General features: G+C 34.8%; 1 protein-coding gene and 1 long non-coding RNA gene across 7 annotated transcripts; one reads left to right on the top strand and one right to left on the bottom strand.

Moving 5' to 3' along the window:
• Window positions 1-189,465: 189,465 nt before the first annotated feature.
• Lrfn5 (leucine rich repeat and fibronectin type III domain containing 5) lies at window positions 189,466-452,675 on the bottom strand. Of its 6 annotated transcripts, XM_070027161.1 has the most exons (6): window positions 450,998-452,675; window positions 448,643-448,804; window positions 319,935-320,107; window positions 203,908-205,312; window positions 200,690-201,402; window positions 189,466-189,840 (listed from the first exon to the last, which is right to left on the bottom strand). In XM_070027161.1, the coding sequence occupies exons 4-6, from the start codon at window positions 205,290-205,292 to the stop codon at window positions 189,782-189,784; spliced, it is 2,157 nt and encodes a 718-aa protein (XP_069883262.1). In that variant the 5' UTR covers window positions 205,293-205,312; window positions 319,935-320,107; window positions 448,643-448,804; window positions 450,998-452,675; the 3' UTR covers window positions 189,466-189,781. The 6 variants fall into 6 exon arrangements, with proteins under 6 accessions (XP_069883262.1, XP_069883251.1, XP_069883271.1 ...); XM_070027150.1 differs by lacking the exon at window positions 448,643-448,804; XM_070027170.1 differs by lacking the exons at window positions 448,643-448,804; window positions 450,998-452,675 and adding an exon at window positions 387,157-387,252.
• A 320-nt stretch (window positions 452,676-452,995) lies between these two features.
• LOC138804116 (uncharacterized) lies at window positions 452,996-455,681 on the top strand. The gene is made up of 3 exons (XR_011365182.1): window positions 452,996-453,365; window positions 453,644-454,385; window positions 454,927-455,681. It is a non-coding gene; the product is annotated as an uncharacterized lncRNA (long non-coding RNA).
• Window positions 455,682-576,716: the final 121,035 nt, after the last annotated feature.

The raw sequence follows: 576,716 nt of genomic DNA, 5'->3' as shown, positions 1-576,716 counted from the left end.
AGTTGCAAGTGAGTAGGAGAATTAATATTGGTTTATCTGTCAATGATTTTATCCACTGAACATTTCCTTAGAGATAGATAAGTGCATAGCTTTTCTAAACTTTCCACATCAAAGTAAGTCTAGTACAATTACCATTGTGTGTGTGTGTTTGTGTATGTGTGTGTGTGTGTGTGTGTGTGTGTGTATGTGTGCGAGCGTGTGTGTGTGTTTGAGATGTGGTCTGGCTAAGAATGGAGTGAGGACCCTGTGAAAGTTAAGTTCCTGTCTAGGATACTCCATACAGGTCACTGATAAGGGGTGTATATGGTTTATCCCTATGTGTGGGAAAATGGGGATACATCGTAAGTTTAATCCTATCTGTCAGTTAAACTCATTCTTTGCCCCATCGTGTAATTAAAAGATTATGAAGTGACACTGTGTAGGCATACACTTCATCTATCAGCTTTGTGACTGCCGGACAGAACAGTACCCAATGTGAAAATACACAACAATGGTGGTGTGTGGAGAGCTGCGGGAGCCGTGACCAAAGACAGCGTGGCCATAAGGCGCGGCCGCAAAAATGGCGCGGCCACATGGTTCGGCTGCGACCAAAGATGGCGCTGACTCCCGCCTTCCGTCTTCCCGGTGACGAGTGCTCTCTGTAAAAACAACTCCTTATATGGCTATGACTTGGCTCCTAGTTTGCTTCCGTGTTTGCGACCCTATCAGTATATGCCACGTGGCGCTTCAGGATTGGCCATCCAGGAGGCTTATAACCGGAGCGCGGGGGCGGGGAAGGGGGGGTGGGGGGGCAGAGAAGCGGGAAGAAGCAGGCAGAAGCAAGCGGGAGAGAAGCTTGTAGCAAGGTCCTGAATAAACCGCATTGAGAAGAATCCCGGTTCGCGTCTTCCTTGCTGGTCGAGGTGGTCGCGACAGTGGTGGATGGCACTGTCATGTTGCATAGAGTCTAGACAAAAGTGAATAATTTTTTTTCTAGGTATGGGAGATCAGTGTCTATTGGGGTAGCTGCTGATGTTTTAGTTTCAAAAAGAAACTTCTCCTTTTTTCTCTTTTTTTTTCTTCAAAAGTAGGATGAAGGCATTCCTATGAACAAAAGAAGTATTTGCCCCCTATGAAGCCTCCTTTAGTTAGGGCCATGTAGTTCCAGTATTTATGCAGCATGGGAATCCCAGATCTTAACTGTACTTTTTCAGTGTTTTTAATAACTAAAATATGTTTGTAAAACTGATTTATACACCACTAAGCAGTGTATAAAATTTAAAATGCCAAAGAATATAGGTCAAAGGAGAAACTAGATAAATAACCTGAATAATTAAGTATCAATAGTTGTAAATTTTCTGCTAGCACAGGTGCCTAAGGTGAGACACATATTCAAGGCCAAGCAATCATGGTCTGTTTACACAGCCCTGCCTGGTAACTCCAAAAGATTGAGCTGCATCACCTGCAGGCCATTGAGATTGGATTTTTTACACAAATACAGAAAAGGCAGATAAAGCTTTTATTGACTAAATAGACATCTTCAGCAAGCCAGCTAACTGCCAACAAGCTAGGAGTACAGCTCTCAGTGTATTCGGGGAGCTGCTTAAGGCAAGTCTGCCTTGTTTCTCAAATCTTGATTCCTCCTTAAGGGTCCAAACATACAAATTTCCAATTTGTGTGTGGTTTTGTAGTTTTTGTTTTTATGTAGTGTTTTTTTTAATAGTTGTTATCAACCATCCGAGTTGTGGATTGGCAATCAAAGACAGGGTATAGCCAGCATAATAATGGTTGTTGTGATTTTTCTCAGCAGCCAGTTCTACAAGCAGTCACCATTGCTGCCATGGTCTTAGGATAGTAGCAGGTTGTTTGTGCCATTTTGTCAACCTAACCACTGAGAAAATGATAATACATCTAAAGCTAAAGAGTCTATAATTAAGAGTAATTAATATCCTTTGTTATGAGTGTTGTTTTGTGCATTTGTCTATAAAGCATTGGGCGAAACTATTCCATCTGCCACTGAAATTCCAAAACAAAATTTATAGCCAATATTTTAGCTCAATATTTACGCACACATAATATCAAAACTTATTTTATATATGTGTGAACATTTTTTAAATGATCTACTTTAAAATCACAAAAGGCTCATAACTTTAAAAGAACAATTTATCTTTATCAGGTTAAAACCCAAACACAGCTCTAAGGTGTTCTGGATCAAATCAAAGGTAAAGAAGTGGTATAAAATTGAAATAGCAGCTGGGCACTGGTGGTTCACACCTGAATCTTAGCTACTCAAGAGATTGAGATCTAAGGATGACAGTTCAAAGTCAGCCTGGGCAGGAAAGTCTGTGAAACTCTTATCTCCATTAACTATTCAGAGAAAGCAAGAAATGGTGCTGTAGCCCAAGTGGTAAAGCACTAGCCTTGAAAAAAAGGACAGGCACAAAAAAATGAAATGGCAAATTAGGTATTAGTAGACATTGTTATTTACAATATTTGGATTCTTAACAATGTGGTTAATGATTATTTTATATAAAGCAGCTTTAAGGTTACTTTTCTTTACAAATGAGGGAAACCATGGAGCCAATGTTTCTTTGGGTCTGACATACTTCATCTTTTATGATGTTTTCTAAATCTTTCCATTTCCTTACCAATGGGGCCATGCCATTCTTTCTGATAAAAGCTCAGAATTCCATTTTCTTGATCCATTCATCTACTGAGAGGCATCTGGGTTGGTTCAATATCTTACCTAGGGTAAATAATAGTGTAATGAACATAGTTGTGCTGGTAACTTTAGTGTAATCTTGTTTGTGATCAGTTGGGTAAATGCCCAGGAGTAAGATAGCTGGGTGATAGGGGATCTCTATGTTTATCTTTTGAGGAACCTCCATACTGCTTTCCAGTGTGGTTGAGCCAGTTTACATTCCCACCAACAGTGTAATAACATTCCTTTTCGGCCACATCACACAATCATCTGTTATTATTTGTTTTCTTGATAATGTCTATTCTAACAAGGGAAAGTGGAATCTCAATGTTGTTTTGATTTGCATAGTGAAAATTTCTTCATGTGTCTATTAGCCATTCTTATTTCCTCTCGAAAGAAGTCTTTTTTAAAGTCTTTATCCCACTTATTTGTGGGGTAGTTGTTTCTTTGAGGATATGTTTATTGGGAGGTTTAAGTTTTTGAATTCTAAGTATATTTTTGGTTACTGATTTCAGTACCTTTGTCTTGTATGTATGTTTTTCTGATTTGGTGAAGGGAAGGGGAATCACAGAAATGCTGTGACAAAGTGTAAACCAAATGCAACAGTTATACTCACTAGATACTGTGTTGGAAAATGAACTTTATAACTTGGGGGAAACAGGAGAAAACAAGGGAGGTATAACACTGTTTGAAAAGAAATGTACTTGTACTCATTATCTTACATATGTAATTGTAACCCCTCTGTACATCACCTTTACCATAACACAATTTTTTTTCATTTTATTTTTTTTATTGTGAAAATACTGTACAGAGGGGTTACAATTACATGGGCAAGATAATGAGTAAATTTCTTATCAAGCATTGTCGCTCCTCCTTTGTTTCCCCTTCCCATCCTTTCCCATCCTCCCCCCCCATCCTAACCCAATCCTCTGTGCCCCCCCCCACCAAAGTTGTAAAGTTTGTTTTTGACATAACGACTTGTACATCTCATTGTTGCAGAGATTGCTTCTATTTCATTATTCAAAAAGCATTTTGTTGTGTTTATAAATAATGCTATCTATATTAAAAATATTGATTTTATTATCAAGACTTGTCCAGGAATGTAATATTTGCTTCAAAGCTCTTTGATTTTTTTTTGTTGCTTTGTATGTTCCTTCCCCATGGTATAACCCCTGTTTTCACTGTATTTGATGTCGGTATAATTTGGGGAGGAGAAGGGCAAAAAACAAAATGTTTAAATAGGGTTACAGGTTGACCCAGTATAAAAATGAGAAGTACAAGACACTCTTGAACAATGAAATTTACAATTTAAGCAGGGGGGTCGGGGATTGTTGAAGTGGGAGGGAAGGGATGGTAGGGGAAAACAAAGGAGGAGGCAAAAATGCTTAATAAGAAATGTACTCAATACTGTGCTCATGTAACTGTAACCCCTTTGTACAGTATTTTCACAATAAAAAATTAAATAAAAAAGTAAATATTTATCAAAATTTAAAAAAAAGAGCATTCATTTTTTTAAATCTGACCTATTGAGTTCCTAGCCTTAGAGATAAATTAAGAGGATTAAAATGTTTACATAAAATCAGTGTTAAAATACAATCGAATTATTAGTCATTGGCTTTGTATTCAGCCAACAAAATGAATTCACAAGTTAAATTTAAGATTTGTTACAGAATTTCTACCAAAAAAGAATTAAAATTCCCCACTTAATTTTACTTACTATTTAATGAGACAGTATAAGTTGTTTTCCTAAATTTTAGAGATTTCCTGCTAACTGTCTAGCTTAACCTTAAATAAACATCTAAAAAAATAAAAAAAGGTTAGTATAATAAAAACCTGTGGGTTACTGACACTTAAGGAGGTTGCACAGAGGGGGAAAAATCCATATTAATACTCCAAGTCAAAAGCCAAAAGTAGTCATCTATGCTCTATAATAATAATGCTGTATTAAGAAAAATATTATCAAAATTATGGCTATGTACTCTTGTTCTTATCAAGCTTTTCATGCTGTAAAAATTTAAATCCTAACCAAGTCAAAATACATTTAAATAACTGCTTATATCAAGGTCTTTGAAATTGTGTGATAGAACTTTCATCTATATTACTATACATGTTAATCTAAAAACTTTATTAAAAGTTTTTAGTTAACTTTAAACCATGACTAAGGAAATAAAAAAATAAAATAAAGAAATCTATTAGCTTAAATTTTTATTTACTAAAATAAAAAAATGCAACCATAGTTTTACAGTGGCTAAATTAAGGCACTTTTAAGCAACCTCTTTCTTCATAGCCCATACCCCCAAAGTCCTGGCATAAATAAGATTTTCAATGGAACAGGTTCTGGAAAGGCCTTATACTCTTATTATATAAAGAGAGGATATTTCTATTCAGTTCTATTTCCTATATGACTACAGTGGCTGCCCACTTGCTTTATCAAACTACAGAACAGCTCTTCAACTCTCTGGAATAGATGACCTCACAAGACTTTAATGAGTACTGCTTTCTGGATTCCTGAAAATAGGGTTTTGTCTTATCTAGTAATTAAGTTCAGGTACCTTTACTATGCCTTGTTACTATTCTTTGTTGTCCCAAAGGAATGTCAAAGAGCTCTATCTTATATAAATATTTCAAGTTTTAAAAAGCCTTCCAGAGGAAAATTCCCTTCAGGCTATTTTATAAAAAGCAGACGTCACTTGCAATTGACTTATAGAAAAGAAAAATCATTTTCATGGTGCTTTCTTTGATTCACTCCAAAATAAAGTGGAAAAGTTACATTCCCGATTGTTACCACAACAAAATGAATACAAAGTCATGCTCATCAATCCAATCTCCAGAAAATGCAGTTCAGTTTTATACTGTGGATTAACCCTAAAATGTGATTCTCTGGGCTTAACCTTTAAACATGTGGATTCTGTGCTGCAGGAAAAATTCTTATTATGTCAGTCTTCTAAGTAATACTATCCCTTGAAACAAGCAAACTAGATTGAAGATTGTGCTGCTTTCTTTGCAACAAATGACTACTTAAAAACTGAAAACAGGGAAGATATGAGAACCCCAGAGGCCTGTTGGGTTTTTGACTGGGTGCAGGAAGTATGAATGAATGCATACACAATGAACGATGTTAGCAGAAAACCATTGGCTGTGTGATTGCTTAGACTTGTGTGCCTAAAGTTCTGCAGTAATTCCATCAAGGGAGAAGAATAAGTGCCTAAGTACACTTACCTTACTGCTTCCTGGAATTCTGGATCTGTTAGGAAAACTACTAATATTAGGGAATCTACTGATACTTTTCCTGATATCCTGTTATCTACCTTATTGATTGTGCCCTTTTTGATCTATCCCCTTAAGCTAGCATGGGGAAGATGACCCTATGTAAGTGGATGATGGGAGAGAGATCTTTGGTCTAATCATGTTGGTTAGTTAAAATATTCATCACCCACTGATGTTATGATACTGCATGGGTATATTCGCTGAATGGTATCTATGGGTATTTATATCTGTTGAATGGAACTGAGATGGGTTAAGAGTGTTGTTCAGGTGCTAAACATTGGCAGGACTCCTTTTGAAAATTTGATTGTGGACTTTCTTGGAATGTTATGAGGTGAGGATACAAGTATCTCTTGGTATTTGTCAGCATCTTTTCAGGATGGGTGGAAGCCTTCCTTCTGCTATGGTCTGGATGGTGGCTAGGTGTAAGGGTTGGTGCTAGGTAAGGGTTTAGGAACTCTCTGGAAGTTGCCTATAGCTTATTACCTTCAAAGTTTGAGGAAAGGGAAACATAAATAAGACCCTAAAGTAGAATAAAAAAGAGATCTCAGGAAATCCATCTATATTGGGACCAGTTACTGCCCATAGCAGTACAGAGGAGTAGGTATAGTCCTCCCCAAAAGAGATGTGTTATCCGATAGCTGCAATGAAGGCTATATGAAGGGACACTCCAGTAAGACACTCCAGGATTTCTGCCTACCTCCAGGCGGTGAGGTATGCATGGTAGAAGCTTGACTTGGGTGATTTTCTTAAAGATGAAAAAATATATATTTCATGTTTTTTTTGTTTTTCTTTATTTTTGTTTTTTAATTTAAGCTGGTCCTCTAGTGATTGTCAAATAACATTTTTTTTCAGTTCCTGGGGTTTGAACTCATGTGGGCACTGTCCTTGAGCTTATTTTTGCTCAAGTCTCATGCTCAACTGAGACAAAGTGCCACTTCTGGGTTTTCCATGTAGTTTTTTGGAGATAAGAGTCACAGTGACATTCCTGACTGGGCTGTCTTTGACTCACAATCCTCAGATCTCAGCCTTCTGAGTAGATAGTATTAAAGGCATGAGCCACAGGCACCCAGCTCAAGTATCTGTCAAATTTTAGAAATTTTAAAATAATAAGCTACATTAAGTCCGTGACAAGTATGATTTAAGCACAGAGGAGACTCTAGTAGTTAACATCACAATGGGTTTTTGCTGACACAATTGAAAACAAAAACACAAGAAGATTCATACAACCAAAAATATTGGCTGGTGCTTGATAAACTGGATATCCCCATGCAGAAAACTGAAACTGGATCCTTATCTAAAATCACCTAGCACCAGCATTAATTCAAAATGGATCAATGACTTCAATCTAAGACCTGAAACCATGAAACGATTACAGAAAGGAGTGGGAGAAAGATTGGGTCTTGTTGGCATAAAAATAACTTCCTGACTAAAGATTCAGATGCACAGCAAATCAACATGGACTTGATAAATGGAACTCAATTGAACTAAAAAGTTTCTTTATGGCAAAGAACATAGCAAACAAACTAAAAAGACTGTCTTCTGAATAGGAAAAGATTTTTGTCAGCTACACAACATATCCAGAATATACAGCTGTTGTAAAAAGGTAAACATTCAAAAAAGCCAAATATTTAATTAATAAAAGGGCTAATCAGCTAAAAAGAATTTCTCCGAAGATGTAAAATGGCCAATAGATGCATAAAGAAATGCTCACCATCTCTGGACATAAAAGAAAAAGGAAACCAAAACAACATTGAGATTCTACCTCACCACAGTTAGCATGGCCATTATCAAGAAAACAAATGACAACAGATTCTGGTGAGGATGCAGCAAAAAGTGAACCCTAAACCCACTGTTGGTGGTAATGTAAACTTGTTCAACCACTCTGGAAAACAGGTATTTTGTGTTGCTTATGAGAACCCCATACTAAATAGAAAATCAGTAAATATGTTTAGGTAGCCAAATAAATTTTGTCTATATGTTGATGAATAAGTATATAGAAAAATCTCTACAGTATATACTTCTGTGTAGAACTGTCACCCAAATAAGTAACTTACTAGCACTTATTTGATATTTGGTCATATTCTGTTCTGAGAGCTGACAAGGCTCAACCAGAGCTTATGGTCATGGCTCACAGAATTATTGTTTGAAGATGCATGAAGTTAGGACCAAGTTGGAAAGTTTATTACTAATATTTCTGGCATCTTGTCAGTACTGATAAAATAATTGAGGCCAAATATCACTGGGATTTTCTACTATCTCTGTCTCCATCTCTGTGGACTCTCCATGCTATCTCTCCATGAAGGTTCTATACAGCTGGGTTTTTATATGATAGTCAATGGCTTGCAAATCACTGTTTTCCACAAATAACTAACCAAACTACTTACATAGTGTTTTCTAGTCTATTCTTGGAATATCAGAGAACATCATTTCTTTTGTAATCTATTAGCTTGGACTGGCAAAATTTTACCTACATTCAAGACAAGGGACATTGTTCTCATTGTTTGATGGAAGGAAGGGCACATAATTTGAAGACTTTTTAAAAACTGAGTTATAAATTAGTGTTATAGGAATAGACATCAAATACTGTGAACAAATGCACTTGTAAAGATCTATGATCTAATGTCTTTGAGGGATTCTGCCTCATCTGAAATGAACCACTAAAAAGCATTCTTCAGTCCACTGAAGCAGGACTTCTAGATTTCCTGATGGTTGAATTCCTCAACACGAAGTGATTTTACTGCCCAAGCAACCTTCTATCACCTGATGCCTGCACAGCTTCCTCAACAGCTGAGACATCAATTGTCTTGAATTTCACTTCCATTCAAAGCCATAATGTGGTATTGATGGTGAGACATGCATGCCTAGCATTTAGAAATCCCACAGGCAGCTGTTTTGTTTCTTCCAACCATTAAACTGATTAGAAAAGAAGATTAAATATAATATTTGTTTTCAGATCAAATAACACAGGACTTGGCAGGCTTTACAATTAGAGTTTTGAAAAAAATAAAGGTAGTTTTCAAAATGATGTTATCCTCTATCTAATGACAAAGTGATACACAAAGTACATTTTTATAATTCGACATCTGAGCAAAGCAACTATTGATTTTTAAGTCAGCTGCCATTTAAATGGGGCAATTAGTTAAAGACTGAGAATAAGCAAAATCTTGCAACATTCCTGAGGCTGGTGCCCTGTGACAAATTTAAATCTCTTAAAAGCCACAGACTTTAACTCTCTAGAGAAACAACTCAGAGGAAATTTGTCAGGTCTGCTATGCCTATAGTTGCAGGAGAAAACCTCAGCTCTCTTCAGATATGTCTGTTAAGGCTAATAACAGTCTAATTATAGAGAGTATGGCTGCTACTACCAGCTGAAAGCATTTTGTGGATTTAAAAAGCAAATTGAATTGAAGAAAGACAGTTAATGTAACTGTACCATCTGCAGCTCTGCTAGCTTTATTCAGCCAAAACCAATCTCTCCCTCAAGGTGACCTGCCTAGACATGATGTGCATTAGCTCAGGCATGATCTGTACATCATCACAGATTATTACATAAATTATTTGTTCTTTATATCCTACAAAATATCCTCAAATTCAAGTTTTCTTAAAGATGACGAGAAATTCCATTTTGTTTGTGAAGTGCAACCAAGAAATTTAAGTTTGTACTATTACCTTCTTTTTCTACACTTTTTGTTACATTTGACAAATTGAAACAATTACTTAACTGACAGGTTCACAATTACCACTCATGCTGCAAAATTCTTTTGAAAATAACATTTTCATGATTAGAAACCTGAATTTTGAGGCTACATGTGTTGTGTTGGATGACTTTGTGGTGTTGAGAAATTGATTACCCCTATAATCTGTATATGAAATTTGCTTACAAAATGTCATTTAGTATTTAGCTTGCATATCTAGCAATTTCTGGTATTAAAATACTGGTATAGTTATTTTATTTTATAAATAAAATGTTTATGCTTATGTTTATTTTATTATATAAATAGTATATGTAAATTATTATTATACTATTGTATAATATATAATATAGTATATATAATTTATAACAATTATTATACTATTAAATAAATAGTATATTTAAATAATACATATATGTTTATATTCCTTTAATAATGACATGATATTTCCTTTTGATTTGCTCTATTTTATTCACCAGGGATGTTGAAAATTTCTTCATTTATTGATTGATTATGTTTGTTTCTTTGAGATGTCTTAGTTCAATCCATTTGAACATTTAGTAAATATTAATTTAATAACTGAGTTATTGGCTTTTCTTGAGAATTTAGTTTTTTTTATTAACTTAGATATTGTAGTTATCAACCCCAGTCAGATAGCTGACAAAGGTTTTTCTCTCATTCTCTAGGCTGTCTTTGAATTCTAGCAATTATTTCTCTTCTGTGCAGATGCTCTTTCGTTTGATGAAATACCATTTATCAATCATTGGTCTCATTTATTAAGCCACTAGTATTCTATTCAGGTAGCTATTGCCTATACCTACATGTTCCAATTGTTTCCAAATCTTCCTGTTGTAATTTCAAAAGGTGTTTCATCAAGGTCTTTGATCCAACCCGAATTGATTTTAGTATACATGAATCTAGTGTCAGTCTTGTACATATAGGTGTTTGATTTTCCTAATACCATTCCTTCAAAAGGCTCTCTTTTCTGCAATACATGTTATCATCATATTGGCCAAAAATCAGCTTTCTCTAGAAGTGTTGGCTTATTTCTTCATTTTTAAATTTGATTCCATTGAGCTATAAATCTGTTTGGGTACCATATTGTGTTTATTACTATGGCCCTGTAATAGATTAAAGTCAGTCATGTAATAACTCCAATATTTTTATTGTGTTCAGGATTGATTTAGCCATTTGAGGTTTTTTTGTGCTTACATATGAGCTTGTGGATCAATGTTTTGACCTCAGATAAGTATGTGGTTAGGATATGGAGACTCCATATTCCAGTGAAAGAGATTGCATTAAATATTTAGATTGTTTTCAGTAGTGTGCTCCTTTGTGCAATTAATATACAATAATAAAATTATACTGCAAGTTGTAGATCTAGATAATATAAAAATTTAAAAATCTCTTTTAAAAAATTCTTGAGGATTAAATTTTAATATAATTTACATAATCTATGCTTTAAAGAGTAGTTTCCACATTTTTACATTATAAAATTTAATTTTACATTATAAAATTTATTTGGCTACCACCAGTTTCACTGGTGGAAGTCATAATTTCATCATCATGAGTATTCTTTAAGTCACTAGGGAATATAGACAGATTTTAGGAAGAAGATATTTTATAAAAATGTTCTCAGAACCCAGAGAACTTTTCCAAGGAGGAAAAAGTCAACATAAAACAAAACAAAAAAGCATTATTCTTGAGTAATCATTAATATACAAATGTAATGCACATCATGTGTATCTCGTAAGAGAAAACAAAAAGAAATTTCACCCTTTTATAAGGTCAGGCAGGTACCACCCATTACATGCATTTTCTCAAGATAAACCATAATCTTCAGTAGTTGAAATGACTCAGCAGCCTCCATTATCATTCATTTGTTTCCTGAAATGTAGTAGCATCTGTGTCTCTTAATTGGCTTCAGATAGAAGAGAGAAAGCTCTCATGTCTTTATGAGGAGTAGTTTTTCTACTTGTAACAGGGCAAACTTTCAAATTTACATTCACATTAATACTCATAGAAATGTAGAGGTAGATACTCTGTCTTCCTTGAGGATTGTGACTCTACAAGATGATTGCAGCCACCAGAAAGACATTCCTCATCCCAAAGCTGATAAAATTATTAGTTAGCTTTTCAGAAAGATTTGCACACATCTAAGAAAAGGAACTTAGAAATTTTCTAAAGTAAATGTTCTGTGTAAAAGGAGAGTTGCTTCTTCATTTCTAACATGAGGATGTAAGGCTCTGCTTTTAATTTGTCTTTACAAGGAAAAGTAAATTTCTGTTACTAAAAGAAAAAAAATTATGGTACAAACTCATCATTAGTGGATGAAGGAATTAAGAACCACAGTAGAGAAACAATTCTTTTTCAAAGAATTGTTCCTGATTCTCACTCCCATTTCATTCACTATAATTGCCTCAGGAAATATGCCCTATCAATCCTCCACAGGCAGAGGTGGAGCACCTGGAAGGATCCTTTCTCCATGTTTCAAAACTTCCTGCCTCAGCCGGGCGCCGGTGGCTCACGCCTGTAATCCTAGCTACTCAGGAGGCTGAGATCTGAGAATCGCGGTTCAAAGCCAGCCCGGGCAGGAAAGACCGTGAGACTCCTATCTCCAATAAACCACTAGAAAACCGGAAGTGGCGCTGTAGCTCAAGTGGTAGAGCGCTTGCCTTGAGCTGAAGAGCTGAGGGACAGCGCCCAAGCCCAGAGTTCAAGCCCCATGACCGACAAAAAAAAAAAAAAAAAAAAAAAACTTCCTGCCTCAAGCTCCCTTTCACCAATAAGCTCTTCAATCAACAGTATTAATATACATAATAACCAATGGATAGATACAATTAGAACAGTCTGTTCTGTCTTGATGGAGTAGAAGTCCACTTGGAGGTAAACTTTATAGGTAAGTTTTATCATGTGGCAGCATGATAGGAATGTGATATCAAATGAAGTATATGTATATATATATAACACAATATATAAATGATTTTCTGGTTCATGTGAACAATTCATATTCCCAGATTTATTTATATCACACATATCAGTAATTCCAATTTTACCAAGTAAAATCTCTCAATGTTATGATGTGGATACAACAGCTCAGATTTATTGTCCTCAATAACTGTGATCTTGATAGGTTATAGAATTATGTTGAAAGAAAAACAACAAAAAATTTTAAATGCCCTGGATGTTGGTGGTTAATAGCTTTAACCATAGTTACTTGGAAGCTAAGACATAGAGAATCTGTTGGACACCAACGCAATCAATTAACAAGCAGAGTGTTGTCTGATGTCTTTCATAGGTGTTAAAGTTCCAGCTTAGCAAATAAGTTGTGCAATCAGGAAGCCCTGAGTTCAAACTGCAAGCTAGCAAATAGAGAGAAAGAATTTTTTGTACATTTTTATTGTAAAATTACTGTACTGAGGGATTACAGGTACATAAGGAGGAGGCAACCATGCTCGACAGGAGAGAAAGAATTTTTTTTAAATCTTACATGTTCTTATCAATTGGCAAATAAAAGGGGGAAATAATAGATGGAGAAAATTATGTCAAATGTTGAAAATCCTACTTTACACATAGCTCAATGCTGTCTACAATTCATCTATTTGCATTTTAGGGGGTTATAGGGAATTTTAGTATCATCTACATACTCTGGAGTTATATAATGCATACTGCTAAAACAGCCACTATTCTGCAAATCATTTATTTTCACTTTCACATTTATATCACGCAATATAAGCCATCTGCCAAATGAATGATACCAGAAGCAGGGGCTGCACAAACTTAGTGACACTTTATAAATCAGAGCATTAATTGATTCTATTGTCAAGAAGCCATAATAATGAGAGCTGAAAGTATTGTGCAACATGGTACTGGTCCTCATAATAGTAGGATTATTCCATTTTTCTTCCCAATTATGTTGCATTTTATTTAGCTATGCTCCTATGGAACAAATATTTGTACATTTGGCGATTAAATGGTACTAAGATTGAGGTGAACTGTAAAAGGCCATAAGCTAAGAAATAATGACAGTTTGAGAAACCAAAAGCAGAAGGAAGTGAATTTGCAGTAGAGCCACCAATTTTACGTGTTATTTTCCAATCTAAACTATTATCCAACCTTATAACCAAGCTCAGGATATAAAGATTCACAGGAACTGAAATACACTAGTTAAAGTTGTATCTGCAGCCCAGGTTCATTACAAGATTATTCCCAAAAGCTACAATGTCGAAGATACCTAAAAGTCTTACTAAATCGTTTAGTATACTTACCTAATGGGATAATACTCACCTTTACAAATGAAGGAAATTATTTTATATTTAAAGAGAGGTAAACCTGGAAGAAATCATGCTAAATTAAATAAGCCACATGTAGAAAAATCTCACTTACATGTGAAACCTAAAAAAAAAAATCAAATTTACACATAGTACAGAATTTAGCAGAGGTCAAGAGAACAGACAGATGTGGAAAAATTATGTTGAATGAAGGATTTATAGTTTCATGGAAACAGAATATGTAGGGTTCTATTGAAAAAATGGTGGAAAAATTACTAATAATGAATTTTACTAACCATTAGATACAAAACTCATTTTATATCATAAAATAACTAAGCTGAAAATTATTAATATACTCATCATGAAGAAATTATGAAATCTTAAGATGATGTACTTGCTAATTACTCCGAGTTGAACATTACTCAAATAAATGTGAGCAAAATATAAAATTGTACAAATATGATGTGTCAATTAAAAATAAGGTAATAATTTTAATGAAAGTGCAACCCTTGCTAGTGTTAAACACACGGAAATATAATGTGTGAGGTAAGGTGATATATTTTAATTAGTTTTATTCCACTTTTAATGTACTTATTTTATTTTCATTTTCCATATTCATCTATATTGTAACAAATTGCAGAATCTGCACCATTTTACAACTAACATTCTACTTTGATACATGTGCACCTATTTATCCCATTATCCATGGATGAACAGTACATTGCTTCTGTGCCTTGAGCGTTCTGTGATAAGCAAATACAGGTATCTCTTTGACACACCGAATTAATGTCTTTAATTTTCTTTCCGGAAGTGGGGTAACCTGGACGTTTCCACCTGAGCTGGTTTTGTTAAGAGGTCCTCTGGATTTCAGCATACTAGGTGGCTAGAATTCCAGGCCTGAACAAATATTAGGCTTAAAGTTCCATCTTGAAAGTAAATATTCATATTCAAAGCTTCAGTTAATGGATCTGGTAGAATGATAATTCATCTCTTTGAGCCCATTATTGTGGAAATGTCAGGTGTGGCTACATTTACTATGATAATGCTTAAAAATGGTAAGTAAGCAGACTAGATACAAGATATCATTTGAGCAGCATTTGAGAATATTTATATCCTAGAAAATGCAACTAGGACCTGTTAGCATTCCAAGTATTTATTCTTGATAAGATTTTATCTCTTTATCTTTTACTTTGTTGTTTTCATACATGAATATGTTAAAGTAATACAATAGTTTTTATTGTAAATAAAATTAAAATTTATAATATTCAATATATATTAAACACATTTTATAGTCAATGCATTTATTCAATGTATTCAATATATTTATTATATTAACATATTGAATAATCATATTTATTAAAATTAAAATAGTCTATTTCAAAGTGTTTTTATAATTCTTGTTCTCACTGCCAGAATACCTTCATATTTTCTTACTTCAGATAATGAAATTTGGCTATCTCAGTGGAAAATCTCAGATATCTTTAATCTTCCTTCCTACTCAATCCCGACATTTAGTCAGTTACCAAGATACATTGAACCTGCCTCAGAAATAGCTTTTATTTTTGTGTTCCGTGCTTGCTATTCCCACAGCTATTGCTTTTGTTCAGTACATGCTCAGTTTTCTATGGCAATGTTAAAATAGCTTCCAACTGTTTTCCTTGGTTCCAGTCCAGCTCCATCTCCTGCTTTGCCTAAATTCCACTCACAAATGGCTGTCACAGTGATTCCAAAACCCAGTATCAGATACACCATTGCCCTGCTGCTAGAGAACTTTTGAGGTTTCCTCATGATTCCATTAAATATTACACGTGTTATTACACTGCTCAAAACTTTCAAAGTGTAGCTTTGATTTTTCTCTACATATGTATGTTTTTCCTATAAACTCAGCATGTTCAAATATGCACCCTCAACACACACACATGGACAGGTGCAAACACAAACCAGAGAGATTCCAGGTACTGCTACCTATTAGTTTTCAAAGAAAACATGAATTTTCCACTTTTGTATGTTAACATGATTCTGGATGAAGAACATTTTCTTTCTTTCATGCATGCATGGCAATGTTTTACCTATTAACCAAAGCATAGTCTTGTATTGTCTTTTCTATGGTACATATAAATATTAAGCCAGACTAGTCAACATTCTCTGAGCATTCTCTTTACACAGCTCACATATCTTGTCATCATAGAATAATATTTACTCTTCCTCAGGTGAAGAAGTAGTTCCTAGAAAGCAGAAACTCTAGTTGATTCATCTTGTCTCTTCATTGTCCTGGACTGTGTACAGAGTATTATGGATGTCTGTTCAGCAATTCAAGAGTTAATATGAATATGAAAGCAATAGGCAATAACTCATTTATTTATAAAAATGTATACTAATGCCAGCCACTGGTGGCTCATGTCTGTCTTGCTAGCTACTCAGGAGTATGAGATCTGACAATCGGAAACCCAGACCAGGCAAGAAAGTTCCTGAGACTCTTACCTCTAATTAGGTACTAAAACAGCCATAAGTAGAACTGTGGACCTAATGGTAGAGCACTAGCCTTGAGCAAAATGGTCAGGGACAGCACCCAGGGTCTGAGTTCAAGCCCTAGGACCACCACACAGAGACAGCCAGACAGCCAGACCCAGACACAGACACACACATACAGACACACACACACACACACACACACACACACACCTCCCTTTATACTGTTTTGTTATTTATCCATTCTACACAACTGCATGTGATTCTGTCTGTTAAATAAATTGCTATTTATTTTCATTTAGCTTTTATTAATTAACACATGGAACTTCACATTTCAATGCCACAACTTGATTAAATAAATAATGTGTAGGTTCTCCATTGGTAAGACATAGTTCTCAATTATCTGGTAATGATTACCTCTTTTCAAATAATTCTTATTTAATTTTATGTTGTTTTTCTGATTTATAAACATTTTAACAGTAGAAACAAGCATATTCTCTTTTTAAAAATATGCCCTGTCTAGTGATTCTATAACTCTAATATATTAGAATTATTTTAAAATTCTAGCCATTGCATCGTAGTCTGCTTTGCAGATTCCTAAAACATTGGATCATCCTTAAAGTTCTGTTCTTTATACTTACTTTGTAATTTTTTTTGTGTCCAATATACTCCCTTTAAAGCAGTCCTCAGTACTGGACTTCAAATACTTCATGCAAATATCAACCTGATTGTATCAATTATTTATTCACTTTTGAATATTTTTATTATCTTTAAGTAGTTGTAGAAATTGTCATTCATCAAAGCAATTTATGAATAAAATATATCTTGATCAATGTCACTCTTTTCAACCTTCCCAGCCCACCCCATTTCTTTTTATTTTTTATTTCTTTTTATTTATTTATTTTTTATTGTGAGAATACCGTACAGAGGAATTACAATTACATGGACACGATAACGAGTACATTTCTTATCAAGCATTGTTGCCTCCTCGTTGTTTCCCCTTCCCATCCCTTCCCAAACTCCTCCCCTTCCCCTACCCGATCCTCCCCCCACCCCCCACCAAAGTTGTAAAGTTCGTTTTTGACATAACGACTTGTACATCTCATTGTTACAATGGGTCCACCTGTATCCCTAGTTAAGCGATTTGTTTTTTTCCCTTCCCCTCCACAAAATATACCAACATCAAATACAGTGAAAATATGGGTTATACTGTGGGGGGAGGCCATACAAAGCAACATAGAAATCATCTTATAAATATGATAGAAACAATTGCATGAAAGGAAAAAAATAAACAAAAAAAACCATTTGAATACATATCTTGGGGTTCATTCCACTAACATCAACTTATCTCATCTTTTCTGCTTGACTCAGACATATACTAGTTATAGATGACTGGATCAAAAAAATGTGGTATATACACAATGGAATTCTATGCCTCCATCAGAAAGAATGACATTACCCCATTTGTTGGGAAATGGAAAGGCTTGGAAAAAATTATATTAAGTGGTTTCCCATTTCTTTTTAAATACTAATCACTATAAATATTTTCTTTATGACATATCAAGAGAAGCAGTAATTAACCCAATTCTTTATAACCACTTCACAAGTTAAGAAATTAAGCCTTAAAATAATATTTGTTATTTCTATAGTTATGGTCTTGAAGAAACTTGCTTGCCTGAGTCCATCCATAATCACTATTCTTCATAGATATTATTATCATTACTATTTAGTATTACTTTTCCCCTTTCCTTTACACATTTAAGAAGTGTGTTAAATACAAAGTATTATTGGAAACTATAAAAACTTGACATAAACTCCACACCTAATAACAATAGCCTGAATTGGCAAAGTGTGTTGTCATAATTATATAGTATTATATAGTATTCATATAGTATTATTAACTAAAATATACATATAATTAAGATTTTCCCCAGTGTTGTTTTTCCAATGTCATTTTTTGTTGTTTTGTTTTGTTTTTACTTAAATGATTCTTTCAGGATTTCAACAAAGCTTTTTGTTTAGTTTTAGTTACTGTGGCTATTGATAGAGCTAGATTCTCAAATGTTCCTAATTTCTGATGGCTTTGATACTTAGCAGGCTGCCTGGGTTGTCTACACTCTGTAGAATATCTGTCAATTAGAATTTCTCTTTTCATCCTTATGGCCTTGGATTTTAAGAGAAATTGTTGAAGGAAATAGCTATTCTCTTTGGTATCATAGCAAGTGCATGCACTATCAAAATGGCTTGTGAATGTTGGAGTCAAGCTTTATAATCTTGCTGACATGATTATAGCAACTTTTTAAATTTTTAGCTCCTTTCCCCTTTGCCTTTTAAATAAAACTATTATAGGGGACCATATGCAGTATTATATAAACACACTACTTCACACATTTTGTTGACCAAAATATACAAAGTGAGCTTTCAGTCCCACAGACCTATCATAATTGTTGTGTTTATTTTTAGAGTACTTTCTTGGTCTCTGAAACTGCTGGATGCTCAAAAACTATAGGCATGGCTTGTATACTTCTGGTTTCAAGTCAGTTTTCAATTTTGAGAGGCTTGCTATTAAGTACAGTTACCTTGCTCCTGTCTTCATTAATACAGGGTGGTTGCTGCTTCTAGTACTTCATAAGTGACCAAACAAGGATTGATGTGCATACAGACTAACCTATAACTAATCACGTACATACATGCACATTAGAAATGTTACTGTCATAAGTAAAATTGCATATCAATGATTAAAAAGATGAATATGATAAAAACACAAATGCTGTTTTCAAATTGTCTATTATCATATGAATTACTCCATTGACTTCCTACTATTTATCTGCAAGTTTACAATTTTAATATAAATTTGTATTAATTTGAAGTTAATCTGAAGATCTACTTATATTCTATGGTTAATTAACATGTAATATGGATACAAACATGTATATACAGTAGCGTATTATTTACCTATGAAGAAAAAATGAAATTATGTCACTTATATGATAATGGATGGAACTGGAGATTATCATAAATCAAGATAAACCAACCTCAAAAAGACAAATGTTACATATTTTTCACATGAAGAATTTGACCTAAAATTATACAAAAACAAATGAGGGGGTAACCATGTTCAACAAGAAATGTACTCATTACGTTACTTATATATAACCATAACCCCTCTGGATAGCATCTTTACAATAAAACAAAATTAAAAAGTAATACAATACACATGAGTATAAAAGAGGTGTTTTTGATGGATAGAACTAGTGAATGGTCAAAGGTAGGAAAGAGGGAGTCATAGAGACTGAATATTATCAAAATTGTGTGTGTGTGTGTGTATTCAAATAGTGTAATGAAACACACCAAAGGGATAAAATAAAGGGGAGAAAGGAAGTGGTACAAGGAATTTATATGAGTATGGCAAGTTTGATTAAAGTATACTGTGTGCATTTTGTAAATTTCACAAAAAAGTCTTTGTCTGGGCATATGATTAGTGTAGTTAATAATAATTATTGTATCATTTTATTTGTAAATACAATATATCTAAACCAGTCACTTTAATTAAAAAAAACTTTAAATATTTCCTCTAAGTACAAGATCATGTGATCTGCAAAGAAGGAGAGTTTCACTTCAGCTTACCGTATTTGGATCCCCTTTATGTTTGCATCTTGTCTTATTTCTCTTGCTAGACATTCTAATAATAAATTGAAGAGAAGTGGAGAGAGTGGACATCCTTGTCTCATTCCTGAATTTAGAGGAAATGGCTTTAGCTTTTCACCATTAAGTATAATGCTGGCAGTAGGTTTGTCATACACAGCTTTTATTATATTGAGGAATGTTCCATGGATTCGAAGTTTTTCCAGAGCTTTCATCATAAAGGGATCTTGTTCACTGCTTTTTCTGCATCTATTGAGATAATCCTGTGGTTCTTATCCTTGCTCTCGTTGATGTGATAAATTATATTGATTTGCATATATTTAACCAGTTTGCATTTGTGAAATGAATCCTGTTTGATCATGGTGTATGATTTTTTTTGGATGAGTTGTTGAAGTCAATTGGACAAAATTTGATGAGAAGTTTTGCATCTATGTTCATCAAATAAATGGGTCTATACTTCTCTTTCTTTGATGAGTCCCTGCCTGGTTTGGGGATGAGGATTATGATGGCTTCATAGAAAAAGTTTGGTAGTGAACTTTCAACTTTAATTTCATTGAAGAGTCAGAGAGTATTGGTGTGATTTTTGCTTTGAAGACCTTGTAGTTTTCAGCTGTAAATCCATCCAGTCCTGGGCTTTTCTTGGGTTGGAGGTTTCTTATTGCTGTTTCTATTTTTATGCTTGATATCGGTCTGTTAGGTTGGTTTAACTTATCTTGGTTTAGTTTGGGCATGTCAATAGTTGCTAGAAATTCATCTATTTCTCCAGATTCTCAAACTTATTCATATAAATGTTCGAGAAATATTCCCTTATAAAATTCAGTTACTTGAGCTGATTTCAAACTTTGGCAAAGTAGCATGATACAAAATTAATCCTCAAAACTCAATGGTTTTTCTGTATGCCAATAACAAGAAGAGTTTGGCTAAAATCAGGAAAGCAACTCTTTTGTAACACCCCAACAAAAAATAAAATATCTAGGAGATAACTAAAGAAGTGAAGGACCTCTATGATGAAAATTTTAAAACCTGAAAAAGAAAATTAAAGCAGAACTAAGAAAGTGAAAAAACCTCCCATGCTCCTGGATTGGGAGAGTTAACATTGTGAAAATGGCAATACTGCCAAAGGCTATACAAATTTAATGTGATACCTATCTATATCCCAACCTCATTCTTCAATGAAATGGAAGAAGCAACCAAAAAAAATTATAGGGAACAAAAAAGACCTAAAATAGCAAAAACTATCCTTAGCAGGAAGAACACTGCTGAGGAGTATCAATACCAAATTTCACACTCCACTACAAAGCCAGACTAATCAAAACAGCTTGGTACTGCACACGAATAGACATGAGGACCAATGGAATAGAATTGAAGATCCAGAAAATAACCCACAGACCTAGAGCCACCTAATCTTCAATAAGGGAGATAAAAAAAAAAAAAAACAGAACAAAGACAGCCCATACAATAAACGGTGCTGGCAAAATTGGTTAAACACATGTAGAAAACTAAAGCTAGTTCCTTATATATTACCCTGCATCAGAATCAACTCCAAATGGATCAAAGACCTCGAAGTCAAATCAGACACCCTGAAAACATTACAGGTAGGATTGGAGAAACTCTAGGGCTCCTTGGGATAGGCTGAAATTTTCTTAATAAATATTCAGAAACACAACAAATCAAAGAAAGTTTGGACAAATGGGATTGCATGAAGCTGCAGAGCTTTGGCATGGCAAAGGACATGGCTAGCAAGATCAATAGAAAGCCCACCGATTAGGAGAAGATCTTCACTAGCCATACAACAGTCATGGGTCTCATATTTAAAATATACTTGGAACTCAAAAAATTAAGTCTCTCAGCAAAAAATTCTCAAAGAAAAAACCGCCCCAGAAGAGGTCAAAAGCTATGTACAAATGACCATATAACCTCATGCTAAGTGAAATGAACCCCGAGATAGGAGGTACACATTTTTCTTATTTGTGGAGGGAAAGTGAAATAACAAAATGCTGAAATAAGGATACAGGATGACCCATCGCAACAATGAGATGTACAAGACATTATGTTGAAAACGAACTTTACAACTTTGGGGGAGGGGTGCTGGGAGAGGGAGGGAGGAGTTGGGGAGGAAAGGGATGGTTGGGGAAAAACAAAGGAGAGGGGAACAATGATAGGTAGGAAATGGACTCATTACCTTGCTCCTGTAACCATAACCTCTCTGTACTGGATCAACGACCTTGAAGTCAAAACAGACACCCTAAAAACATTACAGAACGGAATAGGAGAAACTCTAGGTCTCTCTGGCACAGGCCGAAATTTTCTTAATAGAGACCCAGAAACATAACAAATACTTTCTTTAAACAATTGTTTTTCCAGTTTGTTAAGACATTGTCTATAGAATTTACATATCTGTATGTTCGAGATTTAAAACCTGATATTATAATATATTTCACCTCATAGTTAATCTTTCGTGCTTGTGTTCATGTGTATAGTGGAAGACACATACAGATACTCTTGTTGAACTTTAAGTATATGCCTCATTATTATCTATAATTCTTTATGAGAGTAAAGATCTATTACTGAAACTGGCATCTTTCAAAATAGATTAAATTGAAATTTTCTGTTTTGATTTTTTTTAACTTTCAAGCATACAAGAGTTAACCTATATTAGGCATTATGCGTATATTTTTTCCTTCCATGTTCATTTCACTTTAGTTACTGAGACAAAGGATACTTAAGAAAACTCTTACCAATAAAAAAAGTTTGCTAAGCAGTAAATTTTGGTAAATCTTCACAGTTTGTTTTTCCTGTTTGCAGTTTTTATATTTGTTTCACAAGTAGAACTACTTCAAGCATCACCTGACCCTGTGAAAGACAGACAAAACAGAACATTCTTTTTCTTTGCTGTTATTTATCCAATCAATTCTAACCAGTTTTTATATTGTTACTTTCAATGAAGAAATTTTAATTTATACATGTGTATTTAAAATAAATAAATAAAAGATTATACATAATAAAAATAACTGGTTATTTTTTAGGAAGCTTTAGGCAGATTCACAGCATGTCATATATAGTGGGACATGTTAATTTTTCCAAGTAATGAAAACCACCACTGGAACTGCAATTTTAATCATGTCCAGCTAAAAATTTATGGTATTTCACTCTAGTATCCATTTTCTGCATGAATAAGACTGAAGATTTTGAGGTCTCACCACCAACGTATTTTCAAGTCCTTGACACAAGTAGTAATTTATTTACCTGTTTCCAGTAATAATCTACCATGAATGGTAGAGGCATCTATTACAGTTTAACAGAGGATAGCAAGAAGGCACTATATTCCTTGTGCCTCTGTTATATTTTGTAAACAAATATCACAGCAACTTTGTATTTTGTATTTAAAAGATGCATCGATGATCTTATGGCCAATAGATCCACATTAACCATTTTGTAGTAAGTGTACTTTAACACTGAATCACAGACTTTCTAGTGTCTTTTCTGCTTCCTGAGGTTCTCTTTCTTACCTTAAAAAAATAAAACCTAAAACTCTTCAGTTACTCCTTTCCCTCCCTTATCTCTTCTTAAATGTTCCTCCAGAGTGTCTCTTTATAATATTGCCTGTCCCTCTGGAATACTCTTTGAACAGCTGTTCCTGCCAAGAACAGCACGTACAGAAATTTTAATTGGGTATTGCTCTTAAAATATTTTTACAAGCATTAGTAGTGCTTTTAGCAATGGATTTTGTGTACTCTGGAAAGTTAAAGTCATTTTCTTGCCATTATATGTATACATTTGTTTTATGCATCATATAACATCACAAGAGAGAACTTAAGCCAGAATTTCTATCAAACTGCTGTTGCTCACCAATTTGCTCTGTGTTCTTCTCAATTCTCCTAACTATTCTGAGTAACAATGCTCAGATTAAACAGAAGATAATAGCTATTAACTTGCTCCATAACAATCAAAACCATTATGGCTACAAATAAATAGGTCACTTATCTAAGGAAAGAAAGAATCCACTTAAATCCTGATGCCCCCTTTCATTTGTCATGCTTTACAATATCTTCAAATGGCAAGTGTTCCCTCTGATATAAAAAAATTTTATCTAAAATACTTTGATTTGATAAATATACATTCTTCTAGATATTCACAAGCAGTGAAATCAAAAGAGGATACTCTTAGAGAGAAACACAAAGAAGCAATGGCTAACTACCACTTCATATTTATATGAAATAATATACAGACTGAAACAAACTCCAAGATATGGAAACAAGACCTCTTTCTTCATTATTTATTTATTTATTTATTTCTGTTTTTAAGTTTTGATGATTCTATCTTCTTCATCTTACGTATGGTGTATTCACATGTATATCTTTGGAAGGGTTAGGGGGAAGTTACAGAATTCAAGGAAAAAATGGTGGAAAAAGTACAGCAGGGGAGCACACTGGACACCGATGAAAGTGAAGTACACAATTCATGGATGGAGATGGTAGGGAGGGACTGGGAAAGAATGAGGGAGCAGAAGACACTGTATGAAAAGAAATATACTCATTACCTGATTCATGTAATCATAATCCCTCCTCAGGTCACCTCTTTAATAAAAAATAAATTAAATTAATAGTAAAATAATGTTGAGCTGTATAATTTTTCTGTATCTAAAATGATTGATATCTAACCTATGGTTTTTCTTCCTACTTTTCTTCTGCAGTTTTAGTATATATAGGAAATTAAAATAAAAATGTTGCCTAGAACCTGTTATGTCCACACAATCATAAGCCTTCCTATAAGCTACAATTGATAGGCTTAAATTTCAACAAGAAACATGCTAATTTGACATAGTTGTTGCCCTGAATGGGAAAGTACTCTGCAGGTATAATGAACTGTCTTCTTTGTTAGAATTATAAATGAAGTTAGATGTATATGGAAATTCTTATATGGACAAATGAACTGGATTCTATTTAATATTTTCCCCTTTGTAACCCTGTGTTTGTTAATGTCATCAATATACTCTTATTGGTGCATTATGGTTGTTGGAAAATTCCAGTCTAGGGTTATAGGGCTGATGCCTACTATTTTTACACAGCCTGTTGATAAAATATTATTCTGCCTATGAGAAACTATACCTTAATCCTCATCTTACACCTCAATTTAATTCTGCTTGAAGCCTGAAAGTTTGCCTGGAATCATATTTTTCAATTGGTGGGATTTAAATTAAAATGTTCATATAATGGTACACAGAAGTCTTAATTCAGAAACACAGAAATATACAAAAAGACATTCCAATTCCTATCTCCCCACCAACCACTCCACAATATATAATTGTAATGATAGCAAAGTGTATGAAATTCTGGACAAAGAATTAAACAGAATTGTCCTGAGAGTGCTTAATTAATTTGAAGAAAATACAATTAAGTGATTTTTAAAAGACAATATACACAAACATTTGAGGGTAATAATAGGGTTGTGAAAGATATAAAAGTTGAAATTAATAAAGGCATATAAATATTTTTAAAATTTGAAACTTTTGAAATAAATGTAATAATAACTGAAATATACAATTCAGTGGACGTCCTCACCAATAAATTGAATCAAATGGAAGCCAAAATATCAGGGATAGAAGACTAGGTAGAGAAATTAGAACACTTAGGAATTAATGAAGATAAAAATAATTAAGCAAGTAGGATTATAACAAACAAGGCTTCTGAAATACCATTTAAAGCAGAACACACAAATTATCACACAGGAGAAGGAAACAACAAACTTAAGGCACAGAAAACAATAAAATAGTGTGGGAAAATTGTCAAATCATAGGAAAATTGTCAAATCATAGGAAAATTGTCAAATCTATAAACTTATTTCTCAAGAGATACAGAAAATCCACAGGACAAGAGTTTAATGCCAGCCCAAACAGAGAAGACTATGCAACTCCATTTGTATTTAAGTAGAAAACTATCAGACTGAATTCCTGTTTCAAGTGGTGGAATGCTTAATGAACAAAACTTCCACGCAAGTATGAGTCTCTGAGTTAGAGCTATGGGCACTGGAAGAAAAAAAAAGAGAAAAATGAAAATGATTGATGTAATTTGTAATTAATTGTTTTTTGCATGGATAAAAAATTATTAATATGTTGGTGAAATTCAAGTGAGAGAATAGAAAGAAATTAGGAAAATAGAGACTAAATATCATCTATCAATAAAATCTAGAGGATCATTAGTGATAATTTGAAAATTAATATTGAGATAAATTACATCTAGAAAAAGTGGACAAATCTGTACAGATATCAGCTCTTGATACTAAAAGAATATAATAAAAATTTAAATAAGCCACTAATGTCAATAACAATGAGGAAATGATAGAATTTTGCCTAAAGACTAAGATTAGATCGACGCTGTAGAATGCTAGCAGATTATTTTTTTAAAGTTTAGTCAGTACTATCTAGTTACCAAAACTGGGTAATTAAACAACTATGAACACATTTTCTTATTGAAAGTATATGCAGAGTTTTTCAATTAGGTATTTGCAAGCAGATTTCAATAATCCATTGAAATAACAATGCATCATGATCCAGTTAGACTCATTACACTAATGTAAGGAATGTTAATATATGCATTTCAACAAACAATACAACAAAAATTACAGAGATTCACATAAGTCATCTAAATAGATGCAGAAACCACCTCAAAATTCAACCTCTCTTCTTAAAAATATTTTCAAATAATGTGACTGTGTAAGTGTGAAGACATTCATAATCAGTGTATTTAAAATATTATTGTTTTAGTTATCTTGGTAACTGCTTCAAACATTGCTTATTTTAGATAGTACTTTTAAAAATAGAAATGAGCTCATTCGTGTTTCATCTTTCCCACCATTTATAAACATGGGCTAGCCACATTTCTTATGGTGCTGTCAAAACTTATTTTCACAATGTTCCCAGTTTGCCTGGGAGGCTTAATGTATGTCAGTGAATTTGGAATCGTTAAGTTCAAATGGAGGATGACTTTACTTAGTGGGCTTTCTTTTGTACTTCATAATTCTTATAAATTCAGGAGAAACTCATGACAAGCAATCTGTGCTCATCTCTTTTCAATATTACTGATAAGATTTAATGTCTTGTTTAACCTTAGATAATTTTCTCTGTGTTTATACAGTAATTTCCCTCCAAGAATGCAAATTTATCTCTGTTAGATGTTACTTTTGTTTCCTCATATTTGTGAAGAACATTGAAATGAAAGTTCAATGGAATGAAACTCTCCTGAATATTATGAACTTATGAGCATTTGAAAGTGAGACTTTTGGAGTAAACCAGGCAATAGAGAAAAAATATTCATATAATCTCATAATAAACTAAATTTATAAATAGCAATAAGCACAATTTTTGGTTACTCTTCCTCCATCAAATTTGATGGTGTTCAGTGTTGATAAATGGAATGGAAATGGGAAAATTATACTACTTATATTACTTTCTCTCAGTAAAATGAAACATGGCTGTAACTACAGTTATTTTTGTAATCCTGGTTCTAGCTCATATACATATTTATGGTCAGTAAAACATTTGGATTTTGTTTTCACTTAGAAAAGTTCTTCCGCCATACTTATCTCTTCAAGTCACTGTTAATCACATAGTACTAATAGGAATTTACTCACAAGGGAATTACAGATATGTCTTAGTGTGAACACTGAATTTACGTATAATTTCCCTTGAGATTTTGTGATCTGATTCAGTAAACATTATGAGAATCTCTGTAAGGAATTTTTGAAACCACAATTGTATGTAACTTTCATTTTTCTTTTGTCAGAATTTTTTTCACACAGTATTAGCTTGTTTTGATGCGATAAGTTGCCATTAATTTAGTTGTTTAGAAAAATGCATATTTGGGGCTGGGAAGTTGGCTCAGTGGTAGAGTGCTCGCCTTGCATGTGTGAGGCCCTGGGTTCGATTCCTCAGCACTACATAAGCAATTAATAAATAAATAAATAGGCCGGAAATGGCACTGTGGCTCAAGTGGTAGAGTGCTAGCCTTGAGCTGAAGAGATGAGGGACAGCGACCAGGCCCAGAGTTCAGGCCCCACTACTGGACCCCAATAAAAAAAAAAGAAAAATTCATATTTGTATCCATAGAGTTCTAGAGCCAGAAATAGGAGTTGAACCTAATGGACAGAAAACACAAGCTCCTTTTCAAGAGTTTGGGTAAATTATTTTCCTTGTTTTTTCTAGCTCATTCTGGAAGTGCTTTTTAAAATTTCCTTAAACTTTAAATTATTCTGCTTCAGTGTCATGCAATTTAAAAATCAGAGTTTTATTATGAACATACCAATTATTAGTAATAGAAGACACATACATAATCTAAAAATGTGCTTATATTTTATAAATATACATCCTGTAAGAAACAACTGTTTGTTTATGGGCTTCAAACCGCAGAGAAGAATTTGAAAAACCAGAAATTTTTAGGGTTAGGGAGAGATGTGGGTAAAAAATAGGAATAGATTGGTGTGGGGAGGCACAGGGAGAGTTAACTATGTCTTAATCTCAATGCAGGAAATAGGTTGAGTAGGATGTAAGTAGAGAGAGAGAGAAAAAGAACAAAGGGAAAGGGAAATGAAAAGAGACCAGAAAAAAATAGAAACGTAAAAAATTAATATAGTTATGGATATTGAAAGACCATCTATTTAGAGAGGAATGTGAATATATTTATTGCAGCATTATTTACCATAGCTAAGATATGGAACCAACCCAGATGCCCCTCAGTAGATGAATGGATCAAGAAAATGTGGTATATATACACAATGGAATTCTATGCCTCCATCAAAAAGAATGACATTGCCCCATTTGTTAGGAAATGGAAAGGTTTGGAAAAAATTATATTAAGTGAAGTAAGCCAGGCCCAAAGAAACATAGGTCCCATGTTTTCCCTTATTTGTAATATCTAGTATATGTATGAGTCAAGCGGAAAAGGTCAGATAATGTGATGTCAGTAAAATGAACCCTTAGATGTGTATTTTAAGGTTTTTTTTTCTTTCATGCATGTGTTTCTAACGCATTTATAAGATTATCTCTTTGTTGCTTTGTATGTCCCTCCCCCACAGTATAACCCTGCTTTCACTATATTTGATGTCAGTATAACTTGTGGAGGAGATGGGAAGAACCAGTTGTTTAAGGATACAGGTGGACCTGTTGCAACAATGAGAAGTACAAGTTGTCATGTCCAAAACGAGCTTTACAACGTCGGTGCGGGGGGGGGGGGGGTGGGGGGGATGGGGGAAGGGGGGGGAAGGAGAAGGATTGGTATTGGGGGGGAGGGGGGAGTCTGGGAAGGGATGTGAAGGGTAAACACAGGAGGAGGCTGCAATGCTTGGTAAGAAATGTACGCATTATCCTGCCCATGTAATTGTAACTCCTCTGTACAGTATGTTCACAAATAAAATAAAATTAAATTTAAAAAAAAAGGAAAAGAAAAAAAAAAGAAACAACTGTTACATGACATTGAGAATATGAGTTATTTCACCTCATTAAATCCTAGTACTCTATTTTTGAAATTAGACTATTACACTAGTTAAAAATAACAGAGAAAACAATACACTTCCATACCCATTCTTTGCTCATACATAAAGCTATTACTCCCTTACGTCTAAAGTATGCAGAATCCATAACAATAAAAAATGTTCATACATTAGTTTGGATTTATTATATATTATGCCTTTACAGTGCATTTTCTTATAATTACTCTGTACTTGATTACAGAGAGTAAAAACATCAGTGATGGTCAGTAACTGAAATTAGAGGCGAATGATTTTAGGATATACAAAGCACTATTTTTTCAGTATTGCTAATATACATGCTTTATTTTTCTGAATACTTTTGCTTAGCATGCCTTTCCAGCACCATTGGATGTTTTGTTTGGCCTAAATATAAACGGAAACATTTTATAGTTTTGGCAAATTTGTAGGAGCATCTCACTGTGTGGGGATCTTAAGAGTGGCTAAATAAACCCCATATTTATAATCCTTGTGCAATGTAACATGTAACTTTAAAAATAATTCAATATAAAAAAGGTTTGTTTTCATTTTTTAAGATTTCTCTTGACTGTTCAGATAAGCTACAACAAATCACTGAAGGCATGAACCTAAAGTTCTGTGTGACCTATCCAATAAATTTCCCCTTTCACAGAATCTTTTAGCTGCTACATGCAACCGCTTTTGAATCTGAGTTTCACTTTTCTGGCTGCCAGAAGCAGTCTAAGAATTTCTTGGTCTGTTTAATAGCATTGGGACCAATGTAAGTAACTTTACTGTTATGGTGTTTAAACTTTTATAGTCATTCTGGAGGAAACTGCTAGAGCCAAACAAAGTAGAACTGACTCAGCCTATTGCACCAGATCACAGCAAGTTTGGTGCTCTGTGAGACCTTATTAATTTACTCAATCAGTCCTCTGAGGTACTGCTCTGATTTCTCTCCCACAATAACAAAAATGCAACAAATAATATAATATATGCAAATTAATTTTGCTTGAATTTCCCTCCAGATATTAAGTGTGCAATACAGTTTTCTGCACCGGAAGGTACATAATCTATGAACTTCCATTGTCTTTTACCTTCTAATACCACTTCTGATCTGAACCACACATTATAGGTTCAGATTTCCATCATAATAAATTGGAAGCACTTCCTTTTAGTATATTCTATGCATTATTAATAGTGTATCTGAGCAAGTATGCATACATAGCAAAGATAGCATATATATATATATATATATAAACACATATATATGTAGGTGAATTACACCATAAAAGATTGTTTTGCATTTTTACTAAAGTGATATATTTAAAACAACTTCTACTTTAGTGTGTCTTGATATGTTTTCCAGGCTGCATAGCAAGTAAGTATCTCACTTTAGAAATTATGGATGCACAACCTTTTCCAATGTCGTCAAGTGCAGATATATAGATTCATTGCTTTCAATCTGAAGTATTTTGCATATAAATAAATAACATGTTATTTATTTAACATAATATTATTAAAACTTCATGTAGTTTTCAATATTCTCTGTCTGTCTTTTGTCTCTCTCCCTTTATCTCTTTGTGGCAGTACTGCAATTTGAACTCAGGGATTCATGCTAATATACTCAGGAACTCTACCAGTTGAAGTATGCCTCCAGCATAGTTTAAAATATTTTCTATATCAAAGGATACCTAGTAATTCTGGAGCATCACAATTGTTCTGGTTTTATACAAGGTAAGAATAAGCTTTGCAGTTTCTTGCAGCTAGCAGCTTAATACTTAACAGAATGATTAAATTGAGAGATATATTTAGGAAATTAGACAAATGAGGAGGGGTAATCAGTTCTTTGGTGTTTGATTAATGTTTTAAATCAAACCAGGTGTTAAGTACTTGGAAAATCTGTTTTTGCCAGGGATTCCAAAGTAACAAATTAACCGCAAACATCAAATAGGGACACAGCATCTCTCTGTGGGAGCTAAGTGTATCAGAACACAGAAGGAATATGTCTCACTTCAAAGTGATGGATTTCATAGTCAAAAGTGACAGTGTCTCTAGTAAGATTTTAAAATTGATGTGGGATGTTCAGCAATGTGCATAGCTGAGCCTCACTCTTCAGTTTTAGGTAATTGGGGCGAGGGGAACAATGGTACTGGAGAATTTCAACAGGACAAATCATCTACTTGGTAAGTGGATTCAGTTGGCTGTCTCTAATGCCAACACAGTCATGACTCAGTAAAATCATCAGATGAGAAACATATGGTCCATTTTGAGGTTGAAGGACACGATAAAGATTTAAAATAATCTATTACAAAACTTGCACACAAAAATGAATTGTAGTCTTATCTAGATGCCTAAAAATCAAGCTTGCCATTCCATTAGTTTGTTTTATGTAATTTACGATAAGATAAATATGTAATGAAGCTCTCATGCAAAATAAATAAGGATTGCAAATATGTTATATGGTAGTAAGTTGTTTGGAGTTTTCAGTAAGCACTTTTTTGGCATTTTCATATTAATGTAAATCACTTATGAAAATAAATATTAGTAGGTATAATTGCCATTAAAATAATACTGGAAGTATTGCTAACAACTCCTTATTTCTAGGCTCTGCCAGATCTTAACTATCAATGTATCCACTTAAGAAAGTTATCCATGTTCTTTAATTAATTTAATAAATTAATTTCTCAATTTAGCCACTTGTAAATTAAAGTTATATATGTATATGTACATGTATATGCATGTTCATAAATATGCTGTTTTCATGTGTGCATATGTGTTTCAGAGTCCATTCTATCTCTAAAATAAATTTTACCCATAATTAGTATATAGAAAACCCTCATTTCTAAAGCAAAAAAATTAACAAAAATGTATATTTTTGCTCATGTTTTTAAACTTTGTTTTAATTATCTTTTCATATTTTATTTTTGACACATTAAAACATTAAAAAGTAATATTATGATTATTACAATATTTAAAAAATATGTAGTTAATGATTACATCTAGTTAACAGCTAGATTATATCTAGTTACATCTCTGTAAATGATTACCAAATGTTTATGGACTGAAAAGTCTAAAAAAACATTAAAATAAAGATGGAAACAATTTACAATTTGGAAAAACTGCCAAGTATTTCAGAAAAACATAAATATGAATGATAAATAGGATTTGCAATTTCGGTAACATCTATTAACATCATTAACACAATTTTTTTACTCTAACTCCAAACTCTTGAATATTGTGGGAAAAAATTCCTTGATTTTCCTTCTTTTTATGTATATATCTTTATTGTAAAGGTGATGAACAGGGGGGTTACAGTTACAAAAAAAAGAAAGGTAATGAATACATTTCTTTTTAAACACTGTTACCCCCACACACACTTTCTCCCACTTACCCCTCTATACTCTCCTCCCTCCCCAAGTTATAAAGTTCATTTCCATCATAGTGTTTCCTGAGTCTTATTGCTGCCTTAGTTCATCCTTTGTCTGGCCGTTTCATGATTCCTTTTCCCTTCTATGGTTCAGATAAACTTATATACAAAGTGTAAATAAAACTAAAACAGAAAAAAATAGAAACAACTGCATACAGGACATAATAAGAATCTTCTTAAAACACTGTTCTTCAAAATACAGACATTTAAAGTAAGTACATAATATTAGGGAGACCCTTGGTGCCTGTTTATCAATATGATTACTTATCAGATTTCTGACAAATAAATTATCTATGGACTGATGGAGTAATACAGATCAAGATGCACTGTATTCAAATACTATTTTGTTTAATGGTAACTCCTTCCTACAACTACTTAAAATAATTAAAATATATTTAAAAAACTCAAACAAAAGTTGAATCAGCTTTCCAGAAAGATTCAAGTTACTTACTAGAAATTTATTGGTTACAACTAACACCTTAGGTGGAAAATTGATGAAAATATCTTGAAGTTGCACCTAAAATGATGCAAGACATCTCGATAGAACTGTTGTCATTTTGGACTGTTGATATTTTTGTGTCTTTTAAAACTAATAAAGTGGTTGTTAAGACCCTATCAGGAATATTTATGCTACTTACCAGCCTAAGATACAATGACACTGCGCAGTGGTCTTGTAGTTCCCAGCTAACAATCAGAGAAGGATATAATAAAACAGAAACAGATGTTATTTCTTTAAAAATGAAGGCATCAGTCACTATATCGACATGCCCCTAGTGGTGATAAAACTCCTGTGTGTTGATGGTACAACCACCTTGAAGAAAAACAAAATTCTAGTTCAAGGAAAAAAAAACTTCACAAAATTTTATCACTAGGCATATATCTGAGTATAATAATTCTTGTAGCTTACTATAATATTGGATCCTTGAGAATTGTATAGAAAATCACATACACACAAGATATGATTCTAAGAGATAAATCTGAGCTCTAGCTCTCTGTTGGGTTACGGTTTGAAGCTTCTCAGATGATTCTAGTAAATATCAAATGTTGAAAAATGACTTTTCTATAAATTTTTTTCTGTATGCTCAAGGATAAAGTTCACTGAATAATATTTGTATTGGTCCCCAATGAAAACATCTCACATCCATCTATAGATCATAGTTTAAGGGCACTGTTCTTTCTAACTTTTTTTTTGTCAGTCATGGGGCCTGAACTCTGGGACTGGGCACTGTCCCTCAGCTCTTCAGCTCAAGGCTAGTGTTCTATCACTTGAACTACAGTACCACTTCTGGAATTTCTGCTTATGTGGTGCTCATGAATGCAAGGCAAGCACTTTACCACTGAGCAACTTTCGCAGCCCTCTAACAATGTTTGATTTACCATAAAACATGGTAAAGCAAAATTAAGTGCTCTATCACATTAACATAGTTGAAACTCAAAATGATATTGAGGAGTGAAGGAAAAGTTAATGAAAAATATCTCAAATTACTCATGTATAAAAAAACAAAAATGTATCTCCTATGACTAAATACAGAAAGTAAAAGAATAAAATAGTAGAAAAATGCAGGTATTAGAAATCTCTAATGGTGGCTGAACCAAAGATGACAGAAAACAAAGTTTGAAAATATGAAGTCAGGAAATTTGCATATTGCTTTAATTTTAAAAGTAAATATGAGGTAAATGTAAGATACATATTGATGTATCTTACATTTAATACATCAATATGTATCTTACATTTACTTCATACTTACATTTACTTTTCATTATTTGTAATATTTTAGACTAAATTTTTATTTTTCTGTAACAATTTAAAATTACTTTTGTAGTTTTGTATATAAACTTTAAAATAATGCATCATGGAGCAATAGTATATAAAGAGATAACATTTTATTTTAGGGAGAAACATGGAAAACATTGTATGACACAAATAATGATGTAAAATAGCACCAGTATTTATGTGGTTATCATGTATCAAAACTCAAAGCTCATAATTAATCCAATAATGAGACAACTTCCCAGAATCCCAGAATACAGGGAGGAGCAGAGAATATTTACCCAACACTCTTCATAGTCAAGGACATTTAGTCAGGAAGAATAAAGGTTTGTATAATCTTGGAACAAAAAGAAGATAAAAAAGAGAAAATGCCAAGCAAGATTCCCAGTTAATGTTATTGTACCTAGACTTACTTTTGACAGAGGTATCATGGAAATGTAGTTTGTTAAAAGGAGCAAGATAGGTAAGAAATATGTGCCGACTTCCATTAATATCTTTGTAAATGTTCTCAATAATAAAATGTATGTCATGTACAAAATAAATCTTAAAAACTTCATAAGCAGAAATTGCAGAGCTTCTGCCTGGCAAAGGACATAGCTAGAAAGATCAATAGAAAGCCCACGAATTGGGAGAAGATCTTCACTAGCCATAAAATGGACAAGGGTCTCATATCTAAAATATAAAACTCAAAAAATTAAATCCCCCAACAACAAATCTTCAAAGAAACAACTGCCCAATAAATAAGTGGACTAAAGACTTAAAGTGAAACTTCTCTGAAGAAGAAAGAAGGATGGCCAATAGACACATGAAAAAATGCTCAACCTCCCTAGCCATAAAAGAAATGCAAATCAAAACACCATTGAGATACCACTTCACTCCAGTTAGAATGGCTAAAATCAAGAACTTTAATAACAACAGATGCTGGAGGGGATGTGGACAGAAGGGAACATTACTGCATTGTTGGTGGGAGTGTAAACCTGTTCAGCCACTTTGGAAAGTAGTATGGAGGTTCCTCAAAAGACTTCACATAGAGCTCCCCTATGGCCCAGCAATCCCACTTTTGGGCATTTACCCAAATGTTCACAAACAAGACCACACTAAAGCTACCAGCATGACTATGTTTATTGCAGCATTATTTACCATAGCTAAGATATGGAACCAACCCAGATACCCCTCAGTAGATGAATGGATCAAGAAAATGTGGTATATATACACAATGGAATGCTATGCCTCCATAAGAAAGAATGACATTGCCCCATTTGTTAGGAAATGGAAATGCTTGGAAAACATTATATTAAATGAAGTAAGCCAGGCCCAAAAAAACATAGGTTCTTTGTTTTCCCTTATTTGCAATATCTAGTATATGTCTGAGTCAAGCAGAAAAGGTCAGATAAATTGATGTTAGGGAAATGAACCCTAAGATATATATTCAAATGTTTTTTTTTTCTTTCGTAGGATAGTTTCTAACACATTCATAAGATACTTTGTTGTTTTGTATGTCCCTCCCCCACAGTATAACCCCTGCTTTCACTGTATTTGATGTCGGTATAAGTTGTGGAGGGGAAGGGGAAAAACAAATCCTTTAAATAGGGATACAGGTGGACCCATTGCAACAATGAGATGTACACACACGTCGTTATGTAGAAACGAACTTTACATCTTTGGTGCAGGGCAGGGGGAGGAGGGGGGAGGGAGGATTGGGTGGGGAGCCAGGGAGAGGATGGGAAGGGATGGGAGGGGGAAACAAAGGAGAAGGCTACAATGCTTGATAAGCAACGTACTCATCTTGCCCATGTAATTTTAAGCCCTCTGTACAGTATTTTCACAATAAAAAAATTCATATGCAGGCGTGATTCTGAACACTAAAAAAATAAAGTTTTTCCTACCAATGAACAATTTCAGTTCAGCTTCCTAAAACAACATGAATGTGAAAAATTGCATATTTTGTTGTCAAATAGTATAATATAATTATTAATGTAATGGTAATCTTGGTGATATTTAAATAATTAAAATTAATATATAAATGACATTTTATTCTTTCATTAACCCAAAGATCCTCATGAATGTCCTGTAAGAATTCTAAAAATGAAACTGGATACCAGTAGCTTATGCCTATAATGCCTATAATAAAGTAGAAGGCTGTGATTTTGGGTTGCAGCCAGCCCAGGCAGGGAAGTCCACGGGATTCTTATCGCCATTTAGCCACCAACAATGCAGAAGCGAATTGTGTCTCAAACCATAGAATGCTATCTTTCAAAAAAGAAAAGCTCATTGTTTACAATGGGTCAACCTGAGATGTACAAGACACTGTGTTGAAAATGAACTTTATAACTTCGGGGGGGGGGGGAGGAAAAGGGGGTGGGGTGGGAAGGGATCATAGAGGAAAAGCAACGAGGAGGTAACAATGCTCCATAGGAAATGTACTCATTATTTACTCATAACTGTAACCCTTCTCTCTCTCTCTCCTAGAAAACAAATAAGCAATTTTTTATTTCCAGTGAAATGGAGTAAACTATTTCAGGCTAAATATTGCCATTTCAAAGATAATATGCTATTTCTATTGAAATTTCTTCCAAATTTCACTAAATTTTCATGTTCAAGTGACTACATAAATATTAACTTAGTAACAAAAAATAAACAGTCAAACTCTTTTATTATTAACTTCAGTTTCTAGAACAAATCAGTTATTTTTATAGAACCAGCTTTCATTCGCTCCAGTTGATAAATTTAATATTATAAATTAACTTTTTATTACCACATAATTTTTAAACTTTTTCCACTGACAAGAAGGCATATCTTGTAAATCCTTCAGAAAGGATATAATCTTATAAAAGTTAATATGTTGGGGCCTAAGCAACACAGAAAAAAATGTTCAAAACTGTATGACAAATGTATTACTAGTACATAAATTACTATTCATTCTGATTTCTCTTCAGAGATGCTTCTACTTTTATGTCAACTTATTTGATCCTTGGATATGGCTATGTTCCAAGACTTTATATAATCTTATCATTTTGTTAGATATGAAGTCTTTCAGTTTTATATTAGAAGTTACTTAGAATTTGAACATTTCCCAGAACCAGTGAGAAGTCTTTCAAATTATTTGCATGTATAACTTTAAATTCTGTTTTTGGTATAAACCTTGGGAGTGTACTTTCAGGCAGGTAAGCAGGTGGGCACTGCTCTGAGCCTTTTAAGCAGCTTTTCCCATTTTCCAGGTAGGCACTGCTCTGCAAGCATTTTGTTTTGTTCTTCCTAGTCATTATTTCTGTGACGCTTCACTCTCATGGTTTCTTACAAATTTTTTATTTCTAAATTCTATCTCTGTGGAAAATATCATTGAAGTTTTAATAGGGATGACATTTCCTTTTGTATATCATGAAGGCTGTGTGAATATTTTTAAGAATATAAATTGTTCCAACACACAAACATCACATAACTTTTTATTCATTTGTATCTACTTTTGTTGCTTTTATAATTGTCTCTCTATAATAAAATCTTATCTCTTGTATTAAACATATCACCAAAAGTTTTATTTATTTTTGTTAGCTATGGTGAACTAGATTATTTTCCTATTTTTGTTCTTTTCTTAGATAGGTCAGTGCTAATACATATAAGGCCAATCATTTTGCTGACTTTGCATCTTGAAACTATTAAAGTTTTTATTATTTCTGACTGCTTTTGGTGGAAATTTAGAATTTTTTGTACAATGAGGTAAGACATTATACAAACAGTTTTATTATTTTCCAGGTCAATATTTTCTTTATGTTATCATGTTTTATTATAAGTTTTTTTATTGTGAAAATATTATACAGAGGGGTTATAGTTACATGAGCAAAGTAATGAGTACATTACTTATCAAACATTGTTGCCTCCTCTGTTGTTTTTCCCCTACCATCCCTTCCCTCCCACCTCCTCAATTACAACCACTCCCAAAATTGTAAAGCTTGTTTATCGACATACCATCTTGTACACCTCATTGTTGCAATGGGTCAACCTGTATCCCTATTTAAACCATTTTTTCCCTTCCTATCCCCAAATTATACCAACATCAAATACAGTGAAAACAGGGGTTGTACCTTGGGGGAGGGACATACAAAGCAATAAAAAAAATCACATGGTACCTTATAAATATGTTAGAAACAATAACAAGGGAGAAAAAACCACTTGTGGTTCATTTTTTTTTTAACATCATCTTATCTGCCCTTTTCTGCTTGTCCCAGACATACACTAGTTATTGCAAATAAGGGAGACCATGGGACCTATGTTTCTTTGGGCCTGGCTTACTTCACTTGCTGGCTGGGCTAGGGCTTCCCAGTATTGTGTTGAATGGAAGTGAGGACACTGATGATCTTCTTGTTTTTGATCTTGGAGAAGTTCAGATTTTCCAGACTGAGATATTGTCAGGATCCTACTTATATATACCCCATTTTGTGTTTTGTTTTGTTTTATAAATATTGGCTGAGCTTTTTTAAGTAAGTAAGCAAGCAGGCAAGCAGACAAGCAGACAAAAAGCAGACAAGCAGACAAGCAGTCAAGCAGAAGGGCAAGAATACAGTACGCTAACAGAGTGTAGGGCCTGGCAAAGGAAGAATGACACCAATTTTGTGTTTTTCAGTTACATCTCTTCCATAGCTATATTTTAGTCCATTTTTATTCCATAATCACCTTGAGGTTTTACAATTTTTTTGCAATATAACTTTTCTATAGGTGAGGTGTCTCATTCAGCTATTTTATACAGCCTGGGTACCTGGAGAGTGGTAGATTTGGATGCTGTGGGTGCTGTATGGATGAGGGCACTGTGGCAGGGGATAGCAGTGTGATATTGCCATGTTAGTGTCAGTCCAGAAGGATTGTTGGAACAAACAGAATCAGGAATTCTATTAGAAGCTATTTCACAAGGTGTGTATATGTAATTTGAACAAAACTGAGTCAAGAACATTCTTTTAATCTTTAAATATAAACAAATTACATTTTAAATGTCTAGGAATGATAAAAATTACAAACCCTCTTGTTCTACATTTCTAGAAGTTGCTAATAATTTTTAGCTTGTAGTTTTTTTCTTTTTAACTTTTTCATTAAAAATTAAGGCTTGTTATTGTATGATTTATACTTGGTTTGTAGCAAATTGTTTCTAACGTATTTACAAGGTGATATTTTGTTGCTTTGTATGTCCCTCACCCACGGTATAACCGTATTTTCACTGTATTTGATGTTGGTATAATTTGGGGAGGGGAAGGGAAAAAACAAATTGTTTAAATAAGGATACAGGCAGACCCATTGCAACAATGAGATGTACAAGATGCTACGGGGTGGGGAGTGTAGTCCTGGAGATGGGAAAGCAGGGATGGTAGGTGAAAAATAGAGGAGGAGGCAACAATGCTTGTTAAGAAATGTACTCATTACCTTGCTCATGTAATTGTAATCCCTCTGTATGGTATTTTCACAATAAAAAAAACTTATTAAAAAACGAAATTGGCCTTTCCAAACTTTTGATCCAAATACCAAACTGTAATATATATATATATATATATATATATATATATAACCACATTCTTCCTGTCTTGAAAATGATAACAACAAAAAAGACATCACTTGGCAATTTGGATCATGTGATCTTTGACCCCACAGTTTTCAGAGTTCCAGTAGCTATATCTGCCAAAATGGATATAGAAAACCAATTCTGCCTCCTGCTGCTGCATCTCAGGCTTGTATCACTGAACCTTTGAAAAGACACCTTCTCAGACACAGCATGGAATAAACTGTTCCTAACAGGAGGAAAACAACCTTGACTCAGTATATCTTGGAGGTGCAGCTCCTTTCTGAAGTCTTTGCTTTTTTTCTTTTTCAGTGAGTTTTCCAGACAAAGCCATATTTATGATCTCTCTTTCTGTTACATACAAGCACATTAACAATATCATTTACTATACTACCATCTATAACTTTGCTTTATGAATCTTGATACCTTTTTAAATGAGTGTAAATTATCTTTATCTGCTTTTGCTCTTGTATTTAATTTTATATACAGAAATAATTGGATTTGAGGATCATTTATTCACTATTGCAATAACTCAACGTACTTTTAACATAATCAAGAGCTCAGTACCTTGCAAGTTCCCACATTGACTCTCATTATCTTATTTTTATAAAATTATTTATTATCATTTAGGTGTTAAACTAATAGCTTTACCTACAAAATTTAAATGACAGTGATGCCATAGTAGCTTTTGCTTATTTTTAATGGAGAATATATTCATCATACTTTATAAAAACAATTGGTAAATACAGTAAGAATGCTTTGTAAAGTAAAATAGAAACATTCACTTAGATTTTTTATTTATGTGTGCCAGTGCTAGGGATTGAACTTAGGTCCTGGGCACTGTCCCTGAGATTTTTTGTCAAAGCAAGTACTCTACCATTTGAGCCACAGTTCCACTTATGGCATTTTGATGTTTAAATAGAGATAAGTGTTTCAGGGATTTTCCAGCCTAGATGAATTTGAACCTTGCTCCTCAGATCTCAATTTCCTGAGTAGCTAGTATTACAGGCATTCCCCATCAATGCCTGGCACAGTCACTTAATTTTTAAAAGCAAATATCTTAACTGTAGAAATCATAAGTCTAATAACTGTATAATAAGTTATATGATTCCATATATTGGCATTTTTTAAATCAAAATTTTAATTTTTACTCTAATGGGAAAAATTTATATGGCATGTACTACATTGAAAACAATAACCAAAAGGCAAAATAAACAGGTATTAACTTGACACAATATTAATTTGGCATAGTGGTCCATGCTCATAATACTAGCTCCTTGGGAGATGAAAGGTAAAGGATCACTGTTCAAGGCTAACCTATGAAAAAGCAAGGAAAACCACATCACCAAATGCAGGTGTGATGGCATGTGTTTAAACTATCACTGTTCAAGGGGAGAGAGGATGGTTAGAGTCTGAGGATGATCCCAGGGAAAGAATATACTAAATTATTATCTTTTCTTCAAAAATTTTAATGGTATTATTTCTCATGTAATCAGAAAAAAAGAAAATATTTGGTTGTAGAAAAATATTCTCATATGATAAAGTTAATAAGAAATATAGACATACAACTAAATGTTTAAAATAGCTTTTTAAAAAATGTTATGATTTCAGGGGCTGGGAAGATGGCTCAGTGGTAGAGTGCTTGCCTTGTATGCCTAAGGCTCTGGGTTCGATTCCTCAGCACCACTTAAGCAAAAAGCAAAAAGCTGGAAGTGGAGCTGTGGCTCAAGTGGTAGAGTGCTAGCTTTGAGCTGAAGAGCTAAGGGACAGCGCCCGGGCCCAGAGTTCAGGCCCCATGACCAGACCCCCCCCCCAAAATGTTATGATTTCAGTAAAGTAGAAATACAACTCTCTTTCTTGAATTTAAAGATAAAGCAACTACATGTACACACACATACACACACATACCTACTCATAGGCACACACTCCATTATATTAGATTGATTCTCTAAATTATTTAAAATTTTATGCTGACTAAATTTAAGAAAAAAATAGAGTCAGGTGCTGGTGGTTCACATCCCTAATCCTACCTACTTGGGAAACTGAGATCTGAGGATTGTGACTTTAAGCCAGTAGGGCAGGAAAATTCATGAGGCTCTTTTCTCCTTTTAACCACCAAGAAGCCCGAAGTAGTGTTGGGGCTCAAGTTATAGATAGCTTGCCTTGAACACAAAAATTCAGAGATAGTGACAAGATGCTGAGTTCAAGCCCTAGGACTGGAACAAAAAGAGGAAAAAGACAAAAAAAAAGAAATAGAAACAGATGATAACAAACACTGGTATAGTGTAACAGTACTATTATCAATATTATAGAGGCACACGGACACTTTGAAGGAAATATTGAGAGGGAAATTAATATAGTTAGATACCTTCTTAACTGCAGATCTATGAACTTCAACTCAAGGAATGAATATTAAGGACCATTTAGTGTTAATTTTTAACAAATGAAAATGTGTTAGATTTGTACAGAATGGTAAGCATTCATAACAATGTTGAGGATATTTGTAATAAATTATGCTCATTTAAGATATACTCCTCATAAATCCAGAAGAATTTTATTTATTTATTTGTTTGTTTGTTTATTTATTTATTTTTGTCAGTTGTGGGGCTTGAACTCAGGGCCTGGGCACTGTTCTTTTTCTTTTCTTTTCTTCTTTTTCTTTTTCTATAAGAACTATGCTTTAATGAACATAAAGTCACTTGGAATGATGGTTGCATACATTAAGAACTCCACAAAGCACTAAGGACCATGATTATAGTCAAAATCCTTTTGCCTTGGTCTCTGCTCCAGCGTGTTAAGATGTTTATAAACTCTTCATTCTGCCTTACATTATACTTATGTTTCCACAAAGCCCAAAGTCAGCCAGGACAAAGGAGTTTTTCTAACTCACATGTGGTTCTGTCCAGTTTATAGGAATCTTACTCTGGAGAAGAGCAGCAGGAAAGGCTTAGAGCCTTCAATAATGTAAATATCCCTTTCACTTATTTGGAAAAGACATATTGCCTATGAAATATTGTTCTTCTGCCAGATGTGTTGGTTGAAGACTTAAAGATCTGGGATTCTAAACAGATACATATTTCCATGCTGAGTACATCATTTTTCTGGAAAACAGAAGGGGCATGTTGTTAGATAGTTGCATGAACAATGCTAGACCTCAGATCCTGTCCCCAAGAGTGTCCAAGGCAGGATCTCTCTCTTTTTTAATGTTTTTCTATTGTAAAAATAGTGTACAGAAGGGTTACAGTTCCATAAGTAAGTTAATGAATACATTCCTTTCTTCCCTACCATCCCTTTCTTCTCCACCTTCCCACCCTCTCCCCCGCCAAGTTGTAAAGTTCAATTTCAACATAGTGTCTTGTACATCTCTTTGTTACAAGGGGTAAACCTATATCCTTATTCTTTTTCTTATTCTTTTTCTTATTTTAGCATTTTGTTATTTTCCTTTTCCTCCCCAAATTACAAAAATGTGTATACAAGATGTGTGTCACCTACATCAAACACAGTGAAAACAAGGGTTATACCATAGGGGAAGAACATACAAGAGAAACAAAAAAATTCACATAGTACATATTTTTTACATTTTTATTGTAAAAATACTGTACCGAGGGGTTACAGTTACATGAGCAAGATAAGGAGTACATTTCCTATCAAGCATTGTTACCTCCTCCTTTGTTTTTCCCCTACCATCCCTTCCCTCCTACCTCTAAATTATACTCCCCCACACACACCTAAATATTTAAGTTCATTTTTCAGCATAGTATCTTGTACTATGTCAACCTGAATCCCTATTTAAGCATTTTGTTTTTTTCCATTCCCCTCCCCAAATTAGAGAATTGTATATACAAGATGCACTGCACTGATATCAAATACAGTGAAAACAGGGGTCATACCATGGGGGAGGAACATACAAAGAAACAAAAAAAAAATCACATGGTACATTGTAAATACATTAGAAACAATAGCAAGAAAGAAAATAAAACAGTTGTATCCCTATCTTGGGGTTCATTTCACTTAACATCTTATCTGGTCATGTGTACATAGCTTTTGGCCTTTTCTGATTGCCCCAGAGATATAATAATTATTGCAAATAAGAGAAGCCATGGGACCTATGTTTTTGGACATGGCTTACTTCACTTAATATAATTTTTTCCACTGCTTTCCATTTCCTAACAAAGGGGCGATGACATTCTTTCTGATGGAGGCATAGAATTCCATTATACATACACACACACACACACACACACACACACACACACACACACACACACACACACACACACACACACACACGTTTTCTTGATCCATTCATCTAGTGAGGGGCATCTGGGTTGGTTCCATATCTTAGCTATGGTAAATAATGCTACAATAAACATAGTTGTGCTGGTAGCTTTAGTGTGGTCTTGTTTGTGATCATTCGGTTCAATGCCCAATAGTGGGATTGCTGGGTCATAGGGGAGATTTATGTGTAGTCTTTTGAGGAACCTCCATACTGCTTTCCAGAGTGGCTGAACAAGTTTACACTCCCACCAACAATGCAGTAGGGTTCCCTTCTGTCCACATCCCCTCCAGCATCTGTTGTTAGAGTTCTTGATTATAGCCATTCTAACTGGGGTGAAGTGGAATCTCAATGTTGTTTTGATTTGCATTTCTTTTTCTTTTCTTTTCTTTTCTTTTTTTCTTTGTCGGTCCTGGGGCTTGAAACTCTGGGCTTGGGCATTGTCCTTGCCCTCTTCAACTCAAGGAGAGTGCTCTACCTCTTGAGTCACAGCGTCACTTTCTGTTTTCTAGTGGTTTATTGGAAACAAGAGTCTCATACTTTCCTGCCCAGTCTGGCTTTGAACCACGATCCTCAGATCCAAGCTTCCTGAGTAGCTAGGATTACATGCATGAACCACCGACGCATGGTTTGCATTTCTTTTATGGCTAGGGAGGTTGAGCATTTCTTCATGTATCTATTAGAGATTTTTATTTGTCTTTAGAGAAATTCCTCTTTCAGTCTTTAGCCCACTTATTTATTGGACAATTGTTCCTTTGAGGAGTTGTTGAGGGATTTAATTTTTTGAGTTCCAAGTATATTTTGGATATGAGACCCTTGTCTGTTGTATGGCTAGTAAAGATCTCCGAATCTGTGGGATTTCTATTGATCTTGCTAGCTATGACCTTTGCCATGCAGAAGCTCTGCAGCTTCATGCAATCCCATTTGTCCAACTTATCTTTGATTTGCTGTGTTTCTAGGTCTCTATTAAGAAATTTTCAGCCTGTGCCAAATAAACCTAGGGTTTCTCCTATTCCTTTCTGTAATGTTTTCAGGGTGTCTGCTTTGACTCCAAGGTCACTTATCCATTTGGAGTTGATTCTGGTACAGGGAGATATATAGGGATCTAGCTTTAGTTTTCCACATGTGTTAAACCAATTTTACCAGCACCATTTACTGAAGACACTGTCTTTTTTCCATTCTATTTTCTTAGGTACCTTATCAAAGATAAGGTGGCTATAGGTATGTGGGTTTATTTCTGGGTTTTTAATTCTATTCCATTGGTCCTCAGGTCTGTTCTTGTGCCAGTACCAAACTGTTTTGATTACTATGGCTTTGTAGTAGAGTTTGAAATTTGATATTGATATTCCTCCAGTGCTATTCTTTCTGTTACGGTTTGTTTTTGCTATTCAGAGTCTTTTATGGTTCCATACAAATTTTTGAATTTCTTCTATTTCATTGAAGAATGAGGTTGGAATATTAATAGGTATCACATTGAATTTGTATATAGTCTTAGGAAGTATTGCCATTTTCACGGTGTTGATCCTTCCATCCAGAAGCATTGGACATAGAACACTTTAAATACATCAAAAACAATAGCAAGAAAAATAAAAACAATAGCAAGAAAGATAAAAACCTATCTTGGGTTCATTTCAATTAACATCATCTTATATGGCCATATGTACTGAGCTTTTGACCTTTTCTGCTTATCCTAGACTTAAACTAGTTATTGCAAATAAGGGAATCCATGGACCTATGTTTCTTTGGGCCTGGCTTACTTCACTTAATGTCATTGTTTCCAGGTCTTTCCATTTCCTAACAAATGGGGCGATGTCATTTTTTCTGATGGAGGCATAGAATTCCATTGTATAAATATACTACATTTTCTTGATCCATTCATTGGCTGAGAGGCATCTTAATTGGTTCCATATCTTAGCTATGTTGAATAATACTGCGATAAGTATAGTTGTGCTGGTACCTTTAGTATAGCCTTGATTGTGATTGTTTGGGTAAATGCCCAAATGTGGGATTGCTCGGTCATAGGGGAGCTCTATGTGGAGTCTTTTGACTTCCATACTGCTTTCCAAAGTGATTGAACAAGTTTACATTCCTGCCAACAATGCAGCATGGTTCCTTTTGGGGCACATCCCCTCCAGCATCAGTTTTTGTTAGATTTCTTCATTATAGTCATTCTAATTGAGGTAAAATGGAATTGCAATGTTGTTTTGATTTATATTTCTTTTCTTGCTAGAGAAGTTAAGTATTTCTTCATGTGTCTATTGGCCATTCTTATTTCTTCTTCAGAAAAGTTTCTCTTTAAGTCTTTAGCCCACTTATTTATTGGGTAGTTGTTTCTTTGAGGATCTGTTGTTGGGGGATTATTGAGAACCTTGTCCGATTTGTGGCTAGTGAAGATCTCCCAAACTGTGGGCTTTCTCTTGATCTTGCTAGCTATGTGCTTTGAAATGCAGAAACTCTGACATTTCATGCAATCACATTTCTCCAAACTTCCTTTGATTTGTTGTGTTTCTGGGTTTCTATTAAAAAATTTTTGGTCTGTGCCAAGCTGCCCTAGAGGTTCTCCTATTCCTTCCTGTAATGTGTTCAGGCTGTCTGTTTTGACTTCGAGGTCTTTGATCCATTTGGAGCTCATTTTGATGCAGAGTGATATATAAGGATCTAGCTTTAGTGTTCTACATGTGTTTAACCAATTTAGCAATCACCCACCATTTACTGAAGAGGCTGTCTTTCCTCCATTTTATTCCAGCCATTTACTTTCACAATATGTTTGTTTTTGTGGGCAAGGTGTGTCTCTTGAAGGCAGCATAGAAAAGGATCTTGCTTTTTGATCTAGCTAGATTGGACTGAGTGTTGTTTGGTAGCTCCTGCCATATTATCCACCTTATTGGGGACTCTGACAACTGGGTTTTTCCTATGATTCTTGTATTCTCTGAATGGAGCTGTTTTATGTCCTCTATGGTGCTCTTGTAGGTTTTCTATGAGTAGGACATCTTTAAGTATCTTTTGTATGGATGGTTTGGTGGAAATATATTGTTTCAGTTTTTCTTTGTTATGGAAGGCTTTTATTTGACCTTCCATTATGAAAGAGAGTTTAGCTGGTAGAGTGTTCTTGATTAATAGTTGTTAGCCTTTAGGGCATGCCATACATCATTCCAGGCTCTTCTTGCTTTAATTGTTTCTGCTGAGAAACCTTAAGTCATTCTGATTGGTTTCCCTTTATAGGTGATTAATCTTTTCTCCTTGATAGCTTTAAGGATCCGCCTGGGTCTGCATTGATCCTGTGTGGATTATAATGGGATGGTAGAATGTCCTCTTCTGGTCTGGTCTATTCTGGTGTTCTAAAGGTTTCTTGTATCTAAATAGGCCTATCTTTTGCACATTTGGGAAGTTCTCTGCTAGAATCCTGTTAACTGAATTTCCTAGACCATTAACTTCTGTGTCTAGGTGCTCCTCTACAACTATTATGCTCAGATTAGGCCTTCTGATTGTTGGGCACTGTTATTGAGCTCTTTCACTCAAAGTGTTCCACCACTTCGAGCCACAGCATCACTTCTAGTTTTTGAGTGGTTAATTGGAGAGAAGATTTTCATGGGGACTTTTCTGCCAGGACCAGTTTTTCAACTGAGATCCTCAGATGTCAACCATGATTAGCTAGGATTATTGGCTTCAGCCTGTATCTGATTAGTTTCAGGTTTTAATCCAAAAATCCTGTTAGAAATTTGCATATATTTAAATTTATATTTTATTTTACATAGCTTTATCGTACAGCTCACATTCATAAAACTAAATATTTGTGGATACAGGAAAATGTCTATAATCTGAAACAGAAAACACAATGAGAGGTTTAGTTGGGTCATGCTCTGGCCTAGGATTCTGTTTTCTGATATGAAGAAACCTCTTTGTTCATCCTCAGACCTCTTAAGATATCAGTCTCAAAAGGGTGCAAAAAATAGAAAAAGCAAATGGATAGGCTATAAAAATATAAGAAATATGTAGCAAACAAAAATCCATTGCCTTTATAATGATACATGACTTTCTCCTTTAGCTCGATAACACCAACATTTTATGTTGTTTTTTAAATACAAAATATTGCTTAGTAACCCCCAATAGCTTTAATATTGGAGAGCAGACAAATAAATTTTTATGAGAAGATGTTTTTATGAGCATTTTTTTAAAATTTCATTTTATGTTCTATCACCTTTAGTAGATAAAATGTTCACAAGAAAAGCTCATTGTATCAATTGGATACAAAATAAAAGGTTAAACTGATTTATTTGCAAGAACATCCATGTATTATCTTGATAGGGTTTTAGATATTGGTCAAAATTTAGAGTCAAAATTTCTTACATACATCTTGTTTTTTAAACATTTTGTTTTTCCCCTAGCCACATGTTAATTTGAAACAAAACCAAGTTTAAGCTTAGCTTAATGTGTCCTTATTTTGACTTGAGATGTGTAGTATGTGGAATCTGTGTATCTGCTTCTGTCATACAGGGAAGGAACAGTATAATTACTACAGACATAGTATATTTCAAAGCTACTAATTAGGATATGAAAATCCCACATACCTTGGTATTATAAAGCTGATGCTCTAGCATCCCCAAAATTCCTGTGTTCAAAGTTGGTTCCCTGTATTAGCAGGCAGTGATGAATCTTAGAGAGTTGGGGTTCAGTGCGATATTGTTTGCCCTTGGGAGAGATCAAGGTTATTCTCCCATAGTCCTGGTTAGTTGTCTCAAAAAAGTGAAAATTCTGGTATTTAAGACATGTCCTAAGTCTCACATATTAAGAACATATGCAGGAGTAAATTTTGGCTACATTGAGTTGTTGCTCTCTCTTGAAGGTTGTCAACAGAAAAGGCATCACCAAGAAAGGTTGTAAAGAGCTTACATGGGTATAGAGTTCAGTTCTTTCCTTCTATCAACTAACAAATCTAATCATTTTGAAAGAGCTATATTCTGACATTTATTACAGAAAAGGGCTCACTTCCAAGCAACTGTAATGGGCTTTTGTCTCCTGTCAAGTTTGTAGACATCAAAAGTTATATTTGTTTGTTTTTTACCCACATTTTCAGAGAACACATTTCCAGAAGAAAAAGACCAAGAGGAACCCATTATCTACAGTGAAAGCATATGCCATTTTCACATGCAGTAATGGAAATACAAAATATTTAGAATAGGGTGTGTATTCAGATATGAATGATTCCACTTTTGGTTGGCATTATAGTTCAGAGGCTCCGGATATTGTGGGGAGCTGACACTATTACCACTTGAGGTAGTTGTCTGTGCTTATATTTGAACAGCATAGGCAAGTCATGAGAGAAGAATCTGTTCCTGCCTGAAATATTTCTTTATGGAAAAAAGAGTAGACAATGGCGAAAGCATTAAGATCCTATGATAAAACCACAGAAGGATACAGCATCAGGTATATTTATATTTATTTCTCTAAGTTCTACTTAATGATGGTTATCTCAGAATATCAGTAATTGTAGTGAAGTCTAACACCTGCTAAAATTGCCTATATGCGATAAATGCTGACACTCATGAAACCACCACCACAAACAAGGTAATAGATAAATCTAGTTATCAGAAAGGTTTCTTATGCATCTCTGTACTTATTAACCTTTTTTTGGTATATAAGAACACTGATAAGTTATACCTTATACAATTACAATCAATATTCTATACAGAACCTTATGCATTACTAGATAGTATGATGTTGTTGACTGTAGACTCTATAAGCTATAGCAGATGTTAGAACTCAGTCAGCTGTACAACACTAGTTACATACCAATTGGATTCATGTCTATTTTTCCAAACCTCACCTCATGGTAACCACCATTTCATTCCCAACTTCTGAGAATTTGACTATTATAGATATTTCTTAATCTATTTGGTTATGCTATGAGAAAATAGTTGAAACTGAAATTTTAAACCAAAGAGAAGTGATTTTTTTTTTAGCAATTTAGAGGGTAGGAAATCCAAGATCAGAATCCCATAGATGGCAAGACCTTTTTTACGGGGCTATCTTAGCATGCAAATGAGAGACTGCAAAAAGATTGGCAAATTCATCCACTGAGGGGCATCTGGGTTGATTCCATATTCTGGCTATAGTAAACAAGGCTACTGTAAGTATGGTTGTGCTGGTAGCTTTAGTGTGGCCTTGTTTGTGGTCTGTTGGATAAATGCCCAGGAGTGGAATTGTTGGATCATAGGGAAGCTCTATGTTTAGTCTTTTGAGGAACCTCTATACTGCTTTCCAGAGTGATTCAAGTTTACACTACCACCAACAATGTAGTAGCATTCCTTTTACCCACATCCCCTCCAGCATCTGTTATTGTTAGTTTTCTTGATAATAGCCATTCTAATGGGTAAGATGGAATCTCAATGATGTCTTGATTTGCATTTATCATTTTGGCCAAAATGTCAAATAGTCCTCATGTGTTTATTGGCCATTCTTATTTCTTTTTCAGAGAAGTTTCTCATTATGTATTTAGACGACTTATTAATTGAGTTGTTGTTTCTTTGAGGATTTGTTTCTGGGAGGTTTAATTTTTTTGAGCAACGAAACTCTATGCTTCCATCAGAAAGAATGCCATTGGCCCATTCATAAGAAAATAGAAAGACTTGGAAAAAATTATACTAAGCAACGTAAGCCATACCCAAAGAAGCATGGACTGCATGTTTTCCCTCATTTTTAATCATTAGAATTTTCCTATAAATATATAAGTAAATCCAAAAGATGATAAAAGACAAATAATTATACCTGGGGTGTCTAAACACTCACACAATGAGAACAAGATATTCTTACGTGAGGATCACAAGCGTTCAATAGCAGTGTGCAAATGATCATATGAAATGATGCTTATGGAAATTGACTCCAAGAATGGAAGCATGAGGTTTTTATGGCACTGTTTGCATTTCTCTTTTTTTCTTTGCTTTTTTTCCCTTTTGTTTGTCTTGTATATAAATTTATCTTATTTGGGGAGGGGAAGGAAAAGCACAGAAACCATGGGACAAAGGGTGAACCAATTTTGCAGAGAAACCCACTAGACATGTTGGAAATGAATTATGCAACTTGGGTGGAAACATACTTGGGAGGGGAAATACTGAGAGAGAACAAGAGAGGTGGTGACACTGTTCAAAAGCAATGTACTCATTACTGGACTTACAATATTTTTTTTAATCAGCCTAATGACTCTGGCATTTTATATACATTTATTTGAACTAGAAAAGGGAGGGGAACAACAGAATAGTGATACAGAAGTCAAGGGGGAAACAAATGCTACAGCGATATATACAAGATAATATGTTGGAAATGGTCTGTACAATTTGGGGGGGCTGAGAGAGGGAAGTAGGAGAAAAATGAGGGAAGGGATAATAAGTGTGACAAGAAATGTACTTATTACCTTACTTATATAACTGTAACCACTCTGTACATCACCCTGACAATAAAAAATAAAATAAATTTTAAAAAGTCATCCGAATGCATGAATGCATGATTTTGATCTGGAACCTACACTAACATCTTCCATCATGGAGCTAACCCATTAAATTCTCTCAAAGTTGTACTACTCATTTGTGTTCTAGTGACTCACAATTATTTTCCTATTACTAGAGAATCATTTCTGAAACCAAGGCAATTATGAATCTCAATCTGAAAAAAATCCCATATGGTGGTACATCACAAAATAAAACTAGTTACAAAGTAGTATAATAAATAGGATTACGTATTTTTACATATTCTGCTCTTTGGCATTAATGCATGAAAAGCTAGGAAAAGTAAATTTGAGAATAATGCTGTAATAAACATCATTGTGCTGGTAGCTTTAGAATGGCCTAAGAGACACAAGAGGTTTTTACCTTTGTCACTGATGTTTTTAATGTACTTATAATGTACTATGTGATTTCTTTTGTTTCTTTCGTATGTTCTTCCCCTGTGGTATAACCCCTGTTTTCATTGTATTTGATTCCTGTACCCCACATCTTGTGTATTCTAATTTGAGGAGGAGAAGAGGATTAACAAAATGCTGAAACAAGGATACAGGCTGACCCATTGTAACAATGAGATGTACAAGACACTACAACTTTGGAGGACGTAAGAGAAGTTGAGGTGGTGGGAAGGGTAGAGTTGGCTGGGGAAAGACAAAGGAGAGGGTAATAATGCTCAAAAGGAAATGTTCTCATTATCTTACTCATGCAACTGTAACCCCTCTTACAATATCTTTACAAGAAAAGTAAATGTGAAATATGCAAATTCTAAAATTTTATCCTACAAAGGATTGTACTGACTTTTGCTATAGTCTCTCTGAGTTTCACAAAATACTATTTATGATTGCAACAAAGTTCGACAATTTTCCACTTAGAACAAAGGTTGAAATAGAAATGAAATGCCTATGTAATAAACAAGGAAAACTATAATCATGAAAGATAATAATTCTATCCTATAGTAATAATACAACCTACATAATAGTGTGTCTTTTGATTGGCAAATTGAGATAATTAAATTTAGATTTAGTATTGAATTGTATATTTGGTTTTATTAATTCCCATTTCCTTTAAAATGATCTAGTGACCTGTGCTTCCTGAGTTTATCTTCCTTTTTCTTTTTAAAATATGTATTTTATTGTAAAGATACTATAAAGAGGGGTTACAGTTATATGAATAAGGTAAAGAGTTATCCTTATCTTTCTACGTAAAGAAATACTCAACTTCTAGATCGTATAAATGTACTCTAATACTTTTACATACAGCTCAAACATCCCTGTTGTTTTATTTTTCTTATTTGAGTCTTATAAAAATGGAAATTATGGATAATTTTACTCCTTGTGCACATTAAGATGTCAGAAACTATATCTATGGTCACAAAACCAACTTTTAACCAATTTTATATAGTCAGATGCTATATACTAATTATTTATTTTAGGAGAGATCCCATATACAATGACAGTGGTCCTCTAAGATCCCACTTTCAATTTACACCATAACTTGCATAGTGATAGACACTCTGTAATGGGGACATTCTATTCTAGTTGCACAGAGATGAAATTTCTTGACCATGCATTTCTTTGAATGTATTACCATTGTTAAGTGACACATGATTGCAAATATTAGAATGCTTCATATAAACTAAGACTGGCTGTTTATCATTTACCCTTGATGGTAACTATACCTATGCAGAGTTATTTTCAGTGGCTTTTGCTGGTTAACCCTTTTTTTCTGGTAAATTTATTTATTTGTATTTTATCATCAAGGTGGTATACAGAGGGGTTACAGTTACATAAGCAAAGTAATAAGTACATTTTTTGTCAAATTTGTTAGCCCTTCTCTGATTTTTCTCCCACTTTCTCCCCCTGACATATTATTTCCAACATATTGTCCTGTGAATATCGCTAAAGCACTGGTTCCTCACTTGTCCATTGTCTCACCATTGTGTTGTTCCCTTTCCCTTCCCAAATTCAAATAAACATATATACAATACCAGGGTACCAAAATCAAATACAGTGACAACAGAGGATATGCCATAGGGGGAAGAACATACAAAAGAAACAATAAATCTTATAGTACATTAAAAACAACAACAAGGAAAAACCTCTTGTGTTCATGTCTTGGAGTTTATTTCCCTTAGCGTCATCAACATCCACATTCAGTTAATTTCTTCTTGATGACTATGGGCGCTTCAAAGCATTTACCAGTATTAATATCATGTGTATTTGTTTATCTATTTGCTGAAGATATCACTCAAATATCAGTGAGGACTAGGTCTTTTTCTTGATGATAACCCAATCCTATGACTAAATCAGAAGCATGTTCCCCAACTAAAACTTGGTAAAAACTTGGGCGTTGTCCCTCAGCTCTTCAGCTCAAGGCTAGCGCTCTACCACTTGAGCCATAGTGCCACTTCTGAGTTTTTCTGCTTATGTGGTGCTGAGGAAGCGAGCCCAGGGCCTCATGCATGCACTACCACTGAGCCACCTTCCCAGCACAAAATTACATTCTTTATAGCAGTAAAAAAATATAAAAAGTCTATTAATAATTAATTGAGTTAAATGACATAATCATAGCTTTGATTTGATTCACTATTTCCTATCATTTACTAGAAGTTCTGTAACAAACCAACCAACAAATAATTCTTTGCCCTTTCAAAAGATAAATTTCATTTTGAACTGTAATCAGTTGCACTTTTAATTTCTGGTTCAATTCCATTTCCCTGAGGATGTTTGAAAAGTTATATGCATGGAGCAAAATAAATAAATAAATATATATAGGATCTGGTCTGACACATTCTCAAAGCCTTGTGCTTGAAAGGCCACTGCCAGTGAGAAAATTGGAAAACTGGAATAAAAAAAGCACCTACATAGGCATTCTTAAAGGCTAAGTTCTGATGAAAAATGAAATTAATTAAATATCCAGATTCAGCAGAGATATAAATGATTTATATGGCTCACTCCTGAAGCAGAAGATTCCCATTGTAATGAAATTAGTTGAATTTCAAATTAATCAACCAAGTCACTTACAGGACCACAGGAAGAGCTGATCAGATTCATCCTTGAGAACGAAGTCGAATGAAATTAATTTATAAAGGCTAAGACAATTTATGAAATATGTCAGTTTTGACATGCAGACTTTTGGAGTTCCATGATTCTTTTGACCAATATGTCTTTACTTAATATGATATTATGCAATTACTGTCCTACTAAGTCAGTGTTAGTAAGTATTTAATATTTAAGATTTAATATAGGATTTTATGTTTACATTTGGGATAGACCTTCAAAATAAAACACTCTAAAGAAGAAGCCCATGTTTGTCCCAGAGCAAGCAGGCAGTGCTTTGATAATTGGAAGCAAAGGAGCATCACTTTAAAAATGCCATAATCACTTTCCCAGTGGAGTACTCATTATCAATTTCTTTGAAAGTTGTATTGCTTATCTGCTGATTCTACAACTACTGATTCTATGGTATTTTGGGTTTATGCTTTATATTATTCCTCTTTCTAACTCAGAATAGGAACTATGTAAGTACTAATACTCAGATTTCTAAAAAAAATAGAAGAGTACAAAATAAATCAGACTAAAATCAGATAGCACTCATGATGATTATATTAATCATTGTCATTAGCACTATCACTACAAATTTAAAACTCAACTTGCAAAAATGTAACTCAATTAAGAGCACTTGTCATGTTAAAAATCTTGTTCTTTGATCCAGGGTCATTTTACAGAATTCTAATATATGTAAACTCTCTAGGAAAATGAATCAAACTCATGTATCTCATCTCCTAATGGCTTGTAACAGGAATACTAGAAAACTAGTGAGAACACTCTAATTCTAATATATTTCCAAAGGTTTTTGCTTAATAAATCATATTACAAAGCACATGCACATCAAAAACATCATATTACACATTTTAAAATACACAGTCTCCATTTATCTCCATGAATATCCTGATAAAACAAAAAAACAGTGCAAATAAAAGTAATGCTCTTAATCCAAGTAATATAGATATGAAAAAATTCTTTACTGGTCTACTTCTACAAAATTATCTACCAGAATATTATATTTATAAAATGTTTATTTTTAAAACCATAATTATTTTAAAGTACATTTTATTTACATTTTATTTGCCTTGTCATTTTATGTTATATAATTCATTCCCATAATGAAAATCTCAATTGGCATCATGGTCCATAAAATAAATAGATTTGTTTGAGAAGAAAATTTATGGACTGCTTATTCTGAAAAACAAAAACAGAAACAAAAACGAACTAGCATAAATTTACATTAGTAATGAAATTTACTGGCTCATTTGCCCAATAAAACATGTTACTTTGAATTGGTAACATATTTACTAAAGTGTTACATGCAGAATTTTGTACGTATTAAAGAAGCAATTTCAAGAGCCTTATTAATGAAGATAAAATTATATATTCATAATATTCTATTATACTCAAGTTTTTAATGTAGAAACAGTTCAAAACTACATGCAAACCTCTCAAATATGTAACTAATATAACAAGTAAAAGCCCAAATCTTAAGTCATTACTGATAGATAGCAGTATATTTTTAGAGATCAAAATTAAACATAAACATGAATAAAATGCATTAATTTAAATAAATAGGATATTTAAAGCTTCACAATAAGATATTAATCGGAATCAACTTGGATGTTACTATTACCATAATGCTGATAAATGCTCAGTTCATTTTCATATCTTTCTTTAGGGAAATTCTGAATGTTTATATGTACATGTTCATATGCATGATATACCTACAATAAGAAGTTGAATACATAAGAGAGATATTCTTGCTTGATATCAAGAACACCAAAACAGAATTTTGCAATCTTGGGACCATTAAGATTTTGATTAGTTGATGTATTTTTGTACTAGTACCACTGGCTTATCTCAGACACTTGAGCTCGCAATTGGCTTTTGTTTTCGCTAATGGTACTTTCCAGTTGAGTCATGCCTCAGGCTCCTAACAATGTTTTTTATGAGGAAAAGTGAGCAAAGATTTAATTTTTTTTCCTGGTTAGTTGGCGATGGAGTTTATCCCAGGATGATTTCAAACTTCTGTTCTCCAGTTCTCATCCCACTGAGAAGCTAGGATTACAGATAGGAGTCAGGGCTGGGAATGTGGCTTAGTGGTAAGAGTGCTTGACTTAGCATGCATGAAGCCCTGGGTTTGATTCTTCAGTAGCCCATACACAGGAAAACCCAAAAGTGACACTTTGGCTCAAGTGGTAGAGTGCTAACCTTGAGGAAAAGAAGCTCAGGGACAGTAGCCAGGCCCTGAAATCAAGCGAGAGAGAGAGAGAGAGGGAGAGAGAGAGAGAGAGAGAGAGGAGAGAGAGAGAGAGAGAGAGAGAGAGAGAGAGAGAGAGAGAGAGAGAGAGAGATTCCAATCTTTTATTGTCAGAGCAATCATTATATTTTCTTCTTAATTAGAAAGTATTTTTTTCAAATGTTTCTATGCAAATATCTTAACTGTCATCTAATATGCATTTCTCATGCATCCATTTATGTGTTTAACAAATATGTGATTTCTTCTTGGTGCTCCAACTCAATGACCAATTTTTTTTACAGGATACAGGTAGACCCATTGCAACAATGAGAGTACAAGTTGTTATGTTGAAAACGAACTTTACAACTTTGGTAGGGCGGGGGAGGAGGGTTGGGGGGGTGAGGGGAGGATGGGATGGGAAGGGGAATCAAAGGAGGAGGCTACAATGCCTGATAAGAAATGTACTCATTATCTTGCCCATGTAATTGTAACCCCTTTGTACAGTATTTTCACAATTTAAAAAAAAAGGATTTGGCTAATGAACTCAATCAGCCTTCCGAGCAATTTAGTAACAACACAAAGGACTGATTTTGTTCTTTCCCCAAACTATTTACTGCCAATTTGGATGCACTGAATATTACATACTGCCAGGCCTTGTTAGAGTATTTAAATGTAACATCTGTCACAAATATATTCATTTCCATTTTTTAGATCAGTAAGTTTAAAAGTATTATAGAAACATATTTTATACAAATATATGTGTTTGTAAACATACTCAAGAGTTAAAATTCTCAGGATACATCCAAACAGTAACAGTAGGCAAATTAGGAAGAAGGTTTTGAAGAGAAGCATGTTGAGATGTTGATACATCTACCTCAGTAACAACATGGAAAATGGACATTTATTCATACATAAGGATACACATAAGGATACATATGGACACACACAGACTCACATGCCAGTAGAATATATAGACAATTCTGTCCACCCAAATACTATTCCTCATAGGCAGATTAGATGCTTTGCTTTATAGCTTGTTGAAGAATGATTCAACATTTCTCGGTCAATTGAGTGCAGTACTTAATAAGAAAGCCTTTAAAATGGCAGCTCAACTCAGAATAAAAACTTCATTTTTTTCACAACATGATTAACTTGAAGATCATTTTAAAACATAAAAATACAAAGTTACTTTGAGCAGAGAAAAACACAAAGCAGTGAGTAAGGACAATTGATATAACAGAACCAGCAAGTGTATGGTGACATCTAAAATATTTGCGGTCCCAAACCAAAATGTTTTGGTTGCTTTTAATAAACATTTATTTCACACCTGCTTATATTAAGAGCCCATGCCTGGGGATATACTGCTGATCAAAGTTCGCAGGTTTCTCATCTTCATTAATCCTATTGTCTAGCGGTAAACAATTGCCAAAAATGATTTCTAAATCTCTCTGTAGGGAGAACAGATGGTGGAAGTAAAAGGGACAAATTTTAACACACATGTTTGTAATAATTGAAGAAATACATCTAAGAATTTCTGTGCCAAATACCTACAAAGAGATTATTCTTTTCTTAAAAATATGTGTTACTGGGTGCTAGTGCCTCAAGCCTGTAAATTTTAGATACTCAGGAGGCTGAGATCTGTCAGTCCACACAGTCTGTGAGACCTTTATCCAGAAGTAAAGCTGTGACTCAAATGTTAGAACACTAGCCTTGAGCAAAAAACTCAGGCACAGTTCCCACGTCCTGAGTTCAAGCCCCAGAACCAGCACACACACACACACACACACACACACACACACACACGTCTATAGCAATGAGTCATTCAAATGAATTTTACAGTAATTTAAATCAGAATTGCCATAACAACCAGTTTTCAGCATTATTAGAAACAAAAGAGCTGCTGTTATTTCAGCTAGAATTTGTGGAATGGATTTTCTTCATTTACTCTGATATTGTCCCGTATTTTTTGATAAACAGTTTTTATTTTATTATATTATATTGAGGTAAGTCTTTTCTGCTACTAGTTTATTCAGAGCTTTCATGATGAAAAGATTTTGAATTTTGTCACAGAGTTGTCTGCATTGAGAAAATTGTATCATAGTTTTCACAACCATTGGCTTCATTAAAACAGAGTTGTAGAGGCAAAACTGAATGCATTGGCAACCAAATAGATGTGAAGATTTGTAGAACAGAAATGACCCAGATATAAGCTTGAATGCGAATAGCCATCTAATTTTTTTAATATGCTGAAGGCAGAAACTAGATGCCTATCTCTTATTCTGAAAAGCAAATATCTCAAATGGATCTAAGATCTTTAAAAAAAAAAAAAATGGGGCTTGAACTCTGGGCTTGGGCGCTGTCCCTGTGCTCTTCAGCTCAAGGCGAGCTCTTTACTGCTTGAGCCACAGCACCACTTCCGGTTTTCTAGTGGTTTCTTGGAGATAAGAGTCTCAAGGACTTTCCTGCTACGACTGTCTTTGAACCGTGATCCTCATATCTCAGCCTCCTGTGTAGCTAAGATTACAGGCATGAGCTTCCGGCCCCCCGGCATGGATCGAATATCTTAATGAAAGAAAGAAACCACTAGAAGATTATAAGGATAAAAATTTATTTTCTAAATAAAGTATCAATTGCCTAAGATACATGAGCAGCAACTGAAAATTTGACTGTGTCAAATGAACTTCTGCACATCGAAAGAAATTACTTTCAGAATAAAGACACAATCCACAGAAGGTGAAAAAATGTTTTCACTAGGTATTCAACAAGTAAAAAAATGTCTATAATATAAAAGTGCTAAAAAATTAAAGAACAAAATAATTCAAATTAACAAATGGTTATGTAGCTATAAAACAATTCTCATGAGTACAAAAGAAATATATAAAGAAGTGCTTATGATATTTACCCATGAAGGAAATACAAATCAAAACATGTTATGATTTCATGCCACCTTAGTCAGAATAGCTACAAACAAGGAAACAAACAGCAATAGAATGTTGGTGAGGATGTAGAGAAAAGGAAACCTCATGTATTGTTGGTTGGAAGGTAAATTAGCAAAAACACTATGAAAATCATTATGGTGGTTCCTAAAAAAAACCAAAAAATAAAAATTAAAATAATTCATTTTTGGAAAGTAGCTCAAACTGGAAATCAGGTTGAGCAAGGTAAGCCAAACTCAAAAAGCCAAGAATGACATCTTGTCACTCATATATGGAATCTACACGTAATATGATATTGACGATGATAATCATGATCATAACAATGATGACAACTAAGATGATGACAATGAGGACAATGACGATGATAATGATGATGATGATTATGATGATAATGATGACAAGGAGACATGAATATAAAGTGACATTTATTAGTCTTGACATTTTTAAGGTCTGGGGAGGAGGACAAGGAAAAGTTTCTGAAGAGGGGAAGGTAAAAGTATACTAAACATATGAGTGAATAAAGACACGTATATAAACACACACATGCGTGTCAATATAGATAGATAGATAAATAGATAGATAGATAGAGAGAGAGAGACAGAGACAGACAGACAGAAAGACAGACAGACAGACAGGCAGGCAAGCAGAGACAGAGATAGAGACTGAATCAGAGAGAGAGAGAGAATATAGTAAAAACCACCAAACTCTGCAAATGAGGGAGGAAAGGGAAAGTACATTGTAATATAATGGAGTAGGTGACTTACTCAGAGTACACTGCATGCCTTTGTGGAACCAACATAATGAAACATCTTCATATTATTAATATGTGCTAATTTAAAAATTATAAAAGGATGTAAGACAAAATTTCCCCCAAGAACAATTAGAAGAGATACCTACAACTTTTCAAGACACAAGCTACTCAATATATGCAAGCTTTTTAGAGTTTGTCAACACTTGTCAAAAATCCTGAGGAAAAAAAGGAATGAAAAGGTGAAACGACAAGTTACTACTTATAAGATTTTATATAGTTTTCATCAGAGATATTATCAATCTAGGAAGGCTCCTAGAAACCAAGAATCTAAGCACTGAGCTCAGGAACAGTGTGTCCTAATAATGAGGAATCATCAGAACTTTGAAAATGTCAGAAGTTCAAGGAGATAGATATGAGAAATTTGAAGTGTCAGGAACATAAGAGAAAAAGAGAAGATGAAACTAATCCCTGTGATCATCATATTTCCTCCTCAAGATTTCTACTTGAGGTCTGAAGATGGAGAAAGCACAAATCTAAGATTATTTTATAGTAGTCACTAAATCATGTATGTAAATTTGTTTTTAATAGTCCCTCATTTAACTTTCTCATGCTTGCCAATTATAATTTGTCTCTTCAATTTTTATTCAATCTTGCTAGAGGTTTATCAATTTTATTGATATTTTTATGAGAACCAGATATTTTTCACTCATATTTCCCCAATTTCATTTCACTGTTTTCTGTTCTTATTACATTGCTCTTCTTCTGGTCTCTTAAGACAAGAGGTTAGATTATAATTTTCAGATATTTCTTCTTTTGTTATATATGGATTTAGAGCTATAGATTTTCCTTTATAACCAACAGAGTAACAAAAACATTATTTTGGTTCATAGAACGATTTTCAACAAACCACTTTCAACAAGTAAACCTCAACATTGTAAATTTAAAATTACTGTATTTTAGAAATAATACAGAATTTTGTAAAAGTTTGCTTCACCTGACATTTACACATTCAATGCACAAAATATGAAAGTAAATTGATTATGTTAAGGTCACTGCTGGATATATAACAGTGAATAGGAGTTGGTTTCACTTTAAAATTTTTGTATTGTGTTTATTTCCATATTACATTCATCCATTTCCCCATCTCTTCATTTCTCCATTAAAGTCATTCATATAAATGTTTGTAATACTGTTTATCTCTTCCACCGTTGTCTCTCTGTTGCTGTTGAAAAGCATTTTTACATGCTCTTACACATATCTGTAATTCAAGTCTTAATAAATAAAAATAGAAATTAACATCATTAACTACAAAATATTTACAAAATAAATGTGTGCCGGAATATCTTCTAGTTAGACAAGTCAGAGTCATGCTGTTTGTAGAAAAACTGATAAAATTAGAGACCATCATAATATGTGATATAAGCCATATGGAGAGAGATAGGTTTTTCACATGTTGTTGCTTATAGTGAAATTTATAACAGATAAAAAAATAGGAAAATTGAAGGAGAATGACTAGGAAAGAGGAAGAGCCTGGAGAGGCAAATATGGGATAAGAAAATGTTGGGTGATGCATATAATCAAAATACAGAATTTATATCTGTGGAATGTGACAAAGAAACCTATTATATGAATCATATGTTAATAAACAATGTACGTAACTTTTATTAATGCTTAATAGAGTATTATAGTCCCTAAGAAATAGCATTAGAAAATTAAAATATATGAATTTATAAATATTAGGCAATGAAATAAAATTCTATTTCCAAATGAGATAAGAATATTTATACACATCTACATTCAATAAGATATCACTGATAAAATATTTCAGAAAAGTTATTGGAAATAGAATTAATAAAATTTTGTAATACCTCTTTGTGACATCAATAATCTCATTAAAAATAGCATTTAGAATATTGACAACAGAGACTGTAAGAAATTTTAAAACCCTAAAAGACATGAAACACCATTAAAATATATACAAAGAAGCCAATTATTCTCCAAGTTATGCTAAAACTTTAGTCCAATCATATTTAACATTGCATTTTGGTATTATAAATTTTAATTAAAATTACCTAGTTGTTCTCCAAAAGATAATGTATAATATAAAAGTTAACTTAAAAAGGAGGAGGAAGAGAAATAGTAACAGGATAAATTGATCTTTGAAATATTAAAAAATTCATAAGCCACAATAATAAAAGTAAAAGCATAGCTAACCTATAATTAACAACCTATTAATGTACTCAATATAGATAATGAGGTATATATTTAAAATTCAACAAGAGTATCTGTATGTGTCTTCCACAATACACATGAACACAAGCACACAAAGATTAACTATGAGGTGAGGTGTATTATAATTCATTTGAACATAATTTAATAACGTGTACAAATCAAAATATCAGGTTTTAAAACTTGAACATATAGATATGTAAATTCTGCAAACAATTTCTTAACAAACTGGAAAAACAATTGTTAAAAGAAGGTATTTGTTGTATTTCTGGGTCTTTATTGAGAAAATTTTGGCTTGTGCCAGGGAGACCTAGGGTTTCTCCAATTCCGTCCTGTAATGTTTTCAGGGTGTCTGCTTTGACTCAAGTCTTTGGTTACAAATCACAGAAAGGTGCGACAAATGGGATTGCATGAAACTGCAGAGCTTCTACATGGCAAAGGACATAGCTAGCAAGATCAATAGACAGCTCACGGATTAGGAGAATATCTTTATTAACCATACAATGGACAAGGGTCTTATATACAAAATATACTTGGAATTCAAAAAATCAAATCTCCCAACAACAAATCCTCAAAGAAACAATTGCCCGATAAATAAGTGGGCTAAAGAGAAACTTCTCAGAAGAGGAAATAAGAATGGCCAATAGACACATGAAGAAATGTTCAACCTCTCTAGCCATAAAAGAAATGCAAATCAAGACAACATTAGAATGGTTATAATCAAAAGCCAGTTAGAATGGTTATAATCAAGAACTCTAATAACAACAGATGCTGGAGTAGATGTCCAGAAGGAAACCCTAGTGCATTGTTGGTGGGACTGTAAACTTGTTCAACCTCTTTGGAAAGCAGTATGGAGGTTCCTCAAAAGATTGCACATAGAGCTCCCCTATGACCCAGCAATAACACTTTTGGGCATTTACCTGAATGATCACAAACAAGACCATACTAAGGCTACCAGAATAACTATGTTTATTGAAGCATTATTTACCATAGCTAAGATATGGAACCAACCCAGATGCCCCTCAGTAGATGAATGGACCAAGAAAATGTGGTATATATGCACAATGGAATTCTATGCCTCCATTAGAAAGAATGACATCACCCCATTTGATAGGAAATGCAAAGAGTTGGAAAAAAAAATATTAAGTTTAGTATGCCAGGCCCAACGAAACATAGGTCCCATGGTTTCCCTTATTTGGAATAACTAGTATATGTCTGGGACAAACAGAAAAGGTCAGATAAGATGATGTTAAGCAAAATGAACTCCAAGATAGGGACACAGGTGTTTTTATTTTTTTTCTTGCTTGCTATTGTTTCTAACGTATTTATAAGGTACCACGTGATTTTTTTTTGCTGCTTTGTATGTCCCTCCCCCACGGTATAACCCCTGTTTTCACTGTATTTGATGTTGGTATAATTTGAGGAGGGGAAGAGAATAAAAACTAAAATATTTAAATAGGGATACAGGTTAACCCATTGCAACAATGAAATGTACAGGATGCTATGTGAAAAATGAACTTTACAATTTAGAAGGGGATGAGGGGGAGTGTAGTTGAGGAGGTGGCATGGAAAGGATGGTAGGGGGAAAACAAAGAGGAGGCAACAATGCTCAATAGCAAATGTACTCACTACCTTGCTCATGTAACTGTAACCCCCCTGTACAGTTTATTTACAATAAAAAACATAGTGAAAATACTCAGAAAAAAATTTGGACTGTGCCAAAGAGCCCTAGAGTTTCTCCTCTTCCTTCCTGTAATGTTTTCAGGGTGTCTGCTTTTATTTCAAGGGCTTTGATCCATTTGGTGTTGATTCTGGGTAATATAAAAGGACCTAACTTCAGTCTTCTACAGGTATTGAACCAATTTTGCCAGCACCATTTACTGAAGAATCTATTTGTCTTCCATCCTATTTGTTTGGCTCCTTTATTGAAGATTAGGTGGCTATAGGTCTGCTGGTTCATTTCTGGGTCTTAAATTCTATTTCATTGGTCAATAACAACCTTCATTTCCCAGTTGGTTAAAGAAACAAAGCATCAAAATGAAAATGACAGAATATATTCTACATCTACATATCTATCTATCTATCTATCTATCTATCTATCTATCTATCTATCTATCTATCTATCTATGAAGTTCCAAATCATGATTCAGAATAATGTATGTTAAATAATCATCTTTTAGGGACTGAGTTGTTTCAAGTAAATTTTGAGTATTGCCTGGAAAATACCTATTATCTACTCTTTTTGGATACTAGGCAGTTATGCAGAACAGCAACCTACTCCTACTTCAACAAACTTAATACAGATATATCCTATAGCCCTGCATTTTCACACAAATACATGCTTTCTCAAAAAGACTTCAAAAGACAATCATCAAAGCACATATATTAAGATGATAAATCAGATGACCTCAGTCCAGTGATCTGATCCAGGTAATCTGTAGTCATATAATAGATAGTGGGAAGCTGGAGTAAGTCAGTTTTAAAAACTAGCTAGAAAGCATGATTTGTTCAGATCACAGCATTTACATTAAAATAGTCTTGATACTTTGCCATTTGACTAGATCTTGATGCAAAGCAAATTCATTGCCACATTTGATAGTTTACTACATTCATTTTGTTTGATTTAGGATTTGGTACATCAGAAGCAACTTGGCTTGTTTGTCCACACCTGATCAAGCCAGGCACTTTATGCTCAAGGACTCACTTCTAAACTGTTCACCTTACTTGCTTTATCTGAAAGCCGTCTGATCTCTGCTTTTCATGGAATCCCTACTTTGGGGTCTCTTCATGATGAGTACCTCTTCTTCCCACACCTCTTACATAACAATTGGCTTCAAGAGTCAAAATGTGTAAATACCCAAATGCTTTGCCAGAAAATATTCCAGCATTAAGTTCACTATATACAATGAATTGAAGTTTTCAGTCATATCTGCCTTAAATGGTTACAGAAAGTGATCCATGTTGGTTGGAAGACAGTTATGATCAAATAACAAAATAACATATTTATAAAGAGGACTTCTCAGGGAAGTATCTTTGGAAACAGAGAAGGCAGATAATTAGAAAGATTTCAAAATATATAAATGGATATACTTACAAATATCTATATTTAATAATGAATATCATTTTGTATATTTTAAGACTAACTTTTGTGTTTATATGTGATGGATTAAAGGCCAAAGACAGACATGGAAGGGAAGAATGTGGAAGGACAAAAAGGAGAAAAAGCAGAAAGGAAGGAGGGAGAAAAGAGAGGAAACGAAAGACAGAAGGACATAGGAAGAAGATTACACTGCATTTTAGATGTAATGTGACAAAAGATTAGAGTCAACGAATTTATAGAGTCAAATATGACAGGAATTTTCAAATTTCAAATAAAAAGATTTTTGACAAACTGAATGTGAAAAGTGATCAAAATTGTAAACAAATCATGTTTTATGATAAGGATGATTAAAGGGATGAGAGGGCAGTTGGATACAAGTGTGGCGTATCTAAAATAATATAGGAACAAAATGTGTTGCCATCAAGTGGTACAATTGGAAACAGGCCCAGAACCTCTGCCTAGGGATTCTAAGATACAAGTCATCGGTAAGAGGTGACAGTTAAAGTCATGAGACTCGATAAAATCACACATGAGTAAAATAATGAGAAGAAGGACAAGACCTGCGGATAGAGCAAGGACGAGCCTAACTTTTTTTTTTTTCAGTTCCACTTTCAAAGGATGCTTTGAAGTTCTTCTGGTTGCAGAAAACGTTGATTGACTTGGACATAAATCAGTTTTGGGAACCATAAATGCCTTAGTTCTTAATAAGCCTGCCAGAGGTATTTTCTTGTGAAGTTGTTTCTATATTTTTTCAAATGATATTGCAAGCATATTTCAGATGATTATATATGGGTGAATTGTCTTATCCTTTACAAGGTTGATAATGCAACATGATTATTTTGAATTTATCACTAATTATACTATTGTATTTGAATTTATACAAAATTAAGTGAAAGCAATTCATTATGAATGAAAACTGACTGGTAAAAAACCCAAAACCTTTACATTCTAGATTTTGCTTGTAATCACTTAAGAAAACCCAGAAAAAAAATTCAAAATTCTCATGAGGGTTGTTAATGACGAATTAAAGAATATTATTACAAAATTAAAAATATTACTTAAAATGTTTTTGAAAGTAAAGCATAGAGAATTCTAGGCTCTCCCATCTTCCCAAAGCCAGTCTCCATCATTTCAGCATTGCTCACCAGAGTAAAACATTCGATGAACCTATGTTATCATATGAGTGGACAGTTCAGATTAAGGTGCGCCCTCAGAGTTGCATATTCCATGGATTTGCATGCGAATATAATTACTGTATCACAGAGGACATTTTCACAGCTCCTGAAATCCACTTTTCTCTACTTATGCATCCTCCCAGAACCCACAACAACCACTGAAATTTTTATCATAATCACTGTTTTACCCACACAGTTGAGGTTATACACACCTCAGATTTTCATTTTTATTTTCTTTCATTTAGTGATAATAGTTTCGCTTTCTTTTTTATTTTTATGAGTTTTTTTTATTGTGAAAGTACTGTACAGGGGAGTTACAATCACATGAGCAAGGAAATGAGTACATTTCTTATCACGCATTGTTGCCTCCTTTGTTTTCCCTTACCATCCCTTCCCTCCCATCTCCACAACTACATTCCCCCCCTACCCGCCTCCTCCCTGCCTAAATTGTAAAGTTCGTTTTTCTACATAATGTCTTGTACATCTCATTGTTGCAATGGGTCAACCTGTTTCCCTATTTAAAATTTTTTTCCCTTCCGCTCCCCAAATTATACCAACATCAAATACAGTGAAAACAGGGGTTCTGCCCTGTGTTTCTATAGCTGCATAGTTCCTTCTTTTCTATGCTGAATAACTTATCCTTTAGCACAATTAAAAAACAACAACCACAAAACCAAACCAAAACAAAACAAAATGGGCGCGTTAGGCTTATGTCTGTAATCCTAGCTACTTAGGAGGCTGAGATCTGAAGATGGCAGTTCAAAGCTGGCTCGGGCAGGAAAGTCCATGAGACTCTTATCTCCAATAAACCACCAGAAAACCGGACGTGTTGCTGTAGCTGAGTGCTAGACTTGAGCTGAAGAGCTGAGGGACAGCTCCCAGGCCCAGAGTTCAAGCCCCAGCAAGAAAAAAACAACAACAACATGAAAGGTGGGTGCTTAGTCATTCATGCCTGTAACCCTAGCTACTTAGAGAATGAGATCTGGAGGATATTTGATAAGAAAAGTTCACTGGACTCCTCAGTTAGAAGCTGATTACAGTAGCACACACTCATAATCATAGATTCTAAAAGCCTAACATAGGTAAGTTTCCTTGTAATATGCTTGGGAAAAATGCAAGAATACAAGGGCTGGAGGGATGGCTTAGTGGTTAGATTAAACATGCAAAAGTGAACAGAAGTTTAAATTCCAGTATTACCACACAAAAAAGTCTTGGCTATTCCCAAAATTTGTTAATTAATAAAGCAGTTGTAAACATCTATTTTGCAGTTTATGAATACAATGCATCTTGATCAATGTCATTCCGTTCAACATTATCACCCATCCCTCCTTTACCCACCCCTTCCCTCACCCTTCTTAATTTTCTAGGATATAAATTGGATTTTTACTGCATTTCTCCTTCTTTTCCTCTTCATTTATCTACCCCTCTTCCCCTTGACCCCACTTCAGTTCTTTGAAGTACCCATTTCTTGGTGTTTAGTTTGTTGAACTTTGACTTCTCCTTTTGAAGTAATTACACCGAGTTCTCCCTTGAATCTACCATACTTCAGTCACTACATCTGTGTACTACTCTACGTATTTACTTATAAGTTTATAAACTAAATTTAACTTCCACTTAATAAGGGAAAACGTACTCTTTATCTCTCTGGGCCTGACTTACTTCCTTTCAAATATTTATTCCAGGCCTTTCTATTTCTTTACACATTTTACAATATCATTCTTTCTGATCAATAATTAAATTCCATTGTCTATATATGCATATATATATATATACATACACACATTTATATGCATACATATCCATCAAGAAAATGTGAGATATATTTTATAACTGATTTGACATTCGGGCCTCATCTATTTTCAATTTTCCTGTGAACAGTTTAAAGTCTGTGTCGACATTCCTCTTATTGCATGTGATATTCAGCTGTTCCAGAACCATTTGTCAAAAACAGTGTCATACTGTCACAGAATCTACTTCTACTTTTGTATATTAGCAGCTGAGGATTTTTATGTATAAGCTAGTACATCAAGGAAAAGAGAAAATGAGCACATATACACATATGTGTATATACATTTTCATATAGACATATATGAAAATAGATCATTAAAATACCATAGCTAAGATATGGAACCAAACCGGATGCCCCTCTGTAGATGAATGAATCAAGAAAATTATATGTATATATAAATTCTATGCTACCATCAGAAAGAATGACATACCAGCCCATTTGTTAGCAAATGGAAAAATTTGGAAAAAATTATATTAAGTGAAGTAAGCCAGGCCCAAAGAAACATAGGTCCCATGGCTTTCCTTACTTGCAATAACTAGTATAAGTCGAAGACAGCAGAAAAGATAAAAAGTTATGTACATATGACCATATAAAATGATGTTAAGTGAAATGAACCTCTCTGTACACTATTTTTACAATAGAAAACATTAAAAAATACATTAGAAGAGCTTCAAAGGGGAGAAGAGAGGGAACAAAAATAATAAAGGAAGTAAATTTGATCAAAATACATTGAATGCATATATGGAAACATCCAAAATAAACCTCCTTTGTATAATTTTTTAATATGTACTAAGAAAAGAGGGTTTAAAATTTCTTTGATCAATCAAGAAAATTTCATTTACTAATCAGTTCCATTTTAGCTTTGTTCATGTTCATTCTAAAATTGACTTTTAAAGAATTTTTACTGTGAGTGTGTTTTTCTAAGCAAGCTTTATTCTGACATTCTGGGAAATCTGTTGTTTATCACTATTAGTTCAGAGAAAAACAGTAGTGGTGAATATTCGCCAGCATTATGTTACATGAAACTTCTAAGCAGATGCATAAAAGGATTGGATTCAAATTATGTCTCTTATTGTCATTTTTATAGTAATTTTGATTAGAGTTCAAGATATCTTTTCAAAGATATTATTTCCTGTATTTTTCCCCAATCAAAAGGGAATTGTGTATTGTAGCTAACCTGTAACTAATTTGTCTAAATTTCGGGTGCCTAAATGAGGAAAAAGTGGAATAAATACCTATGCATGTCTTTAAAACTTTTCTCAGAATTCCTTTGATTTGTAGAATTTAATTTTTTTATGTTGACATTGTATAATTTTCACTCCACTTACAGGATGTGGCTATAGAATAGAGGAAATTACATTATTTAAGTTACTATGGCATATACAATGATAACTGCTGGGACGTATGATAATTTGAATGACACAAAATAAAATACATTCAGGTGAAAATATTGACCTTATTTTATTATTACAAGGAACATTACCAAGTAGTATTTCTGGCTCAAGATAATTGGATAAAATATTTCTTTCACATTTTTTAAACCAAGTGTGTTAGTGTATTGTAGTAATCCTAGCTCTCAAAAGGCTGAGGCAAGAAATCTACAGTTTGAGACTAACCTCAACTAGACAAGTAGACCCTGATTCAAAAACCCAAAACTGGGAATGGAGATCCATGGGACACTGTTTACTAAGGATGCCCAAGTCTGAGTTTTGTCTTCAGTTCCACTAAACCAAATTAATTAATTATAGTTTTAACATAATAAGGACATTTTAAAGTGAACCAATTTACCTAGTATAAGCATATAATTAACATAAGCAGTATAATTAACAAAGCAATTAATGGTATGTTTTTTAAATACTTTCATTTTCAAAGAGTTCTTATTTTTGATTTATGTGATTTATGTAAGACATTCTTTTATTTCTAAGGATATTGTATTCTATTTGTTCTTTATTCCTGATTAATCTAATTCAAAATTTATACATCTCACTAATTTTTACAAAAACTCTTAATTTTTCTTTCTTTATTTTGTGCTAGTCTTTGGGCTTGATCTCAAGACCTAGTCACTGTTCATGAGGGATTTTTTTTTTTTTTTGCTCAAAGCTAGAACTCTACCACTTGAGGCACATCTTCACCTCTGGCTTTTTGGTGGTTACTTGGAGACCAAATTCTCATAGACTTTCCTGCCAAGACTGGATTTGAACTGTGATTCTCAGCCTCTTGAGTAGCTGAGATTACAGATGTGAATCTCAGCACTGGGTTTCTCTTTCATTTTATTTGCTCCATTATTTTAGATTTTTCTTTGTTCTAAAACTCTATAACAAATTTATTTTTCTCATTTGACATATGCTAAAACTATTTATTTTCTTAAGTATTAATTTAGTATTACCTTATGAAATTTGAAAATTTGTGTCATTAAAATTTTGAGTAGGAATTTTTTAGGTAGAAAAGAAAACAGCTAAAAGCACTTTAGAACAAATGGGAAAGACACTGATGAATAAAAGCAGAGGTAAGAAGGGTGTGGAGCTCAGAGCTGGAGCCACAGCTGCCTAGAGGTATCTCCTTAAGGAAAGTAAGGAAGCTACACACTGAAGTTCCAGATAGGGTAGGAAGGGTGCAACTCTAATTCAGGGCTGAGGTTGTCAGGGTTGAAAAGTGACCAACAATGGAAAATTCTGTGAAGAAAACCAGAAGTGTGTTCTTGGGGGTTTGTTGTTGTTGTTGTTGTTGTTTTTCTACATACCTGTAAGGTTTATTTACATTCAATTCCAAGGCTGCTAGGAAGTTCATCCACTCTATGGCTCTTTCTCGTATCCCTCTTTCCCTTTCACAGCCCTAGTAGTCCACTTTTCTTTTTTTTTTTTTTTCCTGTTTATATAACATTTTTTATTGTGAAAATACTGTACAGAAGGGTTACAATTACATGGGCAAGATAATGAGTACATTTCTTATCAAGCATTGTAGCCTCCTCCTTTGTTACCCCTTCCCATCCCATCCTTCCCCACCCCCCTACTTCCTCCCCCCTCCCCCACCAAAGTTGTAAAGTACTTGTTTCAACATAACTACTTCTACATCTCATTGCTGCAATGGGTCCACCTGTATCCCTATTTAAACGATTTGTTTTTTCCCTTCCCCTCCACAAATTATAACATCAAAAATAGTGAAAGCAGGGGTTATACCGTGGGGGAGGGACACACAAAGCAACAAAGAAATAATCTTATAAATGTGTTAGAAACAATCGCATGAAAGAAAAAAACATTTGAATACATATCTTAGGGTTCATTTCCCTAACAACAACTTATCTGACCTTTTCTGCTTGACTTAGACATATTTTTATTTTCATATCAAATTGTTCCCTGTTTTCTAGATTTTATATCCCAGAGAAAACATGATACCTGTCTTTATATTACTGGCTTATCCATTTTTCCTGCAGATAGCATTCTTTTTTGTGGGGCAGTAATACTTCACTCAGCACATAGATAGATGGATGGATATATGCAGTTTTGCAGGGTTCATCCACTGATGTACCTAGGCTGATTCCATATCTTGGCTATTGTTCATAGTGCCATGGTAAATATAGATGTGTAGGTATTTTTATAGGAAGCTGACTTATTGTTTTTCCTAGGTACCTAGAAGTGATAGGGCTAGATTTAATTTGTACCTCAATTTAGCTTTTGCCTTGTGGTTTTTTATTGGAATAATAGTATTCATTTGAGACAAGAAAAGACTAATGTACACATATATAGACTTAATCTATTTTTATTATTACTAGCAATCCCAAATTTGTGTTCTTAGTTAAGATGTAGTCAGGTAAATTTCTTAGAACTCTTGATTTCTCTTTTGTAATTAATAATTATTTTCACTAAGTTTCTCTAACTATGCAAAATAATCATGTTTCTCATCATTATTTCTCTAACTGGTTTAATCATATGGTTGTAGATTTTTGTCAGTAATGGTTATTAGTATGATATTTGCTTAATAATCATTTTTCAAATTTTAACTATATATCATTTACATTTATCAATGGTAATTTCATTGTTAGAAGAGCTATTATTACCCTATAATTTATTGATTGGTTAATTCAATTTCATAATGAAAATATGGGCTTGTGGATATTTATTTTGTTATTTTTCAAATCAATGCTATCATTTTGTTGCAAAATATTGTCCCGATTTTATTTCTACTTTATTCACATTGGTTTCTTTATTTTGATGATGATGTTTTTTATTGTGAAAATAATGTATAGAAGGGTTACAATTACATGGGCAAGATAATGAGTACATTTCTTATCAAACATTGTTGCCTCCTCCTTTGTTTCCCTTTCCCATCTCTTCCCATCTCTCCCACCCCCCTCCAAAGTTGTCTGACAGATATAAATATATCAATTTTTGACATATCCTTATGTCCTAGCACTAGGCATTCTTTCAATTTTATCTATTTATTTTCTATGATTCATCCCTGAAGTCAGATATTTCTTCTAGTTTAGTTCATTTTAGAATAACTTTTGAGAATAACATTAGATGCTGACTATTTTCATTTCCACATGGCTACACATTCCATCTGGTTTCCAAAAGACAGAGCTAGAAAGTATATGAAGTATATCACTATATATGTATAAACATATATGTATAAACATATATATGTATAAACATTCATTTGTTTATAAATAATATAAAACTATGATTTCAATACATGCACCCAATACAATACCACACCGCTGCTGTCTCCCCCCTGTCTCATTTTCCCTAGCTGCCATTTTTCTGGGACTGTGGCACACATTATATATAAAATTTGTCTATTCAACTTTAATACGCATATATTGTTGATTGTAATCACTAATCCATATCCATGAGTACACCATAATACCTTTAAATTTTTCAGTTGAAAATATTTTAATTGAGTCATGGAACATTTTAAGTGTGTAGGTTAGTGTAGTACCATATGATGTTTTAATATATACATACACTGTGTAATATTATACCATGGTAAACATACCTATACCCTTTAGTATTTGTCATTTCCTTACAATAGAAACTTCAAGTTTTCTTCCAGCTCTTCCAGTTATCAATAATGGAGATCATAATAGTACATTATTTTAGGATATAGTATGGTTATTGAATATAGGCATACAAAGAATAATAATCAAATAAGAAAAGTAAGTATTTCCAACATTTCAACTGTTAATATCATTTATGTGTTAGGAATACAATATTTTATTTTCTAGTCATTTACAAACACATCAGAAGATGTTTAGATCACTAAGTTACTTGGGCCATACATAAAAATTCTTTCATTTATGTTTTTTTTCCCCCAGAACTAAGGACCAAACTCAGAGTCTTGCACTTGCCAGGCAAGTGCTCTTCCACTAAGATAAATCTCCAACCCTCCTTCATGTTCTCTTCTACTACTTAAATGGAAACTTTGTTCTAACATTATGATCTTTAATAAACTGGGAATTTATTTTTGTTCATGGTATGAGGCAAAAGTTAATTTAAATTCCTCTCCCATATGACTATAAAATTACTTCAGCGCTTGCCTTGCATGCCTGAGGCCCTGGGTTCGATTCCTCAGCACCACATAAGCAAAAGGAAAAAAGCCAGAAGTGGTGCTGTGCTCAAGTGGTAGAGCGCTAGCCTTGAGCTGAAGAGCTGAGGGACAGCGTTCAGGCCCCACGACCGGACCCCAAAAACAAACAAACAAAAAAAAAACCCAGAAATTAAAAAAAAAATTACTTCAGTACCATTTAATGCAAAGAATAATTTTTTCTCAGTGTTTTAGGTGTTTGACTTGTTCACTTTAATATGCATTAATCTCCAATATATATTTGGTACTATATTTTTTATTTCTTTTATATTCCAGTGTTGTCTTCATCCCTTCATACCATTGGCATTATATGGTACTTTTATTTATGTAATTGAACACACATATGCACTGTGATACATATTTCACTAAATGAAATTGACATTTGAAAGCATAAACAATAATTCAACAAAAGGCAAAGAGCAACTACATTTCTAAACTTACACATGAATATATTAAAAATATTTATAAATGAGGAGTTGATTTTGCATTATAATTTTTTCTAATAATTTGTTTTCTAATTTGAAAAAGTTTTGTATTACATTTGGAGTCACTAATTTTTCTTATTTATGTGATATCATTATTTAGAGCAACAGCTGCTGGTCGTACTGTGCTCACCTGTGCTAAAAATTCTAAACATATGGCAATTTGAACTGCAAGATTTATTTTTTGGACCAGAGCTTCAAACACATAAAAGGATCTTTTGGAGGATAATAGAGCATAGCCTTATTACCTCTTTTGTATCAGAGGGAACACATTTTTACAAACCAACATTAGGCATTAAGGACATATCTACATGTGAGAAATAAAGTGAAGGAATCAGGAAAATATTTAGATAAAGTAAATAAAAAATTCTTGTTTTAAAAATTAGCATTCTGAGAATGCTTTTTGACAAAATCTAGAAGCAAATACCTTAAATTTCTTTTCAATTTAGTACTTGTAGTCACAAATCAGTAGATTTTGTTTGTTCATCAATCTTTATGTCTTCATGTACATGTTTTTGGTTCAATATTATTGAAAGAGTTTCTGTTGGTTAGATTCATTGATGTAAACTTTTTGTTTCACTGAAGAATATTTAGGGGAACAAATTAATCAAAATTATTGAAGAATTTACCTATACAATAACATATATTATGGCTGGGAAGGTGGCTCAGTGGTAGAGTGCTTGCCTTGCATGCATGAGGCCCTGGGTTCGATTCCTCAGCACCCTATAAGCAGATAAAAAAAAGCCAGAAGTGGCGCTGTGGCTCAAGTGGTAGAGCACTGGCCTTGAGCTGAAGAGCTGAGGGACAGCGACCAGGCCCAGAGTTCAGGCCCACGACTGGACCAAAATAAATAAATAAGTATATATATATATATATATATATATATATATATATATATAAATACATGGACTTTCTAAGCTCAGAGTAGCAAGTTAAATTTGAAAATCTTACCAACTTTTTAAAGTCATTTGTACTGACATCAAAGTGATTACAAAAAAGGACCCTTGACAACATTTTTTTTTGGGGGGGGGTCTGGTCATGGGGCCTGAACTCTGTGCCTGAGCCCTGTCCCTCAGCTCTTCAGCACAAGGCTAGTGCTCTACCACTTGAGCCACATCGCCACTTCTGGCTTTTTTTTTATCTGCTTATATTGTGCTGAGGAATCGAACCCAGGGCCTCATGCATGCAAGGCAAGCACTCTACCACTGAACCACCTTCCCAGCTGTTGATAACATATTTTTATATAACTTAATCAGTAAACTGTGTTGATGAAATTCTAAATTACATATGAGCTTATATTTTAGCATAAAGATATGTTACATTAATTCAGACATTAGCGTAGACTTCAGATCATCAAGCTTCTGAAGGTCAGAATTGGTATAGAAATTTAAGAGAATGAAAATTGTATTGTCCGTCTAAGTTGAATCTTTAGATCTATTTGTGTTTGGGGCTGGGGTGGGATCTTAAGAGCCTCATGTTTGCTAGGCAGATGCTCTACAATCTTCTTGCTTCAGTTAATTATTATTAATTTTATTATTATTTTGGAGGTCATATCTCCTGGGTATGTCCTGGGTATCCTGGATCATGGCTTTCCTTTGTTTCTCCTGTAGCTAGGATGAGAGATACATGCCACTGTACCTGTGTTTTTGGTTGTTGTTGTTAAAATAAAGATCTCCGTTAGCCTTTGTTATTGTTATTTTTGTTTGTTTGTTTTCTGGTCTTGGGGCTTGAACTCTGGGCCTTGGACATGTTCCTGGGTTCATTTTGCTTAAGCCTGGCACTCTTAAAACTTGAACCACAACACTGTTTTCAGTTTTTTCGGTGATTAACTGGAGATGAGTCTTGCAGACTTTCCTTCCCAGAGTAGCTTTGAACTGTGATCCTCAGATCTCAGCCTCCTGAGTAACGGTGCTGGAGCCACAGGCACCCAACCTACCTTAGTTTTCGTGATGCATAGGCTCTTCTTTTTCTCTTTTTAAAATGTTTTCATCTGGGATTCTAACTTGGCACTTGATGCATTTGCTTACTGGCTGTCACTGTACCAACTGGGCCACATCTCCAATCCCATCTTGCATCCTGTCTAGGAGAATTGAGATTACTGCTCTGAGTCACATTTCCTGAGCATATTCTTATATTTCAAGTATAGAAACCATTCTTTCACAAATAATGTTGATCTCTGAAAATAAAACATGCTTATATATCTTTCCCAAATATATTCTACTTTGTTAAAATTAAATTTGTTTGTAGCTAAACTGTTCTCCTTATTTTTTATTATGACTAGATATATTTTTCTGTCAGTTTCATTTTATAGTAATCATGGATGCCTATTATCTTACCATGTGTTATATTTAATCAAAGAATGTAACAGGGAAAATATATCCCTCTGTCTGAGAAGCTTAGCTACATAACAAATGAGTTTTGCTAGTAAAGAACTAATGTTAGCTTAACTGGAACTCCTTTGAACGTAACATGGAAGAAAGTCACAGCTGAAATTTGTACTTTTGTTGTCTGTTAAAAGAAGTGAAGTAGTTATAAAGAAGATTCTATTGGGACCTGTTGAACCCAAAACCAAAGCCAAATACTTCGGCATCTGGTCAAAGGCAACAGATTTGAATGTCTACAGAAGCAAAATGACAATCTGACAAAAACAAACAGTGTTCCATGTGAAGTAAGAATCTATGTCTGCCTCGGTTTTTAGATGTAAAGTAAATGTTTCAAAGATCATAAATGAATTACCTATTCCTATAATAAACAAAAAATTAGAAAACGCTAACAAAAATTAGAACAATAGCCCATATATCACAGTTTCTAGACAGGATTTCTAGTAAAGCTTAGCTGGGTGCTTCCAATACAGGTTATCTCATGAGGTTTTAGTGCAGCTGTCATTCAGGAACAGTCATGAGAGGGCTGAGGTAGATCTTGCAGATTCACCTCCAAGGTCACTAGTGTGACTGTAGAGCTGATGCTGGTTGTTGTCAAGAGACATTAGCTAATGTCCTGTGCACCTGTCTTCCTCTGTGTGTGTGTGTGTGCGTGTGTGTTCACTATATGCAACCATTTCTACGGGAATGAATGATCAAGGCAGATGCAAAATTGTTTATTATTTGCTGCCACAGAAGTCAAGCTACCAAGCCGGACACTGCTGGCTCACTCCTGTAATCCTAGCTACTGAGGAGGCTGAGATCTAAGGATCGCGGTTCAAAGCCAGCCCAGGCAAGGAAAGTCCTTGTGACTCTTATCTCTAATAAACCACTTGAAAACTGGAAGTGGCGCTGTGACTCAAGTGGTATAGCACTCACCTTGAGCTGAAGAGCTGAGGGACAGCGCTCAGGCCCAGAGTTCAAGCCCTACGATCCACCAAAAAAAAAAAAAAAAAAAAAAAAAAAAGAAGTCAAGCTACCATTTTTAAAGATTCTATCATTTGTAACAGTTTCCACTCTTTAAAATGGGGCTGGGGGAATTACATATATCATAAAGGTAAAAATTTAAAAAATGCAGAATTTTCATATTTTCCTACTCCAAGTAAGATTATCTAGTCAGTGTTATTGCAGAATTTCTTTATTACTTACGTGAGTAGGTGAAAAAGCATCAAACATGTATTAAAACTTTATTATTCTTTTAATTAGACATAGATGAGCAACAAGTACATACAACTGAATGCTTAATGCTATGATATCTATTACTTATTACTTCTTCTTTTTTTTTTTTTTTTTTTTTTTTTGGTCAGTTGGGCTTGAACTTTGGGTCTGGGAGCTGTCCCTCAGCTCTTCAGCTCAAGGCTAGCACTCTACCACTTAAGCCATAGCTTCCTATATTCTGTTGGTTTATTGGAGATGAGATTCTCATGGACTTTCCTGCCCGGGCTGTCTTTCAACCCCAATCCTCAGATCTCAGCCTCCTGAGTAGCTAGGATTATAGGCGTGAACCACTGGCACCTGGCAGTATCTATTACTTCTAAAACAGTAAGATGGTGAAACACCAAAATTAATTTAAAAGGTTATTATTTCAATTAGTTATACACCTTTGATTCTACTGATTTTTCACTGCACATAATAATTTGCTCATTAATACAGCACAGTACCCTACATCATAACTATCTCACTTGATTGCAACATTTATGAAGATAAGTTTTCGTGTAGGTACTGGTGGTGCCTACATACTGCTATACAAAATAACACACAGAAAAAGATGTTATATTATCAAAATGTGGTACATGTCTTCTAAGGATAAATATCTTAATAGTTATCTTAACAGATATTGTAAGAAAATGCCTGGATTTGTTTTCTAACTCCAGTTTGAGCAGGTAAAGCACAGCCATAGGAAATTATGGAGCTGACAAAATTATTTTCCAATGAACACTTCTCCAAATCTTTCGTTAGTTTTTTTTTTTTTGCTTTAATGTTAATATCTCTCTCTTTAGCTGGATTTGGAATTCATCTAAGGTGAAGAATTGTTTCAGAGTAGAGTCTAATATCAAGCAGTTCTTTCATCAGAGACTGAAAGGATCTGACAGATCTATTTAGTGAGTCTTTTGCATTCTCAGGGGGCTCTTTTTTGTTCCCCAAGGGTGATCTTTCCTTTCCAGAAATCCAGTATTCTTTTTTCTTTAACTACCTCTTTGGAGCACAGAGATACATTGTCACTTTATCTGTCAAGTTCACTTATTAATTGATGGATTTTCCTTTGAAATAAAAGAGTTGCTGCCAATGTATTACCCGAACCAGACAGAGTGTTTCAAATGTTTCATCTCTGATTGGTAAGTCAGATGGAATCCTTTTAAGTATTTCTGACAGCTAACGCAAAGTATTGAAAAAGGTTATTCTCAACCCAAAAGGTAAATAACTGAAAGAAACTAAGCATGATCTCCACAAAAACCATCATGGGAAGTATAGTAGATAAGGGGCCTGGTTTCCTAACTCTCCACATGCTAGTGTACCACATACGGATAAGTGCTGTACACAACATATGGGTAACTATGGATAATACCCTGTATGTGATCCTATACCCTCCACTTTGCTTGGTGAGATGGGCAACTTCCTTCCTTCTCTTTATATATATATATATATATATATATATATATATATATATATATATATATATATATATAAATTATAACAGGATATAACATTTTTTTACCTCTTTTCAAATGTTGATACAGTTTTTTGCTTTTCCCCCATTACTTCTGGTTTTGAGAACAGGGTTTTTCACAACAATGTATGCTAGGTTTATATGAAATAGCTTCTTTACTGAAAAATGAAATTGGATCATAAATATTACGAAAATACACACTGAATATACTGTCTCTGTTAACTGTTTTAACTCTATTAATCAGACATAGTTATTTTTGCTCTTTAAAAGACAGATGTAAAATTAGAAATTATGTGAAGTATTAAATTAACGACACCAAAGAGATTGAAATGATAAAAATACTGTGGGTGAATTTGGAATTTATCTAGAATGGGGAAATTAGGCCCAAATACTTGAAGTCATTTGCTTAAGGGTTTATACCTTAATGTTGGTATGACTTGGCTTCATATATGAAAAATCACTGCCCAACTGAAATATCCAGATTTTATACAAGAAAAGAGTGAATAAAAGATCCAGATGTGTTTCTTTTATGGCTAGAGAAATCGAGTATTTCTTCATGTGTCTATTGGCCATTCTTATTTCCTCTTCAGAGAAGTTTCTCTTTAAGTCTTTAGCCTACTTACTTATAGGGCAGTTGTTTCTTCGAGGATTTGTTGTAAGAGGATTTAGGGTTTTGAGTTCTAAGTATATTTCAGATATGAGACCCTTGTCCATTGTATGTCTAGTGAAGACCTTCTCTCAGTCCATAGGCTTTCTATTGATCTTGCTAGCTATGTCCTTTGCCATGCAGAAACTCTGCAGTTTCATGCAATTCCATTTATCCAAACTTTCTTTGATTTGTTGTGTTTCTGGGTCTTTATCAAGAAAATTTCGGTTGTACTAAGGAGCCATATAGTTTCTATTATTCTTTCCTGTTATGTTTTCAGGGTGGAAAAATTATATTAAGTGAAGTAAGCCAGGCCCAAAGAAACATAGGTCCCATGGCTTCCCTTAATTGCAATAACTAGTAGAAAAGATCAGCAGAAAAGATCAAAAGCTATGTACATATGACTATGTAAGATGATGTTAAATGAAATGAACCCCAAGATAGGGACACAAACATTTTTTTCTTTCTTACTATTGTTTTTAATGTATTTAAAATGTACTATGTAATTTTTTTGTTTCTTTTGTATGTTCTTCTCCCATTGTATAACCTCTGTTTTCACCTTATTTGATGTCAGTGCCCTGCATCTTATATATACATTTTCTAATTTGGAGAGGGGAAAGGAAATAACAAAATGCTGAAATAAGGATACAAGTTGACCCATTGTAACAATGGGATATACAAGACACTATGTTGAAAAGAAACTTTACAACTTGGGGGGAGAGGAAGGCTTTGTAGAGGTGGGGAAGGAAGGGATGGTAGGGGAAAAACAAAGGAGGAGATAACAATGCTTGATAGGAAATGTACTCATTACCTTACTCATGTAATTGTAACCCCTCTATACAGTATTTCTCCAGTTTAAAAAAATTTTTAAAAAAGGATCTAGATGTGTATATTTGTCTGGTACAGAGGAAGACCAGAAAGAGAAAACTAAAATAAATGCTAAGATAAAAGCCAGGTTAAGGGATGCTAGACACTCATTTCTGGTGATCCAAGTACTAAGTAGAAGTGAATAATCTCCATGATTCAGTGCCATCTATTTTCTCCCTACTCCATTTATTCTCTTTCTAAATAGGAACTTTTCTTACATTTCTATCACTATTTTCCTTTAGTAAAACAGGCAGGAAGGAAAATATAAATTGAAAATATTATTTAGAAGTGTCATATCCAGATGAAAGTAATGTATGTATGCATGTACGTACATACATATGCATTTTTACCGAACCAGGGCTTACATTCTAGACCTTGCACTCACTGGACTTTTCTTCCTAGTCTGACTTCTAATTTCAATCCCTCAGATCTCAGCCTCCTAGATCTCTAAATTTACAGGAATAAGTCATCATGCACAATTTGGATTTTGTACTCTTAATCCCGATGACATTATTGCACGTGATATTTTTTTATGTGAAGTAAGCTAAATGTTTGTGACTAAATGGAAAGAACACCATTTAGTACTGTGATCAAAAATCTTTTTTTTGCACATTTTTACTACTGAAATTGTGTGGCAAGTTGAATTCATCCCAAATCATTAGCCAGTAAAATGTGAATAAAGTGATATCATCTAAAAGTAGAAGTTTTGAGAGCCAATTCATGCTTTCTTATGCTTTATGGCGTAATTATACCATAATAACTATTTGTTTCAGTTCTTGAACAATTGCAATGAGCAGAATCTCCTTTTTGAGCAACAATGAAGATGAAGAACAAAGGAAATAACAACTTTGTGGTCCAATTGCTCTGAGAGTTTAGGGATCCTAATTATAGCGGTATAACTTAACTTATTCTAATTATTAGGGATCAAATTCTACCCTCAAAATAGAATAGAAACTTGTCAAATAAGACTAATCAAAGTTCTGTTTTCATAAATCCAAAGGTACTAATAGCTAATGCCTATAATACTAACTACTCAAGGAAAGACAACGCAGAGTTCAAGCCTCACTACTCAGTACCAGCCAAACACACACACACACAAACACACACACACACACACACACACACACACACACACACACACACACACACACACACACACATGCAATACTTCCACTGAATGCTCAATAGAACCTTGTGAAGCTTTCTCCACCAAAGTAACTCTTCAGCCTACAGTCCTGGAGAATTTTTGGTGCTGACCTATTTTTAGAAAATCTCATTGGATTATTTGTAGAGGATAGAAGGAGATTACACTTGAGCAATTTTCTATGACTTCTTTACCTCAGGAAGGTTTGGGGCCCATTATGTATTTTGTCTCTGAAAGTCTTACCTTCACAAGCTAATATTTCTTTCCACAGTGCTAGTGTCTTAGTGTAATAGTTTCCTCTTAACTATTCACTTTCAGTCAGTGCCATAAGGCAACATTCCCAATCACAATTATTTTGGAGACATGTTCTCTCTCAAATTAGTTGTATGCATAAATTTAACACCTCTCTAACCCTTAATCAGCTGAAATTATTTACTGGCTGGGAAATGAATCTATTCAGAGTATTAAATGGATATGATAGCCATACTGGCTGCTGTTAAGTTTAATTTTAATTAGTATTTTTAAAGCTTTTCGCAGTTTCCTCAAATTTTTTTTTCACTAGAAAGGAATGAAATCAGTTGAGTGTGAAAATCATCAATTCTGATATTTCAGAGTTGTATGTTTGAATCTTTCATTTATTCATGCAATTCGACCTCTGTGTGTGTGTAGTTAACTGAAGATAAGAATGTTCATGTACTATCCTACTCAGACAGGCTTTGAATTATGATCCTTAACATTTTAGTTTTCTAATTTTGGATTAGAGGCTTAAGCTTTTGTACCTGACTGCCACATTAATTTTGAGATGCATACTAGTTCCTCCCATGTGTTTGAGAAGCCACTTCTCCCATGTCTGTCTGTTGTATCTTACTTTGAATCTAAAACTTAAAGCATTCATGATACTCTAATGAACTTACACATCTTAGAGTTTTAATGGTGTGGTAAAAATTTTATTCTGTTTTTCCAGTGCACTCTTATCTATGCATATTTAGATATCACCACGTTTATTATTCATTCTCATCTTCAATGACCCATGATATATGACTACAAGCCAAATGCATGAAGTTCCTGTTTATACCCTCTTTGGAAAAGATGATCTCAGAGGAAGTAGTTCCACAGAACTTCTCACAATTCCTACGTTATTTGTATTCTGTTAGATATTATTCTGTCTTAGAAATAGTATGTCATACTTACAGAGACAGAATAAATACTGTTTTCCAATCTGTACAACTTTGGGGGGGTGGGAGAAAGAGGGAGAAATATGAGGGAGGGAATAACAAGTTAGACAAGAAATATAATGACTACTTTACTTATGTAAATGTAACATCAACTTGACAATAATGTTTAAAAGGAAAAAATAAATACATAGGAACTGAGAATTTATCAACATTAAACATACCATAAATGTGTCAGAAAACTTGTTATTTATATTTTTCATAGTTTCTTGTATTCTTGTGTGTATTTGGAAAATATTATTGCCCTTGCATAGACAACATTAGAACGCAACACAAGAAACAAAATTTAACTCATTCCAAATACAGCATGTATTTATCAGCCTTTAAAATTCTGATACTATTGCAAAAAATGTCATTATCACTCATCCTCCTGCATCCCTCCTGCAAGTTTCTTTACCAGCCAGACACTCCCCAGATTATTTGAATTAATTTATCAATATAGACCACTATAACTTTATAATGCTTTGTACAACACCACAGATCAAGTGATGCCCCATTGCATGAAAGTGCTAATAAGTTGCTGTTTGTTGTTGTGTACCAAATTCAGTACTAATTTCCTACAGTTCCTGCTCATGTTTGGTTGAGCTTAAACTCAGTCTAAACCCAGTGCCAACCTCATCCCTGGGGCTCTACTGGTATCAATCTGAATCTCGGTCCAGTTCTCTAGCCATTAATCTGCAGAAGTTCATATTTTTAAAATAAAGAAAGGCTGATTTGGTTGGAAAGGGGTTCAGAAAATTGGTCACCATTTCCATACTAATAGAAAATGAACAAAATTGGTAATACTCCTGGATTCCTATGGTTTCACATAACTCTACTCCAATTTGAGTCTGACAATGTTCTGTTTCCCACTTCCTTTACCAGACAATTATGTCATCTCTCAATGGCTAACTTCTTGGTGTGTAAAGATATAAATGTGATCATAAAACTTACTCTTGTTACTCAATTTGTTATTTTGTGTTATTTCCTTTAGTTTGGATTTTCCTGATCTTGCTTCCCTTAAATTTGAATAAGGTCAAGTCCTTTGGAGGGCTGAAGTTGGCTATGATTATACTGATACTAAGGTACAGGTGAAAGCTTAAGTTTGTTCTTTGCATGAGTAGCCGTCACTTTCTCCTGTACAAGCCATGGACCTGGTTTGAAAATATATATAAATCTACAAATCAGCAAGTTCTTTTTTCCTTCCCGTGTCTCGTAGCAAAATTCATACTTCCACAGAATGTTCTCCCTGCAGAAAACTTGTTCTAAATTAAGCATCCAGTGAAGCACAGGTGCAAAAACTTCCCAAGCTTTCACCCCATGCTCCAACTTGAATGATCTATCTTTGCTTTATCCAGCTGTGCATCAGTCTCTAAGGCATTTTATTCTTTCATCTTTCCTTGAGGATGTTCAGTGTGAGACCCCCCCCCACGCGTTTCCTTCTCAAGAATATACAACTCCTGAAAATTATCTGTTATTCACAATGTAACCACTATAGAATTTATAGAATCAATAGACTTTATAAAATAAAAAAAATAATGACTTGCTTCATTTCATGTTAATGGGACTGTATGATATGTATTGATATATTTATATGTATACTTCCTTCAATATTCCCCCATGAAACTCTCTTCTCTCCTGATGAAACCTAAACTCTCATGAGTCAATTCTTTCTAACATTATGAACTCCAAAAAATCTGATCAGAATGACCACTTTCTCCTCAATGACCATGTTATGGCTCACACCTTCTCCTGAACAAGTTCTCTTAACTAAAATCAAAAGTATGATTTTAATATAGCAATGCAGATCATATGAAAATTTCAACAACAAAAATAACCATTCCTTTCCTAGAGACTTAAAGCTTTAAGAGGTTAGAGTGTAAAATATGAGTTTTAAACAAGCATACTAATACTTGAAATCCAGATAATATTTTAATAATAAAATTAATAAATACAGTGATCCTATGTATGAAAACATAAAATGATAAATATTTTACATTTATTAACTCATTTTATTTTCATGATATCTTTAGTTTTCAATAATAACATTTATTTATGTTTTAAAGTAGGTGACAGGCAATGTAGATTTGGACAAAGTTACAGAGTAAGGAAGCACTAAAAATGATTCATTTTTTCTGTGGAGTCAATGTACCATCAAGTTGAAGTCCAACTGAAGGGAAGCAAAGACTCTGTAATCATGTTTATCCCTTATATTCATTTTGCAACTTAAGCTACCTTAAAATCCTTATAGTCCACTGTTCTTGCTTCTATTACTTTGTTTGATATATATTTATTATTCTGATGGAGCAATAGTATTTTTCAATAAAAGTTGAATATCTGGCAGGGCACTGATGGCTCATGCCTGTAATACTAGATACTCAGTGGGCTGAAATCTGAGGATCACTGTTTGAAACCAACCTGAACAGAGAATTCTATGAGTTCTCCAGTTAACTAATTTAAGAAAAAAATGCCAAAAGTGGAGCTGTGGCTCAAGTGGTACAGCTTTAGCCTTAAGCAGAAAGACCAAGGTCTTGCCTTAAGCCCCTGTACCAGCATACATTCATGTGTGCATACACACACACAAACACAAACACACACACACACAATTCATTAACTACACATATGTATATGTTTATGTGCAAAAGCAATTGGTCCAAAATCACATAGAAAGTAAGTGGTTAAAATAAAGTTTAGATCTCAGATGCCATGATTTCATGTCTGAGGAATTATATCACTAGGTAGTATCTCACACTATAATAATATAAAATAAGGGAAGGGAAAAAACAAATTGTTTAAATAGGGATACAGGTGGGCCCATTTCAACAATGAGACATACAAGACATTATGTCAAAAAACGAACTGGAGTTCCGGGAAGATGGCGGAGGAGAAGCTGGAATCTGAACAAGCTCTCGCATAGAAAGCAGTTTTAGAGTTCCAGTGAACAGTCCTAAGCCAGAGAATCACACCAAGTGTGCCATCACAGGACAGAGAGTTAGACAAGAGAGGGGAAGCCAAGGCAAAAAGACACATCTGAGCGCCTGCCAGCAGCCGCCGCGGTGGCGGCGGCAGGGTCACGGCGGAGTCCGCAGCCCGGGCCATAACTGAGCGCTCACACAGACAGTCTGGGACAAAGGAGCCAGACGCAGCGGGCGAGAGGATTCTACTCAACACCAGCAAGAACCGACAAGGAGCGGACATCTACATCCTGCAGTTTGCAGACCAGAGATGACCCAGGATCCAAGACTCGGCGTGAGTACAAGCCCAACGTCCTCACTACTTCTCAGGGAGCAGAGGAGGGAAGGCCACCCCTCCCCCCCCAGCACCAGTGATCTCCATCTTGTATACGGACAAAGCTCGGAGGAGCTGCTAGCTCCAACTCAGGCCTTGGAATAAAACGAGTCATTTAGCAGGTCACAAGAACTTAACGGTGGCGAAGTGACCTGCCAGACTCAGCTCCATCCAGGGAAAAGTCACCCAGCTCAGGCACCAGCCATTGGAGTGGCTTTCCTCACTGGGTAACCAGAGCCAGAGGCTGCCCCTCCCTCTAACAGCCTCCACAATCAATTGAAAGACAGAAACCCTGAGAAAGGCTCCAGGCTGGGCTCTGTGAGTTTTTCACAAAATAGCCCCAGGGAAAAGCTACTGTTTGTTGAAAGGCCTCAACTCTACCAGAACCTAGCCTCATCTACCAGAACCTAGGCTCATCACCCCTCTTTTGTGATTCTCAAAGCAGATCACCCTCCCATTAAACTAACCTGGGAGGGGGATCTCAAAATCTTGGGTAAAGCAGAGAATTTTTCTGCCTGTTCGAACAAACTGACTTAAGAAACCAATCAAGCCACAGGACCTCAAACTGACCAGAGACTCCAACAAGAGGCTGGTTAAAGACAAAAGGGAGATACAGGATTCTTCCCACCCCTCCCAAAAAAATCAAAAAAAAAAAAATCAAAGAACTTTTTTTTTTCTTCTTCTTCTTCTTTTCTTTTTTCTTTTTTTTTTTTTTGGTACCTTATATATATATATATATATATATATATATATATATATATATATATTTTCCTTTTCTGAAACTTTTATTAATCTTTAATTTTTGCCTTTTTTGAAAAAATAATTGTTTTCCAGTAACTTTTTTTCCCTCTTATAATTTTTATTTTAGGAATACATGAATGTGCGTTTTCCTTTCTTTTCTTGCCTTCTTTTTCTTTTTCTTTCTTTCTTAATTATCTTTTTGTTTTTTGTCTAGCTCTACTGAACTTCTGATCTTTTTTCCCCCTTTCTTATCTTTTTCACCTTTTCCTCTCTTTTGTTCTCCTGTATGTGACTTAACTCTTGACTCTTGTCCTGCACATCCTCAGATAAACCCATAGTTGACTGGTAGACCCTACCCCCATTGTGTACACACTTAACACAAATTTATTACTCAATCCAAAACCTCTGAGACTTAAATTCCTTAATAGCAGTACTACCTCTTTATACCTATATAATATTTTAAGCATTTTTTTGAGTTTTCACATCTCCTCCATCACCCTTCTGTTTTCTCAATATATTCACATTCCTCTCTAAATAGATGGTCTTTCAATCTCCATAACTATATTAATTTTTACGTTTCTATTTTTTTTCTGGTCTCTTTTCATTTCCCTTTCCCTTTCTTCTTTTTCTCTCTCTCTCTACTTGCATCCTACCCAACCTATTTCCTGCATTGAGATTAGGACATAGTTAACTCTCCCTGTGCCTCCCCACACCAATCTATTCCTATTTTTTACCCACATCTCTCCCTAACCCTAAAAATTTCTGGTTTTCCAAATTCTTCTCTGCTGTTCGAAGCCCATTAACATATAGTTGTTTGATGTTGAATACATGTATCTGTTGAACGAGATTGTATCTGTAGACTATTGACTGTATAAATGCAAACACTGGTTGATGGTTGCCTTAAGATAGTGTTCTAGCACAAAACTGGTGCTATTTTCATCTCAAATGGGCAGAGTAAGCCGGAAAAACACAAGAAAAATGGCAAATCTGGGTATCTCAATTCCCAATCTTGATAATCAGGGGTCAGATGAGATAATGAACAATCCAGAGGAGAGTTCCCAAATAGCTCTACAAACACTGGTGGCAAACATGATAAATAAGAAGTTTGACAACTTACAAAGGACTCTGTATGAGTGTGATAGGGAGAGAGAAGAGGCATCCCAAAAGTTTATACAGGAATATCATAAGCGTGAGGAAGCTACTCAAAAACTGATACAGGATTTATGTGAACAACTTGAGAACACTCAAAGAGAAAGGGAGGAATGGCATGAGCAGGCTGAGAACACTCAAAGAGAACTGCAGGAATCCAGGAATCCCACAAACGGGAGGAAGCTAATCAAAGAGTAATTCAGGAATTGAGAGACCAGGTAGAGAATACACAAAGATCACTAAAGGCATTCATGGAATCCATTAACAAAGAGCTGAAGGAAGTCAGGGAGACCACAAAGGGAATGCTGAATGGAACCCAACAGAAGGAATGGGAGTCCAAAGAAACCATAACCAATCAACTAAGTGATTTGAGAACAAACACTCAACACCAAATTAAGGAAGTAAAGAAATTCATACAAGATCTAAAACAGAGCTTCAACAAAGAACTTGAAGCCATCAAAGCAGACCAATTAGAAGGAAAAGAGATAAAAAACAAAGTAGAGAGTCTTGACAGCAGGTTAGACCATGCAGAAGATCGAATCTCAGGGATTGAAGACAGCCTAGATATTATAGAGAAAGAACATACAACCATCCAAGACAAGTCCAAGAAATATGATAGATCTATCCAACACCTGGAAGACACCATCAGAAGGCCTAATCTAAGGATAATGGGTGTAGAGGAGGACCTAGAAACAGAAGTTAATGGTCTAGGAAATTTTTTTAACAGGATCCTAGCAGAGAACTTCCCAAACATACAAAAAGATAGGCCTATTCAGATACAATAAGCTTTTAGTACTCCAAATAGACCAGATCAGAATAGGACATCCCACCATCACATTATAATCCACACAGGATCAACCCAGACCAAGGAAAAGATCCTTAAATCTGTGAAGGAGAAAAGATTAATCACCTATAAAGGGAAACCAATTAGAGTCACCTCAGATTTCTCAGCAGAGACAATCAAAGCAAGAAGAGCCTGGAATGATGTATGCCAAGCCCTAAAACAAACAACTATCAACCAAGAATACTGTACCCAGCTAAACTCTCCTTCATAACTGAAGGCCAAATAAAAACCTTCCATAGCAAAGAAAAATTAAAATAATACATCTCCACGAAACCAGCCCTACAAAAGATTCTTAAAGATGTCCTACATATAGAAAACCAACAAGACCGCAACAAAGGCCAAGAAACTGCACCCAAACTGAGAATCCAAGAACCATAGTAAGAACCCCGTTTTTACAGCCCCCAAGAAGGTGGATAACATGGCAGGAGCTCCCAAATACCTCTCAGTCCTATCTCTTAACATTAATGGACTGAACTCTCCAATTAAGCGACATAGACTGTCTAGTTGGATTAAAAAACAAGACCCTTCTATCTGCTGCCTGCAGGAGTCACATCTTGCCCATAAAAACAAACACATTTTCAATGTTAAAGGCTGGAACAAAATCTACCAAGCAAACGGCCCCCATAAACAGGCGGGAGTTGCAATCCTAATATCAGATAAAATAGACTTCAAATTAAAATTCGTGAAGAAGAGATAAAGAAGGTCACTACATACTAATTAAAGGATCTCTCCTTCAGGAGGATATTACAATTCTAAATATCTATTCGCCAAACAATGGAGCACCCAAATTTATCAAAGAAACACTACGTTCCCTCAAATCTCATATAGATCCAAAGACATTAATTGTTGGGGATTTTAACACACCACTCTCCCCACTAGATAGATCAACTCGGCAAAAACTCAACAGAGAAACCGCAGATCTAAACAGCTGCATAGATCAACTAGGCTTAACAGACATCTACCGAACATTTCACCCAGCAGCATCAGAATACACGTTTTTCTCAGCAGCACATGGAACGTTTTCTAAAACAGACCACATTTTAGGCCACAAAGCAAACTTGTCTAAATTCAGAAACATTGAAGTTATACCTTGCATTCTCTCTGACCACAAGGGAATAAAATTAGAACTCCAGACCAAAAGCCACCAAAGAAAGTCCGGTATCACATGGAGGCTGAACAACACACTGCTGAATCAAGAGTGGGTCATGGAAGAGATTAGAAAGGAAATTCAAATGTTCATGCTATTCAACAAAAATGAGCACACAAATTACCAGCTCCTCTGGGACACAGCAAAGGCAGTACTCAGAGGCAAGTTTCTAGCTCTGAGCTCCTACATCAACAAATTGGAGAGAACTGAAACTAGCAATTTAATGACACATCTAAACCTCCTTGAAAAGGAGCAGCAAGATAAACCCCAATCCAGTAGATGGAAAGAAATAATCAAAATTAAATCAGAATTAAATGAATTAGAGTCCAAAAAAACTATAGAAAGAATCAACAAAACAAAGAGTTGGTTCTTCGAAAAACTTAACAAAATTGACAGACCCTTAGCAAATCTTATCAGAAAAAGAAGAGAACACACCCAAATTAATAAACTCAGAGATGAGAATGGAAACATCACCACAGAAACAAACAAGATTCAGAACATTATAAGGGAATACCTCTCAAAACTTTATGCTAATTAGTTTCTGAACTTGACAGAAATGGACCTTTTCCTAAACTATCTTAACAGGCCCATATCAAGCACTGAAATAGAAAGAGCAATAAGAGACCTCCCAGCTAAGAAAAGTCCAGGACCTGATGGATTTACAGCGGAATTTTACAAGGCCTTCAAAGCAGAGCTCACACCAGTACTCCTCCAACTCTTCAATGAAATTGAAAGAGAAAGCTCACTCCCGAACACATTCTATGAAGCCATAATAACCCTCATCCCAAAACCAGGCAGGGACTCATCAAAGAAATAGAACTGTAGACCCATTTCTTTGATGAACATTGATGCAAAACTTCTCAACAAAATTTTGGCCAACCGACTTCAACAATTCATCCAAAAAATCATACACAACGATCAAACAGGATTCATTTCAGGGATGCAAAGCTGGTTCAATATACGCAAATCAATTAATATTATTCATCACATCAACAGGAGCAAGAACAAGAACCACATGGTTATCTCAATAGACGCAGAAAAAGCATTCGACAAGATCCAACACCCCTTTATGATGAAGGTTTTGGAAAAATTAGGAATCCATGGAACATTCCTCAATACAATAAAGGCTGTATATGACAAACCTACAGCCAGCATTATACTCAATGGTGAAAAACTAAAGCCATTTCCTCTTAACTCAGGAACAAGACAAGGATGCCCATTCTCTCCACTTCTCTTCAATCTAGTATTAGACTGCCTAGCTACAGCAATAAGACAAGATGCAGACATAAAGGGGATCCAAATAGGGAAAGAAGAAATAAAACTCTCCCTCTTTGCAGATGACATGATCTTGTATTTAAAGAATCCCATAGACTCCACTCCCAAATTATTCAAGCTGATTCAAAACTTTAGCAAAGTAGCAGGTTGTAAAATTAACCCCCAAAAATCAATGGCTTTTTTGTATGCCAACAATGAGAAAAGTGTGGCTGAAATTAGGAAAGCAACTCCATTTGTAATAGCCCCACAAGAAATAAAATACCTAGGATTTAACTTAACTAAAGAAGAGAAGGACCTCTATGATGAAAACTTAAAAATCTTAAAAAAGGAAATCAACACAGAACTTAAAAAATGGCAAAACCTCCCATGCTCCTGGATTGGAAAGATTAACATAGTGAAAATGGCAATACTTCCCAAGGGTATCTACAAATTCAACGCAATACCTATCAAAATTCCAACCTCATTCTTCAAGGAAATAGAAGAGGCAATCCAAAAATTCATATGGAACAATAAAAGACCCTGAATAGCAAAAACGCTCCTCAATGGAAAGAACACTGCTGGAGGAATATCAATACCAAACTTCAAACTCTACTATAAAGCCATAGTAATGAAAACAGCTTGGTATTGGCATAAGAACAGACCTCAGGACCAATGGAATAGAATTGAAAACCCAGAAATGAACCTACAGACCTATAGCCAACTAATCTTCGATAAGGGAGCTAAAACAATAGAATGGAAGAAAGACAACCTCTTCAGTAAATGGTGCTGGCAAAATTGGTTAACTACTTGTAGAAAACTTAAGCTAGATCCTTATATATCACCCTGCACCAGAATCAACTCCAAATGGATCAATGACCTAGAACTCAAAGCAGACACTCTGAAAACATTACAGGATGGAATAGGAGAAACCCTAGGTCTCCTTGGCTCAGGCCGAAATTTTCTGAATAGAGACCCGGAAACACAACAAATCAAAGAAAGGTTGGACAAATGGGATTGCATAAAGTTGCAGACCTTCTGCAGGGCAAATGACATAGCTAGCAAGATCAATAGAAAGCCCACGGATTGGGAGAAGATCTTTACTAGCCATACAACGGACAAGGGTCTCATATCTAAAATATACTTGGAACTCAAAAAATTAAACCCCCCAACAACAAATCTTCAAAGAAACAACTGCCCAATAAATAAGTGGGCGAAAGACTTCAAGAGAAACTTCTCTGAAGAAGAAAGAAGGATGGCCAATAGACACATGAAGAAATGTTCAGCATCCCTAGCCATAAAAGAAATGCAAATCAAAACAATATTGAGATATCACCTCACTCCAGTTAGAATGGCAAAAATCAAGAACTCTAACAACAACAGATGCTGGAGGGGATGTGGACAGAAAGGAACCTTACTTCATTGTTGGTGGGAATGTAAACTTGTTCAACCACTTTGGAAAGCAGTATGGAGGTTCCTCAAAAGACTTCACATAGAACTCCCCTATGACCCAGCAATCCCACTTTTGGGCATTTACCCAAATGTTTACAAACAAGACCACACTAAAGCTACCAGCACAACTATGTTTATTGCAACATTATTTACCATAGCTACGATATGGAACCAACCCAGATGCCCCTCAGTAGATGAATGGATCAAGAAAATGTGGTATATATACACAATGGAATTCTATGCCTCCATCAGAAAGAATGACATTGCCCCATTTGTGAGGAAATGGAAAAACTTGGAAAAAATTATATTAAGTGAAGTAAGCCAGGCCCAAAGAAACATAGGTCCCATGGTTTCCCTTATTTGTAATATCTAGTATATGTATGAGTCAAGCGGAAAAGGTCAGATAATGTGATGTCAGGAAAATGAACCCTTAGATGTGTATTTTAAGGTTTTTTTCTTTCATGCATGTGTTTCTAATGCATTTATAAGATTATCTCTTTGTTGCTTTGTATATCCCTCCCCCACAGTATAACCCTGCTTTCACTATATTTGATGTCAGTATAACTTGTGGAGGAGATGGGAAAAACCAGTTGTTTAAGGATACAGGTGGACCTGTTGCAACAATAAGAAATACAAGTTGTCATGTCCAAAACTTGCTTTACAATGTCGGTGCGGGGGGTGGGGGGTTGGGTGGGAGGGGGGAGGAAGGGGGGGAAGGAGAAGATTGGGATTGGGGGGGAGTGGGGAGGCTGGGAAGGGATGTGAAGGGTAAACAAAGAGGAGGCTGCAATGCTTGGTAAGAAATATACTCATTATCCTGCCCATGTAATTGTAACTCCTCTGTACAGTATGTTCACAAATAAAATTAAATTAAATTAAAAAAAAAACAAAACAATAAAAACGAACTTTACAACTTTGGCGGCGCAGGGGTGGGGGCAGGAAAATAGGAGGCAACAATGCTTGGTAAGAATTGTACTCATGGGGCTGGGAAGGTGTCTCAGTGTTAGAGCACTTGCCTTGCATGCTCGAGGCCCTGGGTTCGATTCCTCAGCACCACATAAGAAAAAAGCTGGAAGTGGTTCTGTGGCTCAAGTGGTAGAGTGCTAGCCTTGAGCTGAACACCTGAGGGACAGCGCCCAGGCACAGAGTTCAGGACCCAAGACCGGACCCCTCCCAAAAAAGAAATGTACTCATTACCTTGCTCATATAATTGTAACTCCTCTGTATGGTATCTTCACCATAAAAAAACTTATTAATAATAATTAAAAGTCAAAAAATAGCAAAAATCCCAGTAATACAATAATTGACTTTATCTGAGATGGTGTATGCAATGTTCATGCTTCTCAAGAGAATGTCTGTTATTATATATTAATTGATCAAAATTTCATCTATTATAATTATTAGGAATGAATAGTTTTTGTTTGCCATTTCATACTTATTTTCCCATTTTCTTGCATAATTATCCATTGTTATTAATCCTTTTTTATACTGACATTGAAATCTGTTTTCTGCAAAATTATATCATTATCTGAGTTATTTAATTAACTTCAAATAATTGCTCTGTGACACAATGATAAGGCTCAAGCTCATTAACACTAATTTCCCCTTCTCCAGTCTTCTTCATTAGTGCAGAAATATAAAAGTAATTAGCACACACAAAAGGTGAGAGGTAGAAGAGGAAAGAAGGAGGAGGAAGGAAGAAGTAAGGGAAAATTACTCAGAAATGAATAAAGGAAGAAGGGATAATAAATGAAGGAAGAGAAGAAAGATGGAAGAAAATTGTGGAAAGGAAGGAAGAATGAAAGAGAAATACTAAAAAGGAAAGACACAAGGGGGAGGGAAAAGGAAAAGGAAAAGAATGATGGAAAGAATAAGGTTGATGAAGGGAGAAGGTATAAGGGTGGTTCAGTAGTTAAAATATAAGCTTTATATTAGAATGAAGTGCTGTATTAGCCTGTAAGAAATATTACACCTACGAATAATCATTTAGGAAAAAACTGATTCTGCTGCAGAAACTAGTCAATAGCATTATTTTTTTTTAATAGAGGCTTTTGAGGCTGAGTGAAATTCAACACTTGAATGTCTCCTCTTCTAAAAGACAGAGCAAGTGATTCATTGAACCAACAAATACTTTTAAGTACTTTCAATGTGCCACACAGGAAATAGTGAGCCAGGATATAATTTCTCCTTTAATTGTATTTATAGTTCAGACAGCGAGTGAGAGATATGAATTATTTATAGTGTTCCTGGCATCGGGCTATGTTTCTTTACATGATTTTTTTTATTTGGTTCTTAAAATAACCCTACAGTGATTGTCTTATTATTTAGAGCTGGTGGCACTTTAAATATGAAGGAACAAAGTCTCAAGGTAAGTAGTTTTTATCCTGTGCTGCATGTTATGATGTTTGCTTGGTGAAGTCAGAATCCCCAATACAGAGGTTTCAGATGAAGTTAATATGGACTAAGGGCTAAAGTTAGTACATGTAAAATTCCTAGATAATCACAGTGTATGAACACTTCATAAACTTTTTCTACCTTAGCATTATTGGCATGCTGTTGATACAGGCTCAGAAGATTCACATTCTGCACGACTACTCTGCTCTTGCTATTTTAAGAATATAAATGAGTATGAACAGACTCCTAAATTTTTTAGTTTGAATCATATCTCAGAAACCATGTGTTGCCTGATGCTAGTGGCCTATAGCTATAATCTTGAGTATTCAGGAGGATGAGATCTGAGGACACAATTCAAAGACAGCTCAGGCAGAAAAGTCCATGAAAAATTTATCTATAACTTACCAACATAAAGTAAAAATGAGAGTATACTTCAAGTGGAAGAGTACCAGTTTTGAGCAAGAAGGCTAAAGATCTGAACCTCAACCCTGAGTTCAAGCCCCAGTTGTGGCATCAATAAATGGATAGATAGATAGATAGATAGATAGTTTGATGACTCTACATTTTTCTGTTGAAAAATGTTAATAAAAAGACCCCCCTCAGTATTTACTAGATTGACTATTAACTTAATAGCTCCAATCAGACAATCCACATGTCACTCAAATATGTACAAGCATCTTCAATCAGCATTAATTTAAGGGATCTTAGTTCATAGAAGAATGTGCATTTAGCAAGTGGAACATAAAATATAACCCAAAAAGTCAAAATAAGATATCTTCATCCAAATAAATTATAATAATAACCCAAAGCTATTATGATGTGGTATAAATAATACATAATCATCTCAAATATAGAGCAGAAACAAAGTTCTGAACTTAAATATTATTACAAGCATAGAAAATAAATGAGGAAATCAGTAAGACATTAAAATAAAATGAGAACAATTGAACTGAAGGTAAATTTTTTTTAAGTATTCTATAGGGATTGTTGCAACAAATTTGACAGCTCAGACACAGGATATCTAACAAGGAAAGAACAGAGATAAGAGAAGATAAATTTAAAAAGATATCAAAACTACAATTCACATGTCTGTAAACACAAAGGATATTGAGCCTAGGAAATAATATAATGTTAAGTATAAAGAGAAAATTGTAAAATATCATATTAAAACTGTAAATTTATAAAGTAAATGAGCTAAACTGCCTTCTTAGGCTTCAAAGCTAGCTATACACCAGTGATTCATGTCTATACTTTCAGCTACTCAGTAGGCTTAAATCTAAAACACTCTGGTTTAAAACCAACACAGAGAAGACTTTGGGTCTCCATCAGGTATTGACCAGTAAAAATCTTATGCAGGCTAGGGTTGTGCCTGAAATGGTAGAGTACTAGCCATAAGTAAAAACAATGTATGATTGTAAGACCCTCTATACACACCACATTTCAAATCAACTTAACAGATACCTTTCCTACAAATAGTAGAGCTTTTCAGAAATAACATTATAATTAAGATTCCATGATAAATCATGAGAAACATAAAATTATATCTAAAATACATTGCGATGATGAATGAGAGAGGATTCTAGATTCTCATACACAGTGAGACCAAAAGAGGATATTCTAAACATAAAGACGCAATGCCTATTCCTATAGACACAGAAAAAATAGATAGATGATAAATAGGTAGATAGGTGATAGATAGATGATAAATATATAGATGATACATAAATAGATATCAAAAAGAACAGAAAGAGGGCTGGGAAGGTGGCTCAGTGGTAGAGCGCTTGCCTTGCATGCTCAAGGCCCTGGGTTCGATTCCTCAGCACCACATATGCAAAAAGAAAAAAAAGCCGGAAGTGGTGCTGTGGCTCAAGTGGTAGAGTGCTAGCCTTGAGCTGAAGAGCTGAGGGACAGTGCCCAGGCCCAGAGTTCAGGCCCCACGACTGGACCCCCCCCAAAAAAAAGAACAGAAAGACATAGATAGATGATAAATAGGTAGATAGATGATAGATGATAAAAAATATAGATGATAGATAGATAGATAGATAGATAGATATAGATAGATAGATAGATAGATAGATAGATAGATAGATAGATAGATAGATAGATAGATATCAAAAAGAACTCCAAGAAATGGAAACAAGTGATATCTCCTTTTTATTTTAAATTTTTGATGATTTTTTCTTCTTATTTTTAATGTGTGGTGTTTTCAGGTGACGGTAGAGTATGTGAGGAAAAAAGTGCAGCAGTGGAGCTCATTGGACACTGATGACAGTGAATTGTACAACTCGTGGGTGGAGATGGGAGGGAGACACCGGGACAGAGTAAGGGAAAAGGAGTAACTGCAAGAAAGGAAATGTGGAACCAACCCAGATGCCCCTCAGTAGATGAATGGATCAAGAAAATGTGGTATATATACACAATGGAATTCTATGCCTCCATCAGAAAGAATGACATTGCCCCATTTGTTAGGAAATGGAAAGACTTGGACAAAATTATGTTAAGTGAAGTAAGCCAGGCCCAAAGAAACAAAGGTCCCATGGTTTCCCTTATTTGCAATAATTAGTATATGTCTGAGAAAAGCAGAAAAGGTCAGATAAGTTGATGTTAAGTGAAGTATTCAAATGTTTTTTGCTTTCAGGCAATTGTTTCTAACATATTTACAAGATGATTACTTTATTGCTTTGTATGTCCCTCCCCCACGGTATAACCCCTGCTTTCACTGTATTTGATGTTGGTATAATTTGCAGAGGGAAAAACAAATCGTTTAAATAGGGATACAGGTGGACCCATTGCAACAATGAGATGTACAAGTCATTATGTCGAAAAATGTACTGTACAACTTTGGTGCGGGGGCCGGGGCTTGGGAGGGGACAAGCGGGAGGGAGATGGGAAGGGATGGGAAGGGGAAACAAAGGAGGAGGCAACAATGTTTGATAAGAAATGTACTCATGATCTTGCCCATGTAATTGTAAATTGTAACCCCCTCTGTACGGTATTTTCACAATAAAAAAAGGAAATGTGCTCATCACCTGACTCATGTAATTTTAATCTTCTATGCATAGCCTCTTTAATAACAAAAAAGTAAATTTATTTTTAAAAAAAGAACAGAAAGGGAAACTAAATCAGAGTAGTAATGAACTTGAACAGTGCATGCTGTTCATGACTAGGTGTATTTAACAACTGTGCATTGAATTTACAGAATCCACATAGGGGTAGACTAGCAGTTACTCTAAGAATAGCAACTAAAATTATATTCTTCTTAATTTTTGCACTTTTTTAATTTAAAAACTTCAGTAAAAATGTAAATAGGAAGTGGGCTTCATAGAGTGTCGAGCATCCTTTTTCTGCTACAATTACCTGGGAGTTTCAGGGTAAATTAATCAAAATTTCCCTACAAGTCCATCTTCGTGCATCTAGTGCAAATAAAAATAAAAGTAGAAGTAATTTAGAAGAAATGAAATCCTTGCAACATTTTCCAAAATAATTGTTTCCCCCTTAATGTAAATCTCTAATTGTTAGTCTCCCCATATTTACTAGTCTTTGACACAATCGCCAGCCAATTGGTAAGCCACATTTTATGCTCTCCTTCTGAAGCCTGGTGAAAACTTATTCATTCTTACTCAGTAGCAGCATCTGGGAAAAATCATTGCCTTTGATTTCTTGTCATTTTCTATAGGCTTCATTTGCATACATTAAACTGAATGAGACATCTATTTCTCAAACTCTAAGTAACCAGAGTGGAAATATATCCTTCTTCCCTTTTTAACTGCATGTTTAAGTGAAAAATGAAATGCCTATCTCTCATTTTGATGTGTTCATTTGAGGACATCAAGCTGTCCCAAACATATAAATGAAATTCTCCACAGGTCTGTGTATACCAGGGCTGGGTTCAAGAAATGACAACAGAGATGCAATGTGAAGCCTTCCCATTGCCATGTCAAAACTGGAAGAAACAACTTGACTCAAAAGTACGAACATTATTTAACTTATTTTGTTCTAAACTCTACCCCTACTTATTGTCCTCTGAGTTTCTGAAAGTCATCTTGTTAGTTACCAACCAAGAAAATCAACCACACATTTAAAGAGAAATTCAATGCTTTGGTAACAAAGCTCACTTTCCATTTTCATCTAAACTCACTTTGATTTTTTTTTCATAAGCTTTGATTGAAGTGCAAGACAAGAATATTGAGAAATCAGAACGTGTCTGGGAGGTGTGAGTCCAGTGGAGTAGTACCAGCCCTGGTTGGAAAAAGCTGAGTCAGCACATGTCCCAGGAGTTCAAGCCCCAGTAATGGGGGATGGAGTCAAAGTTAACTTTCAAACAATTTATAGATATTTATCCCTTAAAAAGTATAGTCTTCTAGTAAAATTATCCTAGATGTATACTAATTATTGCAAAAGAGGGAAAACATGGAATCTATATTTCTTTGGGTCTGGCTTACTTCACTTAATATGATATTTTTCCCAAGATTTTCCATTTCCTAACAAATGGGCAATGTCATTCTTTCTGATGGAGGCATAGAATTCCATTGTGTATATATACCACATTTTCTTGGTCCATTCATCTACTGAGGGGCATCTGGGTTGTCTCCATATCTTAGTTATGGTAAAAAAAAAAAATGCTGCAATAAACATAGTTGTAGCTGGTAGCTTTAGTATGGTCTTGTTTGTGATCATTTGGGTAGATGTCCAGAAGTGGGATTGCTGAGTCATAGGGGAGCTCTATGTGGAGTCTTTTCAGGAATCTCCATACTGCTTTCCAGAGTTGTTGAACAATTTTACACTTCCAGCAACAGTGTAGTAAAATTCTCTTTTTTGCCACATTTCCTGCAGAATCTGTTGACATTAGATTTCTTGATAATAGCCATTCTAACTGGGGTGAGGTGGAATCTCAATGTTGTCTACTGGCCAATCTTATTTCCTATTCAGAGAAGTCTCTCTTTAAATCTTTAGCTCACTTATTTAATGGTGAAGTTGTTTCTTGAGAATTTGTTTTTGGGACTAGGAAGGTGGCTCAGTGGTAGAGCACTTGCCTTACATGCTCGAGGCCCTGGGTTCAATTCCTCAGCACCACATAAGCAGAAAAAAAAAGTCGGAAGTGGCGCTGTGGCTCAAGTGGTAGAGTGCTAGCCTTGAGCTGAAGAGCTGAGGGACAGTGCCCAGACCCAGAGTTCAGGCCCCACGATCGGATTCCCCCCCCAAAAAAAAAGAGAAATTGTTTTTGGAGGATTAAATATTTTGAGTTCTACGTACATTTTGCATAATATTTTTTTGTAAAAATGTTATACAGAGGGGTTAGAGTTACATTTCCTATTGAGCATTGGCACCTCCTTTGCTTCCCCCTACCATCTCTTCCATCCCACCTCCTCAACTACCTCAGCTATGCCCTAGCACCCAAGAGTTGTAAAGTTCATTGTTAACATAGTGTCTTGTACATTTCATTGTTACAATGGGTCAACCTTATCCTTATTTAAGCATTTTGTTTTTTTTTTCCTTCCCCTCCCTAAATTAGAAAAGTATATAAAAGATGCAGGGCACCAACATCAAATACAGTGAAAATAGAGGTGATACAATGGGGGAGGAACATAAAAAGCAACAAAAAAATCACATGGTACATTATAAATATGTTAGAAACAATAGCAAGAAAGAAAAAAGGTATTTGTGTCCCTATCTTAGGGTTCATTTCCCTTAACATCATTTTATATGGTCATATGTGCATAGCTTTTGGCCTATTCTGGTTTCCTACACATATACTAGTTATTGCAAATAAGGGAAACCATGGGACCTATCTTTCTTGAGATCTGGCTTACTTCACTTAATATACCTTTTTTCCAAGTCTTTCCATTTCCTAACAAATGGGGCAATCAATGTCATTCTTTCTGATGCAGGCCTAGAATACCATTGTGTGTATATATACCACATTTTCTTGATCCATTCATCTACTGAGGGGCATCTGGGTTGGTTCCATATCTTAGCTATGGTAAATAATGCTTCATTAAACATAGTTGTGCTGGTAGCCTTAGTATGGCCTTGTTTGTGATCTTTTGGGTAAATGCCCAAAAGTGGGACTGCTTGATCATAGGGGAGCTCTATGTTGAGTCTTTTGAGGAGCCTCCATACTGCTTTCCAAAGTGATTGAACAAGTTTACACTCTCATCAGCAATGCAGTAGGGTTCCCTTCTGGCCACATCCTCTTTAGCAACTATTATTAGTAGAGTTCTTGATTCTAGCCATTCTAACAGGGGTGAGGTGGAATCTCAGATTTGTTTTGATTTGTATTTCTTTTATTGCTAGAGAGGTTGAGCATTTCTTCATGTGTCTATTGGCCATTCTTATTTCCTCTTCAGAGAAATTTCTCTTTAAGTCTTTAGCCCACTTACTTATTGGAAAGTTGTTTCTTTGAGGATGAGTTATTGGGGATTTAATTTTTTGAGTTCCAATTATATTTTAGATATGATACCTTTGTCGGTCATATGGCTAGTGAAGGTCTTCTCCCAATTCATGGCTTTCTATTGATCTTGATAGCTATGTCCTTTGCCATGCAGAAGCTCTGCAATTTCATGCAATCTCATTTGTCCAACCTTTCCTTGATTTGTTGTGTTTCTTGGTCTCTATTAAGAAAATTTCGGCCTCTGCCAAACAGACCGAGGGTTTTTGCCATGCAGAAGCTCTTCAGTTTAGTGCAATCCCACTTATGCAGCTTTTCTTTGATTTTTATGTTTCTGGATTTTTATTTAGGAAGTTTTGACCTGTGCCATGGAGCCCTAGTGTTTCCCTTATTCATTCTTGTAATATTTTCAGGGTATCTGCTCTTCTGTTGAGCTTTTTTATCCATTTGCAATTGATTCTGTTGAAAGGTGATATAAGAATCTAAGTTCAGTTTTCTACATATGTATAGTCAATTCTCCCAGCACCATTTGTAGAAGAGACTGTCTTTCTTGCATCTGATGGTTTTTTTTTTTTGCTCCCTTATCAAAGATTAGGTGGCCATAGGTCTGTGGAATCATTTATTGGTCTTCAATTCTATTCCATTGGTCCCCAGGCCTGTTCATGTACCAGTACCAAGCTTTTTTTTTTTTTATTACTACAGCTTTATAATAGAATTTGAAATTTGGTATTGATATTCCTCCAGCACTGTTCTTCCTGCTAAGGATTGTTTTTGCTATTCGAAGTCTTCTATTATTCATATGAAGTTTTAGATTGTTTCCTCTACTTCATTAAAGAATGCTATTGGGACATAGATGGGTATTGTAATGAATTTGTAGATAGTTTTTGACAGTATTACCATTTTCACATTGTTAATCCTTCCAATCCAGGAGTATGGGAGATTTTTCTATTAAACTCTGCTTTAATTTCCTTTTTCAGGTTTTTAGATTTTTCATCTTAGAGATTCGTCACAACTTTGGTTAAGTGAATTCTTTGGTAATTTTTTGAGGTTATTACAAAGGAGTTTCTTTTCTGATTTTAGCTTCACTCTTCTCATTATCTTCATACAGAAAACCTAATGATTTTGTGTTTTAATTTTATAATCAGCTACTTTGTGAAAGTTTTGGGTGATCTCAAGGAACTTGGGAGAGGAAGAGTCTTTGGGGTTCTTTAAATATAGGATCATGTCATCTTCAATGACCATCTGAGATCTACATCCATCTGTGCCCAGCAGGATATGGATTTCCATCCCTAGTCATCCAGTTCATGCTGGAGGTGGGTGAAAATCTGCACCCACTCAGACTGATACCTTTGTTCCATGAAGAAATTATTATTAATTGTCACAGGAAGATGGAATTATCTCTCTGTCATAATGTATCTTCCAGATCTTGGCTACATGTCTAAACCTTAGTTTGTGACTTTTTCATGATTGAAATTGAACCAAGTTTTAAGTGTTAAATGAATCTTTCCATCTTACTTCTAATGCTACCTATTAATGAATTTTAAATTTCTTACATGCAATACTAAATAATATAGCATAATGTTTTCACAGTGTTCTCTTAAATTTAGGAGTCTAAATAAACTAATATCATTATTCCTGAATGAAATTAATGATAGGATTTCCACAGTACCTTCCTTTGACTTATCTACAGAGTTCTCAGTGTGTCTGGATAAACATGAAGTTCAGTGGTATTTCTTCCTGCGTCTGCACACCAAGAATATTTTGGTTTGTTTCACTTTGTTCTGGAAATTTCCTGCTTTGACTAAATGCCTTGACCCTTCTTGATTACATTTTAGTTTCATCCTTCTTCTGCTGCATTCTAATAACACATCCTGTTAAAAGCCCCTTAAATTTCAGTTACTTCCTCTTAATTAAACCACATCCATATGCAAATTGTGAATTTGAGCTCAGCCAATCTAAGCAGATAAGCAAGGCCTGGTAGGATTAGGTATAAAAAGGGAGCAGCTTGCCTGCACTGTGTGCTTGCTTATCAGATTTTTGGCTGATAGAATGCTAAATTTTGCCTTGCCAAGTTAGTTTAGAATTGATGTCCCTTCTCCTACACAATACCCTAGTACCTTGAGCCATATCTAATGGAGCCTACTTTTGTGGATATCTAATACAGAGATCATCTTAAAATATCTTATTTCTACAATCAACTTTTAGCAACCTGACTTAATTATGGCATGAATAGGTACAATTATGTCAACATGACTCATAAGTATTCATATAAAATATAATCTATTTTTTCTAGAAAAAATATTTAAATTAGGTATCTAAAATGGATTGTTGTATGTTTGTTAATAAAAGATAAAAATCTCTAATGTTATTAGGAAGTATTGTTCTATTCATATACCTCAAAATTTTGCAAAAAATATAGAAAATAATGTGCTACAACTCCTACCAACACCTATCACACACAAAATAAATAAATACATAAAGCTAGTAATTTATGTTTAAATCCAAATAATTATGGCAAAGGGATATATAAATTAATAATATATTGAAAATATATTATATAGCATTTATGTATATATAAATATATGAAATAGAGAGTAAGCAAGTTTTTTTCTAAAATAAATTAAGATTCTTTGTTTAAATTTAATGGATCAGATAATGCTAATATTGATTCTTCCAATCAGAAGGAGAATTGTTTTTGATAAGGCTTAAATAAGACAATATCCTTTGAAAAATAAGTGCCTTGATTTAGGAGAGCAATAAACAGAAAATCTTTTTTTATACTGTATATCCATGTATCCTAGTATGAAGTTATTCATATATCCTAGTATGAAGCTATTCTATTGTAGTACTACACCTCTATAGCTAAGGGAATTTATTCTATTAGCTATTAAGCTTGTGATTTCCAGTAAATAATTTAACCTCTGTTAATCTCTCTTAAAGAGGTATACTATTAGTTATACGGGTTTTCAGTGAAGACAGAATTTAAGATAGGTGATGAAAGTTTTTGCATAAATCAGTGATAAAAAATTATTAAGTTTAAGTTTCATGCACCTTGCTGTGAAATTCAAAAGAGAAATGACAAGATAACATTTACAGGTGCAACAATGGGTGATAATTAAGCATCGATCAACAAATCATCACTTCAATGTTTGACAATATTTTTGAAGGTGCCATCACTCCTTTCAATGAATGAGGAACCAAAATTGTTCTTGTTTGGAAGATGAACAACAAATACATAATATCTGAAAGTGAAACTGAAACAGAAATTCAGTGGAGAAAATAAAGCTTTTTATTAGACTTTGAACAATGAAAGTAGCCTTTGCAAGTATGTAGTAACTGTCCACTTCAGAGTATCTTATGTGACCTAAGTGCAAGATATATCCATTATCATAAATACTGAGAATAACCTCTTGATCTTTAGAGGGTCTCTTCTATGCAGATAAGTAATGCTTAAAGTTTGATAAAATTCAAATCTATTAAATACTTTCTAAATGACTGTGCATGTGACATTTCTCAAAATATTTACCAAATTATTTTTTTAGGTTGCCTTATAGTAAGTTGTAGGTAAAAAATAAATAAATATGAGTAGATGATATGATACAGAGAGTTAAGCAATAAGGATTTTTTTGTCCAGAGATGTTAAAAGTGTTTCCTTTCCAATTACAAGTTCAAGTTTTGAGAATACTGAATTTAAAATGTGATCCTTTCTAAGATTATAGTTCATTTTGCCACTCAACTAACATCAAGTATATTAACTGCTGTTTCCCATGGGATATATGTTAAGAATACCATCATGCAAAAAAATATGATTGAGTGGTTTTAGAAAATTCTTATCAGAATTTATATTTCTGTTGATATTCTCCAAGCTTTAATAGGTGGCAATTTTTTCTTTTGAAGAAAAGAAACTATATAGTTTGAATTCCCAAGAATACTGTAAAATACATAAAGTAAAAATATTACCATTAATAGTTTTCCAGAGATATAATAAGAACTATTTATTCCTAGTTAATAAATCCATAAATATAAAGAAAATGCTAATCTGTATCTAGAAATCATTTGTGATATGTTCATGGACTGGAATGTTTCTTTAGACTCAGAAGAAACAAAGGATAACTAAGTAAAATCCCTACTTCTGTGTAAATATATCATATTTTCTTGATCCATCTGTCTGCTATGGGGCATTTTGATTCCATATCTTTGCTATGGTAAACAATGCTGTAATGAATATGACTCTACTGATAACTTTAGTGTGGCCTTGTTTGTGATTGCACAAATGCCCAGGTGTGGAATTACAGTATCATAGGGGAGCTCTATGTTTACTTTCTTGAGGAACCTCCCTATTGCTTTCCTGAATGGATGAACAAGTTTATATTCTATGCTTACATCAGAAAGAATGCTATGTACCAATTCTAAGGAAATGGAAAGATTTGGAAAAGTTATATTAAGCAAAGTAAGTCAGACACCAAGAAACATAGGTTGCATGGTTCCCCACATTTGTTGTAACTAGAAAGTGTCTATAAATCTACAAGACATTTTCACAGTGAGGCCAAAGGAGAATATTCTTAGGAGAGGATCATAAAGGTACAATAGCTATGGGTCATATAAAATGATGTTCATTAAATGAGCTCTTAGAAATGGAAACAAGAGGGTATTTTTGTTATTTTGCTTCTTGTTTGTTTTTTTCTTCTGTGTTTCTGTTTTTTATTTCTGTATCATGTCATATATGTAAGTGTATCTATTTGGGGGAGGGTAAAGAGGAGTATGGAAATCATGGGACAAAGGGTGAACAAATGAGTAGTGATACTCACTAGACACTACGTTGAAAATGAGCTTTTAAGGAAGAGATGTAGGGAGGGAAAAAAACTAGGAGAAAATGAAGGAAGAGATGACATTTTGTTCAAAAGGTAAAGTACTAATTAACTGCTGTATGTAACTGTAACCCCTCTGTACATCACCTTTATAATAACAATAAAAACATTTTTTAAAGTGTTTAAATTTTAAAAATATGTTTTTAAAGTAGAAACAATTAAAAAAAACACTCCACCTCTCCCCATGATTCTGTGGTGTTAGAAAATGTGCCCATATTTTTTAGGAGACTTGCCTGATATAATAAATGAGATATCCATGGCTACAGATTTCTCTAATACAGATTATGGGAAAAGCCAACCTATTTAAAGTCCTGCTTTTATGTAAAAGTCTCTACTTTTCCTCACTGCCCTGTAACTTACACTGCTGAAAAAGCTTGTCCTGGATACATACATAAAAGGAAAAAATGTATTACCACCTAGTTGATTAATCTCCAGAGTTACATGTTTTTATTTTCTTTTGTTTTTTTGGGGTCCGGTAGTAGGGCCTGAACTCTGGGCCTGGGCGCTGTCCCTCAGCTCTTCAGCTCAAGGCTAGCACTCTACCACTTGAGCCACAGCGCCACTTCCGGCTTTTTTCTTTTTGCTTATGTGGTGCTGAGGAATCGAACCCAGGGCCTCGAGCATGCAAGGCAAGCTCTCTACCACTGAACCACCTTCCCAGCCCCCAGAGTTACATGTTTTATACTACCAAAAAGAAACTATTTTCAAAGAATCACCATAGGAGAATTGCCAAATATGATAAGAATATGATTTCAACCCCAGTAGGAAAATTCAACAAAGCTAATAAATTTAATATCCCTCAACTCTTCTCTCTGGAAATGCAGAATGTGAGAAAGTCACCTTTCTCTAGATCTAGTGTTGTGAGATGATGACAATTCCGAGGTATTCTTGACCCAAGTATCCTATAAGAATCATGTAAATAGTGTAATTTACTCAGATTAACATCGTTTTGGCTGTTTCTTTCCAGATCCCTGGAAAAAGAAGAAAGGAAGAGGCAAAGGAGGAGGGACAGAAAAAAGAGAAGGGAAAAACTTGAAGAAATGAAGAAGAGATGGAAAAAAAGAGGGGAGAAGGCTAAGTTGGAGTAGGAAGTGAAGGAAGAAGAAGGAAATAGACAAGAAATAACCGTTAGGAAAGGAATAAGAGGAGGAGTTACTACGAGAAATTCCAGAAGTGTAGATTTGGCAGAAATTTTTAAAAAGAAAAGTAAAAGATATTTTGTCATTTTCATTATAAAGCCCATTACATACATAAGAATATTAACAAATTTATTTAAGGGGTATACAGTGCATGTGACAGACTAACTGCAGTGCACTTGAGGTCATCATTTCTACTGAGTTAACATTTTCCCCAATTTCCTCACTAGTTCTTAGCCTCGGTGAGAATTATCAGTTTATATCTAACCTTGTTTCATATGGCTTGTCACTACCCTCTCCAGAAAGATCTATTTTCAAATAGAATCCAAACAGTTGATAATGTTTGGGTGAGAATAAAAAGAAACTAACCATGTAAGAGGATTATATGCACCATGATATGAAAGAAAACAGAATCGTTTAGTCTTGCTTAAAATTTAGGTTTATTGTTTACATAGAAATAATTTTATATCATGATAATTTAGCTATTGAAGCAACGTTCTTTAAATTGTAAGCACTACCAAATATTTTAAAGGTGTGCTTTGAGGACAAATAATTTTTATGATAAATAATATGAAGTTAAGATACATCAAATATATACAGATAATAGCACTCAATTTTATGTTACTATGTCATGAAAATCTAAGGGAAGATTCATTTTATACACCATTGTTTTGTGTTATAATTATGTATTCAATACTTTTATTTAATATGTGCAACTTATTGTAAATTAATAAAGTATGTTTATTTGTACCAAAAATTAAAGAAGCACTGGCAAAAAAATAATTTACTGCAAAACATATTAGAAACTAAATATTGACACACTTTTTATTTATTAATGTTGTGTTAAAAGCATGTCATTCTGCCAACCCACTCTTATTTTGCTGCATGAGGAGTGAAGAAATCTTGACATAAAAGTACTTAACCTGATAGATGGTAGCAGCAAGAAAGCATTGCTCTTTGAAGTGGTCTATTGTTAACATCTGGACCATTAAAGGCTTTTTATCACAATATTGAACATTTATAAAAGAAGTACAAGGCAAAACTGAGAGGTTAAGTAAGAATGCCATAATTATTATAGCAGTAAAAGGAATTATATCAATATACATTTTAGGAAGTTTATATTTGGTGCAAAGAACAAACTAATGAGAAAAAATAAGTATCTCACATAACTTACTTGAGGGTTTTGCTTTTATCCATCAGGATGCATTGTACTTATAAAAAGATTTGGATTTGTTAATGGTATCTCCTTTGTACAACTATTTACAAATGATTAAAATATAATGAAAAAGAAATTTTCTTTTAACTTTTCAGAGACTATTTATTCTTTTATATGGGAACGAACATGAATAGAGAAAAACATATTCATTTCCTGTCCCTGCTCTTTCTCAAACACATTTTTCCTTTTCTACATGCATTTTTTTTTACAAAAAGGAGGAATTTTTTAAAGCAACTTAAATATAACAACTCTAACTAATTTTTCTCAGGACCACACTTAGACATTAATCACCTAGCATGCATAAAGTGGCAAATCAATCAAATAATACATTTTACTGAAAGTATTGAACTTCTAGAATTTTGGTGTTGAGTGACAACTAAGAGGGGGGAAAGGTCATCACTGAATTTTTTTAATTGACATTTTCACTGTTAATAGCATAACCTGGAAAGAATTCCATTACTGTGATTTTTACCATTAGCATTACAGAATGATAACAGGGATAGGTTTTAGAAAGTATTTTAATTGGTGTAGGTCATAGTGTTTAAATTTTAAAAAATAATCACTAAATAAGCAAATCTTCAATTTTGTTGAAGAAAATAGAACAAGAAGAAAATATTTGTTTGTTGTGATATATTATTTTGCTCATAGGGCTTGAACTCAAGGCATAGATCTTGTCCTTGAGCTTCTTTGCTCAGTGCTACACTCTACGACCACTTTCAGCCACAACTCCACTTCTGTTTTTCTGGTGATTCATTGGAAATAAGAGTTTCAAGGACTTTCCTGCCTGGAATGACTTTGAACCTTGATCCTCAGATATCAGCCTCCTGAGTAGGTAGGATTACAGGCATGAACCACAAACTCTCAGCTTGTGATATATTTTTTTCCCTCCCTGGAAAATATTGAAATAATCTCCAAGTAGCTCACCTTGTTATTAGTCAGTAGCGAGCTGGTCACAAATACATATTCACTTTATTCACTGAAAGAGTGACCTTGAGTTCTCAGTGTCTGTCAGATCAAAAGTAGTGATATATGAAGTTAGGTGAGCGAAATAGCCCAGCTGCTTTGTATAAACCTGCTATCAGCTCTCAGCTGGTAGGAGATGACTATTCTCCTAATACGGTAAGTTAACTATTTAAACAGCACCAATAATATACACAGGAAAGTATAAATATGATGCATGCATTGAGTGAGAGGTATCTGGAGAGTTTAAAAGAAGAAAATTTTTGAAAAAGCTTCCCTAAGTATATAAAAATTCCAGTATATGGTTTCTTGGTGAAAGAGAGTTTGACATTTTTCTCTTAAGAGAAATGAAATGTTCAAAGACATGATACCAATGATATCCTATTATACCAAAAAAGTTGATAGTTATGAAGACTACAGAAACACTGTTCTGCAGTTGACAGGACAAGAAGTAGAGCATAACTAGATGAGACAGAAAAAGGTTGACAGCAATTAATTCAGAACATGGTAGGCCACCTTCCAGACTTAGTTGTAAAAAGCAGTGTGAATCAATGCAAGTAATTTGTGAAAGAACATACACTTTTTGGTTTAAAAAGATAGTCAGAAAGGAACCAAGATAGATAAAGGAAGTCCAGTTAGAACAAAGAAGTTACGTGATTGGATCAAGAAGAAAGATAGAATTGAGATAAGATGTTATAGATGACATAGTGATGCTTTGGATATGCAGGAAGTGTGATTAAAATGTAAGAATTGATTTGCTGGCCAATATTCAAAGGACAGATTTAGGTTATATGAGATTGGTATGTTACAATTACAAAAGGGTTATTCACTAAATTGGCAGTACAAATCTTAAATCTTTTCTCCCAGCATCCAATTACTTAACTTCAGAATTTTACTTGAATGTATTGTGATAACCCCCTTTTATGCCAAATTTTATTTATTTGGATGATCTCTCTTCTCTTTTTGGTTAGGTTAGCTAAGGGCTCAATTATTTTTTCAAAGAACCATTTAAAAAATTGTTGATTCTTTATGAAGTTCTTTTAATATCCAGTTCATTTAGTTCGGATACAATACTTATTTCTTTCTATTTATTGATTTCATATTTGGCTATTTCTTTCCCATAGTAAATAGTTTTCTTTTTAAGTGCTGGTCTTATATATATTATCCTGTGATCTGTTGCTGTAGGAAGTACACATATGAGCACTTCACTATACTTTACAGTTGAATATGAGTAATAAATCCTGAACATTAAATAATTCAACAAGAGAAATTAACTGTCCAAACATCTTACTAGCCAGGCATTCCTAATGTCACTCTGGTAACTGAATATATCTCCCATAAGATGACAATTGATAGATATTTAAGGACCAATGTAAATGAATAGCAACAACACACAAGAAACTCTGGAGAATGCAAATAGACAAATAACCAAAAATGGCATACTGCAAAGAGAGGAGGCTGGAAGAAGGAATTTCATCATGGAAAGGAGTGAAAAAGAGAGAGAAGCAAATAGGAATTTTACATATTTTTCTGCTGTCTTCTTTCTGGAGCTAAGTAACTCTTAGACTGAATTCATTCTAAACTCATTATCTACCTATCATTCTATAATTTAGATTGTTGGTTATTCATTCTCCATTTTCACAATTTTGGCCTCAGGATAGAACATCCATTGTCCTGGGCCTGATTTGCTCTTTATTGGTGGCTATGATTTACTACTTTGTGTTAAACCATTACTATTTTTTCCTTTCTACTATTCTAATTTAGGCTAGATACAGACAAAGAGGAAATAGTTAACCATTATACTTAACATTTTATAGATTCTCCAATCTTACTTTCATGAAATCCAAATACATTTTTACTGGTGTATCTTGACTAAGGCAAATACTTCTCTTTCTCTAATTCTTCTTGTGTCTGTCTAGTAATCTGTGTGTGTGTGTGTGTGTGTGTGTGTGTGTGTGCCTCTGTGTCTGTGTCTCTCTTTGTCTCTGTCTCTCTCTTTCTCCACTAAAAAACAGAAACATAGGATTATAGTAGGAAAGCCTGGAGCCTTCAAGAGATTCAGAAAATTCAGCTCTTCTGAATTTTAAAATTAACAAAAATATAGAACAAGAACCTCAAAATGAGATGCATAGTCTCCTTTAATGTACAAATATAGGGCTCTTCACTACCCCTACCTGAGCAGACCAGGTTGAAATATTAAACTAACAAAGCTGGTAACATATCCACATAATCTCATTGTGTGTCTTTATTTTCCACATATGCAGATGAATATAGCATCTAACACAAACTATGTTTCCATTTTCCCAAATCTCAGTATTCCTTAAGCACAGAAAAAATGTATCAAGTTTACCTATTTACTACTTAATTGGTATTGTGGTGATTAGGGAAAATGATGAGTACTTGACTGACCATTCTAAAATGTTGATGTGGAATTTATGCCTGTTTAGAGGTGGACAGAAATTCACAGAACTTCCTTTTATTTCATGTGAAATACTGATAATAAATAATCAGAGAAAGCTCAGAAAATGTGAGAGTTCTATGAATTTTGGAGGCACTGTGACATAAGCATTTTCCAAGTTCTTGACAGGCTCAACTGATGGGCCAAATTTAACAAGACAGATTTAATCAAAATAATTATAAAGTTACTCAAGGGATATCTTCCATCCAAAAACTAATTGCAGAAAATGGTTAGAAAGAAATGTGGTTTAGCAGCAAAAAGTATGGTAGAAAATTATGAATCAGTTCAAAATTTTCAGTCAACTTTCCCACAATGTTAGCTTCAGTTTTATGAATTGGACTTAAAAACATATTTCTTAACTCCATCATTGTCTTCATTGACCAAGCAGAAACATCAATAACTTGACAATTCTCTTATTTTTCTGTTAAGCTTGAACCATGTAAGATTCATCTTATTTATTCACAAAAAAGAATATTTGAGGGAAAAGAAAATCAATTTACTCAAGTGTGATTAATGATTGTAAGGCTTATGTAAGGCTTAGCATTTTACTAAAGTAATTTAAAATGCCAGAAATTTATTTCAAATACAAAAAATTTATGTAAATATGTACTAGCATTGTAGAAACTTGAAGGAACTATTGAGGAAAATTGCAAAGAAATTGACTTTTTTAATAAAAAAGTGATGAATAAATGTTTGTATCCTACAGTGTGCTTAAATGATATAGATCGCTTGTCTTGAATTAGTTTTCAAATTTAGATTCAACCATCTCTACAGGCTGATAATTCTAACTAATCTTTTTTCTTATTTCAGATATTCTTGTTCAGATTTTCTGCATGTGCAGAAACAGGTCAAAAGGCAACATGTTACCAGAAACTACTTTCAATCATCATGAACAGGAACATTTACCATTGAATGAATTTTACTGAAGATATCTTATTATCTTTACTATGCATTGGTCCCTTTACTAAGAGTGCTCAAAGAAACTCCATGAAGCCAGGGTTCTTTGAATATTTCATTAATCTGTCAGACTAGAGCAAAGTTCCACATGCACTGGAAGTACATAACCAGAATTCTTTCATTCATGTATTTTCAGTACCATTTGAGGTTAGAGTAAGCAAATGATCGTAAAGTCAGTCAACATATTTCTGAGTCTCGGCCAGAAAATTTCTTCTTTTCATATAAAATTACAGCACATAACCCACACATGTATTTACTTTTTTTTCCTTTATGATGATATTTGGGTTTTAAGTCAAGGCTGGTACGTGCTACACTTGAGCTATACCACTTTAGTCACAGTCACAGCCATGTTTGCTCTAGTTATTTTTCAAATAGAGTCTTATGTTTATGTCCACTGACCTGAAACACAGTCTTCTTACTCTTTTCATATAGCTAGTATGAAAAGCACACACTGCCGAGCCAAATTATTATTGATTGAGATTAGGAGGAGGAGTCATTTTTTGCCATGCTTAAGCTATGGTTGGTAATATTTTTATCTCTGAAGTAGTTAGGATTATAGGCATGAGTCCACACACTTGATGGTTCATGATTTTGAATTACAGTAATCACAATGAAGCCCGTCATGACAGCAATCGCCTGCAATTCCTGCACACCTGTGTTTAGTCAGGAGGATTACAAGTTCACAACCAGGCTGGGAAACCTGTTTATAGTTAGTCTAGTATATTCTATGTATGAAAATTTGTACTGATGTGTTTAATCCTGGAAACAATTCCATATAGTAGGTTTTACAGAGAAATTTTAAGAGCGTGCAGACACTGGACCCCTGAGCAAGACATACAGATAGAATGACTACAAATAGAATTTTAATCAAGAAGCCTTACTTATAAATTTGTGTTTTTATCCTCAAAGGAGAGAGCCTCTCACAATTATTTGTCACAAAAATCCAAATATAGTAAATGTCTAATTTTGTTAAACAATTTTTGCAAGAACCACATATAAAAGATACAAGTAGTTAGGGCACACTGGCTCATACCTGTATTCCAAGCTAACTGAGAAATGGTGATAAGAAGACTGAGGCCAGCTCAGAAAAATAAGTTCGTGACACCCTATCATAAAGAACTGCCAAGTATGGCAATGTACACCTGTAAACCGAGTTACTTATAAGGCAAAAGAATATTGCAATCCAAGGACCTTCTTGACAAAAGTGGGAAATCTTATTAAAATACAAAACCTAATCTTGATGCTTTGAATAAAACCATCAATGCCACAAACATAAAATGAAATGTGTTAATGCATATACAGTAATATGGTTTACCTGGCATAAGTACTGAATGTACTATTTCTTACTTTCAGCCTTGTACACATTTTCTAAAGTCTTTACTTAGATAATCATGTAACATGGGAAAAACACTGAGCAATTGAACCTCACTTGTATAAGAGTATAAGTTCTATTAATATAATATATATAAATCAAATGGGATTAACAATATCTAACAAAATATGCAGATGATTGCAATGTGTTTATGAACAGCACTGCATTCTAGAGAACTGTTAACAAAAAGAATACAAAATCTTTATTTGGTGATCATACATGGGAGATGAAGTTTATAATATAGTGCAAATTGATATTATATATTCAAAAATTATACAAAAGTACTAAAACAGAACCAAGAAGGAGAATGTCAGGTCCTGCCCTGGGAAATGAAATTTCAGCAATGTGTCAGCTGAATAAGACTTTGAAAAATGGATAAAGGTTTAGCAACCAACAGGGACTTGGTGCAAGACACAAAGCAAGAAACCTGCTTACCGAATCTGAAAGGAATGAAATGGCTGAGTGAGCAAGCAACAGCAAGGGTGTAGTTCAGTCTGGAGGAAAGAACGAGGGTTAGTGGTGTGGGCAACTTGAAGAATAAGCAGAATTTTAAGAGTCACTTGCAATCTGCTTTTTGACAGTGAGGTTTAGACAATGTGTCCAATAAGAAAATAATATGTGCATGTCTGGTATATGGCTGGGGGGGGGGGTCAGGGTTTAAGATCTAGAGGCAGGAAGGGGAGAACTCTTATCAGGCTATATTGTGAAGGATGTTGAACACATGACTTTAAACAGTCACATGAAAGATCAAGATAATGAGAGTTGACATTTAAGGTTTTCATAATCTGGCTGAAGCGACTATCACTACAAAATGTATTATGGGGCTCAAGTGATTGGAGAGATAGCAATGCACCTTAGCAGAATTCTGAAAGTGGGCAGATAAGTGTTTGATGGAGGGAAAAAGAAAAAAAATCACTCTAAGTGTGCAATACACCATGTCATCTATTAGAGATCAGAATATATATGTTTAGAGTCTCTCATTTGGGAAAGATGAAATCAGTGATTTGAGCTTGTGTTTGATAGGTTAAAACCACATCATTTATTGCAGCCATCCAGAGGAATGAAGTGAGTGAGAAGCCCACCCAAATCATAAACTTACATAGCAATGCAAAGTTGATGATGTGAATAAGAGACAGCTGCCCAGTGGGACTGGTAACAGAAAAGGTGAATAATGCTTGAAATCTTTGCCAGAAATAAAGCCATTATTCTAATGGTAATAAAGTGAATATTATGATTTCAGCCCTCGATTGAGACACTGTGACAAGACAGGTAATTTCTGGCTAACATTTAGCTTTACCCTTGAGTTAGCATTGAAGGAATTGACACAAAATTACTATCAGATTTAGGTCAAATAATGTCTGAGCTTTGTTCGAGGGCAGCAGTCCTCTGAAACCTTGTGGACAGTTTGCAGTATCTTTTGTTTTTATCTTATAAATTAGGTGTGAAAAATAACATGTCTTTCTATTAGAATTAATATGTCACAAAGTTTTCCCTACAATTTAATATTTCACAATAATTAAGATCTGTAGACACTAATAAGAATGAGTCTAATTGCTGGAAAAATTTTCTTAGACTATATAACCAGACAACACACAAGGAACCAAGGTAAAGATGCTTATTGTATTTAATAAAAATTAACTTAAGAAGTAAACATACATATATGTATATATTTATATATGTATGTATATGTGTAAATGTGTGTGTTTTTGTGTGTGCAGAATGTGGATAGAGTGTACCAAACAGTTCTTTATAATTCTGTTCAGAACTAAACTAAGGGTCATATTTTAATTTTCCTTTATATGTTATAAAGACCTGGAATAATTTAAACGTATTTTTGTAGCAAGTAGTAATTAGTACAATGAGTATTTTCAAGCAAAATAATGGCTATAAAATATTGATTATTAGATCCTTTTCAGATGTACATGGATAAATGCTTTCTCCCATACTGTAAGCAGTCCTGTTGACTACATATACATCCTTTGCTATGCAGAAGCTTTTTTAGCTTGATGAAATCCCCTTTGTCAATCTCTGCTCCTATTTGCTGAACTGCTATAGCTCTATTCAGAAAGTTACTGCCTATACTAATAAGTCCAAACTTTTCCTTAGTCTATCCTGTAGACATTACAACAATTCTTCTTTAACATTAAAGACTTTGCATAGGTTCTTTCTTTTATGTGAACATTACACCTAATATGTGAGCATAATATGTGCAGGATCTGGTTAGTATATGTATATTGTATAAGTGATATACACCTGACTAACACATGATATTTACACATGTGATATTTCATGATGAAACCTCTTTGAACATTGAACATGAATGTGAAAAAGAACATTAGGAATTTGAAACATATGTGTTCTGGAGTGTGAATATTAGTAGAAGGTTGACAGGTGAATGAATAAGGTAAAGGAAGGCAAATAAAGCTCTACTAATGCTCTCTTTGTTGTATGTGTGAGAGAGATAGAGTGAGAGAAAGAGGACAGGAGAAAGAGAGAGAGTGAGAGAGAGAAAGAGAGAGAGGCAACAAAGGCTGACACCAGTAACTCACACCTGTAACTCTAGCTACTTAGGCAGCTGAGATGTGAGGATCAAGACTCAAAGCCAATGAGAGAAACTTTCAAAGGACTCATATCTCTAATCAACTAGCAAAACCTTGAAAGTAGAAGCATGGCTGAAGTGGTATAAAGCAACAGACAGCATTAAGCTCTAAGTTTAAGTCTCATTATTTACACAAAAATAGAAACAAAACTAAATAAAACAAGAAGGTCAATGGGACTAGATTGGGAAAGGGGAGAGGAGAGGGAGAGTGATGAAGGGAACGTCTGTGACATGTAAATGAAACTCCATCTTATACTAATTGTTGATAATTTATAAAAAAGAAACGTTCTCAATATATGTGTGCATATGTACACACAATCATAGATTTTCAGAAAAGACTTTTTTTCTGACAGTTGTGGGGCTGGAACTTTGGGCTTGGGCACTATCCCTAGCTCTGCAGCTCAAGGTGAGTGCTCTACCACGAGCCACAACACCAATTCTGGTTTTCTGGTGGCTAAATGGAGATTAGAGTCTCAAAGCCTTTCATGCCCAAGCTATCTTTGAACTCGATTCTCAAATCTCAGTCTCCTCAGTAGCTGGGATTACAGAGGTGAGCCACCAGTGGCCTGACTTCAGAAAAGATTTATAAATCACGAGTCACTCATTCCACAACAGATTAAAAACAATTATAGGTGAATGTGTCCAGTTGTAGTAATCATAAAGATAACTGACAAATAATATTTTATGTAGTTTGAAAGAAACTATAGTTCATTCTGGATTTGAATTTCTGCTGTCTCTTCTCTGTAATACCCTTTTTGTCTTTCCTCTGGTTAGGAACTAGATCAACAAAGTTTTGTGCATTTGAAGCCGTGTTGTGAGAATCCTGACAAGGGGAAAAAAACTTGCTCACTGAACTGGAAAAAAAACACTTACATTAGATTTTTATGATAGCAACAAATAAATTCATTTTGCAGTAATTTATTTTCAAATTCTGGGGTTCATTAGTAACAGGTGTTTATGTTGTCTTACCTGATACTCTTGAGTGACATACAGCCAAATACAAAATAGTCATCATTTGGTCTTGGAAAATCATAAAGAAATTCTATTTCCTTACTTTTTATTACTGGAAACAAGGTGCAACACACTTGCAAAAATCAGTCAGGGAAATTAATTTATGTCAGCTTCTAACAATGATAAAAATTTAGAGTAATTCAAAAGTGTTTAAAAGACAAAAAAATATATGAAAAGGTGAAAGGTACAAGGGATTATTTTTCTCTATATACCATTCGAAGAAAGTTACAAATTGATCAAACTATTGCTTCAAACAAATTTATTTTAGGAGAGAAATTTCATCCAACTGCTAGCTGGTTTCCAGACATTTAGATTACAACATGGTTCATTGTTAAATGCCGTAAGAAATTAATGTTTAGATGGTCACATAGTTCAAGTCTAGTTCACAAATTAACACAACTGGCATGATTTCTATTTACCAAAGGTAGAAAAAAAGCTAAACTTCATTGATCAAATCCCTATCAAAGAATTACTATCATCCTGACAATGACACTGAATCTTGACTGAAGACTTGGGTAAGTCTGGGAAGATGTAACATCAATAACAGTAGCAGTCTGGGGAATACTTACCAATTATCTTTTCCTAACACCTGGATGTGTATACCTAGAGTCAAGGAAGGACAAGAAGCATTGACCAAAAACCAGCAGAAGTGACAGAGACTGAGAAGGTACCAGTGATGATTTCAGGATCTGTGTTCATAGGAATACCAGTCATGTAAAGTGAAAATCCAGACACATGTGAAATGATCATAGGCAGGGCTACAAGGATATCATTAACAAAACTCTTAGTTCTTTTTAAGAACCATGAAGGCAAAACCAGCAAATTAATTTTCGTTCCACTATACCAGCTGTAAAAACAAGATGTACTGAAGAAAAATTAAAACTCTGAATCAAAATCATGTCCCAAGTAAGGTCAGGAGTGGACTACCTAGACAGTAGGTAGTGATCTGATGTGATAGAAATCCTCCCTCTGGAGTACAGATGATGAGATGTCAAGGAAACTGTTAAACTCTTTGCCAGATCACTTAATATTTCTACACCATACGGCTAATGAGAATGAAGCACATAAGTATATGTAATATACTTATAATATATAATATACTTATATGTAATATAAGTATATCATATATATTATACTTATATGTAATATAATATACTTATATGTAATATACTTATAAAACAGATAAGACTCTGGGAAACAATAACTTGTCATGGAGTACTCTTTCAAATATATGTCACCATCCACTATTTCCATAATGTTAGTTCACACAACTGTGATACATAAGAAATTAGAGCACAGTATAGACTTTTTGGTAAAATTCTATGGAAAAACTTTTTAAAAGATTACCTTATTCGCGTTAACTTTCCAGAGAAGAAGATAGCACACAGAAGTTTTTATTTAAAAACAACGACAGCAACAAAAAAATCCCTTGTATGTTACTGAATGCCAATGGCTCATGCCTATAATCCTAGCTACACAGAAAGTTGATATTTGAGGTTTCCTGGTTCCAGCTCATCAGATAAATCTACAAAACTACTATCTCCAATTAAATACCAAAAAGCTAGAAAGGGAGGCACTGCTCAAGTAGTATTGGCATGACCCTAAGTTTCAGCCTAAGTACTTTATTTTTCACAATTAATAGCCAAATTGAGTTTTTGAAAGTTAAAAACAGATTAAGCACATTCTTTTTTTGTTTGTTTTTTTTTTGCCGGTCATGGGGCTGGAACTCAGGGCCTGGGCACTTTCCCTGCGCTCTTCAGTTCAAGGCGAGTGCTCTACCACTTGAGCCACAGCACCACTTCTGGTTTTCTAGTGGTTTCTTGGAGATCAGAGTCTCACGGAGTTTCCTGCCAGGGCTGGCATTGAACCATGATCCTCAGCTCTCAGCCTCCTGAGTAGCTAGGATCACAGTTGTGAGCCATCGGCACCTGGCTAAGCACATTCTTAATACATAATATTCTTTCCATGCAATAGCTTCTTAAAATTATATATTTATACAATATCCTACCCATGTATCCTATTATAAAATAATTCATAATACACTATTTATTGATATTCGACTTGTCCTAACTCTTGTGTAATATCTGGTATTATTATATTAAAAAGTGGAGTTAATAGCTAGGGGTGAAAGTTAACAGCAATAATCTAAAGTAAGAAGATACAGGTTTCTCTTTTACATATAACATATCTACCTTTGCTAATTTGAGGCATATCTGTAGTTTGATCAGCATGCTTATTTTTAGAATTCCTTTTCAGTATTATTAGGATTAAATCATAAAACATTTACAGCCACAATCAATTCTGCAGTTATCATATCACAGATGATCAAATTTCATCTACATTCCCACTTATTTATGCTATCGCTTAGCCAAGGACATATGCTCCAGAGAATTTAGAATTAGATAATAAGCAGTCATTTCAAAGAGCTTGCAACTAACTATTAAAGTTCTACTTTAAATTAACTCAGGAGAAAGTGGAGTAAATGAATTAAAGATCAAAAGAAAATGCTATTACAAACCAGTGAGTGATGTGGAGAAGCTCATTTCATGAAAATTGTCTCATAAGACATCTACCCTGAACATTCTGTAGATGATTCGTGACATAGAAGCTAACCTCCTCCAAGCAGGATGCTTTGAACTAAGCATGACATTGGTTGTTGGAGATTGCATTACTTTTTTTCTAAATCTGAGTTACCAATTGCAAACCAATTCACTTTTCCTTAATGGATATGCCCTACTATTTTCTTTCATTTTGTATATTCAAAAGTTGAAAATAAAATGTTCAGATCATGAAGTACAGCATATATCCAACTTTTGTAACACCTATAGGAGGGCTTTAATTCTTTTTTTTTTTTTTATTGTGAGAATGCCGTACAGAGGAGTTACAATTATATGGGCAAGATAACGAGTACATTTCTTATCAAGCATTGTTGCCTCCTCTTTGTTTCCCCTTCCCATCCCTTCCCATACTCCCCCTTCCCCCCACCCAATCCTCCCCCCACCTCCCATGAAAGTTGTAAAGTTCGTTTTTCAACATAACGACTTTTTATGTCGAAATGACTCATTGTTGCAATGGGTCCACCTGTATCCCTATTTAAACGATTAGTTTTTTACCTTCCCCTCCACAAATTATACCAACATCAAATACAGTGAAAGCAAGGGTCATACGGTGGGGGAGGGACATACAAAACAACAAAGAAATCATCTTATAAATATGTTAGAAACAATTGCATGAAAGGAAAATAAACATTTGAATACATATCTTGGGGTTCATTCCCCTAACATCAGCTTATCTGACCTTTTCTGCTTGACTCAGACATATACTAGTTATTGCAAATAAGGGAAACCATGAGACCTATGTTTCTTTGGGCCTGCTTACTTAAAGACCTATAGCCATCTAAACTTCGATAAGAGAGCTAAAAACGTAGAATGGAAGAAAGACAGCCTCTTCCGTAAATGGTGCTGGCAAAATTGGTTAACTACTTGTAGAAAACTAAAGCTAGATCCTCACACATCACCCTGCACCAGAATCAACTCCAAATGTATCAAAGACATCGAAGTCAAAACAGACACTCTGAAAACATTACAGGATGGAATAGGAGAAACCCTAGGTCTCCTTGGCACCGGCTGAAATTTTCTTAATAAAGACCCAGAAACACAACAAATCAAAGAAAGGTTGGACAAATGGGATTGCATGAAATTGCAGAGCTTCTGCATGGCAAGGGCCATAGCTAGCAAGATCAATAGAAAGCCCACACATTGGGAGAAGATCTTCAGTAGCCATACAATGGACAAGGGTCTCATATCTAAAATATACCTGGAACTCAAAAAACTAAATCCCCTAAAAAGAAATATTCAAAGAAACAACTGCCCAATAAATAAGTGGGCTAAAGACTTAAAGAGAAACTTATCTGAAGAGGAAAGAAGGATGGCCAATAGACACGTGAAGAAATGCTCAACCTCTCTAGCCATAAAAGAAATGCAAATCAAAACAACATTGAGATACCACCTCACCCTAGTTAGAATGGCTATAATCAAGAACTTTAATAACAACAGATGCTGGAGTACATGTGGACAGAAAAAAAAAACCTTACTGCATTGTTGGTGGGAGTGTAAACTTGTTCAACTACTTCGGAAAGCAGTACGGAGGTTCCTCAAAAGACTCCACATAGAGCTCCCCTATCTCCCAGCAATCCCACTTTTGGGCATTTACTCAAATGATCACAAACAAGACCTTACTAAAGCTACCAGCACAACTATGTTTATTGCAGCAATATTAACCATAACTAGGATATGGAATCAACCCAGATGCCCCTCAGTAGATGGATGGATCAAGAAAATGTGGTATATATACACAATGGAATTCTATACCTCCATCAGAAAGAATGACATTGCCCCATTTATTAGGAAATAAAAGACGGAAAAAATAAGTGAAGGGCTTTAATTCTTGAGAGCTCTTCTAACCTTTGCCTCTGAAACTAAGTCTGAAGTAGGCTCCAGAGACATATGTGTTCCTTTAAGGGGCTAATGCAAAGTCAGTGGGAGAAGCAGAGGAAACAAAGAGAATGTCCCTATACAATTGCTCTATGTTTACTCTTGTGTCTTAAGGACACAAAATTTTGGATATTAACTTAGTTTCTAAGAATTATTTTGAAGCATATCAGGAAAGATTTTATTAACTATTGGATAATATCTGAGCTCAAAAAGTCATGAATTCCCATCTGTCTGAATTATACTTTAATGTGAATATTACCTTGAAATCATAATTTAGGACTACATGGCTAACTAAATGTATTAAACATTCACAGCCAATTAAACATATGCTTACTAGATATATTTTTATTTTCAAGATGATGTACAGAAGTGTTACACTTACATAAGTAAGGTAATAAGAGCACTTCTTGTCAAACTTGTTATTACTTCCTTCATTTTTCTCCTACTTTCTTCTCTTCCCAAGTTGTACAGATCATTTCCAGCTTATTGTCTAGTGAATATCACTGTTCCATTGGTTCTTTGTTCTCCTTCCCTTCCTGAATTCAGATAAATGTATATGCAATACCAAGATACCAAAATCAAATACAGTGATAACAGGAGATAAGCCATAAGGGAAAAAAAAACATACAAAATAACCAAGAAATCGGGGCTGAGAAGGTGGCTCAGTGGTTAAAGTGCTTGCCTTGCATGCCTGAGGCCCTGGGTTCGATTCCTCAGCACCACATAAGCAAAAAGAAAAAAGCCGGAAGTGGCGCTGTGGCTTAAGTGGTAGAGCACTAGCTTTGAGCTGAAGAGCTGAGGGACAGTGCCCAGGCCCAGAGTTCAGGCCCCATGACCGGACCCAAAAAAAAAAAAAAAAAAAAAAACCAAGAAATCACACAATACATTAAAAACAACCAGAATAACCTCTTGTGTCCATGACTTGGAGTTCATTTTGCTTAGCATCATCTTATATGATCATATGTATGAAGGTATTGAGAGATTCTACTCATGTGCTGAGATTTTCCTAGATGTGCACTAATTATTGCAAATAAAGGAAACCATGGTACCAATGTTTCTGTGGCTCTGGCTTCCCTTAATATGATTTTTTCAAAGTCCCTTAATATGATTTTTTCAAAGTCTTTCCATTTCCTTACAAATGGGGCAGTGTCATTCTTTCTGATAGAAGCATAAAATTCCATTGTGTGTGTGTGTGTGTGTGTGTGTGTGTGTGTGTGTGTGTGTGTGTGTGTGTGTATAGCACTTTTTCTTGATCCATTCATCTACTGAGGGGCATCTGGGTTGGTTAAATATCTTATCTATGGTGAATAATGCTGTAATAAACATAGCTTATCCCAGCATTATTCACCATAGCTAAGATATAGAGATATTTTTTCTTAATTTTTCTTAGTGCAGGATAATGCACATTACCTCTTAACAAGTAAAACCATTTCTATTCTATTGACTAAAAGTTCTTTAGAAAAGAAGACTCTTATATAAGCCAGGCAACCTGCCCAAGTTTTCTTAAATTTGGAGATCTTGTAATCTACATTTATGTGTCTGTTCCTAAATAGAGACTTGAATTAGGGATGTAGGATGGCCAACTAAAATGAAGCTTACAGATACATATAATTGTGTTTTCTACCTGTTGACAAGAAAACCTCTCCTAATATTTATACATCATAAGCAGATGTTATATATGAGTGTAACAGTAAGTATTGTAAAATACAATTCAAAAATTCATTTTTGCAAAATTATAGACTTCCTTATTTATAAGAAATTTTTATTTGGTTTTCATAGAGCTTATAATTGCCTCAAAGGTATGTTTGTTTCTATGTGTATAAATATGTATACATGCTTGCATATGTACTTAATGTGTGTTGATGTATGTTAATCTGCATGTCTATGTTAATGTGTATGTGGAAATGTGTGTGAACATGTTAAAGGTATGTGTTGTATGCATGTGTATGCACAAGTGTTTTGTGAATATGTTTATGTTATGTGTATGTGTGTGCATGTTTATACCTGTATATTTGTGTATATACATGATTATATACATTTGTCAATATTCATGTTTATATATGTGTTGTGCATGTATGTCACATATGCTTCTATGCATATTTATATAGGTGGGTTAATGTGTGTGTATGTTTGTGTTTTCAGTACACACACATCTTTTCTGATGTTTTTTGGACTACAAATATCTCCAAAGATCTGTAGAAATTACAATTACAAGAAATTTAACAATAATTCAAAAAGATGAGAAAATTCTTGTTAGTAATTTTTATCTTATACACCAAGAAAATTAGAATTAGCCAATTTTTCTCTTGGCTTCTTTTAAGATTTCATTTGATACCTCAGAGAAAATGTAATAATTAGTAAAATAAATGATGATTGGTGTAAATTAGCTCTGAGACACACTTTCTAAATTCAATGTCAAATATGTATTTTCAGCCAAGTGTCACTGGCTCATGCCTGTAATGCTAAGTACCCAGGAGGCTGAAATCTGAGGATAATGGTTCGAAGGCAGCAGAGGCAGAAAACTCTGAGAGTCTTGTGTCCAATAAACTACTCAGAAAAAACTGTTCAAGTGCTCTAACAATAGGCTTGAACAAAAGAAGCTCAAGGACAACACCCAGGTCCTCAGATCAAACACCAGGGCCAGCAAAACAGTAACAACAACAAAAAACATTATTTATTCACTAAAAAATTATTAAAATAAAATATGGATTCCCCAAGGATTTTGGAAGTAGATTTGATGTGTTTAAATTTTAAAAGATACCCATAAATATACCTACAAGTGATGAAGATTTTTGAAATATCAAATTAAAAGATAGTATTAATAGTAGTAAATAAAAGAGAAAGAAATGAAGATTAACTACAGTAGTAGTAGCAGTATCATTTCAGAAATCAGAATCTAAATAAATACATGGAAGATGCCTTCCTACTAGTACTAAAAGCTATAACCTATGTATCAGCTCCATAGCATACGATATTTGATGTCAGTATCATCTATTAAATGCTATCCAACAGAGATAGATACCAATATCCAGGGAGTCTCATATACACAGTATTTATGATCGATGGTTTAATATTAACACACAATACAAGAATGTGCATTCTCTTCATGCTCTACATAGGGATGGATTGTTCTAGTTTATAAACAGGATTGTAAAACAACTCCTCTTTACTAACACAAAGGGAAAGCTGTGTGTATTCAATTTCATATCTGGCATTGCACTATAATTTAAAAATCCTTGCTGATGTAAATTCAACTTGAATGTTATATTTTTATGTTCAAGCTCATGAGCCTGACACTATTTTGACTATCACCAAGGGCACATTATTCTCTGCATGATATGGAATTTTGGGAGTTAATTAGAGATGCTACATGATTTCAGCTACTCATGAAATGCTTTTGTAACCAAGAAAAAGAATAGATATTTCACTGGCTTGCATTTTAAGGTTTGATGCACGGAAGATTGATAAAGAAAAAGAATTAAGAAAAGTACTGCCATTTTCTCAGACTCAAGTGCTTTGTGTGAATTCTCCAGTGCACTCTGATAGATCAGGAAGTTTTAGAAGCAAGGCATTTGATACCATTGGGAATTAAGACTAAAGGGAACTAATAATTCCATTTGATAAAAGACAGAATTTTTTCCTATATAAACTACAAAGGAGGGGGCAGCAAGGCTCCACGAGAAATGTACTCATTACTCATGCAACTGTAACCCTTCTGTACAGCATCTATACAAGGAAATGAAATTTTTGAAAATGCATTTACAAAATAATCACCAATACAATACAATTCTGCACTTAATTTGTTCTTCCTTCTGCACCACTCATCCACAGTCTGAAAAAACTGAGGTGAACAGGCTGCCATGAAACAATACAAGGACAACTAGACTAAGTGTAAAATTGTTTTATTCTTCAGTGCACTGTAGAAGGTACCCTAAAGTATAGATCATCCATTTCTATGAGTAAGATCAGCACACTATGAAAGCGAAGCTGCTGGAAGGATTAATAAACAGTTCAGGATGAGTGTGTGTGTGTGTGTGTGTGTGTGTGTGTGTGTGTGTGTGTGTGTATGTGTGTGTGCTTGTGCCCAAATTGGGTCTTGAACACGGAGCTTTTTCATCAAGGTTAGCTCTCTACAATGTGAGCTAAGTCTTCCTTTTTTTTTTTCTGGTCATGAAGATTGAACTCAAGGGTTGGGTGCTGTTCCTGAGCTTTTTTGCACTCAAGGCTACCACTCCACCACTTGAGTCATAGTGCCAGTTAGGGTTTTTTGTATATATTTTTATTGTAAAAGTACTGTACAGAGGAGTTACAGTTACATGAGTAAGGTAATGAGTACATTTTCTACCGAGAATTGTTACCTGCTTTGTGTTTCCCTTACTATCCCTTATTTCAACACCTCCCCAAATCCTCATTCTCCCTTCCTGCAAAGTTGTAAAGTTTGTGTTCAAAATAGTGTTTTGTACATCTCATTGTTCAATAGTTAAACCAATATCCTTATTTCAGCATTTTGTTATTTCCCCTGCCCTCCCAAAATTAGAAAAATGTATATAAAAGATTCAGGGCACTGGAATCAAATACAGTGAAAGAACATAAAAAAAATCACATGGTACATTAAAAGTACGTTAAAAACAGCAGCAAGAAATATAAAACCACATTTGTTTATGTCTTGGGGTTCATTTCGTTTAGCTACATCTTATATGGTCATATGTACAGAGCTTTTGAGCTTTTCTGCTTGTCCTACACTTATACTTGTTATTGCAAATAAGGGAAACCCTGGGACCTATGTTTCTTTGGGCCTGACTTACTTCACTTAATATATTTTTTTCCAAGTCTTTCCACTACCTAACAAATGGAGTGGTATCATTCTTTCTGATGGAGGCATGGAATTCCATTGTATATATACCACATTTTCTTGATCCAGTCATCTACTAAGGGGCATCTGGGTTGATTCCATATCTTAGCTATGGTAAATAATGCTGCCATAAACATAGTTGTTCTGGTAGCCTTAGTATGGCCTTCTTTGTGATCATTAGGGTAAATACCCAAAAGTGGGACTACTGGGTCATAGGGGAGCTCTATGTGGAGTCTTTTGAGGAACCTCTATACTGCTGTTCAAAGTGGTTGAACAAGTTTACACTTCTACCAACAGTGTAGTAGGGTTCCCTTTTGGCCACATCCCTCCAGCATCTGTTGTTATTAGACTTCTTGATTATAGCCATTCTAACTGGGGTGAGGTGGAATCTCAATATTGTTTTAGTTTGCATTTCTTTTATTGCTAGAGAAGTGGAGCATTTCTTCATGTATCTATTGGTCATTCTTATTTCCTCTTCAGAGAAGATTCTCTTTAAGTCTTTAGCCCACTTATTAATCACGCAGTTGTTTCTCTGAGGATTTGTTGTTGGGGAATTTAATTTTTTCAGTGCAGTTGTGGAGATGGGAGGGCAGGGATGGTAGGGGAAAAAGAAAGGAGGAGGCAACAATGCTTGATAAGAAATGTACTCATTACCTTGCTCATGTAATTGTAAAGCCTCTGTACGATATTTTCACAATAAAAAAAAGAAAATTGCATTTGCAATAAAATTGCTTACAGTGAAAATTAAATGCAAAACCTATACACTAGCAAATAAATGTATATTTTAACTCTGCTTATCCTAAAAACATTATTACACGTGTATTTACTCTGCACATTGTATGTTAAATTTAAAATTAAAAATATATACTAGATAGAGGGAGAGAATATAAGGAAAAACAATAGAAGTGGATTGAAAGTATATTAAATACATTATAAAAATATCATGAAGAATCCCTGTTTACAATTAAAAGTTTAATTTTTAGTTTATTTTAAAAATTTTTTAAAAGATTAATGCCAATAAAATTGAACATTAAATATAATTCAGAACTACTTGGTTTTCACTTTAAAATCCTGCCTTGTTTAAGGAAATATTCTAGTTTACCATAAACTGGCATTCAATTGGATAAGAATTTTCCTTGCCCTTTGTATCAGAATATATTCTTTTTTTTTTTTTTTGGCTGATTGTGGGGCTTGAACTCTGGGCCTGGACGCTGTCCCCCAGCTCTTCAGCTCAGGGCAGCGCTCTACCACTTGAGCTACAGTGCCACTTCCGGTTTTCTGGTGGTTTTATTGGAGATAGGAGTCTCATGGTCTCTCCTGTCTGGGCTGGCTTTGAACTGCGATCCTCAGATCTCAGCCTCCTGAGTGGCTAGGATTACAGGCGTGAGCCGCCAGCACCCGGCTGTATTTTTTTTAATCATAAAAATATTTCTACAAATTTAATGATTACCTTAAGACAGTGTAATGCCCAGGGTGTGTTTTCTTGTCGATGATGATACAGATGACAATGATAAATCTTATAGAGATTAACCAAACTTGACTTTCTTTTTAAAATTTTTTTATTGTAAAGATACTGTATAGAGGGGTTACATTTACATGAGTAAGGTAATGTGTACATTTCCTATAGAACATTATTACCCCTTCCTTTGTTTTTCCCATACTATACCTTCCCTCCCCAACTCCCCAACTTCTACCTTTCCCTCCACCCTCCCTCCCAAGTTGTAAAGTTCATTTTCAGCATATTGTCTTTTACATCTCATTGTTACAGTGTGTCAACCTGTGTCCTTGTTTCAGCATTTTGTTATTTCCCTTCCCCTCCAAATTAGAAAAATGTATATACAAGATACAGAGCACCAGAATCAATATTCTTTCCATTCATGTCAATCCACTTCATTCCAAATATTGTTTTAATACAGGGTACATATTATAACCCCAGTCTTTATTAGAAATATACAGGAATGCCCATTTCTTTGGAACTTTAAGAGGATTTCAAATCTCTTTACCAAATCTGCTACAATATACATGAATTCTTCCAATACCATCTGTTCATTTGTTATTGTTTCTATACTCTGTAAATACATCTTCAATGTCCCAGGTAAGTGAGGTACTCCATCTTTGATTACCAACTCCTGATGCCTTCATTTCTTTCACAAAGTCCGAAACTGCATTCTACAACAATACCTCTACATGTTTATCTTTATCTGTTTTCAGCTTCACAAGCTAAACATTTTCTTTGCCTCTATCTCAATAAAACTCTACCTAGCAATGTTCCCAGAGCTATAGAATATTATCAGATTAATTGTGATAACAGTGCTTTTTCAACTAGGTTCCTCTAATGTCTACCTTGGTTTTAATTTTTTTATTGTGAAAATACTGAACAGAGGGGTTACAATTACATGGGCAAGATAATGAGTACATTTCTTATCAAGCATTGTAGCCTCCTCCTTTGTTTCCCCTTCCCATCCCTTCCCATCCTCCCTCTGTCCCCCCCCACCGAATCCTCCCCCCCCACCTTGGTTTTAGTCATGAGGCATTGTCATGCTAACTTAGGTAATTCACACTTTGATAGGGCTCAGAAACATTGGAAAAACAATGTGTACAGCAAGTGTTATAAAAAATGTATATACTATCTAATTTTATTTTCTGCACTGGAGATTGAACCCAAGGCCATGTACCCATCTAAACTGTAACCTAAAACCTGAGTCATTAACAGTAGTGTGTAATTACATTCTATTAATCTTCAAGCCAACTTTCCTGTGAGGATGACATTACTTAAGAAATAGAATATATGTGCTTTCTCTTAATTTAATCATCATTATGGTCACCATCTCTACTTCCACTCAGTGGGTACATCTGTGCCCTATGTGGTTCACTTTCTGTGCCAGCTATTCTATTCTCAGTAATGATGACTTTTTACCATTAAAAATAGAAGAGTGATGCCTGTTTGTTGTTAGGTTTATTTTCTCTGTCAGTGGATGACATGGAATAAATCACTTCAGTAGTGTCATACACAAGATTTAAGATACAGAACTAAACTGCAAGTTGCCTGTTACTCATGATCACTTTAACTGACATGTATATATGTATATTATAATCAATACATATACATATGCATATTATATATAAATACATAATGTCATAATGTATAATGTGCAATGCAGGAGCTTTAAAATTATGTTTGTGAAACTTTGGTTTATTTTCAAAAATATTCATAAAACCGCTTTATTTTCAAAAATGTTCATTAAATTGATTTAAAAATCATTTTAATCATTAGTAAGATTTCTGGATTTTTTCATTAGGATTTTGGAGAGGCCAAAGCCCCTTGAAAGATAAAATAAATAAGTTCCTGGCATAATTTGTTCTTCACATATACAAGGAACAGAGCTTTTAATGAGCTGAAAAGGTAACATTATTTGTTTCAAATATTGTCTTCTCATTGGCTCATAGCAGAAGGAAAGCCTCATTTGTAGATAAGTACACATTTGGTAGCAAAGCTAAAAGGTTACAATTTCTACCATTTAATTCATTTGAAGGACAAGGCTCCAATTAAAGTAAGATGGTTCAAATTTTTGGTCAAGAAATTGTCTGTAGCCCATCCAGGGGATTAATAGTGGAGAGCATAAGTCACCAATTAGACATTCATTTCCAAATAACATTCAGCTGAAACCCAAAGGCAAGGAATGCCTATTCAAAGAAATTATCATCTCTGTTAAACACTAGAAAAAGACATAATAGCCCTGAGTTTACACTAAAAAGAGAAGAAATGCTTCTTTGTATCATTATTAACACATGTTAATGTACAAATTAATTTGTACTCATTGACACATTCTAATACATTCATATACTTTGCATTCATCATGTACAAGGACATATTTTGTTTAACATAAATTAATTATTAAAGAAGATATGGTTCTCTCAATGCTATATATGCATAAGATGCTTTCATCAAATTATCACATCAATTATTCTCTCTTCTTTAGTGTCCATGTATGACACAAAACAAGCAATGCTTGTCATTTTATCACCTGTAATTTTGTAAGCTCCATTATATTGTTAATTTTACCTCAAAGTAAATCTGAGACACTCTTTTTTTTATGTAGGATCTATTCAAGAAATATATATTTGTTAGATTACCTAAATCTAGGTTATTTTCATTATCATCACAAGTGCACAATGATGTGTGACTCACATATTCATCAAAAGTGTCAGCTTTAAAGACTCAAGGTGACCAGGAATATATAGTCAAAATTATTTTCTAGTAATCACTAATGGATATTGCTCTTCAACTGGCCAAATCTAGTAAATTTATGAGAGCTATTTAACACCTAGGTTAATATTAACTGAAGCAAGAAATATCTTAATAAAAGACAACTTTGATGAGCATGTCAAGCGTTCCATCACTGTATTTTATGTCTAACTTCTGGTGTTGCAAAATAACAAATAGTTTCAAAACATTTATTGATTGCCAAATACTTTGAACATGCATATTTATAATGTTTAAAAGGAACAAAATATTGCAGAAACAGATGTCTAAATAGAAAAAAATTAGCAAAAAATAGGAAGTCTATATTATGGTAGGCAATTAACTAATGAACACTCTAATTAAGCCTTGCTTAAATTACCCGTACTGATCTTGTGGTCTTCATTCTTACTGTTCTTCTATGTATAGTAATACTTAAGATACACAGTAGTTATTTTTTTTAATTTAGAAAAAATCAAACAATACTGCTGGTTTACTTAGAAAAAAATGATTTTTATGAAAAGGTTAACACATATTTAAAGACAGATTATGAAAGGATTTGTTTAACCCCAGATTATTTTTCTGAGGATTCAAGGAAGTTACTATAAAATCACACAAACCAGACTTTCAATTTAGAAGACACAAAAGCATTTCATTTAAAATACCCATATTTATAATTGTAGTTTCACCTCATATTCTTAGAATATTAGTCGCCTAAAAATGGATTGCTTTGTAAATGTCTGTTTCAATGAAATGCTGGCTCTTTCATTATAGAAATTCAACACACATTAATTGACAATACCATCTCTACTCAATTTCTTGTAGTTCTTACAGTGAGTTTTGATGACCATGACTCTTCTGGATATAACTGGACTACAATTCAGTTTTGCAGTGAACAGATGACTCTGGAAAGGTTTATGTTCCATCTCCAAGATCCCTGGAGGAGCAAAGACCTAATAGCAGAACGAGAGAGCCAAAGGACAGCTACCTGGGGAGCAATGCAGTTTGATAGGTCTCTGTAGTTACAGCCTGAGTAATTACAGGGTGTTTGCAATGGGAGCAATTTAGTTCTCTAGGTCTCTGGAGCCCTGCAAGAAAGCAATAGATCAGACTAGCCACCAAGGAAAGATTTCATGTTACAAAGTCCTCCATAGAGCAAAGAAGGCAAAATTGACTCAGGATGGAAATCTATCTCTTTTATGTGTCCACTGGAAAAACCAAAGTATCATCATATGGTTCAAGACTAAGTGACCCACCTTGGGAGAAATGCAATTGTACCAACTCTTTGAAGCATGAAAACAGCTCAGTGGACCTTTCTCTGATTGATATGGGGCTTCTAACTAGACTATTGGGAGAAAGGTGTATCTTCTAAGTGTGAAATATTTTACATCATTATTTTCCAGATTAGGTTGTTGAAAGATGAAGCCATTCTACTTTATTTGTTCAGTGGTGCATTTACAAAGGTTTTATGCTGGATTGGAGTTTTTCATTCTAAGTTTGGAATGTTTCAGTATTCCTTCCAAAAGGACAATTGCTCCCTTTAAGATTTCTGTTTTATTATAGGGTATGATTTTTTCCAGTACTTAGCATTTCATCAGGTTTAAATGAACACACACACACACACACACACACACACACACACACACACACACACACACACACACGCACGCACAAATTCATTTAGAGAATCTCTGTGTTGCAAATACCAGTTTTAAGCACTCGGGTACAGAAAAAGTAAATGAGTAAAAATGGATAAGTTGAAAATGGATTTTTAGGGGAAATCATCCTAAATATTACATTTGTGATTTCTTGCCATGTACTTTAAATTTTTATCTTCTAATAAAACAGCATTATGATGATTGCAACAAGAAAATGTAGATGGGAAATGGAAACAGCAAGGAAATCATCACAAAGGTGATTTTATATCTATATTTTACTCAAATCCATGACTGAGGCCAAGTACAAAGATAAATCACTGTGCTGTCTGTGGAGGTGAATTTTAATTAGAGAGAACAAAGGGGTGGGATCTCCTGGACAAGTAAGGAACTTCTGATGACATTTAAAAACAAACAACAATATAAAACAAGAGAACAAGAAGCAAAGAAACCTTTGACTCTTACCTCTTACCAGGTATAAAATTCAACTACAAATAAATTAAAGAACTCAAAGCAAGACCTAAAACTTCAAATATAATAGAAGAAAATCTAATTTAAATATAACTTTAAATATATATAATTTAAATATAACACTATGTGCATATATCACAATGTATATAAATTAAAATATAACACAAGAAAACCTTAGAAGTTACAGGTACAGAAAAATATTTTCTTTGTAACGCTCTAGTTGCCCAGAATATGGGAGCAAGACTTGACATATGGGACCACATAAAGTTAAAGAGTTTCTGCACAATTAACAGAACCAAGAAAGACCATGGAATAGGAGAAAAACTTCACCAGCAATTCAACAAGAAATTATTAATAGCCAGAATATACAAAGAACTCAAAAAATTAAAAGCAAAAACACACATAATCCAATTAATAAATAGGCAAATGAACTAAACATATGCTTCTCAGAAGAAACACAAATGACTAAAAGATTTATGAAGAAATGTTCAATATACTTAGCCATTTAAAAAAAGGCAAGTCAAAATAAACTAAGATTCCATCCACCCCTTCCCCATTCAGAATAGCAGCCAGCAAGGAAACAACCAATAACACATCTTGATGAGGATGTGGGGGAAAAGGAAACCTCATCTATTATGGTTGATAATATAAACTACTGCAAACATTACAGAAGTAGTTAGTATGGCTGTTTCTCAAAAATCTCAAAGCAAACCTTTCCTATGATCCCACCATACCACATATGGGCATATATCTGAAGGAGAGTGAATCAATTTGCCCATAGGGTACCTATCTACATATATATCTACTGGTCATATAAACAATAAAATCATCTGAAGTGGCCCAAAACAGATTAATGGATAAAGAAGATATATACACTATGAAATATTATATGGTCCCAAAGAAAAAGAAAATCTTGTAATCTGCAAGAAAATGGGTGGAATTGGAGGACATTATATTGATCAAGGGAAATTAAAAAACAAGATATTAAATACATTCACACATATATAGAATCTAGATCTAAAATAAATTACTATTTGTGCATAGGTACATACATTTATGCATACCTATATGCATGATTATAGATATATAGATACATATTTACATATTTCCTGGAATTGGTATGACACCATTAATTAAAAATATTTTTCATTTTAATTTTAATTAAAAATATAATGAAATACAAATCTATTTGTGTTATTTGATGCAATTTTTAGGTGATATTCTAAAGTAGCAGCAATACAGTGGCTTACCTTTGTATGTGAATCTGATATTAATCTTTGAAGCCACACTGGGGAGAAAAATCCTAGAAATGCCATCTCCAAAATAACAAGCAAAACACTGTCCTGAAGATGTGGATCAAGTAAGAGAACATCAACTCTGAGGGTGAAATTAGAATGAGAGCACTAGGTCATGAGTTTAATTCCTGATGCCAGCCTGAAAGAATAAAATCAATTTTCTTTCAAGTGATTGGAAAAATGCCTTGTAAATCACCATGCCATATTTGATCATCGTGTTCTCTGTAGACCTAGTGACTAATGTGGCCTCTTTCCTATTTATTCAGTCATTACTGCATGAAGTTGGAAAGGAAGACATAAACAGCAAGCTGTGCTTCTCAGTTATTAGTCTGCTTTCAAATGACAAACAAGGGTTCCTTTCAAATATGAGAACTGCAACCTTTAACCCAGGAACTGTGAATAAAAACAACTGCATCAGGACTCATGGTAAAAAGTTGTTACTGAATTTTGTCTTATTGAACAAAATCTTGTTTAATCACAGTTGGAGGCAATGAGCATGAACTATGGATTTCCAAGGCCATAAAGTAAACATTGTCCTGCTGCAAATGCATACAATACTGAATAACAAGAATCTGCTCACATTTTCTCATCTAATAAACATTACTTAAATACTGTTTTCTTACTTTGGTATTGATCAGATGATTAGATGTGTGTGCATTTTTTGTCTTATTATATGAAATTATTTGTAATATAATAGCACAGAATCAAAAATCTGTTTAGCTATGTTCAGTTCCTAAATGGAGATATAACTAATTCTCCTATGTGATGTTAAAAAAATAGTTTAGTGCACAGATGTGAGTGTGCCCTCTTTCACACGTGCACTCACTCACACACACACACACACACACACACACACACACACACACATGATTATCCACAATTATATTTTACAGAATCACCCATGTCAACAAAACAGCATTCTAATAATTTAGGGAAAGTTGTTAGAAAAAAAACATGAAGGACTTTATTTTTGTAAGTTACATTTATGTCGTATGACAAGACTATTTTCTGTAAAAGAATTTGTATATTTACAACAATTAAATAAGCAAAAGAGTAGGCTGACTTATTAAGAAAATCCAACAATTACTTACTTCAACAACAAAAGTGAACTAGATGCAAAATACTAAGCTAAAGCACCAACTTACACATAGCAATATTTTGTGTAACATTCAGTAATGGATCTTTTTTGATAAATGTCCATTGTATTTATTTCCAAAAGCCATTAGTGTCTTAACTTACCTAAAGAAGAGTTCAATAGCTACATACATATGACCATGTAAGATGAGGTTAACCAAAATGAATTACTAGACATGAACACAAGAGGTTTTACTTTGTTGTTGTTGTTTTCACTATTCTATATGATTATTTTGTTTCTTTTGTATAATCTTTCCCCTATAGTATATCCCCTGTTATCCTTGTATTTGATTTTGATACCCTGGTGTTGTATATATATTTATTTGAATTAGGGAAGGGAGGGGAACAACAGAATGGTGAGACAAAGACAAGGGGAGAACCAATGGAACAGCAATGTACACAAGACAATATGTTGGAAATGATCTGTATAATTTGGGCGAGGATTGAAGGGGAGGGAAAGTGAGAGAAAAATGAGGGTGAGGTAACAAGTTAGACAAAAAATGTACTTATTACCTTACTTATGTGATTGTAACACCTTTGTACATCACCTCGACAATAATATATATGTATATAAATATATATATATATGAATATTAGTTGTTCCCTAAAACAGGTAGATCCAATTATTTCTTCAACGTTAGGCTTGTTTAATGCTGTTAACAATGAATATGAATGGATCAAGAAAATGTCTAATATATATATATATATACACCATAGAATATAGAATTCATATATATATATATATATATATATATATATATATGTGACATCGCCCCATTCGATAGGAAATGGAAAGACTTGGAAAAAAATTATATTAAGTAAGTAAGCCAGGTCCCAAGAAACATAGGTCCCATGGTTTCCCTTATTTGTAATAACTAGTATATGTCTGGGACAAGTAGAAAAGGCCAAAAACTATGTACATATGACTAAATAAGATGAAGTTAAGCGAAATGAACACCAATATAGGGACACAAGTGGTTTTTTTTCTTGCTTGCTATTGTTTCTAACATATTTATAAGGTACCATGTGATTTTTTTCTTGCTTTGTGTGTTCCTCCCCCATGATATAACCCCTATTTTCACTGTATTTGATGTCAGTCTAATTTTGGGAGGGAAGAGAAAAAAACAAAATGTGTAAATAGGGATACAGATTGACCCATTGCAACAATGACATGGGCAAGACACTATGTTGAAAAACAAACTTTACAGTTTAGGCGGGCAGTTGGGGGGGGTGGAGTGTAGTTGTAGAGATGGGAGGGAAGGGATGGTGGGGGTAAAACAAAGGAGGAGGCAACAATGCTTGTTAAGAAATGTACTCATTACCTTGCTCATGTAACTGTAATCCCTCGGCACAGTATTTTCACAATAAAAAAAACTTATTAATAACAAGTATGTAGAAGGTGGACACTAGTGGTTCGCACCTGTAATTACAGGTATTCAGTTGGTTGAGACCTGGGGTATTGTACTGTGAAGCCAGTCCACGCAGGTATTCTATTTTATGACATTGAAAGCAATTCAGAAAACCCTGCATTATAGGATATTAGGGCCTACAAATGGCATCGCTGTATTTAGGTATATAAATTTTTTACAGTCCTTTATAATTTTGTGTTTATGGATATAGGAGTAGCTAAACAATGTGAGATTTTTAAAAATCTGTGTTCCTTATTTTACTGTCATTGTTATTTCAGTTATTATTACTAGTATTATTATTATTGCCATTATTTTTGTCAGTTGTGGGTGTTGAACTCAGGGCCTGGCACTTTCCTTGAGCATTTTTGCTCAAGACTAGCACTCTACCAACTTGAGCCACAATTCCACTTCAAGTTATCTGATGATTAATTGCAGATAAGAGTCTCATTGATTTCTTCCCTGGCTGAATTCAAATATGGCTCAGTCTCCTAAGTAGTTAGGATTACATGTATGAGTCACCAGCTCCCTTATTATTATTATTATTATTATTATTATTATTATTATTATTACTACTATTATTTTGTGCCAGTTTGGAAGTTGAATTCAGGACCTGACTTTTGCCCTTGAATTTTTTTAATGTTTTTTTGTTTTGTTTTAACCTTAAAACTAGTACGCTACCATTTGAACCACAGATCCACTTTTGGCATTTTGGTGGTTACCTGGAGATGACAGTTTCACAGATTTTCCTATCTGCACTGGTTCTGAATCACGATCCTCAGACCTAAGCCTCCTAAAAACTGAGATTACAGGTGTAAACCACTAGCATCTGGCTTATTTTTTAATTAAATATTGTCATAATAACAATGCCGCCGGGCGCTGGTGGCTCACGCCTGTAATCCTAGCTACTCAGGAGGCTGAGATCTGAGGATCGCGGTTCAAAGCCAGCCCGGGCAGGAGAGACCGTGAGACACCTATCTCCAATAAACCACCAGAAAACAGGAAGTGGCGCTGTAGCTCAAGTGGTAGAGCGCTTGCCTTGAGCTGAAGAGCTGAGGGACAGCTCTCAGGCCCAGAGTTCAAGCCCCACGACCGACAAAAAAAAAAAAAAAAAAAAAAAACAATGCCATGTTTCTTTTTTCTGGTTGAAAGTAACAGTATTGTGAAAATTTGTAGTAGTTGCTCCCCTACTTGAACAATACCCTGAGACTTTTTGTTTTCATTATTTTTCAGGTAGGGTCTTGTGTTTAGCCTGGGTCTAAACCTTTATATTTAGGTTTTTTGTATAGCGAGAATAACAGGATTCTTGTGACACTACCATGCTCAGTGTTTTTGTTGCTGTGAGATATGTCTCTCTGTTTCTGTCTCTCAGTCTGTCTCTCTCTCCTAGTTTGTGTCTCATATCATAATCCTCTGGATTGCAATTTCTCTTGTAGCCGCAATTATGGGTATAAGCCACTGCTCTTGTCATATTATAAATTCTAAAATACTTGATTTTATTATTAAATCCAGTATAAAAGATGAATTAGCAAAATAGATATTTTAATTTTGCTATTTTTATACCCATAATCATTATAAACAGAAATACCTTGGATATATGTGTGTGTTCACATACATATATTTACATACTTGATTGGGAAAAAACTTACAGTTTATTAGCATAGACTTATCATAAATCATCACCACTAAAGCCACATGTACCTTAAGATTATCATACAATGCCACATTTGCAATTTCTTTACTGCAAATCTTTCCAATTTGACTTTGCCAAATGGTGAAAACTCTCTCCTCTCTTGTCTTGTATAGTAAACCAAGCTTTGTTGTTTTCATCTCTGGTCTAAAATGTTTTCCAATGATGGTTCTTCCAAATAGGAATAACCAATTGTCCCTACAAATGCTGTAATTACTATAAAAGTCTAGTTAGTTTCCTGTAGTTACTTCAGTCAAACTTTTTCCTTAAAAATACATTTCACTTTTATTAGCATACATTAGTTGTACAAAGGAATTTGATTGTAATTTTTCTTAAATGCATACAATGTGCCTCATCAAACCTACCATCTCAACCACTCCCCCCTCCTTTCTTGGAACAAATTTGGCAGGCTTGTTTTATTTTCATTCATGGATATGAAGTAATTCGACCATATTATCCACTCATATTCTCTCCTTTTCCTGGCGCACACCCCATCTCACTGGTATCTACCCCTAAATAGAAGGATTTTTTTTTATTTTTTCTCTTCTTCTTCATAATGAAGTTTGAATTCAAAGCCTCTCCTCGTTGAAGTAGAGTTTAAACTCAGAGCTTTATAGTAGGCAATTGAGGCATCTTTCCACCTTATTCACTATTTTTGAGATTCCTTTCCTCCTCTAAAGTGTTTGCCTCAGACACGGTCTACATACTTTAGGCAGCTCATCCTTGATAGGATCACAGGCTGGTGCCATCAGATTGTTTTTCCACCATGGATAGTGAGTCTACAGAAATCTCTGTCTTTCTGACATGTAAACATATGCTCCTAATTTCAGCCACTCATTGTTGTTTGCGATGACAGACAAAAGCTAATTCACTCCACAGTTGAGGAAGGATCTTCTGACCTTTTCTTCCTATATATAACTGAATTGTGGTTTTCCAACCTCAGACTTCTACATCGATAGGATTACAGATATGAGCTACCGGTGTCCAACTGCCATCTTTCAATTGTAAGTCCTACATTCATTATGAGATAACATGTGATAGGTGATTGTACCAGTTTGGCTTATTTCACTTAAAATAATGATTTCCAGTTCCATTCTTTTTCCTGCAAGTGACCTCATCGCATTCTTCATTACAGCTGAATAACACTCCACTGTGCACATGTGTCACATTTTCTTTATCTGTTTATTGGCGAATGGATAGCAAAGCTAGTTACATGTTTTGACTACCGTGAATAATACTGTTATATAAATCCGTGTACAGGTATATCAACTGAAAGTTGACAAGAGGAGAATAGAGTCAAGAATCCAGTGTATATCCTACAAAATTAAGAAGAGTGAAGGTAGGGGTAGTAAGGAGAAGGATGGGTGAGAATGTTGAAAGGGGTGATATTGATCCAGGGATATTGTATTCATAATTTGCTTTTTTAAATGTCAACTCTTTTGTACAACTACTTAAAGATAATAAAGTCAAATTTAAAAAATACTTTGGATATAGGCCTAGTAACTATAAAATTATAAGACAGTATTTTTGTGTGTGCAGTACTGAGGCTTGAACTAAGGTCCTCACATTCTTGTTTAGCTTTTTTTTCCCACTCAGGCTTGGTGCTCTACAATTTGAGCCACTTCACCATTTCTAATACTATCATTCTCTCTTTAGGTTTAAAAATAAGCAAAACAAAAAACAAAAAAAAAAACCTCTCCTTTGTGATTTCCAGCAATAGTGAATAAGATTTTATTTTTCCCTCTGTATTCTCTTCAGCATTTAAACACTAAAACATAAGTTATCTAATTAATAAATGGATTGATCATTTAGGTAGTTCTTCAAAGAAATACAACTGGGTTAGAAGAACATGAAGAGATGTTCAGTATCCTTTGCCATAAATGAAATGAAAATCAAAGCACCTTTGAGATTTCATCTCACACCAATTAGAATAGCTATCTAGAAAATAATTGACAATAAAAATCAAACTGCACACTAATAACATAGTACATTTTATTTTTTATATTTTATTTCTTGTAACAGTAATGGGGATTAAACTCAGTGTTTCGAGTTCTCACTAAGGCTTTTTATTCATGGCTGGCTGTTGCTTTACCACTTGAGCCACACCTCCAGTTCTTACTTTATGCTAGCTAATTGGATATTAGACACTCATGGACCTTTTTGATATTCACACTTCACCTTCTGCGTTGCTAGAATTATAGACATGAGAGCCACAAGGGTCCAGCTCAGTTAACTTACTTTTAAAAAGAGACATACTAGAGATACAAAATGTACTCAAGTCCTTGCTCATGTAACTGTAACCCCTCTATAGAGTATTTTCACAATAAAAATCTTATTAAAAACAAATTGAATCAAAATCCTATAGATCACATGTGAGTAATAAATAAAAAGCTTCTAAATAGAATTATGAACCTTAAAAAAGGAACCTGAATGCTTCAGACATTTTTCTGTGGTTTCCATTAAATCAATTTAATAGTTTTTCTCAATTTAATAGTTTTTTTCAATTTCCTGTTTTCTCCTATGTTTTGTGTATTTTTTCCAGTAAAACATCAGTATCCTTGATGTACACAACATACATAAAAGGCTAATCATTAGTCATTCCAAGATTCTAGCCATACTATAAGCCCTTTTTAAAAATAAGATTTTATTGTGAAAATACAGTACAGAGGGGTTATAATTACATGAGCATGGTAAGGAGTACATTTCTTATCAAGCATTGTTGCCTCCTCCTGTGTTTCCCCTTACCATCTCTGCCCTCCCAACTTTCCCCCCATTGTAAAGTTCATTTTTCGACATAGCATCTTGTACATTTCATTGTTGCAATGGGTCCTCCTGTATCCCTATTTAAATAATTTGTTTTTTTCCCTTTGCCTCCCCAAATTATACCAACATCAAATACAGTGAAAACAGGGGTTATACCGTGGGGGAGGGACATACAAAGCAACAAAAAATCACCTTATAAGTATGTAAGAAACAATAGCAAGAAAGAAAAACCACTTGAGTCCTTATCTTGGGGTTCATTTTGCCTAACATCAACTTATCCAACCTTTTCTGCATGTCTCAGACATATACTAGTTATTGTAAATAACGGAAACCATGGGACCTATGTTTCTTTGGGCCTGGCTTACGTCACTTAAAACTATAAGCCACTATCAGAAACATAGCTGTGTCACATACTGTAAAATATCTGTAGACCCTGACAATATCAATGCACTTTTTTGGCTCCCTTTTATTCTGTAACAATGATCCTGACACTATGCTGTGGACAAGAGAATTATGATTAAAAGAGACACAGACAAGTCATTTCATTGTTAATGGATTTAGATAACTTATTGACAGATTTGATATAGGAGGAATGTATTTAATTCAAGTATATTTTATCTTCTTTGAAGATAGAGTATTACCATATGAATACCAATTAAATCTCCTAAACTCAAGTTTATATCAATAAGAAATTTCAAATCATTATAGAACAAGGACTCAACATTACAGGTTACATTTTTTAGCATTGTAAGTAGTTAAGGAAAGTGGCTAGGCTTTGAGTTTAAGCTACGAGACTTGTACCCACACACAAAGAAAATGTATTCCCAAATATGTATTCTTTCATGTTTTCTGAATGTTTCATTAACTTGGGGATCAAAGAAGATGAGACAGATTTTATTCCTGTGCACATTTTGTAATAAATAAGGAGTGTTATCTTCCAACAGACCTTCCATTCAAAAAAATGAACTGGTATAGTAATAGTGTTGCAATGCATACATAGACCATACATATAGTGGAAGACTTTTGGGGAGCAGTGGAGAAATTGATGCTTTCAGGTCCTTGGATTAAAGCATGATAGCCTTTCCCAATCTATCACTACCAAACCACTCTGGATGATCTGAGTTCAATCTCAAAGGTCCAGAGTTCCTATTTCTGAGAAGTGATTATCAAATTTTCACGAACATCCATTCCTTAATATGAAAGACACAAGTTAACAATTTCACTATCTTAATTCTTTGTCAAGCCTGGAAGTAATTGATACCTATCCCTTTTTTCCAACCCTTGAATAATATGAAGGTGCATCATCCCTACTCTACACAATGAGAGGATGAGAAATGTTGGCTCACTAGCTTAACTCTGCCATGAAGGATTTCTCTATAATTGACAGAGGTTTCTGCCCAAGGTTTCCCTAGGTTGGGTTTCTTTTTGTGTGAGTACTCTAATGCTGGCTGAAGGTTCATTTCTGTTTGAAAGGTGTCCTCTAATGTTCACTTGACATTCTGTCTTGTCTCTAGGTCTCTGAACCTGTAGAGAAACCTCTGAAACTTCTGGCTAAATATTTGTCTACATTTATTATATTCACATTTTCTCTCCTTATTATGTTCTTGGATGTACTGAAGACTGACTTCACATTAAAAGTCATTGCATATGTGTTAGACCTTTTAGTTTTCTTTTCTCCTATGTGATTCAGTTCTCTGATGAACACTGTGGTATGCCTTTGAAGTGAGATTTTCTACATTGGAATTATTCATGTAACAGTATATGAATAGCAAGGCACTGGTGATTTATATCTGTAATCAAAGTTATTCAGGAGGCTGAGATCTGAGGATTGTGGTGCATAGTTTGAAGCCAACAGAAACAGGAAAAACTGTGACAGTCTTATCTCTAAGTTACCAACATAAAGCTTGGAGTGGAGCTATAGGTCAAGTTGTAAAGTACCAGTCCATTGCAAAAAAGTTTAGAAATAGTGCCTAAGCCCTGATTTCAAGCCTCAGGACTGGCACACACACACATAAACTCACACCCACACTTACAAAGTAAATATATATATAAATATATATATATAAATATATAAATTCTTGTGTTGGATGTTTATATCTATCAATTCAAAATTAATTTAAATTTAAATATTAATTTTCAACCCCTTCCAAAATAGTCACGTTGATTACTTTCAAGCTAAAGTTTTCTGGTTTGATCAAATTGTCCTACTACAATAGAGCACTGAAAGATATTCATATGTTATTCTCAATTCATTCTGAGAATCATTCTTTAGATTTCCTTCCAATTCTAGAGCATTATTATGATAGATCATTCACATATATCTTAAGCCAAAAATTGCATGCCTTCCTGAATTCCTTAGAAAAGATGGTTTAGAAGGATTCTGCTAAGTCACATAATATGGAAACAGCCCAGAAGACTTTCAATGGTCCAACAATTTAAAATATATGGACCATACACACAATACAATTGTATACTCATCCATTAGGAAGAATGGTATTGCATCATTTAAAATGAAATAGATGGACCTTGAAAAATAATGTAAAATGAAATGTCAGGCCTTCTCATATTTTGAAGGTATATCTAATTTGTAAATATACATACATATGGGGTTGTATTCCAGTGTATACAAATATATTAACTGAAATATGGTATTTGCAGGAGTGAATTCAAATGGTATAATTTCTTAGAAAAATGAATTTATAGTGTCACAAGATGGCCAATAGACACATGAAGAAATGCTCAACCTCCCTAGCCATAAAAGAAATGTAAATCAAAACAATCCAGTTAGGATGGCTATAATCAAGAACTCCAGTAACAACAGATACTGGAGGGGATGTGGACAGAAGGGAACCTTACTTCATTGTTGGTGGGAATTTAAACTCCTTCAACCACTTTGGAAAGCAGTATGGAGGTTCCTTAAAAGACTCCACATAGAGCTCCCCTATGACCCAGCAATCCCACTTTTGGGACTTTACCCAAATGATCACAAATAAGACCATACTAAAGCTACCAGTACAACTATGTTTATTGCAGCATTATTTACCATAGCTAAGATATGGAACCAACTCAGATGCCCCTCAGTAGATAAATGGATCAAGAAAATGTGGTGTATATATATATATATATATATATATATATATACAGTGGAATTCTATGCGTCCATCAGAAAAAATGACATTGCCCCATTTCTTAGGAAAGGGAAAGACTTGGAAAGTTATATTAAATGAAGTAAGCCAGGCCCAAAGAAACATAGACCATATGGCTTCCCTTATTTGCAATAACTTGAGACAAAGCAGAAAAGGTCAGATAAGTTGATGTTAGGTGAAATGAACCCCAAGATAAGTATGCAAATGTTGCCGGGCGCAGGTGGCTCACGCCTGTAATCCTAGCTACTCAGGAGGCTGAGATCTGAGGATCGCGGTTCAAAGCCAGCCCGGGCAGGAGAGACCGTGAGACTCCTATCTCCAATAAACCACCAGAAAACCGGAAGTGGCGCTGTAGCTCAAGTGGTAGAGCGCTTGCCTTGAGCTGAAGAGCTGAGGGACAGCGCCCAGGTCCAGAGTTCAAGCCCCAAGACCGACAAAAAAAAAAAAAAAGTATGCAAATGTTTTTTTTCTTTCATGCGAGTGTTTCTAACATATTTATAAGATGATTTCTTTGTTGCTTTGTATGTCCCTCCCCCACGATATAATCCCTGCTTTCACTGTATTTGATGCTGGTATAATTTGTGTATGGAAAGGGTAAAAACAATTGTCTAAATAGGGATACAGGTGGACCCATTGCAACAATGAGATGTACAAGTTGTCATGTTGAAAAACGAACTTTACAACTTTGGCAGGAGCGGGGGTGAGGGGGGAGGGGAAGAAATATGGGGAAAAGATGGGAAGAGATGGATGGAAAGGGGAAACAAAGGAGGAGGCAACAATGCTTGATAAGAAATGTACTCATTGTCTTGTCCATGTAATTGTAACTCATCTGTACGGTATTTTTTGGGGGGTCCAGTCATGGGGCCTGAACTCTGGGCCTGGGCGCTGTCCCTCAGCTCTTCAGCTCAAGGCTAGCGCTCTACCACTTGAGCCACAGCGCCACTTCTGGCTTTTTTCTTTTTGCTTATGTGGTGCTAGGGAATCGAACCCAGGGCCTCATGCATGCAAGGCAAGTGCTTTACCACTGAGCCACCTTCCCAGACCTCTGTATGGTATTTTCACAATTGAAAAAAAAAGAAAAAGCATATTTTGAGACATGCTTAAATTGTAAGTTTACATATGTTACTAAGGTCTTTAGAACTCCTTCAACAATCTCTTGAATAATTTGGTACTTATTGCTCAAATAAATTTCGACCTTTAAATTAAAAAAAAAAAAGATAAGCACCAGAAAAATGGCATTTGAAAGGTGTGGGGAAAAGTCAAGGTGATGGGGTAGACTAATAAAGGAGTAAGAGGCATAAAATGCAGCCTCAATATTCAATGATTATCCTATGATGCTAGGAAAATTCAGAGGAACATTTGGATTGAGAGGGATGAGGAAAATGATGAAAAGGGTGATATCAATAAAGTTGCATTGCAGTTTAAACTGATTTGTTGAATAGTTACTTTTTGTAAAACTATCTAAACTTAATAAATATAATCTGAAAATTGAAAATAAGACTTATTTTTTAGAGTACAAATTTGTCCTTATAGTAACCAGTGAATACCAAATGATTTGGCCAGAAATTTTTTAATACTGAGTGCTAGTTTATAGTTAGTAAAAAAATATTTTTTATGTATTTATTTTTGGTTGTCGGATTGAACTCAGGGCCTGGGTTCTGATACTGAGCTTTTTTGATCAAGGCTAGTGCTCTACCACTTTGAACCACACCATTACTTCTGATTATCAGGTGGTTAATTGGAGATAAGAATCTCAGGGATTTTCCTGCCTAGGCTGACTTCAAACCTCAGATGTCTGCCTCCTAAATAGCTATGATTATAGGCAAGAGTCACTAGTACCCAGCAAAAAAAATCTTTACATATTAACTTTAATATATTTATGAATAACTAATAATATTCAATTTATCCTATATGCTATATATTGCTCGTATTATATAGAAATATCAATTTAATTTAAACTTCTGGTCATGAATGCTGCTGAGTCTTTTGATATTTTGATGAGAGATTTTACATTATGTAATACCTGTAGCATACTTCATATCTATCAGATTAATTGAGAATAATGAAGCTAATATCTTCCAGTTCAACTCCTTTGAGGAAAGTTAAGGTGATTTTAATGTAGTTACAATTTTTTTCGGTCATGGGGGCTGAACTCAGGGCCTGGGCACTGTTCCTCAGCTTTTCTCAAGGCTAGTGCCCTACCATGTGAGCCACAGCGCTACTTCCAGCTTTTTACTGCATATGTGGTGCTGAGGAATTGAACCCAGGTCCTCATGCATGAGAGGCAAGCACTCTACCACTGTGCCAACTTCCTCAGCCCAAGTTACGATTTATTTTTTTAACACTGAAGAGCTAATGTAGGTTACATAGATTTTACAATATAAAATCCTTATGAATCTAGTTGCCAAGTTTTATGTAAAAGCTAAAATCAGCTGTTGCATTGCAGATTAGCAGTTGCTGCAGCAAAAATGTCATGTTAACTAGTGAAAATTCATTGCAGAACATATCTGAAGTAAATACCACAGTTAGGTACCTCCTTCACAATGACTAAGATGATAAATCTGATTTTCTAAAATTTTATCATAATAAAAATGCTCCCATTACTTCAATGTATTTAATTGTCCTTTTCAAGATTGGAATCATTTAACAATGTGAGAATGAGTTGGTTGAAGTTGATTCTTATAAAGAATTATAAAATGTTTGTTTACAGAAGAGAATTGTGATTTTTTCTTATGATGGGCTTACAAAGATACTTTATACTGAATCAGTTACAGGCTTCTTATTTTCGTGACTTGCCTAAAATTTACACACTGATTTGGTTTGATTTTTTACTTTCCATGGTATGATACATAAAATATTTTCTTAAAGGAAAGAGGATCACTTCATAAATAAGATTAACAATGTCAAAGTAGAAATGTCAAAACAAACATTTGATTAGATCAGCATCTAGTTCAAGACTTAATAACAAAATTCTAGTTGCTTTTATAACATAAGAACATGCTGGTAATTATCTTATAATGCAAACTTTGTCTTACCATTTGTCTTACCATTCTATAGTTCCCCTTCCCTTTCTTAATTCAAGTAAGTGTGTATATAATCCCAGGGTACCCAAATCAAATACAGTAACAACAGGGGATATACCATAGGAGGAAGAACATACAAAAGAACCAAGAAATCACAGAGTACATTAAAAACAACAGCAACAAAGAAAATCCTCTTGCATTCATGTCTTGGAATTCATTTCACTTAGTGTCATCCTATATGGTGTCATATGTACATAGATATTGAGCTATTCTGCTCATAATGTAAACATTTGACTGCTTTTGAATGTTGTTCTTATAAATATTGTTTATTTATTTTGGTTATGAGTTTGTGTAATGGCTGGATATCATGTATTTATATTGTCTATAAATGAAGAAAGAGAGTCTTCAAACTTTAATCAATTGGCAATGTTCTATTACAGTCAGCCTTTCTTCGCTGATATTGTTATTACTATTATTCCTTTATTTCTTTTGTCAAGGTACTTGAGCTTGACTGCCTCACACTTATGTGGTTTACTTGCTTGACTGGTTCTCTATCACGAGTCAATCTCCAGCTCTCTTATATTTTGAAGATGGGGTCCTGTGGATTTTTCTGACAAGGCTAACTTCAAACCATGATTCTTTAGATCTCAGCCTTGTGATTACCTGTGATTGCAGGCATGAACCATCTCTACCACTCAGCTATTAATAACTTTTTTATTTTTAATTGGGCTTATCATCTTTACTTGTACAATGCATCTTGATCAATATCAACACATCTTGGTCAGTATCATTTCCTCCACCTCTCTTCCCCATCTCTTCCAAATTCATGCATATCCTTAATTTTCCTAGTTCATGAATAAGCATTGAGTACTGTGGTTCCTCTCTTCTCTTCATTCACCTAACCATCTCCATTTGACCAACCACTTCCCCATACAACTCAAACACCAGTTTCCTGTTGTTCATTTCGTTAGACTGTAAGCTAGGGTTTTTTCACCCCTAAGGTGTTACACCGTTCAAATTCTCACCTGCATATATGGAAGTTAAATCTAATTTGTAAACATATTACAGTATATACATATATGTATATACAGATCACATGCCTATGTATGCACACATATTAATATAATTAATGTATAAAATGAGTGCAGAGATTCTCTCTTGTTCCATTATTGAAACAACTTTTGTAAATGTTTAGTTCTTGAAAATTTGGCAGAATTCTCCTAAAATTTATATATATGATTGATGTGAGAAAAGAGATAAATTTCATTTTTCTCTTCCTCATTGAGACAGAGGTTTTTTATTGAGTAGAATATCCTATTTTATTGCTTTACTAAATTTTCTATTTAAATTACTGTGTTACTCTCTTTCAAACCTTTTAAAATAAGTTTTTAGGGGTTACAGTTACATGAGCAAGGTAATGAGTACAATTCTTATCAAGCATTGTTGCCTCCTCCTTTGTTTTTCCCCTACCATCCCTTCCCTCCCACCTCCACAACTACACTCTCCTCTCCCCCAATCTAAATTGTAATGTTCTTTTTTCAACATAGCATCTTGTACATCTCATTGTTGCAATTGGTCAACCTATATCCCTATTTAAACATTTTGTTTTTTCCCTTCCCTGCCCCAAATTACACCAACATCAAATACAGTGAAAACAGGGGTTATATTGTGGAGGAGGGACATACAAAGCAACAAAAAAATCACATGGTACCTTCTAAATACTTTAGAAACAAGAGCAAGAGAGAGAAAAAAACATTTTCTAGCTCATCATGTGACATTTGAGTCATGCAACTTAAAATTTAATTGTTTTCCTTTTCTAATATATGAATCTGTATGGTTCTTCTTAAATTAACTCCTAAATGTTATTTAATGGCATCTTAGGAATATTGCAAAAATCTTCTATGTTTATGTGACATATTTCTCATATGAAGTTTTGTTTTCATTGATTACTTTGGAATATGTCTTAAAGAACTAACATCTTAAGTTTTAATCTTGTAATTCTTTGTTATTGAAATCTAATAATTAAATAGAAATAAAAGATTATATTTTGCTAATTTATTCATTTTGTTGTTAGTAACAGTTGTTTTCACTGCTAGGGTTGTTATTTTAAGGGGAGGAGCTGTTATTGGATAGCTAAGGCTTGCCTCTACCTCTCCATCTTACTGTCTCTACTTCCAGAGTGTTGGAAATATGGTTGTATACCACCAAGCCTGGCTCAAATGGAAATGCATCTGTAGTCTAATAAGGGTTTCTTATTCCTCAATGTAAATCGTGTATGATTTTATAAAGAAATGCTTTCCCAGCTGTTGGGCCAAGATTCTGAATCTGTAAATTAAACAAGATCTCATAGTAAGTATTATTGAAATATTTTATATGACTCCCGATATGTCTCCAGTCAATGGATTTATCCATTGACATACTAATTCTTCAAAATCCTCAAATACGATTTTACAGTTTTCAATTTCCAATTTGGAATGTTGAAATGTTTGTTTTACAATTTTAATGTTTTGCTTGTATGAATATACACAGTCAGAATGCATTTATTTTCTGTGAATTAACATAAGAAATTCAAGGAATTATTATCTTTGTTATCAATTTACATAAACCCATATGCTCACTGATTACTCTATAAATATATACTGTATGAATATATTGCTGTATGAGCTTATACATTTATACATAATTTTATACATAATTTATATATACATAATTTTATATGTTCTGTGTCTTAATTTACTCTCCTGTAAAAGTATATTGTGATGGGTAAGAATGTTGAAAGAGATGATATTGCTCAAGATGCATTTTATTCATAAACTCCTTTGTTAAATGGCAACTCCTTTGTACAGCTACTTAAATATAAGAAAAGAAACTACCTCATTATTTTCCTAAAAGGGAAAATATAAATATAGTGATTACTACTAATTGATATATATAATTACATATTTATAATTATTATGTACTAGTACATATATATACACATACATACAAATAATGGCTAGTAAATAGTATATCTTTCACTTATTTCCTTTTATTGCTTATTTCCATATATTTTATATATCATTTTTATTCTACTATTGCTTTGGTAATCAAATGTTAAACATTTATATATGAATAATTATGTTTACATTTTTACAAGTATCACTGTGTGTTCAAATCTCCTAATGACTTTAATCACATTCACTTCTTTCTTGATAATATAAAATTAGATTAGAATGTTATTTTAATCAGCACAATCCTACCTTGCTATGTTTTACTAGACCTCATTACCATTTTTTGTAGCTCATTATTTTTCAGATTCTCTTATACTTACCATGAAATGGTTCATCATTGTCATTCCACTCTTCTATCTGTATTCAATTTCTCTTTTCCACAAGTGAATTATAAAATATTTTCTTCCTATAATAAAATATATCTCACTTTTTTCTCACATATTAGTTCAGTTGGATGTAGAAACTTGATTGTCATCATTGTGTTCGGTATTTGACAAAACAATTGTATTTTGTTAAAATTGTAGTGTTATGAAAGGTACAAGACACTGTGTTGAAAAGTAACTTTACAACTTTGGGGAAGGTGAGGGAGGAGTTGTGGCAGTGGAGAGGGAAAGGATAGTAGGGGAAAAACAAAGGAGGGGTAACAATGCTCGATATAAAATTATATGTATTTATTAACTTACTCATGTAACTGTAACGCCTCTGTGCAGTAACTTTACATTAAAAAAATTAAAGAAGCTTTATGTTAACCTACATATACCCCCAAATAAAAAGCTTAATGAAAGTCAAATCTACAACTGAAAAAAGGTAGTGTTTGCTTCTTTTCAGGATGTTGATACTATTTGTTTGCCAAAAGTGTGCTGTAGTATAATTACATGTAGAAACACTCTATAGGCTTTATGACTAGAGGTTAGCCATCCTTGAAAAATGTCGATTTGTCTTTCCTTTTGCCAGTGCTAAACAATAATCCCATCCAGCCCTGGTGATGCCATCCTGGAATAATTTTGTCTTGAAGGTTCTTTGAATTCAACCATATAGAAACCCAACTAAGCCCTCATTCATGGTGGAGGCACAAATAAAAAGCTTCAACAGAAAGAAAAAAAATGAAGTAACATATCGCTACCAAACTAGCACTACAAAAAATCCTCAAAGATGTTCTACACATTGAAAACCAACCAGAATGTGGTACTGGCAGTGAAACGGCCCCCCAACAGAAAACTACATAATCACAGCAAGAATAGTCAAGTCACAGCCCTCCCCCAAGAAAAGATGGATAAAAAGGCAGGAACACATAACCACCTCTCAGTCCTAACACTCTACATTAATGGAATCAACTCCCTAATTGAACAACACAGACTGAACAATTGTGTCAAAAAGCAAGATCCATCTTTTTACTGTCTTCAAGAGACACATCTTGCCCCCCAAAACAAATATATATATATATACTGAAAATAAAAGGCTGGAATAAAATCTAGCAAGTAAACAGCCCTCATAAGCAGGTGGGAGTTGCACTCGTAATATCAGATAAAATAGACTTCAAATTAAAACTAGTCAGAAGAGACAAAGAAGGGCATTACATACTAATAAAAGGAATGTTTTTGCAGGAGGTTGTAAAAATCCTAAATATCTATACACCGAGTGTTGGAGCACCCACTTTCATCAAACATTATGTAAGCTAAAAACACACATAGACCTCAATACAGTGATTGTTGAAGACTTTAACACATCACTGTCACCCCTGAACAGATCTACACTGCAAAAACTCAACAGAGTAACTACAGAGCTAGACAATTGCATATACCAACTAGACTTAACAGACATCTCAAAATATACCATCCAACACCAGAATTTGCATTCTTCTTGGCAGTTCATGGATCATTCTCTAAAATAGACCATGTTTTAGGGCACAAAGCAAGTTTATGCAAATTCAGAAATATTAGAATTATTCGATGCATTCTTACAGACCACAATGGAATAAAATCAGAACTCAATGCCAAACACCACAAAAGAAAATCCTGCAACACATGGAATCTCAGCAACACTTTTTTTTGGGGGGGGGGGTTGGTTATGGGGCTTGATCTCTGGGCCTGGGCACTGTCCCTGCTCTCTTAAGCTCAAGGCATGAGCTCTACCGCTTGAGCCACAGTGCCACATCCGGTTTTCTAGTGGTTTATTGGAGATAAGAGTGCCATGAACTTTCCTGCCTGGGCTAGCTTTGAACTGTGATCCTCAGATCTCAGCCTCCTGAGTAGCTAGGATTACAGATATGAGCCACCGCTGCCCAGTTTAATAACACATTGTTGAATCACAATGGGTCATGGAAGAGATCAGATCAGAAATCCAAATGTTTATGATATTTAAGAAAAAGGAGCACAAAAAATACTGGCCCCTCTGGGGGTACTGAGAACAACAAAGGCAGTTCTCAGAGGAAAATTTATAGCTCTGAGTGCCTATGTCAACAAATTGGAGAAAACTCAAATTGAGAAAATTCAGTGAAATGATGCACTTTAAGCTCTTTGAAAAAGAGTAACAAGTCAAACCCCAAATCTAGCAGATGGAAGTTAATAATTAAAATTAAATCAGAGTTAAATGAATTAAAGACAAAATAAAAACATAGAAAGAATCAACAAGGCAAAGAGTTGATTCTTTGAAAAAAAACATTCGAAAAAAAATTGATAGTCCCTTAGCAAAACTCACCAAAAAAGAAGAGAACCAATCCAAATAAACAAAATCTAAAACAAGAAGGAAACATTACCATAGAAACAAGTGAGATGCAGAAAATCATAAGGACATACTTCACACACCTTTATCCTAATGAATTTAAGAATATGGAAGAAATGGATGAATTTCCAGCAAAAATTGATATTCCCAAACAAAAGCAAGTAGATTGAAACAAACTAATTAGACCCATATTAAGTAAAGAAATCAAAACAGCAATAAGAGACCTTCCTTCCAAGAAGTCTAGGATCAGATCACAGCTGAATTCTATAAGGCCTTCAGAGGAAAACTCACTCTTGTTCTCAAATTCTTCCATGAAATTAGATATGAAAGCTCACTACCAAACTCATTCTATGAAGCCACCATAACCCTCATCCCTAAACCAGAAAGAAAGAGAACTATAGACCCATTTATATGATGAACATTGATGCAAAACTTCTCAATAAAATTCTGGTCAATCGACTTCAATAACTGATTAAAAACAATTATACACTATGATCAAACAGGATTCATTCCAGGGATGCAAAGCTGGTTCAATATACACAAATCAATTACTGTAATTCAACACATCAATAGAACTAAAGACAAAAACCACATGGTTAACTCCATAGATACAGAAAAAGCATTTGACAAGACCCAACACCCCTTATGATGAAAGCTGTAGAAAAACTAGGAATCCATGGAATATTCCTCAATATAACCAAAGCTGTATATGACAAGCCTGCAACTAGTATAATACTCAATGGTGAAACATTAAAGCCATTTCCTCTAAAATCAGGAATAAGACAAAGCTATCCACTCTCTCCACTCCTCTTCAATATAATAATAGAATTCCTAGCTAGAGCAATAAGGCAAGAGGCAAACATAAAGGGGATCCAAATAGGAAAAGTAGTAAAACTCTCCTTCTTTGCAGATGACATGATTTTATATTTAGAGAATCCCATAGACTCCACTCCCCAGTTACTTGAGCTGACCCAAAAGTTTTGCAAGGTGGCAGGGTATAAAATCAATCCACAAAAATCAATAGCTTCCCTCTGTGCCAACAATTAGAAGATAGAGAATAAAATTAGGAAAGCAACTCCATTTGCAATATCCTCAAAACAAAATAAAACAAAACGAAAAAACAAAGACAAACAAAAAAAAAAAAGAATCAACCAAAGTAGTGAAGGACCTCTACAATGAAAACTTCAAAAATCTGAAAAAAGGATGTTAAAGTAGACTTCGGTAAATGAAATAACCTTTCATGTTCCTGGATTGGGGAGATTAACATTGTGAAAATAGCAATTTTGCCAAAGGCTATAAACAAATTCAAATGCAATATCCATCAACAGCTAACTTCTTTTTTCAATGAAATAGAAAAAGCAATCCAAAAAATCATTTGGAACAACAAAAGGCTCCACATAGAAAAAACAATCCTTAGCAGGAAGAAGAATTCTGGAGGAATTTCAGTTTCTCAAATTCTATTACAAAGCCATGGTACTCAAAACAGCTTAGTCCTGGCACAAGAATAGACCTGAGGACCAATGGCATATACTAGAAGACTCAAAAATGAACCCACAGAACAGTGGCCACCAAATCTTTGACAAGGAAGCCAAAAACATAATGATAATAACATGGAAGAAAGACAGCCTCTTCAATAAATGGTGCTGGCAGAATTGGCTAAACAGGTGTAGAAAACTAAAGTTAGAACCTTATATATCACCCTGCACCAGAGACAATTCCAAAAGGATCAAAGACCTTGAGATAAAAGCAGATACCTTGAAACGAGAAGAAATAGGAGAAAACACAAAACTCCTTGGCACAGATCAAATCTTTCTTAATAAAGATCCAGAAACACAACAAATTAAGAAAGGCTGGATAAATGGGATTGTATTAAATAAACTGCAGACCTTCTGCAAGGCAAAGGACATAGCTAGCAAAATGTATGAAAACCCCACAGACCTAGAAAAGATCTTCACTACCCACACAACAAACAAGGGTCTCATATCTGAAATATACCAACAGCTCAAGAAATTAATTTCCCCCAAAACAACTCCCTAAGAAACAACCATCCCAATTAAAAAGTAGGCTAAAGACCTTAAGGGAGATCTTTCTGAAGAGGAAATATGAATGGCTAAGAGACAAATGAAGAATTGCTCAACATCTCTGGCTATAAAAGAAATGTAAATCAAAACAACATTGTGATTCCTCCTTACATCAGTTAGAATGCCCATAATCAAGAAATCTAACAACAGATGCTGGCAGGGATGTGGCCAAAGGGAATGCTACAACACTGTTGGTGGGAGTGAAAACTTTTTCAACCATTCTGGAAAGCAGTAGAGAGATTCCCTAAAAAAAAAAAAAAAAAAAAAAAAAAAACCTACACCTAGAGCTTCTCTATGACTCAGCAATCCCACTTCTAGGAATCTACCCAAATGTTCACAAGGCCACACCAAACTCACCATTATGACAGTGTTCATAGCAGCATTATTTACCAAGCCAAGATATGGAACCAACCCAAACACACCTTGGTAGATGAATGGATCAAGAAAATGTGGTACCTATACACAATGGAATCTATGCTTCTATCAGAAAGAATAACATTGGTCCCTTCATAAGGAAATGGAAAGACTTGGAAAAAATTATATTGAGTGAAGTAAGCCAGACCCAAAGAAAAGCAGGTGGCATGATCGGTCTTATTTGTAAGAAACTAGAATATGTAGAAAATACTATTAACAAGGTATCTCAAGAACCCAAATACTTAGTGCAAAGGACTGTATATAATGAAGCATATTAACATGAACTCCCTCTTCTGGAAATAAGAGGCCTCTCATTAGACCATGTATATAGTACGTTCTTTTTTCTCTATTGTTTTTTTTCTTTCTTTCTTTTTTCATTTCTGTTAGCTTTATGTACCGCATGTTTTGCATAATAGACAATGCAATATGTGAAAGGGGAAGGGACTAACAGAAACAGAAGAAAAATGTATAAACCACAGCAATATTGATATTCACGGGGGGAGGAGGGGTAAGAGAAAGATAAAGAGGAATAGGGCAATGGTGTTTAAAAACAAATGTACTTATTGTTTTATCTATGTAACTGTAACCCACCCCCCAGCTCATCACCTTTTCAATTAAAAAATTAAAAAAAATGAAACCCTAAAATAAAATAATAAAATAGAGTGAGAAAAACATAAAAAATATAAAAAATATTTTACCACATCATACTTTAGAATGCTTGCTCTTATATTTATATAACATAGAGATGGATAATGAAAAACCATTATAACATCATTTTAACTATACTACAATAGTAATTGTCACTAGCAATTATATAATTTGATCTGACATAGCTCTTTCCCTGAATCCAGTGTCATCACAATTGGTGGTGATGACAGCTAAAATCCTGGAAATTTCTCTCCATCTGATATCTTAGATGGCTGAGTTAATTAATTTAACAAGTAGCACTTAAAGGATTATCGTTTCTGAGCATTTATAATTACTTGACATTGTTAGAAGAATTTGTGATTAATTTACTGATATTTCATAAGAAGTTGAAAGATTTATTTCAGTTAATAACTCTCTGGTAGATGAGAAAATTGAGATAAAGAGAGTTTAATTGTCTATTCAAGGCCACTCAGATACAGTGATAAGACATCTGCAAATTAAGACATGTTGGGTTATAGTTAAAGCACCCTAAAAACTGATAGTATCTCATTACTAGAGTCTATATCACAAAAATAAGCACTTTCTTGAACTTAAAAGTTAATCATCTATCATAAATTAAGGAGAACAACGAAAAAATTTAAAAAATGATACTCTATTCAAATCTTGCCCTTAAACTTAGACACAAATGTACAAAAGTATAAGAAAAAAGTTATGGATGTTAGAAAAGTAAGAGACTTAAATAACATCCTGTTTCTAGATAGGGAAACTGCAGAGGGAAAAGAAGGTTGTTGTTCCTTAATTCTTTCATTATGTCAATAAAAATATACGATAACTTCAGCAATTAAAGTAGAAAATAAGAAGCGCACATGAAGAGTAGATACTAGGCAGCAACATATAATAAAATAATAGAATAGAAAAATTGAGAGGAGTCAAATTGATATAAAATGTTGAATGTACAAAAGCATATTATATGATTTTGTGTGATTGTGGCTAGGCTTTAGGTTTTAAAGCATAATGAAATGCATTCAATTGAACCTGGACAAATTATTTGACAAAGTTTAGAAGTGAAAAATATAAAAATTGATAAGTATATTGCTATATCATATCCCATACAGATGATATACATTGTGGTCATATTTCAATACATATTTTGCTCATAGAAAATGATGTTCTTTTATAGCAGTAGTTACATATAAACCAGGTTTAGTAGACAGCTAAAAGAGTAAATCTATAATAAATAATAGTTTAAAAATTGCGAATATTTCTATCGTGAAGAAAATAAACAAAAAACAACCTTAACACAATACCTAGTAAAAATACATAATGTATTTAACTTTGTATGAACTAAAACATCAAATAATGTATAAGAGAAAGCAAAGGATGAACTTGGAAAAATACATTACTATACATCACAATACTAAGACATTGTGCTTAATTGTCCTTATAATGCACTGCAAAGCTTGGGGCCCTGGTGGTTCATGCCTGTAATCCTAGCTACTCAGTAGGCTGAGATCTAAGGATCTTGGTTCAAAGCCAGCCCGGGTAGAAAGCGTGTATGAGTAATTATGTACTTACTTATTACTTACATGGTTTTAGATCTTGTATGCACACATTATTAGCATTCTTACTAAGGCCTTCAGTACCTTTCCAGTACTTTTTTTTTTTTTCTGTCGCTCACTGGGCTTGAACTCTGGGCCTGGACACTAACCCTGAGCTCTTCAGCTCAAGGTGAGCTCTCTACCAATTGAGCCACAGCACCACTTCTGGTTTTCTTATCTCCAATTGGAGATACTTTTAATGCTGATAAATAATTGTGTCTACACATATGAAGAGAAAAAGAATTTTTCTAAAATAGATAAAGGGATGATTTGATTAATGATATTTTTAAATATTGAAAATGAATGTTTTGCAACTTTTAATACTAAATCTTCAGAGTGTTTAGTAATAGGAAAGTTATCTTGACCTATAAGGCAAATACACTTTTCCATTAAATGCAGTAAAGGAAAGGATATTTCATTCTACTTATATATGTAGACCCATGCATAAAACTTGTTGATCATAAAATGAATTCTCTGCAATCTCTTAACCAGGCCCTGTAGAGTTTCACCCCTCCATTCCTGATACTGTGGGAACCACACAATAAACTGTGGTAGAGAAGGCACCCGGCAGGGAAGGGGTGGTGTTAGGATGTCCTAGAAGTTTGGCTTGTAGTTGACAGTTTAGGAGTGGCCTTGGGTGTTTGGAGGTGGATATACTTCTTTCAATTAGTTCACATGGAAAAATGAGGAAGAAAGAAGACTTTGAATGTAGTCAGAAGGGAAAGACTTCACACAGCACACTAAACCAGTAGAGGGGCTTCTTCACCATGAACTCCTCATTCAGCTCACTGCAGATCTGGTATCATATCAGGCCTCCCTTCCTAGTTCATATTCATGAGAGTCGCAGTTTCAGTTAAAAACAAAACATAACAGGTTTTGTAACAATATTTTGAAAATCAAAATAAAATTCCCTTTTGTCCAGTAGAAAACAATTTGCTCACAGCTGTTTTAGCTGTATCAGCTGGTTTAGTCTGCTCTTTGGAGATATCTGATTGGTTGGGGAAGGGCCATTTCTTGCAATGTAGCACTTCATTACTTCCAGGTAAGTGTGGATGGTCAACAATCATGCAAACAGCTTCCAGGATTTAACTTATCACTAGCTCTAATTTCTCCCCCCCCCCGACACACACTCATGTATGCATATATATAAATATATATTTATGTATGTGTGTACAGATATAGATATACATTTATATAGATATTTATATATATATGTGAGAGATCTATGTAAGAGTCAGTAGTAAAAATAGAGGTCATTTAATTTAATTTATGGCTTTACTTCTTACAAATTGAGTTATCTGCACCATTTCTGATCTGGTCTGGGCTTGAGTTTAATCATTATAAAGTAGCAATAATCCTAACTTTAGTATTGGGAGATTAAATAAAATTATGTATAACTATTAACAAATGCCTAAAATGTATTCATAGCTTTATAAAATTCTACTAAAACTAATGATAATTAATCTTAACCTAAAATGACCAAGAGCCTATTATAATAAATTCTGTTAAAAATATTGCTACATTTACATAGTAGATTTACTTGTCAAATAGCACCAAATCATTCTAATCCTATTTTATATTTATAATTTAGTCACACATTATCTGAGGTAGGGGGCAGGGGTTAATGAAGTACTAAATTTGAAGTGCACTTCTGCAACTAACAGGATGGGTCAAACTAGATCAGTCATCATCTCTTACAACTTTCATTCATTTTCAAACTGGAAAATTCTGATTTCATATGTTTCTACAACAATAGACATTGATATGCACAATCTGGCAAGAATTATTTCTAAAACATGGCAAATATGCAATTGCAATACGTTTAGTATCCATGGCATTATTTATCCTATTGGTGTAGAAAACATACTACCCAGCAGCAGTAGATCTAACAACTTTAATAATATAGGGTTTATCCTAGAAGTCGTTTCCTCTTTGCTATCTTGCAGATTACTTTTATGCTTTGCAGCTATTCTAAAATGTTAACATAGTCATCCAACTGGAATAGTAAAGCTGTCTGCCACTGCTTCCAACTCCAGTATGATTGATGCTTGGTTCTCTTTGTACCTGAACAAAAGTATAATGAAGTTCAATCAGTACAAGCAGACATGTCTGTATCTATAATGAATATAATGAAAATATTATTGCTTAAATTACTTTCTTAATTAACAAATGGTCAATTTAAAATCAGATTGTCTAATCTTATATTATGAGTATTAATAACATAAGAACTGTTGGATTTGTTCCCATTGGTCTTTAGTTAATACCTACTTGATATAGATGAGACATTTAAGACGGGAAGTTATTATTTATGTATTCATGTAGTCAGTTGTGGGGTTTAAACTCAGGGCCTAAGCGCCTTCCCTGATTCTCTGTGAGCTAACAGCTAGCTTTCTACCACTTAAGCCACAGCACCACTTCCTGTTTCTGAGTGATTAATTGGAGATAAGAGTCTCACGGGGCCTTTTTTACACAGGCTGGCTCTGAACCTGGATCCATCAGATCTAGACTCCTGAGTAGCGAGGATTACAGGCATGAGCTACTGGCACCAGGCTTGGGCAATTATTTTTGATGATCAAAACAATATTAACTACAACCAATAGGAATTCTATACCTCATATTTGAAAGTTTAGAAAATATTTCCTGCACGATTAACTATATATTGGCATTCTGTGTTGTGCACATAGTTACAGGAGCTTTTAATTTTTATGTTGAATTTAGCAGTTTGTCTACCTTCTTTTTAAAATGTGCCAGTCACAAACCCTCAAAATAGGAAAACATGTTGTAAGATTCATTTTAAAAGTAAGTAGTTGTGTTCCTTTTTTTGTTTTCTCTCTACTTTGGATTGTACAACTGAAACTCTCAGACTATTTCAGATGCCTCTATTGAAATGGGAATTTGAGTGTGTACTATGAATTGAAGTACTCAATCTGAAAGACATTTTCTCTCTCTCTCTCTCTCTCTCTCTCTCTCTCTCTCTCTCTCTCTCTCTCTCTCTCTCTCTCTCTCTCTCTCTTTTGTCAGTTGTAGGACTTGACCTCTGGGCCTGGGTGCTGTTCCGCAGCTTATTAGCCCAAGGCTAGCATTCTAACACATGAGCCATTTTTTCTGTTTATGTGGTGCTGAGGAATAGAACCCAGGACCTCATGTATGTGAGGCAAGCGCTCTACTACTGAGCCACCTTCCCAGCCCTGAAAGACATTTTCTATGAGAGTCCAGAAAGAATCATCTATGTAGATGTCTCCTTTCCTATTCAATTTAGTCTTTGGCTAATTATAAGCAGTTTAGTACTTGTAAATTAACATAACAGCTGTTTGCTTGAGCAGATTGCTTAATATTTGGTGACTAATGAGTGGGTTAAGTTCAATTCAGCCTACCACTGGGATGTAATCAATATACAAGTGGTGTGAGATCTAATTAAAAGTAGTCTCTATAAGGCTAAGGAAGTTCAACTAAGCCTTTTCCTGACTTTACTAAAGTAGTTTCATACCCTAGAGACAAAAACTTCTTCCTTATTCATGTAGAAAGATTCTAAGGTATTTATCACCTGCCCCCTCACTGGGGTTAAACTTCTGAAGAGACAGCAATAAGACTAGAATATGGCTTAATAACCATTAGGTGTACCTCTGTTAAGACAAATGAAAATAGACATTCTCGCCCTTATATTAAAGCTCAGTGAAAAATTAGTTTCATGTCTGTGATTTGAACAGACAGTAGCCCTGTACACCAAGTGAGATGTTTTTAAGGTGTAATGGAACATTGGTTAGAATTTAAGGAAGTTTTCTGAAAATTTCCAGAGTTGATGAAAATTCATCTGAGGTAAATGTGTTTACCCAATGCCATGACTACTAATGCAGCTCAATGCACCATATTAATAACGAATAAATGCATTCTTAACAAGTGAAAAATATAATATTAAATATTACATGTGGTTATAGAAATTTAAATATCTAGCCTCTAAAATAAATAATCTTATGAGTAAAAACTTTCCATCCAAAGTGGAAGAATCTAGTGCTATGTCATTTTTCTTCATAATAAACCCCAAATCCCTACCTCTTATAAAATGATGCATTCTATTTTTGAATGGCTACAGCTGTAATTTTGTACTGAATGCGTTTAAAAGGATTTCTTAAATAATTTAAGCCAAGTGAATTAGACCACACAACTAAAATCAATTTATATTTGTTCGATGAAGTAGTCAATGCTCTAATATACTTGAGTCCTGGCTCCAAACTCCAAATACTAGACCATCACTTTTAAAAGTATATAAATTATTTCTGAGGTGCCATAAAGGGTCCTCAGAATTGGGTTTAGTGGTTACACTGCAGAGTAGAAGTCATGAATTATTCTCTCTACTATGTTAATTATTTTTTTTAACTCTGGGAAAGTCAATCAAATAACAAATATGTAGCCAAATATAATTAGTTTTGAATATGGCCCAATGCAACTGTGCTGAGTATTTAAACTAGGACAACTGCTGCAAATTACCTTTCATCTTCCTCCTTCTGTGGCAACCCAATTTGGAGAATGTGGGAAGGAAAATCTAGTGAGAGGGAAGAGATAGAAAATATATAATGAGATGCTGTGATTAGGCTAGGTTCCAGCAATCCCACTTTTGGGCATTTACCTGAATGATCACAAACAAGACCACACTAAAGCTACCAGCACAACTATGTTTATTGCAGCATTGTTTACCATTGCTAAGATATGGAACCAACCCAGATGCCCCTCAGTAGATGAATGGATCAAGAAATTGTGGTATATATACACAAGGGAATTCTATACCTCCATCAGAAAGAATGACATTGCCCCATTTGTTAGGAAATGAAAAGTTTTGGGAAAAATTATGTTAAGTGAAGTAAGCCAGGCCCAAAGAAGCATAGGTCCCATGGTTTCCCTTATTTGCAATAACTAATATATGTCTGAGACAAGTAGAAACGGTCAGATAATTTGATGTTAGCAAAGTGAACCCCAAGATAAAGACTCAAGTGGTTTTTCTTCCTTGTTATTGTTTGTAACATATTTATAAAATGATTTCTCTATTGCTTTGTATGTCCCTCCCCCACAGTATAACCCTTGTTTTCACTGTATTTGATGTTGGTGTAATTTGTGGAGGGGAAGGGAAAAAACAAATTCTTTAAATAGGTATACAGGTGGCCCCATTGCAACAATGAGATGTACAAAAAGTTATATCAAAACTCGAACTTTACAACTTTGGCAGCGATGGGGGGGGGGAAGGGGAGAGGGGGGAAGGATAAGGGGGAGGGGAGCAGGGGGAGACGGGAAGGGATGGGAAGGGGAAACAAAGGAAGAGGCAACAATGCTTGATATGAAATGTGCTCATTACCTTGCTCATGTAATTGTAACCCCTCTGAACAGTATTTTCACAATAAAAAAATCTTTAATAAAAAAAGAAAGAAAGAAATTCAGGAGGCTGAGATTCATAACCAGCCTGGGTAGAAAAGTCAAAAACAAAAACAAAAAAGAAAACATCTAATGACATCTGACTGGGTAGTAGAACCAGCTCTACAGACCCAGAATGCATGTGCAACCATCTTCTACCATATCTGTCACAGAAATCCATCAGTATAATGTATGATTGCCCCTTTGAGAAATAATTTCTGTTGTTTATTCCCTTTCATCCATGGCTCAGGTTTTAGACAACTAAAACTATGCCTTATCAATACTTAGAAGTCATATGTCTCATTTATTGTAATGGAAAACTATATTTTATAGCTATCTTCTCATGTTCCTTTACATGCCAATTCCACTTTGATGAATTTTTATTCTAAGTCTGCAATCCTATCCAATAATTATGTCTTTGAGTAATTTTCTGTAATATGAAACCATTTCTAACACACTTAGTGACATAGCCTCTAAATGTATGTACTTAACTACAGTGTCCCCGTTTCCCACTAGCTTTCACCTGCATCAGGCTACCTTAGAGATCTATTTTATTTTTTACTAAGTCAGCTACAATTCTTCATTGTTTCTAGATGAGACTTGCCTCTTGAAAAAATGCCATTAGTTTCCTTTCATTATAGTTTGTATTAATTGAAGTTCATCATGGTATTTCACACATGGATACAAATACTTTGATCACACAGCCCTTGGTGATCATATTTTGTTTCCTTCCCTTTCCTCACTCTTACTCTTAACAGTTTCTAATTTTATTAAGTCATCTTCAGCCATAGATATGTGAAATTTGACATCATTAACTCCCTTCATTTTGTTTCTTCTCCCTCCAAAAATGTCCTCTTAAAACAGTCATACATTACCGTATATATGTGTGTATGTCTGTGTTTGTACTTTTACATCTAGGTTCCACATAAAATAAAAATGCAAAATTTGTCTTTCTGAAAGTAACTTATTTCGCTTAACAAGATGTCCAGCACCATCTACTTTTCTCCCAACAGTACAATTTCATTCTTTTATATGACTGAATAATCTTCCCATGATATATGTGTGTGTGTGTGTGTGTGTGTGTTTGCAAATGCCATCTTAAATTTACTATAATGAAGTTATATAAATATTTTAGTTGTAAAATTAGGATAATTATTAATAATAGCATAAAAATACATTATGAGTATCACAACACTAAGTTATAAAGCAAACATTAGCTATAGAGAATTATGTGTCCAGGAAAGAAACAATGGCTATGTAGCATGAATTAAGTGAGTTCTAAATACCTTATAATAAAAATCTGATCATTTACTTGAAATTAAAAAGTATGCTGAAATTATAAATGGTAAAACATACTTTTGTAGATATTACTCATACACATATGAATAAAATTGTTGAATATCATGTTTAAAACTACACTAATAAGACAGCAATAGGATAAAAAGGTCCAAAAGATGAATGAGAATCAAAACATTATGACACAAGTTAGATAACATTTTTAAATAACTAGAGTACTGGGGAAAGGAAGGTATTTTTATTTACATACATTTCATAAGCACATATATAGCATATTAACAGCCCTCTATTTTATCTTGCAGCTAGGGACAAAGAACCTCTGGAAAGAAGCTGCCTGGTGTAGATGACCATTGTTAAATATATAAATTCTGTGTATTTGCTTCATTGAAGCCAAGCAATGTGGCTTATGGCTGTAATCTTAACTATTTAGGAGGCTGAAATGGTAAATGAGGGTTCAAACAGTCTGGGCAAAAAAGTCTACAGGACTCCATTTCCAATTAGCCAGTACAAAGCTGGGCTGCTTTCTGGATAGAGTGAGTCTCCATTTCTGACTACCTAGCAAAACGGAGTGGTGCAAGTGGTAGAGCAGCAGTTGTGAACAAGCTGAGCCAACATGAGACACTGTGTTGAAACTTCAAACCAGTACATAAAATAAATCATTGATTTATCATAAAATTATGTATCTATACTGGGTATTGAACTCAAAACCTTATGCTCTCCATTGGCTTTTTTGGTGTGGGGATTGTATTCCACCACTTGAAACATGTCTCCACTTTGAGGACTAGTTAAGGAGTTTTATGAACATTTTGTGTATGTTATATAATGGAATCATTATTGCTGTAGAGATGTTATCATTGATTTAAAGAAAAATAGTAGGAAATTTGAGCTATTTGAATAAAGTGAACTGCAGTGTTAGTACTCAAACTTTTAAAAATTACCAATGTGGACTGGATACTCTCTTTTGCTTTATAATCACAATTTGGCCTGCTTAGAGAGGTAAGGAAATCTGAAATTGAGGGAATATCATTAATTGTGACTATCAGATATTTTTATCTGAAAAATATTAATATTACTTTCTTATACCTTTCTGATACCTGCCTTAAGTCAGACTAGTGCTAGAAATAAATAAATTCTAAAATTTATATCTTTGCATCTAAAATACTTATTCCATTTCTTAGGAATGTTACAGGCATAATTATGTAATTAGAAAACAACTAGTTCCTTCAAACAATGTAGCAAATTAGAATAAAAGTGTGAGCATTCTTGATAAGAAATTAAAATTGCATGCAGAGTGAAATTGGAAATTTATTTTAGAAAGCTATACTTTTGGTGTAGCAGACTTCACAAAGATGTATATTAATTAATAGGAAGAGATAGTGTCATGAGTATAGATTTAATCAAAATAGTTACATTTTTATTTGACAACAAACATTTAATTTTCAATAATGGGAACATATTTTAAGGAAAATGTTTGCCTAATAATAAATCAAAGATGTTGGTATAATTTGTGGATGGGAAGGGAAAAAACAAATAGTTTAAATAGAGACACAGGTGGACCCATTGTAACAATGAGATGTACAAGATATTAGGTAGAAAAATGAACTTTACAACTTTGGGTGGGGCATGGGAAGGGATGGGTAGGGGAAACAAAGGAGGAGGCAACAATACTTGATAAGAACTGAAGAAATATACTTATTACCTTGCCCATGTAATTGTAACTCCTTGGTACAGCATTTTCACAATAATAATAATAATAATAATAATAATAATAATAATAATAATAATAATAATAAATCAAAGAAATTTTTATCTTACCTATCAGAAACAAATCATTAGTTTTTATAAAATGTTTGTGTTTTATGTTTCCTTCTAAATAAACTCAACCAAGATAACTAAAAGAAGCTTTTCAAATCATTCTTGAAGAGAGAATAATTTTATTTATTGTTCTGATGCTATTAAGAAAGAAATAAATCTAAGTAAATTATCACCTTTCCAGATACTGCATGCTTTCATAGGCTAATCCATCAAAGACATTTGTTTTCTGAATGCTTGCCCTTGAAATTCTAGAAAATGCTGAGGATGCAGCTGAAAAGGATTTTATCTACACACAAGAGACTTCCTGAAGCAGTGGAGAAGCCTGAAATAAATTTATTTCTGAGATAATTCAAATATCTTATAAGGCTTGAGAAATGTAGGGAATATTTGCTGTCATTAAAATAAAACTAAACATACACCACCTAACCAAGGATCAACAACAAAGAATATGCCACAACTTTACACTTGACAAAGAACAGTCATAGAAAACTATTAGAAATCAGTGGAAAACATAGTGATAATTTATAATGACTAAAATATATTGTTTCCAAGAGTCTGCCACAGGAATTTTAGTGTATAACATCTTATTTCATGGAAACAAGAGGAATTATTTTGAGTCCCAAAATCAGTGATATAAATGGTAGTTATTTGCTTCCACATAATGATTGTAAATTCCAGTTTCATATACTATATGGAAAATTATATGAGCAAATAATGTAATTGTCTGTGAATGAACAGAACAGCAGAACAGCAGGGATCCAAAGATGAAAGTAGATATGTAGATAGATAGATAGATAGATAGATAGATAGATAGATAGATAGATAGATAGATCTTATTTAAATTAATGAGATTAGAGTTATATAGCATTTAAAATCCCCTTAAATCTTAGAATAAGTAAAATTTGTATATTATATAAGCACATAAATATCAGAAATAAAGATATACAATTATATAACTTTATATGTTCAAATATGCTTATATATGTATGTATATATATATATATATATATATATATATATATAAAACAGATAATTTTAGCTATTTCTCATCACTAAGGATGGATCAGTTAATTCCCTTGATTAAAATCCAGCACTCAGTTAAAGTAGCCACCGAAGAGAAGATAGTGTTAAGCAGTTTTTGAATGGAGAATTTAGGAAGTAATTTGAGGAAATTAAAGTAATCACAGAGAGGATGCTAGAAATGAATTTTGTGTGAACACTCTTCAGTGAGTTCCAGGATAGAAAATAAAGGTGTTTAAAGCACCCAGGAATAGTGGCTTCAATTTTAATTTATTTTATACTTCAAGTTACATATATTTCTCACCTCTTAAAGCTCTAAATTTTTAGAGTTGTTACACTTAAAAACTTAAAAGTATATATGCTAAAATAGTAATCATATGTATCCATACTAGTCATCCTTCCCAATGTTCTCATATTTAACCCACAGATTCTTAGATACTGACTCAGAAAACTAACACATAGTCAAATATTTCTCTTTGATTATTACAGTGTATTTTGATTCTTATTAGCATATATATTAACATATATATTAGAATTTAACCTCTATATATTTAATGATGCCCACCAAAATTAGTTCTCTTAACCCATCAGTTCTCCATGATACAGGTACCTTCACTTAATATGAACATACATTTATTATATACTTGAACATCACTTAATCTTCACCTTAACTAGATCCACTAAATATTATAAGGTGCATGATTCTAAAAAATAAGTGTTAAATACAGAAGAATAATGATTATATGATGGTCATACATTTCTCTATTTGTAAGATAGTATAATAATCTAACCACAGACAGTTTTCTCATCTTCATAGTTGTCTCCAAGTTCTCTGGTTCACTTTGTGTCTAGATTTCACATAGCAAATACAGATTACTCGTATTCTGTACTCATATAACTAAAATAAGCACTGTGGGAGGCCCACAACTTAATAGGACATGTTATCAGAGCTCAAGGAAAGTGGATCACAAGGACAATGTTCATTTCTGTGCATAAAAAGAAAGGCTTAGGAAGGTGGATTTCAAGTAATGAGCTAAAGTACGGTGTGAGCTGGAAATGCACTGCACCATTTTGAATTTCTATAATTAGTATTACAATTTCATAGGTGTTACTCAATATTATTTACCTTCAGATGCACTATTGTGCAAGTTCTTCCATTTCTCTTGATCAATTGATCTGTGGGTTGGTTTGTTCTAACCTCCCTACAGCTGTGCTCTCTATTTTAGGGAATTAGTATTCATTTTAAGAAAATACTCATCTACTTCATTTCATTATATTTCTTCAATATGTATTTATATTTCTAGTGGAAGGTACCAGACCCAGGACTTTAAGTGTCCAACAAATGGTTGAATATGTAAACAAGTTTGATAAAAAATGAGGGCCAGAGTTATTAAATGATAATTTATTTTATATGTTTTTACATTATTGTAACTAATTATAAGATGTGACTGAAACCTTTTAGATGTGGCAGGTTCTCTGTGAACATTCCCCAACCCACTTTCAATCAGAAAGCTATTCAGATCAACAGTAGTTTCAGACACTTTCATCTATAGTCTTTATGTTCAAATTGCTAAATGCAGTAACTTGTTATTCTAAACTCACTCATTTATTTTCTTAATTTGAGTTGAAAAGTTTTGGTCACATATTATAGTTGGTCAGGCTTTCTATTTTTCCTGGACCTTGAAGGTCCAATATTCCCTAATGGTTATGGATTACCTTGAGTGTCCATCTTCATGAGTATCTGTGATGGCTTTTTTCCTTCAATAAACAAAACCGTAATAATAAAATTAAGTATAAATTTTTCAGAAAAAAATCTGCTGAATATTCTACTACAAGAATGTAAATACTTACTGTTGACTTGTAAATGTATTAAAGAGTAACATTAAAGGATGTATACATAGGGATAGAGTTTGTATCATTTTGGAACGATTGTTGTGTGAATTTTTTTTGTACTTTTGACCAAGACATATAGAGACAAGCAGAGAGGTGTGGCTTTTGTTCCTACTTTACTACCCTACAAAAAATTTTTTGTTTGTAATATGATTAGGTGGCTGGTTATGAATGTTGGTTGTGGTATCAGATTTGAAAAGTTTGCCATTTGTTGACATAAGAAACATTCAATAATAGACAAGAGACATTAGGCTTCAGAGCTACATTTCAAATAGAAGGATAAAAGTGAATGTTTAGAAATAGCAGACAAAGTAAGAATAAAGCAAAGAAAGTGATAAGCTAGAAGAAAGCTAAAAGTAAAATATACATGATTTTTTTTTGTCAGTCATGGGGGCTGAACTCTGGGCTGGGCGCTGTCCTTCAGCTCTTCAGCTCTAGGTTAGCATCCTACCACTTGAACCACAGCACGACTTCCAGCTTTTTTCTGCTTATGGTGCTGAGGAAATGAACCTAGGGCCTCATGCATGTGAGGCAAGCACACTACCACTGAGCCAACTTCCCCACCCTACATGAATTACTTTAACAAATGAATGTAGTGAACTAAAAATAAGTTCAATCATTTAACAATTTTTATATTCTTAATCTTTCTAAACAATTTTGTTGGGTCATGGCCTGCATGGTACTTGTGTGCTTGTCTCTTTGTTAAATTGATAGAGTATTTGTCAAGAAAAAAAAAAAATAGTGGGCCAGGTACCAGTGGTTCACATCTGTAATCCTAGATACTCAAGAGGCTAAGATCTGAGGACTGTGGTTCAAAGCCAGCCAGGGCAGGAAAGTCTGTGAAGCCCTTTTTTCCAATTAGCCACCAGAAAACTGGAAGAGGTGCTGTGGCCCAAGTGGTAGGGCTCTTGCCTTCAGGTGAAGTGCTGAGGGACAGCAACCAGGCCCAGAGTTCAAGCCGCATGACTGACAAAAATAGAAAAAAAAATAGTGGTATAGAAGAGGTAAGAATGAAGTTTGAATGAAGTGGGAAGCTCTTAGTTCTTGTTCTCCCAGAAAAATACTAAAAAAATAAGCAGAAATTGTCAAAACCAACATTTTTAGAACTGTGGAAAAGTGTCAAAAGGTATTCAGCAATCAAGCAGATGCAATTTTAGAAAACCGATGGTAGAAAAAGTCTTATAGCCTGTCTCCCGTCCCCCTTCCCCACTGTCTGCAAGCACAGCAGCAATTTGAAAAGCAGCAGCATCTTGTATTTCTATGCTCAAATCCTGTTATCGCTTTTCATGGAGCTGAGTGGGCTAATTTACATATGTGTGTGTGTGTGTGTGTGTGTGTGTGTGTGTGTGTGTGTGTGTGTATTCTAGTTTGCCTGAGAAATAATTGAAGTGCTAATTCAATATACATCTCTGTTTCACTTCACTTGAAACTCAGACCATAAAAATTGAAAGCATTGAGAAAATGTGATATCAGCCAAACTAACCACCCAAAAGATGCTTTACAATTACAGGTGAGATACAAATTAGATTGACATAATCCTCCCAAAAATTCTTTGGACAATTACAATATTCAAAAACATCTGTGCAAACAAGAATAAGTTAGAAACCCAAGCATCTACTTTTCACTAAGCAACAAAATATAATACATTCAGGAAACAAAATAATAACATTGAGTAAGACTTTTCTAACTAAGTATTTATTTCAAATGTAAATTGAATTTCAAATAGAAAGGCAACAGAGAATGCCAAAATGGACAAAAAGGATCATCCAGCTGTGTGTTAATCAAAATGCAGGGATTCAAGAAATAGATGCATGGAGAATAAAGGGATGTAAAATTAATTCAATGCAAAGAAATAAGGTAAATGTGCTGGAAAAACTAGAATAATAATAGACAAATCCAGTAAGATATATGATATAAGTATATGTCTAAGATAATACTGATGCTTATCAAAATTAACCTCAAGAAATGGAAACAAGGGATTTTTTTCTGTTTGTTGCATACTGTTTGTAGTTATTTCTTTTTATTCTTTCTTTTCTTTTTTTTCTTCTTTGTTCCTTTGGTTTGTCTCCTGTTGTTACTGTTTTTGAGATTTCTGTAGCCCACATCTTGTATATAAGTTTATGTGATTTGGAGAAAGGAAAGGGAATCACAGAAATGGTAGGACAAAGAATAAACCAACATAACAGTGATACAAGACACTGTTGAAAATGAACTTTACAAATTAGGGTGAAAATTGAGAGAAGGGATGGGTTAGGAGCGATGGGTGACAATGTTGTCAGACACCTTGTATTCATATACTGTTTTGTAGAATGGGAACTTCTTTGTACAAATACTTAAAGATAATAATAACAATAATAATAATAATAATAATAAATGTTAAAAATAATAATATATAAATATAAAAATAATAATAAATAAATTTAAAAAAAAAACGATTGGGGTGAGGGCACATGACAGGGGGATGGTGAAAATGAAGGAGGAAGTAACACTGTTCAGAAAGAAATGTACTCAAGACCTTTGCTATGTAACTGTAACTACTCTATGAATCACCTTTACAATAAATTAAACAAAAGAATCTCCATACCTAGAATTCAAGGACCAGATACCTTCACTGGTGAATTCTGCCAAGCATTTTAAGAAGATAGGTTAATTTTTCTCAAGCTCTTCCACAACAAGAATCAAAGCAACAATAATGACAAGCTAACAAAATGTTTTGTGGTTCTTCACTCATACTATGAGGCCAGCATTATCATGATACTAAAGACAGATAAAGTTATCACACCGAAAGAAACCATGTAATATAAATATGTAACTGTATAGTTACATAGGGAGATTTTCTAATATATGATATATTAAGACATGCTTTTCTGTATAATATATAGATACAATATTAATATATATAAATATAATTCAAGTAGGCATTAAACATATTACATACAATGATCATCTGTGCTTATCCTAAGAATGTAATGCTGATACAAATGAGAAAAATCAGTCAATGTAATATATGACAATAAATAAAAGAGCAAATATGCATGAACATCTTTTTGATTATAAAAAAGTATAGGATAAAATAGAAAACATTTTTTACTATAATGATTGTAGAAATACAAGAACACAAAACAACTTCTTTGACCCAATGAAGGCCATTTATGAATAAACCAGAGTATATATTATATTCATTAAGCAAAGTTAAAATGTTTCATTTCCAATTTTAAAAATAAAGGCCAAGAATATTGTAGAATGAAGATAGAAAGGAAAGAAGTCACTGCATGTTTTTGAATAATAGGGGAGAAGAGACTGAAAAATTGAGAAGAAGCCAGGGAATCAAATCTGAATAAAGACTACCTATTCACATGTGAAAATATTGCAATGAGATGCTTTTGAACAATTAATATACACTAAAGAAAATGAATGACAGCGTAAAACAGGTTCTTTCTGGAATGAGTACTAGTGGAATAGGAGATTGTAAACAGAGAGTATGAAGTACTGTGCATATGGTCAAAATATTCTATGCACCTGTGTGAAATGAAACATTGAAGCTTCCTGAATCTGGCTTTAAACCGGGGTGGGAGGAAGAAGGTTAGTGACCTAGTGGGTGAGTCTAATCAAGGTCCATTGCAAGCATCTATGGACATGTCAAAGCCAAACCCCCTTGAATGGATGCTAATAAAATGGGGAGGGGGAAGAGTTAAATTTAAAAAGGCCTAATACTCTTAACCCATCAGTATGAGTCAAAGCAATCAATAGGTTCAGTACAGTATGTTCTAAATTCCAACACAAATATCTGTTTTCCAGGAATGGAAGAGCCAAACTTCAAATTCATATAGAATTTATTTTTTTTTTCATATAGAATTTAAAAGCCCTTGTACAACAACAATTAAGATTAAATTAAGAACAAAATGGCACATTTATAATACCAGTGTCACCCTGATAAAGCCACAATAATCAAAATACTCTGGGAATTCTATGAGAAAGATATATGGACTCATGTAATACAATAAAGACCTAGAAATAAACCTGCAGTTCTATGACTTCCTAATCTTTGACAATAAAAAGGATAAAATAATGTAGATGATTCTGGAACTACTGCTTTCCTCACCCAAAAAGTGAAATAGAGCCTGTGTATAAGAGTATATGCAAACATTTACACAAAATTGATAGCCACATGGTATAATTTCAAAACATAAAAAATAGTAGAAAAACCTCAAATTCTTTAGTAGGAGAGTAGGTTCTTAGGTATGATAGAAAGAACAAGCTACAATTTTGTTCATCAAATCCATTGGGAAAAGACAATGTAAAAATCAGAGAAATGTTTATATATCATCTATGTGATAAGATGAATGTTATCCACAATAAATAAATAACTTCTCTGACTCAATAACAAATAAAAACAACTCAATTTTAAAAGTAGGTAAAATATTCTGCACCATTTCTTTACAGAAAATACATGACTGGAGAGTTGGGAAGATGGCGGAGGAGAAGCTGGAGGCTAAACAAGCTCTCCCATAGAAAGCAGTTTTAGAGTTCCAGTGAACAGTCCTAAGCCAGAGAATCACACCAAGTGTGCCATCACAGGACAGAGAGTTAGGCCAGAGAGGGAAAATCCAGGAAAGGAGACACATCTGAGCTCTTGCCAGCAGCTGCCACTGTGGCGGCAGTGGCCGTACTGCCATACCTGAAACAGAGAGTCGGGGACAAAAAAGCCACACGAGGCGGGCGAGCAGATTCTACTCAACACCAGCAAGAACCGACAAGGAGCAGACATCTTCATCCTGCAGTTGACAGACCAGAGATGACCCAGGAACCAAGACTCGGCATGAGTAGAAGCCTGAGGTCCTCACTCCTTCTCAGGAAGCAGAGGAGGGAAGGCCACCCCTCCTCACCCCAGTACTGGAGATCTCCATCTTTGATTCCGACAAAGCTCAGCGGAGCTGCTAGCTCCAACTCAAGCCTTGGAATAAAAGGAGTCATTTAGCAGGTCACAAGAACTTAATGGAGTGACCTGCCAGGCTCAGCTCCACCCAGGGAAAAGTCACCCAGTTCAGGCGCCAGCCCTAGGAGTGGCTTTCTTCACTGGGTAATCAGAGCCAGAGGCTGCCCCTCCCTTTAGCAGCCTCGACAATCAATTGAAAATCAGTAAACAGAAACCCTGAGAGGGGCTCCAGGCTGGGCTCTGTGAGTTTCTCACAAACCAGTCCCCGGGAAAAGCTACTGTTTGCTGAAAGACCTCAACTCTACCCAGAACCTCGCCTCATCACAGCATCTCCAAACTTGAGGAAAAAGCCATCTCCCTCTTTTGTGATACTCAAAGCAGACCCCCCTCCCATTGAACTAACTTGGGAGGAAGATCGCAAAATCCTGGGTAAAGTAGAGCATTTTTCTGCCTGTCCAAACAAACAAACTTAAGAAACCAACCAAGCCACAGGACCACAAGCAGACCAGAGATTCCAACCAGAGGCTGATACAGGATTTTTCCAACCCTCCACAAAAAAATCAAAGAACTTTTTTTTTCTTCTTCTTAATTATTTTATGCCTTTTATAAATTTTTTTCAGTTCTGAAACTTTTTTAAATGTTTAATTTTTACATTTTTTTAAAAAAAATTGTTTTCTAGTAACTTTTTTGCCCCTCATAGTCTTTATTTTAGGGATACATGCATGTGTGCATTTTTCTTTCTTTTTTTTTTAATTTTCTTTTTGTTTTTTGCTTAGCTCGACTGAACTTCTGATCTTTTTTTCTTTCTTCCTTATCCTTCTCACCTTTTCCTCTCTTTTGTTCTTCTTTATGGGACTTAATTGTTGTTCTGCACAACCTCAGATAAACCCGTAGTTGAGTATTGGACCCTATCCTCCATTGTGTACAAACTTAATCCACAAATTTATTACTCAATTAAAAACCTCTGAGACTTAAATTCATTAATAGCAGTACTACCTCTTTATACCTATATAATATTTTAAGTATTTTTTATTTTTAAATTTTTCACATCTCCTTTATATCCCTCCCCTTCTCTCATTATATTCACGTTCTTTGAATAGTTTGTTCTCGAAATTGCATATTATTAATTTTTTTTCTATTTGTTCTGGTCTTTTTTTTTCCTTTCTCTTTCTTCTTGTTTTTTCTCTCTCTACTTTCATCCTATCCAACCTATTTCCTGCTTTGAGATTAGGACTTAGTTAATTCTCGCTGTACCTTCCCACATCACTCTATTCCTATTTTTTACCCACATCTCTCCCTAATCCTAATAATTTCTGGTTTACCAAATTCTTCTTTGTGGTTTGTAGTCCATTAATATATAGTTGTTTGATGTTGAATAGAGGTATCTGTTGAACTAGATTGTATCTATAGACTATTGACTGTGCAAATTCAGACTTTGGTTGATGCTTGCCTTAAGTTAGTGTTCTAGCACAAAACTGGTGTTATTTTCATCCCAAAGGGCAGAGTAAGCTGGAAAACCACAAGAAAAATGGCAAGTCCGGGTATCTCCACTTCCACTCATGATAATCAGGGGACAGAACAGATAATGAATAATCCAGAGGAGAGTTCCCAAATAGCTCTACAAACACTGCTGGCAAACATGATAAATGAAAAGATTGAAAACATACAAAGAACTCTGTATGAGCGAGATAGGGAGAGAGAGGAGGCAAACAAAAGGTCAATGCAGGAAAAGATTGAAAACCTACAAAGGACTCTGTATGAGCATGTTAGGGAGAGAGAGGAGGCAAACAATAGGTCAATGTAGGAAAAGGTTGAAAACCTACAAAGGACTCTGTATGAGCATGAGAGGGAAAGAGAGGAGGCAATCCAAAGGTTTATACCAGAATAACATAAGCGTGAGAAACCTACTCAAAAACTGATACAGGATTTGCGTGAGCAGCTTGAGAATACTCAAAGAAAAAGACAGGAATGGTATGAATAGGCTGAGAACACTCAGAACTACAGGAATGGCATGAACAGGAGGAAGCTAAGCAAAGACTAATACAGGAATTGAGAAAGCAGGATGAGAATACACAAAGATCACTAAAGGCATTCATGGGATCCATTAACAAAGACCTGAAGGAAGTCAGGGAGACCACAAAGGGAATGCTGAATGGAACCCAACAGAAAGAATGGGAGTCCAAGGAAAGCATAACCAATCAACTAAGTGATTTCAGAATAAACATTGAACACCAAATTAAGGAAGTAAGGAAGTTCATACAAGATCTAAAACAAAGCTTCATCAAAGAATTTGAAGCCATCAAAGCTGACCAATTACAAGGAAAAGAAATAAAAAACAAAGTAGAAAGTCTTGACAGCAGGTTAGACCATGCAGAAGATCAAATCTCAAGGATTGAAGACAGCCTAGATATTATAGAGAAAGAACATACAACCATCCAAGACAAGTCCAAGAAATATGATAGATCTATCCAACACTTAGAAGAGACCATCAGAAGGCCTAATCTAAGGATAATGGATGCAGAGGAGCACTTAGAAACAGAAGTTAATGGTCTAGGAAATTTTTTTAACAGGATCCTAGCAGAGAACTTCCCAAACATGCAAAAAGATAGGCCTATTCAGATACAAGAAGCTTTTAGAACTCCAAATAGACCAGATCAGAATAGGACATCCCACAGTCACATTATAATCCACAAAGGATCAACTCAGACCAAGGAAAAGATCCTTAAATCTGTGAAGGAGAAAAGATTAATCACCTATAAAGGGAAACCAATTAGAGTCACCTCAGATTTCTCAGCAGAGACAATCAAAGCAAGAAGAGCCTGGAATGATGTATGCCAAGCCCTAAAACAAACAACTATCAACCAAGAATACTGTACCCAGCTAAACTCTCCTTCATAACTGAAGGCCAAATAAAAACCTTCCATAGCAAAGAAAAATTGAAACAATACATCTCCACCAAACCAGACCTACCAAAGATTCTTAAAGATGTCCTACACATAGAAAACCAACAAGACCACAATAAAGGCCAAGAAACTGCACCCAAACTGAGAATCCAAGAACCATAGGAAGAACCCACTTTTCCCAAAACCCAAGAAGGTGGATAACATGGCAGGAACTCCCAAATACCTCTCAGTCCTATCTCTTAACATTAACTGAATTAACTCTCCAATTAAGCGACATAGACTGTATAGTTGGATTAAAAAACAAGATCCTTCTATCTGCTGCCTTCAGGAGTCAAATCTTGCCCGTAAAAACAAACACATTTTCAATGTTAAAGGCTGGAGCAAAATCTACCAAGCAAATAGCCCCATAAACAGGCAGGAGTTGCAATCCTAATATCAGATAAAATAGACTTCAAATTAAAATTCGTGAGAAGAGATAAAGAAGGTCACTACATACTAATTAAGGGATCTCTCCTTCAGGAGGATATTACAAATCTAAATATCTATTCGCCAAACAATGGAACACCCAAATTTATCCAAGAAACACTACTTTCCCTAGAATCCCACATAGATCCAAAGACATTAATTGTTGGGGATTTTAACACAACATTCTCCCCACTAGATAGATCAACTCGGCAAAATCTCAACAGAGAAACCACAGATCTAAACAGCTGCATAGATCAACTAGGTTTAACAGACATCTACCGAACATTTCACCCAGCAGCATCAGAATACACGTTTTTCTCAGCAACACATGGAACATTTTCTAAAATAGACCACATTTTAGGCCACAAAGCAAACTTGTCCAAATTCAGAAACATTGAAGTTATACCTTGCATTCTCTTTGACCACAAGGAAATAAAATTAGAACTCAACACCAAAAGCCACTAAAGAAAGTCCAGTAACACATGGAGGCTGAACAACACACAGAATCACAAGTGGGTCATGGAAGAGATTAGAAAGGAAATCCAAATGTTCATGCTATTCAACAAAAATGAGCACACAAATTACCAGCTCCTCTGGGACACAACAAAAGCAGTACTCAGAGGCAAGTTTATAACTTTGAGCTCCTACATCAACAAATTGGGGAGATCTGAAACCAACAATTTAATGACACATCTAAACCTCCTTTAAAAAGAGCAGCAAGATAAACCCCAATCCAGTAGAAGGAAAGAAATAATCAAAATTAAATCAGAATTCAATGAATTAGAATCCAAAAAAAACTATAGAAAGAATCAACAAAACAAAAAGTTGGTTCTTCGAAAAAATTAACAAAATTGACAGACCCTTAGCAAATCTTATCAGAAAAAGAAGAGAACACACCCAAATAAATAAACTTAGAGATGAGAATGGAAACCACCATGGAAACAACCAAGATTCAGAACATTATAAGGGAATACGTCTCAAAACTTTATGCTAATATGTTTGAGAACTTGACAGAAATGGACCTTTTCCTAGCAAATATTAACATGCCAAAACTAAACCAAGATGAGTTAAACCATCTTAACAGGCCCATATCAAGCATTGAAATAGAAAAAGCAATAAGAGACCTCCCAGCTAAGAAAAGTCCAGGACCAGATGGTTTTACAGCGGAATTCTACAAGGCCTTCAAAGCAGAGCTCACACCAATACTCCTCCAACTCTTCAAGGAAATTAAAAGAGAAAGTTCACTACCGAACACATGCTATGAATCCATCATAATCCTCAACCCAAAACCAGGCAGGGACTCATCAAAGAAAGAGAACTATAGACCCATTTTTTGATGAACATTGATGCAAAACTTCTCAAAAAAAATTTTGGCCAATCGACTTCAACAATTCATCCAAAAAATTATACACAATAATCAAACAGGATTCATTTCAGGGATGCAAAGCTGGTTCAATATATGCATATCAATTAATATTATTCATCACATCAACAGGAACAAGGATAAGAACCAAATGGTTATCTCAATAGATGCAGAAAAAGCATTCAACAAAATCCAACACCCCTTTATGATGAAGGTTTTGGAAAAATTAGGAATCCATGGAACATTCCTCAATACAATAAAGGCTGTATATGACAAACCTACAGCCAGCATTATACTTAATGGTGAAAAACTAAAGCCATTTACTCTTAACTCAGGAACAAGACAAGGATGTCCATGCTTTCCACTTCTGTTCAATCTATTATTAGAATGCCTAGCTACAGCAATAAGACAAGATGCAGACAGAAAGGGGATCCAAATAGGGAAAGAAGAAATCAAACTCTACTTTTTTGCAGATGACATGATCTTGTATTTAAAGAATCCCATAGACTCCACTCCCAAATTACTCAAGCTGATTCAAAATTTTGGAAAAGTAGCATGGTAGAAAATTAACCCCCCAAAATCAATGGCCTTTCTGTATGCCAACAATGAGAAAAGTGTGACTGAAATTAGAAAAATAACTCCATTTGTAATAGCCCCTCAAAAAATAAAATACCTAGGAATTAACTTAACCAAAGAAGTGAAGGACCTCTATGATGAAAACTTTAAAATCTTGAAAAAGGAAATCCAAACAGAACTTAGAAAATGGCAAAACCTCCCATGCTCCTGGATTTGGAAAGATTAACATCTTGAAAATGGCAATACTTCCCAAGGCTATCTACAAATTTAATGTGATACCTATCAAAATTCCAACCTCATTCTTCAAGGAAATAGAAGAGGCAATCCAAAAATTCATATTGAACAATAAAAGACCCCGAATAGCAGAAACGCTCCTCAATGGAAAGAACACTGCTGGTGGAATATCAATACCAAATTTCAAACTCTACTATAAAGCCATGTAATCAAAACAGCTTGGTACTGGCATAAGAACAGACCTCATGACCAATGGAATAGAATTGAAAATCCAGAAATGAACCTACAGACCTATAGCCAACTAATCTTCAATAAGGGAGCTAAAATAATAGAATGGAAGAAAGACAACCTCTTCAGTAAATGGTGCTGGCAAAATTGGTTAACTACTTGTAGAAAACTAAAGCTAGATCCTTATATATCACCCTGCACCAGAATCAACTCCAAATGGATCAAAGACCTTAAAGTCAAAGCAGACACTCTGAAAACATTACAGGATGGAATAGGAGAAACCCTAGGTCTCCTTGGCTCAGGCCGAAATTTTCTGAATAGGGACCCGGAAACACAACAAATCAAAGAAAGGTTGGACAAATGGGATTGCATGAAGTTGCAGAGCCTCTGCATGGCAAAGGACATAGCTAGCAAGATCAATAGAAAACCCACAGATTGGGAGAAGATCTTCACTAGCTATACAATGGACAAAGGTTTCATATCTAAAATATACTTGGAACTCAAAAAATTAAATCCCCCAACAACAAATCCTCAAAGAAACCACTGCCCAATAAATAAGTGGGCTAAAGTCTTGAAAAGAAACTTCTCTGAAGAAGAATGAAGGATGACTAATAGACACTTGAAGAAATGCTCAACCTCCTTAGTTATAAAAGAAATGCAAATCAAAACAACATTGAGATACCACCTCACCCCAGTTAGAATGGCTATAATCAAGAACTCTAACAAGAACAGATGCTGGAGGGGATGTGGACAGAAGGGAACTTTACTTCATTGTTGGTGGGCTTGTAAACCTGTTCAACCACTTTGGAAAGCAGTATGGAGGTTCCTCAAAAGACTTCACATAGAGCTCCCCTATGACCCAGCAATCCCACTTTTGGGCATTTACCCAAATGTTTACAAACAAGACCACACTAAAGCTACTAGCACAACTATGTTTATTGCAGCATTATTTACCATAGCAAAGATCTGGAACCAACCCAGATGCCCCTCAGTAGATGAATGGATCAAGAAAATGTGGTATATATACACAATGGAATTCTATGCCTCCATCAGAAAGAATGACATTTCCCCATTTGTTAGGAAATGGAAGGCTTGGAAAAAATTATATTAAGTGAAGTAAGCCAAGCCCAAAGAAACATAGGTCCCATGGTTTCCCTTATCTGCAATATCTAGTATATGTATGAGTCAAGGAGAAAAGGTCAGATAAGGTGATGTTAGGAAAATGAACCCTTAGATATGTATTTAAATGTTTTTTTTCTTACATGAACCTGTTTCTAATTCATTTATAAGATTATTTCTTTGTTGCTTTGTATGTCTCTCCCCCACCGTATAACCCCTGCTTTCACTATATTTGATGTCGGTATAATTTGTGGAGATGGGGAAAAATAAGTCATTTAAGGATACAGGTGGACCCGTTGCAACTATGGGAAGTACAAGTTGTCATGTCGAAAACGAACTTTACAACTTTGGACGGGGTGGGGGGGGAGGGGGGGGAGGAGGGAAAGGGATCAGAAGGGGAAACAATGGACGAGGCTACAATGCTTGATGAGAAATGTATTCATTATCTTGACCATGTAATTGTGACCCCTCTCTACCCTATGTTCTCAAAAAATTAAGATTAAAATTAAAAAAAAAATAAAAGAAAATACATGGCTCTGCATGAAGCCCATGAAATAGTATTTGGGATTTTTAGTCATTGGAGTAATTCAAATCAAACCATAATGAAGTATTCTTAGATGATGAGTAATGATGGCTGTCAGAGAAAGATTGCATATGTGACACTCTACCTTGAAGTTTATATTGCATAGTGATATCATAGTTATCTTCATTTGTGGAGTAAATCATTGTGATAGCAGCACAACGATTAATTCACCTAATAAGGAATTTCTTAAAGTTTATTGTTAACTGTCAAATCACAGTGCTTCATACCTGAGAATGGTAAAATAATAATAATAATAAGTATTTCAATTGTGCTCATATATCACCTAAGGAAAATGTATAACCCCTGCTTTCACTATATTTGATGTCGGTATAATTTGTGGAGATGGGGAAAAATAAGTCATTTAAGGATACAGGTGGACCCGTTGCAACTATGGGAAGTACAAGTTGTCATGTCGAAAACGAACTTTACAACTTTGGACGGGGTGGGGGGGGAGGGGGGGAGGAGGGAAAGGGATCAGAAGGGGAAACAATGGACGAGGCTACAATGCTTGATGAGAAATGTATTCATTATCTTGACCATGTAATTGTGACCCCTCTCTACCCTATGTTCTCAAAAAATTAAGATTAAAATTTAAAAAAAAATAAAAGAAAATACATGGCTCTGCATGAAGCCCATGAAATAGTATTTGGGATTTTTAGTCATTGGAGTAACTCAAATCAAACCATAATGAAGTATTCTTAGATGATGAGTAATGATGGCTGTCAGAGAAAGATTGCATATGTGACACTCTACCTTGAAGTTTATATTGCATAGTGATATCAGAGTTATCTTCATTTGTGGAGTAAATCATTGTGATAGCAGCACAACGATTAATTCACCTAATAAGGAATTTCTTAAAGTTTATTGTTAACTGTCAAATCACAGTGCTTCATACCTGAGAATGGTAAAATAATAATAATAATAAGTATTTCAATTGTGCTCATATATCACCTAAGGAAAATGTATAACCCCTGCTTTCACTATATTTGATGTCGGTATAATTTGTGGAGATGGGGAAAAATAAGTCATTTAAGGATACAGGTGGACCCGTTGCAACTATGGGAAGTACAAGTTGTCATGTCGAAAACGAACTTTACAACTTTGGACGGGGTGGGGGGGGGAGGGGGGGGAGGAGGGAAAGGGATCAGAAGGGGAAACAATGGACGAGGCTACAATGCTTGATGAGAAATGTATTCATTATCTTGACCATGTAATTGTGACCCCTCTCTACCCTATGTTCTCAAAAAATTAAGATTAAAATTTAAAAAAAATAAAAGAAAATACATGGCTCTGCATGAAGCCCATGAAATAGTATTTGGGATTTTTAGTCATTGGAGTAACTCAAATCAAACCATAATGAAGTATTCTTAGATGATGAGTAATGATGGCTGTCAGAGAAAGATTGCATATGTGACACTCTACCTTGAAGTTTATATTGCATAGTGATATCAGAGTTATCTTCATTTGTGGAGTAAATCATTGTGATAGCAGCACAACGATTAATTCACCTAATAAGGAATTTCTTAAAGTTTATTGTTAACTGTCAAATCACAGTGCTTCATACCTGAGAATGGTAAAATAATAATAATAATAAGTATTTCAATTGTGCTAATATATCACCTAAGGAAAATGTCATAGCTTATGGTGACAATCTTGATAGTTTCTCAGAAAACTAAACAAAAAAATTCTCCAAAATAAATTATCATATGACCCAGAAATTTCATATCAAAATTTAGACACAGGAATTAAAATCTAGGATATACTGGTTGTTTATCGCCATCCACTGAAGAGGTTGGGATCAGAAGATTATGGTTGCAAGCCAGCCCAAGCAGAAGAATCAGAGAGACTCCATCATAAATTGATCACCAAAATACTGGGCCTCCTGTGCACTCCATCTGGGTGGCTAAGGGGTAGAGCACCAGTGGTAAGCAAGAAGGCTGAGAAAAAATGCCTAGCACTGAGTTCAAGTTCTGGTACCACCATTAAAAATAATAATAATCAGATATCTACATGTGATGATTTACTGTAGTACTATTTAGAGTAACCATTCAAAATGAATGAGTAATACAGACATGGTATTCAGGCAAACTTACCTTATATGCAAAGGAATACTATTCAGCTATAATAGTACAATGAAATAATAAATACTACAACATCATAAGTTATGATAAATATTTATAATCCCCATCTGCATGAAATATCTGAATTGGGTGATTACAAAGAGTAAAAGTTGATTAGAGTTGATCAGGGGCTGGAAGACCAGAAAGTTATATTATGGCTACTAAAAAGAAAGTTTCTGCTGAGGAGATACTTTATGTTTTTTATATTTTATGATGAATATATCAAAACAATGTAAAGGTAATAAGCATCTTTCATCTGTCTACTTTTAGACCTTCCACAATAAAAAAAAAATACTTTTTGAGGAACTTAAGCAGATTACTTTCCTTCACTTTCAAATTTAATAAAACACCCCTGTGATAAAGCAGTTGGTTTGTGACATTTGCTTTCATGTTGGTTTGTAACACTTACATTTTAAGTTATTGTGTATCTTTGATACATGCACATAACACACAAAGAAATATTAATTATTGAATTTGTAAATGTCAATATTAACTTATTTTGGATATAAAAAGGAAAATAAAGAATGTTGAATAAATTCTAAAATGAGTTAAATAGAATGAAAGAATGACCTAAATTCATAAAATAGTTTGAAAATCACAAATCTAAAATAGCCCATAAGGCATTTAATATGTGTGTGTACTATTTTATGACATAACATAATAAAAATATTCACACAACTTAATCTGAAGTTTAACTTAAATATAAATAGAAAGTAAGTTCATTTTATCTTTCTTTCCACATTTAAGTTACTGCTTTCAACTCTCAACATCATCAGCCACCTGGAATCGTAGAAAATATTATGGATATTTAAAATAATTGTAAATTTATAAAGTAAGCATTAAAATTTCCAACCCAACCCACACTCACAGTTATAAAAATACTCAAAGCAGTCAATTGGATTTGGTGTGTGTTTCATTTGCTTTATAATGCACTCTGGGTAAGATATTGCAAAAGTTAAAGTGTAAGATACTTGAAATTAGCAATTTTGGTAGGTAAACTAATCCCAGCTACCCAGGAATTTAGAACAGATACACAGGAATGACTTATCTTATGACAATTCATTTTAGGATTTCTAGGCACACTGAGTGAAGATTCCATTATTCAGCTAGAATTACCTACTTGCTCCCATATTTTTCCTTTTTTATATATAGTTTGTCTTTTAATTTTTTTTATTTGCTTTCTGTTTATGTAGTACTGAGGAATCAAATCTAGTACATGGTAGGCAAGCACTCTATCACAAAGCCACATTCCTAGTCCCCATACTTTTATTAATCTCATTTAGTTTGAGGCATACATCTGAATTCTCTTAAATATCCTTTAATAAAAATATATAGTATGAAAAAAAGAAATGTACTTATTATCTTGCCCATGTAATTGTAACCCCTCTGTATGGTATTTTCACAATAAAAACAAAATAAAAAATAAAGCAAAAACAAATATATATATATATATATATATATTATATGACATTTGGGAATTTATTATTTCTTACCTCGAAGATCATATACTATTCTTTTCTTTTTTACTCTTAAACAATATAAAAAATAAGTTGTGTCCATGATGAGCACCAATCAATGTTTGATTCGGTGCGTAAGAAAATACAGGTTTTAGATTTCATTATAAGTGTGATAAGGTGAGAATTTTAAACGATTATATTTAATTTTAGTTTTAAACACAACAAAAGTTCTATTTTATGAAAACAGCAAAGAGCCTAACAGAACGAAGCCTGATCAGGATACTAATACCGAGGAGGTACCAGCACCAGGACAGCATGAAATTTTTCTCAGGCCATTATAGACTTGTCAAGAAATTGAAAAACGGGTAAATTGCCAGTGTAACAAACCAGCTGTAAAATCATAACTCCGTCTGTTACTTCTATTTCACCAGAGAGTTGTGTGTGCCAGAGGGACAGGTATAGGTAGGTGTTAACTACTGTGGCAGCTCCTGGCACAACCTCTAGCTCCCCTCTTGTGGTTACATTTTGTAGACTCTTATTCCATACCTAGGAACCTGGGTATTCTTGACAGTCCAAAAAATGTGGAATGGTTAGAGAATATTGTTAAAACTTTTTGTTTCTTTTTTTGTAGGTCATGGGGCTTGAGCACTGTCCCTGAGCTTTTTTGTACAAGGACAGAGTTCTACCACTTTGAGCCACAGTGCCACTTCTGATTTCCTGGTGATTAATTAGAGATAAGTGTCACAGACTTTCCTGCTTGGGCTGGCATCTCTGACCCGTGATCCTCAGATCTCAGCTTCCTGACTAGCTAAAATTACAGGGGAAGCCACCAGCTCCCAGCTTGTTAAAAAATTTTTAAAGAAAAAATATCCTACTTTTTTCAGTTTGAACTTAAAATACAATAACTGCTAGGTGCCAGTGGCTCAAGCCTGTAATCCTAGATACTCAGGAAGTTGAGATCTGAGGATCGTTTTCAAAGCCAGCCCAGACAGCAAAGTCCCTGAGACTCTATCCCCAAATAGACACCAAAAATAAGCCATACGTGGAGCTATGGCTCATGAGTTGGAGAACTAGCCTTGAGTACAAAAGCTTAGGGACAGCACACAGGCCCTGAGTTCAAACACCAGTTCTAGCACATGCACACACAAACACACACGCACAAACTTATTGGTTTTAATAATAGCTAGCAGTGCTGTCACAGAATAGAAATCTTCAAGGCTTTAGACAAATTGAATTCAATTAGTAAAAAACAATGATGTTTTTAAAACTTATTTTATACCAAATCCCATGTTGCATTTTCAAATTTAATTCTATAACTTATGAAAATTTGGAAGATAAGTGTGGGTAAACTAGACACATAAATATAGATCATCATATATATTTCAAAGATTGTAACCTCTGGATTCTGTGTAAAAATAAATACACTAATAATTATTATCTACTAAAGATATCTCAAGTCTATGTTTACATTAGAGGAATTGCAGTTCTTTGTTCTTATTTATCTTGATAACGTACAAAATTGTTAAATGAAAACTTACAATGACTATAGGCCCAGGAATTATTAAAGTCTTTTTGACTGACCTTTCTAGAAAAGCAGTGAGTCTATTTGGGTTAACTACAATTTAATTGTTTTGCTTATTTCATAAAGTTCTGTAGAAGAAAGCCCTCCTCATTTTCTGACATGTTTCTTTTTTGTTTTGGTTTTTAATGGCTCTAATCTTTATTCCCATGAAAATGAGTACATCCAACCACAAAAGAAACTAATCTATTATTATAAAGCAATTTCCAAATCCTTAAGAGTTTTGCACTACTCAATATGCTATGTTCTTCAATAATTACTGCATCTTTCATTCTTGATACGACAAGTACATCCACAAATAAGGCACTGTGCAATTTCTCTCATAGTAAAACATTTATTTGTTAAAGTGATATAGTATTCAAGATTCTACAGTCTGTTAAATCATGGATGGTAATGTAAGATGGATTGATACAGAACTTGATGCCAATGTAGGTTATTTTTTTTCTCTTTCTTTCTTAAAAAAAATACTTGTAGGCCAGAAGAAAAAAAAATCTGTGTTGATAAGGAATGAAGCATGGTGTGATGGGAGCCAGTGTCACCAGCATCAGAGACTGCCGACCCAGCTCCTGTGGACAGTTTCTTCTTCGACACCAGTTCAACAACTCGCCTTGTGAACTGAAACATTTTTAAATTTTATCCAGTAAAAATATCAGTGGCAACTGTTTTCAGGAGAGAGAGAAGTGGTGCTCTTCAGATTAACTCCAGCCTCTGGAATGAAAGGGGGTGCGGGGAAGGAAAGAAAACACATAGCAAATAAGATAATGTGTTGGTAATTGTAAAGCTACTGAACTAAGCAGACGATTTGTTGTCATAAAAGATAGAACCGACATCTGTATTGTAAATATTTACATTTAATTGACATGTAAAATATTACTTGAAAATTGAGCATGGAAAGGGTTTTCCTTTAAGAAGGAATTTTTGTGTAGGGAGATTAAATGATCAATGTTGAGTCAGTCAAATTGTGGGATGTCCTCAAATCTGATGATAAAAATGATCATTTCACTTATTAATGCCGGCAATTAAGTTTTAACATACAATCATACTGGTGTTTTAAAATATGAAAGCATTAAATCAACTGTGTTTCATGCAGCACTCAAGAAATAAATGATCTCAACATATTAATATCTACTGAGAATTCGGTATCATTTGAAACATTTCATAAAATTTAATTATACATTTAATGATAGTGGAAACATGATCATCTTCCATAACTAGTTCTTCATCCAAAGACCAAATTAAGTGTGAACGCCAACAATTCACAAGCAAAGACAAATCACAGCTAATTTAATTATGAGTCTGAATATTTTATAAGATACTTAAATATCAAACTGTGAAAGTATTTTCTCTTTAATATGGACTAACTGTATTCATGGATTTAAGATATACCTATAAATTATATCCTTGAAAAGAAGAAAAATAACATTAGACAACTATGTTTTCAGATAACTACAATAGAAACAAATTTTCTCCTTTCCATACAAAATACACCACAAGGTCCTATATATTGCTTCAAAAATATATGGAGCAAGTAGATCATGAAAAACAGATTTTATTTATTTATTATTTATTTATTTATTTAACTCAGAGCCCAGGCACTATCCCTTAGGTTTGTTGCTCAAGGCTGGCACTCTACCACTTTAGCCACAACTCTACTTCTATATCTTTGGTGCTTAATTGGAGACAAGAATCTCATGCATTTTTCTACCTGGGTTGACTTTGAACCATGATTTCCAGACTTCACCACTTGAGTAGCTAGAATTACGGGCATGAGCCATCTGACATCTGGCTGAAAAGTAGATTTTTTAATTTATTGCATAATTTTTATCAAAATATATAGCAAATATTGGGATTGTACATAACAAAGTTATAATGATATGTTAAATATTTGACATTTTGCACAATAATGAAAATAAAAACCTATATCAATAAGAAAATATTTGATAATTCTAAAGAACCTTATTTTTCTCAAAAAAGGCTTATTGCATTAGTGTTAAGATGTATGAATAAAGACTACTACATCCTATGGAAAAGAGGGAGAAGAAAGAGGAAAAGAAGAAGGAGGAGGAGGAGGAGGAGAGGAAGGAGGAGAGGAAAGCAAAGAGGAAGGTGAAGAGGAAGGAAAAGGAGAAGGAAAAAGGGAAGGACAAGGGGAAGAAGAAGAGGAGGAGGAATTAGCAACATGAAATTAGAAATTTTACTAAATTTGCTTTTATTGGTTTCATAGCATACCTCATGTTAGAGAATACTTATGTTTTTATATTTTCAGTAATATGCTTTTTATATAAAAGAAGTGATTCAAGCTATTGAAAATTGTAATGTAATTAAGTTTTCAATAGGTCTAGAAGTAAAAACAAAGAAAATGGAGAAGCTTGGTATCAGTGGCTCATGCCTGTAGTTCTAGATACTTAGCTACTAGCTACTCATGTTTTGATATCTAAAGACCCTGACAGTAGAAGATTCTTATCTCCAATCACCCAGAAAAATGCTGCAAGTGGAAGTGTGGCTTTAGTGGTAGAACACTGGCCTAGAGAAAAATACCAAAGAAAAAGGGTTAAGCCCTGAGTTCAAGTCTCAATACCAACACAAAAAGAAGGAAAATCATTAGACAATATGTTGAAAATGAACTGTACAACTTGGAGGGGAGGAATGAGGGAATCAGGTGAAAACCTGGGAGAAAACAAAGGAAGAGGTGAAATTGTTCAAAAAGAAATTTACCTGACTTACATAACTGGAACCCCTCTGCATATCACCTTTACAATAACAAATAAAATGAAAAGAAAAAAGACAATGCACAATACAACTAGCTTGACTTTGCAAGTTATAGATTTTTCAAGATAACAAACTTCAAAGTCAAATTGATAGTTTTGTAAGCTTACGTGTTCTTCAGTTTCATCCAATTTCACATTATATTAAAACATTATTAACAAAATATAGATAATTATAAATGAGGGATTAATCAGGAGGAGAAGGGGAAGGGGACAAGGGAAAAAAGATAAAGGTTTAATAATCTTTAAATATATTTCAATTGTATGTGAAAACTTTATAAGGATAAACATTGGAGTTGGAGTGAAGAAGAAAGAGACGGAGGTTCAGTGGTGTATTCACAAGGAATATTGTTGAAATAGCTTGTCCCAAAATGAAAAAAGAGCATTGCAACTTCTTGAAATCGCATAAAGTTGTCAGAAGATAAAGATAAATTTATTAGAGGTAAGAGACTGACTGGAATAAAATATCTATATGCCTGGAAATATCAAAATGAATCCCTCCTATTATAGCTAATGTATACTTATAAGTCAATAAAATTTAAAGGTGTGAATTTATAGTTTATGTCAGAGCTGTTGATGCTAAGGTTTAGCAAACAGAAAAAATACTGGGAGATTAATTAATTAAAGTTTTTCTACTTGAAGCCTCTACCATTAAAAAATAATAATATATTATTGAAAAAAACCAAAAGCTGGTACTAAGTAGGGCACAGAAACAAAGATTTCTAAATCGCTAATCAATAAGTAAACTCTTGGAATCATTTAATGAACATCTGAACATTAAACACATATTTATGAGTATTCAAAAAATAAAGACATCAATTGTGGCAAAATTTTCAAGAACCAAAGATAAACAAATCAGAATAAAGGTAGGTGGGTTTTATAATGGTTCTTATTTAACACTGTAAGAATAACTTTCAAAACATTTATTGGCAGACAAAACTTATTGAAAATAATAAAGTACAGAGAAAATGCAAACTACCTCAGAAGGAAAACTATGCACCCTTCTTGGGCATGCATGTATGTTCATGTACACAGATAAACACAGATAATGCACATACATTTCATTGATTTAAATACAGTAATCACTTGTACAGAATATTTATCAAAGACTTTTTCAGTAAAAATGTAAACCAGTCTTTTGTTCACTGCATTCATTTTAAGGATAAAAGTGTCAGCCAAATCTAAGGTTAATTTTATGTAATAATCAATTCACATATAATTCCCAGGAAATATTATCAATGATTCTTCTCAACTTTGTTCTTAAGCTATCGTAGTGCATTAGACTAATTTTACTTACTTATAATAATTTTATTATTTTATATGACAGCATAATATAGTCATCCTTTGCTCTATCACAGTTTACTTATTTCTACTTTGGGGATTTTCACCTGTCTTGGAATATAACTCCTGTGATATGTGAGCAATCACTATTTACAGATTCTTTTAAAAACCCACAGTACAGTGAAGTCCCAGTGAAGCCAACCCTCTACTGTTCCTCACCTACAGTGTTGTGGATGGTGCAGAGGGCTGTGAGGATCAACTACATAGGCCAAGGTCTCTTCATAAGGGTCAGCCCTGCCTGGACCTGTGGACTACTATGGAAATGCTAAGTCAGGTAGAGCAGAAATCACGTATGAAATACCAAGAATACTGACATTGGTATCATAGAGATCCCAGAGCTGATAATAGAAATGTAGCATGAACTGGGTGAAAAACAAGTGATATATTCATACTAAATGTTGTCAAATTTATATTTATCTGATGATTTGTTTATCTTAGTAATGCTTATAGAAAGAAAAATAGACAAACTCTGAAAGGATGATTAAGGTTTGTTTCAAAAGAAGAACCAACAAGAAAATTAGATGACATCTGATACTTAATATTTGTTGGGTATACTTAATGCAAGAATACACATGTAGGCAAATATTCACTACATAACACTGAAAATTTATGCACCATTATCATAATTTGTATATGGTTGATAGAATTTGGTTGAAAATTACCTTTTGTTTTTAACTATGTTTTCAAATTTTCTGTAACTATTACTAATTTCTCTCACATAAACACATTACAAAAAATTTGCCATTCAGCAAATCCTGTGTCCCCTAGTAGCACAAAGACCTTCAAAAATAAGTCCAAGTATTTCCATTTCTCTAAATCCTACTTTTAACAATGGAGAAAAATGAATAAATAATTTCAAGAATGCTTAATATGTGAACTTGGAGAAACAATGAAATCAATCATTTTAACATGATGTTGATATATTTTCTTCTTCTTATAAATCATAATGCAGCATTTAGCATTGTTCCGAATCACACTGCTAAATCAAATGAGCTTCATCTACCTTCAAACACTTTCTCATGGGACCTCACTTTCCACTCATCTGCGATAAATATCCAAAAGAGCATGAAAAATAAAGTCAAATAACAAAACAAATTAATACCTCTCATAAATAATGGAGACAAAGAGATAGAAAAAATAAGTGCTGTGAGGAGAGGAAGCTTACAGGAGAGACAGAGGGAAGGAGAGAGAATTTAAACTGAGGTAGGAAAAAGAAGGGATAAAACAAGACATCTCCATGCAGGTCAACCCCAACCCAAAGGAGAACACAGAGGTTTTGCCAGACATTGAGTCTCACAATTGCTTCCAATGAGCCATCTGTTCTTTCCCTGCAACTGAAGAACAGGATCTTAAATTCAGAAAAGAAATGATGCATGAAAACACTTTGGTTTAGGAGTGGAATCCACTAGGGAAATCTCTAAAACACTGACCAAGTTATTGTATTACTTTTTAGTATAAAATGTTAAAAAGTAGGACTCTATTTTTATTACCAACAAATAAAACAATGGCCTTTTATAGAACTTTAAAAGCAGAACACACACACACACACACACACACACACACACACACACACACACACACACACACACACACACACACACACATAAATTTTTTTCTGTGCCAAACCTCAGGAAAATATCTGATGCTTCCAGCTGTTTGAACAGATTGCTTAAGTGCTATTCTGCTCTGGAAACAGACTATCTGAGCCAATTAAAATGCAGGAATCAAATACTCATATCAAACTTCCAGAAAAAAAAATAAGACACTCAACAAGAGTAATTGGTTGCTGACAAAAAGAATACCATGAATATTTCATGTGTAGTCTTTGCTCAATTTTAGAGTGGCTTTATTCATTTTAGATAACAATGAAGCACTTATATTCATCTTTTTCAATGAGGCATAAAGCTTCATCTAATCCTCTATTAAAGATGTGGAGACCATGGATAGGAGCAAATTCATTCTTATCAAAGTCAATGTCTACATGTTTGGAAATATTTGTGAAAGTGCATGTGGAACCCTGCATGACTGAAATTATGATGTGACTGCTTCTAACAGCAGCATTCGAGTGACCTTCCTTTTCTAAGGTGACTACCATGTACGTGCTGCTAACCAGGAACAGGTTAACGTTCATGAATTGAAATTTTGCTTCACCCATTAAACTGTTCAGTGTTTCAAGTATTAATGGAAAATTTCAACATGGTGTACAAACCAGGAAAGAAAACACAAAATAATTGATCATCTTATGTGTTGAAGCATGTGGCAGGAAGTGAGATCCTCACCTGTGTTTCCTGGAAAATCTGCTCAACATTAGCCAGCAAAACATCTGCGAATAAAACTTTTAATGTCACGCACAATTCTGTTAATTGTTCGAGGCCCAGATCCTAAAAACCTTTTCTTGAAATCTTGAAAAGACTCTTCCATTTTGCTTTTAACTGGAAATTTAGAGGGTTAATTGTAACTGACTTTAGTAGTTTAAACTTTTTTACAGCTACTTCTTACTACATAATACTACAATGGTAGAATTTTTGTTATCATTCTAGTAACTAAATGAATTTCAATGATTTAGTAACAAAATAAATGATCTAGCAACTGAAATGAATTTCAAGGGCTGGGAAGGTAGCTCAGTGGTAGAGTGCTTGCCTCTCATGCATGAGGTCCTGGGTTCGATTCCTTAGCACCACATAAACAGAAAAGGCTGGAAGTTGTTCTGTGGCTCAAGTGGTAGAGTGCTAGCCTTGAGCTGAAGAGCTCAGGGAAAGTGCCCACGCCCAGAGTTCAAGCCCCACACAGACAAAAAAATAAAAAATAAAATGAATTTCAAAGTGATTTTTTCTGTTAGAATTCAATAAAAAAAGTTGTGTTTCTAGTTATTTTTCCCTGTTAATAATTTATGTTTCAACGATATCATTACATATGATTAAATAATACATCAAGGAAAAGAAGAACCACAGTAGGAAATATTATTCACTACAGAGTATAAAATACTCATTCAATATTCAGTCTCCCAACAATAGCCAAGAATCCATTCATTTTTATGTAAAACAGTGATTTCTAAATGTAAAGACTCTGCCTTAAAACAATCCAGATGTATATTTAAATTGTGTGGAAATGTTCCATGTAATTACATAATTCTTCATGGCAAAAATTTACTTTGTATAACTCCTGTAAAGCAAGTGCTACTGATTATTTAGAAGTGGCACAGATGAAATTAAGGATTTAGACACAGTTCACAGATGAGCATAAGTACAACCAGTACAAGTTGTTTTTAACAAAATCTTCAGCCGAAATAGTCATATAAAATTACAATGGCATCTGGAGATTAATGATTTTATGAAAACAATAAAAGATATGGAGGATATAGAGAAAAGTTAATATTTTAAGGATTCAGATTATGGTGGAGTGAATAAAATGTATTTCATGAATTCCTTAATTTTACCTAAATGATTGCCTATCTGATATTTTCTGAAGCAGAATCATGGCATCTAAGCCTATTAAAGGAAAAAGACTGCACAGCTTCTTTTACAAACATATTTGAAATCAAGATTTGTTTATTTTTTACCATACATGAATAGTCATTACTTCGAAAAAAATGGATGAAATTATTAAAGTTGTAGAAGCACACACCATCCTAAAATTTAGAATAATTAATTTATGTGCTCTAGTACAAAATACATGTGATAAATGTCAAGTGCCATTTGTACTAAATTTTTTTGCTGGGAGAATTTGTCAGTAATCAGCATTATTTAAATCTCATTACCTCTCATCAAAAATCTATTTATTTGTTTGTATTGTAGCACAAAATTATTTTGAATGACTTAAATATATGTGTACATACAATATATTATAAAACATGAAAATATAATGCACATAGGTAATGTGCATACATATTCAATATTAACTTTAGATCCTGAATTTAATATTGAAGTAGCTAACCATAAAAAGAAGATAATAGTACAATGGTTATTTTTAGAATTGTTATTTGTAGAAAAAAATTTTGAGGTGATAATTCCATATTTATCCATAGTCTTAATTATTACTGTTACTTTATCACTTCAGATCATCAGATATTTTTAGGATGACTCAATCACAGCAATGTCTCAATCACATTTTATCTGGGATAGTTTCTAGGATCACTTTGTTTCCTTTAAGATAAGAATAAAAAAAAAGGAGAAGCATAACCTAAATAATTGTATTTATTCGTTTAGAATAAAGATAGTATATATAATATAATCATATAGAATATATTAGAATAGTTATATAAAATTTATTTATAATAAATATATACAATTATTACACCATATGTTTATTAGAGTGGGAAGAAATAGACTAATTTTAAAGACAGTGTTTTGAAGCTAATATAAAAAAATCCCGTGTTGATTTCACTGATTTTTTTTCTATTTTCTTTATTCAATGATACACCTATTAAAATATTAAAAATAGTGTCCCTATCATATAAAATAACGTGTTGTGGTTATTAAGAATATAAGAAGGAATGAAAAATATTCCTTTCCATCCAACCCATTGATCTCCTCAATTCCTTCAAAGCAGGCAGGGGAAAATGAGTTTCCTGCTCTCAGACACTGGAAAAGCTAAGCAAGCAACAGAAAGATGGGGTATCATTCCATTTGTCCACTGTAAATGGATGCTGTTTGCTTAGTATTAAAAGCATCAACTACAAGTCTCTCATCCAAAAGTCACTGAGTTCAGACTTGCTATATTCTTCGAAAAAGTATTTCAATTACCTTTATGGTTCTATCTTTAATGTTTATAGAAATATTTTTAGTGTTGAAATTTTAAATATTACATGTTAGAGTTCATTAGTCTACATGTGCTGAGAGGACATACTAAAATTAGAAGCTGGAAGGTAATTAATTGATAAGAACTCTGTAATAATTACTTATAAATGCTTTATATTTGGAAATAAAATATTTCTTTTCAAAAACAGAACTGAATAAAATAATTAAAATTAGCTTGAAAGCAAGTATTTTATGAATGCTTAAAACTGGAGAAATATTTCAGAAAGTAGGAAGAAAATAATTCCTGTCTGTAGACAAGTGGAAGATAATTCATTTAAAATAGTTCTTCAGATAATTTCAGAAAAAATATGTATCTTTCAGAGACTAGATTTTTCTTTTGTTGGTCATGGGGCTTGAACTCTGGGCCTGGGTGCTGACCCTCAGCTCTTCAGCTCAAGGCTAGTGCTCTACCACTTGAGCCACAGTGCCACTTAGGGCTTTATCTTTTATCTGTTTATGTTGTGCTGAGGAATCGAACCCAGGTCCTCATGCATGCAAGGTAAGCACTCTACCACTGAGCCACCTTCACAGCCCCACTAGAGAATAGATGCTTTTCAAAACTTATGTTTTAAAACACATTTAATAAAATATATCACTCATACAGGTAAAATCAACTTTTGTATCATTATATGGCACAGTGAGACCTCAGATGAGTTTGTTAGTAGTTGAATGGCAGTTTTGTTGTTTTAAATTAGAAGGTAATTACTCAAAAAGAATGAGAACAATTTAGGGATACCTATTCTTTTTTAAAAAAAATATTTGGAGCAAATTACCTGCTAAAATGAACTTTGTGTGTTTTCTAAGTTTGTTTTCATGTTGATCAAAGTGGTAAGGTAAAATGGAAAAAGAAAAAGAAAAAATAATTAAGAATGAGGAATTAAAATAACTACATTATTTATGCATGCAGTGAGGGATAACAAGCAGCAAACTAGGTTGTGAGTGACATACACATGCACACACACAAGTTATGTAAAGGAAGGTAATAAAAAACCAATTGAACAACAAGAATGACTGTGTTTCTCGGGGTCATAAAATATTTGGAGCAAAAATCTGTATTGTTCTAACTAATCAAAATTCTTATTGTTTTCCTCCTTCCACATAGTCAATTATTCATTTCTCCTTTAACTCATTCAGGAATCTAGGCAATTGTTCTGGTTCAGATATGATAATATGTAAGTAACATTAGTTATCTCTCTAAGCAAAACTATAATCATTCACTTACAACTAAATACAATAATCTTATGACCTTCCTGGAAAAATCTTTTGATTTCTTTTTTTTCTCAATACATAAAATCTTTGTAAGACAGAAAAACAGAACAGAAATTCACTTCTAGGAACAAATGTTACAGCATTTGATTAATACACTGAAAATTGTCTAGAAAACCTAATCAAAATTTGAATGATTTTCAATGATTTTAGTCAAGCAAAATGAAATCCACATGATTAGATATAAGATTTTAAACGTCTGAGAAATAAAATATTTTTAATAAACATCTCACTATTTTAAAAAATATAGACATCTGAAAAACATAAAGGAAACTTATCAGTAACTTGGAGGAGGTACATCGACTTCCTGCCTATGTGATTTTAGGCCTATTTGTCAGATCACTAAAAATCATTTCTTTGAGCATTCATTTCTTTAAGATTTGAAACTTGTTTCCATTCAAATGTTGTGTTTGTGTTGTTGTTTTGCCAGTATTGGGGCTTGAATTCAGAACTAAGTGGTTCTCCCTTAGCTCTCCTACTTTAACTACAATTCCACTTCTGGCTTTTTGCTGGTTAATTGGAAATGACAATCTTGCAAAACTTTCTTCTAGGCTGGATTGAAACCACAATCATCAGATGTCGGCCTTCAGCCTCTGGAGTAGGTAGAATTACAGGTGTCAATTACCGATGCCTAGTCATTAAACAGTTTTTAATAATAATTTGAAAAATCTAGGAAGGGGAGAACAGTATGCTACTGTTAACTAGTACTTCATACACACACACGCACAAGCACACACACACAACATATAGTTTCATTAAAAATATCAATTGTCCATAAGAGGCCTTTTTATAAAATTGAGAGAAATACCATGTTTTCTATGAAAGACATTTTGTTCTCTGTGATAACCACTGTTTTGCAATTTGCTGTTTTCAGAAGCTAAAAGCTGGTCTTAGAATAGAGAAGGCACTGGTACCAACTCACATTTTTTTTCCCTTTATACCATTGTATTTTGTCACCTTCATATATATCTATCTCTATATTTATATAAAGATAGATACAACATGGATATATGTGGAAGTTAACTGTAACTGTACTAAAAGGCATGTATACAACCTGAGCTCTACTACCAAAGTTTCACAGAGACAAGACTGGAAACCCAAATTCCAATTTCCTATGTGGATTTTCAAAATAGAATTTTAATGTAAAAGCAATAATAGATTACACGGAGCTTTCCAGTATGCACTCAGAATTTGCAAGGGTTGCTTTTCCACTATGACAATCAGAAACATAAGATGGAAGTGACATCCCATTCATAGACATGCTTCTTTTAGGACACAGTTCCCATGTGCTGTGTGAGTTACCACAACGAGAGTATTCCTTTAATTCTCCATTCAGGGAGTACCTGTGCCTTGGTCTGGATCTCTCAGCAGGCAATGTGAGAAACTTACTTGGCTTGGTGTGTGCTCTTTTAGATGCAGGCCCCTCTGTGACTGAATCAGGAGGACGGCTAGCTAACTGCAAGGCAGTTGAGTTGTTCCTGTTAGTGTTTTGGGACTCGACATTTGTGACAGCTTCATTCTGTGGTTCAGTACTTGGCTTGGTGCCAGTCTTTCTTTTCTGCTTTTGGGACACAGACGTGCTTGAAGTCCAGGTAGGAGGCAAAGCAGAGGTAGTGGTAGAAGAGTCTTGACTCGAACAAGTTTCTGAAGATTGAATCACATTGTCATTGGCAATTTTACAACACTGGGCATTGTCTTCATGCCCCACAGCTTGTTTGGACATGGACTGGGGCAGCGTGACACTGCAACCTTGTATTTGAGCCCCATTAGTTTGAGAATAAACATTGCTCACCTTGGTGACTTTGTGTTGCCCATTATGGTTACAAACCTTATACCGGATCATGAGAATAATGATGAAAACCAGCACAGATGCTACAATTATTCCACCAATAATTATAATCATGGTGCCTCCCAGAAACTGGGACTGCATGAAATGGCAACGCACATAATCCTGCTCCGTGGTGAACTGGATGCATCCCACAACTCTTGTAGCAGTGAGGGAGGTGATGCCATCGTCATATATGGCCAAGACACATAAGTCATACATAGTTCCAGCAGCCAGGTTATTGACCAGGAAAGTTTTGCTCGTGGGAGGTATCATTCTGAAGGACAATGGAATTTGGGTTAATATTTAAAGCGACATAAAATGTGCTCAATGTCATTATGACTTTAGTTCTCACTCGCTCAGTACTCATTAAGATAAGCACATTAATAACTGATATGAAATATGGGGAAATGATCTAATCTTAGAGCTACCCAGTTACAATGGCTAGGAGTCATTGTTAGAGTCTGCATTATATTAATGGTGTCTGTGCCATGCCTTGACAAGCTTACTAATTACATTGCTTGGAAAAGCAGAACTCCTAATAAAAGCCATTGCTAAAAAAATCGTTTATGACAAATTGCTTTTGAAAGGTGTGACTGTGACATTATCTGACTACTAAACAAATCCAGTTAGCACTCACAACACCTCTGTGATGAAAAGCCAATTTGAGGAAAGAGAAGACACTGACAATCACATTAGAAAGCAGAATGAAAACACAATTCTGAGTGCTTACTTTGCAAATCAGTGATAAGTTGCTATGAAATCATACCTTTAAAAAACCCATGTTTTGAAACTAAGGTGATTTACAAAGATTACACTATTTTAGTTTATTAACCTCAAAATGTTTTCATCTTTAAGTGAGGACCATGTTCAGAGCACAAAGGCTGTTGACCAATGAATAAATCCCTTGTACACAGTATTGATACTGTTGGAAGTTTTCCATCAAAACACATTCTCTAACTTTTGAGAATTTCCAGATTGTCCTAAATCTATGACCTTTAGAAAATTTGGGTAAATACTTCTTTCTTTCTAACTTCTTTCCAAAGATGTAGTTAAATATGACTTACACTAAAATTAATTTAGAAAATAAAAGCTTGTGACTGAAAGTGACCACTGAATCTGTGAAACTTGACAATACTAATCTGAGTAAAATGTGCTTTAAATACGTAAGAACAATTTCAGGCAAGGACAGCTATTTGTGATCAAAATTCCTGTGAGTTAGTAAGTGTTCAATAAATTCCAGACATCATTAAGCCCTTAAAATACATTAAAAAATTTCATGCAATAGCGTGAATGATTATTTTCCAGATACCAAGCATCAGATTCAAGTATTCAATAAATTCCCTTAAGATCTAAAAGAATTTACTCATCATGGCAAGATTAAAACCTGAGAATTTAGGACATAAACCTAAACATAAACATGTTTCAGAGAACTAATACTTAAAAACATAGAATTTCCAGTAAAGGCAGGAACTTGAGAGTAGAAATCAGCATCTTTCAAATGGTTAGGTAATCCATAACTAAATGAAGAGCCCAACATGACTGAAGCAAACGGCTTTATGCTGATACTAGTGTTTCATGCTCTATCTCTTTACCTATTTAGTAATGAAAGTCATACTAAAAATCACTTAGTCTACTTTCTTCTTCTTAAAGATAAATAAATTAGCTAGACCCTTGCCTATGATTAAACATATGGCTTGTTTAAATAGTTTTATCTTTCCCAACAGTCCATGCTATTTAAAAAAATACCATTTCCATCCATGAACAAAACCCATATCTTCAAGAACTCAACCAACGTACAGAAGTAAAATAATCTGATTTCTGAAAAAATATTGATGCAACGCAGAAGAAAATTCAAAATGATTTTGCATCATTTTCTAGGGCAATAATAATCTATCACAAGTGAGATTATATGAAGGAATAAAAATGTGTATGTCTAAGTGAAAAATCAGTCAAGATGTGACTATAAATCAATGAGGCTGAACTTTACAAAAACATACCAGAATTTCCTTAGCACATGCAAATTCATCATCATTGCCCCTTACCCAGAAATTACATTCTTAATTCCAGTGATACTTTCACTGCTCAAAAGATTCATTGGCTTTCTCTTTGGAACTGTCTTATGAACCAGGGCACATGAGACACACATACACATAACACAATCACTCGAAGAATCAGTCTCATTATTTTATAGTTACATCCTATTTTGACCAAAAATGGCAGTATCCATCTTGATCACCCACCTTGTTCACAAGACTTGAATCCAAAAGGCTTTGCTTGTTTCCAAAATTCAAATTCACCCTCAAAAGACGAAGATTTGCCACCACTGAGGATATTCAAAATAGAATCACGAAGGTTCTAAAGATAATTCCAAAAGTGCTTTGAGCAATGACAGCATCATTGGGATAATGGAATAGCTTCCCAACATAACTTCCTTGAAGGAAAGAACACTCGTATGGATGTGTAAGTTCTGGTATGTTTTTGAATTTTTAAATCAAAATCATTCTTGTTCTCTGATTGTCACATCTCTTAGATGAAGTGAAAGAGTAAGCACAATATTAAATCTAAATATCAGCTCTGTAAACACAATACCATTCAAAATATTTCTCCATATGCATCCTCTATCTTACAGGTATTTGATTTTATACTTTAAAATTTGGAGTGTTATAATTACAACACAGAACAGAAATGTCAGTTTCATATCATGTCAGTACTGCATAAACAAAACCCTACACTTATCTGTACAAGGAAATACACAGATGATATGCTTATTTTTTCTTACCTGTAAACAAGGGTGTCATCGTAAGTACCATTGTACTGGATTTGAAACATTCGTATTCCTGGAATATTTCTTTGAAAATTAAATTTGAGTAATGCTGTAGACGAAGTTGCTTCTACCACCAGAATTTTATCTTGACTCATTTTAGTATCACCGTTGCTGCTGCTTGCATTAGAACCCGACTTGGTAGAAGTTGAGATATCTGAAGAACCAGGATCGGGCTCATGGATGTGGTTGGTACTGTTGAGTAGGTGAGGGAGCTTAATTATATGCAGATCCACTGTTTGTGTTGCTTCCCCTGCGGGATTAGAAGCAATACAGGTAAAAGCACCTGTATCCTTCACAGTTGTTATCAGAATGTCGAGGGTTCCATTATCGTACACCAAAGACCTCGTAGCATTGGAAATAAGCTTGCCTTCGGGAGAAATCCAGTGAATTGCAGGCTCAGGGTCTCCTCTTGCTTTGCACCTCAATGTGGCCCTTTGACCCTCCAGGACTCGCATCTCGTGTGTATGACGAGTAATGAGTGGAGGCTCACACAGAAACTCTTCCTCAGGGATTGACCAAAAATAACGACCAGTTAAAAGTGCAGGAGAAGCACAGGTCTCTAGGTCATCTTCTCTGGACAGACGCCTCAGCCACAGCAACTCACAGTTGCAATGCAAGGGGTTTCCACCAAAACTCAATGCAAAAGTAGATGGGCTGATGATTCCTGAGGTTGCTAGTACCTGGGCTCTCTGGAAGAGGGGATCTGGTGGTAGCTTCTGCAATTTGTTTGATGTTACATCTAGCCGAGTCATCTTGTGCAAGTGGGAGAAAGTCCCCTTTGGAATGTTATCAATCATATTGTGATCCAAACTAAGGGTATGTAAGCTAACCATTTTCTCAACAGCATCCCAAGGAATTGTTTCCAGATTGTTGTAGGAGAGATCCAGCTCCTCCAGAGCAAAGACATCATCAAAAGCGGTAGAAGAAATTAAAGTCAGCTGATTGTTGTTCAGTATCAAATGATGGAGATTGGAAAGCCCACTGAACATATCATTTGTAATTTTAGTCAATCTGTTGCTATTCAAATGCAAAGCCCTCAAATTGCGTAGATCAGCAAAAGCATGAGGTGTAATAAAACTTATTGTATTCCTGGATAGAGTCAGGTCTACCAAACTGGTCATGTTAGCAAAATCTTTCCTTTTGATATTTGTAACAAAATTGTCTGCCAACCGCAGTTCCACAGTTCTTCTGTCAATGTTTGGCGGAACAAATAGAAGCCCTTTCTTGGCACAAAGGGTTGCAAGATTAGGAGACAAAATCTGACAGACACAACGTTTTGGACAGATCTGAGCTCTCACTGCGATGCCAATGAAAAACAGGTAAAAAAGGATTTTTTCCATTGTAGATCAGATTTAAGAGCCTGTAAAAGAAGATACAAAAAAGGGTGTCAACATCCAAACACTTTATTAATACTCTTCTCCTTGCTAGAATAACACTTTTCTGCAGATTGGAGTATACAAATAGTTTCACTGGTTTATTTAAGAGATTATTATTAAATAGCTATCCTCTTCTAGAAGCTGCATGGGGCACTAAGGGTAAGTAATATAAAATTCACAGCTACAAAGGAGTTCAGGCCAGTGGGAAAACAGATATCAAAAGATTAATTCCATAAATAAGTAATATTTTAAAAATATAACACTACAGAGTTAAGCAAAACAGAGATGTCTATTCCGGATTGGGGAGGTGGGAGTTTAGGAAAACAGATCCTCTAAACCAAGGTTGACTTCTTTTTACACAAATAAATTCAATGATTATGTGCATACTTACAGAGTTGCAAGTAGCTCAATTCAGTAGTCTATATAATAAAACAATATTTGCTATTAAATTAAGCTTGCAGCACACTTTTGAAGGTAGCTAATTAGTGCAAAATTCATGAACATAACTATCACGTCACTAAAAATGTGAGATTTTAGTCTCAAACTTGATAAGGTTAAAGATTCATCACAAATTCTTGGAATTCCTAGATGTCACAATATTTTGTTAGATATAGAATTAGATTTGTGAACTAATTTGTGAAAAGCAGTTATCACAATGTTTAGCAGATTCTGAAACATGTCATTCAGTTTGCCTTTTCTTAAAAATCATGATGAATTTTTATTTATTCAAATGTAATTTAAAAAAGTAGTGAACACTGTGGCGATTTCATTTTCCATTTTGATCTTGAGAATCTGCTAATGAAATTATTCCTTAATAACAACAGTAGCAACATAAATGTGATTACTCTTCTCATAATACTGGAAGTTTTAAACACCAAGAGGGGAAATTAATGCAGAAAATTATCCAAAATTTAAATTGACTATCAATAAGATTTTGTTTTTTAAAAGAAATGATACACCTGGTATTTAAAATAAAATAAATTCTCATGATTAGTGAAGTATTGTCACATTAAATTCCATTTTAATAACAGATTAAATCCTCTATTCATGAGAGGAAAAGGAATATTGAACTAGCCATTCCACAAGAGGCTGCAACAAATGAACAAAAATATTCAAAATACTACTGTAAGATACTGGGAATTATTAAGCAGAAAACTGTGCCTTGAGCTGGTGAATTATCAAAGAATGATCTCTCTCATTCCTCCAGGGGAAATTTCCCAAACCACTGCTCAGGAAAGAGAAATGAGACTAAATATGAACAGCTATATTAAACCAAAGAGACAGAGATTGGGGTGGGGAGTTTCCAGTGGCTGATAGGGTGGGCAGAATTCAAAGGTGGTAAGAGTTAAAAAAAAAAAAAAGGAATTTCGAATGTATGCAGGTAGTGGTCTGGTTACTGACCATCTGAAAACATGGAATTAAAAAAAATGACAACTAATCAAAGAAAAACAGTGATCTGTGGAATATTAAGAACTCAAGCATTGCAGGTGCTAACAGTTCACACCTGCAGATCTACTCAGGAAGATATTCAGGAGGCTGAATTCTCTTAGGCAGACAAATCCATGATACTTTTAGTACCAATTAACCAGCAAAAAGCCAGAAATTGACATGTGGCTCAAGTACTAAAGCACCAGCCTTAATCAAAAAAGAAAAAAAAGAGCCAGGGGTCCTGAGTTTAAACCCCTGTACCAAAAATAGTTAAGCATGAATTTAATTAGAGTAGCAAAGAAGACAATGAGGCACAAATACATTTGAAATAATAAAGCAATTTTCAAATATAATTTTAAAAACCTATAACTCAAAACTTAAATAAGCCATATTAAGACACATCATAATCAAAATATAGCCAGAATAAAACAAAAACAAACAAATGTAAAAAGGAGTCACAGAAATCAGATTATTGGGTAAGGTGAATACAATACATACAACATAATACAAACATAAAAAAACAATAGTTCATTCCTAAAGCAAGAGGGACAGTAATGTAAACATCTTTAAAGTCCTGTAATAAAAATAAAAATATTTTATTTCTCTCAGTGAAGTTATATTTTTATAAAGCAGTTTATAAAAACATCACAGGAAAACAAGTTTCTTCACCAGCAGATGAGAAGAAAATGAGCAATAAGAACATGAAGAACATATTCTGTTCAGATTGAAAGAAACCAATGTCAAATGGAAGAAAAATCTGCATAAATGTCTAAAGAGCAAAAGATAACACATTTTTCTAAATTTTACTATTTGTAGGTAAAACTTCAGTATGGAATTATGAAATAAAAAATAACTATCGTTATTCATTGAACCATCAAAATAAATAGATTGCAAATCAAACTTAAAAATAATAAAATCCTGTGTCTATTGACCATCTTTCTTTCCTCTTAAGAGAGTTTCTCTGAAGAAATGCTCAACCTCTCTAGCCATAAAAAATTGCAAACCAAAACAACACTGAGATACCACCTCACCCCAGTTAGACTGGCTATAATCAAGAACTCTAATAACAACAGATGCTGGAGAGGGTGTGGACAAAAGGGAACCCTACTGCATTGTTGATGGGAATGTAAACTTGTTCAACCACTTTGGAAAGTGGTATGGAGGTTCCTCAAAAGACTCCACATAGAGCTCCCCTATTACCCAGCAATCCCACTTTTGGCCATTTACCTGAATTATCACAAACAAGACCATAGTTAAAGCTACCAGCACAACTGTGTTTATTGCAGCATTATTTACCATAGCTAATACATGGAACCAACCCAGATGCCCCTCAGTAGATGAATGGATCAAGAAAATGTGGTGTATATACACAATGTAATTCTGTGCCTCCATCAGAAAGAATGACATTCCCCCATTTATTAGGAAATGGAAAGACTTGGAAACAATTATATTAAGTGAAATAAGCCAGGCCCAAAGAAACATAGGTCCCATGGTTTCCCTTATTTGCAATAACTTATATATGTATGAGATAAACAGAAAAGGTCAGATAAGTTGATGTTAGGCGAAATGATTCCCAAGATAAGGTCTCAAATGGTTTTCTTTTCTTGCTATTTTTTCTAACATATTTATAAGGTGATTTTTTTTGTTGCTTTGTATGTCCCTCCCTCACAGTATAGCCCCTGGTTTCACTGTATTTGATGTTGGCATAATTTGGGGAGGGGAAGGAAAAAAAAAACAATTGTTTAAATAGGGATACAGGTGGACCCAATGCAACAATGAAATGCACAAGATGCTATGTCGAAAAAGGAACTTTACAACTTTGCGGGGGGGGGGGGGGGAATGGAAGGGTAGGGATATAAGGGGAAATAAAGGAGGAGGCGACAATACTTGATAAGAAATGTACTCCTTACTTTGCTCATGTAATTCTAACCCCTCTGTACAGTATTTTCACAATAAAAATTTATTAATACAAAAAATAATAAAATCCTAACAGTTTAAATATAAAGAAATAACAACATAGTGAAATATGAATTATTGTGTTTAGGTTGCCATTATACATCAAATCACATACTGCATATATTAGAAAGAAAAGTTTAAAATCAAGTATTTGATATTTGAAGATTCATTTTAGAAAAACTTAAAGAAAGAGTATATAAAACCCAGAGGATGAATAAGAACAAAAATCAATTAAATAAAATTATACAAAATTGGAAAAAAGTTCTGTATCAGTTTATTTTTTAGAAACTATAAGTAAAACTTGTTAAAGTAACAAAAAATAGAAAATAAAGTTAAAACTACCAATAAGGAAGATGAAAAGGACATCAATAGATACTCTAAAGTCATAAAAAGACTACTAATGCAGCTTTATAAACAACAAAATGCCATACACACAAAAACATAAGTAAGCAGAATAAATGGCTTTAAATTTTAAAAAGTAAGTTTCCATGACAACAAAAACATGGACAAAATAATGCAGAAAAGGCGTAAACAATACCACATCTACTTAAAAAACTGAACTCAAAACTCTTCACAATGAAAACTCCAGATCCATTGAAGATATATATAATATAAATTTATATATGTCACATATATTAATTATGTTTATATGAGAAAAATATGGATTTATTTTTTTAAAAGAATGCATTTGTGTTTGTATGTGGGAGTGTGAGTAGAAAGCATTCTCAAAAATTTTTATGTAATTCATGCAATATTTATGTAATCCCAAATTTTAAGTTTTTAAAAGGCAATAGGAAATTCTTATTATCTTTCCAAATAATGGTTCCAACAGGAGACCGGCACACTCTCAAATTAAGCGGGACATATTGATATTAGAGAACATGTATCCCTTTAGTTCTGTCATATATATATATATATATATATATATATATATATATATATACAAACATCATTGCAGATACAGTCAATTAGAAAATAAACTTTCTGTAAAGTGTGCAGAACTCCCTGATGTCCATCTTTAATTGCTGTCTGGCATCTCTTCATAGTGACAAAATGTGAATTATGACTAAGTTGATTTTCTAACTTATTAGCAGAAGACAAAATTTTGCAAAAAATATAAAAGTAGGGTTCTCTTAAAGAAGCATAGTTTTCACTTAGTACCATATCATAATTAATCCTTGACATATTTAATAGATTAACATATGACCACTTGAAGATATGAATATGAATGAAAGACAAAGAGAAGTTATAATACTTTCCTGGAATAAATTATTCAAAAATTCATAACTATAATTAACATCATTATGATTTTAGCTTGTTAAATAAATCTTTGTCAAGCAAGTCTATTTTCTATTGTTTTCTTAAAATGGTTAAATTTAAACAAAGTATTTTATTAAATATTTGGAGAAATGAATATCTTTTTAAGGAGTGTGTAGTTGTAGCTCCTTCCTAAGCTATATTTATTTTAACAAAATTTTTTAGACACATACAGGAAACATTTATAAGCAAAGAAGAGTTCCTCACACACAAAGTGGAAAACATTTTTCTAGTATTGCATATGACTTTTGGCTTATGTCTATTATATCACGTATGTGCAGCAGAATCAGTATTTATTTGGCAACTAGAATGGGATATAAAACAAGTTTAGATTTTACAACCAACTGAGAGTATAATCTAGTCTCCATAGAAGCCAATATGGTTCAATTTATACGAGGAATTACAGGCGAGCTATTGGATGCCTCAGGAGCTGCCTTGACATGATTCAGCAGAGCTATAAGGATAAAATTAGTTCCCCTTTCAGCAGGCTGATGCCAGTGGACAGATTCTAAGGCCTGCTAGTGCTGACGAGCTTAAGGATGTGTTCCAATGACTTCTGTATTTTAAAGGATATTTTATCATATAATTTAGGTAGCAAAACATGTTTGACAGTCAAAGATTTCTGGTTTTTGATCTATTATTTCCTAGAGAACTTATAAATACTACTACACTGAACCACATTTTCTCACGAAAGCACGACAATGATTTTAAAATGGAAACTTTTCAACTCTGACCTCAGTCTGTGACCTGTAGAACCTATGGTAATTGTCTTTTGACATTTATTATATAAGGCATTGCTAAAATTCTTTAGCTCATGATCATAAAATCTAATTAAAATTAGTACATAAACATACAATACACATTCATTTTGTTGTTGATTTCATCAGAAGATTTACTTAACATTTGAAACAACACAAGATGTTGTGTAGCAGCTAAATAGGACAAATATAGACTCATTTACAATAGAAAGCGTAATATGAAATGCTCTGACTTAACAAAAATGAGTTGTTTATTTTTTATTTGTTGTTGTTTTTGTTGTTTGTGGGAGGGCATTCCTGGGGCTTGAACTCAGGGCTTAGGCATTGTCCCTGAAGACTTTGCTCAAGGCTAGTGCTACCACTTGAGCCATAGTTCCATTTTTGGCTTTTTGGTAGTTAACTGGAGATGACAGTCACACTGTATTTCCTCTTTGAGCTAACCTCAAACTGGCATCTTTAAATCTTAGCCTCTTGAGTAGCTAGGATTACAGACTTGAGCCACTGGAGCCTAGCTAAACATTTGATATTTAAATTAAAAAAGAATGAGTCTATTAGCATTTAGTTAGCAGTGACAAACATATATACACTTATTTGATAAATGTGGATGATAACGTATACTATAAACATGTTCTCAAAGAACCAGTGTAGTTCTAATGATAGACACAAAAATAAAGAATTTTCTCAGCAGAGCAACTTTACTTTTTGCAGAAAGGTGCACAAGCAGCCAAATATCTAACAAGCAACCACACAGAACAGGTCGACTGCTTCCCTATTTATCCCTAAAGCAGCTGGCCCTGACCCTCTGCTCAGTTTGGTTGATCTCAGGTGCATAATCTAATTGTGACTGGCTAGTTTAAATAGGGTAAAATGTATTAATATAATGTGGTTTTCAAATAAGATTAAGAGTACGTATGTAATTAATCTCATAATATACCATAACCCTCTGATATTTCTAGAACCTCCTGAAGTGTGTCAAATCCATCTTGAAAAAAAAACTAGTTTAAGACAAAACCTTACCTGTGAAATATGTGAAATTTGTGTAATCACCTAATCTCAATTAAAAAAAAAAAGCAAGTGAGAGAAGGGATTGGGTTAGGAGTGATGGGTGACAATGTTGTCAGACACCTTGTATTCATATACTGTTTTGTAGAATGGGAACTTCTTTGTACAACTACTTAAAGATTATAATAATAATAATATGTTTAAAAATGACAAAACCTTACACTTCAAAAGAGCCTTCCTTATCCCAAAGGTGTTCTTCTTTTCTTGAACAACAGTCAAGCCACCAGGGCAAGTCAGGAACTTTTAATCAACACCCTTTGATAGGAAAGACAACTTTCTTCTCACACATAATAACATCAGTTTACTGGGAAGAAGAGATATTTGCCTAGACTATACATCTTGCAGTCATGCAAACAATTCATTAAGCCTTTTCTTTTACATATATTGAAATGCACACTACATTTTTTTTGTTTTCTTACTTTTTGAATTAATTTTGTTATCCTAACTTAGAATGCTACAAGGGGCTGGTTAGATTATATACTTATAACAAATACTGTTTACTCCTTACACAAGTATATATAAAATAATTCATTTTATTACCATTTTTGTTATAAGATCAAATTTTAGGAAGGGTATTTTTATTCAAGTTCACACAAAGAAATAGATCAAACAGCAAACAGAAATTTAATTTGGAGAGATCTATTTACAGATTCATGTTCTTTTCAGCATGTGAGGTTACTCATTTATATATTATGTTGTACTTTTGCTCTATATTGCTTTAACACTCATGATTGTTAATTCTCATTACTTTCTAAATTTATACATAATGTATATGTTTGTTTTTCTAATTTTTCATCATAGTACAATGACCTTATTTTTAAGGTACTAGTATTTGAATTCACAACATTTGTACTGCTAATGCAAATGTTCTGCCACTTGAACTACATTCCCAGCCCTTTTTGCTTTAGCTATGCTTTCCATTTTTTCTGTCAGTTTTGTTTGAGACAGCTTGGACCATGATCCTATTACTTTAGATTCCTGAGACATAGACTTACAGAAATAAGCCACCATGACTAGCTTTTGTTTTGTTGTGATAGAGTATTGTTAATTTTTTACCTAGGTCCTTTTGAGCCACTATCTTCTCAAAATCTTCCTTCTGAGAAGCTGGGATTATAGGTGTGATGCACTGCACTAAGCTTCAGTAGCAACTAGTATGTTACTGTAATGCTTAGTAGCACTCTGGAACACAATCCACATAACAGTTCAATACCATCAAGTATTTTAGTTTGCTATGTTAATGCATAGCTAAAATCACTCAAATTCTTAAATCTAGAATGATAATGAGTCTTTAAAGGAATTAAAATTTATAGAGAGTGAATTCTACATTTAAAGAGGTGTATGCATTCTTGCAATAGTAACTATTCAGTTTATGTTTTTCTTAGGTTCTTCGATATATACCTAATAGAGCTCCTCTTCTTACATGTGAGTCTAGGAATATTGAGAGTCACAGTATTACCATCATCATCATCATCACCATCACACCGAAAAGGTATGAGACAGTTCCCCAATTTCAAGCAACAGCAGAAGGAGAGCTAACCTCCCTGACTGGCAGAATGCAAATGAACTAAATTAAACTTGAAATCCAAATGTCTGGTCTAAATGAGTGGAAAACCCGGTTCCCGTTAGATTTTCATAATCCCTTTTCCCAGGTGAAGACTCTGCGTTAGTCAGGTTGGTAAGAACTATAGACTTCATCCACAAACCATCCTCTAACCACCATCAGACTTCATCCACAAATCATCCTCTAACCAGCATCAGGGCTCCAGAAAGAGCAAGGGTTTTCGTTCTGGAGAGCAGAAAGCACTAAAACTAGTACAGGGGTTGGTGCCTTGAGCTCAGTGCTGAACCATTCAAAAAACAAAAGCCTACATTATTAAGCTGGAGTTCTCAGAGAAAGCTTTTTAATCCCCTTACATCAGGGAAAGAACTGTGCAGCAGTAATTTGTCTTTCCCTGAAATCCTGTCAGCCTCGGAAAGGATCTGGGGGCATACATACTCCCAAGACAGTAATGAAGACATGGTGCCTGTGAGACTCAAGTGCAAAAGACCTTAGCATCAGCTTTGGTGGTCAAGGATCTAGCATTATCAGCACTACTCCAACTTTGGGCAGCAAGGAGGAAGACTACACTTGCCTCAATCCTTTGCCTTCCAACTGAGAGAATCCATATGTCTGCCAATGCTGAAAGACAGATACCATGAAAGAGGTCCAGTGCTACGCCGAGACCTATGGACCTATGATCTGGGGTATTCAGACTTCTATTCTTACCAAAATTTATTGTGGCTAGTTTCAGTGGGGTGAGTTATCAATCTGCCCTTGTATAGCCAGCCAAGAGCTAGCTTATCCTACTTTAGTGACATGCTACTCTTAGCAAACTGTAGGTAGGTTCAAGGTGTGATACTCCACTGCAGCATTGGTAGCCACAGATACAGTGGGAGATGATGAAATATGGTCTTTCCAGGCCTGAGATGAGGCCTACAGTGTGTCACTGTAGATGAATGATGTGGTAAGGCATCTGGGCTTACCCTGATTTGAAGGAGAGGCTTACAGAGAGTTATTACCCTCCACAGGTACTCCCCATCTTCAGGTTGTAGATTTGAACCAATATGGTTCAGATTTACATCCCAGTACTGAAATAGTGACAACATGCAACAAGCAGAACTGTCATGTTAAATGTAGATATGGGGTGACATCTAGTTAAACTAGTTGAAAATACAAAATTGAGGGAGGGAAGCAATAATATCTAATGGAAACTAATGGATTTTGAGATAGCATTTAAAGAACAAATATCTGGGTTATTTGGGTCCATAGACATTTGAGAATAGCAAAAGGGTACAAAGCATATTGAAGCAAAGAGCAAATGCATAACACTAGAAAAAGTTACAAGTTGGAGTGTGTGTAAGCTATCAGCCAGATTTAACTCAATCATTTCTACCTCAGGGCATTATAATAAAGTTTTTCAAGGTGAAAGATAAATAGTTTCAAAGCAGCAAGAGAAAAGAAATAAATAACAGATAACATACACATTTGCCTGACAGGAGAGTTTTCAGCAAAAACCTTATCAGTTATGAGAATGTGATATAATATTTTTCCAGGATTGAAAATTGCAAACAGAGAATACTATACTCTATTCCTTAAGAATGAGGAAGTGATCAAGACATCCCCAAACAAGCAAACCCTGAGAATCTGACAGAAATTAACAAGAAACAAAAAAATCAACCAAGCTAAAAGTCCTATCAAATAAGGAATGGAAAGAAAATATAGCACATGCATACAATGGGATAGTTCAGCTATAAGAAGAAAGAAGCCTTGCATTAAAACAACATGGCTGGTCAGGGAAGGTAGGGAGAGAAGGGGGAAAACAATGGAGGGGGTAACAATGCTCAATAGGAAGTGTACTCATTACCTTGCTCATGTAACTGTAACCCTCTGTATAGTATCTTTACAATAAAAAAAAATTTAAAAAAGAATGATGATAAGAATGAGCAATGAGATGAGAGAAGGCATGCAAAAAAAAAAAAAAAAACATGCCTGGAACACAATGTTAAGATGTTAAGTAAAATAAGCCAGGAGCAGAAAGACAAGAACCATCTAATCTCACTACCATGTAGAATCTTAGTGTTCCTCTCAGAGTAGTTGAGAGTCGAATAACAGTTACTAGAGGATGGAATGTATACGGGTGAGAAGAGATGGGGAAATTTTGACCAGTGGGTACTAATTTATAGTTTCCTAAGGGTAAAAATTTCTAGATGGAGTAATTGCATAGCAGATTGCCTGGAGATAATCATAATGTGCTGCATATTTTAAGAACTTAGAAAGAACAATTTTTAGTGTCTTTACTATTATCCAATATACAATGTACTAAAATTTCACATGACACACAACATATATATGGTGTGCATTAAAATAAAGTCAAATATTAATGTCATAAGAACAAATTTACATGTTATTAGTTAGCATTTCAATTAACACCATAGCAGACAAGTTAGCACTTGAGCCACTTCCTTAAAATCCTTATGTAACCTCTGAGCATCTGAGATGTGTTGTTCATTTAATGTCATTTGCCTAGGATGTTTAGCGTTCCATGTAAATACAGTCCCTGTGGCAAAATCAGTTCTGTTGTGCTGTTGCCATAGCAATTGCAGAAGTACAGTTGCAAAACAACGGAGAAAGGATGATAATCAACACAGAGATGTTATCTATGACACTTCAGGAATCTAGAAATATGGACATTGGTCAAGAACATAAATGCTGTTTATACTCTTTTACTTGGTTATCTCTGACTGGAAATTTAATTGAGTAGCTGAGACTCAGCAAAGAAAAATTTAGCTTGGAAAGGCATACACACACACACACACACACACACACACACACACACACACACACACACACACACACACACACACACACACACACACACACACACACACACACACACACACACAGAGGGAAGAAGTGGAATTACAGAGGATTTAAATATGTGTGCGGGTGGAAAGTTCCGGCAGTACTCCTACAGAAATATTTTGACAAACTAGCACCATATGGGAGCTTTATAGCACTGGAAACAATGTGTTAATGTGTTCTCTCTTCCTCTCCTTTGTTGTCTCTCTCTCTCTCTTTTCTCTCTCACTCTCCTTTACCCTTGCAAGAAAGAGATGAATTAAGATAATTTAAATTTTACTGTATTTGAGCAGTGTGCTCATCTTACTCTTGCAAATTAACATTCAAGTAAAATTTGCATCATTTACAAAATGTTCCAAACGTTTGATTTTGTGTTCCCTAAAAATTATGAACTATACTAGACCATGATTAAAGTTAGAAAGAAAACTCAGTTTTGTTTCCAAACATTTATGCAAACTGTCCACAAAATGACCAGCCCAGGAGCAATGCCCATAAATCACAGCTGCAGCAGGAACAGTCAATGTGGCCAGAGCATAGCAGGACCAGTTTCAGAGGTGGCCTATCGCCAGTGTCACAGTGAACTTAGTATATCCACTTGGGGAATTTTCCATCAAGCTACTGAAAGGTTTACAAATCATTAAACCATGATATCTAGCCTGGGACTCAGTGAAAATATAAGCCATATAATTGGTACAAATCTTTATGTACATATGCACATATACACATATGTGTATATGTGTGTGCATACTTATTTATGTATATGAAAAAGTATCAGATGCCTTTGTAATACCCATTATTCCCTTTATCTCTAGAACCTAAATTAAGTATATAAGTATATATATATATATATATATATATATATATATATATATATATATATATATATAGCTTCTGTTATAGGCAGCTACAATCATGGAAATAAATCTTTCCAGTGATATGTGAGTAAGATATACCTGCCCTGTCCTTTGTAGTTTAGGATTCATGATCAGGTATGATAAAGGAAGCATTTATTTCTTTTTGTTTGTTTCTTTCTTTCTTTAAGAAGGTTTTGATGCTTGAAATGTCCTAGGCTGAACTCTATCTCTGGATCCTTCTCTTTAGACTCCTGTGTTCTGGGTTTATAGACATGTACCACAATAGATAACAAGTTTGAAGGGGACATTTCTTGGGTGGTGGGGGATGGTTCTGGGGCTTACTTAACTCAGGGCCTGAGCTCTTTCCTTGGGCCTCACTGTGCTCAAGGCTCACACTCTACCACTTGAGCCACAGAGACCCTCAAGATGTACAAGACACTATGTTGTTAACGAACTTTATATCTTGGGGAAGGGAAGGGAGGATTGGGGAGATGGGGAGGGAGGGGATGGTAGGGGAAAAACAAAGGAGTGGGTAACAATGCTCAATAGGAAATGTGTTCAATATCTTACTTGTGTAACTGTAACTCCTTTGAACAGTATCTTTACAATAAAATATATTTAAAAGAATGAAAAAAAGTCTTATGACTTTCCTGCTTGGGCTAGCTTCTGTGATCTTCAGATCTCAGCCTCCTGAGTAGCAAGGATTACAGGCTTGAGCCATCCATACCTGGAGGAAGGAGACATTTCTGATTGCCATAGATTGGCTATCCTATCCAATTTGTAAAGAGTTTAATCTTTTCTTTGGGTGAAAAAAAATCTCTGCCATTCCTAGCCAATGTCAGTCTTAGTAGTTACAATACAATTTCAAAAGTACAACAGAACAAAATATGAACATATTACATGACTAGAAATAGATATATCAGCCTACACATACAGAGGTATTGAAAATATTTTAAAATATGTAGTGAATACATATTTCCTGTATATTTTCATAAGTTAAATATTAAATTGGATTCTTTTAATACCAAGTCATCCATGGTAATAATGAACTATTACCAAAACTGTATTACAAAAACAGTGTATTAACTGAGAGATTTGTGACAGCTATTTCTGTAGGCTATAACAAAATTGAAGAAAACAAATTATTTTATTACATCACATTGAATACACATATTTGACATGCATCCATCAGTCCAATTCAATTAATCCCTGAGGCATTTCTTGACAGTATGTTAATTGGAAATTTTCATTAATTATTCCAAGATATCCAAGAAAAATTTTATAAAAATCAACCATTGGGTTAACTATAGACATTTCCTGATCTGGGAATATATAAACCTTTAACAGGGCATTGCTTAAACTGTGAGATAACAGAAGTATTGATGGACTTTCTTCATTTGAGCTTCAGTCAATCACTCAAAGGAACAACACTGATTAGAATGTAGTAGAATCAAAGGCTTGCATGCAAGGATAAATAATGAATTTACCTTCATGTATTCTATTTTTAAGAAACCTGTGTTGTTCAAATGAGGACTGGAGAAACATTGAAGTCATCACTATACTGATTAAAATCTGTCAGTGGAATCTCTGAAGGAAGTGACAAATATGGCTCATTTTCAGATAATAAAAGTGTTGTTTTAAATTTCTTGGCAGCATTCTATTAACTAAATTTGGGAGCATTTTCAGTTGTTTATCATTGTACAAGTAAGATTATTTTTTGATTAAGTGGTTAGTTTTCAGGTGGCAGTTGGAAGTATTTTTCTGGGGTAAGTCCAGTACTTATTGTTTATCTATATAGTTTTAAAAATAGAGGAAGGCAGCATTTCATGCGTGTGTTTGTGTATTGGGTGTCAATTCCAGTGCTTGAATTCAGGGCCTGTCCCTAAGCTGTAGGTGCTCAAATCCAGTGCTCTACTACTTGAGCCACAGATCTACTTCTGATTTATCTTTTTCATGCTTAATTGCAGTTAAGAGTCTCATAGACTTTCCTGCCCTGGCTGGCTCCGAATTTGTTCATCATATCTCAGCCTCTTCAGGAGCTAGGAATGAGCCAATGGCCCCTGGTTCAGCATATCACTTTTAAATAAGGTGCCCACTATTCTTTTGCAACCAGATTCCTGGAACCATTCATATGTAAAAGAGAAACTGAGGTCCAACTATTCTTCATATATGATTACAATACTTCAAACCCTAAAATCACAATATTTGCAAATATCTACTACTGATAATAGAATGTTCAAATGAATAATGATACAGTTGATATTTCAATGTGCCATGAAAAGTCTATGACAATTAAAATAATTTTAAAAAATAACATCTGTTACACGGAATGTTACATGTACTACATAGTACTCAAGGCTGACATTCACTGAATCCTTCCTCAGATGACCAAGAGAAGTTGTGTCTAGACTTCTAAACCCTTGGAACTCTGAGATAATAAAGGTGTATCATTTTTAAGCCACAGTGTTTGCAGTAATTTTACATCTACAGAAAATTTGTAGAAAACATTTAGCTTAAAAATAAGCCAAGTGCCAGTAGCGAACACCCATAATCTCACTACTCAGTAGGCTGGCATCAGGAAAATCACCATTTAAAGCTAGCCTGTAGAGAAAGTTTTTTTTTTTTTGGGGGGGGGGTTATTGTGAAAATACTGTACAGAGGGGTTACAATTACATGGGCAAGATAATGAGTACATTTCTTACCAAGCATTGTAGCCTCCTCCTTTGTTTCCCCTTCCAATCCCTTCCCATCCTCTCCCCCCCACGTCCCTATCCTCCCCCCCACACCAAAATTGTAAAGTTCGTTTTCGACATAACGACTTGTACATCCTATTGCTGCAATTCGTCCACCTGTATCCCTATTTAAACGACTTGTTTTTCCCCTTCTCCTCCACAAATTATACCGACTTTTTTTTTTTGTCAGTCATGGGGCTTGAACTCTGGGCCTGATCACCATCCTTCAGCTCTTCAGCTCAAGGCTAGCATTCTACCACTTGAGCCATAGCACCACTTCCCCTTTTCTGAGTGGTTTATTGGAGATAAGAGTCTCATGCACATTCCTGCCTGGGCTGGCTTTGAACCACGATCCTCATTCAGCCTCCTGAGTATCTAGGATTACAGGTATGAGCCACAGATGCTTGGCCAGAAAGATTTTGACCCCATCTCCAAAATAATCAACACAAAACATGACCTGAAGTGTGGATCTTGCCTGGAAAGCATGGAAGTCCAGTAGGAAAAGGCCAAAACAATAAAAGATTAAAAATCATGCAATAAAGCTGGACACAGGTGGCTTATGCCTACAATCCTATCTATTCAGGAGGTTGAGCTCTAATGACCACAGTTCAAAGCCAGCCCAGAGAAGAAAGTCTGAAAGACTCTCATCAACGATTAACCATTAAAAAGCTGAAAAAGAGCTGTGGCACAAGTGATAAAGCACTAGCTTAAACTGAAAGAGCTTGAAGATAGTATCTAGGACCTGAATTTATACCCCAATACAAGCACATAAGCAAAAATAGTAACAGGAAAAAAATCAAGTAATACATTTGTTTGGGCACTCTGGAGACAGTTATGTAAAACAAACAAAATAAAAATAAAACAAAAAATGCATGTCAAGATTGTTTTGGTTTTTGTTAGTTTTGGGGCTAGAACTCAGGGCGTGGGTGCTGTCCCTGAACTTTTGTGCTCAAGGCTAGCAATCTATCATTTTGAGCCACAGCATCACTTCTTGTTTTCTAGTGGTTAATTGAAGATAAGAGTCTCACAGACATTCCTGCCTAGCCTAGCTCTGAACCATGATCTTCAGGTCTCAGTCTCCTAAGTAGCCAAGATTACAAGTGTGAGCCACCAGCCCCCTCCCAAGATTTTGGTCTCTTCATATCAGCTGAAGTATTTTGAGATGTCTTTTAAGAAAATACATTCTTGAATGAAATGCCAATAAAATAAAGGGCTATATAACATGAACAAAATAGCATATACTTTATTGTCCTTTAGAAAGTATAAGATATCACAGAGATGAGCTTACTTCTCAAAGACAACTTTGCTTGGGATGTTTTCCTCATTATGAAAACAGAGAATTCTTCACAAAGTCACACTGTAGCATAGGTGTTTTGGAAACATGCAAAAGGTACTTTTTACAGCATTGTTGATAATAGCTTCTTACTAGAAACAATAAAATTGTTCACTCAGAACGAATGAAAACATAATACTGAGTACATTTTAATAGGGAAATGTTTCAACACAATTGATTTTAGGACAGTAGCATGGGATTTACAAACATAAGAGACAAATTAAGAATTACAAAAACCAGCAAATCCTGGAGATTCTACTTATATTCTCATTTCAGAATTGAGTTATATTCAAAACGTAATGCAACCATAGACAAAAGTATGTTAAGTATCAGTCCAAAAGTCTGAATTGTTTTTCTTTTCCAGGTAGAGGCTGGGATATCATCTCTATGAGATAAACATGATCTCGAAGTCATGGCTAGTTCTGTTATTTAAATAAAGAGTAGTCTACATGAAAATCTTCTTAATAAGTACTCACTGTCATGCTTAAGTATATTGCTATACTTTTTCGAATAGATGACATATTCCAAAAAAGTGTTTTTTTAATATTTAATAAAATATAAGCAATGATCTGCAATTAATGATATTGTTAATACAATTAACAATATCTAAACACTTATTTCAGCCATCTAACTACTACTATCTACTACTACTACTACTACTACCTACAGTGAATATCAGTGAATACAGTGAGAAAATATGCTGTAAAGACACATTTTATGTTGCATTCCATTCATCCCATGTGTCCAAGAGTAGTGGAACTTTGGAGAAGTGGAGGATATGCTTCCTATTTAAGTGTCCTTCAGAAAAGTGAGAAACTCAAAGAATTCATTCAAATTTTGTTTTAGCAGTGAATATCTACTAGCATTGTTATAACTAGTACAGTTACAGTGGCTAGAGGTCTGACTACCATACATCCATGATTTCTTGGAGTCTAAATTAAGACTGTTGAAGTATGTTAGTTTAAAATTCCACTTAATGTTGCAATTATTTGTCCAATCAGCCCTTCAGATTTTGCCATACCCATCATTCCTCCTAGATAGTTATTTAGTATCTTGGTAGCTACTCTTCTGTAAGTTAACAGAACATAAAGAAAATGCAAAGAAATTAAAGGCTAATTACTTTGAAATAATTCAATGGCCTAGTTCTTAGGGAAAAAAATAATAATATGACTTATTCAACCTGGTTGTTGTCAAGTGACGATGCTGTGAAATTCCGAAAGTTATAAGCCAAAATAAGCCTTGCTTCCTCTGAATTGCCTTTCACCGGTATTTTGTCATGGTGCTTGAACATTAACTAACACAGTCGTTGTCTGTGTTAGTGTTTTAAGAATGAAATCACCCATGTGATATAGTCATATGTATTCACAATTTGTAACTTAAATTTAATTTTCCATTATATCATAATTTATCTGATGCCCCTTTATTTTTTTCATTACTTTTTTCCTATAAGTGGTAATATACAAATACAAATCAAATGAAAACTAGATGGCTTTCAAATGTTTTTATATAGTATCAAAAAACACTAAGTGAAGAGAAGGATAGAGATAATACAGTCATAAAATTTAATAGATCCTGACAAAATTAAGAAAGTTGAGGGAAGGGTTGGTGTTATGAAAGACAGGTGAGAAAGATGAAAGAGTTCACATTGTTTGAGATGCGCTGTATTCATAAACTGCCTTGTTGAGGGACACAGCCCTTTGTACAACTACTTAAAGATAATAAACTATATTTTAGAACACATTATATGAGATTATTATTTGAATTGAAAGAAAGGTAACAGGTATGATAAGAGTATGAGAAATTTTCTCATATGAATTATTTATGTGTTTTTGGCAGATAAGTTTACCCTTATAATAGTTAAAAAATTTAATTTATAGACTTAATGTAAGAACTATACCTTTTAAATTTATTGAGACAAACAATGCATACCTGTATGTGTATATATGTATATGCACAAATAATTATAATTATGTTATATCCACTTGTAAAATAGTAAAAAATTAAAACTGATGACTTAGAAGTAAGCAGATCAAGGATAGAAAATTGAGTTTTATTTTAGATAATAAGGATAGTTTTAAAAAGAGAAAAGCACTGTTACAATAACTTGGATTATATCTTTGAACATGTATATGATATAAACTAATTTTTATAAGAACTTAAGTGCAAATTTGGAGCAAAAACAATGATAAAGATCAAAGATTTTTCAGTCTTAATAAATTAGTATACAAACTTAAAATCCTCCGAATCTTCAACACAGATGTTTATGGTAATAATACTTACAAAAATAAAGATGAGTTAATAGCAAACTTAGGAAATTTATATGATAAAAATATTAGCTTCTGAAGCTATTATGAAGTTACTGAAACATTAATACTATATAGTAATGAGGATGTTATTAGAACATTATTAGCTAATCTCAGTAGAGAAGGGAAACACTAGATCTTCTAGTCCATTATCATTGAACATAGCTATATGCTGAATAAAGATACATTATAATGAAGTGTGATCAATTTCAATAATTTTAATACTGAATTTTTTTGCAAACTAAAGAAAAAACCTAAGATCATTTCAGTATAGAAAAAGAATTTGATTAATTTCTGCACATTTACTGAAATAAAACGCTTTTCAGAGTAGGAATCAAGAGGAAAATGCTTAAGTTAATGAATGGTAAAACTATTATTCATCTGAAAGAAATAGTCAGAGTTTCTGTTTAAGTAGAGAATATTCACTACCAGTCTACATAAAAATGACCTTGATTGCCTATCAAGTGAGAGAAAAAATAAATAAAAATTGATGAGTCAAGGAAATAACATTTTAATTATTTATAAATGGATTCTGTACAAAGAAAACCAGGTGGATCCATTGCAACAATGAGATGTACAAGTCGTTATGTCGAAAACGAACTTCACAACTTTGGTGCGGGGTGGGGGGGGGGATGAGAAGGAATGGGAAGGGGAAACAAAGGAGGAGGCTACAATGCTTGATAAGAAATGTACTCATTATCTTGCCCATGTAATTGTAACCCCTCTGTACAGTATTTTCACAATAAAAAATAAATAAATAATAATAAAAAAAGAAAACCTAAACATAGCTATGGATCAGAATAGGAGACTCAGAAATAAACTTGGTTGCCAAGTTCGTTTTTTGACATAACTCTGGCTCTGGAGGGGGGAAGAGAGGGAGGGAGGGATGGGAAGATAAGAAGGATGGGAAGGGGAAACAAAGGAGGAGGCAATAATGCTTGATAAGAAATGTACTCATTACCTTGCCCATGTAATTGTAACCCCTCTGCACGGTATTTTCACAATAAAAATGAATAAATAAAAGGGAAAAAAGAGGTGAGAATATTAAAGGGGGTGACACTGATCAAGATGCACTGTATTCATAAACTGCTTTGTTATATGGTACCTCCTTTGTACAACTACTTAAAGCTAATCAAAAGAACTTTTAAAATTAAAAAAAATAAATTTGGAGATATATAATATTTTGATAAAGGACCCAAAAACATAGAATGGAAAAAAGGCAATCTCTTTGACAAACGGTGTTAGGAAAACTAGATAATCACACACAAAAAATTGAAAATGGAGCCCTATTTGTCACCCTTTACTGATGCCAATTCAAACTGATTAAAGACCTGAATATAAAACCCCAAAACATTAAACCTACTTAAGGAAGGAATAAAAGAAACACTATAACTTCCCTGCACAAAAACTTTCTGAGTAAAGTACCAGGGGCAGGCTCACCACATTAATGAAAGATTTGACAAACAGAATTAAATCAAACTAAAAACTTTGCATGACAAAGGACATAGTTAACAAGATAAAAAGACTGCCTACAGAATGGGAAAAAAATCTTTGTCAGATATAACTCAGAAAATGGCCTCATAGCCAGACTATAAAAAGAAAATATATAAACCAAACCCTGTAACAAAAATAAAAAAAAAACAAACAAAGAAAAAAATTAATAAAAGAGCAAACAAGCTAAAATAGAGATGACTTCTTGGGAGAGATAGAAGCGGTCAATAAACATTATGTATAAACATCTCTTGCCATAAAGGAAATGCAAATAGATTTTATCTCAAACTAGTTGGATGGCTAGCATCAAGAATACAAATTAGGGGCTGGGAAGGTGGCTCAGTGGTAGAGTGCTTGCCTTGCATGCCTGAGGCCCTGGGTTCGATTCCTCAGCACCACATAAGCAAAAAGAAAAAAAGCCGGAAGTGGCGCTGTGGCTCAAGTGGTAGAGCACTAGCCTTGAGCTGAAGGGCTGAGGGACAGCACCCAGGCCCAGAGTTCAGGCCCCACAACCGGACCCCAAACTAAAAAGAATACAAACTATATTTTGGTGCATGTTTAGGGGAGAAAGAACCCTAGTAAACTATTGATGAGAATGGAAACTGGTTGAACTGCTCTGGAAAACAGTGGAGATTTCTCAAAACAAAACAAAACAAAAAGTCGAGAACTATTGTATGATCCAGCAATACTACTCCTGAGCATTCATCCAAAGAATTACAAATCAGGATACAGTGAAGCCATTTGCACAGCCATGTTCATTGCTGCACTATACATCATAGTTAAAGTATGGAAACAGTCCACATGCTCTTCAATTGACGAATGCATCAATAAAATACAGCACCTATACAAAATGGAATGTTCTCACCTATTGGGAAGAATAATATTACATCATTTGCACAGAAATGCAATGACCTAGAAGAAAATATTTTAAGTGAATTAAAAGTTGGGCCCAGAGAGACTGAGAATACATGTTTTGTCTCTTATGTGGAAATTAGATCTGATTTATAAACATACAAATAGCCACATATAGAGTTGTATGCAAGTGTATACAAATATATTACCCAAAGTATAGTACAGAGAGTGTAGAATTCAAATGGGGTAACCCCTTAGAAAAATACACTTACTTTCCAAATAATTATTTGTCTTCCGTACAGTCATTGAATGTCAATTATCAAAAGTAGAAAAAAACTTGAAGCTAGAATTTTTCCTGAAACCTGTATAGAAATTAAGGGAGTCTGATGAAATAAGTGCTTACCAATAGTTTAAAAGAGGCCTTACTTAAATAACAGGAAAGAGATGATAACTGTGAAGAAGTTTTAAGTAGAATAGCAATGCAATAGCTTTTGGCAAACATCATAGTAATTATTGATTCAGTAATAACAATTGAAAAGATGTTAACACACAGCATGAAAGCTTTATGAAAAGGTATTTTCATGTTCTCAAAATACCTCCATATAAAATTTACTTACATCAAAGAGAAGTTTTACAAAAAAGAAATGAAGCAACCTGCTAAATTAAAATTTTACTATAAAGCTGCTATCTAAAAGCCCATATGTCAATGCCTTGTTCATAGCCTGCAGTGATATTGAGAGAATGTAAATCCTTTGATGGATTGTGCCTGGAAGCTTCCTGAATCCTGGAAGCTTCCTGATTCCTGGAAGTTTTTTGATTTTCTGATCTTTGTATCATGAAGAGTTTATAATGACATCTCTTCCTGCAACAAGTTGCTGTCTTACCACAGATCCAAATCAGTGGAGCCAATAGATCATACACTGTAATCTCCAAAAATGTAACCAAATGAAACTTTATTTCATTAGTTGTTTGTGTTAGGTATTTGTTATAGAAACAGGACTAGCACACACATTTGTAGAGACTAAAAAGGCTTGAAAACTAAATATAACATGAAATCCTGGATTGGAAATAAGGATTGAAGCATAATTATTTTCCTCTAAAGATTATGAGGATAGTTAGCTTTAAATTTTGAAGCACAATTTTTTTTCTCAAATCTGCAAGAATATCTTTCTTTCCTTATTTCTTTCTTTCTTTTTTTTTTTTTTTACAAAAAAGTAGATGTCTGTTCATTTTCAGTACAAGATATTTATTTCTCCTTCATCTGTTAAAGAACTGATGCATTTGCAAGTAAATTTGTATCATTTTTATTCTGTTATTCCAGCTGGTTCTAAGGAAATGACTGCTCCTTGTACTCAGACTCTAACTTGAGCCAAAGAAGACAAATCAACATTATTCACCTCTGTTTCTAATTGTAGTGGAAATGGGAAGGAAACTACTCTTTTCTCACTTATTTTTTAATGTCAATTTCAGCAACTTGCTTAATCATAAATAGACATGCTATTAGGCATTAGAAAAAATGTAAACCTTTGTATATATTGCATATGTCTACCACAAGGGAGTAAAGGAAAAACAGTTTCAGAATAATCTGTATTTTGAAGTATTGTTTTTGTCGATATGTTTGTTTATATAAAAAGAATTTTAAAATAAAAATAAAGTAAAACTTTATGATATGGGATAGGATATGGGAGAAAAGGGGGGGAAAAGTTGTCTGAAGCCCTGTGGTTTATATTAAAATAAAAGGTGAATATTTTATTCTGGGTATATTATTATGTCTTTAGATTTCTTGGAAGTTAAAATAAATTGTTGTATGATATTTCTCTTCTAGGATGTGGGATTTTTCTTTTTGACAGCTGGCAATGGGCAAGGTTGAAGCTGTCAGAATATTAAAATAAAATTCAAGGAGAAGAATATATGGTAATTAAACTATCTCCAGGTGTAATTTATGCATCTTTGTTTAATCGAACCAGAACCAGTGGCTCCAGAAAACAATGTAGAAGATGTGACAGAGTGGCTGGTGTAATAAATGATAGTTATTTGCAAAATAGACCTAGTATAAATAATGAAAATAATAAGACAACTGCAGTTTGCAAGGGTGAAATATTAAAATAGTACTTGGCATGTAAAATTTGGGACTTACATCCCAATTCATTTAGAATACACTGTCAATTCTTGTACAATATCTAAATTACATATGAACATTTTCCTTCTTGAGTAAGTAAAGTTTGCTAATTTTTTTTTCATATTAAGATTAACAGTGGCCTCCCATCAAGAGGTTATTTCCACACAAATGGACATCAATGTATTTGCTCTTCCCATAGAATTGTATTTGAAGATAGTTGGATTTGTTGGATGAAAACTTAGAAAGTTAATATAAGATTGGTACTGATAAAATCACATGGGAGAACTGCTCTATCATCAAGTTAATCCTAACTCCAGTCTCATTTCTCATTTGATGTAGATAAGAAAGTTTCCTAATTGAGTGTTATAGTAAAGATAGGTCTTACTGACTTGGGTGTGACCCCTGTTAAATTTTAAGATTTTTCTAGGCTGACCCACATCACAATGTGCTTAAATTGTACCTAAGGAGGAGTAACTGCACCAAGGATATTTGAGAATACCAGAAAGTAGACATTTTCCAAAACTGCTGTCCAGCTATTATGCACTTGCTGATACACTGCCCTCACAGCCAAATGGTTTTTGTTTTAATTTGCATCATGACTAAGACCAAATGGACCACATATTCTAAGGCTGAATTGTTATGGAAAATATCTGATTGAAATTATAATATGGAGAAAGATATGATGAAAGCCAAGCCAGCAGAAATTTCTGAAAATAGACCATGAAAAATACTTGAAGAGCCCCTCAAAAAGTCTGTGATTGATTAATACCCACTCCAGGTCACTGTTAACAGTTCAATCATTTTTAATTTATTGGTGAGACAACACAGCTTGCAGTGGACTAAGTAAAGTATAGGAGGATCAGAGATGGTAAAAATGAATTCATTAAAATATTCAGAAGAGGCTAGATATTTTATTATCAAAATTAAATTAAAAGGAAAACTACTAAGAGAAGTTCTCAGGGCCAATAGAAGAGTCAGAACTCTGATTCTTGTTTTATTTCACTTCACTTATAGGATAGTCCAGGCCCACTGATTTCCTGATGAAATCGATGTAGCTTTTACCAGGAGACCGAGAAAAGCATATGAGCTACATGCAGATCATGCATTTTATTTGGAAGCAAGAAGCTAAGGAACATTTGCACAATGCCTTTTTGCCTTGGAGGAAAGGGATTCATTCTGCTGACTTTCCCTATAGTAGTTTGGGAATGGTGGTAAGCAGAGAGCAGCAGAGATTTCAAGTAGCACCTGGGGTGAATAAGCAAGGATATTGCCAGATATATGCTAAAGTTATGTAAAGATGGTGTTTCTTCTCTTGTACTTATTTGCCTGTAGTCCTTTCTCCTGTAGTCTGACTTGTTTCAGCTGGTTTGAGGAGAAAATATTTAATATTGAAAATTCAGTGTTACTTTCAAGTATAATAACATTTGTAAATACATTAAAATATTCAAGTCTTTATGACCACTGACATTTCTACTGAGCACCAGTCATCTCGTTATATTTGAACAATAAGTTTTCCTTATGTTTTAATAACATATTTTAGAGACTTTCTTTAGAAAATCTACAAGACTAAAAAATAACTTTTTCAGTAAGTACTTTCTTTTGTACTGTGCATCATTTTGTTACCATACTTGTTGGATGATCAGTGTTTAATATGTGGGATATAAAATGAATGATTAACCAGAACTAAACCAAGAAGACATGAACAGTTTGAACAGGTATATAACAAATAATGAGGCTGAATTTATTTTAAAGAATATCTCATCAAAATAAAGCCCAGGAATGGATGGAATGGCTGATGAATTCTCCCACATATTCAAAGAACTATAACCAATGTTACTCAAAATATGTTTAAAAATACAAACAGAATACTATAAAAATCCATCTACAAAGTCAGTTTGATCCTAATAGAAAAGCTAAGCCAAGAAACAACAAAAAAGAAAGACACTGAATAATTTCCTTGATGACATGGATGGATAAAATCTCAATAAAATATCGGCAAACTGAAACAAAAAAATTAAAATATATGATTAAATACATATTATGATTAATACATACATATGATTAAATATATACTAGTACATATGATTAAAATGGTTTCATTCTAGGAAGTCAAGGACTAATTAGTTATCATAACACAACACTTTGAATTAACAATAGAATTAAGGCCTAAAAGCCACACGATCATCTTCATAGATGCAGAAAAGATTCTGGCAATATGTAACAACTGTTCATAATAAAATCCTTGAGGACACTAGAAATAGGAGGATTGCAAATCAAAATAATAAAGGCTTTACGTGACAGACCTATAGTTGACATTATACTGAATGGAGAAAAATTTAATACATTTTCTCTGAATTCAGAAATGAGGTAAGTACACCCACTCTCTCTATTCTTATTCGATACAGTTCTGGCCCAGGGGAAAATTTTAGGCAAGGGGGAAAACAAGAATTCAATTATGGAAAGGAGAAGTAAGTCTATTTTTTTCCTATTGGCAGATGATATGATTCTATAGTTAAATGACTTTAATGATCCTATCAAAATAAATTTTATATTGTGGAAAAACTCTCAGTTAATAATGAAGTATGTAAAATAAATAAACAGATTCAGTAGCTTTCATATACACCAAATATGATCACACTAGGAAAGAAATTAGGAAACAAATACCATTCACAATAGCCTCAAAAATAATGAAATAACTACAGATAAATTTAAGAAAGTGGAAGCCTCTACAATGAAAGGTATAAATTAATGAATAGAGAAACCAAGAAAGATATCAGAAGAAGGAAAGATTCCCCATGCTCAAGAAATGTACGTATTACCTTGGTCATGTAACTGTAACCCCTTGTACAGTTTTTTCACAATAAAAAACTTAATAAAAAACAAGTGATAGAATCAATATTATGAAATAGTATGTTTCCAAAAGCAATCTTCAACATAATTCCAATAGAGTTCCCCCTAAAAGGTAGAAAATCAATGCTAAAGTTCTTACAGAAGCACAAAGATCAAAAATAGCCAAAGCAATCCTGTACAAAAAGAACAACACTGGAGATAGTGTGATATCTGACTTCAAACTACAGGGAAATAATAATAAAACAGTATGCTACTGGCACAAAAACAGACATGTAGAGTAGTGTAAAAAAACAAAAGACCAACAAATAACTGCACACAGATGATTTTTGACATAGTATACATTTGTCAAAAATATGTGAGAAAAATATGCATTGAGGAAATGAGAGCTTCTTCAACAAATTGTGTTGTAACAACTGGGTATCTTCATGTAGATAGAAATTAGATTACTGTCTTTCCATCTATACTAATATCAATTAAAAATGAATCAAAGACCTTAATGTATAACCTGAAATTTTGACACTACAGCAAACTTGGGGGAAAAGGCTGGAAAATATAGACATAGGTAATACATTCTTGCATAAAACTTCATTAGCACAACAAGGAACAGCAATAAGTGATTTCTTCAAATTAAAAAAGTCATCTGCACAGCAATGGAAACAGTCACTAGGATGAAGAGACAGTATAAAGACTGGAAGAAATTTTTTTTCCAGTTGTAAATCTGGCAATATACTCTTAACCAGAATAAACAGAACTCTAAAACCTAAACTTCCAAAGAACCAATAATCCAATTTAAATAGCAAATGAACATCTCTAAAGAAGATATGCAAGTGGCCAATAGGTATATAAAGAAATGCAGTCTGGGCGCTGATGGATCACGTCTGTAATCCTAGATACTCAGGAGGCTAAGATCTGCAGTTCAAAGCCAGCCAGGGCATGAAAGTCTTTAATACTCTTATCTCCAAATAACCACCAGAAAACCGAAAGTGGCGCTGTGGCTCAAGTTTAAAAGCACTTGCCTTGAGCAGAAGCACTCAGGACAGCACCCAGTCCAGAATTCAAGCCAACAACAACAACAACAAAAAAAAAAAGATAGAAAGAAAGAAAAGAAATTAAAAGAAAAAAAGAAGGAAGGAAGGCAGGAAGGAAGGAAGGCAGGAAGGCAGGAAGGAAGGAACGAAGGAAGGAAGGAAGGAACAAAGGAAGGAAGGAAAGAAAGAGGCTGTCAACATTCCTAGCCACATAGAAATGTAAATCCAAACATAATGATATTTCATTTCACTTTATTCTGGATGGCTATCATCAGCTAGTGAGGCTGTGGGAGAAAGGAACCTTTATATACTGTTTACTAATGAAAATGCAAACTAGTGGGACCAGTATGGAATTAGTATAGAAGTTCCTCAAAAAAATCTAGAATTAGAATTACCATGTGCTCCAGCAATAACACTCTTGGGAATATTTCTGAAGAAATCAAAATCAGAATACAAGAAAGAATGCATTCCCTTGTCCATCATAGCACTTTCACAAATGCCCTATAACTGATAACTAGATAAGAAAATTTGGCATGTATAAACACTGGAATATTATTCATTTGTAAGAATGAAATTATGTCCATTTCAGGAAAATAGCTGTATCTAGTGGTCATCATATTAAGCAAAGAAGCTAGGTACAAAAAATGCATTACTGGAACCTATTTGTGTGTGTGTGTGTGTGTGTGTGTGTGTGTGTGTGTAATTGTAATTATGTGACTGTTGTCAGAGACACTGAGGAAAGAGAGGAGGGTAGTATGTTGATGGGTTAATAATACATTATGTCTATTCATGAAGATGGCATGAGGTAAATTCCCGAAGGTTGTTGAATTATAGAAAGGTAGGGAGGATGTGGGAAGAAAAAAAAATAGAGTGGATTTTTCTGATTAAAATACAATGTCACATATGAAATCCCAAGATAAAACCCTTTTGTAAAAGTCAATGCCCACTAAAGAAAATGAATGGTAGGTATAAATAACAGATTCTCTTTGACGGAGAAGTAACTATGAAAGGGGTGGGGGCAAACTAATTTGATGGAGGAATGTAAATACAGTCTATAATATGGTCTCTGTACTTTAAATACATGCAATCAAATACAATAATAACCAAATTGAATGATAAGTATTTCAATGCCTTGGGGAATGGAATTCCTTCAGAAAATAACTTTGTAAGGATGACATGGGAATGAGAAAATTATAGAAGGGATGAATTTATCAGACATTGTATGTATGTATATATCACAATGGAATTGTGTACTAAAAGCTAAAAATAAGTTAATAAAAATAACTAAAGGAGTGAAAGGATGAATAACTGAAGGAAAATTGAGTTGTCAGATCCTCTACACAGAGGAGGAATCACACTGATAAACAGAAATTCCAATAGCTACCTGTAAACTATTTAGCCTGAAGGAGGAAAAGTGAGTACCATATATACTGCAGAATTAGGATGCACAGAAATATAATTCCTGTGAGTTATACAAAAATAATACATCTATTTCCTTGAGTATTTAACACATTGATAATAAAATTAATGACATCTGTCAGTATTCAGTTTCCCAGGAGACAGTATGATTAAGTTGGCTAAAATTGTGGGATCTAAGCCAAATTTCTTGCACTTGATTGAATATAGTGTTGCTGGTGAACATTGTGGGACCTTCACATGTCACTGAAGCTTTTTATCTCAGATTCTCATACAAAAGGGAAAAGTAATATCATCTAGATTAATTGCATAACTAATACTCATGAAATATTTACATAAGAGCTTTGCATATCACTGTGAATAATCACTAAATGTATGTTACTAAATGTTGATAATTTGCAGTGGGTTTGGGGTGTGGCTCAGTTGTACCCATAGCAAATGTAAGGTCCTAGGATTAATTCCCAGACTCTCAAAAATGTCAAATAAAATCATTTGCAAAGGATTACAGAAACCTTATATTGTGATACAAGTTTAGTGCCTCAAATATAGTAGGTATTCAAAATGTGTTCAACAAATGGTTCAGAAAATGAGTTTGTTAATGATTCCATGTAAACTAGTACACATTTCTTTCCTTCACTATTTCCATGAAAAGCTTGGATTTTTGGGAAAAGGGTTGCATACTATTTGGCTTCTGTCTCTAGTACCACTACAATGCCTATGAGGTATTTCATATTCAAGAATTTTTGTTCAACATGTGGGTTTAACTTACACATTCACTATCTTAATCTTGGTCATGAGTCTACTAGAAATGGCTCTTTGTTTATTGGCTACAATATAAAACCAGATAAAACTGTAATGATGCTGCATGCCAGAGTCCTTTCCTGACAATTACTGGTGTTAAATTTTTTAAAAAGTATGAATTATGTACTAATATATCAGTCTCATTTGAATTTCTCCATCCTTCTGTGAAAGACAGTTTCCCTGATCGCCCAAAATGTTAACACAGCAAATGGGGAGACCAAAGAGACTAAAAGGGGGATATGTTTTCTTTATTTATTTTCTTTTTTTGTGAAAAATACCTGACAGAGGGGTTACAATTGCATGGGCAAGATAATGAGTACATTTCTTTTTTTTAATTTTTATTTAATTTTTTATCATGAAAATACTGTACAGCAAGTTTACAATTACATGGGCAAGATAATGAGTACATTTCTTATCAAGCATTGTTGTAGCCTCCTCCTTTGTTTCCCCTTCCCATCCCTTCCTATCCGCCCTCCACACCCTCACCCAATCCTCCGCCCCACCACCACCAAAGTTGTAAAGTTCGTTTTCGACATAACAACTTGTATTTCTCATTGATGCAACGGGTCCACCTGTATCCTTAAGTTCATTTCTTATCAAGCATTGTTGCCTCCTCCTTTGTTTCCCCTTCCCAGTTCCCACCCCACCCCACCCGCCAAAGTTGTAAAGTTAATTTTTACAACATAACGACTTGTACAACTCATTGTTGCAATGGGTCCACCTGTATCCCGATTTAAAAGATTTGTTTTTTCCCTTCCCCTCCACAAATTATACCAACAGTCAAATACAGTGAAAACAGGGGTTATACCGTGGGTGAGGGACATACAAAGCAACAAAGAAATCATCTTATAAATATGTTAGAAACAATCACATGAAACAAAAAAAATTTGAATCCTTATCTTGGGGTTCATTTCACTTAACATCAACTTATCTGACAGTTTCTGCTTGTCTCAGACATATACTAGTTATTGCAAATAAGGGAAACCATGGGACCTATGTTTTTTGGGCCTGGCTTATTTCACTTAATATAATTTGTTCCAACTCTTTCCATTTCCTAACAAATGGGGCAAATGCATTCTTTCTGATGGAGGCATAGTGTGTATATATACCACATTTTCTTGATCCATTCATCTACTGAGGGGGATTAGGGTTGGTTCCATATCTTAGCTATGGTAAATAATGCTGCAATAAACATAGTTGTGCTGGTAGCTTTAGTATGGTCTTGTCTGAGATCATTTGGGTAAATGCCCAAAAGTAGGACTGGCTCATAGGGGAGCTCTACTTGGTATCTTTTGAGGAACCTCCATACTACTTTCCAAAGTGGTTGAACAAGTTATACTCCCACCAACAATGCAGTAAGGCACAAGAACAGATCTCAGGACCAATGGAATAGAATTGAAAACCCAGAAATGAACTTACAGACCTATAGCGATCTAATCTTCAATAAGGGAGCTAAAAACATAGAATGGAAGAAAGACAGCCTGTTCAGTAAATTGTGCTGGCACAATTGGTTAACTACTTGTGGAAAACTTAAGCTAGATCCTTATATATCACCCTGCACCAGAATCAACTCCAAATGATCAAAGACCTCGAAGTCAAAGCAGACACTCTGAAAACATCACAGGATGGAATAGGAGAAACCCTAGGTCTCCTTGGCACAGGCTGAAAGTTTCTCAAGAGACCCAGAAACACAACAAATCAAAGAAAGGTTGGACAAATGGGATTGCATGAAGTTGCAGAGCTTCTGCATGGCAAAGGACATAACTAGTAAGATCAATAGAAAGCCCATGGATTGGGAGATCTTCACTAGCCATACAACGGAAAAGGGTCTCATATCTAAAATATACCTTGAACTCAAAAAATTAAATCCCCCAAAAACAAATCCTCAAAGAAACAGCTGCTCAATAAATATGTGGGTTAAAGACTTAAAGAGAAACTTCTCTGAGGAGGAAAGAAGGATTGCCAATAAACACATCAAGAAATGTTCAACCTCTCTAGCCATAAAAGAAATGCAAATCAAAACAACGTTGAACTACCACCTCACCCCAGTTAGAATGGCTATAATCAAGAACTCTACTAACAACAGATTCTGGAGGGGATGTGGACAGAAGGGAGGTGGATGTTTTTTCTAATGGAAAATAATTGTTCAGGTTTACCTAAGTTGTATCTACCAGTTCTCATACACTGAGGGAGAAAAATTGACAGTAATATACAATTTCAAAAATTAATATTTTATTTGGTTAGTCCCTAAGAAGTAGAACTGTTTTTCAGTTTAAAAAAATCCACTTTGGAGCTGGGAAGGTGGCTCAGTGATAGAGTGCTTGCCTTGCATGCCTGAGGCCCTGGGTTCGACTCCCCAGCACCACATAAGCAAAAAGAAAAAAAGCCAGAAGTGGCACTGTTGCTCAAGTGGTAGAGCGCTAGCCTTGAGCTGAAGAGCTGACGGACAGTGCCCAGGGCCAGAGTTCAGCCCCCATGACCAGACCCAAAAACAAAAAAAACAAAAAAACAAAAAAAAATCCACTTTACTGAACTTCTTGTTTGAGTTGTTACAGGTGAATCAAAAATTTATTTTAAGCCAGCAGAAATACTCAAACATTTATAGAAATGTTTATTCAGCTGGCTAGCAATAATCACCAGGATCCTTCTCAGTGGACAAGATTCACTTTGGAATTACAGTATTTTTTTCAAAGTGTAAATGAGTTTGAGATGCTAAGTGGTTAAAATATTTAGCTATATTTTTTAAGTCAGGGAGGGAAAAAAATATCCCTATATCTGGGACACACTTGTTCAGCTATACAAAGATCATTTTCCGTATGTGATGCCCTAGGCCTAGAAGAGAAAGAATAATAGAAGTAAAAGATATGCCAACCTAAAGTGTAGCTAGATAAGCTCGGCAGTATTAAAAAATCATGCATTCCAAATTACAAAACAGTAAGGCTCATTATCTACTTCCAAATATATTTGTCTCATCATTCTACAGCTTAAAAACCTCCCGTGTCTCCTAGTTTATTACAGAATAAATCTAGACACAGCTTGACATCCAAGGCTCTTCACAATCTGTCCCTAATATTTCTTGTGAATTATAACCCACTTTATTTATCCTACATTTAAGCCAAATCAGCTTTATTACTTGTGCTCATGCCTTTGTTCACCCTGCCACCTCCTTCTGGAATGTACTTTCTAAAATTTTTGCCCATCAAAGTCTCATTCATTCTAAGCATGTCAGCTGAAATGTGTTTTCCTCCATGATACTTTTCAGGATGACTGGGTTTAAATGCAGGTTTTGTGAAAGTTGATAGAATTTTATCAGTCATTCACCTGGACAATTTAACTAAGTCATGCATTACCATTTCCAGAGTCCAGGGTCCTGATGGAAAGGTGATTCATCTCATTGGTACGCATAGGTGCATACTATGTATGAAACATCTATTTTAATGATGAGAAAGGTGAATACATGAGGACATTTCATATAAAGCCTCATGTTCCTTTCCACAAATTAATGTCTGATTTTTCTCCACGAAAATACCATCAACATTGAACATGGGCAATCTAAAAAGAATTCTCATTTTCCAATATATAAACTGTACATTCATAATATAATCTTGTTATATATTTGCTCATGCATTATTTCTAATTACCCCAATGTACTTTTATGAACAAGTTCTTCTCTTATACTCTGGGTATTATATTCTCTTCTCTTCTACCTCAAGAACCTAGCTTTAATGGGCATTCTTTCCTTCCTATATCAGGATTGTCTTGCCATTATCTACCAAGCCATCCTATTGACATACATACACATTCTAGGGATCCTTTAGCAAACAGGCAAACAAACCCACAAAAAGCAAACAAGTATCTTTATCCCGGGAAATCATTTTACCATTTTATACCATAGCTTCTTTCCTTAATGCAAAGCAAAATTGGTATACTATATGTGTATGCTATAAGATTATCACGGTGTTTAAATGAGTATTCTGAAAAGGTGTGAAATATTTAGAATATTGATACACTCAGAAAAGAATCACAGTAAATGATAATTGTTCCTGTTAGAATTTACATAACTAGTCACTATTATTTCATATTTTTAGCATCCAAGTAATTAGTAAACACTGACATTGTGTGGCCAACTACACTCTGAATCTGCATACTTGTTTGAGCTTTATTTATCATTTTCCTGAACTGAGACTGCTATTTTTTACTTGAAATGTTCAAATTTCTTAAACCAGGTCTCTCTGCTGTCCATATTAGTATTCCATTCACTATACAGAGAGTAGAGGACATTTAGCTCTAAAGTAGTACTTGTTATATGAGCTAATGAATCAAAATGCTTTCTCTCACACACTATGAAGAACTTATTTTTAAATTTTTTAATTGATTCTAATTTTTAAGTGTTCATTTAAAAACATCTTCATGCTCAAATGGAGAGATAGAAAATGGAAAAATGCTATGACAAGAGACTTATAAATAAGTCAAATATATGCCTCTGAATACTCAGGTCTCTTTTTTTCTTTCTCCCTCCCTTCTTCCCTCCCTCCCTCTCCTTCTCCCTCTCTCTCTCTCTCCCTCTCCCTTTCTCTCTCTCTCACCCTCTCCCTCTTCTCTCTCTGGCTCTCTCTCTCCTTCCTACCCTCCCTTTCTTTCCTCTCTCTCTCTCTCTCTTAGATTTGTATTTTCACGTTTTCATTGAAGGTAGTTCCTTTAGTTAAGTGATGGCTAACACATATTAACTACCTGTAATAGAGCAGTCTGGCAGAAATAAAGATCAATGATTTCAGTGGCAAGAAAAAAAAAACCCAACAAAACAACCTATTTGGATCACCTTGTTGGAAAGTGACTGAAATGTAAGACCATGTGAAGGAGTCAGGGAACCTGTCACCACATGAAAAATCATTGATGACAGTAAAAAAAATGCAGATATTGTCATGATGTTATCATCCAGTATTCCTCAAAAAAACAACAGACTCTAAAAAGGTTCTATTCCCTTCCATCTAATAACTTACAACAAAATCTATACTGTTAGCAATGGCAGTGAATATTCATCAATTTAGATATGATTTAATATGTTGAGATTCATTCATTAATAAAAACACTCTAGTTTCTCGATTTCCTTAAGGGCAACAAACTCATCAACTTTCTTGTTTTTAAATGAAGAGTGGGAAAAGGCATCAGGCCTTGGCCTGAAATATGCAATGCAAGTAAGCTGACCGTGTAATGAAAATTGATATTTTTAAATCAGCTTTGTTATGGAATTTGGCACTTTAAAACAACCAATCTGTATATGAAAATTAAACAAAGATTACACTTACAGTATTTTATTAAATAATCCATGTGAAGAGCATCTGCAGAGAATAAAACAGCCACTATAACTTTCTATGTTAAACAGATATACCTATTTAGCTTAAATTCGTTTATATAAAGAAGTACCTTCAAATAATTTAATTTTTTTTTACTAAATTGTGTTTCAATATTGGAAAACTTTTGCATAACTGTTTTAAGCACAAATCTAAACACCATATGCAGCATAATCAAAAGCCCAGCTCTTATTCCCTGGCTATAATATGTGAAGTGAAATTTGGCTTGTAAATCAGTTTACATGTGATAGTTCTGCAATAATGATATTTTAAAATGCATTCCATGTAAACTGAGTAGCACATTTTCAAAAATGTAATTCATATTAGTATTCTAAGGTTGCTCAGGAAAGTCTCTAGTAAGAAGTGTTCCAGGATTTCATTGTTTTACACACTATAATAGTACCTATATTCAGGTGCCAATTTTCTCAGTTTAATTATAGGCAGAAGGTATACACTATAGCTCCACACATCTTTTTAACTTTCCCTTAGAGTAGTAAACATAGTGTATTGCAATATTATTGCCTATCAAAGAGCTCATCATTTTAAAATTATACTAATTCTATTCAGGAGAGAAAAGCAAGTTCTCATGATACACAATGTTCATCAGTTTATTCATTATTACTGAGTCTACTGGCAAATACAAGGAGTGAATTTTCCATCCACTTATTTACTGCCCAGAACTGTTAACTGCAACAATTCTGTAGTACATATCTTTCTTAAAATACTAAAATTTCATTAAGAAGCAACAGAGTGATAAATTGCTTTTCCACATTAAGAAATGGCCTTTGGTATAGAGAGGATACTTTGTACAGGATGTAGCACTATTCCACAGTAATATATTGGAATAGTAATGTTTCATCAATGATCTTATTACAGAATGCGATAAACAAAAATAATGCAATGACTCAATGAAACCAATCCAGCAAAGGTAGAAGATATTTATGTCAATTTTGGGTTTTGATAAGTGACACCCCATGGCCAGTGCATTAAAAGCTTGATCCTAAGGGGGTCCTATCATTAGGAAATGGAACCTTTAGAAAGTTAGAGCCAGTGGGAAGTTTGCAGGTCACTGGAGACAGGAAGGGCACTGTGAGACCTGGGCTTCTCCCTCTTTTGTTTCCTGGCTTATAAAAGTCTTGGCCCTTCCACACGCATTCTCCTGTTTCCATCCAGCAGGCCCACCAGTGACTTGAGGCAATGATGCCATTCGTTCATGGTCTGCTGCCTCTGAAAGCTATGATCTCAAATGCAAATTTTTATCACAGGTACTTCAGTAGAGGCGTAGGAAACTGACTATTACAATCAGAGGAATTAAGTGGTATTCCTTTCAATGAACCTCATCCGATCTTAATGAGCATAAGTTCATTGTCTATTACATAACACGGTAACATCCATAAATCTTAGTTTGTAATACCCTTGTACCAAAACTAAGTACAGGATTTGGGCTTAAGTACAGGATTTTTGAGAGTGCCAATATTTTATTGTATCTAATAATTTTCTAAAACTTTACTCCATTATGCTATATGTTAATGTTATTTTATTTATTTGTTTATTACCTCAACACCATCAGTCCTTCAAACCAACACTTATTGATCACGTATTAGTATATAATTTGCATAAGTTCTGTATTTCCAAGTCAGACAGTACTTGAAGCTAGAGATCAAAATACAGGTTAGTCACTGCTTCCCCACCCTAGAAAACTCAACCTAAATTTTAGGAAGGGATAGAAGTATAAATCATTATTCACAAAAAAAAATAACTTCACGCTGAATGTGATAAATGAAGAACTGTTTGAATAAATGAATTATCTTTCTAAAAAGGGACAAAAATTAAAATGAAAATAAATGTACATAAGTCAGTATGGAGACACTTTAATAAAAAGAACTAAACATGAAACTATCATGTGATCCTGCTATTTCACTCCTGCACATATATCCAAACGAATCTCAGTTGACACACAAACGAGATACCTGCAAAACTACATTTATAGCAACATTGTTTACAATAGTCAAACTGTGCAGTCAGCCTAAGTGCTCATCTAACAAAGAATGAATAAACAAAATGCAATATAAGGATTCAATAATGTACCATTCATCCTAGTTTTAGGGAAATGCATAGAGCTAGATGTCATCATGTTAAGGGAGAGTGAGAAAGCCAAATATCACATGTTCTCTCTCATATCTGAATCTAGTGCTTCCAAATGAATGAGATGAATATAAAATGTTCCTCTTTGTGGAGGAGGAGACAGGAGGAGAGAGAAAGTTGAAAGTATGGGAATATGAATTGGTCAAAATATTCTATAAACATATAGAAGCAGAACTTGTTTACATTGTCCCACGAAGCAGGGAAGGGAGCGAAGGCAGTTATAGAAGGAAAGGTTTTGATCAGGGTATATTGTAGACAAATGTGAGATTATGTGCCTTGAAATAGAGAAGAGAGTAGAGTATTTAAAGAGGAGGAGGCATGAAAAGACAGCTGATCAAACCAATTTCCACAAAGACAGGCAAGGAGTGCATAAAGTGCCAATAGGTTGGACAGTTAGGAGCATTTATTTGTCACATCTGAGAAAACGTAATGCTACCTTAGAAATGTACTCTAATAACAACAGATGCTGGAAGGGATGTGGACAGAAGGGAACCCTACTGCATTGTTTGTAGGAGTATAAAGTTATTCAAAACCACTCTGGAAAGCAGTATGTAGGTTCCTCAAAAGACTCCACATAGAGATCCACTATGACCCAGAAATCCCACTTTTGGGCATTTACCCAAATGATCACAAACAAGAACATACTAAGGCTACCAGACAACTTTTTATTGCAGCATTATTTACCATAGCTAAGATATGGAAACAACCCAGACACCCCTCAGTAGATGGATAAAAAATGTGATATATATATATATATATATATATATATATATATATATATAATACACACACACACACACAAACACACACACACACACACACACACACACACACACACAATGGAATTCTATGCCTCCATCAGAAAGAATGACATTGCCCCATTTGTTAGGAAATGGAAAGACTTGGAAAAAATTATATTAAAATTATATTAAGTGAAGTAAGCCAGGCCCAAAGACACATAGGTCCCATGGTCTCCTTTATTTGTAATAACTAGTACATGTGTAGAACAAGCAGAGAAGGTCAAAAGCTATGTACATATGACCATATAAAATGCTGTTAAGTGAAATGAAGTCAAAGATAGGGACACAAATATTTTTTTCTTTCTTGCTATTGTTTTTAACGTACTTATAATGGACCATGTGATTTTTTTTTGTTTCTTTGTATGTTCCTCCCCCACGGTATATCCCCTGTTTTCACTGTATTTGATGTTGGGGCCCTGCATCTTCTGTGATTTGGGGAGGGAAAGGGAAAGGACACTAAAATGCTTAAATAGTGATACAGGTTGACCCCTTCTAACAATGAGATATACAAGACACTATGTTGAAAAGTAACTTTACAACTTGAGGGGAGGGGTGGGTAGGGGGGAGGAGAAAGGGGGAGAAGGTGGGTTGTAGAGGTGGGAGGGAAGGGAAGGGATGGTAGGGAAAAACAAAGGAGGAGGCAACAATGCTCCATAGGAAATGTACCCATTACCCCTCCGTACAGTTTTTTTTACAATTAAAAACATACAAAAATTAAACTGTTTACTAGGTTTTTCAAAAATATGTTTATGGAATGTAGTTTTCCTTGGAAAAAGAAAGCAAAAATTAAAAAAAAATTAAACCCCAAATATTTGTTCATTAATACAATAAAAGTAATGTTTCGTTAAGACTAAAATGGCAATAGGAGAAATACAAAAGCAAAAAAAAGCTAGCACTGTTTTAAATGAAAACTTACACCTTAAATTGAATATTGTTTAGAAAAGGTGAAAACAGAGACCTGAAGGTAGCATACTCTAACAACTATACCTGTTGGAATTTGGAAAGATTAATTCATTTTATTTTTCCCATTTGTGACATAAGGAAGTGAAGTATTAACAATCAAACTGGGTAAGAGTATAGTGTTTTTTTACAAAGCATGACAGTAACTCTAGTGATATGGAGTAATTATTTGAGAAACACTAAAGAGTTATACTTAAGATGTAGAACAAGAAAAATGTTAGACTTATATGCTATTTTTATTTATAGTGCATATTCATGCATACTTAAGGCAGATACAGTGAATTATGTAAAGTTCATTATTGCTGAATATCTCAGAGCCTTTCCATATTAATGTACAAAATTATTCTCCGGGAGGAACTAAATAGTAAAGCTTTCTTAATCTAAATCCAAAATTTTCTGAGGAGTATTGGTGTGTGTGTGTGTGTGTGTGTGTGTGTGTGTGTGTGTGTGTGTGTGTGTGTGTGTGTGTGTGTGTGTGTGTGTGTGTGTGTGTTGGTACTGAGGACCATTCTTATTTCCTCAGGATCTCACTTGGCTTTTTTTATTTGATTATTTGATTATTTATTTTATTTATTGTATTTTAAAGAGCTGACTCAGGTCTGGTGCTCTACAACTTGAGCCACAACTTCACTTTGGGCTTTTTGGTGGTTAACTGAATATAGAACCTCATGAACTTTTCTCCTTGGACTGTCTTCTAACTGAGTGCAGTCCTCAGATGTAAACATGAGTAGCTAGGATTACAGGTGTGAACCATCAGTGCCTCATTCAAGCTTACATTGAACAGATATTCTGAATGGTTTCAGAAGTTTATCAGAGCCAGAAAACAAATAATATGGAAGCCAGGAAAGACTTCAAGGAAAATATAACTACTGTTGAACCAGTCCTGCCTTGATAAAATTTAAAGAGGCTTCGTAGTGATCTTGAGTTTCAAGTGTCATAGTATATTAGGCTGAATGATTAGACTCCCTAGATGACAAAGTTTTGCTACCTGGAATCCATGATGTGTCACTTTACTGAGCAAAAAGAACTTTGCAGAAGGAATTAGTTTTGGATGTTAAAATAGATTACCTTTGATTATCTGGGTAAGCCTTAAAATAATCTGGACCTTAGAAGTAAAAAACAAAACATTTAGTTCTGTGTTTTTTGTTTTGTATTTTTTTGTTGTTGTTGGTTGTAGAGCTTGAACTCTAAGCTTTCTCTGAGCCTCTTTATGCTACACACTAGTGCTCTAACACTTGAACCACAGTGCCACTTCTGGTTTTTGAGTGATTAATTTGGTGATGAGAATCTCATGGAGGCTTTTAAGCCTGGGCTGACTTCAAACTTCAATCCTGAGATCTCACCTTCCTGAGTTGCTAGGATTATAGATGTGAGCTACTGGCATCTGGCTTCATTGAGTTTTGATTGTGTATATTCCTAGAAGCAGAATTTCTCTGTTAAAATAGAAACACATCTTAATGAGATTCATTTTTGTTTATAAATTGGCATCCATAAATCCAAAATCTTTTAGTTTTATATATTTCACCATAATCTGTATTCTAATCTATTACTTTTCTTATATAATAAACTTGATGTTAGGGCTGGGATGTAGCTCAGTGGCAAAGCGCTTGCCTAGCAAGTGCAATGTCCTGGGTTCGATCCCCAGGACCAAAAAGAAAAGACAAAAAAATACAGTTAAAAAAACCCAAACAAATAAACTTGATGTTAAAGTTCAACTTTGTAGGTTTTATGTTTCATTAGTTTCTTGTTATTTGGTAGTTGAATGGCAGCTAGCAGTCATGAGAGAGTATTCTGCACAGAAATGGGAGAAAGTTGATTAACAAGTAATAAGATATAGTTACTGTGAGTCACAGGTAAGAAGTTTCTTAGCTATGAAAGTATTCTGTGTATTGTAAAGAGCTGACAGAAACATTTTAGTATAAAAATTGATATGATCATTTTAGCTACTTACGTATTGAAGATCATATGTATCAGACTCAAGGCCACCACAGGCAATCTTTTTGTTTCTTTTTAGCTAATGTTATAAATGTATCCCTTAAAGAGATAATATTGAATTGGCTAGTGAGCCATTTGTGAAAATTACTTTTGTGTACACAACAGAAAATACTTTTTTGAACAATACAATTGGCTGATATGTTTACCATCAAGTTACTGGAATTTTTTTTCTTTGGTAATATTAGCTATTGAACTGCTCTGCCACTTAAACCACAACTCTGATCCTGATGTTCTTCAGATAATGTCTCCCAATCTTGCCCTAGGCTTGCCTTAGACTTCCATCCACCTACCTCTGCTCCTTTAGTAACTGGCACTAGTTTGATTTTTATTTTTTCCACCTATTTTTCCTGTGATTTTGTGTCTTTCTTCTAGCTTCTCTCTTTTATGCACATGTATATACCATATGTGGGGTCAAGAAAGAGCCATCTAAAAGTCATGGGACAAATTAAGAGTCCTTTGTTTCTTGATTCCTGTTTACTTTGTCATATCTCATTGTGTTTTGAATGTAACATGCCACTTGTCTTTCTGCTCTTGGCTTATTTCGTTCAATGTGATTTGTTCTAGTTCCATCCATTTCCCTGCAAATGCCATTGTTTTGTTCTTTCTAATGGCTGCATAATATTCTATTGTATATAGATACCACAATTTATGGATCTATTCATCTGTAGTGGGGCATCTGGGTTGTTTCCATATCTTGGCTATTGTGAACAGTGCTGCAATAAACATGGAGGTGCATGTGTCCTTGTATCTAGTTCCTGTTGCTCAGGATAGATGCCTAGCGGTAGTATGGCTGGGTCATATGGAAGGTCTATGTTTAGTTTTCTGAGAAAGCTCCAGACTACTTTTCAGAGTGGTTGTATTAGTTTACATCTCTACCAGGAGTGCAGTAGGGTTCCTTTTCCTCTACATCCCTGTAGGCATTTGTCTTTGTCTGAATTTAGGATGTGGGCCATTCTGACTGGAGTAAGGTGGTATCTCAGGGTTGTTTTTATTTGCATTTCCTTTATGGCCAGGGATGATGAACATTCCTCATGTGTTTCTTTGCTATTTTTACTCTTCTGAGAAGTTTCTCTTTAGGTCCCTTGCCCATTTAATGATTGGTTTGTTATATTTGGGAGGGGTTAGTTTCTTGAGTTGTATATATACAATGAATGTTAGGTCTTTGATATATTGCTAGTAAATATCTTCTCTCAGTTGGTTGGCTGTCTTTCTAGTTTGGTAGCTATATCTTTTAAGGTAGCCCCATTTGTCAAGTCTCTTTCCAATTTGTTGTGACCCTGGGACTCTGTTCAAGAAGTTCTTGCCTGTGCCTAAAAGTTCTAGTATCTCCTACTCTGTCCTGCAGTAGTTTCAGAGTTTCAGGTTTGATGTTGAGGTCTTTCATCCATTTTGCATCGATGTTAGTGCATGGTGACAAGCTGGGATCCACTTTTAGTTTTCTGCATATGGCTGCCCAATTTTCCCAGCACCAATAATTTAAGAGGCTATGCTTCTTTGTCTCCTTTGTCAGATATCAACTGACTGCTAGTATATTGTTTTATTTCTGGTTCTTCTAATATATTCCATTGGTCTTCAGGTCTATTTTTGTGCCAATACCAAGCTGTTTTTGTTATTATGGCTCAAAAGAAGAGCTTGAAATCTGGTCTGTGATACCTCCCGCATTGTTTCTTTTGCCTAGAATTGCTTTGGCTATTCTGGGTCTTTTGTTGTTCTATCTGCATTTTTGGATTGTTTTCCCTATTTCAGTAAAGAATGTCATTGGGATTTTAATAGGAATTGCATTGAATTTATATATCATTTTTGGCAGTATGGCCATTATCACAATATTGATTCTGCCTATCCAAGAACATGGAAGTTCTTTTCATTTCCTGGCTTCCTTATTGATTTTTTTATTTAGGGTTTTATAGTTTTCACTGAATACGCCCTTTACATCTTTGGTTATGTCAGTTCCTAGATATTTTTTTAGGTTATTGTGAATAAGATTGTGGTTCTGATTTCCCTTTCTGCTTGTATATTGTTGGTATACAGAAAGGCAACTGATTTGGGGAGAAAATTTTGTATCCTGCTACTTTAGCAAAGTGGTTTATTGGTTCTAGGAGTTTGGGGGTGGAGGATTTGGGGTCGTTTACGTACAAGATCATGTCATCTGCAAATAGGAATAGTTTAACTTATTTTTTTCCTATGTGGATCCCATTAAAGTCCTTTTCTTGCCTTATTGCACTGGCTAAAGATCCCAGAACTATATTGAAGACAAACTCTTAGTGAAGAGCCCATCTCAACAAACAAGCTAGGCAAAATTGCATAAATCAATATTCTGCATGGGAAATGTAGGTAGGAAAATCATAGTCTAAGATCAGCCTTAGACAAAAGGTGTGAGTCTTTCACTGAAGAAAAAAAAGAAAGAAAATAAAGTTATAAAAATTTAAGATACAACTTGAGTAGTAGAGTGCTTATGTAGCAAGTTGAAGGTCTAGTACCATCAATTTATTTTATTTTATTTTATTTTTTACTTATGCCTCTTGGGAATGAAATACTATACTTGAATTTCTAACAATTAGGCATGAATTACCAAATATTTTATGATATGCAAATCATTTATAGTATCTTTCTGAAAACAAATGTATGAATGTAAGTTCATATGGTATAAATTTATTCTACAATTTTATTTCAATCTTATAGAGAAGATTGGTGTGTCACAATGTACAAAGATTAATACAATGCACACTGTTTAATTTGTTACAAATTGTGTGCCACCAATTACTTTAGTGGAATCCCATTATTTTTATAGAATTCTGTTTTTGTCTCTGTAGTTTGCCTATGGTTACAATTTATCAACCAGTGTATATCTTCTGGAAACATAGTTGTGGTGGCAGATTGCCTACCTAGCAAACACAGTGCCCTGGGTTCAACCACATATCTCCATAAAGACAAAAGAAAAAGAAAAGAAAATTCACCCAAGGATAATATATAGCTGTTGATATATATGTGTTTGGTGTGTGTGTGTGTGTGTGTGTGTGTGTGTGTGTGTGTGTGTGTGTGTGTGTATGTGTGTATGTGTGTGTGCATGTCAGTACTGGGACATGAATTCTGGGCTTAATATTCTTGCCTAGAGTTTCCACTCAACAATTGAACCAGATCTTCACTTCTGGCTTTTTACTAGCTAATTAGAAATAGGAGGCTCAAAGACTTTTCTGCCCTGAATTTGAAATGTGATACTCAGATCTCAACCTTCTGAGTAGCTAGTATTAATCACATGTAAGCCACCAAAGCCACTAGTCCCTCACAGATATTGATATTTGCTTTGATGAAGTAGCCGGAAAAAGTGAAGTGCTGTCATTGTGTAATTGATGATCTGTGCAAAATATTTGCTGACTCAGATAATAGATGAACATGTAAAATGAGGCACTGGTTTAAGTTTAATCTGCATCAGGAATATTTTCTTTAACACTTCTTAAACCTGGCAAGATAATAATAAATGTAACATATTATAGTTAACACCAGATGATGATGATGATGATGATGATGATGATGAATCTGAACATTCATTAATCTGTGGTATAAAATGCCCCATACTATGTGGCTTCAAGTTAATTGTGTCATAACTGAATAGATATTTAAATAAAACAAACCATAGCACAGATAATACCTGTGGTTTTCAAACTGCTCACAAAATTCCTAAAACTTCATAAGCAGCACCAGTTTGTGGATATGAGACTGCTACAGCAAACACACATAATTTTCAACATGATAATAATAATAATAAACAATAACAATAGTAAGTGGTTGTGGAGATGGGGAAAGAGTACAGTAGGAGTCAATCTGATTATAGCATTGTTGCATACATGTGTAAAATGCCACAAGAAATTATTGGAATTATTAAAAGTAACCTAAAAAATTGAATGACAGGAATATAAACTCTCGTTCTTGGATGGAGGTACTAGTGGAATGGAGGTTGAATATACTCAAAATACTTTTTGTATGGATGTAAAAGTGAAACGTGAAGCCTTGTTGTGATTGGCTTGGGAAAAATGAAGAGATGAGGGAAAGTAATGGAGGGACTTTAGTATAATTAATGTATCTGGTGTGCATTCTTCAACATGCTAAAATGTAACCTCCTTATACAACTGTCTGATGCTAATAAAATATTTTTTATCTGTTTACAGGAACACAGAAATGAGAACTCAGTGCAAAAGTGTACAAATATACTTGCACAGGATCACTTAGGACTTTCATTGTAACAGTACCTGGGGCAGGGTGGAGGGGGAGGGACACTTAACAAGAGCATCAAGAAATTGTGGTATGTTCACATAATATGTTACATGACCCTATAAAAAACTTTTTTAGTGATAGAAAGCATGAGTAAATCTTGAGAACATATCCTTTACTAAAAGAAACCAGATGCACTTAGTACAGATCACTAAAGACCATACTGGCATATGCACGTAATGCATAGTCACATTTATGAAACATTTTGGAAGGATAGAATAGGTCATTGCACCTCCAGAATCCTAACCCATGCTGGAAGGCCAGCTATTTCTGTCTTATGTCAAGTATGCTTCCAGAAATTCTTTTTCTATATCAGATTTCCCAGCAAAAGCATTAAGACATATTTTATACTGCCCTGTAAATATATTCCAGTGCTTTAAGAAGCACAGATTTATTTTTAGCTCCCCCACTTATGCACTGTTACATATGCATGCCTTATTTACACAATCACAGATTTGTCTCTGTGGAGAGAAAAGCTTTTTGCACATTTGTATGGATGCATGCTTTTTTTTTTTGTTTAGACAATCTATTCCTTCATTTCTAAGTAAAAATGTCTATTTATCTCGATTGCCCGCTTTCAAATCAAATTATTTATTTTTTTGCTATTGTCTGAATTTCTTATGCATGCTGAATATTAACACCCCCCCTGCCACAGACATTCCACATGCAAATACCTTCTCCCATTCTGCAGGATGTCTCTGCTCTCTGCTGACTGAAGAGCCCTTGAATAATTTCCAGAATAAAATTTAAATTGACTACACAATATGCAATCCATACATTTATCTTCTGTAGTTGCATGACAATTAAAATGCGTCATTGCTGAGTGGATGTTTGTTCTGATTTAATCTGAAATAATTCTCAGATGTTGTTCATCATCTAGTGCCCACCTTACTAAAACATTTAAAATTCAAAAGAAGTAATTAATTGTGTAAAAATGAATAAAAAACATTGTGGTTTGCTTAGAATCACCTAATTACCATCGGTTCCTTTAAAAGATGGCTCCCTTGGCTCTCTCAGATGACAAATAAGACAATGCAATGGCAAGTTTACAACTTTTCCTACTTAAGAGATGAGAGAGAAAAGCAATATCCATTATTGATGTGTACAGAAAATATTTGTGCCTGGGAGAGCTACACCACAGTTCTTGTGATTGTTAAAATCTATTTTAAATTGCACTTAAGCACCAATAAAAGATGATACAATCCACATGTTTCATTTAGATGTTTTGTGCCTATCATTGTGCTGAAATATTTAATAGATGTGATTAAATAACAGAAGTCATTCCAGGCTCCATAGTCGGATGTAATTTAGGAATAGTTGAAAAATATCACAAAGTAAACTTTACTATTAGTATTTTTAAGTTTCCCTTCATTATTTTTAACTGATATATTAAAATGTTGCATATTAATGATAACTGATGATATGATACATAAACATTGAGTAGCATTCAAATCAAGGTAAATGTATTTTTCTCCTCAACCATTAGTTATTTCTTTTTGATGGAAACTTTCAAAATTATTTCATCAAATTTTAAAATACATACACATCATTATCATGATCAAAAGTCATCCTGGTCATACAGCAGAACAACAGAACTTGCTTCCTATATCTGATGATAACCTAGCATGTGTTAATTACACTTCCCACATCTCTCCTTTCTCTTATACTTTTCCAGTCTCTGATCATTGCCAATCTATCGGCAACTTCAATGAAATAAACTTTGTTACATTTCACATTGGTGAGATCACATGGTACATTTCTTTCCGTGTCGGGTTTATTTCTCTTCATCACAATGACCTCCAATCCCATCCACGTGGGTGCATCAGAGGATCCTATTATATCTGTGACTGAATGGTGCTCCGTGCACACGTTTCACTTTTCCTTCATCCATTCATGAGTTGGCTATAATACTACGGTAAAAGCCAGGCTGCAGAAGTCTCATCAGTGGATCCATTTTATCCTTTGCATAGATTCCTAATAGTGAGACTAAGGGATCAATAAAAGTTCTATTCTTGTTGTAAAGGACCTTTCCTTCATGCTATTTATATCCACCCCCCCTCAAGTTGCAGGAATTGTTCTTTCCCCATAACCTTCTTAACATCTCTTAACTCTTGTCTCTTGACAACAGTAGTTCTTTATTTAATCTTTAAGTAGTTGTACAAAAGGGTTTCATTTCAACATGCTAATTTGTAAATGTAACAGCAATTCTGCCTAGCATGAGTTAAAATCCCACCATAATACTGATTTGTATTTTCCTATTACCGGTGCTCTATTTTTTTCACATATCTATTAACATTCAATCATTTCAGAAATATCTTCTTTATTGTACTATTACACAACTGTTCATTCTCAAACTAGACTTTTAAGATTTGGGGGATAAGTGTATGTGAGTGTGTGTATTGTGTTGAATCTGTTACATATTCTGGATATTACCTGTTTATCAGGTATATAGTTTGAAAACATGGCTTCCATGCTGAAGGTTGTATATACACTCTGTTAATTATTCTTTGCTCTGCAGAAGCCTTACACATTTATGCAGCCTCATTGTTCTTTTTCCTTTGGTATCCCATATTTTTAAGCTTTTGCCCAAAAAATTCTTTGCCACATTAATGTCTGAAAGCAATTCCCCTATGTGTTCTTCTACTATTTTCAGTTTCAGTACTTAAATTGTGAAGTCTATTTGAGTTGATTTTTGGAGATGGTGATGATTTGTTCATTTCTGACATCATTAATTTTCTACTATATGTTTTTAGCATTTTTGTCAAAGATGACTTTATAGTTGCTTGGTTGACTCTTTGCCGTTTCAGTAACTATCTCCACAGTGACAATGTAGGTTCCTCTTGTTACTTAGAATGTCTTCTCTTCCTTCCTTCCTTCCTTGGTCTACATCTGCTATCACTATACATGTAATACTACCTTCATAGAAGAGAGTATAATGGTGATATTCTACTTATTTATTTGAATGATAACTTTTGATATGCTATTCTATATTTCATTTTTATATATTCTCTATTTCTTAACATGTTAATTTAGTTATTATGTTTCATTGTTTTGTTTTTCAGTGTTTATACTGAAGATATAAGGTGCTTTACACTCTACCTTCACACTATTAAGGCTGTTTCTTTATCTTTTTCAAATTTGTAGTTTGAACTGAGATCTTAGTTCTTGGTAAAGTGGCTCCCTACCAAATGAGCCTCAACCCATGCCTAAGAGTAGTGCTTTCTTCATTTCTCTGATTTGAAGTACTCTCTCTTAAATCTCTTATTGGACAGGTGTTATGGAGATGAATTCCCTCAGCTTTTATTTGACAGTGTTTTGTCTCTTGCCTATAAAGAATAGCTTTTTCTTTTTCTGTTGTGAAATCTCGTTACTCCATCCTGACCTGTTAAGGATTCGGTTGAGAAGTGTATTGTCAAACAAATTGGATACCATTATGTATTGTTTCTTTTTTTATTGCTGCTTTGAGAATCCTTTAACTTTTAAAATCTTCATTATAATATTCCTTAGGTTATACTTTTGTGAGTTTTATCTGTTGACATCTGATCTTACTACACATGTATATTTATCTCTATCTTTAGTTTTAAAGATATGTTATTTTCTCCTACTGAGCTTTGCATGCTTTTGCATATTCCCACCCTTCTTTAATCTCAATTATTCAAATATTTACACTTTAAATTTTATCTTAAATGTCTAGTAACTTTTTGTTTTCTTTTTTGTCTTTATCTCCACACTCATTAATTCTTTTGTCTAATCTATTGTGTTGTTAGAGCCTCACACCTTGTTTTTAGTTTTGTTTAGGGTATTTTTCAGCACAAAGATTTCTGTTCAATTGTTGTTAAGTTACTGCTATCTATCTGTTAAGCTTTACGTTAATAAAATAAATTAAATGCTAAAAATAAAAATAAAACAAAACATATTAAAATGTTTCCTTAAGACAGAAACTCTGAAGTCTCTATTTAAAAGTCGACATGGCTGAAGTCTCTATTTCAAAGTCGACATGTAAGGATTGGTTTGTCTACTTTCTACTGTCTTATTTTAGACCATTAGGTGAGCTCAAGTTTTTGTTTCTAAGAAGGACTGGGTAAGTATCCCAGTCTTTGAAATAGGACTTTATGACATCCTCTCCAGAAACTCTAGACACTGCTTATTTTATATGAGCCTGTGAAATGTGGACATTTTCATTACTTCAGCCCTGAGTGACATATTAATTCTAAATTGGTACCAAGTCCCTGTTGTTGTTTTGGTACAGGTTCAGCACCAGAGGGCATCCAAACCTCAAGTTGGTACCAAATTCATAGATGATATGTTATTATGGATTAATTGGAGAAGTATTTAAAAGGGGTCCATCTCCCTCCTTCGAACATAGTTAGAAAGAGATACTTATGTAACTTATTTATTCTGAGTCTGTAGTTTGTGCTCAAGCACTAAAGGTTTTACTGGGTTTTGATCTTACCCCAGAGTTCCCAGCCTCTGCTCCAAGCAACAACTTGATATCCACATTCAGGGCACAGTTACTTTCACCATGTGGTACATCTGAGACAGGGACGAAGTGATATTGGCAATCCTATGGCTACTAATGCTGTAAAACTGGTCCACACCTGAAAAATTGAGCTTTCCAAGTAAGACTTAGGCCCATTCTATAATAATTGCTTAAGAGAAAATGTACACCAGATGGATGCTACAAGCATCATGTTGTGCTGGTTGGAATACGAATCTGAAGAATTGAAACCAGAGGTCCCTATCTGGATCCAGGTCAGGTCCAGAGGCTCCACCCATGGACACTAATGCAGACATGAGACATTATTATCTCCCTTCTGTAAGGGAGATAACTGTAACTTAATTTTCCACTGAGTTCTAAAACACAGTCATTTTCCGGCTCTGATTTGTCAATACAGAGTGTTGTATTTGTGCTACCTTTGTTTGGGAAAGGGTACTGGAAACAGTCTTTTGGTGATGAAGACTGTGTTAAACTAGATTATACTCAAGACTTCTAGACATCTACTATAAACTCTCTCAAGGATGTGCAAGGCTCATGCTTTGGTAAGCTTGTTTATTCTCCTGGGCTACAGGTTTCTGGCTGGTGCCAAGGCAGGTCTAGTCTGAGACTATGAGCATTGTGCTTGGGAGGTAACTGAGTGATCAGCTTGATGCTGAGTGTCATTGTAATAGACTCAGGACTCGGCTCTAAGGCAAAGTTCTTGCTTATTTCCTTGTCCTACTCTTCACAATTTTCCCATGGGCTTTGTGGTTGTTTTTGTTGTTGTTCAAGGTTTGAAGAAGGGTGGTTGACTTCTTCCCTTTAGGCACCTGGATGAGGAGCTTTCAGAGGTTGAGTCTGTGAACACTGCCACTTGAGGAGCTCTGCCAAATCCTAGGCATACTATCTGCAAGTCTGATACTTTGTTTTAGATGTTAGACCCATGTGCCATTACTTCCTCTGCCATAATGGAGTCTTCTTTCTCCAAGCATAACTGTTGGTAGAGACAACATTCATGTGGAAATGACTTTTCCTTATTGGCTTTTCAAGGTGTATTTTATGTCATCGTAACTAGCCCCAGACATTGTTGTCCCTCACTTGGATTCTTAAGTTCTTGTGAAGATAATTTGGCACAGGACAGCTGTTCTAATTGGTGATGGGTTGCTGGCGAATCTTACTTAGGCTCCATTTTGGTACCAATGAACAAACAGCATTATTAATTCTAAGAAAACATGGTTAGGGTCTTTCAGTTACTAAAGTACATATATACTACTCAATAGCTTTTATACTGGTAAGAAAAAAAATATAAAACACAAATATACATGTTGTAAGTTGGACCATGCAATTAACTACCCTACCATATTGGTAGATATTTGTTTCCTACTTCCTGACATTGTGGATCACTGAAGAAGTTATTAGATTTTCTTATCCAGTAAGACCAATGTTCAACAATGAATTTACCTTTCCAATTTACTTTTCATAATTAATGCACATAAACCTAATTACCCTGTCAAATAATGATAAAATTAAAATTACAGATTGAGATGATATGGGTGAAAAAATAAGAAGGAATAGAATGCCAGGATAGTGTGACTGCTTTTAGCAATAACAGCATATTTGTCTTGATTTGGTGATTCTTTGGCTGTTCCCTTCTGCATTATCAAAGCTAGGAATATGTGCTCACAGCAGGCTTCAGCAATACCTGCTGGTTAGGAATTGAATTAGCTGAAGCCAGGGGAGTTCAATCGAAAGACCTCAGCAAGGATATAGGAATAGGTTCACAAAACACTTAGATCAGGAAGAAAAAAGCTGATCGTTGTCAAGGTCCTTCCACAGAAATAGCTTTGGTGAACTCATCTATTTCTTTTGGCGATTTTTGCAGCTATATATAATATAGAGGAAAATGTTTCATTTATATGTAGCCTAGGATTTTTGTTCTTCCTCTAAGAATGTCTAGACTATGAGAAAATAGAGATTGCTTGTACAGAAAGTACAGCACAGGATCACCAGAATAAAAAAGCAAGCTAGTTGACACCAGGTCCAAGATCTGGTTAAAAAAAAAAAAAAAAGATATCTAGTCATGAAAAGACAGAGCTCCTAGATAGGATTGTAAGGTTATTGCCATTGAAATTTTATGACTGCTATGCTTTGTATCACTTGAGGCCAGAAAACATGGTTGAACACCATTCCTTCTTACAAAAACAAACAAACAAACAAAAACTAGCCCTACAGTTACAAGAAACAAATTTCTAGGACAGCTGCTTAAACAGTAAATTTATGTACTTCAGCTTTAACACTCACAGTTGTTTTACTTATATGTGAAAAAAGACAGAAAGTGTTATAATTGAGAAAAATCATGAAAAAATTTGATATTTTTACAAATTCAGGGAATTTAAACTGTTTCATAATATACAGAAAATAAGACTTGGGGATACTAAAAATATTCTAAGAAGATGAAGTCAAAATTATAACCTAAAGCAGTGAGAGGTGGGGAGAATAATAAAATTTAAAAATATATATATTCTACAGGACTCTCCTAAAGTAAGTAAAGGAAGAGGTAATTCCTGAAAAAGAAATTTCCTTTTTTTTTCCCTTTGGTGCCAGTCTGGGGTGTGAGTTCGGGGCTCGATCACTGTCTCTAGGCATTTTTGCATAAAGCTAGTGCTCTTATCTACCACTTGAACCACAGCTCCACTTCTGGCTTTTTGTTAGTTAATTGGAGATAAGAGTTTCACAAAACTTTCCTACTCAGCTTGGCTTCAACCTGTGATCCTCAGATCCCAGTCTCTGGAGTTACTAAGATTACAGGTTTGAGCCACCAGGACTTGGCATAAATTTAATTTTTTTACTTCCTTAAGATGGTTTCTGGTCTTTGGTTTAGTGGTCATAAGCCATAGTAAGCCCACACACTCACAGTCACCCATAGTTTTAACACTGTTAGAAACCAACATTCTTCACATCAGTCTAAAATATGCTAATTTCACTTTCTTTACAAGCATGCAAATTATGTTTTCCAAATAGTTCCACTGTATCCCAAGGCATAATTTAATTCAATCTTATGTTATGATCTTTATTTCTTAAATTCCATCATCCCTTGTGGGTTCTTTTGCTAAAACTCTAACATGTCAAACAGCAAGAGTGACCAGACATCTCTGCCACAAGACAATAAACACTTTTGTGCCTTCTTTTCTTTTCTTTTTTTTCCAGATGTACTGCTTAAAGCTCAGAGGTTAGAAACAACCTCAAAAACTGGTTACAGGGTGTTGGTAGTATTGTAGTAGGAGGAAAATACAGGAGAAAACTTCTGTTCTCTGGAATTTCCCTTCTTCAATTCTCCCCTTCTTCTACTCCACTAATGCACCAAAGACATTCCTCTGTTACAAGCATGTATTTCACAAAATAACAAATGAAAAATGTTATCACTAATGTTCCATAATAACTACTATGCTGTCTGAAAGATGATTAGTAGACAAAACATGTCACTATCATGGTTTGCTTTGAGTTAGTCTTAGTAATAAGCAATATAAAACAGAATGGCATAGTGCATATTGACATTGTGTAGAAGTTTGAAAACATGTATCAACACATCAATATTACACTAATGGTAACCACAGGCCTAGCTCTGTCTTGCTACATCTGTATGCTCTACTATGCAAAATACCCATGGGTCTGCATTCTTTCTAAAAGATGCATGACTGTTTTATCCAAACACTATATGCAGTGCTATTTCTCACAAACAATTCCCACACATGTCATAGTATTTCCTGAAACAACTGGTCCACAGAACAGATTTAAATTTGAATTATGCCATCATTGAATTTAAATTTTAAATTTTCTTATTTATATATTTAAATTATCTTCACTATTCTAAAACACTAGTTATTTTATGTATGTTATTTGTTTTTCTGGTACTAAAAAGTGAACTCAAGGACCACATGTGCTTTTTTTTTTCCTTACTTATTTTTACATAGGATCTCACTTTTTTTTTTTTTTTTCGTTGGTCGTGGGGCTTGAACTCTGGGCCTGGGAGCTGTCCCTGAGCTCTTCAGCTCAAGGCGAGCACTATACAGCTTGAGCCACATTGCCCTTTCTGGTTTTCTGGTGGTTTATTGGAGATAAGAGTGTCAAGGACTTTCCAGCCTGGGCTGGCTTTGAACTGTGATCCTCATATCTCAGCCTCCTGAGTAGCTAGGATTACAGGTGTGAGCCACGGGTGCCCGGCTAGGACCTCATTTTTTGCACAGGGTCAATGTCTGAATGCTTATACCAATCTCTCCAGGGTATGTGTACTACAATGTCTAGCTTATATTTGCCTCCCAAGTTGATTTTTTTTAATGAACTTCCTGGCTTCAGCTATTTCAATTCCACAAGATATTTCAATTGTATACAGTAAAATGGCCTCAAGCCATGATCCTTCCACAAGAATAACTGGTATTATTGGTCCACACTGTCATGGCCATTCAGCACTAGCTCTTTAGACAGAGTGATTCTTCTATAGAATAAACAGGTTACACATACAGGAAAATACTTTTACAAAGTTTTTCTGTCATAATAACTGGTGAAAGGCTCATATCCCTTCATTGTTGTCCTGCAATCCTGGCCTCAACTTTTTTTTCTTCCTCAAAAGGATATTTGAAAATTGAAATTATGACTTATGCTCTTCCTTAAATCTATTCCTTAAATCTATTGTCTTTGCTTGAGGAATAAATAAAACACAAAACAATGATTTCCATCCTTTGAGTTGCAAGGTTCTGTTTTATAGAATGTTTTTCCAGTATCTTCAAAAACACTGTGGACATAAAAATTCAGATGTCAGATCTGTTGTCCTATTTAACACAATTAGAAAAAATCTAGAAGGTCTGCTCATCAAGTGTCAAGAAGAAATAACAATGGAAGTACAATGTGCTATAGAATTAATGTACAGAGGATCTTGCCCAATTATGAGGATAAGTCAAGGTTAAAAGATTTAAATGTTCTAACTAGTTGTGTACAAGAAGTAAATATATATTCCTCTTAATTTGCCTTTAAGCAGCTGTTCTGAAAGTTTCAATTTAACATGTCATTCATGAATACAATGCCTTTGATCAAAGTCATCCTTTCCATCATTCTACACTCTCTCTACCAACTTCATCCAGCTCTTAATTTTTCCTCTTTCCACATATATCATTGAATATTATGACTGCATTCTCCCACTCTTTCTCTCTTCATTCACCTAACCCCTCCCCTTCGCCTCTTCCTCCCTCACCCACTTTGACAACTCAAGCTCCAGATTTCTGGTAAAGTGTGTGTGTGTGTGTGTGTGTGTGTGTGTGTGTGTGTGTGTGTGTGTGTGTGTGTGTGTGTGTGTGTGTGTGTGTGTGTGTGTGTGCGTGTGTATGTGTCTGTGTGCGTGTCAAACCTGAAACTTGAACTGAGTGCCTATCCACTGTCCCTGAGCTATAGTTCAAGGCTGTAGCTCTACCACTTAAGCCACAGCTCCACTTCTGGATTTTTTTAGAGCTTCATTGCATATATGAGTTTCATTGACTTTCTTGTATAAGCTGGCTTCAAACCGTGATAAACAGATCTCAGCTTTCTGACTAGCTAGGATGACAGGTGTGATCCATCCATGTCCTGGTGGTAGATTTATGTTCATATAGTTATTTAGGATTTGGGGTTGAACCCTTTTAGGTCTGAAACACCAAATGCAATGAATGACTAAATAAAATGCAAATAAATAAATGGAACACTTGAATAAATGAATATATCTTAATAAAAATAAAAATAAACTTACAAGATTACAGATGACTTTGCCAGAAGCATTTGGTATTTTCCACTACTTATTATGCAAAGCAATGTCAATCCAATGCCTGAATACACTGAGACTGCCTGAATGCAGAATAAATTATTTTAACTATAAAGTGCAGCATGCCTCCACTGGCACCCCTCTGACATCTCATTTCATGGAATGAATCAGTAAGCAAGTACAGGTCATGGTGATGTGGAAGTACAATGTTCTCTAGCTCTGCTCTGCTTTCCCTGGAAAGCTTAGCAGCACTGTTCTAAAGTAATGCCAAGTTAAACACAAATAACACCTATTTCTCTAAGTAACAGCTAGAACGTACACTGCTAAATATAGTTAACCTCAGTTCCAGATTCCCAGTAATAAAGAAATAATAACTTCACACTATTCCACTGATCAAATTCAATATTGAGAAAAAGAAATAGACTAATAATATTTGAGGATCTATAGCATTTTCAAAGAGGTTTTCTAGGTTTTCTTTATTTTTGATGGAAATCCACAGATATGAGTACCAGCATCTACAATATTATAAAACACTACTCAAACATGACCTTGAAAACCATAGTAAGTGAAGTAAGCCAGACCCAAAGAAACATAGGCTCCATGGTTTCCCTCATTTGCAATAATTAGTATATGTCTAGGATTGTCCTGGCAGAAGATCATAATAGCTCAATAGCTATGTACATACGATCATATAAAATGATGCTAATCAAAATGAATTCCAAGATATAAAACCAAGAGGGCTTTTTTAATGTTTTGTTTTTTGTTCTTGTGTTTTTTTAAATGTACTTTGTGAAGTTATTGCTTTTTTCTTTTGTTTCTTTCTTCCTTTGGTGTATCCACTGTTGTAACTGTTTTTAATTTTGATACACTGTATCTTGTAATCTTGTATATGTGCTTATCTGATTGGGAAAAGGAAAGGGGAATAACAAAATTGTGAGACAGAGGACAAAGGGTAAACCAATGTAACAGTGATACTAACAAGACACTATGCTACAAATGAAATTCATAACTTAGGGAGGGAGGGAAAGTGGGAGAAAACAAAAAAGGAAGTATCAATGTTTGGCAAGAGATGTACTCATTACCTTACTTTTGTAATTATAACCCCTCTGGACATCACCTTTATAATAATATTAAATTAAATAAAAAAGTTACCTTGAACAATAGTAATCAAAGGAAATGTCCCAATAGATCAAGACTTAGAATTTACCTGGAATAAAAAATATGGACAGAGAGCTACTTTATTTTTCTCTAGCTCATGGAAGTGGCTAACATGGGTAACTTGGGAGTGGTTAGACAGATCATTAAGAATCTGGAGACCATATAATTGGAAAAATTGGGAGAGAGAGAGAGAGAGAGAGAGAGAGAGAGACAGAGAGACAGAGAGAGAGACAGAGAGACAGAGAGACAGAGAGAGAGAGAGACAGAGAGAGAGAGACAGAGAGAGACAGAGAGAGAGACAGAGAGAGACAGAGAAAGAGAGAGAGAGAGAGAGAGAGAGAGAGAGAGAGAGAGAGAGAGAGAGAAGGTAAATGAATGGATTTCTGAGTGGATCCAGACAATAGCAACATGTGAATCTCCTGTAATGTTCACTGCAGAGGATCCCAATAACACAATGGATAAAATGAAAGTGTGGATGTTTGTCTGACTTTCTAGATATTTCTGTCCTTATAAGATGATTTAATGAAGAAGTTGTTAAAGTGGATATAATGAAGTACATATGAATTCATCTGTGTTAAATTCAGCCATCAAGGTTTGCCTGCCTAGAATCGTGTGTGTGTGTGTGTGTGTGTGTGTGTGTGTGTATGTGTGTGTGTGTGTAAGTTAGTTGACATAAGAGAAGATGGAAATGGTGTTTCCATACTATTTGTGTAGTAACTCATTGTGTGTCTCGGACAATATCTTTTTTTATGTTTTTTTATTCTAAATATATGGTACAGAGGGATTACAGTTACATGAGCAAGGTAATGAGTCCATTTCTTATCAAGCAATGTTACCCCTTCCTTTGTTTTTCCCCTACCATCCCTTCTCTCTCCAACTCCCAACTATTCCCTCCCCGCCTCTCCCAAAGCTGTAAAGTTTGTTTTCAACATAGTGTCTTGTACATCTCATTGTTACAATGGGTCAACCTGTATCCTTATTTCAGCATTTTGTAATTTCCCTTCCCTTCCCCTAATTAGAAAAATGAATATACAAGATGCAGGGCACCAGAATCAAATATAGTGAAAAGGGGCTATATCATGGGAGAAGAGTATACCAAAGAAACAAAAAAAAATCACAAAATACATTATAAGTACATAAAAAACAACAGCAAGAAAGATAAATCCTCTTGTGTCCCTATCTTGGGGTTCATTTCACTTAGAATCATCTTATATAGTCTTATATACATAGCTTTTGACCTTTTCTGCTTGTCCTAGATATACACTAGTTATTGCAGATAAGGGAAACCATGGGAAATATGTTTCTTTGGGCCTGGCTTACTCCACTTAATATCATTTTTTTCCAAGTCTTTTCATTTCCTAACAAATGTGGTGGTGTCCTTCTTTCTGATGGAGGCATAGAATTCCATTGTATGTATGTATGTATATATATATATATATATATATATATATATCACATATTCTTGATCCATTCATCTACTCAGGGGTATCTGGGTTGGTTCCTTATCTTAGCTATGGTAAATAATGCTGCAATAGACAAGGTTGTGCTGGTAGCTTTAGTATGGCCTTGTTTGTGATTGTTTGGGGAAATGCCCAAAAGCAGGATTGCTGGGTCATAGGGAACTCTATGTGAGTCTTTGAGGAACCTCCATACTGCTTTCCATAGTGGTTGAACAAGTTTATACTCCCACCAACAATGTAGAAGGGTTCCCTTTTGGCCACATCCCCCCAGCATCTGTTGTTATTAGATTTCTTTATGATAGCCATTCTAACTGGGGTGAGGTGGAATCTCAATGTTGTTTTTTTTTGCATTTCTTTTATGGCTAGAGAAGTTGAGTATTTCTTCATGTGTCTATTGGCCATTCTTAATTCCTCTTCAGAGAAGTTTCTCTTTAAGTCTTTAGTCCATTTATTAATTGGGCAGGTTTTTCTTTGGGGATTTGTTTGAGGTCTGAGTATATTTTAAATAGGAGACCCTTGTCTGTTGTATGGCTAGCTAAGATCTTCTCCCCATCTGTGAGCTTTCTATTGATCTTGCTAGCTATGTCCTTTGCCATGCAGAAGCTCTGCAATTTCATGCAATCCCATTTGTCCAACCTTTCTTTGATTTGTTGTTCTTTGATCTTTATTTAAAAAAATTTCGGACTGTTGCAAGGAGCCCTAGAATGTCTCCTATTTCTTTGTGTAATATTTTCAGGGTGTCTGCTTTGACTTCAAGGTTTCTGATTCATTTAGATAAGGACCTCTATGATGAAAACTTTAAAAACCTGATAAAGGAAATGAAAGCAGAACTAAGGAAGTGGCAAAACCTCCCATGTTACTGGATTGGGAGGATTAACATCGTGAAAATGGCAATACTGCCAAAGGCCATTTACAAATTCAATGTGATATCTATCAATATTCCAACCTCATTCTTCAATGAAATAGAAGAAGCAACCCAAAAATCCATATGGAACAATAAAAGACCCTGAATAGAAAAACAACCCTTAACAGAAAGAACAGTGCTGGAGGAATATCAATACCAAACTTCAAACTCTACTACAAAGCCATAGTAATCAAAACAGCTTGGTACTGGCAAAAGAACAGACCTGAGGACCAATGGAATAGAAGTGAAGTCCCAGAAATGAACCCACAGCCCTATAGCCACCTAATCTTCAATAAGGGAGCTAAAAAAAATAAATGGAATAAAGACAGCCTTTCATTAAATGGTGCTGGCAAAATAGGTTTAACACATGTAGAAAACTAAAGCTAGATCCTTATATATCATCCTGGGGCAATATCTTTTTTTTTTTTTTTTTGTCCGTCGTGGGGCTTGAACTCTGGGCCTGGACGCTGTCCCTCAGCTCTTCAGCTCAAGGCGAGCGCTCTACCACTTGAGCTACAGCGCCACTTCCGGTTTTCTGGTGGTTTATTGGAGATAGGAGTCTCACAGTCTCTCCTGCCCGGGCTGGCTTTGAACCGCGATCCTCAGATCTCAGCCTCCTGAGTAGCTAGGATTACAGGCGTGAGCCACCGGCGCCCGGCTGGGCAATATCTTTTAAAAGTGCAGAAATCTGATGTTCCTGAACAGAAGAGAAGAATATAGTGCTGTCTTCCTTATAGAGACAATATAAAAGTGGTATACATATTGTGCGAAAATGAGAACCTCCTCTCATTCTTTGTGACCTTCCTGTGGGAAATCTGTTTCTCACAGTGTAACTCTGAGACAGTTCTGAAGAGAGGGATATTTCTATCACAAGATACCACGTGTTTTCATCAAACTGAAAAATGAAATTGGATTGCTTTGTGCTCCTGTGTTAGTGAAGCAGCATGCAAACAAAGGGTAGATTATTGTGATCATAAGAAGCAAGTGTATTGGTTCTACAAGATGAGAAATAAAAGAGGGTGCATGGAATGGAGGAGAGCTTATGGATATCTCAGTGCAACTATGTCCTGTCATAAATGGAAAACTACAACAAACCAAACTAGCAATAGGACAGAGGTTTCAGGAATCATTGTCTCACCAAGAATAAAGTTCCAAGACCCCTAACCAAGGAAGAAACTGTCTCTAGCTGACGTACATGGTAGGTGCTGATGTAGATTGAATTCTGGTCCCCTCTCAAATTCCCATATTGAAGAATTAATACATTATGATAGTATTCACAATAGAGCTTTAGGAAGTTAATTGTAAATCTGATATGAAAGGTGAAACCCAAAAAAGTACCACATGAAATCACTTGCCATGTGAATGCCAGAGAAAGGGCCATCAGAAGAAACTATTTCACAGGTCTCCTTGAAGTTGGGCTTATCAGCCTTCTAGACTGAGAGAAATAAGTATCTGGCATTTAAAGTCAAGAAAATGAAATATATAGGGTAATAATAATGATGCTATGCCATTTTGGGTCATACCAATAATGATTAAAATTAAAAAGCTGTAATTTTCATATGGGCAATACATAATTATAGTATGAATTTATATATTTGACTAATATCACATAATCCTTTCATTATTTATTTAATTTTAAGATTCAGGTTAATGCCTAATTGGGTATAAAGTACCTGACACACAACATATATGCATATTAATCATGTATATGGAAAATAAATGTATATGCACATGAATATATATGATATATAGATATAATGCATGCTGAATACTATGTGTATTAGCATGCAGGTATATGTCTGAGCCATTCATATACAGGTGTATGCATGCAGAAACAAGTAAAATTCTTTACTTCATTTATTCTCCTTATCATAAAAGGTGTTAGCAGTAGTTTACTCACATTTTTTTGTAGTGACACATAAACTGTAAAATGGTGGTGTAAGTAATCTAGGTAAAAATGTACATTTTCAAAATGAATAAAGTGATATATATCTTCTTTTATATTCTCCATTTGCAAATAGATTGGCATGTTTTCAGCTGCATAAATGATAGTTTTTTTTCCTAACACTTCATTCACAGAGAATTTATAATTACAAAAGTGATAATATGCATGTCAAGTTCTCAAAGGTTCTGAACTGTATAAGCTTGCAAATTAGAGCCAGCATTCTTAAAGTGTCTAGTATGAATAAACATATTAGATTATGTACAGAGAAAGTTGTGCAAGTTGTAGAAAAAAGGAAGTGTCAGCTATTTCTCTCTGAAGGTAAATGTGATGTGATGAGGGGAACTATAATTGAAGTACTGGTAGGGTCTGGCTTGTCCTAGCTTTTCCAATTTTGTCTCTTCTTTCCAACATTGATATTATTTAGTAGGTCAGTAAGCCAGTAAGCCAAAACTGAATAGAGTAATAACAATCTTGAAGTGATTTCTGCAGCATCTTCTCTTATGTCCTTTCTCTCCTGAAGATCTTTCCCAGTTTCTTTGTAGTCCAGGTAACCCCACTGCTGCTAGGGCTGATGATCTGTACTAAATAGTGACTACTCATTCATGCCCAATGCTGTTTGACATCTCACCTGCTTTTTTTTTCCTTGTGGGTTGTGGGGCTTGAACTCTGGGCCTGGGCGCTATACCTCAGCTCTTCAGCTCAAGGCTAACACTCTACCACTTGAGCCACAGCACCAGTTCCTGTTTTCTCTATAGCACATAAAAGTCTAATGGAGTTTCCTGCCAGGGCTAGCTATGAACCTCAATCCTCAGAGCTCAGCCTCCTGAGTAGTTAGGATTACAGGTGTGAGCCACTGGCCTTCCTTTCTTTTTTTGGTCAGTTGTGGAGCTTGAATTCACGGCCCAGGTGCTGTTTTGGAGGATTTTTTGCTAAAGGCTAGCACTCTACCACTTAAGCCTCAGGGCCACTTCCCGCTTTTTCTGTTTATGTAGTACTGAGGAATCGAACCCAGAGCTTCATGCATGCTAGGCAAGCACTCTACCACTAAACCACATTCCCAGCCCTCGCCTGCTTTAATCTACTCTTTACTTAGATACTCATTGTAGTCTTGTCATATTGAGCAAAACGATACTGAAGATTGAACTTATTAGTATGTAAAGTACACTAAAGATAAACTTTCATACAATTCTATATCATAATATCAAAATAAAAGGTTAGAGGGATGGGAAAGAACTGTTTTTTAAAAAAATCTTAACAAAATCCCCCAGTATATTAGCTTTTGACTTTTAGGATCATGTTCCTCAAAGACAAATTAGGAATCAATGAACTTGTATATTATTATATATATAAATCATGGAATAAGTAAAAAAAATCTTGTCAAGTGTAAAAAAAACCAATGTATAAATAATAGATATAAATAATATAGATAATGTATAAATAAATATTATAGATACCAATATATAAATATATATTATACAGAATAATAACATATACAATATGTATTAAATAATATACTAAGGATATTGTGCATTAATATTTATTTATTTTAAATATATTCATTATATATTGTTATACATAGCAATATATAACATATTAACATAAAATAATACATATCTCTAAAAATTTATGTGTATAAAACAGATACTTATGAATTATACATTATATATGTACACATGTATGTGTATTAGATATACATGTCTATATGTATATATAATATATAAATATCCCTGTGTATATATACATATATCTAGACATATACACAGATATATATATCATATAATTTCATTGAATTCAAATAATTGATCCTAAAATTATGTCAAACATTTACAAATCAATTTAAAAAATCAAAATAACTCCTCAGCTGAAAATAAAATGTCTGAGTATTTAAAATATTTGTAAGCTAAAGTAATGAGATTTCTCAAGTTAATTTATGTAATCTGACATAATTATAATCTGGAGCTCCAAACAATATCATAATCAATAACAATTAAAATATAGATGAACTAAGCATTAATATAAATACAGAAAAGACAAATGAAGTTATTTGTGTAACCAAAGGGTATTTTATTAGCTGAATGTGGTAGTTTACATTTTGCAGTTCAAGTACTTGGAAGGCAAAAAAAAAAGCAAGAGGTTGGATTGCTGCAAGCCATGCTATGCTACTTAGTGATCCCTGTCTCAAGAAGTCATTAATGTCAAAGTAGAAATTAAGGAGTTACTACTAAAAATACTTGATCAAAAAACTCTAACATTATTTGTTTAGGAACAACCATTTGGAACAAGGAAATACTTCTACGAAACCCTACTTTAATCAATAAAATACTAATATGTATGTAGTATTCTAAATATGAAAGAAATAAGAAACTTGCTTTAAAAAGTTTTAAAAATGTTGCTTTATTTGAAATCAGTAAAAAATTTAGTTTGATTTAGAAAGTAATATCATAATTAATTAATAATGAATAGAAAAACTCATTAAATAAATGATCATTAGTAGCCTGGAAATGTTTGCTCCTTCACAATTTACTTCATTTAACATTACTGGCTTTTACTTCGATACTCCACAGACTTTTTAATACTTTCAACAACTATGTTAATGTCATTTAAAGTTTTCTTGAGAATAGTAAAGAAAGTTTTCTTTAAAATGATGGTGTTTATATATACTAATTAAACAGGTAATTCTAAAAATGCAAACATAATAAAGGTTATGAGTGTGATGGGTCCTACCTCATACTGTTATGAACAGTATAAGAAAAAACATAGGAGACAGTCTAGCAGTCAGGAAAGAAAAACTCAATAAATCAACTCTCCATTTGATTTTCTGCATTTTGAAGAAGACAGATTATGAAACTGAAAAAAAAAAGTACAAGGCAAAAAGTGACAGGTATAAAATACCAAAATTATTAACTAAATATTTAGGAATCAATGAAAATAGATATTAGTCCTGCAAACTAATATAAAGTAATTTCCCTGTGGAGGTGGCTTCTAACTATAGCTAATAAAGTTAAAGAAACAACCTTGCAAACACCCATCTGGGGAACAAGAAATCAATAGCAGCAGCCTATGGAAGTGTGAAGTGCTGCTGAAGATGGAGAGGTTAGCCTAAATGCAATGCCCATTCATTCTTCTTAGCAGACCTATTATGATTATAATGGCATTTGAAAACAATTACTCCACCTGCCATGTGAAATATAAGTTAGAGACACTTGGAATTATAGAAAAAAGGAGCAATTAGAGAGGTATTGTAGTTTTCTCATTGAGAAATCATGATAGCATGAAGTGGAAAAAAAAAGTAGAGAAACTGTTTGTGGTAAAAGAAGCACAATTTAGTGGTGCATTTGATGTGAGAATGAGAGAGAATGATATGAAAGATGTCGCCTACATTTTGATTTGTCAAATGTAGGTGTGACGATGTCATCAATTATACTTCAAGGACAGTATTAGATGGTAACTCATCAAAAAAAAAAAAAAAAAAAAAACAACTCATAATGGAAGAATATCCAGGACTGAAGGGGTAAGGAGATTGAGGGCCCCATTTGAAAGAGTGGTGAGAACGGTAAATGAATTAAATATTAGCGAGCTGGAACTGACTTTGAATTTTCAAATGGTAAAATGAAGAACATCAGCACAAAATGAATCAGATTCATAGGAGAATTATGGACCTACGTAGATGACTCTTCAGGAAATAATCATAGTAAAGCTCCATCCTGCACCTAGTCATAGTTGCCTCAAGGCTCTAGGGTTCCCACACATCATAATTAAAAATCTTTTTATGACAGAGCACAAAAGCAAAGGAAGTGTACAGAATAAGGTAAGAAAACTATGACATTTGCTCAGCGAGTTTCAACATTCAGTCCTATAATTTGAAAAGAAGACGGAAAAGGAGTACAGAGAAATCAACCCAAGGAGGCAAAGTGCCTGGCAGAAAATTCACAGCTGCCAAGGAAAGAAACTGAGTGAAAAAGGAAGTGATACTCAATAATGTTAATATTAATGGTGGGAATAATTAAAAAAGAGCACTGAAAATGAGCTTGTTATGCATTTTTCTACAGAATTGCTGTTTTATGAAAACAGTAAAAATAAAAACAAAATATTTAGTAATAAAGAATAAGGAAAATAAAACAATAAGAAATTCAACAATCTGGAGAGAAAAAATAAAGGAAGAACAGAGTAGGAGAAGAAGAAAGTCTTTTACTCAGTAATTACTCAGTAATATTTAGATACAATGGTTTTTGTTTGTTTGTTTGTTTTTGGGTCCAGTCCTGGGGCCTGAACTCTGGGCGTGGGCACTGTCCCTCAGCTCTTCAGCTCAAGGCTAGCGCTCCACCACTTGAGCCACAGTGCCACTTCCAGCTTTTTTCTTTTTGCTTATGTGGTGCTGAGGAATCAAACCCAGGGCTTCATGCATGCAAGGCAAGCGCTCTACACTGAGCCACCTTCCCAGCCCCAATGTTTTTGTTTTTGTTTGTCGGTCTTGGGGCTTGAACTCTGGGCTTGGACACTGTCCCTCAGCTCTTCAGCTGAAGGCGAGCGCTGTACCACTTGAGCCACAGTGCCACTTCCAGGTTTTTAATGGTTAACTGGAGATAACTTTTCTGCCTGGGCTGGCTTTGAACTGTGATCCTCAGATCTCAGCCTCTTGAATAGCTAGGATTACAGGCATGTGCCACCGGCACCGGGAGATACAATGCTTAGGAAAGAAAATTCACTTCCATTGAATAAAATGCACATTAAAAAGTTAAACAAAGCCGGGCGCTGGTGGCTCACGCCTGTAATCCTAGCTACTCAGGAGGCTGAGATCTGAGGATCGCGGTTCAAAGCCAGCCCGGGCAGGAGAGACCGTGAGACTCCTATCTCCAATAAACCACCAGAAAACCGGAAGTGGCGCTGTAGCTCAAGTGGTAGAGCGCTCGCCTTGAGCTGAAGAGCTGAGGGACAGCGTCCAGGCCCAGAGTTCAAGCCCCACGACCGACAAAAAAAAAAAAAAAAAAAAAAAAGTTAAACAATAAGTAGATAATAATTTCATTATGGGTGAAAAAAACATTATCTCAATGGTCCTTTTATTAATACTGGTTTTATTCTCCTGACAACTTAATTTTTCTTTGTTTTGTCATTGCATTATCCTGAAAGAAATATAACTATAGGAATCTAAGATGACAGGGCCAATCTCTGCCTTTGTGGTTATGGAGCACAGTGGAGGTGCACCTAACAAATATTAAACATGTAATTGCATAAATGATTATTGGGGGAAACTTGAAGAATCAATCAATATTATAATACTAGGAGTGGCTAGACACAGGTAAATTAGAAAAATCTGATATTGTAAAGAACTTGCATGAAATGATTCCAGAGAGCTAAAAATAGCACCTAGAGTAAACATTTTCACTTGTAAAAAGAATCGAATAATATTGAGTTTTGTAAAAAGCATGATATAGTACTTAAGGTCAGAAATGCTTTTCCTGGTGATAGTGAACCTTGAGCTTTATTTATTAGAGGAATTACTTTAGAATCTGGGAATAGACAGCAAGTTTCTGAATAGGATACTCAGCAGCTCAGAAAATAAGAAAGGGACTGTATCATAGTTAAGGCTTCTGCTCAGCAAAGCAACAATAAAGTGAAAAGCTCACCTAGAGAATGTGAGAAAACAAAAACAAAAAACACCTTGCTAGATACTCATGTGAGAAGGGACTAATATGTAGAATATATAAAGAACTCAAAAAGTAAATCCATGTAACACTAGATAGATAGATAGATAGATAGATAGATAGATAGATAGATAGATAGATAGATAGATAGATAGATAGATAGATAGATAGATAAAGATAGGTGATAGACAAAAAGAACAAATGCCCCCCATCAAAAAAATAAAGGAGAAAATGAACTATACAAGGACTTTTCAAACAAAGATGTATAGCCAATAAATATACAATCTATAAGTACATTAAAAATGCTCAATGTCCTAAATTACCAGGGGTAATGCAAATCAAATGTATATTGAGATTCCACCTCACTCCACTCAGAATGATTACTATAAAGAAAACACAAGACAAGCTGGCACTAATTCCTCATCACTGCTGGTAGAAACGTAAATCTGGTCACTATAGAAACCAATTTGAAGACTGCTTTAAAATTTAAAAATAGGGAAATGGTGCTGTGGCTCAAGTAGAGCTCAGCTTCAGAGCTGAAGAGCTGATAACGCCCAGGCCCAGAGTTCAAGTCCCACAACGGACAAAAAATAAAAATAAAAATAGAACTTCCATCTCCTCTGATCATACCACTTCTGAATATATATATGCTAAATAATCAAGGTCAATTTACTCTAGTGATACCTATATCACCATGTTTATCTTGGCCCAATTTACCATACTCAAATTGGAGAATCTGCACCCATCTATAGATGAATGGATACAAAAAATGTAATACGTAAACATCATGGGGTTTTCTTCATCTAGGAAGGAGAATGAAATTAAGTCATTTGCGGGGAAGTGAATGGAGCTTGAAGGCCATCATGTTTAGTGAAATAACCAGTCCCACAAAGACAAACATCACGTTTCACCTGCCATTTGGGGTATACAAACAAGGTGGAGAAGTACATGAAAGTACAGGTGGGATCTAATTAACTGGAAGCGTAGAGGAGAAGGCAATAAACAGGCTGAAGATGGTCAATGTACACTGTGTGAATGGGGCAATTCATACAAACCTCACTATGAAAGGACAAATCTCAGTATTTGATTAATGTAAGCTCTTAAACAAAAATGGGCGGTTTGAGAGGTAACTATGAAGAAGAAGCAGTAAGACTTCCTGACTTAGTGGATTGAAATGCTAAAGATGCAGAACACACTACAGATGAAGGGCCTTTAGGTTCCTGACATGAGAAACTGAATGGATACTATGAAAAAAAGAGGAGGAAGGAACAAGTTTCAGCATGATCTTAAGTCTGCTATTGGAAATATTTATTTTAGGTGTGTTTGATACAGAAACAGGGCTGGAATGGGCTGAGCTATAGGTTGGGATGTGGATCTGGAAAGGGGATTTTTGAATCTATGATATACATACCCTCATTCTATTGCTGTTTTGATAAACGTTCAGGAAAACCACTTCAGTCAGACTCAAAACACACTAAAGGACTTCATCTCATGTCTCTCCAGAGAAGAAAAGACAACAAAAAGACATGAAGGTTGAACTAAAGGGGGAACATTTTTGCTAAATTTGGGAAAAGCTGAATTATGTAACCAAAACCCTAAGACTAACCTACTTATTCATGACCTGGTGTGTTTACTTTAGGGCAAAAGTGGCTATTTAATTCAACTGGTTGCTATTAGTACTTCTGCCCTTTTGGACTAACCTGTTCTTACAAAAAACAAACAAACAAACAAAAAAACAGATGATTTGTTCTAATTTCTGAATTGTGACAAGGAAAACACAGTCTAATATAATTATCTGTAGTACCAAAAGGCAAAGCAGAGGTGTTTGGTGGGGAAAATAGGTGAAGAAATCACATTGTTCAAGCTTCAAATATTATGTCATATAGAAAATAAAAAATGTATCATCTGGTCTGACATGAAGAAGTATAGGGATACAGGAAGCTGACCTGAATATTTCCCTTTCACTAGCTTCAGTTTCATGATAAAACAATACTTACTTCTTTTTATCGTGAACAGATACACTCCTCTTTGTGACACAAACCAAATACTCACCATGAAGTGCCACCTTGAAGCAAGGGCAAGTATAAAGGGCAAGAATTGAAACTTTTGAAAATAAAAGCACATAAAGCAATTAGCACAGAAGAGCATGTTGGTTAAGTTTCTCTTTGCTGCTAAAATGGAGAAAAGGGAAGATATAAACTAGTATCAGCTCGTAACTTAGAAACACACATGAGATAAAATTTGCTTGGTCCTTTGGAAAATAATTTTTAACTAATAAACTCTTGCCCAAAACAAAAAGTTCTAAATTTTTCAATTGGAAGAATGCCATGATGTCACTCAAATCTAATTAGTGAAGCTTCAATTTGTAAAACAAATATTTAGTTTGGTAATTTTATTGTTAAAGTTTCAGGAATTTGTCTGAAAGATGGTGCCCAGGATTTCAGGGAATGGTTAATGGATATGCCATCCATTTTTTTAAACTTGCTTTTTATTTTTCCCCATACATTTGGCTGATACATTTTGCTCTTATTTTTTATAATGAATCTGGCTTGATATTTTCTCTAAATCGTTCAAATATATGCTTATCCAATATACATTTTTCGAAATAGTACAAGAACGACTCTGAAAAGATGTTTCCATCTTTATTCTTAGGCATTTATGTTCATAGTCTAGTATTGCCTATAATTTGCATCTTGAAAATTAGAAAAAAATGCATAGAACTCTTTTTTTTGCAAATGAGAAGTGCAATTGCCATTGTGAGATTGTATCTTAAAATCTGTTTCTGTTTTATGCTTTATGCAAAGTGCCAGCATGTTAAAATCAGAAGAAAGCTCTGAAATGATCTTGAGCTTCATGAACCTGAGAGGACATAAATTATAAATTATAAATTATAGTAATTCCTACACTGTAAGCAGAGGTTAATTTTGTTCTGATTGTGTTTGATTTTACATTTGTTAATTAGGTAAGGTCTATCTTTGTTTCTACTTACAAGATGGTAGAATAGAATATTGAAATACACTATCTATGCGTGCAGATGGCCTAAACAAATCTCACTGAAATCTGTTAAACAGTAAAACCATGGTGTGAAGAGAAAACAATATAGGGTGTTATTCTGATTAAAATATAATATATGTACATAAGAAATACTATGGTGAATACCCATGGTGAAAATACATACACAATAATATAAATGACAGGAGAGTAGAGTAGTCTATGCTGCAGGATAGGTATCAGTAGGAGAGAGGAGGTGTAAATAGACATGGTGAATGGAAGAAAATACGGTCAAAGTATTTTTTTTGTTTTGGGTCCGGTTGTGGGGCCTGAACTCTGGGCCTGAGCGCTGTCCCTCAGCTATTCAGCTCAAGGCTAGCGCTCTACCACTTGAGCCACAGCACCACTTCTGACTTTTTTCTTTTTGCTTATGTGGTGCTGAGGAATCGAACCCAGGGAATCATGTATGCAAGGCAAGCGCATTACCACTAAGCCACCTTCCCAGCCTGGTCAAAGTATTTTATGTTCACATAAAAAAAAAAAACAACAATATAATCTGTTAAAATTGTTTCAAGTATTTTTTGGTAGAGTAAAGGAAAGTGGTAGAATGGTGAAGTTGATGGGGTATACTGAATGCACGTATGGAAACAATATTTAAATACGTCTTTGTAAAACTAATATATGCTAATAAAATACCTTTAAAATACTTTTGACTCATACATCTACTAGATATTACAAATAAGGGAAACCATGGGACCTATGTTTCTTTGGGCCTGGCTTACTTCACTTAAGTATAACCCCTGCTTTCACTATATTTGATGTCAGTATAACTTGTGGAGGAGATGGGGAAAAACCAGTTGTTTAAGGATACAGGTGGACCTGTTGCAACAATGAGAAGTACAAGTTGTCATGTCCAAAACGAGCTTTACAACGTCGGTGCGGGGGGGGGGGGGGGGGGGGGGGGCCGCGGGGGAAGGGGGGAGGAAGGAGAAGGATTGGGATTGGGATTGGGGGGAGGGGGGAAGCTGGGAAGGGATGTGAAGAGTAAACAAAGGAGGAGGCTGCAATGCTTGGTAAGAAATGTACGCATTATCCTGCCCATGTAATTGTAACTCCTCTGTACAGTATGTTCACAAATAAAATAAAATTAAATTAAAAAAAATAAAATAAAATACTTTTGAAGGATTAGATTGATTTTTTTTAACCCAAGTGAATCAAAATAATAAACTAACACATATTTCTGGTATAGTGACTAATTTTATACTCAAAAAAACCAAGCATCTATGGACTATTATTTCTCAAATGTATTGCTAAGTAAGTGTATACCCTAACTTACATAATGAATCTAAAGGCCTACCGCTAGACAATAACAAAACTAGTATTTAAATACAAATAATCTGATTCATAATTTAATGTTTTTAGTCTGACTCCAATAGTATTCCATTAATTAGGTAAAAACAGTATAGACATATGGAAGGGAAATATCCAACCAAAGCATTTATTTATAATTCTTAGAATACACTGTCCTAAACCAGGAGCTGGTAGCTCACAGTTTAAACTAGCTACTCAGGAGACTGAGATCTGAAGACTGCTGTTCAAAGCCAGCTTAAGCAGGAAAAACCTGGAGACTCCTATCTCCAATTAAACATCAGAAAACCAGAAGTAGAGCTGTGGTTCAAAGTGGTAAAGCGCTATCAACAGAGCTCAGAGACAGTACCCAGACCCCAGGACAGGGGGAGGAGGGGTGAGAGGAAGAAGGGGGAAACACACTGTCATTTCAGATGGCCATCATTTATCATGTTTTGTAGTGGGTGGAGAATAGAAGAGATAGGACACTTACTGTGAAGCTCTCAGATGAAAAGGTCTTTAACATTAATACAAAGGAAGAGAATATATTCTTGCTTAAGAAAGGGCACAGGTCTTTTACAGATTAAAGAAACAGCATACACAAGCAACCAATACAAGAAAGAAATGGACTAAAGGAAGTCAACTGGGTTGTAATATAAGGTAAAATGAGACAGGATTACTTTAAACATATCACTGTAATCATCTTCACAGGTAACAGAGAAACTTCTGAAGAGTGGTATTTGAGTTGCTTAAAGCAAACTATCTCAACATAATTTGCTATGGCAAAGAGATAAAAGTAAGGAATTAACTCAACAAGTCATCAAGTTAACTGGAGGGAAACTATTAGATATCCAGATATTTTTTCACAATTGGTTACTGGGGAAATAATAGAAGTAGCCTTAGTGGACTTGAAAGACAAGAATACACACACACACACACACACACACACACACACACACACAATAGCTAACTGTCTCATATAGAACATAAGGCATATTTAAAACATGTTGACACATAACACTTGAGATAAGGAAATGTGAAGTTACGGCATCATAAAACAAAATGTTTAGTAACAGTCTAGAAAACAAATACGGAGGTTCTTATTTCCTCCCTTAAGTCATTTAATGTAATTGAAGCACCTCCTTCACTGCACAAGAAATGAAAGATTTGCTCCCTGTTTCAAAACAACATTTGAAATTTATATACAATGAACTTGGACACAAAGCAATACCAGATTATAATTAAGAAAAATAAATTTAAATAAGTAAAACAGAAAAGTAACAAATACAGTTGAATATCAAATACAGGATGTAGAACAAATCAGTAATTAATGATAAGCAGAAAAATATCCTAAGAAAGTAAAAGGCTTACCTCACTTAACAATTTGTTCTAGTTCCATCCATTTCCATGTGAATGACATTATTTAATCTCAGAGAGACAAACAATGTATGTTCTCTCTGATATGTGGAAATTAGATCTAAAGTGCACTGGTATATGATAAAGTATACAGGATTCTAGAAACGTACCCACAGTGATACAAAAGAGGATACTCTTAAGAGACAAACACAAAGGCACAATACCTAAGTGCTTCATATTTATATAAAATAATATGTATATTGAAACAAACTCAAACATATGAAAACAAGAGGCCTCTCTCTATTTTTCAGTTTTTAGTTTTTGATAATTCTATCTTCTTCAGCTTAGCTGTGGTGTATTCAAGTGTACATCTTCAGAAGGGTTGGGGAAGGGTACAAAACTTGAGGGAAAAAAGGGTGAAAAAGTGCAGCAGTGGAGCTCACTGGACATGGATAGAAGTGAACTATACAACTCATGGGTAGAAATATAAGAGGGAGATTGGAGAGAATGAGGAAATAGAAGACAACATAGGAAAGGAAATGTACCCATTACCTGACTCATATCATTGTAATCCTCTGTACATCTCCTCATAATAACAATAAACTAAATATATAGCAATTTTGAAAAGAAAATAAAAGGCTAAAATCCAGAGGACCAGTATCTAATGAACAAGATTTCATGAAGAACACAAGAAGCAAAAAGAAGAAAATTATCACATAAATCATAGTAAAAAATTATCGGAAAAAAGATAATAAAACAAATTTGTGATAAGTTCCCAAGTAATACATCACTTGCTTACTAAACACAAGTCCTTGAGTACACACACACACACACACACACACACACACACACACACACACACACATTTACTCAGAGGCATCACACAAAACTGATAACAAAGTGAATGAAATCACATAAAATGCTCAATATCGCACATGAAATAAAGTTTAAGACAAAAACAGGAACAAAAATTAAAGAAAATTGTGGTATGTCATCTTTCCTTTCATCTAACAAATACTTCAAATACCCACTTAATAAGAGAAAGGGACTATATTGGCTCACCATTTTAGAAGTTTTCATCCATGCCCATTTGCTCCATTGTTCTGGGCCTATGGTGCCTCAGTATATCACAGTGGGAGTATGTTACTAAGGAAAACCATATACTTCAGGGCCATTGTAGAGAAAGAGCAAGAGATCCATAGCCCCCTCTGGGAGAACAATCGCCAATAATGTAAAACCTCTCACTAGGGTCAGCTCTTAAAAATTTGCATTGCCTTTCAATAGTTCAAAGCTGAAAGACCATGGCAATAACAAATGGCTCTTTGGGAAACATTCTAGAGCCAAATTTCAGCTGCACCAAATAGAAAACAGGAAGAAATATTACAGATGTTCAGCTAACTATAAAAATACACACTTAGAACATCATTGGTCCAAATAAATCAATGAACACACTGTGTTTTAGAATGAGTCAAGAGAAGACACTACTCCATGTAGTATACATGAAATGTACTTTGAATACAATGACAGATATTAAAGCAAATAGGTAAAGAAAGAAATATGATTTGAACACTAGCCAAACAAAAACAAAAAACAGAAAAGTATAAAAGGGCACTGCAAAATAGAAAGCACTGCTTAATACCTACACTATGTGCCTAACAACAGAGCACAGAATAGAAGGCAAAACCCAGCAGAAACTGCAAAGAGAAATAGCTGTCTGTTATTATAAAGGGAGACTGAATTATATTGAAGAATGATACAGTTTAATCTAATAGCAGTATTAATAACTTGTATATATTGATCCTTTTTATTTTTACTAAAAACAACATCCGTTGGTTTTCCCAATGCCATACTGACTTTCTGAATTTACATGCCTTTGTATGCCATTTCTTTAATTTGAATTCTTATGTCCACCCTTAACCTGGAATGTGCTTTTTCTCTCCTCCTTAGCAAACTTTTAGGATAACTCAGTCTGAGAAGCCTTTCACAGAAAGGAACCAATCTATCTGATTTCCCAACTACCATAAAACATTGAGAGCAACAAATACCTTTCACTGTGCCTTTAAACCAAGATATGCCCAATGATAAGAAAGAAACATTTTGTTGTTGACTGGATATGTCACTCCAATAGGTTCTTTGTTGTGACATAATGTGCAAAAAAAAAAAAGTGAGGTATTGATTAACAGCATGAGTAGTGCAGATAGACTAAAACCTCTTATGATGAAAACTTCAAAAACCTGAAAAAGGGAATTGAAGTAGAACTAAAGAAGTGAAAACATCGCCCATGATCCTGGATTGGGAGGAGTAACATTATGAAAATGGCAATTCTGCCAAAGACTAGCTACAAATTCAGTGTGATACCTATCAACCTTATTATTCAATGAAATAGAAGTAACATTCTTTTCTTAATATAAAAAGGCCCAGAACGAATTCCCAAGGTATAGACCTAATGACACTTTAGTAGGAAGGGATGATTGTCACATTGACTCGCAAGACCCCATCTGAGTTCCTGGGGGGGGGGGGGGAGCGTCCCTTCCTCCATGCAGGGCAAAGGTCCTGTGCCTGGTGCCAGGCTCAGGTGGTTGAGGTGATGTTTTTCAAGACATGCCATTTGTGCTCCTCCTAGTTAATTGTGTAGAACTATGCATCAAGATTCCTTTTGTGTTTTTTAAACAGACCCCCACATGAACCTTGCTTCCTCTTTCCTTACCCTGAATGAAAGTTGCTGCTCATCCTCCATATCCCCCAAGAGTTCTTTACCTTCAAGATCATCTTCCTGTCCTAGGGTTGGGCCCTGACTACACGCTTGCCTTCTATGCCCCTAAGCCCTATAGAAGTGTATGATGTTTTAGTAAACTTCGTCTATACACACATGGTATGGTCCTTTTCTGCTTACCAGCACCAAGTTCCCCGGTCTCGCTGTGTGAAGAGTAACAGATGATGCTTTTCTTTAATTACATAAAATGTTTTTTTTTTCTCTTTTTTAATGTATTTTTAAATTGTGAAAATACCGTACAGAGGGGTTATAATTACATGGGCAAGATAATGAGTACATTTCTTATCAAGCATTGTTGCCTCCTCCTTTGTTTCCCCCTCCCATCCCTTTCCATCCCCACCCCCAAGTTGTAAAGTTCATTTTCGATATAACGACTTGTACATCTCATTGTTGCAATGGGTCCACCTGTGTCCCTATTTAAACAATTTGTTTTTTCCCTTCCCCTCCACAAATTATACCAACATCTAATACAGTGAAAGCAGAGGTTTTGCCATGGGGGAGGGACATATCCAAAGTACTTTTCTATCTTTTAAAAAATATCTTTAAGTAGTTGTACAAAGAACTTGCTGTTCAACTAAGCAGCTTATCAAATGGTTTTAAGAAGAAAATTAAAACTCTCCACAGGAAGACGAAAGGAACTCTGGGTACCACCAATGTTTGTAACAGGATAGAGTGGAGTAAAACCTCTTGTCCTATGCTTGCACATTCAGAGAACCTAGAGCTCATTTTTCCTACACAGAAAGTGAGAATCACCTGAATCAGGTCACTGTGAATCAAGAGACAGTAGTGAAGATACAAATTTGTTGCAAAGAGCCGGGCGCTGGTGGCTCACGCCTGTAATCCTAGCTACTCAGGAGGCTGAAATCTGAGGATCACGGTTCAAAGCCAGCCCGGGCAGGAGAGACCGTGAGACTCCTATCTCCAATAAACCACCAGAAAACCGGAAGTGGTGCTGTAGCTCAAGTGGTAGAGTGCTCGCCTTGAGCTGAAGAGCTGAGGGACAGCGCCCAGGCCCAGAGTTCAAGCCCCACGACCGACAAAAAAAAAACAAAAACAAATTTGTTGCAAAGAAATGAAAGATTTGGAAAATGAAATGGCAAAATTAAGAACTTGCCTCTTCTTATTGTTGCTCTGAACACCAGCAAAATGCATGTAGTTGCATCAACAATTCTGGCTTTTCAAGTTCAAAAAAAAAAAAAAAGAAGACCTGGTATCCACTAAAGTAAATACAAGATGGAGCAAGATGCTAAAGGAAGGCCTTTGAAAAGAGCACAGATCAAGGAGATGAAAATCAGGGCTGTTATCTGTGCATTGTGTTGTTTTGTTTGTTTTTAATGAAATGAAATCACTTGTCAGCATTCAGAGTTTAGTATATGGTGATGGTTAGGATGGAAGCTTGTTCATTATCACATCACTGCAATTAAAAGGGCAAAATCTGAGTTCAAATCCCAGGACTGACACACACACACACACACACACACACACACACACACACACACACACACACACAAGCAAAAAACAAAACCAAGATCATAACCCTTGTTTCTCTTTAGTCTTTTTTTTTTTTTTTTTTTTTTTTGTCTGTCTTGGGTCTTGAACTCTGGGCTTCGGCACTGTCCTTGCACTCTTCAGCTCAAGGCGAGCACTCTACCACTTGATCCACAGCACCATTTCTGGTTTTCTAGTGATTTATTGAAGATAAAAGTCTCTCTGACTTTCCTGCCCGGGCTGGCTTTGAACCGTGATCCTCAGATCTCAGCCTACTGAGTAGCTAGGATTACAAGCGTGAGCCACCCGGGCCTGGCTTCTTTAGTCTTCTGGGCAAGAAAAAAAAGCCTGTGACTCAGATGTCACATTCAGGTTATTACAATGCCCTCTTTACTACCTTCATTCTCTGCTAAAATCTTATTTCTACTCTAATTTCAATATTTTAAAAATCTAGAAATTTCTTGTGGTTTTTAAATTAAGAAAACAAGCAAAACAGGCAGCTTGGAAAGGAGAAATCTAGTGAATATATCAATTGTTTACTTTGGGATTTTTTTGTTATTTTTCTGTTTGTTTTTTTCTGAAGCAAGACTTAAGCAATACCTATTTGGGGTGCTAATGTCCTTATTTGTAAGGGAGAAAGAATTCATCTTGCAGGGGCCACCAGGGGATTTACTTTGTGAGGCAGTTAAAGAAAAAGCTTAGATTCTGGAGGTGGAGGTCTTTCCTGGTCTGTTTAGGCATCCACTGATTTATTTTCTGGCTGACAATTTCCTTAAGTACATTTAGTTTGTGAAACAGAATTTTACGCTTAAGTGGATTCTATAAAACCTTTATATAGAGTTTTCTATGTGTATTAATTATCTCCTCAATTGTATCATAGGCTATTTTAGGGTAAAAGTTGTTCTCTACTCTGTTGATCCTTCTTACTATTTAATTTAAACATAATGTTCAATTAATGCTTATTGATTGCCAGTAGAATGACCTCACACATGAAAAACAGCCCTTATAAGAGCAATCTAAAGGAATCACAATTAAAATGCATTAGAAAACATGGTCTGAACATTAGCTTTCTAAATCACATGGATTATCACAGAACAAAATCACTAATATGAATTTTTAATGTTGTACATTTAAAAGAAATATCAGAACAGCAGATGGGTGGCTCACATCTGTAATCCTAGTTAATCAAGAAGCTGAGATCTGAGGATCCCAGTTCAAAGCCAACCTGAGCAGGAAAGTCTATGAGATTCTTATCTGCAGTTAACCACAGATGCCCGAAATGGCACTGTAGCTCCAGTGGTAGAGCACTAGCCTTGATCAAAAGAGTTCAGGGACATCCCCTAGGTCCTGAGTTCAAGCCACAGTATAGTACAATGAGAGGGGTGTGGGGAGAGAAAGAGAGAGAGAGAGAGAGAGGGGGAGAGAGAGGGAGGGTGCAGACAGAGACAAAGAGACAGAGACAGAGACACACAGAGAGATGGGTATAACATAAAATAAATAAGTGCAATTTTCTATCCAGTTATCTTCAGTATACATCTCGTGATTGGAAATATATTGACCATCTTTTTTCTCATGCTTTCAACACACATCTGCACCCTTTACATTGTGCCCTTAGTTCTGTTTAGGTCCTTTATCTAGTGTGAGGTATGGCCCTTTTATTCTTCAAATTATTCTCCCATTGAATGGTTCTTAGTTCACTGTCATCATAAAACTTCCATCAGATTTCAGTTTTCAGGTTTTCTCTCACAAATATATTGATCAAATACGGCCCTTCTGGGCAATCTTCCAAAGGAGATCATCTTCTAAAATAGTTTTATTATGACAATTTTATTTGACAAATTTTATGGATTACCCATTATAGCAAAATGATTCTGTTCAAGGAAAAGGAATAAAACAACAAAAACAAAAAAATCTGTACAACAAAACATAATGTAGAAATACAATAGAGAATACAGTGCCTTCAGAGGCACTGGTAGCATAGAAAGTTGAGGAAACAGGAATGAATTTGGGATAGGGGAAAGGTCAACTACTGTATAAAGTATGAAATGTAGTTTATTGGGAAGATGTGAAAATAGAGTAGGTACCATTTTTAACTTCTTACTGCTTCTTCTCATTAGTGAGTAGAATTTTAGGAACTTTCTCACTTTGATAATTCTGGAAGTTTCACGAAGACTTCCCCTGTGGGCTAATTAAACTGTGTTGCCTGAAATTTTTGCCTCACTAGTAAAATCTTTTTCCTGCACTAGTAAGCCTGGACATATCTTTTACCAGTTGTTGAGATGACATCCAATGGTAATAAGAATTTTCTTTAATCAATTGTGTTTTTCCTCCCTGACTATCTTGTTACTATCTTTGTTCTTTCCTTCATTCTATCTCTGTCTGCATCTTTCTGTCACTTCTTCCAGCCCCCCCCTCTCTTTCAAATCCTATTTCTTTTGTTTTCCCTTTTTTTAATGTGAAAATATCATACAGAGGGGTTACAATTACAAGGGCAAGATAATGAGTATATTTCTTATCAAGCATTGTTGCCTCCTCCTTTGTTTCCCCTTCCGATCCTCCCCCCACAAAGTTGTAAAGTTCATTTTTCGACTTAACGACTTGTAAGTATTCAAATGTTTTTTTCTTTCTTGCAATTGTTTCAAATCCTATTTCTTGCTCAGAGCTGTGTGTTGGTTCATTTGAGTATTGGACTAGACTGTGTCTCATACTGTAATGGAGCACAAGGAAAACTATCATGGTTTCCAAGATAGAGTACTCTAACAGCAGAGCACTCTTTACATGCATCAAGTCTAGTTATACAAAAATGAAAATCTAGTCCCTATTGGTAAACACCAACACCAGGAAATTGAGCTTGTGATATGACTCCTACTTTATATTTTTTCCTGATGATTAGCTAAGTAAATTCAGAGAATATGGTTTGATATTCTTCTGTTAATTTTTCTGGTGGCACAAATAATTAATGGAAGGAAGACAAGATTTTTCTAAATTTTATGTGGATGTATATCTATGGCTGCTTTCAAAATGTGACAGAAATAATAAAAATAAAGCTACAAGATTTCATATAGGGGCAAGTGTGTCATAATTGAGAAGAATCTTTGCCTATCATCATCCAATTACCTGAAAAAAAATGTTCTACCTCCAGAGAGTCTTAACCAAAAATAAACATCTGAAAGTAAATCTGTGCTGATTGTAGTATGTAGAAACTAATATTTTCAAAGTATCTATGGGTGACATTGAACAAGAGAGGTTGTAATCATAAATAGCTTTGTTAAATGGCAATTCCTTGGTACAACTACTTAAAAATAATTTCTAAAAATTAAAAGAAATCTATATTTTCAAAAAATATTAATGGCTAGCCTTCTAAGAAAATAGCTTTTCATAAAATAGTTAACTCTTCAATTGGTCCGTAACAATTTTGCCTTCTGTGTGATCTGTCCTTAACCCTAACACAAAGCTTAGAGATTTCCTTTCTTGTGTGTTTTGATTAAGTCAATCAAAAAGAATTAAATCCTCAGTTGTGAAAGTGGTAAAACTTTTAAGAGTATTTATTATATTTATAAAAATATTTTAGCACCTTTATCAATTTATATCCAGGTTAGATCCATTCTATCTTATCATAGATCTATCACCTTATCTAATCAGTGGTTATTCTTGTCTCATTAGAAGTTGATTTGCGTTCCTATGATCACATTCTGAGTTTAAAAAGATTGAATCCACTTTAAAAATTCTCTACAATGGGTTTACTTTATTTCCCATATTTATTAAAGTAGATTTACCATTATGTGAATCAGTTACTATACATTGTTACTCTTTTAAAAGACATAGTTTTCTAGCATATGCATACAGTTGTGCTACCATTATATGATAAAATCTGAACAGTTGCTTCACATCAACAAAGCAGCCACACTCCCATAAACTCTATTTCTGAAGCCTCCCATCCCCTTACGAAGGCCTTGTTAACCAATTCTTTCTCTACAGACTTGTCTCTTGTAAGCATTTTGTATCAAAGAAATCACATAATCTTCAGCATGATGAAGATTCAAGAAGCTTTTAGCCTGAATAACTACTTCTTGGTTTATTGTTATATTTATGAATGCTTTCATTTATTGGAAGGTATTTGGGTTTTTCTATCTTTTCCTTTTTATAAATATGTTGCCATAAACATTTGTGATCAAGTAGTTATTTAGATATATTTCTATTCCTCTACACACAAGGTATTTAAGGTCAGATATAATTACATGTTAAGGATGCTAAGAAACTAGCAAGTCATTTTTGAAAGCAGCTGCGATACTTCACACTGCCATCAGTAAGTATAAAAATCCTACACTTTGGGCTGGGAAGGTGGATCAGTGGTAGAGCGTTTGCCTTGCATGCCCTGGGTTCGAGTCCTCAGCACCACAAAAGCTGAAAAAAATAAAAGCCAGAAGTGGCGCTGTGGCTCAAGTGGTAGAGTGCTAGCCTTGAGCTGAAGAGCTGAGGGACAGTGCCCAGGCCCAGAGTTCAGGCCCACTACTGGACCCCCCCCCAAAAAAAATCCTATATTTTCCTCACCATCCCTGATAATCCTTGCTTTCTTTCTCTTTCACTGTAACCACCCTGGTGGGTGTGAAGTGGTACTTACTATGGTTATCATCTTCATATCCCTGATGACTAATGATGCAGAAAATCTTTTCATATGCTTATGGGCCATCTGTTTTCCTTCTTTGGAAAATGGCTATTCAGACACTTGCCCACATTATTCTTTTATTAAGTTGTAAAGTTTAATGCTACCAATGTTTTTAATTACTCCAATACCACTATAGACAGTGAATAAAAGGAGTTGAGCCTTCCATACTGATTTGTAAAAGTAAATCCTACTGATATAAATATTTCTATTCTGAATATTTGAAGAAAGACCACTCTTCTCCCTCTCCATATTATGCTAATTTCAGTGAAAGCCCCTGTTAATTCAGATGTATAGTCATTTGAATAAAACAATAACCACAACCACTAATTCTCATCAGCAATATGTAGTGTTTTTCTTCCTGGTGCTTATCTACAAACCAGTCAATCTGTGGTTAAGTAAGGCCAGCTGAGAAAGTCTGCAACAAGTGAGAAATTAGTGATAAATCTTACATGTATTTTATTCCTGAGGAAATTGAGATAAGAGGTTCTTATTTTCTTCAAAGTGTATGTTAACAATAAATATGGTATATTGTATTTCCAACCAAAAGGAAACTTTATAAAATACAGTATTGTTTTCTCTGATGTCTCAGAATTCAGGAAAATATTTTATTTGTTTTCCTTTTTTCCTCTTTGTGTCTCTTTTAAAATTCTATTGTAAAGATGATATACAGACAGGGTTTCAGCTACATAAATTAGGTAATAAGCACATTTCCTTTTGAACAGTGTCACTCCCTGCCTCATTCTCTTCCAGTTTTTCCCTTCAAGTTCCATAGTTTATTTCCAACATAATGTCTAGTGGGTTTCACTGCTGAATTGGTTCACCCTTTGTCCTACCCTTTCTATGTTCTCCTTCATCCCCCCAATCAGAAAAAGGGTACAAAAATAAAAAACAGCAAGCAAAAGGAATAAACCAAAGAAAAAAAAGGAAAGAAAACAAAAGAAAAGAAAGAACCACAAAGAAACATACAGTATTCTTAGGAGAGGATCACAAGAGCTCAATAGCTATGTACATGTGATCAAATAAAATGATCAGTCTATATCTCAAAAAGGTCATAATGTTCAATTATCTCAGTGAACTTGTAACTTAAAAAAACAACTTATCAACTGCTAGTTAAACTATATTAAATTTTACTACTAAGTAAAAATCTATAAGCTTGTTGAACATTTATTCTTATATTAATATATATCTGAGTAGTTGATTCATACTGTAATCCAGATATGTTGATCATAGTTTGGTAAATGATAACTTTAGATTTCCTTAGAGTCAAAACAAACAGACTGTCAGTAAGAGTCTCAGTTTTCTGATGTCCATTGCCTGTGAAAGATGCAAAGAAGCAATATACAGTATTAATGTATACAATGAATGAAGTAAATGACTTTAACATAACTATTGCTTGTTATAAAATAAAGAAGATATTTTTAAATAGTAAGAGAGAGAAATGTAAAGGGAAATCATAATCTTCCTGTGTAGTGGTTATAACTGCTAATATTAAAGGATTAATCTTAATGTAATTAATCTTAATATAATTTCATCAAAATTTGAGTATATGTATGTATGCACATCTATAAATACAAATAACTTAGTCTGGAATATCACAGCACAGTTTAAAAAAGTGCAAACTCTACACATTTTTTTTTCTATTTGAATCACAAATGTTGCTTTTAGAAAAATGTTATGATGATAGTACTACTGATGCTGACCATTTATTTTACCATTTCTGTCAAGACATTTACGTGATTATGCCTCATAGGATGACAGAAAGAACCAACAGATTAAAAATTATGAAGAGTTTAGCCAGGAGCCTCTTGAACATGTAATGTACTATCAATAAGTTCAGTCTTCTTCCTTCACTTTGTTTACCGTAGTCATTTTCCATGAATATATATAAAGACTCATTTCAGTGAATTTTATTTTCCTTTCATGTCTATTCTATTGTTTTTTGAACACTATCTTAATGGCTCTATTTAATACCATGAGGTATTTAAATACAAATCTTTAAATAATAATATTTGTTCATGTTTGAGCTAAGCTTCCAGAAAATTGAAACAATATGGCATTTTGTACTAAAAGGAAGAATTGGAGCAAATAAATCTCCCCCTGTGCTAAACTGAAATTCAACAGCAGATATATATTTGCTAGTGTCTATTGTGAATTATAATACCAGATAAATACATATAGGCTCTTCTGTTTTAAGAAGATTAAGTAAATGATCAGTAAAATGTCTTAAAAGGCTGTTTGTTGAGACAAAATAATATAATCAAACATAGAATGCAGCATAATGGGAATTTCTTTATTGCCTAATAAGAAATCCACTATGTTCAAACCTGGAGTTCATATTACCTACAGCTTATCCTAAATAACAGTGAAACATATTCATGAACAGTCAAATGCACAATTAAAAAGTTGGAAGTGTACAACCTTTGACTTCTTCCTGTGTAAAGAAATTCATGAATATTAGACCTAGCACAGCTGGGAGCCCATGAACAGTTTATATCACAAGATTTCCTCTCTCTCTCCCATTACTTTGGTCCATTTTTTCATCTTGACCTATTCCTCACTATATGTGTGTGTGTGTGTGTGTGTGTGTGTGTATGTGTGTGTGTGTGTGTGTGTGTATGATAATATTTTGAGACAAGGATTATAGGAATTTAATTCATATACTTTATTTTAAATTCTTACAGTGCAGATATATACAAAGCTATGCCTGGGTGTCCCCAAGAGTATATTGCATGTCTAATAGCACACTAAATTAGTAGTTGTCTAGCTCATCGTGATCTTGTTTTGATTAAAAAAAATACACAAACAAACAAGACTTTGAAAAGGCCAAGACATAGATATGAAAATGATAATTATTATTTTATGCCAATCCTGGGGCTTGATTTTGGGTCCGTGCATTGTCTCTAAGGTGTTCTGCTCAAGCACAGAAAGATTTCTACTAGTTCAGCCACAGAATCACTTTCAGTTTTTTCAGTGATTAATTGGAGATAAGAACCATGATCCTCAAAACTCATCTTCCTGGACAGCTGGATTTATAGGCTTAAGGCATTTGCATCCAGCCTACTTCTGGTCTTTTCTTGTACTTAATTGGAAATAGAAGTATCAGGGACTTTCCTACCTGGGATGCCTATAAACTGCCATCCTCGGATGTCAGCCTCCTGAGTTCCTAGGGTTTTCCATTATAAGATATAATTAGTAGAAAAATATGAAATTATTTTAAAAAATCAAGTAACCATACCAAAAAATAAAACCAAAACAGAGGAGGAAGTACTTGTTGATTTCTATCTTCATTATAAACTATAGCATGACATCCAAATCTTTATTTACCAACATATACACTTTAGAAAGATTTTTATTAGCTTATATCATTTATATATGAAGGATTTCATTGTTAAATCGCCACACATTTACATTGTATTCCAGTCAATCTTACCCCTTTATCATGCTCATTCCACCCCCCAAAAAATAATATTCCTAACACATTTCCTTTTTTCTTTTATAGTCTCAAATGACCTATTCAATTTTTCATATTCTTTTCTGCTCTTACAATTAAAATAAAGATACACAAACAATACATTTTCTCATAGTCCCTCTGCATCACATTCTCGTCTGTCTGCTCAGCTTAGCTTCCATTGTTTTAGCATCTTCTTGAAATAGGATTTTGTTGCCAAGGCATTCAGACACAATATGTAAGTGAACTCAAAAAATGAGTACTGAGTTTATGGTCATGCTCTTCAAATGACACTATTTACTCTTGTTTTAAAAAGTTATCTATGAAAATGTGGATACTATAATTCCTATATTGTTTAATAATTTTTTATTTTCTCAATGTTTTTAACAGTATTTTTTAAAATATATAATGTATATATTGATATAAAGCCACTAAACTATTCAGTCCTCACTTCACAAGGTATTTAACTGATTGTCAAATATAACTAGTTCTTACTTATCCATCAGTTAGTACATCAAGCCTGCAAATAGTCTTCCATTTCTGAGTTTTGCACTAAATACCTAATTATTCTGGATAGTAGAATCATTAGTTTCCTATCCATTTCTATTTTGTAATGATTTAATGATATTTACTCTTTCTTTTAACTGATTTGTATGAATTCTCATTATAGCAATGCCACTTAGCCTTTCAGTCTTGTGAGAGGTGATAGACGAACTGGTATTAAAAGGTAAAGACAGGGCTGGGAAGGTAGCTCAGTGGAGAGTGCTTGCCCTGCATGCATGAGGCCCTGGGTTCCATTCCTCAGCACCACATAAGTAGAAAAAGCCGGAAGTGGCGCTGTGGTTCAAGTGGTGGAGCACTAGCCTTGAGCTGAAGAGCTGAAGGACAGCAGCACTCAGTCCCAGAGTTCAGGCCCCACAAACAACAACAACAACAACAAAAAAGGCAAAAGCAGTAAACACAGCAAAAGATTATTAGAAATGGAGGACAAGGTCACTGACTGGATTTGGGAAGGGATTTTGGAAAGTTCTTTATATCCAGGCTTCTGTAGGTTTGATTGTGAAGGTTTAGTTTCCAAGAAAGAGCAGCTATCCAGATTAACATTGGTAACCATTTCATGTATGAAAGTAATTTGTTCTCCTGGTCTGTGTGCATCAAAAGGAGTTAAATCCCTTTCTTGTGTGCATAATGTCTACTTAATATAGACCAGTGCATGGGTTGTATACTCAGTCTTTAGGTATTTCAAAGTGTCAGATTTAGCATGCCTCACCCCTGTATAAACTCATCTTGAACTCAGCATGTCTTAAATTAGTATACAGAAATAATCCATATCTGAGTTTCAAATATACTGCATTCCAATTATATTATCTTTCTATATCTGGGCTTGCTTCATGGTATTGAGGACATGGCTTTGGCCCAAGTATTTTACTGAAAAGTACTTAGAATACTAATCACTATCACATATAGTCACAGCAAAGCTTTGAGTTACTCAAAATTCATTTTTAAGTGCTGTCACTTCTAGGAATACACTTACTTTACTTTAGCAGGCCACAATCCCTTTCCTCTAGTGAAAAAAAGTGCAGAGAAATAGTTATTAACTACATGTTTTTTAATTTAAACATTTTGTTAATTGCAGTAACTTTCTGAACAAAACAGAAAACTCTTAAACCGGACAAGTGATACATCTATGACTATATTTGCTCCTTGTTAAGCACAAGGAAGGTAATCACATTCAGACAGGCTCAATTAACTGACCATGACCCAGGAATGACTCTACCTAAACTAGCAGTCTTGACATATTAGGTTATCTTACAGGTTTTCTGCTTACCACTAGGACATCTGGAATCAAGATTCTAGTCTCTACAACTGTCAGCATGCTTTTTCCTGGAACACTGACAGTATGTTCTTGAGTTTTGAAGCAGGTCCCAGATGAAATAGTTACTGACTTGTAATATGCTCTTTCAAGTCAGACTCTTTTTTTGGTGGCAACTGAATTATCTATCTATGTGGCTTAGAAGATAGACATTGATGGCTTATACTTGGTTTAATTGGCTACACTGACAATCTGGACACACTAGAAAGAGTTACTTAAATTTTCTGAAATGAAGATTTCTCAGCTATGTCTGTGTAGTATTTACTCTGAAGATAAACTCTTGACATAACATCAGAAATATAAATGCTTTCCCTGGAACCAGTCAGCTCCGATATAATTTCTTTCTCATTGTCTACTAAAACCTACACGCAAACATGACTCAAGTATGCCCAGAAGAGTCTCCATAAAGCTTTTCATTATCCAAATCTGTGTAAGTGATATAGTATGCTTTTACTAAGTTTATATTACATAAAAATTAAAAATATTTTAGATATGAGACCCTTGTCCATTGTATGATGAAGATCTTCTCCCAATCTTTGGGCTTTCTATTGATCTTGCTAGCTATGTCCTTTGCCATGCAAAAGCTCTGCAATTTCATGAAATCCCATTTGTCCATAACAACAGATGCTGGAAGGGATGTGGACGCAAGGGAACCTCACTGCATTGTTGGTGGGAGTGTAAACTTGTTTGACCACTTTGGAAAGTAGTATGGAGGTTCCTCAAAAGACTCCACATAGAGCTCCCCTACGACCCAGCAATCCCACTTTTGGGCATTTATCCAAATGATCACAAACAAGACCACACTAAAGCTACCAGCACGACTATGTTTACTGCAGCCTTATTTACCATAGCTAAGATATGGAACCAACCCAGATGCCCCTCAGTAGATTAATGGATCAAGAAAATGTGGTATATATACACAATGGAATTCTATGCCTCCATCAGAAAAAATGACATTGCCCCATTTGTTACGAAATGGAAAGACTTGGAAAAAATTATATTCAGTGAAGTAAGCCAGATCCAAAGAAACATAGATCCCATGGTTTCCCTTATTTGCAATAACTAGTATATGTCTGAGACAGCAGAAACGGTCAGATAAAGTGATATTAGGTGAAATGAACCCCAAGATAAGGACTCAAATGGTTTTTCCTTCTTGCTATTTTTTCGAACATATTTATAAGATTATTTCTTTGTTGCTTTGTATGTCCCTCCCCCAAGGTATACTTGTTTTCACTGTATTTGATGTAGGTATAATTTGTGGAGAGGAAGGTCGACTTAATGCAACAGTGAGATGTACAAGACATTATGTCAAAAAAAGAACTTTATAACTTTGGCACAGTGGGGGTTGGGGGGTGGTAAGATGGGAAGGGATGGGAAGAGGAAACAAAGAAGAATGCAACAATACTTGATAAGACATATACTCATTACCTTGCCCATGTAATTGTAATGGTATTTTCACAATTAAAAATTTAAAAATAATCTAATGAACATGTTTCCATTTTTCCTTCTAGAAATGTCAATCTGGCCAGCATTTCTCATGATGAAAAAGAAATAGGCTCAGACATTTGCTGACATCCAAACCCGTGCTCCAGGAACAAAGCAGGCACAGAATGGTGCTGTAATCCAATTGTTATTTAAATTGAAAATACAGATGCTATTTATTGCTATTTTTCTTCCTCAGCTATTCTTAGAAATATTATCCTCCATCTGCTTTGTGGCTCAAATTGATTTCTTTCTCCCTCCTTTGGCAATGAAACCATTACTGCCACTAACAGCCTAAAGATATTTGTAATAATAGATAATGTCATGATGATTTTTAGAATTAATAATCTGGTATTTCAAGGAAAGGAAATGCATAGTTCTATTCTGGCTTACTCATCTTACAGTGTCAGTTTCTATTCACAATGTTATAAAGTAATTAGAAACAGAAATTAAAGTCATGTATTCACTTAATAAATATGTTTTCAAAATTTCCTACATTCCAGGAAGTATTCTAAGTATACAACAATAAAAGTGGCATGTAAAATAGCAAAATAATTAAAAAATACATGTCATATCAAGAAATAATGTACATAAAACCTTAATTAAATATCTCTATTCAATACAAAAAAATAAAAAAAACTATATTGTTTGCTTTGGTGATAATTCACTTATACTACATTAATTTCTTAAGATAGCTGACTTATACAAACAAGGAATTGAAAACTGTTTGGAAGCTATTACTTTTTTGTTTTTTTGCTCAGTTTTTTTGTTTTTTTAATCATTAATTTTAGAATTTTATTTTGTCTTCATGCTAGCATTAAGGTGCATTTGTATTGTTAAGTAGGACAGGAATAATTCTTTTAAATGTAATTTCTGTACTCAGAACACAAACAAGAAAGGACTATGAGAAATCTTTAATTTTGACAAAATATTTATTTCTATTTATAATTACTTCCATCATTCTTTTTAGATCACTTCTTCCCAATTTCTATACTATTATACAAAATACTGAGCTTATATCTCTTACTCAAAATAAGCCAAAAATTACATAAACAACAACACATGCTGGTAAAAATGTGTATAGGGATGTAAACTATGGAAGAAAGTTTGGAGATTTCTCAAAAAGTAAAAAATGGAACCACCCTATGATCCAGCAGTACCACTCTTGGGCATTTATCTAAGAGATTACAAGTCAGGATATAGTTCATGTTCATTGCTGGACTATTCGTCTCAGCCAAGTTACAGCAACAGTGAGCAATGTATGAATGGATCAAAAAATGTATACATAGGTACACACACACACACATGTATAATTTTACTCATCAAGAAGAATGATATTATGTCATTTATAGAGAAAAGGATGGCACTGGAAAAAATTTTGTTAAGTGAATTAAGACAAGCTCAGACAAAGAACATATTTTCTTTCATATGTGGGAGTTAGATCTAAATCTAAATATGTATATATAGAGAGACAGACAGAGACAGACACAGACAAAAACAGAGAAATACAGGGGCATATGAATATATAAACAAATTAAACTAATTTATTAACTAAAAATTATTGACTGGACTGGGAATATGGCTTAGTGGTAGAGTGCTTTCCTAGCATTCATGAAGCCCTGGATTCAATTCCTCAGTACCACATATACAGAACAAGTCAGGAGTGGCGCTGTAGCTCAAGGGGTAGGGTGCTAGCCCTGGGCAAGAGAAACTCAGGCACAGTGCCCAGGCCTTGAGTACAATCCCCAGGACTGGCAAAAACAACAAAAAGCATGGACTATGCAGGGAAGGATTCCTCTGGTTTTACTCCTTTGAACAAATAACTTACAGCTTAACAAAATTAATACCTGGAATCTGGAACATGTGTTGTTGAGGAAAGGTCAAGGGGAATGGGCTCAGACACATTGAGAGAAGAGTAGGCAAATGAAATTACAATTTGCAATGTACACAAGTGAAGGTGTCACTTGGTAAACTGATGAGATGGGTAGACGGGAGATATGGGAGAAAATAATGCAAGGAATGACATTGATCAAGGTACATTATACTGACAAAATGGCACTAGAATTGAAATCCCTTTGTACAAATACTTAAAAATAATTTAAACATTTTAAAAAGCCAGGTGCTGGTAGCCTAGGCCTATAATCCTAGCTACTCAGGAAGCTGAGATCTGAGGATCACGTTCAAAGCCAGCCACAGCAAGAAACTCTGTGAGACTCTTATCTCCAATAAACTACTCAGAAAACTGGAAATGGCACTGTGGCTTAAGTGATAGAGCATTAGCCTTGAGCTGAAGAGCTGAGGAACAGTACCCAGGCCGAGTTCAAGCCCTAAACCAAAAAGAAAAAGAAAAACAAACAAAAAAAAAACAAAGGAGGGAAGGAGGGAGAGAAGGAAGGAAGGAAGGAAAAAAAGAAAGAAAATTATAGGCAAGGAAAATTTCTGCTGTCTTCAGTACTAACTTTAGCTTAGAATTTTTTAAATTAGAAATAAAAATTTTCATTTTCTAATAATAACTTCAGGAATGGAGACTCCTGGATCTGAAAAAGTTCATCATTATATATATTATGGAGACAAAAGCTCTCTTCTTGATTAAACTTTACTTATGATTCTCTGAATGCTTTCCTCAATTAGACCTAAACATTGAGACTCATTGTTTTTTCATTGTCTAGGAATCCTACCTAGGCAGTTCAGAGAGAATACCTCACTCTCAATATCTGATTATCTCAGTACTTAATTAAATTCCTCTTCTCTCACTCTTAGCACACATATATGTCAGCAGAAACATGTCAGGTAAGTTAGAATGAATCCTCTGTTTTCCTGATGCTACCTTTATTTTCCATCTCCCAACTCCCAATACGACCCCCTATATATTGCTTTGCTAACTTCTGAATTACATTGGATGTCTGTAGTGCACACCTGTAATCCTAGCTACTCTGGAGGACTGAGATCTGAGAGCCATGAGTCAAAGCCACTCCAGACAGGTAAGTGTATGAGATTTTCCCATGAACCATCCCCAAACCAGAAATGGAGCTGTGGCTCAGAGTTGTAGAATATTAGCCTTGAGAAAAAAGTCTCAAGACAGTGCTCAGGCTTTGAGTTCACACAGCGCAACCAACAAAAAGAAAAGCAAGAAAGAAAAAAAAATATAAGTCCAGTTATACACCTAGGTCTTATTTCTTAAAATGTTTCCTGCTTGAAAACAGTTTTTACTGCTTTATTCACCATCTAATGTTGATTTTCCTTGACAATAGTTTTAGCTGTTAGCATTTCCCACTCTTGAGGGATGAATCAAGTGGCTATGGAAAGATTTGTAAAATCAGTCCCAAAGCATTCCAACTCAACTCCCGTCCACCTCTTTTCATTCCTCCACCATAAGAACCTCCCAGTTCTCATAGTCTTGGGACCTAGAGCCCATACTTATACTGCTTCCCAACTCAATGAGTTCTCTTCGTGATCTTAGTTTTCAGTCCTGTTTATTGTCAAGTCTTATACACCCTTAAGACCCACTTTGGAACATCAAGGACCTAACCCAATGCTTACTCCTGCTAGTGCTGCTTTTCTCCTGCCATTCTTAGAACATATTTCCATTCTAGGCAGATAAATATATTCAGCCATTACCAATCAATGAAAGCCTGCATCGAGAGATAAAACATATTTACCACCTCAACACACTCTGCATGACATATCCAGTGCCCCAACATCTGTGATAATGAGTAAAGGCATGAGCTTCAAGCTCTTCAAGATCTTTATAAGCCAGAAGAAATCAGAGAGAAAGTAAAACAGGGACAATGAGAGAGCACAGAAAAATTTTCCTCTAGAACATGTGCCAAGAGCATAGGAATAACAACACATTGAGAATAAGATAAATGACACTTGTCCTTTAAGATATGTGTAATTTGTTTCCTGGCACAATGGTATGATGAGTGATAGCCCTGCATTATTAAGGAGTAATAATTTCAGATTGAAAGACTAAGAAAAATCATAATCATCTGCAAGATTTTAGATGTTATAAATTGTACCTCAGTTATTTATTATATACAGTGTTTAAGTAGTATGCAATCATTATTTAATCCTTCCAATTTTCATAGAAAAATCTGTTCCATTTTTCATATTCATATACTGAATGGTTGAATATTTTGTGGTAACTTGCACCGTATTTACTGCTTAGTTCTGGAGACCAAATTCAAATCCTATTAGGTTGCCAAATTAGCATTCTCTACTCCAGTACCAATATTGTCATATGTCTATTCAAGTTTAATTCTGATTTTAGATACAATGATAGTTATTTCTTTAATTTATTATAAATGTGATGAACAGGGTAGTTACAGTTAAATAAGGTCATGAATACATTTCTTTTTAAACATTGTTACCCCCTCCCATACAACAATGCATTTATTTTCTATGTTTGCTAAAATTAATCAATATATGTGTGTGTATATTTATTTCTTATATGTGATTGATCACCCAAGCAATGCTTCAGTCTTAGCTTTTTCCAATTTAGTCTTTATCTGCAACTAACATATTTAATCAGAGAAACTTATCAATTCTTTTACTGAACATCGGCCACACCAGTGATTTTTCTAAAATTTGTTTCAGGGTAGCAATCTAGTCCTTAATGCATGTGAATCTTTTATAACTTAGGAAGTAAACTGACTCTGAATATATTTTCTTTTAATTGTGTATGATCTTTTTAACCTTACTGTGTGTTGTGTTTAAATTTTTATTGAACAGTATTCTACTTGTCAATGAACAGAATATATTTTGTATTTAATATTTATAGGGACTATAAGCTCAAACTAAAGGCAAGCTTTAAAGTTTATTTTGTCTATATACTATCTACTACTGTCAATAGTAGACAGAAATTGTTTATACATATTTATTTATTGACCGTTTTCACTCAAATATTAGCAAGTACCATATTAACACGTTATGAATATGGTTTATTGTTTATACACAAAATACACAGCCAGATAACATATGTGTTGATACAAATTCCTGACTTTACCAATTTATTTAATTTTCTTTGAGGAAGTAGATTCTAGCATTTGAGGGTAAAAATAAATTTAATTAGTTTTCATTTAAGAATACTTGCTGAAAGATCTCAAAATGACTAAATTATTGTGATGAAATCCAATAAAACAATACATACATATAAGTACATAAACACACATACGCATATATACACACATATATATACATATAATTACTGAAAAGTACAAATTAAAACAAAATGTTCAGTCTCTCCAGAGAGAGGGAAGAAATGAAAATGCATTAAATCAACAACAATTGCTTCTAATGGTAAGTTTATTACCACATTTTTCTGTACTTTTTTTTTCCTTTTTTTTTTTTTTTTTGTTGGTCCTCGGGCCTGAACTCTGGGCCTGGGTACTGTCCCTCAGCTCTTCAGCTCTAGTCTAGTGCTCTACCACTTGAGCCACAGTGCCACTTCTGGCTTTTTCTGCTTATGTGGTGCTGAGGAATTGAACTCAGGGCCTTATGCATGCTAGGCAAGCACTCTACCACTGAGCCACCTTCCCAGCCCACTTTTCTCACTTCTTAAATAAGCTTATGTTAGCATTACTTATCATAGAAGAATTCTTCAACAAGTACTCTTCAACAAGAATACTTTCTGAGAAATTCTCTTATCTGTAGTTGTGATTATTATTTTAAGAATCAACAAAATTAATCAGATACTAATATTTTCCTCCAAGATCCTATACATCTTTAAGTTGATGGCGTATATATATATACATATATATATGTATGTATATATATATATACATATATACATACATATATATATGGCATACACACAGCACAACACATCATTAATGTGTCAAATTTGACAAATGGTAACAACTATACAGGAGAACTGACAGGATTGTTGTTTGTTGTTAGCGTTAAGTAAAAAAGAATTTTGAGAAGTATCTAATAAGTAATGGGTAAGTAATAATTTTTATTTATCTTTCCATTGATTCTAGATCTAAGTGCCTAGATCTCATTTTTATCAGTTACTCTTTCTATTGACAGAATTAATGGCTCCATACACAATCCATCATTTAAAAATTGTAATATATCTTTTGCAATTTGAATATTAAAATGTCCCCCTCAGGTTCATATATTGGGACATTTTTCCTCTCCTGATGGCACTAACTGAGCTCTTCTGGAAACTTTATGAAGTCAAGCTGCATTGAAGCTCCATAACAGAGGGAGAATATTTGGGAATACCTTATGCCTGGGCCCCTGCCTTGTTCTGTTTCCTGTCCACCATAATTGAAGAAGGTCCTGTACCACATGACTTGACATCATGATTGTTTTTTGTCGAAACGTGTGGGACCAATCAATCATGAACTGAACTTCTAAGTCCATGAACCAAAATGTATCTTTACTTCTTTAGCTTTTATGTCAGTTATATTATCATAGTGATGAGAAAAGTAATCAAAATAAAAATAAAGAGGGAAAACAACAAGGTCCACACTTGGCCAACTTCTAATTCAGAGAGATACATTTCCTAAATTCATTTAACTCCTCACGTACTCTGTCATATAACAGGACATAAATATAGGAATAAATGTATCCACACTGATGAGAACATTTCTGAAAACATCCATAGAAAACATTTTTTTATTTTTAATATATATACATAATTGTAAAGATACTGTGCAGAGGGGTTACAGTTACATGAGTAATGTAACAAGTACATTTCCTATCAAGCATTGCTACCCCCTCCTTTGTTTTTCCTTACCATCCCTTCCCTCCCCACTCCCTCACCACAACCCCTCCCTCTCCCACCCCCCACTCTCACTACCCCCACCACCCCACCCCAAATTGTAAAGTTCGTTTTCAACATAGTGTCTTGTACATCTCATTGTTATAAACCTGTGTCCTTGTTTCAACATTTGTTATTTCCCTTCTCCTCCCCAAATTAGAAAAATGTATATACAAGATGCAGGGCACTGGAATCAAATACAGTGAAAACAGGGTTTATACCATGGGGGCAGACATACAAAAGAAATTTTAAAAATCACATAGTATATTATAAGTACATTAAAAACAACAGCAACAAAGATAAAACCAGTTGTGTCCCTATCTTGGGTTCATTTCACTTAGGATCATCTTATATGGTCATATGTACATAGCTTTTAACCTTTTCTGCTTATCCTACGTATATACTAGTTGAAAACATTATAGAAAGAAGAAAATGTTTGAAGGAACTATAACATCTACATTCAGAAATTTGATATTACAGTACAGAAGGACTAAAATAAATTTGAAGGAAGAAGAACCTTTGAACTTTTTCAGAAACCCAGAAAAATAAATAATGGACACACTTGGAAAAGGTTGGCATGAGGAAAAAGAAGAGTACAATATGAAATAAAAAAAACCATGGGTTATTTATTTGGTTTAATAAGTGTTCTCTGTCTACCTTTTAACATACACATTCCATAAACATGGTACTTGACAGAATTAAACTTCTAAATTCCCAGGCTTTAAGAAAATTTGAAAATATTTCCTGAATAAAGATAATAAACTCCCTAGGAAGAGTTAGAGTATTTTTATTTATTATTTTTTCACTATTTGTGCTCTACAGAAAAGATCTTCATATTCGACTGTTTAGTACTCCCTTAGCTCTGTGCAGCAACAACAATCTATGTGCTTAGCCTCCAGCTAAGTTCACTAGTCAATAAGCTTGGAACATGTACACTGCTCCCTGTTGGCTTATACTTCATTTTAAAGTTTGTTCATAGTTTTTCTAGTCATCTAAGGGAAATCAGAGTCCAAGGTTAAATAAGCAGAATACAAACTCATGGAAGCTCTAGAATACACATTACCCTCAGAGAATTTACAATAACTTCTCAGATTAATTCAATGCTTTGAATTAATATTTATATTATAATTAGAACTACCGCTAAATGATAACAATGACTGTAGGATATATTCAAAGGAAAATGAAATAAAATAAAAATAGATGAAATAGTCATTTCACCCAAATGTTAGAACAAAACCAAATGTTACAACAAAACAAATAAAAAGCAGAAGTCACAAAGAATATAAAGATTTAGCCTTTAAAGAGACAATATTTTAGGGGAAAGGTGAATTAAGTCATTGAACATTACTATAAGTCAATTCCTACTGCTTATGCTCATACTATTTTGAGTTAGAAAGGCTGGTTGAATGCCCAACAAAGTGAATGAAAAAAAAAGAGTCTTGGACTTTATCATGAAAATACTGCTAGCTTTTCTCTCCAGGTCTGTAGTAAAATGTGAGTGATCATGAATTCTATCTATTTTGTTCACTCTTCTACCTAAACAAACCATGGCATACAATATCTAGATGATGAGTGAATCAAGAAATTTTTAAAGTTTCTACAGAAGATAAAATGTGTGCCCTAGAGAAAGCTGGACTTGAAAGAACAATATTGGTGATAGGACAAATGAATAATATCTTAAAATCAAATACAGAACAAAGTAAGGTAACTTTTCCAGACATTTATATTTCAGTTCACCTCTATTTCTTGCCTAGATGTTTCTAAAAGTATTTGGAGATTAAGTAAAATAAATGCAAGAAAAGTATAAAATCTTTAGTAAAAGAAGATAGTTATTCCAGTAATCTCACATGGTAAGAAAAGTAAGGAAGGTCTGAAAAATCAGTTTGTAGAAAATATAGAAAGCTCTTACATCTCTGTAAAGCAAGGATAAATACAGGACCAGTAGGAAATCCCTGCAAAAATAATGGGACTGTATTATTTTGATGATCAGGAATCACTTAAAAGATATGAAAATCTAAATAATGGGGGAAAAATCCTTAAAACAACATAAAGGATCAGGAAAAGCAAGACACCATTAAATACAGAAACTCCAACCAGTGTATTTGTAAATTAAAAGCAACATATATATGGGACATTATCTACAGTATAGAATTTCTTTTCAGAAGCAATAAGCAGGGAATCAGTGGCTCCTGCTTATAATCCTATCTACTCAAGAGGAGAGCATTTGAGGATCAAGTGTTGCGTCTACCTTGGGCAGGCAAATCTCTTATTTTTCCATTAAACTTCAGAAAGCCACACATTCCAGTTATAGACTGTCAGCTGTGGGGTAGGGTTTACGGTTGAGTGAGTGTAAACCACAGAGTTCAAATCCTACAATCGGCACCAAAATACATTAATAAATAAACTGATGAATAAAACAACTCATGTGAATGAGTATCGTAAGGATGTCAACTTTCCTAATGATGAATAGATAAATACCTGCCTATACATCTATATATATATAATATTTGTTTCAATACTAACATTTAAGTTGGTAAACGTTATAAACGAATAGTGAATTTTCTTTTTTACCATTGTATTTTTAAAAATTGAACAAAGGTCCTTGGCAAATTGAAAAATTCTCAATAGCAAAAATAGTCTGAGAGGCACCTGAACTTACTAATGTCTAGATCCTCATATCTAATCTCATTTTTGACTGCTTCTACCTTGTACTTTTTATATATTCCTCGCTCACATATATGTCCCAAATGTCCCAATTGTAGGCAATGAATATAAGCACAAAGAAACAGTTTAAATTTTCTCATGGAGTCTTGAGTCCTATTAAACAGAGAGGTACAAGGTCAAGTGTCAGAATGAAATACAGTATGTGCTAAAGACAAAACTTACAAAGAATGTGTGGAATTTATAAGGAGAAAATTAATGAATCAGAAAATTTTTGGCTCTGGTAATATCTTAACTAAATTTAAAGGATAGAAATTAAATTGAAAGAAATGAACAATATCATATAATAAAGAAATTCCATTCTGAAGCTCAAGAGGTATTAAAATATCAGATAAAAGGTTGGAGTTGAAATGAGTAAAATATTGTTATAAAAGAATTTACCCAAGAACTGAAAATGCCCACAAGTAGAATATAAATAAAATATATAGTAATCAGTACATTTTGTACATCCTGGAATGTAGAGTGAGTTTTCCTGAAAGATTTTGAGAACTAGTAACATAATTTCAGGGTCATTACTTGAATAAATTTGCATGTTAGAAGTGAAACTTTTGACACAATATAAATAGTGTAGATTTCAGGACAGGAATAGCACCTAGGAGGGGCTTCTTACATTCATAATAATAAGAATTGGTACAATCAGAAACAAGAAAGGAAGAATCAATAATATCTTATAAAGCTGGTGACAGAATATGTCTGAAATATTTCTCCTGTTTCTGATTCTGTTGATGGAATATAAAAGCATAAGTACAATTTAAATTCCGTTTTCAGGAGAATACATTTGGGGAACATATAGTAGAGATATTCAGTCACAAATAATAGGATATTCAGAAAGAGAACATAGAATAAAGCTACAATATATTTAGAAATTATCTTTCTTATATTAATTTTCATTGGTAGCACTTTTGACAGGATGACTATCTAGTTTGAAACTTTTCAAACTAGCATAGGGGAGAAAATATTATAGTTATATCTCAGGACATTTCTGTACTTTGTATTGTGCTGCTTAAGGATTATTCTTTGTGTAGATAAAAATATTCTAGTTTGAACAATAACTGGATTTTAGCCCTAGTAGGATCTATTGGTTCTATGTGATAGTATGTATGATAATAAAATTTGAAGGCCTGTGATGAATATTCACATATTAGTGGCAGAAAAGGCAGAAAACCTTTCAACATAAGTTGCTTAAAAGAAAATATTTCCACAGGGTTCCAGTGGCTCACACCTGTAATATTAACTATTCAGGGGGCTGAAATCTGAGTCTCAAAGTTCAAAGCCAGCCCAGGCAAGAAAGTCCTTGAGACTCTTAATTCCAATAAGCAACCAGAAAACCAGAAGTGGTGCTGTGGCTTAAAGTGGTTAGAGCAATCGCTTTAAGCTGTGAAGCTCAGGAACAGCGCCCAGGCACAGAATTCAAGCCCCACACCCAACAAAAAAACAAAAAAATTTCCTATTAAAATATATTCCAACAGTTAACAGTGTCATGAAAATTTCTCATTGGCAATTATTTTTAGAATAAAGTACACATTTATTTTTTTGTACATAGTACACTGAAATTGTGTTTAAAATATTTCAAAACTGAGTCTGTGAGGCACTCCATATAATTTTAGAGAGCATCTACCTTTATCATATTTGTTTAAAAAAACTGTAAGTTGATTTATACATGTTGAAGAGGAAGACTTTAGGATATGAATTGCTTTCTTTAAGCCTTGTATTTGAAGACACAGCAGTAATTATGTAGCTGATATGGATATTCAAAAGGCTTTCTATTAGTTTAATTTCAGAATAGCCTTACATTAGAATAAAGGATAGCCCATAGATACTATGTCATCCCTTCCAGGAAGATTATACGGAAACTGACATTAAAAAGGCTTTTCATAAAATATTACCCCAAACACATCTATCAGTAATAAACTTGAGTAGTTAATGGAATTGTTAAGAAAAATATTTTGAAACGTTTGCTTAGTCTGAAACTTCTTTATTTCCCACATCAGAGCTGATTTTATTGTTCAGTATTACTGATCACCACTTGGAAGCAAGTAAACTCACTTAACACATGGCACAGGTAAACTGAAAGCTGTTTAGAGATATCAAAATTAACTGAACTTCCACATTTATGCAGAAAATGATGTCTTACATATGTTATTACATTGTCTCCAATTTACTCTTGCTGTCTTTATTGCATAACCTATGGATTGTACAAACTATTATTCCAAGGAAATTTGAATGATTTTCCAAATGTATATATACTATTGGTTCATAACGTTAAGGTTTCAAATCATCAAAGTCAGCACACTTTAAATCATAAAGTCTCAAATAGCAGAGCCATGAAACATTGAAACAGAACTGGGTATATTATCCAGAAGCAAAAGAAATTTCTAACTGACACCTGGAGATATTAACACATTCTTCTCCACTGTTAACAGTATAAAGAAGAATTAATGAGCATATATAAGATTTAGATGTAGTTAGCAATTGAATAAAGAAGTTCATAGCTAATCTCTGACACCCAGTAATTATGATACAATGTCATATAATACATTGAAAGATCATTTAAAATGTGTCTACAAAATTGTCCATCAGAGCCAGGTGCTGGTGGCTCATGCCTGTAGTCCTAGCTACTTAGGAGGCTGAAATCGAGGATCCAGCCCTGGTAGGAAACTCCATAAAACTCTTATCTCCAATTAACCACCAGAAAACTGGAAGAAGCGCTGTGGCTCAAGTGGTAGAGTGCTAGCCTGAGCTGAAGAGCTGAGGGACAGCACCCAGGCCCAGAAGTTAAGCCCCACGACCCCCCCCCCCAAAAAAAAGTCCATTAGATAAAGTCTTAACATTTTAATCAAAGCCATAAAGGACATGGCAGAAACTAAAGATGAATTCAGTCATAACTGTTATGAGGTAAGAAACTGTCCTAGTCAGTTGATAACAACTTATTTTTATCATAAATAAAAGAGATGAGCTAAATGGTGGTTAAATATTACATAATTAAATATTAAATAACATTCAATATAGTTAAATCAGTTGTCAAAAGAATCAGAATCAGCCTCAAAATTTAACATTAACAAAGAGATCTGAACATTCATTAGAAAAAAATTCTATCTCAAACAATAATCAGTCAAAATAAATTATGGTAGGAGCAAAAAGGTAATAAAAGCACAAGCAGCTGAATTATCTGAATATAAAGTCGTCACAGAAATATCAAGAAAGTCAGTAATTATTTTAAAAGATGAAAGGTGTGCAGCTCTTAGTTCATTAGTAATACTAAGGAAGAATAAAGAAATCTTAAGAAGTGGGAAAAAATACTACTTCAGAAAAGACATTTGTGGGGAAATCTGTGGGGAACACAAGTAGCAAAGATGGCCCTGAGAGGAAGTTGAGTGGGCAGAGCTGATTTGTTTAGGTTCAGTGTGCAAACAACTCATGGAAGCTTAGGTGCATGATAAGGTATGGCCTTTCAGTGATTGGTTGGTTCCATTTCCTCCCCTCCCACGCAGTCTTTTGCTTTAAAAAGGGGATGCTCCCTGTTAATAGACGAGTTCCTGCTTGACTTGACTCCCCGCTGGGTCTGATTGTCTCCTGGGCTAAGGGAGGCTGGGGAACGGGCGAGCAGCCGCACTTACCCCTCCTCGGACCCTGTCCCTCCAAAGCCGGCGAAGACCCAACAGACATTAACTAATAGTAAGATACATAACTAAATAATAATAATAAATATATAATAAATAATATACTTAGATTTGAAATACAAATTTCTCCATAAATTCTTGTTTGTTTTTTGTCTGTTGTGGGGCCTGAACTGTGGGCAGCTCTTCAGCTCCAGGCGAGCATGCTACTGCTTTAGTCACAGCGCCACTTCTAGCTTTTTCTGCTTATTTGGTGCTAAGGAATCGAACCCAGGGCCTCATGCATGCAAGGCAAGCACTCTACCACTGAGCCATCTTCCCAGCCCCTCTCCATAAATTCTATATCAAAATGATCTTTAATGTATCTTTTAGTCATCTATGAAATTGAAAATGCATCCTAGATCTTACACAATAAAAAATATGGTGCTAAGATGTCCTCATCCAGTTCTACAAAATGTAGAAGAGGAAATAATTTTAATACTGCACCAATAGTTCTAAAAATAAATGGAAAAAGATAAAATGCTACACGGAGGATTTTGTATGAAACATAACGATACTGAAAGGAGCTAGGTGCTGGTTTTTGACACCTGTAATCTTAGCTATTCTGAAGGCTGAGATCTGAGCCTCACAGTTTGAAGCCAGTTCGGTGGAGAAGTCCACGATAGTCTAATAAACTATCTCCAATTTACCCCCAATAAATTCTCTCCAATAAATTACCAAAAAATAAACTAAAATGTCAGAAGTGGAACCGATGCTCAAGTGATAGAGCACTAGCCTTGAGCAAAATATCTCAAGGACAGTGTCCTCGCTCTGAATTCAAGCCCCAGGATTGGCATAAGCAAACAAATGAACAACAACAAGAAAAAAAATACTGAGGAAGAGAAGACAGTGTAGTTACAGAAAAATAAATCACAAACACCAGTGTTTTTAAATGGCTTAGGAAGTGCATAGTTTCCTAAAGGCACACACAAACAAAAATATTTATTAGAAATACATGTTAATTTTAGTAGGCACAGAAAATGATAAATGAGGCACTGAAAAATAGCATTAAACATTAAGATAACTGGAAACACAATTACTGGGTAAGGCTTTATTGGTCATGAAATTAGTGTTTCTAAATTAAATAAATATTAGAAAAGAACAAGTGACACATTATTTTATAACAAAATGTTTCAAGTAATTAATATTTCAGATACTAATCTAAGATGTCTATCATTTTTCTATTTAATAAGTCATTGGATGATATTTTATTGAGTTTGGCATGGAAAAAGTGAACTGAATTGGGAGTAGCAAGACTTTTGGTATAATGAAACACATCTATTGCTACAAACATATGCTATTCTTGAGAGCGAAAGGTACATAGAATCTACAGACCCAGTACATGAGCAGAGGATTTCATTAAATATGCTTGATGAGCAATCAAAATGAAAAACTATTCTAGGGAAACCACTAAAAAAAAGACACAAGAAGATATGAAGCCTATGGAAATAAATCTTTAAGCCCAACCTATCAATCACAAGAGGCATGCATTTGGAAACTTCAGTTGTCTTATTCACCATGCAAATGTGTCATGTTTAACAAAGAATATATACAAAATATACACAAAAATATATACAAAATGCAAAAAAACCTGAATAAACTATAATAAACAAGCACCAGAATCAGCTGAATTTTTGTAATCATCAAAAATAAAACTCAAATGACATATGAGTAATGTGTTCCTGTCTTTTCAAAAAAATGATACTATAGAAGAGGTAGATAATGTAAGCAGAGAGATAAAAACTAAGAAGGAATCAAAAGGGATGAAGAAATGAAATAAAATGCACAGAAAAGTTGAGCATATGTTAAAAACAACTCCCTATATTGGAAAAAATTCAAAAAGATAAAGCCAAGCATTAGAGTTTCATGACTGTAACCTTAGCTACTCAGGGCTAAGATCTAAGGATCATGGATCAAAGCCAGCCTAGGGAGGAAAGGCCATGAGACTCTTATCTCCAATTAACCACCAGATAAATAAAAGTGGCGTTCTGGCTCTAAGTGGTAGAGTGCTAGCCTTGAGCAATAAAGCTCATGGGAAGTGCCCAGGCCCGGAGTTCAAGCCCCGTGACAAAAAAAAGGTACCTGTGAAAGATAATATCTTTTCTAAGAGAAAATAATATCCATAAGGATATTCCAAAGATAAAACAGATCTGAAAATCAAAATGAGAAAATAAAGAAAATAGAGTAGAGGAAAAGTATCTCGTAAATGGCCAAGAATTTTCTTTTGTTAAAAACAAACAACACACTTGGATTTAGTACACTTGGAAAATACTATACAGGACAAATGCCACGAGAATTTACATTTGGGGAAATAATATCCAAAATATAATAAAACATAGATATAGTAAAATACTGAGAAAAGTCAGGGACAAGGAAAGACACTTGAATTTACAAAAAACAAAGACAAGATTTCTGTTTGTCTTTGTCTTTTCAGGAGCTATGCAATCAGAAGGATGCAGATGAGCATAATAGCCCAATAGCTATATACATATGACTATATAAGATGATGCTAAGTGAAATGAACTCCAAGACATGGAAACAGAGATTTTTCATTGTTGTTGTTTTTAATGTACTATGTGATTTCTTGTTTCTTTTGTATGTTCTTCCTCCTATGGTATATCCCCTGTTGTTACTTTATTTGATTTTGGTACTCTGGTATTATATATACGTTTATTTGAATTAGGGAAGGGAAGAGGAAAAAATGGAACAGTGATATTCAAAAGACAGTATGTTGGAAATGATCTGTACAAATTGGGGGGGGGCATTGGCAGGGAAAAGTAGAAGAAAATGAGGGAAGGGGTAACAAGTTTGACAAGAAATGTGCTTATTACTTTACTTATGTAAATGAACCCCTCTGTACAACACCTTGAGAATAAGAAAAACTTCTAAAAAAAGAATGATGTATGTTAAAATATAGAAAATGGTGACAAAAAATGCAAAAACCTGAAAACCCTATGTCTTATATTTTTTTCAAAAGTTTAAAATGAGAAAAAAATTCTCATGCAAGATTAAAAACTGGGGGAATTCATAAGCAGTAGAATTGTTCTTCAAATGTTTCAAGAAAGTCTTCAGGAAGAAAGAAAGTTATCTAAGTCAGAAAGTAAATACACATTGAGAAAAGCAAATGTAGGAAACTCCCTTATTCTTAAAGTCATATAATTATTTGCTCAAAGAATAATAGTACACATAGGCGCAAAAATAAGCCATAAATAATACTAATAGCAATGATATTTGAAATGGAAGAGAGATTATGAATGCTCTTGGTAAACCATTGATTTCTATATGAATTTTTAAGACTGAAAATATTATTAATGGTCCAGCATTGGTGACTCACTCCTGTAATGGTGACTACTCAGCAGGATGAGATGTAAGGATCGTAGTTTGAAGCCAGGTAGAAGAAAAAAGCCATTCCAGACCCTGAGTTCAAACCCAAAGACCATGGCATGTGTGCGCACGCGCACGCACGCACGCACGCACGCACGCACACACACACACACACACACACACACAATGATTAACAGTAAGTTTGTATTACAAATTTTTGTGAATATTCACTTATTAATGATAAGCATAGTTTAAATATTACTAGAGCAAAGAAGGCATTAAAATATCTCTTTAAAATCAAGCAAGGCAGAAAAAGGTTTTAAAAATTAAAAGGAAAAGTTCGTTTTTCCAATAACATCTTGTACATCTCATTTTTGCAATGGGTCACCTGTATCCCTATGTAAACGATTTGTTTTTGCCCTTCCCATCCACAAATTATACCAACATCAAATACAGTGAAAGCAGGAGATATACCATGGGGGAGGGACATACAAAGCAACAAAGAAATCATCTAATACATATGTTAGAAACAATCGCAAGAAATAAAAACATTTAAATACTTATCTTGGGGTTCATTTCACCTAACATCTGACCTTTTCTGCTTGTCTCAAATATATACTAGATATTGCAAATAAGGGAAACCATGTTGCCTATGTTTCTTTGGGCCTGGCTTACTTCACTTAATATAATTTTTTCCAAGTCTTTCTATCTCCTAAGAAATGGGGCAATGTTATTCTTTCTGATGGAGGCATAGATTTCCATTGTGTGTACATACCAAATTTTCTTGATCCATTCATCTACTGGGGTGGGGGGGGAGTGGGAATGGATAGGAAGGGGAAACAAAGGAGGAGGCTACAATGCTTGATAAGAAATGTACTCATTATCTTGCCCATGTAATTGTAACCCCTCTATAACAGTATTTTCACAATAAAAAATAAAAAAGAAATAAAAGGAACAAAGGAATCAGTACAAAATATCTATTACTCTAATGATACGAATATACATTTTAAACATGAAGACTCTAAACTCTGCAAGTAAAATTACAATAAAAATTTGATGTTGCTGGGCGCCAGTGGCTCACACCTGTAATCCTATTTACTCAGGAGGCTGAGATCTGAGGATTGTGGTTCAAAGCCAGTCCGGGCAGGAAAGTCCCTGAGACTCTTATCTCCAATAAACCACCAAAAAAGCGGAAGTGGCGCTGTGGCTCAAGCCCTAGCGTGGTGCTCGCCTTGAGCTGAAGAGTGCAGTGACAGCGCCCAAGCCCAGAGTTCAAGCCCCACGACCAACAACAACAACAAAAAATGATGTTAACAAAATCGGCCATATGATAGCTACAGGAAACCCACTTTAAGTACACACATTTATTATAAATAAATGAATTGGATACTGTAATCCATAATAATTTTGATTAAGAGAAAACTGAAGTTGCTCTATTCAGTTTAGAGAAAGATAACTTCAAAACTAGGCAGGTTGTCAGGAATGAATAAGAACTGAGAGTTCTTTAAGAACCTAACAATCTTAATATAAAGTCAGCTAGTAATGGAGCATCAATAGATAAAAGGCAAATACTGAGATCCCTTTATGATGTTTGGGAGACTTCAAAGTCTCTCTTTTATTAATTGAAATACATAACAAGAAAAAAATTGAGGACATCATTGAAATAAACTGCCTCTTTAATGGCTTGATATAACAAGTACAGAGCAGATTGTCAAACAACAGTAGCATACTAAACATTCTTCTCAATGTGACAAACTGCATTCACCAAACAGAGCACACTCTAGGTCATAAACCAACTTTTAGCAAATATAAAAGGACAGGAAAAACAGAGACCATATTTTCAAATCTCCACTAAATAACATTTTAAACGATGACCAGAAAGACTTGAAAAACACCACAGTATTGGAGATTAAGTTAATAATCCTACTTGACTAGTCAAGCAGAAATTCAAGAGAATTCAAATCTTATTTTGAAATATGTAGAACTTAAACATGAAAAGCAGTAAGATGCAGTAAAGGTTCTACTTAAGGAAATTTACAGTATTGAATTTTCTAGCTACAATTTTTTCAACTCTCTCTCTCTCAATGTCTGGATGAAAGTAACATGATGTTTTACTAAATAAAGAGCCACAATGCTAACCTTTGACCCAGCCATTGGTTGAAAGTCTGCTGGGATTGCACCATGTGATTTTTTTCTTTGGTGTCACTCCAAAGTAGAGCACTTACGAAAGTCCACTTTCAGTTCCACACACAGAATTACATGCAAAACCATCTGCTAGTAACACTGACTCAAATTGTAAGATTTGTCTGTTGTAGGATGCACATTAAAAATAGAAAATATCTCATACTAAATATTTGAGAAATGGTGACCATTATTTAAAGATTATATTTGATTTCACTTGTCACGATTCCTTTTTACTTGTGGTGCAGGGGCTGACTTAGACTTGAAACCAGGGGCCCAGTGTTTGCTAGGTGAGTTAGCTATCAATGAGCCAAACCTCCATCCCTTTTTGCTGTACTTTCTGGATGCCATATTTTGGCCCTGGAAATGTTGCATTACAGAAATATTCCTATTTGTGCTTCTCAAGTAAATGAAATGACAGGAATCAACCACCACGTTTACTGACTGAAAATGGCATCTTGGTAACTTGTTGTGTGTGTGTGCAAGGCTTGGCCTTTAACTGCAATTCTCCCCTTTCTGAGTAGCTAGTATCTCAGGTGAGAGCCACTGCAGCAGGCTCAATATTCTTCTTTATGTCTTCTCATTTAGTATAATGTTTTTTGCTCTAGAAAAGTTTTTAAACCTCTCTGGCTCTTGTTAAATAATGAATTCACGTTTTCAAACCATGGATTATTTCTGTGTGGAATCATTATTTCAGTAGGTATTGAAATAATCTAAGAGGTGCTCATTTGCCTGTAACACAACTCTATATTCAAGTAGGTATAAATAAGTAGGTATTAAAAAGGCTATTTGCTTTCCAAATATTAAATAGTCCACTAAGGCTCCAGGGTTTTTCATAGTAATCCATATATGCATGCAAGTGATCAAAATGTAAGCCGGATTCATTCTAGGGATTTAGAATTGTCTGTCATAAGTAAGAATAACCACCTTAAAAATTATTTGGTTAAAAAAGCAACATCCAATCCTTTAATTCGTTTTTCCAAGCTAATGTCCCTGGGTCTTTTGCTATAAATCTACATGCAGAAATGTTGTTTTGACATCAAGTCAGTTATTACTTGAGTATTACTAAGTACAAAGGAGGTTAATTAGACATATGAATTTAAACCATGACCCTACCAGGTTCAGTCATCATGCAGTTTGCATGTATATTCAGAAGTGATAGGGGGAAAACAAAGGAGCGGGTAACAATGCTCTATAGGAAATGTACTAATTATCTTACTCATGTATTGTAACCCCTTTGTATAGTATCTTTACAATAAAAATATTTTTAAAAATGAAGTGACAGAAGAGGCTATCATGTCTGACACATACATAGCCAGCTTGCCATCAACCCAGTTTGATTTATTAATTTTCTCTTAGTTTCAATCTCTCCCATGCACAGAGGTTCTTAAAGTCAAGAAGAATACAATGCTCACCAGAGGAACTTAGATAATCATCAGTGAGTTAATGTAAGGTGGAAAGTTTGCATTGGTTTCACAGCCGAGGCTTGGTAATTAATATGGCTACCATGCACTCAAAGTGAATTGTCAAGAATACCCTCCATAAGACAGCAATCTTCCCTGGTCCTAAATTTAAAGTCGTCATTATCACCTAAGGCAGAACATTTACTCAGACTTCTTCCCAGGAGATTTCACAGTAAGGACAGCAATGTTAGCAACTCACCAGGCTAGTACTCACACTCTTCAGAGAAAGCATGTATGTCATGTAGTGCTCTAGCTAAAACACCTGAAGTTCTGACCAGATTTAAGAAGATTCTGGGGGTACTTTATGGTACCTCCAGAATCTTCTTAACTTTATCTATCCATATCTAGAGATGACCTGATTACTGTAGACTTTGAAGGCAGTCCAAGAGAGCGTTAGAAAGCAAGATGTTACTTGTCTCTACAGACCATTTCTGTTGGTTTTTTTTTTTTTGAATCATATAATTGAGATGGGACAAACTAGAGACATTATGGAAAAAATTTGGAAAACTAGAAAATACCTAAGAAATTTTTGTCAGTTTGATCAGATGAGGTGATGGACGAAAGTTCAGAAATGCAGAGAGACATGACAGAATGGTTTGTACTTTTTCTGGTAGATAATAATATTATAAGTGAGCTCAAAACTATAAGCAGGACTAGGGGCATGGGTCAAGTGAAGGGTGGCCTGCCTAGCAAGCAAAGACTCTAAGTTCAATCCATCCAAATGCGACCCAATAAATTTTGTATATTTGTAGTGACTTCTAGATTCATTCCACCAAGTTAAATTTGAGGCATTAAAGTAACTAACAAAGCAATTTGATATTGATTGACACAGTTTGTAAAGAAGGAGTCTTTTTGTTATCATTTTACATTTGGTTTCTTGGGAAAAAAAGTATCTTTTTTATAATAAGTATTGCATAATTTAACATGAATTTATTTGGTCCATCTTTCAGGACGCTTGAACTTAACTGATACTCAACTCATGTAACCAGATAAACACTCATAGCTTGAACAGTAATTCTTTTGTTTATACTTTTAATTGTGAAAATACTTTACAGAGGGATTACGCTTACATGAGCAAGGTAATGAGTACATTTCTTTTTCTTTTTCTTTTTTTTTTTTTTTTTTTTGTCTTGGGACTTAAACTCTGGGACTGGGGACCGTTCCTCAGCTCTTCAGCTCAAGTGTAGCACTCTACCACTTGATCTACAGCACCTCTTCCGGTTTCCTGGTGGTTTATTGGAGATAAGAGTTTCATGGACTTTTCCTGTCTGGCCTGGCTTTGAACCGCGATCATCAGCTCTTAGCCTCCTAAGTAGCTAGGAGTACAGTCTTGAGCCACCGGCGCTTGGTTATGAGTACATTTCTTATCAAACTTTGTTGCCTCCTCCTTTGTTTTACCCTACCACATCTTCCCTCCCACCTCCACAACTACACCGCCCCTGACCCCTCCCCCGCCAGACTAAATTGTAAAGTGCATTTTTCAACATAGTGTCTTGTACATCTCATTGTTGCAATGGGTCAACCTGTATCCCTATTTAAACATTTTGTTTTTTCTCTTCCCCTCCCCAAATTATACCTACATCAAATACAGTGAAAACAGGGGTTATACCATGTGGGAGGGGCATACAAAGCAACAAAAAAAATTACACGGTACCTTATAAATACGTTAGAAACAATAGCAAGAGAGAAAAACCACTGTGTCTCTATCTTGGGGTACAATTCTCTTTTAACCTTTTCTACTTGTCCCAGATATATACTAGTTATTGCAAATAAGGGAAACCATGGGCCCTATATTTCTTTGGGCCTGACTAATTTCACTTAATATAATTTTTTCCAAGCCTTTCCATTTCCTAACAAAAGAGGCAGTGTCATTATTCCTGATGGAGATATAGAATTCCATTGTGTGTGTGTGTGTGTGTGTGTGTGTGTGTGTGTGTGTGTGTGTGTGTGTGTGTGTGTATCTCACATTTTTTTGATCCATTCATCTACTGAGGGGCATCTGGGTTGGTTCCATATGTTACCTAAGGTAAATAAGGCTGCAATAAACATAGTTGTGCTGGTAGCTTTAAGTATACACTTGTTTGTATTTGGGTAAATGCCCAAAAGTGGAATTGCTGATCATGCGGGAGCTCTTTGTGGAGTTTTCTGAGAAACCTCCATACTGTTTTCCAAAGTGGTTGAACAAGCTTACACTCCCACTAACAATGCAGTAGTGTTCCCTTCTGTCCACATCCCCTCTAGCATGTGTTATTAGAGTTCTTGATTATAGCCATTCTAACTTGGATAAGGTAGAATCTCAATATTGTTTTGATTTGGCTAGAGAGGTTGAACATTTCTTCATGTGTCTATTGACCATTCTTATTTCTTCTTTAAAGAAGTTTCTCTTTAAGTCTTTAGCCTACTTATTTATTGGGCAGTTGTTCCTTTGAAAATTTGTTGTTGGATAATTTAACTTTTTGAGTTCCAAGTGTATTTTAGATATGAGACCTTATTCATTGTGTGCCTAGTGAAGATCTTTTCCCAATCCGTGGGCTTTATATTGATCTTGCTAGCTATGTCCTTTGCCATGCAGAAGTTCTGCAGCTTCATGCAATCCCATTTGTCCAACCTTTCTTTGATTTTTTGTCAAACACTAATTCTATCTTTTTAGTGACTCTGATTTTCTGTGATTCATGTGTTCAAGGAGGATTTCAAGTAATATACTTGAAATAACCATTTAGTTGAATAGAGAAATTATATAAATTATATTAAGAAACTGGCATAACAACTGTACAATAAGTGGACATGTTAAATTGTTGCTCCCTTGTCCAACCATTCAAAAAATAAAAAATTAAAAGATGATATTAAAAAAATAACATTTATTAATGCTTATGAAACAAAGTTAATGTTTATTAAATATCATTAGGCATTGTGAAATAATGTATTTTTTGTTTTATTGTAATTTTTCTCGTATTGATCTGTGCTCACTGTAATTCACATTCATGTTCATATGTAATTCCCATTCATAATTCATATTCACATCTACTTTTAAAGATGTCTGTGAATTATTTTGGATTTTCACTCTTGGGCTGGGTTCACACATGAGATGGATTCACATTTTATGTTCTGTTATTTTAAGTCTTGATTCTGCATTATAGAAAAATTATGTTATATTTATCTTTTTTTAAATCTTATTTTATTGTAAGGGTGATATACAAAGGGGTTACAGTTACGTAATTAAGCTAATGAGTAAATTCCTAAGCTGAGTTTATTTCACTTAACATGTTATTCTCCAGTTCCATCCTCTTTCCTGGAAATAAGGTAATTTCAATTGTGTTATGGCTAAATAACACTCCATTGTGTACTTGTAGTAGACTGTCTTTATTTATTGATTGATAGGCACCTAGGCTGATTACATAGTTTAATCATTATTTGCTAACTTGGTAATACACTGTTAATATCAAAAGTTATATTTAATAAACATTAAACATGAGAATGTTTGCATTTGAAAAATGATTTTACTATCATATGTAATTATTTAAAGCCTTATAGACCTTTGCAGAGTTCTTATCAATCTTATTATTTAAGTATGAAATTAGTTTTACATGTATACACACAATACATACACATATATATGAATGTATATACACTGCGTATATACACATGTGCAGTTCCAGTGTCCTCATATATTGTGTTTATGTTCATCAGCAGTTTTTGTTTTCTTTTTGGATGGTGATAGTAGAGCATCACATATACTAGCCATTCTACCACTTGAAACATGCCTTTAGCCTTAATATTTTGCTGATTATTTTAGGAGATGTAGTCTAGTAAACTTATGTTTTATCAAACAATAATCCTCCAAATCTGAGCTTCCTGAACAGCTATGATTACATCTGTAAGCCAATTGCATGTTTGTCTTCATTAGCATTTTTTGGTCGGTCGTGGGGCTTAAACTCTGGGCCTGGGCACTGTCCCTCAGCTCTTCAGCTCAAGGCTAGTACTCTACAACTTGAGCCAAAGAGCCACTTACAGTCTTCTGGTGGTTAACTGGAGATTAGAGTCTCAGATTTTCCTGCCCAGGCAGGACTATGATCCTCAGATCTCAGCCTCCTGAATAGCTAGGATCACAGGCATAAGCCACCAGTACCTGGCTTCATTAGCATTTTTGTCAAATGAGAAATTGGTAACAACAGACATGCAGGAATGGACAAAATTACTCTTTTGCTAGTCAAGACTGACAATGCCATAGAGAAACAATGAAGATAATAACATCAGAGCCACCTCAATGTCCCTGACCAATCCAGAAATGTTCATATTATTGCTTCATTACTATAGTTTTTTTTCCATTTGATATCTCACTCTAAAGAAGTTCCCATTTTTTCCATTTTTTGATTTATTTAACTTTATTTTATTTATTTATTTTGCTATTCCAGGGGCTTGGGCTCAGGGCCTAGGCAATGTCCCTGAGCTTCTTTTTCTCAAGGCTAGCAAGCTACCAACTGAGCCACAGCACAACTTTGACTTTTTCTGTTTATATGGTACTGAAGGATCAAACCCAGGACTTCATGCATGCCCTATCATTAAACCACATTCTTGGCACATTTCTTTTTTTTTTTGTTTTGAGGATCTTATTTCAGTGTTGGAAATTGAACCCCAGCCTTATGCATTCCAGGCAGGTGCTCTACTACTAAGAGAAATCTCCAATCTTTCAGAATTAAAAAAAATCATGATGACCTCTATAACTATGCATATTTCTCTCCATAATTTTAAGTAATGTTAATGGATGAGCTAGGAATTCTCATTGAGCTACTTTATATTTCAGGAATCTAATTAGGAATGCATTTACTTTCTCTTTCTTGGTGATTCATTCCATATAACACTTTCAGCCTAAGGTTACTCCAAAATAAAAATAGAAAGAGAAAAAAGAAGTTGTATTTCTACAAACTAATAAACTGGTAACTTAAAAAAAGAACCAAGCATTAACTTGGAAATGTTGTTTCCATTATATAAATTATTTCCAGGTTAATTAAGTAAATCCTTTGCTTCATTATACCATCAGTAAATTAAAGTGTGTTGGCTTTCATTGCTTGTGATTTATACTAGGGAATCTTTTTCAATAAATATATCAACTTTGCCCACAACTTTCATTATTGTTGGGGTTTTTTTTTTTTTACTACTTTTGTATAGGATTTAGCTAATTTTTATTTAATTTTAACAGGTGATGTACAGAGGGGTTGCAATTACATAAACAAGGTAATAGGTACATTTCTTGTCAAACAATGTTATTCCCTCCCTCATTTTTCTCACTTCCCCCCCCCGCCCCACACTTCTTCAAGTTGTAAAGTTCATTTCCAATATAGTGTCATGTGAGTATCATTGTTGCATTGGTTCACCCTTTGTCTTTTGTCTCTCCATTTTGTGACTTTCCTTCCCTACCCCAAATCAGATAAATGTATATACAAGACACAGGGTACCAAAATCAAAAACAGTGACAACAGGGATAAACAAAACAAAAAAAGGAAAAAGAAATAATTTCACACAGTACATTAAAAAAAATTAAAAAACAACCTCTTGTTTCCATATCTTGGAGGAGTTCATTTTAATTAGCATCATTTTATATTTGCCCACAACATAAAGCCAATTGATTTTATGTTGAGAAAGCTATTCTTAGTAGAAATACACACACACACACACACACACACACACACACACACACACACACACACACACACACACACACACACACACACACACACACAACTAACTGCTGGGATTAAATTTGTGAAATTTAACTCAAGTGTAAAGATTTTTCTTCCCAGGAAGTGGCGCTGTGGCTCAAGTGGTAGAGCTCTTGCCTTGAGCAGAAGATTTGAGGGACAGTGCCCAGGCCCAGAGTTCAAGCCATGACTGACAAAAAAAGAAAAAAAGAAATAGAAAAAAGAAGATTTTCTTTCCAAACAAATATGATTAAAAAAATTGAGATCTTTTCTTCAAGTCTTCTTTTAATACAAAGCTCAAAAAGCAACACAAGAGAAGCAAATCTTGTAATAATTGAATAAATCATGTAGGAAAAGAGAAAGAGTAATAAAAATATACATTGAACAGAACCTATAATAAAATAATCATTTTTAACTGATCATCTGCATACTAACACTTGTCATTTTGAGCCACAGTTACAGTTAGGATGAATTAACCCCAGTATAAACTAGATATAGCCTTCTTCTGTATGTCTTAGAGGAAATCCTTCCCCTTGAATTCCATCACATTAACAAGACCATACTAATTGTTTTTTAATGATACATAATTAGTAGTATTGTAATTTATGAACAAATTCTTAACAGTAGTCTTCCATTTCTTTAATAACATGCTCATTTCTACCTAAGGCATACAGGAGTTTTAATAAGACACAAAATTAAAATACGGTTATTAAATATGTCCTGATCATTTCCTTCAAGAAAATATCAGCTGTACAACACCTAACCCCTGACAGACAAACTTTTATCAAAGATTTGTTATCCATAAAAATGTCCCTAAAGCCATTTTTGTTTAGTAACATTTTGATGCCCACCTATATCCAAAAGTAACAAGGGAAACCTAAACCACAAAATATATAGGAAGAAGAAAACATAATGGAGGCAAATAAACTAGAAAAAATGCAAAATGATTGATCATAAGTAGATACTAGAAAAAACTTATTTTTTCCATGAGCAATTGTCTACTTTTCAAATCTTATGAACATAAATATTCCTATTAGTGTATTTTCATGATTCACAGAAGTTAGGAAAATCAGAGACAGAATCAGAGACAAAGATATGGGTATTTGTTTAGCAGTTGAATGTAGTATTATATTATGCATTTTGTAGGCTCTTCAAATCTTCTGATTCCAATGCATTTTCCTACATGTGATTTTCTTTCCTTTAGTTTTTCAGTATGCATATGCATAGACTACTATAACGTCTAAATGAAATAGAGAACATCTTGTTCAACAACAACAACAAAACAAACACCCATGAAAATTCTTTCTGTTTCACCAACTTATGACTTTCCATTGGATGTTAGACGTCATTGAAAAAGCATTCAGTTTTCAAGAATCAAAAGATCCAGGGTTTCATTCTGTTTTCATAGCCAATTTACTCATTCCCCAAAATTATTATTTAACCTATCCTTTTCTATGCCTCAAGGTTGCAAATATGAATTGCAATGAATTTAAAATACAATCCTGAACAAATAAATATAACTATGGTTATATATAGAATATAGATTATAAATTATATAGAGAGATTATAATTTATATATGATATAGATTATAAAAACAAGAAGTGGTAGATATTTTTAGCTCCAGAAAAAAAACACAAAACAGGATTAAAAAGAATAATTTTTTTAAAAAAATCAGTGATGAGTAATTCGATTTTGTCAGTTAATTTGCAAGATTACTGGGTCAATCTCTCATTAAGTGTTTGTAAACTTAGTAGCAATGATCAAACTGAATGGCATGGACTTACTTCTGGAGCCTGAAGAGTTCCTCACTACTGCAAAGGAGTTGGCACTCTGCCCGGCTGCTGCAGAAGACGGACAGGGTGAAAGCATCTCCAAAACTGACTCTGAAGATGTCAGAGGGAAGGGTGATCAGCTACTACATGTCTTCTCAACACCTGGCTGAATGGCTACAGGGACACTTCAGAGGAGGCAAGCACAACAACAAAAATAAGGATTAAAAACTGACTTTGGAGCATCTTGAAACATTATTGTTAACTGCCTGCTCAATCTCAAACTATATCAAGACTAAATAGAAACAAATATTTTACCTGCATAAATGCCTTTCCGGTGGAATAAGAAATAGGCTCTGGTTTGAAATAATGTGTCAACATTCTGCTTTTAATTGTAAGGAGACGTTTTTCTGTCTCAAAAGTGATTAAACTACCTAACTTTCTTTGTTACTTCATTTAACAAGTAGTAGAATGTTAAAGCATTGCATAAATGAAAGCATATTTGATCACAAACAACTACATACTAGGCACACACATGACACTGAAGATACAGCATTGAATGAAGCTGAGAAAGCCTGGCCTTCCATGTAGCTTTGTCTAAAGTTTTGTTGCCTGTATAGTCTTCAATTAAAAAAGTCCATCTATTTCAACACATGTGGCTATAGAGAACATAGATATGAATGTCAGATTAATTAATCTTTTTAAAAATATTTTTATTGTGAAACTACCATACAGAGGGGTTACAATTACATGAGCAAGGTAATGAGTACATTTCTTATCAAGTATTGTTGCCTCCTGTTTCTCCTTCCGAGCCCTTCCCATCACCCCTACCCCCACCACCCGTGCCAAAGTTGTAAAGTTCATTTTTCAACACAACGTCTTGTACATCTCATTGTTGCAATGGGTCCACCCGTATCCATATTTAAACAATTTGATTTTTCCCTTCCCCTCCACGAAGTTTACCAGTATCAAATACAGTGAAAACAGAGCTTATACCGTGGGGGAAGGACATACAAAGCAACAAAGAAATCATCTTATAAATATGTTAAAAACAATCTCAAGAAAGAAAAAAACATTTAAGTCCTTGGGGTTCATTTCACCTAACATTAACTTAATAAAATTTATATTAATTTGATATGTGAAGTTTCCTGATGTCCTCAATGTAGGTTCTATATCAAACTGAATAATCTTGTTCTATGAGACACTATTTAAATTTCTTTTCTCTACTTGTATCAACTGATATTCAACTACTAACATTTTAAACTTAAATACACTCAATTTTTTAAAAGCTACTGAATCTCTAAAATGATTATAATGTTACTCAGATTATAGAATTTCATCTGTGGAAGCCAAAACAAGTTATTTTCCCCAAAGCATAATGGTAAAATAAAATGATTCAGTTCATTATTTCTACTGTTTCTATTTATAAATGTATGTGAATGGTCAATTAAAAACTTCAGAAGGTGATTATATCATCCTAATATAGGTATCCAATAGTTAAGAACTTTTTCATGAAAGTAAATTAATCTCTTTACATTGAAATTATCATAAATGCTAAGTGTCAAGCAGATATGAACAGTTGAAAGATGGTCAATTATAGTGTATGAATTTCAATAAATTTATCTATTAAAAGCTACATACATCATGAAAGATGCTTATTATAGAATTACAGAATATTTCATACCACTCACACAAACACACATACACATGTACCTATGTAAATGAAGATCCTCAATTAGGGTTATCTCCCTGTGAGTTGCCTTATCTATCATAATATAAAGAAAGATTCCAGATAATCTATAGGATTCTTCCCTTGTTCAGATGGGTGTTCCCTAAAGGGTCCTATGTTAAAACTGTGGCACCAGAGTTTTGCTATTGAAAAATGCTGTGGACTCTTCAGACAAGCCCTTGTAGGAAATCCTTGGGTCAAGGGAAGTATGTCAGTGGACTATGTGGACTCTCTGCCCCCAGTGCTTCTTGGCTTCAGTTACTCAGACTTCTCATTCCCAAATGCATTTCTGCATTCTCATGTAGTACTTTCACCAGAACTCCACACAATGGAGTTAGCCCCAAACCTTCAGAAGACTCTTATTCAGTTGTTTGGCTCAGGTGTTTTACTGTACTGAAACAAAACTGACTAGAACGATTCTATAGTAAAGTTCACATGACAATTTCAGATCTGTCTTTTTCAACATCATCTGAAAAATATTTCTTTTTCTTCTTGATAGTCTGCTAAAATTAAATCTCTCAGAAGATGCTCTTGTCAACTTTTTAAATTTAAACCTGTTACTCTGGCCATCTTCCAATCTTAGAAAATTGGCAATTGTTTTACACTTATCTACAAAGAAATATGGTTTTCAACCTAACAATTACATTGTTAAAAAGAACCCAGGGAACATGGGGAAAATATCCTAAGCTATTAGGAAACATCTCATTTGAAGTGTAAATCTGCTACTATTGTGTATATCTGCCACTATTAGCTCACGATGGTATTTTCTGACCCTCTATAATGTCTATATTTACTGTTCATCAGTTCAATAAAAATAGATTGCTAAGAAACATTATTAGCAAAGGTAATTTTTAAATCACAAATTTACTTTGAAATTTACTTGAAACAAGTACTCACTTTCTCTTTAATTTCAAAAGGATTTAACTATTTTAAGATAAAACATATGCTAATGTGCTCTTCATGGCATGTAATAATTTTATTTCCCATGGATGGCCTTCTTAAGCTACTTTAAAGTTTTAGCCCATTGAAAACTAAAGAAATACTGGAAATGTTTGACTATGATAATGGAATAATCTAAACTATTGTCTTCATTTTGAATATATACATCCTTTCAACAGTTACAAATCCTTCAATTTATTTTATTTATCTGTCATAAATAATGGCATGAAGGAAATTCTAGTACATTAAACATGAATGATGTTTACCTTTTCTGAAATGATTAAAAATTATGCATTCAGCTATCCAGATGTTTATATAATACAAAAATCTGATCTTCTGAAATATGATTATATAGTCTACCTGCAATTCAATCAGTTATAATCATAGAATGATACACTGTTTAACATAATATAATCATTGTCTTCAGTGAACTACTCCAAAATTCAGGTTGTAATACAAGTGTTATTTTATCAAGAGAAATAACTTAAAATAATTTAAACTAGAAAAAATGACAAGAAAGGAGAACTTATATCATATTAATTAGTTTCTGAAATCATCAATATTCAGCACAGTCAATATAAACACTATCATTTAAACATGCAGAACTCACCAGTAGCACTGTTGAACTAAATATAGCAAATGTAAAAGTCTAATGTAAAATTTAAATTAGAAATACTCATTGAATATGGAAATTCATTTGTGTTACTGATAAATATAGCTACCATATAGAAGAATGTTTACAAATAGTAACACTCATACAGGATCACAGGACAAATACATTGATGCACTGTAGAGCATTTACTGCTTAATGTAAATGTCACATTGAAAAAGAGAACTAATCACTCCTTTCCTCTAATAGCAAAGTTCAGCAGTTAAATAACACATAAATCTTAGTGACCTAAAAATTTTATTACTGCATTTGTAATTTCCATTAACTCACAGAATGTAACTTCAAATGATGCTTCATTTCAGAAAGCTACAGGCCAACGTGGTTTAGATGGTGGGCCAATATGATCAATCTGTATTGTTTTTAAGTGATTAATTTCATTATGATAGTTTAAAATGATGCCTTTAATCACAAAAGGCATTAAATTAGTCATTGCACTAGTGAAAAAAAATATGTGACAATTTGATTTTAACTTTAGAAGTTCTGTTTACCAGACAGTAATTGTAAATTCCTATAGGTAAGAAAAAATGCAAAATAAAGGTCACAAGACATCTGGAAATAATGAATGCTGGCAGGGGGCAGGTATCCTGAGGCTTGACTCAGGCCTTGGCACTGTCTCTGAGCTTGTTTTCCTCAAAGCCAACACTTTACCACTTGAACCACAGTTCCACTTCTAGCTTTTTTGTATGTAATTAATTAGTGATAAAAATCTCACTTTCAGGTTTTTGTTTCTTCAGTGTTTGGGGGAGGAGGGCATGGGGAATTAATTGGTGATAAGAGTCTCAAAGAATTTTGTGATGGGACTGACTTTAAACCATGATATTCAGATCTCACCCTCCAAATTAGCTAGGATTATAGATGTGAATGACCAGTATCCTGCTTGAAATATTTGTATTTACTTCACTAACGTTTATCAAATAAGATGCATTAAAAATCTGAAAGAGCAATAAGAATGGTTTTACATTGTGTAACTCCTTCAGAACTGAAATTTGCTTAGCTCAAATCTACGCAAATTCAGAAAAATTGAAATTATTCCCTGCATCCTGTCAGACTGCAACAGGATAAAATTAGAGCTTAACAACAAAAGCAATCACAGAAAATCCTCTAACTCATGGAGACTGAACAACACATTGTTGAATCACCAGTAGGTCAATGAAGAGATCGGAATGGAAATTCAAACATTAGTCAAATTTAATAAAAACGAGCACACTAAATACCAGTTTCTCTGTGACACAATAAAGGCAGTACTCAAGAGGAAATTTTACAGCTTTGAGTGCCTACATGAACAAATTGGAGAAATCTCAAACCAACAATTTAATGATACACCTTAAGCTCCTTGAAAGGAGGATCAAGCCAAACCTCAAGCCTGTAGCCAGAAACAAATAATCAAAATTAAATTGGAATAAATAAATTAGAGACTGAAAAAACTCATAGAAAGAATCAACAAAATATAGAGTTGGTTCTTTCAAAAAATTAACAAAATTGACAGACCTTTAACAAATCTGACCAAAAAAAGAACACAATATACCCAAATAAATAAAATCAAAGATGAAAACCAAACTAAACCAAGATTTAAATCAACTAAATAGACCCATGACAGACAATGAAATGGAAATGGCAATAAAGGACCTTCCATCCAAGAAAAGCCCATCTATTGATGGATTCACAGATGAATTCTATAAAACCTTCAAAGGAGAACTCAATCCCACATTCCTCGAGCTCCTCAATGAAATAGAAAGGGAAAGATCACTACCAACCTCATTCTATGAAGCCAGTGTTGAAAATGAGCTTTACATCTTAGATGGGAGAGAAGGAGGAGTTCGGGGGTGGGGAGAGAAGAGAAGGTAGGGGAAAAACAAAGGAGGAGTAACAATGCTTGGGAGGAAATGTACTCATCATCTTACTCATGTAACTGTAACCCTTCTGTACAGTTCTTTAAAATAAAAATATATTTAAATAAAAAAGAAATGCATTTTGAAATTAAAAAAAAGATTCATTCCAGGTTTGTAAAGCTAGTTCAATGAACACGTCAATGCAATTCAACACATCAATCAAAGCAAGGACAGGAACCATATGACATCTCAATAGATGAAGAAAAAGAATTTGATATGATTCAACTCCTGCTTCTGATAAAAGCCCTGGAGAAGACAGGATTCCATGGAACATTCCTCAATAAATTTAAGGCTGTATATATGATAAACTTACAACCAGCATTATATTTATTGGGGAAAAGATAAAATCATTTCCTCTAGAATCAGAAATGAAACAGGATGCCCACTCTCTCTATTCCTCTGGAATATAGTGATGGAATTCCTAGAAAGAGCAATACAGCAAGAAAAAAAGGCCATGAAGGTGATCCAAAGAGGGAAAGAAGTAAAAATATCCTTCTTTAAAGCAGATGACATGATACTGTAGTTAAAGAACCCCAAAGACATCACTCCCTAGTTACTTCAACTGATCTGAAACGTTGGCAAAGTAGCAGGGTGGGTTAATCCCACAAAAATCAGTAACTTTTCTTTATGCCAACAATGAGAAGAGCAAGACTAAAATCAGGAAAGCAATTCCATTTGTAATAGCCTCAAAAAAAGCATAGAAATTAACCAAAGATGTGAAGGACCTCTATAAAAACTTTAAAAGCCTGAAAAAATGAAATTAAAATAGATTTAAAGAAAGTAAAAACCTTTCATGGTCCTGGATTGAAAGGATTAACATTGTAAAAATGGCTATACTGCCTACAGCTATCTACAAATTTAATGCAATACCAATCAAAATCCCAACAACATTCTTTAGAGATATAGAGGAAACAATCTAAACATTCTTATGGAATAACATAAGATCCCAAATAGCAAAAACAATCCTTAGCAGGAAGAACAGTGCTGAAGGGATAGCAATAACACACTTCAAACTATATTACAAAGCCATAGTAATAAAAAAAAAAAAAAGGTACTGGCACAAGAATAAACCTGTGGACCATTGGAATGGAATAGAAGACCCAGAAATTTATCTACAGACCTAAATATTTTAAAAGGGAGCCAAAAACACAAGATGGAAGAAAGACCGCTTTTTCAACAAATGATGCTGGCAGAATTGGCTGTACATGTGCAGAAAACAACCTGGATCCTTATATATCACCCTGTACCAGATTCTATTCTAAATGGATCAAAAACCTCAATTTAAGTCCAATACCCTGAAAATTTTACAGGAATGGATAGAGCAAACACTAGGGGGCCAAGGCACAATTCAAAATGTGCTAAGTAAAGATCCAGAGTCATAATAAATCAATGAAAGTCTAGATAAATGGAATCACATAAAAATAAAGAGTTTCTGCATGGCAAAAAACATAGCTAGCAAGATAAATATAAAAGAATAGGAAAAGATTTTCACTAGCTATGTATCAGATAAGGACATCATATCTAAAATATACGTAGAGCTCAAAAAAGTAACTCCCCAAAATGAACCATATAAACAATAAACAATAGCCCAAGTAATAAATAAAGTCTCAGAAAGACTTCTCAGAAGTCTTTCTTCTTCTCAGAAGTAAGCATGACCATTAGAAACATGAAGATATTTTCAACATCTCTGGCCTTAAAAGCAATGCAAATTAAAAACACTGAGATTCCAACTCAACCAATGGTCGTTATCAAGAAAACTAACAATAACAGATCCTGAAGGGGATGTGGCCAAAAGGGAACCCTACTACACACTGTTGGTGGGAAGGTAAACTTGTTCACCCACTCTGGAAAGCAGTATGGAGGTTTCTTAGAAGACTAAACATAGAGCTTCCCTATGACCCAGCAATCCTACTACTGGGTATTTACCCAACTGACCACAAACCAGGCCACACTAAAGCTACCAGCACAACCATGTTCATTGCAGGATTTGTTTACCATAGCCAAGGTATGGAATCAACCCATATGTCCCTCAGTGGAAACAGATCAAGAAAAAGTGGTACGTATATACAATGGAATTCTTTGCTTCCATCAGAAAGAATAATAGTGCTCCATTCATAAGGAAATGGAAAGACTTGGAAAAAATTATATTATGCTATGCAAGCCAGACCAAAGAAACATAGATTTCATGGATTTCCTCATATATAGTATTTAGAATATGCCTATAAATCTACAAGTAAATACAATGCATGATAAAGGACAAAAAACTACAATTGGACTTGATAAATTAAATAGGTCTCTCAATCTTCAAACAGTGAGAACAAAGGAGTATATTCTTAGGAGTGGATCAATAGTTATGTGTATATGTTCATATAAAAACGATGTTAATCAAAATGAAGTGCAAGGAATATAACAAAATTTTTTGTTATTTTGCTTTTGGTTTTGGGTTTTTTGTCCTTGTCACTATTTTTCATTTCTGCACCTTTTGCCTTGTATGTAAGTCTGTCTGTTTTAGGGAGGGCACAGATACCAAAAATGGTGTGACAAAGGATGCCCTATTTCAGCAGTGATAATAACTAGATACTACGTTGAAAATGAACTATTCAAGTTGTAGGGGAAAGAGTCAGGAGGGAAAAAAACTGAAAGAAAATGAGAGAAGAACTGACATGGTACTCAATACCTGACTTTTGTAACTGTAAGCCCTCTGTACATCACCTTTCCAATAAAAATAAAAATAAAATAATAAAAATGAAATTTGCTTTGCTAAATATATTATTGAAATCTATACTCCCTCCTACTTTCTCCTCCCAAAAGAAAAGAAAAGAACTCCTGATTAACATGAATATTAATAATAAACCATTTTGGAATTTTTCTGCAGTTGTGAGAAGTAATACATACATATTCTCATGTAACTTATGCCCAGTTCTTCTTAACACCTGTTTTATTTGATAATAAAAGAATGAACTCTTGTATTACTTGTGTAATTAATATTGATAAGCAAATGGAACATGCACTTTTGATTAGGTATGTTAAAAATTGATTTGGCTTCCAGAAATATTCACATTAGTCAGAATTTTAAGAAAAGTATGTAATGTGGTATACATTATGGTATGTATTTGAGTGTATTCTTTAGAACTTTCACTTTTTGGGAATGTCTTATAGGTTCTTAATCATTTCTGACTTCCTGTGGTGACGTGGTGTGGAAAGCAAGGAAAGGAAGAACAAAGAAAAGAAAAGAGGGAAGGGGGAAGGAATGAGGAAGAAAAGGAAGGACCTTGTAGAGAGACATGTAGGCAAAATGACCATTGAATTAATAAGCATTAATCAATATTTTCTTTTAATTGATAAAAGCAGTTTCCAAGGAGGTTTGAAGCGAGACTGTTTTACCCCAATGTGCAGCCTTCCATGACTTAGAAATAACAAATGTGCACCAGTAGGCCCAAGTTTGATTGAGATGGAGTGTCACTTAGCTTTTGCTCCAGCTGTTCTTGGACTCCTGAGTGGCTGAGATAACAGGCAAGAGACATTGTGCCTCATCTGTAGAATTTATCTTAATGGTTAACAGTTTTAGACTCCAATTTCAGTACTCTACTAAAAATATATATATCCAGAACAACAAGTTTAATACTTGCAGTGAATTATTTGTTCGGTATTCTCACCACTTTGGGAATAAAGTGTGCCTCACAGAAAAATCAGAAATAAAATTAAATCCATTAGTCAACCAAAATTACTGAATTAGTCCTTATTTTTGTTATCAGACATTATTGAACTTCTTTACAGGCTTATATAATGCATATATACATATACATATATACATAAATGCACACATATATCCATATACACCTAGACACACATAGACACATGAACAACATAGGTTTTTTAAATATACATCTACATGATTGTGTAGAAATTTTTTAATAAAAATATCTCTACATACCTATCGATGTACATAGAGACAAATCTGTCTGAGCATTACTACAATGAGAGAAAAAGGCAGAAGTGTAGATAAGTTTTATAATGGTCACTAAAGCCAGTGGATGAAACATAAGCAAACAGGTCATTTTGAATTATTGTATATTAAAAGAAGACTTTGGGACTACCTTAGACATAAAAAAATCCCTAGAGGATGAGAGTTTGAAAGCACTCCCACACTAAGTATACGAGTTTGAAATCACTGCAAAGCAATATGGAGCTCATTAGGGAATGGACAGAGAGGAATTCAGAACAGATTCACAAGAGGAAAGAACTAAGAACTTAGATGTCAGAGTGACTCACTCTAAAATGTCCCTGTCCAATGAGACCAATGTGCTTTAGTTCTCTTTTAGGCTTCTAAGATCTTGGAAGTCCAAAATCATCTTAAAAATAACATATGCCTTACAGCATAGGCTCCTACATTCAACAGACACTTGGGGAGTATGCATAAAATGTTTTTTTGGGTAAGGGGTAAGAAAGGGATGGTTGCGGGGGAGGGGAGGAGATGGGAAGGGATGGGAAGGGGAAAAAAAGGAGGAGGCAACAATGCTTGATAAGAAATATACTCATTACCTTGTCCATGTAATTGTAACCCCTCTGTACAGTATTTTCACAATAAAAAAAAGAAAATGAGAAGCAATCATATGTTACAAATTTCAGAGAAGTATTTTCTTTATTGAGGAGAAAGTTTTTCAATGAAAAAATGACTTGAAAACAGAAGACTGCTGTAACCAGTGAAATTTTCATGATTCAATTAGCAATTATTTGGATGACAAAAAGGTCATTGGGAAGAAACTTATTAAAGAAACCATGAAGACTACACCACTGCAGTTCTCTGTAAGGTCAGATGATAAAGTGTTATATAAAAAAGACAGAAGGTAGGTTGCAGAACTACAGATGAATACAAAACAGTATTTGAAAAGCAATTTCAGATACATTATTTCATTAGTTGGTAACCCTGCTGTCCTTGGTCTGTTCTTGTTCAGCATTTTAACACCAATTTGAGAAAGGACATAAGAAACAGCACTTATTAAATCTGGGAATCAGTGACTGACACAAAACTAGGATTTAAAAATGTCTCCATAGATTTGACAGATGGGCAAAAATTGCCAAAGATATAGACACTCAGATTCAGAAAATTAACTATTAAATCTCTGGTTAGGGATGCTTTCTAAAAGACCACTTCATGTGAAATACACCCAAGAGATGAATAATATCCATTAAAACTTAAAGGTCAAACACTTCAGAACTGCTATCTGAACATTTATAGCAGTAGAATATAAAAAACACTGTTAATATTATTTGGGTGTGATCAATGTCCCATTCTATGTTGTAGTAAAATATTCCTGAAGATAAATACCCTGAAAGAATCATGGCTAATCTCCCAAAATAGAAAACATTAGATATTTTAAGACAAACAGAATGTATCTTTAAATACCTTTTGTGGGTTGAAAATGTGTTAATGATACTCTTATTTGAAAAAAGAGATGAGTTGCCTAGATTCTTTTAAAGATTATTTTGAGAAAAATAAACCAGGCATTCAAAAACAAATAGTGCAGGATCTGACTCATATTTGGAATCTAAAGAGCGTGGTCTTGTAAGAGTTTAGAATAGACCAGTGGTTAACAGAAACTTAAGTGACTAGATCATATGGAGGCGACATTGATCACACGGAATATAATTACAGTTAGACAAGAGGAATGTGAAAATAAAATCCAGAATAGGAAAATATGTATAGGCTGAAAATAGATACATGATCGCTTGAGGACATAAGTTAGGGGAAAGTAGATAGTGGGTGGGTTGAGAAAGAGCAAGAGAAATGACTAAGCAGTTTCTGTTTTGGTAATAGAAATGTTATGAAATTGATTGTGGTGATAATTGCAAAACTCTGTGAACAAAAAAGTCTATAGCACTGCTCACTTACATGGGCAAATTATAATGATAAAGGAATTATGTTTCAATAAAGCTGCTTTGAAGAAGTGTAGCAAAGCTTAAGTTAGCCATAATCTAGATTGCATTAGAGGTACTGAATTCACTTCTTGCTAATTGGCCCATTATATATTATATATACTACATTTAATATACATTTAAATAAATGTAACTATTTATCAAAGATAACATTTTTTTATGAGACTTTAAGTTGGAGCAGAATGGTCAAGAGGATCCTGTCTAAAACCAATGTCCTAGTGAAAAAACAGGTTCGGCTTGCCTTCTCCCAAAAGCAAAAGGAGCTTCCCATAAACATAGGAGAATTTCTCCAAAGTAGTGACATAAACACGTAAAATAAGTGAATAATAATGTGACACATACTTAAAATTAAACATAAGAGGATATCTATCCTATCTTCTGGCATATGCCTGAGGAACAAATCCTAAATCCAATATGTATGAAAGTAAAAAGATATTTATGTGCAGAAGGATAAAGTATACTTTATTTTATATTATCTTTAAGTAGCATACAAAGGGGTTGCCATGTAGCAAAACAGTTTATGAATGCAATATGTGGTTTTGTAATTAAGTATTTTATTGTGAACATACTGTACAGAGGGGTTACAGTTACATGAGCAAGGTAATGAGTACATTTCCTATCCAGCATTGTTGCCTCCTCCTTTGTTTTTCCCCTTCCATCCCTTCCCTCCCATGTCCTCAGCTACACACCCACTCACCCCACCCCCGCCTAAATTGTAAAGCTCATTTTTTGACATAGCTTCTTGTATATCTCATTGTTGCAATGGGTCAACCTGTATCCCTATTTAAACAATTTGTTTTTTTCCTCCCCAAATTATAGCAACATCAAATACAGTGAAAACAGGGGCAATACCATGGAGGAGGGACATACAAAGCAACAACAACAAAAAATCACCTTTTTTTAGGATATGCATTAGATTCTTATATACTTAGAAAACTAAAATTAGATTGTTAAATATCACCCTGTACCAGAATCAACTCCAAATGGATCAAAGACCTCAAAGACCCTGAAAACATTACAGGAAGGAATAGGAGAAACTCTAAGACTCCGTGTCACAAATTCCAATTATCTTTTTCAATATGTGCTAATTTATGTTTTAGGGGAATGCTGTGAGAAATTATACTCAAAGAAAAGGAAAAACCTAGAAGAATGAGGTACATTTCTAGATATATATGAACTATCAAAAATTATACTAATTGTACTAAGAAGATATAAACAGATTTATAACAATGAGATCAAAGCAGTAATAGTTTACCCCAAGAAAAAAAAACAGGACTGATGGTTTCATTGCCAAATTCTACCCGACCTTGAAGAAAGTACTTACACCAATGTTACTCAAACTATTTCATGAAACACAAAAGGAAAGAGATATAACCACAGTCATTCTATCACTATTATAGTCTTACCAAACATCATATGTACACATTTGTAAGGGTCTTTATAAATAAAATAACTGTATTTAAATTTTATGTAGGTGTTATAAACTCTGTTAACTTTTGTTTTAAGCAAAAACAAAATTAGATTATTTAATTTGTATTTAAGTAGTTGAACAAAAGAGTTGCCATTCAATCATGTGAATACAACACATCATAATTGAAGTTAACCTAATGAATCATTCTCCCCCTCCCTTCCAACCCTACTTCTGTCTTCAGTATTTTTTAATTTTGTATATAAATTTTTATGGCGGCATTTTCCCCATGCCCATCTCAATTCATTCATCTACCCTACTCCCTTGACCCCATCCCCCTGTCAGGTACTCCTGGCATGTTATTTTGTAGGAGTTAGCTTAAGTAATTACACCACTTGAATTCACACCTGAATATATCATATTTCAGTTAATACATTTGTGTACCCTTATATACCACCTTTAGTTTTTAACTTGCTTGCTTGCACTTGTGAGAGAAAATATCTATCCTTTCTCTGGGTCTGTTTTACTTCATTTAACATGGTATTTTTCAGATCCTTCCATTTCTTTGCAAGTGATGCAAGATTATGAGTTAAATTCTACTGTGTATATATACGCCACATTGGCATGATCCATTGAGAGGCATCTGGGTTGATTCCATACTTTGGCTATAATGAATAGTGCTGCAGTGAACATGGTTTTGCAATTGTCCTTACTCTATCCTGGTTATCCTGGTATGTAATCTTTTGGATAAATGCCTGAGAGTAGAATTGCTAGATCATAGGGTAGAAATGAGCTTAGACTTTTTTTATTTTACTGGTAACAACACATTTATTTCAGAATTCTGCTGTGTGACCAGGAGGTGTTTTCTGTTTTCCAGTGATTGATTAGATTATAACAATTTAAATTCCAGAAGGTAATCTAGTTATTATTGTTGCTCAGAAGCATAAGTTAAATAGACATGGTACTGCATAATTGTCAATAACTCAAACCTTTTGGTAGTTTTAAATATGGATCATTCGACTTTGGCAATAGACCTATTAAGATCAATATACTTCTATATTATACTTCTATAAATGTATTTCTGTATTAAGATAAATATACTTGTCAGTCATGGGGCTTGAACTCTGGGTCTGGGCACTGTCCCTGAGTTCTTTGGCTCAAGGCAAGCACTCTACCACTTGAGCCACAGCACTACTTCCATTTTTCTGGTGGTTAATTGAAGAGTCTCACAGACTTTCCTGCCTAGGCTGGCTTTGAACCACAATCAGGTCTCAGCTTCCTGAGTAGCTGGGATTACAGACATCAGCCACAGTGCCCGGCTGGGTTTAGATTTTTGAAAAATCTCCACATTGCTTTCTAAAGTGGTTGAACAAGTTTACATTTCTACCAACAGTCCCTCTTTGGCAGTATCAATTACTGTTTATATTTTTGATTCAGGCCAATCTATCAGGAGTGAGTGGGAATCTCAGTGTTGTTTAAAATGATTATATACAGGCAAGAAGCCAGTGGCTTACACCTGTAATTCTAGCTACTCATGAGGCTGAGATCTGAGGATCATAATTTGAAGTCAGCCTGGTCAGTAAAGTCCATGTAACTCTTATCTCCAATTATTTAACAAAAAGCCAGAAACGCAGCTGTGTCTCGGAGGTAAAGTGTTAGCCCTGGTCCTAAATGCTCAAGGTCAGTATTTAGCCTCTGAGTTCAAGACCCAGGTGTGACACAAGAACAAAACAAAATGATAGTATGCATTAATAAAATGATCTATATAGATTGTAGCAGTTCAGAATAAAAGTAAAATCTAACCTTAATATTTTGTTATTTATCAGTATGAAGTTTTTATATATGCTGTTTATTGTGACCACACCAAAAAAAATAGGTAGCATGGCTATGATTTGCTGACTTTTGCAAAGCTGAGAGATGATGTCATTTTCAAAAGGCCATGAGACCTTGCAGTGACTCTGTAAATCTCTTAGCACTCAATTTGACTCTCTGACTTTCCACAAAAAGTTACTCAGAGAAAAGGATGTTCAATCAAGTCTGATGTCAAGAAAAGAGATAACTTCTACCATCATAAAAGATGTAAGCAGTAAGAAAAAATATAAATTACATTTTTATGAATTAAATTTATTTTCCATTATATACAATTTTCCTCATTTATTCTGAATCTAAGGGTAATGTATGTTTCATTTTACCTAAAACACATAAAATTTAACGAAGTGAACAAAATTAAGTATTAACATATCAATTGAAGGCAGAGATAGTCTCAAAATATAAATGTGTTACTATTAATTTTGACTGGAAATGACCTTTTTTGTAGGTTTCTTTTTTTCAGTACTGGGGCTTAAACTCTAGGACTCAAACTCTCACTTGACTTTTTCTTTTTTTTATTATTTTATTTTTTTTTGTGAACACACTGTACAGAGGAGTTACAATTACATGGGCAGGATAATGTGTACATTTCTTATCAAGCATTGCAGCCTCCTCCTTTGTTTACCCTTCACATCCTTTCCCAGCCTCCCCCCCCCACCCAATCCTCCCTGCCTCCCCCCCCCCCCACCAACGTTGTAAAGCTCGTTTTCGACATGACAACTTGTACTTCTCATTGTTGCAACAGGTCCACCTGTATCCTTAAACGACTTGTTTTTCCCCATCTCCTCTACAAGTTATACTGACATCAAATATAGTGAAAGCAGGGGTTATACTGTGGGGGAGGGACATACAAAGCAACAAAGAGATAATCTTATAAATGCATTAGAAACAAATGCATGAAAGAAAAAAACATTAAAATACATATCTAAGGGTTCATTTTCCTAACATCACATTATCTGACCTTTTCTGCTTGACTCATACATATACTAGATATTGCAAATAGGGGAAACCATGGGACCTATGTCTCTTTGGCCCTGGCTTACTTCACTTAATATAAACTTGACTTTTTCTGCTCAAAGCCCAACCACTTGAGTCATACTGTCACTTCTTGGTTTTTGCTGGCTCATTAGAGAGAAGAGTCTCATGACTTTTCTGCCTGGACTGACTTCAAATTTTGATCTCCATATCTCAGCTAGGATTACTGATGTAAGCCTGAGCCACCAGTGCCCAGAAAAATTTACCATGTTTGAGGTTAGTTTATTGAAAATTTGTGCTGATTTGCCAGCCCAAATCAGTACTCTGTTCTAACTTATGGCATTAACTTAGAAGCAATGAATACTGAACATTATTATAAAAATTTTCTCATCTACTTAATGTATTTTCTCATCTATTCAATGTATCTAATATTAGGCTTTGCAATTTGTCGTCATGACTAACCTCCCTTTATCACAAAGTCATTTCTCTACTACTTTTCATATGAGCTTGCACAACAACTTCATGAGTGTCATGTTCTAATGTGATCACAGGAAAACATTTCCTCCATATTTTTTTTATCTTACCATAGTGATTAGAAAATTGTAAGCTGGGAGATAGAGAATGCAGTCAAAAATTCAATATATATCCTACAAAAATTAAGAAAAGGAAGGGAATGGTGGGTCTGGAGGGGTGGCAGAAATTACGTATTATTTTTTAGCATTAAGAGTTATTAGCATTAGAAGTTCAAAAATATAGGATTGACAAAGGAGCATGGTTGAAATGTTAAAGTCCCTGCCGAACAAGCACAAAGTCCTAATTTCAAGTCCTAGTACCACCAGAAAGAGAGGGGGGAAGGGAGAGAGGGAGAGAGAGGGAGAGAGGGAGAGAGAGAGAAAGAAAGTGAAAGAAAACAAAATAGAATTACAAATGAAAATGTGCTAAAATTCATAATGGTAGTGACTGTACAAATTCTGTGAAGAAAAAACTAAAATGATTTTTACATTTTATAGATGAATAATTTCCTTGCATATTTTGTGTTTCCTGTTTACTCTTAGTATCTTAGTATCTTAGTATCTTTCAATCAACATTTGAATTTTTTTTCATTATGTCCTTTCTTTTGTTGACTTTGACTTTCAGTTAGTGCCACAATGTCACTCCTTTAACTCCAATAAGCATTTAGTTCCTATTAATACGTGAATAAAGAGTTAATTCCTATATTAAGCTGAAAGGGAGTTTTTAAACCAAAATGGATGGGCCTTTAGAATTGTTGGCTAGTAAATTCATTTTTAAAAGACTTCACAAAAACAACATAGCTGATCAATTTTTCATGAAGCCATTAAAATTAAAGATGCCATTTTTGTCAAAGTGATAAAAATGTCTCTCGTCTAAAATGCTCAGATACTCAACTGAGTTAAGAACATTAGAACCAAGAGACTCATAAAATGTTTTGGCTTCAAGAAGGAAGACAGCTATAAAATTTGGAAACTTTCCCAATCTTTTGCAGTAGACTTGATGGATTCTTCTACTGATGATAAATTAAATAGAATATTAGAGATTTATAGAACAGATGATCACTTTTAACTATAAAGGAAATCTTAGTTAAAGGACTTTGAAACTTGTATAAAGATCATACAGTATCTTTCAGTCTTGTTTGATTAAAATATAGATAATGGGTGTTTGTCATAGTTAAAATGGGTTTTATAATTTCATGGGGATTTGTCATTTCTTGGTGGGTTTTGGTCAGCTATATTTTTTCCTCCTGTCTGAATGCACTAAGATGATCTATTTACATTAGTCTCAGACAAACTTTTTTGCTGAGTGATTCTATTTCGTCTTTACTTCTGGCTTATTGATTTTTTAAAGTTTTGGATCTGAACTCTTAAAGAGATAGTAGCTACTGCCATTTTATTTGTGTTTTCTTCAAAAAGAAGCAATACCAACTAATTTTGTCTGCATGGGCTTTTAGTGACTGCTGACCCTGCAGATTCATTCAATAAGTTTGACTAAAGGCACCATGCCAAGGGAAGTACAATCCTTTCCATTCTGTGCAAGTCATACCCACACAGATGATACTGCCAGCATCAGCCCCCGTGTCTTCCACCTGAATGATCACTCCTGAAAGTAAGCACGGGCTACATTATTACAGTGTCATGAAATTAATGCAGACAATGAACTGGAAATAAAAACAAAAATAATGTGATTTTCTAATGTGACAAAATTAAACCTAGAGGACACTCATAAATAAAACATGAGGGAGAACAAAATAATTTTATTTGGAAACAGATCATGGATAAAACTGCAAGGAGAAAAGCCAAATTTAAATTCAGATGGTCATTTTTCTAAAATATTTGTTAGATTTGCAATAAACCCTAAATAGTATAAGAGTCCTTCTTAAGCATTCCCAACAAAAACGTTCTCAATACATAGATAGTGGAAAATAGAATTCATTTATCCTATGACACTTAATAACCAATCCTGATCAGAGATATAGGAAAGGTGAATGTGCCAGAGGGTTACACCTGTAATCCTAAGTACTAAAGAGGTTGAGGTTTGAAGATTGGAGTTTAAAGCCAGCCAAGAAAGACAAATCTGTGACTTTAATCATCAATTAACCATCAAAAAGCTGAAATTGGAGGTGTGTCTCAGTGGTAGAGCCTTAGATATAAGAGAGGCAAGGCCCTGAGTCCAAACCTCAATATCAACATACACACACACACACACACACACACACACACACACACACACTACATACACACACACACTACATACACACACACACTACATACACACACACACACACACACACACACAGAGGTGATCATTTCTCTGTATGCTTTCTCTTTTGTCACCCACTTCCTGTATGACAGGACAATAAACACTTTTGTAATTACTTGAAATCTCAAATTCAGGCCCAATATGGAAATGTTTCTCTCATATGTGATAGAGCTCATTAGAATTTCAGAAATTTTCTTCCTCTGCAAACTCTCCCCACCCTCAAACTCCATCCAGTCATCATACAAGCATCACAAGCAGTATTCCAGGAATATACAGTAAGAATGCCTTGGCTTGAAATAAAACATATGGCTAAAGATATTACTGGAAATAAGATTCATACTTATGCAACTTCTAAGTTCAATATTTTAAAAAAATATTTAAATACTTTTATTGCTTATTATACCATTGATGCTTGAAACTAGAAAAGTAAGCTGTTATATGAGGCTAGAGTCATGACTCAGCAGTATAGCACCTGCTTAGTTATTAGCATATGTGAGCCCTTCAGTTCAAATCTCAGTTATTATGAAAACAAATAAAAGGAATAAAAGCTGTAAAGAGCCTTTGTGTAGCATTCAGATCTTTAGAATTAAGAAGGCATGCATTCCCTGCTATGTCCTAAGAGACTTCCAGTAAAGCAATGTGAAGTTGAGAAGTATTTCCTGATCATAAACACGATGAAAAGATTACACAGTTGTCCTGGGTAAGGGAGGCTCATTTCTGTAATCCTAGCTACTCAGGAAGCTAGGAACTAGAATCCAGCACAAGCATAAATGTCCTTGAGATTTTATCTCCCTAATAGTCAATAAAAAGCTATGCTGTAGGGGTAGTTCAAGTGGTAGAGTACCGGCTGAGCAAGCAAGCAAGCCAAATGAATTCAAGACCAGGCATTTCAACACTAGTACATTACACTGATGTGGCATTTTTATTGCCATAAATAGTTGACTGAAAGAAAGGGGGCTAAAAATTAGATAAATAATCTGCTTCCTGGTTTAGGGCACAGAAATAAAAGAACTGACTTCTAGGTTTTAGTTTAAAGACATGACTGGTTCCTTTGTGTCTAGTAAAGGATAGAAGACACCAAATGGTGAACTCCCTGGGACTGACAGATTGCTACATGAACTGCAGAAATAAAATTTGCAATCCACATTGCATCAAATGTCAACTACATCCAAGCCACAAATGTGAGCCAAGCAAATGCGAAAGGTAGGTATTCCACTCCAAAGTTAGAGAGCCTTAGCTTCTTATGCTATCCTGACTCCACATCATTATATAATAGTGAAGTAAGCCAGGCCCAAATAAACATAGATCCCATGGTTTCCCTTGTTTTCAATAATTAGTATAAGTCTGAGACAAGCAGAAACAGTCAGGTAAGTTGATGTTAGGCGAAATGAACCCCAAGATAAGAACTCAAATGTTTTTTTTCTTTCTTGTTATTATTTCTAACATATTTATAAGATATTTCTTTGGGGGTTGGGGGTTTAGCCCAGCGGAAGGGCGCCCGCCTGGCGCACACAAGGCCCTGGGTTCGGTTCTCAGCCCTGGAAAAAAAAAGATATTTCTTTGTTGTTTTGTATGTCCCTCCCCCACGGTATAACCCCTGCTTTCACTGTATTTGACGTTGGTATAATTTGTGGAGGGGAAGGGCAAAAACAAATCGTTTACATAGGGATACAGGTGGACCCATTGCAACAATGAGATGTACAAGTCATTATGTCGAAAACGAACTTTACAACTTTGGTGCCTCACCAGGTGGGGGGGCGCAAGGAGGGGACAGGACGGGGACTGGGGAGATGAGAGATCGGAAGGGATGGTAAGGGGAAACAAAGGAGGAGGCAACAATGCTTGATAAGAAATGTACTCATTATCTTGCCCATGTAATTGTAACCCCTCTGTATGGTATTTTCACAGTTAAAAAAAACTAAAGAGTAATTTTACCCAGGATTATTAGCACACTGACATCTCAGTTTTCATTCCAAAAATGTAAATGCTAATTTTAGGCATCTTATTAGTGTGGTTAGAACATAAATGAGAAAAATACATTAGGTTCTATAGCAATAAAACACTACTATTGCCAAACTCCTGTATTTAGAGCCCCAAAGTAAAATATACTAGTGAATTTCATCTTCAATTGCATCAGAAAAAGCACTGTTTTAAGATTATGAAAAAAGAGAATAATGTAAAACAATGGACAAATAATAGAAACTATAAGCTTGAACTGTATTCAATTATTACTGCAACATGAAGTTCAAATAATAGACAGAAACTTTAAGAATTTATTGTGATAGAAGGTGAATTGTGAATTGACATGATAAATATATAATGACTGAGCTTACATGTGTACATGAAAATTAACAATCAAATACTAGATGTTTAGGCTTAGTTGATCATGTTACATCAGATATTAATATTCAGATTACATATTCTCATATATTCTACAGTAAGGAAATATGGATATTACATACAAAATGTACAGCATATATATTATATATATTATTTATACTATATTACATATATACTTTATTACAAAAATTGTTGGTCATTTAATATTTAACACAACTCTAATATGCCCAATGATTTTAATTAATATGTCTAATCACTTGAGTTAGTATCATCGCAACAATGATACTAACAAGACACTATGTTTTAAAGGAACTTTACAACTTCAGGGGGAAAGGTGGGAGTTTGGGGGAGGAGGGGAAAGAAAGGGATAGTAGGAGAAAAACAAAGGAAGGGGTAACAATGTTTGACAAAAATTATACTCATTACCTTACTCACATAACTGTAACCCCTCTGTGCAGGATCTTAATAATGAAATAAAATTTTAAAAAGGTCCAAGCCCATGTACAAAGGCCTATTTCAATCCTTCTATATGGGAAAAATTAAAAAAAGATTTAATTGATAGATTTTGTGGAGAATGAAGAGGCCTTAATACTGAATTTTATTAAAACATTTTGTGACATTTTTACAGTTTAATTTACTGGAATAAATTGGTTGTAAAATTTTTACCACTGTTGCCCCACCTTTTTTTATCTTTTTCTAGTGAGTTTTATTAAGTAGTTATTATGTGTGTATAATACACATATCACTCTTTCTGTTTCCCCTCATGTTAATTCATTCCCACTCTAATTCATAAACATGAATATTATATATATATATATATAATATATATATAGTTAGTTCTAGATTCTGAGTATGCATAAAAATGGGGTACTTGTTTTGATACCTCAACTTTTCTTCATTTTTCTTTAGATAACATATTTCATTATTCTTTATGATTGAATATATCCGATTGTATGTTCATACCATATTTTCCTTATCTACTCATCAGTTGTGCAAAATAGTAGCTATTGAAATATTACTGCTATTTACATAAGTGTACAGATATCTCTCTGGTATTTTGTTTTATTCCTTTGGATAAATATGCCCAAGAGTGATAGGGTAGAATCAAATGGTAGTTCTAATTGTAATTTCTTGAGAAATCTCTATATATAATTTTTTCAGTATGGGGAATCCACGAAAACCCACTGATTTGGGAATCGAGGAAGATTTCTTTGTGGACTTATGCATGCATGAGTGTATGTGTGTGTGTGTGTGTGTGTGTGTGTGTGTGTGTGTGTGTGTGTGTGTGTATGCGCATGTGTGTTTGTGCACACAGTGAAATAATTTGCCCAACGTGCAGGCAAACATATAAAAAAGATAGTACATGATTTCAAAGGATGGAATCAAGTTCCAGTGGAGGAAATTTGAAGTTATAGGATTACTAAGGATGTCAGGTGTAGCATGATATAATAGTAGTGAGGAATAAAGGTTGTAGGTGGGCAATTTGTAATAATAGCTCCTACAATAATAGGATAATTCCCACAGCATTCATCAAATATTCATTATGCATAACATTTAAAAATACCAGACAATGGGACTGTGAAAGAGTAATAGAGACATGAGATATTTTTATATTAAAAGTAATCATTTTTAAAAATTATGAGTATAAAAATAATTAAGTCTTGTAATAAATTCCACTTGTTCTGAAATGAAAATGCTAAATGGAACAAATAAAATCATAGATACTGATAAATAAAAATATGTATCTTTTCCAAATGACTCAAATAACCAAAATCCTGATGAGAGCAAAATAACTGGTACACAATCCTACCAACAGGGCAATTTTTCTTTACTCTTGATGAAAACAAAAAATTCTACTGATTTACAATTCTAGAAATCCAGAGAGAACAACAAAACGGTGAGACAAAGGACAAAGGGCAGCTTAATGTAATAGTCACAAGCATACAAAAGCTACCAGCACAACTATGTTTACCGCAGCATTATTCACCATAACTAAGATATGGAACCAACCAGATGCCCCTCAGTAGATGAATGGATCAAGAAAATGTGATTTGTATATATGTATATACAAGTATATATACATACATGTGTATATATACATATATGTATATGTATACATGTATGTATACATGTATATATGTGTGTATATACACAATGGAATTATATGCCTCCATCAGAAAGAATGAGGATAAAGAAAAATGTGGTATAAAATTTCAAACTCTACTACAAAGCCACAGTAATCAAACAGCTTGGTATTGGCACAAGAAAAGACCTGAAGACCAATGGAATAGAATTGAAGACCCAGAAATGAACCCACAGACCTATAACCACCTAATCTTTGATAAGGGGGCTAAAAAAATACAATGGAAGAAAGACAGCCTCTTCGGTAAATGGTGCTGGCAAAATTGGTTAATCATCTGTAGGAAACTAAAGTTAGATACTTCTATACCACCCTGCACCAGAATCAACTCCAAATGGACCAAAGATCTCCAAGTCAAAGCAGACACCCTGAAAACATTACAGGATGGCATAGGAGAAACTCTAGGAGTCCTTGGCACAGGCCAAAAAATTTTAAATAAAGGCCAAGAAACACAACAAATCCAAGGAAGGTTGGACAGATGGGTTTGCATGAAGTTGCAGAGCTTCTGCATAGCAAAGGACATAGCAAACAAGATCAATAGAAGGTCCACAGATTGGGAGATCTTCACTAGCCATACAATGGACAAGGGTCCCATATCTAAAATGTACTTGGAACTCAAAAAATTAAATCCCCAACAACAAATCCTCAAAGAAATAAATGCCCAATAAATAAGTGCTAAAGGAAAGTTCTATGAAGTGCTAAAAGAAAGTTCTATGAAGAGAAAATATAAATGGTCAATAGACACATGAAGAAATGCTCAACTTCTCTGACCATAAAAGAAATTTGTGGGGGCTGGGAAGGTGGCTCAGTGGTAGAGTGCTTGCCTTGCATGCCTGAGGCCCTGGATTTGATTCCTCAGCAACCACATAAGCAAAAAGAAAAAAGCCGGAAGTGGCACTGTGGCTCAAGTGGTAGAGTGCTAACCTTGAGCTGAAGAGCTGAGGGACAGTGCTCAGGCCCAGAGTTCAGCCCCCACGACCAGACCCCCCCCCAAAAAATAAATAAAATAAAGATATTTGTGGAGGGGAAGGGAAAAAACAAATCGTTTAATTAAGGATACAGGTGGACCCATTGCAACAATGAGACGTAGTAGTCGTTATGTCGAAAATGAACTTTACAACTTTGGTGGGGGGGGATAGGGTGGGGAGATGGGGGAATATGGGAGGGATGGGAAGGGGAAACAAAGAGGAGGCAACAATACTTGATAAGAAATGTACTCGTTATCTTGCCCATGTAATTGTAACTCCTCTACACGGTATTTTCACAATAAAATTTTTTTTAAAAGAAATGCATATCAAAACAACATTGAGATTCCACCTCACCCCAGTCAGAATGGCTAGAATCAAGAAATCTATTAGCAACAGATTCTGGAGGGGATGTGGCCAAAAGGGTACCCTACTACATTGTTGGTGGGAGTGTAAACTTGTTCAACCACTTTGGAAAGCAGTATGGAGGTTCCTCAAAAGACTGCACATAGACCTCCCCTATGACCCAGCAATCCCACTTTTAGGCATTTACCCAAATGATCACAAACAAGGCTATACTAAAGCTGCCATCACAACTATGTTTATTGCAGCATTATTAACCATAGCTAAGATATGGAACCAAACCAGATGCCATCTCAGTAAATGAACAGATCAAGAAAATGTGATATAATATATATATATATATATATATATATATATATATGAATTCTATGCCTCCATCAGAAAGAATGACATTGCCCCTTTGTTAGGAAATGGAAAGGCTTGAAAAAAATTATATTAAGTGAGGTAAGCCAGGCCCAAAGAAACATATGTCCCATGGGTTCCCTTATTTGCAATAACTAGTATAAGTCTAGGACAAGCAGAAAAGATCAAAAGCTATGTACACATGACCATATAAGATGATAAGGGAAATGAACAGGAAGATAGGGACACACGTGGTTTTTTTTCTTACTAATATTTTAAATGTATTTAAAATTACTATGTGATTTTTTTTGTTTCTCTTGTGTGTTCTTCCCCCATGGTATAACCCCTGTTTTGAGGTTGGTGCCCTGAATCTTGTAGACACATTTTTATAATTTGGGGAGGGGAAGGGAAATAAGAAAATACTGAAATAAGAATACAGGTTGACCCATTGTAACAATGAGATGTACAAGACACTATGTTGAAAACAAACTTTACAACTTCGGGTGGGGGGGAGGAGTTGGGGAGGTGGGAAGGGAAGGGATGGGAGGGGAAAAACAAGAGAGGGGGAAACAATGCTTGATAGGATCTGGACTCATCACTTTGCTCATGTAACTGTAACCCCTCCATACAGTGTCTTTACAATAAAAAAATATATTTACAAAATATATTAGAAATGAACTTTACAACTTGGGAAGGGAGAAGAAGGAGAAAAATGAGGGAGGGTAACAGTATTCAACAAGAAATACACTCATTACCTTACATATGTATGTAATCCCTCTGTACATAACCTTAACAATAAAATTAAATTCAAAAAAAGAATTGCTGGGAATGTAGAGTGCTTGCCTAACATGCATGAAGCCCTGGGTTCGATTCCTCAGTAACACATAAACAGAAAAACTTAGAAGTGGTACTGTGGCTCAAGTGGTGGAGTTTTAGTCTTGAGCAAAAGAAGCTCAGGGACAGTGCCCAGTCCCTGAGTTCAAGCCCAAGGACTGGCAGGAAAAGAAAAGAGGATGGGGAGGGATAGTGGAAGAAAAAAGGAGTGGGTAATGTTGTTCAACAAGAAATGTACTCATTACCTTACTTATATAACTGTAACCCCTCTGTACACACCTTTTTTCACAAAATAAAGTATTTTTTTAATTGATTGAAGACCCCATTCACCCTATGTGCACTATGCTGCTTAGGGAATGATTCCTCTCGTCGTTGTTAATGTGGCTTCCTTTAGCATCTGCTTCCTCAATTCTCTTTATGTCCAGAAAGCTGGTAAATGCTTCTCTCTCCAACTATAACAGTAGCTTTGGGCTGTCCTCATACTTGTGACTTTTCTTCCACCTCACAAATGTTTTGTGAACCACCATTCCCATATAGTACACCAGTTTAATATCCCCATGTCACTCACAAACGCATTCATAAAATATACCAATCACAAATAGTGTAACAATGTTTTTAGTGTATTAAGCTGTGTTTCTGGAGCAATAATTGAAAACACAGATGGGATCACTATGATTGGCTTAATCAGACTCCACTTACATAGCTGCATTCTCAAAGAGGTGAGAGTAATATAAAGAATCACCTTGGGGCCGGGAAGGTGGCTCAGTGGTAGAGTGCTTTGCCTTGCATGCATAAGGCCCTGAGTTCGATTTCTCAGCACTCCATAAGCAGAAAAAGCCAAAAGTGGCACTGTGGCTCCAGTGGTAAAGCACTAGCCTTAAGCTGAAGAGCTGAGGGACAGCGCCCAGACCCAGAGTTCAGGCCTCATGACTGGGAAAAACAAAAAAGAATCACCTATACTATTTTTTACAGCTAAAAAATGTGACCTCATACACACGCAGCATGGTAAACTACTAATTCAAAGCATGTGCTTCAGAAACTAAACATCTCATTATTCATTTTTATTTATTATAAGGGGATAAACTGGAAGATTACAGTTACAAAAGTAAGGTAATGAGTACATTCTTTTGAATCATTGTTACCCCCTCCCTCATTTTCTACCACTTACCACTCCTACTCCCCTTCCCCCCAAGTTGTAAAGTTCATTTACAACATAGTGTCTAGTGAGTATCATTCTTGCATTAGTTTATTCTTTGTTCTGCTGTTTCTGTACAGAAAACTAAAACAGAAAGAAAAGTAGATATTACTGCATATAAGACATAAAAAGAAGCTCTTGTTTCCTATTCTTAGAGTTTATTTTGATTCACTTCATTACATATGGTCCTGTGCAGTTAGCGATTGAGCTACTATGATCCCCTGCAATATCTTATATTAAAAAACACTTGCCATATGGGTAAATAAATGCAGAATATAGGTTTAAATGGCTATAATGGCTCACATGTTTTGTTAGTAGCTAAAGACTTATTTCTTCACCCTTTCTTGCCCATGTCAAACTTTCAAAGGTTCTTGACAATTATTTGGATGGCCAATTTCAATAAGCCCAGTGGTTAGTTATTTTGAATTTTAAGACAATGAACACATTTTCTGGAACTGCATCCCACAACTATCTTATTATGAACTTGCCATTTTAAGGTATTTAAGTTTCATAAAACAGATACAGTGATACCTTCTGACAGCTGAGAAAGCTAAAGTTTAAAAAGGTCAGGTAAATCTCATATGATTTAATGAGACAGATCCAAACCAGAGCCCAATCTCTTAATGTGAGTGCAATTATCTTTCACTTTACTCATTTCAAAAAAGGCTATATTTCACTTATGTATAAAGAAATGCTAATTGTGGACACATCTTGACTGTCATTTGAAAGAGATGTTAGGCAAGAAAAACATGCAAAAGTGATACGCATCCCTTTATTCCACAGTGAAGAGTTGGGTCACTGATACTGAACTTAAGATACAAGTGGTCTGACACTTCTTTACTGACATTTGCCCTATTATTTTCTTACACAATGAACAAGAGGACTGATAAGAGGATGAAGAACCCAGAGAAGAAACTTTGCTCTTAAAAGGATCTAGAAAAACTGCTGAAATTGAGAGACTCTGCTTTTAAACAATATCCATTGGAGAGTTACAATGTATAAAAATGTCAGCCTCAGACTCTGAAGGCTAGTATAACTATGAGGATGCTTCTAACTTTAGTGAGACACCCAAATAAAGCAAGCTTAAAGTAATTTTTTAAATATTGATAAACATAAGAGGAAAATATATTTAAGACAGGTTTCAATGGAAGTTTAAGTCTCAAGTTTTCCAATTCTCCTAAGGCACGTGGTTTTTGTTTCACTAACACTATGAAACTGTGAAAGCTGCCTACTCTCACATTTACTAAATGTTTTGGGCTAACAGCTAGTAAAATGTAGGAAAGTTAGCTTCAATAATTCTCTTTTAGACATAAGAAATAATTTCCCTAAAATTCCCATCTTCAACATTCATTGATTTACACAAACCTAGTATTTACTATTCCTAAAGGTTTAATTCAAGACAGAAATATCCAACATACTTAATTTAGCAAAACTAACTGGCATATAATGGAATGAGCAGGGTAATCATAAAATCCTGAACTGCTCAGTGAACTTCATCCTTTCATAATTTTCATCACCATTTACCAATACAAATGCATAACTTAAAATATTACTCTTAAAGCTGAAGGAACAAAAACAGGAAAATAGCATTTGATATCATGTCATTCCAGCACTATATATGTAATATAAATATATAAGTGTAAATAAATAAATATTATATATATATATAACAAATGGGAAAGGAAGTTAAGGAATAAGTTGGATTAATTACAAAATGGAGGTTGGAAAAATATAGTAGAAAATAGAAGAAAGGACTTCATCACAACAAGGATTTCACTAAGGCTTGTGAATTGAAGAGGTGGGAAGAAAACCAAACTGGAATAAGTGAGAATTATAAATGGTGCTTCTGAAAAAAACACCATCTAGCTGCAAACTAAGACCAAATGAAGGTTCCACAAGAGGTAGATTTGTTAAAGAAGTTGAAAGGACTCAAGAGAGAGGAAAAAAGAGAGAGAAAGAATTAAAAAAGGAAAGAAGGCAGTCATGTGGGCAAGGAAGGAAGGAAGGAAGGAAGGAAGGAAGCAAGGAAGGAAGCAAGGAAGGAAGGAAGCAAGGAAAGAAGGCAGGCAGGCAGACTGGAGGCAGAGCTAGAAATCCTAACTTTCACATACAGTCACTCTGAGTCCTACACTATAAATCAACTTTAAATACAAAGTAGATTCAATTAAATAGTGTATATCAGTAACAAAATAATGAGACAAAGGACAAAGGATGAACCAATGTAACAGTGATATTCACAAGATTCTATGTTGGAAATGAACTTCACAACTTGGAGGAGGTGGAGTGGGAGAAGAGGGAAAGTGGGAGATAAATCAGAAAGGGGGTAACACTGTTTGACAAGAAAAGGATTTGTTGCCTTACTTATGTAACTGTAAAACCTCTGTATAACGACTTTACAGTAAAATTAAAATTAAGAAAAGATATAATGAACATCTTATGATTCAAACGAAGAAGAAAATAAAATGCTAAAGATATGATAGATGGATTTTTAATAAACTGTATCAGGAAGCCCTTGATTTGGGGTTATGCTCTCATAAATAATCATCAGATTATTTAATTTGAAATCCCTTTCTATTTCTGGCTTACTTACTCATGAGTGTAAGCATTCTGAAAATCATTCTGCCTCTGTAACCTCCTCCATGAACATTTTACATAATACTCAATCCATGTTTTTGAAAGTGTGAGGCATGTATGAGGATTCTGCTACTAAGATGAAAATTTCAATGTGTATCAATTTTAGCATCTCGAACAAAAGTACTAAAATTATAATGCCTATTAGAAAATAATACAAGTCTGTCCAGTCTAAATTAAATTACTACAATAGCAAACCATCAATTATACTGATCCTTTGCCACTTATGGCAAAGTGAAACTTTTCATCTGAAGTTGTTAACCAAGGACAGTTTAGAAACAACTCAGAACTTTTACATTAATTTGGTTACATTTTTCATATGATTATTAGGTTTCTTTACTCCTGGTTTCAGGAGTAAAGAATTTAGTAAAAAGTGAAAGACCTGGTGATAATTTGAAACAAGACCTTGAGGAGACATATCACTAAACGGGACCGCCAAATTCAAAAGAAACAAAACATTCCTCTCTGAATATTAACCAAAGATAATGAGTTTCACCATTCCTACACACATAAAACAACCACTTTTTCCATCTTCATTTTTCTATATATTTTTCTCCATCTTTATTGGAGTATAACTGCTACAGCACTTACCTTAGCTACTCAGAAGGATGATACTTATGGATCTATCTCAAAGCCCACCCAGATAGAAAATTCAGTGAGGCTCCCTTTTCAAATTAACCACTCAAAAACTAAGCTGAAAGCCAGCCCCAAGTGGTAGACTGCCAGCCAAGCTAGCAACCTGAGTAAAGAGGCCCTGTGTTTAAGCCAGGGTATCAAAACAACAACAATAACAACAACAACACAGAGATTAATACAATTTTATTTCCCAGTGCAATAGTGCCTATTTATCCATTTCATTATGAGTCTTTTTCACTGGAAATGAGTACTCTTTTATACAAATATGACCCATTTATACAATAATTGCTTAGTCAACTGGCATTTGAATGTTTCTTTCTGCTGTTATTTAAAACATGTAGCTGTAGTCTCTAAATTAAGTTCTCAATAATATCAAAAAGAAAATAAGTGAAAAGGAGGAAAATAAGAAGATGTAGAAAGTAAGAAAAATAGAAAGGGATGAAGATAAGAAGGAAATGGAAAGAAACTAAAAAGGGAGTCATGAGTATTATAATTCACATTAATAAAGGTATGAATAATGTTCCAAGAGTATGAATTTATTACATTTTATATGGTAATGGACAAGGTGTTTCAAATAAGATTGTAACTTCCTACTTCTAACCTGAAAGTAAGATAAATATTCTATATATTTAATAACTTGATTGATATTTTATGATTTGCAGTTAGGTAGATATGAAATGGTATCTCATTTTGTCCTTATGGGTTTATTGATTATTTTTATGTTCTCTTTTGTCATCTATCTGTATCTATATATTTCTCCATTTTGCAGGGTAATTCTGCAATTCTTTTTCATATGAAATGTTAGCTTGTCGATTATACTTAGTCTTTTAATTTTACCCCTAGGAATAGCATATTTATATTTACTAAATAACTATTAATATCTTGCTTATGATTTTCCTTACAATGTAAAGAGGTTCTTTTTAATCTTGAAATTCAGACATTTCAAGTTGATTTTTATGTATAAATATTCCAACTGAAACTGATCTGTGATTACTGTGTTCACAAAGTGACAAATATTTTCAAAGGTATAATCAAAGGTGCCTACAGTCTCCTTGTGAATATATTCTTTCCCACTGACCTTCAATACATTTCTATCATGAATGCTTTCCATGCAAGAAATTGTTAATGGATTTCCTATTCTCTTTGGATTTTTCCTTGAATATGATTTTCTTAAACACCTCTTTTTTTCTTTTATAACTACAAATTTCAGTTGATTTAACCTTAGTTTTATTGTCAAGTAGTAATTTTGTATATTTAGAGGGGGTATTGTCATGTGATGGCTGTATAAGTTGTTAAATGAGTAAATCCAGTTAATTAACACACCCATTACCTCACACATTTCTTTTTTTTTATGTGAACATTTCAACAGAGGTGATGGTGGATGGAAAGTAACAGGGTGGCTTTTATATATGAAATTTATCATATATATGAAATTCATATCATTATCACTTTATTTTTCAAATATGGTCTCACATCATTCTGGACCAAGGACATCTAATTCTCTTTACTTTTGGAATAACTAGGATGACAGGCATATACCACCATTATTGGTTGAAATAGGGTCTTATATACTTTTTGCCTCCATTGGCCTTGAATTGCAATCTTCTAGGTCTAGGCCCCCTAAGTAGCAAAGATTACAGATGTGAGTTAGATGACAGATAGATGGATGGATAGATAGATAGATAGATAGATAGATAGATAGATAGATAGATAGATAGATAGATAGATAGATATGGTAAGTAGGTAGGTAGGTAGGTAGGTAGGTAGGTAGGTAGGTAGGTAGGTAGGTAGGTACATAATATAGATGGATCCCTGGTGGCAATTTCAAATATATCTTTTGTTTTTTCTCACCCTATGTAAAGAATAATTTCCCACATCTCTCCTTGAGTAAGCATGCTACTTTTCTCCTGGGTCTTAGCTTTAGAGAGCTATTTCCTATGAGTCATATAATTTTATCTGTGTACTGGCTTGTCTCTGCCCTTGTATCCTGTATTTGTAACAGAAAAATAAGAATAAAAAGTTCAATTAATCATGTTCAACATTGTTAGCCTCTTCATCTTCTTATTTTTGCTTCATTTTTATGCTTCAGACAACAATAATTTCCAGCAGATATATGTGCAGTGTGTATGTGTGTATGTGTGATATTTAAACACACTTTTTCTTCAAGATAGTAAGATGTTTCTTCAAGATATGGGCTATTGGAAGCCAAGATCAGAGAGACAAATGTGCATGCTCTTCCTGATATGCAGAAGTTCGATCTAAAACATACTAGGATATGACAAATTACACTGAATTCCAGATACTCAAATACAGTGAGACCAGAAGAGGATAGTGTTAGAAGAGAATCACGAAGGTGTAATACCCAAGAGCATCTTCATGTGCATATATAAAATAATATTGATACTGAAATGAACTCCAAAAATAAGGAAACAAAGGATTTTTCTTATTTTTTATCTTTTTTTTTCTGATGAATCTGTATTCTTTATCCATGGTATACTCACATGCACATCTGTAGAAAGGTGGGGAGAAGGCACAGAATCAGAAGAAAAAAGGTGAAAAGTGCAGCCCACTGAGCACTGGACACTGATGAAAGTCAACTATGCAACTCGTGGGTGGAGATGGGAGGTAAGGAATGGGAGAGAATGAGCGAACAGATAACACTATGTGAAAGGACATTTACTTATTACCTGATGTAAATATAACCCCTCTATATATCACCTCTAAAGCAATAAAGTAAATTACAAAAAAGAGATGTGTCCTCTTCCTTTCTGACAGAGAGAAATTCACAAGCAAAGTATAAACATTTGTAATGGAAATTTTATAGCTGGTCCATAAATTATAACTCCACATCTACATATTCAAGTTAATCAAAAAAGTGCAACAATATTAGAAAGAATAATTTTAATTACTCTTCTGAGTAAACATGATTACCCCCTGTTTTGGTACTCAGATCCATGTTAAGAAAAAAATCCAATACTTAATAAATATTTGACAAAACATATCTACTGTAAGTACTGCATAAATATTCAGAAAATTTTTCTAAGTGTTTTCTAAAACTTTTCCCTGAGGTAATTATCATAAACCATGATGCCAGAATATGGCATTAGTAAGCATCATTCATGTGTAGTCCCTTTCAAAATGTTGGAAAACTAAGGGGTTATTTTGGTCAGGATATAGAATTATATTTTAGTAATGTCAAAATGAATGTATTTGTATTTCCATGTAGTTTGAGTTGTGACTTAAAGCCAATCTTTTTAAAATTTTTATTGAGATTAAGTGATTACATAAATTTTACAAATTTCACAGTATTGTGAGATAGTGATACATAAAGTCACAAAGACATTTTAACCTTCAAGAAGCAAATTGTCATGCTCATGATCTATGATATTTGTGAATTCTATGAGCTTGACAATACAACTATTTCTTCCACATTGGGTGATATGTACATTTTTTTTCCTTTTGCTTAGTGTAAGCTGTTCCCTCTTTCCTTTTCATTCCCTCTCTTCCATTACTGCCCTTGAGTTGTAGTTCGTTTTCATCAATGTCCAGTGCAGCTGATGGGCCCCTCTCTTGTATGTTTCCCCCTGTTTCTCTCTAATTCTGTGTCTTCCTCCTAGCTTCCCTCAGATGTGCATAATATATATACGTATATATATATATATATATACATGTGTGTATGTATATATATATATACATGTGTGTATATATATACGTATATATATACATGTGTGTATGTATATATATATACATGTGTGTATATATATACACATATATATATATACACACCATATATATGGTCAAGAACATGGAGTCATTTAGTAATGATATGACAAATTGAGTGGAGGTCCTTTGTTTCTTGAGTTCTGTTTACTTTATCATATCTCCTTGCATTTTGGAATTAACATCTGCATATCAGGGAGACCATTTGTCATGTCTCGCCCAACATAATATGATTTTTTTTAGCTCCATCCATTTCCCTGTGAATGACATTACTTTGTCCTTTGTAACGGCTGCATAACATTCCATTGTATGTAGGTACCACAATTTTGGGACCCATTCATCTTTAGTGGGACATTTGGGTTGTTTCCATATTTTCATTATTGTGAACAGTGCAGCAATGAACATGGAGGTGCATGTGCTCTTGTATCCTGGTTCCTGTTGCTTGGGGCCGATACCTGGGAGTGGTATGGCTGAGCATAGGAGAAGGATATATTTAGCTCTTAAAGCCAATCTTAATCTATAGTCTTTAATGTTTCATTTTTAAATCCATACTTATGTGTGTGTGAATTTCTAATAAATAATAATGTGTAAGACTACATTTAGTTGAGCTTCTTCAGGAGAAGTGTGTGTAGGTGCTGGCTTTAGATTTGACAGTTTGCTGGGCCTCACCCATTGTTCTTTATTGTTACTTTGGGTAATCTTAGATCTAGTGGAAAAGTCAGTTATTGTGCTGGGATGCATTATATATTTTCCTTCACATCTTTGTATTGGAGAAAAGTGACATATTTTACTGAGATAAAACTAGTTTTGAATATCGCTAAAACATTGATCATGGTGCTCCACACCTGTAATGTTAGCACCAAGAGGTAGAAGAATAATGACAAGCCCTAGTTTATCTTGGGCTACATAATGAGAACATCTGTCCATTTTTTCAAAAATTAAAAAAAGAAAGGTTTCTAAAGGCTGAGAGCTCATGCTTTTAATTCTAGATGCTTACGAGATTGAAATCTGAGACTCAAGGGTCAAAGCCAGCTTTAACCAGAAAAGAGCTACAAGAGGGGTGGCTATGTGGTGGTACATCAGCATGAGCAAAAAGATATGAGCAAGATCACTAGACACAGAGTTCAAGTCCTAGTAACAACAAAATAAATAAATACAAGAAAATAATTGTTAAACTGTTAGGTCCAAATGAACTATATTATTGTTTAAATTTCCTATCATATAATTTGGATTTGACAAATAGATGTTCCTAAAATGATCATTAAATTCCTAAGAGATAACAAACACATATGTACAATTAAACAGAACAAAACAATCAAAGATGAGTGACATTCTTTATATACAAAGAGAAATTTTATATCATACCTAGTTTTATAAAATGACATGCAGGTGAGCTGGGATATAAGCCCACAGTATAGAGTGTTTATCTATTATACTTGATGTCCTATGTTGGAAAAGAAAATGACTGGAAGTAAAAATACTTAGTGAGCATACACTGCTTTAGAATAAATTAAAACATATATGAGGAATGAACTGATAAAAATGAAAACCAATATATGAAGCCTTTCCATGTCAACAAATTTAAAAGACTGAAAATTTTAAAGTGATTTCAAAATCCCATCCTCTAAGATACAGTAGGATTCCAAATTTCCTTAAAAAATGCAGAATTGGTGGCTGGGTTATTCCATTTTGCCATCTATAGAAGGAAAGCAAACTATTGAGGTTTAATCAAAAGGATTTCCGGAAGCAATGAAAGGACCCTGCACAGCTAACTGTATAGCAGTTTACCACAAAGGTACTCCAAACACCATTAATCCAACATCAACAAAATATGGCACTCAAAGATGCTAAGAAAACAAGACAATTTGAAAATTATCAACAAAGAGCACATTCTACTTTTTTCTAGAAGTGAGCGAAAGCAAATTATCTCTTCTTTATTTTCATCTAAGAAATGAAGATAGAATGGTAAGTACTGTGGAATACCATCATATTGCAAATACAAATGAAATACTAGCTATCAATGATGATCCACAAACCATTATTGATAAATAACAGCCTCTGGATAACATTTGACCACTCAAAGCTTGAGGGAAACCAGAAACCTGATACTTCCTCACAAAAACAGGTATAAGTAAGCATCACCATCACTGAAGAACACTGGTAAAAAGGGGAGAATTAAAATTTTACAAGCTGCTATGCCCACTCATCACAAGCAACAAGAAAACCTCCCAGAAAATCAGAAAAATCCATGATAACATCAATACAAGACAAAGCAGCCTAGTTTCTTTAAGGAGCTCATTGCACAAGGGAAAAAAGAAAATGAAGATTGACAGCTTGGAAGATATTTAAGAAACAGTAACTAATGGTAATTTGTGGAAGCCATTTAAATCTTGATTAAAAGAAACCAATCTTGAGCAGAATGTTAACGAAGCAAATATGGAAATTAGAATGCTGATTGGATATTTGATTACACCATGAGAGTAATCATAATTCTTTTAAAGAGTGATAATAGTATTGTGAATTTATTAAAACAAAAAGTTCTTAATCTTAAGATAGGCATGGTACAACTTTATAGACAAAAAAAATAAAACATTAAAATTTGTTGTAAACATTTTTAGGTTGTCCACAGATTAAGTAGATGAGTTAATGGTTAACCTTTTGTCAACAACTATTGAAGGTGATTAATATGGTATAGACTTGGATACTACTCTATTTGAGTAGATAGTCAATTTTTCTGAAGAAAAAAAATCTTTACAATCCAATAAAACTGGATCACCATTAGGGATATTTATTTTTCAAAAATAAAAATGTCCTGCATTGATGAAAATAGGAAAATTCTGTAATGTTTGTCATAAAATGTTGGATTTAATTGACAGTATTTTTATGGGAAAAGCTACTTATAGAGAGTTGTTAATTTTATTATTTGTACTGGCACAGATTCTGTTATATGTTGTCCAAAAGAATGAACATATGTAGATAGATATATTAGCAAGTATTTGCGCTGTGAATATTTATGAATTTTCTCAAACCGACTTAGGGGCACTATACTTGTATAAATGAACAGATAATTAGTATTTAAGATTTTGCAACTATATCACAGTCATTGAATTCTACTATGTTCCCAGAAAAGTAGAGAGTAATAATACAAAAACGAATGAGCACTGTGAGAACTCTAGTAAGACCTTCAGTGCAGAAACAGGCAGCGGTTTGCTTTGGTCCACACTCCAGCTTGCTAACCCCTAAATAGTCTGAACACAAATTCCGTTGTTTTTTGTTTTGTTTTGTTTTGGTCAGTCATGGGGCCTGAACTATGGGCCTAGACAATGTCCTTCAGCAATTCAGCTCAAGGCTAGTGCTCTACCACTTGAGCCACAGCACCACTTCCGGCTTTTTTCTGCTTATGTAGTGCTGAAGAATCAAACCCAGGGCCTCATGCATGCAAGGCAAGCACTCTACCACTGAGCCATCTTCCCATCTCCCTTTGCTCAAATTCTTAGATCACCAGAGAATACAACACTGATGAGGAGATAAAGTCCACGAGAAAATATCAGTATATATAATAATAAGATTCATTTCAGAATGGCATTTTATCTCACGGGAAAAGTGTGAGGAAATGTTTCTTTGTAGTACATGTGCTGACATTCTTATCATATACATTATTTAAATCCCTTTGTCATAATTTTATGAAAGCATACATAGATTGATCATATATTTAGATATGCAAACTAAAACAATACAACTGAATAGAATAAATGTTATATATATATATATATATATATATATATATATATATATATATATAATCATGTAATCTCAGTGACTTAGGAAAAGTTCTTATCCAACACACAAAAAATACAGGACATTTATTTGATTATATGAAAACTAAAAGCTTCATGCAAAGAAATATACTATAAAGGAAATTGATAGACAAATGACATACTTGGAAAATATTGTCATTGTAAGTTCAAGGGGCACCTCAATGTATTAGAAAAGGCAAGGAATGCACACAGGAAAAATGATGAAGGTGTCGGGAAATGCAACTAGGTTTCTAATGTATATTATTATTTCCTTCCTTAATAACAGGAACCATTTTAAGGTAAGCGTTGGACCAACAGTGAAAAATACCACACTTAACAAAATATGTAACTCAATGTGACCTACCCTCCAGTTAATTGATCTAGTCGGAAGGAATTCTGTGTGCATTGGGTGAAGCTTGCTAATGTTTAGGAGATGCAGCAAACACTTGCTTTTGCTTCTGGGTGACTGAAATGAAGATTTTACTGCTAATGTTGCACCCAGTCTCTGTGGGCTATGGAGAATGTTTTAGTATGTCAGAACCCAGAGTTGGCACAGGGTCAAGTAATCATAGAAGGCCTCAGACACTTTCACTGTCTGCCTATAGATACCTTTTATAGGAAAGAAAGTTATTTATTTATGGATTAATGACTTTAGTTCATATTAATACTCAGAAAACTGTTCCCTAGTAACAAATCAACGGTCAAAAATAAATGAGAAGTTACTCCAAATCTCATTAAATTAAAAATGAGATATTAGATGGAATAGAAATGTCTGTGAGCAATGTGGTAGTCTATATTTGAGAGGACTCATACACTACTAAAGAACTAAATGTTTTTTTATAGAATTTTAGGAAACATATTAACAGAATCTGATTAAAGCAGCCCTTTTTTTTTTTTTTTTTTTTTTTTTTTCTTTGTTGGCCGTGGGCTTGAACTCTGGGCCTGGGCACTGTCCCTCAGCTCTTCAGCTCAAGGCAAGTGCTCTACCACTTGAGCTACAGCGCCACTTCCGGTTCTCTGATGGTTTATTGGAGATAGGAGTCTCACGGTCTCTCCTGCCCGAGCTGGCTTTGAACCGCAATCCTCAGATCTCAGCCTCCTGAGTAGCTAGGATTACAGGCGTGAGCCACCAGCGCCCGGCTTCTTTTTTTTTTTTTTAATTTAAAATTTTATTTTATTTTATTTGAGAACATACTGTACAGAGGGGTTACAATTACATGGGCAGGATAATGCATACATTTCTTACCAAGCATTGCAGCCTCCTCCTTTGTTTACCCTTCACCTCCCTTCCCAGACACCCCCCTCCCCCCCACCCAATCATACCCCCCTCCCCCCCCCCCACACCGACATTGTAAAGCTGGTTTTGACATGACATTTTGTACTTCTCATTGTTGCAACAGGTCCACCTGAATCCTTAAACGACTTGTTTGTCCCCATCTCCTCCACATGTTATACTGACATCAAATATAGTGAAAGCAGGGGTTACACTGTGGGGGAGGGACATACAAAGCAACAAAGAAATAATCTTATAAATGCGTTAGAAACACATGCATGAAAGAAACGAAAACATTAAAATACATATTTAAGGGTTCATTTTCCTAACATCACATTATCTGACCTTTTCTGCTTGACTCATACCTATACTAGATATTGCAAATAAGGGAAACCATGGGACCTATGCTTCTTTGGGCCTGGCTTACTTCACTTAATATAATTTCTTCCAAGCCTTTCCATTTCCTAACAAATGGGGAAATGTCATTCTTTCTGATGGAGGCATAGAATTCCATTGTGTATATATACCACATTTTCTTGATCCATTCATCTACTGAGAGGCATTTAGGTTGGTTCCATATCTTAGCTATGGTAAATAATGCTGCAATAAACATAGTTGTGCTGGTAGCTTTAGTGTGGTCTTGTTTGTAAACATTTGGGTAAATGCCCAAAAGTGGGATTGCTGGATCATAGGGGAGCTCTATGTGGAGTCTTTTGAGGAACCTCCATACTGTAAAGCAGCCCTTTCTTTGGAATTGATCACTCTGGAGTTGAAAGATGGGGAGGGGCGAGAACGTTGGGGAAGGATAAAAAAACACTTAAGAATTTTACCGGATCAATTGGTTAAAATCAACAGAAAGAATGCAAATTGTATTAGAGTACATGATTGAATAAATTATTTCCATATTACTTTGAAGAAGTTTAACGTAATAAATTGGAGAACTAACTGTAGTTAGCAGGATTTCCAGAAAGCTTAATGTGGTGTGTGTGTGTGTGTGTGTGTGTGTGTGTGTGTGTGTATGTGTGTGTGTGTGTGTGTGTGTGTCTGTAAAGTAGGGGTGCTTGTTTTGAAGGATACAAACTATATTACTACTGAAGAATAAAAAACAGATGCATAGTCAAAGCAGACTCCCTGAAAACATTACAAGATGGAATAGGATAAGCCCTAGGTCTCCTTGGCACAGGCCAAAATTTTCTTAATAGAGACCCAGAAACACAACAAATCAAAGAAAGGTTGGACAAATGGGATTTCATGAAGTTGCAGAGCTTCTGAATGGCAAAAGACATAGCTAGCAAGACCAATAGAAAGCCCATGGACTGGGAGAATATCTTCACTAGCCTATGGACAAGGTCTCATATCTAAAACATACTTGGAACTCAAAAAATTAAATCCACCTACAACAAATCCTCAAAGAAACAAATGCCAAATAAATAAGTGCTAAAGGATTAAAGAGAAAGCTCTCTGAAGAGGAAATACAAATGGCCAATAGACACATGAAATAATGTTCAACATCTCTAGCCATAAAAGAAATGTAAATCAATACAACAATGAGATTCCACCTCATCCTAGTGAGAATGGCTAAAATCAAGAAATCTAATAACAACAGATGCTGGAGGGATGTGGCCAAAAGGGAACACTACTGCATTATTGGTGGGATTGTAAATTTGTCCAAACACTTTGGAAAGCAGTATGGAGGTTCCTCAAAAGACTCCACATAGAGCTCCCCTAGAACCCAGCAATCCCACTTTGGGGCATTTACCCCAATGATCACAAACAAGGCCATACCAAGGCTACCAGTACAACTATGTTTATTGCAGCATTATTTACCATAGCTAAATTATGGAACCAACCCACATGCTCCTCAGTAGATAAATGGATCAAGAAAATGTGGTATATATATACAATGGAATTCTATGCCTCAATCAGAAAAAATGACATCATCCTATTTGTTAGGAAATGGAAAGACTTGGAAAAAATTATATTAAAGTGAAGTAAGCCAGGCCCAAAGAAACATAGGTCCTATGGTTTCCTTTATTTGCAATAACTAAGTATAAGTCTAGGACAAGCAGAAAAGGTCAAAAGCTATGTACATATGACCATATAAGATGATGTTAAGCGAAATGAACCCCAAGATGAAGACACAAATATCTTTTTTATTTCATGCTATGGTTTCTAATGTATTTATTATGTACCATGTGATTTTTTTTTTGTTTCTTTGTATGTTTCTCCCCCACAGTATAACCCATTTGCACTGTACTTGATTTCAGTGCCCTGCATCTTGTATATACACTTTTCTAATTCAGGGAGGGAATGGAAAAAACAAAATGTTTAAATAAGAATACAGGTTGACCCTTTGTAACAATGAGATGTACAAGACACTGTTGAAAACGAACTTTATAACTGTGACAGGGGATGTTGAGTAGTTGTGGAAGTGGGAGGGAAGGGATTGTAGGGGGAAAACAAAGGAAGAGGCAACAATTTTCAATAGGAAATGTACTCATTACCTTGCTCATGTAACTATAACTCCTCTGTACAGTATTTTTACAATAAAAGATGTACAAAAAATAAAAAACAAAAGTCATAAAAAAACGGATGCATTTGTAGATTATGAGACCATCTACTATGGCATAACATGTAAATCTGAACTATCACTTACACATGAAATTATAAACATACTTGCACAGTTGGCATGGGTTAGGAATAGAGTATTACATAGACTGAGAGATTATCAAAGAAGGAAAATGTAAGAAGGATATCCTTCATGTTCTCCATAGGCTACTACTGTTCTGTCTCTTTGTCTGCATAGGTGTGCACTCCTGCAAGCATCTCAGAAGGATGCAGGAGTAAATAATTATCATGATCATGTAAAAATAATTCAGAAATGTTTCATGATAGAAAATAATATATATTATTTTATATCTTTTTCTATGACCTCAAGTTGTCATAGGTATGATTTTAGGAAATTAAAACATGACCTTAGTCACCTTAAGAATTTTCACAATGTAGAAATCGATATTTGAGAATTGAAATCTAGAATGTCCTGTTTATTTACATGACATCAGTACTTCCACAGCTTGTGAGACAGCAGCAGAGCTACAGATATATGGAATTATGTGTTTTGTTGTCTGGTTTTTAAATTTTATTTCATTTTATATTATTTTATATTTTCACAAATAGATTTTGAGGTTTATTTGCAATTATATTAATTTGTAAGAAAAATGGATACTTTCACCCTCTTGAAAAATGATAGTTTTTAGTATTTAAATGCTTCTAGAAACAAATAAGTAAACTAATCAAGCTAAATAATAACATACCCTTATAATTAATGGATGATACCCAGCACTGACTGGCCTACATACATTCTTCAACGAAGTGTATGTAATATTTACCATTCCTTCTTTAATAACATGTAAGTCATGAGTAGATAGATTCCAGAAACTTAATTACTTACAACAAGCTTCTTTCTCCAGAGATGTACCATACATCCCAGTTAATATAATAGAAATCTTCATTTCCTCTTCCAGCGTATATTTACAAAGACATTAGTTGCCTATTACATTCATAACCAAGGAAACATAGGAAAGTTGTACAATTCTTCACTTAAAAAAAAAAAAGCACTAAGGGACTGGGAAGATGCCTGGGCTTGGAAGGTGGCTCAGTAGTAGAGTGCTTGCCTTGCATGCATGAGGCCCTGGGCTCTATTCCTCAGTACCACATAAGCAGAAAAAGCCAGAAGTGGATCTGTGGCTCAAGTGGTAGAGTGCTAGTCTTAAGCTGAAGAGCTGAGGGACAGAGCCCAGGCCCAGAGTGCAGGCCCCATGACCAAACAAAAAAAACAAAACACAAAAAAAACAAACAACAACAAAAAGCACTATGAAGAACCCAGTGTGGTAGTGCACATCTATAATCCTAGCTTGTCTAGAGGTACACAACCATAGTTCAAAGCCAGACTAAGCAAAAAAGTTAGCAAGACTCCATCATGATCTCTAAGTTGGGAGTTGCCGTGAGAGCCTAAGGACCCAGTTATGATGCCTACATAGGTAGATGCGCTGGTAGCCAAGGCTAGCCTCAGGCAAAAATACAAGGCTCCCCAGGAAAAAAAATGACTAAAGCCAAAAAGGGCTGGCAAAGTACTGCAAGTGGTAGGGCCTGTCTAGCAAGTAAAATCACCCTGAGATCAAACTTCAGGATTTATTTATTTTTCTTAAAGTACAAAGGATACAAAATGCCTGTAGCAATGATACTCTTGGTGAAACCTACAGAAATGGAGAATGTAAAAATGATGTCAGTCTTGGTTTGTAATGTTTTGGGTAAATGTTCAGGAGTGGAATTGCTGGATCATAGGGTTGTTCTATGTTTGATTGTTTGAAGACTATACACACTGCTTTCCAAAGTGGATGGACAAGTTTACATTCCCACCAACAGTGTGTTAGACCATATACTCTCCAGTATCTGTTATTGTTTTAGAGACAAAGAATATATTTTTTCCTTATATGTGGAAGCTAGATTTAGGTTACACATGCTAATGTAAATATGTTGGGTTGGATGCAAGTGGATACAATTGTTCAAGAGAGATCTCAGTGTATTCCTTAGAATGCCAAAATTAAAGTTCATCAAAACAAAACACGACGACGAAGGTACTTGAAAGGGGTGAGGTAAGGTCAAGGGGAAGGCAGTGAACAAATGAAGAGAAGAGGGGGAAGAGAATGCAGTCAAGAATCCAATGTATAGGGTGCTGGTGGCTCACGCCTGAAATCCTAGCTACTCAGGATGCTGAGATCGGAGGATCACCGTTCAAAGCCCAGCGCAGACAGGAAAGTCCGTGAGACTCTTATCTCCAATTAACCACCAGAAGTGGCACTGTGGCTCAAGTGGACTAGCCTTGAGCTGATGAGCTGAGGACAGCGCCCCGGCCCAGAGTGCGAGCCCCACGACCAACAAGAAAGAAAAAAAACACTCAATTCACCAAGCATTGATAGCTCACACCTGTAATCCTAACGACTCAGGAGGCTGAGATCTGAGGGTCACAGTTCAAAGCCAGCCCAGGCAGGAAAATCCACGATACTCTTATCTCATATTAACCACCAGAAAACCGGAAGTGGTGCTGTGGCTCAAGTCGTAGTACACTAGCTTTGAGCTGAAGAGCTCAGGGACAATGCCCAGGCTGAGTTCAAGCCCCACTACCGGAAAAAAAAAAATCTAATGTTTGTCCCACAAAATTAAGAAAAGTGAGGGAAGGAGTAGGTAGGGGAGGAGTGGGTGAGAATACTGAAATGAATGACTTTAAGACATATTACATTCATAAACTGCCTTATTAAATGGCAAGTCCTCTGTACAACTACTTAAAGATAATAATTAGTTTTTTAAAAAATGATATCTATCTTAACAAGTCTAGAAAATTCAAGGAATTCTTATCAGATTCTCAGTATCCACCTTTGCTGAAAGAAAGTACTGAGGAGATAAAACATGGAAATGACCCATTGTAACAATGAGATGTACAAGACACTATGTTGAAAACGAACTTTACAACTTGGTGGGGGGGGGGGAGAGAAGAGTTGGGGAGGTGAGAAGGGAAGGGATGGTAGGGGGAAAACAAAAGAGGAGATAACAGTGCTCAATAGGCAATGTACTCATTACTTTACTCATGTAACTGTAACCTCTGTATACACTAGTTTTACAATAAAAACCATTTAAAAAGAAAAGAAAAGGGGAAATCATGTGGTTACTATGGAATTTATTCAGGATTCCCTGAACTTCAACTATGACTTCTGACATTTAAAGATGGCCTACATAGCAAGTGACATATAATATATAGAATGAAATAACAATCTTCATTTAAATTCACATATATTCTAAGTGCCATTAGTGTCTATTTTGATCATTTTCAGTGAACAATTTTTTTTCAAACACTTGACCTCTGGGCTCTTGACAGATACTATAGAAAGTGACATTCTTAGGCTTGAAAGTTTTTGAATAAACAACAGAGATTCCAACTTGGAGTGTTAGGAAGGACTGTCTCTCTTTTTAATATAAAGAACCGCTTGTGTTCAGCTTGATATTAGCATGAACACTGAATCCAATTAAAAAAACAAACAAACAAACAAATGAAAGTCAAATTCTTCCAAAGAAAATATCCTACACTACGTAATATAATTTAAAAATCTGTCATCGTAATAATTCAGAGGACCAATCTCAGTAGTCAGAAGGGAAAGATAAAAATTTACTCTTTCAGAACAGTCCAGGCAAAATTTTAGTGAGACTCCTGTTTTTAGAGATGGTAGTTTTCATATAATTTAGTTTTAACGTCCACATATGAGAGACAACATGAATCCTTTGCAGTGAGAAACTTTTATGTGAAAAAAAAAAACATACCAGAAATGTTAGATCATGCCTATAATCCCAGCTCCTTGATCGGAAAAAGAAGAAGGAACATTTTAAGGACAGGTTTAAGGACAGACCCTGCTGTCCTTCTAGCAAAAGGACTGAAAAGTGGTAGTGGGCCTGCTACCAAATTCTACCAGAGTACAATCCCCAGTGAAACACGTGGGCATCTATCAATATTAACTGGCAATGCCAAACATTTAGCAAATCAACTCTAGAGATGGAAGAGTGCTGATTTCCAAGTCTAACCTAGATCACTTACTCTGGGAAATGTGCATAGTAGTCTAGGTACGTATATATTTTATAAATAGTCATTTTCCCAAAGGAAAGTAAAGAAATGAGCAACAACAACAACAAAAAAACTATTGTGTGCTACAGATCTTTTTAACAAGAAAACATTTTCGCTGGATGGAAAGCAAAAACCAAAACAAACTGCCTGACTGCCAGTCTTCTCAAGACTATTCTGTACAACAAATAAACAAAGTTTAGCAGAAAATAGAGAAACTGTTGTCAGAATATCATAATAAACACAACCTGTTTCTACTTCATGGACCGTATTTCAATGTTTAAGGAGAGAGATAGAGAGAGCCTATTTTGTAGTAGAAAAATTCTGATTCACAAGGATCTATTTTTTTGACAAACGCATTTTACTAAATTTGTCAGTATAATAGAACCCATCATCAAAACCATTGGGGAAAACATTATATTAAAAACATTGGAAAAATTAACTGAGTAATTAAAGTAATCAGTGTTTCATTTCCAATTAATTAAACAATGATATTCTATCTTTCCAGAAGTGTGCACGTTATCAGTAGATTTTGATGGCTCCACTTCAGTATTTCAGCACCAAAATTCCCAACCTCTTTGTGCACTTTTTGTTTTGGGAGACATCAACAGTTGTCTTCCCTGAGTGTTCCAGTTACAAATGAGGCAATATAAACTCCCTTGGTTTCTGATTTGGGCAGAGAAATTAGAGAGGTTATCCTTCTTGCTAGTCTGAGTTTCCTCCAATTTGGAATATTCAAGAGAATGGATAAGACACAGATGTCTCGCAGGTCCTACACTTTTGGCTACATTCTTAGTTTCTCCAAGCCCTGCTCTTTTCATTTGTACAATAGACAAACCTCAATTCCCCACCCCCACCCCTGTAGCTTTATTGGCTGTCTTTACAGATGAAGTTATGTGAGTGATAGTTACTGAGATTGAGTTTATGCTCTCTCTCATCTTTCCTCATTTCAGAATGAGTCCTGCATCTTAAGAGTTTTATTGTGAAAATCCTGTACAGAGGGGTTACAGTTACATGAGCGAGGTTATGAGTACAATTTTATCAAGCATTGTTACTTCGTCCTTTATTTTTCCCCTACCATCCTTTCCCTCCCCACCTTCACAACTACCCCCCTCCCACCACCACAATTACCCTCCTCCCCCGCAGAAGTTGTAAAGTTCGTTTTCAACGTAATGTCTTATACATCTCATTGTTACAATAGGTTAACCTAATTAAGCATTTTGTTTTTTTTCCCCTTCCTCTTCCCAAATTAGAGAAGTGTATATAAAGATGCAGGGCCCTGACCTCAAATACAGTGAAAAAAGGGTTATACCATAGGGGAAGAACATACGAAGAAACAAAAAAAAAAATCACATGATACTTTATAAATACGTTAGAAACAATAGCAAGAAAGAGAAAAAAAATATTTGTATCCATATCATGGGGTTCATTTTGCTTAATATCATTTTATATGGGCTTATATACATAGCTTTTGACCTTTTCTGCTTGTCCTACACATGTACTTGTTATTGTAAATAAGGGAAACCATGGGACCTATGTTTCTTTGGGCCTGGCTTACTTCACTTAATATAATTTTTTCCAAGTCTTTCCATTTCCTAACAAATAGGGCATTGTCATTCTTTCTGATAGAGGCATAGAATTTCATTGTGTGTGTGTGTGTGTGTGTGTGTGTGTGTGTGTGTGTGCGTGTGTGTGTGTGTGTGTGTGTGTGTGTTAATCCATTCATCTATGCATCTATTGAGGGGCATCTGAGTTAGTTCCATATCTTAGCTATGGCAAATAATGCTGCAATAAACAGCTGTGCTGGCAGCCTTAGTATGCCCTTGTTTGTGATGGTTTAGGGAGTCTTGCATCTTTGACCTAGCTATCCCACTCCTGGGAATTCAAACCAAGACCACAAACAAAGCCATACTACCAGAACCACGTTCACTGAAGCATTGTTTACTATAGCTAAGATATGGAATCAAAATGAGTCTTGCATTTGCTCTAGGGCAACTCTTCTTTACATTGCCACAGCTCATGGGACCAGGTAAATAATCTAAGTGCTTTCCAAAATACACTATTCCAGGATTTCTTTCTTTTTTCTTTTGTTTTTACTTGTTTTTGTTTGTCATGGAATTTGAACTCAGGTCCTGGGTACTGTCTTGACTTTCTGTTCAAGGCTAGAAGTCTCATTCTTTGAGTCACAGCACCACTTCCACTTTTCTGGTGATTAACTGGAAATAAGAGTCTCATGGACTTTCCTCCCCTGGCTGATTCTGAAATGCAATCTTCAAACCTCAGCCTCCTGAGTAGCTAAGATGACAGGCATGAACCACCATCTCCATAACAGGATTTCTTGTATTTTGAGGAGTGGAACTGAAGTAGGCCTGTGGTTTTGCTTTTCCAAAAGGCTCCTGGATATGTAGACCCTGTTAATGGGATTAATGAGAGCAATGGTAACCCCAATATCTCCTTATGTCTATAGCAGAGTGCCCATCCTTCAGAGCCTTCTCAGTGATGAAAACTCTTAGTGATTTGTGTCAGAGGAAATGTGGAAATTACTTCCTCTATCACCTCATTCATTTCCCTGTAATATAACATTTCTTGCAGCAAGCTTTCTCTCTGTTCATATAACACACATGGATCTGTGAAGCATCTCCCAAATCAGATACTCTCATTTGATAATTTTATGAAGAACTCATGCTGGCCTGATATATTTGTTTCTGCAGACATTCTCTCTTAAAATACCATAGAAAGGGTATTTTGTGGTGTATCTAATAAGTACCATAGTATCATAATTTGCTAAAATTCTGGAAAGGTAATTAACATTAAACATTAACTTTCTGTTTTTATTTACTAGCTAGAAGCAAGTTTCCATATTTGATAGACTCTTGCTATTCATACTTACCACACTATTGTCAAAATCACAACCACCACAGCTGCTGTCTTCATCATTCTCAAAGCCAAGAGAAGTCATCACCTTGTAATCTTATCCCAACTATTATCTAAGAGATGTGTGTTTCTTGATAAGTAGTTTACCCTCTTGATTATGAAGGTATTAATCATGACATTGAACTGTACTGGTTGTTAGTCCTTTTTCAACAATATTCGCTGATATTATACCCTACTTTCTGTATGATCAAGAGCAGGATCTACTTTCTTCCTTGACTAGTTCACAAACTAATTTGCATGTTCTTTTCTATAACTCTTGTGAACTATATTAAGTCTAATAGTCACAATGTAGAACCTCTCAGTACCCTAGTTTTAAGTAAATTTCTCTTTCAAGACATTTATGAGCACATTCTCTCAATACCAGCCATTATACCTCATATAACCTTGTCTTGTAACTTGTCATCACACAACCATACTCTAGTTCCAAAATTCCAAACATCTAAGCATCACACCTAACAAAATCATTTACCTCTTTGTACTTTTCACAAACTTCAATCTAGAATGCTGTCTAGCTCAGGAAAATCATCCATCATTTCTATCTACCTATGTTTTTATATTAAATTTAAGTATTATTTTAAAGATGATGTACAGACTGGTTACAGTTACCGAAGTTGGGCAGTAAGTACAATTCTTTTTTTTTTTAATATTATTTTATTTTATTTGAGAACATACTGTACAGAGGGGCTACAATTAAATGGGCAGGATAATGCATACATTTCTTACCAAGCATTGCAGCCTCCTCCTTTGTTTACCCTTCACCTCCCTTCCCAGCCTCCCCCCTCCCCCCACCCAATTATACCCCCCTCCCCCCCCACCGACATTGTAAAGCTGGTTTTGACATGACATTTTGTACTTCTCATTGTTGCAACAGGTCCACCTGAATCCTTAAACGACTTGTTTGCCCCCATCTCCTCCACATGTTATACTGACATCAAATATAGTGAAGGCGGGGGTTACACTGTGGGGGAGGGACATACAAAGCAACAAAGAAATAATCTTATAAATGCGTTAGAATCATATGCATGAAAGAAACGAAAACATTAAAATACATATTTAAGGGTTCATTTTCCTAACATCACATTATCTGACCTTTTCTGCTTGACTCATATCTATACTAGATATTGCAAATAAGGGAAACCATGGGACCTATGCTTCTTTGGGCCTGGCTTACTTCACTTAATATAATTTTTTCCAAGCCTTTCCATTTCCTAACAAATGGGGAAATGTCATTCTTTCTGATGGAGGCATAGAATTCCATTGTGTATATATACCACATTTTCTTGATCCATTCATCTACTGAGGGGCATCTGGGTTGGTTCCATATCTTAGCTATGGTAAATAATGCTGCAATAAACATAGTTGTGCTGGTAGCTTTAGTATGGTCTTGTTTGTAAGCATTTGGGTCAATGCCCAAAAGTGGGATTGCTGGATCATAGGGGAGATCTATGTGAAGTCTTTTGAGGAACCTCCATACTGCTAGTACAATTCTTTTTGAACAATATTACCCTCTCCCTTATTCTCTCCCACTTTTTCCCTTACTGATCTACCTATTTTCTCTCACATGGTCAGTCAGGCCTTTAGTGTCCTCATTAACTCTCACTTGATTATATACAGTGGTATTACCAATTTTGGTCATCAGCCCCTTTGGCCTGCAATCATCTCCTTCTGCATTGCCTTCCCTGGGAATTCCCTGGGATCCAAACATAGCTGGAGAGAGTTAAATGCCATGCAACTAATCCACTTCAATTTTTTGTGTCTGGAAGTAAACAGACATCAGCGTATAAAGAGGGTTTTGCTTGAGTGTCTCATCCACATTATAAGAACAATCACTAATTTCCACAACAACGTCTAGAGGTATGTGCATGCAATATGTCTTAACCACATATATTTTGCATCAGAGAGGGAGAATTTTGGAGAAATAATAAAGTCTTTTAAGGATAAAACAGTTCAAAGAGTTTCTTTTTTTCTTTTCTTTTTATTTAATTAATTAATTTATTTATTTTATTGTGAAAATACTGTACAGAGAGGTTACAGTTACATGTAATGAGTACATGTCTTCTCAAGCATTGTTGCCTCCTCCTTTGTTTCCCCTTCCCAACCTTTCCCATCCTCCCATCCCCCCCCCCACCAAAATAGTTAAGTTCATTTGACTTGTACATCTCATTGTTGCAATGGGTCCACCTGTATCTCTATTTAAATGATTTGTTTTTTTCCCTTCCCCTCCACAAATTATACCAACATCAAATACAATGAAAGCAAGGGTTATACCGTGGGTGGGGGGACATACAAAGCAACAAAGAAATCATCTTATAAATATGTTAGAAACAATCGCAGAAAGGAAAAGCATTTGCCCAATAAATAAGTGTGCTAAAGACTTAAAGATAAAGTTCTCTGAAGAGGAAAGGATGGCTAATAGACACATGAAGAAATGCTCAACCTCTCTAGCCATAAAAAAATGCAAATCAAAACAACATTGAGATTCCACCTCACTCCAGTTAGAATGGCTAGAATCAAGAACTCTAATAACAACAGCTGCTGGAGGGGATGTGGACAGAGGGAACCCTACTGCATTGTTGGTGGGAGTGTAAACTTGTTCAACCACTTTGGAAAGTAGTATGGAAGTTCCTCAAAAGACTCCACATAGAACTCCCCTATGATCCAGCAATCCCACTTTGGGGCATTTATCCAAATGATCACAAACAAGACCATACTAAAGCTACCAGAAAAACTATGTTTATCAAAGTATTATTTACCATAGCTAAGATATGGAACCAACCTAAATGCCTCTCAGTAGATGAATAGATCAAGAAAAAGTGTTATATATACATGATGGAATTCTATGCCTCTATCACAAAGAATGACATTTCCCCATTTGTTAGGAAATGGAAAGACTTGGAAAAACTTATATTACATGAAGTAAGCTAGGCACAAAGAAACATAGGTCCCATGGTTTCCCTTATTTGCAATAACTAGTATATGTTTGAGTCAAGCAGAAAAGGTCAGATAAGTTGATGTTAGGGAAATGAACCCTAAGATATGTATTCAAATGTTTTTTTTTCTTTCATGCAATTGTTTCTAACACATTTATATGATTATTTCTTTGTTGCTTTGTATGTCCCTCCCCCACGTTAAACCCCTGCTTTCACTGTATTTGATGTTGGTATAATTTGTGGAGGGGAAGGGCAAAAACAATCTATTTAAATAGGAATACAGGTGGACCCATTGCAACAATGAGCTGTACAAGTCGTAATGTTGGAAAACGAACTTTACAACTTTGGCTGGGCAGGGTGGGGGATGTGGTAGGGGTGTGGGGGAGGGGGAGATGGGAAGGGATAGGATGGGGAAACAAAGGAGAAGGCAACAAAAATGCATTCATTACCTTGCCCTTGTAATTGTAATCCCTCTGTATAGTATTTTCACAATAAAAAATTTAAAAAGGAAAAAAAAAGTTCTTTAGTAACATCTTACTACTGATTTTTCCCTCTGAGTTAAAAATACTATTTCCTTTTCACATTTTTGAAATATATTCTCATCAATTTCTCCTAAAAGGAAAAGCTGTGGGGTAAAATTTCTCTGTTCAGTTCCAGCTATTATTTTGTTGTTGTTGTTTGGGGACCGGTCGTGGAGCCTGGACTCTGGGCCTGGGCGCTGTCCCTCAGCTCTTCAGCTCAAGGCTAGCACTCTACCACTTGAGCCACAGCGCCACTTCCGGCTTTTTTCTTTTTGCTTATGTGGTGCTGAGGAATTGAACCCAAGCCTCGAGCATGCAAGGCAAGTGCTCTACCACTAAGCCACCTTCCCAGCCCCCTCAGCTATTGTTTTTAAAACAAGACAAAAATTGGTCTTTTTTCCATCCCATGGTTACTCTCAATGCTATTGTTCTTTTCAAAATTCTTTCAGTGCTTACTGAATATCCTCCCTTTCAATTTCAACATTGGTTTTATCTCCATATAAAAGTCACAACATCTTCTGCTTGGTGTCTGGTGTTGGCTCAAGAAGCCTGTTTTTATAAAACTCTTCCTTGAATTATTAGTGTCAAATAAACATAGGAACAATGTACTCAGGAAACATGGAATTTTTCACTGTCATCAAAACAAGCTGTGGCAGTATTCACCATAGCCAAGGTATAGAATCAGTCCAGATGCCTAATGGATCAAGAAAATGTGATATATACACCCAATGGAATTTTACTGATCCATCAGAAAGAATATTTTACCATTTGTAAAGAAATGCCAAGGCAAAAAAAATGCTAAGACTTGAAAAAATTATGTAAAGTACAGTCATCCCAAAGAGACAAGGGATCCATGTTTTCTCTAATATGTGGATGCTAGATTTAGCTTACAACTCAAAAGTAAATATATTGGGGGGTAAGCAAGGGTGTACAAACACATGCACTGAAATATGGTAGATTCAAGGGAGATCTCAAATGGTGTAATTATTTAAAAAATCAAAACCCAGAATTAAAGTTCAGCAAAATAAAATACCAAGAAGTAAGTACTTGAAAGGGGTGGAGTGAGATTGAGGGGAAATGGGTAGACAAACAAAGAGAAGGGGAAGGGACAAGGATCCAAAAACTAAGAAGAGTGAGGAAAGCAGTGGGTAGGGGAGGGATGGATGAGAATGTTGAAAGGGCTGACATTGATCAAGATCTATTGTATTCATAAACTGCTAAATGGAAACTCCTCTGAAAAATTATTTACAGGTCATAATTTAAAAAACTAGCTGAAAAGAAAACTCTGATCTACCCTCAAAGTTTCTAAGCTTGTAAGTTCTGCTAGTCATTTTAAAGATGAATCCAATTTTCCTCAAATAAGTTTGTCTTCATGAACTTCCAAACCCTCTCTCTGTATTTCCACCCACACATTCTTTAAACAGGTTACCAAACCCTTACTCAATTTATGGCATATAGTGGTCTCCTCATGTTGACAATGAGAAGTTACCATGGCAACTAATAAGGATATGCCATCAGGTTTGCTTTCCACAGTACCCCTGCACTACTTGTGTCATACAGCTGAGATACAGATACTCAATGCTCAGAGTTGGGTCACCATAGCAGCAGAAACTCAGCTGAAAAGTAGGAATTCAGGACCTATCCAAGTAACCTACTAGATTTGATCCTCATTTTAGTAATAATATATCAGTTGACTCATCTGTATATTAATATTTGGAAAACTCTGAGTGAGTTCTTGTTTCTGGGTTGGTAAAACGGGTGATAGATAGATAGATAGATAGATAGATAGATAGATAGATAGATAGATAGATAGATAGATAGATAGATAGATAGATAGATGATACATACATATATACATACATACATACATACATACATACATACATACTTAATTTCTGCAAATTTGTTATCCTTATTATTTTGCCAGTCATAGGGCTTCAATTCAGGGCCTGGGTGCTGTCCTTGAGCCTCTTTGTGCTTAAGGCTAGCACTCTACCACTTAAGCCACATCACCATTTGTGGAGACACTCACAAACTTTTCTGCTGATGCTGGCTTCAAACTGAGAGCCTCAGATCTCAGTCTCCTGAGTGGCTAGGATTACAGGTGTGAGCCACCAGTGCATGGCTGTTATTTACTTTTAATTCCTGTATCTTGTTTCAAACTTGCCTCCAATTGTAGTCTCTTATTGGCTTTTCAAATTTAATTCTGAAAACCAACATTGATGACTTTTCTCTTGGGTATAATCAAGGTTTTCTGGTCATTGCCACCCAGTGAACAAATAAACTTTTTGTCTGTTTTCTCTTTATTCCTTCTTTATTTTTTTTCTCATTTTTTTTCTTTCTCTACCTCTTTTCTCTCCCTCCTTCTCTTCCTCCCTCCTTCCTTTACTTTCCCTTTCCTTCCCTCCCATTGTCTCGCCTCCTGTCCTCTCTCATCTCCTTCTCTTTCCCTCCTGTCCATTTTGTCCTTCCCTCCCTCCTTCCCCCCTCCTGCTCTCCCTCCCTCCCTCCCTCCCTTCCTCCCTCCCTTCCTCCCTTCCTCCCTCCCTTCCTCCCTCCCTCCCTCCTCTCTTCCTTCTTTCCTTACTCCTTCCCTCCCTCCCTCCCTCCCTTCCTTCCTTCCTTCCTTCCTTCCTTCCTTCCTTCCTTCCTTCCTTCCTTCCTTCCTTCCTTCCTTCCTTCCTTCCTTCCTTCCTTCCCTTTTCCTTCTTCTCTTTTTGAAATAGGAGAGGCCCAGCTATGAAGCACTAACATGACCAGAACTTCTAAAGGTATATTCATTCCAAGTTTTCAGGTTTCTAACATCTATAGTCTGCCAATTTTCTTACCATGTATGCAAAAATTAACCCTGTACCAATGATCACCACTCATCTATTATGTGTTTAGAATTATCTCCATATTTATAAATTGTAGGCAACAAAATAATGTTATTTTCAAACTGGTAGTTTAGAGATCATTCAATCCAAGCACTGTGGTGATGTCTTGCACAAAGGAAACACTCAGTGAATATTTTTAAATTAAAAAATTTGAAACACAAATATAAAATCTGACAAAGAAAAAAATGATTATGTATCAGTAACAGAACCATGGCTAGGATTCAACCTTTGATTCAACTTTCCAATTTCTAGCTTTCTTATCTAGTTTAGTCCTTGGTCTTTCCTTATAGCCCAGGCATTGGAATCTCTCAACCTTGTCTGCACAAAAGAACCACCTAGGGATCTCTAAACATAGTAATGCCTGAGCCTCAAACCCAGAGACTCCAATTTGGTCTAGGGTATGACTCAGGAAATAGGAGTTACAAAAGTCCCCCCCGCCCAGGCAAGCCTGAGAACTACTGTTCCATGCAGTGCTCAAAGTTAATGTACAGAAAAATCACTTGGCATGTCTCAAAATGTAAAACCTGATATAGCATGGGAGGAGTGCAGCTTAAATTTCCACCTGTTGTAGAAGTTCTTTTTAGAAGTTAATGCTATTAAACCTAGGACCCAGAGAGATTTAGACATTTTTAATAACTAAATGCTGTTTATAACACTGATGTCTTAAGTAGGAAGACACAAAAAAGCTGCAAATAAATGGATGCCAACATTTGTGTCAGCAAAAATATGCTTTAAGACAAAACTCTTAACAAAGATGATGTGAAAATTATCTAAATCTATTTGAAATATCTCAGCTCGAAGAATACTTAAGCAAAATTGAGACTTAAAAAACAAGTCTAAATTCACATAGACTTATAGTAACCTACAACTCATAATAATTCTATAAGCTACTTAAAATTTGTAGAGAATTTCCATATCTGATTAGAAAAACATACTAAAATGACCACTCCTTCAAGTAATAATAGCACATCTTAATACAAAAGAAACATAGAAGAAATAATTTTAAAATATTATCCAGGCACTGGGGGCTCACATCTATGATCCCAGCTACTCAGGAAGGCTGAGATCTAAAGATCAAGGATAGAAGCCATCCCAGGCAGACCTATCTGAGAGATTATCTCCAGGTAACTGTGGTAGGGTTCAAGTGTTAGAGCCCTGTCCATGCAGAAATAAATCAAGCAAGACCATAAGGCCCTGAGTTCATGCCTCTGTATTACCATAAAAAAAGAAGAAAGTATAGATCTTTTGAAAATATTAATGAAATTAATGAAAAACCACCACACTGTAGAAAAAGAAACTTCCTAAAAGGAAATTATATATGCCCAAATGCCTTAGTATATAAATTTTATCAAACACAGCTATAAGTAAGAAATAATAAAATATTAATAAAATGTATTAAAATATTGAAGAAGGATATACATAACAGGTCATCATAAACCTTAATACCAAAACTTCTTAAAACTAAGGTCAAAATCTTAAGCTAATATTCGAAAATTATAAGAAATTTGAACAAACTTCCTGAATCCAGCAACCCAATTGTTTTAGTTTTACTTAAATAATTCAGCATTAAAAAGTTGAAAATATTGTTGAAGGAAATTGTAGGATACGTCAATAGAGAGATTGAACATGCAGTTTAAGGGTTTATACGACATGATGATGTAAATGATGTAAATGTATAACAACTAATGACAATGTAAAGAAGGAAATGAGAGGCTTCATATTTTATGTACCTTTTCTCCCCACCATTATTTGTAACTGTTAAAAGATCTTAGTGAAAAGTCTAATAAGATTTCTTAAAAGAATTGTCAAACCAATTCTACATAATTCCACAAAGATGAGGTGATTTAAAATAGATAAAAATTTGAAATTAATTCCTAGAAATTAAAATATTTTACTACTTATTTACTAATTACTCCAAAGCTAAGTCACCAAGGTAGTATATTTTTAGTTCACTGGAGCCAAATAAATCAGCAGGATAAACTCTAAAAATAGAAACATATTCAGAGATGCATAACTTGTTTTTAACCAATGCCTCCAAAATCAACTGAATGTGCAAAAGAAATTTACATTCACATATATGGTTTGTTCAAGTAGGTATTTGTGTCAAAAGCAAGGTAATTCTTAACTTGTAAATGATTATTTGAAAAAATTGTCAGTTCATTAGAATTATAGTCAGAATGATGTTTGAAGAAAATATTGAAGTGTTTTTAAAAAGGTACAAAAAACTTTCTTAGGATACAAAGAGCACACTAGACATTATTAAATAAATTTGTGATTCAGGGTGTCCTTAAAATTAAGGTTTTAGAAATCAACCACAACATTTAAAAGTAGTTATCATTTCAAAGAACAGCTTGAAAGTGTACATGTTTAATAAAGATTCTATAATGAATTCTGGTGAGTCAAAAATAAACTAACAGTAGGGCACTGGTGGCTCATTCCTGTAATCCTAGCTACCCCGGAGGCTGAGATCTGAGGATCGCAGTTCAAAACAACCCTGGGCAGGAGAGTCCATGAAACTCTTATCTCCAGTTAACCTCCAGAAAACTGGAAGTGGTCCTGTCTCAAGTAGTAGAGTGCTAGCCTTAAGCTAAAGAGCTCAGGGGCAGCACCCGGAACCAGAGTTCAAGCCCCACAACTGACAGAAGAAAAAATGCAAGGAAGTTATAACATAGTTTCTCATTTCACTAGAAGGGATAAAATTAGAAGATAATACTAATAATATTTGAAGAAAGATTGTGAAGCTGAATTAATTCTACCAAAAATGTATAACATAGTACAGATAACTTTCAAGAATAGTTTGCCAGTTTTGTGAAGTAGTTAATATGTCCTAGAGTTAATATTTCTATTTCTTATTATTTGCTCAAGAAAACTGAGAAATTTTACATACAAAATGACTTGTAAAAATATGCATTTATCCATATTATTTAAAAGAAATCTTACGTAGAAAAATAACACAAATATCTACTTAAAAATTTTAATGCATATAGTATAGTGTAATGATACCAAAAGAAATTACCCAGTAACCAAAAACCAAGCATCAGTGCTTCATACCTGTAAACCTAGCAACACAGCAGACTGAGATCTGGAAGATTGTTCCCATTTATTTTGTTCACATGTGTCAAATACTGTGTGATACTACAGACATTTTATAGTAGGGCACTGAAAATTATTCTTTGAGTAATTATGGCAACATATACCTACTGATTAAGCTGTTTGTTCCAAGCATATCTAAAGTTATCATTATGCTGAATTTGTAGTTTCTAATGTGTGATCTGTAGATTATGTTTTCCTTCTTGAACTTCACTGAACTTTTAAAACTTGAACAATGAAAATTTTAATCAAATGAGCAAGTTCTCAACTATTCTTTTTCTCCTCAATTTTGTTGGCATCACGTAAGTTTTACAGAGGGGCTTCACTTTAACATGTCCAAATGTGCATAAAATATACCTGATCAGACTCACATCCCCCTTAGTTTCCCCAACTTCTTCTCCCTACTCCAAAACCAATCTTAACATGCTTTACTATTCCATTTCCACAATTTTATATAAAGAATTTGACCACATTCTCCCTCCTACAAGTACCTGGTCCTGGATGGCACCTGTTTTACATTCCTGTCATTTCTTTTAATTAGAATGTATTAATTGTTCGAATTTTGTTTTACTGGGAATGTCACACTGGTATCTTTTGTCTTCTTCCCTCTTCTTTTTGTAATTTCATTGCAAATGTGTTACTGTGTTTAATTAGGCTCCCAATTTCTCTCACATTTCATTCGATTTATTTCATTCTTTTTATTAATGGAATCTAATACCGGTTTGTCCATCTTCAATTTTAATAATTTTCTCCTCCACCTATTTAAATCTATTTTTAATCAACTTTACTCAAGCGTCAGCTTGTTTACCTTTGTAACATTTCCATTTGAGTTTTTCTAATAATTTTATATCTATTATTATTGTATATTTGTTGAGTTATCTCCATTTTACCTTTATTTTATTCTTTAAAGTATGAGTTCCCTTAGTTCTTTGAACATGATTGTAATATTTGCTTCAGTGTCTCTTATTTACTAACTTCACCACGTGCCATCTTCAGAACCAGGTATTATTGCTTAATATTTTTCCCATTTGCAGGTTATACTTTCCTAAGTCTTAAAATGCCTCATAGGTATTTCTTGAAAACTGTTTTGGTTTTTTTTAATAAGCATTTTATTGTGAAAATACAATTACATGGGCAAGGTAATGAGTGCATTTCTTATCAAGCATTGTTGCCTCCTCCTTTGTTTCTCCTTACCATCCCTCACCATCTCCCCCATCCCTCACCACCACCATTCCCCTCAACCCCAGTGCGCCAAAGATGCATAGCTTATTTTCGACATAACATCTTGTACATCTCATTGGTGCAATGGATTCACCTGCATCCCTATTTAAACAATTTGTTTTTTCCCCTCCCCTCCACAAATTATACCAACATCAAATACAGTGAAAGCAGGGGTTATACCATGGGGGAGGGACATACAAAGCAACAAAGAAATATAAATATGTTAGACACAATAGCAAGAAAGAAAAAGATTTGAGTCCTTAACTTGGGGTTCATTTCGTTTAGCATCAACCTATCTGTACATTTCTGCTTGTCTCAGATCTGAAAACTGGGTTTTTGAAGACAGATTGCAGTGATTGTAGTTATTGACCATCAGCAGGTGGTAGCTGTTGTTTTCTTGGCTAATGTATCTGTTTAGTGACTTGACTGAACTGTTTCTAAATCTATTCTCATTACTGTGTGCAGACACTGATATCCCTGTTTATGTATTTTTCCTGTATTGCTTTTAATCTTGTTGCCTGATTACCCAGGGTTTTCTCTGGATTTGTATAATCCACCTACTGTTGAAAGTAAATGTCTAAACTCTGTTAGATTTCTACCACGTAGCATTGAATGAGTATGTCTTTGATAGGCTGATTTCACATTTGAGAGAATTTCTATTGTTGTCCACACTGAACCATAAAAGAGTAACAATAGATATGACTCTGATTTTTGCACATATTTAACCCCAAAATAATATCATGTGGGGCTCCCTCTACTTGCTTCCATGAAAACAACTTTTCAGGAAGAGTCTCCTACAATGTCAAGGATGTTTGTGATGTCACTTCATAACCTTGATTCTTAGAACTCACCTTGGGTCAGAGTTGTCTATTGTTTAGAATGAGTGGCCAATGACTTAGCTTAAGCCCAATGCCAGTAAGGATTTGTCCCATATTTATGGATTTACATACAGTTAGGTGTTTATTTCATATCCATCCTATACCTTTACATGGCTACTCCCAGTGTGTGCAGCCTAGCAGGTATGTACAACCATCTTGTATTCCAAAGGATACAGAAAAGCCAGGAGAACTGTTGTCTTTTTAGTTCTTTTTCCTATTCTCATTAAACTCTTTGTTGCTCACTCTGACATTTCACTTTGCATTGTCTCCTGTTTCCCATTAATTTATCTCACCCAAGATATCTATGTTTTTGACAATGCTCTCAAAGAAATTGGGCCATGAAAATGGACACCAGAAAGGGAAGGCAGCCCTTGATCTCAGATTGCACTCCCTGGGAGGCAACATTCCCACCTCCCCTTGGAAACTGGGAAAGAGGCATTGAGAGGGTTAGCCATAAAGGAAAGGCTCACTGAGTAAGCTTCTACAGCAATAAGCTAGATGATAGAACAATATTGGCCTCCTTGTTGCAGAATGAAACAATATGCCCAAATAGACATGGGGAAGAGGGAAGCTACAGCCCTTTGGCTCTACAGGCCCATGCTAGAACTTCCTAAATGTGGAGCAGGTATGGGGGCTGTGTGTGTGAAGATAATGGAGCAAGTCCTAGCTCAAAGCCCTCTCCTTGTCATAACAGAGACAAATACTAGAGATTCTTGCAAGAATGTTCCTCTGTTAGCTGTCTGCCCTTAAGATAATAGCCACAGGCTATAAATGATTATTTGTTTTCAATTTTCACTGGTTAAATATTGTTTATCTGGGGAGACTTCTGCCAAGCCTTTGCTCCATCATTTTGGAAGTCACTTAACTACCCCTCATATTTTAAAAGTACTAATTCTGTTTGGATCAGTGTGGAAAAACAAAGGATTATTCCCACTGGTTCTAATAGGCTGAGATATAACAAATGACAGACTCAGAACAATCTCATACATTTAACTTACAAAAAGTTATCCATTTTACATAGAAACCATGAAGTAGAAGAAAAATAAGATAAAATTATTTCTAAGGCATGTTGGAATGCCCACTGTTGTTTGAATTAAGCATTCTTAGATTGGCCTCTACATTCCAATGCCTGAATAAAAGTAATGAGTTACTAAAAATGGTTTCACATACTCTACACATCCATCAATTCTAAAGTAATTCTATGTATTCATATAGTCCAAAAAAAAAACTATGGAAATGTTCAGGGAACTACAAAAGACCAAATCCAAATCCTAGGTTAAAGACTTCTACATTAAAAAAAAAAAATTCATGCCTGTAATACCAGAAACTTGGGAAGAGGATTGTTTAAAATTGTCTGAAGCAGGCTGCAGGCCAAAGTAAAAAAATATGAGACTGAAAATTAACCAAAGCCAAACAGGGAGAGTATGTTGTTCAATTGGTAGAGTGCCTGCCTATAAGCATAAGGCCTGTATTTAGATACACCTAACACCTAACACTTCCCCACAAACAACAACAACAACAGTAACAACAATTTTCAGATAAAAATGGAAAGATATTTGGGTATTCAGAATTACTTAGTTTAGCAGTTGTAACTTCTTTCAGGCTGATTCTATGAAGATACAAAACACATGAGAAAAATTTTATTTTGTCGAGTCTAATTGTTCCTTTGTAAGAGAAGTCTAAGCACCCAGGCATTAAATTGCATCAAATAATTATACATGATCACTTCTGGAAAACTTACGAACCAGGTGACATTAAATATCAGTGCTATTAGATGTCTGGATGAGGTTTACAGAGATCTAGGTGTCAGAAAGAGGGCATTGGAAAGGAATCTGAGAGAGAGAATTGAAATAAGAGGAGACAAAGAGGGATAGTCTCTTACCCCAAAGAACCAAGGGACTACGTAGGCATTAAACACCCAAGCACCACCTTAATATGCAAGAAAGAAAGGAATAAAAATAGCTCACAATATGCAGAATGATTTCTTTGCGCCAAACTTTTCTGCTTGCTTGTTTTTGGTGCCAGTCCTGGGACTTAAACTGGCCTGGGCACTGTCTCTGAACATTATTGCTCAAGACTAGTGCTCTACGTCTTGAGCTACAGTTTACTTGTGGCATTTTTGATGTTTAATTGGAGAAGAGTTTCATGACCTTTCCTGCCTGTACTCACTTAGAGCCACAATCTTTAAATCTTAGTCTCCTGAGTATCTAGGATTATAGGCATGAACTCAGCATGGCACCAAATATTTTTATAAAAGACTTTGGATGTTTAACCTCATCTAATCCTAATATCTAGAGTGATAAACATATTTATCCTAATGTGGCAAATCAGTAGACTAAGTTATCTCACAAAATGAGCACTTGCACCAGGTCATGAAGAAAGCCAGAGTGAGAATGTGGAATGAGCCGCTGGTTTACAGAAAAGAAATGGATAGTCCTTGAGAAAGGATAAATGGTGAATGAATAGGTTTTGAATCAAGATTTGGTTCTGAAAGCTGGATGCTTATGATTGTGGTTCATGGCTGTAGTCCTTGGTACTCAGGATTCTGAGACCTGAGGATCAAATGGTGTTTTAAAGTCAGAAAGTCAGCCCAACACACTAGGATGAAATATGAACTTTACAATTTAGGCAGGGGGTGGGGGAAGTGTAGTTGTGGAGGTGGGAGGGAAGGGATGGTAGGGGAAAAACAAAGAAGGAGGCAACAATGTTTGATAAGAAATGTACTTATTACCTTGCTCATGTAACTGTAAGCCTCCGTACAGTATTTTCATAATAAAAACGTATTAAAAAATAAATAAAGTCAGCCCAGGCAGGAAAGCACCTTAGACTCTTATTTCCAATTAACAATCAAAGCTGAAGGTGAAACTGTCTGAGGGACAGCTCCCAGACCCTATTCATGCCTCAGGACCAGCACACACAAAAATTGGTAATCTCTCCTACAAATCATTGTAGGCCATAGAAAGTTCTCCGATATGGAAATAAAACAACAAAGTGACATTTTAGAGGTATCATTATTTAATAACATTGTTTGAGGTCAAGGAAGTTGAGGAGGTACTAGAATGAAGGAAACAAGGATTAAGTGCTTAAAGAGAGACTGGAATGAACAGAACACAGCGATCACAAGCTAAATAGCTTATAAAGACTCAGAAGATCAAGTAAAGAAATTCTAAGAATCAAAAGAGAAAGGGGAGAGGGAATGTTTGGAAAACAAAAATACATCTAAGTTTAAAAGTAAAAGAGTTTCCAGTTAAGATGAATTTTAGACTTTATTAAAAAAAAAAAAAGAAAAATGTCCAGCCTCTGTGGTGGCTCACTCGTATAGTCCTAGGTATTCTTAAGGATAAACTCTGAGGATCGTGGTTCAAAGCCAGTCCATGCAGGAAAGTCAATGGAATTTTTCTCCCCAGTGAACTAAACTTAAACAAAAACAACAAAAGGTCAGAAATGGATCTGTGGCTCCAGTGGTAGAGCATTTGTCTTGAGTAAAAATCAAGTGGATTGTAAGTACATTAAAAAAATAGCAAAGTAATCAAGAACTCTAATAACAACAGATGCTGGAGGGGATGTGGACAGAAGGGAACCTTGTGTAAACTTGTTTAACCACTTTGGAAAGCAGTATAGAGGTTCCTCAAAAGACTCCATATAGAGCTCCCCTAGGACCCAGCAATCCCATTTTTGAGTATTTACACAAATGATCACAAACAAGACCATACTAAAGCCACCAGCACAACTATGTTTATTGCAGCATTATTTACCATAGCTAAGATATGAAACCAACCCAGATGTCCTTCACTAGATGAATGGATCAAGAAAATGTGGTATATATACACAATGGAATTCTATGCCTCCATCAGAAAGAATGGCATTGTCCCATTTGTTAGGAAATGGAAAGACTTGAGAAAAATTATATTAAGTGAAGTAAGCCAAGCCCAAAGAAACATAGGTCCCATGGTGTCCCTTATTTGCAATAACTAGTATATGTCTGAGTCAACCAGAAATGGTCAGGTAAGTTGATGTTAGGTGAAATGAACCCCAAGGTAAGTATTCAAATGTTTTTTTTTTCTTTCTTGCGATTGTTTCTAACTTATTTACAATACGATTTCTATGTTACATTGTATGTCCCTCCCCCACTATATAACCCTTGCTTTCACTGTATTTGATGTTGGTATAATTTGTGGAGGGGAAAGGCAAAAACAAATCGTTTAACTAGGGATACAGGTGGACCCATTGCAACAATGAGATGTACAAGTCTTTATGTCAAAAAACGAACTTTACAACTTTGGTGGGGGGGGAGCAGGTTGGGGGGGACGGGGGGGGGGGAGTATGAGAAGGGATGGGAAGGGGAAACAAAGAAGAGGCAACAATGTTTCATAAGAAATGTACATGTTATCTTGCCCATGTAATTATAACTCTTCTGTACGGTATTCTCACACAAAAAAAATAAATAAACAGTAAAAAGAAAAAGACATAACTCTAAAAGAAAATATAGCAAAGTAAAAAACAGTGTGTCCCTATCATTTCATTTCACTTAACATCATCTTATATGGTCATATGTACACAGTTTTTGACCTTTTTTCTTGTACTAGTCTTATACTACTTATTGCAAATAAGGGAAGCAGTAGGACCTATGTTTCTTTGGGCCTGGCTTACTTCAGTTAATTTTTTCCAAGTCTTTCCATTTCCTAACAAATGGGACAATGTCATTCTTTCCAATGGAGGCACAGAATTCCATTGTGTATGCATATATATATGTATATATATATATAAATGTATATACATATACACACCATATACTCTTGATCTATTCATCTACGGAGGGGCATCTGGGTTGATTCCATATCTTAGCTGTGATGAATAATGGTGTGATAAACATAGTTGTGCTGGTAGCTTTGGTAGGGCCTTGTTTGTGATCATTGGGGGTAGATGTCTCAAAGTGGGATTGCTGGGTCATAGGGCAGCTCTATGTGGAGTCTTTTCAGGAACATCCATACTGCTTTCCAAAGTGACTGAACAAGTTTACATTCTCACCAACAATGCAGTAGGGTTCCCTTCTGTCCACATCCCCTCCAGCCTCTGTTGTTACTAGATTTAAGTGCCCACATCCTGAGTTCAAACCTCAGGACTGGTAAAAATAAGAAGGAAGAAGAAAGAAGAAGAGGAGGAAGGAGGAGGAAAGAGAGGGGAAGGAGGAGGAGGGGAGGAGGAGAATTGATCTATACTATTATTACAGGCAATCATCATATAGAGATTTTTAAATTACAAAACTTTTAATATTAATTTGTTTCCAATAATATTTGACAAATATTATATACATTGTGCTTTACAAGAATTCTCATATACAAAACAAATCTCTGTACAGCAATGGTCATTTATAATCGTTTAATAAAGTCAAACAAAAACTAATGTTTATTACTAAAATACTCAGGCGCCCCCCTTTTTAAAAAACATTTTTGTTGTAGAAGAGGTGTCAGTTCAAGGATTATACAAAATAATAGAGCACAAGCTCCAGAAAGCAGACCATATTAGAAATAAACATTCCATATCGAAAATTCATCATCATTACAGGATGCTGAATGATGATAAAAATATAGAGATTTCAGTGTTTCTACTCACTACCCAACTGTCTGACATTATGCAAATGCAATCTTTCTTGGTTTTATTTTTCTATTAAAACAAAAAAAACTATGGATAAATTCCAGGCCTACTGCACTAACAAATAAAGAATTTTATAATTGCTAGATCCAAGCACACATGAATTTTTTTAAAGGAAAAATCATCAGAGGCAAAAATTCTTATTCTGGTTATAAAAATAAATGAAATGAATATGTTTACAGATGACATGAAATTTAAGTTACAGAAATATAATTTTACTAGAAATATGCAGAGATTCCAGAGTATCTAAAATTTTCAATTAATTTGTAATAGGTGGTTTATTTAAGCTATTCAGAAATAAAAATGAGCTGGGTGGTGGGGGCTCATGCCTGTAATCCTAGTTGGGGAGGATGAAATCTGAGGATCACAGTTTAAAGCCAACCTGGCCAAGATAATTCATGACTCTCTTGTCTCCAATAGTGACAAATAACTAGAAATGAAGCTGTGGCTCAACTAGTGTTAGCCTTGGGCAAAAGAATCACAGGGATAGTGGCTAGGCCCTGAGTTCAAGTACAAGGACTGTCCCTCCCCAAAAAAGAAAAAAGAAAGAAAAACTGTTAAAATCATGTCGTGAAAATTTCTCTTCATCTCTATCCTCATAACTTGGTCTTCCCGCATCACATATAGTAATGTCTTTTTCTAAGTTCTTTTATTTGTGTATGTATATACATTATATAAACAAAAGATGTACTCATAAATGCATTCCATATAAGTATAAAACATACATATTTACATATATGAATGTGTATAGGTCGATAATTTGCATATTTATCAAATACTTTAGAAATTTAAGTTGTTTCTACTATTGCAATAGTGTGAATTAATAACTTTGGTGAAAACATTTCATGTCCATGTAATTCAAATGGAATAAATTCTAGACAGAATGCCTGGCTCAAGGTAAGCATGTGGTTTTAATCATTATAGTTATTTCAAAATTCTAACACACATGGAATGTACTGTTTCAATTACCACAGGCAACACATGAAGGTATTATTGTACTACTAATGGGGACATTCAGTTTAGTTGTGTTTATCAACTTAATTAATTTGAAGTTGTATCAGTATTGTTTAAATTTGAATTACTATTGCAATTCAGAGGTTAGACATCATTTTTTACAGTATGAGACACTGTTATAATCTTTTATTAAATATTTGCTCTTCTGTACAGGTTGAAGCTTTGTCCTGTTCTTGATTTTTTAAAAATCTTAGTAGTATTTAACACTTTTGTGTGATATGAGTTGAAAAATAATATTCTCTGACCTTGCCTTTGATTTGGGCATTGTGAATAATCTGCTGAGCAGATTATTGTTTGCATATAATGTGTCTCCCCATTAAGGCTCCTGTATTGCAAGCTTGATCCCCAGCAAATGAATCCGATCAATAAGAGGTGACAGGATCCTGAGACCTCTTACTTAATGAATGGGTTAGTCCACTGATGGACTGGTAAGATGACAGCATTACAGGGAGGTAGTGGAAATCAGGAAGTAAGGTCCAATGGAGGAATTAAATCACTTCAGGAGTGCCCTGGAAAGCTATATCCTGTCCATTCCTCCCTTTCCTTTCTCCCTTGCCCCTCCCCCTCTTCCTTTCTCTTCCCTTCCTCTCTCCCTTCTTCCCCCTCTTTTACCCTTCTCTCAACCCTCCCTTCCTCTCTCTCTCTCTCTCACTCCTTTTTTTCCTATCTGGCCACAATGAATTGAGCAGTTCTGCTCCTCCACACCCTTTCCACCATGCCTCTGCCTCATCACAGGCCCAGGCACACAGTGAGGATACAGGGAAACCAGGATCCCATGGGCAAAGCTACATCTTTCCTCCTCTGAGCATATTTGTGTCAGGAATTTTGTATAGCAGTGAGAGCAAACTAACTCAGGGCTGTGACTGCTTAATTAAATGCAATCATTCTTCTTTGTGTGGATTCCAGATTGGGAGTTCAATTTATAAATGTCTTTTTCATTTGTAGTTGATAAATTTTGTCAGATTTTCTTCTGACAGCTTTAAGATTTCAGATTATATATATATATATATATATATATGTATTTTACCTATTAATTTCAGCATGTGACTTGAGATATGGATCCATTTCTTTCTTTTCATTTCCTTTCTTTCATTCGTTTACTTTTTTCCTGCCAGTTGGCCACCCTTGCTGTATACCACTGCTTACATATGAGTCATTTGTCTCTGAGAACAAAATTGCATATTTTTATTACACAGCAGCCGAGATTATTCATCATGAATTTCTAGTTTTTTTCCTTCTCCTCAGTATGTATGGCATACTTATTTGAAAATGTAAGCACAAACCAATTAATATATGTATATACATATTTGTATTTGTTTGTTGTTACCAGATTTAGTTTTCTCAGGTAAAGAAATGGAATGGAATAAAGTTAGCTATTAATAACTTCGGCTTGGAACAGTTAGCTTATCTAATTCTGATAAAGATGTCAATCACAATAACCTTACTTCATATCTAAAACCCCTTAATTTTAGTATATTCAGTAAATTACAAGAATAACAAGGCATTTTCCTATGAGCTAATTTCAAAAGCTGATTTGGTGGAGGGAATAGTTTGGAAAATTTCAAAGATTTTTGAGTTAATAGTTCAAAAATGCATGTGTGCTCTAAGAAGATGGGGTTGAACCAATATGTTTTAAACTAGGCACTACTGGGGAGTAGGAAACATGATTCTACACAGAAGGAGAGAAAAAGAAAGGCAATACAATAAAAGTCAAAGATTAGTAGATTGAATAAAGATGTAGTGTTAATTGTAAATTCTGATTTCTAAAATTGTATGTCTACATACAATCGCCTAAATCTCTCTACAAATTTTCAAACTAAGTCATAAGCATAAACAGAGAGGTAATATATTTTGTGATCACAATGTATATTAAAAATAAAGAACAAAGTATAGCAAATAAATAGTTTTACTTCAGTCATGGGAGGCAAACTCTGATAGGCCTACATGAAGTCTTACATTTACACAGCAATCACTGTCCTAAGCAACTCCTTCATATTAACTCATTTAGTAATCAAGATACTATTGTCACCTACATACCATAGGCTAGCATCTGAAAAACAAATAATTAAATAACTTGCTCTGAGCAAAGACCCAGCTTTTTTTTTGGGGGGGGGGAGTCCGGTGGTGGGACCTGAACTCTGGGCCTGGGCGCTGTCCCTCAGCTCTACAGCTCAAGAAGAGCACTCTACCACTTGAGCCACAGCACCACTTCCGGCTTTTTTCTTTTTGCTTATGTGGTGCTGGGGAATTGAACCCAGGGCCTCATGCATGCAAGGCAAGCACCCTACCACTGAGCCACCTTCCCAGCCCAAACACCCAGCTTTGTACTCCTCAAAAACTTGGTCATCCCAAGGTTTGGCATCAAGAACCATTGGTTACAACTTCACTGAGTACCATCAGTATTCTCATTGTGCATTAGTGAAAAGAATTTATATTTCTAGAATAAAAGCAGATGTCAGAAGTTATGCTTGATAATTGTCAGAAGAAGCCAGAATGGGGAAAGAATCCAGTTCAGTTCTAGTTAAAAGAATACAGATTACACCCTCCCCCACAGTGTAACCCCCGCTTTCACTATATTTGATGTCAGTATAACATGTGGAGGAGATGGGGACAAACAAGAATACAGATTACAATAAAAAGTATCCACTAAAAACATTCACATGAGCCATGGTAGGTTAGAAGACAAGGAGGAGATGCTAAAGTTACACAGGTAGAGTTTTGCACAGGCCATGCCGAGAGTAAGGGAAAAGGAATATTTAAATTCATCAGTGACTTAGAAAACTGATGTACCTCAACAAACAACCATCACTGCACAGAGTCAAGAAAGGGTCACAAGAGGAAACATCTAAACGCTAGAGCTACATATTTCATTGTTTAGAGAGTGATGGCCACTAACCACATGAGTACCAATTCAAAAAACCAGTTCCTTAGTCATAGTGGCCACATTTCAAGATTTCAAAAATCCCTGTTCCTGTACATAGAGTGAGGTGATTCCTTTTCTTCAAGTTTTAACAAGAAATGGGTCCAGTTCTCACATGTGCAGTTTGTAGACCCAGGAAATGTTAGGAATGCAGAGGAGCAGGAAATCAAATCAAAGATGAGTGGCAGTCAGTCTGTAATTACAAGCAGAAACTGTATCTTCCTTCCCTACACTGAAAATCCATCATGGTTTATTTGCCATGAACCAGCTAACCAAAACGCTGTTTCTTCTTTTCATAACAAGTGTTGTCAATGTTTAGAACCTGAAAAGCAGGCTTATTTTCTTACCTAAAATATCAAGATGCATTGTACTTGTATATTAACAAAAACCCCTTTGTACAACTAAAGATAGTAATAATACATTTTTAAAGTAAAATTGATAACTGGAATTCAACAGCTATTATAATTTTCAATAGTCACTATGTTCACATTAACTTTATTCAGGAAATAGAAATAAACTGGAAATGGTTATGAATCATATTGAAAGGACAATTCATCTCTCACCTGTGCCTCTGTTCCTAAAGTGCCTCTTTCTCTGTTCTCTTGGATTTTGAGTAACAGACTGAGTTTTCACCTTTTCTGCTAAACCCTATACTCCATGGAAAGATTTTTACACAGACAAGCTTTATTTTTTCTGGCCAAAATGCCCAGGAAATTGGACCACTCTTATGGGTAGAATCCAGACAATTCTTAAGCCGTAGAAAGTTAAAAAAATACAATCCAATATTCATCCATTAAGACATAGCTCTATTTTACCCTTTTCTCTCACAAACATGACCCCGACTTGTGGGTAAAAATACACATGTACATAGAACCTGGTTCATTCATGGCCACATCATGGGTCTTAGTTTAAAACAGCCAAGACTATAAAAGTGCAAAACCTATACTAGGATTCATTTTTCCACTTTAGCAGAAGTAGTGATGATATTCTAAAATATTCATTAAGGATCCTACCCAAGATTGAGATAGGTATCATTGCTAAGTGCCTTGTACTGGTATGAGACTCTGCAAACGCTCTTAAACATCAGGTTCTTCTGCAAAGAACAGGGATGATACAAGTACTCTCTGCTGTGGGTAAGGTGTTAGGAGATTTCATAAGTTCTACAACCCTGGAAAATGACCTGCAATGTTTTTTGTTTTTTGGGTTTTTTTTTTAACCACAATGACTTTTCAGGCCCGCAACAAGATAAGATTAAATACAAGATAAATTAAGCCAATGCAAGAGAGTTGTTATCTCAAAGGCACCTATACAGGACCAGGTGCTTTTAAAACCTTTGTATACATGTCTTCTGTAGGTTCCCAGCTTCCTTTCCTTTGATAGAAATCAGTGTTGTTGTGTGAAGGAAGCAAAATACAGAAGGAACTAAAAACAAAAAACAAAAACAAGTCTCTGAGAGCAACCTCCTTTTTATCATAAAATATCAGTAAGGGAATAAATTATCAAGCACCTAATTTTGGCACACAGTATTTCTTGTTACAAAGCTGATTAACTTTATGAAATATTCAGCCACAATGGAACATTAAAATAGCTGTTGAAAAGAATTTTCCACTATGGTAAGGTAATTGAATTTACATTTCAAGCTAATAATGGCTAAACATATCACAGAAGTTAAACCTTTACATCATAATTTAAGTGAATAACCAGCACTGGTTCCAGAATTTAAAACTGAAGTGTCCATTTAAAAAATCTTTTCTATTCTATGTATGCAACTTCCATTTCAGCTGATTACTAATTTGTGTAAAAGAAATGGTATGCCTAACAATTTTTTACAGCAAAATAAAACAAGAAAGTAATCAGAATACTATGATATTATAGATGCCCTTGAATTGAAAGCTCCAGTAAATCTGTCTAGCTGATGCTTCTCTTCTAATTATGATGTTTATTCTGTCTTACTCATACAGAAAGGATTTCATTGCCATATAATTAATACTGTCAATCAAAGGAATGAGTATGTTCACGAAGGAAAAACCTCAGGTGGATTTCTGAACTGAAAAGAGGAAAGATGAGTCATATCTAAATCCCACCCAATTACAGTGATTTATAAATGTTTTGAATGTGACCCCTTATTTCTCCTTTTTTAGCCATGTATTAATATTTTGCTGTTTTTTCCCCATTGTTTTCTTTAACTTTCATATGCAAAGGTTTCTTAATTCGAGGACATTTCAGTAAACATATCATTGATCTTATATCTGGACACACATAGCTTCCTGAATAAAACAATATTGGAAATCAGACAGTGTAGAACTTAGGAGACCATCTGTTCTCTAAATAAATACACAAAACGAAAAGAAAATCAAATTTAAGAATGGTTGTTTGCAAGTACTTTAGTCTCAAGATATATACAATATTCATACAATAATAAAAATGTATGTTTTAAAAGAATAAGCTTGTTTTGGAAGTCAAAGAAAGCAAAATAGCTTAGCAACAAGTTTTCCTGTGCTGACCAATTAGCTGAAATATAATCATTGGTGCCCAGACATTTGGCAATTACCCTGTGAATAGAATTACTGTCATCACGTACAACTTGTCTTCCATGTATCGATCCTGGTAGGCCATATCTCAGTTCAATCAATATGAACACTTTAGGAGAAAGCAGCCAATCAGAAAAAGTTTTATAAACTTATCTCACCACAGAAAAATGATCATTCTGCAAATGAATGTACATTGAATGTTTTCCTTTAAGAATTATTTTTATGTAATTAGATCAAAAAGGAAATTTTAGGGCTGGGAAGGTGGCTCAGTGGTAGAGTGCTTGGGTTCAATTCCTCAGCACCACATACACAGAAAAAACCGGAAGTGGTGCTGTGGTTCAAGTGGTAGAGCACTAGCCTTGAGCTGAAGAGCTGAGAGACAGGGCACAGGCCCATATTTCAGGCCCACAACTGACCAAAAAAAAAAAAAAAAAAAAAGGAAATTTTAGTGACAGAATGTCAATACACCCCAAGTAATTTTATAACCTTTTAGTTAATTCCACAGCTAATATAAATTAAGCTTATTAATATTAGTAGTAAATAACAGCAAGAAAAAAATCAAAACTAGGAATAAATTACAAAATAATGACACAACAACTAACCAAAGGTTGATTTACATGTTTTGTTTTGTTTTGTTTTGTTTTGTTTGGGTCCAGTCGTGGGGCCTGAACTCTGGGCCTGGGCGCTGTCCCTCAGCTCTTCAGCTCAAGGCTAGCACTCTACCACTTGAGCCACAGCGCCACTTCTGGCTTTTTTCTTTTTGCTTATGTGGTGCTGAGGAATCGAACCCAGGCCTTGTGCATGCAAGGCAAGCACTCTACCACTGAGCCACCTTCCCAGCCCTGATTTACATGTTAAAGGGGTAGTAAAGAGTTTTTTTTTTCTGCCAAAGGCCATTTGGATATTTATAACATCATTTGCAACCCATGCAAAATTATCAATACAGGCAGCCAATGAGAAACAAATGAGAAGTTTATGTATCTGTCCACATATGTATCCTATCAAGTACCAAATGGTTATCTGGATTTTCTAAGGTCCTCTGACAGACAGTCTTTGACCCTGGAAAGTTTTCGGTAAAGTTACCACATGTATTTAAGAAAATAACGTGTTTTCTTTTGAAATATGGCAATTAATCTTGATATCACTGAGCAAGCTACAACTATATCAACCATAAAAGTTAGCAACTATTAGAGTGAAATGCCATTGCATTTTTAATTCCATATATCTCACCTATGGATGACTTTCAAACACATTATTTTGTAGTTACATGTCTGGAAATACTGTGAGAAGTAAAAGGTATTTTCACAGTGTTTACAACAATAAAGACTATTAACTGGAAAAGGAATGATGGGAAAGAGAAATAGAAAACAGCTTAATTTCTAGTTTGCACACACTGATGACTTCAACCTCCGCATAAACCTACTTTCTCTCCTTAATGTGCCTTGATCATGTTACATCCTTCTAAATATGACAATTTTCACCTACAAACAACAATTTAGTTTTGTTATTAATCTATCTTAATATTCAACATATTAGCCTAGCTACTGTAAATGTTTTCTAATTCAAAGTCCATGCCTCTGTGTTGTCCTTCTGTGTGACCCGCCCCCCCCACAAAAAAACAAACAAACAAAAAACCACAAACAAAAAAAATACATAAGAATAATTATCCCTGCCAGGTCACAGTAGGCTATGTATACACACCCAAGCATAAGTTGTTGAGGTATGCTAGAAAATGAATAGTAAAGCAACCATTTTCAGAAGTTGCTCTACATATGAATAATGTCTTAAAACATGGTCTGGGAAGGTGGCTCAGTGGTAGAGTGCTTGCCTTGCATGCATGAGGCCCTGGGTTTGATTCCTCAGCACCACTGAAGCAGAAAGAGCAGTTAGTGTCGCTGTGGCTAAAGTGGTAGAGCTCTAGCCTTGAGCTGAAGAGCTGAGGGACAATGCCCAGGCCCAGAGTTCAGGCCCCATGACTGACAAAAAATATAAAAAATTTAAAAAATGAAAGGAGACTTCAATCTATGTATTCCTCATTATTTTTTCTAGAAACTAGATATTACCAAGTACTGTATTCCCTCTATCCCTCTAGATATGTTCATAGTAGATACCAAAATAAGAGGAATCTTCCTCTCCATAAACACAATTGGTAACAAATATCTGTATCATTTCTTGCAATCTTGTATATATTTCAGTACCCACCCTAGTCCTCATGAGAGAGCTGTGACCTTTTGGCTGAACTGTTCATTTCTGGCCTTACTAAATCAAAGGAAAAAAAAATGAATCCTCTCTTACCAGATAGACAGGTGAATCCTCTGTCTGAGTTCTGAACAGACCTCTTAGTATTATTCAGCCCAGTCATTAATTCTTGGTTCACCCTTAACAGTGATGTGACTACATTCTTAGCCTGACAAAAGAATCAATTTAATGACATTTAATTTAATAAAAATATATGTTCAAGTAAATAAGCAAATATAACAATTTGAGGTGAGGAAGTTGAATGTATTCATTATTTTTAAAATGATGTAATACTGAGATTTGAACTCAAAGACTCCAACTTGCTAGGCAGGCACACTACCCCTAAAGCGATTCCTTGTTTTAGTTATTTTTCAGATAGGATCTCATATTTTTGCCTGGACTGGCCTTAAGATAGTGTCACCTTTTGTATGATAGTGATTATCCTCATGTATAATTTAAATTAAAGGTATGATCCAACATGTGGGGCTTGTTGTCTAAGATAGCTGTCTTATTTCTGGCTGGTCTTAAGTCACAGTCCTCATGATCTCTGCTTTCAAAGTATCTTGGATTACATGAATGGAATATCACAACTAGCACTTAAAAACGACTGCTTAAGGTAATAGATATGCTAATCCTCTGAGTTGATTAATATTCAAAATATACACAAATCCACAGATCACACAGTATCTTATCAATCTGTGTAAACATTTTCAATTAATCAATCAGTAAATTATATTTGTCATCTATCACCTTTCTATGATATGATGAAACTGCAAGTCAACAGTACTGAAATTAGCCATGGTAACTAATCTTTGTAGTAAATCCTGCCATATTTCACTTGGCATTCCTTATCAAGATACTTCATACTGCCTGGCAATGGTGTCTCTTCCCTGTAATCCTAGCTACTTAGGAGACTGAGATCTGGAGGATCAAAATTTGAAACCAGTCCAGGCAGAAAAGTCTATGAAACTTCATCTCCAAAATAACCAGAAAAAAAAAAATTAGTTGGGCTGGATAGATGGAACAAATGGTAGACCAGCAGCTGAGTAAGCAGACAAGCAAGAAAAAGACCTTGATTTAAAACTTCAGTACTATCTGCCCCTCAAAAAGTAAAATTTCTATATATTGTATGTCTATATATTATAAAAAGGACACCAAAGATACTGTTATACTTCCTACTGATGCTTTTCCCGAGAGCTGTGCTAATAGATCACTGGTAGATTCCAGATTGTTGTCCTCCTCTATCTCATGTACAGTACTTTTCCCTCCTCAAGTGAAACTGCAGGCCAATAACACATGCTTTTTGGCTATAGAGAGAATACATGTGTCTAATTTTTGTGCTCACATCTGAGCAGCTGACTGCTGTTGGCTTCTTGCATGTGACAAGAATTTCCTTTTTAAAATGTTGGGCTCGAGTTTCTTCCCTTAATTGTGTATCATTCAACATCTATCAGGTTGTGTGTGTGGGGGGGGGTGTTACCCTAAGACACTGACAGAATTCATAGGTATAATTTAAGGAGCCAAACAACTTACTGTTGAAATTACTTCTCCCCACATATCTGTGGTTGCTATGATAGTCATTACATGAAATGCAGTTACAAAAAAAATGGAGAAAGCATACTAGTATCTGACAATGAAATTATATGGAGACTGGTCACAATGGCTCAGGCCTGTAATGACAACTACTGGAGAGGCAGAGGTCAAGAGAATCATGGTTCTAGCCCACACTAAAAATGTAAAAAGACCCCATCTCAACAACAACAAAAAGATGGGTATGGTGCAACAAGCTTGTATTGGAATTGTAAGTAGGAGGAGTACAGTTCAGACCAGGCCTAAACTTAAAATGATTAAAAATGGGGAAAAAATAGGACTGAGAGAATATGATTAAAGTTTGAGAACCCTTGACTCACAAGCTTGAGCTCTGAGTTGAACTCTAGCACTGCCAAAAAGAAAATAATGATAGGTATATACTAGATATATAACTATAAAGTTTATAACAAAGCTTAGTAACTGTGTCTTGTATCATCTTTAAATGAATACCTAAAGGAGTTTTGCTTAGGTAGACAAGAGAAGATATTTGAAATGGAGTTCTGTCCATTTTGTATCCCAGTATTTGACATTAAACAATATATTTACTTATTCTAAGAACATTTAGTCCCTTACTTGGGAGATAAAACTGGTCTTCACTGATAATACAAGTGTATCATTTTAAAAAGAACTCGTGTGATAGAGAAGGTAATACAATCAAAGTGCATGTGAGTAAATACTTCAATGAAAACTTTCATTTTGTACACTTAATATACACTCTTAAAGTAAAACAAAAAGAAAAGTAATTAACTCAGTTAATATGGCTATAACCATAATATGTAATGAGGTTATCATGATCTCCAAGCAGTTCAGATGTCTTTTGATCTTGGAAAGATTTTATGGACATGCATTACAAATATTAGAAATTCCTAAGTACCTGTTAAATAAATAAATCATTCTCTTAAGTAGTGCAAACCTACAGCCTGAACACTCAAAAACTCCAAATAATATTAAGTAACCAGGAACGTGATCCAGATAATTTTCTTACTTTGTAGTGGATTTGAGGTAATTCAAACAAAATACCAAAGAAAAATCCTTCTTTGTCTTGTTTTATATCCCTTTATCTTCTCATTCATATTACTTAGAGCTTTAAGCTTAGTTCTTGCCCATATATTTTTGAATATATTTTTTGAATATGCAATTATTTCACTGTCTTTGAGGGACTTTTTTAAATTTTATTCTATTGTAAAGATGATGTACAGAGGGGTTACAGTTACATGACTAAGGTAATGAGGTAATGAGTACATTACTTGTTGATCATTCTTACTTCTTCCCTTGTTGTTGTCCCACTACCTCTTAGCTCCCCCACTTCCCACACTCCTCACCATCCTATCCCCCAACCTCCCATCCCCGACCCACACCCAAAGTTATAAATTTTGTTTCCAATATACTGTCCTGTGGGTATCATTGTTGCAATGGGTCATCCTAGGTTTCCTTGTTTCAGCATTTTGTTATTCCCCTTCCTCTCCCCAGATTAGGCAAATGTATATACAAGAGGCAGGGTACCAAAATCAAGTACAGTGACATCAGGGGATATACCATAGGGGAAAGAACACATAAAAGAAATGAAAAAAAAATCACATAGTACATTAAAAACAACAACAACAAAGAAAGACCTCTTGTGTCCGTATCTTGGGGGTCATTTTGCTTATCACCATCTTACTACAGCAGTATCTTTGAAGTTGAACCTAAGAAAATTCATTTCATTAAACACTCAAACTTGAGAATAAGATTTGAAATACATTATTTGAGTAGGAAGCATTGTTGTTGATTGTGAAGATTTGTCTTTCTTAGTGACAGTATCACAAAGCAGTTTTTGTTCTATTCAATCTTTTAAGATATGATCCCAGCTTCATTTAGAAACAATGGATTATAATGAGTTATCATGCCTCTCAAAATAATTTTGGTATCAATATAAATTGGTAGAACTAATAATAACCTTGCAAGAAAATTTATTTCAACTCTAAAATTAATGTCCACTTTTGTATTTCATAGAAACTAATGAGTAACAATTTTAAAGTATACAAATTTGCAAGAGACAAAAAAGGGTAAGTATCAGATTAGAGCTACAGCTTTGCTTTTAGACATAAAATAAGAATTAAGTACAAAAAACAGTGATAGGTGTTCACTGTTGGCCAATATGTTCTAATTTCTTATTGCAAATAGAGAAAGATACTTATAGATAGATAAGATAGACAGACAGACAGATAGATAGATAGATAGACAGATAGATAGATAGATAGATAGATAGATAGATAGATAGATAGATAGATAGATAGATAGATAGACAGACAGACAGACAGATAGATAGATATATACATAGATAGATAGATACGGATATACATGATACAGATATAGAAAGAGCCAGATGGACAAATTGAGAGACAGTGGGAAAGAGAGAAACAAAGAGAATTTAATCCTTGGTCTCCAAGCATCAAAATCACAGGGTGGGGGGGGGGGGGAGTCACATAAATATTACATTATATTTGCCTAGGTTACACACAATACTGATTGATTCAGAACTTTTGAACAATAATCAGCATCTCCATAAGCATTTCTGGAGACTTCATGGTTTCTAAATCAAAAATAACATAATAAAAGTTTTTATACTGAGATAAACATAAGGCACTGCAAATTCTTCCAATGTCTGAGATAAAAATACAAATGCTGCATTCAAAAATAAGTCAGGCAGCCAGTTGAACAAAATCAGCCTGTTTTCTGCCTTTATGAATGAGAGATTGAAGCCTATGGGATATTTTGACTACTGGTCAAAATATTGTAATCTCGTTTAAAACTTCTGCCTAGGCCTGGCATTAGTAGCTACTATAATCCTAGCTAGTCAGGAGGCTGAGATCTAAGGATTCCAGTTCCAAGCTAGCCCAGGCAGGAAAGCCTGTAAGAGTCATATCTCTCTTATCTCTAATTAACCACAGAAAAAAGTAGAAGTGGTGCTATGACTCAAGTGGTAGAGCACTAGTTTTGAGTTCAGGGAGTTCAGGGTCAGTACTGAGGCTCAGAATCCCAGCACCAGGAACAAGCAAACAAAACAACTGGCAAATATCCTAACATTATGACCCAGCATGGTTCTAAAAGGAAGAGGCTGAACATAATGTAAGAAATGACTATTAAAGAGATAAAACTGATTTCAGAAACTAAGTAAAAAAGAATATATAACAGTACAAAAAGAGGCTGGAGAAGAGAACAATTAAAAAAGTAAGATGATGAGTTAACCAAATTAAGCCACAGCTTCGCTAAATTCAGTATTTTTCATTCTAAAGCCTGCTTTGTTAATAAAATTACATAGACTGACCAACAAAATGACCATAATATATCAAGAGTCAGGAAATGGAAAGACTTGGAAAAAATGATATTAGGTGCAGTAAGCCAGGCCCAAAGAAACATAGGTCCCATGGTTTCCCTTATTTGCAATAACTAGTACATGTCTAGGACAAGCAGAAAAGGTCAAAAGCTATGTACATATGACCATATAAGATGATGTTAAGTGAAATGAACCTCAAGATAGGGACCCAAATATCTTCTTTCTTTCTTGCCATTGTTTCTAATGTATTTGTAATGTACCAGGTGATTTTTTTTGTTGTTTTGTATGTTACCAAGAGAGAGGGTGGCTAACAGCTGAGGGAAAGACTATTAAAAACAAACAAGGGACCTTACATGGTGCTACTGGCTACACCCAGTGCCCTTAAGGTGGACAGCATTGCTGCTTGGATACACCTCCCATGCCAGACCAGCTGATCCCTTTGCCCTGGATGATCATGGGGAAACATGGGAAGTCTCCAAGCATACTACCCAACCACTCCACATACACCTCAAGAAAAGAAAAATGAACTGATTGTTATTGGTATGGTTAAGGTCAGAGAGGGACTATACCCATTCAAGATCAAGAGCTGTTGGAATCTAGTTTTGGGCCAGAGCCACAAGATTGTGTCTCAGGACCGTAAGTCAAGGGGTGGGGGGGAATGAAAGGTTAGAGTACTTGAGGCAGTGACCATTTGTTGCTTGTTTCAGAGCAGAGCAACACGTGGTGCTAAACCACCTGATTGTGTACTTTTATAAGACCTGCAAATCCTTAGCTCAGGGCTCTCCTCCTGGGCTCCACTGCTGTGTGGGAGTGTAGGAGGAGGCCAGCTGCAGCCCTTTTAAATAAAACAACTGGGGAGGCTGACTCTCCAGTGGTCTTCTTGGTGGGGGTCCTGCGACCTTGGCATAACAATATGACCATATAAGATGATGTTAAGTGAAATGAACCTCAAGATAGGACCCAAATATCTTTTTCTTTCTTGCCATTGTTTCTAATGTAGTTGTAATGTACCATGTGATTTTTTGTTGTTTTGTATGTTCCTCCCCCACATTATAACCCGTTTTCACTGTATTTGATGTCGGTTACCTGCATCTTGTATATACACTTCTCTAATTTGGAGAGGGGAAGGGAAAAACAAAAATGTTTAAATAAGGATACAGATTGGCCCATTATAACAGTGAGATGTACAAAACACTATGTTGAAAACGAACTTTACAACTTTGGCGGGTGAGGGGCAGTAGTTGTGGAAGGGGGAGGGAAGGGATGGTAGAGAAAAAACAAAGGAGGAGGCAACAATGCTCAATAGGAAATGTACTCACTACCTTACTCATCCCCTCTGTACATCACTTTTACCATAAAAAAGTACAAAAAAAGAGTTAATCTGATATTAAAGGTAAACAATTATTTTCATCATTTTTCAAAGGAAAAAATAAGCAATGAGAAAAAAATCATAAAATAAAACATTGCAAAATTGATACAGCCTTACTGAGAAATAAATGCATGTCATAGCTATGTAGATAAGACATTTGTAAGTCCATGGTTAAGGCTTTTTATTTTATATAAGAAAACAAATGTTACACCGTATTAGAAATAAATTCTATGCTACAAGTAGAAAAGAAAATTGAAACAAAATAAATTATAAATTCATTAAGTGAGCTTCAAGAAAGTGAGAAGTGAATGCCTGGCATAGGAATGAATTATTATTCACCACTTTCCCTAGATAGACAAGGTTGCATGTGTTAATTAAGTCATGATTAAAGGAAGATGGTGTAAGTGTCAATCACACACTTACCAGCAATAGATCAAGTAAAATATGGTTTTAATTTTCCCTTTTATAATACAATGAATAAAAATACCAGGATCCGCTCATTGGTAAGTCACCCTGATATTTTCTCAAGGTCAAACTTCCTTGACAAATGTATTTCCAATATTGTGTTCACTAAGATTCAAAATCAGTTATTGCTACCTTGTTCCTAAAATGCTTATTGGCCTCTACCAAGACTTACTCTTTCAGTGTATGATCACTACAGAGTATAAGAAAAAGAAGCTTCATTTCATTTCTTTTCTGAGTCATAAAATAGTTTTAATCTCTTATTACTTATAGCCTTGCAAAAATATAGACTACAGATTAATTTAGTAATAATACTTGTAAAAATATATCCATGGGTCAGTTTCTTTTTTTCTTCAAAGCTGATTTTCAAAAACTTCTTTTATCTTATCAAAGCATTTACTTTCCACAGTTTCTTTGTGAGAGAAAAGTAACGATATCTCTGATACCAAGTATGCTTAAGATTCATCAACAATTCCACAGGGTGCCTTTCAGAGGAATTGGAAAGAGGGTTAATTAAGTTATTCCACTGCCATTTCAAGCCTTTGTAACAAGCTTTTAAAATGACTGTGGGTACATGTGCAATTCTTTTTTCATCATACCATCAAAATATTGCCAAAATAGAATAAGCATTTAAATATCTGAAATAGTTTTAAATTTTTCTTACTTATCATGAAGGTGTCCATTATCAAAGGATTTCTAAATCCATTACAATGTTAATATCAATTTTTTTTTTCAATTGAGCATCTAAGCTTCCTACTAAATGCATAACTACATTGTGAAGACTAATTCTACATTGCTGTTTTTTTCTGAGGTCCTTTTGAAATAGGTCACCTGAGAATATTTCCCTTGGTTTTTTTTTTATTTTTTTAATTTAATTTTATTTTTTGTGAACATACTGTACAGAGGGGTTGCAATTACATGGTCAGGATAATGAGTACATTTCTTATCAAGCATTGCAGCCTCCTCCTTTGTTTAACCTTCACATCCCTTCTCAGCCTCCCCACCACCACCACCACTACCACCACCACCACCACCCCCGCACCAACATTGTAAAGCTCGTTTTCGACATGACAACTTGTACTTCTCATTGTTGCAATGGGTCCACCTGTATCCTTAAACGACTTGTTTTTCCCCATCTCCTCCAAAAGTTATACAGACATCAAATATAGTGAAAGTAGGGGTTATACTGTGGGGGAGGGACATACAAAGCAACAAAGAAATAATCTTATAAATGTATTAGAAACAAATGCATGAAAGAAAAAAAAACATTAAAATACATAAAAATAAGGGTTCATTTTCCTAACATCACATTATCTGACCTTTTCCGCTTGACTCATACATATACTAGATATTGCAAATAAGGGAAACCATGGGGCCTATGTTTCTTTGGGCCTGGCTTACTTCACTTAATATAATTTTTTCCAAGTTTTTCCATTTCCTAACAAATACCACGGATTGGGAGAAGATCTTCACTAACCATACAATGGACAAGGGTCTCATATATAAAATATACTTGGAACTCAAAAAATTAAATCCCCCAACAACAAATCCTCAAAGAAACAACTGCCCAATAAATAAGTGGGCTAAAGACTTAAAGAGAAACTTCTCTGAAGAAGAAAGAAGGATGGCCAATAGACACATGAAGAAATGCTCAACATCCCTAGCCATAAAAGAAATGCAAATCAAAACAACATTGAGATACCACCTCACTCCAGTTAGAATGGCAAAAATCAAGAACTCTAACAACAACAGATGCTGGAGGGGATGTGGACAGAAGAGAACCTTACTTCATTGTTGGTGGGAATGTAAACTTGTTCAACCACTTTGGAAAGCAGTATGGAGGTTCCTCAAAAGTTTTTTTTTTTTTAAGGAAAAATTGAAATACACACTCTACCTAAACTGATTATGCAGATATCCCCCAAACTTTATGAAAAATAGTCAAGTGTTCTGTATCTGTCTTCTGCCTATGCCTAAAATCCATAGCCTCATGTATTCCTTATGAAACTTTAAAAAAAGTCTAAGCTGAAGTATCACCCTTTTGTTGCTAATAAGAAAAGTTGTAATATCAGAATGGCAAAGTTTTCATAACAGCAAAATATAGATAAAACAAACAGTTGATATAGAAAAGAGGCAGAACAAGCTTCTGGGTTTAGTTTTCCGGGGTTTAGTAGCTCTTAGCCTCATTCCTCTCCTCTATGAAGAATAAATATCATCAGCTTAAGAAGCATACCTCGGTAGAGGGGAAACATGTTTTCAGTCCAAGCTGAGTGCACAGGGAAGCACCCTCTGAGTAGTGCAACAGTATAATAGTATGATGGACTGTGGGAATGTCTATGTCCTCCTGTCTGGAATAAGAAAATTTATAAGAAGTCCCTCAACTTCTCCATAAAGATGTAATACTAGAAATTAAATAGTTAAAACATTCCAATTTCTATCCTTTGGATTCTGAAATATTATTATATAATTGACATAAAATTGTACCTATGTGTGGACTGACATAAGATATTCTGATACACACACATACACATTAAATTATAATATTTAAATCAAGGTAAAGATACTTAGCTCCTCAGTCATTTATCATTTCCTTATGTAAAAACACTCAGAATCTTTCTTTTAAAATTTTCCTGAAATATGAATGATATCATGGTTATTTACAATAGGCATCCTACTCTATGTAGAATGTTTCTCCTATCTAACTGTAAGTTGTCTATCTGTATTTGCCTTTGCTTTCTTTCCTTGCTTCTTCCCTACTCTCTGCAGCTTCTAGTAACCATTATTCCAAGTATCTAATATGCACTCCAGTATACAGTACTACTCTTTTATAAACTATCTTTCATTACTATGCATTGAATTGAATGTCTTAGACATTCTAAATTGTCCCCAGCCCTCTCGCTTCCTGAGCCAAATATTTATCCTGGCTGGAAGGGTTAAATTCTTTAAATCTTCTATGAAGTAATTCAATAGAACTGATCAAGTCTCAATAAATTCAAACTATGAAATACAAAAAACGCCAACTACTCTAACAAAAACATCCAAATATTACCAAAGAAAAATAAAACTCAATGTGAATGACTAATGTGCTCAAATTCATTTCTTTCATGCCTTTAAGTGACTAGGATTAGCATAAAGAGTCTTCTTGGAGTGTAGGCAACAATAAAAACTGCAATGAAACTCAGATTCTGTAGTGATTTTCATTTTTGACTCTGGATATTCTATAATTTCCGTAATAGCCTTAGGGGGTAAATATCATTACACCTCATTTCATAAAAGATGAAATTGAGAGATTAGTATTTTATTTATAGTTACAGAGTAAGTTCTATGCTGATTTCAGTCCAAGATATTGATACAAGGATTACTTCTCTGCTAAAACTTATATATGCTAAGTGGTTAATGCTAGAAAAAATGTGTCAATAGTCAATTTAAAGTCTAGATGTTATAATAATGAAAAATGGACATACAGGTATGAAGAAAGTAGTGCAAAATAATAATTGATAAATGCTAAAATACTAAAACACATAGGAGGGGAACACAAAGGTTATTATATAAAATCATATTTATTGAAATGAGCTCTAGAAAATGGAAACAAGATGGTTTTTTTCTTTGTGGCTCTTTTTGTTTTCATTTATTTTGTCTTGGATAATTAGAGACACAGAAATGCAGGGACAAAAGGTGAACAAATGCAGCAGTGATACTCATTAGACCTATGCTGAAAATGAATATACAACTTGTAGTTGGGAACAGGAGGGAAAATCTGGGAGAGAAGGAAAGAAGTGGTGATACTTTCCAAAAAAGAAATGTATTCTTTACTTGACGTATGTAACTCTAACCCCCTCTATATATCACCTTTATCATAATAATAAAAATTAAAAATAAAATAAAACAAACACATTAGGCATTATTAAATGCTAGGCATTATTGTAAGCAGATGGTATAAATTAAGTAATTATTAGACAGTCTGGTAATACATGGACTCTGAGGTCATCGACCCTATTCATTCTCCTGTACTCTACATATAACTCCTCAACAGTTCTGTGTTCTTTAGCTTCAAAGTATGTCTAAAATCTGACAACAATTTACCCTTCTAACAACTCTTATCCAGGATCTTTGAAGTAGCTCCTAAGAGCTCTGGCTTTCCCTAAGCAAGGCTCCTTTAAACATTTATTCCATTGGGTGAATGCAGTCATAATGCTCAATGTACATATACATGAAAATAGAAGTAGGAGATTTTATAGGATTGGTTGAGATATCTGGGTAGGAGGAGAATGATGGAAGGGGTGACATTGATCACACACAACTTGACATGCTGATTGAAACTCCTTTGTACAACTATTTAAACATTTTTTTGTTAAGTGTTACTATTAAAAAACTGTAAGTCAGATGTGTCATTACTATTCTCAATACTGTCAATGGGTTCCAACACCTGTGTGGCCTTCTTAAAGTTGCAAAATGCTCTCTAGTATCAGGCCTTATCCTTACCCCCTGACAGCTTCTCCTCTCATCTTCCATCACTCGCCAGACATCTTGTATAATGGCTGGGCACTTTCTATTTCCTTGTCCATAATATTCTTATTATTAATATTAGCATATTTTAATACCCATTATGCTTCTTGTCTGCATACAAATATTGGGAATTACACTTCTCCCACTATTATAAAGAAGACAGTAATTTTCCTCAAAGCTACTCACTTTGAGATTGCTTCAAATTTATATACATATACATATATATGTATATATATTCTCTTCTTGATTTGGAAGGTAATGGGAGTCTATCTTCCCTGTGATAATGGTGTTCTTGTCTATAGCTGTAAAAGTAGTTGTCACATACCAATACACCATATGGTCAACAAAAATATCTTAATAACTCCATGAGGAGCTGGTATTATTTAGATGAACAGATACAGTCAGTGTCATTCAGAAACTAAATATCTTGTCAATCACAAAGGTAGAAAATGGCAGAGCTTAAAGAAAACTTGTTGTAGAATGCAGCTTCAGTGGCAGAATATATGTACCTAACAAATAGTTAACTACACTGTTGAGGATGAAATTTTGTGTGAAATAATTCACTAACCTAAAAAGTACTTGCAGTATTCCAAAAAGCAATGCCATAATAATGGCCTGCTTTCACTTATTTTCTACTCATTTATAGAAAGTTGTTTTATCTTTTTTTGAGATACTAAAACTAGCACCTCTTGCTTTTTAAACAGAATTCACATTAATGGCAGAAGCAGAGTTGATAAAAATATTGGAATACTACGAGGACAAAGTGAGCTTTGTGTGAAAATATAATGAGAATGCTTGAATATGGATGGGTCTGTATCCAAAAAAATTGTATATTATTAACTACTAGGAACAGAATATCCTTCCATATGTTCTCCTCAAATCAACTCTGCAAACCTGACACACGATACACACTACTATGCAGCCTTGACCCTACAAAAATTTACAAAAGGAAAATGAACTGGATCATAATGTGTATAAAACATCAAGCTCATGAGCTGATCCATTGCAACAATGAGATGTAGAAGACATTATGTTGAAAAATGAGCTTTACAATTTAGTCGGGGGGAGGGGGATTGAGTGTAGTTGTAGGTAGTGGGAGGGAAGGGATGGTAGGGGAAAAACAAAGGAAGAGGCAACAATGCTTGAAAAGAAATGTACTCATTACCTTGCTCATGTAACTGTAACCCCTCTGTACAGTATTTTCACAATAAACCACTTATTAAAAAAAAAATCAAGCTCTTTACTCCACAGTGATAATCATATAAGAAAAGTAAAGTGGGAGCCAGGGGCCGGTGGCTCACAACTGTAATCCTAGCTACTCAGGAGGCTGAGATCTTGGGATCATGGTTCAAAGCCAGCCTGGGCAGGAAAGTCCGTGAGACTCTATTCTCCAAAACACCACCACAAGAAGTGGTGCTGTGGTTCAAGTAGTAGAGCGCTAGCCTTGAGCAGAAGAGCTCAGGAACAGTGCCCAGGCACAGAGTTCAAGCCCTGCAACCAACAACAACAACAAAAAGTAAAGTGGGAAATGAGAGAGTGAGGGAGTAAGAAAGAAGGAAGGAGAGAAAAAAGGGGAAGGAAGGAAGGAAGATGAGAAGAGAAGAAAGAGGGAAGAAGAATTAAAGATGGAAATAGTGTGGAGGAAAGAATAAAGTAGAATCAAATAATAATGTAGAACCACTGTCTCTCAAATTAAGTGTGGCTAAGGCTAAGGCCATCAATATTCCTCCAATGTGTGTGACACAGATAATGAGGTTCTGGGACTGGCATCTGTACAAACAATTCTAATTCCTGAGGCCAACCTCTCCTGCTTTGCCCTACATCACATCTATCTTCCCAACTCAAAGAAATCTTCCTGAAGTTCTACTCTTTCTCCTGTGTATTACCTGTTTTGCATCCTTTACTGGATGAAGAATTAATCTCAGTAAACCATCTATATCATTCAATGGAAACAATATCCACAGACATATACCCATGAACATAAATACTCAGATTTCCATTTTTGTCCTCAATAGCTCTCAATCTTCCTTCAGAAGCAAATTTTCAGCTATGTATAGTCCTAAGTTCTTTTTCTCAACTTTCATGTTAAGAAGTGTTCCAACTGTCATAACTCCAATGAAATGGTTTTTAATAAGATGATCAGGTTGGTATTGTATCAAGGCCAACAACCCTGTTGTCCTGTTTGTCGCCCATTCAATAGAATTTGGCACAATTGATAATCACTTATTCTTGAAAATTAATCTAAATTTCCCACACCCTTTGCTTTCCTTTACTTCATAGTCTAAATTTTTCTGTTTACTAATGCTTCCTTTTCCTTCTTTCCTGAAAAAGTTGAAAGCAGATTAGCTCTTTCCTAGAGCCCTTCATTTTCCTTGATGCATCTAAAATATATTGCCTCTTCCAGTTTCATGTAGCTTAAATACATACTGATAAAGTTCAAACATCTCCCCTAAAGCTCTTCTCTGAAAACAAGGCTCATGTCCAGCATCTTCCTTTACTAACATTATATTTTTATACAACTAGGAACATCAAAGAAGAAGCATAAGGATACAATCATGCAATTTTAAATAGGATATCAAAATGATCCTGATCATTTAATTTTATAGTACTTTGGCATTTAAATATTTTGTACATACACATCCATTGACTATATTCTCAAAACAGTTCCAATGATGACAGCCATTCCTTCATTTATATTGCTAGTAAATATTTGCTTTAGTTTTTTCCCCAAAGAATTCATATGCAGCTGTTCTAAACCTAACAACCTTAGTAAGTGATTGTATCTAGAGAGTTATTCATGGGGAAATTAAGTTGAAATAAGGATGATATTCTGAGCTTAATTCATGTTTATTGCTATTTTCTACAAATTGGGAAATTAAGGCAAAGACACATAGTTGTACAAGAGAGAAGACCATCTCCAGACCAAAGCAACCCTGCCAACAACTTGCCAGACTTATCTTCTGAACATCATTTTCTGTTGTATGTCTTTGTTGTGGTCACTCTAATAATTAAATTCAGCTGAGAATAACAATGATCCAATATAATGCATTTGCTTAGTAGTATTTGTGGCTTAAGTCACAGCAACAATATTAAGATTCACACACTTCAGTGCTTGGCTGTTCTTCTATCTACTTCTAACTGCTTCCCAGGATTGCCAAATATATAGCTATGTGGAGCCAATAAAAAAATGATATGAATTGTTCCTAGTAACACATTACTTTCCTAAATGAAGTAGAAGCTCCCCACCTCCAATTCAAATTGTTCAAGTGTTTATGTCAAGATTTAATCTGGTTCTATTTATCTGTTGTACTACAACTGAGTAATTTGTACTTAAAGTATGTTTCTGAGCACATATAATAGGCATTCTCAGGGCAAAATTTAGAAGAGTAACTTTAAGGGAATTCTATTCATGAGGTTCATACTTTCTGCTGAAAAAACTACCATCTCAGGTCACTGAATGAGTCTGCATTATTGTAGCATAATAAGAACATTCATAAAAAGTTTCCACTAAAGAAGCTCAAATTGACTGTGGTTGTTGAAGATTCAGAAGATTGCTGTGATTGCAAATAATTTGCACAGTTTGCTCCCTTTCATGAGGTGATGCAGAATGTTTTCATTGCCTTCATGTCTGAATAAATGAGACAATACTTACAAATAGCTTTACCTTCTTCTGACTTCCAAATGCATATGCACTCATTTTATGCATAAAAATGAACAGAAAAGAAAATTAATACAATCAGTAGGTCTAAGATCTTTTCCTAATCAATGTCCAGGTGTTGTATATAAAACATTTTCTCCTCTCTCTCTCTCTATCCCTCCTTATCTCCCTCTCTCTTTCCCCCCTCTATTTCCTTCACCACCTCCTTCCCTCCCCTCTCTCATAAATACATATATATAGCCACACACATATACATATACATACATATATACATACATACACACATATATATATCTGGCATACACACTCACGTACACACTTATCACTATCACTTCAGAGCATATTAGGGAATATATTTAAGTATTTGGTGGCCACACTTCATTTGTAATGTGTATGTATAGCAATGTACTCCAATTTTCTATGACAAAAATACAAAAGGAAAGTCCCTTTTTGTTTTAGAAATATTCTTGTATTAATGTATAGAAATATGTAACTAAATAATTCTCAATGTGAATTTTCTCAACTGAATATTAGTTACTAATATTCACATTTTACAAGTGCTGCCAGGTTACTTAGGAGGAAATGCCTAACAATTTTTCCTCCAATAAAGAATGAATATACCCATTGACTCTCTTGATTGCAGCCACTAGATCTCATACTGCATTGTTAATGAATTTGCTTTAATCATCACCTTTATTGACCTTGATTAGCATTGCTCATATTTATATCTGCATCTGTGTATTTGTACTGTTGATGCAGTAAATCAGCATCTATCATCTTTGTTGTAAATATCTTCTGTGACTGATTGCATTGCTAAGTATTGAAACTAAGGCCTTTCTGGTGCCAAACATGAACTCTACCAAAGAGCTGGACCCTTGTTCATGCAACTATATGATTAACTATTTTTAGTCCTTTTACCAAAATGTACAAAGAAAAATAATAGCAAAGTGAACTCTTTAAGTATTTTATTAATTCCTGATTCTGAGTATTAATAAAATGCAAAAAGTTATGTATTTATTTTTGTATTTTAATAGCTAAATATTTGATATTTGTGTCTTTATTTTGATCTAAAGTAACAAGCATCGTTCCTTAAGTTTTCTTACTTAAAATCATTGCAATGTAACTTATTAAACAATATTTCCCCCAATTTTGTAAAAACTGAATCACAGTTACTTCTTATTTCTCTTAACATTTTAATCTCATTAAGTCACTTGTCAATTTTCACCAATATTTAATTAACACACATTTTCAATTATGTGTTAGAATTTGGCAGGACAATTTCTACATTATCCATTCTCTTTACTATAAATTTCCAGATTGATTACTTAATGCAAAGGTTTACTGTCAAGTACAATTTGAACTTACTTCAACAGGTTCCATAGAAAAATGATGTGGATGGGGGGAATCCAAAAAATGTATAACCTTTTAGGAAAAAATTCTATTTCTGAAACACTGAATTTCCCCACTCAAAGAACTTGTTTATCTCTTATATTTAAGTTTTTGTCAGTAGCCCTCAGAACATTTTAAAGCATTAGTTATTGCATTCTCATGTATCCTTTTTATAACTTTTTCCTTCCATGTTTTCATGCTTCTTTCACTACTTGACAACAGAAGCAAGTCGTAATCCAATTAGGTATAGATGACTTTTATAAGTTTTTGAGTTATACTATGTATGTTCTTATCAAGAACATTAATGAATTCATTAATGCATTGATTTTGGAGTAGAGTAAATAGTATGCAAACAATAAGCTTACTCTTAACTTCCAATATGTGGTTTTAAATCAACATTTCCCAAGTGTTAAACACTACCCATTACCTTAAAAATGTTGGTGGTAACAAAACCATAATACTATTTTAATTTCATTTATTAATTAGCCTCTGATGTTGCTGATGAAACTTCTAAGTTGTCTTCTTATTCATATTACCAGAAAACAGTTAGGTGACAATATATGGAAATATATACACAGACATGTTAAAGTATTTGTTAATATATGAATGTCAAATATATTATTCTTAATTATATTATTTTTATTGTAAAAATATCGTACAGAGGGGTTACAGTTACATGAGCAAGGTAATGAGTACATTTCCTATCAAGCATTGTTATCTCCTCCTTTGTTTTTCCCCTACCATCCCTTCCCTCCCACCTCCACAGATACACCCATCCCCCTAAATTGTAAAGCTCGTTTTTCAACATAGTGTCTTGTCCATCTCATTGTTACAATGGGCCAACCTGTATCCCTATTTATGTATTTTGTTTTTTCCCTTCCCCTCCCCAAATTAGAGAATTGTATATATAAGATGCAGGGCACCGACATCAAATACAGTGAAAACAGGGGTTGTACTATGGGGGACGAACATACAAAGAAACAAAAAAAAATCACATCCTCAATAAACAACTGCCCAATAAATAAGTGGTCTAAAGACTTAAGAGAAACTTCTCTGAAGAGGAAATAAGAATGGCCAATAGACATATGAAGAAATGCTCAACCTCTTTAGCCATAAAAGAAATGCAAATCAAAACAACATTGAGATACCATCTCACCCCAGTTAGAATGGCTATAATCAAGAACTCTAATAACAACAGATGCTGGGGGGATGTGGCCAGAAGGGAACCTTACTGCATTGTTGGTGGGAGTGTAAACTTGTCCAACCACTTTGGAAAGCAGTATGGAGGTTCCTCAAAAGACTCCACATAGAGCTCCCCTATGACCCAGCAATCCCACTTTTGGGCATTTACCCAAATGATCACAACCAAGACCACACTAAAGCTACCATATATATATATATATATATATATATATATATATATATATATATATATATATATATATATATATATATATATATGAATTCTATGCCTCCATCAGAAAGAATGACATCACCCCATTTGTTAGGAAATGGAAAAACTTGGAAAAATTATATTAAGTGAAGTAAGCCAGGTCCAAAGAAACATAGGTCCCATGGTTTCCCTTATTTTCAATAACTAGTATATGTCTGGGACAAGCAGAAAAGGTCAAAAGCTATGTACATACAACCAGATAAGATGATGTTAAGCGAAATGAACTCCAAGATAGGGACACAAGTGGTTTTTTGTTTTCTTGCTATTGTTTTTATTTCCCTATAGTAACCACTTTTCTTCTTGAAGTTTCCTGAGTCAAATACTGTGCCTTCTTTTGTTTAAAATTTGTTATCCCAGTTGCGAATACCTTATTTACTCCTCTTATTTTATTGTCAACCAATAAATTCATGCAACCAATTCCTTCCTAAACTGAATGACCCACAAAAATGTCCTGTCCAGAGTTGCTTTCTCTTCCCTGGAATTTTTATCATGGGTCTTAGATCATTTGCAGCTCACTTTCTTCAGCCTTTCTTCCCCGTCAAAGTTAAAATTAAAATTGATAGTATCACTTCCAATAACTTCCTCCCTCCTTTGTGCTGCCTTAGACAGTTAGCATTGATTGATATGGAACATCCGGTTATGCCTTGCCCTATGCAATGTCTCCTACCACAACCACATAACATCTTTTATAAACTGCTATCCACATGATATTCCTGGTCATGTGGTTTATTGTTTGAATTCCTCTGGACATAAACATTTGTGAAAATAATATTCAAAAACGTTTGGATGCATTTGGCCAATTTTCTGTCTTAGCTATTTGTGGGCCCAGGATGCAATGTATCAGGCCTAAGCTAAGCATGAGGATGTGTGCTGTTTTTCTGTTGTGATATGACGATTGGTGCTGTATCAGGGTTTTATTTAGGTAAAATGTTCAAATACACAAGTCTTCATAACCCAGTGAGAAGGGCTACTGATTGTAAGACCAATTTTACAAATACCTGAAGAACTTGCTAAGACTTTGAGCTAACATTCAGGCACATATGTGTCTGTATAACAATAAACTTGTAGTTTGTACCTTTCTCTTCCAAAATATTTCACCAAGTTCACCCTGCAGTTGTTTCTACTACTTCCTTACAGATGCTTGGGAAACCCTTAATTCACAAATGCTGAAGATGAGGATAGCACAAATTCTACCTCAACACAACTCCACAACCATCTAAACATGGAGGCTACTAAGGAGTCTCCTCTCACAGGTAACAGCTCTAGAAAAACACAAAGTAGTGCATGATCAGTATCATAAAAGATTTATGGAGAAAGAGATCCTCCTGGTATCAGAGTACGTTGCCTTATAAAGCATGGTTGCTCATATTTAATAACTGAAATAGAACCTCTAATACAAATGAAGATACACTAACATAATATCTTTGAAAGTTAACCCAAAGTAATAGGATGTTTGAAGCTTATCAAGGATCATCAACAGGCAGACTTTTCATATTAGTGTATGCCTATCTTATCCATGGACTTATTGTACCAGTTTTGTGCATGTATGGTCAAATAAAAATAGTAGTATATTTTAAATCAAAAAAATGAAAACAAAACTTGGACAATTCCATACCTGCATTATACAGTTCTTTGATGCAGAGATGCTCACAATAGTCCTGTGTATTTAGTTCTGTTTAAATCACTGTGTGACCTCCTATTTGATCTTAATTTTGTGAAAATATGCTTCCCCAAATGAAAATGGTATGCCCAAAGCAAGTTAGAAGTCATGTTAATAATTTCAAATCAAAAAGGGCATGTGATGTGCTTAATGTAAACAACAAAGTAAAAATTGTGAACTTGTTGAGAGGTAGCATGTCTTTAGCAGAAACTAGGTGTTATTATGGGAAAAAAATGAATCTAAGCATCCACTGTGTTCAAGACAAAGAGCATGTCATAAAATCTATTTTATAGTGAGTAGTATTATGATGTACATTAGCAGGTTTGTGACAGTAAGGTACCTATTCCATTCAGTTTCCATTAAAGGATGCTCAGAAGTGCTCCACATACAGTATAGGGTATTTAAAATAATGTTAGACTCTCAAACATGGTACATCCTAAATATTCATGTATTTTTCTCAATAATGGTCTCCTAAGAAACAATCCTGTGGGTACTGAAGATCTACTCTCTCGTTGTGGTAAAAGGCAGCATGTTGGATGATAACTTTGGGGGAAGTGATTCTAATAGTTAATATGTAACAGGGGCTTTGTGTGTCCAAGATGGTCTGACTTTTTCCAAGTACACTAGCTTTCACCTCCCTTCTGAATAATCTCACCAGGAAACTGACAGAATGGTTCTAATAACAAACAAACAAACAAACAAACAAAACAGGATAATCTCAGAGATGGAGATTCTTTTGTATGAATGAAAGGCAAGTTCTACATTAAGACTTAAAAAAGAGCAATTAAAACTAAAGTAAATACACATAAGAAAAGAAAAATAATCTAACAAAAATGCAATCACCGGCACAACGATCAAAACATGTCAGACTTTTAATTTATTACCAATAAGATTTTCTAAGTAAGTCCACTCAAAACGTAATGTCTTACTGTCTCAACAGTAAGACAATGTAATCCGGATGCCTCCAAGTAATAAGAATAAAACCCATCCCAACAGAAGCAGGGCATATAGGAAAGGAAAGGTAATATTTTGCTTTCCTCTGCCTTTTCAATCCACTAGGAATATTGCATTCAATTTCTACAGCAATATCAACACATGCCCAGAGAAGAAGAGTCCCAATGAAGAATCTTGACACATGAAGAGGAGCTGATGGTAGCTTCAAAGAGAAAAGAGAAATATGCTTCATCAAATTTAATGTTTACTCATTTGAAATATCTCATTTATTTGGCTACATCTCACAATGCATAAGCTATTCTAACGTGTGGGAGTAGCAATAGTCTATTTGGGGACTTATAATTTGGGCAAAGAATCTTGAACAAGCTTTCCGATGATTTAGTAATATAAAAATATTGCTAAAAGTCATTGAGACTTTTCTTCTAAGCACTTCACCTGTATCATCTCTTTTAACCACTTCAGCCACTCTGCATTCATGATATAAATATAAGATAAATTTAAGTCTGCTAGGAATCTTAAATTTACATATGAAATATCTGAATTTTCAAAACTGGTTACAATCAGTGTACACAATTTTAAGGATCTCACACAATTTTAAGGATCTCAAACTATCTGTTAATGCTAAAGTGCTCAGACATTTGCAAAACAAGAGCACCACAGAGCACCATCAGAAAACACTTTCACCTCTAGCAACGACTTCAAACAAGAAATGTGTTCTAATTGCTTTACTTTTGAACTATCAACATTGCTAATTTATTTTCCTATTGCCAACATAGTACATAAGGCAATTTACTGACTTGTCTCGGCTACAAGATTCATTTCAATAATGAGTCAAACACCAGGAAACTAATTGATCGATGTCTAGAATGTAGTTAAACCTAGGTATAGAGCTAGAGCTAGAAAGGTACATAGAGACAAATGAGGAAATACAAACATAAAGCAGACCAGAACAGAATACCTGTATAATAAAGGTTGGGTATAATGGCTCCGGCCTGTAATCACAGTTTAGCAGAAAGCAAAGATCAATGGACCATTTTCAAAGCCAGCCTAGGTAAAGCATATATAAAACCCTATCTGGAAAAGAAAAGAAAAGAAAAGAAAGAGGCCTGGTATATAGCTCAGATTTTAGAGAACTGGCAAGGTCCCAAGCTCAATATGTAGTCCTGGGGAGGAAAAAAAAAAACAACAGCAGAAAATAACCTTAAGCAGGAAGTGTGTGTGTATGTGTGTGAGTTTGTATGTGTGTGTATATGTGTGTGCGTGTGTTTAGTGTGTTAGTTTATACTTGTCCATTAGTAGGAAAGTACAATTTTATCACATAATGAGGAGACATTGAAGATAAAAGCAAGTTTTGGAACTGAACCAGTGATACTAAGACAAATAATTTACAAATGCACAAAGCATTAAGATAGGTTCAAGGGAGGTCAAAATGTGGAAGGGATGACACAGATCAAGATACACTGTATACATAAACTGCTTTGTTAAGTGGCAAAAAGAAAATGTAATACATATACTAAAAAAAGGAAAAGAGTAAAAGGATGGATGGTATGAGAAGGACAGATGAGAATATTGATCAATATGCACTGTATTCATAAACTGGTTTGGTAAATGGCAATCTCTTTATGAAACTACTTAAAGATATATATATATATATATATATATATATATATATATATATATATATAGAGAGAGAGAGAGAGAGAGAGAGAGAGAGAGAGAGAGAGAGAGTCAGTTGTAGGGCTTGAACTCTGGACCTGAGTGTTGTCCCTGTCCCTGAGCTCTTCAGTTTATGGATAGCTCTCTATCACTTGAGCCACAGCACCACTTCTAGTTTTCTGTTGGTTAATTAGAGATAAGGGTCTCACGGACTTTCCTGCCCAGGCTGACTTTGAACTCCAATCCTTGGATCTCAGCCTCCTGAGTAGTAGCTAGGATTACAGGTGTGAGCCACCAGCACCTTGCTGTTGGTATAATTTGTGGAGGGGAAGGGGAAAAAACAAATAGTTTAAATTGGGATACAGGTGAACCGATTGCAACAATGAGATGTACAACATGTTATGTTGAAAAACGAGCTTTACAACTTTGCAGGGGTGGGGGGATGGGAAGGGATGGGAAGGGGAAACAAAGGAGGAGGCTACAATGCTTGATAAGACATGTACTCATTATCTTCCCATGTAGTTGTAACTCCTCTATATGGTATTTTCACAATTTAAAAAAATGACATTATCAAAACAATATATTTTTAAACAGAAAAAGGAAATAGCATTAATAGTTTGTGTAAGACAAGTGCATTTGTGTGTGTATTCTTTCCAGCAAGCTGTACACTCATGTCACCATTGTTCTCCAGGTGAAAACTGTAAAGTACAAAAGTATGGGGGAATAAATCTCAGAAAAATTGCAATTCAGATTATAAAATAGTTATGTGCTGTTAGCTCACACATGTAATCCTAGCTTGTCAGGAAACTGAGATATGTAGGATTTTAGCTTAGGCAAAAATGTTAGCTAGACACCATCTCTAGTAATTACCATGAAAAGACAAGGCTAAAGGCATGGCTCAAGTGCAAAGCAGCAGAAGAGCAAAGGTGGGGCTCTGAGTTCAAACTGATACTCTAACACCCACAAACTTTTGATCTAAAATACATTTCAAGATAGGGACTCATTTTTTTATTCTTTCTTGCTATTGTTCCTAATGTATTTAGAATGTACCAGGTGATTTTTTTTTTGTTTCTTTGTATGTTCCTCCCCCACAGTATAACCCCTGTTTTCACTGTATTTGATGTCTGTGCCCTGCATATTGTATATACACTTCTCTAACTCGTGGAGGGGAAGGGAAAAAGCAAAATGCTTAAATAGGGACACAGGTTGACTGATTGTAACAATGAGATGTACAAGACACTATGTTGAAAACGAACTTTACAACTTGGGGGAAGGGGAGGGAGGAGTTGGGGAGGTGGGAGAGAAGGGATGGTAGGGAAAAAACAAAGGAGGAAGCAACAATGCTTGATAGGAAATGTACTCATTAACTTGCTCATGTAACTGTAACCCCTCTGCACAGTATTTTTTTTAGTGTTTGGATTTTTCTCATTTTTTTTATTTTTATTTTTTGTGAACATACTGTACAGAGGCGTTACAATTACATGGGCAAGATAATGAGTACATTTCTTATCAAGCATTGCAGCCTCCTCCTTTGTTTACCCTTCACATCCCTTCCTCCCCTCCCTCCCCCCCAGTCCCCCTTCCTCCCTGTTCCCCCCCCCCACCCCACCCCACCCTCACACCAAAGTTGTAAAGTTCGTTTTCGACATGACAACTTGTACTTCTCATTGTTGCAATGGGTCCACCTGTATCCTTAAACGACTTGTTTTTCCCCATCTCCTCCACAAATTATACCCACATCAAATATAGTGAAAGCAGGGGTTATACTGTGGGGTAGAGACATACAAAGCAACAAAGAAATAATCTTATAAATGCGTTAGAAACAAATGCATGAAAGAAAAAAAAAACATTTAAATACATATCTAAGGGTTCATTTCCCTAACATCACCTTATCTGACCTTTTCTGCTTGACTCAGACATATACTAGATAATGCAAATAAGGGAAACCATGGGACCTATGTTTCTTTGGGCTTGGCTTACTTCACTGAATATAATTTTTTCCAAGTTTTTCCATTTCCTAACAAATGGGGCAATGTCATTCTTTCTGATGGAGGCATAGAATTCCATTGTGTATATACACCACATTTTCTTGATCCATTCATCTACTGAGGGGCATCTGGGTTGGTTCCATATCTTAGTTATGGTAAATAATGCTGCAATAAACATAGTTGTCTGCACAGTATTTTTACAATAAAAAAAGTACAAAATAAAATAAAATGCATTTTTCCATATGTTTACTAATTAGGTTGTACTTTATATTCAAGCAGACATTCAACATGCATATCTATTTCAGCACATTGCTTGAAGATAAAAATGTTAGAACAGTTATAAATTCAAGTAATCTGTTACCTCTTATCTCAAGTACAATGTTTGTGATGTTTCCTGAATGCTACAAACTCATTCAAATACTAAGACAAGGCCTTACATGTGTTTTTCACAGTGAAAAATTCTTTTCATCTTTATTAAGCAGTAAATCAATAAGGAACACATGAAAGGAATCTATTGTTGGAAATAGTACATGGTTTAGGGTCAATTTCAATAACTTCAAGGTAATACAGAAGTGCACTTATAGTGAGTGATCAATATACATTTTTCTCTCTCAAGAGGCTTTTATGCTGATGAACTCATTTTCTGCACCAAAGAGAAATATGTTGCCCTATATGAAAACAATGGAAAATTTAGAAATTTATGTGACTATAATGATGCTTCAATCTTTGCCTTCTGATGCTTGAGGGCAGTACAAGTTTTCCTTCACCTTTCTAAATCTTTTAAATCTAAATCATAAAGCCATTAGCAAACCACAAGGAATTATGTCAATATCTGACTTAGGACAGCACAATTCTGATCATTATCATTGTGGAATTTAGAGAGCAATCTGGAGTTGAGTTTCATATGCATTATTTCAAGTAGAATGCAAATGTATAGAGAGAGAGATTTACAGAAAAGGTATTCCATTTAAAAAAATATTGATGATTGTATAATATGAAAAATATGATTAATGCATTATCACATTTTAGAACTTCAAAAATATATCATTTTCAACTTAGATAGCAGTATCTTTCTAACCAATCTGCAAGTAACAGAAAATGGTATAGCTGATACTCTATTAACAATTGTGACAAAGAAATGTGATCTTAACTCTTTCACCTACTTTAAAAAATTCACAACAAAATGTATTGGCATTTCTGAAGAGTGTTCTAATATAATACTTGAATGTATAGTTAATATTTTATACACCCCATCCCATGCCCTTCTCAGTCCTTCAGAATAATGTTTTCAAATGTCCTCCAAAAAGCTCTTCCTGTCTCCCAGAGTGATCAAATACATCTCAAGTTACTGTGCTGTGGTTTTACATTAGGAAGGGGATATCTACCGGCACTTCATGGTATTTTCATTTGAATATTTTTACCTTTGTCTACTTAGCCATCCTCAATCTTTGAATACCTTCAAGTTCTCTGTTCATTTCTTTAAATACTACTCTAATTCTAACATCAAGGGATGCAGACAAGGTTCCTAAAGTAATACTCTGTGTGCTCTATTTAAACCCTACAATTATTTTCATCTTTTATTTATATATATAACCAAAAATAAAAATAAATGATTTTGATAGAGAATCCAAAGAGTAAGTAAGACTGAATTGTCAAGTTATTAAATATAGGACAAAGAGCCATGAAATTTGAGAAAAAAACATGATACTGATACTATTAGTCTCTTATAAATATTTGGTGTTCATACAGTATCTTGCATAAGGAAACATCAGAACATTTGGCTTATCTAATATTCAAATACAGGCTAATCAGAGACACTGATAACTCAGTTTAGTTAAGAAGCCAATGACCTACATTGAAGTCATTTAACTTTTATGAATGATCCATCTGTCCTCACAGTGGCTCAGTCTTTCCTGTGTTGCATTTTGACAAGTATTAATACAAGTAAAATGTGATACAGAGGTCATGAGGCAAGCAGCTTCAATGGAGAGGCGGCTTAAGTTTTTTTATGTCAAATTTGTGCCTTGTGAAGAGAAGTGCATAAAAATAAAGCAATTTGATACCGATTATTGTCCTTAAATATTGGAATTATTATAGTTTTCTAACAATGACCTAATCCCACTTGGTTTATCATATGAAACATGACTTTTCAGTAAACAATCTAAGGTAAATCAACCGCCACCTATTAGACTATGGAGCTGATTTGAAATGCCAATGTCTTCAGAACAGCAATGAAATATTTTCATCTGTGACATCTCCATTACCTGGTTACTTTTCACCTGTGATCTCCATTAATAAATTAGCTTTGTTTCACCAACACAGCAACATTCATTATAACCTCAGATGATTGCAAGGAGCTTATAGCACAGAATCAGACTCAACTCTGCTCAGTTCTACATTTTTCCATTTCAGTTTTTCCCATAATATTTTTCTCATATCAATTGTGTGAGGTAGGTGGGACAAGTTTCATTCTTTATTTTATAAATGAGTAAGTCATAGATTGGGATCATTAGATGAAAATATCATAGATGGATATCAAGTTTGCATTAAGGTAAAACCAGAACCCAAGTGTCCAGTTCTGGGGATGGAGGTCTATTGGAGAAAGAAAGGTAAAGTCGCATGCTATTGTTAAACAAACAAACAACAACAAAAAAAACATTACTCTCTGTGTGGTTTCAAGATTAAGAACTATAATGGACCATAAAAAGCATTTAACAGGTCATACACTGGTGATTCACGTTCATAATCCTCTCAGGAAGCTAAGATCCAGAGGATCTCCATGCAAAACTAACTTTTGAGGGTAAAAACTGTTTTATTAACTTTATAATCTTGGTGCATAGCAAGAATAAGACCAAACCACCAGCATAATAGATTCTTGCTGTGGAAAAAATGAATTTATGACCTCCAAACTTAACATGTGATGTTTACATTACACCAAAAGCAGAGTAATAAAAACAAAAAGAATCAGTTCCATAACTGTTACTTTAGATATATATATGAAATTCATATATATGTATATATGAATTTCTTATTATGTGTATGTATTCCACTCTTTCCTAGTTTACATAAATCCTATGGAGATTAAATAAGTTAGCACAAGTATACTGTTCCTGAGACACCAGATAACAAAAAACCACCAACTATTTCTGTCTTCATTACACTTCATTATTCCTAATAATGCATTGCTAGAAGTAGATTTTGAAGGTCCTAATAAAAATACTTGTCACATGCAATTTATACTTAATTCTATGCATTATGAAATTATTTAAATTTATAATTTGTATTTTATAAGTCAGCTTATGCTATTGTAAGTGATATATGTGATCTTATACAACTTAGGCTACATAACTTAAAAGCTAGCTTCTACAAATTGAGATTGGCTAGAAACTTTTCTTAGGAACTACTATATTTTGCTCCCATGAGAACATAAATTTTAGAGAGTAGAGTAAATAATACTAGGAGGAATACAAACCAGAAATTGATAGGTCATATAATTTTAAATGTGTTTAGCTTGTTTAGCAAGATAAAGAAATTCAATGATCATTGTGACATGATTAGTCTGGTATTTTCTTTAAAAAAATTGTTCTCAGGGGCTGGGAATGTAGCTCAGTGGTAAAGTGCTTGCCTAACATGCATAAAGCCCTAGGTTTGACTCCTCAGTACCACATAAACAGAAAAAGCTGGAAATGGCGCTGTGGCTCAAGTGGGAGAGAGAGGCTCAGGGACAGGCCCTAAATTTAAGCCCCAGGACTGGCAAAAAAAAAAATGTTCTCCTAACTTAGCCTACAAAAATATACATAAACAAGATTGAGAGAACTTCCTCCCCTAAGTAATTCTTAGGACCAAGCAACATGATGTAGAGTTGCTTACAACATGACAGATAGGCTCCTTACACTCCAAGAAGGTTCTGTAGTTACTGTTGGACTCATCTTGATTCCCAATCAACTGCTATTTTATTTTAATAAATTATAACTGTTGCAACATCAAAATATACTGATATCTACAAGTCTTCACTAATAATATAAAAATTCTAGTAGTGTCAATATCTTTTTTTCTATAAAAATAAAATAGCCAATAAAATAGCCAGTATTATAACCCATGTGGCTAGCTTATTCTCAAGACACAGAGTGATTTAAGTTATCAGTGTTGTTTGTGGTGGAACTGATTAGATCACCAAAGGGTATGAGGAAGAGAGATTAGTGTTTATGCGATAGTCAAAATGGGCCTAGTAGTAAGAGAATTTTTATCTTAAATCAAAAAGGAGTTAACATTGCAGCCTCCTCCTTTGTTTACCCTTCACCTCCCTTCCCAGCCTCCCCCCTCCCCCCCACCCAATCATACCCCCCACACACCGACATTGTAAAGCTGGTTTTGAATGACATTTTGTACTTCTCATTGTGGTAAGAAATGTACGCATTATCCTGCCCATGTAATTGTAACCCCTCTGTACAGTATGTTCTCAAATAAAATAAAATAATATATATATATATATATATATATATATATAAAGGAGTTAACAGACAAACTTTACAACTTCGGTGGGGGATGGGGAGGATTGGGGGGGGCAGGTGAGGCTGGGAAGAGATGGGAAGGGGAAACAAAGGAGGAGGCTACAATGCTTGATAAGAAATGTACTCATTATCTTGCCCATGTAATTGTAACCCCTCTGTACAGTATTTTCACAATAAAAAATAAATTAAACAAAGGAGTTAACAGAGAATTGAATCTGAATGTGAAGTAAAAGTTGGAAATAATCCATATGGAAATCTTATCCACGAGAAAGAAATATTTCTGGATATACACAATGATGCCCTTGAGCAGAAAAGAGCTGACAAAGTCTGACCTACTAAAAGAAAAAGAAAAAAATATTCCAAAGTCTACACTTAAAACTATGGAGAATACAGTCACAAATCTATGAAAACTAACAGCTCTTGCATTTTAGCTTTATCCTTCATAGCCTGCAATTTTCCCTTATCCTAAGTAGCCTACCATACAAAAAAAGAAAAAGAAAAAAAGAAAAAACAATAAACAAGTGAGAACTTGTTCAACCACTTTGGAAAGTAGTTTGGAGGTTCCTCAAAAGACTCCACATAGAGGTTCCCTATGACCCAGCAATCCCACTTTTGAGCATTTACCCAAATGATCACAAACAAGACCACACTAAAGCTACCAGCACGACTTTGTTTATTGCAGCATTATTTACCATAGCTAAGATATGGAACCAACCCAGATGCCCCTCAGTAGATGAATGGATAAAGAAAATGTGGTATATATACACAATGGAATTCTATGCCTCCATCAGAAAGAATGACATTTGTTAGGAAATGGAAAGACTTGGAAAAAATTATATTCAGTGAAGTAAGCCAAGCCCAAAGAAACATAGGTCCCATGGTTTCCCTTATTTGCAATATCTAGTATATGTCTGAGTCAAGCAGAAAAGGTCAGATAAGGTGATGTTAGGGAAATGAACCCTTAGATATGTATTCAAATGTTTTTTTTTTCTTTCATGCAATTGTTTCTAACGCATTTATAAGATTATTTCTTTGTAGCTTTGTATGTCCCTCCCCCACAGTATAACCCCTGCTTTCACCTTATCTGCTGTCGGTATAACTTGTGGAGGGGAAGGGGAAAAACAAGCCGTTTAAATAGGGATACAGGTGGACCCATTGCAACAATGAGAAGTACAAGTCCTTATGTCGAAAATGAACTTTACAACTTTGGTGGGGGGGTGGGGTGGGGAGGCTGGGAAGGGATGGGAAGGGGAAACAAAGGAGGAGGCTACAATGCTTGATAAGAAATGAGTACATTGATAAGAAATGTACTCATTATCTTGCCCATGTAATTGTAACCCCTCTGTACAGTATTTTCACAATAAAAAATATTTTTAAAAAAGTGAGATATATAGAACAGTCCACAAAGGCAGCTTAGGTCTTTCACTGAGACAGACTGAAACCTGGTGAATAGAATTATTCCTATCTTGAGTACTACCAGGATAGGATGATAAGGGCCGAACATACAAATTCAAGTTGTTTGTAAAAATTCAATGGACTTAAGGAAAATAGAGACTAGTTATGATCAGATTTCTCAATTGATCAGAACCCTCTGATTTATATGCTTCAATAACAGCAAAATTTTGGAAAAGAGGGGGAAATCCTTTCCTTCCCTTTTCCTACCACAATTCTGGTAATATTATGTTTATATGATTAAATTAGAACAAGATATCTGAACATAACATTTTCTAAACTATGTAAGTCTGCTACTGAAAGGGATGGAAATATAAGGACAGAACTCCTCTAATTACAATCACAGAACTAAGCAACTCGTTCAGACAGGAGCATCTGCCCTGGAGTAGTTCTCTGGATATCTGGACGGAACCCAACTATGTTTATCACAGCATTATTCACCATAGTTAAGATTTGGAACCAACCTAGATGTACCTCAGTAGGTGAATGGATCAAGAATATCTAATGGAATTCTATGCCTCCATCAAAAAGAATAACACCATCCCATTTGTTAGGAAATGAAAAGATTTGAAAAAATTTTATTAAGTGAAGTAAACCAGACCCAAAGAAACATAGGTCCCATGGTTTCCCTTATTTGCAATAACTAGTGTACATCTAGGATAACTCTTCCCTTTCTTGGTCCTCAAGGTTAATTACAGAATTTGTTAGGAACACAAGAGAGAGCAAAAGTGTGTGTGTGTGTGTGTGTGTGTGTGTGTTTGTGTGTGTGTGTGTGTGTGTGTGTGTGTGTGTGTCTGTGTCTGTGTCTGGGTGTCTGGGTGTCTGGGTGTCTGTGTGTGTGGTGGGGGGCGAGAAGCGGGAAGAAGGCATTGCTTGAAACAGTTCAGGTCCTGTTCTGTAACTCCTAAGATTTGTAACACCTTATGCTGAAGTGCATAAGTGCATGCATGGATGAATCTGGGCTTTGTTCTCTCTTCTGGAAGTAAGAAGTCCTTCAATATTTTCCTAGTGACTCAAGTTGCCCTGGAGGTCTATGGCCCAGAGTGTTCTTCCAGTTCTTCAGCTATAGTGCAAATGTAATACATGTGATGGAAGCTGGATCAACAATACATGTGTTCATATCTTACTGCTTCTTCGGACCTTTGCTGGCTATTTGTAAGAGATAAATATACTGTTGTGGAACTTGTTGTATATGAACGTGTTCTGCATCACCAGACTCACACAGTAGGTAGGAGACACATAATTAATATGCTCCATATTTCAAGCTGTTCAGAGCAACTTCTTCCAGTGTGGCATAAACTGTACTTGGTGCTGAGGGCCAGAGACCTACAGAAAATGCTCATAGTCAGGAAGATTGGGAGAGACCCACAATAGATCCCTTCCAGTCCACCAGTTTCATTTTAAGAGAAAGTTTACTACTAACTTCTGTGTACTCCAAAACAAATATATATATATATATATATATATATATTTATCACTAATTTTAAAGAAAGTAAACTGGAATTTACTGAGCCTGATGTTTATTTGAGTTTCTAATACTGACTCTATGAGGCACATCTCAGTTGCTACTATCTAGAATGTTTAAGTTGTCTTTTAGCCAGTCTTTTACCCAACATGACTTAAATCATTGGCCAAACCAATATGCGATTATACAGTACCTGAATATAAGTTCAGTAGTATTATTTCCCACACTAGAAAACTTTATTGCCTCCCAAATGCCATGGAAATTTCATAAAAATCCCTTATCTCTGAAATACTTCTAGGTATCTTTATCCTTTTTGTACCCTATCTATAGCCTATACTCAAACAATGCTGAAAATACTTCTTATATTCAAGTATGAGTTGTACTTCCTCCTTTTGTTATTTTATCCATAAGGCACCCTACTATAATATATCTATCCCCCAATTTCAAACCGGACAAATCCTACCAATTCTTCAAAGTGACAACGACAGGTTCTTAACTTTCTCAATAAATCCCATAGCTCCATGGCATCTAGCGCAGTATCAGTCACAGGCAGCTCTGATTAAAATTGTACATGAGTTTGTCCTACTTCCCAAGTATATTACACTTGTCTTAAAAAAATGAAGCTATACCTTTCTTATATTTTAATCATTCACATTTACTATGTCATGCCTTCTGACAAAAAATAGATCTCTGTTAAATCATTACATTTACTTAAAGGATTATACATTTCAACTTAACGTTTGCCTGCATATATTAGCTTCTACAATCTTACTCAAAATTTTGACACTTCAGTGTCGGAATTACTTGGTGTGAAAAGTTTCAGACAAATTATGTGTGCTAGGCAACATACTGTCCCAAGAATATACAAACTTTATGAATTTTGTTAAATTTACTAAAATTAAGACACTTTAGGAAATATCATAGCACCTTCTAACTTTTCATTTTATAAAATGTCGATGTGCATATTTTAAAATTATATTTTTAACCTTAAAATACAATTTGCAGGAAAGTAATAGGTTATAGCTCCATTACAAAAATTCTTATATTCTGAGACCACATACAATAAAAAAATATTAACATGCTTCTCTTTTACACATGTCATTTGGAAACCATTAGAAGCATGGGTAACTGTGTCATAGTCTATAATCCATTGACATATTATGGACTGTATTTAAAACTGACTCAGAGGCATGTTGATACTCCTACAAAACCAAGAGAAAAATTTCATGCTTAAACATTTTTTTTAATGTGTCAAAAATCAAGCTGGATGCTCGTGGCTCATGCCTGTAATCCTAGTTATCTGAGAGTTCAATAGAGGATCACAAAGGGGAGGATTATGATTCAAGGCCAACCTAAGCAAAATTTAAAAAAAAAGTTGGGGAGATTTCCTTTTCAACTGATAGGCTGAAACAGTAGCATATGTCTGTCATCCCAAGTTACAAGGGAGTCTGAAACTGGAATGATCCAGGTCAGCCTGATCAGAAAAATCTACAAGTCTCCATAGAAGAGAAGCTGGACCTGGTGGTGTAAACTTGCAGATAACAGCTTTGATAAGAAGCCTGAAAAGTAGGCAGAGCCGTGGCTCTAGTGCATCACTTGGTGAAAAGAAAAGACATTATCTTAAAATTAAGCAACAAGAAATGGCTCCACATTATCACTAGCCTAGGATGAACAAGGACATGAGTACAAACCCAAATACCACTGAAAACAAATCAAAATAGAAAGTGATAAAATAAAACAACAAAAATGAACTCTAATCTGTTCCTTTAAAAAGAATCTTATCTCAGTTCAATCTGAACTATATGTCTATAATGTGTACTAACAGTTCTGAGGGTCATTCTACAAGATATATTATAGGTAGCCAGATTTCTGTGTTTCAGGATTCATTTAACCACAATGCTTCAAGGAAGACTACAAAATTCTACTTTGATTGGAAAATGACATGATTCTACCATTATTATTCCTATCTCAAAGCACAGAGGATCTCATGACTAGCACTGAATGTCCCTTTTTGTATTAAGCTATTTGCCTTTATTTTTTTTGAACATCAAGAGACTACACAGAGATGGAGAAGGAGAAAAAAAAACCTGCATTAGACAAAGGAATATTTCTGAATTGCATCAATACGACTGTATTTAGTGGCTTACTTGGTGACTTTACCACTATTATTCAAAAGTGAATGTGGCTGTGTAACTAGGATAAAATGTTTAAAGGTTTAAGAGAAAGGAACATCAGTGACTCATACAGATCTCCAGTTGAGAGTCACGGAGATATTGTGGTGAATGCCTTTACAAATACTGGACTCCATTTCAGGTAGCTTTCTTGAAGATCATTGTGAACCTAGTTTATGATAGTCAATGAGTTAATGAAAAATCCTGAGGCACTGAAGAAAAGTGAAAGCCAGTGTGTGGGAGGAGGAGGAACTGATCTGAGAGGCAAGGCAATGCTGGATAAGAAGAATTTTGAATATACCTTGAAAGACCACATTGTTTTAGACTTCTTCAATTCATATCCCCAATAAAAATTAGAAATAATTTATTGTAGTTCACATCTACCAGTTCTTTTCATTTGTATTTTAATAATATGACAAAAGATAAGCATGCATACACTTTTTAGGAGCATAGCATGTCTGCCATTATTTTACGCTATACCATCTAAATAGATCATTTTACTATCTGATCTTTTTATTTGCTAACTAAAGAAGGCAACATAATATGAGGGAAATATGAGGGAATAATTTTGCCAGCTTTTATAGAAAGGGCAATGGAATAAAGGAATATCTTAACCAACACTTACCGATACTACATATGTCATAATTACAATGATGTTTATACAATTGGAACTTATCCTAAACTTTGTGTTTAGATAATTCAGGCACTGACGTCAAGCCTGTTTGCCACTGACGTCAGTAGAATTTTTCATTAAACAACACTGGTACATATTACATTAAATTCTAAAATGATACTGAATCAATTGCTTATATTTACTCAAATCTATTTAAAGCTACTTTCTATAGCATTTAAAATAAGTAGAAAGACATGAGCACACAATAATGATGGCAAAAAGAATATTAAGTACCATTTTCAAGAGCATAAGAAAAGCCTATGCTCAACTCATTATATTGTGGAATGAAAGAAAATGTGAAACTAAGCAAAATTCTTAGATGAAGTCATTTCACTAGTGAGATTTCCATTTCTCATATTCATTGAGATTATACTTTATAGAAGAAGACACTAAGATTCAGCAAGGCTAAATAATTTGCCTTCTTACTGATAGAATTTGAAATCAAGTCTGAGTATGAATCGTATCCTTGTCAAATAAAAATGATAAGGTCAAGTAAACAGAGTTAAAATTAATGCCTTTTAACATTTATCATATTATAAACATAAATATGCTCACTCACTTACACAATAAAATTTTAAAATAAGCAAAAGAGAATCAGTATCTTATACCCACAGCCAGCTATGCTAGCGTATGCTATAATCCCCATACTACAGAAGTGGTAGTAGGAAGATCACGTTTGATTCCACCCTGGAATACACAGTGACTCCAAGGCTACCCTGAACACGCACAATGATCCTGTTTCAGAGTATACACATATACGCATATTCTCTCTTTTTTTTCTTGAAAATGAATACAGAGTATAAAAAGTATTTCAAATTATCTATAAACTCCACAGTTAGATCCTATCTCAAATATATATATATATATATATAACATATACACATATATATACTGTTGTATAACCTATTTGCATACATATGCATAATATATGTATATCTGTTCAAAAAACAAAAGCTGCTTTCCATGGAGATACAAAAATTCATTTGAAGCTCTCTAGAGAACATGATTTGAGGGTAGTATGGGAGAGAAAATGTATAACCCTAACTTCAACTTTGAGACATCAAAGATGTCTCCAAAGGGAGATTTTTAGAAATCGTGTGAATAGTTAATTAGGAGATGATGAATAAATAGTATTTTATGAAAAAGGAAGAATAAAACAAAGACACTGAAAGATGGAATGACAAACAGAAAAGGTCAAAAGCGATGTACATATGACCAGATATGATAACGTTAAGCGAAATGAACCCCAAGATAGGGACCCAAGTGGCTTTTCTTTTTTGCTATTGTTTCTAATGGATTTATAATGTACCATGCGATTTTTTTTGTTTCTTTGGATGTTCCTCTCCCACAGTATAACCTCTGTTTTCACTGTATTTGATGTCGGTGCCCTGCATCTTGTATGTACGCTCAGTATATTTAGAGAGCCTCAAACAGTTTAGTAATGCTTGGACGAGATTTGTGTCAGCTACATTGACTATTCAATTAGGAAATTCCATTCAGAGAAATAAAATAGTGCTTTCGAATCTAAATAAACTACAGAGATCTTTAAATATATGAACATGGTGAAGAGAATGAACTGAAGTGAAACAATGGAATTATTTTGTAGATAGTAATATGAAACTCTTTCAAGGCAATAAAGCAGCACAGAAGCAGAGCCAATGAATAAATGCTCATGAAGTTGGTTGTACAGTAAAACCCCAGGCTCTTGTTGTTGGATAATTTATCTGATAACTCAATACAAGATATGACCATTAAACCATACATTGATGGTTCTCAGGGAATAGTCTTCAAAAACACCCTCAATCCAGCACTTGAGCTAGAGCAATCTTTATTCACTAAAATAAAGGGAAACATAAGAACATTCCCCAGACTTAATGAGTACAGCCAAAAACTCTTTGTAAATTTGGAGATATGTGGCATCTTTAGCAACCTGAAAATATCCATCAATCTGTAAATACCTGTGTTTCAAAATACCAGCTGAAGATGAATCTAACATAACAACCGAATTACACTGTCCACCTATTAAATGAGGATTCACAGGTTATCTTGAGTCTCACCAGACATATGGCAATTTTCCATCAGGAAACGAGGACTATGTGTTGACAGGAAATGTAGAAGGTGAGCCTTACCTATGGGGTCTGATTTTACTTTGTGACAGAGCCTTGTATGAAGCATATTTTACCAATCAGCACATGTACAAAGACACTATCAGACTTTAATACTACTTTCAGAAACAGAGATAAAATTGGAGGTCAATCTAAGAATCCCTGAGTGTCTATGTATCTTTTCCCTGATAATCCATACAGTCAATAAATGCAATAACAGGATATCTCTTTACTGTCAATGTTTAGATTCTACCACACTTCTTTCTTGTACAAATGTAATCAACAAATTAAAAGTATAAAACATGATAACATAAGAAAAGGACCAATCTGAAGAGATTAATTGTATCCCTTTATCTACTTTCATAAAAGGTTTGATTGAACATTTAGCAAGGTAAAAATGTGATTTTTTTTTTGCCAAGAAGAAATAAGAGATTAAAAGAAACTTAAAACCACAGTGAAGATTCAGGAGCTCAAAGTTGACAGATCAGATGAGCCTCACCATTCCACAACAGTTCTTGTGTAGGTTTGCACCACACGTTACCAGAGACATTCAGAAAACAGAAACAAAGATCATCTGAGCAACTTAGATATTAGCTACCTGTCAATTCTCGCTGGAACTTAGGAATAGCAATATGAAGAAAGTGTTAATTTTTCTACTTTCAGCAAAAATTAACTTCCATTAAGATAGCGTTCTCTATCAATTATATAGATAAACATTTCTCTGTCTAGAAAGAAAATGTATTTAATTTCAAGTGATACACAGAGAAGTTGTTAACCTAGTGTCCTTTACTCAAATCTCAGAAAATGGGAATATTGCTCAAGTATCAAAAGTGTCACTACAGAATATTCACTACCCAATCAATAATAAACCACTCAAATATCTTCCTACTTAACACCAATAATGGCAAACAAAAGTAATTGATATGTACACAGATGTATTTTGGGGCTATGTTTGTAAATTCTCTATGATAGATTCTGTATTACAAACACAATACACCTACATAGTACAGTGAAACAAAAATATCATTTCCAAAATTAGGATTGCATGAAGATAATGTCACACAACTGTTAGAATCAACTGCACAGCTAGTTGCTAAATATGTGGCCAAATTACAACATCTGACAAGTAGTACAATATCGGTGAAGATAGTTCAGATAAATTAATTATCTAGAAGATGAAGAAAAATTTTGAGGAATGTTTTTAAGTCTGTATTTATGTGCTTTCGTTGCTTTTATTCTTTTGTGTGTGGTTGGTTTTCCAAAAAGTTAACCTCTGGGAAGAAAAATGGAAGTGACTGTTAATGTATTAAGGGATAAGACCATGAATAGTCTGTGGTGTCTGCACAAGCTTGTGCTTCTACTGGATAGCACTAAATTGTACACCTGAAGACTGTAAATTAAGGAGGACAATAGTAGGGCTGACAGTAATTGAGATGTGTTGTACTTACAAACTGATGTGTTAAATTGAAAACCTTTTGCACAATTACTTAAAGTTACTATTGCTTAATGTTGTGAAATGCATACGGGAGGAATTAGATCTCAATAAGGAAAGTAGACAATGGGTTAAAAAAAAACCCTCCAATTTCTGCTGTGAAAGTAATGTGAAAGGCCATTGTAGTGGTGTATATCTATAATCCCAGCTATGCAGGAGAAATTAGTTGGGTACAGAAGTCCCAGTTTAGCTCAATCCAAATATTTGACACTATCTGAAAAATAACAAACATAAAGAAGAGCTCAGTTCTTGGATGGAGTGGTAGAGTCAGCCTACAGAGCTTGAATCCTTCAGTTCAAAATCCAGCACTGCCAAAAAAATGTAAGTGTAAGGTACAAAATCATCCTTTTAGGCAATTGACCGATTTTATGTGTAACTAGGCAAGTGTAAGTTATTTCTCTTTTCTAGAAATGTATTTAATTATAATATTTTTTCAACTATGAAATAAAGTTTTTTTTTCAAAAAATAGCTACATTATTCTTTATAAGGACCAAATAAGACTTAAACATCTTTATTTTTTCATAAAGCATTTTTTTCTTTTTTTTATTGTGAAAATACTGTACAGAGGAGTTACAATTACATGGGCAAGATAATGAGTACATTTCTTATCAAGCATTGTAGCCTCCTCCTTTGTTTCCCCTTCCCATCCCTTCCCAATCTCCCTCCCCTCCACCCCCCCCCCCAATCCTTTTAGTGCGTGGATCATCAGCTTTTTCTCTATAATCAGTTTCTAAAACCGGCATCTTGTAGGTTTTCTGTTGGGTTTTTGCTAGGTTATTTAATAAACTGATAAAAATTAAAATCCATTATTGTAGTTTTAATTTTGTTGAAATTGCATTTTTAACTTTTAAATGTGATGGTCAAATTTTCTGTCGAAGTCAAATGTTTCTATGCACAAAGCATTCCCATTTCTTATTCGAAGAAAATGAAGTTAAGGAAATAAAGCCCAGAGTGAAATATTCTTTTTCAAGGAAGTCAAACATTCAGTAAGATTTTAGCCTAAGTAACTCTTTCTGTATTCCCCAAAGATAATGGTATAAGGCAGAACAAAGTTTACATGAAATAAATACTTCTGGTTTTACATATTGTCAGTAAAATTATGACTAATATATGAAATAAAGCCTGGCTTTATTACTATCAACATTCTAGATAAGCTTGTTTGCAAAACTTCAGCAATTCGCTTAAAGAAATATCTCCAATAAACCACTAGAAAACCGGAAGTGGCGCTGTAGCTCAAGTGGTAGAGCGCTCGCCTTGAGCTGAAGAGCTGAGGGACAGCGCCCAGGCCCAGAGTTCAAGCCCCCATGACCGACAAAAAAAAAAAAAAAAGAAACATCTGTTAATACCATTGATATTTTAGTTGGCATGCAAATAAGTGGCATCTAATTGTCTTTGGTCATTAGTTGGAAATTTTACAATTATATTTATTTGATATATGATATATATGATGATATATATGATATGATATAAATTTAAGAAATAGTACAGCATTTTATTTGGAAATCTACCCCTTATTAATAAATACCAAAGTTGCATAAATTTTTGTGAAGTGTGTTTTTGTGACTATAAGCCATATTGCAATAAAATATATTGCAATTTCATTTAACTTGTGCAACTTTCACATTGCGATAAATTCATGCATGAATTTTACAACACAGTACTACATGGAAAGAAGAATCTGTCTTTGTAGTATCTTTTTCATTCCTTAGCACATCTCTCAATATCCCTTGCTTAGTGACAAGGAAGACAATGAAGCAACCTGTGGTATTAAAACTATGAACAGAAATACTAGTAAAAGTGTGTACCCTTAAAGCTGCTTCATTAAAAAGTAAACTGGCAGCTCATTACCTATAATTAAGATCTTTCATGGGAACATAATCAACTTTTTTGCAACTAAGGCAAAAAAAAGAAAAAAATAAACAATTGATTTTTATTCTCCAAATAGAACAGAAGAAAAGAATGGGGTTAATTATAAGAGAGAGAGAGAGAGAGAGAGAGAGAGAGAGAGAGAGAGAGAGAGAGAGAGAGAGAGAGAGAGAGAGAGAGTGTGTGTGTGTGTGTGTGTGTGTGTGTGTGTGTGTGTTTTAACATAGCATGATTGAATGTTTTGTTTCTTTACTCTAGGTCTGTTTTGGTCAGGCTCCTTACTCCAATTAAAAACCTCAACACTAATGGAAAATAACAATATTTCATAATTCAACTGCTGTTTAATCAAAATGTCATTTCAAAGTGTCTTCAGTTACACATCAAAAAGCTCTGCACAGGATATTTCAGTGCAGGTTTTGCCCAGATTGAAAAGTACTAGGAAGAGAATGTTGTATTTATATCTTTTGCTGTAGTCTATTTTTTGCTGATAACCTTCCTGCTCAATGTTTTTCTCCTCTGAAGAATCATCTAAATTAACAAATGATGATATCATATTGCATTATATTTTTTGGCCCACAATTATGAACAATCTGTTGTTGGTTTGAGTTAAGCAATGAAACTGTACTTCCACAAAAAAAAGATTAAATGCGAAATCTAAACATTCAAATTTCAATCCACATTGATTTAGGTGAAAAATGCAATATCTAAGGTGGCTGCTGGTGGCTTTACACTTACGATCCTAGCTACTCAGAAGGTTGAGATCTGTTTGATGCCAGCATAGATAGTCTAAGAGACTTTATCTCCAATTAACCAGCAAAAAAAGCCTGTAGTGGAGATGTGGCTCAAATGATAAAGCACCAGCCTTGAGTTCAAAAGTCATGGTAGAGAGTGGGCCCTAAGTTCAGCCCTAGTACACATGTATACACATACATACACACACACACACACACACACACACACACACACACACACACACACACACAGGACAATGCCTTGGATTATCCTTAAATTAGTCAATCTTCTAAATATTCTTATCTAGTAAAATATATTGAAGTATTGAAGTATGGAAGAGACGTTATTTCAAAATCTGGATGTCAGAAGTCCAAGTTATTTAACATGACAATACCTTCTATCTATCATCCTTTATACCATTTCCTTCTTGGTGACTTAGGAGCTAAATTTTGCATAGGCAATTGAATGATTAAGCCAATTACATTACACTAGAAAAAAAAAAAAAACACAGGAACACTGCCTAACTACCTGCATTATTTTTGTCACAGGCCACCAGGACTTCCTTTGAGTGCAGAATGTAAAGTTGTGTCTTCCCAATAGTTAGTAACTTTAGGCTACTCAGACCAAAACTTGCTTATGAAGTCTTCCCTCAAATTTGTATCTTTACTATTTTGAAGTAATCCAAAACGAAAATGAGTATCCAACTATTATAGAGAATACTATACCTTAAGAAGCCTGAATACTGCAAAGAAGATAAAACCTGTACAAAATAAATACAGCTACAATTGTAAAGCAAGAACCGACACTCAGGACATTTTTATTTCCTCATGCAGCTTTCCAGCAAAGACAATGACTTTTTGTTTGTTTGTTTGCTTGCTTTGTTTTTTTCCTGATGTGGGACATGAACTCTGGACCTGGGTGCTTTCCCTCAGCTCTTCAGCTCAAAGCTAGCGCTCTACCACTTGAGCCACAGCGCCACTTCTGGCTTTTTCTGCCTATGTGGTGCTGAGGAATCGAACCTAGGGCCTCATACATGCAAGGGAAGCACTCTACCACTGATCCACCTTCCCAGTCCTCTTCCTTTCTTTTTTTTCTCACTCATTGTCTCACCACATTCCTCTTTCCCCTTACTTGCAACACATACTATGTCAGAATTTCTTGTAATTAAGTAGTTCCTCTTCTCCAGTTCTTTCAGCCTCTACGACCAGCAATCCTCTTATCTTAATGTTCTGTTATTTTTTCAATATATGGAGAACACTATCACACCCACCTTTATATGTTCATGGTGAATATAAGCTTTACAGAAAATAAAGCAATCTTCTCCTCATAAAAATAGCTCATTATTATCATGTACGCATTTAAAATTAAACCCCAGAAGAAAACTAAATTGTTACCTAATAAAAATATGAATTTATCCCTATGAAAATCAGTATGACTTTCAGACATGTGTAAACCATTCTGAAGAATTCTATGATTCGGGAAGTTGGAAGCTCAATCTTAGTAATGAAACAAAGGCTACAATAGTTATTCGGCACTTGTATGGCCTCTTTTAAAAAGAGAAAAATGCACTAAGACTTTTAAAAATTGTATTTAAACCCACTCTTTATTATTTCTCATCTATAATTTCACTAGACTTTATTTTACAAAGAATAGAAGATGAGCCCCTATGTTTTTAGTGTATAATATATTTCTGAATAATTTTATAGTGAAAAATTGTGATCACTATATATTACAGCACATATATCACCAGAGATGCAATATTTGATTTAAAATGATAATAATAAGCCTATGTCAAAGTGTGTGAACTCAAATTATATATACAGATAAATTCATTACACATATATACATACATATATTACATATTATATACATCGATATGTTTTTTTCATATACATAACCTCTTACAATGGTTAAAAATAAGCTAGGCTTCATATGCTAATTCTATTAACCATGTTTTAACTTTTAATGAAGAGCATACATAGTATTATTAGACATAAACTCTATTATATTTTCTGACTTCAAAAATTTTCCATTAAAAGTGCATCTTGACAAGTTTTTTTTAAACTTATTTCCCTGAAACTCTAGCCTGCTTAGGAATCATGAAATAAGAAACACTATCAAAGAAGAAACATAGGTCTCATGGTTTCCCTTATTTGCAATAACTAGTATATGTCTGAGACGAGTAGAAAAGGTGAAAAGCTATGTACATATGACCAGATAAGATGAAGTTAAGAGAAATGAACCCCAAGATAGGGACACAACTGGTTTTGTCTTTCTTGTTATTGTTTCTAATGCATTTATAAGGTACCATGTGATTTTTTTGTTGTTTTGTATGTTCCTCCCCCACGGTATAACACCTATTTTCACTGTATTTGATGTTGGTATAATTTGGGGAGAGCAAGGGAAAAAACAAAATGTTTAAACAGGGATACAGGTTGAACTATTGAGATGTACAAGACACTATGTTGAAAAACGAACTTGACAATTTAGGCGTGAGGGGGGGGGCTGTAGTTGTGGAGGTGGGAGGGAAGGGATGGAAGGGGAAAAACAAAGGAGGAGGTAACAATGTTTGATAAGAAATGTACTCATTACCTTGCTCATGTAACTGTAACCCCTCTGTACAGTAGTTTCACAATTAAAACTTACGGAAAAAAAGAATTCTAAAATTTCACTAAGGCTGTATTGGCTTTAAAGTTTTACGTGTAAGAAAGAAGAGTAGGTTTTCATGGGAAATAATTCTGGTAGGAAGAAAGGAGATATATATATATATATATATATATATATATATATATACATATATATCCTCCTTTTCATATATATGTATATATGTATGTATATACATATATCTATATCATATATATGTATTTTGTATATAGGAAGTGAAATAGAAATGGACAAAGTAACACAGAAGCTTCTTAATTTCTTCTGTGCAGAAATGGTAATGTGACCTAATTCAATAAAGCACCAATTGAAACACCTTCGGACTTCCAGAAAGCAGTGCAAGAAAGCAGTTCTCTTTCTCCTTTTTTCCTTCCTCCCTCTCTTTATGTTTCTGCTTTGCACTTTGTGCTGTGATAATGTGAAACTATCATGCTCTGCTCTTTCCTATCTAGAAGATAAATAAATAAAGATGAATTACACTGGAAAGTTAAATCTTGATCTCTCAATTCTTGCAATGCTAAGTCAAGGAATGCCTGAAGACAGCTCTATACTGGTTGGGTGAACCAAGAAACTCCACTGGGGCTTGATCCAGGTTACATTGACTCTCCCACTTGTTCATAAATAAATCCTCAGTGACATAACCCTATTGGTCCATCTTATCTCTAATTGCTTAAAGCCGGAAGCTCATGCTATAAATGCTGGTTTCTGAAAAACTCTAACAAGGTTAAACCCTCATTTCACTCCATTTGTCTCACATTTTATATATCCAACCTGTAAGTCTTACCTTGGTCTGCTGTATAGTTAACTAATCATTTCATCTCATGCATGGCACATTCTACCTTTACACTATCAGTGATTACACTAATTGGTCAAAGTGCATATAAATTTTATTTACATTCATTCAGCTCATACAGAATCTCTGCTTGTAAGAAGACTGAGATTCCCATAATAAATTACCCCTTCCACCAAAGTTTGCAATCAGTTTGAAGGGGCTGGTAGTTCCTTTTCCAAATATAGACTACATATTATGCAAGATACATAAGGAAAGATAATAGAAACCATCTTCATGAGAATACCAAATTATGTTTCAAAGGTTGTTTTGAATATGTCATATATCAAAAATAGCATTTTTTTCTTTTCTACATAAACTAGATCTAAATGTTACAAATATTATCATTAAAACATAAACATTAACATTCAGGTAATGAAAATAGTTCCTATCTATTGCATTTTAGTATTTTATGGTTACCTTCTCTAACAATATTTATTACAATATGGGCATAATGTCAATGTACATATCAATTCATTTATTCACCCAACATCCCCTCAAATTCCCTATCCTCTCATTTAAAATGTTCTGATTCTTCTTCCTTCTTTTAAAGATAATTATTTTATTCCATATCACATTGTAAAGCTACAAATAGCACTTCAAATTGAAGTAAATTGATTTTGTTCAACATCGCAGGTATTAATTACATATATATTTCTTCATTTTATCTCAACAAGTGAATACTACTATAGTCATATTCTCATCTGGCAACTCAAATATTTTTAATTAAAGCACTAAGAGAACCAATAGAACTATTGGCTGGGTGCCACTTGTTTACACCTCCAATACTACCTGTTCAGAAGGCTGAGACCTGGAGATGGAGATTAGAAGCCAGCCTAGGCAGAAATTGTACTCTATCTCCAATTAACCAACCAAAGCCAAGGCAGAGGCATGGCTCTAATGGTAGAGTGCACAAACAGGAAAGTAAGCAGGGCAAGAAAGCAAGAGGCACTGAGTTAAAGCTTCATCTACTCAAGAGACAAAAGAAAAAAAACTATTAAAGTGACAAGTTTATAGAACTATAAAGTCATCAAAACTCAGTCTAAAGAAATAGAAGGTCAATTTTCTCAAACAGCACAAAAAGAAAAAGAAATTAGGATATTAGTCATTTTTCAACTCCATTCATTGAACATAGACTTAAGGAAAAGGGTGTATTTTATCACAAAATAAATGGTACGTAAATAAGACCATTCTGAACATATTATCTAGTTTTTCTGTTTGTGATTTTATATTATTTTTTTCAGATATTCCTCTAAGTAGTTTCATAAAACACAACTTGAATTAGTTCTGTACATTAAATAACTGGTAAAATGATTACTAACTTATTCTTCCTGGCTATATCCCAAAGATCATATTCTATGTGTAATGTCAACTTTTTACAATATTATCACTGCTACTTTAACAATATTATTGAGAAAATTATTTGTATTTTGATTTATTCAAAAGACAAATTTATAGATTCATCTGGAAAGAAAAATAGTGCCTTGATATTGTCTTTAAACAAAGGAGGAAGCTGCAATGCTTGATAAGAAATGTACTCATTATCTTGCCCATGTAATTGTAACCCCTCTGTACAGTATGTTCACAATAAAAAATAAAAATAAAAAAAATTCCTTCAGTCCTCAGTATAGCATGATAAAGCAGAAAGATGTTTTCTACTCAAGCCAAATAATACAATCTGATATGAAAAACATAAGGATACATATTTTTCAGTAGAGCAACTATGAAAATATGAAAACACCTGAAAATACAGCTATTCTTTATATGAAACTACAATTTTTCAGCATGTATAACTGCTAATGGTTGGTATGATTTAATCATTCTATTATTGGTCATTCAGTATGAGAAAAGGTGGAAATTCCTTACTTCGATACCTCCTTTTTATTCATGTTTCAAATTAAGTCTTGTGTTGTTGGGGTTTTTTGTTCTTAATATTTACTTTTTATTGTAAAAATACTGTACAGAAGGGTTACAGTTACATGAGCAAGGTACTGAGTCCATTTCCTATTGAGCATTGTTACAACCTCCTTTATTTTTCCCCTACCATCCCTTTCCTCCCCTGCTCCCCAAGTCCTCTCCCCTTTCCCCCTCCCCCAGCAAAGCTGTAAAGTTTGTTTTCAACATACTGTCTTGTACATCTCATTGTTACAATGGGTCGTCCTGAATCCTATTTCAGCATCTTGTTAAGGGTTTGGGAGGATATCAACATTAGCTCCGTTCTCTAGACAAGAACTATGAGAACTATGTTTTAATTTTCAATTACACTTGCAATACTTGGTTATATGTACCTGGTTATTTTATATTTCACTAGTAAAAATTTCAAATAATTGATACAACATGAATTACCTATTTACTCATAAGCTCTAAAATCATACTAAGAAATACAAGAAAATGTAAATTGTAAATTGTATTTCAGTATAATTCAGAATGACTCTCAAATCCATAATTACAAAATATTTTTGAAGGAAACACGTAGGTGAATATAAAATACATTTCTTTTCACCTCCTCACAAATACATTTCTTTTGCTAAAAGCAAATCACTGAAGTAGGCTATACTTATGTTAATGATGTACGTTTGCCAATGAACTATAATAAAGTTATAAAAGTCATTTTAATTCTGTATTCTATGGCCTGTACACTGTATCCTTATTATACCTGCAACAGAGTATCAATTTCCTGTAGAGTAATTTGATACATAAATGTGAATATTATTAAATAAAATGAAGTGTGTTTGTATGAAGTGCCAGAATGTAATTGTGCAATCTTGATTTAATTTATAGAAGGAATGAACAGTAAATATAAACACAGTTAGAATGTAAAATGAAACATTGGAGAACCAAGGAAACATCAAACTGAAACATACCAAGCTCAAAAGCAAGTTGGAGAAACAAAGCCTCTGTGCACCTTGGGCTTTAACTGAAGAGCATGGCCCTTAGCACAGGATTTCAACATTTTCATCGGGAAATTTCTCTAATATCGTAATAAGGGGCAACTTTAGTAAAGCAGGCAAATTGGAATAAATTCCATGTACATTCAGCCATCAGCTATGTGAAAGGGTAGCTTACAATTACCTACTGAGGGATTAACAAACATATCCAAAGGTTTAGTATATGAAAACATTTTGCTTCAAAATCATATGAATACATACATTGAATAGTAGTAGATCTAGAATGGTAAATCTTTAAACAAATATTTGTTGAACCATAGTGGCTGGCTATGGCCTATTACCCTGGATGGATTCCTTGTTTTCTTTCTACCCAATAATGCAGTGATTTAAACTTGTTCATGGTTTTGCTGATGAGTGATTTGAGTTGGTCTACGCTTGGGAGTTTTTCTGGTCACAACTGGGATCACTCATATAACTGTTGTGAGGCTCAATTTAGTATAATGGCCTCATCACTAGATCTAGCTGACATTTGGACCACTTTTCCTCAAGAGAGAAGAGATCTGGGATAAGCTACATAACAATTATATTTTGTCAGTGATACGATATGGATGCTAAATGTTATCTGGAGAATTAATCTGGCAAATTGTACAAGTACTTCTGCCTACCTGTGGTTCAAACCAGGAAGAGTCTAAATTCTACATAAAAAAAAAAAAACAAAAACAAACCATCTATATCTTTGAGGGGAAGATGTTTCAAGGAATGTTTGGGCATTGTAAGAAAGTAAGAAAGTAGATCACAGATCAGAACATACCACAGGCTCACTCTGGGAAAGATCTGTCCTGACAAATGGTATATCTAGAATTAAGCCTAGGTTTTGACAGACCATCATCAAATCCCTCTGCCATTGAAATAATGATGATAATGATTTGAGCTAAGAAAGTGAATTTCGTACTTGACTTCTTTCTTGCCTTGTACCAAAGAGAAGAGGTAGCAGGAGTAAAATCTGAAACACTATTAAGGATGATGGCTTCAACTGCAAAAATAACATTGTGATAATTGGAATGCAGTACATTATTAGACTGAGTCAAATATTTTGATGATGGACGTGTGATCTCTAAGTTCTATCACATCCCAACATTGCAGTATTCTCTGATTCCTCACTAACAGGAACAACTATTTATTATACATTTATTATATTTTATTACATATTTATTATATCTGTGCTATATCTGTCCATTTTCAATGGTTTCCATGTTCCTTTAGTAAATCATCCAAACCTCACAGTCTAGTTTAACAAAAGTTTTAGTACATACTTACTATTCAGGACTCAGAATGAAAATGCGTACTGAATATAAACACATTCAGAATCCCCTAATACATACACATATAGCTTTTCAAGGACTCCTAAATATAAAATATGATAGTGCAAATTTTGTACCATAAAAGATATATGGAATCAGTAAGATGAGATATATTTAGAAGCTGGTAATCCACAATGTAGTTTAAAAGATATTATATGCAATCATCAACAAAAGCACCCATAAAAAGGAGACGAAAAGAGACATAATGACTATCGTGTCCTCTCTAGAATCACAAATGTTTAGATTTGAATTGTAATCCTTTTAGTGTCTTCACACAGCCAAATAAAATTAATTGGTTTGAGCCTTAATTTGCTTCTCAAGATAGAGGCGATGCTGACTGAGTCACAGAGTATGGGGTAGTGGAAAATACAAACCAAAAGAAAAAGTGAAACCCAAACAGTAATGGACATACAACACCTCTCAGAAAATGATGAGGAGAAAGGTATGATGGTGCTGATGAAGCTGGCCATCATCATAATATATAAGAATACATTGTCATCTTTCAGTAGTTTCCTTATAAATACACAGAAAGAAGCCTATGCGTTTCCCTCAGGGGAAGCATATACTTTTCCTCAGCCCCAATCTGTTATTCAGAAACACACTGTCAATCTTTCAATACTTATTTTAAACCAGGATGCCTAAAAAGAATAGCAGGATCAATTATGGATCATAGTGATAATCTAAAAACAGTCTTCAAGTTTTTTTCTCATTTTTCTTCTGTATTCAAATTACTTACCTGCTTGTCAGAAATCAGATAAGCTTATCAGGAAGCAGGGGAAACTACTAGGAACCTACTTGATTTTATTTCAAAAACAGGTGGTAACACAAATTCACAGATATTCCAGATAAGAGCCATTTGGATCTAAGGGTTAATTAAGAGGTTAAGATGTAAGGATTTCACCGACTAGTTCTATCCTAGGGGGCTGCCTTTCTAAAGTGTATTTATTTTTACAGTGAAATAAAATTTTCCTAGAATGGCATCTATTCCATTTTGATTTGTGTCTCAGAGAAGAAATAGATAAAAGAATAAGTATTCATTAAATAACATAAATAGTTTGTAGGGAAATAAAGAATAATATTTAGATTATTAGGTCAGACAACCTGTGATATAGATAGCCCATCATCTCAGATGATGAATAAGATCATTATGCTCTAAATTACTCTTCTATCACTTTTTAGCTGAAAAAGATATAAGTAGGTCATTATAAACAAATCACAATACCTGAGTATTGGGAGAATAGTCTCAGATACCTTTACTATAGACAAAACACAAAACTGCAAATACTTTTTATCTTGTGACCACACCTGGATAGACAGGTTGTAGCATAGTAGAAGTAATTGGCTAAGGACTCCCATGCCCTCCCTATTCAGCTCAGGTAGAAGAGATACATTGACCAAATTGGAACATCTAAAAAGAGTACAAAGGGCTGCAGCACATACTCCTTTTTTCTGTACTAAAAGAAACGAATGACAACCTTACTCTATACTCATCAATCCACGTGGACTGTTGGCATTAATAAAGTTCATCAGTGAAAAAAGTAGGATAACCTAGGACCTATAGAGAAGAAAGTAATGTTGAAGATTAGTGAGAGCTAACCTTTATTGAGTACATAAAATATAAAAGGTTTTGAAACAATAACACATAGAAAACTGTTGCTAACCAGCTGGGATATGTGTAATCCTGAGCAGAGGAATCTTAGGTTGGTGATCTCAAATAGTTCAGCTCACATAGTCCAAATACTGTTATTAGGAAATAGACTTATTGTGTACCACCTTTCCCCTACTCCCCATCTTAAAATTGATTAGAAGCTACAGGATACCAGAAATTTGGCTCAATCCAAAAGATTAAAATGTGACACTCTTGTACAAAAATGGAGTAATCTGCTTTAGGTGAAGTGATTTTGAAAATCACTGAAGGTACTTGAGTTTAATCAAGTGACCGCTTGGCAGAGAAGCTTTAGAGGAAAGATAGGACCGAATATATGTCAAGAAGTCTGAGAAGATTCATAATTCTAACTTCCTAAATTTATATTTGAATAGGTTTGGGGAAGTCATGTACTGTGAGATATATCACAGCTCCTACAGCCTGTGCGTTGTCAAATGCAAGGAAACTCTTGGCTTTGCATTTGTATTCAGATGGCACTCAAGTAATACCTATTCTGGATGACACCTTAAGGTTTTATGATCCCAAATATAGGCTTTAAAGCTATATACATATCACCTCCTTTATAGGTACTTCCTGAAGATCTTGCTGCTAATGATGACATTATTACCACTTGCATCTGTGACAACCCTATCCTATAATCATATCATTAGCCTCATTTCATGATGAGGGACAGGAAGGGGTAGAGAAGTTAGAAGCTTTGTTCTTGATTATTACAAGAGATAAAACATGAAAAGTGATGAAAAACATTGATACATTTGTATATGTCTTTCATATTACTCAGAAAACAAATTCCCTAAGGACAAAAGTCAAAGTTTAGCCATATGTTGTTAAAATGCCTGGTGGATAAGCAGTCAAAACGTAATTCCCATAAATAGCTCCATATGCTCAACATGAAGTGAGTGATATTTCTATGGAATGGAGTGCTTTGAATTGAAATCACTGTGAATATTAATGGCATGGAGATATTTATCCTTATGGAATAAAGCTCAAGTAGTGGGCAGTGTTGGCATTTGATTTGTGTACATTTTAGTGCTGTTATTCAGCTAAAAATTAAGAAAAAAAACTGTCTACAGACAGGCATCTGGTGGCTCAGGACTGTAATACTTGATAATCGGGAGTCTGAGATTCAGAAGATCAAGGTTCAAAGCCATCCTGGGCAGAAAAATTCTTGAGAATCTATCTCCAAAAAAATCTGCAAAAAGTTGGGTTGGAGTCATAGCAAAAATGGTAAAGCACCAGGTAGGTGAGCAAGCTGATGATCAAGTACAAGGCTCTGCGTTCAAACCCATGTATGGACAAAAAGTAAAAAAATAAAAATAAAAATAAAAATTTTATGATAGTAATTGAACATTAGGGATGACGTAATACAGTAGAATTTGTGTTCTTTGTGTGTAAGACCTTTCACTAATTTTGAGCAGTGAAAAGAGAGCAAACTCCAGAGAACCAATGAAATGTATCCTTCAGGCTCTTCTGCACTTGATCAAAATTCTATATAGAAATGTAATAGTTAGGCTTGTATCTCTAATTAAATAATCAGCTCTGATTAAGTATATTTTAAGCTAATTATTTTCCTTTCAATATTTTCCTAAGAATTGAGAAACTGTTCCTATATTTGGTTAAAAAACTTCTTGAAGGATGGGAAGGTGGCTCAGTGGTAGAGCGCTTGCCTTGCATGCCTGAGGCCCTGGATTCGATTCCTCAGCACCACATAAGCAAAAAGAAAAAAGCCGGAAGTGGCGCTGTGGCTCAAGTGGTAGAGTGCTAGCCTTGAGCTGAAGAGCTGAGGGAAGTGCCTAGGCCCAGAGTTCAGGCCCCACAACCAGACCCAAAAAAAAAAAAAAAAAACCCAAAAAAACAAAAAAACTTCTTTAACTTTTTTTTTATTTTATTGCTTCTTTTTCAGAGTTTTTTTTGTTATATAATCTAAAATTTGTTCAGTTTCATATTGCAGCCATTCTCCATCAAGATTATAATACCTTTTTGCTTTAATTTTAAGTAGTTGTACAATAAGTCATTAAGTTCAACAGGTCAGATTACCAATTTTGAAATAGTTAACTAAAAGATTGTTTTTAAATCGCTATGAGTTTCCCACAAACAAAGTGCAAAAATATTATAATTATGTGTTTTTATTACAAAAAGATATATTCATTAGCAAGTCCCCAACTGGTCAATTGGCCTTTCTTCCCAAGTAGTCTTATAACTTAGCAAAAATCAAATGTCGAAGCCAATTTCTGAGAAATATTGAAAATGTTATTTGGAAGTTCATATAATAGAGATTCTCCACCTGTTTTGCTTGGTACAGATAAAATTATGGTACACACACAAATACTCTCTTTTCCTCTCTCTCTTTTTCTCTCTCTCACACACACACTTACATGTAACTATAATTCCATTGTAGTTTGCTTTCACTTGTTAAACATCTTTATAATTAATGATAAATTATGATATAGTTCAGTAAAAACATTTTATCAGAACCATATCTATCATACCATCTTGATTTTTTTTAAAAAAGCTTATAGTTGTATGTAGAGAAAAATGGAAAAGCCACATTTTGAAAGGTCGAATTGAAAGGCTGGCTCTTGCATGGTAGAATCCTGTCTCAAAGATCAGCAACCAGAAAATACACTGAACACTGTTAGGAAACTGAGCCATGAAGGCCAGGGAGGAAAGAAAGAAGAGAAACAATATCACCAGACCAATTCAGCTCCAATGGAGAGCTGGAACATGGAGGCACGTGTCATGGCATGGCATAATGGCGCCTGAGCTGGTCTGAGCCTACACAGGGTCATGTCAAAGGGCCAAGGTCACGTGAAACTCCCAGCCTCAGGCACTGGACTGACACATTTAGTAACCTATCATCCAAGTTCACACCCCTGCCTCCAGGGATTCAGGCACGCCCATCACCTGAGAGGCAGTGGGTTTCACCTTCTCCCACCATGAAGACCTGATACCAGACCCTCCCTACCATCCACCTCCCTACCATCCACCGTGTGGCCAACATGGCACTGGCCAGACCTAATCTTCCTACTTCATAAGTAGTATCAGCTATATCTGAATCAAATTCTTTCATCTCCCCTTTTACTTATTGGAAGTTTCATAATACCATATAATTTATAGTGATAGAGTATAATATAAATGCTTTACCTCTAATCAAAATAGCTTCAATAATTATAAACATAATACTTCCTAATTTCATCATGCACACACCATGTAATGGACCAATTATATTGCTTTGGTTTCTAAATAGTCCTCAATGATTGAAGGATGCCACAGGAATGAAAATGTGAGCTTTAGAAACAGAATCTACAGACTCATTTTCAAGGCATCTGGAACAAGGTAGAGGTATACACACAAGTCACTGAGGTGAATCAGCAGGATTACCCATTATGTCTGCTAGGAAGTCACTCTTACATCTATGAGGCCTAAATCTGATTCTTTAACCTGGATATAACAGAAAACTTACAAGTGATTATGCCATGCAAAAGAAAAAGAAAAACCTACGTATGCTGCCAATATGTTGCTTTTCCAAGCAATCAAAAAGTAAAATCATTGTAATAAAAGCAACCAGTTAGCTAGCTAAGTCTTTCCAAAATTTCAAGTAGATTTCTTCCTCTGGCCTCAACACTGGCCAAAATACTTACTAGCCATGCTATTTATTATCAATGTATCTTTGATTTAAAAAACTGAGTAGTTGTTCCGTAGTGTCTTCATATCCAGTTAGGAACATTGTTAGATGGTTTCAAGTATCCCTTCCACATAGCACAGCACATCACACAGCAATAGTATCAGCAGAAAGCAAGAACCTAATTTCACCAGCTAGTAAACTCAGCAAAACTACCCTGCCAAAAGTGCTTCAAGCAGCAAGAGGAAACAGAGCTCTGGTTTAAATGGACAAAGGGAAATGCTACTCAGTCATGAAAAGATTAAAGGTAGACATAACACTGGATGATCACTGAAACATCAAAGTCATAACCAGATTCTGCTTTAACATCAAGAATCTATTTAGTGACCTAGGATATGAAAATAATAGAAGAAGAAACAAGGGTGGGGCAATTCTCCCTCAGATGACTACAGCTCTTACTCTCTCTCTCTTGAGAAAAAGAGAAGAAATTATCTCTGGCTGGCAAGAGTACCAGTGATACACACTGATGAACTCCTCCCTAAATGAACCAGCACCTTAATGTTGTATTTCAAAACTGAACTGTCTGGGAATTATTACATTTTTAAAGGAAGAAAAAAGGGGTATGAAGCTCAATGTCCTGGTGTTGCTCAAGGTCATTCTGTTCAAAACAGAAAAGGGAAAAATTAATCTAGGGGATGAGAATCAAATGATAATTACTTTCTTCCTATCTGTTCATCTTTTCCCAGGGGTATCCTAACATTTCTCTTATGCTTTTCCTATTAATAGTGACCAAAGAAAGCTTACAAGAGAGAAGGCTTTCTCTAGGACATTTCCTATCCATACCTGGCTGACAACCCATCAGTGAGCTAGACCAGTTCTGTCTGTGGATCTTGACAAACTAGAGACATAGATTCTTGTCTGTAGAATCTTCTCCATTTCTCCAGACAAGTGAAAAAACAAGAGAGGGAGAAACATTTATTTTCATTTGGAAATATATACATGATACCTTGTTCTAGGAGCTATATTGGGTTCTGGCATTTAACCTAATTCCAATCTCATCAATGAATCACAATGTTAAACTTGAATCACATCCTAATCTCTGTTTAGGTTTTGAGCATTCAACATCAGGTTTAATGGTTTTGTTTTGACAAAGACAAGAATTAACTTGCAAAAAAAAAAAAAACAGAAACAATACTAAAAAAAAAAAAAAAGAGAGAGAGAGAGAGGGAGGAAAGAGTGCTATTTTCCAAGTAGCCATATTCACTAATTCACTAACTATCTGTTGTCACCAGCTTTCTTTTATTTGGTCACCCTTTAGGAGGTAGGACTTACTTGTGAACCTATTGGTAGGATAAGAAGATGGCATAATTTCCGTTGTCATAATATTCTGGTAAATTTAGGAGATAAAGGCATGTCCTTGTCAGATGTTTAAGTACCCACTAGTCAGCTCTCTCTAGGATTTTTTAAGTGATAGAGGAGTTGCACTTGGTCTCACTAAAAAGGAAAAGAAAAAGAAGAAAAAAAACTGATGAAAAAAATTGTTTTCAAATTCTTCCCAAATCCCGTTTTTTTTTCTTTCTTAGCTTACTTAGTTTATCTATACTTTTCCATGCAGGCAATCCTTTTTTTTTTTGCTATGTCTTCTGAGGGTAAAGGGTGGACCTGCTTTTCTATTCAAGTTGAGTTCCCCTTGCTGTCCTTCCTTAGAGTTGAAAGTTACACATAAACCTGCCTGTATAATGGCTTTCCCCTCTTCCTGCTTAGTACATATGAACTAGGGTATGTTAGATTAGTTGATATTATAGTGGCATTCTAAAAGAAGGCAAAGCAAGGAAAGGCATGGATGTCTTTATCAAACTCAGAAGAGCATGAGGGAAGAAGGGAAAGAACAAATGGAAATGTAGGAAACTATACATTTAATCGTGTAGTATTTAAATATCAAGACCTTCTTAGAGCCGTGTTTTTGAGTATTCACATGGGAGAGGGCTGGGGTGGGGAACCCGGCTGTGTACGCAAAGGCAATCAGACACCACAGACAGCCTTCCCATGCCTCTCCCACTGCCTTTTTTCTCACATCCAGGCTACCACCTTGGCCATTCTTTGCCTGTTGTCTGCTAGGGGGCTCCCGTTGAGCTCTCCAGCCCCACCCTAAGAAAGTGTCAAAGCCGACCTCACAGCTGCTGTGGCAGAGCCCAGCCCCCAAAGCTTGCTGCATACATGGCCTTGTAGCACCACCAGCCTGCAAGGGCTGCTGCAGCAGCTGAGCCCAGACTCCAGAGAAGGAGTTGGGGATATCAGCTTGTAGGGACAACTAGAGCAGCAACTGGCCAGCTCATAGATGGTAAATGCCATCCTATGGGTATCTATAGAAACACCGCTAGTGGAAGAAAATCAGGCAGCACTCCTATACTTCCCCCGCCCAGCCAGAACAACCCTGGTCTCTGCCTCCTGGAAGTACATCATGGCCAGATCCACAGAGCCAAACCTCCTCTGAGTACTGCCAGCAGGCAGCTCCCCCAAGGAGGGAGACAAATGAGCACTCCTTAGCTGAATTATTCAGATGGTCTTCACTATGTAATAAAACATTGATGAGACTACTTTGGAAGAGCTTTATCTTGTTAATTCTAATGCCCTCCAGAAGGGGGTGAAATTTTCCGCAGGGGAAGGACAGCGGAGGAGATGAGGAAAGAAAAGAAAGAAATCAGATGGAAGAGGAAAGGAGGTCTGGAAGTTCAATGAACGGGTCCAGGAATCTCCATTTTAACGTATCAGACCCAGTATGCTAATTAGGCAGTCACAAACCCAACCTGCTCCTGGTAAATCAAAGCACTGGAAAGTAATTGCAAAATGTCTATTACACAGAAAGAACAAAAACGCAATCGCAAGTCCCTCTCCACAACCTACATAATTCAGCTGGGGGAGGGGGGTGTCTGGTTAAGGATCTGGCCTCATTTTTCTAGATATAAAAATGACTTTTCTCATGGATTTATTCAGCTACCATAAAATCAAGCCCCGGCAGTTAAACACCATAGATCTCAACACACACCCTTAACAATGAATTCCCTTCCATGCTAAGCAAGTTCCAAGAAAACTCCATTTCTAAGTCTCCCAATGCATCGTAATTTGCAACTACTAAAAGGATTTTTGCAAGCTTGTCCACAATAAGGAAATGGGAGGAAAAAATATCAGGGCACCAAGAGGCAGGTAAAGAGGGATCAAAAATGATCTCTGGAAGAAATAATGGGTGGAAACCAAACACTCTTCTCAGTGTACAATCGGGGAGGACTGAATACCGAATGATCTGTGGCAACCATAGCCTAAAGCAAACACGAAATTTTAATCTCTGACACCTTCAGACAGGTTCAACAAGCCTAGCTCCAAATAAATGCATATATGTATATATATGTATATATATATGTATATATATATATATATATATATAGGGTGGAGCATGTCCACATTCGTTTAGATTTCACTTTACTAGATTAAGAGAGCTCAGGTATAGATTTATATTCCATGTACTAGACATTGTATTTACCACAACACACAGAGCAGGCGTCTTTGGATACCCAAGCCCTTCTTAATGATTTTCAAACATTAATAAGTAAAGTAGCCTGCAATGCAGATAAGACACTAGAAACAAGACCAAAAGGAAACTGGGTAAGGGAGTAGGCGTTTGCTTGTTACCTGGTGCCACTAGGGGAAAAGACGGTCGTAGGAGGACTTTCTGCCCGCAGGTACAATCCCGGCAAGGTGGCTCCAGGTGGCTTTCACAGTCGTGCGCGTGTCTCGCTCGTCACTTCGCTGCCCTTTGCCATAGCTCAGCACCCGCATCCTAGGGAGTCGGAGAGGTGGCTCCTGCCACTGCCGCCACTGCCTGCAGGTCGCGCTGGGTGCGGGATCGGCGCCGATCGCCCCATGAAACCCGCAGCTCTGCGCCCGGGGAGCGGGCAGAGGCAGGACGGCCGCGCACTTACACACTCACACACACTCGCACACACTCAACGGGCGCGCGCACACTCACACTTGCACACGCAACACTGCTCCAGGAGGGAGAAACAAGGAGAGTCCGGGTCCTTCTCCAAACCGACTTCTTAAGCCCACCGGCAGCAAAGAACAGCGTCTCCTTTTCGCCTGGCCCTGCGATCACGTTTCCTTCAAGTTCTCCTCCAAACCAAATCCTCGTAATTCAAGAGCTGGTGACATTTTGGTAAGGAATAGGAAGCCTGGAAAGAGCTGTACACACGTCAGGGTTTTTTTGTGGGCTTTTTTTTTGTTTGTTTGTTTTTCTTTAAGCAGTTTGAAAAGCAATCCTCATTACCTTGTCTGTATAGTAAACCAGCTCCAGCTCGAAGGGCTGAACTTTCGTATCCTTCCTGCCGAGACAGCAAAGTCTAGATGCACGCACACAGGACCATCTGCAAGCCCCCCTCTTGACCTTGCCGTGTACCAGGAATCGAGTTAATACCGCTGCTTTCCAATGTGTGGCTAAAGTGATCCACACACCTGGGTCCTCAGCCTCTCGTTGGCTCTAAATCCAACCGGGAAAAGGCGTCTGGGCGTCCCTGGCGCTCCCGGGGAAGCGGAGCACGGAGAGTTCACACATTGGCTTCTGGGCAGTTGGATAAAAAGACAGTCAAATGCATCAGATAGGCGCGCGCACATAACACACGCGCACCAACACACACACGCACATCCACACGCAGGTAGCAGGAAAGCGGCTAACGAACCCCCGGAGAGACGCCAAGACGGCTGGAAACGGTAGCAAACATCCACAATCTTGCCCAGGCAACGGAGGGTCAGCAGAGGTGGAATGAAAGTCTTCTCGGGTCTTTGGATTCCTCCTCTCTTCTGCGTGTGTATTTCCAGAAGGCTTCCTCAGGCGGCCCCACCCCCGTCCAGTGCGCTTTATTTTATTTTATTTTTTTTTCCTCCCTTGATATAACCGACCGTGCTAAACGAATTATACGGGTGGGTTGTGCTCATAGCCTAGAGCTCCCCAAAGTCAAGAATCCTAAAGGGATCAGCTAGCTACGAAGCCGTTCCACAGGCTCAGGGGAAGGAGGAAAACCACGCTCACACAGACAGGCACACAAGCCTGCACACACACACACACACACACTCACACACTCACACACTCACACACACACACTGCCCGCTCCGGGCAGCTCCGCACACGCTCGCCGCCTCCCTGCGCACCACCACGCCACACAGCGCCCCAGGCGCCCCGCCCGCGGGCCGCGTCGCCAGGGCGAGTCTGCAGCTTTAGGCGCGGGGCGGGGAGCCGGGCTCCGAGGCTGCAGCCGCCGCCCCGGCAGGCCTTGGAGACCCGCTTGTCTCCACAGTGCTTCCGTGCCACGGCGGCCGCCTGGCCGGGAGAAAAGGCTCTCCCCGCTGCAGCATGGAGACGGCGGCGGCGGCGGCGGCGGCGGCGGGCGCGCGGCCGTGAGCCCGGCCCTCGCTGCAGTGACGAGATCGGCCGCACCGCCCAGACCCCGAGAGTCAGGCGACACCCTAATCCAGGCGGCCGAGCCGCTCTCAGTCCTCCCGAATCCGGAGCGGACGTGTTCCGAGAGCCGATTCACCCACGGGCGCGCGGAGAAGCCAGCGTAGCGCGGCGAATCCCGGGGCGGAGGAGGCGCGGGGGCGTTGCAGAAGGGGGGAGGGGAGACAGTGGGGAACCCAACCGCGGAAAGCGAACTTCCAGGGGCTTTCCTGTGGTAGGAGGGGTGGGGGAAGGAAATTGGCTGATCGGAACCCCTCGTCCCCTCCCCACCCCACATACACACGCTGTCCCGCGGTGATGGGATAGAAACGAGGCACCGGGGTCAGGCAGATGCTATTAATGGCCGTGGGAAAAGTCGTTAGAGCTAATCCTACCCGGAAAATCTGATCTGGAGAGCTATTGACTTGTGTTCTAGGTGGGGCTTCCACAGTCCCCGAGATTGTAGGTGGGTGATTAGTTTCCTCAGCCAGGATTCTCAAAAGAACCTTTCCGTGATAGAATCCGCTAACATCAGACCTGTGAAAAAAAAGTCAGCCCTGAGGATTACATGTTAGTATTGAAAGCTAAAAGGGCTCCTGACTGGCATCCTAAACCAGGCCTGGCCATGAAGGAGGTCACCAGTACTTGGGGGGAGAGGGTGAAGCAGAAAGGAGGTGTGGCACAAAAGAAGCCGAAGTACGCCCCGGGGTCTTTCAGGATGGGATATCGTTGGAGTGGGGATTGAGAACTAACCCGAGCCCCACGCAAATGGAATGGATAGGCCTCTTTGGTCTAAACACCCCTGCTGTGTCCTAGGATAAGACTATTTTTCTCTTTTCTTTTGCTAGCTGTAAGCTTTGCCAGGCTTTCCTGTGGCTGTGCACGAGGGTGCGCAGACTCCAGCACACCCACCCCAGATGCGCGCACCGCACCCACGCGTAATCAGGACTCACAGAGGCTCCTCGTTCGAGAAACTCAAAAGAGTGGAGTACTTTAGATGTGAACGCCTCTCATCTCCTTTCTGTTCAGTTCCCTTCCTCCAGCCCGACCCTGCTCCCTCATCCCCTGGTCCCAAGCTCCTAGTCTAGTCTTAGGTTTGGGAGTCCGCAAACCCCTTCTGAATGCTTTGCGTCCGAGGAAGCAAGGCTGGGGTTGCAGTTCCCGCTGCTCAGGCTCAGGCTCCATCCAGGTCGACGACGGTTGTCGGCTCCAGGCTTCAGGGATCTCGGCAGAAGTGAGAGCTGCTGCGTGAGATCCGAGTTCGAGATCAGGACCATAAAAACTCTTTCAGAAGACACTCAAATCAAAGGGACACCGCGGACAGATACTCCAAGGAACACCACTGAAGTCCAGGAGACGTCTCCATTGAAGCCATCGCCGCTTGCTCATAGCTTTCTGTCCCTCCGAGTGGATAATCGAAGATGCCAGAAGTCCAGGAGGAGCATCTGCATGCAAACCGAGCCCCCAGACTTCCCGAGGCATGAGGAGAGAAAAGTATTTCCATTTGGGTTTCACTTGAAACTTGGCAGCTCTGGGGACTTCACGGGAGGGTCGTGGAGAAGCACTAGCCCGGACTCCAGGCAGATCCAAGTGAGCACTTCCAAGTAGTTTACAATGAGGGGAGGTGTGGGGGGGGGAATCCTTCTTCCTTCAGGATTGTCCCACTTAAAACAGTTTCAAGCTGTGCCTGTCAGAACGGCCAACAGCTTTGGAAATAAGAATTTGTAGTTCCCTCCAGGGAACCAAAGTCCTTGCAAAAACATTGCATCAAAACTCCAAAGACCTTGTGTATTAGCTGGGCAGCCTAACTTTGCTTTCCATCCCCACCCTCTTTTCCTCTGTCTCTGTTTTTGACCCTTTTTCCATTTTGTGTGTTTTCGTTTTTGTTTGCCAACACCTGATAGGAGGTGAAAAGCAGAGGGTAGTTAGCAAACCGGGGGAAGATTGGGATGAAAACGAAGTTCAGAATCCATCCTTGTAATGAAAGCCCTAAGGAAGAGGAGGAGGGGCTGGGTCGTAGACTGCTAGAGAAGGCTGAAGTTTCCAGTGAGGCAGCAGAACTATTCATTGTTCTTTCCGGTGGTAAGCCCAACCATACTCAGAAAGGTCTTGTTTGTCATTTTATTTGCAGGTACATTCCTCAGCTTTGACCATTTTATCTCAGCTCTGGAAATGAATGCCATCTTGGGCCAGGCACCAGAAAGCTTTCTACCAAATGTGTTCTTTAACCCTACTACACAAGCTGGTACAAGACAGCTTCGTTTTCCATGGTGATTGTGAGAACCTTGAATGAGAGGCCAGGGTCTATTTCACCAAGAGTTTCTTTAATGCTACCACCCCTTTAAAAGTATCTCTGAGAACTGGTTAATTAAGAGCACTTTGGCTATCTAGTTACTGTTGTTCATAGTCAAATCTGAAGTTCAGTTTTCTTGTAGAATAAGTACTTAAGAGTTTATACTCAGCATATAAAAAGAACTATTGTCTTTCAAATAAACAATTTACTTTGGCCTATTTTTTCAATAGAAGATCTGTCTTGACATAGTTAATGTATCCGGGGATTTATTTTAATGTCACATCGTTAAAAATTAATGTCAATTTTCTGTCACTCCCAGATAATTTTTTTCTAAGGACTGATGACCATAGATATTAATTTTCCTTAATGATCGAAATCTTTTAAAAATGAGCACTCTACTGATTTCAAATGAGCAAAAAAATGAATACTTCAGGGTTAAAGATAGTTTTAGTATTCTGCATGTGTTACTATTTTTATTAGAGTTTTCTCTGAGATAGAGGAAAGGCATGACCTACTCTACTGAAAATGTGATGTCCATAGCTAGATTCAAGCATATGCTAAGTAATTCTTTCATTTTTTTCTCTATTAGACAAAATAAGAAGCTTATTTTAAATTGAAAGTCTCTCTAGATTTTCTAATATTGAATTACTGTTGAGTTACTAGCCTTTGATACTTATAGTATATAATGTTCTCTGCTATCTCAAAATATGAAAATAATATGAAGAAGTAAAAAAGTGAAGCTTCCTGAAGCATTCATATTTTTTCAAAATAAGTTTAAACAAATTCCACATATTGAAGTTTTCCTTAATTGCAATCATAGTTGTACTTCATGAAGTTCTGTAATATTTTAAAAGGTCTAGTTAGGAGCATGTTTCTGATTACTAACCAGGAACTCAGAGAATACAGTGTATTTTGGCTACTAGATCTTATAAGAAATGTTGTTCAGCAAACCTCTAAACAGAGTTGAAAATCTGGCACTTTTATGGGTAACTAAACTTATTTTTCACTTATGGACTTCAGAACACACACACACACACACACACACACAGAGTCAAACTTATTATTTAATATACTTCTGAGATAAATAAGATAGTTTCCTCTATTTTTATTTCTTGAATTTTTAACTTGGCCTTTGTAAAACACATTTATTTCCTCATATGTCTTTGTTATGACATTCAGTCTTTATGGACTAAGATGAGATCAAGGACTCCCTAATGAAAACTGGAACGAGTGTTGCTAACACAATAAATGATTGGATGCAATTGTTTTATTTTACTAGTAAAAGTTGATTTTGAACCTTAATCTTTGAAATACCTGATTTTCTTAAAAGTATTCCTCTAGGCTAAGACTTTTGGAGACAGCTCAAAGAAAGAAAAGTATTTCAAATACCCATTGCTAAGAACAGTTCTTAAATGATGTTATAAATAAAAGTAAATTTTGTCTTTTATAATCATACTTTCTCCTTGACTAAGTTCTTATTTTCTAAAGTATTTGTTTTCCTGGTACTTCTGTTAGTAAAGAATCCCAAAGTGCTTCATTCTAATAGTACACCCCAAAGAAGAATGATCCCAATGTGAATCCCCCTTTTGCCTATAGTTTCATTTTGTCATAGTAGATGGGTCTAATTTAGTTTTTGCTCTTCACTCATACTAAAGAATCATTGATGCACTCTAGCTTACCTACCCCAGAAATTTGAAGACAACTTAATTCTTGCAAATTGGAGCTTCTAATAAACTTGCTAACATGAAAAGTAGATATGCTTCAGTCATTCTTTGCTAATAAATGATTATTCAAATCTATTTTTATCCATTGAAAAAACATATTTCAAATGTGTGTGTGTGTGTGTGTGTGTATGAATGCACATGTGTGTGTGTGATTTAGGAAAGTTTACACATGATCTTTAAGCTTCATTTTAAAGCCAAATTGTCATGAAATAATTAGGTATTAAAAATAAAATTTCTAATTAATTGTTTTTAGGGCCTAACTTAAGAGCCGTACTAGACACATACAATCATAGTAGATGGAAACAGGACATTTCTAAGTATTTAAAATGCTTCTATTACCAGCCTGGTGGACCTATAGGAAAGATTTTCGTTACTGTTTTTATACAAATTCCCAGCTGTTAGAAATTCATGCTTTTTTTTTTTTTTTTAAATTGATCTTGACAATTTGCCCCTAATTGCATTTAGGTAACCACCAGTGGGCAGTCACATGACATTCCTTCTTATACTTGGGACCATGGTTTTGGATTTCGTAGAATACCATCCCCATGAATTTACAACTTAACAGTTTATTTTTAATGTGTTCGATTAAAACTTAGTTGGATGAAAGTAAATAATGTTTGATGGGGTTTATCCCTATGATAGCAGATAATTTCTTGTGAAGTCATGTCTAATGTTTTGTTATCATTTCAATCATGTTTCCTAAGGTATGATTGGGTAATTTGCCTCCTAGCTCTTCTCAGTTTCTTCATTCCTTTTAGTCATAGTTGAGAAGACTCGATTAACTGTCCTGCTATTCCGGTTTAATGTATAGCTTCTTTAGGCTTTTTAATTGCAGTTGTTTGGCTAGCTAGGTGTTAAAGTTCCTTTGGATTTATTGCTCACCATTTTATAGGCAAAATAAATAAAAGAAATGGAATACTTTTTGTGACTGGTTGGCACTGAACCGTCTATTTCTGTGCTAGCAGTTGAGTTTGTGCCATGAAATTCACTGCACAACTTGTTTGTAACTACTGTGTGACACAAGACCCCTTGTGAGAAGTTGATTCCTCAGCCACTGTCCCTCGAAGTAAAATCCTCTAGAAGAACTGAGCAACCAACAAGCGAATTGTCATATTATGATCTTCCTTTTATTTCTCTATTACACATGGATAGTACTTTCAAGACTCATATGTGAGAATTCTGGAAACAATCCCTATTAACTCCCAAAATAGTTTTACTATCACTCTTAAGATTCAGGTATATTTCCCCTACATATATTTATACTGTCTTGGGAGGTAACAAAATATCTAGATCAGATTTGCTACTGTGGTCTAAAGCATCACTCACTATAATATGCAACCATGGTTTTGAAAATACACACTTGGATTTAAGTCACAGTTCTGTAAGTCTGAATCCTTAGGTTTCTATATTCATAAAGTAGATTTTAGAAAAATTAGGGTTGATGGAAAGCGTTTAGTGACCTTGCCTGTATCAAATATATAGGAGGAGTCTATTTCAAACTACGTAATGTACAACTGATTTCATGGAAACTGTATTCGACGAAATCTAGATTCTCAAATCATTTGTTTTAATTCAAGGAAAGGCACTCATTTAAGTGAAATTAAAACGCTTGGCAAGATACTTAAATTCTTTAATTCTGGTGAAGTTTTGAATTCTCACATTACTCCACTCAGACATCACTCATCCTCAATATACTTTCTAGAATATTTGTACTGACACCTTAAATATCCTCTTCTTGCAGATTTCTACCTCTAAAAGTGTGAACTCAGAGCAGCTTCCTGATCAGTTTGTTCTTGTCTCTCAAGACTACTTACAACATAGAATATGACCATTATATAGTTATAGACAGATACAGATAGATATAGATCTTTAGTACTGGCACTTGAACTCAGGACTTGGGTCTGGGTACTGTACCTTACATTTTTAGCTCCAGAATGGTACTTTATCACTTGAGTTTTGCCCCCATTTCTAGATTTTTTGGTGGTTAACTGGAGATAAGTGTTGCATGGACTTTCTTCCCCAGGCTGGCTTCAAACTGTGAGCCTCAGATCTCAGCTCACTGAGTAGTTACAATTATGAACATGAGTCACCAATATCTGGCTAGATGATATTAAGTGATAAAAATGAAATATTTTGAAAAACAAAGTTAGACAATATCAAAAGATAATATAATCATTATCAAATACACATATTTTAACAATCTTATGCACCAAATTATTAAAAATTCTAATTAACAGCCCTTGCAGAAAACATTATTCTGATATATTTTTCTTTTCATTGCCTTACATTGCTATGTACTAGTGTTTTCCCACTTTAAATTTGTATTAATTTAAACTATTATACATCTGTTTATATTTTGTTTCTCCAAAAATATGTGCAAAATATTGTCTCATTTTGTTTTTTGTATGCTATGTTTTAATATTCTGCTATTGTTATAAAATTATAACTTTGTTTTTCTTGTGGTGCTAGGCAATGAATCCAGGGCTAAGGGAATGTGAGGCCATGGTTCCCCCACTTAGCTATGCCCTAGTCATTAAAACTGGAGATTTGCAGGGCTCTATTCTCTGTTACCAAAAGCATTGTATTAAATCCCATAGAGACAGTTACTTCATCCTCTCTTTTAGATGTGGATAAATGAATTATATGTGCATACGATATATTATATACAATATATTTATATAGTACACATACCTATTACTTATATTTGTATGTGTATATATATATGTGTATATATGTGTGTGTGTGTGTGTGTGTGTGTGTGTGTGTGTGTGTGTGTGTGTGTGTGTAGGCAATACTGTGGTTTGAACTCAGCTCCTCAAACTTACTAGACAAGTGCATTAATGTAGATCTATTGTCTCCAGCTCCTTTCTGCACTGGTTAGCTTGAGATCAGATCTAGCATTTTGGCTGGGCACACACCTGGACCTAGATTTTCCTATTCATGCTTCCTACTGCAGCTGGGATAGCAGGGACACAGCATCATGCTCATGCCACATGCTCAATTCTTCTGAATGGATTATTGATAAGAAATACAAGTAGAACTGTGTCAAATATGCAAATGCCTCCAAGCATGTAAAATGGGTATTTATACCACACTAAGGTTTATTTTTCAATTCAGGGAATGGTGGAATATAAGATGGGTTCTTTTGTCTAATTTTGAAATAACTTTATCCTAAATGTAAAATTACTCATAATTTTAAAAGTAAAAAATGCTGCTTATTTTGTGAAAGACACTTGAAAGCAGGCAGCCAATGAGAATAGGCAGTTTCTTTCACTAGTGACCCCATTTCTTTACTGCAAGCAACTCACACCTGTTGCCTGCTAGTGTTATTTTATGCCTTCTGATTTATCCTTAGTAAGAGAATAATTGTGATAAGTAAGATATAGACCTATTATGCAGCAAAACAACAGATGGATGACCTGCATGCAGCTGAAAAATTAGACACATTTTTGAAGATTTATAGAATTAGCTCCTGAAAAAAATCTGCACAAAATGTCTCCAAGGGAATTTATAGTGAATATTAAATGTTAGATATGAAAATAATAGGTGTAGCATGACTGCAACTATTCTTTAGAGTTAATATGACTTTTCTGGAAAACATTTCTATTATTTTTAATCATTTTTTTGGTGGTGGTGGTGGTGGTGGTGGTGTGTGTTTGTGTGTGTGTGTTTCCTGATCCAAGGGCTTGAACTCAGGGATTGGGTGCTGTTCCTGAGCAATTTTATCCCTGACTGGAACTCTATCACTTGAGCTAGAGCTTGACTTGTAGCTTTTGGTGGTTAATTGGAGGTAAGAGTCTCACACACTGTACTGCCAAGGCTGGCTTCAAACCACAATCCTCAGATCTCAGCCTCCTGAGTAGGGAGGATTACAGGCATGAGCCTCTGACTCCTGGCTACTTTCCTGTTTTTGGATTGTACAAATTTAGATGTGCTTTCTTCATTTTGTGCTTGGCTTTGACTTTCAGGGAAATACTCTCTCCCAATGGGACTCGTTTGTTTCAGATGTATTTGGGGTTTTTTTGGCTTTTTTCCTTTAGTGCAATGTGTGTGTATATATACTAAAAAGGAAAAATGCAGGACTTAAAAGTAACAATAGTTATTTTACCTGACTAAAGCCCAAGAGAGTGAATTCTAGATTTGGACAATGTTGTTGAATTTTGGAAAGTGTCTGAACATGGCTTACAGTATTGTGAAATGTGTATGTACTTCCAACTGTGTCAGCAAATTCAGTACCTTCTTAGAGATCACATTTATATAACTGATGCATAGTTTTATAATGTGATGGTAAATAATTCAATTTTTGTCTTTTTTTACAATTTTATTTTAAATTTTGTCTTTTCCACTTTGATATAACCCCCTGAAACCAGAAATGAAGCACTGACTCAAAGTGGTAGAGCACTAGTCTTGAGCAACAAAGCTCAAGTACAGTGCCCACACCGTGAATTCAAGTCCTGTAACTGACAAAAAACAAAAAGAATGCATTAAAAAACTGACCAGATCAGACTTAGCTTTAACCATTTATTTTGGAATCCTAAACCCCAAATTTTCTTCTCTATTATTTTATTATTGAACAAAGCCATGTATTTAGATAGATGAAATTACTTGATAAAGAATTTTCATTGGTACAACAGATTTTGAATATACTTTGGTTTTCGTCTAGTAATCTGAATAATGTAATCTGTCCCAGTAATTGAATAATGTCTAAAATGCTATTTAATTTCAAGAAGCTACAATCTAAGACAATAAGAAAAACTTATATGTAGCCATTATGTTTAAAAGTAACTGATAATGTGTAAAATTTTATGTTTCTGGCAGTGTGCCTGGGTTGTGTTTTATCAGCATGAACTGTTGATGAAATATTCTTGGAATACAATCTTTTAAGCTCAACCCCAACTGAATGAGATATTTCTATCAAATGTGACATTTAGTTTCACTGTATCTCTGATAACTGAAAATTATAATCAGAAAACTGACATTTATTATTAATTCCATATATTGCACCTATACTTTTATATGTATGTTACTATTACAGAAATCTTTTGTGATATTTGCAGCCTGAGACATGGGAAATTATATATATATATATATATATATATATATATATATATATATATTTCTCCTAATTTAGACTCCATTTCAGAATAAAAGAGGCTGTTTCCTTTTAAAGGTTATTGGTGAATTGAAAACTTAACTCTCTCCCCTGTGTGTGCTCTTGCTGACTTACCCCATCCAACCTTTCATGTCATAATCAGACACACACCTAAGGACACTTTTTATATTATTTGTGAAGTAAATACAATAGCAGCCTGAACTACTCCCAGTACATCAAATAAGCATGTGATAAATATGTACAATTCTCATGCCTATTTAGGAGACAATGAACTGGGAGTTCAAGGCATTAATATCACATGAAACAAGACATAATGGATTTCAAGAAATAGATTGGTGAAGACTATCAAATGTTGCCAAGAAATTACTCTTTTTAAGGAGTAGGGAGAGCATCCCTGGTCAATTTAGCAAGAACACTTCATTGAAGCAATGGGAGCAGAGTACCCTGCTTTCTATGTGTAGAAATTTAAAAGGAAGACATGATAAAGGGGAAGCCTAATGATCTATGAGTAGCTCATTCAAGTAGGAAAATCTGTGGTAGTACAGGAGGTGGGACCCTTAGGAAGTGAGAAGGTCCTGAGGGTGGAGGCTTCATGAATGAGATGCCAGTCCCCAGAAAGAGATCTCCTAGTACTATTTTGCTTCTTCAACCTTGCAAAAACGTAGTCAGAATCTGCCTTCTAAGAGAAGGCACATCCTCTTCCAGCACCATGATCATGGATTTCTCAGCCTCTAGCATCGAGATAAATATGTTATTTATAAAATTCTCAGTGTATGGCATTTTGCCATAGCATCCCAATGGACAAAAGCAAGAGTTAATACATTTCTCAAGGAATTAGTAGAGGACAACTATGTCTGTCAGTGTTAAATCCCAGGCAGACTCAGAAACAGCCTCCTTCCTGAAAAGAATGGAAAAGTTAGTACATATTTGGTGAATATTAAAACCAAATAAATATTCTATAAACATTCACTTTTATTGCTTCATGACATCTCTGACTGATATTATAAATTAAAGTTAGAATGATACCATGTAATAAAGCATAAATATCTCTTCCTAGACTCATAGGTACTATGATCGATCTATTATTATAGCAAGCCATGCAAGAAAAATCATAAACGTTCAAACACTAAACTTAAAATTTAAATAAATGGCAAACATGACATAAAATGTAATTTAAAAACAGAAGATGAAACAAAATCACTCACATTGCCTTGGTGTACCTGTCACTGATTACTTCAACTTATGCTAGGCTTTGAAAGGCAGAAGTTTTTCCCTTAATAGCCCACAAAAACATTTCAATGTTCCAAGGACAAATACTTTATGAAAAAAATTGCATTACAGAAAAATTAAAACATAGGAAATAATAAATTTGGAGTGGGTTTATGTCTACTGAATTTCATAGAATATTGAACTAATTTTTAAGAATATTTGAGATTTAAAAAATATGTAGATCAAGTAGTTGCAATTAACAATGCCATTTCTAAAAGGTACCACGGTTTTGTCAACTATATCTCATTCCATATTTCAAAGATTATAGTGATGTGTCAGAGTCAGTATGTCAGAAATTTGAGTACACGTATCTCAAGAACAGAGCTTGGACTGACATCTGGTAAGAAATGAAAATTCTTAAGGATGTACTAGGTCAACCAAACTGGAAACTGTGGTTTCAGGGATCTTTTTTTTTTTAATTGTGAAAATACCATACAGAGGGGTTACAATTACATGAACAAGGTAATAAGTACATTTTTTTATCAAGCATTGTTGCCTCCTCCTTTGTTTCCCCTTACCATCCCTTTCCATCTCTCCCCACATTCCCCCCCCCCCCCCATCCCTCCGGCCAAAATTGTGAAGTTCGTTTTTCAACATAACATATTGTACATCTCATTGTTGCAATGGGTCCACCTGTATCCCTGTCTAAACAATTTGTTTTTTCCCTTCTCCTCCACAAATTATACCAACATCAAATACACTGAAAACGGGTTATACCACAGGGGAGGGACATACAAAGCAACAAAGAAATCATCTTATAAATATGTTAGAAACAATCGCAGGAAAGAAAAACATTTGATTCCTTATCTTGGGGTTCATTTTGCCTAACATCAACTTGTCTGACCGTTTCTGCTTGTTTCAGACATATGCTAGTTATTGCAAATAAGGGAAACCATGGGACCTATGTTTCTTTGGGCCTGGCTTACTTCACTTAATATAAGTTTTTCCAGGTCTTTCCATTTCCTAACAAATGGGGCAATGCCATTCTTTCTGATGGAGGCATAGAATTCCATTGTGTATATATACCACATTTTCTTGATCCATTCATCTACTGAGAGGCATCTGGGTTGGTTCCATATATTAGCTATGGTAAATAAGGCTGCAATAAACATAGCTATGCTGGTAGTTTTAGTGTGGTCTTGTTTGTGATCATTTGGGTAAATGCCCAAAAGTGGGATTGTTGGGTCTTAGGGGAGCTCTATGTGGAGTCTTTTGAGGAACCTCCATACCGCTTTCCAAAGTAGTTGAACAAGTTTACACTCGCACCAAGAATGCAGTAAGGTTCCCTTCTGTCCACATCCCCTACAGCATCTGTTATTAGAGTTCTTGATTATAGCCCTTCTAACTGGGGTGAGGTGGTATCTCAATGTTTTGATTTGCATTTCTTTTTTTTTAAATATTATTTTATTTTATTTGAGAACATACTGTACAGAGGGGCTACAATTACATGGGTAGGATAATGCATACATTTCTTACCAAGCATTGCAGCCTCCTCCTTTGTTTACCCTTCACCTCCCTTCCCAGCCTCCCCCCTCCCCCCACCCAATTATACCCCCCTCCCCCCCACCGACATTGTAAAGCTGGTTTTGACATGACATTTTGTACTTCTCATTGTTGCAACAGGTCCACCTGAATCCTTAAACGACTTGTTTGCCCCCATCTCCTCCACATGTTATACTGACATCAAATATAGTGAAAGCGGGGGTTACACTGTGGGGGAGGGACATACAAAGCAACAAAGAAATAATCTTATAAATGCGTTAGAAACATATGCATGAAAGAAACGAAAACATTAAAATACATATTTAAGGGTTCATTTTCCTAACATCACATTATCTGACCTTTTCTGCTTGACTCATACCTATACTAGATATTGCAAATAAGGGAAACCATGGGTCCTATGCTTCTTTGGGCCTGGCTTACTTCACTTAATATAATTTCTTCCAAGCCTTTCCATTTCCTAACAAATGGGGAAATGTCATTCTTTCTGATGGAGGCATAGAATTCCATTGTGTATATATACCACATTTTCTTGATCCATTCATCTACTGAGGGGCATCTGGGTTGGTTCCATATCTTAGCTATGGTAAATAATGCTGCAATAAACATAGTTGTGCTGGTAGCTTTAGTGTGGTCTTGTTTGTAAACATTTGGGTAAATGCCCAAAAGTGGGATTGCTGGATCATAGGGGAGATCTATGTGACGTCTTTTGAGGAACCTCCATACTGCTTTCCAAAGTGGTTGAACAAGTTTACATTCCCACAACAAATCCTCAAAGAAACAACTGCCCAATAAATAAGTGGGCGAAAGACTTAAAGAGAAGCTTCTCTGAAGAGGAAAGAAGGATGGCCAATAGACACATGAAGAAATGCTCAAACTCCCTAGCCATAAAAGAAATGCAGTTCTAACTGGAGTGAGGTGATATCTCAATGTTGTTTTGATTTGCATTTCTTTTATGGCTAGGGATGTTGAACATTTCTTCATGTGTCTATTGGCCATCCTTCTTTCTTCTTCAGAGAAGCTTCTCTTTAAGTGTTTGGCCCACTTATTTATTGGGCAGTTGTTTCTTCGAGAATTTGTGTTGGGGGATTTAATTTTTTGAGTTCCAAGTATGTTTTAGATATGAGACCCTTGTCTGTTGTATGGCTAGTGACGATCTTCTCCCAATCCGTGGGCTTTCTCTTGATCTTGCTAGCTATGTCTTATGCCATGCAGAAGCGCTGCAATTTGGAGTGTGACTCTCTAGGAATTCTTTCCTTCTTAGAGTCTGGGAACCGTTACTTTAGGAGTTGGAGCTCACCTGAAATTAATACTAACTACTGATTAAAAACAAGGTAGATATTCTGATTTTGCATACATTTTCGTTAGTATGAGGTAGCTTTTTTAAAAAAAATTAGGCTTATTTGAAAGAAAATACTGCAATCCGTCAATCATGTAACTACATATTTACATGAGTAGACACAATCTAAAAGCATTTTATCACACCCATATATTTTTAGGTATACTTATTTTCTTTATCTTTTTTCTTTCTTCATCCTTTGTTTCTCTTGTAGTTAGGCCATTAATTTTAAGTTACCTGTTGATTTTTATGTGCAAAGTATGTGCACGTTCTCTAGTACAATACATTGTGACAAATATATACACATAAATATCAGCATAAAATGAAGCTATGAAATTTTCAGGTAATTATATTGATTTATTATTTTTTGCTTTTGTGAACTAATTTCGCAGAACTCACTGAATCAAATGTGTCTGGAACTGTTTAGCAAAAGTGAAAACATTTTCATATTAGAATTCATACATGAGATAGTAGTCTTCATCTGTCAAATGTACTCCCCAAAATGATTTAGTCACTATGATAGCAAAAGAAAATAAGAAGTATTTGATTTGATAAGAAGTATTTGCTGTTGGCATCATAGAGCCAGAATATTACCAACTGGTATTCATTATTATATATTCATTACTGGGTGCTGTCAGTGAGTATAGGCCTGAGAAGAGATGTGCTCACTTCATTTCAGCTACCAAACAAGCTTAACCTGTCACCCCACTGCCTACTACATTCTAAAATTGTTTCCTTAGCCAGGTTCTGGTGGCTCATGCCTCTAATCCCAGTTATTCAGGAGGTGAGGAACTATGATCCAAGGATTATCGTTCAAAACCAACTCAGGTATGAAAGTCCAAGAGACTCATTTCAAAATAATTACTAGAAAACCAGAAGTGGTGCTGTGGCTCAAAATGATAGAACACCAGTCTTGAGCAAAAAGAGCTCAAAGACAATGGGCAGGCCCTGAATTTTTTTTAAAGTTTCCTCATAGAGTTCTCTTATTAAACATCCAACCAGTTTGATTAATATTATTCCTTATCAAATACTTTCAAGAAATATTGATGGTGTTCCTGTGGCAGGGTGCAGGATGGGTTTAAATACTCCCAAGTGGATCTATGTTTTGACTTGATGTTAAAAATAATCATTGTATTGGAAGACACGACAACAAGGTCCTTTATCCTATGACCAACTTGGTGTCAGAATAAGAAAAAAAAGTGATCATTACTGAAGTAGGAGAGGAGGAAATATAAAAGAAATCTGGATAAAGTAAACCAAAATACAGTTAGGTAGGAACAGTAAGTTCTTGTGTTCTATAACATGATAGTATAGTGAACATTTGCAACAGTTAATGATGTATGATATAAAGAACCAGAAAAGAGAAGTCTCAATACAAAGAAATGAGAAGTGATTGAGGAGATATTATTTGCCTTTATTTTATATTACATATTTTAATAGATGTATCAAATTATCTACTGTATCCCATAAATATGAACAGTATGTATACATTGAAAATAAAATGAATTAATTTAAGTTTTAGAACATTTAGTAGGCAAATTTTATGTAAAATGAAAAATACTTATCACTCTCTTGTGATATATTCCTAATTATAATATGATATATGTGGTGAGAATTTTTGTTTTTGGTTTCTCATACAATATATGTTGGTTTCATTTTAAAAATATTGAAATAAATTTCCTAGACCATTAACTTCTGTCTCTAGGAGCTCTTCTACGTATGTCTGAGACAAACAGAAAAGATCAGGTAAGATGCTGTTAGGTGAAATGGACCCCAAGATAAGGACACAGGTGCTTTTTCTTACTTGCTATTGTTTCTAACGTATTTATAAGGTGAGTTTTTTGTTGCTTTGTATGCCCCTCCCCAACAGTATAACCCCTGTTTTCACTGTATTTGATGTTGGTATAATTTGGGGAGGGGAAGAAAAAAAACAAATTGTTTAAATAGGGATACAGGTGGACCCATTGCAACAATGAGATGTACAAGATGCTATGTTGAAAAATGAACTTTACAACTTTGGGGAGGGAGAGTGTAATCATGGAGATGGGAGGGCAGGGATGGTAGGGAAAAAACAAAGGAGGAGGCAACAATGCTTGATAAGACATGTACTCATTACCTTGCTCATGTAATTGTAACCCCTCTGTATGGTATTTTCACAATAAAAAACTTATTAAAATATTGAAAATATAGGACACAGGGCTGATAAAAATTTCAAGAATGAGAAGTTTTAAGTGGTATAATATGTATAAAGTAAGATAGTTTCAGAAATAAATTTCTACATATGAAGATTACAATTTTTCAGAGGCAGAAAAGAATCCATTAACATGTATTGTCCTGAGTTTATAGTTTAGGTTTTTAGTGTAATTACTTGTTTATATTTTTAAGGATCCAATCTGATAGATTGTTTAGGAATTTTAGCAATTCTTGTAAACTGAAAATACAGATTAAATATTTGCATATTGAGTCAAACTAATTTTAGATAGAAAGTGCTAAATATAGTACTATTATTACATGATCAAAATTAAGAAGCTTCTGAAAAAGTTTGTGAGTGGAAACACATAACTTTAGTGCATGCAAACAGATAAATGCCATTTTCCCAGGAATGTTTAAAAAATTTATATATCTATAACACTCATTTTTACAGATTGAATATTAAGCATGCTTGTCACTAAGGTATCATTTTCTGTGTTATGTAAGAATTTGTACAGATTTTCTTTTCCAAAGATCATAAAGAAATGGTAGATGCTTTGGGAAGGAATGTATGATATAATTTTTTACTATGCTTTCACAAAGAAAATAGAATAAACTAAAGTGATATAGATATTGCTAATATTATATAAAAAAGAATGCCAGTTTATATTCTTCAATCTGTAAGCTGGGGGAGCTATTGCATTGCAGAAAATACTGGCCTGCTCTGTGCCTCAGAGCACTTTCATCTGATTAAATTATCTAAGGAAGAAATGGTGACCCCAGTCAGAGTAAATGACATTGTAACTGGAGTTATTGCCCACTGAAAAGTGTCTTCCAAAGGGATTCAATTACCCCAACTCTTAAAATCTTAGTTTACTAGTAACATATTTTAAATGGGCACCAATTATTTCTATCATATCAAAACATATTAATATTCTATTTTAGAACTGTTACTAAGCTTTACTTAAGGGACGTTGTGTATCTGAATAGCATGAAAATATATTTCTTTAAAATAAGTGCGCTGTTATTGTTTAGTTATGCTTTCCCTTAAGCCCTGATGGATCTGACAAATCTCTTAATCCCTGTTAAGGGTAAGTGAGAAGAAGCAAGCATTACAAACTTAACCTTGAGCAAATCCAAGTCAGGAAAACATGAGTAGAATGTCTTAGAAGTTTAATTCTACAAATATGTATTTTGAGAGGAGAAAAAAATTAATTTCATATAAATTATAACATAAAGACCTTTGAAATTTGCTTGAAATCTAGCCAAATATATCTTATACCTATTTGGTAGAGTTTTTGTGTTTCAGAAATAACTTTAGCAATTAGCTTATGTAGCATATATGGGAAAGCCGGTAGAAAAGAAAAAAAATCCCTTTTCATTGTGCAATGATTATGTCCTATCTTGATATTAGTAGAAACTTCTAAAGGTGGAAAAAATGAATATTACTGTATCTACTCTCTCTATGTAAGAAAATATAGAACTTATTAAGAAGTTATTATTTCATGAACTTTAGTTTGTTACTAGCAATCACAATGCTTACTGGGTGTTCTTTCCATTGTAGTTACTCAAAAACTTAAGAAAAAATGAGTTAGCCCATTGCAACAATGAAATGTACAAGTCATTATGTCGAAAAGGAACTTTACAACTTTGGTGGTGGGGGGGAAGCAGGGAGGATTGGGTTGGGGGGCCGGGGGAGGATGGGAAGGGATGGGAAGAGGAAACAAAGGAGGAGGCTACGATGCTTGATAAGAAATGTATTCATTATCTTGCCCATGTAATTGTAACCCCTCTGTACAGTATTTTCACAATAAAAAATAATGAATGAACAATACAAAAAATAAAATACACTCAAAAAAAAGAAAAAATGAGTTAGATGTGCTTTGTAACTTTAGATTTTATACTATGGAATTCAGTCACTTATATGTATGAAATGTGTTAGAGTTCTTAGTTTTGGGCTCTCATTCTCATGGAATTCAGCCACTTATATTATGAAATGTGTTAGAGTTGTTAGTTTTGGTCTCTCATTCTCAATGAGTGTCTGATTTTGTCTTTTTCTATATATAATTTGTCAATATTTTTACTGCTTTAAGTACATTCCTAATACACTGGGAAAAATATCTGGTGATAGATACTTACATGATACATTAATGTTTTTCCTAAAAGAATGATTACTAGAGTCTGAAATGACAGGGAATTTGTATAGGATGCAAACTATGTATGTTTATGTTATGCACACGTGTATATGTATATATGTGGCAAAGCTGAATGCATATGAGCATATGTGTGTTTTCCCTTTTCTTGAGGTAAAACTGACAAAATTATACCTATTAAAATCGTACAACATAATTGATATCTGCACATATATTGTGAAATGATCAGAACAATTATGTCAACCAACTCATCCATCACCTTCAGATAGACACCTCCAGTTAAATCTATACAGTTCTAATTGAACAGGGACATGTACTTTATCATTGTTAACAATGACTTTGTACTTTTTTACAGTTACATAAAGAAAACTACTAAAAGTTACTTTAGCAATTTATTATCTGAATAGGCTCCATTAAACATATATGCTGATTTTAGGAACCTATGTAAACAGATAACTTATACACTTATACTTAATGATACTATTATGTCATACAAGGTATATATGTTTGTATATATATACATACACATATACATACATATATATTTTTAGTCTAAAGAGTAACATAAGTTTATTAATTATACATTGAATTAGCCTTGTAATAATTTCTCCAGCTGATCATATCCACTAATAAAATGTCATATGCTTCTAAATTTTTCATTGTGACCCTCTTTACCAATATTCATTATTTATAACATTATTTGGTGATGTAATTCATATAAACACTGAAATGTAATCAAACAAAAGTGAGCCTAAATTAAGGGATATCAAGATTTCACCAATTATTCTGCCAACTTGATATGAAGCTCAGTAAAGTGAGACTCATAGAAGCAACTATTTGTAAAATATCATTCAATAAAAAGTCATTTCTCACAAAGAAAATTTAATATAAAATAACCACTAGAAACTAGGTATTTCTAAAGGCCTACTTTGTTCTTTTGCATTAAAAATCAACTATGGCTTACTTCACTTAATATGATTTTTTTCCAAATCTTTCCATTTCCTAACAAATGCAGCGGTGTTATTTTTTCTGATGGAAGCGTAGAATTCCATTATGTATATATATATGTATGTATATGTATATATACATATATATCATTTAAATTCAGTAGATGAGTGGATCATGTGTTATATATACATACATATATGTATGTATATATAATATACATATATATACCACATGATCCACTCATGTATATGCATACATATACATATATATGTGCGTATATATGTGTGTGTGTGTGTGTGTGTGTGTGTGTGTATATATATATATATATATATATATATATATATCACATGATCCACTCATCTACTGAATGGCATATGGGATGGTTCCATATCTTAGCTAGGGTAAATAATGCTGCGATAAACATTGTTTGTGATCATTGGGGTAAAGCCCAGAAGTGGGATTGCTGGGTCATAGGAAGCTTTATGTGTAGTGTTTTGAGGAACTTCCATACTGCTTTCCAGAATGGTTGAGCAAATTTACACTCCCACCAACAGTGCAGTAGGGTTCCCTTTTGGCTGAACCCTAGAGTTTCTCCTATTCCTTCCTGTAATGTTTTCAGGGTGTCTGCATTTACCTGCATTTACCACTTGGAGTTGATTCTGGTGCAGAGTGATATATAAGGATCTAGCTTTAGTTTGCTACAGGTGTTTAATCAATTTTGCCAGCAACATTTACTAAAGAGGTTGTCTTTCTTCCATTTTATTTTCTTTGATCCCCTTATCAAAGATTAGGTGGCTATACGTCTGCTGATTCATTTCTGAGTCTTCAGTTCTATTCCATTGGTCCTCTGGTCTGTTCTTATGCAAGTATCAAGCTTTTTGGATTACTATTACTTTGTAGTAGAGTCTGACGTTTCATTGATATTCCTCCAGCACTGTTGTTTCTGCTAAGTATTGTTTTTGCTATTCTGGGTCTTTTATTGTTCTACATGAATTTTTGGATTGCCTCTTCTATTTCATTGAAGAATGAGGTTGAGATATTAATGGGAATTGCATTGAATTTGTAGATAGCCCTTGGGAGTATTATCATTTTCACAATATTAAACCTCCCAATTCAGGAGCATGGGAGGTTTTTCCACTTCCTTAGTTCTGCTTTAATTTCCTTTTTCAGGTTTTTAAAATTCTCATCGTAGAGGTCCTTCACTTAAGTTAATTCCTAGGTATTTTATTTTTTGTAGGGCTATTACAAAAGGAGTTGCTTTCCTGATTTCAGCCATGCTCTTCTCATTATTGGCACACAGAAACGCCAATAATAATATAACTTTGCCAAAGTCCTGGATCAGCTGGAATAACTTGGTAGTGGAGTCCATTGGGTTCTTTAAATACAAGATCATGTCATATGCAATGAGGGATAATTTTACTTCACCTTTCCCTACTCAGATCCCCTTTCTGTTTGTATCTTGTCTTGTGGCTGTAGCTAGGTATTCTAATAATAGATTGAAGAGAAGTGGAGACAGCAGACATCCTTGTCTTGTTCCTGAGTTTAGAGGAATCGGCTTTAGCTTTTTGCCATTAAGTATAAAGCTGGTTTTTGGTTTCTCATACTCAGCCTTCATTATATTGAGGAACGTTCCCTGGATTCCTAGTTTCTCCAGAGCTTGCATCATAGAGGGGTGATGCATCTTGTCAAATGCTTTTTCTGCATCTATTGACATAATCATGTGGTTCTTATCCTTGCTCTTGTTAATGTGATGAATTACATTAATTGATTTGCGTATGTTGAAGCAGATTTGTATCCCTAAATGAATTCTGTTTAATCATGGTGTATGATTTTTTTTAGTGACTTGTTGAAGTCAATTGGTCAGAATTTTGTTGAGAAGTTTTGCATCGATGTTCAAAGAAATGGGTCTATAGTTCTCCTTCTTTGATTGGTCCCTGTCTGGTTGTGGGATGAGGGTTATGATTGCTTTAGAGAGTTTGGTAGTGGACTTTCACTTTCAATTAAGTTGAAAAAGTTAAAAAAGGGTTACACTATTAAAGACACATTGCATTTATTTACTGCTTTGTTAAATGGCAGTTCCTTTGTACAACTTGTTAAAGAAATTAATAAAAATAATTTAGATTTGGATAACCAACATCTATATTTTTTAGAAAAATATTTTCAATAATACATCTGACAAAATGTACTTCCAGATCTCATCATAATGATTTTATTATAGTGAAGGGGGTTTAAACATTACAGGAATCCTGATACCCAGTTTTCAAATAATCCAGATGATAACACCACCTTTACTATTATTTGTAATACTTCATATGTGCTTACCTTATTGCATTAGGAAACATTAGGTATATTTAATCTTAAATAATTCTTCTGTTGATAAAATTATCTGATTGAAAATATCCCAGTGCTTAAACGTGTAGGCCCTGCTATCAGTTACTTCAGTTCAAACCCTAAGTTCATAGAATCTTCTGCTATATAAATAATAATAATGCCTACTTAATAGGCTGTTACATAAATAGGCTATTCATTATATATATTCTATATTATAATATATTAATGGGATATGGTGCTTGGCTCAAGCAGTAGACCACTTGCCTTGAGCTGAAGAGTGCAGGGATAGCACCCAAGCCCAGAGTTCAAGCCCATGATCAACAAAAAAATCATATTAATTATGTTTATTATTTATACAATAATACATATTATTTTATATTTTAAATTTAATTTTATTGTCAAGGTGATATACAGAGGGGTTACAGTTATATAAGTAGGGTAAAGAGTACATTTCTTGTCAAAATTGTTACCTCTTCCCTCATTTTTCTTCTCCCCCTGACTCCCCCTCAAGTTGTATAGTTCCTTTCCAACATATTGTCTTGTGAGTACCACTGTTACATTGGTTTGCCCTTTGTCCTTTGTCTCCTCATTTTGTTGTTCTCCTTCCATTCCCTTCCCTAATTCAGATAAATGTATATACAATACATAGGATACCAAAATCAAATACAGTGACAACAGGGGATAAACCAGAGGAAAAAGAAAAAAAACACAAAATAAAAAAATCAACAACAGCAAAGAACAACAACAACAAAAATCCTCTTGTTTCCATGTCTTAGCATCAACTTATATGGTCATATGTACATAGCTATTGAGCTATTCTGTTCATCTGCGAGGATTATCCTATCTGCTAGGATTATTATATTATAATAGACTTTATTATAATAGACTGTTTATTATATAATTCAACACAAGTAGCTTAGAATAGTGCTTGGTGTATATGGAATTACCATTAACTATTGTTTTCTGTAAGGAAAAGGCACATAACAAGTCATTGGGACTCTGATATTTCAAGAACAAATACTGAAACTAGTAATTATTGAGTCTATGGATATATCTATGTCATATTTTGAGATCATTAAAGTTCATTATGTAAATTCATTTACTCAAAGTGGTTTTTTGTCTAGTGAGAGCTCCATTTTATCAGTGAGGAAATTGATAATTAATGGTTAAGTCCATATTATGGCTTTCTGGAGATAACATAGTTTTTCTCAGAGGCAGAATTGAAAAGAGGACATATCATTTTGGGAATCAGAACATTAGATCCAACTTCTTTAATGTTGAAAAATATCAGCAAAATATTCATCACATGCAATATTAATTCCTTAACATGAAAAGTCTAAAATGAGACTTCAGAGAGTAAGATAAGAAAATTCTTGTCTTTCAAAAGGAAGATGTAAATTAAAGTTTTTCCCCAAAGCCATTAAATCTACCTTGGAAATAGATAGAAAAAAATTGAAGTGAAGAGCAATTAGCCCAAAGCCACAAGAAAAAAAAAAAAGCACTTTCATTTGTTTGTTTTCAAAGCAATCAAATCTGATTCTGAAAAAGCTTTTCCATTTTCTCCTTCTTAGTGGAAACAAACATCACACAAATCCCTGTGTGAAGGGAATGCTGAGAGAATAACTTTCCAATAAATTTTCATGTGCCCACAGACCAAAAACATTTTAATGGGACATTGAATTACACCAACTGGGCTTATTAATACACTGTGTAAGACTTTGTAGTTAAAGGACATTTTAAACTGCTTAAAACTCATGCACACAGAAAGGGTAAGTACTATTACGTATGTTACAATTTGCTATCTAAATCATAGAGGTATGCAAATAAGTATGACTAGCTTTAACTTTCACTTCATGTGTATGAAATAAAAATTTAAAACTATAATATATTAACAAATGCTACATATCATATATCTTCAATGATATATATACCACTTCACATATGTATAACTATATTATATTCTATGAAGAAAATGTATTTAAAATCACTTACTTTATATTTTAATATTATGCCAACTTAAAATAAATATTTTTGTATTTAAAATAAATATTTTTGTAAATACATGTGAAAGTAAAAACAAAACATATACAGCCTTGCACCCATTGCTCACACCTGTAATATTAACTACTCAGGAAGCTGAGACAAGAGAATGGAGGTTGGAAGCCAGCCTGGTCTAGAAAGTAGTGAGATTTTTTTAAAATTTAATTTTATTGTAAAGATGCTGTATAGAAGGGTTGCAGTTACATGAGTAAGGCAATGAGTACATTACTTGTCGATCATTGTTACCCCTTCCCTTGGTGTTGTCCCACTATCCCTTCCCTCCCCCACCTCCCTCCACTCTTCCCTTCCCCCTCCATTATCCTGCCCCAAGTTGTAAAGTTCGTTTCCAATATAGCATCCTGTGAGTACCCTTGATGCAATGGGTCATCCTGTGCCCTTGTTTCAGCGTTTTGTTATTCCTCTTCCCCTCCACAGATTAGACAAATGTATATAAAAGATGCAGGGTACCAAAATCAAGTACAGTGACGACAGGGGAAAAGACCATACAAAGGAAACAACAACAACAACAAAAATCACATGGTACATTTAAAACAATAACAATGGATCCTTATCTTCAGTTAACTACCTACCACAAAGCTGGAAGTGGCACTGTGGCTCATGTGGTAGAGTACTGGCCATGAGCAAACAATCCCTCAGGGGCAGCACTCTTGAGTTTAAGCCCCAGGACAGGCACTGTAAAAAATAGTGCAAAGAGAACAGGTGGGGGGTAAGCCCCGCAGGAGTATATCTCATCTTTGGTGCAGCTGTGTAAATGCTTTCTATCTACTCAGTAAGGGACAGCCGTTGCCAATATCACTATGCCCTCTATTAGTGCATTGTATATGCTCCAAGCTAGTTTTTCTATAGCTAATATTTATTTGTTTGAGAAAAGAAGGGTATAGATGGTGATAGAAACATTTACTGAGACTAGTTCCGGGAAGATGGCGGTAAAAGCCAGGCCCAAAGAAGCAAAGGTCCCATGGTTTCCCTTATTTGCAATATCTAGTATAGGTATGAGTCAAGCAGAAAAGGTCAGATAATGTGATGTTAGGAAAATGAACCCTTAAATATGTATTTTAATGTTTTCGTTTCTTTCATGCATGTGTTTCTAATGCATTTATAAGATTATTTCTTTGTTGCTTTGTATGTCCCTCCCCCACAGTGTAACCCCCGCTTTCACTATATTTGATGTCAGTATAACATGTGGAGGAGATGGGGACAAACAAGTCGTTTAAGGATTCAGGTGGACCTGTTGCAACAATGAGAAGTACAATAATGTCATGTCAAAACCAGCTTTACAATGTCGGTGTGGGGGGGGAGGGGGGTATAATTGGGTGGGGGGAGGGGGAAGGCTGGGAAGGGAGGTGAAGGGTAAACAAAGGAGGAGGCTGCAATGCTTGGTAAGAAATGTATGCATTATCCTGCCCATGTAATTGTAGCCCCTCTGTACAGTATGTTCTCAAATAAAATAAAATAAAATAAAATAAAGAAACATTTACTGATAAAATAAATAAACATATAAATAAATAAATAAGCATTTTCATCCCTATTACTTGGGAGTTGTTTTGCTTAGAGATTTTAATGCCTACGGAAATTGCTACAATCAATCATATATATATATATATATAGTTATGTATAACTATATATAAAGCTATGCAACTGTATATATCTGTTTATATAACTATATATAACTATATAACTATATAGAACCTACCTAAATAGAACCAGAACCAGCCCTCCCTTCCACCCAAAAAAGAGTATAACTGTTTTTGGTCTCTACTTTCAAGGGACAATAACCTGTATTAGGCAATTGAGGCATGAAGACTATAAATAGATTTAGTGCATCCACAGAAGTTTCTTATTCATGTCTCCATCAGTGGTATATATTAATGAAAGAAAATAAACAGATATCTATAAATATCCCTTATTCTGTTGCAAAGCACTGAAACTAACTATATTATTTAATTTCTATCTTTTTATGATTTTAACTAGTTTTATATTTTGCTATTTCTCCAATATTTTATCCCTGGAGATTTTCTTTATAATCCATATAATAATATGTCTAATGCTACTTAAAATAAAACACTTTTTAGTACACTATTTAAAATTTTTATTATTATAAAGTGTTGTAGAGAGTTGTTACAGTTACATGAGTAAGGTAATGAGTACATTTCTTGTCGAGCATTGTGACCCCCTCCTTTGTTGTTCACCCCTATCCTTTCCCTTCCCTCCTCCTCCCCCACCCCTGAAGTTGTAAAGTTTATTTCCAATATAGTATCTCGTTGCAATGGGTCATCCTGTGTCCTCGTTTCAGCGTTTTGTTATTCCCCTTCCCCCTCCTCAAATTAGACAAACATATATACACTATGCAGAGTACCGAAATCAAGTACAATGACAACAGGGGATCTACCACAGAAGGAAACAAAAAAAAATTCATATAGTACATTAAAAACAACAACAAAGAAAGACCTCTTGTGTTCCTATCTTGGGTTTCATTTCACTTAGCATCATCTTATATAATCATATGTAAATAGCTTTTGAGCTTTTTTGCTCAGCTGATAAAATTATCTTAGACATATCCTAATTATTGCAAATGAGAAAAAATATAAATTTTATGTATTTTAAGTGAACAGAGGCTTGCTTTGTTTAAAAATTCACAGCCTACACTTGAGTAAAGCAATAATTGTCTAAAAACTACATATCTACTGTAGAAAAAGTTGTTTGCTTATAGTAAAAATGATTAAGTTGTACTTTTCAAAAATATTGCCAAACTGCCTTGTTAAATGACAATGTTTTTGTACAAGTACTTAAAGATAATTAATAAAAAACAATTCAAATTTGAATCTGAATTGTATTGACTTACTATGTTTTTGTAGATTATTACATATCTCCACGTTAGTCTGTTTGGAAATTTTTATTTGCTGGTATTCAAAGTCAAGAATTTGCTATTTTATTATTATCAGTGGTCTCTGTGAGGCTTTTCAGATGTTAGATTTCAAATATAATGACGTGCTTTTCTTTTTCTTTTCAGCAAGGCAAGTGTGTAAATTAGAGTGCTGTAACCAGTAGAACTCTCTAGCTGGTGTGTGTGTGTGTGTGTGTGTGTGTGTGTGTGTGTGTGTGTGTGTGTGTATGTGTAAGTATGTGTGTACATGCATATGCATGCTTTGGAATTTCAAACCATTTAATCAAGTGGCCATTGTATATTATTGCCTCTTACATGTGGCTTTACTCTCTTCTGGATCTTGCTTTGTATTCACCGGTCATGTATGTACTGATGAATTAAAACTCCAACTTAGATGTCTGCAGAAAGAGGAGTGGCAGATATTGTTAGTCATTCAAGATAAAAGTCATTAGGGAATAGGAATTTTGAATTGCTGTTTATTTTCACCTTATGTTCTGAGATTGGAGAATTAGATATAGTAATGTCCAGGTAAGAAACTTAAAGTATTATTTTGAAACCTAAGAGTCTTTGAAACCTAAATAACTAATTTGTACCTGGTCAGGCCACTGGAGAAAGTAGGCGGGTGGGGTGAGGGGGGGGAATGTCAGGCCGTGGGGTAGGGGGTGAACAGGCTGCTGCACCATCTGAGTCAACCATTCTTCCATTCTTCTAGTGCACTGGCCTAAAACCTTTCAAGCAAGCTAAGTGCTACAAGTTCAGGCTCACCACAAGTTCTGCTTTTATCCCGCCTATAAAAGCTCGGCTATAAACAAACTCAGCAAGATCTCTCTGATCCTGACCAGGGAGTTCAGCTGGGAGCATACCCCAATAACCTTTCCTGTCAATCTTTCTATTCCTCTGAGTGGTCCTTTTCTTACCTAAAACCTTACATATCTCATTACAAAAATACAGATGGTATAGCACTTCTGATTGTTAGGGTTGAGGCTTGGGCATCTACTTTTAACAAATTCCACATGCGCTTGCTACTGAAATAAGAATGCTCAATCTAACTGGTGACGTCTTGGCCAAGTGGTGGATGATAGGGAATTGGGTTTAACTGGGACCACTTTCCAGGTGATGTGTGTGCCTGAATTCCTAGGGGCAGGGCAGGGACATGGACAATAGGACCTATCAGTCATGGGTCCTGAACTCTCAGTTCCCTGAGAAGCTGCCCCTTACCTAATGCTATTTAGGCTCTAGTCAGTTCAGGTGCAAGTAGCCATGCCACGTGTCTCCTGTCTGCTCTTAACTTTGTGTCCTCTCTCCCCGCTCTTCTCCGGTCAACATAGCATCCTACTTCAGCTCTCCATTGGAACTGATCTGGTTTATTGGTATTGTTTTTTTGCTCTTTCTTTCCCCTCCTGCTCTCATGGATCAGTTTTCTGACAGTGTTAAGTGTATTCACTGAGATTTAGGTCTTTGTAACAATTGTCCACATATGGTTGCTGGCTTTCTAATAAATACTCTTGATTGTACCTCTCAAAACATGGTTTCTCTGTTTTCTCCCATATAACACCACAGCTATCTGACTCCAAAGTTTCTAGTTCAAATGTTCACAAAAATGGCACATGTATTCAAGTTAGTAAAGTATATTTTTCATGTAATTCAAAACATAATTTGGGTATATATAGAAACTTTATTCATATACATATACACTATATGAAGTTCTATATATTTTAGTACACACATATATATGGATATATATGCCTATGCATACTAAGAGATGCACGTATAATCTTCCATATAAAGAAATTATAATTTCATTTTTGCAATCAGTCCTCAGCCTGTATGGCAAATGCGGCTACCTGTCTGTTTGGAAAATAATTCATAGACTGCCATAAAATCTCTTTTATGTTATGTACTTTCTTAGTCTCAGCTAAGAAGACAAGGATTTTCAACTGGAAAACTTTAGTTCATATTTCTTAAACACTAATTGCACAACTTAGCTCTAGATTACACAGTTATTCACCTGGAGTGAACCACATTAGGAAAAGAAAGAGGAGAATGAAATCTACAATGAATATGCTGTTTAGAAGAACAAAATGAGAAAAGACATTGCCTAAGGAACCTGCTCTAAATGTCAAGGGATTCCTGGAGCTGGGAGATAAACTAATAATTTGGAGGCAGTTACCATACACCACATATTAAAGCATAAAGGAATTATTCTCAGATTGAAGTGAGAAGAGAGTTGATATAATGACTTGCATTCTATAGGGACTTAAGCTGTAATTGAATTGAACAACCCTTATGTTTGTATTCACTTGTTATGCTTGCACATTCAAAGGATGCATGCACATTAGGAATTTATCACCTGGCACCTTCAAGCAGAGGTGGTAATCTCACACATGTAGAAAGGAAAATTCTACAGTTATTTGGATCTCAACTTCTCAAGCATTACCATTGTTTCTTCTTTAGGAAATTTATGCCTCCCATAGGACTTACGTTACTTTGAGAGATTTTATAATAATCACCAGCACATTGCTGTGTTTGAAAAACACGTAATGATGCTCATAGAGTTTAAAATGGTAATGCCCTTATCTTTTACTGGTTTGTGGCAATTAAGATTTCTGTAAAGCTCTTCATTTCATAGAAAATTTCTTGCATGGATCTGTAAATTGATACTATTTTTGTTTTCTTTTGATTGCTCAAGGACATAACCTCAGATACTCAAAACAAAGTGGCTTAACTGTGGAATCCTATCAGTCTTAAAGACCTAGGGAGGTATCTCAAAAGCTAAGTAAGTGTTTGAGCACAGATTTGAACTACGAAATTCTCTCATTTAAGAAGTATGTGGCCAGAGATTTTCTTGGGATTAAGCACAGGAGAGGAGATGATGATGTATTTTATCATCTGGAATATATACAGTAAGACAAATATAACTAGCACTATTAATGGTCATAGAAATTCTTATTAACATCTACTTGAGATTAACTTAGTCATGTTTATTTTTTCTAGATACTTTTTATTTTACTAGAAAGGGTTACACTGATAGAGCTAATTTCTGAACCAAGGATAAAGACATCGTATAATATTCACAATGTTAACCCAAGACTAAGACTTTCCTTAAATATGAACATTTAAATTATAAATATCTCTATATTTATGTCATTACAACAAAGCAACATACTAATGATAATAATATAAAAAGTATGGGAAAAGTTATCCATAATTTTGTTATTTTTATACAACCAGCTACCCTCTAGCTTTTACCCTTAGCTGCAATTAATTTAAAATGCTAAACCCATTTAAAAGTTTTCATCACAGACACCACATTCTATTATAATTATTAGTTACAAAGAAATATGGAAAGGTTCATGTTTAGCTAGTGTGTCACAGGGTTAGTTTTTATGGCAATGACAGTCAAAAGATTTTATTTCCATTCATGTTCAAAATACACAATGCCGTCATTAGAAAACTTTGCAAATGTGTCTAAGTACCCTGTAAATGTCTCATTTATTTTTTCTTTCTGAAATCGAGTCTGGATTCTGTAGAGCCACTGGCAGGCAGCTTTAATGAAAACCATCTCCCAACCAGCTGCAACTTCCACTTGAGTTTTAGTCCCAGCAGCTCTCCTGATTATCCCCTGCAGGAGCTGCCACAAGGCTGAACCTAAATCTCTCCAGTCATAGACAGGCATAAAGTTAGGCCACCAGTTAGCAAATTTCATCAGGGCAACACGATAACCTTTGTGTTTGAGTTAATCATTCTATATTCAGAATAGGCGTTCATGTTTGCATAATGTGCATTGTCTAATAACTTTCAGCCTAGGACTACTAGTTAGTTATTATGTAATTTTTTGTCTACTAATGATATGTGATTATAGAAGCACACAGAGTTAAAATAACAGCAGACATCATCACTGCCTAAGGTTTTCTTCTAATCTTTTGTGTTTAATCACAGGCACTTGCACACTTGGTTTCCTGTAGATTTTCTGTATAACCCCACAGGTGCAGGATCTGCAGAGTTCTTTCCAGTTCTTATGCGGCGAAGGCACAGCATGCAGGTGAGGTTTTATTTAGAATAAATTTTACATTCAAAAGGTCTTATTGAACTTTTGCTGGCTGAATTTCTCCCTCTCCTTTTCCCTTTCCATACCAGTCAAGGTCTTATTAAAATAGTGTTGTAAATTTGGGCTTTGGTTTATTCCTTCTGATTTTATTCACTATAAATTCATGGATTCTGGTGAGTTATTGTGAAGGGCAAATATTCTTTAATGCATGTGGAGCATTAATATGAACATGTACCCACATGTTGGGAAAATGTAGCCCACAAGATAGACCAAATCCTGAAACAATCTAATAAAATATGAACAAAGGCCTAGAGTTGTGATCTTGCAAAAGGATTACTTGAGGGAATATTTTGGGATGACCAAATTCAAACAATATTCGGGCTTGGAATGGGTAGGAAAGAGTTTGGAAGAGGCAGTATTTAGATCAAATGGACATCAAACTGAAAGGAAAATATAGTCAGAATACAACCAACCTAATGAACAAGTCAAACAAGCTGTTGGAGAAATGTATATAGTATCTCTGTCTGCCAGAAAATATTCCCAAACAAGTCTCAAATAATTAGGGTTCTAGAGAAAGCTCTAAGCCAAGTTCTTCCCAATCTTGCCTCCTACTTGCAAAATAGAAATATTTTGTGAAGATAGAGAGGAATGACTTGAAGTAGGACACAGAGTACCTGAAAATGACTCAGAGAAAACTCTAGACATTGGTTCTTCTGGGGATCTGGAAAAAATAAATGTAAAATAAGATTAGAATCTGGGATTGTTTTCAGTAGTATGGCTGTGTCAGTAACTGTTTTAATGGACATTAGTAAAAGAAAAGAAAATTAAGTAATTTGTGGTCATATAAAGTAAGAGGACTTAGAGTATCAATAAGTAAGTTATTTCTAATCTAGATACAGAAGTGGCAAAGGGGACTGTGAGGAAACACACACACACACACACACACACACACACACACACACACACACACACACCAAACACACACACACACACACACACACACACCCCAAACAAAAAAATACTGTCTTTTCTATCAAAGTGTGTTATTTAAAAGTTCCTGCTTTGGCCTGCTGGCTTAGTTTTTATTGCTAAAGTAAAGAGGAACTGCTTTGGGATAAGAAAGGATTTTTGAAATGGAATGTTTTTGTCTTAAACTGGTTTCTTTTCAAGACAGAATTAGGACCTGCCTCAGACTACCCAAGAAGTAGCAGAGGGTATGGGTATATTTTGAGATTACTTGTGTACTGTTAATCTTATTTCAAAATCACCTAATGTAAATACATTGCAATCTACTCATATTGGACAATGGAAAGCATCTTTTTTGTGAACTGGAGCTCAACCAATCTGAGGGTAGGAGTGGGGACTACTTCTTTAGGGATTAATAGGGGACCAGCCTGTTTGTCCTGTGTGTTTGCTTACACAATTTTGGCTGATCCTACACACTTCTGCACAGAAGTCAATTTGCCTTGCTGACCAACTCTTAATTTTTATATCTATTATGACTCCAGTAGTTCTTGAAGAGCATATTCATAACAGGGCTGAGTAAAGACAGAAAAGGAGGAACAAGAAGAATGGGAGCAAATGATGGGGAGGACAGGCTGGTGTTGTTTGTGTGTTCTCTTTGCAAAAGCAAGCTCAAGGCTAGTTTGACAGACTGTTGTGTCAAAAAGTACTCAATATTTGTATAGGAATAGTCTCTATGCAATCCTTGATGGAGACATTAATAAACTCAGGCAGATTTACTATCAGTATATAAATGTATCAATTCAGAGACTTGATATACTAATCTTATCAGAGAACATAATTATTATTAGACTCAAGTAAATCCATTAAAACTTATTTATGTTAAATAAGGTGACATGACTTTTGTGCTTTCAATGAGCATACAGGTTATGATATTAAGAATAGTTAGTAGAGGTACGACGGTTCACACATGTAATCTTACTTTATTTGGGAGTTGGCAATAAGGTGGATTATGTTTTAAGGCCATTTAGGGAAAGTTTGTACAGTTAAAACAATCTAGGTCCCACAACACTACATTTTTTCTATTTACTATTATTCAATTAAGAAATATACACCATAGACTGCTAATATAGTAGCTTTAAGTAATCTATACAGCCTCCAAAAGTGTTGTTATTCTAAAGTAGGAACGAATTCTTATAATAAGGGACAAAACAGCAATGAATATGAGATCAAAATCAACACTGCTTTAAGTTTGTAGATATTTCTAATAATCTGGTCTTCCTAACAACCCACTAAAGTACAACTGATACCACAATATCACAAGAAACACAATGTGGTGAAACAAAATTTGAAGCTTGGAGATGCCAGAATATTTTGCAAAAATTATTTCTACCTGTTTCTATGCTATCATGACCTAGATATTTATATTGTTAAGTGATTGTGTATTCAAATTTATCTTCTCACAATGCTTCAAAAACGCAGGTCATCTGAAGTTATGAGTGGCATTAGGAGATAAATAAGACGTTAATGGGAAAAACAGAACTCAGGGATCTGCTGTAACAATTTCTTCTACAGTCTGAGATGCAAGGAAGATCTCTGAGGCTGAAATTCCAGACATCTGTTGTACAGGTAGGTGTGTATGCTTTCATCTACATGTGGTTTATGATCTTTCCTGCCTCAGCTCCAAGTGTTTTGCTCAGGTAACTTTTACAAGTATAGATGTAAGAGAAAAATAATATAATGAGTTTTAACATTATTCCTCAATGGGTCAAAAATTACACAGTCTATGAAAGTTACAATGACTTTGTTTCTCTGTCTCAGAAGTTACCTGGGTACCTTTCAGACTAACCTATCCTTGTCTGAGAAAAACACCTCTAGTTTACACCAGGGCCTTTTCAGAATTGTTACCTACATTTACAGGTGAATTTATAATGACTCATATTACATATTCTGAAGTAGATCATGCTGTAGATTACCAGTCAGGTCATTGCTTTCCATTAAAAGTTATGTAATAATTCAAAATTACTCACAGTTCCTGTTAGAAAATGTCAATGTGTAGTCTTAAAATAGCATCTACTTAGAGTCTCTGTCATCTAGGAATTTCTTTTCATGTGTGTTTCTTTTCAAAGTTGTGTGAATACTTGAACTCTAACAACTTTCATCTGCTCTACAGCACATGTTAAAAGAATAACTGTTATATTGCTTCTCATCAGATTGTTCCTCTGTAGTGAAGTGGATTTTATCACTATGTTCTCTGTTGGGTTAGAGAAAGAAAAACAATAGAATAATATAAATGTCAAATTTTAGTTTTAACAAAATACATGACTGGAAAAGCATGGGCCCAAAATTATTAATTAGTATTATGTTCATCCAACTCTATTTTTAACCTAAATAACTCTAAATTGCATTAGTTCCACATAAATGTAGGTAGAGAAAAACTGATATAGATAAATGTCCAAGTGGAAAAAGTTATGATTTAAGACTTTTTTGCTGAGTGGTAATAAATGCCAGTCTGATTTTAAATGTATCTAAAGCTAACATAAAAATCTCAAGTGACTCAAATTTTGATTTTTTTTATTATAAATCTTAAAAATCTCAAGTGACTCACATTTTGATTTTTTTAACTGTATTTTTTTTTTGTCTTTTCTTTTTTGGTACTGGGGATCGAACCCAGGACATTGCACTTGCTAGGCAAGCGCTTTGCCACTGAGCTACATCCCAGCCCATACATTTTAATTTTTTTATTAAGTGTTAGTAAAGAGTTCAGAGCACATGGGCAGCAAAGATGGTGCTGAGAGGGAGTAGAGTGGGCTGAGCCCAATTTGCCTTACCTTCAAGTGCTTAACCAGCCCGGGAAAGCTTAGGTGCATGATAGGGTGTGACCTTGACAGTGATTGGTTCCCCTTCCTCCCCTGCCATGCCACCGCTCTTTTTAGGCTTTAAAAAGGGCTGCTCTCTGTTAATAAACGATTTTCTTCCTGATTGAAAAAAAAAAAGAGTTCCGTGATAAATTATAAATCGAAATTTGATTTTAGTCTTGAAACAAACAAACAAACCTGAGACAAACTGTTGCATGTTTGTTCATGTTTGATTTACCTCACAGGTAATAATATATTGAAGTGGGGATGCTGGACCTAACTAGTGCCATTTTGGTCTAGTGGTGGATAGGGAATTGGGTTTTAGTGACACCATATTGTCTTTATGGTGGAGGAAAGTGAAGTCCCACCATCCAAGTCCCTGAATTCCTAGAACCAGGCACAGGGATTTGAACAATAGGTTGCTGGATCTGTCAATCCTGTGCCTTAAACTCTCTAGATTCCTGTGACCCTGCCCCCTGATCTTGACACTGTTTAGGTGCGGACCAGCTCCAGCGCCACTAAGTCATGCCTCATGTTCCGGTATTTCCTGTCTCTTCTCCAGTCCCACTCCGCTCTCCATTGGAATTGACCTTGTTTGTTGGTATTGTTTCTCTGCTCTTTGTTTCTCTGCTCTTTCTTTCCTCTCCTACTCTCATGGCTCAGTTTTCTGATAATGTTGAGTGTATTCCAAGGGCTGCTGGTCTTTGAAACAGGAGTCCACCTGCAGACACAGATTCTCTAATAGACTCCCAATTGGACTTCTCACAATGTGGCTTCTTTGTTTTCTCGAGACTGAGAATTACCTTACAGCAATATGCGGTTACAAATGAGAAGCATTAGTTAACAAATAGAAATAATGATTAATATTGTCAAAGCCATTATAAGAATATAGATAAATATTAGTAAAATTTTAAAAAGCATCTGTAAAGAATTTTTCTCTGCCAGTAAACTGAAACTTAATATGTACTTTTAAAATATTAATTAGTGCTGGACATTTGGAATACGGAGGCCTGTTGATCTTAAAGAGTCTAACACACCAGTAAAGGGAAATTAAAAGTATTATGAGAAGTCTTTGGAAAAAGAAGTGATCTATGCTGTTGATCAGCAAGGGTTTAAGAGTACAGATGGAAGCGATGCTTTGCATTGATTGATGAGTGATTTCTGTCGGCCAGATTGGGAAGTGATTGTGGAAACAGAGAATGTTCTCTGAGAGGCACATGATGGCATCAAATTGGCAGGAAAACGTTTGAGAACAAGCAGTGTGTATATATACTGGTGACGAGGGTAGGGTGGAGAGTAGCAAAGGAAAAGATGATTGGTGAAAGCTCAGATAGTGGCTACCACTCATTGAGTATTAATCTATTATGAAGATATTAAAATATATAGCACAGGAAATTATATAAATCAATAAATATTTTATTTTTTAAATCTTTGGAATGAAAATTTGGTTTACTTAAAAGTACAAATTACATAAATTATCTCCAACAAAAATATTTTTTTCCAAAAATTATAAAAAGGATGCCTTCTCATTTGGCTCTGGTCCCCTATGTTTTCCAAGTATTATCTGAATAGGAATTAGGAAAGAAAATAACTGCCATAAAATAGTCCAAATTTTTGAAATCCATCCATTTACAAGTAGGGTCATATAGCAAAGGCTAGAATCAATAAGCCTTTCATAGGAAAGAAATATCAAAATGATGGCCAGCTTAATCACAGATATGGTTCAGTGACTTGTTTGTTATATTGGGAATAAACTTTACAGGCAAACATACCTGGCCATTACCTTCATTCTGGTACTCACTAACTCAGTAAATTCAGGCATGTCACTTAATACATTTCATTGTTTATAAGTATATAAAACTATTCTAATGTCGTTGGAAAGATTCAAAATGAACTCAGTGGCAATGTAATATATTGGAAATAGCATGGGCTGGGGAGCCAAATAATTCTCATTAAAACTGGTTATTATGTATGTAAACTGATTTTTGGCCTGGTTATATAAACTGTTTACATCTACTTAAAGATTTTTTTTAAAGAGAACACTTGAAAAACAGGTTACACTTGTTTAGGAAACTTACATCTTAAGTTCTCAAACTTATATAGGATAATGATACCTAATTTATAGAGCCATTTTAAGAAATAAATCTGAACCTGGACATATATACACTGAAGATATGTAATTGAAGTCAAGCTGAAGGGCTCTAGAGATCAAAAAGCTTGTATTTCTCAGTGCTTTCTTCTATGCAGATGCCCAGATTGGTATGACACATGCATTCTGGTACCTAGCACAGATTCTGACTCATAATCACAGTGTGATTTTCTTGAGTATTTTACTTAATCTCAGTTTCATTGCTTGAAAAATGGGTATATTTAACTCCTAGGATTGTCATGGAAATGAAATGTAAAATATCTCTGAAGTGCTTAGTCTAGCAACTGACATATGGACTTTCTTTTTCAAAATGCAATTACTATAATAGAGAATGAAGATGATATTCAGAAAATTGAATCAATAAGGAGGGACACAAATCTGTTTTTATTTTCTAGAAGATTTACTTTCTGTTCTTTTTCCAAGTGAACGGGAGGCTAAATATGGAAGCATATACAATTATCTGCAATTATAAACTTTTGGCAAATAGAAATATTAAATCCAGGCTGATGCTATGGACTAGATACTTGAGAAGTTAGAGTGTAAGAATTGCAAAAAAATTGCAGAAAATTTTATAAGATTCTATTTCAAAAATAACCACTAGCACTACCAATAAAAACATAAAAAGAATGGCTCAAGTGGTAGAATGTCAACCTATCTTGGTTCAAGTCTCAAGCACTACCAAATTATAACTTCCCCTCCCCCCCCCACATATTCTAAATATGATGCTTGGAAAGTTACAAAACACCAAAATCATAATTTTGGATTTAAACTTGTATAACTACTGATTTTATATTTGTTGGGTCTAGACTTTAGATAGCAGGGTTTTTTTTTCCCCCGTACTCTACACTGGAGGTAATTTCAAAGAATTTTTGAATTTTCTTTTGGGAGCACTGTCAGCATCCATTATGTTTTGTGGAAGAATCAACATGGTGGTAAACTTGCCATCTCTGCAGTGAAGTTTTGATTGATAATAAAGTTTTGATTTTATTGCAAAATAAAAATAATTCAAGTCCTGCAACTTCATTTCTGGCTACTTAGTTTGTACCATCTCTTTTTAAAAATGCTATACTGAGGCATTCAGAAATTATTTGTGATAAATCTATTTCTAAGAATTTTAAAGTACAAGGAACTTTTACTTCAATGATATCTATACTTAGAGCAAGAGAAAAGCAAGTAGAGAATATCTTTTCCCTGTAGAATTTTATTTCTATTATTGTTTACATTTCCCATTGACAACCATGAGTAGGAATCTGAGAATCCACCTTCAGCATCTATCTCTTACAATTCCAGTCAAACTAGTTTCATTTCTTGTGATTTCTTCAGTGTAGGGATCCATATATTTGTACTTCTTGCATTGGGGCAGAGCTATCTGTTATGATTCTTAGTATGTATGTTTTAATAAAACCTACTTTAGAATCTACTTTGGAGTGCAAGAAGTAAAAGGTAGAAAAATATTGTCCTTTCATTAGAGATTGAGAAGCCTTTTCCAATAGAAAATAAGTTGCTCCAAGGAAGTGTTAAGTTATAGTGTATCCAGCTGATTTCATCTTCCTCTTTGGGCTGTTTCCATATGACATTTTGCTTCTTAATATTTTGTGTACAAATATTTTGAAACTTTAATTCATGATGATAGTATTAGTTTAAGTACAAATGAATAAAATGATGATTTAATCTTAAAAAAATGAACCTCTGGTATTTGTTGAAAGACGTGGCTTGATTCCTTTGTCTAGAGTATAATTCTGGCTTTTACTTCAGTTTCATGCTAAATACGTGTATTTTACTCCAAGATACATCAGACATTCAGAAATTTTAAATCTTTTGGGGGTAGAAATGAGTGAAGAAAATATCAGAACATGAACTGGTTGTATTATCAGTAAATGACACCATCATTAAAGGCAAAAGATAAAATTGAAAATAGTAAATTATTTGATTCTAAAGGTTTAGAGAGAACTCTTGATAAGAATGACTTTTAATCTTGGATTTCTAAATATACCCTATGACTAACCGGGCTTCTCAAGATTACTTATTTTAATTATATACTCTTCAAATACTTATTACATATAATTAAAAAAACTGTTTTAGAGTAATTATAGAGATGTTATTTAGGAGCCAGAGAATGTCTATCTATCTTGTAAAGTTAAATGTGTGACAAGTCTTGAAGCTTGTTTAGTTGTGTCTAGCACTATTGCAGCCTTTATAACACAGATTTAGAGAATACCACTGAGATGAATAATATCAGGCCTTCATGTGTAGCATTTCCAACATTAAATAATATTGGCATTGGTCTTTTGTACATTGAAATAGTGATATAATGGATGGAAGTACTAATTGCATATTTTTTTTACCATTTGAAAGCAACAGATTATCAATCTTTGGTGCCTTTTTTAAAATTAGCTGAGTCACAATGGCATAATATATCATTAAATATGTACAACCACATAAAATTAATAAAAGAAATATGAGTAAATTACTTGTCAAGTGGCTAAAAATGGCTACAAATATTGCTTGGCCAACTTTTTTATTTAATGTCTCATTCTTATACTTATTTTCAAGTTGTGACGCTAATTTTCTTTTTAGATCAGAGCAGCCTTTTCTAAACCCTAAGTATATTCAACCAATGTAACACTTAACTGTTTCATGGGGCATTCGACCTCTAGCACCATGCTCTGGAATTCCTTAGAAAAGCACATTATTCCAGATTGACTAAAGAAAAAACTTTAAGATTTTTTTTAATTTGTGAAAATACTGTACAGAGGGGTTACAATTACATGGGCAAGATAATGAGTACATTTCTTATCAAGCATTGTTGCCTCCTCCTTTGTTTCCCCTTCCCATCCCTTCGCATCTCCCCCACAGGTACCCCCACCCCCTGCGCCAAAGTTGTAAAGTTCGTTTTTCAACATAGCCTGTCTTGTATATCTCATTGTTGCAATGGGTCCACCTGTATCCCTATTTAAACAATTTGTTTTTCCCTTCCCCTCCACAAATTATACCAACATCAAATACAGTGAATACAGGGATTATACCATGGGGGAAGGGCATACAAAGCAACAAAGAAATCATCTTATAAATAAGTTAGAAACAATAGCAAGAAAGAAAAAAACATTTTAGTCCTTATCTTGGGGTTCATTTCGCCTAACATCAACTTATCTGACCATTTCTGCTTGTCTCAGACGTATACTAGTTATTGCAAATAAGGGAAACTATGGGACCTATGTTTCTTTGGGCCTGGCTTACTTCACTTACTATAATTTCTCGCAAGTCTTTCCATTTCCTAACAAATGGAGCAATGTCATTCTTTCTGATGGAGGCATAGAATTCATTTTATATATAGAGTTCTACCTTTTCCTCTGTGTTCATACCTTAGTGTGGTTACATTTTGGGAACAGAAAAATGAAGATTAGAATGTGCTTTTTTGCATCTGCTGTCTTTCAAGGACCTTTAGCTTCAAGTAATCTTATGGCAGAATGGCACATTTGCAATGTCCTGTTCTGCCACCTTTCATAAGCATGTAAAGCACTCAGTGTAGCATGAGTACTCAATATATTATGGATACAGATTTTTAGTATGGCTGTTGGTTATGATTTTTCAAGTTTACAACAAATCAAAATCTTGGACTAGGGAGTTCCGGGAAGATGGCGGAGGAGAAGCTGGAATCTGAACAAGCTCTCGCATAGAAAGCAGCTTTAGAGTTCCAGTGAACAGTCCTAAGCCAGAGAATCACACCAAGTGTGCCATCACAGGACAGAGAGTTAGTCAAGAGAGGGGAAGCCAAGGAGACACATCTGAGCACCTGCCAAAGCAGCTGCCGCTGCGGCGGCAGGGGCGCGGCTTCCACCACCGCCGCGGGGTCATAACTGAGACACAGAGAGTCCGGGACGAAGGAGCCAGACGCAGCGGACGAGCGGATTCTACTCAACACCAACAAGAACCGACAAGGAGCGAACATCTTCATCCTGCTGTTTGCAGACCAGAGACGACCCAGGATCCAAGACTCGGCATGAGTACAAGCCCGATGTCCTCACTCCTCAGGGAGCAGAGGAGGGAAGGCCACCCCTCCCCACCCAGCACTGGTGATCTCCATCTTGGATACCGACAAAGCTCGGAGGAGCTGCTAGCTCCAGCTCAGGCCTTGGAATAAAACGAGTCATTTAGCAGGTCACAAGAACTTAACGGCGAAGTGACCTGCCAGACTCAGCTCCATCCAGGGAAAAGTCACCCAGCTCAGGCGCCAGCCATTGGAGTGCCTTGCCTCACTGGGTAACCAGAGCCAGAGGCTGCCCCTCCCTCTAGCAGCCACCACAATCAATTGAAAAACAGAAACCCTGAGAATGGCTCCAGGCTGGGCGCTGTGAGCTTTATCACAAAATAGCCCCAGGGAAAAGCTACTGTTTGTTGAAAGGCCTCAACTCTACCCAGAACCTAGCCTCATCATCACATCCCCCTCTTTTGTGATTCTCAAAGCAGATCACCCTCCCAGAAAACTAACCTGGGAGGGGGCTCTCAAAATCTTGGGTAAAGCAGAGCATTTTTCTGCCTCTTCCAACCAACCGACTTAAGAAACCAATCAAGCCACAGGACCTCAAGCTGACCAGAGACTCCAACAAGAGACTGGTTACAGACAAAAGGGAGATACAGGATTCTTCCCACTCCTCCCCCCCTCCCCCAAAAAAATCAAAAGACTTTTTTTCTTTTTCTTTTTTTTTCTTTTCTTCTTCTTCTTTTCTTTTTTTTGCTTGTTTTTTTGTTTTTTGTTACCTTATATATATTTTTTTTCCCTTCTAAAACTTTTATTAATCTTTAATTTTTGCCTCTTCTGAAAAAATAATTGTTTTCCAGTAACTTTTTTTTTTCTCATCTTATAATTTTTATTTTAGGAATATGTGAATGAGCGTTTTCCTTTCTTTTCTTGTCTTCTTTCTCTTTTTCTTTCTTTCTTAATTATCTTTTTGTTTTTTGTCTACCTCTACTGAACTTCTGATCTTTTCTTCTCCCTTTCCCATCCTTAAAGTTTTTCACATCTCCTCTATGTCCCTCCCCTTCTCTGAACATATTCACATTCCTCTCTAAATAGACGGTCTTTTAACCTCTATAATAACATTAATTCTTATGTTTCTATTTTTTTTCTGGTCTCTCTTCATTCCCCTTTCTGTCTCTTCTTTTTCTCTCTCTCTCTACTTGCATCCTACCCAACCCATTTCCTGCATTGAGATTAGGACATAGTTAACTCTCCCTGTGCCTCCCCACACCAATCTATTCCTATTTTTTACCCACATCTCTCCCTAATCCTAATAATTTCTGGTTTTCCAAATTCTTTTCTGCGGTTCGAAGTCTTTAACATATAGTTGTTTGATGTTGAATAGATGTAACTGTTGAATGAGATTGTATCTGTAGACTATTGACTGTACAAATGCAAACTTTGGTTGATGGTTGCCTTAAGATAGTGTTCTAGCACAAAACTGGTGCAATCTTCATCTCAAATGGGCCGAGTAAGCCGGAAAAACACAAGAAAAATGGCAAATTCGGGTATCTCAATTCCCAATCTTGATAATCAGGGATTAGAACAGATAAAGAATAATCCAGAGGAGAGTTCCCAAATAGCTCTACAAACACTAATAGCAAACATGACAAATGAGAAGTTTGACAATGTACAAAAGACTCTGTGTGAGCGTGACAGGGAGAGAGAGGAGGCATCCCAGAAGTTTATACAGGAATATCATAAGCGTGAGGAAGCTACTCAAAAACTGATATAGGATTTGCGTGAACAACTTGAGAATACTCAAAGAGAAAGGGAGGAATGGCGTGAGCAGGCAGAGAACACTCAAAGAGAACTGCAGGAATCCCACGAACGGGAAGAAAGAGAACTGCAGGAATCCCACAGACGGGAGGAAGCTAATCAAAGAGTAATTCACGAATTAAGAGACCAGGTAGAGAATACACAAAGATCACTAAAGGCATTCATGGAATCCATTAACAAAGAGCTGAAGGAAGTGAGGGAGACCACAAAGGGAATGCTGAATGGAACCCAACAGAAGGAATGGGAGTCCAAAGAAACCATAACCAATCAACTAAGTGATTTGAGAACAAACACTGAACACCAAATTAAGGAAGTAAAGAAATTCATACAAGACCTAAAACAGAGCTTCAACAAAGAACTTGAAGCCATCAAAGCTGACCAATTAGAAGGAAAAGAGATAAAAAACAAAGTAGAGAGTCTTGACAGCAGGTTAGACCATGCAGAAGATCGAATCTCAGGGATTGAAGACAGCCTAAATATTATAGAGAAAGAACATACAACCATCCAAGACAAGTCCAAGAAATATGATAGGTCTATCCAACACCTGGAAGACACCATCAGAAGGTCCAATCTAAGGATAATGGGTGTAGAGGAGCACCTAGAAACAGAAGTTAATGGTCTAGGAAATTTGTTTAACAGGATCCTAGCAGAGAACTTCCCAAACATACAAAAAGATAGGCCTATTCAGATACAAGAAGCTTTTAGAACCCCAAATAGACCAGACCAGAATAGGACATCCCACAGTCACATTATAATCCACACAGGATCAACCAAGACCAAGGAAAGATCCTTAAAGCTGTCAAGGAGAAAAGGTTAATCACCTATAAAGGGAAACCAATTAGAATTACCTCAGACTTCTCAGCAGAGACAATCAAAGCAAGAAGAGCCTGGAATGACGTATGCCATGCCCTAAAAACAAACAACTATCAACCAAGAATACTGTACCCAGCTAAACTCTCCTTCATAACTGAAGGCCAAATAAAAACCTTCCATAGCAAAGAAAAATTGAAACAATACATCTCCACCAAACCAGCCCTACAAAAGATTCTTAAAGATGTCCTACACATAGAAAACCAACAAGAACTCAACAAAGGCCAAGAAACTGCAACCAAACTGAGAATCCAAGAACCTTAGGAAGAACCCAGTTTTCGCAGCCCCCAAGAAGGTGGATAACATGGCAGGAACTCCCAAATACCTCTCAGTCCTATCTCTTAAAGTTAACGGACTGAACTCTCCAATTAAGCGACATAGACTGTCTAGTTGGATTAAAAAACAAGACCCTTCTATCTGCTGCCTGCAGGAGTCACATCTTGCCCATAAAAACAAACACATTTTCAAGGTTAAAGGCTGGAACAAAATCTACCAAGCAAACGGCTCTCATAAACAGGCGGGAGTTGCAATCCTAATATCAGATAAAATAGACTTCAAATTAAAATTCGTGAGAAGAGATAAAGAAGGTCGCTACATACTAATTAAAGGATCTCTCCTTCAGGAGGATATTACAATTCTAAATATCTATTCGCCAAACAATGGAGCACCCAAATTTATCAAAGAAACACTACTTTCCCTCAAATCCCATATAGATCCAAAGACATTAATTGTTGGGGATTTTAACACACCACTCTCCTCACTAGATAGATCAAATCGGCAAAAACTCAACAGAGAAACCACAGATCTAAACAGCTGCATAGATCAACTAGACTTAACAGACATTTACCGAACATTTCACCCAGCAGCATCAGAATACACGTTCTTCTCAGCAGCACATGGAACGTTTTCTAAAATAGACCACATTTTAGGCCACAAAGCAAACTTGTCTAAATTCAGAAACATTGAAGTTATACCTTGCATTCTCTCTGACCACAAGGGAATAAAATTAGAACTCAACACCAAAAGCCACCAAAGAAAGTCCGGTATCACATGGAGGCTGAACAACACACTGCTGAATCATGAGTGGGTCATGGAAGAGATTAGAAAGGAAATTCAAATGTTCATGCTATTCAACAAAAATAAACACACAAATTACCAGCTCCTCTGGGACACAGCAAAGGCAGTACTCAGAGGCAAGTTTATAGCTCTGAACATCAACAAATTGGAAAGATCTGAAACTAACAATTTAATGACACATCTAAACCTCCTTGAAAAAGAGCAGCAAGATAAACCCCAATCCAGTAGACGGAAAGAAATAATCAAAATTAAATCAGAATTAAATGAATTAGAATCCAAAAAAACTATAGAAAGAATCAACAAAACAAAAAGTTGGTTCTTCGAAAAACTTAACAAAATTGACAGACCCTTAGCAAACCTTATCAGAAAAAGGAGAGAACACACCCAAATTAATAAACTCAGAGATGAGAATGGAAACATCACTACGGAAACAACCAAGATTCAGAACATTATAAGGGAATACTTCTCAAAACTTTATGCTAATAAGTTTGAGAACTTGACAGAAATGGACCTTTTCCTAGCAAATATTGACATGCCAAAACTAAACCAAGATGAGTTAAACCAGCTTAACAGGCCCATATCAAGCATTGAAATAGAAACAGCAATAAGAGACCTCCCAGCTAAGAAAAGTCCAGGACCAGATGGTTTTACAGCGGAATTTTACAAGGCCTTCAAAGCAGAGCTCACACCAATACTCCTCCAACTCTTCAATGAAATTGAAAGAGAAAGCTCACTACCGAATACCTTCTATGAAGCCATCATTACCCTCATCCCAAAACCAGGCAGGGACTCATCAAAGAAAGAGAACTATAGACCCATTTCTTTGATGAACATTGATGCAAAACTTCTCAACAAAATTTTGGCCAATCGACTTCAACAATTCATCCAAAAAATCATACACCACGATCAAACAGGATTCATTTCAGGGATGCAAAGCTGGTTCAATATACGCAAATCAATTAATATTATTCATCACATCAATAGGAGCAAGAATAAGAACCACATGGTTATCTCAATAGATGCAGAAAAAGCATTTGACAAGATCCAACACCCCTTTATGATGAAGGTTCTGGAAAAATTAGGAATCCATGGATCATTCCTCAATACAATAAAGGCTGTATATGACAAACCCACAGCCAGCATTATACTCAATGGTGAAAAACTAAAGCCATTTCCTCTTAACTCAGGAACAAGACAAGGATGCCCACTCTTTCCACTTCTCTTCAATCTAGTATTAGAATTCCTAGCTACAGCAATAAGACAAGATGCAGACATAAAGGGGATCCAAATAGGGAAAGAAGAAATAAAACTTTCCCTCTTTGCAGACGACATGATCTTGTATTTAAAGAATGCCATAGACTCCACTCCCAAATTACTCAAGCTGATTCAAAACTTTGGCAAAGTAGCAGGTTATAAAATTAACCCCCAAAAATCAGTGGCTTTTCTATATGCCAACAATGAGAAAAGTGTGGCTGAAATTAGGAAAGCAACTCCATTTGTAATAGTCCCACAAAAAATAAAATACCTAGGAATTAACTTAACCAAAGAAGTGAAGGACCTCTATGATGAAAACTTTAAAATCTTGAAAAAGGAAATCAACACAGAACTTAAAAAATGGCAAAACCTCCCATGCTCCTGGATTGGCAAGATTAACATCGTGAAAATGGCAATACTTCCCAAGGCTATCTACAAATTCAACGCGATACCTATCAAAATTCCACCCTCATTCTTCAAGGAAATAGAAGAGGCAATCCAAAAATTCATATGGAACAATAAAAGACCCCGAATAGCAAAAACGCTCCTCAACGGAAAGAACACTGCTGGAGGAATATCAATACCAAATTTCAAACTCTACTATAAAGCCTTAGTAATCAAAACAGCTTGGTATTGGCATAAAAACAGACCTCAGGACCAATGGAATAGAATTGAAAACCCAGAAATGAACCTACAGACCTATAGCCATCTAATCTTCGATAAGGAAGCTAAAACAATAGAATGGAAGAAAGACAGCCTCTTCAGTAAATGGTGCTGGCAAAATTGGTTAACTACATGTAGAAAACTAAAGCTAGATCCTTATATATCACCCTGCACCAGAATCAACTCCAAATGAATCAAAAACCTTGAACTCAAAGCAGACACTCTGAAAACATTACAGGATGGAATAGGAGAAACCCTAGGTCTCCTTGGCTCAGGCCGAAATTTTCTGAATAGAGACCCGGAAGCACAACAAATCAAAGAAAGGTTGGACAAATCGGATTGCATAAGGTTGCAGAGCTTCTGCAGGGCAAATGACATAGCTAGCAAGATCAATAGAAAGCCCACGGATTGGGAGAAGATCTTTACCAGCCATACAACGGACAAGGGTCTCATATCTAAAATATACTTGGAACTCAAAAAATTAAACCCCCCAACAACAAATCCTCAAAGAAACAACCGCCCAATAAATAAGTGAGCGAAAGACTTAAAGAGAAGCTTCTCTGAAGAAGAAAGAAGGATGGCCAATAGACACATGAAGAAATGTTCAACATCCCTAGCCATAAAAGAAATGCAAATCAAAACAACATTGAGATATCACCTCACTCCAGTTAGAACAGCAAAAACCAAGAACTCTAACATCAACAGATGCTGAAGGGGATGTGGACAGAAAGGAACCTTACTTCATTGTTGGTGGGAATGTAAACTTGTTCAACCACTTTGGAAAGCAGTATGGAGGTTCCTCAAAAGACTTCACATAGATCTCCCCTATGATCCAGCAATCCCACTTTTGGGCATTTACCCAAATGTTTACAAACAAGACCACACTAAAGCTACCAGCACAACTATGTTTATTGCAGCATTATTTACCATAGCTAAGATATGGAACCAACCTAAATGCCTCTCAGTAGATGAATGGATCAAGAAAATGTGGTATATATACACAATGGAATTCTATGCCTCCATCAGAAAGAATGACATTTCCCCATTTGTTAGGAAATGGAAAGGTTTGGAAAAAATTATATTAAGTGAAGTAAGCCAGGCCCAAAGAAACATAGGTCCCATGGTTTCCCTTATTTGCAATATCTAGTATAGGTATGAGTCAAGCGGAAAAGGTCAGATAATGTGATGTTAGGAAAATGAACTCTTAAATATGTATTTTAATTTTTTCGTTTCTTTCATGCATGTGTTTCTAACGCATTTATAAGATTATTTCTTTGTTGCTTTGTATGTCCCTCCCCCACAGAGTAACCTCTGCTTTCACTATATTTGATGTCAGTATAACATGTCGAGGAGATGGGGACAAACAAATCGTTTAAGGATTCAGGTGGACCTGTTGCAACAATGAGAAGTACAAAATGTCATGTCAAAACCAACTTTACAATGTCGGGGTGGGGGGGGGAGGGGGGTATAATTGGGTGGGGGGAGGGGGGAGGCTGGGAAGGGAGGTGAAGGGCAAACAAAGGAGGAGTCTGCAATGTTTATTAAGAAATGTATGCATTATCCTGCCCATGTAATTGTAGCCCCTCTGTACAGTATGTTCTCAAATAAAATGAAATAAAATTAAAAAAAAATCTTGGACTATTTTGGACTATTTCGGGCTGTTCATTCAACATTTCTTCATGCTCTGCAAAACATATTCTTTTTGCTGTGCTTAAGCAAATTTGTCACTGCCTTCTAAACAAAAATAGCCTGTCTCACCAGGAAATGGGTGCATGCGAGGTGGTGTAGGATGGTGTAAGTCTAAGGGGAGAAGGGCAGAAGAATGAAGGGGGAAAGGAAAGAGAATGCAGTCAAGTATTCTCTGTTTATACCATACAACTAAGAAGGGAAAGGGGTGGGTTGAAGTGGGTTGAGGGTATTAAAGATGGTGACACTGATCAAAGGCATTGCATTCATAAACTGCTTTGTTAAATGGAATCTCCTTTGTAAAATTACTTAACAAAATTTTAAAAAATAGCCATTCTCTCTGTACTTGTGTGCCTCTGTGGTGTGTGTGTGTGTGTGTGTGTGTGTGTGTGTGTGTGTGTGTGTGAAATAAAAGAAATCTAGGCTTACAGGGACTTTGAAAAATATTGCATGAAGGGAAAAGGAAAGATTTCAATAGAAAGTACTAGCAAAGCACTGAATGCTTCAAGAGTCAGAGGGATAAAGGCTTCTTTTCTGTAGGGAGAAGGAAAAAGTATAAGAATCTGCTATGAGGAAGCAGGCATTATGGGATGACCAGGGAATGGTTTTCATAGACCACTCCATTATGAGAGAGTTCTTTATAGAATGGTGATGTACTAATTTGGGCCATGATAAAAAAAATTGTGAATGGAAGGTAGGGAGAGAAATTTAAGTTAGTAATTTCAAGTTAGTGGGCATTTTGTCCAGAATAGTTCATGGCCACCCAAAGTTCAGTAGATCAGGAATGAGCCTAAAATGAAAATATCAAGCTTCTGTGTCTATTCTTCTTACACATAAAGATGGAGAAACCTACAAGTGTTATTAATACCATATGTTGGAGAGTATTCCTTTGCAGTAGACGCTTCTCTCTGTGAGTGAAAAGTGTGGGTTTTCTCAATAGTTACTGATTTCCATAAGCATCTCACTCAGCCAGGCAAAACAATATTGTCATTATATTATCAATGGTGGTAATCACTCTTCTCTTTTCCATCCATGTAAATCTTAATTCCCTAAAAAAAAAGTTTAGCTTCTGTATTAGGCTTTTCAAAGGAAATAACAAAAGGCCCATTGCTATCACTGCTAAATTGGTCCACCCTTGTACCCATCATTTCTGTGCTTCCTCCCCATCCCTGAATCAGATAAACTTATAAACAAGACAAAGGGTACAGACATCAAAACCAGCAAGGACAGATTACTTGAATCATCATTTCTTGTATATGATTGGTGCCCTTGAGGTATTCCAGTAGGACTGATGAATGACAGATACTGACACTTGTTTCGTTGGCTGCATTTTTCTGTCATGTGGTTTCTAGAATCAAATAAGCCTGATATAAAAGCTCACTAAGAGCTTCCTAAATTGCTGAACCCAAAGGAGTTACTTGACCACCCATGCTAGGTTTTCGCTACATGTAGAAGAGAAAGGCAGCAATTTTTACAGCACTATGTTCAGAGGATTATAAATGTTCTAAAGACTATCTTTCACCCTGTAAACACTCCATCATTGTTATCTATTACTATTAATTATCTTGTAAAATGTCACAGTTACTGATTTGCAAAATGAATGATGTGATGCTTCCTGACAAGCGTATGATATATGTAGTGGTTGTTGTGTTCCCACTTGTAAGTGGCATCTCAAAATGTTTCCTTCCTAAAAGTAGAGGAGAGTTGGAGTTGCAGGAAATAGAGAGGGCTAGTCAACAGACAAGCATTTAAGTTATGTAGGAATAAGGGTTGGTGTTATACTGTACAGTACAGTGACTAGAGTTAACCATAATGTTATTGATAATCTCAAAGGAGCTTGAAGACAGGATGTTGAAAGTTTGACCATGAATAAATGATAAATGTTTCAGGAGATGGATAAACTAATTGAGATAACTTGATCACAACACAATATGCACATGTGTAGAACCATCACATGGTACTCTATAAATTCATATAATTATTGTATCATTAGTCCAACCTCTATGGATATCAGTAGGGAGATTCCTCAAGGAACTAAAAATAGAACTACTATATGGTCCTCCTATACCATGCTCAGATATATATATCCAAAGCAATATAAAACAATATACAAGAGAGATATCTGAAAACTCATGTTGAAAGCATGTATATGGAACTAGACTAGTATATGGAACTAGACTTGGTGTTAATCAATGATTGGTTAAAAATATGATGCATATATGCAATGGAGTATTATTTAATCCATAGTTTGGTGAATTTCCAAGTAAAATAATATAGTTACTCTGTAAAGTAAGATGAGTAAGGAAAATTCTGTAAAATAACAGGATAGAGATTAGGTAATAAAAGCTTACAAAGATAATGTTAGCTATCTAGAAAAGGCTCAAAGGAACTTATGAAAGTGATCTTGCCTATATAGATTTCCCTTTCAACTGGACAAAAATGAAGAAAAGAAATAAAATCTAAAATTGTTAAGACAAACAGGAAATGTACTAAAGAATTCTATATGTATATATTTATTTATTGCTTATTTCTATTTGCTATAATACTCTTTCACAGAAAATATTTCCTGGGAAATAATCTGGCAACAAGTTCATGATATGACTTCTCTCCTAAAGGCTTATTTCATTGCTATTGCAGAAATTAGCAAGCAAGTGAATCTTTAATGCAGTTTTCTTTCAAAGAATCATTTTCTGATTATACGTACAAATCTTTACACTAAAATTTACCTAATTGCTTTAAGTAGAATGTCTCATCATAGGTGGAATCAGAATATTAATATTGATACTGTGTAGTTAAATGTTCCTTTATGTTTTAACAGAAGCTTTCTTTCAAACATGCCTTATTTATTTCTGTCAATGATTCAATGAGATCAGCAGCCAAGGTGAATATTTCCATTTCAGATAAAGTTACTGATACTCAGAGAAACTTGCTTCTGGATTCTCAACAATTCACCAGTGTCACAGTTGAATGACTTTTCAGAGTTATTTGTTTTAATACTTGGGCAAAATCTTACATACATATGTTCTGATTTTTCTTTCGATCCTTTCCTCTATAGCTTGCTTTATTTGGCAGATGAAGTACAGGGGTAGGGAGAAACACAGAAGGATGACTTCATGCTTCTGTTCTTCACTGTCAAATGGTAAGATAAATAACTCAATACTTCCAACACCAACAAAACTTTAAAAGTCAGTTTTCATTGCCAGTTGTAAACGTAAGAATCATTTCACTCATTCTTAAATAGCCTTTGATATAGTTAGACCTTCTGATCTGATCTCTCTGTTTCTCTCTCCTCTCTTCTTTGTCTCTTTCTGTTACTTTGTGCGTGCGTGCGTGTGTGTGTGTGTGTGTGTGTGTGTTTGTGTGTGTGTGTGTGTGTGTGTGTGTGTGTGTGTGTGTGTGTGTGTGTGTCCTGGGGCTTAAACTCAGGGCCTGGGCACTGTCCAGAGCTTTTGTGCTCAAGGCTACTGCTCTACCACTTTGAGCCATAGGTCTACTTTCAGCTTTTTGGTGTTTAATTGGAGATAAGAGTCTCATGTTCTTTCCTGCCCAAACTGTCTTTGAACTGTGATCCTCAGATCTCAGCTTCCTGAGAAGTTAGGATTGCAGGTATAGGCCACAAACACCCAGCTTCTTCTTATTTTTTGGTACTAAAGAAGCATGGGCTTGGACTGTGTAATGTATATTAAATTTGTATACCTCAATGCTGTTGGTTTCATTTTTGAGTAATACTGATATTTGCAATAAAAATAAAGAAATATTCTGCTTCAAAAATATTTAAATAGGGGCTGGGAAGGTAGCTCAGCGGTAGAGTGCATGCCTTGCAAGCATGAGGCCCTGGGTTCGATTCCTCAGCACCACATAAACAGAAAAAGCCGGAAGTGGCGCTGTGGCTCAGTGGTAGAGCACTAGCCTTGAGCTGAAGAGCTGAGGGACAGCGCCCAGACCCAGAGTTAAGGCCCCATGACCGGCAAAAAAAAAAAAAAAAAAAAAAATATTTAAATAGCCTGCAAGGACTGAACATTTCCTATTAAAAGACGTCTTTCCTGCATGTGTTTTTAAGACCAAATTTCACATTTCTTCCTAAGATGTTATTTGTTGAAAATGAAAATGAATTCCTGCCAAGTTACTGCCATAGACATGTTAATGTTCTCTACTGTGTCAGAAAGAACTACTCAAAATTTTCATGGAATTGCCTTTGTGACCAGTTACTGGGCACCAATTGTGAAAAGGTCACTTTTATTTTGTTTATATTTTGTTTGTTTAAACAAGTTTTCCAGGATTATTTATTTATTAGAGAAAGACTTCAGTCTATTTTACCCCGAAAGCTATTGGAAATAGGTAAACCATTATATTTAATGTTGCTTGAAGAATGATGGTGCCCCTGGTGAGAGAAAGTGGTACTTGTGCCCGCCCTCTGCACTCTTCTAGAGGAAGGGCACAACTTACTGCCACTAGAGGATTTCTAGTTCTCACATGGGGTTGCATGAAGGGCAGTCAAACTGATGCTGACAGGACTCTATGAACAAATTAAGAGAACAAATAAAGCACTTGTGCAGCAGATGGAAAAGGTGTGGGCTCTGGGTCATTAACCTGTGCTGTCCTGTATCGCTTTAATATCTAAGCACGAATAGGAATAAAGTGCACACTACTTTCAACATGGTAATTTGGCAAAGTGTGAGAGAGGGGTCTTTGACCTCCACTATAAATATGGTCATTTTAAATGTCAGTGCTTGCGTAGATATAAATAAAATGGACACCGTTTTCTTTCTTTTTATATTTTTAAGTAGCTGTACTAAGTAGTTGCCATTTCAATATGGTAATTTGGCAAAATGTGGGAGCGGGGTCCTTGACCTATATTATAAATATGGTTATTTTAAATGTCAGTGCTTGCATACACATAAATAAAATGCACACCATTTTCTTTATTTTTTCTTTTTATATTTTTAAGTGGTTGTACTAAGGAGTTGTCATTTAACAAAGCCGTTTATGAATACACTGCATCTTGATCAAGGTTATCCCTTTCAACATTGTCACCCATCCCTCTCCTACCCATCTATCTCCTTCCTCACTTTTCTTAATTTTGTAAGATAGACATTGGATTATTGACTATATTCGCCCCCTCTTCTCCTCTTTATTTTTCTACCCCTTCCCTTTGCCCTCACCCCACACCATTCAAGCACTGGCTTCCTGGTATCATATTTTGCTGAGCTTTGATTTTGCCTTTCTAAGGAATTACACTATTTGAATTCTCCCTGCAATGTACTGAATTTCAGTTAATGTATTTTCAATATGAGAACTTGGAATTATAAAGTTAAAACAACCTTCAGAACAATAGACACATCAAGATCATATTGTCGTTTGTTGTTGTTTAACATGAAAGAGACTGTGGCTGGATATAGTTTAGTTTGACCTTATTTCTATGTGAGTGTAGATTGTAAAGTGACTACTGCTTATTTATAACAAGTCTTCACTCCTAGTCCTAGTTGGAGGCAGCTCTCCATCTTTTCCATGTTCATATAAAGCACCTGAGACTGTTTGAAGAGTGTGCTCACTGGTCTGATTTATTGAATTAGTGGCCACTAACCATAGTGCCCTATGACCACCTACAAAGTCTAATCTGTTTTCAAGGTAGTCCTCTGACTTTGACAACCATGTTACCTGTTTTCTCTTCAATTCTTCTTCCTAGTCACCCTTACTTGCTGGAGGTGATTTCACTTCCTGTTTCACTGAGAAAACAGAAGATAGAAGATAACATATTAATTCCAGCAACATTCAATCTACATATACCCTCTGTGCCTTTCTATCATTTTGAACTATCTATTCATATTTATGAATAACCCTTCATTTCCTCACACCATTTCTTATGCACTTACTCAACAGCAATGCTTTATTTTTTTTTTTTTTTTTTTTTTAGTCAGCTGTAGACCTTGAACTCTGGGCATGGGCAATATCTCTGAGCGCTTCAGTTCAAGATGAGTGTTCTACCACTTGAGCCACAGAATCACTTCTGGTTTTCTGGTGGTTAATTGGTGATAAGAGTCTCATAGACTTTCCTGCCCAGGCTGACTTTGAACCATGATCCTTAGATCTCAGCCTCCTGAGTGTTTCATTCACACCACTGCATTAAAAACAGGCATCATCAATGTCAGTTACAACCATTCTGTTTTCAGCTTAAGTGACTTACTAGTTCTCATCTGATTAATCTATTAAAATTATTTCTCTCTCTTTCTTAATAAAGGATCTTTCCAGAATTATCTCTTCATTTTCACAGGCTATTTGTTAGTTCCATTTGTGAGTTCCATCATTTGCACCTGTTTTCTGAATAGCCACATCCAGGGCTGCGGTGTTCCTAGCTATCTACCTGCTAATCTCATCATATAGCTTTCAACGTCTATGCTAAAAACTCTTAATTTCAGACCTTTGTTTCAACTTACTATACATTTCAAACTTTTCTCCCTATTAAACTTTTATTTTACAACTTTTTCTTGTCATTTCTATACTCCTTTGCATCTCAAATAGAGCTCCTTGATACTCCTTGATAACATCAATAGATTTGCTAAACATTCCTACAGTTTGCAATTTGAAAGCACACAACCACTGGTTCCTATTAAATTGTTATAATATATAACTTCCTCTCCCAAAGCTTTCAATACTTTCCTATTTATTTCAGAGGAAAAGGCAAAGTTTCATGAATTATCTATAAGAACCATCTGGGACATTCCTACTCTACTTATGATCTTCCCCACTTATTCCTTACACTAGCATGCTGGATTAAGTCAATTAGTATTTATTGAACCCCCAACCATGAGACTAGCACTTTGAGATAATATGGACAAAGTAGCTTCCTTCATTTGCATAATATACCTGGTACCTTGAGATTTCTGTATTAAAAAAACCAACTTTTACATATCTGACTTTTTATTCTTTTTTATATGTTTTTATTGTAAAACTAATGTACAGAGGGGTTACAGTTACATGAGTAAGGTACTGTCATTTAACCATTCTCACAGCTCTTTCCTCCATCTTTTGTTCTAGTAGAGTCTTGACTAGAATCTTTCCTTCCATCTCATCTAATCATTGAAATGGCCTACACCTGTTTTTGTTACCATTCAGCACTAAGGAATATGCTCTATATTTAGTCTCCATTTGTCTATTTACCTCTACACATTAGAATCTATCAAAAATTCCGTGGAAATCAAATGCAATGGAAAATAGAAAGGAAAAAATATTCATGTCAATGTAAGGGGTATAAACAACACAGATAAACATTTTAAAGCTTTATAGATTTCATTTTTATTTAGGTGGACATTGATTCACATACCACTTTTACCAGCATTGAGGCAACAGAATACTATTTGACTTATTGGAAAGGTCACAATAATATGACGTTTTTTCAACAAAACTACTTTACATGGCTTTTTAAGGACCAAAAACAAAATAGTGCTTAATAACATCTTCCTGATTACTTGATTATCAAATACAAGCACAGCACATGCAGCCAAGATAGTGTCCATGCTAATTAAGGATTGGAGTTCTTGCTGAGAGGAACCAAATAGCTCTCCGTTTTGTTGGTGGACAAGAGCCAACCCCATTTGAGTTGGTTGAATATGTCACCCCAAAATATTCTAATGTAGTCTCATTCAAACAATGTTGTCAGTTCAATTCATACATGTATTTTGACTTATATTTGTTCATCATGTTATAAGCAATGTGCAGTTAGGGTTCTGTTTTTCATTTGAAGTAGAAATCTTTTCATTAGAAAAGCAGAGTAGTAGAAATCATGAGTGGGTAGTAGACTGGCTACATGAAGTTGTGTATCAGTGACATATGACCTGTAATTTGATACACAATTACTAATCTGGTAAACAACATTGGTGTTTTCAATTAATTAACAGAGAGTAGAATATTATTTTACTGTAATGTAATTTAAAATTAGTTTTAAAGTTTAAATTCTGTGTATAACACCGTGTGCCCTAGCATATTAGTACTTTAGCACTTGATGTGGGAAAATATTCACATTCATATCTTAATATTGAGTTTTTTTCCAAACATACCCTCTAACCCATCATTCGTAAAGCATGTCTAAATATTTCACTGTCTCAAACGGTCCTCTTTTCTCAGCCTTTTAAAATGTTATTGTTGTTTTGAAGATACTTTAAGCATTTTTTTCATTGATTCATCTTTTAAGTCTGAGTTGTACATCATCTGTGAATACTGGTTTTGCTTCTTATTTCCTTTTCCTTGAAATTGCTTTGTTGTATTTCCACATAATTTTTTTTGAAATATCTTACCTTGTATTGATCTTATTCTTGTTTAAATTAGATGAATAAAAACATCAAGCCTGTTCTCCTTCCTCACTAGACGTTATGTCTCAGGGAAAGAATGACCCCCTGTACACTGCAAAATCTGAGTCCTACATAGTGATGCTCCACTTTGAATTGCTTTTCCTGCAGGGGATTCAGGGTACTATTTGGGACATGACTGATTTTTTTTTATAACATGAATGGAGTGGAGACTCACCCTTCTAACCCCATACACAGCATGTAATCCAGCTTCTTGGAATTCATTTGGTTAAACTCTAAGTAAGGTTTCTATGGGAGTTACATGATTGGATTCCTCCCTATACACCAGGACTTGTTCCTGGGCACATACTACACGTTGGTTAATAAGTTTGTAACTCCTTATCTTTCAAGTTGATGTTCAATTTTTAGCATTTCTTGTATGTCACACTTTTGATATGAGGCTTTCATGCCCAATTCTAGCCTCCCATACTTCTTTGTGCTCTTCTTGAAGTGATTGAATACACTGAATTATTACATCTTGCTTATTGAATCCCTCCATGAAGTGAGTAACTGTTAGCCGGGTGCTGGTGGCTCACACCTGTAATCCTAGCTACTCAAGAGGCTGAGATCTGAGGATCACGATTCAAAGTCAGCCCGGGCAGGATAGTACATGAGACTCTTATCTCCAATAAAACACTAGAAAACCAGAAGTGACTCTGTGGCTCAAGTGGTAGAGCACTTGCCTTGAGCTGAAGAGTGCAGGGACAGCGCCCAAGCCCAAAGTTCAAGCCCCACGATGGACAAAAAAAAAAAAAAAAAAAAAAGTGAGTAACTGTATCTTCCCTTCAGTGCCTAAAATATTAATTTGGGAGCAATTGGATAAAAATGATATAGAATACATGAATCCATGTATCACTGGATACATGTATAACTGGATTCATAGGCACTGAAATCAAAGTATGCGACAAAGATGCCAAAGAAGTATGTCTTTCTTTTACACTTGTGTGAGAGTTAGATCACTAAACAATTTAAAAGGATTTCATGATAAAGCTTCTTACTTCCCATAGAAGAAGTAGGATTAAAAATTTTAGTCTTTTTCTTATATACCAGTTTCCCTCCAGGAGGATTTGACAAAACTAGCTTCATCATATATATGATACTGAATGCTGAGAATATTTATGAAAAAAGTTACAAAAAGATTGCATGAAAGAAGCAGTTATGAACAGATTCTTCATAGTCACTTTCCTTTGAAGGCAATTTGTATTAATTATAAAAAATAAGAACTGAAGAGTCCTGGTATCTTCTAGTTATTTCCTTTTATCCTATAAAGCACTGCAAAAAACACTTCTTTAGAAGAAACAAGACCTTCTGAATAGGTGAAAACACTTGCAGGAGAAGTAAATGGCTGAATAGTTACAAAAGCATAGCTGTGCCCAATTCAATCACTTTGGAGTGGCTAGGCTCATCACACAACAAAGACATCTGTCTTTTCATTCCAAAGGTAAACAATGCCTGAGGGTAGAGCCAGTGAGCAGGAAACATTACCTGACTGTAGGAAGTAAACTGTTCTGATAATGTGAGCAGAACACAGTTTAACTCTCTCCAAAAAACGTTTCTGTTCCTAGGTGTGACAAAGAAAAGTTATTCGAATGAGGGATCCAGTGTCTGACACTCCTGTTCTTAAGCATCCAGCATGGGGGCTATTTGTCTCAGGTCCAGTAGTAAAAAGCTCAGGTAAAATATGGAAAAGACAAAAGTGAGAAGAGTGAAAATGTGCTAAACCCACCTGATGGATTTTGTAACATGATCCTGGCTCTCAGCCATCACTTCCTCGTAGTAGAGGCTGGGATGGATGTGCATTGGAGAGGTAGCATCCTTGCAGCAGCAGTGGAATGATAGGGGCCTTCCAAGAGGCCTCATCAATCAGGGATAATGGTAATAGTCGTGCTTGAAGTAAAGGTGTGTACCCGCGGAAGGAATGTATATATTATTGTGAGCCAAAAGAAAAAAACACTTTTTGGAAGACTGAGAAACAGGATAAACATGGAAATTTTCAGGGTTTTGTTGTTGTTGCTGTTGCTGTTATTTTTTCTTTCTTTCTTTCTTTCTTTCTTTCTTTCTTTCTTTCTTTCTTTCTTTCTTTCTTTCTTCTTTCTTTCTTTCTTTCTTTCTTTCTTTCTTTCTTTCTTTCCTCCTCCTCCTCCTCCTCTTCCTCCTCCTCCTCCTCTTCCTCCTCTTCCTTCTTTTCATCTTCTTCTTCTTTTGGTTTTGCTTTTCACAGTGCATTGTGCTTTATGGTGATAGAATTATCATTATACCTAAAGAGTGTTAGCTGTATGCAATTCCAGTATACTAATTCATCAAAATGGAAACAGTATTTCTAATAAAATATTCCTCTCATCTGGCTTATTATTGGAATGGGAAGTGTGATATGTAGATTGTTATTCAATACTGGTTATTACGGGTCCAGTATTTTGGCAGGATGGTCTGATTGAAGAATACAGATGGATGAAGCTGGAAGATTTTGATGAGAACACAGAAAAAGCTAAGTCTCTGTCACATAGAAAAGAAATTTAAGGAATATTAAATTTAAAATAAAATTTATTTTCCCTCATGGAAAAGGTGTCCATTCACATATAAACCAAATGTTGTGTTTACTGGCATAAAATGTAATATAAATACTTAGCTATTTTGGGTAAAGTGTATCATATAATCTTAAAAATTAATGCTTTTTTCAACTTTTCTTGAACTGAAAAAAGGAAATATTATTACTTTCTCTATTTTAAGCATTGCTCTGCTAAAGGGAAAGTATATTCAATCAAGAACAAAGTTTGCAATAAGAATATAAAGATGAAAGGTGTGTGTGTGTGTGTTTTATAATTGGAAAGAAATGAGACTTATGGTTTCTGTTTCAATATGCCATCTATCCAACTAACAACAAGCAAAACATATACTGCCCAAACATCAACAAAATGTTTGTTAAGTTGAACTACATAAAAGGTAATTTGAGTTTGCCATTACAGGATGGAATAGGAGAAACCCTAGGTCTCCTTGGCTCAGGCCGAAATTTTCTTAATAGAGACCCGGAAACACAACAAATCAAAGAAAGGTTGGACAAATGGGATTGCATGAAGTGGCAGAGCTTCTGCATGGCAAAGGACATAGCTAGCAAGATCAATAGAAAGCCCACAGATTCGGAGAAGATCTTCACTAGCCATACAACGGACAAGGGTCTCATATATAAAATATACTTGTAACTTAAAAAATTAAATCCCCCAACAACAAATCCTCAAAGAAACAACTGCTCAATAAATAAGTGGGCTAAAAACTTAAAGAGAAATTTATCTGAAGAAGAAAGAAGGATGGCCAATAAACACAAGAAGAAATGCTCAACCTCCCTAGCCATAAAAGAAATGCAAATCAAAACAACATTGAGATACCACCTCACCCCAGTTAGAATGGTTAAAATCAAGAACTCTAACAACAACAGATGCTGGAGGGGATGTGGACAGAAGGGAACCTTACTTCATTGTTGGTGGGAATGTAAACTTGTTCAACCACTTTGGAAAGCAGTATGGAGGATCCTCAAAAGACTTCACATAGAGCTTCCCTATGACCCAGCAATCCCACTTTTGGGCATTTACCCAAATGTTTACAAACAAGACCACACTAAAGCTACCAGCACAACTATGTTTATTGCAGCATTATTTACCATAGCTAAGATATGGAACCAACCCAGATGCCCCTCAGTAGATGAATGGATCAAGAAAATGTGGTATATATATACAATGGAATGTCACACAATGGAATGACATTGCCCCGTTTGTTAGGAAATGGAAAGACTTGGAAAAAAATATATTAAGTGAAGTAAGCCAGGCCCAAAGAAGCATAGGTCCCATAGTTTCCCTTATTTGCAATATCTAGTATAGGTATGAGTCAAGCAGAAAAGGTCAGATAATGTGATGTTAGGGAAATGAACCCTTAGATATTTATTTAAAGGTATTTTTCTTTCATGCATTTGTTTCTAATGCATTTATAAGATTATTTCTTTGTTGCTTTGTATGTCCATCCCCCACAGTATAACCCCCTGCTTTCACTATATTTGATGTCGGTATAATTTGTGGAGGAGATGGGGAAAAATAAGTCGTTTAAGGATACAGGTGGACCCATTGCAACAATGAGAAGTACAAGTTGTCATGTCGAAAACAAACTTTACAACTTTGGTGCTTGGGGGAGGGGGGGAGAGGATTAGGTGGGGGGGGGGTTGGGGGAGGCTGGGAAAGGATGTGAAGGGTAAAGAAAGGAGGAGGCTGCAATTTTTGATAAGAAATGTACTCATTATCTTGCCCATGTAATTGTAACCCCTCTGTACAGTATGTTCACAAAAAAATTTTTTAAAAAAAAGTAATTTGAGTTAGGACTAGTATTTGGGTTAGAAACATCTGTGATTCCAAGTATTAGAAATTCCTTTGCTTCTCTTCCTGAGACCCTACAGTTCCCAATATGAGGACCTAACAATGACATCTTATCCCTGGGAGGGGAAGGAAAATATTACCTTACTGAAGAACATACATAATGTTCTAAAGGCAAATGTCTTCTCTCTTGATACACAGACCCTCACAATAATACTAGGCCAACTCAAGTAATCAGGACGACATTTTCATTTCACGTTCATGCTTTGAAAATCTAATTTCCCTATACCTTAAAATCTAATATACAACGTCCAGAGGGCCACATATGAATATCTTTGGGAGGTCCCATTTCTTCCTTCCACCTAAACTATATTGGGAATGCACACATGTCATAAAGGGAGTTTGGTATACAAAGATAAATGGAAACAAACACAGATATGGTATGAATAGATAAATGGAGAGAATACAAATCTAAGAAACAGATTTACACAAACCAAATGACCATTGAAAAAGTAATAAAGACAACATAACAGAGGAAAGATAATTCCAGATAGATTTTATACTTCCCAAAGAAATTAATTTAAATATATTACAGCCTGAACAGAAAATAGAAAACAACAACATTTCTGAAGGTGTTAAAATAAAACACAACAGGAGAAAAATCCATGATCCTTGAAAGTGAAATAAGGAGACTGGGTCTAACTGGCACCATTTTGGCCATGTGGTGGATCATAGGGAGTCTGGTTTAACTGGGTGCTCTTTGTCTTCATGGTAGAAGAAGAGAAGTTCCATCCTCAGTTGATGGGCATGACTGAATTCCTAGAGGCAGAGGAAGAGACTTGGACAATAAGTTACTGTACTTATAATTCACGTTTAACCCTCCAGTTTCTTGTAACCCTGCCCCCTGACCCAAATGCCATTGAAGCCAAGATAAGCTGAGATTCCATTAAGCTCTGTGCCTCTTGTCTCCTGGATCTCCACTGGAGTAGATCTGGTTTGTTGAGATTGTTTTTCTGCTCTTTCTTTCCTTTACTATTATCATGACTCAGTTTTCTCACAGTATTAAATGTATTCAAGGGGTTGCAGGTCTTTGTCACAAGAGTCCACCTGCAGTCCCAGGCTTTCCAATAAAGACTCCCAATTTGACCTCTCAAAATATGGCTTTTCCGGAAATCAGAAAAACAACTCCTTTTGTAATAGCTCCACAAAAAATAAAATACCTAGGAATAAACTTAACTAAAGAAGTGAAGGACCTCTATGAAGAAAACTTTAAAAATCTGAAAAAGGAAATTTAAGCAGATGTAAGGAAGTGGGAAAACCTCCCATGCTCCTGAATAGGGAGGATTAACATCGTGAAAATGGCAATTCTGCCAAAGGCTATCCACAAAGTCAATGCAATACCCATCAATATCCATACCTCATTCTTCAATGAAATAGAAGAAGCAATTCAAAAATTCATATGGAACAATAAAAGACCCCAAATAGCAAAAGTAATCCTTAGCAGAAGGAATAGTGCTGGAAGAATAACAATACCAGACTTCAAACTACTACAAAGCCATAGTAATCAAAACAGCTTGGTAGTGGCACAAGAATAGACCTAAAGACCAATGGAAGAGAACTGAAGACCCAGAAATGAACCCACAGACCTACAGCCACCTAATCTTCAATAAGAGAGCTTCCAAAAAAATAGAATGGAAGAAAGATAGTCTCTTCAGTAAATGGTGCTGGAAAAACTGTTTCAAAGCCTGTAGAAAACTAAAATTAGATCCTTATATATCACCCTGCACCAGAATCAGCTCCAAATGGATCCAAGACCTGGAGGTAAAAGCAGACACCATAAAAATATTACAGGAAGGAGTAGGAGAAACTCTATGGCTCCTTGGCATAGGCTGAAATTTTCTTAATAGAGACCCAGAAACACAACAAATCGAAGAAAGGTTGGACAAATAAATGAGATTGCGTGAAATTTCAGAGCTTCTGCATGGCAAAGGACATAGCTAGTGAGATCAATAGAAAGCCTATGGATTGGGAGAAGATCTTCACTAGCCGTACAATGGACAAGGGCCTCATATCTAAAATATACTTAGAACTCAAAAAATTAAGTCACCCAAAAACAAATTCTCAAAGAAACAACCACCTCATTAATAAGTGGGCTAAACACTTAAAGAGAAACTTCTTGAAGAGGAAATAAGAATGGCTAATAGAGACTTGAAAAAATGCTAAACTTATCTGGCCATAAAAGAAATTCAAAATCAAAATAACATTGAGATTTCACCTTACATCAGTCAGAATGGCTGTAATCAAGAAATCTAATAACAGATGCTGGAAGGGATGTGGCCAAAAGGGAATCCCACTGCTGTAAACTTGTACAACCACTTTGGAAAGCAGTATGGAGGTTCCTCAAATGACTCCTCATAGAGCTCCCCTATAACCCAGCAATCCCACTTCTGGGTATTTACCCAAAGGATCACAATCAAGGCAATACTAAAGCTACCAGCACAAATATGTTTATAGCACATTATTTACCATGGCTAAGACATGGAACCAACCCAGATGCCCCTCAGTAGATGAGTGGATCAAGAAAATGTGCTACATACATACAATGGAATTCTTTGCTTCCATCAGAAAAAAAAATACCACCCAATTTGTTAGGAAATGGAAAGACTTGGAAAAAATCATATTACGTGAAGTTACCCAGTCCCAAAGAAATTTAGGTCCCATGGTTTCCTTATTTGCAATAATTAGTATCCATATAGGATAATCTCATTAGATGAGCTGAAAAGCTCAAAAACAATGTACAAATGACCAGATAAATTGATGTTAAGTGAAATGAACTCCAAGATACGGACACAATAGGTCTGTCTTTATTGTTACTGTTTTAAATGTGCCATGTGATTTTATTATTTGTTGTTGTTGTTGTTTCCTTTGTATGTTCTTTCCCCTATGGCATATCCACCCCTGTCATTGTACTCGATTTTGGTACCCTGCATCTTGTATATACATATGTCTAATCTGGGGAGGGGAAAGGGAATAACAAAATGCTGAAACAAGGACACAGGATGACCCATTGCAATGAAGATACCTACTGGACAGTATATTGGAAACGAACTTTACAACTTTACAACTTTGGGCAGCGATAGGGTGAGGGGGTTAGGAGTATGAGAGCTGGGGGAGGGAAGGGACAGTGGGACAACAACAAGGAAAGGAAGGGGTAACAATAATCGACAAGTAATGTACTCATTGCCTTACTCATGTAACTGTAACCCTTCCATACAACATCTTAACAATAAAATAATTTTTTAAAAATTATATGGTTTTTCCATCTCTCCTGACAGAATTCCCCCAGACTGAGTTCCTCTACAACAAAAGGAAACATTGGTAAGTTAAACCAGATTAACATAAAAAGCACCTCTGTATTTAAAAGATACCACAAAGAGAATTAAGAAGATACAATGCAACCCAGAGTGAATATTTATAAAATTATATTTGATGGCCATATCCAAAACAAAGAATAATTCAGATTCCAAACTAAAGAAAGTGATAAAAATAATCAAAATATTATACAGTAAACTTTCAGAGAAAATATATAGGTTGTAACTAGCATATGACAAATTGTTCAGCATCATTTGTTATGAGGAAATTCAGATGAAACGAAGGAGATATCACTGTGCACATTTTAGAATGTCCAGTTGCAGGCTGTGCCACGCAGAAATGATCAATATTTTCCTATGACATGTCTTTGAAAGATCACATTACCTCATCAGAATATATAAATTTATATTTTCATATACCAGTGAAAAATCCAATCCAAAAATATTGTGGAAAAGTTGTAAACATGCAGTATAATTTGTAGCTGTGAAGAACACAATGTGCTTAGCTACTCTGGAAGAGTGTGATTCTTTCATATAAATGACAATGCAGTGTCATGTCATCTCTAGCTTGTGTACTTCTTAAAAACATACATCTGCCCAAAAATTGAACCAAAGGGTTTATGATAGATTTGTTCACAATTGTTGAAAGTTGGAAGCAATTAAAATGTTCTTCAGTAATTTGATCAAGAAATTGCCATAGGCAGGGTGCCAGGGGTTTATGCCTACAATCCTAACTACTCAGGAGGCAGAGATCTTAGGATCATGGTAGGAAGCTAGTCCAGGCAAAAATGTTCATGTGACTTACCTCCAATTAACCACTAAAAAGCCAAAAGTGGAACTTTGGCTCAAGTGTTAAGAACACTAGCCTTAGCAAAAAGGTCAGGGACAGCTCCCAGGTCCTGAGCTCAAGCCCAAGGTCTGACACAAAGAAAAAAAGTGCTGGGTGCCAATAGCTACCCCGGAGGCTGAGATCTGAGGATCGAGGTTGTGGTTGGAAGCCAGCAGGAAACTCTGTGAGACTCTTATCTCTAGTAAACTAGTCAAAGAAGCCGGAAGTGGCATTGTGCCTCAATGGTAGCTTGCTAGTCTTGAGCACAAAGAGGCTCAGGGATAGTGCCCAGTCCCAGAGCTCAATTCCTAGGATTGGCACAAAAAAAGCAAGCAAGCAAGCAAGAGTCATCCTTTCATCTAATGTGATATTATTTAGTGATAAATGAGCTATCACCCTGCAAAAGTACATGGATAAGTCTTAAACACAATATTTGGTAAAAGGAGCCCACATAAACAGGAAACAAATATTCCCAATTATATGATCTTCTGAAGGAAAAAAAAAAGAAAAGGAGGAAAGGAAGGGAACATGTAGAGACAGTAAAGAGATAAATACTTATTTGCTATGAGTTCTGCTTACAGACAGCATGAGAGGTACTTTGATCAAGTGAAATACAGATGACTTTTTCAGATGGTGAATGTATTTTGCATAATGCTATAAATTTGGTAAGTGATGCTGTGCGTTTCCTAAAAACTGTTCCATAGTAGAAAGTGTGAACTTCTCTATTTGCATTTAGTTGTTGTTTTTGTTGTTGTTTTGATCCTGGGGCTTGAACTCAAGCTCTGGACACTGTCCCAGCACTTTTTTTTGCTCAAGGCTAATGCTCTATCAATTGAGCCACAACTCAACTTCTAGCCCTTTTTGATACTTAATTGGAGATAAGAGAGATTCTCTGGGATTTTTCCCTCCCAGACTGGCTTCCATCCATAATCCTCAGATCTCAGACTCCTGAGTACATAGGATTACAGGGATGAGCCAGGATTACAGCGGCTTGTATTTCTAAAATAAAAATATTTGAAAATGTGAGTGTTTCCCGAGATAGAATGTATAATTTCTTTGCAGAATTGATTGATTCTGGGACTGAGACAGGAAGTATAGAAGACAAGCCGGGCCTGGGACCTTTTATGATGACATATTCAAAATCACAAAACCTCAAAATGATGAGATACAAAAGGCAACAGAAAATGTTGACAATGTCTAAAACAGAAACAGACTGAGCATCAAAGAGATATTAGATTACAGATCAAATTTTAAAAGAAGCTGCTAGCAGTTATGAGGTAAAGAAAATATTGAATGCCTAAATAAATAGAATAAAGAGAAATGGCTCTGCAGAAGAATTCCTTATGATTTATGTGTATGTTCCTTCTTCAAAAAGGTTGAGCATAATTTCTTACTCCTTACATATGTGTTGTGCAGTGTAACTTCCTTTCAATATGTGCTGTGCTTTGTAAATTTCTTTCAACAAATACTCCATGGAATGGGGGAGAAGCAGATGCTCAAAAGTGTAAAAAATGATATGCAGAATTGCAACTAAATACCCAAAAGAGTACTGTGTTGTTGATACTGAGTTTCTGGATATAATAGCGTAATGACATTTTATGTCCAGAGTTTTCCTCCCCAGGATGTGTAATTCCAGTTAAATCACCATGAAACATCCAGCTCAAAGATGGGTATTTCATAAAGTCCTGACTAGCACTTCTGAAATATTTTATCCATCACCAGAAAGGTGTGAACAGACTAGAAGTGTGTCATAAATATGAGTGCTTCCAAGCAAGGGCAAGTCCCTGAGTCAAACTCAGTATTGTCATAAAAATGGAAATAAATGAAAGAAAAAGGAAAAGTCTGAGAAACTTTTGGACCTAAGGAAGCCTAAAAGATACACAATGAGTCAATGTAAAGTCATCTTTGCAGGATTTCAGGAACAGAAAAAGAGCATGCTGTATAGCTGAGGAACTCTGAATAAATCATGAAGTTTTAATTTCTAACAATGTATTCATATAATTTAACTAAGCAAAATAAATGTGTCATCCTATTACAAATATCAGCTGGATGGAAAGTGCCTGTTCATTAGAGAGAAACTATATCATCTACCAACTTTTTAAAATAAATCTGAAACTTTTCTAAAATAAAGACATAATAGTCATATATGTGTGTATATGTGTGTGACATATATGTGTGTATGTGCGCATGTGCGTGTTCACATGTATGCACGCATGTGTGAATGGTTTGCTTTGGTCCTGAGACCTATACTTGAAATCTTAAATCCTTTTTCTCAAAAGCAATTAGAGATAATGGCCCTATTTTTTTTCCTGTAACCCAGTTACTATTTAAGGACTATAAATTCATGATATCTACCTTTGTTACTTCATTAAATTTCAAAGCAGGGTTTTTATACTACTTAGATGCAATTTCTATTTTACAGTGAAATTAACTTTTCTCTTGCTCTTGTTCCAGAAAAATGAAAACGATGAGGAAGGAAAGTCAAAACTCAGACTTTACTCTCAGAAATAAATATTTGACCTGGAAAAAACGACATTCAACACAGCAGAAGAAATTCCCAATTCTTTAACCTACCATTTTTTGTTTGTTTGATTGTTTTAAATAGGGAAAGGCTATACAATTTTTTTTTCATTCTGGGGATAAAACTTAGGGCCTTGTACATATTAGACGAGCGTTCTACCACTGACTACATCCCCAATCCTGGAAGAAGCTATTTTTCCAACACGACCCTGTAGTGAACAAACATCAGCTTCCACCATCCTAAGGTGTCCACAGAAGTGGGGCAAAGCTAGTCTCCACATTCTTGAGCAATAGTATTCTGGAGTCATATCTAGAGCAAGTTCCAGAAGGCATCAATCCTAGCCAGTCCCCCATGTCATTCCTTCTCTTGAACTTCTTTCTTGGGGTGCAGCTCTCCAAAGCTCCCACAGAATAACGACTGAGGCCTCAGACTCACTCCAGGCCACCTGAAATCTCTGACCTCACTCACTGCAGGGAGCTCAGCCCATGAAGTGAGGAATCCCTGGGCAATACTGGGCTTGTCCTGTGAGTGGTGGTGTCTGTATCTCTCAAGATGGCATATTGAGAAACGATCCCTAGTGTTTTGGGCAGCAGATTGAAGACAGGAGAGCCAAGCAGAAGGTTTTTAGAGTCTGGTGGGAGTCTCGTCCTCTCTAGACAACCCTGGGGGAAATGCAGGCTTCCACGCTCTTCCGAGCCCTGGCTGCCAGTCTCAGGCAGAGGATTGGCTCAGTCTTAGCTGGCAGCTGCAGCCTTCCAGGCCATTGTCTCTACCCACAGTACATCCATTATCCTCTACAACCACAGGACTATGTCTCCTGTCTCGTTTGTGGCCCTGCCATGGCAGCTGAGCCTCCTGGGGCCACCTGGGAGACCAAAGTCTTCTGGTCACAACGCCATTGCCCCCACCAGTCCTAGGCTGTAGGACACCCTAGAGAGATCACACTAGAGATCTCCTGCATGGCTGGGAGGCACCGCTGTGTCTTTAACTGACAGCTCCTCAGTCTCAACCACAAATGTTAAGCGAGGGTCCTGGAGGGGAGACAGCTGTGTCCTTGCTTTCTAAGAAAAGTGGTGGTAGAACCATGCTAAGGAGGTGGTCAGCCTCAGGGTAGGGACAATGAGGGAAGCAGAAGGTCGGATCCTGCACGCTGTGTCAGCCACAGCCACCAGCAGCTCCCCAACTTGCTTCCCAGACTTCTCATTTGGAAATCCTGGGTCCACCTCCTTGCAAGAAGTGCCCAAGGCGGCCATCAGGGTCCTTTTCCCCCCAGAGCAAGGACCCGAAGCCCTGCAGCTCTTTCTCAAACTGCAAGCAGTGCAGGGGCTTGGCAGGCAGTGCCCAGACCTTTGTTATTGGTGCTGCTAAGGGGCTTTCCTAACTGGCCACACGTTCTCTACTTCTGAGCCTGCTACCAGCAGGGGCACGGGCTCGAAGTTCCCTCCTGAGTTGGTTATGAGTGAACTCGTTCACACTGTCCCCTGTCCCCGCTCACTTCTAGCAACCGGGCTCCTGCCAGCTCGGCTGCTCCTACCGCAATTAACACCAGACAAAATGTACCTTGAGCTCCATGGATGGCACTGAGGCCAAAAGCCACTCAGCTTTCACTCCGTGGAACAGCCGAGGCCAAGCTATCGCCACATGCCACATGGTCGTCATGTTCCACGACACTGCTGTTCACCGCTAGGATTCTGTCTCCCACCCCTGACACTCCTTGAATACCATAAGCTCTACCTTGAATACCTTGAATACGGGTCCAGCTCTGCCCAGCTGAAGTTGCTGGTGGAAACCCAAACTCTTGCCCTCCTCCTGGCTCAGCAAACAAAGGGGAGGCTGCTCCAGGTTCCAGAGATCAAGAAGATGGGAGGCTGGGTGGAGCTGTGGTGTCTCCAAAGAAGAACTATGATAGCCCAGGGATGAGGAGGTTTCCAGAGCGGTCGTGGTGGTCTTGGGCCAGGGAAGAGGGCAGGATTATCAATGGCCGTTTGGGGTTTAAATTTAAACATCAGTTAATGAGGCTGAAGAGCTGCAGCCGCTTCCATCCTTCCATCAGTGATGCTATCCACTATTTACCTTTATCTTTATTTTTTTCTCTTTTTGAAACATATGTATGAGTATAGTTTCAAATTATACTTACTTAGAATCATTGTAAGTTAGAAATCATTCAGGTTGTAAAGATAAAAATCACCATATGTGGCTTAGTCTGAGCAGAAGTTGAGGCTTTTGATATATTGAAAATATTATGGGCGTTTCTAACACTATATTCTAATATATGTAATATCATGATTAATTAGTTAATATTGGTAGTATTATCTAGAATCATGTGTCCCAATTAATCAAGATGGTTCCAATCTGGGTTATATCTTCCTTCTGTGCCCCTCTGTTTTTACTTATCTAGTAATCCAGGAAGCCAACAAATAAAAGTCTGTGCTAGAGCACATGGTAAGTGATTTAAAGATAAAAATACACTTGATTATAGGGATGATGATGATTATTATTACTGAGATTATTACTCTGGATTCAAAAACCAAATGTAGGAAGTGGAGCCATGGCTCAAGTGGTAAAGTGCCAGCCTTGATGAAAAACCATGTGTATATAGCCATATAAAATCTGTGTGTGAGTATTTGAAACTTTACAAAGTCCTGAAGAAAGTAACTAAAGAAATTGCGTTTGCAATGCATTCACTGCCTTTTTGTAGTTCTGATTTTTAAATTTGTTTTTGTTTTTGACTTTATGGTACCTGGGGTATATGGAAGTGGCATTTTTAGAGACAAGATTTAAATATATATATATATATATATATATATATATATATATATAGAGAGAGAGAGAGAGAGAGAGAGAGAGAGAGAGAGAGAGAGAGAGATTCTCTTTGGGTCAGGTTCAATTAGTCATTTCATAAGCCCAGCTACCTGGGAGAACTGAAATTAGAAGTCAGCTCCAGAGGACAAGCAGGAAGAGCTCATCTCAGCCAACAAACCTGGTCCAGTTCATGTCTATAATTCCAGCTATGTAGGATGAAAGATGATTTTGGTTCATGGCCAGCCTGGGCCAAACAACAAGACATTACCTGCAAAATAGCTAAAGCAAAAATAGAGTTCCAAGCATAGTTTCAAAGGTACAGAACTTCCCTAGCAAGTGAAAGGCCCTGAGGTCCTGAGCTCAAATCCTAGAAGCTTCAAAAAGAAAAAGAAAAACCAAATCTTCAGAACTATAAAAAGAGCTTGATAGGGCAAAACAGAGATTACACACTATTTCCTCTGAATGGTCACTAGCTTCCTAAGTCATGCTGCTACCCCAGTAAATTTGCAATAATGAATTATTAAATAAATATTAGTTTATGGTGGGGAAGAAGATGCATGTTAAATAGTTCTTCTGTGGGTTTCAATTTTAGTAATCTTCATTCCTTCTACATTCCAAAATAAACTGTCCCTTTTATTCATTATCTGGTTCTAGGATTTAACAAATTCCTACAGTTTTTATTTTCCTCTGATTATTTAAACTATTTTTAGGGGAATACATAGTTAATGTGCAAAAATTAAGTGTTTTAATTTGTGCAAAATGGTAAAAAAGTCATTATTTTCTATTAAGCAAATTAAGTATATTTATTATAATATGTTCTTTTCTACCTGAAAATATCTTGATATATTTACTGTATGACAATATGTAAGAAGAAATCTTGTCATCTAATAATAGCAAGAATAATAATTTTCTAGGTCTTTCTATTTTTGAGGAAATTATATTTTTAAATTAATAGCTTAATAATATTACATCTTATTTGTATTCAGTTATGAGTCACTTTTACTATAGAAAAGTAACACAGAGCATATTCACCCAAATAGGCAAAATTTCCAAAAATAATACAACTTTTATTTTAATCTTACAAAGACTTCAAATTACTTTTGGTTTTACTTCCATTTCTAAATTTTATTTATAGCTATTTATTTATTTATTTATTTATTTGTGTATGTATATGTACACATATATATGTAGATGTAGATTAATATATAAATGGTAAAAAATGAGTACATTATGTGTATTATTTCTGATTTGTTCATGCAAGCTACTTTAGTATCTTTAGTGTTATATTTATAACTTTAGTTATTAGTAATTTTAGACCAAACACTTGCTCCTATTATGGACATTTGAAAAAAAACTTACATATCTTAAGGAGGTCTTTCTCATCTTATCTTTAATTCCTATTCTATTAAAATACTCTTTTAGACCCACACTTTTGATATGGACTACTATAGAGTTTTGGTATTAAGAGTTTATTCATTAAATTTGGGTGAAACTTCATGAAAATACACTTTGTTTTTTTTTTTTAATATGATTTTATTTTATTTGAGAACATACTGTACAGAGGGGCTACAATTACATGGGCAGGATAATGCATACAGAAAATACACTTTGTAAAACCAACTAAGAAAAAGACAGAAATTATCTTTGCATATTTCTCTTGGACTTGTTTTATTTTTCAGATTGAGAATTTTGCTTTATATTTTATTGGCAAATGGTATGCTGAAGATGATGTGCTATTTGAAAGCAAGCACTGTAGATCAGCTCAGGACCATACATGTTCAGGGTAAAGGGCTACTATGTGAGGAAACAACCCCTCTTTCTCTCCATATCAACTTATACATGCATGATGGTTCACCATGCTTAATACCTGTTTCTAGCAAGTTTTCTCACTTTTGGTTTCAATGCAGCTAGAAATAGATTGTATATCATATCCACACTCTGCCATACCCCTTACTTTATCACAGTGACTCTGAACAGAAATTCAATTTCAATATGGGATCTGATATACTGACACTAATACTCTTCTTTGGAGAATCAACTTTTGCTTATCAATACAAGGGGTTTTGTTAACCTGAGAAAGCCTACACTGTTTCTTAACCTACAATGATTTTCCCTTCTAGAATTCTATTTGAAACATCATGGAAATCAAGTTTCACAGAAAATATATTAAATCATGACTTTTATTCTGTGCCTCATACATGTAGTCCTATATACTCGGAGGCCGAGATCCAAGGATCAAAAAGTCTGAGGATCAGAAAAGTTTGTGAAGCTCTATCTCCTATTAACTAGCCAACTGCCAGACTAGAAGCTTGGCTCTAGTGGTAGAGTACCAGTTGGAGTGAAAAAGAAGGAAGAATCCAAGTCCTAAATTCAAGACCTGATATCAGCATAACAAACAAACAAGCATATTTCCCTGTGCTTCCATGCTTGTCCAATTTTAGAGTAGATCACAGTCATTACAGTCATCTAAAGGGACTTCATCTACAGGACAGTCATCTAAAGGACTTGCTAAACTAGTACTTTCCTATCCTGCCTTTAGAGTAGTAGAGTGACTGAATAGTGGCATTAACAAAGTGCCAGATAATGTTACTGCTGCCCATGGGTGGAGCAGATGGAAAAGCCAGGGCTTCACTCTCTGCATGGTTCTTTGTATGCAACAAGTCAGATCAGCAGAAATGTTTATATCCATCTTCTGTTTAATTACCTGTCCCCCCATAGCAATTTCTTCAGGACTGTCATCTAACATTATGCTCTTTTTCTTTAAAGATTTTGTATATGGAGGGTATAAGTGAATTCCTTGTTAAAAAGACTGCACAATATATATATATATATATATATATATATCAACATTATTTTAATAAAAGTATGAAATGTTTCCTTGGGCATAATACAATATATATGTCCAAATTATTTTCACGTATAAAAACCCTTTTCTCTTTCAATAGAGAGTATATTTTTGTGTATAAGAGAACATTGACATGTATGTAATCTGTGCTTCCTGAGACTTAATATTTGTGTTCTATGTCCTAAATAACAATTGTCTTATAAGCTAGGCTAATAGGCTAAGAAAATATAGCTTCAGGCCTTTATGTGCCAGGCAAGATATTAGGATTGCAGTTTGATGCCAGCTCATGCAAAACATTAGTGAAAGTCTATCTCAAAGAACAAATCTGGAGTAATATTCTCAAACATTTTTAGCTGGTGATCTGTCCCTTGAGCAATGCTTCTAGCCTGGCTTTTTGACAGTTATTTTGGTGATGGAGTCTACTAGACTACTAGACCAGGCTGGTCTTGAATTTCAGTTTTTAAGACCCCAAAATAGAATTATAGAGATGAGCCATTGGCATCTGGCCTGGGTTATATGTTTATTAATAATGATAAACATCCTTCTCTGTTCTGCTGGGAAGTAATAAAGGGCTAAGTAAAATTGTCCATTAGCCATTTCCACAGGGCAAGTACTTTATTCTTAAACATTTTAAAGTATATCTTTAAATGTATCAGTAGCCACATTGATAAATTTTTATCAGAGTTGCAGTAAGATTCCTAAGGGTTATCCTATGACAAATAATTCCCAACACAATGCAGTGAATCTAGCCATCATTCCAGTAACCACTAATAGCATACCCTGGCTGCATTTGGGAGGATAAGATGTTTTACACTGGAACCCTCAAAGATAATGTTTTTCATGGGGAATATCCCTTCAGTCCACCAGCCTGTAATGCATTGCCCTCACCAGTGAGTGCTGTCTACTATGAGGTTTATACAGATTCAATTGAATATAAGTCTGGGTTGTAAGAATCCCAGAAAGTCTCCCCTACAATTCCAGATCATTTTAAGAAAAGGTTGATATCCAAGTAGAAGTGAAAAATAAAAAAATAGCGCCATGGATTATCGTGATATTTGCATCAGCTCTGCAATATATCTAGAGTAGGACTATCTCTCTCTCTCTTCATAATTAAAAGAATGTTATTTACAGAGACTATGCTTAATTCTTTTTATTAAATTTGCCTCCTGGAAAATATGATGAATCAAACTCTTTTCCACCTTATAACTCACAGTTTTTACTAAATGGTATAACACCTTTAATATATCACTCTTCAACTGGTTATCATTAATCAAGTGCTAGATATTAATCAATGCAATGAGATTATCTTTATAATATCTTTATAAAACAAATAATTGGTTGAAGATTTATCCGTCTGAAACAAAAACGTAACACTTTTGACAAAATATTAGAAGCTATAACATTATAATAAAATTTGATGTAATATTTTAATAGATAATTTTGTATTTTTATACCAGTGAAAGATACGTTAGTGAAACAATTTGATTCATTTTAACAGCGACAAGATTTTGTTGACAGGCTTCCCTGTTCCTAAGATTTACAAGGTTTAAATGTTCCTGTCTGGCATCTGTCAATCATTCAGATGCTGTATGATAGGCATCAAGATAACAGTATGAAGAAGTCATGGCTTTAAATTTCAGTCTTTGAGTACACAGAATAGCAGAAAGAGGACTGGATATAAAATTATGAAAGGCAGTTCCTCAGGGAAAACTACTTGTGATTCCCTGATATGGAAGCTATTCACCTGAAATAGAAAACAGCATCTACAGTTCTTATGGCACTACTGATTTGTATCTTGCTACAGTTCTTCAAAAAGAGAGGGAGCAGGCAAGAGGAGAAAATCATCAGAACCAGAGCAGAAACAGGCAAAGAAGAAAGACAGGAATCCTGGGAGAGACTAAAAATGACTTCTAACCAGCTGGCATTAAGCATATTTATCTCACTTGTATAGAATTTAATTTTTGAATTAGGAAATAACAGAAGAGACAATTATCCTCAAAAACCCTTAAAAGTAGTCTAGAATATTGAAGACATATTTATGAAACTATATTTTTTTACTCTTTCTTGGTGTATGGTCTTCTATAGCCTTGCAATAATATGAGAATTTGTGCAAATTGGAAACAAGCCATTTCTGTTCCAAAAGGATTGGTAAATATGACAATCAGTGTGTCCCAAGAAATGTATTCTTTTAACAATTATAACTAAAATATACCACACAACTTCAAATTATACTGTTATGTAAAGATGAATAAGGATGATGCATTGCTATGCAATTCTGCCTTTGTCTCTTCAAGCTATTTTATTTTAAGGAATATTTAGGGTAAAGCTTGGAAATGTCTGCAATGAAAATCAAGGTTTCCAACAATTCTAACTACAGTAAACAATTTAGCCCCATTTAAGTTTCATAGCAAACTGATTTAAGCAATTCTTTAATAGAGGAAATATAGACTGTGATGGGGTCTTACTCCGTCACCTGAAAATGGTTTAGGCTAAAAAATGAGGAAGAAGTTTAAAACATCTACCTGCATAGCTTTAATGACAATTAGCAAATTATTTGATAATTATACACTGTGTGCAACATCTGTTAAGTTACATGTAAGTAAAAAAGTTATATATATTTTCCAACCAAAACAGTAGCAATTAACAAAGGAATCATAATTCTGGAAAACAAATTGTGTATTGTTTTCATTCTCAAGAATAGAAATGAGACCGAATGTTGTGACATGTGATTGTAATAAAATTTATGTTAGAAGCAGAGATAGGAAATCACAGTGTGAGGCCCATCCATACAAAAAAGATAGTGGAATTCTATCTAAAAAGAAAGATGTTGGTTTGGGGCATGGTTGCACTTGTTTGCAATTCCAGTTATTGGGATTGGGAATTAGGGAGGACTGCATTTTCAGACCAGTCTGGACAAACGTGTTATCAAGAACCTATCTCAAACAACATGAGAGTTCTCATCTTTAATTCCAGCCTCACAAACCTAGGTGGGAAAATCATGATTAGTGATAGGCCCTGGGTAAAAGCGCAAGACTGTATTTGAAAAATTACTCAAATCAGTAGCAACCTAAGGGCTGAGGTCCTGGCATAAAAGTTAGAGTGTCTGCCTAGAAAGCACTGGGCTTGAGGTTAAACCTATGTAATACTATGTAATACTATGTAATACTAGCTGAAGAAGAAGAAGAGGTAGGGAGAATGAGATGTCAGGTCATTCTGGCCAAAAGAACTGGATTCATATGATAAATGGACTCAAACAAAAAGGGCTAGGGGAATAGTGTAGAGTGTTTATCTCATAAGTGGAAGGTTTTGAGTTCAAGTTCTACTGCTACCAATAAAAGAGCTAATTTAAAATATATACAAGAGTTTGTTTTACTTCATTTACATATTCACATATCTATTGAATTATCTTTATATTGGATGATTGGATCAGTGTATCAAAATAAGCCTATTTTTCTGTTAATGTCGGTAATATACCCATAACATTTTATATTTTAACATAGCAATGAAAATCCATTCCATGACTAAATTGACTTTTCCCTTTACATTTTCATTTTTAGGATTGTATTGATAAGTATTAAATACTGTTTAATAAATTGGTGAACCTGGAAAACATGCATCTTAACGTTTTAGAAAACTTCCTCAGACTGAATTTTCCCCTGTGCATCATAAAATAGTATCATTTTCTAAAATGACAATGCCATTCAGACCCACTCCTTGTTCAGCCTGTGTTGTTTTTCACCAGCTTGGTTCTTGCATCCAGTTGGTCATTTCTCATGTAAATGACCTATGGTGCTACCTCTGGATGGAAAATAATGTCTAGTACCCTACTTTTCTGTGAATCTCAGTTTAGTATTGTACTTATTGATGAAAACATTTTTGCTTATTGTGGATAAACTATCTTGCTCTGGAAATTCACTCTCCTTTGCTTTGGAAACACTGGACAAGTGTTCATTTTATCTTGCAAATTTGTACATTTGAAACATATTATCTACAGTATAATCCTTTGAAAAATCATTTCATAAAAGAGCAATATTTGTTTTCTGTATTATGAAGGTATTTTGTTCCTTCTCTCCAGAAAGATATATAAAGAAAATCACAAAAATGTGCAATGCACCATTTCTTTTTAGACATACTGAAAGATTTTAAGAGAAATTGTTATTGTTTTATTTTAAAAGTGAATTTTGGAACCTGTAAAATTTATGACACCACCTTTGAACAATAGGTTGTGAGTAAAACAGATTCAATTTCAGTGTCTAAGTTTGAAAAGTGTTTTCCCCCAGGCAAGCATATTTTCCCTGCTGGGTTTCACTGAACACTGATTTTGTGTGATGTGGTATGGTATGTGTGTATGTGTGAGTGTGCATGTGTGTGTGAGTGAGTAAAAATGAAATAGTTTGAGTTTATGTTTCCAGTGACTGGAAACATTCATATATCATTTCAGATAAATGAACTCTTATGATTCATTTATGGATTATACACTTAATTATCTGCGAAAACTAAGGTACAAAATAAATAGATAACATCTAATTTACTGTTGTTTGGGGGCATCGCAATCAATTATAATTTCTAGAACAGATTTTTATGACTTGTTCTCTTTCTTCCTGGTTTCTGACTTTATGACTTCCCACAGAATTGTTAAGACTAAGCATGCAGTTCATTCTTTCAAAAAGACTTTGCTTTTATTATGTGTGTTCTCTATTCTATAAAGTATATCTACAAAAATTATTTGTCTCTTAACATAGTGTTTTACTAACTTAATTTGAAACCTTTCTTCTATTTACTCAATTAATTTTAATAATAGCGAAGGAAACTGCATTCAGATTTGCTTTTAGCACCTAACAATACTGCTTTTTTTTCTGGCAAATATAAAGAAATGGACCTACATGTTTTGTTACTAAATGCAGACCAAGGAAGTTTTCATATTTCATATTAGTTTTATATTTGTAGATAGCTATATATTTGATCTATATATTTGATAACAGGTAAATTTGTTTACTTTGTCTGTCCTACCATGCTGCGCAATAGAAGGTGATCAGTGATCATTTGAATAAATGTCACAACTGCTTGTACACAACAAACCACACCTATGAGAACTTATTATTTATTTGGAGTTTAAAGCATATGGAGATTTTGCAGATTATAAAGAAGAGAGATAGGTATCACAGGTGAAAATTGGAAACAATCTGCATATGATATTAGAATATGGTCATTAGTTGGTGTTTAAACTTAGATAAAATAAACAGGGTGTAGAGCATGATTGAACTCTGGTAACTTTCTGAGAAAAGAGAGAGAAGATTGGAGAGAAAAGAAAAGAGGCTGGGGGTGGGGAGGAACCAGAGGAAACCTACTTTTCCCCTCCCAAACCCAGATGCATGAGCCCTGCTCTTGGTTTGTGATCCACTGCACCACCTGGGATTCTGGCAGTAATAAAGTCATCACCAGATGCGATTTTCTGGTCTTGCATCTCCAGAGCCATGAGCTCAAATTATTCTCTTTGCTTTGTGTAGGATGGAAAAATGAAATCATACAAATTTAAAAATTATTTGTGGACAGAGGAGGTACAGAATCTAGCAGAAGGACTTTAATTAGTCCAGAGGAGAGTAGGTTAACAGAAAAATCAAATGTTAATGTAAATTAAAATTAAAGTTATCATATAACTGCATAATCTGAAATCATATGGCTACTGATATTCTTTATTGAGTACAAATTTATTTCTCTTATTTTTTTCAAATGCATAAATAGGTACCAAAATAGATTGACATTTTGTGTGTCAGCCGGCAAATTCAAACTAAAATCCCTTTGTGCACCACCTTTATAAGAACAATAAAGTAAATTAATTAATAAAAAGATCAGATGCAGCCGGGCGCTGGTGGCTCAAGCCTGTAATCCTAGCTACTCAGGAGGGTGAGATCTGAGGATTGTGGTTCAAAGTCAGCCCGGGCAGGAGAGACCATGAAACTCCTATCTCCAATAAACCACCAGAAAACCGGAAGTGGCGCTGTAGCTCAAGTGGTAGAGCGCTCGCCTTGAGCTGAAAAGCTGAGGGACAGCGGCCAGGCCCAGAGTTCAAGCCCCACGACCAACAACAACAACAAAAAGATCAGATGCCAGAGAAGTGAGGGAAAGGCTAGATTGGGAGGGGTGGTAAGAATGCCGAAAGGTGTGACATAGATCAAGACATACCATATTCTTAAATTGCTTTGTTGAATAACAACTCTTGTACAACTACTCAAAGATAATGAGAATATTTAAAAAGAAACAAGTACCGGGTCACTAATTTTGATATTAATTTTATAAATTTCCTTTCTTTTAGGGAGTTACCTTTGCTGAATATAGATATTGGTTATCTTGCTTTAAGAAGGTATTAGCTACCTTAATATTGGGTTTCATGAGTCAATATGATGTTCTTTATGAGGTAAAACATAATGCTAACACTGACTTTCTAATTGGAATTTCATAGTCCTGGAAGGTAGTTTCAATTTAATAAGTTATTTTGTGATTTAGGATAAAATATACTGTAGCTTAGCAATGAACTCATGCTTTGGGTTTTACCTGAAAATCTATTATATTACTAATTCTCTCCAACATGAAAAATAAAACTTATTTTTATAATTTTGTTCTGTTCATTGGGAAAATTATTCAGTTACTCTATTCTGTGTGTGGTATGAAGACTTGAACCTAGTGCCTTGGCTTTTTCTGAGTAGCTTGTTGGAGGTAGGAGTCTCATGGATTTTTCTTCCCTGTTCTGACTTTCAACTGCAAACCTCAGATCTCAGCCTGCCTGAGTAGCTAGGAATTCAGATGTGAGCCCCTGGTGCCTAGCTTGTATTTTGTTTTTGAGGTAGGGTCTTGCTAAATCTGCCCTGGTTGAACTCTGCCTCTGTCTCCCAAATAGCTGCAATTACAGGCATGTGCCATCACACCTGGCTTTATATAAAGCAATTTGCTTATTTGTAATCCAAGTACATATTGAACTCTTCATTGCATACTCACTACTTAACATTAGCTGCACATGTTTTACATTCGATTACATTTAACACATATTAAACATGCTAAATATTAACTTTTATTGTTAATTTAAATAGTATTATCATTATCATTATGTTGAGGAAGATTGCCCAAATATAGTAGTTTCTTAAAAGAAAGTGAACTCATTTGGAATTACTGGTATTTTAAATTTTGTGTTTAAATAATTTAAAACTCTAAGAAAGTTGCTTTTAAAAGAGTGTCTAAAGTACTCCCAAGTACATTTTACTTGGTTTCTTCAAAATATAATTTCAGCATCAGGAAGCTGAATTGGTTATGATCAATGGTTTTTATTAAAATTTCATTGTTTACTGATGTACTTTTGTCCAAAACTGGATGAGAAATCAGATACATGTGAGGATATTCCTACATATATTTGTTAGAGTATTTCTCATTATTTTCTGAACACAGGGAAAAAAATAAAACAAAAAGTAGCAGTCATAATCCAAATCTCAAATTCGGTACTCACAGAAACAAGGTTGGAGAGCAAAAGGCCTTGCTAATTAAACTTGAGAAAGAGGTAGACTTACAAGGTGTGTCATCACAGCAGGCTCCTCTGCTAGAAAACCTCTGAAGAGTCAAAAAAGAACCCTTGCCTTCAGATTAAATTCCCCATTATGGGGGGCCAACACAAAAGGGAATTGAGTGGTCCCTTGTTTAAATAGTGTGAAGAAAGTACCACTAACAATACTAACATATAAAAATGCCTCCATTTCTTCCATAGACATTTCTTCTCAATTAGCCATGGTAACTTTCATCCGCTATTTAGCATCATTCTAATTTAGAATAAGAATATAAATTGTTGGCACAAAATAAGTGCTAATTTTAAACTTGTACAGACAGTATAATAGAACTTCATTACGTTTTTTTTTTTTTCACTTTATTCTAAGGGTGAAATGCAGAGGGGTATGGTAATGAGTACATTTCTTTTCCACCAGTGTTACCCCCTGTCTTGTTTTCTCCCATTTTCTCTCCCCTCTATGATTCCCTTTCCCCCAAATTGTAAAGTTCATTTCAACATAGTGTCTAGTGAGTATCACTGTTGCATTTTTTTCTTTTTTTTTTTTGTTGTTGCATTTTTTTCAACCTTTATCTCATCATTTGTTTTCTTTTCCTTTTTTTTTTTTTGGTCTGTCGTGGGGCTTGAACTCTGGGCTTGGGCGCTGTCCCTCAGCTCTTCAGCTTATGGCTAGCACTCTACCGCTTGAGCCACAGCACCAATTCCAGTTTTCTAGTGGTTTATTGGAGATAAGAGTCTCACGGACTTTCTTGCTCGGGCTGGCTTTGAACCGTGATCCTCAGATCTCAGCCTCCTTAGAAGCAAGGATTACAGGCGTGAGCCACCAGAGCCCGGCTTTGTCCCAACATTTCTGTGATTCTTCTTTCCAAATCAGATAAAAGTGTATACAAGATAAAGGGGAGGGAGGGGGGGAGAAAGAAAGAAAAAAATGTGCCAACAGTACACCAGAAAAAGAAAAGAAAAAAAGTACCTCTCGTTTCCAAATCATGGAGTTCCTTTCGATTAGCATCATTTTATGTGGTCATGTGTACATAGCTATTAGGCTATTGTGATCCTTTCCTAGGACTATCCTACACATATACTAATTACTACAAATGAGGGAAAGCACAGAGCCTATGTTTCTTTGGGCCTGGCTTAATACACTTAATATGATTTTCCCCAAGTCTTTCCATTTCCTTACAAATGGGGCAATGCCATTTTTTTCACGAAAGCATAGAATTCCATTGTATATATACATACAATACATGTTCTTGATCCATTCATCTATGGAGGGGGATCTGATTCCATATCTTAGCTATGGTAAATAATGCTGCAATGAACATAGCTATTCTAGTTGCTTTAGATAAGGGAGCCAAAAATATCGATTTTAACAGTATTTGTTGTATATCTTTATGCTTTATGTTGTTTGTAAAAGTAGGGACTGCTTAGGAGAAGGAAAAAAATATGGTAGAGGGGTAAATTTATTCAAAGTACAATATGTGCATATGTGGGAATATCACAATGAACTAACTCCTTTGTATTACAAATGTATGTTAATTCAAGAATATTTTTGTTGTTGTTGTTGCTTTGTATGTACCCCTCCCCACAGTATAACCCCTGTTTTTTGGTTTTTGATTTTTTTTAATTGTGAAAATACCATATAGAGGGGTTACAATTACATAAGCAAGGTATGAGTACATTTCTTACCAAGTATTGTTGCTTCCTTCTTTGTTTCCCCTTACCATCCCTACCCTCCCATCTCCCCCCTCCCAAAATAGTTGTAAAGTTTGTTTTTCGACATAGTATCTTGTACATTTCACTGTTGCAATGGGTCCACCTGAATCCCTATTTAAACAATTCGATTTTTCCCTTCCCCTCCCCAAATTAAACCAACATGAAATACAGTAAAACAGGGGTTATACCGTGGAGGAGGGAAATACAAAGCACCAAAAAACCACCTTATAAATATGTTAGAAACAATAGCAAGAAAGAAAAACCACTTAGTCCTTATCTTGGGGTTCATTTCACCTAACATTAACTTATCTGCTGGTCTCAGACATATACTAGTAATTGCAAATAAGGGAAACCATGGGACCTATGTTTCTTTGGGCCTGGCTTATTTCACTTAATATAATTTTTTTCCAAGTCTTTCCATTTCCTAACAGATGAGGCATTGATGTTGGTATAATTTGGGGAAGGTAAGGGAAAAAAACAAATTGTTTAAATAGGGATATAGGTTGACCCATTGCAACAATGAGATGTACAAGACACTATGTCGAAAAAGGAACTTTACAATTTAGGCAGGGTGAGTCGAGGGAGGGAGTGTAGTTGTAGAGATGGAAGAGAAAAAAGGGTAGGGGAAAAACAAAGGAGGAAGCAACAATGCTTGATAAGAAATGTACTCATTACCTTGCTCGTGTAATTGTAACCCCGAGTACAGTATTTTAACAATAAAAAACTTGTTAAAAAGTAATTCTAGAGTGGACTGAAAGTAGCCTCTTCATTCTTCTGAACTGAGAATTATCCTGTGCCAGAACTGTGAAATCTGAATGTCCAAATACCTGCTAAGTTGTTCATTTATTTGGCTAGCTGTAGCTCATCATGTCCCCAAATTTTAGGACCTCAAAGCTAAAAAAATAAAATTCAATTAAACCAATTACATAAATATCCCTTGGAAAGTCATCCTTGGACTCATATTTGGATGTGGCAAACATACTGATTAGGCATAAATATGAAATATTGGACTTTTCTGTTCTCAATCCCATTGGCTACAGGGAGATGCTCAGTTTTCACACACTGACTAAACAACCTATAGATGTTCAGTTTTCACACACTGACTAAACAACCTATAAGATATACTTATATTTTTACTTAAAGCTTCCTACATTATGATTCAACATATATGATTTTGAAAGAAAAATAGGAAAAGATCTGTGGGTCAATATTTGTGGGAAGAAGGCTTTAAGGAATGAGGACAGATCTAGAAGAGAATCAAGGGGCTGGTGGCCCTGAGGATCTTCACAAACTAATTCCTGCCTGCTCTGAGTGCTCACTAACAATGCACACAGCTTCCTCAGCTGCCACATACTTGTCTTTTGCTCTTAGCCATAGAATGGCTTTTGCAGAATTGATAACTAACTGCTGTTTAGAGGTATAAGGTGATGGGGATGTTTTCACCAAAAATAGCACAAACACAAGAATCTGACCCATGTTTTTCCCTCTTCCCTTCAGCTCTGTTTTTAAAGATATTTGATCCCTCTGAGAGAGTACCATATAATCTTCAGATTTTGAGTTATAAGTTAACTGTCTCTCTGTAGCATTTCAGCCTGCTGACCTTGAGCTTAAAAAGTTCGGAAAGCAATCTGAAAAGTTTTAAAATTGAGAAGTAGAAAAAGGTATGTGTAGTGTAGATAGAAACAAAATTATGGGCATCATTTATCTAATATATTCAATTCAGTTTAAATGCTGTGTGTGTGCCCGTGGTTGGGTGCGTGCATGAGTGTGTGTGTGCGGATCATCCAGTATCAGGCTTGTAGAATGAAATGAGAGTCTAGTTTACCAGGTTGGTGAGTACTATGGCTCTTTTTGTCTTTTCTTTCCTTTTCTCCTTTTTTTTTTTCTCAGTCCTGGGGCTGCTTTTTAGCTCAAGGCTAGCACTCTACCCCTTGAGCCACAGTGCCACTTCCGGTTTACTGGTGGTTAATTGGAGATAAGAGTCTCACTGAACTTTCCTGCCCAGGCTGGCTTTGAACCCTGATCCTCAGACCTCAGCCTCCTGAATAGCTAGGATTACAGGCATCAGTCATTGGCACCCTACTCCTCTATGTTTCTTAATGGTCACTGACTGATTGTGAGTATTTAGGACCTGATGGGTCTAGGTTACTGAAGGGGTAAGATAAGGAAGAAAAACTAAATTAATGGATTTCTCAGAATAACTGTCTCTACTTGGGAAATGTGGTATAGAATTAGATTTGATATACAAAAACAATCCTATGCTATTATTACTGATGTTGAAAATTATTTCATGGTACTTCTGTTTTGGAGAGTTGAGTGTTGATTGCTTAATAAGTCAAGTAAAATGCAATATAGAAACAAGGCAAAAATCCTACTTCAGCATCTTCTGCTTTAGTATTTTGATCTGTAGGACACAATCAGTTCTATGGCTCCATTATATAATCTCATTATGACTGTGCTCCCCTATTAGACAACATGTAATATTAAATAAACAACTTAAAATGCAATATACAGAAATGAAAGTACCTTATTAGAATTAACTAAATTGGATCTATAATGATAAAAAGTAGAGAGATACTGTTATGAACATTTTAAAAGAAAGGTCAGTCAAAGTACTACAGTTAATAGTTTCTCTTTATACTAAGTACCGAACAATCAATGAAATCCCAAATCTTCTCGCTGTGTATTGTTTAAATTGCAAATAATTATTGGCAAATTAGTATTTGTGAAATATCTGAATGTTAGTAATATTAAAATTAATTCTGCCTTGTTAGACATTATTTTTAAACATTAGTTATTGCATGTGGTTTTATTTATTTTCACACAATTCTTTTCAAATATTTTAATTTGAAAATGGACAAGAATTCATAAATTTTAAAATCTAAATGTCATTTCAAATTAACATCTCTTTGAAAATTAAAAAAAATAACCTTTATTCTTTTTTTTTTTTTTGGGTCCGGTCGTGGGGCCTGATCTCTGGGTCTGGGTGTTGTCCCTCAGCTCTTCAGCTCAAGGCTAGCACTCTACCACTTGCACCACAGCACCACTTCCGGCTTTTTTCTTTTTGCTTATGTGGTGCTAAGTTATCAAACCCAGGGCCTCATGCATGCAAGGCAAGCACTCTACCACTGAGCCACCTTCCCAGCCCCTAAAAAAACCCCTGTATTCTTATGTATATGAGGGGCTTGCTTTCCCTGTTACACCTAAATTTCATTTTAGCTCTGTGTAATCTAATCCACATTTCAAAGATTATTAGCTTATTTGTTGCCAAAAGGTCATACATATTAGCCATAATTGGCTTTTATAAACATTACTCATTATGCAAATGCTTTATTTACAAGCATCATTAGGCCAAAGTGGATGTACGAACTCAGGTAATGGGTTTTTTGTACCCATTATAAGGCAAAATAATTGATAATACATTAGAATTTGATCTTAGATATTAGATAGTAATTTACACACAATATAAAAAATTGGGATGTTTCCTCATTTTCAATCTTAAATTAGGATTGTTTTTGGAAGACAGAAATAACAGTAGATTGGTGTGCCTATCTGAATTTAGGATTTTCAACCAACCAAGCTTTAATTTTCTAGTAATGACTAATATAATAGGCTACCCATACTATACAAACAGATTCAGCCAATTTTACTGGGATGAACTCTGAAATATTTTTCAAGATTCTTGGGATATTATATGTGATGCTGTTTCTGAATTTTAAAGACATGCAAATCTCATTTTGTTTCTTATAAATTGAGAAAGCTACTTTCTGTCTTCTTTAAATGAAAATCCTGGGAGAAACCACAGGGTAAAAGTGCAAGAAAATTCCTTTAGAAAGAGTGGCTTAGGATCAGAATGAAACGCTATTGCAGGGCTAACTTGTGAGAGATATTCTTTGATCATTTTGGTTAGCTACATGTTCCTTCTAGTTCATAATGAACCCTAGTACTGACAACAGAAGACAAAGTTCTTGTCTGACTTAAGTTTAAATTCCAGCTTGAAAGTTGCATCTAAATTCGATCCTTTATCACTAGCAGCACATGGTAGAGTACTTTGGAAACAGGATAACAGGGAATTACTTGTTCCTGGAAGACTTAAAGTTTTGAAAAGTTCTAAGTCTTTGCTTACTTCACTACTCTTTTTTTTTGTGCAAAATAACATCATGATTTACATTTCTCATATAAATTCATGTTTACATTTTCTCTCGGTTAGCATACTTTCAGTAGCAGCCTACTTCCTTCCAGGTCGCTGATTTAGGACAATCCTACTCTTTAGTGCATAGAGTTCCACAAAACAGTGTGGAAAGTGTCTAAAAGAGTGGGAAATATCAAGGAAGATAGAACCATGACATATGAGGAGGTCAGACTTTGTCATAGCTGTATGTACCATGTCTTTTATTCAGTTGATGTTTTCTCATGGTGTCAGATAGTGATTTCAAGGATACGTTTTCAAGTTCTCAACTAAAGAAAGCCTTGTTGATTCAACCATATGCTGCACAATTTCCATCCTTTCCTTCATGATTATCTCTCATGCCAGCTCTTACCAAACTGTTCCTCCATGGTGAACTTTTAAATGCATCATCCAGTTTATCAGAAAGTCCTGAAATTTTAATCCTAAAAATAAAGAGGACTAATCTCTACCTCTAGGACATACTGATTTGGGGTATCTTTATGAACTTGCCCACATCATCTTTAATATCCTATGCACATTACATGAATGTTAGTACATTCCTTTAACCTCTTAATGTTTTGTAAAGCAGAGATTTAAGGACTGCTCTGCAAAAACTGAGTGCATGCTAGTGCCAATTGCTAAAATTAAGTGAGGATAAAGAATGGGAGAAAAATCAAAAGTTTTGTTTTAAAATATTAAGAATAAAGTATTCAAAAATTATAGAAATACAGAATAGACTTTGAATAATGAATTTGAGAATCAGATACTGGATCCATTTTAGAATAAAACTGCAAACATGTTTGCTTCATGGCTTGAATCCACTGAAATATTTGCTTATAATATTGATTTAATCTGGATTCCTTGTGTTTTTAGGACTTTGCTCTAATCTATACATAGCTTAGTGGTCTTCCAGAAAATGAGCCTGTGTTATCTTCAAATACTTCAAACAAGGAAAGTTTTAACTTTTACTAAAGGATATTAGGAGTGGGAGTACATAAAAAAATTTACTCACTTTCAAATCTACCTTGGCTATTACTTTCTTTTGAACTTACCTGACATGCCTTTTCATACCTGCACAGGCTCTTGGACACTAGAATTATATGGAATGAATATAAGTCCTCTCAATGTTTTCCTCAGTTACAGAATTTCCCTGTTAATTCTCTTACTTGTTTTCACTTACCATCAATGTTAAAATCATTGCTAGATTTTCTGCACTAAATCAAGCATACTCTACAGGTTGGTTTTCCAGTGCTGACAACTGAAATCAGAGTCCTATACCTTCAAATATGCACCTCTACTGTTGAAGAACCAGTTAAAAACAAGATTAGGGCTGGGCACCAGTAGCTTACACTTGTAATCTTAGCTACTCAGGAGACTGAGATCTGAGGATCACAGTGTGAAGACAGCCTAGGCAGGAAAGTCCATGAAACTCTTCACTACAATTAACCAGCATAAAGCCAAAAACAGAGTTGTGATTCAAAGGGTAGAGTGCCAGCCTTGAGAGCAAAGGTTAAGATACAGATTCAGACCCTGATTTAAGCCTCAGTACCAACACACAGACACGTAGACATACACACAGAGACACACAGACAGACAGACATACACACATACACATACATACACAAACACAGACCCCATAAAAGGTTCAGAATATTATGTAATGGAGCCAGGCACCAGTGGTTGTAATTCTAGCTACTTAGGAGGCTGAGATCTAAAGATCATGGTTAAAAGCAGCTCCAGCAGCAAAGTTCATTAATCTCTTATCTCCAATTAACCACCAGAAAACCAGAAATGCAATTGTGGCTCAAAGTAATAAAGCACAAGCCTTGAGCAAAGAAGCTTAGGGACAGTGCTCAGGCCCTTAGTTCAAGCCCCCTGACCAACAAAAATACATTATTTAGTGTTCCCTACTTTTATACTTTATAAATAACTGAGATATTTACCAAGAACATCTGAGAGATAGATATGACATTGAGGGAGATATAATAAGGAATTCATGACCAAATGTGATTTTATGGGAAGTTCAGGGGAAAACAGAAAGCTCATTGTGCTAAGGCAATATTCATGTACAAAGTGGCAGGCTTTTGAGTTATGATAGTAGAACTGGGGATGAAGAGTCACTACACGAAATGATTTGAAAGCCTAAGAATGGGAAGTGAATATGATTTTAGTATTTTTAGCATGGAAAAAACATGGATCCATAAATCAAAAAAGTCAAAGGAAATTTTGTCTCAGACAAAGATAATTCATTATCTTTTAAGCACAAAGTTAAAGCCAAGATGGCAGGGAAAAGAACCTTCAGTTGGAAAGTCTAATAGGCATTTGATAAATGAGGCTCTGTTATGCATGAAAATGTAAGAACTTGGAGATAAGATTTGAAAATCATTAGGAAAAAGTAACCCATAAAGGGGAACATTTTCTAAGATTGCATGCTGTAAATATATATTTGAGACATATATATTATTTAAGATATATGTATTTGGGAACATATATATTATTTAGTTTTGTAAGATGCATATTTTTCTTTCTCATATGTGAAGAGAATGAGAAATTGTAAGATGATGTCACTTACCTTATAAATACCTTCTAGAAAAAGTCAGAGCAACTTTGAGAAAGACCTCCTTTGAAATAGGAGAGGAAGAGAATGACAGAATAAGAATGTTCAAAGATGAAGGATATCTTAAAGTATCTTGAGAAGTAAATGTGAATGAGGCTTCTAAAGAGAAAGTGTAATTGTGCCACTAGTGCCAGACTCTGGAACACAACATGGCTCTGGAAAGGAACTTAATCATTATGTTGCCATTGGTAATTTTTCTCAAATAACTACTCTTATAATAAATCAAAAATATAATAAATCAAAAATGAACATTTCATCGGAGTAGATTTATTAAATGCCTTATTTTATAACTATTTTCATAATTTGAAATAAAATATTATCACAATGTTATAAACTTCATCTATTAAAGTAATTCAAGTACCATAATGCATAGAATTACTCATCAAATGTTTATATTCAATTTTTATTGATTTTTAAAATGGGTTATATAAAAACATACTACTTGTATACACACTTCAATATAGAAACAAATATAATGCCTACCATATTTTCCTGTTTAGATTTTATTCCTCTTAACCAGAGAATCCATAAGAGGAATCAGAGGTAGAATGGTTAGCTACTCACCAAGGTCATATAACATGTAACTGAATAAACTGGGATTCAAATTCATATCTCCAGAGGTGGTAATGACTGCTAAGATCTGCTCCTAAAGAGAGTTGGGTTTTTCCCCTGTATGTCATACAAAGTCACAACTTTCCATTTGTACTCACAACCAGAGCCACATCCATTCCACTTCCAGTCCCAAACCACCCCTTTTCTCCATCTTCTCTGTACTTATTCTGCTTTTCTGACCTCTCCCTTAAATTTAAGTGTGCCTGGATGCTTCTACTATCTTTCCAAAGTACAGTTATGATCATTAGTTAGGACATGCTTGAATTCTCAGCACTTTGGAGGCTGATGAAGGAGTAGCTAACTTTGAGGCTAGCTTGTAAATTGTAATCCTCAAGTCAAATAAAAACTTACCCTCACCTCATTCTTGCTCTTGTAGTTAATTTTTTGTGTTTACTCTTGTATGATACTACATTTCTCCTTGTATTAGGCTGATTATTGACATAACTTACTATTTTCTTGACTTTTACTTTGTTACAACTATGTTAACATTAATTTGTATACTATTTAAAAGAAAGAATTGTGTTCAACTTACTGTACTTACTTTCTCAAATTAACAACAAAAAATTCTATGTAATAGTCACTGTACTCTTTGAAGTTTGTTATTGTCATGTATCATTCATTGGAAAATAGCATGATTTCCCTATGGATTCTCAATAGATATTTATTGGCTATATGAATGAATAGAATATGTGAAAAAGAAGAATAAATTAAGATTCTAAGGATACAAAGATGGTGATTCATCACAACAAGGGAAGTAAAGACAAGATCACATTATCCTCTCAATAGATGTAGAGAAAGCATTTGACAAGATTCAACTCCCCTTTATGATAAAAACTCTGGAGAATCCTTGGATTATTCCTCAATAATATAAAGGCTGTATATGACAGACCTACATATTATACTTAATGGGGAAAAATTAAAAACATTCCCTCTAAAATCAGGAATGAGACAAGGATGCCCATTCTCTCTACTACTCTTCAACATAGTATGGTAATTCCTAGGAAGAGCAACAAGGCTAAAGAAAAGCATAAAGGTGATCCAAAGAGGGAAAGAAGTAAATCTATCCTTCTTTTCAGATCGCATGATCCCATATTTAAAGAACTCTAGATTCCTCTCCAAAGCTACTTGAGTTGATTTGAAATTTTGACAAAGTAGCAGGTATAAAATCAACCCACAAACATCAGTAGTTTTCTCTATGCCAACAAAAAAAAGAAGAATGAGTCTGAAATCAGGAAAGCAACTCTGTTTGTAAGAACCTCAAAAAAAAAACACCTGGGAATTATCTTAACCAGAAATGTGAAGGAATAGACACATGAAGAAATGCTCAACCTCCCTAGCCATAAAAGAAATGCAAATCAAAACAACATTGAGATTCTACCTCACCCCAGTTAGAATGGCTAGAATCAAGAACTTTAATAACAACAGATGCTGGAGGGGATGTGGACAGAAGGGAACCCTACTGCATTGTTGGTGCGAGTGTAAACTTGTTCAACCACTTTGGAAAGCAGTATGGAGGTTCCTCAGAAGACTCCACATAGAGCTCCCCTATGACCCAGCAGTCCCATTTTTGGGCATTTACCCAAATGATCACAAATAAGACCTTACTAAACGTACCAGAACAATTATGTTTATTGCAGCATTATTTACCATAGCTAAGATATGGCACCAACCCAGATGCCCCTCAGTAGATGAATGGATCAAGAAAAAAAAATATATATATATATAGTGGAATTCTATGCCTCCAACAGAAAGAATGACAGCTCCCTATTGGTTAGGAAGTGTAAAACCTTTAAAAATCTGAAAAAAGTAATTGAAATAGAATTAAGAAATGGAAAAACCTCCATGCTCTTGGATGGTAAACATTAACATTGTAAAAATGGCAATAATGGCCAGAGAAATTTACAAATTCAATGCAATACCCATCATAATCCCAATAACTTTATTCAAAGAACTAGAGAAAGCAATCTTAAAGTTCATATGGAATACTAATATACCTAGAATAGCAAAAACAATCCTTAGATGGAAGAACAATGCTGGGGGAATATCCATACCAAACTTCAAACTTTATTAAAAAGCCATAGTAATAAAAATGGCTTGGTACTGGTACAAGAATAGGCCTGAGAACCAATGGAGGAAAACAGCAGACCCCCAAATAAACACAGAAACCTATAGCTACCTAATATTTGATGAGGGAGCCAGAAACACAGATTGGAAGAAAGACAACTTCTTCAAATGGCGCTGGCAACATTGGCAATCAATATGTAGAAAACTGAAACTAGATACTGCTTTCATTCATCACCCTGCACCAGAATCAACTCTAAATCGATCAAAGAACTCAAGGCCAGATAGTGTGAAAATATTACAGGAAGTTGTAGGGGAAACGCTAGACCCTCTAGGCACAGGTCAACACTTCTTAAAGTAAGGAGATAGAATAAGAAAAAATCAAAGAGAGGCTGTATTTCATTGAACTAAAGAAATTCTGCATGGAAAATGACATAGTCAACAAGATATATAAAAAGCCCACAGAATGGGAAAAGATCTTTACTAGCTATGCATCAGACAAGGGCCTTTGAGCTTAGAGTTCAAAAAATTAAATCACTCAAAACAAACCTTCAACAAATCAACAACCCAACCAATAAATGGTCAAATCCTTGAAAGGAGACTTCTCAGAATAAGAAGTAATAATGGCCAACAGACACGTGAAGAAATGTTCAACATCTCAGGCTATAAAAGAACTACAAATAAAAAAAACAACACTGTGATTCCTCCTCAAGTCAGGTAGAATGGTCATTTACCAAGCAAACTAACAATAACAAACTCTGGCAGTGATGTAGCCAAAAGGGAATTCTACTACGCTGTTAGTTGACATTGTAAACTTGTTCAACCACTCTGGAAAGCAGTATGGAGGTTCCTCAAAAGACTAAACATAGAACTCCCCTATGACCCAGCAATTCCACTTCTGAGTATTTATCCAACTGACCACAAAGCAGGCCACAATAAAGCTACCAGCATAGCCAGGTTCAATGCATCATTGTTTACCATAGTCAACATATGGAATCAACCCAGCTACCTGTCAGGGGACAAATGGATCAAAAGTGTGTGGTATGTATGCACAATGGAATTCTACTCATCCATCAAAAAGAACAATATTGTACCATTTGTAAAGAAATGGAAAAAGTTGGGAAAAATATATTAAGTAAAGTAAGTCAGAGCCAAAGAAACACCCACCCACCCACCCACACAAACACACACACACACACACGGACATGATATATTATATAGGTCTCTAGAAACTCACACATGAGTCCAAAGGAGTATATGCATGGTAGTGGATGACAAAGACTGTGTGCATATGATCATATAAAATAATATTTTATGAAATGATCTCCAAGAAAAGAAAACAAAAGAGTTTTTCAGTTGCTTTGCTGCTGTTTCTGTTTTCTTTTCCTTTTGTCTTAATTTTTGTATTTGGGAGGGCAAGGAGGGCACAGAAAAGGTGGAACAAAGGGTGAACAAATATAAGAGTGCTACTCATTAGACACTTTGTGGAAAATGAACTGTACATCATGTGGTTGGTGATATGAGGGAAAAACTGTGAGAGAGTGAGGGAAGCAGGGCATGGTTCAAAAAAATTCTAGTCATTAGCCAATTGATGCAACTGTAATCCCTCGTATATCACCTCTACAAGAACAAGGAAGAAAAAGAATAAATGAAGAAAATTTCTTAATTGTCGATGAAGGGTGCATTTGTTATCCCAGGTATATACTGCATCTTATTCTTCCTATTCTCAATAAATCAGCAGGTTTTTCTCAAGAAAGCATCAGACCAGCAGGTGCTTCCTTTCTGTGCCAAAAAAACTCACTGGAATTTGCCAACGAGTTAGAATGTTGTAATAGGCAGGGAATAAAAACAATCATATCTTTAATAACAAGCACCTGGATTTGGATCTGTTTTGGATTTCTGGCATTTGGAAGGGAATGGTTGGAGGATATGGAGGTAGGCAACATCTCAACCAGAAAGTATCACAAAGGTCAATTTAGTTATGCAATTAATTTTGTTTTTAAATAATTATAGTTTAGATTACCTAAATTTTCATTGTTTACTGGTTAAATTGAAAATATTTTCATAGTTCAATATAGTAAATTGTTTATATTGTTTTCTTTCTATAAGCCTAAATATTAATGCAAGTATAAATACAAGTATAAACAAGCTTAAGTATAAATAGAAATTACACTCAACCCTATATAATATTTCAACTAGAATTTGAAGTTCATCATGAGCAGTAAAAATTGCTCCCTAGAGTTAAACAATAAGCCACATTACCAATCACTAATTAGGAGGAAGATGATAAAAATTATAGGTTTCTTTCTAATAGAGGACCTTAATCAGCTACAAGATATTTTTTGTTTGGCTGAGTGCTAATGGACTTGTTCAAATCAGCAGGTGCTCCATTTCTTTGCCGAAAAAAGTCTCCATGAAATTGAAGAAAACAGAACTTTATAAAAACCAGAAGAATGTTTTTAAATCCACACTAAAAAAAATTGTATCTAGACCTTGACTTTCAGATTTGATGAGGCTTTGTAGGAATGGCTGGTTGGATAAAGTCAATCTAAGCTAACACATACTGATTCACCTCTAGGCCGAATATGTGCATAATTTTCATGGAGGTTATTCATAACAAAATATGAAAGTCCTTTAAGATTATTTACTCTATTAATAATATTAATCCCAAATTAATTGCCAATTGGACATAGGAATCACCTCTAATCTTCCCAATTAGTCATTTTGAAAATTTTGAAAATTTAAAATTCTTTTAAGGATTAGTTACAAAAAATATATCATCTTTACCTGTAATTATTATTTAACTTTCAATAGGCACAGTTGACAAAACATTGCTAAGTTTTTATACGCTTTTTATTGTAAAAATACTGTAGAGTGGTTACAGTTACATGAGTTAGAGTAAATTTCCTATTGAGCATTGTTACCTCCTCCTTTGTTTATCCCCTACCATCCCTTCCCTCTGCACCTCCCCAATTGCCCCTCCCCTCCCTTTACCCCCCTACTCCTCCCCCTCACCCCGCCTGACAAAGATGTAAAATTCTTTTCAAAATAGTGTCTTGTACATCTCATTGTTACAATGGGTCAACCTGTATCCTTATTTCAGCATTTTGATATTTCCCTTCCCCTCCCCACATTAGAAACATTAGATTCAGGGCACCAACATCAAATACAATGAAAACAGGAGTTATACCGTGGGGAGGAACATACAAAGAAACAAAAAAATCACCTGGTACCTTATAAATACGTTAGAAACAATAGCAAGAGAGAAAAAAGCACTTGTGTCCCTATGTTGGGGTTCATTTCGCTTAACTTAAACTATCTGGTACATATGTTCATAACAAATGGGGCGCTGTCATTCTTTCTGATGGAGGCATAGAATTCCATTATGTGTGTGTGTGTGTGTGTGTGTGTGTGTGTGTGTGTGTGTGTGTGTGTGTATCACATTTTCTTGATCCATTCATCTACTGAGGGGCATCAGGGTTGATTCCATATCTCAGCTATAATAAATAATGCTGCAATAAACATAGTTGTGCTGGTAGCTTTAGTATGGTCTTGATTGTAAACATTTTGGTAAATGCCCAAAAGTGGGATTGCTGGGTCATAGGGGAGCTCTATGTGGAGTCTTTTGAGGAACCTCCATACTGCTTTCCAAAGTGGTTGAACAAGTTTACACTCCCACCAACAATGCAGTAGGGTTCCCTTCTGGCCACATACACTCCAGCATCTGTTGTTATTTGAGTTTTGATTCTAGCCATTCTAACTGGGGTGAGATGGAATCTCAATGTTTTGATTTGCATTTCTTATATGGCTAGAGAGTTTGAGCATTTCTTCATATGTCTATTGAACATTCTAATTTCCTCTTCAGAGAAATTTCTCTGTAATCTTTAGCCCACTTATTTATCGGGCATTGGTTTCTTTGAGGATTTGTTGTTGGGGCATTTATTTTTTTGTGTTCCAAATATATTTTAGATATGTGACCCTTGTCCATTGTATTTGAGACCCTTTTCCATTGTATGGCTAGTGAAGAGCTTCTCCCAATCCTTGGGTTTTGTATTGATCTTGCTAGCTATGTAGAAACTCTGCCAAATTTTTAATCTTGTTTTTTTACTATACACTCATGTAATTATGCATATTTATTTTAAATTATGATAATTGTCTGTAGAAATAAAACTGTTCAGTTACTTCCAATTATTTTTAGAGAAACTAGTATAAACATTTATAATTTTATATAATAAACATATTAAGACAATTGGAAAGCATTTTGATAGCTTTGAGGGAGTAATACACTCTTTGACTTCAGGTTTTCTGTAGTAGACTCTAAACACTGAAAGTGCAGTACTCCAAGTAAGAACAAAGAGGCCTTGGTTTCTTTATCACCTTGTCCCTTTTAGTTACAAAGCGTTTATTGGGGAAGGTGATCACCATTTTACATCAACCATGTTTTCACACTGACAGCCTACTTTTTATATTACTTTTTATTTATTGAACATAGGTCAATCTTAGTACTTATCCTGACTGGTTATGCCTTTGTGTAAAATACCTTTAATATTTTATCACATATTTTCTCTCAAAGCTCTCTTAAATTTAATGAGTACTAACATATTTTCATTTTCCTTGTCAATATATATAAAAATATTTTCATTTTTGCTTGTGGATGCCACACAATAATACAAGACATTACTCTCAAATCTTATTTGGTAAAGGATCCAGATAAATTAGAATTGACTTTTATAACATCATTATCATTACATCACCCTACATAATAAGTATCAAATATATATATATATATATATATATATATATATATTAAGTTTCTACTTCCAAGTACTGTCACCCCCCTATCCAGTCATGCTGTTTTGATGCATTTAATGCTGATGACAGAGTGACATATATGAAGAAACATTTTATCAGCTTGTATTAATTAATAAGTTATTTCAACAGCATAGTATCACAAAACTTAGAATTCAATGTGTAGGTTTGGGATATATGATTAATATTAATTTTATCATTCTTAGGAAGTTAATCTGCTTATTACATTCTGCTCAGCCTAAGCATCATTTTAGCAAAGAAAAAACATTATTGTTTTTTGTTTTAACATAGATGAATGACCATTTCCTGAATGTATATTTGATGCTTAGGATTTTTCTGTAAGACCAAGGCTATTTTCATCTTTGATAAGTAGAAAACTATAAAGTGAGTATTTCTTAGGTTATGTGTGTATATGTATGTGTGTGTGTGTGTGTGTGTGTGTGTGTGAATGTGCACGTGCATGTGCATGTGGGCACATAATATACCAGATTTCAGTGATTAAAAATAGAAAATATTTTTTATTTCATATTAAATGTTAATGGGTGTAAACCAACTGTTTATTTGAAGACACAGTGTGAAGGAACAACCCTTGCTTAAACTTTGCAATTTTTGCCTTCAGATGGGGAAGATGGAATCAACGTGTGAAATATGATGATTTTTAATGTTTCTGCTTATACTTAGCAAATTTAATATGTGATGTCATTCTAGTGTCTAAAATACATCAGGTGGCCAGACCTAATACCAATGCCGAGAAAGTTTATAATTCACAGGAGGTACCAGAACTCTTGGCTATTTAATCCTCTTACAAGAGAGAAAGAGGCTAAACAGTTGTGAACAGTAATAGCTACTCAGACTAGGAGAAAATTGATAGGAGTGGATTTTTAATCTAAATATCCAGACCACAATCATATTGTCTTCTAAGAAGCTTATTTTATAGAACAAAATTAGAAAATGTTTCCATTATTTAATCTTGCTTTACATTTTTATGATGAAATGGACAGTTTCAATTTCAATCCAAAAATCACTGGGGACACCCCTTATTTCATAATTCCCAACCCTGTTTTCAAAGTGAATTTTCTTCTCTATTTTTTTATTTTGACAAAAATTAGATTTGTATGTTTTATATGACACTAATAAAGCTGTTTAGAAAATAATTAAGGAATTAATATGACAGCTCTTTTCACAGTTTGCTAGTTTAATGAAAGTTCTCTTTTTGTCCAGAGTCACTTTTTTCTATACTATCCTCACTGTGTCTGAGAACATTATCAAATAATTAAATCAAGCTACTCTACTTCTAGGTTGTCATTGTCAAGAAGCTGGCTGCCAGATGTCTAACAAAGGCTTAAAATGATTAACCACTCATCTCAAGAAACCAATTTTCCTGACTCACTGGGTGACCAATTGATTAGATGTCCTTAGTATAGAAATTGGATATAAGTCAATACAATAGCATTTTCTTTCAACAACCCAGTGGTATTGATAAGTTGTTGCTAGTCTTATGTAATAGGAATATGCAGAGAAAACCTCCAGTCTTAAAAGGAAAACCTATTAAATAGTAGAGACAGATTGCTGACCATGTGAGGAACAGATCACAAGACCTCTGAGTGAATATACTGTTCTGCATTGAAACTTCCCAACTCAGGTGACTTCAGCCTTGAAGGCTGGATTTAGGATTAGGAGTTTCTCAAAGACAGCCTCAACAATTATTCCAACCCCAAAGACTAATGTTTTCTGAATAGACAACTCATTTTCAATTTATTTGTTACAAGTACTTAAACTGTGTTTACTGAAATTCCTTTCTTAAGCCCAGAAGTTAATGAAAAGAAATTAGGAGGCAAATGTGATGTCCCTGCCTCCGTTTTGTATCCGTCTTTTACAATATTCACATTATAGTCATGTAAAAGTCCAGGAAACATAGGACTAATCAGTAACAGGTTTATATGACATGGGACTGAAACTTTGAAGAACAGCAGAAATTTGCAGGACAGATCCTGTTCAATTGAGGAAAATCATGTACCTTGAGACACACCCTGCACACACACACACACACACACACACACACACACACACACACACACACACATATATATATATATATATATATATATATATAATTTTGGCATATTTCTCTCCTGTGAACTTTTCTATTATATTTTTGCTATTTCACTGTATCTCCTGTCTTGCCTGAATTCTTCTCTTTCTAGACACAGGGAGTGAAGCAGGTAGCTGTACTGACTTCCTGGTAATGGATGAAAAGTAATTTCCTTCTAATAATAAATACAGACAGATAACAGATGACAGACAGACAGACAGAGCATAAGTAATTAAACGCAGTATAGCATCCCTAAAAATAAATTCAATAGAAAATACATAGACATTTTATAAAGTCATGATTTTGAAATTTTTGAACTATTGGAAGTATTTAGAAGAGACTGTGCTCAAAGCTTTCAGAATTGTGTAATACCATTTTTTTTTCCAGAATAGAGTTTCTTAGTGCCTTTCTCGCCCTTTGTCCTATCATTTTATTTGGTGTAGAGGGGCAAGTGGCTGGACATGACATAGTTCTTTCCCATCACTTTTACCACTACAGCTTACCTGGATTCTTTTGCCAGATGGTAGAATCCTGCAGCCACAGTACACAAATTACTAAATCAGAATCCTGTTAATTTTTTGTTTGTTTTTGTCAGTTGTAAAGCTTGAACTTTGGGACTGCGTGCTGTCCCTCAGCTCTTCAGCTCAAGGTGAGCACTTGAGCCACAGAACTACTTCCTGTTTTCTGGTGGTTTATTGGAGATAAGAGATTCATGGACTTTTTTGCCTGGGCTGGCTTTGAACCTAGATCCTCAGAACTCAGTCTCCTGAGTAGCCAGGATTATAGGCGGGAGCCATAGGTGCCAGTTTCCCGTTGAGTTTTCACACTAATTCTTAGAGGCCAACTCATACACAGTGATCGTAAACATCTCAAAGTCTCCTTCCATGGGCTGTGTAAATATTTATACTTTCGTTAGGCTCTTTTCCTGGATGCCTCAGTCTGTGCTTTGGGGACCCATTGATTCTGTCAAAAGCTATTCTTCCCTAAATTGGACTTTAAATTCCTGGGAAGGAGACTTTTTTAAATATATTTTTTATTGTAAAAATACTGTACAGAGGAGTTACAGTTAAATGAGTAAGGTAAAGAGTACATTTCCTATCAAGTATTGTTAACTCCTCTGCTTCCCCCTACCATTCATTCCCTCCCATCTCCCTAACTCCTCCCTCCATCTCCCCAAGTTGTAAAGTTCATTTTCAACATAGTGTCTTGTACATTTCATTGTTACAATGGGTCAACCTGTATCCTTATTTCAGCATTTCGTTATTTCTCTTCCCCTCCCAAATCAGAAAAATGCATATACAAGATGCAGGGCACAGGAATCAAATACAGTGAAAACAAGCGTTATACCATGGGGGAAGAACATACAAAAGAAACAAAAGAGGAATACAGGTGGACCCATTGCAACAATGAAATGTACAAGATGCTATGTCTAAAAACGAACTTTACAACTTTGGCAGGGCGGGGGAAATGGTAGGGCAGGGATGATAAGGGGAAACAGGAGGAGGCGACAATGCTTGATAAATGTACTCATTACCTTGCCCATGTAATTGTAACCCCTCTGTTCGGTATTTTCACAATAAAAAAACTTATTAATAATTTAAGAAAACCCCAAAAAAGAAGCAAAAAAATTACATAGTACATTATACATACGTTAGAACAACAGCAAGAAAGGTTAAAAAGAAACCACTTGTTTCCTTATCTTGAGGTTCATTTCACTTAGCATCATCTTATAAAGTCATATGTACATAGCTTTGGGGCTTTTCTGGTTGTCCTAGACATATGATAGTTATTGCAAATAAGGGAAAGCATGGGACCTATGTTTCTTTGGGTCTGTCTTACTTCACTTAACATAATTTTTTCCAAGTCTTTGAAGGAAACTATTTTTAATTTACTACCTAAAACTTTCTTATCCACTCACTTGGCTCCATACTCAGGGCCGAAAAAGGATTACATTTTTTCTTTCCTTTTTTCTTTCTGTGATCTGCCTGAAGGAAAGGTTTTTGTTTTTGTTTTTCCTGCCCCAGCCCATTCATATTTTATAGAACACTTCCTGGGGAAGATGAACTGGCTTAAATCTACTCTAGTCTGATACTGATAGGCTTAGGAGGAATCAGTTAATCTTCATTCTCTTTTATTTTGTATTTGGAAACGGAATTAGCTTCAAGTGAGAGCCACATTCATTTTAATGGGAGAAATAATGTTTGACTCCATTCTGCCTTGCTTCTTGTTTTATTTCTGGATTGGCTCAAACCTCAGTTGGGCAAGTGTTAATGACTAAAATTCCCTGCAGTAATCTACTGCTTCTTATTTCCTCAGGAACTCTCTCAGTGCTGCTGAAATTCTGGGGTACCAAGGATTAGAAGCAAAGACACCAGCTGCATTCGCACAATTGCACTCTCCTCAAAACACCTTTATCTGTGATGGACATTACATGCTCCTTTGGCCCATGAAATGTTTTCACATGCAACTTGCCTTCATAAAGCCCTTCAATCCTGTTATGGAACATCATTTATTCATAGATTTATTTATTATTTATACTTTATCTATATCTGAAAAGGATTTCTTGTTGCTATTTGAATATTATGCTAGGTGATAAATGTCAAATGGCTTATAAATTTCCATTCTTTTCCTCTTGCACATAACTCCATATGTAATTTCAACTTCCTGTACTGGCCTCTGTGGCATTATGATATATTACAAAGACAAAGAGATTGACAGCCATATTCAGAAATTCAGGTTCCAGGGGAGATCTTTGGATTACTCTTTTATTCATACATAATTAAATTCATCCCAAATAATATCTCTAAACAGTTTGTGAGGCTAAAATAATATAATGCATGTAAAATGAACTCAAACTCACTAAAATTTTTATTTATTATTAAAGTTTTCAGGTTATAAACAGTATCTTTAATGTTTAAGGAATTCCTGCTGGTCTTTGATTTGTAAGATAAGTCATGGTATATATACTCTAAAATTTGTGAATAATTATTTGAAACATTTTAAGCATATATGAATGATAAGGGAAAGATAATTGAAATTCTTGCTTACCATAAATGTCTGATCCTTGGGAAAATAAAATATATAGGTCCTTGATTAAGAATAGTTTTTAGAAAGTATAAAAAGATTTTTCCTCTATCCTTGTAGCTTCCTAATAGTAAAAAGATGGTTGCTGCTTTAAGGGCTTTATATTTTTATTGTTAAAGAAATATCTGCATTAAATAGAACAAGAGGAACAAGAATGTGGCATATGTTCAGTACTGATAGCTGTAGTTGATATTCTATTTCAAGTGTCATAGAAACGTCAGTTCTCTGAGGACAATACAAATTAGAATAGTAAGAGCATAGCTTTGGGAAAAAAGGAAATGAAGGATTTATTAATTGCCATAAAGTTAGGTAGGCACAGGAATGTAAATCTCAAAGACTGAAGACTCTATACCAAGGAGAAAGATAGGATTTAAGGGAAAACCAAAGCTCTTGGAAACTTGCATGATTGTTTACCTTCAGTTGGCCCCAGCTTCTGAGGCTGTCCTCCTATTTTCTCAACACATCTCCCTTTGGTGTCATGATAGTATGCCAAAGTCTGAAGTTGAATTTATCAAAAAGGTTTTCTACAGAAAGAGGTAAGGAGCCTGCTGGACCAGCAGGTGATGAGATAGTAGCCAACTGTGAGAATATTAATCATGAAATCCCACACATGGAGAATGGAATGGGGAGGAGAGTCACAAGCAGAAGAAAAGAAAAGAAAAAGAGATGAGCCATTAAACAATTAAGACTGGCTAGTGAAGATATCTACTTTCTAAAATTGTGAACAAAATATACTTCAGGGTCTGTCTCTGTTATAACAAGTTGATTGCAAATTCTTAATTCTTTATATCCAATATTTCTTTTTCATTAGTGATCATGTGTGCTACTCATATTCTTATACATTTTTTTCTAAGTGTTTTTCTGTATATATCTAGAAGTAAGAAAATTTATGGTCCAGGGCCCAAACATGGAACAGAAATATTTATGTTAAAACTATTAGCTTTCATTAAAAAGACAACTCTTAAAATCTAGAAATTGCATATAAAATCCACATTACTAAATTCTACTAAAATATTATATTTATATTATGTATTAATATTATATATGCTAAAAAATCTTATTTCTACATGGCCAACATATATCTCAGTGTATTCTACTGTGAGATAGGTAAGTCCTCTCAAATTCTCACACTCCCAGTTTTTACTATCTCCTTCTTCATATGATATATGATGAAGATGGTACTTATAGGGAAGATTTGGAAGTTAGATACCAGAATTGAGGTTTTTTCTTTCTGACATTATTTTGCAGAAAAAAATGCTCATTTTAATCAATTGTTGACAGAACACTATAGGGATAGATTATTTTGTAGGACATATCTCTTTGGAATTATACTATCCCAAATAGTTCTTACCATCTTTAATATTTCCTGAGAATATTTGTTTCCAGTTCACTATCATCATCCTGAAGTGACATCAAGTACATGCTATTTTAATTAGTCTAAAATGAGCATGGTATATAATTCCAGGTATTTGGGAAGAAAAGGCAAAAAAATTATGAGTTTGAGGATAGCTCAGGCAAAGTCAACAGGAATTTTTTTAAAAAACAAAACAAAGGGGCTACATATGGTCACATATGATGAATGATAAGATGAATTAAATTTCATTTGCTGTTATTAAGGAGGAAAAGAAGAAGGCGAAGGCAGAGAAGGAGGAACAGAAAGAAGAGAAAGAGGAGAAAAAGGATTAGGAAGAGGAGAAGGAGAAAGAGGAGAAGGAAAATAATTTATCATCTTGAATCTATTTTACTAAATTATCAGGAAAGACTATCAAATATTAACCAATTGCTAACCAAATAAAAATTAGTATGTCAACGAGATATACACATCCCTTCAATTCCTTGAGTAACATTGTTCACAATAGCCACAGAATGAAAACAATCCTTAAGAATCTGTGTGTCGATCAATAAACTGTGCATATACACACAAAACTATTAAGGCATAAAGAGAATGAAATTCTGTCATATGAGAAAATATTCAGAGAACTGGAGATCATTATGGTCACCAAAATAAGCCAGGCACAGAAAGAGAATTAGCACATGGTTTTATTTCTATGTGGAATCTAAACATTTATTATGATAAAGGTTGAGAGAAGAGTGGTTTACCAGAGACTGGAGAGATAGGTGGATGGTGAAAAATAGATCAATGGGTATTTGGTTTAAATGTGGTAAGAGTAAGAAGTTGTGGTGTAGAGAATCTATAGATAGCCATAGTATAGATAGCAAATGCTAGAGACAACAGCAATATTGAGGGCACACTACAAGAAACTGGAAAAAAAATCACTGCAATATTTTCAACATGAGTGAGTGATATGTGTTAGAAAGCAGATCTATGTATGAAACCATTTAATTCTGTATACATATACCTTTTTATCATTTTTATTATTGACTGAGGAAAAACTATGTTTTAAAGTTAACAATTTATTTTGATTGTATCTACTTAGAATTCACAGGTTCAAACTCAATGCCCAGTAAGATGGCTTTCAGAGTACAGCTTATGGAGGTGATGCGGTCATAGGGCTATACTTCTCATGCATGAATGTGTCTTTAGAAGTGGCCGAGGCAATCAGTTTCTTATGTCACATGAGAACACAGGCAGAAAGTGTCACCATTACCTACACTCAGATTGCTAATCTTCCTTAAATTTAGACTTCCCAGTCACAACAATTGTGACAAAATTTTGGCCCTTTGGGGTAACATAATATCTGGTATTGATTTGGTATTGAACTGGCTAAGACATGCAATTCCATTGAATTGTTATATGAAATATCTGACCACAAACTCTGACCGGTTTGGTAAAGTAGGGACTGGGCAGCACATGCTTTCTGTAGACTTTTTTTTTAAAGTCACTCTGTTTATAGTTCATCTTCAATCTCCTTTTCCTTCTCCTCTCTAATAAACTCTCAAAACTCATACTTTATATAAAGACTCTATTTAATATAGCCAATTTAGAGATATGTACTCCCTGATTGAATCCAGACTGGCCAGTCTACAGCTATTTTTTCTCTAGTACTAGCCCTTAGAATCTTAATGTTCTTTCAAACTGCCTGTTACCTGAGTGTTAATTCATTTTTGATGATGCTGTTTTCACCTAAGTAAAAGGGCCTTCCCTGGTCTATCACTGCTCACATGTCATCTAGATAATTAATTCATGTTTCCAACAGCAGCAACAAACTTTCCCTTTTATCACAAAATTGAGAAACATCCAAGGTTATGAGCTAGGGTATTTATAATATGTATTTCATATTCTATAATGATACCAAAAAATCTCACATTAAACTAAACTACATTTAAATATAAATACAATAAAATTTGAGATAAGTATATAACTTCATAAAAATTACTAGCTTATAAAATTATAGCATATTACCTTGGTTTTAACTTTGGTTGGAAAATGATATAAAATTATATAATTATATATAATTTACATTTTACTTTTCTGTTTCATTCAGACTTTAAAATTGTCCAATCTAAGATTGTAGCTCAGGGATACAACACTTGCCTGGCATATGAGTTGATCCAACCTAGCCTGGGTTGCATCTTCAACAGTGTGAAACATAGATAGAGAGACAGAGAGATGGTAGATAGATAGATAGATAGATACTTCAAGATTCTTCAAAGCTAGTTTGGTAGGTTCATGGACTACTCTTACTAATAATGTGGCATCTTTCTTTTATTTTTATCTTCTTCTTCAATTTCCATGGCTATTGATGGCTTCTAAGTATCACTGCACCTACTGCATTTTGCTGTGGCTCCTATCTGCTTACTGCTGCATTTTGGAGTCCTTCATACTCTAAACTCTACCACATTTGTTAGAAATATTGTTTGTTCTTCCTCAACTTATTAAAACATTCAGACTCAAAATTTGTGGTTGAAGATTTTTTTTTTTTGCAGTAAAGGAAATAATTTTATTCTTTCATTAATAGCATTTTACCATTGTAGTTTCCAACTACATATGGCCTTACCTAAACCTATATGGTATATTTGCTTATTTTATCTTTTAAATAATTTTATTTATAATTCAAATACTTAAATTATCTACAATTTGCTTCAGGACAAATGATAAAAATCATTTACATAGAAATACTCCTAATCCAAATAAGGGGAAAAAACAAAACAAGTTGGGAAGTTAAAACATAAACATGCTGAAACAAGGACACAGGATAACCAATTGCAACAATGATACCCACAGGACAGTATATTGAAGATATTTTTATGGGCTGGTGGCTCATGTCTGTCATCCTAGGTCCTCAGGAGACTGAGATCTAGAACAGATCGTAGTTCAAAGCCAGCAGGGCAGAAAAATCCTGAGATTTTCTTGTCTCTTCCTTCCTTCCTTCCTTCCTTCTTTCCTTCCTTCCTCCCTTCCTTCCTTCCTTCATCCCTTCCTTCCTTCCTTCCTTCCTTCCTTCCTTCCTTCCTTCCTTCCTTCCTTCCTTCCTTCCCTCCCTCCCTCCCTCCTTCCTTCCTTCCTTCTTGTCAGTTGTGGGTCTTGAACTCAGTGCCTGAGCACTGACTCTGAGCTTCTTTGTGCTCAAGGCTAGTGCTCTAGTACTTGAGCCACAGAGCCATTTCCGGTTTTTGAGTGGTTAATTGGAAATAAGAATCTCACAGGGACTTTTCTGCCCTGGCTGGCTTTGAATTAGGATCCTCAGATATCAGTCACCTGAGTAGCTAGAATGACAGGCATGAGCCACAGGTCTTGAGATTCTCATCTACAACCAACTGCCCCAAAACCTAAAGTGGAGCTGTGGTTCAAAGTGATAGAGTGCTAGCCTGGAACACAAAACTCATGGGATAGCACCCAAGCCCTCAGTTCAAGCAAGCCCCATGACTGCAAAAAAATTAAACTATATATATATATATATATATATATATGTATATATAATACTATATATGTATATATACTTATGTATAGTTATATACACAGTTTTATATATATTTAGTTCATATATGTATATGAACTCTTGAAGTTCATATATCTATATATAAACATATATATAGGGCTGGGGAGGTGGCTCAGTGGTAGAGCACTTGCCTTGCATGCATGAGGCCCTGGGTTTGATTCCTCAGCACCACATAAGCAAAAAGAAAAATAAAGCTGGAAGTGGCGCTGGCTCAAATGGTAGAGCCCTAGCCTTGAGCTGAAGAGCTGAGAGATAACACCCAGTCCCAGAGTTCAGGCCCCATGACCAGACCCCCCCACCCCCAAAAATATATATAGGTATATGAGCTCTTGAAGTTCATATGTATATATGAACTAAATGCAACTACTCACTTCAAGGCTGACTAAATGAACTGTATCCCCAAATCAGGATGAATAATTATTTTGGAGCCATCAAATCTGAAGAAAGATATTATAGAGATGCTGATTTATTGAGAAATCCAGCAGCATTTGAAACAACAACAGGAAGGCCTTAGCCACTAGATTAGCATCATAAAAGAAGATCTAGAAGATATAAAGTTGGTAGAACATGGACTGAACAAAACCAGCCACATCAGAGGCAATGTCTTTAGTTGACTTTAACTTGGGCTATGAGTTTGTAAAATGCTTTCTCTTATTACTTCAGGCCTACCTTAAAATAAACACATGGAAAAAGCAAGGAAGGATCCTTTCCTGGCTGGCATTATTGAGATTATTGCCAATTTCACCTCACAGTTCTTCAAAGATTCACATTTAAAAGTTTCATTCACTTATATACACAATGAAATTCTATGCCTCCATCAGAAAGAATGACATTGCCCCATTTATTAGGAAATGGAAAGACTTGGAAAAAACTACATTAAGTGAAGTAAGCCAGGCCCAAAGAAACATAGGTCCCATGGTTTCCCTTATTTGCAATAACTAGTATATGTCTAGGACAAGCAGAAATGGTCAGATAAGTTGATGTTAGGCGAAACGAACCCCAAGATAGGGATTCAAATGTTTTTTTTTCTTTCTTGCAATTGTTTCTAACATATGTATAAAATGATTTCTTTGTTGCTTTCTATGTCTCCCCTCCCGCCCTCTTTCCTCCCCCCCCCAGCACAACTATGTCTATTGCATCATTATTTACCATAGCTAAGATAAGGAACCAACCCAACCCAGATGCCCCTCAGTAGATGAATGGATCAAGAATATGTGGTGTAGATATACACACAATGGAATTCTATGCCTCCATCAGAAAGAATGACATTGCCCCATTTATTAGGAAATGGAAAGGCTTGGAAAAAATTATATTAAGTGAAGTAAGCCAGGCCCAAAGAAACATAGGTCCCATGGTTTCCCTTATTTGCAATATCTAGTATATGTCTGAGTCAAGCAGAAAAGGTCAGATAAGGTGATGTTAGGGAAATGAATCTTAAGATATGTATTCAAATGTTTTTTTTTCTTTCATGGGATTGTTTCTAACACATTTATAAGATTATTTCTTTGTTGCTTTGTATGTTCCTCCCCCACAGTATAACCCCTGCTTTCACTGTATTTGACGTCGGTATAATTTGTGGAGGGGAAGGGAAAAAACAAATCATTTAAATAGGGCTGTAGGTGGACCCAATGCAACAATGAGATGTACAAATCCTTATGTCGAAAAACAACCTTTACAACTTTGGCGCGGGGGTGGGTGGGTGGGGGGGCTGGTGGGTGGGTGGGGGGGTTGGGGGGATTGGGAAAGGATGGGAAGGAGAAACAAAGGAGGAGGCAACAATGCTTGATAAGAAATGTACTCATTATCTTGCCCATGTAATTGTAACCCCTCTGTATGGTATTTTCACAATAAAAAAAAAAAGAGAGAAGCAAATAATTCCTCTAAATCTCTATATCTTTGTAGATTTTTACAACAGCTTTACATGTAATTAGAGTGTTTAATTTGTATATTAAATTTACTCATAAAAAACTGGGTAATCACTTTGCTGCTGGAGGTTGTACTTCTTTGTATAACTATGTAAGTTTATATCTCTGAGTTCATCTGTGAGAGGGGTAAAGAAAATCCAAAATTATCTAATGATTATTGTGGTTTCCTTTTTGCTATATAAAGTTTTGAAAATATACTTTTATATGAATTTACAGAATAGCTATACAATTAGATTGTAAGAAAACTATCATCTTTTTGGAGTTTTTGTTTTTTAAACCTTTTATTTCTAAAAATAGGACAATTTGAAAATAAAATCTTAATATGTAATTAAAAATAATTTTATCGTGTAAGATTTTATTATGTTCTACAAACAATTGATATGTGATAGTTGGGAGTTAGGCAATATAAGCATGATTATTCAAATCAAAGGGGTGGAGTCTGGGGCCCGAGCAAGGACGCTGGAGATATATGACAATTTGCATTTCATAAATGTTTTTTAGAAGGATGCAACTTTCTGATGTGTTAATACTATAGGTTGAATATATATTCCCTAAGGCGTATGTATTAAAAGCTTAGTTCCCAGGTTGTATTGCTATTTTGTAAATGGTGGAATTGTTAAGAGATGGAGGAAATCCGGTAGAATGGTTTCTGGTCATTGGCGATGCACTCAGAAAGTAAAAAACAAATCAATATAGAAACTTGATTGAGAAAGTATTATCTTATGTAAAGTTGAGAATACTTAAAAACCTGCCTGTAGGTTCTTTTCGGTGATAGAACACAATTAATAAACTTGTGTGTTCATTTAGAAACATTAGAATAACATATGTGCCAGGTATTTTAACAAGTATTGAAGATAGAGAAATGACTAAGATATGCTCATTGTCTGAGAAGCCATAAATATTCTGCAGGGAGACAAATAAATAATTATGTGCAAGCAGGTATTTCATGAATATTTATGAAGAAAACCAAACAAATTATTAACGAAACAAATCCATTGATGTACAAAACCGATAGCACATTGCGACCTACTTTGCTTTGTCTAGGATACATAGGTCAGTTAGCAGAAAACATGTAGAATATTAAAGGAGAAAACATGCACAATTACTTCAGTGGGAGCTATACAAGACTCTGATAAACTGCAATGCCCTTTTATGAAAAATAAATCTCTTAATTAGAAGGAAAGTCTTTCCAATTGCTAAGAAATATCTACCCAAACTTTATAGCATTTATTACTGCTACTGGACAGATTTTTAAGGCATATTTTATCAGCTTATCTTTTAGAATTTGAAAAGGTAAAAGGATGCCTTCATTTTCCACTTTATTTAACATTCTGCCCAGAGGCCCTGACCAATACTGGGAGACAAAATAAAATTATGTTCCACCAGAATCAAACACAGAAAATCAAAACAGATTTTAATGCTCTTCTATGTCAGGTTATACTAAGCTTTCTGAAGTAACAACAACAAAAAAACCCCAATCCTAGTGGCTTAACACAAGAAATATGTGTGTTTTCATCATATAACACTGGATTCGGTATCAAGAACTCTCAAGTGTCTGATATTTTACCCTACTTGTAAGCTGGAATTGGTCTGATGGATCAGAGCTAATAGTGTTTGTAACTCATGACAGCAATCAACATATTTGATTTACTCTCATTGCTCTGATCCCCAAAGGACAACTCAGACAAGACCAGATCACATCCACTTCTCAGTAAACTATATTCTTGGAGGGGAGTCTTGGGCTTAGAGAACTTCAGTTCTCTATACAGCAAAGTAACTTGAACTTGGTGCATACCGTCAGACCATAGCAACAACTAAACAGGACTATTAGATCAGCACTCTTCGTGTTACATAATTTCACATCAATGTTTCATCAAGATTTTAGGGAAATGTATTAGTTTAAGATGGAAAAGGAAAAGCGAAAGATGAACCAAAACGTACCAAGATATTAAATGAGGTGTGATATCTGTCATACCTTAATATATGTCACCATATATTAATACCCATTAAAATCTAAAATAAGGGCTGAGGATGTGGCTAAATAGAATCCTCGCCTTGTGTTTGTAAGGCCCTGGATTTGAATCACAGCACAGAAAAGCAGCTATGGAAAAAGAGAAATGTGATATATGACAGATACAGATGATGTTTCAGGGCACGATAAGTCTATTCAATAAATGGCTCTGAGAAATTATCCAAAGCATATCAACATATTTAATTTTTTGCTAATAAGAATTAAAATAAACAAAAGCTTTGAGATTTAGCAAAGTTAAATGTGAAGAAAAATTGAAACAAATGAAAATACTGACTAATAAAACTTCTTGACTCAAGGATGAGTAAGAATTATATTCCAAAAAAGGAAGTAGCTGTAGCTGGGTATTGGTGGCTTGTGCCTATAATCCTAGCTGTTCTGGAGGCTGAGACCTGAGGATTTTGGTTTGAAGCCAGCATAGGAATGAAAGTCTGTGATTCTCTTATCGCCAATTAAGTACCAAAAGAGCTGGAAACTGAGCTAGTCTTGAGCAAAACAGCTCAGGGACAGAGTCAACTCCCCAAGATCAAGCCTCTGTACCAGCACATGTAAAAGCATTAACTATAAGAAGAAAGACAGTTAAAATGAATAGATAAAGGAATAGTGGGTGAATATAGTAAAAATATGAAATGTACACATGTGAAAATGAAACCAGTTAACTTGGGGGGATGGGTAGGGATCAGACAGATAGCCGAAAAAGGGGTGACACAAATCAAGATGCATTGTACTCATAAAATGACACCTGAATTAAATACTTAATACTTAATCAAATACTTAATAACAATAATAATAAATTGGAAAATACAAAAGAAGGCTTAATTGGAATACATTAAAAAGTAAATTTCAGTTGTCTGATAAGCAGGAAAAATATTTCAGAAATTCATGCAACAAAACACGGACTATATTTGCAAGTTGTAGAACTGATAAATGTTTAGTAAAAATTGAAATATTAAAATATTAAAATCTCACAATTCAATGAGAAGATAATTCAAAAAACCTTTTTAAATAGCAGCAAAGGTAGGATATTTCACAGAAGAGGAAACAACTGCTTAGTGAACATTATGTAAAGATATTTATATTTATTAATAATCAGATCAATGAAAATGAACACAACAGTGTCCACATTGGCAAAAATCTAAAAATATCACATATTGAGAATGACAGCAAGTAATGGAAACTTGCTTTTTTCTTGTGATGCTATAAAGTAGGTCAAGATGTCCTAAAACAATTAGAATGAAATTCAATGTGAATAGATACTAAAACTGGCTTTTCTATAGGACATTTTTAAGGGATTATATATCTCTATATGTAGATATATAGAGAGAGGAAAATTATCCTCTACAGATAGAGGAAAATATCAGATCATATAGAAATTTATGCACTTAGATGAGAGTAAAAATTTTAATGTAATAGTTCTTTCACTTGGAAGTAGTGGTAATAATCCACTGAATTAATTAATTGATATTTAGGTCCAATCATAGCTTTGTAGTTAAAGAGAGTAAAATTGCAGGCATCCATTTGTATGCTGCAAAAGGAATTTGCTTAGGAAGATGACAATTTTAGAACGGATTTAAAATAAATTGCTCAACTATACTTTCAGCAGACTTCTCAGTAGGGCCTGGAGGATATTCTATTAGACAAAATATGAAAAGCAATTATGAAAAACCTTGATGAGTTCTATGGTAGCTGTCATGGTAAGCAAGAGTTGACTATGAGACATTCCCTGATCTTAATGGAAATAATGAGACCCACTGGGATAGAACAGAGGAACAGCTATTAAAATAAGCATTGAAATAGGATAGTTTCATGTTGACTTTTTGAGATTACTCATGCTGACAAACTATTCAAAAAGTTTCTAGAAAAGAAATGGGATAGTTAATATTTTCAAGGTGAAAGATTAACATACACACATGTATGTATATATAACATACATATACACATATATAACATATATATGTTATATATATATATATATATATATATATATATATATATATATAACATTATTCTAGTATTCAGAGCTTAAACTGTACTTCGGTAAAAGTAGCCAAGGACTTTTGTTAGTAATGATGGCAGGATACACTAGATAGAATGAACTAAGCCTGGTTTAAAGAGTGTTTGTTAATGAAAGCCATATAATTTTGTACTGCCTGATATTGTACATCAAGCCAAAAGGTAAAAATTATGTTTTAATATTAAGGGCTATAATATTATACTTGAAGAAGTTCATAGTTCTATAGGAATAGAAAGTTAAACAAAATAACATAACATTGCATAGTAAAATATGATGTCTTCTATTACCTTCTAGGTTATATGGAACTATGTGAGAAATCATTAAAAATCACATTGTTTCACATAAGAAATTGCCACTCACATACAAGATGCACAAATAAGCCTTTTATATACAATCCTATTCAGTGAATTAGGTAGCCAAAATTATAACCAATTTCTGTCTTACCTATATTTTTGGGTCTTAAACAGTAAAATAGGAATATGCTAAGTGATTCAATCACAAAAGAAATAAATTCATAACTCCAGATAACTTAAACAGATTTTCCTTGCGTCTTTGGATGCTATTAAATTCCAATATATTATTGGTAGTATAGAATATACAAATAAGCTATTTAAATAATTTTATCCTATGACTTAGAATCAATAAAAAGGACTTCCACAAAATAGTAATAGAGTATAGCAAATATTATTATTCTATTCTGTTAGACTTGATAGAAATATGAATTTTGAAATTTTGAAATTTATATATTAAAAACTGCACATATTTATGAGATAGTATGCAATGTTTTACACATGCATAAATTGTTTAATGATGAAATCTAGATAAGCATATCTTATTTACTTGAATTTCACATGCTGCAAACAGAAAACTGAGTCCTTTCTTTACTTGAAGCATTGTTAGATAGAGGATTTTGCAATTGTTCTTCAACATTTTTAGTATAATATTCACTAATTGCTTTCAAGTGGGAAGATAATAAGAATTAAATTAGCCTTTCCAATTATAATTATGGAATTAGCTATTCATTAAAGTCAGATTAGCTATGACATCTGTGAATAGTTTCCTACTTACTCATATACTCTACCAATATATGTCTTCATGCAAGCAAAATAATTTGTGAGAAATATTGAGGGATCTTTTACAGGAAACTCTGTAAAATCTTTTTACTCTACATTTTACAATTGAAAAAAATATCCCTGTGATACTTTTTTTGTTGTTGTTCTTTAAGTCATGGGGACCACATTTCACTTCACAGAATGAAACCAGATGGCTGGTCAGATAAATTTATCACCATGTTTAACTAGTGCATTTCATAGAAATATTCTGAGCTTACACATAGAAATTTTATGAAGTGTTTCTTCTACAGAGCTTTACGTAAATTAGTTCAGACCCTGAGGCCCAACTTTTGACAAAAGTTAGTCCAGGCTGTTGAGAGATCAAAAGCATTTAGTGAAGCCATAGTTATGAGCTGTGCTTATGCCTTCTGCTTGTATTAACTGCAGTAGCTCTTATTCTGGTTTCATGTTTTATGAAAAGAGGTAATTAGCATAAGTTGTAGCCATAAGGTGAATAAAAATAATCATTTTACCTGAATATCTAATCTAAGTCCTTCTTAACCTTTATTGTCATTGCTTTTTCTTCTGAATTGATCATTTAAGTAGCTAGCTTCTAGCCACTTCCACAGTGTTGGCCTTTGCTCTCTCTTGCTTGCTCTAACTTCCTTTTTCAGTCTCTTCATAATTTCCTCTGGAATTAATATATAAAACCGAGGGCCTGTAAGCATACAGAGGAAACGCAGCTATTTTCAATCTTACTTTTCATTGCTGGGTGCAGAATTAGATAGTAAGGAGCTCATTGTGTTAGGGTTTACTTTGTTGGGAACAACTATTCATATGAAAGAAAGATAATAATGAAACTCATGGTTCCCTTCATATTTGAACAAGATCTTCTGACTAGTATCACTAGGAATTTGGGCATGACTAAAAATCAGGAGTCTTTTGTAGCAGCAGGTGTTTCTATGCTGTTAGAATGTTAACGAGAGCCCTTTGGTCTGCAGCTGTTGATATAATTCACTAAGCCTGATGAGGTTTGGAAAGGTTTTGCTTTTCTGTTGCAAAAAAGTTAATTCACAACATAGTAAGGCCCTTAGCATGTGGGTATCTTAGTGCAGAATGCTAATATTGTGTCCATGGAGAACATCATCCTGTAAGTAATAGATTCTGACAAATAAACTCATTATCAGGCCATCAAAGTATCATAAAATATTTTGTTACTATACTTTTGAAAAACCTATGTAGTAATAAAATCTAACTTAGTCTGAGAGGCAGGAACTGAGGGATAGGTTTTTTCCATGTTGGAGTTGGTGACATAAAAGCATTTGTTTTATTTAGTATTTATTTAAATTTAGATATGGTTTTCAAATTCTTCCTAAAACATAATTAAATTGAACACAATCTAATCAAAATAGCTGTTAACTCTGGAAATGAAGCATTACCTTCCAAAAAATAAGGTAGAAAATTACAGTTAAAAAATGACACAGAGATAAGGGAAAAATTTCATTGCTGCATATTATATGATGCTTAGAAATGTCATGATGAATCCCTTATTATGTACAATTTAATATATGTCAATAAAAATTGTAAAGTTCTAAAACCCACACAAGAAGAAGAAATGACATAATGAGCAAGAACTGTAATTCTAAACTGAGTTTCTCCAATCTGGGATAAAATTACAACTATAACTAACAGTGAGCTGGCTGCTGGCAGCTCAAGATTGTAATTTTGGCTACTCAGGAGGCTAAGGATCATGGTTCAGAGCCAAACCAGGGCAGGAAAGTCTGTGAGATTCTTTGTTTGTTTTTTATAAATAAGTTTTAAATTGTGAAAATACTGTACAGGGGTGTAAAATCACATGAGCAAGGTTATGAGTACATTTCTTATCAAGCATTGTTATTGAAGATTAGATGATTATAGGTCTGTGGCTTCATTTCTGGGTTTCAATTCTATTCCATTGGTTCTGAGGTCTGTTCTTGTGCTAGTACCAACCTGTTTTGAATACTATGGCTTTGTAGTAGAGTTTGAAATTTGGAATTGATATTCCTCCAGCACTGTTATTTCTGTTAAGGACCATTTTTGCTATTCAGGGTCTTTTATTCTTCCATATGATTTTTTGGATTACCTTTTCTATTTCCTTGAAGAATGAGGTTGGAATATTAATAGATATTGCACTGAATTTGTAGATAGCCTTACTATTTTCACAATGTTGATCCTTCCAATCCAGTAGCATGGGAGGTTTTGCCACTTTTTAAGTTCTGTTTTGATTTCCTTTTTCAGGTTTTTAAAGTTTTCATCCTAGAGGTCCTTCACTTCTTTGGTTAAGTTCATTCCTAGGTATTTTATTTTTTGTGAAGCTATTACAAGTGGAGTTGCATTCCTGATTTCAGCCACACTTTCTCATTCTTGAGGTATAAAAAGTATAAATTTATTAAAAAAAGTATAAAATTTATCTTTTGCCAAAGTTTTTAATCAGCTCGAATAATTTGGTAGTGGAGTCTGTGGTATTCTTTAAATACAAGATAATGTCATCTGCAAAGAGGGAGAGTTTTACTTCATCTTTCCCTATTTGGATCCCTTTTATGTTTGCATCTTGTCTTATTGCTGTAGCTAGGCATTCTAATACTAGATTGAAGAGAAGTAGAGAGAGTGGACATCCTTGTCTTGTTCCTGAGTTAAGAGGAAATGGCTTTATTTTTTCACCATTAAGTATAATGCTGGCTGTAGGTTTGTCATATACAGCCTTTATTGTATTGAGGAATGTTCCATGGTTTCCTAGTTTTTCCAGAGCTTTCATCATAAAGGGGTGTTGGATCTTGTCAAATGCGTTTTCTGCATCTACTGACATAATCATGTGGTTCTTATCCTTGTTCTTATGAATATGATGAATTATATTAATTGATTTGTGTATATTGAACCAGATTTGCATTCCTGAAATGAATCCTGTTTGATCGTGGTATATGATTTTTTGGATGAATTGTTGAAGTCGATTGGCCAAAATTTTGTTGAGAAGTTTTGCATCAATGTTCATCAAAGAAATGGGTCTATAGTTCTCTTTCTTTGATGTGTCCCTGCCTGGTTTTGGGATGAGGGTTATGATGGCTTCATAGAATGTGTTCAGTAGTGAACTTTCTCTTTCAATTTCATTGAAGAGTTGGAGGAGTATTGGTGTGAGCTCTGCTTTGAAGGCCTTGTAAAATTCCGCTGTAAAGCCTTCTGGTCTTGGGCTTTTCTTAGCTGGGAGGTCTCTTATTGCTGTTTCTATTTCAATGCTTGATATGGGCCTGTTAAGATGGTTTAACTCATGTTGGTTTAGTTTCGGCATGTCGATATTTGCTAGGAAATCGTCCATTTCTTCCATGTTCTCAAACTTATTAGCATAAAGGTTCTGAATCTTGGTTGATTCTGTGGTGATGTTTCCATTCTCATCTCTTGAGTTTATTTATTTGGGTGTGTTCTCTTCTTTTTCTGATAAGATTTGCTAAGGGTCTGTCAATTTTGTTAATTTTTTTGAAGAACCAACTCTTTGTTTTGTTGATTCTATGTTGTTTTGGATTCTAATTAGTTAAATTCTGATTTAATTTTAATGATTTCTTTCTGTCTAGTGGATTGGGGTTTATCTTGCTGCTCTTTTTCAAGGAGGTTCAGATGTGTCATTAAATTGTTGGTTTCAGATCTCTCCAATTTGTTGATGTAGGAACTCAGAGCTATAAACTTGCCTCTGAGTACTGCCTTTGCTGTGTCCCAGAGGAACTGGTATTTTGTGTGTGATTCTCTAGCCTAGGACTGTTCACTGGAACACTAAAAATTCTTTCTATGTGAGTGCTTGTTTAGCCTCCATTTTCTCTTCTACCATCTTCCTCTGGTCTCCCTGAGCTTCTTTTGCTCAGGGATAGCACTCTACCACTTGAGCCACAAAGCCACTTCTGGCCTTTTTTGTTTATGTGGTACTGAGGAATCAAACTAGGGCTTCATGCATGCTAGGTAAGCACTCTACACTAAGTCACATTCCCAGCCCAAAATGTGGTTTTTATATGCAATGGAAGTTTACTTATCCATCAGGGAGCATATGCTATCAGCAGGAAAATAAAAGACCTGGAAACAAAAGCTATAAATGCATTGGCATTGAGAAAGACTGTTGATGATGTGGCACTCGAAGTGTGGCTTTATCTGTCACTTCACCAGCTCAGCTATTTAGGCCTAGTCTTCTCCATTGGCTTGAAACTCTGTTCACACTATCTTGGGTAAAACATCACATTATTTTTCCTATGAGGAGAAAGGAATCCTGTTTTTCCAAGCCTAAACACATGTGAGTGAGTCTAGTTCAGTCTTCCAGGGTAGAGGGGAGGAACACTATCTATTCTGTGAGACTTTTTTCTCCAATTTATCATCAGAAAAGTAGAAATAATACTGTGGCTAAAAGTGGTATAGCACAGTCTTGAACAAAAGTGTAGGTCCCAGGCCCAGAGTTCAAGCCCAAAGACCTTAAAAAAAAGTAAATTGCTTAATTAATGAGTAGTGACTTTTAATTCTTACACTAAACATAGCTGTTCACTCATTATAGTGTTACTTGTGTTTCTTATTTAAAATGCTTAAAATTGTGTAATAAAATAAACTGATTATTTTTGCTATGCTTAAAATTTTATGGATAAAGTCACTTGGGGATTGGTAATTTTCATGTTATCATATTTAGGGTATTTAGGTATTTAGAACATTGTAGTCATGGAAGTAGTATTTATAAAATATTTCCAGTAAAATTCACTCAGTTGTTAATACTGAGAGTTTATGCTTCTGAATTACAAGTACTTTTACTTTTGTAATTTTATACGTATCAAATAACTATAAAGGGTCTTCTCAAATGCTCTGATGAGCATCCTAATAAGAATAAAAGCAATAACTTCCATTTAATGTTTGGTATATACTAAGCATTAGACTTTAAAGAATCATCTCACAGCTCACTCAATCTTCATGGTGATGACATGAATTAGATTAGTTCTATTATACAGCACTGTTAGTATTTTGAGACCAGACCATTCTTTGCTTAGTAGAGGTGAGAATGATACCTGATGAAATATGATGCTTAGCATTTAAAATTTTTAAATATAAAATAAAATTAAATGCTTAGCAGTTCAGCAAAATCATGTCAGCTATTAACTATATGCCAATTAAACCTCATTCCCCAAGTTGTGACAAGCAAAATCAATTGAGATATTGCCAAATTTCCAAACTGAGAAGCAGTTGAATTAGGGAAGTTTTATTATTGGTGTGTGTGTATAGACCTGGGCTTAAATTTAGAGCCTTATGTTCAAGCTTAACTTTCTGGCTCACAATTGGTGTTTTATTCTTTTTTTTTGGGGGGGGGGGTCCGGTTGTGGGGCCTGAACTCTGGGCCTGGGCGCTGTCCCTCAGCTCTTCAGCTCAAGGCTAGTGCTCTACCACTTGAGGTACAACGCCACTTCCGGCTTTTTGCTTATATGGTGCTGAGGAATCGAACCCAGGACCTCAGGCATGCAAGGCAAGCACTCTACCACTGAGCCACCTTCCCAGCCTGGTGCTTTATTCTTGAGCCACATCTCCAGTCACCATTTCTTCTTATTAGCTGGTGATTGAGTATTACTGACATTCCTGTTTGGCTGGCTTTAAACTGATCCTCAGATCTCAGCTTCCTCAGTAGCTAGAATTGCTTGCAAGAACCAACAGATCCTGGCTTGTTTTATTTTCTAAGAGATTACAGTAAGTCTGTGAAAATAGTCACTTGTTTAGGAGTAGGTGAAATAAATTACAAAACAAAAGAAGAAGGATAGTAGGGAAGCAATCTTAGGTTCCAGGAAAGAAAGAAGTGATCAACAGGACATTTATGACCATGGACCAAATCTACTCATAAGAAAAAACACAGCCTTGCAGAACAGAGCAAAAGTCCAACACCATCACTATTACCATCACCCATTGAAGACAATTATTTATCAAGGGTGGCCATATCCTGTAGCAGGAGTAAGCACCACCTCACATTCAAATCATGACAGCAATAACAACATCTCTAATATAATAACTAGCCATGCCATCTCTATTATTTAAATATGCATTTAACTGTGCATATCTTTTGCCTGAATCTTTTGCCTATTTAAATGTAAAGCATATGTCTATACTTCGAAGATGACTGAAGATGAACTAAAATACTATCTTCCTATGGCTGCCGGTGCCATGTAATATGTTTCTTTTTTCTGTCATTTATTATGTCTGAAAGTCTCCAGAAATATTCAAAGGAACCTTGAGTCTTAGCATTTGTTGGTGACTAATTTTACTTTTCCCACAATTATGCTGGTAATGGATACGGCCAGCACAGCACGAGATACCTATTCATCACATTTTATAGTCTCCCCACCAATTCTTGTTCAATCTATTATCCAATTTCTACTTTTTAAATTGGAAGTTTCATTGAACTTTTAGCATATTTCATTTTAATTCCTATGGAACTCAGGAATAGCAGCAGTTTTAAAGGTACTAATTAGCAATCCAATACTTCACGAAAATCTTTAATTTTTATTGGATTCTGGATCACCATCTCATGCAACATCTTCGAAATTCTCTCAAAATCTATCCTTTTGTGTTGTAATGAGCAACAGGCTATTGAATAGTTGCTGACCTGTCATCAAGATCTCTTTGAGAGCTTTCACTACTCTCTATATTATCCTTATTTGCATAGGGTTCTTACTTTATTCTAACACATTTTTTAGAAAGCATTGGAGAACTCAAGAATGTTAGTACCCATTTCAAGGTGGACTCCTGGTGAGTCCAAGTTCTCCATTATTTTCAAAGCATTTTAAAGTGCGTTAACAGCTTCCAAAGCAGCATACTTCTACCAAGTAATGTAAGACTCTTCCCTCTAGCCAACTTCATCAAACTACCATCTCACCAATGTACATCAGAGGAACTTTTCAGGGTTGAATGGAAGTCTAGTTTGTGGGTAAAACTTAGCATTTTCCCCTTCATCCTTAATATATAACCTATTAACATATAAGATTAAATCTGGTTTGTCTAGAAGAGTTTCTTGTATGTATCTTTCAAATATAGAGTTTTGACAGATGGCTAGTATTACATTCTACCTTCTACTAGTATGAATTAAATAAGAAAATGCATTGATATCTTGGGCTGCCATAAATAAAATACTGAATTGGCTACCTTGGTCAATAGAGATTTATTTTTTTCACATTTCTGAGGACTGGGAATTTCAGAATCAAACTGCCAGCTAATTCTGTTTCAGGAATTTTGATTTGCAGATATCTATTTTCTCATTGAGTAGTCACAGAGCCTTTCATAGTAAACCACCAATTCTCTTCATAGTAAGCCACCAATTCCATCAAATTAGGACCCATATAACCATTTCTATCTCCTAGAAGCTTCTCTGCAAATGTATTCACTGAGTGTTGCTACTTTAACCTATGAATAGCAACAGAATAAAATTCAGTCCATGGCACAGGTTATGTGCAATAAAAATAAGACAGAAATATTTGGGATAAAAAAAATCAAATTTTGTATGTGTTAACTCTTAGTGAGAAATGTTATATATTTTCAGTGTGTAACCAAAATTGCACAAAATCAGGATTTCATAACTTAAAGAAAACAACAGAATCAAATCAGCAGAGATGTGTACTACTTTAGCTATAGCTACTATAGCTTGGAGACAAGGAGGATAGATTTTTTTGCTATGGCAAGAAGTCTGCAATAGCTTTCATATGGTTAAAACTTATACATGACATTCATTTTCTAGGTGAAAAATTTTGTAATGAGTATTTCATAGGATTGTAGATGTCTGAATAGTTTTAAAATATGAATAATTATTTATAAACAAGTTCACAAGAAGAGAAACAGCGAATGAGAACTTGGTTAAGTCATTTGGAACTGCACAGATTTCATAAAGTTCGTGAAGCTACTCTTTACAATATCCAGCAAAATAAGTGGCTCTGAAAAACTCTTCTCTTAAATAATGAAAAGTCTGGGAAAAATAGTAAATACTATGTCAACAGTAAGAATACACATTTTCAGAATAAATCACTTTGTTTAGACAAAACTGAAATTTATCTACTGTCATCAAAACAATACTTAGAATTGTAGGAATCAGCCCTAGAGCTTATTTGGTTTTAAGAATATGATGTTTTGCACAAATAATATGACTAGAAATGCAAAGAAATTTGATGCTGTAAAGATCTGGATAAAGATTTGTGAAAAGCTGGCACCTAAGTAGAGAATTGTAGCTATCTAGACATAAGATGATAATTTAAAGACAAACAGAATTTGACAAACGTAACCTAAGCAGACATTAAAGACAGAAACCACAAATTAGTGACTAGATAACATGAATATAACTTTATTCTGACAAATAGGTAAGAGTTTTTAGGTCTGACCATACAGAAAAAAATAATATCTTATTAGTGACATGAGGTTTCTTCATTTAATAATTTTGTGTCTGGAAAGAGGGATATTGCAAGGTACTAAGCATGATTAGTTCTTTTCTATTAGAGTTTTGCTTGCTGTTTTGACTTCCAAACATTACTTTGCAAGATATTGTAGTTTCTAGTTTCAAAGAATATGGTTTAAACTTGTGTTAGGATTTGAGTAAGTTGACTTGCATTTATAGGTTTGTTCTTCCAAATTTTTTCATTATCAGTTGACGTAGACTCTGGGCAATGGAGAGATTGCATTGAGACCATCAGTCACCTCAGGTTTACAAAACCCATGACAGTTCAGAAACATTCAGTAATATATGCTTTTTGTTCATTTTATATTTGAGATTCCCCAACCTAGTAACTGGCTATCTCCAGTTCCATCCCTTACATTTGCAAATAACAAATGAGAAATTTTCAGAAATTTTGAGCTTAAGTCTAGTTTCACAAACAAGATAATATTGAAGGAATTTAGCATTCATCATAGTATATGAGCTATTTTGATAAATGGGAAGTTAAATAATACTATTACAGAGTATTTCTTGGGCTTAGTTCAAGAGATGGATTTATCAAAACCATGAGTACCACCTACTCTAATACTAGTTCTTCCAAATTAACAGAGAACACATTGAAGGCCAAGATGCAACCAGCCAAATTACTGATATTCTTTTGTAATAAGAAAGGTAACACTAAAATCATTTTCAAACATGCTAAAAATAGCATGAAGAGCCTTTAAAAAGTAGGTCTTGACTCCAAGAACACAAAACAAACTTAGAATCTTGGAGGCTACAAAAAGAATTGGTGTTGAAGTCAATGTAGGAACTAACTACCCTTTGCAACTTGACAGACATTGCTCCCCACTATTCTTGGTTATGAAACTCACGGTTTTCTCTGGTTGGGAGTGAGGTCTTTGCTTAATCTCTGTAAGTTTTCCATGATTAGATGTCCCCAGAAATCCCACTAGAGAAATAAGGTGGTCTGGGTTTGTTTATGTTACTTCAGCTACAGAACACAATTTCTGTCAACTCTTGGCAATGTCTCAAAGGGACCAAACAATTTCAAGATACTTGTCAAATTTTGAAGTTTCAGCTTGAGTTTTAAGATGAGTCACCTGAGGCAGGGCACTCACTTGCTTGGGGCTGTATTACTGACACTTGAAAACATTGAGGTAATGTGTTGATGTGATTGAGGGGGTTGTTGAGAATGATTCTACTGATAATAAGTGAGCACTTTCCTAGGGAAGCAGATAAAAATGATTGAAAATTATTTCTATCACTAAAACACTTGTTTGTAGCCTTGTTTACAAATGGAAGAATCTACAGTAAAAGCACTAACATCAAGAGAGTTTTATCAGAGACAATGCCTGTGCTCATTGAGGTGGCTTAGATGTCCAATGTGAGTAGTTTCCAATTGAGGCTGAGGAAACTGAGTCACAAAGCAGTAGTTAACTCATTTCATTTTGAAAATGAAGCTGGGTAGTACAGAGGTAAGGAGGTTGCACTAGTTTTGGAAAGCTCTTACATTGTCAGTGTCATTTCAGCTCTTGATTGACCTTGAAAAGACATAGCTATTGAGGAAAAGACCATGGGTCTGGAGTGATAAAGGTCCTAAAGAGATCAATTAGTAAAATATTAGCCAACAAAGTATTTTCAGCTCTAAGAAATAAATACTTTAATGTTATGAAAACAGTCACCAGTTGATATGTGTTTAATACATGAATGTTAGGTCTTCAGATGTTCTTTAGGTTTTCTGGACTCTGTCCTTCATTAACTTCTTTAGCAAGGGCATTAAAGTAACCATGGATAGTTAAAACCTTATATGTATGAGTAACAAAGTCAAATAACAAGAATCATATTGAGTTCCTATTCTAATTAAATGGCACTATCAACTGTCTAGTTGTATAAAGAAAATACCTTGAGAAATCCTAGAAAATCTCCTGTCTCTGATTTTTTTCTTTTTTTATTGTGAAAATATTGTACAGAAAAGTAATGCATAACTATTATTCAGATAATATTGTCTGATAACTATCATGGTAATATACTGTTGGCTTCAATTTTCCTGGAATTAAATTTAAATATATTTATTTATTAGAAATTATATAAAAATTTAATATACGTTTAGAAATTTAAGCTGTATTATGATTATTATACTTTTAAGATTCTAATTATTCAATAAGGTCAAATGGCACTATCAACTGCCTATTTGTATAAAGAAGATACCTTGGGAAATCCTAGAAATTCTCCTGTTTCTATTAAGTAATGCATAACTATTATTCCAATAATATTGTCTGATAACTATCATGGTAATATACTGTTGGCTTCAATTTTCCTGGAATTTAATTTTAAATACAATTTATTTATTAGAAATTATATTAAAATTTTAATGTTTTTAGAAATTTAAGCTATATTATGAGTATTATGATTTTAAAATTCTGATTATTTAATAAGGTCTACTCAGTGGTTAATAAATGCATGGATTTTTTAAAGTTCTAGCTAAGATTCTACGATGTTTGTTTGTTGTTCTGGGGCTTGAACTCTGGGCTTGGGCACTGTCCCTAAGCTTTTGTGCTCAAGGCTAGCCCTCTACCACTGGAGCCACAGTTCTACTTCTGGCTTTTCATGGTTAATT

The sequence above is a fragment of the Dipodomys merriami genome, unplaced genomic scaffold (assembly GCF_024711535.1).
Source record: "Dipodomys merriami isolate MVZ:Mamm:240054 unplaced genomic scaffold, mDipMer1.0.p SCAF_1, whole genome shotgun sequence".
Lineage (NCBI taxonomy): Eukaryota > Metazoa > Chordata > Mammalia > Rodentia > Heteromyidae > Dipodomys > Dipodomys merriami.
The sequence above is the reverse complement of the archived record's forward strand: the minus strand, read 5'-3'. Positions and strand labels throughout refer to the sequence as shown.

Excerpts from the sequence above, each read along its gene's own strand:
- Lrfn5 (XM_070027197.1), bottom strand. The coding sequence starts at position 205,292 with ATGGAAAAAATCCTTTTTTACCTGTTTTTCATTGGCATCGCAGTGAGA. Across the intron at positions 201,403-203,907 it reads GATGACACCCTTGTTTACAG|AATGATACCTCCCACGAGCA; the intron begins GTAAGAAAAAAT and ends ATTGTCCTTCAG. Across the intron at positions 195,562-200,689 it reads AAGAGCACACACCAAGCCAA|ATGTTTTGCTGGCTAATGTT; the intron begins GTAAGTTTCTCA and ends TTTTATTCGCAG.